The sequence below is a fragment of the Lepidochelys olivacea genome (assembly GCF_965140295.1).
Source record: "Lepidochelys olivacea isolate rLepOli2 genome assembly, chromosome: 2".
Classification (NCBI taxonomy): domain Eukaryota; kingdom Metazoa; phylum Chordata; order Testudines; family Cheloniidae; genus Lepidochelys; species Lepidochelys olivacea.
Genome location: NC_140412.1, coordinates 96,882,922 through 97,459,637, shown reverse-complemented (window position 1 = coordinate 97,459,637; position 576,716 = coordinate 96,882,922). Strand labels below are relative to the sequence as shown.

The following is a 576,716-nucleotide window of genomic DNA, read 5'->3' as shown; positions in this document are numbered from 1 at the left end:
ACAAAAACAAGTTTATTAACTACAAAAGACAGACTTTAAGTTATTATAAGAGATAGCAAACAGATCAAAGCAGATTACTGAGTAAGTAAAACAAAAATGCAAACTAAGCTTAATACATTATAGAAACTGGCTGCAAGTAGTAACTGCTCACCCTAAATGTTGTTTTTGGCAGATTGCAGTGGTTCTTGAAGACAGGCTGCTCTTGCTTGCAGCTTAAAACTCCAGGTATTTCTTTCACAGGCCTGGCACGTTTTCCAGCCTGGGCTCAGTCCTTCTCCCCAACTCCTTTGTTTTTGTTTCTTAGATGTTTCCAGCAGCCATCCCGGGCGGGGATTCAGTGAAGAACAAACCCTGATTATCTCACTTCCCTGTCTTAAATAGGATTTATATATGGCAGGAATCCTTTGTCTTTCAGTGTGATTTCCACCCCCGCAGTGGAAAAATACTGGTATTCTATCACGGAGTCCAGTACCAGGTGACATGATCACGTGACCTTGCAGTGTCAAAGCAGCCATGAGTCAAAGGCCGCTTGTAGCATCCCAGAAAGATTCTCAGGAAGGTGGGAGATTTGCATCTTCAAAGACCTATTGTCCTCCCTAATGGTTCATTGACTTATCCCCGGCTAACCAGCCAGACTGATTGCATTTTGTCTGGTGGGCATTCCCCAGGTGCAAATACTTTTGTAGTACACTAATGAGGCACTTAGCTACCTGTCTGTTACCAGACTGGAGTAACTTGATGGCTGTGTAAGACCCCTCATTAATATGGGAGGTAGTTTTCTCGGCCTTCTGGGACCAGATTCTGAGCTGGCGTAAAGTGAGATCAATTTATTGAAGTCAGTGGAACTATTCTGATTTACATTTGCTGAGAATCTGGTCTCTAGTCTCCTGAATTTCACATTTGTACCTTGCACTGATAGGAGTCTGACTCACGAGTGCTAGAAACATACTAGACTTCCTGGCACATGATCTGAGTCAGATGACAAAAGACATCACAGGACAGGCAGTCAATATCTATTGACTCTTGTGACTACCGCTACATAGATGCAAGCCCTTAAGTGTTAATGGGACAAGAAGAAGGTTTGGAGGAGGGAGGATTTAACTATGTACATATTTTTAGTTACGTGATTGTGTTTTCCCACATGCCAAGTAGAACCTATCCACTTCCTGATTAGAAAAGCTGAGAGCTGCTGTTTACAAAGAGAAGGATTTAAAAAAGCACATGCCTTCAATGTATTTGAAAATGTTTTAATCAAAGGCTCACCTAGCCGGGGACGAATTCTGCCTCCACCTTCTTGGCATGGATGGTCTAGTCAGTGACACTGCTGCCAGGGAGGGGCTGTTCATCATGGAGAAAGTCTCCCCTCCCCTCTGCAGTGATGAGTTTCTGATGTGTGGAGAGGTTCTCTGCTTGACTATGAGCAGGTAGAGGTGGAGTCAGAGGATCAACTGTTGTGCAGATCCTCCAGTAGTAGGCCCTGCGGTCATTTAAGAAGTGTGGAGGACTACTTCATTCAGCAGGCTGAAGTAGATTCCATCAATAGCTCTGCAGCCACTCTATAGCCTGGGAGGGAGGATTCCTTCCTCTCTTTCGCCTGTACCTTTACCCAGCCCACATTCCAGCTACTCAGGCTGTTGACACACTCAACAGGACATTCATTGCATTTGTTTCCCCTTTTTCTTGTTATTTGAGATACAGAGAGGAAACAGAAACATTGTGTCTATTCCCAATTCAAATAATATACAGCAAAGCAACACTGCTTTATTATTGTTTTTAACTGAGCTGCAAGAGAATATGGTGGCTGAGCATATTTACTCAAGGAGTTCAGTCTCCACCCAAGCCAAGTCTGGGCTTTAAAATGGACTTTCAGAAGTATCAAGCTAAACTGGTGCTTTTATATTGTTCTGTCTGTTATTTAATAGACTGAAATGAAACCTGAATCCTTTAAAATTTAGAATGCAGGTGAAAAAGCTGTCCTCTTCTTGGGTGGCTTTATAACTACCGAGTTCATTTGTAGTGGGTGAAATTCACAGCTGTGTCCTGGGGCAGTACGAGACCTGTGCAGCACTTAAATTCCACTTATGATGCCTGGAGCAGGGACTATGTCTATATGTGAGTGTGGACAGTGTTTGGCTCACTGTAAGTGCTACCTGATATAACCAGTAAATAAGATTATGAACAGAATGTGGGAAAATAGGCTGTGTCACCTTATTTTTTAAATTGGCATATAGGATGTTGTAATCACTGAATCAAAGCAATTAATTAAACTTGTTTAAATTGGATTAAAATCAGATCTTATGCCATCAGCAACAGAAGCAGCTGAGATACCTGTCCATCTTTGTTGTTGTTGTTGTTGAAATTATGTCTTTGAAAAAGGAAAAAATCATTTAGTTTAGAGAATAACTATTCAAGGCAATATCATGTTTTTCAGCATTGAAAAAAAAGAAAAAGAATAAACTTAACAATATATTGTAGCACAAGACTCTAGCGTGTTGGCTTTGTCGGCACTGCAAATTTTAATATCCATTTTTTGGTAATGGTGCATCTTCCCCAATACCACCAATGGTGAACACAGAGATCAGTTGCATTTAGCACCATGTAATGAAACCCTACATCGTACAGTTGCTAGCAGTGGGGTAAATATACTATTGAAAACAAGTATTCATTTGCACCCTAAGTGACTGTTATGTCCCAACAGATTCTGTTCTGACATGCATGGGTACACAACTCCCACTAAAAGCAATGGGAACTGCTCGCATATAGCAGAAGGCAGATATTGGCTGATACTCTATAAACAAAGCCTTTGTGGCCCCAACATAACTAACAGGATTAATGAGTATTCTTCAGCAGAATCAGTTATGTTATTTTACTGATAATTAAATTACAACAAAAAGTAGTTACCGAGTGCAATATATTTGAGTTTGAAATTTCACTGGTGGTAATAGTGTGACTCTGTGCCTTCTCCTTAAGGAACCAATTAAGCCAAAGAAATAACAAGTTGTCCTCTGTTGCTGCCATTGGAGGTCAGATTTGAAATGGGCCACAAAAGCTTCATAAAATTTTAATCCCAGCAGGAACTGTGAACAGAACAGTTTTGTCTGTTTTAGTCATTTCTTAATTATTGACTGTACAAAAATCAGAGGACAAAGGTGAAGGACAAACCACAGCTAGAATAATTTATTTGGCTTTGTTGTTGTTGTATTTTTACTTGGGGATTTTGGACCCTTTCAGATGTAGGCTAGTGAAAGGGGGAGATGAAAGGCTGTATCATGTTTTAATGTGTGTTAAATCTAACAGCATGAAGGTTAAGAAGAAAACACCCCGAAAACTAATGAGCGAAACTCGATATTTGAAACAGTGTCAACACTTTAGAAATTACAGTGCCAGTAAAATTCTGATGGAAAATATGATCACTCAAATAACTTTATCTGGGCCTTTTTGTTGCTCACTTATTACTCTTATAAGCCATGCATATTTTTCATTTCTTTGCACAGAACTAAGCATCTGTTGAAAAGTTGCTGCAGTTCCACCTTTTGCCTACCAGAGGGTGCTGTGGTGACAGAACACCGCAGCAGCTCCCAGGCAGCTAGGGAAGAGAAAGAGCCTTCAGAACCTTCTTCACAGCACCTGTAGGACAAGGTCAGGAGACAGGGGCTATAGGGAGACAGCATGGGGCTGCTGGGGTGTCAGACAGGGGCTCATAAGGACTAGTGGGGGAGGACAGACTGGGGCAAGGGCTGAATGGGAGTGGAGGCACCAGGCCACCATGGCAGGGGGTGCAGGGCCACATGGGCAGAGGGGGAGGGGATGCAGAGCTACAGGGAGGAATGGCGTGGCTGAAGGGGACACATGGGGACAGGGGGAGGGGGTGCAGGGCTACAGGGGGATGGGAGGAGTGGGTGTCTGTGTGAAGGTGGAGGGATACATGTTGATAGGACTATAACAGGGTTTAAAAGAGAACTGGATAAATTCATGGAGGTTAAGTCCATTAATGGCTATTAGCCAGGATGGATAAGGAATGGTGTCCCCAGCCTCTGTTTGTCAGAGGGTGGAAATGGATGGCAGGAGAGAGATCACTAGATCATTACCTGTTAAGCTCACTCCCTCTGGGGCATCTGGCATTGGCCACTGTCGATAGACAGGATATTGGGCTGGATGGACCTTTGGTCTGAACATTCTTATGTTCTTATGGTCTGATGGCAGGGGATGCAAGGACACATGGGGTGAAGGAACACATGGGGACAGTGGCAGATGTGTCTGACTGAATGGGAGAGGCTAGGGGTCAGCAGGGTCTGCATGGGGTAAGCTCCCTAACAGTCCCTTCCCACCCCCACAAATAACCTGTTCTATTCTTTTCCCATCCACACCCAAAAACCCTCCAAGTTCACACCTGGACTCCGTCCCAGAAATTACTTCCCTCTCCCTCAGCTCCTCCATTACCCCTGACTCCCCAAAGCCTATGCACTGCTTCTGAGGGGTGCAGGAAATACGTTTCTGTATTGTAGTTTAAATGAATTTATTACTCAGAGTTCTGTATTAATAAAGTAAGGAATCTATTTGTCAAAGAACATTTTCTAATTTTTTTTGTCTGGATTGTTATAGACATACTTGCTGACAGGCATTTTTAAATAGATGACCAAAAATAATTAAAACTGGTATGATTATATTGTTTTATTTTGACAAATAAAATATCTAGAATTTGAAAATACTGTGCACAGAATCTTTAATCTGTTGGCACAGAATTCCCCCAGGAATAATTTATCTTCTTTAGGCTAACTAGAACTGGAGCACTCTGTTTAAAAACACATCAAACTATTTGTATGTACATACTCTATGGGTTATATACCTCATGGTAATACTACTAAAATTGGAAGTTACCAAGGATACCTTGGATCTCTGGAGGTGTTTCCATTTTTGAAGATGATTCATGTTAGGACTTGATTTAATATGTGAGTGTCCCTACATATTATTACTTTTAATATCAGAACCCATTTAATATCTAAGGAAGTACATATACTGGGTATTTCATTTATAAATCATCCAGTGCAATCCCTGATATCAAGTATTTAGAGTATCTGAAATAACTGTATTCTGAGTAGTAATAATTACTGAGATATGAGGCATGCTTTAAAAATTAATAGATAGCGCTAGAAATAGGCTGAACAGTATTAATATATTAGGAATAGTTTTAAATCCAGGTCTGTTTGGAACCTGAGGGATCAATAAGTGTTTTCTGTGCACCACTTATTACTACTATACCTGCTGCTGATCCATTGAGTACTTTTATTTGATTGTCCTATCATGATCAATCTTGCAAACACTTCTATAAGGCAGAGTGCTTACTCCCAAAAGGAGTCATATTTTCGTCAGTGATACTCACAGTAGTAAGCACTACACATGGTAGGAGGGATTTACAGGATATGGCTCATAGACTTTATAATAAAGATATGATCTTAGTCTTTCCTTGGTAGGACTGATTTTGACATGCAACCACCTCATCTTTTGCCATATGTGTTTCTCTGACATAGGAGAATACTTTTTAATGAAATGTTTGGGGTAATCACACGAACCATCCTTGAGGTATGACAATGCAGAAAACAAACAAAGAAAAACAGGCTGTAAAACTGGTTAAAAGTTAATTGTCTAACATCACATGAAGTACCAGTTGATTCAGCAAACTGGTGGAGGGCTAGCTATGCCCCACTGTGGAGATGGTGGTGTTTGCATCAATAGGGGCATGACTAATCTAGGGCAGTTTAAATTGAGGTTGGGGCAGCATATGAGTCCTGATGATGGAGGCTTCCTGGGAGACGTACTGTATCAGTGTGCCTACCAGATGTCCTGGCTCCATTTTTGGAGTTGTGTAGACAGGGGTGAAAGTAAATCGAGTGACTTACTGGTACTCTGGGGCCAGCTCTGGCCCCCGGAAGGGACGGGGCCTAGGGAAGAAGGGGCGGGGTTGAGGGGTCAGAGCCAGCCCCAGCCCACCCTGTAAGATAAGTGCCCACCCCCACCGGGGTAGCAGCAGCAGCCTGGGGCTCCAGGGGCTATTTAAAGGGCCCAGGGCTCCCCTCTTCTACCACCCTGGCCCTTTAAATAGCCACCGGAGCCCTGCGGTGGCAGAGGCAGCTGAAGCCCCAGCCCTTTAAATTGCCCCTGGAGCCCCCACTACCCCAGGGCTCTGGGGGCTATTTAAAGGGCCCGCCGCTCCCCTGCTTCTACCGTCCTGGCCCTTTAAATAGCCGCCAGACCCCTAAAGTAGTGGTGGCGGGGCTCCAGTGGCTATTTAAAGGGCCCAGGTGGCAGAAGCAGGGGAGCCCCAGGCCCTTTAAATAGCTGCCGGAGCCCTGCAGCTGCTACCCCAGGGCTCCAGCAGTGGGGCTCTGGAGGCAATTTAAAGGGCCTGGGGCTCCAGCCACTGCTGGGAGCCCCAGGCCCTTTAAATTGCCCCCTGGGGAATCCGGGCTGCCCGAGTACGGTGCACCGGCTCTTGCTAGTACGCCGTACCGGGGCGTACCAGCTTACTTTCACCTCTGGGTGTAGACATCATATGGGAGTTGCAGGTAACTTGTATTGCTACAACTTGAGGGATAACAATTAGTTCATATACTATTCTATGGCACTCAGCACTGTAGAATCTAAACATCTCACAAATATTAATTAATTTATCCTCACAACAACCTGGTGAGGTAAGGAATTATTATCTCTATTTTACAGAGGGGAAACAGAGGCAAGCAGGACTAGTCTCATCTGCAAAAGAAAATAATCCACTGGCCAGAAAACAATAGTTCTGTTTCTTGAAACACTGATCTGTTTTGAAATTTGTTTTCATTTGAATGTAGAACGAAAATGAGACCTTCTGAAAAATTTCACAAAATGGAGAGAAAGAGACTTTCTTAGTCTACAACCTGATGGTTACGCCACTGGCCTGTTAGAGACCAGGTTCAAGTCCTGGCTCTGTCTGATTTGGAGCAGAGATTTGAACCTGGGTCTCCCACATTCCAGGCCAGGGCCTAAGTATTGGAGTCCCTAGGCACACAGTCAGGGTGCAAGTCCTCTGTCTAGCACCCTGTCCTGAGAGCTTAGTCTACATGAGGGATGGGCAATAATTTTCGCAGGCGGACCACTCCACAAATTTTGGTAAGTCATCACGGGCTGCACATTTCTACTATATCAGTGGAGGGGGTGCGGGCTCTGGGAGGGAGTTTGGTGCAGGAGTGGGGCTCTGGGCTGGGGCAAGGGATTGGGGTGCGAAGGGTGCAGGCTCTGGCCAGGAGGCACTTACCACTAGCTTCTCCTGGCCGGCAGCACAGCAGGACTCAAGCAGGCTGCCTGTATGCCATGGCCCCATGGTGCTCCCGGAAGTGGCTGTGGCCGGCTGCTGCTGGCACGTCTCTGCATACCCCTTGGGGGGAGGGGGAAGCAGGTCTCCTTGCACTTCCCGTGCCCGCAAGCACCGCCCCCGCAGCTCCCAGTTTCCAGCCAGTGGGAGCTGTGACAACAGTGTTGGAGATGGGGGCAGCACATGGAGTTGTGTCTGCCCCCGCCAGGGGCATGCAGACACATGCCAGCAGCAGTCGGCTGCTTCTGGGAGCGGTGTGGGGACACGGCAGGCAGGCAGGCAGGCAGCTTGCCTGAGTACCCTGCTGTGCTGTGGGACTTTTAGCAGCCCGGACTCAGAGATCACAAGGGGTCTGGACAGAAATGTTGGTCATGGCAGGCCGGACAGAAATGTTGGTCATGGCAGGCCAGACAGAAATGTTAGAGGGGCCAAATCCGGCCTGCGAGCTATATTTTACCCACCCTGGTCTACATGGTCCCTCTACCCACTCCCTGGAACTGGTGCTGATTCCTGTGGCTTAAATATACCCTCTTCCCAGAACTATGGTGTGAGCCTTCTGGTTTACCTCTTCAAGGTAGGTAGGGATAGCATATAACACAGAGACACTTTGCTCTGAAGTCTAACACATTATAGCTCTTAACTCAATCACGCAAGAAAAACACAGTTCTACATAGAAATAATAAATGTTACATGCTCACCTCACACTGGCTCACTCTTCCCTTGTGTTTTTTGGCGGCCTCCTGAGTTCAGGTAGGCAACAGCTTCTCTCATCTTGAGCTGGTCAAAATGGCTAAAGAAAGCAAAGAGATCAGCTCCTGTCATTTTATAACCTTCCAGGACCCTATGCTGGGTGAACTCCTGTTCATTCCCAACAGGTGACCTCATTTCAAGGCTAACTCTCCCCTGACAAACCATGTCTTCTGGTTGTTAGCTAGTCTACTGTCAATGGGGTTTGTGTTTCAATAGAGGATGATCCTAATCTGATGGGTCTCCATTGTCAGCCCTGTTCCACTACCCTTTGGAATTTCAGTCCAACATGGAGGTAAAGAGACCACTGAGAAGGCAACTTGTCCCCACACTCTAAATGGAGTTTGCAGCATGATAAAAATACAGAGAGTTCATGTTCTCACATAGAATTCGTAAAGTGTCCAGGCAGATTCCCAAATCACCACACAGCCCTCTGTATCTTGTCAGAAGTAATGGGACATGAGAAAGGCTCAGTTTTCTGGACTGCAGAAACCCATGATGTGAACAGGAATTGTTTTAGACTTGCTTGTTATGAGGGATTATACATTTCCTCTAACCATGCTGTGGAGAATAAGGGAATTATGTGCTTTTTGAAAAACCATATGCATCTTAGTTTCTCTGTGTGTGATACCAACCTGCCTGAATGCATAAAGTTAAATCAAAGTACACTGTAAGAGGGAAACCAACAGGAAACAAAACAATGGCAAAGATAAGGTGCTATTGTAAGGAATACCAAAGGTCCTTGGGGAACCTATTTAGGGGGAAATAATCGCCAGTCTAGCATACAATAGGCTAGCAAAGTTTACTCTTTCCAGGCTGAACATAGGATTAAAGTGTATAAAAACGTAAAGATGCTAGTCTAGGCAATACAATGGGGAAGGGGGAGAGAGAAAGGATTGTAAGCAGAATGAGGCTTCTGCTTCTCCTTCTCTCAGACTAGAAATAGAGGTAAACTGGGCTGTATGGAGCTTATTAAAGCTTGCGAGGAAAGTCTAAAGTTCAGGCAAGGTGAAACATGCATATAGGCCTTTTTTGTTTTATACCTATGCTCCACATACTTGATACCTTTGGGTGAAAGAATAAAATGCTTTGTTTTGAAGAAGCTGGTTTTGAGTCCTTTAATCAGCTTATCGGTTACAAGCTTCCAGAGGAAAAGGTTTACATGTGTTAAACTCAGTTGAGCTTGTTGGATTAATGTGGCTGGGAAACAGCCCAGAGATCCAGTTTAAGAGTTGTTGGTCCGCATGTTTCTTCTACCCTTGAGGAAGGTGAAGGCATCCAGACTTGTAACCTGAGGGGTACACTCAAGAGGACAAAGGGGTATCTAAAGCATATTTTGCCAATATATATGACACATGTAAACAAGAGAAATTACAGCTTGTCACCTACATAGCGCACTATGTGTCTTGCGCATTATCATCTAATTTCACATAGATAGTTTAAGGTTCATGTGTCCCAAACAAAGGCCATCTTGTCTTGTTGATAACCAAAGAGATCTTTGCATTTACCAGAAAAGCACTTCTGACATTGGGATAGGGAGCATCACCACTACTGCCATTGGTGCTTTTATATATTTATACTGGAAGGTGAAAACTAGGGCAGCTAATGTCGGAAGTGGTGGTGTGATTAGAGTGAAAATTACATTCTCAGGTGACTTTTGCAGTTCAAATACTGAAATCCCAAACCTATCAGGAGGCAGTTTGGTGGCATGCAATGAAGCTATGGCAATGAATTACACTGAATATTGTCTCAGGCTAAACTTCATTTAGAAAACATTCCAAGTAATACAATGAGATCTTGTAGTTGGCCAAATTGCTTGTCTGATCACCCAAAAGCTTATTAGAACACAAGCTTAACTTTACTTTGGCTCTACAAAATATTCTCTAGCTATTACGGATTCTACTTCCTAGGATTTGATTTCAAATGCTTCATTCTAGCAAGATTCTTCTGAGTATTTCCGTGAATAGATTTCTTATAACCAAGTCTTTCGGGACCAACAATTCATTACACCATCACAGTACTAGTTTCAGATTCAGACGAAAAGAAACCAAATTAAATTAAGTGTTTTGGATGATTAAAAAAACTATTTTCTTTGAGGGATTACACAACAACCACAAAACCTTGGGTAGAAATGCTGAGCTTGAGCTTTGTCCTAGAAGTGAAAGCTCAGCACTTCTCTCGAGAGTGTATATGAAAGAGGAAGGAGGATCGAGAGAATTTGTCCATTTATATCACCCATTCAGAATTCCTTGCTTTTATTGGTTTAGATGCCGTAGCTTATTCCCCTCCCAAAAAAAAAAAAATTATGAATCCTACCAAGTTATGCTGAGCAATTCTGGGCACTTGGGATGTTTTTGTCAGTGCAATAAAAATTGAAGATGACCATAAATCTTTTGATTAATTTCAGATGAGACTCTTTTCCTCAACACAGCATTTCTGACATAGGAGTAGATACGTGTGTGTGTACACACACAAAGAAAGTATGACAGTGGAGAGAGGAAAAAAAGGATAGACATGAAAAATAGCTGCAGCTAACTGTACCCAGCATTAATTCAGGAAGAAAAAGATAATCCAATTTTTAAATGTTACTCTCGTTTAGATGAATAATATTAGAAAACTGCCAAGAAAAGAGAGAACTACCTAATAATTCATGCCATGAACCCGGTATTTGTGACCATTTTAAATGAACTCCAGATTTACCCTTGGCCGTAGGCAATACTAGTGTCCACTGTGAATCAAGACAGACCATTCCTGTACATTGATCAGTGTACATGAAAATGTTGCTTTTGTCCTTACTGTTCAGAAACTTTTCTTTAGGCAACAAGAGGGAAAATATATTTCATATTTCCACAGCACGTAGCCCAAAGCCAAAATGTCACCTCTAGCCTTCTTTTTTATTCCCAGCATGTACTTTCAAAAATAATGTTTGGGGTTTTTGGTTTGATTTATAACCAAGTCTCTGTCACATCAGCACCAACTATGTGTCCAGATCTGCAGGATGTTCATCCATCACTGGGAAACACGATCAATGTCTAAAAGATGGCTCCTGAAACTAGAGGATAGGAAGGATGATGGATGATATAACTGATATCACTTCTTTAGCAGGGGTAAAAGAAGAGCAGGGGTTCTGTGTGGGTGACATATGATGAAAACAACTGTTCATCTTTTCTGATCTGGAAGGAGCTGAGCATGGGATGCTACAAGTGGAATAGCTGTCATTTTGGGATCTTCAGGGATTGAACAGAGGTCCTCCAGAGCGACCATCATTAGTCACTCTAACTGAGCTAGTCTGGAGATATAGCACTCCTTCTTGAACTGGGACAAAAAATAAAATCAAGAAAAAATTTATAAATCAAAATTAAAACAAAAACAAAAACCAAACAAAAATAGATCACATTAATTGAAATGTTATATTTCAATCATTTATAAATATTTTATTTGTACATTGACCTTTTTGACTTTTTTTATTATAAATTAACTTAAATTTAAAAATTAAAAATTATTTTGAATTCAAAAATTGACCTTTTATTTTTCAAAATATTTTTGAAACGGGAAATTGGTTAAAACCAATCCGTTCCTATGTAAAGTTTGGGTTTTTATGAATCAGCATTTTCCAGTGGAAAACACAGTCTCCTTAAGGGCACTTAGAGTTCAAGCCTTCAACAACAATACATTTAGTGAGGATCCATAGGGCTGAATGTTTGAGGCAACATAGTGTAACGGCTTTATTGCAGGCATCTAAAAGCTTCCTGGTTATTATTCGGGTTATTATTCGGAGCTGATGTAGCCAGTTTAATTGGGGATGACTGCGTGGCCACTGCCAGTCTGTGGCCAAGCAATGTCCCTTGCTGATCTCAAATCTGATCTTCAGAGCTCAATGTGTGGGGACTTAATCTCCAAGGTGGGAAATATGACCAAAAAGTGGCAGCTGGTGGTGACCAATGATGACTTCAATCCTCTCAAGGCCAGTTCTCAATAATAAATTCCTAATACTTATGCCTAATCATTGCTACTTGTAACATGTATGATATTCTTCCAGCCTCCTGATGTTCTGTTTAAGCAGCCTCCACATTTCAAATCTGTATAAGAGGATAGAAGTATGCAGATTTGATAAATACATACTATTGAATATAATTTCACCTTCTTTTGGCTCCAGACCCTATGCAAGGCCTTACTGGTTGAGGCTGCTAAACTGATTCTCCTCAGAATGTCTGTCTGGATGCACCCATTTGATGACAATTTATGCCTAGATAGGTGAAATCATCTACTACTTCCATAGTTTGTCAAGCAGCACAGATATCTTGTATCACAACTTTTATGTCAATGCTCCAGATTTTTGTTTTTGATCAAGAAATCCTTAATCCAAGGGTAGCTGCCACATGCTGGAAGCTTTTTAGTGTATCTTTAAGGTCGTTTGCATCCTAGCCAAAGAGTATGACATAATTTCTATAATCCAGGTCCCTAAAAGGCATTAATTTATAATGGTATTTGTGGAGATATGTTCAAGGAGCCAATCCACTGTCCAACAGAAGAGGGGTGGGGCCAGGACACATCCCTGCTTCACTCTGGAGCTAGTGTAAAACCTGTCATATCCTATATGTCCCTCATCACATCTAAACTCCTAAATCATTATGTAGATCTTGAATTAACCTCAGGACAATGTCAGGAATGCCTGTGTCTTGTAGGGCCTTCTACTGACAGAATTGAGGCTGTCTTTAGGTCTACATATGTTGCTGTCAAAGTATGATTGAATTTGTGATGGATCTTTGATAAAAGATATAGAGCAAGTATAGCATCCATTGAAGATTGCCTTGTATTGAGGTCTCATTGCTCTGGGTGATGATGTTTCACAAGGAGAGGCTGGAGCTGGACAAGAAGGAAATGTGCAACAACACTTCTGGGAACAGAAAGCAGAGTTATTGGCCTGCAGCTGCCGTACTCAGTGCATGGGCCTTTTCCCTTTCCCTTCTTTCCACTCTGTGGTAAAATGAGGCCTGGTGACATCTGACGACACACTCCACTGGTACCATCCCAGTAGTCCAAAGCCCAGACAAAGAAGTTGGTGTAAAACTACATTTACAGGCTCTATGGTACAGCTCAGACGTTCAGATGTTATCCCATCTGGGCCAGCAGCTTGCCCGCTTCACAGTTTCTTTTTATGGTAGAACAAACATCTTCCAAGGTAGGTACATCTACTCAAGTTTCAGGACCAGGGATTGCCTCTGCTACTAATGAGTCCAAATCTGGGAATACAGCTGCTTTAGAATGGCTAAGTTCAGTTTTCTAGTATTCTTTCCATCTTTAGAGGACTTCTTGGGCTGTGCATGTTTTACCATCAGCCATATTTATCGGCATAAATCCCATGTGCTCTCCAGTTTTGGATCAAAGTGATTGAAGAGCTTTAAATGGAGGCTATAATTTATTCAATCTTATTCCCTCTTCTCTCTTTTGCCAGGTTCTCAAAATTAGCTTCATGATCCACTTTTTCTCTTGCTGGAAAAATATCTTCTAAATATTCACATTCATCAGCATTGTCGCATTGCCTGGCTTCAAATTTCTTTTGAAGAATTTGAAATGTCTCAACAGGTACCCCAGGGCATTCATTTTAGCATTTCAGTGTAGGGGTGGCAACTATGGCTTCTTGGATGACTGTGTTTACGGCAGTCCAAGCTAAATCTACGTCATTTGTGAGAGCGCCAAGTGTATTGAATTTGTTATGCACTGTGATGAGTACTTGTTAGCAAGAACTGAATTGTCACAGACACATTGTGCCTTATGACAGGTTTCAGAGTAGCAGCCGTGTTAGTCTGTATTCGCAAAAAGAAAAGGAGTACTTGTGGCACCTAAGAGACTAACAAATTTATTTGAGCATAAGCTTTCATGAGCTACAGCTCACTTCACACAGAATGCATCCGATGAAGTGAGCTGTAGTTCACAAAAGGTTATGCTCAAATAAATTTGTTAGTCTCTAAGGTGTCACAAGTACTCCTTTTCTTATTGTGCCTTATGTGTCATAACAGGCTCACTCATGTGTTGAAATTAGGAGTACTTGCCATTTTAGCAACAAGGAGACAATGGTCAGTATTTGCTGGGTCTTCTGTGCCTCTGTAGACCTAATATGACCTTACCATAGTGTGATTCTGGACCAATATATGATCCAGCTCCTTCCTCATCGGGCCTTCATTGGATATCCAAGTTTACCAATGCATATCAAAGCACCTGAATCAACAGGCAATGATGGTAATATGATGAAAAGCACAGAAGAAGAGAAATCTCACAGAGTTTTCATTTATTGTTCCAGAGCAGAATCGTCTGAGAATAGTCTCAAAGTCATTTCTGGAACAATTTGGTGTCGCATTCATATCTCCAACTCTAAGTTTGTCATGCAGCGGAACAGATTGCATCACTGTTGCTAGCTGCTGATAGAATTAATCTTTATTAGTGTCAGTAGCATCCCTGGTGGGAGTGTAGGCTACAATGGCGGACAGCTGCTTATGGTGATGTATCAAACTGGCATATGGCAGTCAATCAGAAATAGGGTGCCGTGTTGAGAGTTATTTATTAAAGTGTGGCTGGAGCATTAACATCACCCTGTTTGTGTAGCTGGTTCCTCCAGAGTACAATAAACTTGCATGCTACAAAGAATGTTGAACATTTTTTATGAGTCTCACCTCCGTTACCCCAGCAACCACAATGTTGTATCCTTTCAACTCTCCAACTAATGAAACCTGGTACCTGACCTCATTTAGGGTTAGTACATTCCAGGTAGCTAATGTGGAGTTCAGCCTAAAGTATGGACTATGCCTTCAGTTTTATTGGGGTGGAATCCCACGGTTTTCTTTGTCAAGACCTGGCTCTTCAGCTGTAGACTTCTGCAGTTCACTGTGATCACCTCAGCAAATCGGAATTCAATTCAGCCCCTGCTGTTCTTTTCTCTAAGGGCATTTACAGGGATCACCAAGTCACCAGCCACCTTCATAAAGCAGAGTATTATTTATTCAGAACAAAAGCATTTCAGATAAAACATTTCTTAAAACAGTTTACATCTTATGCACCTGCCTAGCTTACCAGGTGGCACCCATCTTCCCCATGAACACCCTGGCTGGTTGAAAATACTTCAAGTCCTCACACAAGGCCTGGTTCTGTTGGTCATAGTCTCATGCCTATCAGTTCTCAGATGGTGTGAGAGACCATCTGACTCCCAGATCAGAGCTAGTATTTGTATACACTATCAAGGCATTGGTATTCTTAGGCTTCTTGAACCTGTTCAAATCCAATCTATGAGCTTCCTCCCCAAGGAGGGGGTCTCGACTTGTTAGCTGCATTGTTTCAATATTGGGAACTTGCATTAATTACCCTGCATTGACTTAAGTTCCTGCAGAGAGCATTGCTTATCTGACCCATTTGACTAGAAATGCAATTATTAGCAAGCCCATACAGATACTCATAACATGTACAATATTAATACAATGGTCTTTGAATATTCTACGAATCCTTAGCATCTGTCACGCTGTACTCTGTTGAAAACATAGAAATCCCAGCTGTCCAATACTGCGCAGCAGTATTTGCTAACTCTAGTTGTTAGTAAGACATCAGGCCTTAAAAGTACATAATTCTCATTACCCTCTTGCCTTTTCCTCCTCAGTTCAGTTCTAATCTCTGTTTAGTGACTGCTATGTAGAGAATTGTTACAGCTGAAATCAAAGCCATATCCCCCCTGTGAAAGCTCTCTCCCTCTGCTTCCAAATGGTATAAACTTCAAGCATTAAGCTCTAACACTAGGAGTTCATGAGAATACTGAATGATAAAATCATGTCAGAACTTAAGGCAAGGGGTGTGGAAAGAATGCAATGTGGTAAATTACAATGCACTCATTTTAAAGTGTGAACCCACCAAAATAATTAGCTTGGATACCCATGATGCTTCTGACATTATAAGCACTTCATATTATAAGGCAGCTGCAATGGCCACATGAAGTTGCATGGAAATAAATATTTGGATGTGGCAGGAAAAATAATCCCCAACATTCACTTAATGAGGACATTGACCCTCTTTTAAAACATGGAAACAGCAGTTGCTTATGACAGCACTAGTAGCAGGGGAGGGGGAGGAGGAAGGAGGGGGAATCCTCTGCACTGCAGGCTTTGTTGGGAAAGGTACAAATATTAACCTTTGTTTTGTGGAACTGCTGAGAGATTTTACATTGATATTCACTAAGAAAAATATTGAAAACAAAATTAAGGCCCCTATTCTGCAGCCATTATTTGGCAGTAGAACTATCCATATGAGTAAACGCTACTCAGTGCAAGAAAGGTATGTAGCATCTGACCCTAAATTAAGTGACCCACACATTTTATGGTCAATGTTTTGTGATTTTCCCTGGACCAGAAAAATACTTTGGTAGACTGATATAAAATGTTTTCAGGATCAGAACATTTTCTAAGCACTGTTTCTGCACCTGTGATCAGCTCAAAAAATATGTTACTCTCTGAATTCTAGCAGGATAACATTCACTCAGTTTTACCGTTGTCACCGCTCAGCTGCTTGCAGTAGCACAAGTTCAAACACTATCTACAGTATCCAGGACCAGCAATTAAATTGGATGTGTGTCTATACTGCAATGTGGGAGGAAGACAAAATACATGCATTAGGGAGGTGGTATCTCCACTGTGAGATTGTAGTAAAGCATACTGTGCTATGACCCAGCCAGTCGACCCAATTTTTGCTGGTCCTTTGAGGATCTCTATTGTTTCCCAGTAAAGTAGGTGGTTTGTGGAAGAATATATAAAAAAGTAAGAAGTTTTCATTTTAGAGAAAATGTTACTGAGGCTGATCACTTCTCAAAAAATATGGCATGCTATTTTTTGGATAGGACAAAGGAGAATGAATTGAGAGGTCAAATCTCCGTCATATTTTTGGGGACTTGAGCATTTGGGGGACAGTGATGCATCTTTAGAGCTTGTTTAAGGATTGGGTTTTATTTCCATTTTATTTTTTTGCAGCAAATAACAAAAGCATTCAGTAGTGTCCCCACATTCATTGGAAATGGATGTAAGTTATTAGCACCGTACAGGGGAGAGAAAAATCAGTAGATAGAAATAAAATAGGTTTTCTCAGAACAATTGATGCTCCAGGTCATAGGACACAATGTCCACAGAGTAAAATGAGACTCAGCTCCCTTTTGAGAAGCCATTGACACAGTCCAGAACCCTTCCCCCTCCAACACTGTAAATAGGATACATTGAGGTTTAATTATTCAATCAATTTTCTTAAAAAGGAATAATGCGGCAACCTCGCCCTAGGGCTTGTCTACATGTTAGTCTGTACTAGAGGGGTGTAAATTCCAGCGCATGCTAGCATATTGCGCACTAATTGCCCCCTGCACACTAAAGGTTCTTTACTGAGCATTAATGTAACCACAAAGGCTAGTTAGTGTGCGACACGCTAGTGCACACCTCTCTAGGGTGGACTAATGCACCATACATACAAGCCCTGAGGGAGTAGGGCTGAGATGAAAAAGAGCAAGGAGGAATTTCAGAGCTTGCGGTTTAGTAACACATTGTGCTATTTATTTATTTTATGTTTAAGCCTGTGACTTTGTGCCACACTGCAAGAAGCAGCTGCAGTAGTTATCAGCACTTCAAAGGGTCATGAAAGTGCATACCATCAATTGCAGACCAGTCAAACTGACAACGAAGCAGCAGCCTGCCAGAGACTGAAAGGAGAGGAGAGAGAGAATGAATGAGTGAGTTAAAGAGTGAGAAGATAGGAGAAAGAAAGTGGGTTATATCACTTAACTCAGTGACATATGAATTCTGAAGCTAAATTTTTAAAATTAGGAATTGAAAGTCAGGCTGCCCAACATAAAGTTAGAGTCAGACAACTAGCTGAGGGCAGGTCTACACTTAAAACACCACAGCAGTGCAGCTATACCGGTGCTGCTGCACTGCTGTAGCACTTCAGTGAAGACGCTAGTTGGCTGACGGGAGAGCTTCTCCTGTTGGCGCAGTTAATCCACCTCCAACCAGAGGTTGTAGCTATGTCAAAGGGAGAAGCCCTCCTGTTGACATAGTGCAGTCTACACTGGGGGTTAGACTGATATAATTGTGTTGCTCAGGGGGGTGGATTAGTGATGTAGTTATACCAAAATAAATTTGTAGTGTAGACCTGTCTGAGCCAACAGCTAATTTAGAGAATCAGCCAACCATAGTGTGCAAAATGAAAAAGCAAGATAAGAAATCTGGATATCAGGGATCACTAATTCCCAGAGCTGGTTCCACCATAGAGACAGAATGGGCAGTCACCTAAGGGCAGCAAAATGTTTAGTGACTGTTTATTGTGCGAGCGAATGTGAGACTGAGAGGGGGAGCACATTTTCCAGGTTGCCTGGGGAGCAACAACTGTAAAGCAAGTGCTACCAATTCCAGGGGGAATGTAAAGAGTAAAAGCTAGAGATCCTGTCAGCTAAATGCAAGAAGGTAATTAGAGTTAAGGAGTAGGCAGAGTCTGAAATGACCTTGCAAAAACACGGTGAGAATCATAGGAATTATCTCCCTGTACACGCTTTGCATACCACATTTTGTATATTTGTGTTATTTTGCAACTTTCCTTTACAAGAGATACCTGAAGCTGGACAGGAAGCTTCTGGAATCTGGTCACTTCAGATTGAGGCCTCCAGTCATTAGCAACCACCACTGGTCGCTCCTCACAAACCCTATCCTCTCAAATGCTGGGCCATCACTGAATCTGAGTGGCAATAGAATCAGCTCATTCTAAAGCTAAACTGCATCACAGCACCTCCAGCTTTCTATACCATCCTAGTTTCTTAGAACAATAAATAAAAATAGTCTTAACTTTATCATGTGCTGCCTATTTCGCATCCTTTTGCATACAGTAGTCATTTCAAACAAGTCTTTGGACACAGTTTGTATTATGGATTAAATTTTCATAGTAGTGTGTGAAGAATTACAAATGTGTGGTAAATCCCTCTATTGTTAAAGTTGAGTCTCTATTCTTCCCTTTCAAATTTGTTGTAGCCTTACCACACTTTTTTATAAGTTCCTGATAACATAAGGCTATTGTACTTTGCAAACTCTAGTGGCTTATATCACACACAGAATTCTTGACTTTCCCAAACAGCCTAGTTCAGCGGTTCTCCATTCAGTGGTTTATCATTTTATCAACACATATGTGGCCCACACTGTGTTACATAGAGCACAAGTTGAGAACCACAGTATGCCCCCCTTGCTAACCGCACAGACACCTTTGCCCATTGCCCCCTGCCCAGAGACCTCTCCACAGAACGGGGCCAGGAGAGGAGACCCGGGCATGGGGCCAGGCAACCGGGAGCCAGATCCTGCCAAGCGAGCTGGGCTGGGCAGAGCATCTGGGACCTGGACTCTGCCACATGGGGCCAGACGGGCCAGGGCAGCTGCGACACGAACCCCGCCATGCAGAGCCAGGCTGGGCAGTCAGAACCTGGACCCCCGCCGCAACCTGGGATCTGCTGCGCCAGGCCGGGCAGCTGGGACCCCTGCCGTGGGGCCAGGAGTGGAGCCCCATATAAAACCGGGGGGGAGGGTTAGCACCCCCGCAAACCCCTAGTTCCCACGCCTATGCTGTTCAGCGCCCCCCACAATCCTCCCCAGAGACCCACTCTCCCACACCCTACCCCATTGCAGTCGTCATCAGCCCACTACAGGGAGGAGCGCTCCAGCAAGGCTGCTTGAAGCTGTCTCCCCTCGCCATACCAGAGCGGTAATTTTTGAATTTTTTTTAGTACACAGCTGGGCTGCAGCTTGGCTGCAGCTGTGTGCTAATTGGGCCGCACGTGGCCCATGGGTTGAGAACAACTGGCCTAGTTTGTTGGAGATCACTACATTAATTTTGAGAAGTTGCAGCTACATCACATGTCATAAACTATACATATAGGACTAATGCCCAACTTTCTCTCTCATCCTTACCTCAGCTTTAATAGAAGAAAAATAACTAATGAAGTATAATGGCACTTAAATATGAGGGCATATGTTTGCAGAATCCCAGGTACATAAATTATATTTGTCTAATGGATTCTTCTTGCTGTTTTTTTGTTTGAGTAATTTTAGGCCACATCTGCTTTCCTGCCAGATTCTATGAAGTTGCGCAATTAAGCTAAGTAAAAATGAAAGAGAATCACTTCCATTAGAAGAACCAAACATTTATTCTGAGAAAAAAATGGAAAGAGATAGCAGTTCTATCTATTCAAAATTGTCAAGTGGATACACCGGGAAGAAGAAAAGCCTCCATTGCTTCAGTATGCTTCAATGAATTTCTGACCACAGAAATCCTGTCTTTATTCTGCAAGTACCGACTGTGTCAAATACAATACTTATCATCAGAACTGATGAGAAAAATATACAAAGAGGATAAATAACATCTGAATATTCAATATTCTTGAAATATGCATTAAACATTAGATAACATTAATAAATATATCAAAGATGCATGTTAACACTTTAAGGATTATTGAAACATTCACACCGTTTAATTTAAGTGCAGCTCTTTCCTCGCAATAGAGTGATATGCAAGAGAAGAGCCAAAGAGACAGACAAGATTTATAGAAGACATAAACAAGTGATCAATTAAAAATGTAGTTTAGGGACGAAACAATAGAATCAGATGAGGTGGGAAGATGTGTACTTAATATGGAGAATAATAGCACATCAAAGGAATAACTATAGAAAAATCATATGGAGAAGAGATACAGAATTGTAATTGTATGCAAATAAAGTTCCTTTTTCTATTCACATTTTCTCCATGTTTATTAGAACCTTGGAAGTTGAAGCTATTTTTATGCAGAGAACATTGTCCAGATGATACGACTTTTCTACGCATTTGTTATTGGGTGTCATGAAGAGGACAAGGGAACAAGATAATTTTCAGTTTTGTTTCCCCATGTATGTAACATGCTGATTATTTAAAAGCTTAAGGAACTTGCATAATAAGATAAATTCCACGGCAGCTTATTTTGTGCCTACAGCATTGGTAAAAACAAAACAAAATATCCGCCTATTTTACATACTTTATACATCTTGGATGAACTTTAATATATATTTTCTACTGAGCTGAATTTTGCTTCAAACTTTTCTTGACCCTTGGCAAACAAAAGTTATTCAATAGTCAATGGACGTTCAGTTCCAGTTCAGCCGATGCTAAAATCCCAGGGTGGGTGCTCTAAAGTAAGACAGCTTTTAATGAGAAATTATACCAAAGGTCAGCACCTGGGGGCTATCGTGTCTACATGAGTTTAGAGCTCCCTGAGGGGTTCTAAATTGTGCTTGGGTCTGGACCAGCAATCCTGATGCTATGCAGCCTGACAATAACTTCCACTGAACTCAACAGGAGTCTTTCCATTGATTCAAAGAAGGTGAATCAGACTCCTGCAGGTAATGGGCTGGATTTGGAAAATTGCTCAGTGTTGTCCTAACTCTGGTCCTACTGAAATGAGTGAGAATAGTAACACCGACTTCAATGGGAATGGAGGTAAGCCAATGCTCCAACCCCGTGGGACCTGGATCACATCAAAGCCTGAAAAATTCCAGCGGAAGAGATGTTACCCAGTGAACCACATCATGGTGAGCAATTAGAGATGTCCCCAAACAGGAACATGTATCTGAAGCTCCCATACTGTTTAATGATGATTACAAAAATACAAAACTTAAAAGTGTCAGCTCATTTGGCCTAATGCCCCTGCACCTCCAAAGCAGCAGCAAGAAAAACACAAATAATATACCCTCTCCAAACCTATAACAACAGCAAAAATAATAATAAAGAACAGGAAACAAAATAAAATCAAACCCAACAAGGAAACCTTGCATCCTGATTTGAAACCAACCACTTTGGCCGTTCATTTCACATTGAAGGTGGGCAGCTGGATAGATGGTAATATCCTGACTAGATGCAGGGGAAAAAAGGTAACATACATCAACAATGCTAACTGTATAGCTTGAAGCTTTCTAAAATGTCGACATGGAGCAGGATCTCAGCTGCAAAGAGAAAGTGGGCAAAAATAGTTTTAAGCCATCATTGCTCTCCACTGGTTCACCTCCCTCTCTTCCACCCCCAGCATAATTTATAGCAGCTTCAGGGAGGCTCTAAGATTTGCAGATTTGTAACAGTCACTGGGGAGCAGGACCTATGTCTTGATATATTTTTTTTATAAGAATGCCATTACTTTTCAATGCATATTATGGATTTTTCTCATTTGATTTCCCAAATAATTTAAATAATATTTTGGTACATCTTAAAATATTTATATGTGATATTAAAATATGCTTGCAGGCATAGGGGTTTCCCTATGACATCTGCATGTCTTTCATGATTTTCCTAAATTTTTGCCATGGTGAACACTGAGCCTTAATTGTTAAAGAAATGGGTCCAATTCACAGGTCGGTGAGTGCAGTTCATTCTCTGTCTCATTGAGAAGCTTTGGATCAAACTCCACCAAAGACAGCAGCACTCTGCAGCTCTGACCAAAAAAAAAGTAAAGCTCTTGAAAAACATAATGTGATAATGTGAAGAGATTATGATTCCAGGGTATGTATATGTATGACCTCTGTTTTAATAGCAGTAAGAGATGGTTAAGGGAGAATTAAAATGAGCTATTCAAATTCAAGATATGAAATCACATATGACTTATATCATAGCTAGTTACTTTCAGTTGAAAAATAGTTCATTTACAGATAAGAGTTGAGCAGTAACAGGGATTTTTCAGGTGAACGTAATTCTGAAATACAATAAAACAATTTTGTGTCAACTTGAAAACAAAATTATTCAAAAAATTCAGTGAATGAAAAAGTAAAACAAGTTTTGATCTGTGAGCATTTTTAACATTTTAAAAAATAAAATGAAGAAAATTTGAAACAAAAGTTATTTTAAATCAAACAAGCAAAATGTTTAATTTTCAAATGTCAAACTAATTTGTTTTTTTAATTTTCTTTTTTGTAAAACAATTTGGCAAAATCGGTACAAATCTGCAAAAAGTTTTGGTGTCACTGAGTCTGCAGTTTTTCTGGAGAAATCCTTTTTGGTCAAAAAATGTTGCCCAGTTCTATAGTGTATGTATTTCTATATAGAAGAATTGTACCATATTCATTTTATACTCCTAATATTGCTGTAAAATTGCAGTGAAAGAAAAACTACGCAAGGCTCACTCTGAAATTTTGCATCGTATCCCTCAGGGGAGCATTAGTGTCCTGAAAACTCATTTTTGTTGCTCTCCTACCAATCTTTCTCTTTATCTGATACATTTATTTAGCCAACAGAATAGCATATCATTATCTGAGTGCATCAACAGTATTTTTTCCTGTAGACTACTCAAACTATATTTATTTCCATTCCCAGTAATTGCTATCCTGCTTGTAATTGCTATCCTGTTGATCCTCAGTGTGTACCTTTTTAGGATATTTGCAGTGATCTGGATTGCTCTGCCTGATGGCCTTTGAGGTCCCCCAGATTTAAAGCTCTGTGGAACAGAGTAGTTTTTAATCATATTGCTCATAAATAATTTTGGTTTTTATTTTATTTAAGTTTTGATCCATTTGTGTTTGCAGCTCCCAAGTTACACTTTCAGTTTGGGATTAAAATGAACTCTCAGCCTCAAAGTGAAAGCCTGTCAGAACCACAGAGCATTAGTTTATCTTATGTCCAAACCATGTGCAACTGTAAATTTCATAGAAATTCTGTACAGAACTGAGTGAATAATTGATTTTTTTGGTTCAGTGACTGCAAAGATTTCATTTTGGGTCAAATAAAATGTTTCATTCGCCCAAAAGCAAAATAAAAAAGGGAAAACTTATTCATTTTGGGTCAAACAAAATGTTTTGTTCAACCTGAAATAATTGTTTGTTTCTTTCATTTCATATTTGAGTGGCTTTTTTTTACTTACAAAAAATAAAGCTAGCTAAATTTCTAAACAAAACGTTACTTTGAAACAAAAAGTCAATTTCAAAAGTTTCAACTTTTTAAAAAAAGTATATTTTTAATTTAAACTATTTGCCAAATTCAGCCTGAATTTGCAAAGAGATTCAGTCCACCTGAATCTGCATATTTTGGCAAATAAACTATTTGTCTGAATAATTTTGCCCTGCTCTATTTATGTATGACATCATAAATCAGGCCAAGTTCATTTAAAAATGCCACCTACCCACATCAATGGGTGGGGCAATTTTTTCCTATTATTCTTTATAATTGTCACAATGTGAACTGTTGTGAACTTTGTAGCTTCTTCAGTTAATTATGCATTAGAGTTTCCTGTTAGATTTAAGTTTCTCTTATTCCTTACAAAGAGTTGTTATTATAAACTCAGTCAAATATTTCCCCTTTTGTTGGGGGTAAACAGAGTAACTATTTCCCCCCTCAGTAATACAAGTCCAATTTATTAAAAGCTTTTTTTTTAAAAAAAAAAAGGTTTAATCTAAATACTGGGAAGGATAATTCAAAGAAGAAAAGAAAACAATTTGGAATATGTAATGACTTCCTGAAAAGGGAAAGCATTCCATGAATGATCCTTTGATTTATTTGGTACTTACCAAATACATACGACAGAGTACTCTGCAATAGTTGATTTTGAGTTCCAAAAAGTTTGCTAAAGTCTTGTATACCTCACTGGCTGACCTGGGCAACTCACTTCAGCTCTCTGTGCTTTGGTTTCCTCGTCTGTGAAATGAAAATAATGATACTTACTTTGCACTTTGAGATCTACTGATGAAAAGTAATATAGAAGAGTTAAGTATTATTGCTAACCCATTAGTAATTATAGACTTCTTAACCAATTAGATTTTAGTCTTGCAAAATGCATGCATGTGCTTATTAGAAAGACAAAGTGGGTGAGGTAATATCTCTTTTTGGACCAACAAGCTTGTCTCTCTCACCAACAGAAGTTGGTCCAATAAAAGATATTACCTCACCCACCTTGTCTCTCTAATATCCTGAAACCAACACAGCTACAACAACATTGCATACAATGATGTATGTGCTTATCTTTGATTTCAGGGGTGCTGCTCACAGTCCATAAAATTAATTGCATGTGTAAACAGTTACAAATTCAGGGCCGTTTAGCACTAGCATAAAATATCTAATCATTGTAAAACTATCCTTCCCCAGCTATAAGGATACAGGATATAGGGACATAATCATTTTGGATAACGCCTCCTGGCTGATGGTGAAAACAGCAAATAAATGGCAATTTTATGTGCAGTTTTACATACCAATTGTCTTGCAAAAATTCAGCGCTATTGAAATTAATCAATAGGAAACGAAGATTCCTGGAGGAAAGGGTAAAGAAGGGTAATTGGATTGGAAGGTCAGGTTTGATGACTATTTTATTCCAGCTACTGCAATCTTCCAGGCAATTACAGATATTTACATTATCTTATTCTGATAATTATATGTAAAACTACAACCATAGGTTTCAGTCCTGGGCCCCATCATTATCTGTTTCCATTGCAGCAGCAAAGCAGCCAGACAGCTGCCCTAAAGGCTCAGCCTTGGATTTCCCCTATCATAGCTGTACACCTCCATCCTCCCCACACCTTCAGCATTGGAGACAGGAAGAGAGGGGGCTAGGGATTGGAGGGGAAATGGGGCAGAACAGACAATATGCCATAAACTCCTCAGCCACCTGCAGCAGATAGCATAACTAACATAGTTCCTATTTTTAAAAAAGGAAAAAAAAGTGATCTGGGTAACTACAGGCCTGTTAGTTTGACATCTGTAGTATGTAAGGTTTTGGAAAAAATTTTGAAGGAGAAAGTAGTTAAGGACACTGAGGTCAATGGTAAATGGGACAAAATACAACATGGTTTTACAAAAGATAGATCGTGCCAAACCAATTTGATCTCCTTCTTTGAGAAAGTAACAGATTTTTTAGACAAAGGAAATGCAATGGATCTAATTTACCTAGATTTCAGGAAGGCATTTGATACCGTGCCACATGGGGAATTATTAGTTAAATTGGAAAAGATGGGGATCAGTTTTGGGACCAATCATTTATTACTGACCTCGGCACACGAAGTGGGAGTGTGCTAATAAAGTTTGCTGATGATACAAAGCTGGGAGGTATTGCCAATTTAGAGAAGGACATGGATATCCTACAGGAAGATCTGGATGACCTTGTAAACTGGAGTAATACTAATAGGATGAAAGTTAATAGTGAGAAGTGTAAGGTCATGCATTTAGGGATTAATAACAAGAATTTTAATTATAAGCTGGGGACGCATCAATTAGAAGTAACGAAGGAGGAGGAGAAGGACCCTGGAGTATTGGTTGATCATAGGATGACTATGAGCCGCCAATGTGATATGGCCATGAAAAAAGCTAATGCGGTCTTGGGATTCATCAGGTGAGGTATTTTCAGTAGAGATAAGGAGGTTTTAGTACCATTATACAAGGCACTGTTGAGACCTCACCTGGACTACTGTGTGCACTTCTGGTCTCCCATGTTTAAGAAGGATGAATTCAAATTGGAACGAGTACAGAAAACGGCTACTAGGATGATCCGAGGAATGGAAAACCTGTCTTATGAAAGAAGACTCAAGGAGCTTGGCTTGTTTAGCCTAACTAAAGAAGGCTGAGGGGAGATAGGATTGCTATCTATAAATATATCAGAGGGATAAATAGCAGAGAGGGAGAGGAATTATTTAAACTCAGTACCAATGTGGACACAAGAACAAATGGATATAAACTGGTCATTGGGAATTTTAGACTTGAAATTAGAGGAAGGTTTCTAACCATCAGAGGAGTGAATTTTGGAATAGCCTTCCAAGGGAAGCAGTGGGGGCAAAAGACCTATCTGGCTTTAAGATTAAACTTGATAAGTTTATGGAGGAGATAGTATGATGGGATAACATGATTTTGGCAATTAATTGATCTTTAACTATTCATGGTAAATAGGCCCAATGGCCTGTGATGGGATGTTAGATGGGGTGGGATCTGAGTTACTACAGAGAATTGTTTCCTGGGTATCTGGCTGGTGAATCTTGCCCATATGCTCAGGGTTCAGCTGATCACCATATTTGGGGTAGGGAAGGAATTTTCCTCCAGGGCAGATTGGAAGAGGCCGTGGAGGTTTTTCACCTTCCTCTGTAGCATGGGGCACGGGTCACTTGCTGGAGGATTCTCTTCTCCTTGAGGTGTTTAAATCATGATTTGAAGACTTCAATAGCTCAGACATAGGTGAGGGGTTTAGCACAGGAGTGGGTGGGTGAGATTCTGTGGCCTGCATTGTGCAGGAGGTCAGACTAGATGATCATAACGGTCCCTTCTGACCTTAATATCTTTGAAATTTAGAGCAGCTCCACTCTTATTGTAAACTTGACACAGATGAGAACTAAGCCCACAATTAGTAATAATTGTCTGTCTCTTACATGTTTTATCACCAGTGGATGTTAATAAATCCTTGCATTCCATCTATGTAAAAACACCCAAAGATATACATTATATAAATGTAAAGTGTGCAAAGTGAAGCATTCAAACATTAGGAAATGCTGCTAGTAAGGTTGTCTGTGCCTGTGCATATCCCCTGTGGTTATGGGTTTTGATAGTGTTATATCATATTATATTTTCAACAGATTCCCCATATTTTCAACTCCTGTGCACAGGATAAAATGGAAGGTGACCTGAGTCAGAATCAGGGATGTTTAGTGAATGTCTTTTATTGGTAGGAATCCTGTCTCATTTATGGCTTGGGAATTGTAGTTCAGGTGCCTCATACCCCCATTCTCCTCTTTGGGTGGGACTCCCTGGCTGGATTATATCTTCCATGATGCACCATAGTCTTCCCTCTCATTGAGTTATCACAATGCATTATGGGAGATGTAGTCCAGCTGGGGAACCTGGCCCATACTGGAAAATGGGGTGGAAGAGGTCACGGCTGCTCCCATCTGGGAGGGAGGCCATTCCCCCCTCACTACAGTGCCTCTGTAGGGCTCAAATTCAGGGGGGGATTAACACCCAGAAAGAGTCTAGGAGCCCAGGCCTCAGGCAGGGAAGGGCACTAAACAGTTACTAGGCTCTGGCCTGCAGTCAGGGTAGAGCAGGAAATGAGTCTAGGGGATCAGCTCTCCGGCTAGGCAGAAAACAGTCTGACATCCTAGCTCTGACAGATGGCAGACAAACACAGGCATCTTGACCTCAGGTGGGGAGGCTGCCACCCAGGGTTCAGGTGGCAGGGGTAGAGGGACCCAGACCCACCTGCCTCCATCGGATTCCAGTGGCAGAGTGTTCTACTACTGGATCAGCGAGGATCTGTCCAAAACATGCTGACCTAGTTTCAGGACACAACACCACCAGACTATTGTCTGGTTCCCCTGGTCTACTTCCTACACTCCCACTGTGGGGTACCTGGGTCCCAGGATTGTCTTCCATCTCCCCAGGGTAGTCAGCTAACGGCAGGTGTCAGGGTTCCCTCCCCACTCTGAACTCTAGGGTACAGATATGGGGACCTGCATGAAAGAGCCGCCTAAGCTTATTTCTACCAGCTTAGGTTAAAAACCTCCCCAAGGCACAAATTCTTCCTTGTCCTTGGATGGTATCATCTAGTTAGACAAAGATTTAGGAAAAGGACCACTTGGAGTTCCTGTTTCCCCAAAATATCCCCCCAATCCCCTTCACCCCCTTTCCTGGGGAGGCTTGAGAGTAAACAAGGTGAGCACAGACCAGACCCTTGGGTTTTTAGGACACTAAAACCCCAATCAGATTCTTAAAAACAGAACTTTATTATAAAGAAAAAAGAAGTAAAAGAAGCACTTCCATAACAGAATGGAAGGTAATTTTACAGGGTAATAGGAATTAAAACACAGAGGATTCCCCTCTAGGCAAAACTTTAAAGTTACAAAAAACAGGAATAAACCTTCCTCTTAGCATAAGGAAAATTCACAAGCTAAAACAAAAGATACTCTAACACATTTCCTTGCTATTACTTATTATTTCTGTAATTTTAGATGTATCATTCAGTAGGAGCTGGATTACTTGCTTGGTCTCTCTCTTTGTCTCGGAGAGAACAACAAAGAGCACAAACAAAAACCTTCGAGCCCCCAGATTTGAAAGTATCTTCTTTCCCCATTGGTCCTTCTGGTCAGGTGCCAACTAGGTTAATGGAACTGATTAACCCTTTTCAGGTAAAGGAGGGATTTTATGCTACCTTAACTGTATGTTTATGACAGCAGTCCCAGCAGCTCCTCCACATTCCTGGCAGCCAGCAGCTTTGGTAGCTTGTCAGCGCTGTAGTGGTCACCATCTGGCTCAAGACCCAGCAGTGGGCAAGAGGCGTCTGTCTCCTCTGGTGACTCCAGCCCAACTGAGCTGCAGCGCTCAGCTTTTATACTTCCAGTTCCTGTCCTGCCCTGCTATTTCTGGCAGGGTGGGCATGGATGTGCGGAAGGGTGGGTAAGGGAGTCTCCCTGTCTATCTGTGGGGGAGACCATGCACCCCTTGTTACATGGGGGCATGAAGCAGCCTAACTATAAATCCCATGAGGCACCCTGGTGGCATTTCTGAGTTAAAACCTTTCAGTTTTCAGGCATCCAGTTTCTCAATTAGAAGCTGAAATTTTCTATGTTAACTAGACACTTTTTGAAAACAATGTTAAAAAACATATTTCTTTCAAAATACCCAATTTTGATGGAAAATTGTCAATCAGTCCTAATGATCAGTGCTTTATTAAACTTCAAAATCTCACTTCCTTACTGGCTAACTGGTATAAATTGACATAACTCCACTGAAGTACATAGAATTCATTTTAATTATGCCAGTTTATACTAGAGGCATCTGGGAGTGCCACATTTTTTCCATCTACAGAATAAGATGTATCTGCAGTAGCTCCTTGCCACTGTCAGCTTTTTAATGATATCTAACATATAGGTGGTTTATAAACACGTCACTAAACTTTAGCTAGTATTTTAATATAATTTAAACATGAGCTTGATTTGGGCTGAAGTTCAGGCAGGCTTTTATCTTGTCCCAGTCAGTTCACCCTTCCTCAGTAAAAGTGATAAAAAGCAAAGGTAAAGAAAGCTTATTTCCTCCTAGGAATCTGCTATCGCTCAGTGTGTGACCTGAAATTAAGCTGACAGATAGAACTGGAGTTGATGCGTAAGTATCTTCTGCAAACCAGAAAATACTCTAGTTTGTCAGGTATGTGATTCATTTTCAGCTTGTTCAGCACCTACGTAATAGACAGTTCTGTCACTCCACTGAATTCACTAAACTGACCAGAGGGGTTTTGGGAAACAAATGGGAGTGCTCGGCTATACTTCTTTCTTTCTTTCTTTCTTTCTTTCTTTCTTTCTTTCTTTCTTTCTTTCTTTCTTTCTTTCTTTCTTTCTTTCTTTCTTTCTTTCTTTCTTTCTTTCTTTCTTTCTTTCTTTCTACTCCTCACTAACAGCAAAAAAACTATGCTACCAGTGACAAATTTGAAAAATTGTGCTTGTTCTTGTATGCAGCATACTTTTTTCTCTCAATTATGCCACCTAAAGTGCCTGTGAAATAAGGGATAAAAATTCTCAGAATGTGTATAAATTCTACTATTCTCAATCTCTTCTTGACCAAATGATGGACTAAGGTAAAGACTGCAAAAGCACTTAAGTACTTAAGCTCCTAAGTCATTTAGGAACTTTTGAAAATTTTACCATTGATCCTCACCTGGTATAAACTGACATAGTTCTTGAGTTCATGCTTTTATGTTAATTTATATCAGCTAGAATTTAGCCCTATATTTCTAATACCATGTTTATCATCTTGTCTTAAAGTATCTATACTTTACAAAAATCCAAGATTTTATTTTTATAACACATAATATGTATCATATCTACAGTGTCTAGTTAGCAAGAAAAATGCATATATTGTATACAAATGTTATTTGTGTTCATCATAGTTCTGTTCCATATTATGCAACAGCTTCTGAGCAACGTGTTTTAGCCTCACAAAGGGTTATTAATGAGTATGTAGGGAATAGCCTCAAAATTATGCTAAAATGTGTTAAAATCTCACTCAGGAGATCTTTCTGATGACACCCATCAGAACATGCCACCCACATGTCCACAACAAACATGGTAACTTCAAAATCTCAGCTCACCTCAGATCAGTTTTCTCAATATCACCCTCCTCTCATCCTTGCTAATCAGAGTTGAGAGTTTTAGATAATCACTATGTGTTACTGAGAAACAGCCATACATTGATTAATGTAAATCCCTATACTCTGCTTGGCTAATGATGGCCTTTTGCCATTCAGAGTAAAGGGATTTGCATATTGTATGGTTAGTGAGATAGAACTGTACTGTCATTATGCAAACAAGAGTGTAGGGGTACATAAATGCCTGAGAAATAAGCATAAGTATGGATGTAACAGCATCCTTGAACTCTGACTGGCTGAGACATTTCCATAGTTTAAAAAAATCAGGAATAAAGCTGTTACAGGTGAAATATGGGGAAAGATGATTTGTGGAGGTCTGGGTTCTATTCTCAGCTACAGCAACCTTCCTGACAAGTGACTGCACTGTGGTTATTTCACCTCCATCAATACCCTCATTGTAAAATGAGCATAATAATATTTATTCCCCTTATAGATTTGTTGGGATTCTTAGATCAGTAATGTGCTTTGAAATCCCTAAATGAAAGGTGGTGTGGAAGTGCAAAATATTATTATTATTATTAGAGATAGGCTCAAACAAAAGCCTTGGAGCTGAGTTCTGGATCTGAATTTTGTATCTCTGTAATGGGCAGAACCAAACCACTGATCTGAAAACTCCCAGACTTTGTAGGTCGTAGTCTTGAACCAAATCTGAACTTTGCCCAAGATTGGGGTGCTAGGATTCAATGTGCAGATTTAGCCAACAGTAGAGGAAAAACTTGGATCCCAACTTGGAAATGGAGATTGTAGCTAGTTATTATTAAGATTAAAGAAATCTTGTGTTCACCTCTTTTTGTTAAAAAGTGTACAGAAAATACAGTTCTAAGTGTGTAGGCATTGACAAAAGCTGAAAATACCTTCCTTTCACATGAATAAAAGCTATTACTCAGCAGTGCAACCTATCTTACAGTGTGGGAAGTATTTCGACAAAAAATTAAGCAGAGCTATCACAAAGGTTTCACAAGTGCACATTGATTTTGAAAAATATGTTTTTGTTTGCATGTTTTTGTAAGCTTTTTTCTTGGAAAAAATGAGGTTGTGTGACATTTTGAAGTAAATTAAGTGCAAAATTTGTGAAATGATGTTGAATTCAGGATATCTGGTGAACTTGGGTATAATTTCATATGAGGGAAAAAACGTGGAATGGGTCAGAGAACGTCACAGAAATGAGAGTTTTGTTATTCTTTATACATCTCCTATTTAGAACCTCATTGTGCCTTCTAATGTTTTAATATTTACCAATCATTACCACCTATTAATCATGGATATTTCTCATTCTAATTATAAAGGGAGAACTGGTAATTCAGATTGCATTGTGTGGTAACTTTTTCTAAAACCGTACAGGATTCATTATATACACTATAATGAGGGATTTAGGAAATTAATAGTTGTTGTGACTCAGTCTAGATAGATTCTCATGACATTTATGCAAAATATATAATAGAATAGGCCTGCTGCATGTGAATACATTGAAAATGTTATTCATGAGGCTGCATTACTCAGTACTAAATTTCCTGGCATCAAGAGTCAGGGATTGAAACTCAGCTCTTTCTTTGGAAGAGTTCCCCTTGACCAATTGTGTAACTTTCAGCTGTAAAACAAACAACCAGGCACAATAAGCTCATATTATATCCTTGGGCATCTATAGGGGCACTAGTAGAAAATAAAATCAGCTATGGTAAAAGCAGTGTAGAAATTCCATGTAAGAACTAAATTGTTTTTAGTTACCACATGTTAGCAGATTATTCTCACACTTTGAGATCAGAAGAAGCCTATTCTACAAACACTTTGAGGAAGGAAATAATTGTTTGTTGAACTGTTTTATCTCCTTTTAAATGTTATATTTTCATCATGATTTACTTTTTATTTCATTCAAAAATTATAAAAATTGTCTGTGCAGATAGTGACAGAGTGGATTTTTCCCCCAACAAAGAGTTTGTTTGAACAACAAGGCACCTTTTAGATCAAGCAAGTAGGAGACAGAGGGGATAGGGAACATCTATGGCATGTATTGGATGCTATTCAAAGCTGGTTTATAAACTCCCCATTGGTTTGGACCAGTACCACATGACAATAGCAATGACTGACCACTGCAATTCACAGTTAACGGATTGTCAAATGAGTATTTTTCTGTCAGTTGATTATTTTGCTCTCATATCCTTTGATACATCCCAGAGAAAGAAGGAAGAGACATGTTGGAAACAAGTAAACCAGCATTAGTGTGAACAACAACAAAAGAAATGGCAGGTTGGTCTGAAAACTAGCACTCTGCAAGAAAACTTCAAGATCAGTTGCACACTATGGAGAGCTGAACAGCAACTGTTTCCTAGTTATTGAAGGCCTGAAATTAAATCTCATGCTTCAATGGTAGGTCCATAACCAGTGAATTCTTTCCCCACTGAAGAACCAACAATCCTAGCCATGAGCTCACAGTCTCTAAGAATGGGCCAAATGCAGGAGTAACTTCTCTGAAGTTACACCAGGGATTAATTTGTTCCATCGTCTGTAAAAGAAAAGATGTAGCCATGTGCATGGAGACCAGAGGGAAGAATAAACATTTCCTTTCTAAAATGTCCAAAGAAGACAGACAGTTAGGAAAGAATTAGGAGATAGAGCTGTTGAATAAAACCTTCTTTATTCTTAATCAGTTATGCTCCTGCTCTTTATTGCAATGAGTGCAAGTTACATGAAATGGTGACTGCTTCTGTTCTGACTGTTCTGTGGAATAATCATCATCATACGTAGCTCTCAGATTGTGCTTTCCATCAGTAGATCTCAAAGTGCTCTATAGAAGGAGATAACTATCGCTATTGGTGGTTAGGAATTTTTAGATTCAACATTTTTTCATTGGAAAAAGCCAGTTAGTCAAAACTGAAACTTCTCATGGGAAAGGGTGAGTTTTGAAGGAATTTTTTTCTAATAAAAAAAAAAGAAAATGTCAAAATATTTTCTTTTGACATTTTCTTAATAAAATTTTCTGGTTTCCTGGCTCAAAAATGACTTTTCATTTTGTCATTTAATCTAATTATATTTTAAAAATAAAAATGACCAATCAAAATAAAACATTTGAAATGATTTAAATGAAACATTTCAATTGACCCAAACCATTTTTTCTTGGGATTTTTGGTGTATGAAAACAGAGTTTTTCAATATCTCGAATTTTCACAGGATGGGAAAACTGCTTCCCACCTAGATCTAATTACTATTCCCATTTTATAGCTAACGAAATGGGCGCACAGTTTGCTGAAATTATTTGCCCACAGTCACCCAGCAGGCCAGTGACAGAACCAGGACTAGAACCTAGGTCTCCAGAGGCCCAACAGAATGCTCTAGCCACTAGAACATGCTGATTGCCATATCTAGCCTCTCATTCACTGAGTTTTACAATAATCATCAGCTAAGATTTTTTCCTTCAAGGAGAGATAAGTGAAGACAACATTTTCCTATCCACAACATTTAGTTTCTTTAATTATACTCAGAGGTAAGATACAGTTAAGATATACCTGCAAGACTCAAACAGTTACCATTTTAATTAGCAATCTATGCTCTGCGCAGGCAGAGTGCAATTCATTCTCAGCTGAAGATGTCTTTTAAAATGCAATTATAATATGATGAAATAACTCCAGCTACATAAGTGAATGTTAAATACTGAGTGAAGTTTCACAATATAAACATATGATTCCTTATATAAAACTGTGCTGGTGCCTTTTAAAGCAGAGAATCTAATGTACCTAGCACTGCATTAAGGAGTATATTTACAAACCTATCGCTTTAGATAGCAGCAAAATAATGAACTTGATTTCCAGCTGTATTTTATACCAAAGCATATTATATATATAAAAAAATAAAAATACAGAAACATGAGTCTAAATCCTTTAAAACTGTAGAGAAACTCAAAAAGAAAAGGAGTACTTGTGGCACCTTAGAGACTAACCAATTTATCTGAGCATAAGCTTTCGTGAGCTACAGCTCACTTCATCAGATGCATACTGTGGAAAGTGTAGAAGATCTTTTTATATACACACAAAGCATTAAAAAGTACCTCCTCCCACCCCACTCTCCTGCTGGTAATAGCTTATCTAAAGTGATCACTCTCCCATTTGGGGACAATGTATACCTTCAGATCAGCGGCACTGCTATGGGTACCCGCATGGCCCCACAATATGCCAACATTTTTATGGCTGACTTAGAAGAACGCTTCCTCAGCTCTTGTCCCGGAACGCCCCTACTCTACTTGCGCTATATTGATGACATCTTCATCATATGGACCCATGGAAAAGAAGCCCTTGAGGAATTCCGCCATGATTTCAACAATTTCCATCCCACCATCAACCTCAGCCTGGTCCAGTCCACACAAGAGATCCACTTCCTGGACACTACAGTGCTAATAAACGATGGTGACACAAACATCACCCTATACCGGAAACCTACTGACCGCTATTCCTACCTACATGCCTCCAGCTTTCACCCTGACCACACCACACGATCCATCGTCTACAGCCAAGCTCTGCGATACAACTGCATTTGCTCCAACCCCTCAGACAAAGACAAACACCTACAAGATCTCTATCAAGCATTCTTACAACTACAGTACCCACCTGCGGAAGTGAAGAAACAGATTGATAGAGCCAGAAGACTTCCCAGAAGTCTCCTACTATAGGACAGGGCTAACAAAGAAAATAACAGAACGCCACTAGCCGTCACCTTCAGCCCCCAACTAAAACCCCTCCAATGCATTATTAAGGATCTACAACCTATCCTGAAGGATGACCCAACACTCTCACAAATCTTGGGAGACAGGCCAGTCCTTGCCTACAGACAGCCCCCCAACCTGAAGCAAATACTCACCAGCAACCACACACCACACAACAGAACCACTAACCCAGGAACCTATCGTTGCAACAAAGCCCGTTGCCAACTGTGCCCACATATCTATTCAGGGGACACCATCACAGGGCTAATAACATCAGCCACGCTATCAGAGGCTTGTTCACCTGCACATCCACCAATGTGATATATGCCATCATGTGCCAGCAGTGCCCCTCTGCCATGTACTTTGGTCAAACTGGACAGTCTCTACGTAAAAGAATAAATGGACACAAATCAGATGTCAAGAATTATAACATTCAGAAACCAGTCGGAGAACACTTCAATCTCTCTGGTCACGCGATTACAGACATGAAAGTTGTGATATTACAACAAAAAAAATTCAAATCCAGACTCCAGCGAGAAACTGTTGAATTGGAATTCATTTGCAAATTTGATACAATTAACTTAGGCTTGAATAGAGACTGGGAATGGCTAAGTCATTATGCAAGGTAACCTATTTCCCCTTGTTTTTTCCTACCACCCCCCCCACCAGACATTCTTGTTAAACCCTGGATTTGTGCTGGAAATGGCCCACCTTGATTATCATACACATTGTAAGGAGAGTGATCACTTTAGATAAGCTATTACCAGCAGGAGAGTGGGGTGGGAGGAGATATTTTTTCATGCTTTGTGTGTATATAAAAAGATCTTCTACACTTTCCACAGTATGCATCTGATGAAGTGAGCTGTAGCTCACGAAAGCTTATGCTCAAAATAAATTGGTTAGTCTCTAAGGTGCCACAAGTACTCCTTTTCTTTTTGCGAATACAGACTAACATGGCTGTTACTAGAGAAACTCAGATCCTGATCTGGACTTTGCGGCTCAGACCCTTCTCTACAGTGAAGCAATCTAATGGTGTTATTGTCGAACCATTTCAGTGTTGAATTCTGTGCGAGGCATGTCAGGCAAAGGTGCATTTCATTCACAGCATGATATTCCACCCTGATTGCAGTGGACTCCTCCCCGACTATGGCAACACAGACACTGGAGTGGAAGAGCAAAGTGGTTTCAGGATTTGATATTCTGGGATAGCATTACTGCTTGTTCAAAATACTGGATTTCCTCAGAAATCCTGCCTCCACCTTTTTGTTTTTCTTTTTGCTTGTGTATGAATATGAACGGGGCCAAGGGGGCTGTGTCCAGATCCAGATTTGAGTTGGAGGTCAAATCTGAGTTAGGGGTCATGGTTAGATTCTACAGGGCCAAAAATCCAACAAGATTTTGGATCCAAATGATACATCTCACATGATCAGTTGAATGATTTTAACAATTTCAGAACAGATGCTCTTGAGAGTGGGGAATGCAGTAGAGGAGGCAAATTCTTTGTAATGCTTCTGTATTAGCATCACATCAATCTTCCCTGGGTGCAGCTTTAGGCAGCTTCTCTTTATCCAGATGCTGATTTTGGCTAGGCATTGAGAAAGCTGGGAGAAGGTACTGTTTGCATTTGATGTAAAGGAGATGTATTGTTGTTCATATACTGCTGGCACTTCAGCCTTTGTCTCACTCACTCTCCCAGGGATTACAAATTGATGTTGAATGATATGGAGCAGAGCCTTTAGCCTTGTGAGTTTCCACAGATAAGAGCTTTTGGAGATAGAGGGAAAAGTGGCCATAGTCACCATCTGGATTCATTCTGAGGGAAAGGATTTAAGCCCTGTTATGGTGGTTCCAGTCACAGACTTTTGGAGGTGGGGAGGGAGTATCTGGTGATTAGTGAGCTCCAATGCCTCTGAGATCCAGCAGGATGAGTGTGGATGTGCTTTCTTTTCTATGGAAAGGAGCAGGTCAGCCATAGAGCAGTAAGCGTTGTCTCTATAGTTTGCTTGGCCTATAGTCTAGCTGAAAGGCATCTAGCATACTGTCAGCACAGAGCATTGCTTAAAAAAAAAAAACCCTGAGTGGATGGCAGTTTGCAAAGTCTTCAGTCTGTACAAGGATGTGGGTATAGGAGCATTAACAGGAGTATGGAGGAGTAAGAGAGATGAAGGCACCTGCTGCTGGGAGGAAGGAACAGGAGAACTAGGGCACTGATTGGCACCAGTGGCCAGAGAAAGGAAATTGATGAGGAGGAGAGGAGTCATTCACTGAGATGGCAGCTGCTGCAGGCAGCTGTAAAAGCTGAAGATATTATGTTTGCAATGGTGAGGTGACTGATGGCTCTCTGTGCTGTACTCAGAGATAGCAGCTTGAGAGCAGGATGCTTCTAACAAGTGATGACTGAGTGGAAGAGATGTTTCTTATTAGCACTTTTATTAAGTGCAATTTACCCCAAAGACCACCGTGCACTTAATATCTTCAACAACCTGGGCCATTCTGCCCAAGTCTATTACTGTCCATCATGCTTGGTGTTGTTCATTGTTCAAAAAGGCCAGAGCAATAACAACATGTCCTAGTCCAGGATATAGGGGAGAAAAAAAATGATGGCTTACTGAAGTTCTAGCAGTGTGGAAATGAGGGTTTAGACACACACTGAGGACGTAATTCTCCAATGCATCTCACCTTTTGTAGCCACTTACAGCTGTGCAAACTGGGTGTGAAATACTACTATTATGATTATGTAATGTTTTACACCCACTGTTCACTCTCTATACACAAGGGGAAATGACTGTATCGGGGACAAGATAGTGGAGAATCAAGGCCTGAATGCTTAAAATATCAAAACCAAAATCAATATCTGTACTATGGAGCAGTAACGAAAGGTACCCAGCGAGATGCAGAGGTTAACTCCACAGTTGGAATCCAGCAAATAGTCCTTTTAACTCCCACAGACTCAGCAAATAGTCAAGATCTTAAACTATATTTAAAAGCTGTACTGTGGCTAAAAACGCTGGTGGGTTGCTCATAGCTTGGCTTTGCACTCTCAGCTTTTTAATCATTGAAAGTAACGCGAAGGGGCATGATTTGCAGCACTTGGCAATTCAGATCCACTACAAGAGTATTTTTTTGACTCAGGATTATTTATTTTAATGGTAGCACCATTAAAGAAATACACAGAAGCTCACCCCTCAGACTTCTACTAATTTATCTGTACAGCATCCTCTCATGCCCCCACCAGTGAGAATTCCAGAGAGCTGCATTTTGATCAGAGATCAAGTTTCAATATGTGCCCAGATCTTAGACTTTAATACTACTCATCTTTTCATTAGGTTCTCTTTTGGTCATAGATGCCTTTCCATGAATGGATGCTGCTTGATACCATTGTCTCTACGTTAAATCGCTCCTAGCTGTAGGCCCAATATTATCCTGCTTTGAAAGCCTGCACTTGTCTAGCTGGTTTTAATAAGCGGAGTCTCACTTGCATGGTGTTAGGTTTAGAGGTAGGGGAATATATCTCAGCAAATTTTCTGTGAAAATAACAAATGGATGTTGATTCTGTTATAATCCTTCCCCCTTTATATGTTCTTTTCCACAGATATTGAAAATGAACAAGTTTATTGGCCAGAATACTTGTGGAAATAGATTTTATAACATTTTCACCTAAAGTGACTTCTGAACTAGTGAAATTTGATTCCAAGAGTTACACTCATCCAGTGAGGGAACAGAAACATACATTGGGGCACGTTCAGTCCAAACTAACCAACACAGCTCAAACTTCAGATATAGTATACTCTCAGTAAATTTTTTGGCAAACAAGCTGCAATCCAAAATTGATCAGGACATGCATGTGAATGAAAGACAGACATACAGATGGATTTAAGTGCTAGGCTGAAACTTTATTAACTTAACAATGGTGAGGGATACTATTTGCTGATGCTTTCTCACACACCAGATATTTAGTTTGGTCCGGTATGAGATTAAAGGGCTCACAACATATAACCAATAACTCGAAGGAGACACTCTTCACTAATGCACTAACTCTGAGCATACCTCTGAATCCTCTTATCAAGGGGGAACTCAGGTTGCAAAGATTTCAGGTCTCCTTCTCCTTGCAGACAAAAGGTCCACCAGTTTCTTTTGCCTCTGGGAGCTGGCCCTTTTAGCCATTATCTGCACAGGACACTGGCCACAAGTTGCAACAAACTAACATTCCTATATTCCCCATAATGGTGAAATTCCTATTCTTACACTTTTTAACCTAACCTGTGTTGCCATAAAGCTGTGAGGAAGGTGAGACCAGTGCCAGTTTGTCCAATGGGGAAAAAATTCCTTCCTGAGACCCACAACATACAGACCCATAGCATCCTGGAAATACAGTTCAACATACCTCAGCTACAGGGAGGGAGGGGAAACAACTGCAGCAGTTCTCAAATTGTGGGTCGGGACCCCAAAGTGAGTCGCGACTCCATTTTAATGGGGTCACCAGAGCTGGTGTTAGTCTTGCTGGGGCCCAGGGCCAAATCCCAAGCCCTGCTGCCTGAGGCCGAAGTTGAAGCCTGAGCCGCACCCCCTGGGGACGAAGCCCAAAGACTTCAGCCCTGGGGAGTGGGGCTCTGGCTTCAGCTTCAGCCCTGGGCAGCAGGACTCAGGTTACAGGCCCCTCACCTGGGGCTGAAGCCCATGGACTTGGGCTTTGCGCTCCCCCTCCCGCCTGGGGTGCCAGGGCTCTGGCAGGCTCAGATTTCAATCCCCCTTCCTGGGGTCGTGTAGTAATTTTTGTTGTCAGAAGGGGGTCATGCTGCAATGAAGTTTGAGAATCCCTGAACTACAGCAAGCTGCCCCCTAGATCCCTGAAAGGGATTTAAATTGGATGGGAAGAGGGACTGAGAGCTAATTGGCCCTCCTAATTCTTCCCAGGTGCCCAGTGGGAGGCACAGAATCCCCTCTGCCTCCCCCAGACACACTCCAACATGTACTTTGAGGCACAAGAAGATGTAGACCCCAGTATGCCTGAGCACAATCTCTCCTTCCCAGGAGCTGTCCATCTCCCTATCAGTGCAGCCAAGCCTTCCACACTGCTGAAATCAGGAAAAGCAATTGTGTGCAGAAATAATATTTGCAAATAATTTCCAATAACAAATAAACTTGATAAAAATCAAAACTCTCAAAGACAATCTGTCTTCTAATTGTTTCCTCAATAAATATTTAGGCCTAAAGAAAGAGAACCTTGGATGTAACACCAATCTCTGGAAACAGATTGCTGTATAATCTTGAACAAGTCACTTTCCTGATTCAGCCTCCTTATCTATAAAACAGGGATAATAATGCAGATATCTATGATGTCTGTGGGTTGTGAGATTTAATTAATTAGTGATTTTAAGGTGCTGTGATAAAAGATGCTATAGAACTGAGGAATATTATTCTAAAAGGATAATCCCAGGAGACAGAGAATGAAAGCCAACCAGGAGAGCAATAAAAGAAGGCAGAGGTGGCTCACTGGGCTCTCAGGAAAATAGGAACGTAAAACAAAAATAAGGAAAGCAACATTTTATACAAATCAGGGTATGCTAAACTCTGTGCTGGAGTTCAAGAAGCAGCTGGAGTAGAGGAACCAAGGTCAGGGAAAGCCAGAAATGCTACTTATTACAGATCCGGTTGAAATGACATCCTCTCTCATTTAGGGCCAAGTTTAGTCAGGCATGCAACTATACACATGCATGCAGAAAGCATCCTCCATATAGCATGATCTCACACTCATCGTATGTGTCAGGTCACACCGTGCAGAGGATGCCATTTTGTTCACGTGTTTGGGGTCCAAATGGAATCATCCTCTGGGAACAGCCAGTCTTGGGATATGCAATGCATGCCTTGCGTACAGCGACAGCATGCCATTCAGCTATGATTCTGTTCACAGTGTACAGTACCCTGTTCTAGTGTGTAGGAGGAAATGACAGCTACAGTGTATACAAGAAGCATGGTGATGAGTCAGGGACACCGGAACATGGTTGGCCAAGGGGCCATGGATGGCCCTTCTACTTTTGAAAGTGGATGAGCCTGGCCTGTCCCTTTTCACTACAGGTTCAGCCCCCTACCCCTCTTCTTCCTCCCCAAGGCCCAACTCCCCAGCTGGGCTGGAAGCTGGAGCCCCGCTTGGGTAAGAGAGGCCTGGGGAGCCCTGGCATCTGTGGGGAGCTGCAGCCCCTCCACCTGCCCAGGGTGGGAGGGCCCAAGAGAAGCCCCTGGCCTGTGTCTCTGCCCTCTGGACTCCCTGCCCACGGCAGATAGAGTGTCCACAGCTCCTCACAGCTGACCAGGCAGCTCTTACCATGGCTTAGGTCTGGCACTTTGGCCCCTGAGGCCCCACCCCAGGCTGGAAGCTGGAGTCAGGTCAGGGTAAGAACTGTGCGGGCAGCCGTGGGGAGCCACAGATTCTCCACCCACCCTGGGTGAGGAGCCCGGGGGGCAGGGACATGGGCTGGGGGCTTCTCTTGGGTCCCCACAGTAGGCAGGTGGGGCCTGGGCTCCCTGGCTCCTGGTTTGGCTGGGGAAGCAGAGCCCCAGAGGGAAGAGGAAGGGTGGGGTCAGGGCCAGAAAGGGGATAAGGTTTCATGCCCCTCTCCCACCCCACTATTAGGAAGACTCCGTCACCCCTACAAGGAGTAGAAACCTAGAGGAAGAAAAGAGACAATAGGACAACAAGGTGTGAGAACTGAGGAAGAGGGCTTGAGCCATGGCTGAAGAAGAATGATCACAAGTGCTCCCAAATAGCTTTGAGAGTGAATAGCAGATATCAGTAGAGTGGTGGAAAGCAGAAGAGAACTGAAGATTATTGCCATAAAAAATCATTATAAACATTTAAAACTGTTGTCTGCATAGTCTTTGCATTAAAACTCTGAATCCAAGAAAACACTGCTATCCAACCTATCTGAACTGCTTGCTCTGTGAGTTCTATGGCTACAAGGTAGAGAAGATGCTAGAATGTTCATAGAATCATGGAATCATAGAATATCTGGGTTGGAAGGGACCTCAGGAGGTCATCTAGTCCAAACCCCTGCTCAAAGCAGGACTGATCCCCAATTAAATCATCCCAGCCAGGGCTTTGTCAAGCCTGACCTTAAAAACTTCTAAGGAAGGAGATTCCACCACCTCCCTAGGTAACGCATTCCAGTGTTTCACCACCCTCCTAGTAAAAAAGTTTTTCCTAATATCCAACCTAAATCTCCCCCACTGCAACTTGAGACCATTACTACATCTGCTACCACTGAGAACATTCTAGAGCCATCCTCTTTGGAACCCCCTTTCAGGTAGTTGAAAGCAGCTATCAAATCCCCCCTCATTCTTCTCTTCCGTAGACTAAACATCCCCAGTTCCCTCAGCCTCTCCTCATAAGTCATGTGTTCCAGTCCCCTAATCATTTTTGTTGCCCTCCGCTGGACTCTTCCCAATTTTTCCACATCCTTCTTGTAGTGTGGGGCCCAAAACTGGACACAGTACTCCAGATGAGGCCTCACCAATGTCGAATAGAGGGGAACGATCACGTCCCTCACTGTAACCCCTAGGTCCAGTTGTCACTATTAAAACTTCCATGAGGGATTTGTATGGGACTATCCAATTATAGTATGTGTGCCTGCATCTGGTCTTCAGAAAGAGATGGACCTGAGAGCAAAAACTTTGCGTTGGTGTTTTAAAGTGGCAGTACACAATGCTACATTCTTTGTCTTTTCTTCCTTTTAATAAAAAGAATTAGAAGAGAAGGGATTTTCTAAATGTGGAGCTTTTCTGCTAGCCAGATATTTTCCTGGATATTAAAAGTGTACACCTTAAATGTATGCAGCCTTACTCTCCACTTCATTGTATTTGTGACCATTTACATCAGTGCAAAGTAGATATAAAATATTGCTATTTTGTTTTGGAAATATTGACATGCAGTTTGTGGAAGGTGCAAAGGCTGGAGAATTAAGCTCAATATCTCATCTTAAAAACGATTCTGTTTGACAAGGAAAATATTAACATTTTTGTACAGATCCATATTCTTCTCTGTGCATACAATGTCATTTGTCATTAAATGAGAGCTCATATGTTCATATTACTTGCTGGCATGGAATAAGGTCTAATTTTTGCTCCCTCCTAGCCATCTATGCTTTGCTCTTTTTAAATTATTTTTTTGCGTTTGCCAATCAGCCTGTTCATCTTACTTAGCCTATGCAATTTATTTTCAGATTGCTGTACAACTGCAACAAGCAAACAAACAAATGATAAGTCTATGATATAGCAAATGGGACAGGTAATAATACATTTCAGAAAGATCATTATTATGAATGAAGTCCATCTATTAATTTTAATACTGGCAAGATACTGGAGCTTCCAACGCCATTAATATAGTTATTGAGATCTTGTTAAGAATCAAGTAACACATGCCAATTAGAGAAACATACAACAAATGATGAACAGGCCAAACACCACTGATAATGGTGCCATTCACACAGCTGAATATTGTCTGTCTATAGAGCTCAGTCCTGAGCAGCACTGAGAAGCCATTACAGACATTAAAGACAATGGGAGTCTTGGGTGTTCAGCACCTCTCAGAATCAGGTCTATTTTGTGGACAATACATTGCACTCTAACATCCCTGCTATTTGTTCCATATTCAGGCAACGCATTCAGCAGGTGGAGTGAAAGAAAATAAATGCTACTGGTTCTTGCCTTGAAAGTCTATTCTCCACATTGGGAAGAACAGGATGGAACCTCCACTTGTGTTATGTAACAAGAAACCCCATTCCCAGGGCACGGAAAAAGAAAGGAGCTAACTCTGAGTTCAGAAGCAGGAGCCAATCAGCTCTCCAGGTGGTGAAAGTGTGCATTTGATAAGCTTGTTACATGGTTCTCAGTCTACCCATGAGGGCCTGATCTTCAGGTTGTGTAAATCAGTCTCTTACAGTTTACTTCAATGGAGCTACACCAGTTTGTACAAGCTGAAGATTGAGTGCACATAGCATGGGAAGCACATTCAGGCTTTCCTTCTCCTCTTAAATCCTGGAGCTTGGGAGTACCTTGGAAATCTGCTAACTAACCCAGGACCCCTCTTCCTGGTAGATGTGTTTCTATTGGTGAAAGTACTCCTCTCTTCTTGTTAGCATTTGAACTCTTCAGGCAAGAAGTAGTAACAATGGTCTCCCGTCTACTCAACCAGGGAGCTGGGCTTCCTGGATGGGGCCACTTCCAGTCGGAACATTAGACATAGGACTGGAAGGGACCTCGTGGGCCACTGAGTTCAGTCCCCAGCTATTGCAGGCAACCCCAATTTTGTGCTACAGAAAATTTCATTAATACGCTCCTACTTTTTGTGTCAAGGTCATTAATGAAAATATTAAATAATATCTGTCCCAAGACCAATCCTTGAGGAACTCTACTAGTTAACCTATCTCCAGCCAGAGAGTTCTCCTTCCTGCACAAGCCATTGTTATCTCCTCTTTAGCCAGTTCCTTACCTATCTTGAAATTTGTATACAAACCCCCATCTTTTCCATTTTAGGTAATAATTTCCCATGTGGTAGCTGTACCATATGAAATGTTTTACTGAACACCAAATAGATTAGATCTACCACACTTCCCTTGTTTAAAAAATTAGTTATCTTATAAAAAACTATTTCAGATTTGTTTGGCATGATCTACCTTTGCAACCCACATTGCATTCTATCCAAGTTTTTGTTTACGTCCATGTGTTTAGTTATTTTTTCTTTCAAAATTGTTTCTAATCCCTTGCATACTATTGAGGTCAGAATAATGGGGCTGTAGTTGCCTGGATCATTTTTTCCCTTCCTCAAATATCAATATCACATTAGCTATTCCCCAGTTATACAGTATCACCCTTCATTTGATAGATTAAAAATCCTTGATACCAGACTTGCAATTTCCTGTGCCAGTATTCTGCAGAGGAGATTATCTGTTCCCTGTGAGCACATTAAACTCTGTGTTTTTTTCTCACCTCACATGTGGTCACTTCTATACACTAATTTCTACTAGCCATCCTGCCTATGCCCCCATGTTGCACATTATCATCCTCACTGAAAACGGAAGAGAAGTACTCATTTAGTTTTAGGGTCATACCTAGATTAATTTTAATCTGTATCCCATTCTTGCTATGTAGCATTTCCACTTCTTTTCTTGTTCTCTTTTTATTTATATGGTTAAAGAACCTTTACTATTTGTTTTCATTTTTTTACATGATCTAACTCAACTTGACTTTTAGCGATTCTCACTGTTACCCTACAATTTCTGAACCTCAAGATGTAGTTTTCTTTGCTGATCAATCCGTTGTTCCTTGTAGACTCTCTGCTAACTCCTAATATCCTTATTGAGGTGGTTAGTTACCTAGTTAGGTCTGGATCCCTTTTCTACAAGATTTTTTCCTCTTGCTCAGGATGCAAATTCCAGATAGTTTTTGAGCCTTTGACTTAAACAAATTCCAAGCCTCCTCCACATTTAAGGCTCTGATCTCTTTAGTCCAGCTGACTGCACTAACTAGTTCCCTAAATGTCTTTAACTCTGCTCTTTAGAAATGAGGAAGCAGATATCTGTGCATTGCCTAAGATATATTTGGGCAATATTTCAGTTAGTGAGGAACACCAATGTTTGTAACTTTGGAGGATAGGATTAAAATTCAAAATGATCTGGACAAACTGGAGAAACAGTCTGAAGTAAATAGGATGAAATTCAATAAGGACAAATGCGAAGCACTCCACATTGGAAGGAACAATCAGCTGCACACATACAAAATGGGAAATGACTGCCGAGGAAAGAGTACCGCAGAAAGGGATCTGGGGGTCATAGTGGACCACAAGCTAAATATGAGTCAACAGTGTAACACTGTTGCAAAAAAAGCAAATATCACTCTGGGATGTATTAGCAGGCTTGCAAACACGAGAAGTAATTCTTCCGCTCTACTTCACACTGTTTAGGCCTCAACTGAGTTATTGTGTTCGGTTCTGGGCACCACATATCAGGAAAGATGTGGAAAAATTGGAGAAAGTACAAAGAAGAGCAACAAAAACGATTAAAGGTCTAGAAAACATGACCTATGAGGGAAGATTGAAAAAACTGGGTTTGTTTAGTCTGGAAAAGAGAAGATTGAGAGGGGACATGATAACCGTTTTCAAGTACATAAAAGGTTGTTACAAGGAGGAGGGAGAAGAATTGTTCTTCTTAACCTCTGAGGATAGGTCAAAAAGCAATGGGTTTAAATTGCAGTAAGGGAGGTTTAGGTTGGACTTTAGGAGACACTTCCTAACTGTCAGGGTGGTTAAGCATTGGAATAAATTGCCTAGGGAGGTTGTGGAATCTCCATCATTGGAGATTTTTAAGAGCAGGTTAGACAAACACCTGTCAGAGATGGTCTAAATAATACTTAGTCCTGTCATGAGTTCAAGGGACTGGACTAGATGACCTCTCAAGGTCTCTTCCAGTCCTATGAGTCTATGATTTAATCAGTTTATTACTCAAGACACTCATTCCCTTGTTAGCACCAGTGTCTTGAATTTTTATTGAGAATTATTCCACCTCAGGCCTCTTGTTTCCAAAGGTAATCCATGATATACAAATAGCTCTGGTGCTGTTTTTAGCTCTATTAATTTTTTTATGATAGGTCTTGAACAATTTCCTCAGGATTTATGCACTTGCTCCATCAAATTGGAGGAAACAGGTTAGTAAAAGGCATGATTTCATTTCCCTTGAGACATGTTTGATCTTAAAACAGAGTAAATAGAATTGCAAAGCAGGCAGCAGAGAGCAGTAATATATTAGCTGCAAAATGCAAGAAAGATTTCAAAATAGTACCTATTTCAAAAAAGGAATATTCTCTCAGAAACAGACCTACTCCTTTCACTTTTGTACAGAGAAAGAGTAACTTGCAGTCTATTTTGGCACCAAAACTATACTACAAGTGGTACATGTTATGTCTTGCAAACTTTTAAAAGTATTTTTTTCTGCATTAACCACTTATTACCACAAGAATGCATCTAGTGACGACCTTTTCAAAAGAAGACAACTGAACACTGCCTGCAAAATTTGTGCAACACCTCTTTGTGTGATCAAACCCGCATTGTGGTGATGTATTTATGCAAAATACGCTGACCTGGGCATCCTTTTCTATAACAAAGGCAACCGAAGGAGTTGTCTGGGGGAGACAATCATCACAAGGTTTTCCCTCGGAGTCCCTCCCCTAACTTTGTGTCACAAGGGTTTGCTTCCAAATCATGGATTAGTTGACAGGAGTGGCTCCAAGCTGCTCAGATCATCCAGAGATTTGCCTGAGATCCCATATCTCTGCATCTGTTCTGGTCCTCAGTGTCCTGTCTGGCTTCAGCTTTCCCTGGGATCTGCATGAAATGGCTCTATGGTATTGCTAGGTGAAATTTTTCATCCTAAACTTTTTTCTTTGAAAAATACAGATTCAGTGACATCAAACATTTAGTGAACCCATTTTGGTTTCACTGAATTGTTTGTGTTAAAAAAAACAACCACAGAAAACAAAGTAAAAGAAATTTGGAAAAAAAATGGAACTTTTCATTGCAACATTTTTAGAACAATAAGTTTTGATTTTTCAATTTGAAATGACTTTTTGTTTTGAAAAAAGAAAAGGAGTACTTGTGGCACCTTAGAGACTAACCAATTTATTTGAGCATGAGCTTTCTAGAGCTACTCCTTTTCTTTTTGCGAATACAGACTAACACGGCTGTTACTCTGAAACCTGTCTTTTTGTTTTGAAACATCCTTCAGTTTTATTTTTAAAACAAAGCTCTTGAAATAAAAATGTTTTGTTCCACCTGGAGTATTTTTTTTTCAAATTTTTGATTAATCAAAAATTTTTTAAAAATTCATTTTCGTTTGACCTGACAATTGTTTTTGAATTGCCAGAAAACGGAACAAATTAGGTATGCCAACAGCTCTTCTCTATAGTAATATGACCCCAGTCTGTGTTCCCTCTAAGCTGCGTGGTTGTGTCGCCACCCAGGAGTAAATCAAGTGCCGTGCACTTGATTAGCAGAGCTGGGCACAGTGGTGTGTGCGCAGGTGCTCCTCCCCCGACTGCTTTGCATCCATATTGCTCCTGCCCTGTGCCTTGGAGCCCCTGGCCAGCTGATCTCGGGACTCTCCTGCTTGCTGTAGAGATTGGGGGGGATAGAGGAGGTGCTGATGTCAGGGTTTCCCCTCCTCCTCCTTGCCCATGTATCCCATCTCCACAGAGCAGGGGAGTGGGGACAGGGTTCAGCAGCAGGAGAACTCAGCTGCCGCTGTCTGAGCCTTCTGGTGAGTGCCTTGAAGAGACCACACATGGTCTCTCATTAGGGTTGCCAGTTTTGGTTGGACGTATTCCTGGAGGTGTCATCACATGACCTACTCTTTAATTAAAGATTAATCTTGAATTCCTGGAGACTCCAGGACAATCCTGGAGGGTTTGCAACCCTATCTCTCATAGACTTCCCAGGCAGTCAGCACACATGCACACTGTCTCTGTGTCTCTCACACATTCAGACACACATGCACACTGTCTCTGTGTCTCTCACACATTCAGACACACGCACACACTGTCTCTGTGTCTCTCACACATTCAGACACACACACACACACTGTCTCTGTGTCTCTCACACATTCAGACACCCACACACTCTGTCTCTGTGTCTCACACACATTCAGACACCCACACACATGCACAATCTGTCTCTCCCCCTCCCCCATGCCTATGTACCCCATCTCTGCAGAGCAGGGGAGGGCAAACAGAGGTCTGGAGCAAGAGAGCTGCTGGCAGCTGCTGCTGCCTGAGCCTTCTGATGTGTGTCTTAAAGAGACAATGAATGGTCTCTCATAGACTTCCCCATCAGCCAGCACACACACACAGTGTGTGTGTGTCTCTCTCCCCATCGGCCAGCACACACACACAGTGTGTGTGTGTGTCTCTCTCACACACACAGTCTGTCTCTATGTCTCTCACAGAGACACATAGACACACATCTCTGTCTCCCATACACACACACATTCTGTTTCTTTCACACTCACCTCCCAACACATACTTTTGTTATTGTTGTAGTTACTTCTAGATATTTCCTGCAATGCACATATAGTCTCTGTAATTTTATTCTTTCAAAGTGCTGTTATTTGAGTTTTTTGACTGGTCTATGCATTTCATAATTTTATTTTTCTCCTATGCTTAAATTTAATTCTTTGAGTAGTGAATTCTAAAATGCCTAACCTGTCCTGGCTGCAGTAATTATCCCGATGGTAACTTTAAATATAGATAGATAGATAGATAGATAGATAGATAGATAGGTTTTTTATTTCTACTGGTGGCTCACATCCGCACATTACCTCGATAATTTGGCGCATATAACAAAATACATTCTGCACATGGATAGAAAAAATTAGAGGGAACGTTGGCCCCAGTCTATATTAACTTTTCCACTTAACCTCCACAAGCCTGGAAAGGAGAAAATGGTGATGTCTCCCCCTCCCCAACCGCACCTATTGCCACCCCTTCTCTTTGAGTAGATCCTGGATTTATGGAGTCCAGTCAGGCAGTCTGATTTAGGGAAATGAGCCAAAAAGACAGCAGACTCCCATTCTTAAAGGGACAGAGAGATCAATACACAAAGAGCCCCTTCAGTATGAAGAACTGGGGGGACCGGAGAGATTATCTGGGACAGTATACATTCTATGTAAATGAAAAGCCACCATCTAAAGAGCTTTCTCCCCTCTTTCCAAAAGGCAGGCATTTAATTCAATTCCACACTGCTCATATGCTTTTACAAAATATGGAGTAAACCTATAAAACATAGCCATTTAAAGACTAGATGATGAAGAAGATATTCAAAAGTAGCGGACTTTCTACATGTTCATAGAGGTTTTCATGTCCATTCACAGATGTTTTCAGAGAGACTTGGGGTAGTACATATGAGAAGAAAATATTCTGCATATAATACAAAATGTAATTTTTTTACAATAAAGAGACAAATTGATCATGAGTAGAGTGGCTTTTTGCTGTTACTCAAAGATGGAAAGAAAGTATAGCCAAGCACTCCCATTTGTTTTCCACAATCCCTCTGGTTAATTTTGTGAATTCAGTGAAGTGACAGAAATGTTTATTACTTAGCTGCTGAACAAGCTGAAAATGAATCAACTAACTGACAAAACAGAGTATTTTCTAGTTTGCAGAAGACACTTACCAATCAACTGCAGTTCCACCTGATTTATTTCAGGTCACACACTGAGGAATAGCAGGTATCTAGGAGAAAATAAAAGTTTTCATGTTAGTTTTTGTTACTGCACTGGCTGGGAAAAGGTAAAAGTCTGTCTGAACCTCAGCCTGGATCTTGACTAAATCAAATTTATGCTTAAAACCTCTATTCTACAATGTGATGTGTATGAATGGCTTCCTGCACCAACATATAGCTACATTAGGGCTCTGCTCAAGCATAGCAGAAGGTCTCCGGGGTCTGCCTGACCACATCACATTATAGGATCAGGGTTTAAATTACATTAAAATACTTGATAATAATTGATAGATTATTTTGTGGAATTAACTTGTTAAGAAGCATTTGCAGATTAGAATGCATGGCAATTTTATACATCTCCATAAAGTATTCTAAGATTAAATTAAATTTATTAGGGAAAAAGATATAGCTGAGATTCATTTATTAACTCTTAATGAAGTATTGAGGACTTTCAAGTATTATAAAATAACTATAATTATAATACTAAGTCAGAAACAAGGTGGAAGAAAAGCGAAAACAAATGTGAGCAAATCTGACAGTGGAATTTCTAAGCAGTTCAGATTCAGCTCAAGTAAATTAGCTCAGATGTGGTATTGGTGATTATGAAGCTATACTTATTTGTAGCAGCTGTGGGTCTAGTCCAAAGTCTTGGTTTTTCCTTGTCTGGAACTTAGCTTTTCTTATTTTTGAAGTGGAAATTGCAGTTGCTAGGTTTGCGATACTGATTGTAGTCATCACTTGAAGGGCATCTCAGGATTCCATCTAAAAGAAATAAAGCCCTCTCTGAAACACCCACAATTTCTTTCAAAGTAAAAAAACCTTTATCTTCACAATATGCTCTTTTATGTTTCCTCAGTCACTCTTATCCTGATGGAACTAGCTGGCTTTAAGCTATTACATTTTACCAAATTCAGAGTTGACATCAGCATTTAGAATAACTGAAAAGGTAAACATATAAGTAGAATTTGACAATAATGCTTTGCTTTCAGGAATACACTTCTAAAGGGAAAAAATTCAACTTAAATATTATTTCAATAGTGAATCTAAAAAAAAAAGTAAAAGCAACAAAATATCTCAACTACAAAGTATTGAAACTCATGGCTTCATTTCTACAAATGTCCATCTCAATACGCACACTAGTATTGACTTAAACGTGGGGCATATTTTCCACTTCTTCTACTATATATGATTCATTGTGGTGCTTTCTGTTTTCTTGGTCCCTAACCCAATGTATTTCAAAGACAATGGAAAGACTCTTATTGGCTTCAGTGCAGTTTGGATCAGGCTCTTATGCCTCAGTAATACTATCATGTATGCCTTTCTAGCAGAAAAGTAGCCCAGGATACATCCATTCAATAGCTATGAATCAATATATAGTTGCTATAGAAAAGCAGCTTCTAAACAGACTGAAAGGCGTATGCTTTTGTCTATGGGAATGAAGACACAAATGACAATGAACTAAGGTCCTGATCAAGCCCATCCCTGTTCAGGACAGCACTTAATCAGGTGCTTAAGCCCTGGTCTACACTAGGACTTTAGGTCGAATTTAGCAGCGTTAAATCGATTTAAACCTGCACCCGTCCACACAGTGAAGCCCTTTATTTCGACTTAAAGGGCTCTTAAAATCGATTTCCTTACTCCACCCCTGACAAGTGGATTAGCGCTTAAATCGACGTTCCCGGCTCGAATTTGGGGTACTGTGGACACAATTCGATGGTATTGGCCTCCGGGAGCTATCCCAGAGTGCTCCATTCTGACCGCTCTGGACAGCACTCTCAACTCAGATGCACTGGCCAGGTAGACAGGAAAAGAACCGCAAACTTTTGAATCTCATTTCCTGTTTGGCCAGCGTGGCAAGCTGCAGGTGACCATGCAGAGCTCATCAGTACAGGTGACCATGATGGAGTCCCAGAATCGCAAAAGAGCTCCAGCATGGACCGAACGGGAGGTACGGGATCTGATCGCTGTTTGGGGAGAGGAATCCGTGCTATCAGAACTCCGTTCCAGTTTTCGAAATGCCAAAACCTTTGTGAAAATCTCCCAGGGCATGAAGGACAGAGGCCATAACAGGGACCCGAAGCAGTGCCTCGTGAAACTGAAGGAGCTGAGGCAAGCCTACCAGAAAACCAGAGAGGCGAACAGCCGCTCTGGGTCAGAGCCCCAAACATGCCGCTTCTATGATGAGCTGCATGCCATTTTAGGGGGTTCAGCCACCACTACCCCAGCCGTGTTGTTTGACTCCTTCAATGGAGATGGAGGCAATACGGAAGCAGGTTTTGGGGACGAAGAAGATGATGATGAGGAGGAGGTTGTAGATAGCTCACAGCAAGCAAGCGGAGAAACCGGTTTTCCCGACAGCCAGGAAATGTTTCTCACCCTAGACCTGGAGCCAGTACCCCCCGAACCCACCCAAGGCTGCCTCCTGGACCCAGCAGGCGGAGAAGGGACCTCTGGTGAGTGTACCTTTTAAAATACTATACATGGTTTAAAAGCAAGCATGTGAAAGGATTACTTTGCCCTGGCATTTGCGGTTCTCCTAGATGTAGTCCTAAAGCCTTTGCAAAAGGTTTCTGGGGAGGGCAGCCTTATTTCGTCCTTCATGGTAGGACACTTTACCACTCCAGGCCAGTAACACGTATTCGGGAATCACTGTAGAACAAAGCATTGCAGTGTATGTTTGCTGGCATTCAACCAAAATCCGTTCTTTATCTCTCTGTGTTATCCTCAGGAGAGTGAGATATAATTCATGGTCACCTGGTTGAAATAGAGTGCTTTTCTTCAGGGGACACTCAGAGGAGCCCATTCCTGCTGGGCTGTTTGCCTGTGGCTAAACAGAAATGTTCCCCGCTGTTAGCCACAGGGAGGGGGGAAGGTTGAGGGGGTAGTCACGCGGTGGGAGGAGGCAAAATGCGACCTTGTAACGAAAGCACATGTGCTATGTATGTAATGTTAACAGCAAGGTTTACCCTGAAAGAGTGTAGCGACTGTTTTATAAAATGTGTCTTTTTAAATACCGCTGTCCCTTTTTTTTTCTCCACCAGCTGCATGTGTTTCAATGATCACAGGATCTTCTCCTTCCCAGAGGCTAGTGAAGATTAGAAAGAAAAAAAACGCACTCGCGATGAAATGTTCTCCGAGCTCATGCTGTCCTCCCACACTGACAGAGCACAGACGAATGCGTGGAGGCAAATAATGTCAGAGTGCAGGAAAGCACAAAATGACCGGGAGGAGAGGTGGAGGGCTGAAGAGAGTAAGTGGCGGGCTGAAGAGAGTAAGTGGCGGGCTGAAGACAGGGCTGAAGCTCAAATGTGGCGGCAGCGTGATGAGAGGAGGCAGGATTCAATGCTGAGGCTGCTGCAGGACCAAACCAGTATGCTCCAGTGTATGGTTGAGCTGCAGCAAAGGCAGCTGGAGCACAGACTGCCACTGCTGCCCCTCTGTAACCAACCGCCCTCCTCCCCAAGTTCCATAGCCTCCACACCCAGACGCCCAAGAACGCGGTGGGGGGGCCTCCGGCCAACCAGCCACTCCACCACAGAGGATTGCCCAAAAAAAAGAAGGCTGTCATTCAATAAATTTTAAAGTTGTAAACTTTTAAAGTGCTGTGCTTAAAGTGCTGTGTGGCATTTTCCTTCCCTCCTCCACCACCCCTCCTGGGATACCTTGGTAGTCATCTCCCTATTTGTGTGATGAATGAATAACGAATGCATGACTGTGAAGCAGCAATGACTTTATTGCCTCTGCAAGCGGTGATTAAAGGGAGGAGAGGAGGGTGGTTAGCTTACAGGGAAGTAGAGTGAACCAAGGGGCGGGGGGTTTCATCAAGGAGAAACAAACAGAACTTTCACACCGTAGCCTGGCCAGTCATGAAACTGGTTTTCAAAGCTTCTCTGATGCGTACCGCACCCTCCTGTGCTCTTCTAACTGCCCTGGTGTCTGGCTGCGCGTAACCAGCAGCTAGGCGATTTGCCTCAGCCTCCCACCCCGCCATAAACATCTCCCCCTTACTCTCACAGATATTGTGGAGCACACAGCAAGCAGTAATAACAGTGGGAATATTGGTTTCGCTGAGGTCTAAGCAAGTCAGTAAACTGCGCCAGCGCGCCTTTAAACGTCCAAATGCACATTCTACCACCATTCTGCACTTGCTCAGCCTGTAGTTGAACAGCTCCTGACTACTGTCCAGGCTGCCTGTGTATGGCTTCATGAGCCATGGCATTAAGGGGTAGGCTGGGTCCCCAAGGATACATATAGGCATTTCAACATCCCCAACAGTTATTTTCTGGTCTGGGAATAAAGTCCCTTCCTGCAGCTTTTGAAACAGACCAGAGTTCCTGAAGATGCGAGCATCATGGACCTTTCCCGGCCATCCCACGTTGATGTTGGTGAAACATCCCTTGTGATCCACCAGAGCTTGCAGCACTATCGAAAAGTACCCCTTGCGGTTTATGTACTCGGCGGCTTGGTGCTCTGGTGCCAAGATAGGGATATGGGTTCCGTCTATAGCCCCATCACAGTTAGGGAATCCCATTGCAGCAAAGCCATCCACTATGACCTGCACATTTCCCAGGGTCACTACCCTTGATATCAGCAGATCTTTGATTGCGTGAGCTACTTGCATAACAGCAGCCCCCACAGTAGATTTGCCCACTCCAAATTGATTCCCAACTGACCGGTAGCTGTCTGGCGTTGCAAGCTTCCACAGGGCTATCGCCACTCGCTTCTCAACTGTGAGGGCTGCTCTCATCCTGGTATTCATGCGCTTCAGGGCAGGGGAAAGCAAGTCACAAAGTTCCATGAAAGTGCCCTTATGCATGCGAAAGTTTCGCAGCCACTGGGAATTGTCCCAGACCTGCAACACTATGTGGTCCCACCAGTCTGTGCTTGTTTCCCGAGCCCAGAATCGGCGTTCCACAGCATGAACCTGCCCCATTAGCACCATGATGCATGCATTGGCAGGGCCCATGCTTTCAGAGAAATCTGTGTCCATGTCCTGATCACTCACGGGACCGCGCTGACGTCGCCTCCTCACCTGGTATCGCGTTGCCATGTTCTGGTGCTGCATATATTGCTGGATAATGCGTGTGGTGTTTAATGTGCTCCTAATTGCCAAAATGAGCTCAGCGGCCTCCATGCTTGCCTTGGTATGGCATCCGCACAGAAAAAAGGCGCGGAACGATTGTCTGCCGTTGCTCTGACGGAGGGAGGGGCGACTGATGACACGGCTTACAGGGTTGGCTTCAGGGAGCTAAAATCAACAAAGGGTGTGCCTGTACATCAAGGAGTATTTCAGGCAGGACTGCACAGAGGGTTCCAATAAGAAATGGTGCACCTAAGTTATCGTTGTTATTGGAACAAGGAGGTTAGCCTGGCCTCTGATTGATACATGGCTAGATTTACCTCGCTGCACCTTCTCTGTGAGTGACTGCAGTGTGATCTAGACAGGGGAGGAGGCAAATGAGTACAAAACAAATCTGGTCTATTTCTTGTTCTGACCCACTCCATCTATCTTTTACATCTTTGGCTGGCAGCAGACGGTGCAGAAGGACTGCATGCCATCCACATCTCATGGCTGCTTGGCAGAAGATGGTACAGTACGACTGCTAGCCATCTTCATCTCTTGCCTGCCTGGCATAAGATGGTACAATACGACTGCTAGCAATCCTCATCTCTTGCCTGCCTGGCAGAAGATGGTACAGTACGACTGCTAGCAGTCCGTATCGCCTGCCCGCTCACCATAAGACGGTTCAATAGGACTGCAGGACTAAAGAGAATGACCTGGTCAAGTCACTCCAAATTTAGTCCCTGCGCCCATGTCTGCCCAGGCGCTCCCAGCCGACGTGGCCAGGAGCACCTCGGACACGACGAGGACGACTACCAGTCGTATTGCACCGTCTGCTGCCAGAAGGCAATGGGTTGCTGCTACTGTGCAGCAAAGCCGTACCGCGTCTGCCAGCACCCAGGAGACATAGGGTGACGGTTACCTGAGCGGGCTCCATGCTTGCCGTGGTATGGCGTCTGCACAGGTAACTCATGAAAAAAGGCGTGAAATGATTGTCTGCCCTTGCTTTCACGGGGGGAGGGAGGGAACGGGGGCCTGACGATATGTACCCAGAACCACCCGCGACAATGTTTTAGCCCCATCAGGCATTGGGATCTCAACCCAGAATTCCAATGGGCAGCGGAGACTGCGGGAACTGTGGGATAGCTACCCACAGTGCAACGCTCCGGAAGTCGACGCTTGCCTCGGTACTGTGGAAGCGCTCCGCTGAGTTAATGCACTTAATGCACTTAGAGCATTTTCTGTGGGGACACACACACTCGAATATATAAAACCGATTTCTAAAAAACCGACTTCTATAAATTCGACCTAATTTCGTAGTGTAGACATACCCTAAGTCTCACTGAGCTTTGTAAGACTTAGCACATGCTTAAGTGCTGTCCTGATAGGCTTTCCTATACGGGACCTACGTAACCAACAAAAATGCTGTGCAAGGCATGTATTGTCTCTTCATGTAGCTGGAAGGGACATAAAAAGTGGTGCCGAAACCATTTTTATAGTGAGGATGCTGAAGGCGGAAGCTGTGTATTTGGGTTGTTATTTCAACTTCAAGCGAGCAGATATGGCAGCATCTGCAGCACTACTAATTCTACCACCTATGGAGAGAAAGATATTTTAGGATTATTTGGCAGTCTTTTAGAAAGCTGCGACATGGTAGAGCAAGATTTAGAGCAGACTGTAAGTATCTAACATGCAATGCCTTTAAAAAGCATTGCAGAGAAATTTAAACATCAATTTGATCAAATTAATTCATTAGTAAAAGAACTCAAGGGAGATTATTGAGCTGACAAGGAATATATTAGACTGAAGAGATACAATTATAAAAGTTAATGCCGTCTTCAAATTGATAAGAAGTGTTAATGTCAACAGGAAAGGATAATTATTTGGGATTGAGGCTACGTTTATTAAAATTTTGTGCCATACTCCCATTTATTCAATTGTGATATTGCCACAGGGTAGCTGGTCCCTCTGGATAGACTAGGCCCAGTGCCCTGGACCAGAACAGGTGAGTCCAATCCGACCAATTAAAGAAGGCTGAGCTACACCCAAGCCTATAAAGGGCATCTAGTAGGCAGAAAGAAGTGGGGATTGAGTGAGTTGGGCTGTGCCTGGAAAAGGAAAGCCATGATGGAATGGAGCTAACTCCTGTGGTGGGTTGCCTGGAGCAAGGGGCCAGGTGCTCAGGGAGACAGCTCTAAGACTGCTGCCCCAGAGAGAGAGCAGTGCTAATCAGAACTGAGAAATGGCCAGAGACACCTAAGAGGGGTGAAGGTGAAGCCTGAACATAAGAACTGAGTTAAACGGTTGTCCCTCTGTTTGTGTACTTGCTTATATTAAAAAATATAAATTTCCTTGCAAGAGACTTGGTGTAGCAGCGTATATTTTTGAGGTAAGGAGAAGCCCTGGTCAGTGACAGATATATTTCCATCTCTCATTGAAGAAAAAGAAACAGTCCTTTCAGTATTTAAAATGGAGAAGATATGAATAATTAATTGCCACTAAGACTGGGTGGAATTTTTTTTTGAGGTTTTTGTTCCACATTGGATCAACACCAATTTTTTTAATGAAATAATGAGAGAGAGATTGACATTCCTAAATAGCCAATAGCCCAGTGGTAAGGGCAATCATCTTGGATGTGAGACAGCCGGCTTTATATCCCTGTTCTGAATAAGGCAAAGCAGAGATTTGACATCCCAGGTGAGTGCCCTAACCACTGGGTTATTGGTTATTAACTTTTTTTGAAACAGATAAGTTTCCACGCAAAGTTTTGATTTCAACAAATTGGCATTTTCTGATGAAGAACATTTTCTCAAAAACTTCCCAACTGGCTCTGATTGCCACTATTGTTTTGCTTCATGGGATGCAACAGAAGCAAATTCATGATTAGGCTGTTGAGGAAGCTAAAACTAGATGTATTCTACAACTGTAGAATGGGAGTGTTGAAGATTACTACTAACATATACTCCTATGGAAAAGATCATGTATCTAGGTCTTTGATTTTGTCAGCCACAAGTTACTACTACTTAAAGGGGCTCCCTCTCTGTGATGCTATATGGAATCTGGGAGACACTTTAGGATATTATGAATACCAGTATTGTAAAATTGCAATGAGTTGTGCCAGATATACCATGTAAGGTATCTGCAAAAATGTTATAATTTGCCAAGTATGATAATGTGTATATGTTTGTATCACCTTTGTATTGTACATTATAGATATGTATGGTATATCTGTATTTCCAAATTTGTGCTGTGCATCTGGATGACACCTCCAAACAGATCGGCATCAGCACTGCCTAGCCTGCTTGAGGGCCCATCAACTGTACAATGAACCCACTGAAAGGACCGGGGGCTACATCTTATGACTCAGCAAGGCATGTAGAAGCATGCCTATCGACAGAATTCTAAGGCTTCCAGGCCATATGCTGGGCAGCTTGTGTTTGAAACAAAGGAAATACAAGCTGCATGGCAAAAGGACTATAAAGGGCAGCTGCATCATCTCCATTTTGTCTTCATTCCTTACCTTCAGAGTAAACTTTCTCCAAATGAAGCTCTGAACAAAGGACTGAATGACTCATCTAAACTGTGGATGTATTCCAGAGGGACTGTCAAGCCAGCAAACTCACCAGTACTACTAAGAACCTGATACATTGAATCTGAATCTTTGTATGTATGTGACTGCTTTACCATTTAACAGCTCTCTTCTTGTTCTTTCTTTTTTCTTTATAATAAATCTTTAGTTCTCTACACTAAAGGATCGGCTGGCAGCATGGTATTTGGGGTAAGATTCAACCTAATATTGACCTGGCAGTGTGGCTGGTCCTTTGGGATCAGAAGAACATTTTGTATAATGAGCAGTTTTAAAATAACTTCTCAGTGTACTGGACCTTGGTGCTGATTGGAAGCCAGAAAACAGGAATGCAATAAGGGGGCTGTGTGATTTCTTTTCTTTGTCTTCTTCTGGTTCTTGATAACCAGTGTGGGGGGTCAGAATCACAGTTTGTGACTGGCTGGGTAGTTTAACTACAGTGTTACCCACTAGTCTCTCCTTTTTGCAGCCTGCCCTGACCTTGGCATTTCTAGTGAGGGCTGCCCCAGGCACCTCAGGTCACACTCTCGTACCTGGAAAGGGAAGAGTGGCATACCCAGTACTTATCCCAGCAGCTGAGACATATGTGCTTGGGTGGGTAGTTCAGGCCTGCAGCATACTTCTTCTGCCATACACTACGTCCTCTGCTGAGCTCTTGGTGGTGGAGTCATCAGTTCAGTGGATTTTGAAATTAACTTCCCACTAAGATATAGGGGGCAGTTCAAATCTCTCAGATCAATTAATTCAGGCTGTCTGCAAATTCAGACAGATTACATAGATTATGTTAAATCCATGTTTTCAAGCTTTCCTTTTTAACCAGGAGTGCTAAAAAGCTGAGATTATGTTGTAATCACATAACTCCAGGAGCTGGATGCCTAGGCATGGGTCTACAGTGCCTATGTCTTTATCTGGCTCTGATCTGGAACCTTTCATCTGCTCATTGTTCAGACTCTGAGATACAACACTTCCTGGATTTCTTAAACAACAGGCATCTTGATGCCATATGACATGACCACTTGCAATTCACATTCTGCATTATCTGACTCTAGCTGCACTATTCCCATAAGCATATGTAACCGCAATACATCAATCTAACCCTTAGAATCATAGAATATCAGGGTTGGAAGGGACCTCAGGAGGTCATCTAGTCCAATCCCCTGCTCAAAGCAGGACCGATCCCCAACTAAATCATCCCAGCCAGGGCTTTGTCAAGCCTGACCTTAAAAATATCTAAGTGTAAGCAGAGTCAGGATGGGCTCCACCCTGACATCTGGTGGTGAGGTGTGGCAAGTTGTGGAAAAGAACTTCAGGGGCTGATCTCATTTGCATAGGCACACCCACCCCGCCTAGAATGAGGCCATAACTGCCCAAATGGTCACTTTGGCTGTTGTGGGATCCCCAGTGTCTCTGTTATTGGAGCGGGAAGAATAAATGGTTATTACCCTGATTATGGGAACTGTGCTTGGAACTATACTTGGCCTTTTGTTATGATGGAGGGACTCACCATCAACTGAGTAGCACTTGCTAGGTAAGGGACATGGGTTCCAAAACTCTGAATTGAGACAGACTTGAGACAGGTATTAGTACCTGGTGGTGTGGGCCCCTTTTTGAGGGCCTGAAGCACCAATTGCACCTCTGTCTCTCTCCACTGTGGAATGTCAGAGCTAATTTTGGGTCTATTAAGAATCTTGCTACAGGTACTGTGCTGCATTCACTTTGGCCTTATGGTGCACCAGCACTAAGGCTCCCGCTACTATGAGCTGAAATCACTGAGAGCTGAAATCACTGAGCACTGTGTCAGGTAGTGGGGAGCTGGAAGATCTAGAGTGCAGCGGTGCTGTTCGTGGATAGGCTGGCGGAGTGTTCGTGAGACGGCAAGGTAAGCAGAGCTGTTTGTGAGACGGCGAGCTGTGCAAAGCGGAGCCGGTCGTGGTGGAGCAGAGCTGTTCATGAGACAGCGGTTTGTTCGTGAGACGGCAAGCTGAGCAGAGCTGTCCGTGAGACGGCGAGCTGAGCAGAGCTGTCCGTGAGACGGCGAGCTGAGCGGAGCCGGTCGTGGTAGAGCGGAGCTGTTCGTGAGACAGCGGTGTGTTCATGAGACGCCGAGTTGAGCAGAGCTGCTCGTGAGACGGCGAGCTGTGCAGAGCGGAGCCGGTCGTGGTGGAGCAGAGCCATTCGTGAGACAGCGTAGCCGAGCAGAGCCCTGTGGGCCAGTCAGCTTCAGGACACCTAAGGTGCCCCTTACCTCTTTCCCCCACACACAGGCACATTTTAGCTAGACTGGGGAGTAACACTCTGCAGATGAACTTTTGAACTCTGGGGCTGGACTTTTTGGACTTTGGGTGATTTATGGATTGCTGGACTCAAGAGACTTTGGGTTCTGGGACTCAAGAACCCGAGGGAAAGGATGTGGCCCAATTTTCTGGGGTGGGTCTTTGCTCATGGTTTGGTTAATGAACACTAGTTGTGGTGTTTCCCCAATTTGATGCTGATGTTGTTTACCTCATGTTATTAAAGATTCTCTACTACACCAAGACTCTGTGCTTGCGAGAGGTACACCCAGGGGGTGTTTAAGATTTTCCCAGGTCACTGGGTGGGGGCTCGAGCCAGTTTTGCATTTGCTTTGATGAGAGGGAACCCCTGTGTACTGAACCCTGTGCTATCAACTTGGCCTGGCAGAAGGGTTACATAAGGAAGGAGATTCCACCACCTCCCTAGGTAACGCATTCCAGTGTTTCACCACCCTGCTAGTGAAAAAGTTTTTCCTAATATCCAACCTAAACCTCCCCCACTGCAACTTGAGACCATTACTCCTTGTTCTGTCATCAGCTACCACTGAGAACAGTCTAGAGCCATCCTCTTTGGAACCACCTTTCAGGTAGTTGAAAGCAGCTATCAAATCCCCCCTCATTCTTCTCTTCTGCAGACTAAACAATCCCAGTTCCCTCAGCCTCTCCTCATAAGTCATATGTTCCAGTCCCCTAATCCTTTTTGTTGCCCTCCACTGGACTCTTTCCAATTTTTCCACATCCTTCTTGTAGTGTGGGGCCCAAAACTGGACACAGTACTCCAGATGAGGCCTCACCAATGTGGAATAGAGGGGAACGATCACGTCCCTCGATCTGCTGACAGTGCCCCTACTTATACAGCCCAAAATGCCATTGGCCTTCTTGGCAACAAGGGCACACTGTTGACTCATATCCAGCTTCTCATCCACTGTAACCCCTAGGTCCTTTTCTGCAGAACTGCTGCCGAGCCATTCGGTCCCTAGTCTGTAGTGGTGCATGGTTCTTCTGTCCTAAGTGCAAGACTCTGCACTTGTCCTTGTTGAACCTCATCAGATTTCTTTTGGCCCAATCCTCTAATTTGTCTAGGTTCCTCTGTATCTTATTCCTACCCTCCAGCATATCTACCTCTCCTCCCAGTTTAGTGTCATCTGCAAACTTGCTGAGGGTGCAATCCACACCATCCTCCAGATCATTTATGAAGATATTGAACAAAACTGGCCCCAGGACCAACCCTTGGGGCACTCCACTTGATACCGGCTGCCAACTAGACATGGAGCCATTGATCATTACCCGTTGAGCCCGACAATCTAGCCAACTTTCTATCCACCTTATAGTCCATTCATCCAGCCCATACTTCTTTAACTTGTTGGCAAGAATACTGTGGATGACCGTGTCAAAAGCTTTGCTAAAGTCAAGGAACAACACGTCCACCGCTTTCCCCTCATCCACAGAGCCAGTTATCTCATCATAGAAGGCAATTAGATTAGTCAGGCATGACTTGCCCTTGATAAATCCATGCTGACTGTTCCTGATCACTTTCCTCTCCTCTAAGTGCTTCAGAATTGATTCCTTGAGGACCTGCTCCATGATTTTTCCAGGGACTGAGGTGAGGCTGACTGGCCTGTAGTTCCCAGGATCCTCCTTCTTCCCTTCTTTAAAGATTGGCACAACATTAGCCTTTTTCCAGTCGTCCTGGACTTCCCCCGATCACCATGAGTTTTCAAAGATAATGGCCAATGGCTCTGCAATCACATCCACCAACTCCTTTAGCACTCTCGGATGCAGCGCATCCAGCCCCATGAACTTGTGCTCGTCCAGCTTTTCTAAATAGCCCGAACCACTTCTTTCTCCACAGAGGGCTGGTCACCTCCTCCCCATGCTGTGCTGCCCAGTGCAGTAGTCTGGGAGCTGACCTTGTTCGTGAAGACAGAGGCAAAAAAAGCATTGAGTACATTAGCTTTTTCCACATCCTCTGTCACTAGGTTGCCTCCATCATTCAGTAAGGGGCCCACACTTTCCTTGACTTTCTTCTTGTTGCTAACATACCTGAAGAAACCCTTCTTGTTACTCTTAACATCTCTTGCTAGCTGCAACTCCAGGTGTGATTTGGCCTTCCTGATTTCACTCCTGCATGCCCGAGCAATATTTTTATACTCTTCCCTGGTCATTTGTCCAATCTTTCCCTTCTTGTAAGCTTCTTTTTGTGTTTAAGATCAGCAAGAATTTCACTGTTAAGCCAAGCTGGTCTCCTGCCATATTTACTATTCTTTCTATAGATCGGGATGGTTTGTCCCTGTAACCTCAATAAAGATTCTTTAAAATACAGCCAGCTCTCCTGGACTCCTTTTCCCTTCATGTTATTCTCCCAGGGGATCCTTAAAAACAGTAGCATTTCAGTAAATAAAATAGTTGCTTCAAAAACTGATATTTTTCACTTAAAATTATATTAAATTTAGTAAAACTGTGACAGATTCCCCTGGGTATATGAGAAGTGGTTCAAAAATATATTTTGGTAAGTGTTACATGAACTGGCAGTAGCATGAACAGGATTTTGTGGAGGGATGGATGGGGAGGGGATAAAATTCCCTATGTAGACATGGCTTTTTTTAGCTGAGTTAGCTTTGCAAGTCAAACAGAAGTAAAAAGCAATCAGATCTTATTCTTGTTACTAAAGTCACTGGATCAGATTGATTACGCATAGGGAACTTAAGGCATTTGTACATAGTTCTTAAAAGTGAAATGGTACTTTTAAGAAGCAAATATTTTGTCTTCAGGCAAATGTCCCTAATGTAATAAAAACTAAGTAAAGGAAAAAAAAAACAACATTATGTAAAAAATATGACATCCAAAAAGGAAACTTTAAAATATTTTTCACAAGATACCATCTTTAAAAAAAAATACTCAGGAGTGAAAACCATGATACCAAAGCAAATTTAAAATATAACACAGAACACAGTATACCAGGTACCAGAAAAAGCTACCCGTCTAGATTCATCATGCTAAGTTGCCTAAATATGTACAGCTAGCAAATTCCTCTGATGTATCCAGAGTAAGGGTTTACAAATGATGCAGTGTATAAAACAAACCAAAAAAAGTCACCATATTTTCACTTTGATCATTTTTACGACCCATTTTCTTGGTATAATTAGCTATGTTGTTATGGTATGTATTGTATTTCCCCTTTAATTTATTCTTTGTGTAACTTGTTAGAAATCTTGATCATAAAAGAGGAATCTGCTCAGGGGCTGTAGATGTTTTATTCCTGCATATTTAACTTTCTGTTTTAGGCTTTTTATCTAGTTACTGTTCCTTAAATTCTTGGGATTTTTTGTTTTTGTGTTTGCTCTTTTCCTCTAACACTTCTTTTCCCCTTCATTCAAATCCGCATCACTTTAAAAAAAACAAAACAAATCTAGGCTCTTCTCTATTACCATAGAACCTCAGAGTTACGAACACCTCGAGAATGAAGGTTGTTCATAACTCTGAAATGTTCTTAACTCTGAACAAAAGGTTATGGTTGTTCTTCCAAAAGATTACAACTGAACATTGACTTAGTACAGCTTTGAAACTTTACTATGCAGAAGAAAAATGCTGCTTTCCCTTTATTTTTTTAGCAGTTTACATTTAACACAGTACTACACTGTATTTGCTTTTTTGGGGTCTCTGCTGCTGCCTGATTGTATACTTACTTACGGTTCCAAATGAGGTGTGTGGTTGATTGGTCAGTTCGTAACTCTGAGGTTCTATTGTATCACAAATAGATTATAGGAAAAAACAGCATTCTAAGTCTATATTTGCAAAATAAATATTGGACAGAATATTAGAAATGCTCGTTTTCTTCATCTACAGTCTTAATTTTCATATATTCTTTTGTATCTTTTCAACATATTTTGTCATAAAACTTCCTGAGTTTACTTTAGACTTTGGGGTCCCAGTTTTCTTAATAATGTGTGACCTCAAAGTAGTTTTCACATTCGGGAAAAATGCATGGATGATGTTGTTAGTAAAGTATAAATACTATTGGGCTACGTCTTATAGACTTTACTCAGGCAAAGCTCACCTTTTAGTCAAGGAGATGCTTTACTTGTGAAAAGAGCTTCAGGATGAAAAGTGCTTGTATGCATATGTCTACCCAGCAATAAAACATCCATGGCTGGCCTGTGTCATCTGATGTGGGCTTGCAGGGCTCAGGCTGCAGGGCTATAAAATTGCTGTCTAGATGTTTGGGCTTGGACTGGAGCCCAGGCTCTAGGACCCTCCCCTCCCAGCTACAAAATTTTTTTTAGCCTATGGGTAGTTACACCCCATGCCCAAGTGCAAGGGCAATTCATCTCTCCAAGCCTCCTATAATTCACCTTTAGCTTCAGTGGTACACATTGTGCCATGATTACATTTTACGTATTTTGGAAAAAAACTTGAAACTTTCTTAAAAAACATGAATTTTTTAAAATGTTCTTTTGTATCTGCACATAAAAGTATTTCTTTGTTATTTAAAAAAAATGAATATCAATTTTTTTTTAAATGTGGGGATGGAAACGCTGCCACCTTAGGATGAAATGTAAACCGTACACCTGGAGCTGGGCTATCCCAATTCAGAAAAAAAACTTGCATCCATTATAATCATGTGGCCTTGGAACAATAAATGGGAAGCCCGCAGGTATTAAACCTTCTGGTCTCACATCTTTATCTAATATATTAACATGTGGAGAACTAAAATAATTCTTTTGCTGACTCTACCTCAAAGAATTCTTTCACAACAGGGATGACACCACCCACAACTACCCCAGCCTCACTGGCAGTCATAAGAAAGAAGAATCATCTGAGTAGGCACTCACAGTGGATGAAACCACAAACCTGATCATTAATTTGATTGCATCAGGAAAAAGTCTGAATGTGAAATCCTTAAACATCACATCCACACTGAGAGCACAGTCCCTGAGTGGAGGTGCCATCGTGGTTCTCAACCATGGTGACTACATCAATGAAGCCAACTGACAATCTCCGACACAACTTACTGTAAAGAACTCAAAGAAGATCCCACACCACAATTCTCTCAGGAGTTTAAAGACATCAGCAAATCCTTCCCCAAACAACTTCAGGAGAAACTCTACAACCTCATCCCACAAACCCAATCCAGGGACCTTCTACATGTTTCCCAAGATATGCAAACAAGGGAACCCAGGCAGACTGATCATATCTGGCCATGGCATTCTTACTGAAGAATATCAGGACTCATAGAAACTACCCTCAAACCACTCAACATACAAAGGACTGGCTTCCTCCAGCACACAAATGACTTCCTCCAGAAACTCTGTAACATTAGCAATCTCCCTTGGAACACCATCCATTTCCACCATAGATGTCGCCTCATCATATACCAACATCCCTCACAACAATGCCTGCCTCAGATAGCTACAAGACAAATGGACAGCACTCAGATATCCACCCCAAACCCATGGCCAAACTCATCTATTTCATCCTGACCCATAACAATTTTACATTCAACAACACACACTTTGTCCAAACCTCAGGAACAGTCATGGGTACTAGGATGGCTCCCGATCCCTCAGCCCGCACTGCTCCCTGCGGCCCCTATTGGCCTGGAGCGGCGAACCACGGCTAGTGGGAGCTGCGATTGGCCAAACCTTCAGATGCGGCAGGTAAACAAATCTGGGCTTACTCTGGCAGGCGGTGTGCCAAAGGTTGCCGATCCCTGCCACAGAATATGCTCCGAGGAGAAAGTCCAGGATACACAGCTTAACACACTTAAAATTGCCTTCACCAAACAAAGACACTCCAACAGAGAAGTAAACTGCATCACAGAATGGGCCACCCAAATACAACAACCTACTTCAATATGGAAGAAAAACACCCTTCAGCTTCACACTTCTAAATGTCACTTGTCTCATATGGGTTCCAGTGTGGGGTGGTATCATTAAACAACACAACCCAAACTTGATGAGGACCACATCATGAAAGAAATCTTTCCAACTCCTCCCCGCTTTTTGCCTTCAAACAATCTCCCCAACCTCGCAAGCTTATCATCATCAGAAGCATTGTTATGATGATCAATACCCCGCACAGCACATCTTTCAAGATCCATGAGTCCTACACATGCCTATCAGAACATATGGTGTACTTCATCCAGTGCATGGAATGCCCCAGTAACAACTGCATGGGTGACACAAGACAATCACTACATGCTCAAATGAACTCACACAGAAAAATGAAAAAACACAAAAAAATCACCTGTTGGTGAACACTTCACAAAGCACTCACTCCAAATCTGACCCCTCAGTCTTCATCCTCTAAGGAAACCTGCACAACACTTTCAAAAGACAAGCCTGGGAGCTTAAATTCATAACATTGCTAGAAACTAAAATTCATGGATTTAATAAAGACATTGAATTTATGGATTATTACAACAATCTCTAAACCACTAACTTCCCTTTTTTGTCCTATGACTGCAGAGGTGTTAACTGATCACTTCACCTCAAATGGTCTCTTACAATATATATGAACTACACATGCTAAACAATCTGTTCCTCCTTGTATTTAGCTGTGACATTCTGGGTAGGTCTACAAAAAAGCATTCTTGGCTGTTTTATATCAGCAGATTAGGGCTCTCTGGGCTCCAGCTATGGGGCTATACAGTTGCAGTGTCGACTTTCAGGCTTGGGCTGGAGCCTGGGACCCCATAAGGCAGAAGAGTCTCAGAGTCTGAACTATAGCCTGAGCCCAAAATTCTACATTGCAATTTTATAGCCTTGCAGTCCGAGTCCCACGAGCCCGAGTCAGCTCACATGGGACAGACTTGGGTGTTTTATTGCAGTGAAGACATACCCTCAGAGTACCTTTCACAGACCTGAAGATGAGTTCTATGTAAGCTTGAAAGCTTGTCTCTTTCAACAACAGTAATTGGTCCAGTAAAATATATTACCTTACCCATCTTGTCTCTCTAATATCCTAATGGTTACAACAATTTTGAAAACATCTTTATCTGTATGCATACTAGGATCGGAATAACAACATTTCCGCATTCAGAGATCACGATTTTTCTGACTTACTGCTGCTGAATGCACATGTATAGCCAACATATGTGATTCTGAACATACTTTCAGCATTCTAAACATTCTCAGCATACATTTTCATATGCTGAACATACATTTTCAGCATTCTAAATCAATTAATTTCAGTGGAATAGAATTTTAAATTGATAGCCTTCGAGTTGTAAAGAGGTGTTTTTGGCATTAAGGTTAATTGGAAACAAAACTAAATGCTAATTTTTTTGTCCAATTTAAAATATTATAGGGTTAGTTTTTAATTGGCCAGGGCAAGTGAAACTGTCACAGGATGGGTGGCCCATTACCTGAGGTAGGTCCAGCTTCCCTGTTGAAGAACAGGTGCTCCAGTTCATCTATTTAAGTGGGCGAGGCTGTGCCTGGGGCTATAATGGGTCGGAGAGCAGCTCAGTGAGTCAGAACTGGCTGAGAGAGGGCTAGGGAGCTGCAGGAAGCAGGACTGCCAGATTGTCTGGGCGGGGAGAAGGAAACTGGTCTTTTAACAAACAGTTTTGTTTGTGTGTTGGTTTAAATTTGGACAGTAATCCTGCCTAAAAGGTGGTGGGCCTGGTAGCGAGTCCTTGGCAAACTGGGGAGAATCCCTGGCTTGTTACAGAAACACGCTGTACTTCATTGTATAGCATACACCTTGTTGCATTAAGGTACATCTATACTGGAACTGGAGGTGTAATTACTAGCTTAGGTAGATGTAAATGCACCAGCTTTGTTCCAGCATAGTTCCTAAAAGCAGGCAGCAGCTGAGGCTAGCTGCTTGAGTTGGTATTTAGGATCTTGGGTGGGATTGTACTCGAGTGGCTAGCCCGAGCCACTTTCCATCCTCCGCGGCATGTTGCTATTCTTAGTGGGCTAGCGCAATCAGAACTCGCATGTGTATGTCTACCCAAATGGAGAATTAAAAGTCCTCAAAATGAGTATCATTTGAACTGTAGCTATTACCATAATTCCTGTATGTGACAATGTGATACAAGTAAAGCAACATAGGTTCTCTAATCCTATCCCTCACCTCCTCCACATACTCTCCTGCAGTGGTTCTCAAAGCCGGTCTGCTGCTTGTTCAGGGAAAGCCCCTGGCGCACCGGACTGGTTTGTTTACCTGCCGCATCCGCAGGTTCAGCCGATCACGGCTCCCACTGCCCGCAGTTCACCGCTCCAGGCCAATGGGGGTTGCGGGAAGCGGCGCAGGCCAAGGGACATTAGAAATAAAGAGAGGTTTACTCATTCTCTGACTTTAAGAGCAGCCCCGAGAGAGTGAGATACTACAACAATAAAAGTCATTTTTAACATCTCATCCAATATGACTTCTAGTTAGGGCACCATCACTGGGTTCAAAACCCAGAGCTCCTCTGCTTCTCGCAGAATTCTTTCTAGAAAGCAGTGAGACAGACCATATTTGCCAGGGTATTGGGCAGTGCAATTGGCACTGCCAGAAATCACTTTTTTGCCTCTATTTTCTTGAATTTTCAAATGTGTCTCTATGAATGATTTATCTTTTAAAGTGAGAATGCTCCTTTTCTGACCTGACTTCTATTTGCATCTCTAATAACATCAGAGAAGCATTACTGAGATTGTGCAAGTATCAAAGGTAATCTAGAGTTTAGTGAATATCTAATGACTAGTGTGAATCCAACATAAGCTCTTTCATTTCATTCATTAAAGTTTTTGCAGTAGTTGCACTTAAAAACATTCCCACGTTGCCCTAGATAACTAGATATCAGTCCTACGTTAACTGCACCATTCCCTAGACTAAGAAAAGGGCATGACTGGGAACATTACAAATACTGAGATAATGTTACTCAGTTGTCAAAGGCAATCAACATGTTTTTAAGTTCAACGACTGTGCATTCTATATTGTTTTGCTAGTCTATGATTTATGAAGAGAAAGGCTGTGAGTGGCAGAAATGTCATCATGGTTTTGTTTCCTTAAGTCCTACACTAACAACCAGTGTATTCTGGCTTTTTCTAGTTTTGGAATCATCTGGTCATCTTAAACAGCTGGTTAAGACTGTGGCCTGGTCTGTGCACAGAATTTGTAACAGTTTAACTATGTTGGTTAGTGGTGTGATTTTTTTTTCAACTGATATAGTTATACCAGTACAATCTCTTGTGTGGATGCAGTTGTATTAGTATAAAGGTGCTTAAACAGATATAGCTTATTACCCTTCTCATATAGGAATAGCGATACCAGTATATCATAATACTAGTACAACTTTATACCAGTATAATTGTGTCCACACTAGGGGTTATACTGCTTAGTTGTACCATATAGTTAAAGTGAAAAAAACCTTTTGAGTGTGCAGAAAAGCCCTGAGTCCACTCTCCTTGCCAGTATAGAATTGTTCATTATGTGTGATTTATAGTGTTTTATCCAGTCTAATTGTAAGGAGTCCAAAACAAAAGAACTTTCACCATCTTCCTTGGGGTCTATTACACAACCTAATACATCTGAAGGGTTAGGATTGCACTATTATAAAGAGAGTGCTACAGTCTTATATGGATGTAGAGAGACAAGGTGGATGAGGTAATATCTTTTATTGGACCAACTTCTGTTTGTGAGAGAGACAAGCTTTCAAGTTTACACAGAACTCTTCTTCAGGTCTAGGAAATATACTCAGTGTGTCACATGAAGTGAGTGAGCTGCAGCTCACAAAAGCTTATGCTCAAATAAATTGGTTAGTCTCTAAGGTGCCACTAGTACTCCTTTTCTTTTAACTAAATACAAGATGGAACAAACCCATTCATGGTGAAGTGGCCCATTAACACCCCTCCAGGCATAGTGGGAAAGGAAGGGAGAAGTAAAAAAGACAGCTTGGGTGGGAAGGAGGTTTGGTAGTGGGTTATAGATTGTTGTAATAAGCCATAAATCCAGTGTCTCTTTTCAGTCCAGGATTTTTAGTGTCTAGCAAAGTTAAATAGATGTAATAATGATACAAGAATATGTGAAACACATGCATTTTCCATGTACTTATAGAGTTTTACATTTTTAGTTGGTAGATAATCATATTGTTTTGGTTAATACACATTCTTAGGTGGAAAAAAAGCATATCATTATTTTATATGTAATACACACTCTTGGGAGTCATTGAACCCTTTGCATCTTCCTCTCTGGTCTTACTCTACGTCCCCTGCTTGGGTGGACACTTCATTTGAATGAACTGGAGAAAGAATAATCGCAAATACAGGCAAGGCAAATATTTGAAAGCATTTCCAAAAGTGGTCCCTAGTTGAAGATAACTCACAGGATGAGTTGCATAAGTTTCACAAATGAATTTTACTTATCTGTTTCTTACTGAAAACAGCTTTCTCTGACCTTTACTCTGCAATGTATAGGACAGAAATAAGGTTCCTCTGGGCAAATATAGTTAGCTGAATATTCTTGCAGCTTTCTTCTTCACCAATGAATTGTTCTAATTTTCAACTCAGAGTGACACAGACCTTCAATATATTCTTATTTCCAGTTACTGTGGAATTAATGGGTGCAAAAAGCTAGTTATGGCCTACTATGTTGCTAGCTATTAGAAATTTCATGCTAAATGTCTTATATAAAATAGTTTTCATCAACTTTAACATTATTAACCTTGTTACATTATGAAGGGCAAATAGAAGCCTTTGGCACATAATACATTACATATGCGCATGCAAGAGACAATTTTTCAGTATAAGTAAGTACTCCCTTGATAATGAGTATGTTAATGGAGGCAGAGACCTGGGGGATCCAGAGGAGAGGAAAAACAAAGAAAAGAGGGAGAAGGGTACAACTATGCAACAATCAAGGGTCACATAGAAAGATAACCACTTCACACATACAACACCCACTGAAACATTCAGGAGCAAGTGAAAGTGAGAATCCCAGATCAGATCATGTTTTCAGGCATCATTCATGTAGGTTAAAATGAAGCACCACAGAGAAGCCAGACTGTTAAACTGTGATTGTGCTTTTAAATTTCAGATAAGGTTAAAGGTTAAAAATCTACAGGAATAGATGCCATTTTCAAAGATCCATCCCATCCATAATGTTAACACTCTGACTCCTCTTTGATTTCAGCTTCTACTGCATTTCTTGCTGGGAAAGATTAGTGCTTGTGAAATATTGACTCCAGGGACTCGCAAGATCGCTCCTGAGTCATCATTACATCAGTGCTACCATCCAATACATTTGCCAAATCCCAATGGCACCTGAACCACAGACAGTGGAAGACCCAGTGGACAAAGCACAGTACTTCTTTAGAGAGATAGGCAGATTAGATTAGAATAGAAAAAAAAAAGCATCTCTTTCCTGTCGCATAACTCAGGTTCAGTGGCTGCTCACATTACTCATCTGAGAGGTTGCAATGTCTGGATTCTAGAAGCACAGAGCTGGATTTTTATTCTATGGTAACATTTTTACTATCAAGAGTTTCATTATCTTTTTTTTTTAAAAAAAGTACTCTGTATATTTTTAGACTTTTCGCCCATCCAATAATAACCTCGCAATGAAAAAACTGTATTTCACATTCTTTCTTTAGAGTCTTAATCTATTGAGAACAAGTTCGTTCTAGTGATGTAAAATCAAAAGGATAAAGGGGAAGATTACAGGATGAAAAGAAATAAAATTAAATACAATTTTAAGTACAAAAGAAAAACAAAGGAAGAGTCCCACAGATATTTTAATTGCACTCTTGGATTCCAACTAAGCAGATTACTTATTTGTACAGCTTCAAACTTAACTGTGTTCCCTGAGTTTACGCTAAGTAATAATGTATCAATGAACCAGGGAGTGGGCAGGATGATATGCACTACTTCTATCTGTGCTGTACCTGTTCAATGAATAAATACTAGGTTTCAGTCTCCATGGTTGTCAGTCTGGCATGTTTCACAGCCATTAGAATTTTAAACTAAAAGGTTTTTAAGCAATCACATAGCTTGGTACAAAAATGGGATATAATTGAACTTATTAGCAAGCAGCATCTTGGTTTCTTTTCCCTCCAATCCATGCCAAGATTCTCACCCAATCAAATCAAATCATAGTCAAGACAAAGGACTTTCATTGCGGGTAATGTTGGGCTAGCTCTGTTGGTGTAAATTTACACCAGTTGATTACTAGGCCCATTACTTTTCTTAAATTCTCAGTGGTTTCCAACCACCAACTTCCAAGCTCATTAAACTTGTCTAGAGCCCTTCCTCATTAGGGAGAATACTATTAATGTTTCAAAAAGCTGTTTGCCTTTTTCTCTCCTTTAACATTTTTTGCTGCTCCAAGTAATATGCACAGAAGTGGCTGCCTGCCACAATCACAAGTGAAAGAAAAGCAAGTGGGATAGCTCAGTGGTTTGAGCACTGGCTTACTTAAACCCAGGGTTGTGAGTTCAATCCTTGAGGAGGCCATTTAGGGATATGAGGCAAAAACTGGGGATTAGTCCTGCTTTCAGCAGGGGGTTGGACTAGTTGACCTACTGAGGTCCCTCCCAACCCTGATATTCTATGATAAGAGCAGATTTACCAGTGCTAACAAACAGTAAAACATCCACAGTTCAACTTTTTAACCTTTTGGGGGGGGGGGGGGGAGGGGAGAGGGGGAAGGCTGTCATTTGTATGAGGAATGGAAAAATAGAGTGGGCATAGTGACCAAGCTTTTGAATTCTGTGCCTGGACAGATGTAGTATGTTTGAAGTGATTTACATTTTTCCTCAGTCGTACTGTAGCTCCATAGTACCTTAGTAACTTTTATTACCAATATTCATTCAGCCAGTTTTCTGATAATATACCTAGTACAAGATACTGGGTTTTGAGTAATGAGATATGACAAAGTACGTATTTTAAGCATTATATTTTTCCCTGGATGAGTCAGTGCAGGGGGGGCATAGAAATTGCCAGTTGTATCCTCTGCTGCAGAAACCTGGCAAGTGCAAGCTGGTGTCTCTAAAAAGAAAGGTGCCCACAGTCACTTGCTGGTGACAGTAGTGTACATGTGAAGCTGCTTGGGGTCTGGAGAAACCACACCTCCTCAAGGTGCTGGAAAAGTGCAGAAAAGGTTTATGAAAATTTGAAACATTTTCAGCAAAATTTTGAATTTTTGAAAAATTTCAACTACTCCATATCTTGGTAAAAAAGAGCAGCACCATTTCTTGTGAAAAAAATTCATCATTGTTTCAAAATGTCACAACTAACTCTACCTCCCTGGGGACACAGAGCACAGGTATGTCCTGAATTTTATAGCGTGATCTTACCCTGTTTGTATAGCAAGAGGATCCATCCTATGCTTTCCTATTGGCCTTGAGGCATTCACGTACATGCCTATAGATGGTATGTTCGTAAACATAAGGTAGGTGGCTGAATGGTGTTTGTATTAAAAAGTAAATTGAAAACGCACTATTATTAAGCAATTTTTTTTTTCATTTAAGGCAATTTTATGGAAAAAATTCCTTGCAGTATTTTAAAGATTATTAAAATTATTGTACTGAACGTGCACATCAGGGAGCACAAAACTTTTGCTTCTACAAGAAGGCCTAAGCATTAGTAGAAGTCATCAGTCATAAGAAGACTCAAAACACGCAGTACTTACAACTAGAGTTGAGGGGAATTGTTTTTCAGCAAAAAATGCAGATTCAGCAACACTGAAACAAGAGTTTACAATCCCTCCCAGCTTGCAATTTGATAAGCATATTCTCCACTCCATTATCCAAGGCATTAATGAAAATACTGAACGGTACTAGAGAAGACCTCTGTGAAACCCCTCTGTATACATCCTCTTAGTTTGACAGTGAACCATTGATAACTATTCTTTGAATACAGCTTTTCAACCAGTTGTGCAACCACCTTGTAATAATTTCATCTAGGCCCCATTTCCCTAGCTTGTTTATGAGAATATCATATGGAACTATGTCAAAAATTTTAATTAAAATAAAAATATATCACATTTACTGCTTTCCCTCATCCACTAGGCCAGTAACCTTATTAGGAAGGAAATTGGTTGGTTTGGTATGATTTGTTTTTTGAGAAATCTATTTTGGCTTATCCTCTAGGTCAGTGGTTCCCAAATGAGGGGGTGCCGCTTGTTCAGGGAAAGCCCCTGGCCGGCCAAGCCGGTTTGTTTACCTGCTGCGTCCACAGGTTCGGCCTATTGCGGCTCCCACTGGCCGCAGTTCACCACTCCAGGCCAATGGGGGCTGCAAGAAGGGCGGCCAGAATGTCCCTCAGCCCACGCCGCTTTCCGCAGCTCCCTTTGGCCGAGAACGGCAAACCGTGGCCAGTGGGAGCTGCGATCGGCCAAACCTGAGGATGAGGCAGGTAAACAAACTGGCCCGGCCGGCCAGGGGGTTCTCTGAACAAGTGGCACCCCTAGTTTGGGAACCACTGCTCTAGGTGTTACAAAGTGATTGATACTCAGAAAGGTTTCAGAGTAACAGCCGTGTTAGTTTGTATTCGCAAAAAGAAAAGGAGTACTTGTGGCACCTTAGAGACTAACCAATTTATTTGAGGTGCCACAAGTACTCCTTTTCTTTTTGCGATACTCAGAAAGATACTGGAACAAATTATTAAACAAAGTTAGGTTGACTGATCTATATTTCCCTAGGTCTTCTTTGTTAAGATAGGTTTTATGTTTGCCTTTCTCCATTCCTCTAGGACTTCACCTGTTGTCCATGAGTTCTCAAAGATCGTTACTAATGGGTCTGGGATTGTTTCAGCTAGTTCTTTAAGTATACTAGGGTGAATTCCATCAAGCCCTGCCAACTTGAATACATCTTAGCTAAATATTCTTTAACCTGTACTTACTCTACTTTGGCTTGTGTTCTCATCACCTTGTTGTTAATAATTGTGTTAAACATCTGGTAACAACTAAACTTTTTAGTGAAGACCAAAGCAAAATAGGTATTAAAAACCTGCACTAGGATCTAGGCTCTGGTCCCTGGAGATTACAGACCTCACAGTCAGCCTGCAGAGTTAATAAACTGCTTTAGGCAAGTAGTTTTGATTCAAGATGGAGCTGGTTGAAACAGCCAATTTTATTTCCACCAAATGTTTGAAACAAAACATTTTTGTATTAAAATTTTGATTTTTCAATGGAAAACTTGAAACAAAATGTTGTTTGATTATACATTAAAATAATTTGTTTCTTTTGTTGAAAAATTTAAAAAGTTCCATTTTAAGATGCTGCGGCCCTCCCCCCTCGTATGTTTATTCCACATGCTTTTTTTCCATTCCCCTCTGGAAAAGGGAGAAAAGATGAAAAGTGAGGGGGAAAATAAACTTGTGAAAATAAAATTGGGGAAAAAACCCCTCCCCCCACTCTCTTATTTACTTTTTCTTCTACTTGAAAAGTAGAAAGAAGCCACAGGGCGAGGGATTATTCTTTCACCCATCCATGGTTCCTTGATCCATCACAACCACCAGGGCTTTTTTTTAAATTGTCATTCTTCAGAGCTTGGATTATTTCAGCTCAAATCATACATAAACTAGCTGTCCGGTACAGTCTGAGGGGTTTGGGGGGACTCTCACAAAGGGGTCTGTAAATAGCTCCTCAGTACTTCCCCCACAGATGCTAAATGTCTCTATTTAGAAAGAAAAATCCTAACTTTAATTAAAAAAAACACTATTATTTTCTATCCTGTCCCAAAAATCCACCTGTTCTTCAGTATTTCAGTGGAGTTAAAAGCACGGCTCCTATTTTCTTCCCCTTAATGAGGGCTTGACATTGCTTGTAGTGAAGAGAATGATAAAACTATTTCATATTAATGGGAGCAGGACTGGGCCTTTTACAGTCATCATTCTGAGTATCTGTGCATATCTTCTGTCTCTGGGCCCAATGTTCATACATGGGGTCCTGAGGAGGAGATTCACATCCCTTATTTAGCATCCCAAATGGGCATTTGGGTTTCGGCCTGTTAAGTAGGTGTTTGCATCTTTCAATGTTGAGTTAAGCACCAAAGGCAGAACTGGACATTCTGGTTAGCTTTTCTGTCTGAAAATTAGGGTCACTGTGCCTTCTGAGCTGTATGTGAAGCAACTCGCCGGGTGTGTTGCTAGCACTACTTTCTATGTCTTTGCTCTATCTGAATCGTCACACCTTCGAGTCTTAGAGAGACTAATTTACCAGAGGCAACTACATGTTCAAAATATAGACCTCCAGTCCTCTGCACACTATCCCAGTAAATATTACCACATAGAATAAAACTAATCCTTAAAGGTACATAGACCCAAAGAAAAGCGTAATATTTTAAAGCAAATGTGCTTATGGAATAAGCTGAATGAAGACCCAAGAAATGCAGAGGTCTTTAAAAAGAGCCAGTTGAAAAATACACATGCCACAGATTATATGCCATGGTTAAACTGCAAAATTATTGCAACCTATGGCTGTATAGTGCATATAGGTAATGAATTATACATGTTGCTCATATTTTTTATTAACAGTGCAGTAACTACATGGCACCTTCTCTGGAAGCAATATCAATTACATGGCAAATGCTACAATATTATCTTTTAGTAACTATCGTCAGGTTATGCCTTTCCACTGCTAATTAGAATAGTGGTTCCCGGTGATGGATGCAGCTGAAATCACCCAGGAAAAAATAAGGAGAGATTCTTATAGTTTTGACTGCTTTGGAACATGCTCATGCACTCACAGTGTGACCGGAGTCATACTTGGTACCAGGACATCATGCTGGGAGGAAACTAATACAGCAGCAGCCAATATCATAATGGCTACACAAACTTGATTTGTTTAACTGCGTAAGATGTTTGGGGGGCAGATAGGTAGCTTATGATTTATGTCTTGTCCATTGCTTAAAGGACTCCACAAATGACTCCTTGACTGTTGAGAAGAGTATGCTGCAATAAAGGAGTGTGATCAATGATCACTTATACCTAAATACATGTAAACTTTCGTAGGGCATTGCCACTGCAAAACAAATCATTGTTACACTAAAGGAAACGAGAGCTACTCACCTATCTGAACTCCATATTCCACTAAACACAAGTACTAATGATGAAGAAGAAAACATAGTACATACTGATGGAAAAATACAGCACAGGGTTAACAAAGACAGCAGGGTCTGTGTAGTGGTCCCTCACATTCTGCCTCACTACTGCAGACCACAAGTAAGAGTCTTATAGGGGAAAGCCCTGAGCCCCTGGGCAGGACGAATCATAATAGTCTTTAGCCCACAGCTGCTTGGCTGACAGTAATTAACAGCCTATAATTAGCAGTCTATATAGGAGCTCTGGCCCTCTGGGCAGTGCCGAGCCACAGTCTTTAGCCCACAGCCGCCTGGCTGGAGCAGACTACAAGCAACACACAGGCCTTCTGGTCTAGGGGTGAATAGGTCGCTATCCCAGGGGTGGGGTTGGCAGCAGGGGTAATGGGACCCGGGCCCACCCTGCTCCACCAGGTCCCAGCCCAGGGCCCTAACAGTGGTGGATGGGTCCACCACTTGGTCAGCGGGGATCTTCCAGAAACATGTTGACCCACACTCCGGCAGCAGAACCAGAGTAGAGTCTGGTCCCCCTGGGCTACTTCCTATGACAGTCTGGGTGTAGGGCTCAGTGGTCCAAAGATCCTCTGTCTCCTCGGGATACTCGGCTGCTGGAAGCTCTGGCAGCTCTTCGTCTGGCAGGGTTTTAGAATCATAGAATAGAATAAAATAATAGAATATCAAGGTTAGAAGGGACCTCAGGAGGTCATCTAGTCCAACCCCCTGCTCAAAGCAATACCAATTCCCAATTTTTGCCCCAGTTCCTTAAATGGCCCCCTCAAGGATTGAACTCACAACGCTGGGTTTAGCAGGTCAATGCTCAAACCACTGAGCTATCCCTCCCCCCCCTAATGTCTTTGTCTGCCTCCCCTGACCGCAAGGCATTGGTCCACTCTGGGGCTGGGCTGGGCTCTTGCAGTGGTGTTTGCTCCCTAGAAGAGATGTCCATTCTTCTCCAGTGGCTCAGCAGCAATTGAGCTCCAGGGTTCTCCTTTTCTCCTGTCCTGACCTGGTACTTCCAGAGAGGGGGAGGGGCAGATTTGGCTCCGCCCACCCAGGAAAGTGTGGTGGTCCTTCACACTCCAGTTCAGAGGGAGGCCACTCTGCCTCCCTACAGACTGGTTTACATCAATACAGTAAATGTGATTCAGTGTGATTACTCTTCTAATTTGCTAGTCCCTTTTCAAAATACACTTGAGATGGTCTCTTTTAATGTGCAGAAACAGCAATGTGCTTATTCCAGACCCTCCTGAATTCTGACTTTTTAATATGTTTCTTATGGCTTTTTCAAGTGACCCATACAATAATGCTCTATACTATTTATTTGGGAATTGTTTTGGGATTGGCTTCAATGGGTTCTGGCTTATACCCATAGTGATTGAGACTCCACTGCCATAGTCTGCAGAAATAAATGCACGAGGCCAAACACATCTCTAAGACTGTGCCTTTAACTAAAAGTTCTACTAATTCGATACCAATGGAGTATAATAATGTATAATGTGAAATTTTGCAGAAAACTGGATGTTGAATCCATTTATATTCATATTGATTATATGACTAGAAGACCAATCCACTTGTAATAAAAGAAATACAGTGCATTGTACAAATACTATAGGCATTGTTTTTGGCTAATGAGTTCAGCAAATAAGTTGATGTCGTCTGATGTATTTACTGATTCAGTATATACAAACTCTTTCTCTTTCTACAATTTCTTCCATGGAAAACAAAAATTAAATGATAAATGGCACAGGTCTGTTTGTCCTTTCCCTAGCTGTATTTTTCCCCTTTCAAATGGCAATAACCTAAGAATTATGATATCCATTTGTGTCAGGAGCTAGGTTCATTATGCAGAGTCCTTTTCTGATTATGATCAATTAGCACCCAAAATGGAGCCACTTTGAATATATTCTCTTAGTGATTAAAAGAGCCAACATAATTACATTTGTACTTTAACATGCTTATGTTTGTTCAATATATCACTCAGACTAGTAATTGAAAAGAAGAGTGTTTTGATTTTAAATTTTTGGTTCTGATTATTCCTCTGTTATTTGGGTCTTTACTGTTTAAAAAGCCTTATCTCCTGGCCTGGGCCCTATAAACCAGGTAAAAGGGCTGGGGGGTTATAAAGGAGTCCTAAAATCCCTGTGTCCAGCTGTGGGAGGATTATCCATGAATACATTTACTGATCCAGTATATGCAAATATTTTTCCTTCACAAGAACTGAGGAAGATAGCTGTGAATTGCCTACTGAGGACCCCTCACAAGTGTACTTGCGGGGAGGGGAACATGGTTGCACCACAGAAATATGGGAATTTGAAGACTGGGAGGACATAGAGGTGACTTAAAGCCACTATAGCCCCTGCCTTCTCCTGAACTGAGAGTCCTGTGATACCTGTCTTGGAGGCACTTCACAGAATCCCACCAAAATACTCTATTTTGCCATCAGGTGGACAATAGGATAAACATTGTTTTGGAATTTATCTCATAAAAATATTTAAGCAGCCATGCAGGTGAAGTTGTGGGGGCCATCCTTCAAAGTAAGAAAGAAATACAAAATAGATCAAACTTTCCCCAAAGAGCATTTCTCTCTATTATTCCTCTGAAAAAGATAAGCAAGTTTAATATAAAGCAGGGGTGAGCAAACTTTTTGGCCCGAGGGCCACATCTGGGTGGGGAAATTGCATACAGGGGCAGGGGGTTGGGGTGCAGGAGGGAGTGCTAGGTGTGGGAGGGGGTGCAATGTGCAGAAAGGGGCTCAGGGCAAGGGTTTGGGCAGAGGAGGGTGTGGAGTATACGAGGGGGCTCAGGGAAGGGGGTTGGGGTGCAGGAAGGGGTTCAGGGCAGGGGTGCAGGGAGGAGTGCAAGACGGGGCTCAGGGCAGGGGGTCGGGGTGCAGGAGGGGTGCGAGGCGCAGCAGGGGCTCGGGGCAGGGCACTGGGACGTGGGGTGCAGAAGAAGTTCAGGGTGCGGGCTCCAGCCTGGCGCTGCTTACCTGGAGCAGCTCTGGGGTGGCAGTGGCACACACCGGGGTGAGGGCAGGCTCCCTGTCTGCCTGCCCTGGCCCCGCGCCACTCCCAGAATCAGATGGCACCACGTCCTTGTGGCTCCTAGGGGAAGGGAGGGCTGAGGGCTCCGTGTGCTGCCCTCGCCTGAGGGCACCTCCCATGAAGCTCCCATTGGTCTCGGTTTCCCATTCCTGGCCAATGGGAGCTGCAGGGGGTGGTGCCTGCAGTCAAGGGCAGCACGCGGAGCCCTCTGCCACCCCACCCTCCCGCCCCCGGCCCAGGAGCCGCAGGGATGTGGTGCCAGCTCCTTCAGGGAGCGGCACGGAGCCTGCAGTGCCATGGAGGTGGCAATCCCGTGGGCCAGATCCAAAGCCCTGACGTGCCGGATGAAGCCCGCAGGCCGTAGTTTGCCCACCCCGATATAAAGTTGCAAACATGTTCCTCCAATAACTAATCAAACAATTTCATTATTGTGTATAATTCTGATATTTGGACACTTTATACATGTATGAAATTGTATCTGATCCCTAAGAATAAGCAGCTTCCTAAAGAACAGATCTCTAAGATTGTCATTAGAAGAGTACACTTTATTTTGGAGATTACTCATATGGCTTCCCATTACTGTATGAGCAGTGTTTATGACCCATTCATATGTGGTAAATATTCTTTTTTATATTTGTTAACATCTAGTAAGCTTCTAGAGAAATAAACATTTATAAATCACTAACTATAGCAATTTCATGTGAGATCAAGGATTCAAAAATCTGCATTTAGTAGAGTTGAGTACTGAACGTACTTCTATATGATGAAGAAAGTTTACCAAATGGCTGGAATGTTAGACTAGGACTTTGGAGTCCTGAGTTCCTTAGCTCTGTCACAGATTTCCGGCATGACCTTGGGCAAGTCATAATCTCTTTGTGCTTTAGTTTCCCATGTGCAAAATGAGGTTAATAATACATCCCTGCCTCACAAAGGTATTGTAAGAATGCTCACAACTGAAGATGATGAGGTGTTCTGTTTCTATGGTGATTAGGTCCATGATGAACAGATATTTATGGAAATTTTAAGCTAAGATCACTTTAGTCATGATTCTGCATTTTTTGTGCTCTTTTGGCCAGTTTTTAAAATAACTGGCCTGACTAGTCACAGACAGAATATATCAAAGTTACATGCTTAAGTAGTTGCTGAAATAAAATTTCCTATTTGCATGTATAACTGTCCCTAATGGACGCAGCTGAGTACTCATCCTGTTAGGGAACAGAAAAAAATGTTACCTATCACAGCCAAGCAACAGAATTTGAATCCCAATACTGATTATTGGGCACTTGAAACCGTATCAATGTGCAGACTGAAAAAAAAAAAGGTGTTGAATAAATGTGAACAATGAGTACATTTGAAGAAAAAAATGGTTATTCACCTTCTCATAACTGCTGTTCTTTGAGATGTGTTGTTCATGTCCATTCCAATTAGGTGTGTGTGCACACACATGCATGGTAACCAGAAGATTTTTCCCCTAGCAGCATCCGTCAGGTCAGCCTGAGTGCCCTCTGCAGTCGCGCCTTCATGGCGCTCAATATAGAGCCCTGTTGACCTGCCACCCCCCTCAGTTCCTTCTTGCCGGCTACTCCGACAGAGGAGTAGGAGGGTGGGTATTGGAATGGACACAAAAACACATCTCAAAGAACAACAGTTACGAGAAGGTAACAGTTTTTTCTTCTTCGAGTGCTTGTTCATGTCGACTCCAATCAGGTGACTCACAAGCCCAAGTTTAGGTGGTGGGGTCAAAGTCTTCCACTGATTGGAGTACTGCTCGTCTGAAAGCCGCATTGTTTCTGGCCTTCTGGGTAATCTCATAGTGTGTGCCAAAAGTATGGATGGAGGACCACGTCACTGCTCTGCAGATTTCCTGTGTGGGAACCTGAGCCAGGAACGCTGTTGATGAAACCTGTGCCCTGGTGGAGGGCGCAGTGATGGAGGTGCAGGAACCCCTGCCAGATTGTAGCACTCACGAATACTGGACGCTATCCATGACAAGATATGTTGTGATGACACCGGCAGACCTTTCATTCTGTCTGCCATTGCCATGAATAACTGGACTGATTTTCTGAATGGTTTCATTCTCTTGATGTAAAAGGCTGGTTGTCCTGCAGACATCCAGAGAGTGAAGTCTCTGTTCCCCACTACTGGAATGAGGCTTTGGGTAGAACACTGGGAGAAAAATGTCCTGGTTGATGTGAAACTGTGACACAACCTTTGGGAGGAAAGTAGGATGAGGCCTAAGCTGAACCTTGTCCTTATAGAACAGGGTGTAGTGAGGCTCTGACATTAGGGCCCTGAGCTCAGACACCCTCCTGGCCAAGGCTCTTGCTACCAGGAACACCACCTTGTTAGAGAGGTAGAGCAGGGAGCATGTTGCTAACGGTTAAAATGGTGTTCCCATGAGCCTAGAGAGGATCAGGTTGAGGTCCCAGATGAGGACAGGCTGACAGACGTGAGATTACCGTCTGCTGAGTCCTTTTAAAAAACAGCTGACCATAGGATTAGCAAACACCGAGCGGCCCTCTGCACCCAGATGGAAGGCCGATATGGCGGTTAAGTGCACCCTTACTGAAGACAATGAAAGACCCTGCTGCTTCAGATGGAGGAGGTAGTCCTAAATGAGTGGCATTGAGGGTAGCATCAGGAATGAATGGCGCTGCGCCTACCAGATTGAAAATCTCTTCCACTTGTCAAGGTAGGTGTCTCTCGTAGAGGGTTTCCTGCTGCCAAGGAGGACTTGCCTAACCTGGTCTGAACAGAAAAGCGCCATCGGGTTCAACCATGGAGTTTCCATGTCATGAGGTGAAGTAACTTGAGGTTCAGATGTTGAAGATGACCGTGATCTTGCGTCAGAAGGTCTGGGAAGAATGAAAGGGTGACCAGAGCTTCCACTGACATCTAGGAGGCTGGTGCTATCAATATGACCTGAGCTCATTCCCTCCGGAACTTGAGGAGTACCTTGTGAATGAGCAGTATGGGTGGAAAGGAGATAGCATCCCCATGGAAGGAGGAACACGTCCACTCCGGAGCCTGGGATGAGATTCTGGAAGGAGCAGAACTGCTGGCACTTTCTGTTGTGTCGCGTGGCAAATAAGTCTATCTGGGGAAAGCCTCACCTCTGAAATATTGAGAATGCGATGTCCGGATGAAGGGACCATTTGTGGGCATGAAACGACCTGCTGAGGTGGTCCGCCAGCTCATTATGTACCCCAGGGAGGTACGACGCTTGCAGGTGTATTGAATGTTCTGTACAGAAGTCTCACAGCATGGAGGCTTCTTGGCACAGGGGAGAGGAGCATGCACCCCCCCATTTGTTGATATAGAACATTGCTGTTGTATTGTCTGTCATAACTCATACACAATGACCCATTAAATGTTCATGGAAGGTCTGGCATGCTTGGCGCACTGCTCTTAGCTCTCTGACATTCATGTGGAGAGCCAGGTCTGCCTGAGACCAGAGATCTTGGGTCCTGCAGTCTCCCAGATGAGCTCCCCAGCCCAAGTCTGATGCATTCGTCACTAGTGAGAGAGACAGCTGCGGATAGGTTAAGGGAACCCCTGAGCACACTTCCTGAGGGTTAAGCCACTAGATGAGGGAGTCAATGATTGGGCGAGGCAGGGTCATGATCCTGTCCAAGCTGTCCTGGGCTGGACAATACACTGACGCGAGCCATGACTGAAGAGATCAAAGCCTGAGTCTGGCATGCTGTACCATGTAGGTTCAGGCAGCCATGTGTCCGAGAACCTTCAGGAAGTTCCTTGCTGTGGTGGGGAAAACTGTCTGAGGCCTTGAATGATATCTGTCAGGGCCTGAAACCTTGCTTCCAGCAGGTATGCCCCAGCTTGGGTCAAATTCAGTACTGCCCCTATAAACTTTATCCTCTGGATGGGGGACAGAGTCAATTTTGCTTCATTTAGGAGACCCAGGTTGTTGAAGATGGCTCTGATTAGTCTGACATGAGCTTCCACTTGGGTCCTGGAGCAGCCTTTGATCAGCTGGTCATCGAGGTACGGAAACACCTGTACCTGGTGCCTGAGCAGGAATGCGGCAATGACTGCCATGCACTTGGTGAAGACTAAGGTGCTGCTGACAGGCTGAACAGAAGGACTGTGAATTGGTAGTGGGTATTGTTCACCACAAATCTGAAATATTTTCTATGGGTCTGAGTGATTGTGATATGAAAATATGGATCCTTCAAGTCGAGGATGGCATAACAGTCTGCTGGATTCAGTGAGGGGATGATGGAAGCCAAAGAGACCATGCAGAACTTGAGTTTCTTCATGAACTTGTTGAGTTCTCGCAGGTCCAAGATGGGCCTGAGGCCGCCTTTGGCTTTCGGTATTAGGAAACAAACAATAGAACAATAGAAGCCCTCGCCCTTCTGCTCCAGAGGAACCTCTTCTGTTGACCCTAGCGATAGGAGTGAGTGCACCTCCTGGATGAGGAGTTGCTTGTGAGAGGGGTCCCTGAAGAGGGACGGGGAAGGAGGGTGAAAGGGCGGGAGGCCACAGAATTGGATGGAGTATCCCCTCTCTACCGTGTGGAGCACCCAGCAGTCTGAAGTAATACGGGACTACGCATGGTAGAAGGGATATTTAGGATGAAAAGGTAAGATACGGTAGAACCAGATCTCGCTCTGGTGTGCCGTCCTCGACTGTGCCTTCAAAAGGCCAGTCTGGCCCTGAAGATGGCTTGGACTGTCCTGAGCCCTGGCCAGAGGGTTGATGCGGCCTTCTCCTGCCGCTCCGATTTCTCCTCCTGGAGCCCTCTTGGCAGTTCTGATGATTGAACCGCTGAAGAGGTTGCGGACGAAAGTGTCTCCACTGAGTTGAAGGTGTGTAGAGGTCCACAGACCTCAGGATGGCTCTGTAGTCTTTAAGGCTGTTTAGCCTTTTGTCAGTTTTCTTTGAGAAGAGAGAGTCACCCTCAAAAGGCAGGTCCTAAATGGTTTACTGTATCTCATAGGGAGGCCATAAACCTGGAGTCATGAGCCCCTTCTTATAGCTACTCCTGTGGCCATAACCCCATTGGCCACATCTGCCCTGTCAAGTGCCGCCTGAAGGGACACCCTTGAGATCAGTCTCCCTTCTTCAACCAATGCCATGCAAGTCCGAGGGGAGCATCTCCGTGAATTTAGCCATCGCCCAGCATGTGTTGTAGGAGTACATGCTGACGATGGCTTGCTGGTTGGATACATGGAGCTGTAAGCCTCCAGTGGAGTAGACCTTTCTCCCATAAAGGTCAAGCCTTTTCTCCTCCCAATACTTCAGGGAAAATCCCTGAAAGCCCTGACGCTCACGTTGGTCGGCAGCATTGACCATGAGAGAGTCAGGTGTGGGATGTGTGTATAAATGCTCGTAACCCTTGCACAGCACAAAGTAGCATCTTTTTTAGGGATTAGCCGTAGGGAGCAAATGAGCCTGCGGTCTGCCACAGAGTTTTTGTGGTGTCAGAGATAGTCTTTATGGGGGCAGGACAAAATGGTTTACTGTGCATGTCCAGAGGGGGCAAGAATGTCTGGCATTGGATCTGCATCCTGCACTACCTCCTCCACCTGAATGCCCAGGCCCTGGGCAACCCTCCACAACAATTGCTGCAGAACACTGTTGTCCTCCAAGGCTGGGGCTGTTGCCAGGCCCTCCAATGCCTCATCTGGTGAGAATGAAGAAGAGACTCACGGGAGGGGTGGCTGCTCCCTTCTTTCTGCACCCAAGACATCCTGCAGCACCTAGATTTCTTGGGCCGATGCCAGCCTAGATGGTGTCGTGCTGTATAGGGGCTGTATACACCGACGCAGGCACTGCTGGTGCCGAAAGTGCTATCGGTGCAGATGTCATCCTCAAGGTCAGAATTGCCATCGGCACCGGAATTGCTGTTGGTGCCGGAGCCAACGTAGCCACCAGTGCCAGAGTCCCCGCCAGTATTGGGGCCGCTGGGACCCCCCAGGCCCAGTGACAGTTATGCTGGAGGCATTGAGATGGTAGCATAAGGTGCTAATGGGCCTACCCCCACCCTACTGGTGCCGGTGGTGCTGGCGGGGGTATAAATGAGGCTGAGGCCACTAACATCGCCCTGGAATGAGACCCTTGGCTGTGGCCATGGCTTTGATGAAAGGCCCAGGGAGTCCAAAAGGGCCGTTGCGCCAGGGGCTGCCATTGGGCGGGCCATGGTGCTGGGTAAGGGTGCTGGTCCCAAACATGGATCATCTGCTCCTACTCCTCCGGGACCGATAGAAGCGTGACTCCAACTCCGAGGTCTGTGAAAATGATGACCATGGGGGAGTGGTACTTCTAGGCACCGAGCTTTCACGCCGAGGGCTCGGGGATCAGCGTGGCTGCTGGGTGTGCTCCAGTGCTGGGGAGTGGTGCACGGGGCTCAGAGATTGGAGGGTCATCTTGTTGAAGGAAGGTGCAGCTCACAGCTTGGCCTCAGCAAGTGAGGAAGGTCCAGACTCAACCACCTTTCTCCGTGGGCAGGAGTCGGCATGACCATCACCGGTGGAGCAACACTGGTGTAGCCCGACTTGGGTATAACAGGGGCAGGCTCTTTAGGCCTAACAGTGGGAAATCGACTGCTCTTCAGCCTCTTATTTTGTGGAACCAGCGATTGCGAACAGTGCCTGCATGCGGCATGTGAGCTGCAAGTGGAGCCGGGACAGTCCTGTGAGTCCTTACTGGGATACTGTCATGCTGACAGTGCCGGAGCACTCCACACGGAGGAGGAGGTATTTGGCACAGGGTCCGTCGACCCAGGGTTGGGCTGGGGGCAGAATGCTGCCTCAATCAACAGGACCTTCAGGCACTGGTCTCTATCTTTTAAAGTCCTGGGCCGAAAGGTCTTACAAATGGCACAATGATCCTTCTGATGGCCCTCTCCTAAATGCTCTAGACATGGGGTATGAGGATTGCTTCTGGGAATACACTTGCTGTAGGCCTCACAGGCTTTGAAGCCCGGAGACCCTGGCATTGGGAGAGGGTAGGCGGGGATTCCCCACCAAAGGAAACTTATCTAACACTAATGAACTACTATTAACAAACAATGGAAAATTAATGGAGAACAATGTAAGAAACTGCAAAATGCGCTTGTCGCACAGGGAAGTTTCAGTAACCATCACTGGCAGTAAAAAGGAACTGAGTGGGTGGTGGGTTGACAGGGCTCTATATTGAGCGCCACAAAGTTGTGACTCCAGGGGGTGCCCAGGCCTACCTGATGGATACTGCTAGGGGAAAAATGTTCCAGCTACCATGCATGTGTGCGTGTGCACACACCTGATTCGAATCGAGATGAACAAGCACCTGAAGGAGAACCATCATTTTCTCATAAATATTCCATGAACAGGAAGAGATGCTAAACAGGCTGGGGAAGTAATGTCTTGTGAACTATTCATTCAGCTCTAATCTTGAGCACCACTTGAGAATTATACTTACCACCACTACCCTTGGACTGTCCAGCTGCACTACATCAGTGTGACCACCACTTGTATTGCAATGGGGCAACTGGCAAACACATACCAAAGATTTATGATGTAGTGCTTAGATAGATTGTTGGGAATTAGTTCCCAAATGACTGTGTCAGTTGCCTTCAACTTAAGTACTTCTCAGGATTCAGAAGACTAATTATTGTTTTCTTTTTCTTGCACCTTTCACCATTTGAGGTTTGGCAGGAATAATCACAAAGCCTTAGCTCCCTATTAGTACTGTCAATTGCTTTGGTTTCACGGTTTAATGAGAGAAGTTGAAATATCCTGAATATGACTCCTGAAACTTTAAGAATTTTGCCCAATTGCTGGACCTCTAGGGTTTTCACATTGTATAACAAACTAATTTTTATATCTTGTCAGAGAAAACACTTTTTCAACATTTTAAGGAATACCATGCTTTAACATTAAGCATATTGCATGACTTTACAGTATTACTAAGTGCATTAATGTAATTATTAAGATGAAGTGAAAGTATTTTAAAATGAATAAACAATTGTTAGCTTTTCATTTAAATTTTGCATATTGACATTTTCACTATGGCTGCATTACACTTAGGACTGTGATGAATTTAGTTGAGTAGACACAAAGATTCTCAGTGAGCTGCAGTAACTGGAGTTTTAGGGGGACTCAAGAAGTGCTCTTCATTTATTCACAACATCTGAAAAATGAGTAAGATCAGAACAGGGTATTGAACAGTCGGTGGTGTTTTAATTTTGTGGTGAGTTGTCCACAGTAGTTTTCCAGCAAGAAAAATATAGTGTACAGAATAATGTTTACTGGATGGAAACTCAATTTCACTTGCAATTTTTTAAATGTTCTATTATTTTTAATCTTCAGATTCTCAATCACAAATTGAAAAATCCAGATGGAAAAGACTATCCCTTTGCCAATGCATGATTAATTGTTCTCTAAATTTTCTAAGCTTTACCCATTCTAGTTTTAAAATGTGGCAGCAAAACAATTGGCTTTTTGAGACATCTGCTCTCCTTCTCTAAGAGGCATGGAGATACAGAAATCCAAGTAAAAATGATGGAGAAACCCTTGAAATAATGCAAAAAGGGAAGAATGGAAACCATTTGCCACATCTCTCCCCACAAAGTCTGGGCCTTTGAATATCCATGGGTATTTGGAGAAACTGGGAGTGGGTAAGAGGCAGGAATAGAACAAAAAGCAGGCTGTTTGTGTGGCATAATTCCTGTAGACACCAGCAGGTTTCTTGGTGGATAGCCTTACCGAAGTTTATTGCTGCTGTGACAGTGAGAGAGAGCAAGCAAGCGCGAGAGTGCGTACACCAGGGTGTATTATATGTAGCTGCACATGAAGAAGTTACTAAGGAAACGCCAAGTCAAGTAAATGACAGTTGCAGTTTTAGTGTTTTGAAAGCTCTCTCTCTTCTGAAATCTAATATGGAATTCAGGCCATTAAATGTGGAAAAGATAGAAAAACATGGAATTATCTGATGGCTAATTTAAACTGAGAAAATATTTTAAAATCTGATCAATATTATTTGTAACACAATGCTCATCTAATGGCAATAGGCCTATGTACATAAACAGAAAACACGGAATTTATCTGCTATGGTTCCCTTCTTTCCTTCTGTGCTTGTAAGAGTGAAAAGGGTATTCTGAATCAAAATATGAAGAGGTCTAGGCAACAAAACAGTGAGGAAGTCTGCTTTGGGAGGGCAGGAGGAAAGACAGTTTGGACAAAAAAGCAAAATCACTATTTTTAACATTCTTAAAATCTTAATTCCCACAAATTTGAAATTGTGTTTAAAAACTACCTGTCTCAATCAATGTATTCCTCCACCCCATGGGAGAACATGGGCACCAGCTATGGATGTCTGAGAAAGGACAGCAGACAATCTTACTATTCCCCACAACTCCCCAAAGACAGCAGTTACGGGGAGCAGGCCAGGCAGGTGCCCATGTAGACATGGGAAAGGGAGAAGGATTGTAGGCCACTGTAAGGAAAATGAAGAGGGGCATCTAATGTGCTAGTGGAGTTAGGGTGGCAAGACTTGTTGGTTTCAATAGGAAACTAAGAATTCCTCTTGGAGTTTCAGGCTCATACGGACACAGCATCACACTGTAATTAAGGGACTGCAGAACTGTCACATTAGGTCTATAGAATCCCTATGAACCAAAACTTGTAGGTTTTTTTTTCATATTCCTATTAATGACCCCAGGGCAGTTGCTATTGACCCTGTTAGAGAATATCCCTGACCCAGTGGCTGAGAAATGCTGGTCTTACACATCATTTTTTAACATTTGAAGAGAATGGTATTTCAAAGCTTTCAAAATTTGTCATTTTGAAAGTCCTAATGCTTAGAGTGCTACTTCACATAAGAAAGCTACTGATACGTAAACATGATTTAAATACTTAAACATGCAGAATTAATAAAACAGATATTTAAACAAAAGCACAGTTAAGCCCTTAAAATAAGCTGATATGTACATGTTTGTATGCATGCACATGTATGTGGGGGGAGAGGCTGGGGCAAGAGCAGGAAAAATAAAAGAGGAGGGGTGATTTGAAATCTAAATGAATATTAATATTTATAAGGCTTTTTCCTATAGACCTCAAATACATTTATGAAGGAATGTATGCACTTCTAAACATTATATAGGTGGGGAAACTGAGGCACGGAGGAGCAAAGTGACTTGCCCAAATTTACACAAAAGGTCAGCATCAAAGCAGGGATTAGAATTTAAGTCTCCTGGTTCCCAGTTCATTGCCTTGTCCTCTGGACAATACTAAATTTGAACCAGATAGCCTTCACCTTGTGTGTTTTGAATTCAGTTTGTCTGATGATAAACTAGGACATTGCCACAGTAAATAAAATCAGATTTTTGCTTTAAGAGACAGCAACCAAGAGAGCTGAGAATGAAAAATGCACGACTGCAAACTACAATTCAGATTTGGTACACATCGAAGCAAGTACATTTCCTGCGAGTCTAATGTAATATGAATCTGAGTCCTGAATACTATATTAGAAATAATGCATGTCATATTTCTTTGTACAGATCTGCCATGTGTTTCAGAGGTGTCTCTTTCCTCTAAATCTTTATCAGTTTTCCTCTGTTCCTAATGATCAGTGTTAGTCTTGTCACTGTAGGGCTGTTTCATGAAGCATGCTGGCTCCCCTCATCTTTGCTCACTGTCTCCGTGGAGTCGCCAGCATCATACGTGGAACTTTGCTTGATCCCAAATCCAGAGCTCACTTTCTGCTGTCTCTTTAACCTGAAAGGAAACAAAGTGTGTGACCAGAAAAAAAATCAGAAATGCCAATTGTAAATTTAAAACAGGATATCAAATATCTTCCAAGAAAAAGTTTTGTTATCACTCAAGTGTAGAGCACTAGAAGTTTATATCAGACAGGAATTTTGCAGCTCAGTTAACTTTAGGGCACATATTGGATTTTTTTCCCCAACAATTGATTCCTTAATGCATCTAAGGAAAAAGAGATACTGTTTTAGATTAAATGATCTGAAATCATCTTTTAGAACAAGAAGCAGGGTATGTACATTTCCTTACTTACTTTGCGATGACTATGACCCTTTATTTACTGAATGGCATTTTTGGACTGTGGTATGAATGTGTATGATTTTTTTCATCTATTCTGAGCAACAACTGCTGAGCCTTCTTTTGGGTATGTGTGGGGAGGTATAATAAGGCACCTAAATAATTAAGATACCGCAAGCCACTGGTTTACCAGGTTTTAGTGTCTGAAGGGAAGGATGGAGCCAGGAAATGTGCAGAAACAACCATCCTGGAAAAAATATGTTGGGTTTGATACATTCTACAGCATTTTGCTCAACAACAGAGAGTCCAGGTTCACATTTTGTAAATTACAGTTAACTCTCATTCTTTAATAACTATTGTCCATTACAAAGAAACCTCCTATAAAAAATGAGGTTGATGAGGATTCATTTATTTTAATTCACTAGTACAGAGACACAGTGAAATTACTTAGCAATACCCTGTTATTGTTGTAGTTTGCTTTTGCCACTTAACCAAATTAGAGACGCTATTCCATATATTCATATCACTACATCAGCATTTATGTTAGCTTGACGGTATTCAAGGCAACACTGCACAATGCCACTTTATACTTTTTTGCACAAAAAGGGAGACTATCACCAGAATTTAAAACTGAAAAAAGTCAGTTGGAAATCAGGGATATGAGCTTAAATGATACAAATGACATTCTGTTCCCTCAGGAATATGGATGTTACATTTTCAATAGCAAATAATTTACCTTTAAAAAAGAAATACGTCTGGCTAATAGAAACACACAGTCAATTCCATTAATACTAGCCTATATTTTTATTTATAGTTCCAAATTAATAGGCTGCTCTGATACTTGTATAAAATTTAGCTGAAGGCTTCCTGTCCTTCTGATATTTTTAATGCATTAGTAGAGACAGATGTTCATTTTATTCAATTATTTAATTGCATTAATACAATTACATATGTTGTGAACCAACAGTAAAATCAATATCTTGCCTAATAACTTTTAGAATATTTAGAACAAGTATTTGAAAGTATCTGTAAAAGAAAATATGTTTGCCAACCTTCACTAATAAACTTGAATACTGACCCTTTGTGAATGGTAGCACCAATCCATAATAAATGACACTATGCAAAATGTCTCCTAACCTATTAATATAGAAGAAAACCCTGGACCCACTACTGCACTGATTTGCAACCACCTGCAGTATCAAATCAAAAACAGTTCCTACTCTGTGAGAACTACTGGGACTGCTGTTCTATTTAAGTTAATCCTTACCGAGGTATAAATGGAGTGCATGGCACAGATATCAAATGTTTTTAGCTCAATTTTATTTTCCGTATTTGCAATATATACTCGTAACAGGTCTGAAGTACCTTTTATTGATTCTCTGCCAGTGTTATATATTACTGCTGTAATGTCCTATTTAAGAGAGAACATTTACGGAATCAGAGTGAGTGGGCTATGAAAATGGTCTATTGCTAATGGAGAGATTCTGTGATGAGGCCTGTCATAAATATAAAGGGAAGGGTAAACACCTTTAAAATCCCTCCTGGCCAGAGGAAAAACCCTTTCACCTGTAAAGGGTTAAGAAGCTAGGATAACCTCGCTGGCACCTGACCAAAATGACCAATGATGAGACAAGAAACTTTCAAAGCTGGGGGGGGGGGGGAGAAACAAACGTTCTCTCTGTCTGTGTGATGCTTTTGCCGGGAACAGAAAGGAAATGGAGTCACTTAGTAAGTAATCTAGCTAGATATGCGTCAGATTCTGTTTTGTTTAAATGGCTGATAAAATAAAGCTGTGCTGAATGAAAGGTATATTCCTGTTTTTGTGTCTTTTTGTAACTTAAGGTTTAGTCTAGAGGGATTCTCTATGTTTTGAATCTGATCACCCTGTAAGGCATTTACCACCCTGATTTTACAGAGATGATTCTTTTACTTTTTTTCTTCAATTAAAATTCTTCTTTTAAGAACCTGATTGCTTTTTCATTGTTCTTAAGATCCAAGGGTTTGGGTCTGTGTTCACCCGTACAAATTGGTGAGGATTTTTATCAAGCCTTCCTCAGGAAACGGGGTGTAGGGTTTGGGGAGGACTTTGGGGGGAAAGACATTTCCAAGCAGGCTCTTTCCCGGTTATATATTTGTTAGACGCTTGGTGGTGGCAGCAAGAAAGTCCAAGGGCAAAAGATAAAATAGTTTGTACCTTGAGGAAGTTTTAACCTGAGCTGGTAAAAATAAGCTCAGGGGGTTTTCATGCAGGTCCCCACATCTGTACCCTAGAGTTCAAAGTGGGGAAGAAACCTTGATAAGGCCAGCACAGTTATTCTAGAAGTAGTTGCCCAATATCGCAGCACAAATTCAGATTCAAATTACTATTACCGCTAGTAAACTAAATTCAAAATCTTAAATGAGTAATAAAAACATACCTAAGCAAAGCATCATCTGTGTTAGTTTGTATCCACAAAAACAACTAGGAGTCAAGTGGCACCATAAAGATTAACAGATTTATTTGGGCATTAGCTTTTGTGGGTAAAAAACCCACTTCTTCAGGTGCAGATGCAGGTATCATCAGCTTTGATTCCACCAGTGAAAAAGAATGGAGATTAAATAGGCTCTAAACTTTCTCAGCTTTAGAAACAAATGTAATAAATCCACTATATTTGCTTGCTTGTGGGCAGCCCCACATAGCTGTGAACACAGTGGTGGGAAAGAGCATCTAAGGAGTTTTTCCTCCATAGTTTATGTAGGAGCCAGGCACAATCCCCCTGGGCAGAATATTGAGACTAGTGAGACTTAGCCTCCCAAGAGTGGAATAGGATCACAGTTTAATTGCTTTATTTTCTAATAAACAGTAGAATTATCACTGAGGCTTGAAGAGTGAGCCTCTTCCCGTTCTCCCCACCCCTCCCTAAAGAAATTCTGCACTTTACAATTAGGAACTACACTTGTAGTTCTAGCTCCCATTGTGTTTTGCAGGTTACTGAAATGTTACTTTTGTGCAGGTGCAGTTTACAGGCTTTGGAAATCAGATACTATGCGTTAATATTGTGTTTAAAACAAAAACAACAACAAACAAACCAAAACCAAAACAACTGTGGCAAGAACTTCTTGCGTTGCACTCCAGCCTGGCTTATCTTACCTTATTTTATCTTGAGTGATGTATGGCCCACAGGATAAAACCTTTATTGTCTGAAAGCCTTCCATGTAAAAGTGAAAACAATTGCAAAATCACTAGTGGACTTCATGGAGTCTCTGACTCTTCTTATTATTCAGAATTAAATCTCTGCTTGGGGAAGGGTTTTGTTTCTGATTTTTTAATTTAAAAAAAATACTTTTTTTGGTAGATTGTTTTTGTGTGGTACATCTCCAACAAAGCAGGCTGCAGCTCTTTACAAAAAGGCTATTGTACTCTGCATATAGGGAGAGTTCTATCATATGCACTACCCAGGAGACAAAATCCATAATAGCTTCCTAGCTACATATCTTAAAAAAATGACAAAAGATGAGTGTAAAAGAATGACTTATATGGGATTTTTTTTTTTTAAGCAGCAAGATACTCATAAGAAAGTGTGTTTGGCATATTCTCCTTTTCCATTTCCTCCTCTACATGTGAGTTTGACTTTGTACAGTAATATTTTTACCTACATAATCTTCAGGCCTATAAAAAGCATAATAATTTTCTTTCCCAGTAATTACATGGTTGCCAGCTTCAATTTCAATTCCATTTACCCATTCAGAACGCTTATCTTTTAAGAGCTGCTCAATGTGTCTCTTCATTATCTCCCCTTTTACCTCAACCAGGTATGCTACTGTTTCAAACCTTCCTTCCATCCGCCCACTTCCTTTCTCCCATGAGAGTCTGAATCAAGCTCTCTCTAGTCTAGGCGTAACATGTTGGAAGTCATTTGATGTCGATTATTTACTCTATGCTGTTTTTCATGTCTAGTTCTTTTGCTAAATTTGGTTTAAATAACCCAAAGTAATGTACATATGGAAAACAAAAGGCATCACATTTCATAAGTACACATATCACCGTTCCAAATAGGAAGTCACAGGTAAACACCTGCAGGTTAAATTTTTTGTTACTCAAAACACTACTTAACATGCTACGGTATCATTCCATAAAATGCCTCCTGGAGTCACTACTTCTAGAAATTACTTTATAGTCCTGGAATGAAAATTACATGGGTGGAGGTCTGGGACTCACTCTATTCAGCCCTGGACAGGTGCCAAAAACACACTGCTGGACTGTGACAGTACTGAAGTCTGATATCTCATGGAGCAGCAGGGCTAGCAACATATGCCATACATCACTGCAACGGTATTACAATGAGCTTTCCAATGGTGCACAGCATTTATTTCAAACCTTGTGAGGTTGTGAGATAGCGTGTGAAAGTACATCAGTCCAATTACTATCTCGTTGCCTGCTACCCCATCCCAACTTACATTTTGACATGATAGTGGCTGCTATCTCAAAAACTGCTAGAGATAGATACCAATTCCACAGCTGCATATCATCTGGAAGTTTGAAAACTAACTTTCGAATGTTACAAAAAATTAATCTCTCACTCTGTGGTTTGTAAGCTTTCGAGTGCTAAAGTTATGTTGGAATTGAAGTGGGAAGCAAAAACTAGAAGATGTAATCAGAATGAGAATATTAAGGTTTCATTATCATCGGACCAATCAAGTCTGATGGACAAGTGCAAGGGCTTTCAGGGCCAGTCGAGTTTTCCAAGCAAACAAATAGAAAGTAAAAAGCACTGATCCCTAATTTATAATAAAGCAGACCATTGGGTAAGGAGAAGTAAAACAGTTACAAGGAGGTACCAGGTGTCTTTTTATTTTTACTTTACCCATAGATCTTTAAGGATGGATTTTATTTAATATTACCAAATTAATAGATCAAAATCTCAGTATTTTGCTGCTTAACACGTATATTGTCTTTTTTAGATTCAGATTGTCACAACACACAAACAAAAGCCATCTTTTAAATAAGAAATGATGTCCTATGTTTTTCACACCAATTATATACAGTAAGTTCTAGGATATTCAATGGAACCTAAGGCTGCAAGGGCATCAACTCTCATTGAAATTCAATGCAAATTGGCACCTAATTCCCTTAGTCTACTTTGAAAACCCCAGCTGCAGAGTTTTATGAATAGATGGAAAATGATGCTATTCATCAACACAGCTAACTCACCACATTACAGAGCAAATTCATATGCAGAAGTCAGCCTGAAAAAGTAAGTTTCTCTTCGGTATCTAAACTTGTCTGTTTAGAAAAGTTGCATATCCAAGTTAAGGTGAAGTGCTGACACCTCAAGTTACAAGGGTTAATTTAACATGACTGTGGCAATAATATCTACTGTAGGTAATAGGTTTCAGAAAAAGAAAGTGTCCAAATCTTTTCTCAAACATTCTTGCTTTTAACTGCAAGTATAGAAATCCACTTGTGCCACTTCTTTTTCTTCTTCAACAATTAGGTATATATTATGGTTCATACAGTGAAAATCCCACGCTCACTACACCCAACTATTCCCTCACAGCTCATTAGTAGGTCTCCCATTTCCAGATTCCTAACAACACCTTAATGGCCACATTACTTTGTTATCGAGCTATGTTGAAACTTCCATGTGATGTTCTTCCAAAATCTTGTCTTCATCTTGGTCTGTGGGCTTACATGACAACAGAAATGAGTAGCATATAGTAAATGACATGCTATAGCAGTAGTTCCTTCTTTTGGGAATAGAAATTGATTTTATTTTTTGTCATCTTGGCATATGAAGGTTCCAGAGTGTACCCTCTGACCTATTCTCTGAAAAGCGTGCATCCAGATGAACAGCAGCCAATTTGGAATGAGCATCGTTTGGGTGTGTGTGTGTGTGAGAAATAGCAACATCATAAGAAAAAATAAAAATTTGCCCAGCTACTAGAGGCTCTGAAATTTTCAGAAATATAAAGGGATGTTATACAAAGTGAAACACTCCCCAAAGAAACTGGTGTATAATTAGATCATTGAAAAGCATCCTTAAGAAAATCACATTAAGTACCATGCTTTATCTAGAACTCTATGCCACATACAAGACCTTTTATAAATTTTAAGGGAACACAAAGAGTAAGGGTGAAAATGCTATTTTGTTCATTGCATTTATATTTCACTTATGATAACTTCTAAACTGTACGTACATGCTTTGAATCAGATTCTGGTTTTGATTGGTTTTACACCAGTGTAATTCCATTGATTTCACCGATTACTCATGATTTACACTGATGTCAGTAACAACACAGTCTGGCCCCACAAAATATACACTGTTAGAATGTATCAATAATTGATAACGTCCCTTTCACTGAGCCACACAGTTCACCTGCTTCATGTGATATTACATAACAAATAATTGAAATTAGCATTATACAACCAAGTTCAGATATCTGGTGGCTTAAAAAAATGTTTGGTCCCTATTTACTGGGCTGGAAAAGCAATTTCATTGGCAGTTCCACATTTTAATGCAGCCTTATTTTCAGGGCCATTAAGGGTATGTCTACAGTGCAATGTAAGCCTAGTGTTAGCAGAATTTGAGTTAGCAGATCCTGCGTTTGTTGAACTAGAGTTTAGGTATCTGCTCTCATTTGTAACCCCAGTTTATGAACTGTTGAACCCTGGGTCCCAACTTGGGACTCCAGTATCTACACTGCATTATGTGGGCCTGAGTCCAACCACCCATATCCCAGACTTCTTAGTGCCCTCCCAAAATGTGGCCGCTATAGCCCTTTGTTCATGGTGCAGTGTGGGAAAACTTGACTGTCCAGAGGACAAAGAAAGTCAGCCTGTGGAATTGTGGGATACTTTTGGTGGACTCTCAGAGCATGAGTCTAGTGGGGCTCTGTCTGCACTGCAAAGCAATAGGGCTTGAACCCTGTGTCCTGGCTCAAGTCAGGCTCAGACCCTACGCTCCCATGGGGTTGTGGGACATAACATCTGAGTCCAGGGTTAATATAATTTGTGTGTAGACAGGAGGGGGTTTAGGCTTGAGCCTCAGTTTAAATCCTGGGCTTACTCTGCAGTGTAGACCTACTATAAGGGATTTGCACAAAACTGAAATGAGCTCAGAATCCACAATTAATCAGTCACTGAGGCAGTTACATTTTTAGACTTAAATAGGAATTCATAAAGTCTTAGTTGGTTTTCAGAAGGTTTTCATTTTTATTACCTATATTTCTGAGGTCTAAATAAAATTAACTACATTAAGCTTATTTACTGCTTTTCAGTATGAGCTAGATGACCAAGTTGTGAGAAATGCCAGATCCCAGGAAGAGGAATAAGTGGCAGATCTGTGGGAGGCTCTTATTCTCTACCGGGTGTAGCGAGGAGGTGTGGCCTCCCTTAGAGAGTGACAGGGAGGGACCACAACATGCCCACGGTGGGCAGAACCAGGAGAGCCATGTCCGCCCCACCGGAAGAGGAAGGGCTTGACAGGAAGCGGAAATACAAAAGGTGGGCCCTGCAGGTCACTTAGGATGGAGCTGCCAAGGGAGACAGACACATCTCACTGGCCAGAGACCCCAGAGAAGACGGAGGACCCCCACATTATAGATGTACCAATCCCCATGGATGTAGGAAGTAGCCCAGGGGAACTAGATGACCATCTGGTTAAGTGCGGGCCTGATTCTAGTTCAGTGTGTTGTGGGCAGATCCCTGATTACCCAGTGGTGGACCACTCTACCAATGTTAGGGCCCTGGGCTCGGATGGGGTGGAGTTGGGCAGACCCGCGTCCCCACTGAGCACCCCACTCCTGGGGTGCTCCCCATATTAGGCCAGGAGCCTCCCATATTAGGCACCATTATCTGAGCCCCTAGACTATGCTGGTGCTCACAGGCTGCTTACCTGCTCTGCCCTGATTGTAGGTCAGAACCTACAAATTGTTTATGCCCTGCCTGAGGCTCATAGACAGCTGTTTTGCTGTGCCCAGCCAGAGATCCAGAGCACTAGGTGCAGCTAATTCCCCGCTTTTGAGCACATCTTTACAGGTATGTGGCAGCGAGGAGGTGTGGCCTCCCTCAGAGAGTGACAGGGAGGGATGGCCACTTAGCTTACAATAGGTTATTGGAAGATACTTCTGAGGGATACAACACACCTGGGGTATTGCAGGTCTAAGACTCATGGTCGGACAGGCAGAGTATGGAACTGAATGGATAGCCCCTCTCCATAGCATCTTCCACTTCAACCTGCATGGAATTTACACCATCTTTCAATGACTCCCTCTTCCACACATTGGGACCATCCCTCTCAGGGAGAATGGGGTTGGGATAATTGCAGCATGGAACCCATGATAGAATAGCTCCTGAAAAAGCTCTGCCATTATGGAAAAAGGGAAAATATAGGAGGGAAGCATTGGACTGTCGTACAAATGCCCAATACTCTGTGGAGACCCTTGGATCCATGGGACTATCCTGCATGAATTTTAATGTCTCTCTCTGTATTGTGTTCCTTTAACAGTCAGAGTGAAAAGACACTGTATCACTGATCATTGAATATTCAGGTAAGTGTAAAGAAAAAAAATAATAATTTAACATCAGTGTGTCATATCCCAGGAGAAAACCTTGTGGGAGAAAGCTAGGCCTCAACAGCATGATTTATTGTCACTTCAGCAAACTAGATTAGATTATAAAAAGAAAAGGAGTACTTGTGGCACTTTACAGACTAACAAATTTATTTGAGCATAAGCTTTCGTGAGCTACAGCTCACTTCATCGGATGTATGCAGTGGCCACAAGTACACCTTTTCTTTTTGCGGATACAAACTAACACTGCTGCTACTCTGAAACCTAGATTAGATCATGTTTCCTAAATTACCAATTTACAATAATAATTTCCCCAATGAAACCTAAGCTGAATAGGGAGATCTCCTATACATGGATGGTATCTGCTGCTTTGGAGCATGGAACATGTGTTCCAATCATGCTAGATGAATACACCAAATGTATGACACTTACATGAATGAGTTTTAAGAAGAAAAAAAAAAGAGCAATAGGGAAGTTTAATTTTCTAGGAGAAGGAAAGTTTTAGTAAGGTTTATTGCATTTTTGCCTGAGGAATACTAACAGGTTGTTAGCATGTTTAATGATTGCAAATATCACAGTGGCCTTGCATTTTTCATAAATAACACAGCCATACCTAAATGACTTACCTTTTCAATTTCAGGGAAAGACTAAACTAGATTCTTATCTTGCATGCAAGATAAAACTTACAAACAAAGCTAAAGCTTGTTCAGAGTCTTAATAGAATAATTCCCCCCACCCCCAACTTTACAACTTGCTAAAAATATGCCCAAGAAAAGAAAATTTAACTGTTGTCTCTATGCTGATTTCCACTGTTCCAGCCCTCTTCCACAATCTTGCTTCCTCTAACTTAGACATTCTCTAGTGAATTAATAAGTGCTTAAAAAATCAGGGATCCCATTAGGCTACACTGGATAGCTCCACAATCTGAAACATTTTGTTTGGAGGCTGACATCTTGTATTTCAGAATCTAAGATTTCAGTTTAAGAAATTAACTCTCTGGAAGTCATAGTTACCATGAAAACCTTCCAACTGTCAGCCATTGTACTGCCTTAGGCTGCAGACAGCCTAATAAATAGGTCTTAAATGCCTCTATACATCACAATGGGGTGTTAATTCAAAAGAATAAAGATAATTGAAATGGTAACTATCCCACTGTTGATCAAGGGATGTAAGAAAGAAGAGGATCAATCCTATTATTTATATTGCAGTACTACCTAGGGGCCTCCATCAAGCCCCATTGTGCTAGCTCTGACAAGTACATAGCAAAAAAAAAAAGAAAAAGGTCTCTGCCTTGAACAGTTTACAATCTAAGTATAAAACAAGACAAAAGGTAGATGCAACAGACAAGGGGAGCACAAGGTAATAATAAGATAATCAACATGATAAGCAATCGCACCACAAAGGCTAAATAACCAGTGTCATGTTTCTTGTAGGCATCATGGCCAGAGGAAAGTTTTAAGGAGGGATTTGAAGGAGGATATTGAGGTGGCTTGGCAACATTTATGGGAAGCTCCTGCCAGGCATGGAGGGGCAGCATGGGTGGGAACACAGACAGATGCTTGCTTGAAAATTTAACAAGTGAAAGATAAAGGCTGGAATCATTGCCAGATGGAGGTGGGGACTGACATCTCAATAGCAGACAAACGCTGATAGACAGGGAGAGGATAGTCCATGAAGGCTTTAAAAGCAAAAGGTGAGTAATTTGTGTTTGATATGGTAGAGAAGAAGAGGCCAGTAGGGAAGGGACACAAAAACAGTGGTGACATAGAAGGCATGCTTTGCAGTAGTGCTTTGAATGGATAAAAGAGGAGCAAGAATGCATTTGCCAAGGCCAGAGAGGAAGTGGTTACAGTACTCAAGATGTGAAATAAGGGCCTTGGTGAGAATTTTAACTGTGTGGACAAAGAGAAAATGCTGGATCTTAGACAATGCAGGAAGATGTGACAACATTTAAACGCTTCCTGGATGTGAGGACCTAGAGGGAAGTCTAAGTCAAATATATCGCCCAGGTTACATGCTGCAAGTGTTGTTTTCAGTGACTGCAAAAGGAGATAGTAGGGAGGGTTTCAAGGGAAAGATCAAAAGCCATGTTTGGACCATACTGAACTTAACCTGATGGTTGGACAGCTCATGAGGACATGTCAAAAAGGCAGGCTGTGATCCTAGTTTGAAAGGGAGGAAGCCAGTCTGGAGCCAGTCAGAGGAAGATCTGACAGTCATCAGCATGCAGATGATAGTTGAAGTCATGTCTGTGAATGAAATTGCTCAGAGACAGGATGAAAAGGGAGAAGGAAAGAGGGCCAAAGACAGAGCCCTGTGCAAACTTCACAGAAAGTAGGCAAAGGCATGAAGAAGGTGATCTTCCCAACATGCTGGAAGTGATTAGACAGCATTAGAAATTTTGGTGAGAGCTGTTACAGTGGAATGCAAAGGGCAGAGGATCTAGGTAGAACTGAAAAATAGGAGCTTCAGACAGCAATTATAGATAGAGCTTAGATATGAAGGGAATAAAGGTGATGGGGCAGTAATCGGAGAGGAAAGGGGAGGATCAGTTGTGGGTTTTGCAGATCGGCACAAACTGGCATCACATTATGGTATCTCAAATGGTAGTAGAGGGAAACTGGTTTGTGGGCAGAGCTTGGGAAAGGTATGTTATTTCACTCACTTCTTTCAACATCTGAAAACAAAAGGTAATCAATAGGAACTAACAAAATGCATATTTGAAAAATATCTTGATTAAAGCCAAGTGAAAATTTTTGACAAATTTTTTTGGGGTGAAAAATACAAAAATTTTTAAATGTTTCAATGTCACCAAATCTGTATCAATTTTGAAGAATTGTTTCAGTTGAAACAAACTAAAAAAACGCTAAAAAATTAAGTGTTTTTACATTTTCTAAACCAAACATTTCATTTTTTTTATTTGAAATGACTTTCAAAAATTCTCTTAATTTTAATTTAACTTTAAAAAATATTTTCAAATGCTTAAAATCCAATGAAATGTTTTGTTTGACCTGAAATGAAACTTCCTTGGTCTTTCTGATTTACCAATTATTTTTTTAAAGAAAGTTCATTTTGGATTGACACAAAACAATTAAAAAAATATTTTCAGGGTTGCCAGCAAAGCAAAAAATCTATTATTCACCCATATCTAAGCTTGATCTTTTACTTAGAGCCTCTTCCTTTCTTCTTGTGATCACTTAGTATCTTTTAATAAAATTTTAAGCTTCTCTGAGCAGGAACACAATTATTTAATTTGTCTGTAAAACACTATGCACATATATAGCACTATAGAAATAAAAAGTAATTAAAATGTCAAGATTTCTTTGATTATCTAGTTCACTGACTCCTAAAGCAATAAAATGAAAGCTCTGTGAAATTTCCTTTTTATATTCCTCCGGCAACCTTTGAAATATTTTTTTTTCTGTGTGTCTGTTGAAGGACTGTATACACTTATAGGACTTTTAAAAAAAGTAACTGCTCTCCTCTGATTAAGATCCCACATAAATTTATATGCAGATTAGGTGTGGGCTTTGGACACTTGGCAAGTTTCCCAATGTGCACTCAGTGATGCAAAAATTGTCTGTCATTGACCTACAGTAAGAAAATGGGAATTTTCAAAATGTTAGAGATTAAAAAAAGTGAAAAATGAACAAAAATGATAGACTTATAAACAATGATGGAAAATTAGGAACAGAAGATAATAATTATTTTCCAATCAGTCTTTACTATGCAACAGAATAGAACTGCCCAGATTAGAATTATAGGTAACAGAAATTGTTATACAAATATTAGGAGCTCTTAGAGTAGAAAAATCCCCGAGTTGAAGGAAATGAGAACAGAAACCTGTGAAACCTAAACTGGTACACTTATAAATTTTCTAATTTCAGGTCTAGAGAATGGAAAAATGGTTAACATAGTAGCAACATAACATACTATCAGTGTTCCCCACCAAAAAAAGGACAACCAGGAATAACTAGACTAATTTTCTAGAGACAGCCAGGTACTAATAATCTCAAGTATAGGAACAGCAGCAAAGAACTCCTGAACTGGAATTCCAGCTATAATACCATCTGTTTCAGTTCTCCCATCTGGAACTGGAGGCTAATACTGCAGCACATACCTTGAAGAGATGATGTGAGAATTAGGTAATATTTTGAAAGTGATAAAATAATTTAACATTATTTGAGTAAATTATTTTACACAAAAGAACATCCCAAAATTAAGGCTGCAACTCTGAAATGGAAGATGCTGGGAGATAAATCTTTGCTCCTGGAACTCTAGGTACTGGTGTTCCTTCTTGCTTTTGGCTATCTCGTCTCTCCTATATTTTAATTGTATAGCTTGATCAGTTGCATCGGGGTTTTCAAACTATGTGAGCAACTCATGCAAGTCAGTGTTTCAAACATGGAGTAGCAATTTCACGTGTTACCAAGAAAGATGGGCAGAGAGTCCAGTCTCTGGAGGGGCATCTCATATTTTAGATGATGAAATATGAAATATGGTATTACCTCATGTATTGGGATGATTCTAAACATGCTAAACAAAGAAAAGTCATATTTGAGCCATAAAAGGTCTAGAAGTAGTTTCTAGACAGCCAGGCTTTCTCTTTTAGAAGATATGGTTGCCACCTTTAGGGATAAATTCCCCTTTGCTGGGGATTGCTACCACTAACTCAATAAATTCCTGTATTCTAATGCAATCCACCCAGAAAAAAATCATCTAAGGCACTTTATTTTGCCTTGTCATATGAAAGTTAGGCCAGAATATGACAAAATGTCTAAGTAACGTCTTCATAATACGCTCTCTGCTTACTCCATAATACAAGTACTAAATAAATGGTTGTGACTGAATGCATCCCTGTATTCACACCTATGCACTACTGTAATAATCTTCGTACAAAATATGCTTGTGAAGTATCATTTGAAAATAACTCACTGTCAATAATATCATGGTGAAATAATGTGTGTAGCAACATTTTATGTAAAGTTATGAACATAAATTGAAATTATGACTGAAATTTGGTTACCAGACAAGTCTGGGGAGGGTGTAAACATGTTCCTCAAAGACAAAGGACAAGCTAAAGCCTCTAGTTAGGTGTCATTAGAGTTGAGGAGCAACCACCTGTCAAGTGGTCATTCTTTTACAACGAAGAGGGGCAGGAACAGTTCAATCTGCCTTTTAGCAAGAAACAACATGGAACCTCTTTCACCACGAGACTCCATCCTCACAATGGGAAGGAACTTTATTTAGGGGTAACCCTCAGGAAAATGCATTTCAATGGGTGACTGGACTATAAAGTGAGAGGCAAAAACATCCCAGATATTCTCTCGCTCTCTCTCACTCTAACTATCTTTCACCTAAGTTGACAAAGAAGTCAGCCTTTGGGAGGGGATCAGACCTGAGAATTTGGTCAGCCCTGTTGCTGGGAATTTATAGTAAGGATTTTAACTTGAACCAAGTCTAGTTTAAGTTTTAGCTACTAAAAAGAGTTTTATCTTAATTTCTCTTATAACCATTTCTGACTATAATACCTTATACCTGTACTCACGTAAAACTCTCTCTTTTTAATTAAATTAATGTTGTTAATTTTTTAAATCAAAACTAATCAGAGTTGTGTTTAAACTAAACTCCTTGGGTACCACCAGTGAAAAAGAAAACTGTTGAATATTGACCCCTTCTAAGAGCAACAGACCTATAATATCTGAGCAGTACAGGAGAGGGTTGGATAGTGCAGAACACAGTTTTGGGATAATTCAGGACTAGTCGTGTGGTGGGGGGAGGGTCACCCTGCAAGTGGTAATCAAGGCTGGAAGTCAGAGTGTGACTGTAGAGTTACTGGCAAGCTACAGCAATACACAGATACTCAGGGAGCAACCTGCATGCTGTGTGGAGTTTGTAAGGGGGCCAGGTTGGAAACTACAGCAACAAACCATTTTGAGGCTCCCAGATTACAGGGCAGACGGTGACACAATCCCTCACTGGTTGGGAGTCCTGCAACACTGTACTCAGCTAAACTAAGAGTGCAAAATGTTGGAAGTGTCACCATTCTCTAGCATCTCTATTACATATACTTTAGTCTGACAAAAATAGGCTCCCTAAGGCATCAAGTCTGCAATCTTACTTCTCCATTTTAAATTTTCCCATCGCACCATCAGCCAAACTCTGGCTACTACAGTAGATGAAGATACTCATATTTTGTTTATCTTTAACAAATAAACAAACAACAACAAAATCCCCACAACCTGCAGTTTTGGCTGTAATGACTCTTTTAAAAAAGGACTCTCCTATGCCACTGGTCATATGAAGAGCCTTCTTCTTTAATCAAATGGAAATGGGAGATTATCTCAGCATTATCATGGAAAATATTATTAATTCAGAAGAGAAAATACCATATTATAGTTTCTAAATCTCATCTACTTGACAACATCACTTCTCTACTCAGTTGTCTATACATACTACTCACTTACTTTTCTAAATTCTCTTTCCCTATTTTTCTTACTACTCTCTTAATCTTCAATTTCCTTAAATCTTAAATTTCAGTCCCAACTGAGGGCAACTTTTCTGGCATTTCAACCCCAGCTAGAATGCTGAACTAGGGGGAAAAAATACACAGATTTTCATTGGATCAGTTGAAGTGTTAGTTTTTCTGACCTAGTGTACCAAGCTCTGTAACACGCCTATGTACATACAGTAAGCTCCCTGTGCTTCAGAAGACAACTGATGAGTGCAGTCTAAATTATCTCAATCTGTCTGTCTTTAAGGATATACTGTAAGCCATAGTTGTACTAAATGGATCCTCAAATACAAAAGTGCAATACCACTTTATCAAAAATAAATTGATTAAACCAACTACAACAAGCAGAACAAATCTCTTTGGCTGAAATTTGGAAGCACCTGACTTTTAAGGCTAGACACACTAAATGATTGCCATTGAAAGGTCAGTCACCCAGAAGTTTCACACGGTAGCATCTAACATACCACTGTATTTCCCTATGCAGTATCTCAGATACCACCGTGAGAGAACTGTAGGTAAATGTTGACTTCTTGATGACAACCACTGTAAGTCTGTGATGATACTTTATCACAGAATCATAGAATATCAGGGTAGGAAGGGACCTTAGGAGGTCATCTAGTCCAACCCCTGCACAAAGCAGGACCAATGCCCAACTAAATCATCCCAGCCAGGGCTTTGTCAAGCCTGACCTTAAAAAACTTAAAAGCCACATGTTTACATCTACTAATATGCCTTCAATGAGCCTTATTTAAGGGCAAGCAGTCAAAATCAAGTATTTAATTGCTATTTAGAAGTTCCCTTTCTGTGAAGAGGGTAACATATGAAGAGAATTAGTGCATATAATAGATAGTAAATACAAGTCATTGCCTAAGGCTTGCAAATGAAATGTTAGGAGTGTGATAACTACATTCCTCTAAAGGAGAATATGTAGGGCAAATCCTAGCTTTTACTTCTGTTAGTAATAGCTCCACATGGCTATCTGAAATAGAATGCTGCAAATCACTATCTAATAAAAAAAGTACTTCTTGTGTTCTTTAGAATAAAATATGAATGAAATCTGCACTGAGACTTGCTAAGTACTTTTAATAGACAATTAAACTTTTAAGAACAAAGAAAAGAGCCACTGACAGACACAGAAATGACAAATTGTCTGTTGAAGGACCTTTGTGGCTGCACAGATAGAGTTATGATTACAGGAAATGCTTGGGGGGGGGGGGTGGCGGTGAAAGCTTACCAATGACAACTAGCCAGTCCTAGAATTTGGACAAATTAATAATATTCAGACTAGGGTCATTCATTTACTATGGTGTATATAGAAAAGTTCATATTGTTTTAGTAAACAGTATTTAAAAGAAAGTGCCTTTTCTTTTATAACCTATTGGAAACTGTTGTGGATCTTTTAAAAAGACCTCTTGGGAAGTAAAGTTACTTTTCAAGATCATAATATTCAGTATTAATGGTGAAGCACATGGCTATTTAAGTACCTAGATAATAAGTCCATTCATCATTCTTCAAATAATATTTGTGTTTAGTGCCAGAACAATTTTAGCAAGGAACAATAACTAATTTTAAGTACATGGTACTCTTCCTCTCTCTTTAAACACTGACTACAATAGAGACCATTTAAAGTCACCAACTACTTCAAACTAGTTCTGACCAATGCCTGTGAGATATTACTGTTCTGCTCTCTATTTTGTATGTTAGCCATTCAATCGGTTAAATCCTAGGAGAAAAAAATGAGTTCTCGCTACACATTAGGAACTTACACAAACAAGTTCTCACCTTGTTCAATAACATTTTTTGTCTCCTGAACCTAATAATCTGTTGTCCTCAACAATTATTACTGCTTTTACAAAAAAGAATTCACCAGGAATACAACAGACTTGCTCCACTGATGAAGCTACCCATATCTAACCTGAAAATAAGAAGAGACTCTTCTCATCTCATCCCTGGGAGTAATATGAACATTGAATGTTGGGGCACTTACAGAAAGCTTTCAATTGCCCACCATACAGAAATCCCAATTGAGATCTGACTAAGAATTCTTTCAAGAAGACACATTCCAACAAGTGATTCTTCTCAGATAAGAAGATCACTTTACAAAATTATTATTATATTTCAGTTACAGGCATAACAGGAAAAAAATCCCATCTTTTGAACTAATGACAGGTCCTAATAAGACATGTATGTGACATCTCAGGCATCAACGCAGAAACATTCTCAGTAGCATGAAAGCAAACTTGGATGGTAACTATATGCCTTTCTAAGAGTTAAGACGTGAAGCTTGTTGAAATAGAAAGCTACATTAATAGTCAAGTTAAGACACTTGCATGAAGGTCTCAACAAACCTGTAAGTGGAAAGAATATCATGAACTGATGGAGTGAACACCTGCACAGAGAAGCTGGGTCAGTAGTGCAGGATCTCTATAAGTTACTGCATGTATCTTGTACTAATTTCCATTTTTCTTCCTCTAGTTCAGGAGCATCTTTCTTGCCTTTCTCTGCTTGTTTGTGATAATTCCCTATGTTAAAATAAATCACCTTTTGGGGTTATTTGCTGTCTCCACAGATTGGTACTGGAATCTTTCAGCCTTTACAATTCCAGTTCACATCATAGAATCATAGAATCATAGAATATCAGGGTTGGAAGGGACCCCAGAAGGTCATCTAGTCCACCCCCCTGCTCAAAGCGGGACCAATCCCCAATTAAATCATCCCAGCCAGGGCTTTGTCAAGCCTGACCTTAAAAACTTCTAAGGAAGGAGATTCTATCACCTCCCTAGGTAACGCATTCCAGTGTTTCACCACCCTCCTAGTGAAAAAGTTTTCCTAATATCCAACCTAAACCTCCCCCACTGCAACTTGAGACCATTACTCCTTGTCCTGTCTTCTTCTACCACTGAGAATAGTCAAGAACCATCCTCTCTGGAACCACCTCTCAGGTAGTTGAAAGCAGCTATAAAATCCCCCCTCATTCTTCTCTTCTGCAGACTAAACAATCCCAGTTCCCTCAGCCTCTCCTCATAAGTCATGTGTTCCAGATGCCTAATCATTTTTGTTGCCCTTCACTGGACTCTCTCCAATTTATCCACATCCTTCTTGTAGTGTGGGGCCCAAAACTGGACACAGTACCCCAGATGAGGCCTCACCAATGTCGAATAGAGGGGGACGATCACGTCCCTCGATCTGCTGACAGTGCCCCTACTTATACAGCCCAAAATGCCATTGGCCTTCTTGGCAACAAGGGCACACTGCTGACTCATATCCAGCTTCTCGTCCACTGTCACCCCTAGGTCCTTTTCCGCAGAACTGCTGCCTAGCCATTCGGTCCCTAGTCTGTAGCGGTGCATTGGGTTCTTCCGTCCTAAGTGCAGGACCCTGCACTTATCCTTATTGAACCTCATCAGATTTCTTTTGGCCCAATCCTCCAATTTGTCTAGGTCCCTCTGTATCCTATCCCTGCCCTCCAGGGTATCTATCACTCCTCCTAGTTTAGTATCATATGCAAATTTGCTGAGAGTGCAATCCACACCATCCTCCAGATCATTTATGAAGATATTGAACAAAACCGGCCGCAGGACCAACCACTGTGGCACTCCACTTGACATCGGCTGCCAACTAGACATGGAGCCATTGATCACTACCCGTTGAGCCCGACAATCTAGCCAACTTTCTACCCACCTTATAGTGCATTCATCCAGCCCGTACTTCTTTAACTTGCTGACAAGAATACTGTGGGAGACCGTGTCAAAAGCTTTGCTAAAGTCAAGAAACAATACATCCACTGCTTTCCCTTCATCCACAGAACCAGTAATCTCATCATAGAAGGTGATTAGATTAGTCAGGCATGACCTTCCCTTGGTGAATCCATGCTGACTGTTCCTGATGACTTTCCTCTCATGTAAGTGCTTCAGGATTGATTCTTTGAGGACCTGCTCCATGATTTTTCCAGGGACTGAGGTGAGGCTGACTGGCCTGTAGTTCCCAGGATCCTCCTTCTTCCCTTTTTTAAAGATTGGCACTACATTAGCCTTTTTCCAGTCATCTGGGACTTCCCCTGTTCACCACGAGTTTTCAAAGATAATGGCCAATGGCTCTGCAATCACAACCACCAATTCCTTTAGCACTCTCGGATGCAACTCGTCCAGCCCCATGGACTTGTGCATGCCCAGCTTTTCTAAATCATCCCTAACCACCTCTTTCTCCACAGAGGGCTGGCCATCTATTCCCCATGTTGTGATGCCCAGCGCAGCAGTCTGGGAGCTGACCTTGTTCGTGAAAACAGAGGCAAAAAAAGCATTGAGTACATTAGCTTTTTCCACATCCTCTGTCACTAGGTTGCCTCCTCCTTCATTAAGGGGCCCACACTTTCCTTGGCTTTCTTCTTGTTGCCAACATACCTGCAGAAACCCTTCTTGTTACTCTTGACATCTCTCGCTAGCTGCAGCTCCAGGTGTGATTTGGCCCTCCTGATTTCATTCCTACATTCCCGAGCAATATTTTTATACTCTTCCCTGGTCATATGTCCAACCTTCCACTTCTTGTAAGCTTCTTTTTTATGTTTAAGATCCGCTAGGATTTCACCAAGCTGGTCGCCTCCCATATTTACTATTCTTTCGACACATCGGGATGGTTTGTCCCTGTAACCTCAACAGGGATTCCTTGAAATACAGCCAGCTCTTCTGGACTCCTTTCCCCTTCATGTTAGTCCCCCAGGGGATCCTACCCATCTGTTCCCTGAAGGAGTCGAAGTCTGCTTTCCTGAAGTCCAGGGTCCATATCCTGCTACTTACCTTTCTTCCTTGTGTCAGGATCCTGAACTCAACCAACTCCTGGTCACTGCCTCCCAGATTCCCATCCACTTTTGCTTCCCCCACTAATTCTTCCCGGTTTGTGAGCAGCAGGTCAAGAAAAGCTCCCCCCATAGTTGGCTCCTCTAGCACTTGCACCAGGAAATTGTCCCCTACGCTTTCCAAAAACTTCCTGGATTGTCTATGCACCGCTGTATTGCTCTCCCAGCAGATATCAGGAAAAGTAAAGTCACCCATGAGAACCAGGGCCTGCGATCTAGTAGCTTCTGCGAGCTGCCGGAAGAAAGCCTCATCCACCTCATCCCCCTGGTCTGGTGGTCTATAGCAGACTCCCACCACTGCATCACCCTTGTTGCTCACACTTCTAAACTTAATCCAGAGACACTCAGGTTTTTCTGCAGTTTCGTACCGGAGCTCTGAGCAGTCATACTGCTCCCTTACATACAGTGCTACTCCCCCACCTTTTCTGCCCTGCCTGTCCTTCCTGAACAGTTTATAACCATCCATGACAGTACTCCAGTCATCCCACCAAGTCTCTGTTATTCCAATCACATCATAATTCCTTGACATCACCAGGACCTCCAGTTCTCCCTGCTTGTTTCCAAGGCTTTGTGCATTCGTATATAAGCACTTGAGATAACCTGCTGATCGCCCCTCATTCTCATCGAGCATGGGTTGATTGTTACCATCTCCTGGTGTGCACTGGTCTATATGAAAGGAATCTAGTGGTCACATTTATGCTGTGGAGAATATGGAAGCTCCATTTTACATGGGGTTTTGAGGTTTCAAAATTTGTTTTTATTCCAAATCGGAACAATAACCAAAAAATTTTAAGTCCTCTGTGAATGAACAAAAAAGTTTCAGGTCAATTGAAACACTTAGCTATGACAAAATAAGAACATTTAATTTTAATTTTAACGTCTTTAAATTTTGTATTAGTATATATCTGTGACAGAATATACCTGTGTTCACACCCTACACACTATTACAATAATTTTTGAACAAGGCATCTCTTGTAAGATATCATTTGAAAACTCATAATTTGATTATCAGCATCATCCTGATTACATACAATCGTCCCACACACATTTTAAGTTAAGATTTTTCTGTATGGTATTATTAACACGTTCCAAACCCCACAGCCCTGCACAAACAGAAGTTGGCATACAAGTCTATCCTAAACAAACGAATGTGCACTCTGCTTAATTTGCATTTAAGCAGTAAACAGTCATCAAGCAGGAAGGGAAACAAAGAAAGCTTAAGCAGGTGAGAAAAAGTCATCAGGGAACATCCCTTCACACAGGCTCTGTGTCTCTTAGTTCTCAGCTGGAAATGTTTTTCAAGAGAGGGACTGAAACTATAAAAAGGAGCGACAACCACACCATAGGGCCCCTCTCTCTTTCCCTGTCCATCGCATTCACTGTACCTGAAGCAACAAAGGAAGAATTTGTTGGACTATTGGGGAGAAGCTGTGACCTACAGGGTTTGGTCAGTAAGACTGCTGAAAGCATACGGTGAGAAACTTTGCTTGAATCTGATATAGTTTGTTAAGTTAGGCATTAGTAAATGTTTTAGCTTTATTTGTCTGATTAAACCATTTCTGACTTTTATGTCTTATTAGTTATACTCACCTAAAATCTCTCTCTGTGTAGTTAATAAACTTGTTTTACTGTTTTATCTAATCCAGTGTGTTTAAACTGAAATGTCCGAGTAACTATTTGAGATAATAAACTGGTATATTATTCCCTTTGAGGAATAACAGACTTAAAATATTTTGTACTGTCTGTCAAGGTTCCTCCCCCACTCTGAACTCTAGGGTACAGATGTGGGGACCTGCATGAAAAACCTCCTAAGCTTATCTTTACCAGCTTAGGTCAAAACTTCCCCAAGGTACAAAATATTCTACCCATTGTCCTTGGACTGGCCGCTACCACCACCAAACAAATACTGGTTACTGGGGAAGAGCTGTTTGGACACGTCCTTCCCCCCAAAATACTTCCCAAAACCTTGCACCCCACTTCCTGGACAAGGTTTAGTAAAACGCCTCACCAATTTGCCTAGGTGACTACAGACCCAGACCCTTGGATCTTAAGAACAATGAACAATCTTCCCAACACTTGCACCCCCCCTTTCCTGGGAAATGTTGGATAAAAAGCCTCACCAATTTGCATAGGTGACAACAGACCCAAACCCTTGGATCTGAGAACAATGAAAAAGCATTCAGTTTTTTACAAGAAGACTTTTAATAAAAAATAGAAGTAAATAGAAATAAAGAAATCCCCCCTGTAAAATCAGGATGGTAGATATCTTACAGGGTAATGAGATTCAAAAACATAGAGAACCCCTCTAGGCAAAACCTTAAGTTGCAAAAAAGATACATAGACAGAAATAGTTATTCTATTCAGCACAATTCTTTTCTCAGCCATTTAAAGAAATCATAATCTAACACATACCTAGCTAGATTACTTACTAAAAGTTCTAAGACTCCATTCCTGGTCTATCCCCGGTAAAGACCAGCATATAGGCAGACACAGACCCTTTGTTTCTCTCCCTCCTCCCAGCTTTTGAAAGTATCTTGTCTCCTCATTGGTCATTTTGGTCAGGTGCCAGCGAGGTTATCTTTAGCTTCTTAACCCTTTACAGGTGAGAGGAGCTTTCCCCTGGCCAGGAGGGATTTCAAGGGGGTTTACCCTTCCCTTTATATTTATGACAAAGCATACGGTGAGAAACTTTGCTTGAATCTGATATAGTTTGTTAAGTTAGGCATTAGTAAATGTTTTAGCTTTATTTGTCTGACTAAACCATTTCTGACTTTTATGTCTTATTAGTTATACTCACCTAAAATCTCTCTCTGTGTAGTTAATAAACTTGTTTTACTGTTTTATCTAATCCAGTGTGTTTAAACTGAAATGTCCGAGTAACTATTTGAGATAATAAACTGGTATATTATTCCCTTTGAGGAATAACAGACTTAAAATATTTTGTACTGTCCAAGAGAGGGATGGGTGCACATGACATACATTTCTGGGGGAGGAAATCTGGGTCTGGGGGTGTGTTGAGGTCACCCTGAAATATTACCAAGACTGGTGAGAATCAGAGTGTAACCCGAGTGTGGCTGGCAGGCTGAAGTTACACACCAATGCTCAGGGATTGACTTGCACGCTGGAACGCTGTTTGAGAGCAGCCCAGGTGGGAGCTACTTCCCATTAGAAGGTAACCAAGCTTGCAGGGCAGGGGTGACACAGCTACTCATTAATCTTGATTGTACCTTGGTATGTCACAATATAATAATGCAAAAATTGAAATGAAAAATAGTTCAAAATGAAAAATTGAAATGTTTTGTTCTAAAAAGATCTCTTCTTTTCCTTCTTGCTGAGTGTAAAGGCTGCTTAACAAGATTGATACTCCTACCACTTATGTGGTGAGGGTTTATTTCAAGGAGTATTACTAGAATTTCATGAATAATGGATTTTTTAATTGGTTGGTCACACTGAAAAAAAAAAGATAAAATTTGATTTGGATAAAACAATTTTGTTTGTTTTCTTAGCAAAATAAAACAAATGTTTCAGGTTGAACAAAACATTTTGTTTGACCTTAATGAAACTCTGTGACTTTGGACATTTTAACTGAAATCTTGCCCTCCCCCCTTGGTTTTTGTTTTTAAAACAAAGGAAATTTGGACATGCCAGTCTCAAAAATAGAGGAAGGAGACATGGTAGAGCTAATGGTGTCCCTTATATCCAATAATCTAGTGGGTAGGACATTCACCTGCAACCTGGGAGACCCAACTTCAAATCCCTTCTCCAAATGAGGTAGAGTGGGGACTTAAACCTGGGTCTCCCACTTCTCAAGTGAGTGCACTAACCACTGAACTATCTGGGTATAAAGAGCACCTGACCACCACCACCACCTCCTCTAGTTTTGTGAGGGGTGCCTAAGTCCCCTTGAATTCACCCAGAAAAAATAAATGGATGAAACTATTTGGAAAATTCATAATGAATCACAAATAGTTTCAGTCTATGTGAAACAGCATTTTCTAGTAAATAAAACTAATCCGAAAAATGTCACCCAGCTCTAACAGAAACCAGCAAATTACAGGCAAGCACCATCATATCTGTTCAAGAGAAGAAGTTATATTTCCTTCAATATTTGTCTCATTTCTTCCTATTTCACAACACGTAACCACAATGCTGGTAATTTGGTAGCTGGGTCTGTAGCATCTACCAATAGCTCTCCACTACCAAACTACAGTCTAACTAACAACTTTCCCTCTCGCAATAGAAGAGGATGCTACTTCCACATGGTTGGGTAATTGAATCCAAATTAGTGTCATATAAATGAAAGAGGAGGTCCTCAAGACTGCTATTTGCTGGTTTGGCAGAGACCAGGTAAGTTATAAACATGAAAACATCAGCCACACTATCAGAGGCTCGTTCACCTGCACATCTACCAATGTGATATATGCCATCATGTGCCAGCAATGCCCCTCTGCCATGTACATTGGCAAACTGGACAGTCTCTATGTAAAAGAATAAATGGACACAAATCAGACGTCAAGAATTATAACATTCAAAAACCAGTTGGAGAACACTTCAATCTCTCTGGTCACTCGATTACAGACCTAAGAGTGGCAATTCTTCAACAAAAAAACTACAAAAACAGATTCCAATGAGAGACTGCTGAATTGGAATTAATTTGCAAACTGGATACAAATAACTTAGGCTTGAATAAAGACTGGGAGTGGATGGGTCATTACACAAAGTAAAACTATTTCCCCATGTTTATTAACCCCCACCCCCACTGTTCTTCAGACGTTCTTGTCAACTGCTGGAAATGGCCCACCTTGATTAACACTACAAAAGGTTCGCCCCTCCCCCCCCGCTCTCCTGCTGGTAATAGTTCACCTTACCAGATCACTCTCATTACAGTGTGTATGGTAATACCCATTGTTTCATGTTCTCTGTGTATATAAATCTCCCCACTGTATTTTCCACTGCGTGTATCCGATGAAGTGAGCTGTAGGTCACGAAAGCTTATGCTCAAATAAATATGTTAGTCTCTAAAGTGCCACAAGTCCCCTTTTCTTTTTATGAAAACCTTAACTGGCAGGAGGGACTGCCAGGGTACTATAGGACTAGTTCTATGAGGCTGCACGAGTCAGTCCCAATTGATTCATGTGAAGTGATTCATGTCAAGGATCTCCTGACCCACAGTTCTTTGAATCCCCACCTCACCTTAAGATCAACATGTGCATATATTCAGGAAAAAAAAAATAATCCTGTCACAGTACTTAATCTCCATTTTATAGCAAGAATAATGTCAAATTCTTAACACTGTTTTCCTAAGGGAAAAAATCTTCTTTGAAGCAAACTTTCAAATATATTTTCTTTTTTAATTTGACATGAGAATAAACCTTTAACAACTTTGCCACAGTTCCAATTTATTTTTTTTTAAATTGTAATTTACTGCTTCCATAAGAACGAATACCATAGAATACATTTTAAGGTGATATCACATCTTTTAGGATTTGCAAGTTCCAAATCTCCAATATATCCAGATTATTGTGACCTTCATCTTTTGTCATTCCCTAAATAGACAGATTTGCATAAATACATTTTTATTTGCAAGAAAATTATATATATATTTCAAAACCAGCTCTGTAAATTTGTTACTTAATTCTGTTGGTAAATTAAACTTTATACGCATTTTAATTGTTTCTATCACTCTTCTCTGTGTATTTTTTTTAAAGACTTCTTTAGTGAAACCTGATCAAACTTTTTTTTTAATAAAGGGGTTTCCTCCAATAAATCAAACACTTGAAAAAGATAGACAGCTCACATCTGGAATTAAAATCCAAATGCCAGTTTATTATTCCATGCTTTTCTGCTACCTTCAGCTACAGAGTATATCACGAGAAATAAACCTCACACAAACAAAAAATGAACTACATTGTAGATCGTGGCCCACCACTAGCTCTTAGAAGACATCACTGCTCACATGGTGCTGGCTTCTGGTGTTTTGTTCTCAGCTACAAAATTCCATTAAGAGAAACTAAAATTATTTACTTTTTAAAAGTTACTGTTCCATGTAAGCTGTTGCTGTAGTTGCCACAGGGATGGCATTTGATTGCGACTAGTAGCTTAGGTGGTTCACAATTACCAACAGGAGAGGAGGTGGTCCATGAGGCAATATCTCTAGGATGAGGTGATCTATGCTGTGAAAAATTTTCATAAACAAAGGATTTATCTAATAAATCTCTAAATTTTCTCTAATGTCTTTGAATCACTGTGCTGACTAAACTAAGCCAAGACTCCATAGGGTTTTCAGCCAGGCCAAAGAAAAATGGGAAAAAAAAGATGGCTTGCAAATGTCTTTCATTGCAATATATTGTAGTGATTGTTACTAGACCAGAAATGGACTTTGTCAAGGTTTGTGAAGCTGACTCTAATAAGCAAAAATATATAGGAAAAACAGCTCTTACAAACAAAATAATTAACTAGGATATAATTTGCTTTCTGCTAACAAATAGAAAATAGATGTGTTCAGCTCACAAGAGAAATGTATTATTAAAGTCATGAATTTGTGCTATACCTATAAGAGTAGTTCAAAAGGACATGTCATGTAACCAGAGTAGTAAAGTAGCTAATAGTAAATAAGTATAGGACATTATATTTAGAATTCATTATATTCATGCTGAAATTGTACTATAGTTAGGTGCTGTAACCTTTGCAAGACCCTTATTCTATTTATAGCAGGAGAATATAATAAGGCTTGAAAAACACACTCAAACCAACCAACCTTTGGGTATTTTGCTATGCTTAGCTATTAGAGACCCTCTGTCTCTTGGAAAATATGTAGTGGTCATATACAGTAAAATATCCCAAATTTTGTATCACTGTGAATTTTATTCATGTTTAGCTTTTCAAAAATGCATTTTACTTATGTTAATATTTGTTAACTAAAGGTGACATGCAAAGTATTTTAATGTGTATTAGATATGGAGACATTCTAGAGAAGATGTCAATTTTGCTGAAGCTTATTGAACATAACCTATGTACCCAGCTACGACCAGTGACGGTTTTCCTGACGTAGAATACTATGGTCAAAACAAAGTAATGAATTACTTACAAACTTTGACACGTTTACTGCAGTCTGTCCAAACCTATCAAAAGGTCTTCAGAAACATGTGAACATAATGGAGAGATTGTTATGGGAGAATTAAACTTGGCATTACTGCAGTCAGCCACTGGTAGCTGAAAACCAAATACTACACTTTCCACAGTATGCATCTGATAAGTGAGCTGTAGCTCACGAAAGCTTATGCTCAAATAAATTGGTTAGTCTCTAAGGTGCCACAAGTACTCCTTTTCTTATAGCCAGGAATGATCATTTGGGCTCTGAGAGGCAAGACCAAACAGCTGCATGATTGCAGTTTTGCTAATCAGAATGGGAGGCTGGGACAGAGTTAATATACCATGAGAAAGAAAGGGATGTTTGGACAACCGATCTTGGTGTTAAGTGCCCCGGATGTATAAATGTTATTGTTTTTATGACAAGAAATACTAGAAATGTTCTGGTAAGAGATGAGACATTTGTTGAAGCTAAGAAAATTGGTGGTCCAGTAGGGGTTACTATGAGTTCTGTGTTTTGTGGAAGTTAGCTATAAAAGAATAAGTAAAAGTAAACACCTCAGAGCAGTCAGAGCTAGCTTTTTTAGGGAAAAAGCTGGCACCTAAACTCCCCATCAGCTGGATGGAAGGAGGGACCTCGGAAGCCCTGCTGGTGATCATTTGAAACCATCTCAGACTTTGGGTAATTAAAATGTTTGGAGGGCTCTGAACCTATTGCTATAGCATAATAAAAGAGTAGGTTTAGGTAAAAATATTCTGGTTTGTATCAATCATTTATCAGATGGAGGAGCTGTGTCCCTACTGATTTATTCTTGACACCACCTGGCGAGAAACAGGTGTTACCACTGTTTTGGGTTCGGAAGAACCTGGGTAACAATGTAGTAATTCAAAAAAGAAAATACCCACAATCCTATATATCTGTCTATATTGAGAGAGAGAGAGAGAGAGAGACAGACACACACACACACAGAATGCCGTTCATATTTTGAGACAGTTGACCAGCAGCATGGCTGCCTTTCAGTTGCGTGGTATTGCTCTTCCTTTTTGTATTATTGTGTTTTAATCTTTGACTACTAATATTTGATCAGCAAAGTTGATTAAGTCCCACTATTTAATATGTCATGTTATTGAATTAAATCAAACTGGTAACACCTGTAATCCTTTTTCAGGATTTTAAGAAATTTTCTTTTAACAAAGTTCTTGTGGTTATAATATCATGGCATAGTAGTGATTTCTTCCATGAAGTTAGTAGTATATTTTTTTTCCCAGATGTTACAGTAGTTTACTATAGAATCATAGAATATCAGGGTTGGAAAGGACTCAGGAGGTCATCTAGTCCAACCCCCTGCTCAAAGCAGGACCAATCCCCAACTAAATCATCCCAGCCAGGGCTTTATCAAGCTTGACCTTAAAAATATCTAAGGAAGGAGATCCTACCACCTCCCTAGGTAATGCATTCCAGTGTTTCATCACCCTTCTCGTGAAAAAGTTTTTCCTAATATCCAACCTAAATCTCCCCCACTGCAACTTGAGACCATTACTCCTTGTTCTGTCAACAGCTACCACTGAGAACAGTCTAGAGCCATCCTCTTTGGAACCCCCTTTCAGGTAGTTGAAAGCAGCTATCAAATCCCCCCTCATTCTTCTCTTCCGCAGACTAAACAATCCCAGTTCCCACAGCCTCTTCTCATAAGTCATGTGTTCCAGTCCCCTAATCCTTTTTGTTGCCCTCCACTGGACTCTTTCCAATTTTTCCACACCTTCTTGTAGTGTGGGGCCCAAAACTGGACACAGTACTCCAGATGAGGCCTCACCAATGTCGAATAGAGGGGAACGATCACGTCCCTCGATCTGCTGGCAATGCCCCTATATATATATATCCCAAAATGCCATCGGCCTTCTTGGCAACAGGGGCACACTGTTGACTGCGCAATCTTAATTTGTCCCCCTTGGGCAGCATATGCATTATGATACAGGCTTTAATTACATGATGGCATGATATTCTGCCATCCCTGTCTGCCTCTGCTCCCATCCCTGTGCCCTCCCACACAAAACGACTCATGCAATTCAGAGTCAAGACATTTCCTGTGTTAGGAATGAGAGCTGCTGTGGCATAAGGCAGAAGAACCATAGGGCTTAGGGAACATGGTGGGCCTTTCCTTTTGTGGAAGTGCTGCTGTTGCTCAAAGTGCTTACTGGATTTTGCATCATGCCTCCCTAAACATGTGTCACTGCCACACATTACTATCTGAGAAACACTGGTTTCAACCTACGTTATAACACCCCCAAGCCTATTCAGCCTTTGGGAATCATTATATTGAATTAACGTTTTGACATTTCATTTGAGAAAGAAACAAAACAAAGAAGGGCTGCAGCCAGGATTGACAGGCCATGTGTCAAGATACAAAATCAGTCACTCTTCTCCTCTTCTTGGATGGTATTTCCAACAATTCCCATTACTCTCCCCATGCCACTGTTCACTATTTCCTGCTGCCCCCTTCCATCTTGTCCAACGCTAATCTTGGCCAACTTGTTCAGTTAGGTTTTTATTTTACTTTGTTGAACCATTCAGTAACAAAGTTTATTTTACTTTATCTCATTTATATTCATTTTACCAGATGATCCCCAGATGCTGTGAATGAAGGAGGGTCAGCACTGAAACAGGTGAAGATGTAACTGACTACGGTTGGAAGTGGAGGTTGATGAGGTCAGGCAGCAGAGTCCAAAACTGATCTTTCCAGGACTGAGTCACTAAGGAAAACTCATTTGCCCCACTTAGCTCTCTTATTCCACCTCTCTTTCTTCCTGGTGGTAATGGTAGTGGGAGGATGAAGTGGGGCAGGTGGGGATAGATTCTTTTCATATTTGTCTCTTCACATCAGGGAATCTGAGAGCAGCTAAGGAAAGTCTCTCATGGTGTGAATGGATCTGAGGTTCTTGTCTTCCTCTCCTGTTTAATGGAGAAAGAGGGTCTTCTTTCTCTCCTCCTCTCCTTTGCCCCTACTGGGGAATAAGAAGGGAGTGAGGGTGGGTGCCTCCATCTCTATGTATCTATCTCACTGTGAATGTGTGGTCCTTGATCTGAAAAACCCAGCAAAGCAAGAGTAAAAACCCAGCAAAGCAAGAGTAAAAACAAAATCATATTGTGAACCAGTTACACACAGGAAGAGTCCCCCTGACTCCAATCTCCAGTGGGACTACTCCTGTAGGTAACTGGTCACCAATATGAATAAGTGGTTAACATTTTGTTCCTTGAGTTTATCTTGAATCTAGCTTCCAAGTTTCCTCTTTTGGCTTGATGCAAACAAAAGTCTCTTGGTCTGCCTTTGAGTGGGAGAAAAACCACAGAAATCCAACGTTTCAACCTCCAAACCTCTCAATGTCACAGAGAAAATTGTAAGTTGTGGCAAAGAATGTGGAACACCTGCATTTTATTAATCAGCATGCTGCAATAGACAGACTATAACCGAGTTCTAAAAACACCTGTTTTTAAAGATGTTTTCACTCTGTGTGACTTAAATAAACCAGTCATAGTAAATATATTAGAAAAAAAACCCAGATATTCCTTCATATCCAACCATAAGGAATCCAACCCTGCATGTATTGAATACAGGGTTTGAATTCAGATCCCTAGTACAAATATTTGCAGTTTGACCTGAAAGAGTGGTGCAGCCACAGTGCAGGATGATACACGTACTTTGCTGGTGGACTATACGACTATGTAATACTGGAAAACAGGATTTTTCTGGTCTATTGCTGGCTCTGGGCAGTGTTGCTTAGTGGATAGAGAAGTAATTAGAACTATATGAACTTGGTATACTCTTTCTGATAGGCAGTATGAATGAATGATGAGACTTGGGTTTTAAATAGAGCTGTTCAGGAAATAGATTTTCCATCCAAATGTTGAGATTCAAACACACCAAAACCAATCTTTGAAAACTCATGGCGATTGGGGGAAGTCCTAGAAGATTGGAAAAAGGCTAATGTACTGCCCATCTTTAAAAAAGGGAAGAAGGAGGATCCTGGGAACTACATGCTGGTCAGCCTCACCTCAGTCCCCAGAAAAATCATGGAGCATGTCCTCAAGGAATCAATTCTGAAGCACTTAGAGGAGAGGAAAGTGATCAGGAACAGTCAGCATGGATTCACCAAGGGAAAGTCATGCCTGACTAATCTAATTGCCTTCTATGATGAGATAACTGGTTCTGTGGATGAAGGGAAAGCAGTGGACCTGTTATTCCTCAACTTTAGCAAAGCTTTTGACACGGTCTCCCACAGTATTCTTGTCAGCAAGTTAAAGAAGTATGGGCTGGATGGATGCACTACAAGGTAGGTAGAAAGTTGGCTAGATTGTCAGGCTCAACGGGTAGTGATCAATGGCTCCATGTCTAGTTGGCAGCCAGTATCTAGCGGAGTGCCCCAAGGGTCGGTCCTGGGGCCAGTTTTCTTCAATATCTTCATTAATGATCTGGAGGATGGTGTGGATTGCACCCTCAGCAAATTTGCGGATGATACTAAACTGGGAGAAGTGGTAGATACGCTGGAGGGTAGGGATAGGATACAGAGGGACCTAGACATTGGAGGATTGGGCCAAAAGAAATCTGATGAGTTTCAACAAGGACAAGTGCAGAGTCCTGCACTTAGGACGGAAGAATCCAATGCACCGCTACAGACTAGGGACCGAATGGCTAGGCAGCAGTTCTGCAGAGAAGGACCTTGGGGTGACAGTGGACGAGGAGCTGGATATGAATCGACAGTGTGCCCTTGTTGCCAAGAAAGCCAATGGCATTTTGGGGTGTAATAAGTAGGGGCATTGCCAGCAGATTGAGGGATGTGATCGTTCCCCTCTATTCGATATTGGTGAGGCTTCATCTGGAGTACTGTGTCCAGTCAGTTTTGGGCCCCACACTACAAGAAGGATGTGGAAAAATTGGAGAGAGTCCAGCGAAGGGCAACAAAAACAACAAAAACAGAGTTATGAGGCGAGGATGAGGGAACTGGGATTGTTTAGTCTACGGAAGAGAAGAATGAGGGGGGATTTGATAGCTGCTTTTAACTACCTGAAAGGTGGATGCAAAGAGGATGGATCTAGACTATTCTCAGTGATAGCAGATGACAGGACAAGGAGTAATGGTCTCAAGTTGCAGTGGGGGAGGTTTAGGTTAGATATTAGGAAAAACTTTTTCACTAGGAGAGTGGTGAAACACTGGAATGCGTTATCTAGGGAGGTGGTGGAATCCCTTTCCTTAGAAGTTTTAAGGTCAGGCTTGACAAAGCCCTGGCTGGGATGATTTAGTTGGGATTGGTCCTGCTCTGGGCAGGGGGTTGGACTAGATGACCTCCAGAGGTCCCTTCCAACTCTGTTATTCTATGATTCCATGATTCAATGAGAGGACGAAATTGGGAAAAAAGCTCCCCCCCCCCGCCGGCCAAAAAAGAAGAAGAAGAAGATATTTTTGGTGTGTATAAAATGAAATTCTGAAAAACAATAATTTCTGGCCAATTGAAATATTTTATTTAAATACACCCAAAACATTTTGTTTTGATTTCAACCTCTTCATTTTTTAATATACAATAACATTAATTTGGACACAAAAAGTTATTTTGATACAAAAACATATATTTTGTTTCAAAAATGTCAAAGTGGGACATTTCAATTTCCCCCCCCAAGCAAAGTTTTATCAAAATCAATATCATTTCATGAAAAAAATTGGTTTTGATGAAATTCTTCTGGCTAACTCTAGTTCTAACTCCTAGCATTCTGCCAGATGTGACCGTGTGCAGTCTCTCAGTTAACTTATTTATGATAAAGGAGTAATGGTAAGTGTTTCTCCTGCAGGGTAGATATGGGAGGCCATGCTACATAGTAAGGGTTGTGAAATGTATAGAAATAGTAGCAGCAATAAGTGTCAAAAAGATGAGCTTTGGAACTCCTAACTAGGTGTGATTAGAAATTTTTGGCTAAAACTTTTCTTTTTTTGGTCAAAGAAAGGCAGATTCATTGACATTCAAATGTTTGTGGAAAAACATTTGCTTTGAGAAATTTCTCAAGTTGAAAAATTTTAGAGGTTTCCAAATTGTCAAAGTGTTTAGTTTGGAAATTTCTGAAATTAAAATTTTCCAGTTTTCTTGTCTGAAACCTTTTTTCATTTAGAAATGTAAACTAATTATAGTAAAAATTAAAAAATGATCGGAATCAAAACATTTTTTCCATTGACTCACACAAAACAAAAATCAGTTTTTTTGGTTTGCAAAAATGTTCAGGGTTTCTACCTTTTGTCCCAGTTTGCGACAAAATTATTTTGATACTTTGAATATTTTTGTGGGAGAGGAAATCCATTTCCCATGCAGCGCTACTCCATTAAGGTGCACAAAGATTGTGATTTTCTTTTTTGTGAAATTAAATTTTGAAAAAAAAATCATTCAAAACATTGTATTTGAATAAATTCAAAATATTTTTTTAGATTATGACTTCTTTCTATTTTGAAAATAAACTAAGGTTTATAACAGAGAAAATATGAATTGCCTGATTTAGTGGTATTATGGAACAGAAAGAATACATCAGCCAAAATGTGAAATGTACTGCAAAACCTGTGACACTTGAATTATGAGCAAACCCCCACTTTTCAAGGCTCAAATAAAACAGCAGTCTATGGTTTTTCCTTTCCTCAGCAGATACTTTGGTTGTTCAACCAGTCCTAGCAGCTAACTGCCTCTTCCTTTTTTATGTTCCAACTGGTTTCCTGAGAGGTTATATGGTCTTCAGAGGCTTCTAGGCCCTGCTGGTTAATTCTTGTCTCAGGACATAGAACATCAGGGTTTTCTGAACTGGTCACCATCCTGACACTTCCTGGGCCCAGTCATATTCCCTTTTAGCCAGGTCCAATCTCTTCTAGCCTACCCACACTCCCTGAGATACAGAAGAGGCTCCAGCCTGTGCTGCGATTTCATAGTACTGTCTACATAGCTATTTTTTAGATTGCTAGTTCAAGTCTGTTGATCCAGGCTGGGAACTTGCTTCTGTGCAAACCCACATATGCTGGGGGCTCAGGGAGTGACAGTAAACCATATAGATGTGCCAATGAGGGAAAGAATGAACACATGCAAGAAAAAGCATTCTCCCCTCTCCAGCCCCCCCAAATAAACAACCACCACCACCACCATTAAAAATAAAATGCTGGGCTACTGAGATAAACTTAGCAGGGGCTCAGGTTAAGTCGAGAACATTATCCACACTTTAACCTGGGACAGCTGTCTTGTAAAATTGCTCTCTAATGAAGAGGACCATTCCAATAGTATTGTGCAATTGTGCCACTCATTACTGGGAGAGATTGGGGGGATTTTTTACAAGTCCCTGTTCAGCAACTTGTTTCAGTGTTTGGGGCACAGTACGTTTTAAAATTTAGAACCGATACAATTATTTTAAAGAAAGTTGCAAATCAAAAGGTATAAAACACATTAAATTTGCTCCATATGTTATGTCAATTGCTAAGGCTCTACAACTTTGACAGTACCCCTTAAAGAGGTTCATGTCATATACTTGACCCTACTTTGGTTTTCCAAATTAAAAAGAGGTGGGGTTGTAACTGCTGGATAATCCCAGGTTCTTTCATGCAGCTCAAAAAATGCCCAGCCATCCAGTATTCTGCCCTTGTGATCCATAATATGCTTTACTAAAAAATGCAAAGGCAGAATTAAAGTGAAAATATGTTTAGCGAACAGAATAGGTAACTTCTGCACCTGCTATTTGTGTCACCAATGACTTTATGAAATATCAGAAGGTGAACAGGACTGAAAGCATGGTCTGCCTGAAACAGAAAGCTGATGCATCTTGTAATGGCACCTTTAGTAATGTAATATGCAATATATGATTGTTATATGAATTTAACATGTTAATAATGCTGCTACATATAGTATCACTCTATTATCTATTATGGCGGGGGGAGTCTAACACGTAATTACATTCATATATGGTAATTCATCCTGTCATTTATTTTTTCACATACACTCCATTCATATTATTTGTTTGAACCACAGTGATTCAATAGCATGTAGCTGCTAATGCAATTAAGAACACTTATTTTTTTCTGAGAATATGATATGACAGTTTTCAAATTAGTGCACTATTACACCACAAAGTAATTTATTTTATATGGTTTCATGAGATCTCCTGTAACAAAACTGTGCAATTAAATATGCCTTATCAAGACTGATCATGAGCTCAAAACTTAAAGAAGCCTTCATTAAAAATGCTTATCTTTCTCAACAGTTTTCCCACGTTAACTAAAGTATTATTGGTTTAGAACACTGATGCTTAAAGATTTACCAACATATTGCAATGGAATACTTGGAACAGTTTGTTTCACAATTAGATGAACACAAAAATATACTGCTAATTTGAAGAGAAATATTGTTGGAAAATTACTGACAGTATGATGGCCAAGAATCATTAACAATCTGGTGCTTATTCTTGAACAGGTGTACAGTTTAATTATCAAAGCCAATGGGCAACATCAATGCCAATTTCTGAGAAGCAAAACATTGCCCGAGGTTCTGAGCCAATGAATGAATGGATGCTGCATTCCAGCCAGACAATCCAGGTTAGCCAGGAGTAGTCAACAGTGCTATGGAAAATGCCGTGGGCAAGAAATAAAACGCTACTATAGTTTTCCTATAGTGAAAGTATGCAGTACTGTCACACTAGTTTGGGGGGCAACAGATTTTTACTGGAATAGTTTGCCCTTCCTTAGCCCCTGAATTCATGTCCAGAGCATATGCAGAAGAGCAAAAGGTGAGATTTTTAATGGAATGTCTACATATTGTTACTGGAATGCTGCCATCTGGATTCTTTTAATGACTATCTGTTAAAGGAAAAATACATTTTAATTTAAATTGGCTGAAATGAATAATTATTTGTTTTGGTTGCATAAGTGTCATTTTCTTAGGATTTTTAGTTTACAATCATTGAGAACACAACTGTAATAGATGCTGTTCTGTCAAGAAGAACAAAATAAACTGGTGCTCATTGTTTAAGAACCAGAATAAAATGTCACTAACACATGAATCACTTGAATTTCATAAACATTAAAACACTTATACTGGAAGACAGTTTTGGTCAGCTTTTTTTCCTGGCAATTATATACCTTTACTCTCTAATAGTTCTGAAGTCATCCTCTCATGTTAAAGAAAATTTAAAACTTGTTTGATTAGTAAGGAAATCCTTTTTCATTAATTCCCTGGTTCCTATAAAGGTGCATGACTTATATTATTATTGATTATTAAGAAAAATTAGAAGAAATTATCCTCTTTGCAGTACTAAAAACAGATTACAGAATCAATTTTGGTCACAGGATGATTACCTGAAAGGTTCTCTCTCTTCTACTGCCACAGTTGAAATCAACAAAGGCACTCAGCTGGGGCCTCCTCAATATAAATGAGAGGGACCTACAGGCAGTGTGAATGGTCCTTGGTCCACCTTAACCTCTTCGCTCCCTCCCAACACCCTGATCTTTAAGGATGTTAAGGAGATCATGGGCTGAAAGAGGTCTATGGGCAGTCCTTTGAAAAAAAATTATAGGGTAGGCCACCAGAACACTGGATGGGCACCGAGAGTTGCATTTTAAAAAAATCAAGAACTAAAATAATAATAGTTGTATTAGACACTGCATAAGTATCTTTTATACCATGTGTCAAAAAGATACAATATGGCACATCATTTTTATTGTGCCAAATTGATGAACTAACCTATTACAATTCATTCTGCATGTTGAAAAAAATCAGATGTTAATAGACATAGGGTCAAACCAAAAATTCACAACTGAACACCAGCAGATGCTTGAGAAATTCAGATCCAGATATGTTTTGTTTCTGTTAGTCTTTGAGGGGAGGGGAAAAAATAGCCATGTTCCGATGTGTGCAGTCTTCTAGTCCTCTAACTTCAGTGTCTGAGCATGAGTAATTCCTCTGAAATACGGGTTGACTAGAGAACTATGATGTTACTAAAATATTTTTCTAGAAGGTAGCTTCAGGGGTCAGCTGACAAGTGGGTTAACAACTCTTCTTAACAACATCTTTGGGAGGACTTATATTCTAAATGATTTTTAGATGTGCAAGTCATTACTGGGCTTTGATGAAAATGAACACCACAAGTAGTTTCTATAATATATAATTTTTCAGAAAGAGAATATAGTGACCTGCATTAGGAAATCTTCGGAGCAATTCAAAAACCGTATAAAATTGTGCAGTAGATTGAGCCAAACTCTTATTTTTCAATAAGAAAAAGCAGCTGCGTTAAATGGAATTATGCATTTATGCAGTCTCTTCACATTAAAGATGTGACTTTTGAACCTTTGCTAGGTAACTTAAAAAATCCTTGGCAACCCTTATGCCACAAATGAAATGAGCTAAAGTACTCCTTGACCAGGATTTTTTATGTACTGAACAACAATTTGTGTGTGGCAGGTGTTTCTTTCAAACCATGAAGAGAAGAAAAATCTGACAGAAGTTAAGAGGTATATTCCCATAAACTAAAGCTATGAAAGATGTTAAAAAATAATACAAGGTGAGGAATATCTTAATAAGTAACAGTCATTTCTGGCGTAACTTCCCTGCCCCTTTGTGTCCATATGTACATCCGGGTATTCATTTCCTGCATAATTAAATGTATTTTGTTTCTAATGTTTTCCATAAAGTATCAGCAACAAAGACACATACATAGAAATGGAAAACATTATATAAAGTAATTAAAGACACTTCAGTGTTCAGAGCTAAAATTCTAACAGACCTTTGTCACAATTTAAGGTATGGAATTCACTCTAGATTTTTATTTTATTGGGGAAAAAAAAATCACACTTTGTTTTTACAAAGCATCCTCTATCTCAGATGTGCAAATGCGTTACTCGTGATAGCACTCCTAAGAACAAAGAATTATCACCACCCCCATTTTACAGAAGCCACAGAGAGGTAAAGATTGCAATATTAGTTACACACACACACAGAGCCTGACTTCAGTGTCTCTCTTGGCTGCCACCCACCTAAAATTTTGATAACTCAAGAGAAAGTTTATGGCAGAGCGGGAACAGAACCCTGAACTCCCAGGCCCCAGACTTATGTTGAAACCAGAAGCCCATTCTTCTTAAATATTATTCTTTTAAATAATCCACTTAGTTGCTGTAAAATTTAAAAAAAGGTAACCTTTTCATAGCAACAACTTTGTGAAGCCTGTCAAGAGTTTTTTTGTGATTCTCTATTGACTTTGTAAAAGCATTTTACATCAAAGCTATGCTGACAATTGATAATACATACGAACAAATATTCTTTATCAAGAGAGAAAGACAATTTGGAAGCAAAGAAGTCAAGAACTTCTAGGTCCGTCTATTTTATTTTCATTTAAATAGTAACTTAAGATACTTATCCAAGGCTGTAGGTATAGTACAATTAAATCTGAAAAGTATTATCAGTTCAGCATGAACTTAGCCAATGACCATCTACAAAAACTCCTTTCTACCTCTTAATTATATATCTCATTCCCTACTTGCTAATAGTACAAGTCAATCTCTGAGCAGTTACAGCCATAATGTTCTGGACCTCCAGATGGATACCTACACTTTACATTATTTGATGTTAGTAGCTCCCACTATTTTATTCAGCAGATCATTGCATTTGCAGTATTTCCTCATAACACAATTCTCCATATCCCCGAGTAAGCCTTGGTTTTCTCCTGTGTCCCTTCTTAAAAATTTATGTCTACTGTTTTAATCTTTGTGACAAGAATCTGTCAAAAAAGTAAATTATCCACATCAGTCCCAATTACAAATTCAGATGAGCAATTATAAGTTTTTTCAGGGCATGAACCATGTCCTTAGAGGAAGAAAATATGGAATTAAGTCAAGGAGCCTGCAAACATATTCTCTCGTGGTTCATGAGACAAAGGAATATAGAAAATATCAGAAATGTTGTGATATAAATATATATCAGCAATATTGGGGGTAAAAAGTGTTTTAGGTTTGGAGGGGATTTTTTGGTTCATCCTGAAGAATTTATAACAGTCAACAGTATTGTCACAACCCCCTCCTCCCCACCTGATTTAATAACAATATGACTTGAAGAGACTGGTATGAACTTTATGAAGAGAGTGTGCCACTGTGATACAAGAACAGAAGCTTTATAGCAGAATAAAACAAAAACAATTTCCCCAACCATCTTAGAACCACTGGCTGTACTAATATGGTATGCTGTTATATGAATCACATACTGGTGGTTTAGCTGATATCTGTCAATTTACAAAAGAGGATTAGTCTAGCCCTGTTTGGAGCACTATTTACCCCAAGCACCCATAGTTCACATTTTAATTTAAATTGCATAAAAAACTACAGTCCCATCCATTGCACCCTCTATTTAAAAAAAACCTACAATTTAAAAATAATACTTTTTAGAATGCTCTGATCTTGGCCATGACTCCCAGTATGTGGGGGTGTGCGTCACTGGATATCTTGTGAAAAGATCATGAAAAACACAAAAGAAGTGGCTGAATTAACACTAATGGAAAAAAACGGAAGAGGAATAGCTGATTTTTCAAGACATGCAATGAGTGATGCATTCACGTTGCCCACATATCTAAGGGCAGGACTGCGCCTTTAGTATGCCAGTATAATATTGCTCATGGTCTTAAAGGTCACTAAAGATTTTACTGTTCATACTTGAAAAGAAACTGCTTTCTGTAAGTGCTTGGTTCTCTGCAGCAGATCCAAACATTTCACTTCTCATTGCAAGTCAGAATTTCTCAGCACTGATGGGAAATCCATTGGCAGTTAGTGGCAAGAATGTCAGACACAAGCAATATAGGGAAAAAAAGAGGGGGGTTAGATATTGATATGCTGTGACTATGCCTATAGAGGCTACAGGGAGTAAGAGGCTGAGTCAGTAGTGGACAAGGCATCAACAGGGAGGCCAAACCCCACGCAGAAGGTGCTGTGATGCAGGAGGCAGACCTGCAGCTGGGGAGAGCCGCTCCTCCCTGAAACATGGATGGGGACTGTGAGAGATTGAGTTATTTTTAATTTATCAGGAGAGAAACTGCTGAACTAGAGTTGAGGCCTGGAGGGCCAGTGGGCCTGAGGATTCATTAAGTTGGACCCCAGGTAGGGAATGTTTAATTTCCTTTGGGTTATGTGGAGTTTAAGTTCTGATGAAGGGGAAAAGACAGGGCAGTGAAGAGGCACCCCTGGCCATAAGGGGCACTCTGAAGGCAGTTGACCCTATTACAAAACATATAGGGCAAGAATGCTAGTATCATAGCAACAACTATAATGATGTAGCCTTGGAGTCATACGAATCTCTTCTCTTTGTTTCTGAAACTTCTGCACATTTCAAAATTTGTTATGTGGTTTGTTGTGCAGCTCAGAGAAAATACAGAGAACATATGACATTTTCATAGCCATAATCATGAATGTATAAAATCTGTTTAAGTATGCTCTCCTTCATCACCTAATTTCCTACCAGTGACAACACTGAAATCACTTAGGTCCTTTTTCAAATCAGAGGTTCTGAAACCAAAAAGCTCAGGAGCTCAACTGCTTCCTGCCTATGTATTAATCAAAATGGAAAACAAAACAAAACCATACACGTGATAGGTTTGACCATTTACGTGATTTGAAAGTACTTTGGCCTCTGTAGGCAGTTTTTCCAGATGTAATATATTTCTTCTGGTTTACATCTCATGCCAGCCTCTTCAGCATTGTCTCAAATAAAGGAGGTTTAAAGATTGACTGCTATGAAATAAGAAAAGCCCATCAAACAGAGTAATTTCTAAAGCTTGTTATCACCTTCTTCCTTGAGATACTAAGCAGTGAGCCCTCAAATGGTTTGATGAGTCAATTGAGTTTAGATAAGCATGTAATGAAATGAGCAAAAGTAGATTTATTGGGGCAAACATTGAAAATTAATAAGTTGTGCTAGTGTAAAAGGGAGATTGCAACATATTTACAATTCATTTCAGAAAAGATACAGGTTGGCATAGTATTGTTAGGTTTATGCCTTGTTCTCTCTCAGCGATCACATTTCCTGAATCGCTAAACATCTTTTAGGTAATAAATGATGAGCTGCCAAGATAGGTAGTGTTCATAGCCACAAGTTCTGAAACAAACTCTTTTTATGGAATATCAGTATAGCAAAAAGTCTTCCTTGATTCATTCCACTAAGTTCCTGTTAAATAACTCTTCACCATGGTAGAGAAGGAGCAGCAATACACACATCAAAAGAGACATTTAAATTTAATTTACCATTGATGACTCCAGAAATGAGTCACTATCACATACTTTCACAAAATCTATTTGAAAGCAAGTGATCTTTCTTACTGGAGTACTCCCACTGCATGTGATTCAGCAAAAAACAAAGTTAACTGAGAGACTAGGCTGAGAACTTGTACTTAAGTAAGGGATCCAATATTTGCTTTTTTTTTTCCCCACAGCAGGGTGTCTAACAAATGTTCACATTAGGAAGAGGAAAAACAAAGTAATTTTTGTCAAGAAGGAAGATTAGGATGCTACCGCTTTTATGATTCCTGTGCATTGAAGTTTCTTGCTATTACTTTTTAAAAATTATTTTTGTAATGTATGGATTAACGGGTCAGTTTTCAGGCTACCTAATACTATGCAATTGCTACACCAAAACCTTTTCCTGTAAGAGGTGCATTGCTTACTAAACAAATGCATCTAAATCAAGGTAAGTATTTTGTGAAAATAATGTCTCTCAGGATGTCTAGTACTTTATTTTTATAAGCCAAAAATACTGTTAAACATGTCCAGGTTGAGGTAATGAAGACAGGACTGGGATTCTCATCAGAGATGAGATCATGATGATAAGAGTCTTCTTGACCACTGAACTTGGAATATGAGATACAAGCATGTGCATGTGTCCACTGTGGTCTTGTGAAAGGTTGCTACTAACTGTTTACACATGACTAGTTATATATAGCTGTATGATCTTCTGTACTTAGTTTTATCTACAGCTACCCTTAGGAAAGATATGCTTAATTTTTGAAAAATAAAAGTCACTAAAATTCTTTAGAGCTTTAGAGTTTGGTTCGAGTTTTAGGAAATTCTTGCTTTATGTATCAGTAAGTCTTCACCTTTTGCCTTCATCTTTGTTCTGCTTTTGACTTGTGTGTGATTTCTCATTGTTTTCAGATATTAATGGATACAATGGGGGACAACACTGTGAAAAAGATAAAACCATTCCATTAAAGCTTTTACGACAAATTCAGCCATGACAGGGAAGGTATCAGTCCCAATTACAACAGCCTTCACGTTAGCTGTGATGTTCATTAGAGAACTAGTACTGTAAACAAAACTTCTCTCCCATCCAGAGAACGGAATGCAGTGTAGACAATATTGTGGCTTTAACCCACTCTAATCATCATAGAGAGCACAGAGCTGCTCTGCTCCAACAAATGTTCTGAGACTCACTGTGCCTGATCTCCAGCTACCTGGACATAAATGCCAGGATAGCCCCAGCTACAGCCTTTTGAAAGGTGGTGCATACATTGCCTCACTGCACTTTTCCGGCTAAGTGCAGAAGGGCGTGTCTCCCTACCCATTTGAGGAAGCTATGCTGGTGCAGTTTGTTCCAACTTTGCACAGTTCCTGTATTAATAGTTGGGGGATACACACTATTGCATTGGACATAGAGCTGTCAGAGTAGATATAGGAAATTTAGCTTAAAAAAATATAAGGTTAAAAAAAAAGTCATCCAAACTGGATTATGCAGTTTGGGATTTGTCCCCTCCTACCTCCACACTTTTTCTGCCCATGTAGCATAACTAGAAGGCACTAACAGGTGCTTACAGGTTTTCTTTTCATGTTTGCTTTTGCATTTCTGCATTTCTCAAGTGCAAGCATCCATTTTAAATTATTCAGATGGCTCCCTGTGTTATAAATTAGAAATGCCAAAGGAAAATAAGGTTATCAGCCTATGAATATGGTGATAGTGTTGAAATATCCGGTTGGAAGCAAAGTTTGGATGTCAGTGCTTTGAATCTGAATGATAAAGACAGTTCTGAATTTGAATGCTGCTCAGTGAAAACAATGTGTAGAACAGTTCTCATTTATTATTCAAATGCACTATGAGGCATCATGTAAAGAGGACCTTTCCCTTTATCTTGGTTTCATATTTGAACAAGTGATTCATAGATTGGTGAATACAAGCTGAGTCCTTCCTGTCTCATCCTTGAATAAAAAAGTTAGTAGTTTCATTTTTAGTCTCTCTCTCAGACTCAGTACGTGGCACCTGATTATATCCTGGCTTTTCATCTATAGCTCCAATTACACAATGGGTATTATACTTGCTGCATGCGCATACCGCTGTTTTGAGTATGGTGCACAGCAATACGCACTGCATGCAGTGGGCCAGATCCTCCCACCTGTCCATGTATAAAACTCCTACTGAGGTCAAAAATCTGCACAAAAATCTTGCAGGATCTGGTTATTCTACTTCTATTTTCATTTGAATTAAATAACTTTCATCCAGAAGTTAGAGCCCCACAGTTTTGGTCACAGATCATGTCTGAGTTTTGTGACCATTGTGAAGTCTAAGAAAGATTCAGAAATCAGAAGTTTCTTAGATACCTCATTAGGAACTCTCTTTTCAAGATATGTGACCCTGGGTGAAATCCTGGCCACAGTAAAGTCAATATCAAAACTTCCTAGCCCCATTAAACTCAATGGATTTCATGCTCCATTTTGACAAGTTGGCATTTTGCCATTATAACCTGTCTTTCATTTCTCAGCCTGAATGCAAGATCCACCACAAGTGTCCCTTTTATAAATGTGCTTTGCTAGAATGCCCACACTCCCTGCCTCCATAGGCAGAAGATTCCTCATACCCCCTCCCCTTTGGGGGGCACATTTGCATTTAAATTGCTGCTGGAATATGGGAAAGATATTACCATTTAACTTCTTCCTTTTATTAAAAACTTGTCCTATCAATATTCAATTAGTGTGCTTCCTTTGTTATTAGCGCAGCAGTACAGTGAGTTAATTAGTCATTTTAATAAAATGTGACTCTTTCTTAAAAGATAATTATTAAGCAGAAAATTATGGTTTATCAGCAAAATATTAGCTTTTTGCTCTTGAAATTAATTTGAAACTTGATTTGTCTCTATAAAAGACCATTAGGTGCCTTCAATTTTCTCATTTTCCCTTTGTTGTAATTTTCATGCTAAAATAAGACCACCAATATTTTTTCAAGCCACCTTCAAATGGTGTAAATGTATTAAGATACCTTTATAGAGTCAGTATTTTCACTATGGAGTTAATGCTTGCTCTTTGTATGTTTAAATAACTTCATTTAATCAATGAAGCTTATTTAAATTACCAATTCAGAGTAGGGGCCAAGCTGGCATTTTTCATTTTCCCTACTTCCTGAATCAAAGCTTGTATTGGAAAGCAAACAGACCATCAACTGTTACAGAGAGCACTACAAACGTGTCTGGAAGTAGAGGAGGACCAGCACTCGATTACCACATATGTTAAGTTCCTATGAATATATACAAGAGCAAGTTTCCTTTAAATAATGAAACATGCTCATTTGTATTGCCACAATTCTCTATATAGGTTTCAGAGTTCTTTATATATTAACAAAGGGGAAGAAGCCAGAAAGCTCATGCTTATGTTGACCAGTATTGTCTCATTGCTACCTTTATGGTCCCCTGCCCATCTGTTTTATCCAACTCTCATCTCTCATTTTATACTTCAATTATAAACTCATTGGGATAGGGGCTGTCTCATTCTTTAGTGTACGTACAATGACTAGCATAACTGTGCTAGAGGCTTCTAGCAATCACCAGATAACAATATAATGCCGTTGGACATACACAACCATCTTTCCCATCACTTCTGTTTACCCTTTGCTATGCTGCTCGATTCAGGGTTTAACAAAGAAGAAATGATATAATAGATTAGTTTAATGCTTAGTTGGACTCAAGTATGCTACTGATGAAATACCTACCATTTTACTTTTTTCATTTTGAGGAGGACATTTTAGGAGCTGCTTTAAAATTATGTTTTTTAATAATATTCTGCTCTGAGTTCATTTCCTTAAAGTTCTCTTTACCTCCAGTCATTATTTTCTGCTTTGTCTTTCCTTTTACGCTTACAAGACAAGCATATCATTATCAGGTGACTCCTTTTCCCTCACCAATACACAACAAAAACAGAACAAACAAGCAAGTTTCTTAAATTAATTTTGATACAACACAAAGCCAGAAAGCCAGGGGAAAAAATGTTTAGCTGGAAAATTCCTGACCAGCTTTACTTTTGTTGTAAAACTGATCACTAGCAATCATGCGGAAAATAGTCAGTCAGATCACAGCATGCAAAAGTTACAGCACAAGCTGACTTAAATACCATCTCCTTTATAAAAATAACTGCTCTACTGTGGGACACAATATGGTAGCTCCTCAACATGATCAAAGCATAGTTTGGTATTGCAGGATGCAAGTTAAAACATTTCCTAACTACTAAAATCCAAGGGTTTAACATGGTTAAAACATAATTCAGTCCCATCTACCATGCAAAACTAAAAACGAGTTTCAGCCATGTTACAAGATAACCCTGAACAAGAAGGTCTTTTTTTAATGCAAATTGTTATGACTTTATTGAAGTTTTCTCATAAAAATCAAGAGAAAAAATGCCCTCTTGCCACCTTTAGCTGCGGAGGTACTTTGACTGGACAGCAGGGGTTGACAGAAGTCCAAAATACATGTGATGATGGGGAGTCCACTGCTTCCCCCAATCCCCTCTTCAATTCTCTGTTTAGCCACAGGCTGGGCAAAGGGGGATGGGGCCAGCAGATTGGCTGCTGTGTCCTCTCTACCTTGCTTACTTATGCTAAACCAGGACTTTTCAAAAGCCTTTTACTCTTCTTTAGCCTTAAGGAAGCAGTTCAGCCATGCCTGGCGCAAGAAAACATGTGAGCAATGCTACAAGAGTCATGGGAACAGAACCAGTGCATGGATTCTTTTAGGTTTCCAGTACCAGGATGCCAAGACAAGGAAGAATAGAGGTGCCCTCTGCACCCAAAAACTGCAGCACCCAGAGGGAAGGGAAGTGCTTTGGGACCCCCATTGCTACTTGTGGAGGAGGCAACAATGACAGAGGGATCTCGGCCTCACCACGGGGTTGGCAGCCTGGTTCCCCAACCCAGAGACACAGACCAGCCAAGGAGCAGGAGCCCTGCTGGGAGGCTGATGCAGCTTGCTTCCAGAGCCACCAAAAATTATACTCGGGGGAAGCCACTGTCCTTCTCCCTCTTCCTGCTTGCATGTGGGGCTGCCGCTAGTGATGCGTGAACATCTGGCTCCTAGGTCCTGCTGCCTGGACTGACCATGGAGTCACTGCGCTTCCCCCTCTCTTGTTTGCAGGGGAGGTTGCTAGCGCCCACTTGATGGTGGAGCTACTGTACAGACAGCACCAGGCCCTGCTCCCCACTCCCCACGAACAAGAAGTCAGAGAGTTGTCAGATTCTGGCTGCAAAAGTAAGGCATCTGGGAGCTTGGGGCTGATGGTAGTTGCAGCTACAGCAGGAGTTGGCACTACTGAGGGAAATGGGTGCACAAGAGTGGCCAAGAGCCATGGAGGGGTTGTTCCTTCTTGTGCCCTGGAGATCCCCAGTCTGGCCCTCATGGATGCACTAAGAGTGGTGGCCTCAGAGACTGGTGGTGTTTCCTTTACACAGCTTTGCCATGGAGTCTTGGGACCTGTGGGGAAAGAGATTCTCAATTTGTACATGACTCTGGAGCAGACGAGGACTATTGATAAGGCATCAGTGCTGCAGAGGGGAGTGAAGGAGAGAACTTCCATCCCAGATTGAGGAGCAGACTAGGACAGGGAGCTCTCAGCAGCTAGGAACCACGACCTTGGCAGGGACAGTCCATCTTGTGGCTGGTGGACAACAGATTCTGGAAGCTCATCCCATTTGCCAACAGAGGTCCACAAGGGATGCCCAACGAGCTGTGAAACCTTGTTCTGACTGCAATAGGACTCGTTGAGAATGTGGTTTCCTGAAGGATTTTTCAGGACAAGACTTGCCTCAGTGAGTGCATGGAATTTAGAGCTCAGGACGGGCTCCAGCATCTGTGGCCCAACCCTAAGCATCAAGGAGTGAGATACGCAGTGTTGTGGTGCACCACGGCTTATCTCCCTCCACTATATCAGGTTTTTTAGCTGACCTGTCCTTTTGGTGAAGGCGAACAGGTTTCTGAGACCCATGCAGAGATTCCATAGTGCAGAAGCTCTTGGAGGGATGGTCCAGAGGTGATGGGCACAGGGTAGGAGGACAGGAACACCATAACTAGAAATTCTTACACTGTTATTAAATGCTCTGCCCAGATATGCAGTTCTCAGATGGAGGCCATTTTATTTAATGCAACATTCGTTGGGGCCTTCTTTGGTACTTTCAGATTAAGTGAGCTGGTGCCTCAGGCAGCCATGAACATATCCAGCAGGGTAGTTAAATTATTGGACATATGGTTGTGACCCAAACAGTATCACTGCACTTAATATAGACCATTATGGGTAAAGGGCCCTTGGGGCGTATTATGGGAATATGCAAATCAGTGCCTGTTCCCCATAAAGACAGGCATAGATTTCCTAGTCATACAGAACCAGGATCCCAGCCTGCTGTTATGCACTGGCATGGCAGCTTCCTAACAAAATACCAGTTTTCTGCAGTAATGAAAAGAGCTTTTGCCTACTGCAGTCTCAAGCCAGCTAACTTCGATATCTATTCTTTCAGGATTGGAGCAGGGACATGGGCAGTGTCAATGGGTTATATCTCTTGCAAGGTTCAGGCTATTGAGAGCTGGAAATTGAATTATTACATGCCCCAGAGGAAAGGTTGCTGGGACTGGCAATAAGTATAACTAACCCTGTCTGTTTCTGATTCTAGGTGATTTCCAAACTGATTATGTGCTTTAGGGTTCCCAAGAAGGCAGCCAAATCAGCAGATGGATCACTGCTGGGCTTCAAGGCTGAAACTGTATGCATTCAGTGTTTGAGCAGGAGGGGCATGATGTGGGATCAGCTCTTGGTATGGTGGACAGGGCATGAGCTGGTCCCAGTGCTCATTGATGCTGCTCATTGCTGTTGGGTTGATTAAGCAATTGTGGCCAGTTGTTGGCCAGGCAGCAAGTGATATGCAAGTGAGTTTCAAGGCTGAAGCCATTTGCCTTCAGTGGTATGGCTCGAGGCATGAGCTACTTCCAGCACTTGTTGATGGCTGAGCTACAGCCACCTGCTGTCCTGATTATTCACCTGAGCAAAAATGATCTTGGGGACTGTGGGACTACATTAGATTAAATTTATGGCTTAGGATACAGAGGAATGTGAAGCTGATTACACAGGTATGGTCTTGCCCTCAGTTGATTTGGCCAGAAATGGTCACAAGATGAGTTTAGTGGAGACCCACTGAGCCAGTCTGAAGCAACAGGGCAAGGAAAAAATGTAAACAGTAAGATAGCCAGCATAATTTTGAGAGTTGAGGGCTGGCCGTGGTGGTGGTAACACACAGTGATATCCGATACAATGGTCCTGAGCTCTCTAAGGATGATGGAGTTCATCTGTCAGATGCTAGAGCTGAAATTTGGCTAGGCAGAAGAGGGTACCTGGCATGGTGGGTATGGGGTGTGACCATGCTAATAGCTGGTGCTCCCTATGGTTGGTGGCTAGTGAGTGAATGCTAAAGAGGCCAGCTCCCAGACCTGGGATTGTACAGTTGGACTGTGTGCTCATGTAGGGTGAGGAAGGAAGAGTTTAAATTCTTTGTGGACTGAAGTCCCCCCACCAATTACACGGGTGTAGGGAAAGGGAATTAGAGGTTGTACAATTGAACTGAGTCTATAGGGTAGACTTGTGAAGGTCTACCCTGATTTGTTTGATTCGTGGCCAGAGCCTTGTAACCCACACTGGAACCAATTAAATGCCTGGTACATGAGAGCTGGGACAAGCAATGTAATGCCCCTCCCCAAGTTATATGTGTGGCCTGCCATTTAAAGCCATCACTTCTTTCTGTAAATCATTCAACTGTTTGTCCTAGTCAGTGGATCAATCTAATTTTGTATTTCCTTTTTCTTGTTAATTTATGTTGCACTGATAATTTAAATGCAGCCTTTTGTACCTCACAGTTAGAAAAAACGCAAACAAGTTTACTGGCAATACAACTTAACCACATCTTAAAGGAGGCTTTAGTTTATTGCCATCTAGCTCCCAGAGGCCGGCACATTAATCTTAGCACAATTGTTTTTGAAAGACAAAGCTGCTCTAAATACTAACTTTTTTCTAAGATATAGAAATCATTTGAAGGGAAGGATAGTATGCTGTTGCTCTTATTAACTCCAAACATGAAAATGTAAGTGCAGTACTTAGTAACAGATACTAGGAGGTCTTTGACATTTAAATACTCACTTAAATACTGTAAAAGAAGGAAACTTTTACTAAGTGACTATTTGAGAAGACCAGATGGCAGGTCCAACAAGGGTGCATACAGATGCTGCTAAAGGCAGATAACTACTGCTCAGTCTCAGGTTTTGAAGTAAACAGTAATCTAATTACCGGAAATGGCTTGTCATTGTAATATGAAAGTAAACAGCAAAATACTAAAGCATCTTCCTTTTCAGTAGCAGCTGCATGCTCTAATCAAACTAAACATACTAATTATTATATGTAAATTGGGATAGCATAAAGATAGGACAAAATATAAACTGAATTGGTAGGATAAAAACAACAACAATTGTCTCCCCTTGATATGCAGTCAGCCAACAATGCCATATGCTACAGAAAAGTAAGATGAAAATGTGTTAACCAAGAAAGTCCCCTCAGAGTAACTGCAGGTATGAATATAGAAGGGTAACATTCTATCAGATATGGCTTTATAAGAAGGGGGGAGGGGGAATAGTCTATTGCTAAATAGAATTGACAGTTTTAAATCTCCCAGAATAGAAGCATCCTGAGAAAATTAAATGAGTAATTAAATTTTGGATTAATACATCAGTGAGCTATCATTTTTATGAGTTATTACAGAAAAAAATGGCATGAACTAGAAAGCCTAGTGGAGAGTCGTACACATTTGGATTTACTGAAAATGAATGTTATGTATTGTTCTTTCTTTCTTTCTTTCTTTCTTTCTTTCTTTCTTTCTTTCTTTCTTTCTATTTGATAGTCAAAAGTATTCCAGAACAAAATAGGGTATTGACCCACCGCAGTCAAAAATACTATGATGTATATAAGTAGTCTCACCTTCCCAGGTCTGTTTTTAATATACTGCACAGAGTTATGCTAATATTTATCAGCAGAACATATTACCTATTTTATAGATTACTGTTTGCAGCATAAATATGAAAAAATTAAGGAGATATAATCCTTTCCACAACATTCAGGAATAAAAATTTGTAAGCAAAGACTATCTAATGGATAAGTAGGTGAGGAAAAAAAAACAAATCAGTGTCAAAATCCATAGGTATTTAACTAAATCTAAATGTTACACCTAAATTACTGGGCACAATGTCCCTTACATAGAGAAACTAAACAAATTTGTACTGCACTTTGAGATGAAACACTATAGATGCAGGAGATTATCTAGAGTTGTAGAGTATGCATCAGCAATCTCAATGACCTATATAGAAAACAGACATGACTTCTAGAGAGTAAATGCCAATTATACTTGTGTACATCCTATTGAGGAACGATGGCCCAATGGTTAGGGTTCTAGCCAAGGACTTGGGAAACCTGGTTCAATTCCCTGCTCTGTCACAGATGTATTTTGTGATCCTGGGCAAGACAGTTTGCCTCTCTGTGCCTCAGTTTCCCAGCTGTAAAAGTCAGGATAATAGCCCTTCCTTACCTCATAGGGGTGTTGTGAAGATAAACACAAAGATTGTAAGGTGTACAGATATTACAAAAATGAGGCTATACAAGTATCTAAGATACTGGGTAAAACTACACATGCATGCACATACAAACGCAAAATCAATCTATAGAGGAGTTGAAAAGGCAAACAAAAAATGAAACTGGTTTCTTATTCCCCTTCTATGTCTTTTTCCTTCCCTTGTGCAGAAATGATGAATCGGTGGTGTTCCGATCTTTTTTCTTTTTTCTTTCCTCACATTGAAGGACTCTGGTCTGAATCCTCAAAGGTATGTAGGCAATGTCTCCCATTGAAATCGTAATGTGTGTCTGGCAGAGAAAGGTTGGATGTGGCTTCATGCTAAAGCCCTTCAGCAAGAGTGACAAATTGACCAGAGTCAACGAAGAGACAGGCAAGTTAATCCTTCCCTGCAGAGACTGAGAAACCGATTCCCAACAATACTCTTATGGCTCACTGTCCCAGAAGTGAATACTGATTTAAGTCTTCAACTTAGATCCCTGAATAGTAATGCTTTCACTCCTTCATGGCTACTTACCATAACAAATGAAAATAACTCCGGAGTTGCTACCCGTCCCCACTGAAACTAAGGTCAGGTCTACACTACCACTTACTATAGTATAACTTACGTCACTCAGGAATGTGAATAAGCCAACCTTCTGAGCGGAGATGGATTTATTATGCCAATGGGAGACCTGTGCTGATGTCGTGCTTCTAGTGTAGAATAACCTTAAAAGAGGCTTCAACAGACTGCTGCAGCAAAGTGACCATATTACTGCTAGATCTCACAGCAACCATCTCCCCTCTGCTAATTATAATATAGTGCTGCTAGTCAGAACTTCTGGGTCACACCATCCCCAAATAAAACATGATTTCATCCCTTCTGCAAGAAAACAATCAAGATGCAGATACAGTTTACTGACTGGAAGGGAGAGGATGTCAACATGCTTTTCTTTCTCTATTAGTAAAGCGACTGAGCTTTGCATATCCAGATGTGACATGCCATCTACAGCATTTGGCATATAACACAGATGGCAGCACTATGAACAGCATTTTAACAATGAATGCCTTTGCATTATTTGTCAAGAAAAAATGGGCTAGTCCCCATTCCCAAATTCTCAAAATAATTCTCTGATGGGGCAAAATAATTAGTACAATAATTGTCCAGACAGTGAAAAAATAAGACTATTCTTGAGATTTTGAAGAACTCTGATTTTAAAAAGGGATGCCCACCAACTGGAAAATTTTTGTTGTTGTTGTTGTCAACTCACTAGACTTGCAATAGGTGGAGCTTTTCTTAAAGCCATAATGTCACATTTATATACTGATACCTCACTGACTCTGGATGGCATCAAAAGGACTCAGAAGAGTGCTGAAGGAGGAGAAAGTCCAAAAGATTTTCTCTGTATCATTCCCATCTCACTAATGAAGGAAGACAGAAGATTCTGGAAGTGAACCCACTAGCTCGGTATGTGGTACAAGGTTTTGGTTTGTGGAACTTTGATCCACTTTCTATGGGGAAAGGGATCTGTACAGTTTGGATGACCCCATCTCAGAAGAAGGGGAATGGATCTTCTCAGGGATAGGCTGGCGAGACTAGTCAGGAGGCATTAAACTAGCAATAAAAAGGGAAAGGTGAAGAGGGGGAACAATTTAGCACAAAATTAAGATATTGAGAACAAAATTGATCAAGGCACCAAGAGATGTATACAGAACAAAGTCTATAAATGACTATATACACCAATGCTAGGAGCTTGGATAATAGGAGGAATTAGAATTGTTCATTTAGGAGCATAAGTTTGACCTGGTTGAGAATACTAAAACCTGTTAGGATGATCTGTGTGATTGGAATGTAAAAATTAATTGTTGTAACATATTCAATAAGGATCAAGAGGGCAAAAAAGGAGGAGGGTAGCACTGTATGTAAAAAATGGCATTACCTATTTCTGAGTCACTGGTAACTCAAAAGAAAATAATCTTAATGTTTAGGGATCAATGTTCTAACAGAAAGCACAAGATAAAATGTCCTCAGAATTTCTAAAAATTAGAGATGACAATTCCCTAATTGAAGAAGTGATGCATCTAATTTGCGGTAATTGTACATTAGATCTCATCTACATTAGACAGATAAATAGGAATTGATTCTGGAATTAAAAATTAGTCGTTGTTAAGGTGCAAGTGATTATAACTTTATTGCATGTGTTATGTACCAAGAGAACAAAGTCCAGACTAGTTTATATGGCCTAATTTCACAAAGATGAGAATAATTATGAGCCAAATTGGATGGGAGAAAGAAGTTAAACACAAATTGTAATGATAATTGGGATTTGTTTAAGAACATTTTACTAGATGCCCAAAAATCCACAATCAAGAAAGACCGGTACAATGGTTAAAATACTGATCTGGTTTAAGGGAAAGTGAAAGCAGGAACAACTGCCCCCATATTATTTTATTATATATAAGCAAATCGGGGGAAAGGGAAAGTTAATAGAAATACATATAAAATTAGAAGCTAGGAACTGTAGAAAAGTGGTAAGGGAAGTAAAAGGACCAGGGGAAATCTATGGCAAGCAGAGTTAAATACAATGAGGAATTTTTTTTAATACATCAAGAATAAATGGAATCCTAGCAATGGAATTGGTCCATTACTAGATGGAAATGATACAATTATGAATAGTAATGCAGAAAAAGCATAAACGTTTAATGAATATTTCTGTTCTGCACAGTATTTGGGGAAATCCAGATCATAAATTCATATTACTTAATGCCGATGATGAAATACTTTCCATTCCAACAGTAACTCAGGAGGACATTAAATAGCAGCTGCTAAATTTAGACTTTTTAAATCAGCAGGAAATATTTTTGTCAAAACTATATTTGCTATTTTTATTTATTCCTCTTTATGCCACATGATCTGATTCCCTCAGGCCTGCACGCTTTTTTTGCTGCCCCAAATTAGCAATCCTCACATTCCTTTAAAAGAAAGATTCCAGGGAATGATCTCCTCTCAACTTTCCACACACTGCAGGAGATCCTACTGCCCTTCTCGACAGGAGTGCAGAGATGGAGCCTCCAGCATACAGAATTAGACTGCTTGAGGGACTCCTTGACCTGCATTGCATGTGGGAGCATTGTAAATGGCAGTAGGTCCAGTTTGGAGCGTGCCACCTGCCTGGTCCCAGGCTGGCATTCTTTACAGTGTCTTTAAAAACACCAACCTGGATGTTCACTTGCTATTAAAACCCTCACTTTTGGAACAAACCCACAAATAATCAGAGATAAAAGTCCTGGGGCATGATGAAAACAGTAAATTTGAGTTAGTGGTCCCTTTAAAAACAGTTGTTGCGTGACCATGGAAGTATGTTTTGGTTTATAAGCAAAAACACCAAGAGAATAAAATGCATGTGTTGGCCTTTGTGATTTTGAATGATACTTTCCTTATATTATCATCTTGTTAGTGTGATGTATTTTAACTGACAGCAGCTGCTGGCACAAAAAAGGAGACTGCATTGTGTAGTTGCTTACCATTCTGCAGTCCACCATTTTAAAAAGTGTAATGTCATATACATCTGAGAATCACATACTCTATCAGCCTTTGGTTATCTTTATATTCATGCCAACGTGCCCCAACAAATCATGTCTGCTGATAAGGGAGTTTATGATCTTTCAGTCTGGGGCTCTGTGCTAAGACTACAAAAACAAATGGCAACTGCAATGACAAGTTTCATGGATTAACCATTCATCCACTAGGAAAGGAGCTGATACTATCAACTCATTTCACATTAAGCATCAAATAGCCATGTAATGGTGTGGGTTTTTTGGGTTTTTTTGTTTGTTTGTGTGTTTTCGGGTGTGGGGGCGGGGTTTACAACCAGTTTCTACTACATTTAATTGATTGTATTGAAAGTGTACGGTATTTTCATTATGTGACTCAGGCAGACATGGTTTGTTGTCTCTAAAACCTCATTCCTCATATTTTGGCCAGGGATGTGGGTTTTGGATTCACAGCTTATAGGAACGTGGAGAATTTTACACTTTCTAAGTTTCTTTTTTTTTCTTGAGACATTAACAAGGTAAAGTAACCTTTTCCCCTTTAAATAATTTTTGCCCTGCTTTCTGGGACTATGTATACATTTAAAGTTATCAGGAAAGGATTAGAAAAACCACATGCCAACCTCAGGCTCATTACAAATTTAAACAGTACAGGAACATGAAGTCAATAAAACTCCAGAATGCATCATGCAAGGAAGCATTGACCAGTGGGTGGCCATGGTGTGTCCTGGAGGCAATAATCAGTAAGAGGAGTAAGGGGAAGGAAAGAAGAGTCAGCAGGAAGGAGAAGAAATATGGTAAAAGGAAGCAGGTTTGGAGTGTCCCAGTGGATGGGGAAGGGAAAAGGTGTTGGTTGTGGGGCTGAAGAAACCTCAGGGGGATGGAATGAGGGAGGAGATCTTTTTTGAGAGAGGTGCTTTGGGAGGAGAGGAAGGAAATGGCAGCTGGTGAAGGTTAAATCTCGGGGAAAGAAGGTGGAAGTAGGAGCCTACAGGCACTCTCTCTTGGGGTACAATGAAAATGGAAAAGAAGTAGCTATGTGGGTGTGGGAGGAAGAAGGAAGCAGGTGAAGATGAGTCTAGAGAAAGAGCCGGGGCCTGATCTGAAAAGAAGGAAATCTGAATTAACAGTGTACTATGGTATTTTTCAACTAGAGGATCCTGAAATAGGCTGCCTGGTTTGGATCCAGGTTGCATCCAAACCTTCTTGGTATTATCTATTGCCAACGGGTTAGATTCAAATACTATAAAATTTGGGGCATTTGGAAGAGGGGTGCCAATTGGTGATGCCTTCATAATGAAAATATAGGTTTGCCTAGAAAATATCCAATTTACTAATCAGTAATATCCAAGCCTAAGTAATACAACAGTAGCAAATTACAGACGTTCTAACAAAGTGAGATGCCATTCATTTCTATTACTGCACCTAAACCTTGTGTCCACAAGTTTTATACTGTCAATATTTGAACGTGACATTTTAAAAAGGTTTACTGTATACATAAGTTTCTCAAAGCACTTCTGAGCGCTTTATCTTCACAAAATAGACACGAGCAGCAAGTGCAGCCTGTCAGTGGACTTACAAATGAATGTGTTAGAGAAGGGGCCCTGCCAGACTCGAATCCAGATGCTTTTTTTTGAAATATTGTTTCTGGGTATGGTGAAGGAGAGGGGATGTGAATAGCCAAAAACGGTGCAAGAACATATAAAAAAGGAGAGGAGCACAAAAACAATTGTAATATAAAGAGCAGACATCTTGAACTTGGAAATATTTAATACAAAAAGTAAGAGCATCATGAACCCTATAATAATTTGTACATTATGGATGAATGGTAATGCTATCATAGACACAAGGCTTGATCTTTTACAAGGACAAAATCTATATAAAACTAATTATCTACAAAGATTGAAGTTGGTAAGCTAGGTCAGAATGTAGCAGAGGCAGTTTTGGCAAACACAAAGCAAAGAGTGTTTTATGCTTTTAAGCAGTACTATAAAAATCTGCCTACAAGTCCCAGAAGTCTGCTTTAGGACCCACTTAACATGTGTCAAGGTTTCTCCCCCACTCTGAACTCTAGGGTACAGATGTGGGGACCTGCATGAAAAACCTCCTAAGCTTACCTTTACCAGCTTAGGTCAAAACTTCCCCAAGGTACAAAATATTCCACCCGTTGTCCTTGGACTGGCCGCTACCACCACCAAACTAATACTGGTTACTGGGGAAGAGCTGTTTGGACGCGTCTTTCCCCCCAAAATACTTCCCAAAACCTTGCACCCCACTTCCTGGACAAGGTTTGGTAAAAAGCCTCACCAATTTGCCTAGGTGACTACAGACCCAGACCCTTGGGTCTTAAGAACAATGAACAATCCTCCCAACACTTGCACCCCCCCTTTCCTGGGAAATGTTGGATAAAAAGCCTCACCAATTTGCATAGGTGACCACAGACCCAAACCCTTGGATCTGAGAACAATGAAAAAGCATTCAGTTTTTTACAAGAAGACTTTTAATAAAAAATAGAAGTAAATAGAAATAAAGAAATCCCCCCTGTAAAATCAGGATGGTAGATATCTTATAGGGTAATTAGATTCAAAAACATAGAGAACTCCTCTAGGCAAAACCTTAAGTTACAAAAAAGATACACAGACAGAAATAGTTATTCTATTCAGCACAATTCTTTTCTCAGTCATTTAAAGAAATCATAATCTAACACATACCTAGCTAGATTACTTACTAAAAGTTCTAAGACTCCATTCCTGGTCTATCCCCGACAAAGACAGACTATAGACAGACCCTTTGTTTCTCTCCCTCCTCCCAGCTTTTGAAAGTATCTTGTCTCCTCATTGGTCATTTTGGTCAGGTGCCAGCGAGGTTACCTTTAGCTTCTTAACCCTTTACAGGTGAGAGGAGCTTTCCCCTGGCCAGGAGGGATTTCAAAGGGGTTTACCCTTCCCTTTATATTTATGACAAAGCAGTACTATAAAAATCTGCCTACAAGTCCCAGAAGTCTGCTTTAAGACCCACTTAACATGATGTATCCTGCTGTGAACTCTCTCTGTAACTTTTTCATGGGAAACACTTTTATCCACTTTGTTGCAACAGGAACATATAGAAAATTAGCCAGGGAAGAGTCTTCTTTGCCTGTTGCATTTTTATATAGTCACACACACACACACACACACACACACACACACTTTGTAGAAGATTTTATACACAAAAGGGTGCTGATTTGCAGCTGGTGTGGGATTGCCCTTCTTTCTGTCATTGACCAATGACAGAGCTTCTGACAACTGTGGTGGCCACCCCCATCCTTCTCCACCCACTTTACTGTACAGACACCTTAGCTTTGCTTTGTTTCAGAACTATCCATTACTAGAGGGGGGAACAATTGGAAACAGAGTTCCAGGATTTTGACACAAAAGATCCTTTTCTCTCACTTCCCTTGGCACTTATACCGTGTTTATAATCGTAACATTTGAGTATAGGTTCTCAGCTCAAGTCATCTTAAAGGTGTCATTAAATACCCATTTGTAAGAAAAAAACAGCACCCCACTTTTCCCCTCAATGACACAGATTCCTACCCTTTAAATCAAATGTAATCTGTTTTTCTTTCAATAGGTGAGCCTAGAGCACTAGCTGCACTTCCAAAATTACCAGAGAATGAACTAGCAGAAGAAAATAAGCAAGTTATTAGAAATCCTGACCCTTAGGCAATCCCCAGTGGGAAGCTAGAATAAAATTTGTTGTACATATGTCAGGTGGACCTGAAACTGTGTCTTAGTCATCTTTTCCAATTCTCTTAAAAATGATACATTTCACGCAGGACAATAACTCGGTGTCAGATGTGGTGAGTGACAATAGTTATAACAGAAAAGAAAATTAACATTCATTTCTGAGAGACTCAATCTGAATATGGTGTATTGAAGAGATAGGCTTCAATTCATGGATCAATTATAGATCTGAAGTATCATTGGAGGGAAGCAGGTGACCAACCACTTCAACCTTATCATTTTCTGGATCCCCATGAAAATTATACCATAATTAAGTAGGGCAAAATGTTTCACAGTGTGACTGGTTGGATAAAAAAAAAGAAGACAATAGCTCATAAGGGGCTGATGTTCTTAGCAGAAAAAAATAATACTCAAAGACAATCATGTACTCAGAAATTTTGCTGCCACTGCAAAAACAGCCAAATGTGGAAATATCTGGATTGACCTTTTGCTGAGTAGAGAACAAAGCCTTGCCCAGTCAGTGCAATGGTACTAGACTTGGGAAAATGTCCAAAACCTCTTCAACTGCATTCCAGATGCTTCATACCAATAAAATCCCAGGTAAATTAAGAAACCAAGAATGTCTTCAGTACCTTGACAATTATTGGGGTAGTTCAGACTATAACAACATACAGGAGGACAAACTGCTGTTTGAGTTAAACATCACACAATCAGCAAGTATCTAGTTTAGAATTACCTTTGAAAATATAGCGAGTGATAGCAATCAACCCACGCAAAAAATCACAGATGTGGCAATAACAGAAAATGGAACTATAATATGAGAAAATGATTATTGCAGTTGGTGTGTCATAGGGACATACCAGTGGAGAAAAATCACGTTTTTATATATAAAAGCTAAATAGTATAAAATAAAAATAATCCAAAGGGTCTATAATTTCTTTAAATTTCATTCATGTCTTGAGGATGGGGATTTTCCAATATGTTCACGCAAGTAAACAGCATAACTTAAAGGGACAATTTCCAAGTAAGATGAAAATTTCTTATAGAACTGTAAAAAGAAAAGGGCGACTTGTGGCACCTTAGAGACTAACAAATTTATTTGAGCATAAGCTTTCGTGAGCTACAGCTCACTTCATTGGATGCATTCAACTGTACCTCATGAAAGCTTATGCTCAAATAAATTTGTTAATCTCTAAGGTGCCACAAGTCCTCCTTTTCTTTTTGCGGATACAGACTAACACGGCTGCTACTCTGAAACCTGTCATTATAGAGCTGTGGAAAGGCCAAATTTTTCAAAACATTTACTCTACTCAGGCCTGCTGTATATTTCCATAGGAAATGGCTTTGACACAATTTTCTCATACTATCACGTACACTTACATTTCACATTAATAAAACCCATTTTGTGCTCTCAAACTTAACGAAAATCAGACTAAAATGACTAATATGTATTATTTTCACGCCCAAGTGAGAAGTTAAATGGAGGAAGAGTTGAAATGTTGAATCAAAATATTGAACCAGCAAAGCAGTAGGGAAAGAAGTAGCCCAACAAGTGACATATATCAGCGGTTTTCAACTGTGATGCGTGGACCCCTGGGGGTCTGCAGACTAAGTCTAAAATTTCCAAAGGGATCCACTCCTCAATTTGAAATTTTTTAGGGGTCCACAAATGAAAAAAGTTGAAAATCATTGACACATACAAAATGAGCACATTTCCATCTATCAAGAACAGCATGAAATAATCAGTGTAGCCATGCATTGTTAACTACGCCAGAAAGATGCTTCAATTTTAGTCAACATCAATCTTTAAAAAAAAAGGAAAAAAAAGGTTTCTATATGTTAAATGCTGTTGGAAAAAACCTTATTTTCTGCAGAACGAAGATCTAATCCAGTGCAGCATTTATACAAGTGCATAAAATATGTATATAAAAGTGTTTTGCGAGATGGCGTTAAGTGCTTAATTTGTGCCAGGGTTTGATCAGGGATGAGCCCTGGCACCGCTAGATTTGCCAGTCAATTATGAAAGTAAAAAATTGTTTGAGCCACAGCACCCAATTGCTTGACCCCAGCACCTCTCATTACAAATTAAGTACTGATGGAACGTAAATGGTAATGAAAAAAAATATTGGAGTTACAAATTTACATTAAGAGAGAGTATACAGTCAGTCAAGTATCTGTTGGCATGAATCTTAAAATTTGCATTTCAATTATGCACACTGTGCTATGGCAAACAAAATCTGACTATGTTTCTTTTGAAAGGGGTTAGTGTTAAGAATGCAGTCACAACATAATAGCAGCATTGGTTTAGATGATTTTAAGCAGCAATTTATTTTTCATAAGTCTGAAATATGTATCGTAGTATATGGCCAATTATTAATATAGAGCAAACCTGACACTAAACATTCAGAGTAGTTTGTAGAGAAAGAGTGCCAACATTCTAAAATTAAATTTAGATTTCTAAACAGAATTTTTTTCAATTATATTTGCAGGGAGAACTATAGATATTCATAATGCCCATTTGAAGAAGCACAGCCAATCTGGGATGTATGTATGATTACACCCTCGTAATGCTAACAGATAGTGTGACCCAAAATGTATCTGCAAAAGGTGTGGAATGTGGGTGTACAATTAGATATGCATAGAGAATTCCAAATGAAACAAAGTAATTGAACAAATTCCAAATAATAAGCAAAAGAACTTACAGATTCTGTGCTATTCAACAGAAGATCTGGGTAAACAATGTGTAGCTAATAACTGGAGAAAAATTATCAGTTTTCGCTATTCCAAATTATCTGCAAATAGACTGATTTTTATAAATTGGCTTTTTATTTACAATTGTTTAATGAACATGTCATGAGAATGTATTTCACATGTTCTGGAACTATTTACTTTGACTGTGTCTTTTCAATTCACCATGTGAATAACGTTTCACTGTTCTTATTATTCAAGTTGTGTGATTGGTCACATGGTATTTTCTTGCTGTTGATTGGCTTTTTAAAAAAAATACATACACATACACACGGAGGAACAAGGAAATCAGAGATTCAAGATGGCTGTGAGAACACTTAAGGGACAAGCCTTCATGAGAATAATACATATTTGCATGGGTATTTCAAGATTTTTCACTTCTCGTGTGCATACAAATTAAGTAAATTCATGGTTTTTTCATATACAGTTTCTGCCATAGCAGCAGAGAACAAAAAAAGTGTTCATTAAGCATCTGATTATACTGTCTGAAAATGTACAGGTACATAATAAACATGTTTCAAAGTCCTATATGGAGTTACATCAGTAAAAGAAAAAGGAAAACTAAACTATTGCGCCATTTGTGAATTGCTCAATTATTGATTGCCTATGCATGTCTTTTATAAATCCTCATAAGATTAGTTGACTTAAGGCAAAGAGTTTAAAGTAACTACAAGAAATAATGCTAGGTAAAATTGAGTTCTGGGTTTTATTATCTTGATACAAGTTATACAAGAGCAACAAAGTTGATGATCTTTTTTCCCCAGGCATTTTTAATAGGTAAATTATGCACCAGTCTCTAATAAGGCTGAGTAAAATAATTCCTTTTCTTTACAGATTAAAAAAAAGTCTTAAACACTCTGGGGGAAAAGAGGAAACAAACAAACACATTGAAAATTGCATTAATGTGTTACATAAAATAAGAACTGTTCGCATTTGTTGTTGTTGTTCATTTTTGTTTTCCCAAGCAGTCTTAGGACACAATTCTGCACTCCTTTCTTAGGCATACGTCCCACTGCAGACAACAGGAATTCTGCCTGAGAAAGGAGAGCAGGATCACACCAGTAATATTCCTGTAACGCTGATAAATAATATTTACATTGGTGTACTTAGAGTATCTCTTTTGGATCATCAGTGACTGCTGCAGTATGTGCACATTTAAAAACTGCATTTATCAAAAGGTGCGTTTTGCCTGGTAACAATTAACCTTTCCTTTTGATAAATGATTCAATCATGTATCAACGAAGATTATAGTATATTTTAATAAAGGCAAACAAACATTATACATCAGCAGGGTGGCAAGAAAATCATCCTTGATTGGATCAATACATTTGTACTTACATTTGACAATGCAAGCAACTTGCATGGCCAGGGTTCTATATTGTACTTGAGAGATGTGACGACAATAGCGTTAAAAGTAACATTAAAAATGCAATTTTTAATCATCAGTCAGATAACTATTAGCCTACTAAGACTTTCCAGTTGTAGCTGCATCATACTTAGAGACATTTTGCAGCATAAGAATTAAGAATGCAAAATAAAATACTATAGTAAATCCCTCCTCAAGACCTACTTCTGACATGAAAACTATGAGGGCTAGGTTCTGCCCCACTTCATTCACATTGAGCAGTTTAATTAACATAGATTAGAGTAACGTATCTGTAGAGAAATGAAACACTGAGCACAGATAAGGATAACAGAATCTGGTCCTCAGAATATAGCCAGCTAATAATCACTGGGGAACTGATTTTGATACTCTTATTAATGCAGGGCAACATCTAACTCCACAAGTACTCCTGTTGATTTCAATGGCAACATTCATGGAGTGGATACTATTCCAAGGGAGAAAAGGTATCAGAATATGTCCTTAAGTTTTAAAAAAATTACAAACAAAACAAGAGTAAAACCAAATATGCTTATTTTGTGGACCAAACAAAAACACATGGAAGGAAGTAAATGTTATAGCCTTATTCACAGACATTGCTTTTCTTGAGGGCCAAATTATGAGCTGCTTACAAACACTTACACTCATTTCTTGACACAAGTAGCCCCACTGAGTTCAATTTATAGAAGAGAAGAGTTTGTAGAAAATGTTGAAAGTGATGAAATGTCTATTTTCTGCAAAAATCATAATTTGGCAGGTGCTTTGTAATATATCCAGTGATGATGAAAATAATGTTAGTTGAAAATATTAGTGATATTTTCCTTGGCTGGAGTTCATTACCATTATTAACTTTAAGTGGGCTTTCTGACCTGTGCCACCAACAAGAACCAGATTGGTTATCTCCTTTTATGACTTCTAAAGTGGCTATACATAAAATTTATGAACCTTGACTGCCTATTTCTACCACCACACACTCATTCTTCTGCGAGGTAAATATAAAATGTCTTTGGCAGATTTGAGTACTATTCAATCTTATTCAAGCTGGGTAGTACCATAACAAGAAAGTGTCCCATTTAACTCAGTGGTGCTACTCAAATGGTAAATTGTTATGCAGCATGAGTAAGGATGTTGAAAAATGGGCCTAAACAGAAAAGTGGCCAAACGTATGGTCAAAGTAAACTATCAGTAAGCAGATAGGAGGGTGGCTTGAATTGTGCGCTGATGGTTAGTTATAGTAAACATGAGCTACTCTGAACGTCCAAGAATTATGTTTAAACAAGAGTTTCAGAATGTTGTAATATATTTTACACCATCCCCATTTCCACATGGCTGTTCCTCACTTAGCTTTTTATCCCTTGAGACGCAGGGCTTGTCTATATGGTGAGTTATACTATGGCTATATCACAGAGCTTATAGGAGTGCAGTTGCACTAGTGCTGCTCATACTGATGCTCTAAGCCAACAGGAGAGAGCTCTGCCATTGATTTAATTACTCCAGCCCTCAGAAGTGGCGGCAGCTCTGTCAGCGGGACATAGCGTTGTCCACACTGGCGCTTAGGTTGGTGTAAACTTATGTCGCTCTGGGGGTGGCTTATAACTTATGCTAATTTAAGCTGTAGTGCGTACATAGCCTTAGTGTGCAGCAAGCCGGGATGTGAATCTACAATGCATGAGGATCTTGCTACAGTTCACTAAATGTTCTGTAGCACTTTGATGTATTGCTGTTTGAAACCGGAGTGTACTAGGAAACGTTTAGTGCACTGAAGCAATGGGATATTACTGCAGAGCAAGCTACTCGCATCCTGTGACAGTAAAGCCGCAGATTACCCCTTCAGCAGCTGCTAAGCACCCTCTGAAATCAACAGAAGTAGAGACCACTCTGCACCTTTCAGCATCAAGTCCATTAGATATTTGCAGACTTGGAAGAGAAGTGAGAACATGTTCAGAAACTACTAGCACCGTCTCATTCTCTTGCTGTGAGGTGCATTTCATCTTCAAGAAAATCAGGTCACAAAACTGCATAATAGCTGACCTGCCTACACAAGGATGAATATCAGACAGAGATTTAAACTTGTAAAGAAAGTCTAAGTGTTTTTTTTCCCCCACATAACTTTCATATAAAAATATGAAGAACTTTCATACATAAAAGATGAAGGAATAATAAAGGGCTAAAAAAGGGTGGATGTGTTGACCATGCTAGAAGTATTTTATGAAATATTCTAATTACTGGCTTCAGTCGTGCTAATGTAAGTACTATCTCACTGCAACAATGATTCTGAATTATTTGGTTATATTTCAGAAAAGGTAATTAAGATTTAATGTACAATCTGATTATTCATTCATGAGTCTTGATTAAATCTAATTTTTATTTTAATTCCTTTGTGACATGAAGAACTCAGGCAACAGTGTGGAGATTTCCTTTATGCTCCCTTTACATCCAACTGATGCATTAAAATGGGGAAGAAGTTTGTCATAAAAGAAGACTGGTGAAGTAATGAGGGGGGGGTTCATATTTGCTGAGGTTTTTGTTTTTTGGGCTGATTGAGCCGCTTTGTATTCATACATCCATGGCTGTGAATAATGAGGCGTGGGGGAACTGGTTTGTGAAAATATAAAATAAAAACTCCCACCCCACATTTCACCTGACCCTATGCCCATCCCTCAAAGAGAACTTTATATTTTGAGGATCAAGAAAATTCAATTAAAAATTCTCCTCCAATCTCTCTCTCTTTGCCTTGAATTCAGGGAACTTTGAAGGACAAACCACTCAATGCCATCTAAATATAATAATCTTTTCTGCTCTCATGTTATTTAATCAACCAGAAACCTGCACTGACAGCCTGGTTGCATGAGCAAAGGGAAACGGTGCACATATAAGCTATGGCCTGTGTTATACAGGAGGTCAGACTAGATGATCATAACAGTCCTTTCTGGGCTTGGAATTTATGAATATATGAAACTGACTCAGTCTTCTGTTTCCTATTTCACTGTTCCAGCTCTGTTGTCAAACATTTTAAGGAGGGGGTCCAAATGTGTCTGTAATTTCCCCTTGCAATGCTACCCAAGTGCAGTCATGTACCTCCATTTTGCCATCACTCTGCTTCCCTATGGAGATCAGCTTCTGGGAAATGAGACATTACATTCGTACTGTAACACACATTTATAAGAAATTGAACTTTTCTTAGTCAAGATTTTTAGAACGAAAGTTGCCCTTCAAATATTTCTCCAAAATTATGCATGCAAGTGGGATTTCAGCACACAAAGGTCAATGAATACGAGGGAAATGTTCACAGGATTGGGGCCTATATGGGGGAAATACACCTATTTGTCATACATATTGAGTGGTGTAGAAAAAGTTGTAGAGACATACAGGTGTTTATTTTTACCTGGTTTGAAAATGACGTGCACAATAGAGCTGGTTAGGAATTCCACCCCCATATCCGGAAAATTTCAACAAGGTGTGTGTCAGGTTGGCAGGGGGTAATCCAGATTTGTCATAACTGTTTTCAGGATTTTGGAGAAAAACTAAATGTTTTTGGGTTCTCAACAACCAAAACCTATCTTTGTTGTTTTTTGGCAGAAGTGAACTGTATTTTTCCAGTTTTAAAATGAAAATATATGATTTTTAAAAAAAACCTTTTTTGAAGTTTCAACAAAAAACTGAATATTTTCAGTGAAACTGCAAATATTTGCATGAAAATTTCAGTTTTGTCACAAAGCTATTTCTGCCAAAAAACTTTTAATGGAACATTTTTGACCACCTATGTTGAATATGTCTTATTTTAGTGTGTGTGTGTGTGTGTGTGTGTGTGTGTGTGTGTGTGTGTGTGTGTGTGTGTGAGAGAGAGAGAGAGAGAGAATATTATATATATAAAGTATTTTAGAAGACTTGGACCTTACAGTCTCAAATGCCACTTTCTTTGATGTTCATAGAAGATGTTCTATGAAGAAAGAGCGAGACCTAGCCACAAGGACAGCTCAGTTTTAAGTGGGCCCTGAATGCAGCCTCTAGATTGGTATTCCCCAAATCTCTGATTTCAGTATGCAAACCCAGTTTCTTGACCATAAAAACTTAAAGGCTACTTTTGAAATATAACCCAAAGTCATAACAACAATCATACTTTACCTACATGTGTGTTTGGATTGGAAAACAAGAATCTGATCATTAATTAAGAGGGTTAGTGTTAAGAAGGTGTACAGTTCTAAACTTATCCATTGACATGGCTAAAACATGGGCATTTTAATACTGTTCATATTAAAAGTTTATAAATTTCATATGGTGGTTTTTTTCCCATTTTTGCAGTTCTGTTTTTAAAAACAACAGTTTGTAAGAACATAGGTATGGCAATATATCAACAGTATTAATAGACCAAATGCTATCAGTAAGTTATCTTAATATTGAGAGATATCCCACTGATGAAGCACAATTCAAAGGGTGCTCGCAGGTGCATTTCATGGGCTGTGACCCTGAGGTAAAAGGAAGAATAATACTCTCTGTCTCTCAAACCCCCCTCCCGCCCCGACACACAATTGGTTATTATAAAATTGTCAAGCCTGCTGACAGAATGGAGACCTAATGAGAAATTGGGAATGCAAGGGCTTCTGGATGATTTATCATCAGCATCCTTTCTAAAGTGAGATAAAATACCTGGAGAGATATGCAGCCCACTGGCTGACCTTGCTGAGATATGTCATAAGAGCAACAGGACCATGAAGCAAACTCTCAAAAGAGTACAAGTAATGTATTTATGATGTGCTTGACCTTATTGAATAGAAAAATGGCTAGCCACCATTGTTGTCATTCCCTGTGAATAAGAGTAAATTGGAGATAGTAAAGGACTATAAAGTATTCAAAACTGTTGATATATGTAATCCATGACCTAGTTTCTATTACAGAGAAGACCTCTGCAATGGGTTGGTGAAAAGTAAATCTAATCTTTTAACAGGTTTATTTCTTTATTGCTTAAATCAAGTTAACAGGGTTATATCACACAGAAAAAATATAGAAAAGACTTAATACAGGAACACTGAGTCTGTGGGCTACTGAGTCTTATCCATTCTTACTGGAGTCACTAGAAGCTTGGCACCTCAATAGAATTAGGCCCTGGTGTACTGATCAGTCAATGTACTAGGTTCGTGGTCTGGTAATGCACATAATGCCCATTTGGTATGATGTTCGATTTACAACTATAAACTCAGGCTATAATGATTGTGTTATAATAATTTTTTTCTTACTTCTTAGTGTGGAATATGTTTATTTAGCTATATTGTATCTATCTACATCACAATTTGGAAGTAAAAATGCAGACAAGTTTATTTAAGTAAAGCAGATGCCACATTTCTATAGCGTGTTGCTGGTAAATGATGTTTTAAAAATATCTTTCGGGTTTGCTAACAAAATGGTATTTTATGTCAAATTAAAAACTGAATAAAATTGTAATGCAGTATTGCATGACATACTGCATTTTCAAACTGCTTGTTATAGGAGACATAGGGAACTAGCTTTTCACTATAAACTTCAAAATATGTAAGCCAAACATAACAGTTCAAAATTGAATTTGTACTGCAGTTTATATTTTAAGCTAGCACTTTAAGTGAACACAAAAAGGAACTCTCTTCTCACAGTATACACTGTTAATGCATATTTTCATAAGTAGAAGCACTGTCAATGTTGAAGCCAACTCAGTATGACACTACGGGCACGTTGGCAGTGGAGAGTCCAATTTTCAAAGAGTTTCTAAACAGGATAGACAAATACTATCTGGATTCTAGAAAACGCATTTTGGTGCTCAAGTGTCCAATTCAAAGCTCAAAGGAAACAGTGACAGTCTTTCCATTGATTTCAAAAGGCTTTGGATCAGGCTCTGATCTGAATATCTGTATTTAGATAACTGTTTAAGCTACCCATGTTTGAAAGCTGGGCTCCGGGTGTAATTTTCCTTTTAATTTGTGTTAAGTTTAAAGAAACATACATTTCATGAAACAGGTTCATTACATCAGAAAACATCTAATTGTTTTAAGAAAAAGATAATATAAATGGCAAAGTACCCTATTTCAACTGCACCAAGTCATTAGAGAGGAGATGAACCAGCTGTCTGCCATCTGAAACAGGCATAGGCAGCAGGGAGCCTACCAGCATTGAGGGCCTATCAACACTATAAGAGAGGGCACCAACTTTTTTGCCCCCTGAGGAGGCAAATTTGCATTTGAGAGAGGTACCTTTGTCAGGCTGTGTCCCCTTCCACATGTACCACATGTTAACTAATGTGGGGAGAGGATAGAAGGGTGAGGATAGCATTTTGAAGGGGCCTCACAGTTGAACATTTCAAAGTAGTTGGAGTTTTGGGCAATGATTCAAAAGAGTACTTATTTGATCTTAAATGCTTCACCTAGCCATGATTGTAATCACAACTGCAATTGTTTTTTTTAAATCCTCCGTGAATACATTTGCAATGCCACCACAGATATTAACACTGTTACATTCAAATCTTATACAAATGCATTAATACATCCTTTTATTATATAATGATTGAGAATGTGCAACTTTTCAACACCTACATTATAGATTGTATGTGAAAAACAGCTCTGTACAGTTGGTAGCCTTGATTAGGGAAAGCAGATTTTCCCAAGACAGCATATTTCCATAATACATTCTTATGCTTCTTATAATTCACTGAATAGTACAGATGGAGAAATGAGAAGTATTTGTAGCAAGCAAACCCCAAGTAAGGCCACATTTCCTTGCAAATCCAGGCAATTTTTAAAAGTACGTCCCTAATGTAAACATATATAAAATATTAGTTGTGGGCTATGTAAGTATTTTGACATTTAAATTCACATTTATAAGCAATGTTCTGAAAGTGTTATTAGCAGCAGCAACTATCAGCCTGCACACATTCTGGAATTATCCAGAGCATTCATTGCTTTTCCTTTTCAAAAGGAACAGGAGTACTTGTTGCACCTAAGAGAGTACTTTTTGTTTTTTGTGGATACAGACTAACATGGCTGCTACTCTAAAACTTTTCCTTTTCAAACTCTCAAAGTTAACAAGCAATGCCATTTTTAAATTATTAATGAAAAAGCCACAACAACACTGACAAATTGAGTAAAACAGATTAACCACTGTATGATCACATTATAAAGATAATATATTAATTGAAAAATGGGCTATCCTCCATTGGCATGAGCAGATACAACTCCACTGAAGTCAATAGTATCACACCAGCTTTTACCAGGTGCTATATTTTCAAAGCAATTCTCAAATGCAAGACACTATATGTTATATGAGAGAGACAAAGATCATTTAGAAGACTAGAGCCTTGTTTACTGGAAGATTTTGGAGGACTTCTAAAATCTCAGATAACAAAATGCAGTACAATATGGGAGTTAAATAGTCAACTATGTCAAGTTCCGATTCATCCTCCTCCCCCCGGGATAGGATGAAAATACCAGGATTATCTACACACACAGTACAATTTCATGCACATATCTAAATCTCCCAGCTAACTAAAGCTCTGCTAACTGGGGACATGGGCATTAAGTAAGGCTTTAATGCAAAGTTAAGGGATAATTAGAAAGAGTACAATAGGAAGGCAGAAAACATGTCAAGGGAAACAACAATGAAGCAGAGGAGAAGGGTATGTTTCTACTAAGTGAAAGTGAATGAACGTGTAAACTTCTTTAAGTGTAAGTTATACATATTTAACCCTTGTCTATTTAATTTCATTTAGTTTCTTATACACCCATCACTGAGGTATCCGAATAAAACTCATATGAATATTGAATTATTTTCAAATTTAAGCTGTGATTTCAGACTTGGTGTAGGGCTGATTAACTTTAGAATTTACCTTGCAGCAGTCCTCTCACACTGCCAGGGGGGTGGGGTGGGTATTTTTTGGGTTGTTTGTTTTTGTTTAATTCCTTGAATCAATCAAATTTGATCTTATTGTTATTTTTACCATGGAAGCAACCCGAGGCCACAACTGAAATTAGGGTCCCATTGCTCTAAATGCTATAAAAATGCATGGACAGTTCTTGCCCTGAAGAGTTTAGAATCTAAATCAGACACAACAGATAGAAGCTGGGAGGGGAAAAAATGAGAAATAGAAGTGAAGTGACTCGTCCAAGGTCAGTGGCAGAGCCAAGAAGAGAATCAAGGCCTCCTGAATCTCAGTTCAGTGTCCTATCAAGTGGATCATGTAAAAATATACCAGCTATGATGCTGAGCTTATATCCTATTCTCCAGAATCTCAGTAGATTATCATTAGAAGTTTATGGTAAAAACTGACAGTGCAGAGCCAGAAGCCAAAGTAGCACAAATCACTTAAAAAAATGTGAAGCTCCATTTACAAAAGGAGGCTACAATAGACAATGTATTTAGACACGCTCTAAAACCCCCAAACATCTCTGAAACAATTCTTTCTTTTTGACATCATTGTGTGTTAGTTGATCCTTATGAGCCAACAATTTGAAAAGAAGGCAGGTCTTTTAGGTGACCTCATAGCAGCTCTGTGGGAGCTGTCAGCTGTATGTTGCACTTTGGCAGTCCAGACTCTCTCTAGTGCCATCCTTAGTAGGAAGAGCTCCTTGAAAGCATCACAAAGTATGTCAATCTTAGAACACTTACATTTGCCAGACTGCCAGCTGAGCCTGTCCACAAACCCTACTGTTTAAGGGCCAAGTTTTGAACCCCTTACATTAAGGAGTAGTTACTCAAGGGCTATCATACCAAATTCAATGGGGCATACTGAATGGTGAGGACATATTCATTTTGGCTATAAGAAAAGGAGTACTTGTGGCACCTTAGAGACTAACCAATTTATTTGAGCATGAGCTTTCGTGAGCTAGTCTCTAAGGTGCCACAAGTACTTCTTTTCTTTTTGCGAATACAGACTAACATGGCTGTTACTCTGAAACCTGTCATTTTGGCTATAGAAAGCCCACGCTTTTTTTAGTTTACATTGCAAGGGCCAAGCAGAAATATGCAAACCAAGTGTATACTGCACAGACAGGATTCTCAAAAACCAAGAAAATCTTTTGTAGCCCAGAGTCAACCTATTTTTTAAATTCTTCAATCTAATAGATTGACAGTTGTCACTTAAGTGTTCAGAAAATAAAATAGAACTATTCTAAAAATAAATCCCAACAGAAATTAAAAGACCTAACCAAAACAACAACAAAAAGCCTAGAGAGACAAGATGGGATGGAGGGAATATCTTTCATTGGACCAACTTCTATTGGTGAAAGAAACAAGCTTTCAGGCTACCCAGAGCTCTTGTTCAGGTCTAGAAAAGTTACTCAGAGGGCATGTCTATGCTGCCATTGAACACCGACAGCTGGCCCATGTCAGCTGAGTCAGGCTTGTGGGGCTCGGGATACGGGGATGTTTAATTGTGGGTTAGATGTTTGGGTGCAGGCTGGAGTCTGGGCTCTGGGTAGGGAGACCAATATGTAGTTTGTTTGTAGCCATGAAGGGAGACCAACATGGCTACCACCAAAAATACCTAAATCATGCTTTCCTCATTCAACCATTACTAACTGTGGCAAAAATGAATAATCCCTAGCACTCCAAGCCTATGCCTGGCTATGGGTCTCCCAAAATAATAGTTGCATTGTCAATATCACAGGAAACAAATAAAGAAAACAAGTGGTAGGTTGCCTCAACATGCTCTTGGGGGTGCTTTAATATTCCCCTTTTGTAACATATAACAGTAGGTCAATTGGCTTCCCTTGAGGAAAAAAGAAAAAGCCACAGTTAAAATATGGTATTCTGTTCAGTGAAGGATAACATTGTTTCAAATTTATTTCAAACAGGTTGTTTCTTTGTTATAATATTATTTCCCCAGTGCTGTCAACTGAGTGTTAAAGGACTAGTAATATTTAATTGACCTACTGTATGGCAACAACTGCACAGTTTCAGCTGCAAAACCATGGGAAAAATTACAGGCTGGTTGACAGTAAGGGAATAACATTTCAATTAAAAAAAAAATTATATTTACAGATGGCTGCACCTGAAGTATTCTTACATAATACCTCAATTGTAAGCACATGGTAATTCATGCAAAAGCTCTCACAGTTCATGGGCATAATACTGGTTAACTAATATCTTGAACGCTTTATTAGTAATAGTTCTGCATAAAAAGATTTTCCACTGGGATAAATATTAACAAGAAAACTGTGTTTTATTTAAAGTTACGGAATTTAAGAGTATGAATGAAGAGAGATGGGAAATTGTCAATTAAGTAATTTAGTGTGCTGTGAAAGTTACATATATTACATATATTACCTGAGATTTCTAGATACACTGTATGTCAGGACGAAGAAAGAAAAGGAGGACTTGTGGCACCTTAGAGACTAACCAATTTATTAGAGCATAAGCTTTCGTGAGCTACAGCTCACTTCCTCAGATGCATATCGTGGAAACTGCAGCAGGCTTTATATATACACAGAGAATATGAAACAATACCTATTCCCACCCCACTGTCCTGCTGGTAATAGCTTATCTAAAGTGATTTCCAGCACAAATCCAGGTTTTCTCACCCTCCACCCCCCCACACAAATTCACTCTCCTGCTGGTGATAGCCCATCCAAAGTGACAACTCTTTACACAATGTGCATGACAATCAAGCTGGGCTATTTCCTGCACAAATCCAGGTTCTCACATCCCCCCCACCCCCATACACACACAAACTCACTCTCCTGCTGGTAATAGCTCATCCAAACTGACCACTCTTCAAGTTAAAATCCAAGTTAAACCAGAACATCTGGGGGGAGGTAGGAAAAAACAAGAGGAAACAGGCTACCTTGCATAATGACTTAGCCACTCCAAGTCTCTATTTAAGCCTAAATTAATAGTATCCAATTTGCAAATGAATTCCAATTCAGCAGTTTCTCGCTGGAGTCTGGATTTGAAGTTTTTTTGTTTTAAGATAGCGACCTTCATGTCTGTGATCGCGTGACCAGAGAGATTGAAGTGTTCTCCGACTGGTTTATGAATGTTATAATTCTTGACATCTGATTTGTGTCCATTTATTCTTTTACGTAGAGACTGTCCAGTTTGACCAATGTACATGGCAGAGGGGCATTGCTGGCACATGATGGCATATATCACATTGGTGGATGTGCAGGTGAACGAGCCTCTGATAGTGTGGCTGATGTTATTAGGCCCTGTGATGGTGTCCCCTGAATAGATATGTGGGCACAGTTGGCAACGGGCTTTGTTGCAAGGATAAGTTCCTGGGTTAGTGGTTCTGTTGTGTGGTATGTGGTTGTTGGTGAGTATTTGCTTCAGGTTGCGGGGCTGTCTGTAGGCAAGGACTGGCCTGTCTCCCAAGATTTGTGAGAGTGTTGGGTCATCCTTTAGGATAGGTTGTAGATCCTTAATAATGCGTTGGAGGGGTTTTAGTTGGGGGCTGAAGGTGACGGCTAGTGGCGTTCTGTTATTTTCTTTGTTAGGCCTGTCCTGTAGTAGGTAACTTCTGGGAACTCTTCTGGCTCTATCAATCTGTTTCTTTACTTCTGCAGGTGGGTATTGTAGTTGTAAGAAAGCTTGACAGAGATCTTGTAGGTGTTTGTCTCTGTCTGAGGGGTTGGAGCAAATGTGGTTGTATCGCAGAGCTTGGCTGTAGACGATGGATCGTGTGGTGTGGTCAGGGTGAAAGCTGGAGGCATGCAGGTAGGAATAGCGGTCAGTAGGTTTCTGGTATAGGGTGGTGTTTATGTGACCATTGTTTATTAGCACTGTAGTGTCCAGGAAGTGGATCTCTTGTGTGGACTGGACCAGGCTGAGGTTGGTGGTGGGATGGAAATTGTTGAAATCATGGTGGAATTCCTCAAGGGCTTCTTTTCCATGGGTCCAGATGATGAAGATGTCATCAATATAGCGCAAGTAGAGTAGGGGCTTTAGGGGACGAGAGCTGAGGAAGCATTGTTCTAAATCAGCCATAAAAATGTTGGCATACTGTGGGGCCATGCGGGTACCCATAGCAGTGCCGCTGATCTGAAGGTATACATTGTCCCCAAATGTGAAGTAGTTATGGGTAAGGACAAAGTCACAAAGTTCAGCCACCAGGTTAGCCGTGACATTATCGGGGATAGTGTTCTTGACGGCTTGTAGTCCATCTTTGTGTGGAATGTTGGAGTCGGAGTGACCAGTCGGAGAACACTTCAATCTCTCTGGTCACGCGATCACAGACATGAAGGTCGCTATCTTAAAACAAAAAAACTTCAAATCCAGACTCCAGCGAGAAACTGCTGAATTGGAATTCATTTGCAAATTGGATACTATTAATTTAGGCTTAAATAGAGACTTGGAGTGGCTAAGTCATTATGCAATGTAGCCTGTTTCCTCTTGTTTTTTCCTACCCCCCCCCCCAGATGTTCTGGTTTAACTTGGATTTTAACTTGAAGAGTGGTCAGTTTGGATGAGCTATTACCAGCAGGAGAGTGAGTTTGTGTGTGTATGGGGGTGGGGGGATGTGAGAACCTGGATTTGTGCAGGAAATAGCCCAGCTTGATTGTCATGCACATTGTGTAAAGAGTTGTCACTTTGGATGGGCTATCACCAGCAGGAGAGTGAATTTGTGTGGGGGGGTGGAGGGTGAGAAAACCTGGATTTGTGCTGGAAATCACTTTAGATAAGCTATTACCAGCAGGACAGTGGGGTGGGAATAGGTATTGTTTCATATTCTCTGTGTATATATAAAGCCTGCTGCAGTTTCCACGATATGCATCTGAGGAAGTGAGCTGTAGCTCACGAAAGCTTATGCTCTAATAAATTGGTTAGTCTCTAAGGTGCCACAAGTCCTCCTTTTCTTTTTGCGAATACAGACTAACACGGCTGTTACTCTGAAACCTGTATGTCAGGACATGTCTGAACTTATTCATGTAAGTCAGGATAGTCTGCAGAGCATGTTTCTGTACTCCATATTGTTCTGTCAGAAATGGGCATCACTAAGAATTCAGCTCTTGGTGCAAATAAAGCATTAACTTGCTCTAAAGAGCAGAAGAGGTATCATGGGAAACTTTAAAAAACACTATTTTAAGTAGAACATTATGTCTTGACATTTAAAATGCTCATCATTTCCTGTTATTCCCTTTCCTGAAGTTCTAAACCCCTCTTGTAACATCACCACAATCTCCACAGTAGTCCAGTAGGGTTATCACAACATTGAATAAGTTACTTCTTTATGTCTTTATACAAGGAATAAGAAACAGCAGCAGAAAAGGATTTATGAAACAAAGATTGCTTTTTCATACAAATATTTAATAAGAAAAAAAGGGAAAAGCTGTACCTAAAATATTTCACACAATTGCTTTGAAAAAAGAGCTGTTTAAGAATGATTCCTTTTGCATTGTCCTTTATTATTCACTCTTATCATGTGAATAGTGCTCAACAGATAATCTGCCTCAAAGATTAAAATGTTTAAAGTCTTGTCAGTACACAGTTGGTCATTTGGGGCTGGTGGAACTAAGCCACCCAAACAATGACCCAGATTTCAAACCCACTATAGAAACTGCAGTATCAATCATGCAGCTGTTTCACAGAACCATCTGTTGTCACAAGGTGGCTCCTAGTTGGGCCAGAGCTTCTTCAATATCTTGTGACAAAGCTCTATCCTTGTCTCTGTGGGTCCCGAGTTTCCTGGCAGATTTTTGCTATCCTCAGAGGCTCACTGTGACCCACCATGTAGCCCTTCTCTCTCTAGAGGCAAGGGTCACAGCCTACTGAGCCATTTTCATAAGCCATTTTCATAAGCCAGTGGGGGAAGTGAGGAGAAGCTATCCTCCCTCGCCCAGTCTCTGTTGTCTTTCAGTCTCAGTGATTAATCAGGGGGGCAAAGGGGTGAGCCTGGGCCCGCCCTCTACTCCGGGCTCCAGCCCAGGGACCCTAATAGTATCAACTATGATAGCTGACTTTTTAGAAACGGGACACGTACCATTCCCTGGGCCACTTCCCCACAGTAGCCCCCACTTCCTTGAGATCCAGTTTACCCTTACCTCAGGGCCTCCTTCCTTGTGCCTGATATGGTTTGTACTGCTCAGTCTCTCCAACAGCGTGACTTCCTCCTCCAGCTCCTGACATGCACCCCACCCCCCCACTAACTGGGAGGTTTTTAACTTCTTTCAGCCAGCCCCGATTGGCTTCAGGTGTCCCAATCAACCTAGCTGTCTCCACTGCTTTCTGGAAGGATCTTAATTGTCCTCAAGTGTCTTGATCAACTTGGAGCAACTGCCATTTGGTTACCATGGTAACAGGGATTTGTTTAGCCTGGGGCTAACATACCTGTTTCTTACTACTTTCCTTTAGCCATCTGGCCTTGCCCCATCACAATCTGCAGTCCTTCAGTGGCTGAAATCCACCAGGCCACCACCAAGGAACTTCTTTCTGGTTAACAGTATCAGTGCTCCAATATCTTCTTATTAAATCCATTTAGTCTCAGATGCTCCTCAAAGCACCAACTCAAATGGGAATCCTGGTGGCAGCAGGTGGTACTGTAGTAGTATAGCCACTTTACTAATACTACCTAGTTTCTAGAGTGTCACTGACCGGAGGGACATTGCTATCAGTACCTAATGGACAGCTGACTCTGCTGGTCAGTATTGTATGGCCAAATTCCTGCAGCGGTATTTAGAAATGGAATTCTTAAAGGGACTTTGAACTTGAGAAGGGTTTTCTCATGATTCTGTGCATTACTAATTGTCTCCTTAACAAAAACAGGGAATGTTAATAAGCCTTAAAGCTTGGAAGAGCTGTAATATTTGTATTTCCATGATAAAGCTATAAAATACAGACATAGTGTTAAAAAGAAAAGAGTAGCTGTTGATTTTATTGTGTAATAAAAATATTTATATTACCATGACACAATGCTATTTCCTTGACCTTTCACAGTGTAGTGTGCTGTACATCGATCTCTGTCAAGAACATACCATCATGTTTATTGAGATGACCTGGCATTTTAAGACAAGCACTCAGATTTTTATGGAGATGATCCATAAAAGCCCCATAAAATTTGCCACTGTAGAATAAGGCAGCCTAGTGGAACCAAATTTTGAAGTGCTTTGAAAACATTACAAAATGTTTTTCAATGTGGTCAAACAATTTTCATGGAATTAAGGCATGATGCAATAAACCTATTATGTTTACCTCTCTGACAATGCAGGATGGTTTCCTACAGCACATTGCTCCCTATAAATATGATGAACTGGTTAGTCCATTCCAACTCTTGTTCTCAAGTGATGGGATGTGAACCACTTCCCAAGGGATATCATTCTGCAGCCTGATAGATCTCCTTGTCAGGATATAAATACAGAACACTTTCATTCTTACTAATTCACTATGAGTTAACAATAATCTTCTATCTGTATAGAGGGGTAGTTATCTTGGTGTTCTTTACAACCACAATGTATGAAGTCATTTCAGGCTTACTATTCACTTGGCTTTGAAAGTCTCTGGGTAGGGAATGAAAGATTGGATTCCTTTCTATGTCCCACTATAAGCTTTTAAAACATTATTCTTGTTGTTATGGGTTGTTATGTCTGGGTTGTTATGTCTGGGTTGTTATGTCTGGGTAATCTTGCAACATCATCAGAGAGTCTTCTAGTCTCATTTTTCAGGCCATCTCCTCCTTAATAGTCTTTTTAAATTCATACAATTTCTGTCTGATTGCAAGTCTGTATCCTATATGCTACATAGCTTTCTCTCACAACTTCACAGTGTTCAGGGCCCCATTACCTATATAGATAAGGCCAATTATCTGCTCAAGTTCACTCTGACCCATGATATCCACTTTCCTTTACCTGGATCCAGTTGGGAGACCCTTGGTCCAGTCCTGCTCCAATCACTAGTATTTAACCCACAGTAAAACAGCTTCAACAGGAGAGATTGAGAGACCCCTCTCCCCAACAGAATACCCCATAGCTCAGTGGTTAAAGCACTCTCCTCAGAGGTAGGAGAGACAATGTTCAAATTGTCTCCCTGCCTCTGGCAGGGGAGGGGGATTGAACTTGGGTCTCCCACATCCCAGGCAAGTGTGCTAACCACTGGACTAAGAGTTATAAAGTTGGCTCCTCCTCTTCCTGCCCCCCAGTTTGTGTGAAATGAGGTAGGCACTTAACCCATTCCCTCAAGAAGTGGTTTAGGCACCTAATTCACCTGGGGTTCCCATTCATGGATCACTAGCAGAGAGAGTTACCTCCCTGCAGTCTGGACTTAGTCATCTATCTCCATGAGGGAGTAGGGCTTAGGACACACCCCTGTCATTGGCATCTCTCTTTGGCTAGCTTGGACAGCTCCCTGTCTAGCTTACTGGCTTTTGTGGATTCCATTCTTAGGTGTTTATCTCCTCCCCATTCACTGTATAGGGAGCCTATACCTAACTCAGACTTTGTGGATTTCTGCGTTGTTTCTAGGCACCTAGGAGTTAGGTGGTCAGCACTGCAGCACTTAAGTTTCTTTGTGAATCTTACCCCATATTCCCAGTCACAGGGAAGAAACCCAATTGTACAGTTGGGTGGGCATGCTGATAAGCAGTTGACACAGATAGACTTGGATCTGGGTATGACAACCCAAGAGTGTGAAAATTCTGAAATTCTACCCCAGGAGAGTAAAGGCACAAGGACTGCCATTTGTGGGGGTGCACTCAGATACCAGAAAGGGGACAAAAGTGCAGCTAGTCCCATAACTGTGACATATACCATTAGTAGTCTACTATGTTACCTTTAAAGCTCAAAAGTCCCTATATGTACATTCCTCAATCTCTTTATCCATAGTTTACCCTCAGGGTAACTTTAAGCAGTACAATCTGATCAGACACTTAGGGTTTTTTTTTTTTATCCATAGGTAGGATAGGAAGGGAAAAGATATAAAATGTTTTAGTTTCTAACTCATTTCAGCAAGGAGTGAACAACCAATGGAAGACTGACCTAAAGCAGCATGGTTCCATAGGGAAATCTTGAACCCATGACATGCAAGTGGGTTCAAAATACATCCAACTTTGCATATTTTAAAATATATCATGAAAAAATATGACTGAATGCTACCTTTCTCAAAGTACACCAGAGTCCTAGCATCCCTGATTGATCACTTGTAAGCCTAATTCTCCAGTACTTTGCACTTTAGGCTGTCATTTATGAGTGCAGAGTGAGTACACATTTAGCGTTTTTGTACAGGTGTAAGTGATGGCATAAGGTAGGCTCAGAATTAGTCTAGTGTGAGCAAGCAAATAGCTGTAATCTGTCTTTCAGCTGTAACACTTAGCAAAAAAAAAATAAAATAAAACAACACCATACTAACCAGCAGCAACAAAAAAAGGAAAAATCTTTTAATATATTCAAAAAATACCACTTTCTGAAATGTAAATTGGCTTTTCAGCCTCTTGGATAACATGCAACATGGTTCACAGTCAACCAAGATAAGCATTCAAGTTCAGGTGAGATGCTTTATAAATATAAACACATTATATGGGTGGGTTAGATGTGTTTTCACAATATGTATATTTTGCAGTTTTGTGAGGAAACAAAAGTGGTGCAATATATACCTCTTTGAATGCTCCAGCTTCAGTTTGACACCCATATTTATACCAACCCTTGTGTTTCCAGAAAAAGCTACACTTGAAAGTAGCCTCTTTAGTAACAGACAATTAATGGAGCAGCATATATTTGCCCCAGAAAAGAAGTGTGTCAGTTGTACATTTCTTTGGATATCATCTATGCTATTGGATAATGAAATAAACAATGAGAATATTGAGTATACTCCTGTAATCTTTGCAAGAATGGCAGGTTCCATCCTCGAGTGGTGGATTCATAGTCTACTAGAAACAGTTTTGATATATATATATTTTATATACTATATATAGTGAATAGTAAAATACATATATATATGTATTTTACTATTCACTATATCCAGTCCCACATGAATGCTCACTACTTACATAAATGCACACAGACACACATGTGGGTGCACAAGGGTATAGGAGAGGTACAGGGAGACTTTCCCTACTATGCAATGCACCATCACGAAGGGATCAGTCACACTTGCAGTCCCTTCATATCCTGAGTGGTGTAACTTATGTCTGGCGATGAGAGCTAGAACCCTACTCACTGTAACGGGAGGGGAGAGGTGTCGGAAGAAGGGAAGGCCAGAGTGAAGCATGTTTTTTATCCTACTTAGGAGGAGCGCAGGAGGCACGCCCCCTCTGCATGTCGAGAACTCCACTGCAGAGCCTGTCTCACACACTAAGCACTAAGCTGGGTGGCGCAGCTGCACAACATCACCAGCATGGGGCCCCAGAATATCCTGATTAACTGCACCTATTTCTTTGTGTGTTTATCCATTCTCACCCAGACTGATTAAAAACCAAATGACAGTAGGAGCTTGAATGTATTCATATGAACCAGAAATGTAGGGGGAACCAAACTATTGCAACAGTTACTAGACAGATGTAAATGTGACAGATCATCAGTGAAAGCGCATCTTCACTTGATCTTCCTGTATTAACATTCCAGCCTAGATTCAAAGTATTAAAAGTGTAAAGCACTCACCTGCTTTTCAAATGATTAAGCTGAATCTGTAAATTGTCATTTGCCTCTGTCTGCTCATCCAGAGATCGCTGTAGCTTTCGAATCTGGTTTAGTGAATCATCGAGCTGAAAGCAAACAGACCTGATTGGTTTTGAAATGTACCACGCACGTTTTTACCATGAGTGTTATTATAATAGACACAAATAACATCCACTTATATTTGAGGTTAATTTTCTTTTAAAGTTACATTTGTGTTTGAGATTTTATCACACGTGTTTTGTTCTCTCTCACAAGCACACAGAATCAGGATCTTTTTTCTTAGTAAGGACAGATAACATTGTACTCAGTGCTAAATGTTGTCACGTTTTATTTCCTATACATCATTTTCTGTGAAATACATGAAATATCCTATTTTCTTAGCTTTTTTGTTAAAGCATCACAAAGTTTTATGGACAATAAGGAATAACCTAGAACATTTATTCTAATTATGTATGAGGATATTTTATCTGTCCTTGTATATTTCCCCCAGTTTTTATGCTGCTGTCAGTAAAGTACCTGCCAAGTCACTGGAAAAGCAATAAAATGCAATCATAATTTAAAAATAAGGTCACAAGTAGCTTTCTCTGTAGAATTCTAATTTGACTTCTATGAAACTTGTAGAATGAAACCTGGTAACAGGTGAAAGTCAACCAACTTCTAGTTGTTGTTACCAACCCACCAAGGCACAGCCAGCATTTTAGTAAGGGGCTCCCATAAGTATTCTCCCTCAGCCTGTGATAAATAAATCTCCATGTCCCAAAGCTTTGTGCGCTTGTAGGAAGGAGTCTTCAGGGACTGGAGAATCTATTCATTTTCCCAATTAAACCAAAGAAAAATTAATTGCCTCCCAAGACAACAAAATTTGGCAATCAAGTTTATCTAAAGCTGCACTCTGTGGGAGGAAAAAAGCTTACATTTTTGTTCCTTAAAAATGTGTTCAACTGGGTCAATTTCAAATGGAGGGCGCAGGGCGACAGATAAAGTCCTGTTAGTGGATGGATATAAAGGTAGCTCTGACACAAATTGCCTTGCACCAAATGGCAGATGTTTGCAGAATAACCTGGTCCATTTCTAATGAAAATAAATAGGTTGCTGGCAAAGTATTTTTTTTATAAACCCCTAGGATAAATAATCTTTTTCAAGGATAATTTAGCAGTATCCCAATGGAGTTCATCTCTCAGCCACTCCTCAGAACCCAGTATTCCCTTAAATCTGCTGGGAACATATTAAATGGGAGGCTTGCAGGCACCCCCAAAGATACCTCTAGATCACAGGTTTTATAAACATAGGCTCCTCCCAGGCTTGCTTATTTATTTCAGTTTGTACAAGATTTACTAAGCACCCATCCAGTGCTGCAGGCCCTAATTACACAATTTAAAATCCACAGGAAATAACTATCTGCAAACAAAATAGCCACCTCTATAGAGCACGTAGAACCTTCCAGCCTTCAACTCACACTTTCCCCAAACCCCAGAAAAATAGGTGGGCTTTGCAGCATGCTAGCAAGTTAATAGATCTGGATTCTGACAGCCCAATGTAGAGACACAATTCCAAAAGGCAAAGTCCACTCACGCCAGCCAGCCAGCTGCCTCATCCCTTTTAGACAGGGTAGCTCAGACTTGTTCTCAGCAGAGGCAGTACTGAATGGGGAAAAAAGGTGGAGTCTCAGAGTTTGTATTTACTAAAACATGCTGTAGCATGTTATACGGTGCTAACCACCACGTACTAAAATGCTAGTGTGGACTTTAGCATGTACTGAGCTGGTCAAATCAAAGCAAGTGGGGAAGTGTAGGCTTCAACATGGTTAGATCAGCATCTGTTAAAGTTGCCTTTGCCTACACTAGCAGTTTAGAATGAACCTGCTGGCCAACACCATTCTAACACCACACTGTTTATCCAAAGCCTCAGATGACCAGAGAGATGGTAAACCAAACTCTGTAGGACTTGATAGGTTAAAACAAATTCCTTGAGCTCCTTGAGCTCAAAATTGGCAAACCTAGAAAGAGTCTTCAGCAAACTCTCTCCCACTAAGGAGTTACAGTTTTGGAAAAGAGTCACACTGAATTTTAGGGTACACACACAGTGCAGCAAAGTTTAAGGCAGTGGTCTCCAAACTGGGGTGCACAAGATGATCCCAGGGGATGCACGGCAGCAGGAGTTTTTTTCTTTGGCGGCAGCTCTGCATGTCCATGGCTGGTGTTCCCCTCCAGCAGCCCACCTGCGGCAGGTCTTCCGGTCTTATTCCATCGGCGGCGCGCATGTGGCTGGTCTTCCGATCTTCACCCTGGGGGTGCGTGAGCCAAAAAATTTGGAGACCACTGGTTTAAGGGACTGTGAAACCACCCCTTATAACCTTCCCCAGAAAGAATTGGCAACACTTGTTTTAAGCAATACAATAAGTTTCATTTTAATTCTCTTGTTCCACTTATTGTGATCCTCAGAAGTATCTAATCTATCTACAGGAATTATGAGTTACATATAATCTTGGTACCTGGGCCCTTGATCCAACAAAAAACTAAAGAATATACATAGTCCTATTATTTCCACTGGGACTACACACATGCTTAAAGTTGCAGTTGTGCTAAAATGCTTTGCTAGATATGGGTCTAAGTACAAGGATCCAAGTACAACTGGAGAATGATATTTTAACTTTATGTAAGGGGACTGTTGCCCCCTTACTAACACTCAGTGAGGGTGTTTTAGTTGCTAGCTCCCAGTACTAAAAGGGGGGAAGGGTCGATGGGGGATCAGGACCCTGAGACTGACAGCCCCCAGGAACAATGGGGAGAGGCCAATGCTCCAGGTCAGCCTGAATGACAGGGCGGGCAGGCTAATCAGGGAGTCAGGAGGCCAGGGGAGTTCCATCCTTCGTGTGAGCTGGAATTGCCTGGGTCAGACAGAGTGGGGCCGAGATAAGGAGAAAATAGGGGCCCAAGTTGAGCTGGGGAACAGAGCTGTGCCAGACCCAGAGGGACCAGAAAAGCAGCCCAGAGAGAGCAGACCCTGTGCTGGGAGTAGAGCTGCAGCCGGAAAGCCAGAGGCACAGCCCAGAGAGAGCAGACTTGGCCTGGGACGAGAGCAGCAGCAACGAGAGGCAGAGGGGCCAGAGAAGCAGCCCAGGGAGCTGGAGGCAGAGCAGCAGCCGTGCTGAGACAGAGTGAAACTGGAGCTGGGGCTGGAGCAATCCGGAGCCGGGTGTGGTGAGTAGCTGGGGAGAGCGACGGGGACCCTGGGCAGTGGGCCCAGCACAGGGAGACACCTCAGCCGGGAGGCTCTGTAGGCCACACTCAGAGGGGGATTGGTAACCCCGACGGGGGGGAGGAGAGGGGGAGAAACACTGGGAAGAAGGGCCCTGACACCTAGAACCTGAGAGCGTGTGGCCACCACCAGAGCGAGTGTCCAACCCACAGCATCCCTGCAGCACAGCCAGGGCCTGAGAAGAAGGCCTGGGACTTACAAGGAACAGACTGTGAACTGCCCGGACATTCCAGAGACACTGTTTGTGATCTTCCCTGCCACAGAGCGGGATGATGTGTTTCCTTTAACCTTTCCCATTTTTCCTAATTCTTTTTAAAATTAATTGTTGATTAAATAACTTGCATTTGCTTTAACTTGTATGTAATGATCAGTGGGTCAGAGAAGTGCCCAGTGCAGAGAGAGCCCCCCGGAGTGAGGACACCCTAGCCCCTGTCCTAGGTGACCACAGCAGGGTTGGGGGTCGAGCCCCTCAGGAATCCTGGGCCCAGCCTTGTTGGGGTTACGAGGACTCTGCCAGACAGAGTGGAAGGGGAGTCCTCAAGGGCAGGGAGGCCACTGGGTAAAGGAAGTGGGAGCAAGGACTCAGATCCTTTCGCCAGCCCACTTGACCGGGGTTGTGAAGAAGCCAGGAAAGTTCCCCACAATAGCGGGACTATTCTCCCGCTTACATTTATCTTTGCAGTGCAATGTTGCAGTGTTGTAAGAAGCCTGGTAAATGCTTACCATTACAGATATCCTATTCCTATCAATGGCAGTTATATGCAGACTAAGGGCAGTATATGGTCCACTGTGACTGATATTGCTAATCAACAGCTTTCTATTGTAGTGAAAAGCGTTGTGGTGGAGAAGGGAAAGAGAGAGAAAAAGAAAGAACTCTGTTTCTGAAATGTTAATATCAATAATCTTAGTTCACAGCATTTCTATGGCAATAATTACTGGCTGGAATTAATGGTCCGCACCACTTTCAGCTAGCTAGCCATTTCATCAGCAGGAAATGCCTTGAAATTTATTCACAATATTGTCCTATTCTTATTGTGATCAGTTTATAAAGGCTGCCATCAAATCATGTTCACAGCAAAGTGTTAGTTACCTGAAACATGAGACATTAACACAATAACTTGTACATGAAGGAGTCCAGAACAGATATTCATTCTTCTTTTTTAAGTGACAAGTGTTTGAACTTTCTCAACTATCTTTTATCATGTTCATATGCCTTTAATAATTGCTTCAATGTCTCAGTTTTACCTGGTTTTCCAGTGAATTCCTTCTGATCAAGACACTGCAGCTAAGTTTGTCACTTAGGGATGGGTTTTAATTTTTCCATCTTTGAAAGGTGAAATATTTGTTGCATCTTTCATCATTTTTTTTTTCTAAGATGCATTACTTGTTTGCAGCAAAGCAGGCCAGAATCTTCACTTATTTTTACTTTCTATCTTTGTAGCGAGAAATTCCAGAATAAACAGTACTAATGAGATTACTCAGATTAATCATGTTCAAAATTACTTGGTTTAAAGTGGTCTAATTCAACATGCTCACAGCAGAGGAGCTACCTTGTGACTGTTATGGGGTATGGTTTAACCCCATAGTTTTTGGGCATCTGATTCAGTCATCTGAGGCCTCTTATTTTACTAACAATTTACAGAAAGCTCAGCACTACAGAAAACTTTAGAACCAAATTATTGTAAATGACCTCTATTTTCTTAGATGCCTTTTTATTTAGATTTGGTACTTACATTCTCTCTACCTAAATACCTCCTCCAGTTTCAACTGGATACAGTGTTTTAACTCTGTTTTCAGTCCTAATTTCTTATGTATTGCTATGTGCAGCTCAACAGCTGTTATTCCATGCCTCCATTTACCCATGCGTAAAATGGATATATTGTGTTTCACATGATCTTTAACAACTACTGACATGTACGATTTTGCCACTTTTGCAAATCTATAGATGTGGCTAAATGGAGGGGAAAAAAAGAAATTGTGATTTTCTTTTGGGGGAGGGGGGCACAGGAGTTGTATTTCTTGCAGATTAGCATAGTTTTACTACATGATACGTCTAGTAATTTTTTTCAACCTCAAGGTATGAATTTTAAAAATATCCCAAACAAACTGTGGTAGTAAGATAAACAAGCATTTTCTATAATCACACATTCTCTATCCAATAACATGATTTCTTCTAAACATCATTGTTTAATTTAAAAGGAATAATATCAACTTTTTGGTTGTCACTTATTTCTTATTATAGCCAGTGCTGAATTTTCAATTGGAATGTGGGGTATTGAGCGGTGGTGGGGGGGACGGTGAACAGAAAATGTAGTATCTGCAATATCAAAAGCTTCCACCGGAAATTTTCATTTTTCCATTGGGAAAACAGAAATGAAATATTTTGTTTTGGGTTGCATGATGTTGTCCAATTAAAATATAATCATGCAAATCACTATTGCTACCACTGTTACATAATTGCAACTAATCTTATACAAAGTGTAACATACAGCCAGAAAGGGTTAAGCAGCTTGCAGGCTGAACGACCCAAAGCCAACCTTTAAAAACATGTTAGAAAGTATGTGAATGTTAATTAGGGCCATTCAATGCTAGATAGGCTAGAACTTTGAAGTGCAAACCTGTATTTTTAGATAATTAGAGGTGATACTAATTGTGTGTATTTTAGATATTAGCCATGTAAACAGGCAGTTTCTGTCTGTCACCATAACTATTAATTTCGAGATCAACAGGGAATATTAACATTTAGATGAATCTTGGGTGAAATAATGTCATTGTCTATATGTCTCTTTGAAGCCTAATGGGTAAATTGCCCTATGTTAATTTGTGTAACTAATTACTGGTGGTGTTTAGGAAACAGAAGGTTACATCAAAAGCCTATTGTTTACCCAGGACTGTATGGTCAAGTGGATGCTAGAACACTGTATAAAAGACTCTTGAGTCCTGATCCTGTTTATCTCAAATCTTAAGCTTCATCAGGGGAAGTTTGAGTCACAAGATTGAGATCCCAGTCCTAAACTGAAACTCTGAAAAGATATTGGACACTGGCCCATAACCTATGGACTAAATTACAAAAGAACTCCTTGCAACTACAAAGCTCACCATCTCTGCTATGAATTTGAACCTCAAGAATTATACTCATGCCTGTATGTATACTGATCTTTTAATCAACACTTCCTCTTCTTTTTTTTAATACATTTTAGTTTAGTTCATAAGAATTGGCTGTAAGCATGTATTTGGGTAAGATATGGAATATTTGTTAAACTGGGAGGTTATGTGTCTGACTCTTTGGGATTGGTAGAATTTTTTTATATGATGACTAAGATTCTCATTAATCCACATCTGTCATAAATATAAAGGGAAGGGTAAACTCCTTTAAAATCCCTCCTGGCCAGAGGAAAAATCCTCTCACCTGTAAAGGGTTAAGAAGCTAAAGGTAACCTCGCTGGCACCTGACCAAAATGACCAATGAGGAGACAAGATACTGTCAAAAGCTGGGAGGAGGGAGAGAAACAAATGGTATGTGTCTGTATGCTGCTTTTGCCAGGGATAGAACAGGAATGGAGTCTTAGAACTTTTAGTAAGTAATCTAGCTAGGTACAAGAAGAAAGCCAAGGAAAGTGTGGGCCCCTTATTGAATGAGGGAGGCAACCTAGTGACAGAGGATGTGGAAAAAGCTAATGTACTCAATGCTTTTTTTGCCTCTGTTTTCACTAACAAGGTCAGCTCCCAGACTGCTGCGCTGGGCATCACAAAATGGGGAAGAGATGGCCAGCCCTCTGTGGAGATAGAGGTGGTTAGGGACTATTTAGAAAAGCTGGACGTGCACATGTCCATGGGGCCGGACGAGTTGCATCCTAGAGTGCTGAAGGAATTGGCGGCTGTGATTGCAGAGCCATTGGCCATTATCTTTGAAAACTTGTGGCGAACCGGGGAAGTCCCGGATGACTGGAAAAAGGCTAATGTAGTGCCAATCTTTAAAAAAGGGAAGAAGGAGGATCCTGGGAACTACAGGCCAGTCAGCCTCACCTCAGTCCCTGGAAAAATCATGGAGTAGGTCCTCAAAGAATCAATCCTGAAGCACTTGCATGAGAGGAAAGTGATCAGGAACAGCCAGCATGGATTCACCAAGGGAAGGTCATGCCTGACTAATCTAATTGCCTTTTATTATGAGATTACTGGTTCTGTGGATGAAGGGAAAGCAGTGGATGTATTGTTTCTTGACTTTAGCAAAGCTTTTGACACGGTCTCCCACAGTATTCTTGTCAGCAAGTTAAGGAAGTATGGGCTGGATGAATGCACTATAAGGTGGATAGAAAGCTGGCTAGATTGTCGGGCTCAAAGGATAGTGATCAATGGCTCCATGTCTAGTTGGCAGCCGGTATCAAGTGGAGTGCCCCAAGGGTCGGTCCTGGGGCCGGTTTTGTTCAGTATCTTCATAAATGATCTGGAGGATGGTGTGGATTGCACTCTCAGCAAATTTGCGGATGATACTAAACTGGGAGGAGTGGTAGATACGCTGGAGGGGAGGGATAGGATACAGAAGGACCTAGACAAATTGGAGGATTGGGCCAAAAGAAATCTGATGAGGTTCAATAAGGATAAGTGCAGGGTCCTGCACTTAGGACAGAAGAACCCAATGCACCGCTACAGACTAGGGACCGAATGGCTAGGCAGCAGTTCTGCGGAAAAGGACCTAGGGGTGACAGTGGACGAGAAGCTGGATATGAGTCAGCAGTGTGCCCTTGTTGCCAAGAAGGCCAATGGCATTTTGGGATGTATAAGTAGGGGCATAGCGAGCAGATCGAGGGATGTAATCGTTCCCCTCTATTCGACATTGGTGAGGCCTCATCTGGAGTACTGTGTCCAGTTTTGGGCCCCACACTACAAGAAGGATGTGGATAAATTGGAGAGAGTCCAGCGAAGGGCAACAAAAATGATTAGGGGTCTAGAACACATGACTTATGAGGAGAGGCTGAGGGAGCTGGGATTGTTTAGCCTGCAGAAGAGAAGAATGAGGGGGGATTTGATAGCTGCTTTCAACTACCTGAAAGGGGGTTCCAAAGAGGATGGCTCTAGACTGTTCTCAATGGTAGCAGATGACAGAACGAGGAGTAATGGTCTCAAGTTGCAGTGGGGGAGGTTTAGATTGGATATTAGGAAAAACTTTTTCACTAAGAAGGTGGTGAAACACTGGAATGCGTTACCTAGGGAGGTGGTAGAATCTACTTCCTTAGAGGTTTTTAAGGTCAGGCTTGACAAAGCCCTGGCTGGGATGATTTAACTGGGAATTGGTCCTGCTTCAAGCAGGGGGTTGGACTAGATGACCTTCTGGGGTCCCTTCCAACCCTGATATTCTATGATTCTATGATTCTATGTGTTAGATTATGATTTCTTTAAATGGCTGAGAAAGGAACTGTGCTGAATAGAATGACTATTCCTGTCTGTGTGTCTTTTTTGTAACTTAAGGTTTTGCCCAGAGGGATTCTCTATGTTTGAATCTAATTACCCTGTAAGGTATCTACCATCCTGATTTTACAGAGGGGATTCTTTACTTCTATTAAAAGTCTTCTTGTAAGAAAACTGAATGCTTTTTCATTGTTCTCAGATCCAAGGGTTTGGGTCTGTGGTCACCTATGCAAATTGGTGAGGATTTTTACCAAACCTTTCCCAGAAAGTGGGTGCAAGGGTTGGGGATTTTGGGGGGAAAGACGTGTCCAAACTACGTTTCCCAGTAAACCCAGTTAGAGTTTGGTGCTGGCAATGGAGATCCAGGGACAAGGGATAAAATTAATTTGTACCTTGGGGAAGTTTTAACCTAAGCTGGTGAAAGTAAGCTTAGGAGGTTTTCATGCAGGTCCCCACATCTGTACCCTAGAGTTCAGAGTCGGGGAGGAACCTTGACAGCATCATATTTGACATGAGTATCTAGGTGGAGGCCTGAGGCTGGGTTACTTTAAGGGAACTGTGTTATTGATGTCTGAATAACCAGTGAGGTATAATAGAAGCTGTTTTGTGCTGGCTTGGTAAATTTAAGTATTGGAATATCCACCAGCTTTGGGGATTGCCTGCCCCATTCTGTGCAGTTCACCCTAATTGAGTGACCTCAGCTGGCTCCTCTGGGCTTCCAGTCACAGTTGGTTGGACACAAATCAGAATATTTGTGTTTGTTGAACTTACATATAGCATTTCATTCTGAGTTTGTTCCACCTCAAAATTGCTGATGATTTGGCACTCACAACTGAGTCCTGTAGCTTTAAAGAACTTGAAATGACCCCTACATCTGACCTTAAGATCACAGGGGAATATTTCCAAAAGTGGCAGATGAGACCAAATCTGAGCTGCCCCATAGTCTCTATTTCCCCCTTGATAACAGAATGGCACAAAACACACTGTCGAGTTTTGTGGTGAAACAGTGTTTTATGACCCAAAGCCAACATATCTTGGTCTCATTCTTCACTGCACACTGTCCTTTCATGACCACTTCAAGAAAGTAGTCTTAAAGGTAAGACGCACATCATCACTATTCAAAAGTTAGTGAGAATAAGCTGGGTATCAACTGCTCTCGTACTATGAACGTCAGCTTTGGCCTTGGTGTAATCAATTGAAGAGTACTGTGCACCAGTGTGGATAAGAAGCTGTCACACCCAATTTATGGATAGGCAGCTGAATCAGACCATGTGAATCATCAAGGGAACTTTAAAATCAACACTTCTACTTTTACTTTCTGTATTAGCAAACATTGAACCTCCAGCTATCTGTCAAGATATAGCCCTAGCACCAGAACTTAAATGCACCAGAAATTAGTCAGAACTTCCCATTGGAGAGGTTATGGATAGCATTCCTCAACAATGCTTGAAATTGCAAAAACCACTGTGGACCACATGTGACCACCTTATGGCTCTGGATCTGGCCAGGGAATGGCAGTGTCTGGACCTCATCTACTGTTCCAAACAAGTACATTATTACTTACTCAACAAGCCGCCCTAATGGTTTTGACCTGCCATGCAGACTTTGGACCACATTGAACAGCATCTGAACAAACCATGGAAGATGCAGCTAGTTGATGGGTAAGTAGAAAATCAAAGACTCCCATTGTGCGGCTGTTGTGAGAACATCCAAAGCATCCAGGGACAGCCAATGGTAGTCAGGCTGCATTGCTGTCTGAAGACAGGTCAGAATGTTGTGGGCAGATCTCCACTGACCCAGTGGTGGAACACTCCACTACTGCTAGGGCCCTGGGCTGGGACCCGGTGGAGTTGGGTGGACCCAGGTCCCTCTACCCCCTGCCACCCCTGGGATGGCAGTCTCCCCACCTTCAGCCAGGAGGCCTGGGTTGGTCTACCAACTGCCTAGTTAAGATGCTAGACTGGTACTCACCCCCGCCTGAGCCCTAGACTGTTTGGTGCCCAACTCTGCTTGGGGGCTCGGGATCATAGACTACTGATTACTCTGCCTGAGGGCAAGAGCCTTAGACTGTTTGGTGCCCCACCCCACCTGGGGTCTGGGCTCCTAGAGTACTCCCTACTCTGCTCTATCTGAAGATTTGAGCCCTAGAGACAGCTAACTTCTCCCTTGTACAGACTGCCATTCCAGATGCATGACAGCAGAGGCATGGCCTCCCTCGGAGGGATGGCTACACATGCCTACAAGTTACTAGTCATATTTTATCTGAAATAGTTTACGGTCAAGATCAAAATCAATCAAACAGATTACCTCTGTTTTACAGATCTTGCTACTCTGATTCCTTGACACTAGGGTTGAAATCCTGGGCTCACTGAAGTCAATGAGAGTTCAGCACACTCACACACACACACATGTACGTCTTATTTTGTATACTGCCTTTGGGCCAAATCCTGATCCCAAAGAATTTACTTGGAAAACTCCATAAGAGGGCTTTCTTCCTTGAATGGCTGACTCACTGACTGTTCTCAGTTGCTTTCCCTCAAAAGCATTCACTCTGAAGAAGAACAAGCTTCCAGGAGTTTGCTTCCTGGGGCCCACAAGACTGTCTAGGAAGAGGAGTTTTCAGAATGGTGCTTCCAAATTCCATGAAAGGCACCATTAGTGGTCTGCATACATCCTAATATCTTTAATAAAGGCATATAGTGTCCATTTTGCAGAAAGCATGTAGTGATTCTGATCGGGAACACTGTCTCATAGAGCCAGGAAGTCTATCATACCAACACTCTAAAAAGCTGAAAGTGGTACTATGGTGATTAGGTAACACAGAGCACCATGATGACAGCCAGGTTATTTTTGAGCAATGCTGTCAGACAGTGGCACAGGAACAGAGACTGATCCTCTGAGATCAGAGAGAGAGCACTTACCACCTTGCAGGACTACACAGAGAAAGTAACTAAAATACACATTTGCAAATGGATGGCAAACTTAAATGCAAACTAAACATGTGGGTTTTTTTTAAACCTAAGCTGCATGTATCCTTGAGAAGGTTATGGCATCAATGAGAGAACATTGGACATCTGGAGAACATCTGGAGTACTGTGTCCAGTTTTGGGCCCCACACTTCAAGAAGGATGTGGATAAATTGGAGAGAGTCCAGCGAAGGGCAACAAAAATGATTAGGGGACTGGAACACATGAGTTATGAGGAGAGGCTGAGGGAGCTGGGATTGTTTAGCCTGCAGAAGAGAAGAATGAGGGGGGATTTGATAGCTGCTTTCAACTACCTGAAAGGGGGTTCCAAAGAGGATGGCTCTAGACTGTTCTCAATGGTAGCAGATGACAGAACGAGGAGTAATGGTCTCAAGTTGCAGTGGGGGAGGTTTAGATTGGATATTAGGAAAAACTTTTTCACTAAGAAGGTGGTGAAACACTGGAATGCGTTACCTAGGGAGGTGGTAGAATCTCCTTCCTTAGAGGTTTTTAAGGTCAGGCTTGACAAAGCCCTGGCTGGGATGATTTAACTGGGAATTGGTCCTGCTTCAAGCAGGGGGTTGGACTAGATGACCTTCTGGGGTCCCTTCCAACCCTGATATTCTATGATTCTATGATTCTATGAACAGTAAAATCATGCTGGCTGATTATTTCCTTTCTAATCTATCTTAGAGGGAAAATAAAGGCATCTGTAAAAAACAATATATAACGAAAGAAAGGGGAGGTTGATAGTAATGAATATAAACCAAAAGCTAGGAATAAGGGAAGCAAAGGAACACAAAGAGAAATCTATGGACAATAAGGAGGAGTATTTTAAGTATATTAAGACAAAAATAATCCTAACAGTGGTATTGGTCCATTACTAGAGGATAATGGTAGAATTAACAACAATGTAGAAAAGTTGGGATTGATCAATACGTATTCTGTTCCGTATTTGGAGAAAAAACAGATGATGTTGTTATTTGATGATAATTATGACACTCTTTCCATTCCAATAGTATCTCAGGAGGATGCTACTAAAGGAAGACATTTTAAAATCAGCAGGTCTGAATAACTTGCATTCAAGAGTTTTAAAAGAGCTGGCTGGCAGGCTCATTGGATCTTTAATGTTGATTTTCAGTAAGCCATGGAACTCTGGGGAAGTTGCAGAAGACTGGGAGAAAGCTAATGCTGTGTCAATATTTAAAAGGGGTAAATTGGATAACCTAGGTAATTGTCGCCTCTCAGTCTGACATCAATCCCAAGTATGATAATGGAGCGGTTGATACAGCACTCAATTAATAAAAATTAAAGGAAGGTAAAATAACTAACACCAATCAAAATGGCTTTATGGAAAGTAGATCCTCTCAAACTAACTTGATTTTTTTTATGAGTTTGCTTAATAAAAGTAATAGTAATGGTGTAATATACTTAGACTTTTGTAAGGCATTTTACTTGGTACCGCATGACATTTTAATTAAAAAAAAAAACTAGAATGATATAAAATTAACAAGGCACACAATGGGTTAAAAACTGACTAACTGACTGGCCTTAAATTCTAATTGTAAATATGGAATCATCACTGAGCAGGTGTATTTCTAGTGGGATCCCGCAGAGATCAGTTCTTGTTCCTATGTTGTTTAACATTTTTATTAATGATCTAGAAGAAAACAAAATCACTGATAAAGTCTGCAGACACATAAAGATAGAAGGCATGATAAATAATGAAGACAGGTCTCTGATACAGACAGACCTGGATCTCTATACAAGCTGGGCATTAGCAAACAATGTGTGTTTTAATACACCTAAATATAAATGTATATGTCTAGGAATAAATAATGCAGGTCATGCTTGTAGCATGGGGGACTTTATCCTGGGAAATAATGACTCTAAAAAAGATTTGGGGTCATGGTGGATAGTGAGCTGAACATGACTGCCCCTCTAGGCCACAGCCTGAGCAATGAGTAAAATGCAGTAGTTAGAGGCATAAACAAACAGAAGATTCCAGAGGAGATCCTGGCAATTACAGGCTAACGAGCCTAATTTAAAGTAAAGAAAACTAAGTAGCCATGGGATAAGAAGGAAGGTCCTCTCATGGATCAGTAATTGATCGGAAAATAGGAAACAAAGGATAAGATGAGTGGTCAGTTTTCACAAGAGAGGTGAACAGCAAGGTCCCCTCAAGGATGTGTACTTGGACCTGTGCTGTTTATTATTTATCTGAAAAAGGGAAGTGGCAAAATTTGCAGATGATACAAATTTATTCAAGATACTTAAATCCAAAGCAGATGGCAAGGAATTACAGAGGATCTTGCAAAACTGCGTGACTGGGTGACAAGATGGCATGGGAAATTCAATGATGAAAAGCACAAAGTAATGCACATTGGAAAAATAATCCCAACTATTCATTTATAATGGTGAGTTCTAAATTATCTGTTACCACTCAAGAAAGATCTTGGAGTCACCATGGATGGTTCTCTGAAAACTTCTACAATGTACAGCAACTGTCAAAAAGGCTAGCAGTACGTTAGGCACTATTAGGCAAGAGAAAAAAATCTGACAAAGTGATTTAATGCCACTGTATAAATACATAATGTGCCCTCACCTTGAACAATGTACCCAATTCTGGTCACCCCATCTCAAAAAGACTATAGTGGAACTGGAAAAGTTTCAGAGAAGGTCAACAAAGATGAGCAAATGTATGGAATGACTTCCATATGAGGAGACACTACAAGGATTAGGGCTATTCAGCATGGGGGAAAAAACAAAACAAAAACCAAGTAATGGGGGTTATGATAGAGGTCATGAATGCTGTGGAATAATGAATAAAATCATGAATGCTGTGGAAAAAGGGGAATAGAGAAGTGTTATTAACCCTTTCCCATAATACATAAGCCACGGTTCATCCGATGAAGTTAATAAGCAGCAGGTTTAATACAAACAAGAGGAAGTACTTTTTTCACACAACTAATATGTGGAACTCATTACCATGGAATGTTGTGATGGTCAAATGTATATCTGGATTAAAAAAACTGTATACGTTCATGGAGGATACGTCCATTAATGGCAACTTGCATTGAGCTGCCAAGCTCAGGGAGACCCTAAATCTCTGATTGCTCGTAGCCAGAAGTTGAAGACAGGTGGATTACTCCGTAATTGCCTTGTTCTGTACCCTTCCCCTGAAACATGGGTCATTATCAGAGTCAGCATACTGGACAAAATGGACCGTGGTCTACTCAGTATGGCAGCTCTTGTCTTTGTATGAGTAGAGAGGTTATTTTACCTCCTTATTTGGCACTGGTTGTTGCAGGAATACTGTGTCCAGTTTTGGTGTTCCAATTCAAGAAGGATATTGATAAATTGGAGATGGTTCCTGGAAAAGCAATGAGAATGATTAAAAGATTGGGAAAAATGCCTTATACTGCTAGACTCAAAGAGCTCTGTTTAGCTGAACAAAGAGAAGGTTAAGTAAGAACTGGATTAGAGTATGTAAGCACTCATATGGGGAACAAGTATATGACAATGGGCTCTTCAATCTAGCAGACAAAGGTATAGCACACTAAAGTTTGAAGTTGAAGATAGACAAATTCAGACTGGAAATAAGGTGTAAATTTTTAACACTGAGGGTAATTAACCATTGGAAAAAAACTTATCAAGGGTAGTGGTGGATTCTCCTTTACCAACAATTTTAAAATCAAGATTGCCTTTTTCCCCCCTAAAAGATATGCTTTAGGAACTATGTTGGCAAAATGATCACAGTGGTCTCTTCTGCCCTTGGAATTGCCATTGGCCATTATCTTTGAAAACTCATGGCCATCGGGGGAAGTCCCGGAAGACTGGAAAAAGGCTAACGTAGTGCCAATCTTTAAAAAAGGGAAGAAGGAGGATCCTGGGAACTACAGGCCGGTCAGCCTCACCTCAGTCCCTGGAAAAATCATGGAGCATGTCCTCAAGGAATCAATTCTGAAGCACTTAGAGGAGAGGAAAGTGATCAGGAACAGTCAGCATGGATTCACCAAGGGCAAGTCATGCCTGACTAATCTAATTGCCTTCTATGATGAGATAACTGGTTCTGTGGACGAAGGGAAAGCAGTGGACATGTTATTCCTCGACATTAGCAAAGCTTTTGACACGGTCTCCCACAGTATTCTTGTCAGCAAGTTAAAGAAGTATGGGCTGGATGAATGCACTACAAGGTGGGTAGAAAGTTGGCTAGATTGTTGGGCTTAACGGGTAGTGATCAATGGCTCCATGTCTAGTTGGCAGCCAGTATCTAGCGGAATGCCCCAAGGGTCGGTCCTGGGGCCAGTTTTGTTCAATATCTTCATTAATGATCTGGAGGATGGTGTGGATTGCACCCTCAACAAGTTTGCGGATGACACTAAACTGGGAGGAGTGGTAGATATGCTGGAGGGAAGGGATAGGATACAGAGGAACCTAGACAAATTAGAGGATTGGGCCAAAAGAAATCTGATGAGGTTCAACAAGGACAAGTGCAGAGTCCTGCCCTTAGGAAGGAAGAATCCCATGCACCGCTACAGACTAGGGACCGAATGGCTAGGCAGCAGTTCTGCAGAGAAGGATCTAGGGGTGACAGTGGATGAGAAGCTGGATATGAGTCAACAGTGTGCCCTTGTTGCCAAGAAGTCCAATGGCATTTTGGGGTATATAAGTAGGGGCATTGCCAGCAGATCGAGAGACATGATTGTTCCCCTCTATTCGACATTGGTGAGGCCTCATCTGGAGTACTGTGTCCAGTTTTGGGCCCTACACTACAAGAAGGATGTGGAGAAATTGGAGAGAGTCCAGCGAAGGGCAACAAAAATGATTAGGGGTCTGGAACACATGACTTATGAGGAGAGGCTGAGGGAACTGGGATTGTTTAGTCTACAGAAGAGAAGAATGAGGGGGGATTTGATAGCTGCTTTTAACTACCTGAAAGGTGGATCCAAAGAGGATGGATCTAGACTATTCTCAGTGATAGCAGATGACAGGACAAGGAGTAATGGTCTCAAGTTGCAGTGGAGGAGATTTAGGTTGGATATTAGGAAAAACTTTTTCACTAGGAGGGTGGTGTCCTCTTCTACCACTGAGAATAATCTAGAATCATCCTCTCGAGACCCTTAATCATTTTTGTTGCCCTTCTCTGGACTCTCTCCAATTTATCCACATCCTTCTTGTAGTGTGGGGCCCAAAACTGGACACAGTACTCCAGATGAGGCCTCACCAATGTCGAATAGAGGGGGACAATCACGTCCCTCGATCTGCTTGATATGCCCCTACTTATACATCCCAAAATGCCATTGGCCTTCTTGGCAACAAGGGCACACTGCTGACTCATATCCAGCTTCTCGTCCACTGTCACCCCTAGGTCCTTTTCCGCAGAACTGCTGCCTAGCCATTCGGTCCCTAGTCTGTAGCGGTGCATTGGGTTCTTCCGTCCTAAGTGCAAGGTCCTGCACTTATCCTTATTGAACCTCATCAGATTTCTTTTGGCCCAATCCTCCAATTTGTCTAGGTCCCTCTGTATCCTATCCCTGCCCTCCAGCATATCTACCACTCCTCCTAGTTTAGTATCATCCGCAAATTTGCTGAGAGTGCAATCTACACTATCCTCCAGATCATTTATGAAGATATTGAACAAAACCGGCCCCAGTTGACAATGACCATATAACTTACAAATGGTTAAGAGTAAAGAAGGCATTACGGAGCAATCTTCAGTTACCCCCACCAAAAATATAGAGAAAAGAAAAGGAGAAGAAAAAATAACCTGTATGACATTGAGATTTAAGTAAGGATAGCCTCCTCAACATTTAAAGTGTTCTCCACAGCAGTGTTCAGGGCTTCAGTGTGCAGGTGTGAAACTTACTGGACTACAATTACATCTGAGAGGTAAACAAGAACACAGGATGGATGCTTTAGAATATCTTCCCTTCATAAAATGGCTCTTCATCCCAAAGGATTTCAAAACTAGATAGGTATGCAAAACTGACACATAGCCATCTCTGGGATGAAGAATAGCACAACTATGCTGCACAACAATATGGGGAAAAGAAGGGAAAATCTTGAGGACAAATTCCCATTTTTACAAAAGTGCCACAAGACCTGAATGTCGACAGAAAGCATCCAAGTCTTAAGTTAAAAGATAGACCCAACTTCCTTTTCCTTCCTACCACTTACTTCCTTCATCACCTCTCCACAAATCTGCCTAACAGTTCCTAGTCAGATTTATCCTGCTCTCCAAATTTGTATGCAAGGTGTGTGGGTGCATTTGGGCGAGGGAAAGCAAAAGTTCCCTCCAGATGAAGAGTTTCTGGTGGTTTGAGTTAATAAGACTTTTAGTGAAAGTTATGAATATGTGCATAAGGCATTGTATGCTGAATATATCAAACAGCCAGTGCTTAATTTTTGCCCGGGCTTGCCAGAGCTGAGCCTTGGCACTTGTAAGCTTGGCAGTTCATAGATCCAGCACCTCTAGGCTTGCTGCATCAGTTATGAATGTAAAATAATTGCTTGAGCCCCAGCACCATTCATTATAAATTAAGCACTGCAAACAACACATTGTGTCTGCAGGTTCTCTGTATTATTTCCCATAAATTTGCATTCACTTTGGAACAGAAATGTCATACCTGTGGAGAATCTCGCTACCTACCATAACAATAAGTTTACCGTCACAAAAGCCACAAAAAATGAGCCTTGTTAGCATAGTCCCTAAGAAATAATAAACCATATCACATCCAGATGGCTCAGTCACACTAAAGGAGTAAAGAGAATAAAGCTCAGTAAAAAACAGAGTAATTAAGAGCAGGGCAGATACACACACTATCTTTCCTATTCATGACCTCTGAAATCCCTGAAGTTATAGAATGAATTTCTCAGCAGTTACAGATAAATGGGTGAAAGCTCACTTCTACGTTATTTATGTATGGAGCATATGTCTTAATTCCTTAATAAATCTATTCTGCAGCTGCAAAGAAAAGGAGAGCTGGATCCTATATTTTCAGGAAGATGTCTGTAGAATTGCACACGTTTATACTGGCCTATAAGAGGGTGGGGCTCTCTCCCCTTGCACTCCCTTTAGCAAACAGTCCTTACACACTCCCATAGCCAGTTCAACACTACATGTCTTATTTACAACATGCTATCAGTGCTAGTTTCCCACAACATAAGACTTTTTACCTTCTCCCCCCAAAACCACCTGAGAAACTATCATGTCCCTGAACTCCTAGCCTTCCTATTTCTCTTTTAATTTCTTCCAGCTGTGAGATGAATCACCTTGTTAATTGTTTAAACATCCAATCCTTAACCAATTATCTCCTCAATTTGGGCCATGTGGGGATGTTTGCAAAGTACACAGAGTGATGAGTCAAGCTTAGACTACCCATACTCTTTCACAGGGCCACAATGACACAAGTCTAAGAAAGAAATTAATTTAAGAACAGGGAAAAAGCCAAGGCATCCTGAACAGTCTAAGAGTTAGAGAGGCAGAACCTGAGGAAGTGTAAATTGTCAAAGCTTCACTGATTTCAATGTGCCCATGCTAATTTATACCAGTTGAGGATCATCCCCGGAGTCTTAAATGAAACTCCCCTTTCTTGAAATTAAAAGAAAGATTAGAGAAGCAGAACTTGTCATTCTTCAAAGAATTTGAAAAGGGTATTTCTAGGATAATATAAATCTTCATGACAAGCTATTACTATATCTAGCAGTAGTTTTAGTTTGATTAGTAATTATTTGTTTAATGAATTATTTTGCAGTACTTTCTGTGTGCATGCACTTTTCTTTCAGTTATATAGATGTTCATCTCTTGCTTTCATAATCTCTGTATTTTTGAGGACATAGTTTTCCACATTTTATGGTATATATTTTGGTAATGTTTTCTTATTTTGTATCTGTTCTTCATGACCATACTTAAGAAAGGAGGGAAGCAATTTAATGGTAATGCCCTTTAAAATATGTTCCGTTTTTAAAATCAGTAAACAACCATAAACACTAGATCTAAACAAAAACATTATTTGATGCTACCATGATTTGTTAAATTGTCCCATAAAGTTTGACCCTTGAGTGATTCTGTATGATAACCATTTATATCATTAATATTGCCACTGTTAGACAACTGCTGCAACACATCTTATATAAAGTATGTCATGTAAGGTTATCAATACAAAAGTTACAATCTATCCAATATAATTATCCTGTTTGTATGTGTCATAAATATAAAGGGAAGGGTAAACCCCTTTGAAATCCCTCCTGGTCAGGGGAAAGCTCCTCTCACCTGTAAAGGGTTAAGAAGCTAAAGGTAACCTCGCTGGCACCTGACCAAAATGACCAATGAGGAGACAAGATACTTTCAAAAGCTGGGAGGAGGGAGAGAAACAAAGGGTCTGTGTCTGTTGGTATGCTGGTCTTTGTCGGGGATAGACCAGGAATGGAGTCTTAGAACTTTTAGTAAGTAATCTAGCTAGGTATGTGTTAGATTATGATTTCTTTAAATGGCTGAGAAAAGAATTGTGCTGAATAGAATAACTATTTCTGTCTGTGTATCCTTTTTGTAACTTAAGGTTTTGCCTAGAGGGGTTCTCTATGTTTTTGAATCTAATTACCCTGTAAGATATCTACCATCCTGATTTTACAGGGGGGATTTCTTTATTTCTATTTACTTCTATTTTTATTAAAAGTCTTCTTGTAAGAAAACTGAATGCTTTTTCATTGTTCTCAGATCCAAGGGTTTGGGTCTGTGGTCACCTATGCAAATTGGTGAGGCTTTTTATCGAACATTTCCCAGGAAAGGGGGGGTGCAAGTGTTAGGAGGATTGTTCATTGTTCTTAAGATCCAAGGGTCTGGATCTGTAGTCACCTAGGCAAATTGGTGAGGCTTTTTACCAAACCTTGTCCAGGAAGTGGGGTACAAGGTTTTGGGAAGTATTTTGGGGGGAAGGACGTGTCCAAACAGCTCTTCCCCAGTAACCAGTATTAGTTTGGTGGTGGTAGCGGCCAGTCGAAGGACAACGGGTGGAATATTTTGTACCTTGGGGAAGTTTTGACCTAAGTTGGTAAAGATAAGCTTAGGAGGTTTTTCATGCAGGTCCCCACATCTGTACCCTAGAGTTCAGAGTGGGGGAGGAACCTTGACAGTATGCATATATCATCTTTGTGTCTAAAGTTATGAATATTGACTATACACCAGTATTTCAAATGTGTTTGCTCCTGGGGTAACAGCCACAAGGTAGTTTACATCCAGCACATTATGAATGGACCATTCAAGTTGATGGCACATTAAAGAACACTTAACTCTCACAATAGGCTATAGAAGAAGCTCCTCCCCGCCTTGTGAGCCTTCTTATGGATACCATAGGCAGATTATGGGAAATGGCTGCTCCTATGAGTCATCAAGCCATGTAAATGCCTGTGACTTGCTCATGTGCTCCTGGACTCCATCCTGTCCTTCCATTTTTCACAAACTAAGGCTGAGATCTTTTTTTGGGACAGTGAAATTCCCTCTACATTGGAGAACATATAAAAGATCCTGGACGCATTTCCTTTTTTACTCTTTCCTGCTCTGACCTCTAGACTTACACTGAAAGGAACATACTGACTATGGACTGAGGACCTTCTAATCTTTTGGAAATTACCAGAAACTTTACAAACCAGCAGTCTGTAATATCACTGCTACAAACATGATCCAAGAACTCTGCAATGATTGTATGTATCCGATTTCTTTGACCAGTTTATCTCCTTTCTCTTACAAATAGACCTTTAGATATTAAAAAAATTGGCAAAATGTGATTATTGGGCATGATCTGAGTTATATACTGACCTTGCTATGTGGCTCATCTCTTGAGATTAGAGGACCCCTTCTGTGATGAAATTGGTTTTCAGTAATCACTCATCATAGAGTCCAGTGTCTGGGTGGTGAAGCAAGGGCTGGAACGCCTAAGGAGACTTTGACTTCTTGTTAACCAGTGAAGTAAGACAGAAGTTTACTTTTGTTACTGGCTTGGTATATCTTATGCTAGAATAATCACCACTTTGGGGTGAGTCTGCCCAGGGGTTTGTCCTGAACCCACTGAGGCACGGTCACACCTTGATGTGGTGGCTTCCATGTCTGCAGGTGCCTAGCTATTACTATACTACTATATTAGCCTCTTCCATTATAAAGAATCCCAAAATAATTTATAAATGTAACTAACTGATCAGTCTGTCAGATCTTCAAGACGAGGATTGTGTGTGAGAGTCAGATAGTGTTTAGTTATATAGCATATTTTGGTACTACTGGAATACAAGTCATAAACAAAGCTATCGAAACTATAGAGATCGATCACTTCATGTTGACGCACCATGGAAGTACAGTCACCTCCTCAGTGGAAAATGAATAGCAAAGGAGGAAAGGAAGAAGAGTGAAGACTGACCTGAAACTGCAGCAGGAATTAGTTAGGCAGAATGTAAATACCCAGTTTGGAATTAGGCCAGGATACAACAGGCCAAATTCTGCCTTTGGTTATATCTATATAATCCCACTAAAATCAACGTCAGTATTTGGCTCAAGTTGGTTAAATCCCTAGTGCAAGGAGACTTAATGACAGTGGTCAGGACTTTGGTTTTGTGCCTCTCCCAAAGAAAGATTAATGTACTTTCGCCATCAAAACAATCTCAACATTATCTTGAAATAGCTGACTCCTGGAGAAATGTTTCCATTTTTCTAAATTCTAAGAAACTCAAGTTGCCACAGTAAGTGGCTGAGGATACTGCCTGCCAGACAAAAACAACATTCATCATATCACATCTGAAACACAACATACTTGTGATTGACTCACAGTGCTAAAAAAATACTGGGTGAGACTTAAACACCTGCGCCAAAGTCCACTGAAAGATGCGCGCCACTGGTTCACTTCAGATACACCAGTTTAATTCCCACATCAGTCAAGACCATGCATCCAACTCCCCCTTCTCCAGGGCATCAAACACAGCCTACCTGTGATCACTTTTAGGGCCCTCATGGCTTAACCCAATCCTATCTGCCTGTTATTAAGTCCATGTCACTGTCAGTGGAGACTAATCAAACACAGTGTATGGAACTATGTTTAATTGTTTTAAAATTAATCTTCCACCAGTTCCCTTATTCCCTATCATTATTTTTTAAAAACCCCTAGCTCTTATATAGCATGTCTAATCAGAAAACCACAAGGTGCTCATGTATCATTATTCCCATTTTACAGGTGGGGAAACAGAGGCACAGAGCAGTGAAATGACTTGTCCAAAGTCACAGAGGAGGCCACCAGGGAGTAGAACCCAGGTTTCTGAGGCCTAGTCTAATGCTTTATCCACTAGGCAACGCTGTCCTGCGTAGTCTGAAATATCTTACCATTAAGACATGTTTTATGATATTTATCCAAAAATTTAATTTGGTTAATTTATTTAATCACTCTCAGTATTACTGTGCTTCCCAGGACCATCCTTTCTTGGTGTTTTCATCTTAAATCCTAGCCATTGTTTATATTCCCCCCTTTAGAAGGCTAATTGCTCAATGGACAGAAGTGGGTAAGCAAGGCAAATTTAATTTGAGGGAAGGGAGGTGACACACTTTTCATGGAAAAATTGGTAAAACCAGGCATAATTTCCTGCATTTTAGAGGCTCTTAGATGAAGACTTTAGATTAAAGAGAGACATCCAACCACAACAAAAAAACAATAAAGAAACAAGAACCACACACAAACAACTAAGCTACTATTTGGAATGCTAAAGTAATTAATCAGTGAAAAAATTGTCCCACTAGGACACCACCTGTGTTCTAAAAATGCTTAACCTGAAAACTCACTCATATATTACACACACACACACGCAAAATATTTTTAAAAATGTATGATAGAAAATTGGAATGCTTGTTTACTGCCCTCAAATTTGGTCACTGGCAAAGATTACAAATCTCTTCCTTCCTCCCCCCACATCACCTTCTGTCATGATTTTGTTATTTGCTCTGGGAAGTGGTACCTCTAAAAGGTGTTAAAGTGATATGTGGCATTATTTCCTGAGGAATAAAAGACATATTAGTTTTTATTCCAAGAATAGCAATTATGTTTATTTAGGGGGAAATACTGACGGTTTGTTATGCTGACAGTATAAAGCTAGGCATACATATGCTGATCAATTTGTATTAGCTCTTTGCTAAGGTCAGACCGTGTGCTTGGAGCTGTATTTGATACTGAAGAAGGCATGGTCCCTGCCCAAAGAAGTTCATAGCTGAGAGGCCCAAACATACAAGGTACTGAAAGCCCTCAATTTCCATTGTTTTAGCAGTCTCAGGCCCTAAATTATGAGCTCACAATATAAACACAACATCCTCGTATGTTTCCCTCCCTTTTATTGAATGTAACTCATCACTTCCTTTGCTTAAGCATAGGCAAACGTGCATTTTTTGTCCCTTGCAGTAAGGGGATAGCCTCAAAGAATATCTGAGTATATGTAGAGCTGGATAAATAATTCTAAAAATTTATTTGTTAAATGATTTATTCCAAAAAAGACAGACGTGTTAAATCATTTTCATTAATATTCAGTCTGCTCTAGATGGAAATCAACAGCAAGACAAAAGGACCTTCCTTCTTCTTAGCAGATGTCTCCTTCTGTTGACCAGTTTTAGGGCTTGAATTGAGATTTGGATGTAATTTATTTCAATCTTCCGTGTCCTGGTCACACAGAAGTATGCATTTAATCTGCAAGTACATTTTAAGGTATGGAAGAAAAGTATCTTCTTGCATTACTGCTTCTAATTATATTAAGAAAATTAATAGTTCTTATTTCTGCCACAATTCTGCATGTTTTTCTCCCGTGTTGTGAATAATAAAAACTTGTGTTTTATAGATGACATGGTCTTGTTTCATCATTGCATCTGGTGCAAACTCAGTTCTGTCTGGAAAATTAGGCCGGTAATAGGGGAGGGGAACTGAAACCTTCTGGCTCTGCTTTCTGGCCTGATTCAGGTGATACCCATTGTTTTCTACACTTACGTTATGTCTACACTGCAATTAGACACCCACACTGGCCTGTGCCAGCTGACTCAGGCTTGCAGGGCTCCAGCTAAGGGGCTGTTTAATTGCAGTGTAGATGTTTGGGCTCAGGGTGCAGCCCAAGCTCTGGGACACTACAGCCTGAGCCCAAATGTCTATACCACAATTAAACAGCCCCTTAGCCTGAGCCCAAGTCAATTGGCATGTGCCAGCTACAGGTGTCTAACTGCAGTTTAGACATACCCAATATATCCCTATTTCCGTCCTATACAATTATTTGCTACAAATCAAATGTAATTTGTAATGGTGCCTGAAACCTTCTTGTTTGTTTCTGAAAGTTTGGACATCTTCAGTTTTGACTTCACCCTACTGATTACAGTCAAATAATTTGGCCATGCAGCAGGGAAGGATCTCTTGGAACCTTTATTGCACCTATAAAATTTTCTAAATCCCTGGAGGTGGGAAAGAAGAACAGATTGTTCTGAGATTGAGAGGCTACATTGGCAATGTTTCCTTTTTGAAAGGATTAGTATGTGCTAGAGAGACCTTTGGTGCTACTGCATTTAGCTGTTCTTCTGCACGGTATGCTTTGTTAGATTTCCTTAGCCTTTTTCAGTACATGATCAATGTGTTATATAGAAAGATGTGTGTGACATGGGACCAGGATGGTGTCTGCTCTTTATTGGCACAAGTGACAAAACTTTTAAATCTGGCAGGCTTACACTGCTCAACTACTTTTATAGACAGCCCAGTGCATTCACGTGCTGTATTATACCCTAACCACTTATTGGAAAGAATGAGAGGAAATAGTGGGAAGAATGATAATAATATTCCCTCCATAGACACTTCTGCCAAAAAAAAACAAAAAAAACTTGCTTCCGATCATTCTAGTGGGCTTGTCACAGAATACTCCTCAGCACAATATAGTACTGTAGCTGCTACAAGCTAGAATAATCACTCAAATACCGTTAGGCAAACCAGTAAAGAGTTTATAATCACCTCTGTAAAGACATTATCTTTTTTTTTTCTGAAGGCCCATATTGGTTTAACAAATCGTCCTAAGTACAACATAAAATAATGAGTAAATTTGGCAGCAGCTCAGGTTGCTGCATTAATATATATAAATTAGATTTTTGGAGTCTTAAATGCAATGTCTAGTACGTTTTCAGATATCCTTTCAAAATCTGTTACAATATGCTTCCGCTATAAATGAACTCAATGCATGAGCAAAAAATAACGTAGATCATAAAATATACAAAAACCCAGCAGAGTCAGAGAGAATGAGAACTTTCCATTTTCATGTGGGCTCAAGAATAGGAATAATCGTGTTGAACATTTCACCCTGAATACACTGATAATTTCCTGCCAATGGAGCACAGGAAACAACAAACTGTTTTTGAGGTTGGTTAAAGACATTTTGCCTATTGTGTCACAAACACAATTCTTTTGAGTGCTGAATGCAGCAGTGTATTAATCTAAATCTGAGTTTTAGGAATAACAGAAGGAACCTAAATGCTAATATAATCTTCTTCAGACAGCACTTAACTAAATAAAATCTTCATGCTTTTGCTAAATCATTGTTAAGCTGCTGCATTAGGAGAGAAAACATAAGTAACTGGAAATCTGATAATTTCCCTAAAAATACAGCAAATATTCTTGTCCTCTTAAACAAGAAGATATTAAATAATAATAAAAATATTACATTTATGATTACCACAAACAGTATTTCACTAAGATCAGCTCTCTAGACATTAGGGGAGCTCCTATATCCTACACAGTATGAGTGGTTCCTTAACATGCTTCTTGGTATCACTTGCTTGGCAACATTGTTAGTTCCAGCATACTGCTGGCAAGGATTATTTTCTTTGTTCAGCTGATAAACCTGAACAAAACTAACTATAGCTCCCAATTATAAAGTACAACTGCTAGAGAAGGCTCTATGCGTTACAGTGGTGAACTGGGTGAGGGACTGACACCAAGGAAATAGAAATCTCCCATTTCTTCAAAGAACAGGTTTAAGATGGGTGGCTGCGGTGCAAGTTTCCTATAAGGCACCCACCAACCTGTACATTTTGTGAGGCCACTTTTAGAGTAAAAAGTTAGGCAGTTTTGTTGTCATGACTGTTCTCTGCTTACTTAACCCCTCTGTTGTCACTTCTAATAGGAGCACCAATTAGCTTTAACTAGGAGTGTGTGATTGTTATACCCTGTCTAACAGGAACTGGGCTGATATCAATTAATTTCAAATAATCAGCTAACCTGTCAGATGGCAGTGATGTCTGTGTTCCTAGTATCGACAGATCATGAGTGAAAGTTTTCATGTGCTTCTACCAAATTCCTAAACATCCAGTCCCCAACAGGATTTATTTTATTTATAAAGATATTTTCTTGGACTCGTCATTTTACCAGCTTTGTTTTTCCTCACTTCCCCCTCTCCTAGTCTGTCAATGATTGGCTCTGAAATCAAACAGAGACTGGATCGGTGGGCTGCAGCCACTAATGCAAAAGTAACTCTTCTAACTTAAGGGCATGAGAGGTGCCTTACTGTATTGGGTGTCTGCAACGATCAAAAGCAAAGTAATAAACTAAGAGTCCAATTCTGCAGACACCTGTTAATGGACATAGTACTTATCCTACGATCCTGACTAATAACAGCAAGATTGAAAGACAACTGGGCATAGAATACATATCTTAACAAAAAAAGTTGGATTATCAAATATTGTATCAAAATCTGGCCAGCCACCATCCTGACTGTGCACAAAGCTGTGAACTGGGGAATCTTATATACACTTGCGTGGCACTTGCTATGCCAAAGGTATTATTTCCTCATTTTCAATTACCATCAAATTGATTCTTTCTAGGTGTCTCAAGCTGAGCATCTAAAAATTGATTCACCCAAATCACTAGTCACTTCTGAAAATACAGGTCCTCTCTCTATATATATGGCTAGGATTATCTAGAAAGGCTACTACATGGAAGAAATAGGAAATTCCACTACTAAGTGTGAGGAACCGGCCTTCAGGCAGTATCACTATATCACATGGGTGCAAAAGGAAGACTTTCTTTCCTGCTTAATGAGCTTCAAATGGTGGCTGAAGATTCATTTTTCTCCATCACAAAACATTCAGGGAGAATGGGCACATCTACACTATGATAAAAAAACCGCAACAGGGAATCTCAGAGCTTGGGTCAGCTAACTCAAACTCACAGGGCTCAGGCCGCTGGTCTAAAAATTGCAGTGTCGACATTCAGGCTCAGGCTGGAGCCCAGGCTCTAAGACCCTCCCCACTTGCAGAGTCTTACAGCCCAGGGTCTCTCCCAAGTCCAAACACCTACATTGCAATTGTATAGCCTGCAGCCCAAGTTCCATGAGGCCAAGTCAGCTGACCCAGGTCAGCCATGACCCAGCCATGCTGCGGGTCTTTTATTTCAGCATCAATGTACCCAACGTGAGCAGGGAAATTATGTCACTTCAGCAGTGCAAGATACCTCTGTACCATAAACCAATTGTAATCATCACTTTTCTCAGGTAAGGGATCCCCTTTTCCAGGCTAGTGGGGAAAAAAATCTTGAAGCCAAGTTATTTTCAGAATGAAAAAGTGGTTAGATTTTTTTTTTTTTAAACTGAAAGGTAATCAGGGCAAGGAGGAAAGCACATGTGGTGATGGTTGAAGTTTTTTTGGGATGGGAGGGAGAGGATGAAACAAGTCTAAATAACAGCCCCTGAAATGGATATTTTGCAGCAAGCATACAATTAACCATCAGCAATGATCCTGAATCTAAAGTAGTCTAAGATGTTTAAGGGTAATTGATAATGAAAAGGATTAACCTGGGTTTTGTACCCAATAGAAGGTGTTGGGCAAAAGCAGCAGAATTTTGTGCTGTTGTGATTTAAAATAATCTGTACTCATAGGAATGTTGAAAAATTAGTCGATGAACTCCTCTTATATGTATATATTACCCACACACACACACATTTTGTCCAAATTGTCTAATAACATCCTAATTGGCATATTCAGTAGAAAGATAAATTGGGGGGTTATTAGATTTATAGAGACATATAAAATCTTCAGAAATAATCTTATATTGGCAGGACAATGGATAAAGGGACTAAAGAAGTCAAATTCCATGTCTAATGTCAAAGATTGCAGTCCTAGAAGCATAAATAAACACATAACTCCTCAACATAGGTGAGAGGTTTTTTGCAGGAGTGGTGGGTGAAATTCTGTGGCCTGCTTTGTGCATGAGGTCAGACTAGATGATCATAATGGTCCCTTCTGACCTAAATATCTATGAATCTATGAATATATAAATGCATTTACAGTATACCCTTGAATATGTGAATAAACTGGAAGTGACAGATCAGATTCTTTTAACAAATTAAAAGTTTCAATACCTTATCCTCTGCCTGGTTTTGCCCTCTTTTTAGGTCTTCCACACGACTTCTCAGCTTCTTAACCTCAGCCTCGTGTTGTTCCACTCTCTTGTTTGCATGCATCAGTTCCGCCACTTTATCATGAAACTGCTTGTTTAGCTTGTGGTGTGCATGCTGCAGATCAATGAGCTCCTTTTAAATAAAAACAATACCATTCAGATACTGAAACACATCTGGGGACTGAAACAGCTTAGAAATCTTCTTAAAGGAAGTTTTCTATCAGGGAGCCTGCTTTGGCTGTTGAAAGTCTTGCTTATCAAAAAAACTGGTTAAGTATATTCCAGTTAATATTTATTTTAACAAGAACAATTCTGCATTTTCAGGTGAACTTAAAGTGTAGGACCTATTCACATCACTTCACAAAAACTATAGGGAGGGCAGATCTTCAGATGGTGTAAATTGTCTTTATATCACCACTGACACCAATGGAGCTATAAAAATATACACCAGCTGAGAATCTGGCCCAGGGTTTTTTTATCACAGCATTGCAACTGTAACATGCTGCCACTGAGGAAGAAAATAGTCCCTTCAGTAGAGAGCTGTGAGAAATGTCAGGGCTGTCTGTGACTGTCTGAGGAGAATTGCTGTGGAAAATTACATGACATTTTATCAAAAGACAGAGGTTGTTACAGTTAAACTGGTGAAGCTTCCAATCCATTTATCAAAGCCCTTTCAGTTCTTATTTCAAGGTAGATGAAACAAATATTAAAATAAAGTTAATCTGTTTCTGGAACATTTTAAAAAGTAAAATAAATCTGTTCATACCTGTTTTCTCTTGCCAACTCTTAAATTAAATACACATTTTCATAACTAGTTAACCTCTATCCTCTGTGCTAAAGTATTAATCATTTGGTCAAAAATCTTAAGAGTGAAAACGAAAGTGATAGCAGAGAGATGCAACTAGAAATAAAAAGTTTGTGTAGTCAAGACAAAATGTTTTACAGTTGAAAGTAGCAGTGAGTATAAGAGCTACCTTGTTTGGAATAAGAAACTTGATTATAAAGAGATTATTGTTATTTTTACTAATTTGTATTGTGGTAGTGTCTGAAGTCCCCAGCCCCATTGTGCTAGGCACAATACAAACACAAAAGAAAGACAGTCCCTACCCTGGACACCTTATAATTTAAGTAGAAGTACATTGCAGCCTAAGTAAATTGTGAAGAAATTTGAAACATCAACTGAAACTCAGGACACTAGCTGGCATCTATCTGAGTGTCTTTGATTTGATCATCTATACTGAACATTTAGAGCTTCTGGTTTTTTGGTGTTTATTAATTTCATTTTTGAGGTTAATCGGGGCTTTTGAGGGCTTTCTCTTCATATACATTGTAATGAGTAATGTATATTGTATAAATTGCTCATTACACTCGTATATACTGTAATAAGTAATCTTTTGATAACGTTCCCTAGTGTGTTTTAATGTAGTACTGTCTCAAACAGTACTACATTAAAAGAAAAAGAGGCCACTAAGGGGGGATATGATAGAGGTCTATAAAATCATGAGTGGTACAGAGAAAGTAAATAAGGAAGTGTTATTTACTCCTTCTCATAATACAAGAACAAGGGGCCACCAAATGAAATTAACAGGTAGCAGGTTTAAAACAAACAGAAGAAAGTATTTTTTTCAAGCAACGCACTGCCAACCTCTGGAACTCCTTGCCAGAGGGTGTTGTGAAGGCCAATACTATAACGGGATTCAAAAGGGAGCTAAATAGATTCATGGAAGACAGGTCGATCAATGGCTATTAGCCAAGATGGGCAGGAATGGTGTCCCTAGCCTCCGTTTGCCAGAAGCTGGTATTGGGTGACAAGGCATGGAACACTTGATGATAACCTGTCTGTTCATTCCCTTTGGGGCACCTGCCATTGGCCACTGTCAGACGACAGGATGCTGGGCTTGATGGACCTTTGGTCTGACCCAGTATGGCCATTCTTATGTTCTTATGCACCAGGTAACCTTTGGTGCACACTAGCAGGGTCTACATGGACCAATTAATGTGCAACACATTAGTGTACTTCAGAAATCATAACCTCATGGTTTTCATTAATGTTCCCTATAGACAAGCCCTTAGATACAAGTAAGCACTTTCTGTGTTTTTCTGGCATTTATTGGATAAATGCCCATTTCTTTTTTTTCTTTCTTTTTAAACTTATCTTATTGGGGGTGCTATATTGGTGTTTATTGGTAAAAACAGAAAATCAGAAGTCCTATGAATATTTCAATGTAATTAGCATTTATAGTTTTTTTAAAAAAGTCCACAAGCCCTAAGCATCTGCTTCAACTATTATACTCTCCTGCCTCCCTGGTTCCCAGTTTATTCCTGTAAGAGTAAGGCCTGGTCTACACTACACAGTTAGGTGGACACATGGCAGCTTACATCAACCTAGCTGTGGATGTGTCTTCACTTAATTTGGCTCTTGCTGACATAAGTGCCTCGCTGTGCAGATTTAATAACACCAGCTTCATGAGTGGTGTAGAGTCATGGTTGATATACTTAGGTCAATGCAGTGAATGTGTAGACACTGCATTACTTATGTCATCCATTACTGTCCTCCAGCAGCTGTCCCACATTGCCCCATACTGACCGCCCTACTCATTATTGTGAATTCAGCTGTCCATTATTGTGAATTCAGCCTTTTCCCTCTGACACCTTTTAAAGCCCATCAAAAGCCACAATTGGTGTACATATACCTGAAATGGAAATGACTGTTCTTTCCCCTTCATGAGTTCTGTTCCTTTAATGTATTAAGTTTTAAATCTTTTTTTTTCAAATTGCCTGGTTCATGTTAAAGATTATTTTGGTCCAAAAAATAGAATTTTATTCTGTCAATGTGGCTCTGATTTTGATGTCCTTGTGCTGGAGGGCTAGGGCAAGTTCGGCATGTAGATCCAGGAATGTGGCCTTGCACATCTGAAAGTTCTGCACCCACTGCTCTTCATCCCAAGCCTGCATGACAGTATGATCCCACCAGTCCATGGTTGATTCTTAGGCCCCGAACTGGTGCTCCATCATCTCTAGTTGCTCTGTGAATGCCACCAACAACCCTGAATTGTTTCTTTCCACAGCACTCTAGCCTCCAAGGCATCCTCACGTTCCCCACAGCTTCTCTTGTGGCTCTGCAAATACGGCAGGATTATGCAGCCTGCGCTTGCAATGCCCATGGTAATAGTGCAGGGCTCCGCAGGCTCCCAGCTTCTGTTAGAGGTGGTGGCCACCAAGGAGAGACACGTGGGTTTGTGGGGATGCTAGCAAGTAGGTGCCAGGTTAGCCTATCCTTATTCAGACTCGTTGTGGTGCCAGAGATGAAAAGGCATCTTTTTTAAGTACGGGAATCCACTCACACAGACAGCAGGACTCCAAGATCAGCTATGTCATATTCTTGATTAAAATATACCATTTCTGAGGTTGGTGACTAGTATTATTGCTTTCCTAGAGCCCCACAAAATATGTCTGTTCTCAGGGCATGAATGTTACAGTTGATTTCTAGGCGTCCTTTAGTGGCATGTACAATCAGCTGCTGTTTCTGTTTGGTGTTTTACACAGTTGCCTTCATTTTTACCTCAGATATCTAAAACCACTGGTTTCTAACTTTGTGTGCAGATGTAACTGGAAGCCATCCAAAGTCTGAGCTGTAGATAAAAGGCCAAACAGCTAGTGACTAGAATGCAATATAAGGAGGTAATGATCAAATAAAGGTTCTTGTTGTTTTGTTCACTAAACTTCTTCCAATGAACCCTGAATGTTAAAAAATACAAAGCAATGTCAGATAATGCTTTTAAGAAGCTACTTTCTTTCCATTGCTCTCAACACCTTTATTTTTCCATTTCCCTCCCCAAAAATGTGAAAACGTAATTCTCACTGGCTAAAATGGTATAACTGAGGTATCAGCTATAGTGATTTAAAACCATCAATCTTGTTCTGTAGACAAACACAAAGTGACTTGAGGATACTGACCGGTTGAGATAGTCCACTGTGCAAAAGCAGAACAAGTATCAGTATATTTTAGTAGACTTTGAATGTTATAAGATCTTAAATAGTCACAAGATAGATTGGATGATCCAAGCACCAATCTCAGAAAGCCAACACTTCCCAACGGAGTGGCTGAGAATGAATGTACTCTTGCCTAAACAGGTTCTTTTCCCACATTTTCCACTGCAATCCTGAAGCAGCCAGCTACACATAGGCAAGTATTTCACTTGTGTCTAAGGCATGCTGTCCACCAGGCATTTGGGGAACAGTTGGTGTTGTAAAGAGGCCAAAGGGAAAGATGTTTTATTGGCTGTGATAGTATCTTACCCCCTTTTTATGAGAGGGGCCTCTGAGAAAAAGAGATGGGGAACAGGTAGTTGTCATGGAGTGGAAGTGGATTTTGTATCCATACTGGATTATTTCTAACATCCACTAAAAAAAGGTGGGTGGGGCAATCCTTAAACGGGAGAAGGGTTTTCTTTCCCTGGATGGTCCAGACAAAGCTTCTCCACCCCAGAGAGGGTGTATGAGAGACCCTAGCAAGTGCTCACTCTTGCCCACCCACTAGGATTGCTATGCATTGTATCTCCTCATTTGTGTGACGCTTCTAAAGCCTCAGCAAGCTGGTTCCTTACTTAGCCTCTCTGGCATATTTCCTGGGCCCTGACTCTCAGTCTGATACCCCTCCTCAGAAATGGGGCTCCTCAGCCCACCTGCAATAAGCCCTACCACCAGCACTGACCCCCTATATATTCCAGTTACTTGAACATAGCTGTCTCTACCCAGAAGGTGTGAAGCTTCTGGTTTATAGTTCAGCTTTCTCGGGGCAAAAAGCAGTTGTGAAGCAGTTAACACACACTCATACACAGATTCTAACACCTTTATGTTTAATCATACCATGCACGAGTGTACAAATCATACAAAACAATAAATACTAAAGGCATGTCCCTCCCTCACTGTTTCAAGGCATTCCTTGGCTGAGGTCTAAGTCCCTTGGGTTGTCCAGAATCCTGGGGCCCACCTGGCTCTGAAAAGCTATTAGAAACTCCTGCCCCATAAGGCTGCTAGATGGCATGTGACCTCTTCCTCCTGGAGCTTCTTACCCAGTTTCTGTGAACTTTCTTTCTTTCTCCTGCCCCATGCTGCATCTACCTGTCTGGGTCCCCTATTCCTATATGTTCCTTGGTTTAAACCCCTCCTGGTCACTGGTCTCGTTCTGTTCCTGGCAAGTTTCCACTACTCCTACATTCCTCCCACCTTTCCGAGGAGTCAGCTAAATTGGTTTTCTAAGGGCAGCTCACCTGAATAGGGTCATTGAGGCCTAAGCACCTTCTCTTGTATCTCTGTGGTTCGTATCTTTTTCTGGGTTTATTAGTATAGGGGTGGATCCACATACATATATACATTCATGACATGACAGTTTTTTATAATACAATATCACCATATCAATCAGATTTCAGAAATTTTACAGACATAGCTCCAGTGGAGAGGATGGTAGGAGGGCAGCATTCTTTTGGCTTCATTACAGTTGTCCCCTCCTCTACCAGCAGATAATTGTGGTAAATAACTTTTTTATTATTATAATTTATTCTCTTTTTGCCCCTTTACATTCTGACTAACTTTGGACCAAATTCTGACCTCTATAACAGTTGTGAGGTTACTCCAGCTTTACACTGGGGTAACTTAAATCTGGCTCTTTAATAAATGCACTGTATTACTTTCACAAGACTGATGTGGTGAGCACAAGGTTTATTCATGCACAAGAAATTGTGATTTTTGAAAATAAAAGCACCTAACTTTAGAAGTTGGAACTGGGCATGAATAAAGTCAGCATCAAAACAGCCAACTACAGCTTTGTAGTAGTAACAATGGAAACAGAAAGAAAGGAAAAAGGCATGAGCAGAGGTTGAATAAATCTGCCAAAAGGTTACCTGAGAAATAATTGCTGGAGTTTGGGAGCTTTTTTAAAAAAAAGTCTTTTGAGCAACCTCTACCCCATTATAATTATAGGCACTCCATCTACAGTTATAATAATCTACAGTTATAATCAATATGATTGGGCTATTTTTCAAAGAGAATCTGGTTTGCACACAAATAATAATACATGGTATGACAATGGCTATAGAAGAACTACACTTCTATAACTGGGTCTGGCTTGATTACACCATACTGATAGCCTTGTTACACTTCAGCTGGGTTCAACAGGGGACTTGGGCAAGAAAAGTTATTCTGACATGGAAACAAGTTGATTAAAGTACAACAGGTGTGGACACTATAAGCAAATCTATTTATCTGAAAGTTAGTTGAAGACATCAACCATGGTTCAAAAAGAAGCACCGAGCAGGAAAATGCACAACAAGAGTACATGATGTTTTAAAGAAAGAAGTAGAATAAATTGGGTACCATCTCCAAGTTCACCCTAATCTTATTGAAGCTGTCATCCCAGCAAAGAATAGTAGAATACACAGAGAGCACAGCATTTAACAAATTCACACACTAAGCAAAAAGGCAAAATGTGTGTGTCATAAATATAAAGGGAAGGCTAACCACCTTTAAATCCCTCCTGGCCAGAGGAAAAAAAACCCTTTCACCTGTAAAGGGTTGAGAAGCTAAAGATAACCTCGCTGTCACCTGACCAAAATGACCAATGAGGAGACAAGATACTTTCAAAGCTGGGGGTTGGGGGGGAACAAAGGGTTCTCTCTGCCTGTGTTTTTTTTTTTTCTTTTGCCGGGACCAGAGCAGGAATGCAGGTTAGAACTCCTGTAAAGGGTTAATACGCAATCTAGTTAGATATGTGTTAGATTCTGTTTTGTTTAAATGGCTGATCAAATAAGTTGTGGTGAATGGAATGTATATTCCTGTTTTTGAGTATTTTTGTAACTTAAGGTTTTGCCTTGAGGGATTCTCTATGTTTTGAATCTGATTACCCTGTAAAGTATTTACCATCCTGATTTTACAGAGGTGATTCTTTTATTTTTTCTTCAATTAAAATTCTTCTTTTACGAACCTGATTGCTTTTTCATTGTTCTTAAGATCCAAGGGTTTGGGTCTATGTTCACCGATGCAAATTGGTGAAGATTTTTATCCAGCCTTCCCCAGGAAAGGTGATGTAGGGCTTGGGGGGATTTTGGGGGAAAAGACGTTTCCAAGTGGGCTCTTTCCTTGTTATATTTGTTAGATGCTTGGTGGTGGCAGCAAAAAAAGTCCAGGGACAAAAGGAAAAATAGTTTGTACCTTGGGGAAGTTTTAACCTAAGCTAGTAAAAATAAGCTTAGGGGGTTTCTCATGCAGGTCCCCTCATCTGTACCCTAGAGTTCAGAGTGGGGAAGGAACCTTGACAGTGTGTTTTGCTGCAAGTGGCAAAAAATTCAGGACATAAGAAAATTCCCTTTAGAAGGAACAGTCAATTATATCATGGCCTTCCCTCTGCCATATTTCTCTACCCCAAGGAACATGCCCAGTTCTCTTGGAAAAATCAGGAATAGTTTGAACTCACTTAAATTTGCCTAAACCCTGGTGCAAAAAACTGAACATATTGTTCCATCTCAGGCTTAACCCGTTATGACTAGAGAGAAATAATTACTCTGCTTGTTTTACATATGGTATTCCTGGTAAAGCAACCCATTATATTCTTTGTCTTTCTCATATTCTCCCCTTCTTGGGTGGTATTACCTTAACGGTATTCTTAAATAACAGTGTATATACGTCATCATTCATTCCCATGTAAAACACTCTACATTTATAAGATACCCTTTTTGCCCACTTTATTTTACTAATATCACATTGTATCTTTAAAACTAGCTTTCACAGTATTTCCTATCACTTCATTAGAACACTCTCTACTTCATCCCCCAACTGGTCAATAATAATAAATTTAAAAACAGCCACAACCACCATCAGCACCACTTAGTATGGGACCCAGAAGAATTCAAGCAGCACATCAACACTTCTTCCCACTTGATATTTAACCATCATAATCTATGCACTTTTAATCCAATTTAATCCAATTCTGTATACATGTGTACTAGTAAAATCTCATTTATATCGCTCTAATTTCCCCAGTGACAGTGACTTGTTGAAACCCCACTCCATTTCCTTTATCTACTCTAAGCTAGATATCATATCAAAGAAAGATGTATTGGATTTTGTTTTGTCTTGATGAAACCAACTGTATGCATTCACACATGCCTCACCTCAACTTTCCCCTAGAATCTAAATAATTTCAAAATGACAGTTTTATTAGTTATCTTAGCAATTTATCAGACACTGAAGGTAAATGCTATTGTTTGTAATTCTCTATCAGTTTTATTTAGGGTTGTGCATTCAGAATGTGCAGAGACCTGAACATAGCAAATTAGCCCAGTATTTGTGTTTACATTTTTCATCATCTTTTCTAATGCCCCAAGGAGAACATTATACCAGGAAGTCTAAAATAAGCAGAGATCTGGTTTTCAGCATATTTCTACCATTTATGAACAGAAATGCTTTAAGACTAGAATTTGTTTTACCTCACTTCCATAAATGGCTCCCTCAGGTCCTAAAAACCCCTTAGGAAGTATACCTCCACTTGTATCCTTTTGTGTAGACTGTACAAACACTTCTAATTTCTGTACATCTTCAAAAAGATACAATAACGTTTGCCTGTAAAAGTGTTCTGAGACCTTCCTGACTGCCCCATGAATAAAATTAACTACTGTGATTCCTGTACTACTATACCTATTCCCTTGTGTACCTTAAGGTAAACTTCATCAGATCCTACTTATTTGAATAAAACATTAAGATATCTAGGTAATCTTTATTGTGTTACTTTCTGAACAGCCTTGTGACTTCCCTCCCACCCTCGCAAACTATAAATATAGAAGTAATGTTATATTTCCAGAGACTATTGTAAGGCCTTGTCTACACTATGAAATTAGGTCAAATTTATAGAAGTCGGTTTTGTAGAAAGCGTTTTTATACAGTCGATTGTGTGTGTCCCCACACAAATGCACTAAGTGCAGGTAGTCGGCGGAGTGCGTCCACAGTACCGAGGCAACCGTCGACTTCTGGAGTGTTGCACTGTGGGTAGCTATCCCACAGTTCCCACACTCCATGCTGCCCATTTGAATTCTGGGTAGAAATCCCAATGCCTTATGGGGCTAAAACATTGTTGCGGGTGGTTCTGGGTACATATCGTCAGGCCCCCCTTTCCTCCCTCCCTCCGTGAAAGCAACGGCAGGCAATCATTTCGTGCCTTTTTTCCTGGGTTACCCGTGCGGACGCCATAACATGGCAAGTATGGAGCCTGCTCAGCTAACTGTCACCGTATGTCTCCTGAGTGCTGGCAGACGCGGTACTGCACTGCTACACAGCAGCAGCTTATTGCCTTTTGGCAGCAGACAGTGCAGTATGACTAGTAGCTGTCATCGACGTATTCCAGGGTGCTCTTTTAACCGAGCTTGATGAGGTCGGGGCGCCTGGGGAAACATGGGAGTGACTCAGCCAGGTCATTACTCTTTTAAGTTTCGTCTCATGGCGACTCAGTGCTACTGGCAGTCCTACTGCACCGTCTTTTAATGAGCAGCCAGGAGATGACGATGGCCAGCAGTCATACTGCACTGTCTTCTGCCGAGCACCCAGGAGATGACGACGGCTAGTGGTCGTACTGCACAGTCTGCTGCCAGCAAGATGTATAAAGACAGATGAAGTGGATCAAAACAAGAAATAGACCAGATTTGTTTTGTATTCATTTTCTCCCCCTCCCTCCATGAAATCAATGGCCTGCTAAACCCAGTTTTGAGTTCTATCCTTGAGGGGGCCATTCTGTTTCTCGCAAAGCCACCCCCTTTGTTGATTTTAATTCCCTGTGAGCCAACCCTGTAAGACATGTTGTTGGTTGCCCCTCCCTCCGTCAGAGCAACGGCAAACAATCATTTTCCTGCCTTTTCCCTGGATTGCCTGAGCAGGAGCAGACTCCATAGCACAGCAAGCATGGAACCCGTTCAGCTCACCGCAGCAGTTATGACCATTGTAAACACCTCGCGCATTATTGTGCAGTTTATGTAGAACCAGCACCTGAAAAACTAGGCAAGGAAGTAACGGAAGCGCGGTGATGAGGACATGAACACCCTTTTCTCTAAAACTGCGTTCCCCCGCAATTTGGAGATCATGGTGTTAATGGGGAAGGCTCATGCCCTGGAACACCAATTCTGGGCCGGGGAAACAAGCACAGACTGGTGGGACCACATAGTGTTGCAGGTCTGGATGATTCCCAGTGGCTCCAAAACTTTCGCATGTGTAAGGACACTTTCATGGAACTTTGTGACTTGCTTTCCCCTGCCCTGAAGCACAAGAATACCAAGATGAGAGCAGCCCTCACAGTTCACAAGCGAGTGGCAACAGCCCTGTGGAAGCTTGCAATGCCAGACAGCTACCAATCAGTTGGTAATCAATTTGGAGTGGGCAAATCTACTCTGGGGGGTTGCTGTGATGCAAGTAACCAGTGCAATCATTGAGCTGTTTCTATCAAAGGTAGTGACTCTGGGAAATATGCAGGTCATACTAGATAGCTTTGCTGCAATGGGATTCCCTAACTGTGGTAGGGCTATAGATGGAATGCATATCCCTATCTTGGGTCCGGACCACCAGGGCAGCCAGTACATAAACCACAAGGGGTACTTTTCATTGGTGCTGCAAGCACTGGTAGATCACAAGGGCCATTTCACCAACATCAACGTGGGATGGTTGGGAAAGGTTCATGACGCTCACGTCTTCAGAAACTCTGGTCTGTTTAAATGGGCTGCCGGAAGGGATTTACTTCCCAGACCAGAAAATAACTGTTGGGGATGTTGAAATGCCTATAATTATCCTTGGGGACCCAGTCTACCCCTTAATGCCCTGGCTCCTGAAGCCGTACACAGGCACCCTGGACAGTAGTAAGGAGCTGTTCAACTATAGGCTGAGCAAGTGCAGAATGGTGGTAGAGTATGCATTTGGACATTTAAAGGGTCGCTGGTGCAGTTTACTGACTCGCTCAGACCTCAGCAAAACCAATATTCCCATTGTTATTGCAGCTTGCTGTGTGCTCCACAATCTCTGTGAGAGTAAGGGGGGGACGTTTATGGTGGGGTGGAAGGTTGATGCAAATCGCCTGGCCACTGAATACGCACAGCCAGACAACAGGGCGGTTAGAAGAGCACAGAAGGGCGCGGTGCGCATCAGAGAAGCTTTGAAAACCAGTTTCATGACTGCCCAGGGTACTGTGTGACACTTTTGTTTGTTTCTCCTTGATGAACCCCCCCACCCTTTGGTTGACTCTAATTCCCTATAAGCCACCCGCCCTCCCGCCTTTGATCACAACTTGCTTGCAAAGAAATAAAGTCACTATCTTTTAAAAAACATTATTCTTTATTAATTGATTACAAAAATAGGGAGATAACTCACAAGGTAGCCCAGGTGGGGTTGGGGAGGAGGGTAGGAGGGAAGGAAAAGGCCACTTTAAAACTTGTTGAATGACAGCCTTCTGTTGCTTGGGCTGTCCACTGGGGTGGAGTAGTTGGGTGCCTGGAGCCTCCCCCCTCTGCGTTCTTGGGTGTCTGGGTGAGAAGGCAATGGAACTTGGGAAGGAGGGAGGGTGGTTAAGCAGGAGCTGCAGCGGCTGCTGTTCATGAACCTCCACCAGACGCTGAATCACGTCCATTTGATCCTGCAGTAACCCCAGCGTTGCCTCATGCCTCCTCTGATCTTCCTGCCACCACCTCTCCTCACATTCATCGGCCACTGTCCTGTACTCTGCTATTGGGTCCCTCCACACAGCTTTGTTAGTGCCGGATGACTGCATGAGCTCAGAGAACATTTCATCGCACGTGCATTTTTTTCGCCGCCTTATCTGAGATAGCCTTTGGGACGGAGGAGGGAGGCTTGAAACATTTGCAGCTGCTGGAGGAAAAAAAGGGAGTGAAGTATTTAAAAAAATACATTTTACAGAACAATGGCTATACTCTTTCACGGTAAACAATACTATTCACATTACATAGCACATGTGATTTTGGTACAAGGTTGCATTTTGCATCTTATATTGAGTGCCTGCGGCTTTGGTGTTAGAGATCACACACGCAGTGCCAGGCAACAGAATTCAGCTTGCAGGCAGCCATGGTAAGCAAAACTTTCAGTTTCTGCAACCTTCATAACAGCAGCGCCCTCCTTTCCCATACCAAGCAAAGCCCGTTGAGTTGGCCATTTAGTGCTACGGTTTTCCTGTTAACGTGCAGCAGCAGAAACCAAACTAACCCCCTCCCCCCATCCAATTCTCTGGGATGATCGCTTTTCCTCTCCCCCACCACCTGGCTGGTATCAGGGACGATTCCTGCTAGCCAAACACGAATAGCTCAGCGCCAGTGCCCCCCACGTGGCTAACTGCAGGGAGGATTTCTTTTCAGCCACAGGCAAACAGCCCAGTAGCAATGGGCACCTCTGAATATTCTCTTAATTAAATTCCCCTATTTCAACCAGGTTACCATGAACGATATCACTCTCCTGAGGATAACACAGAAAGATAAAGAACGGATGTTGCTTCAATGCCAGAAAACACCAGGACCATATGCTGCCACGCTTTCTCATGCAATGATACCAGATTACTTGCTACTAGCATGGTGTGGTAAAGTGTCCTACCATGGAGGACGGAATAAGGCTGCTCTCCCCAGAAATCTTCTGCAAAGGCTTTTAGAGTACCTCCAGGAGAGCTTCATGGAGATACTGGAGGATTTCCACGCCATCCCCAGACACATTAACAGACTTTTCCAGTAGCAGTACTGGCCATTAATTCATCCCAAGTCCTCAGGGCTACTTAATCATTAAAAAAATGCTTGCTTTTATAACATGTATTATATTTAAAAAGGTACACTCACCAGAGGTCCCTTCTCCAGCTTCGTTGGGTTGGGAGGGTATTTCAGTCAGTGTGATAAAAAGATCCTGGCTGTTGGGGAGAACGGTGTGCTGTGTGCTCTCCCCATGCTCATCGTCGTCCTCCTCATCTTCCCCATCTGCAAAATCCTCAGGCATGGCAGAGAGTACCCCATCATCGGAGTCCACGGACAGGGGTGGGGTAGTGGTGGCGCCCCACCCCAACCCCCCCCCCAGAATTGCATGCAGCTCAGCATAGAAGTGGCATGTCTGGGACTCTGTCCCGGAGCATCCGTTTGATTCTTTGGTTTTCTGGTACGCTTGTCTGAGCTCCTTAAGTTTCACACAGCACTGTGTTGCGTCCCTGATGTAGCCTCTGTCCCTCTGAGATTTTTTTAAAATGTTTTGGCATTTTGCCTTTTGGAACGTAGTTCTGATAGCATGGATTCCCCTCCCCATACAGCGATCAGATCCAGTACCTCCCGTTCGGTCCATGCTGGAGCTCTTTTTCGATTCTGGGACTTCATGGTTACCTCTGCTGATGAGCTCTGCATGGTCACCTGTGCTGATGAGCTTGCCTGGCCAAACAGGAAATGACATTCAAAAGTTCCTGGGGCTTTTCCTGTACACCTAGCCAGTGCATTCGCGTTCAGAGTGCTGTCCAGAGCAGTCACAACAGTGCACTGTGGGATAGCTCCCGGAGGCCAATACCTTCGAACTGCGTCCACACTAACCCTAATTCAAAACGGTGATGTCGATTTCAGCGCTAATCCCCTAGTTGAGGAGGAGTACAGAAATCGGTTTTAAGAGCCCTTTATGTTGAAAAAATGGCTTTCTTGTGTGGATGGGTGCAGGCTTAATTCGATTTAATGCTGCTAAATCCGACATAAACTCGTAGTGTAGACCAGGCCTAAGATAGCTATTAAGCACTTCAGCATACTCCTTGTTAGGCTGTTTGCTCTCCTTTCCTTTAGCTGCTGCATGGCACATGAAACTACCTTTTGTGCAAACTCATATTGATTTACTTTTCTAATATTACCTCCGCAAATAATGTACATGAGGTGGAAAAGTAAGTGCAACATATATGTGAGATTTAATAATACAAAATATGACTAACTTTTTGGATATATTTAATCTAGTATATATTGCTTGTCTTGTGAGGAGAAAAACTGATCAGTTTGAACTGGTGTTATAAATTCTCACCAGTTTATGAAATCCTTTACTAGGTCCAGAGAGTCCCAGGCAAACTAAAATGATATGGCCCTACCTCTGAGGTGCTATTAGGGAAAGAATAACTTACAGAATAAGCTTTTCACGACACGTAGAATCAATTATTTTTACTGTTATAACCAAGACAGATTCCCGTTAGAAACGATACCACCCTTGCATGCAACTACTTTAGATTTTTATATACTTGGTGTACCCAATATTGCGGTACTATGTTTCAAATCACTTCTGTAAATCTAATTGATTTAATAAATTCATACTGAAATTACTTACTCTACTCTTCAGCAGTTTTACAGTATTATGCATACAGCAGCACTAGAATATAATTAAAGGCCCTATTCATTGAAGATAAATTCTTGTGCTACTAGGTCAACTGTGTTTTTGCCCCTTTTTCTAGTTAGAACGTTTCTGTATGAAAAATTACTATGGAAAACTGGATATTAATAAATCCTTGCCTATGGACTGGCCTGTACAGGGGTCATATATAAATGTGAGGCCATGACAAACATTTACATTTATCATATGAACATAAAATCAGTACTTCATGGACAAATCTATAATATCACATTAACACTGAATGCATGTCTAAAGCTACCATTTACATGCAGGTTATTCAGGGAAGCGATCCAGTAACTCATTGTTTTTAAAGATTATCTGGATGTTAAAAAGCTTAAGGAACTGAAATATTATACTTTGTATATGAAAATACAAAATCACACTGGTTCAAATTCAGGGCAGAAGTGTGACCATGCAGATGTCCTGAAAAGCAAGGAAATAATTCACAAAGTACACTTTCTGAGCTGTGGAAATCCACGTGTGTGCACACAGCTCTGAAAGATAATGGATAACGTACTCACTTGTGTAACATGAGTTCAGAAGATTACCAGAGGGGAATGGCCTGACAAAGTGTGTGCAAAAGCCATTAAAAGGGGTTCAAAGCCATGGCAGTCATATGTAGATGCCACAAGACCATGCAGATAATACTGCTTATTCAATATTATTTTTAGGTTTCTCTATGGCACGCAGGAGTAGAGGCTCAGAAGACCTCACAAACAATTTGTGCTCCAAACCACCCACTAAGTAGGGAAGTATCATCCGTATTGAACGGATGGGGAAACTTAAGCAAAGAGCAGTTAAGTGATTTGTCTAAAGTCACACACAAAGTCTGTAGCAGAGCTGGCTATAGTATCCAGATCTATTTATTATCAGGCCAATGCTTTGGCCATGAGACCGTCCTCCCTCTGCACAACTGAGGAATTTGTTTCAACTAGGGGTTACGATATATCTTGCTAAAATGAGAAGTTGTAATCCCCAAGAAGAGGCAGATTGTTATTTCCCTGCAAGCAAGCAAATGATGTGCTACTTGCTCTGCAATTCCCAATTCATCGCTAGTATTGGTTGGAATGATGTCCTTGCTGATCTCTGCTGCCTCAAGGTAAGTATCACGAGGGAAACTCTGGAACTAGCTCTACATGTGGGCTATGCAAAACATTCCACAGAACAGCTTGGTTGTGCCAGCAGGTGGTGAATAAGATAGTTTAGTTGTTCTGCCTCCCATGGGTTCTGCAAATCTCTGACTACAGACATCCATGGCACAGAATGCAGACAAAACATTGTGCTTACATTTCTACTGACTTGTGAATATGTGAACTTTAGGGCAGGATCTTGGAGATCAGGGCCCCTCAGGTGACAAGTGTGCATACTCAGAGGCAGAGCAGTGACTATAATACTTGAGATGCATTCATGCTGGCAGGGATGGGTTCCTTTTTTCAGATAAAAAACTAGGAAGCAACAATCTATTTGAAGAAATTGTGCATAGGGGAAAGAAACCTATGTGGGAGACTCTCTGTAGGGTCCTCAGAAGTTCTGTGGTCCCAGTTAGCTGCTCTTGCATATGCACTTTCAGCACCCTGGTGTTATACATTAATATGAATATTCATGTTTTGATCACTTGAGCTATTTGTTCAGTAACTGATCATTTATGGCAGTGGTTCTCAAACTTTTGTACTGGTGACCCCTTTCATATAGCACATCTCTGAGTGTGATCCCCTCCCCTTATAAATTAAAAACACTTTTTAATATATTTAACACCATTATAAATGCTGGCTGCAAAGCGGGGTTTGGGGTGGAGGCTGATCCCCCAGGTAATAACCTCATCACCCCCTGAGGGGTCATAGAATCATAGAATAGCAGGGTTGGAAGGGACCTCAGGAGGTCATCTAGTCCAACCCCCTGTTCAAAGCAGGACCAATCCCCAATTTTTGCCCCAGATCCCAAATGGTCCCCTCAAGGATTGAACTCTCAACCCTGGGTTTAGCAGGCCAATGTTCAAATCTCTGAGCTATGCCTCCCCCCCCCCCCCAAAAAAAAAAGAATTATTTCCCTCTCATTTTGGATATTGCCAGTACAGTGGCAACGTCTCAGATAACGGAGTTGCCAAAACCAAAACCAAACAAACCAAACTTTCCTTCAAATGAGCTCTTCTATGCTTGACTGGAGCAAAGAACAGCTCCAATAGCAGTAATTTTTAACAGTCTAACTAGTTGAATTTAGGCTTTTCAGAATTACAGGAGCCCCAGTTTGAGAACCCCTGATTTATGGGAAGCAACATCAATGTTACCTCAGTAAATGAAGTAACTTTTTGTAGCAAAATCCATGGAAATTGGAGGGAGGAGCACAGGTTGCAGAAGGGAAGAGATTGGAGGAGGCACCAAGAAGTCAGACTGTGTGCATATGGGTAGAATGCTAGATGCAACTCTGGGGAGCTCTGTAAATGGTGTTCTGAATAAAGAGCCAGTTTAATTTTAGAACCATGGAGTCCTTTCATATAATTACCCACAATGTGGTGCATGAAACATTTTTTATAAATGTACCAGAGTACTGGAATATTTGGAGGAATATTTCATTTGTGAAATGATGTTCATTTAAGGATGTGATAAATGAAGGGGGGCTCCCTTTTATGCACAGCCAGTTAGCTATAATATCCCTCTTGGTGGCTGCTTGCTTTACCTGTAAAGGGTTAAAAAGTCCCCCAGGTAAAGAAAAGGGAGTGAGCGCCTGACCAAAAAAGCCAATGGGAAGGCTAGAACTTTTTAAAATGGGAAAAAAAGCTTTCCCTTTGTCTCTCTGTTGTTCTCTCTGGGCTGAAGAGACGGGGCAGCTGGAATGCTGTGTAAAGTTTGGACCAGATATGAAAATTCATCGTCAATACCTAGAAGGATTCATTGGAACAGGGAATGTTTAGATAGAGGTGATTAGATTTATTTATTTTTATTTTCTGTAAGGCTTGTGGACTCCTCTGTGCTAACCCCAGATGCTTTTGTTTGCTTGTAACCTTTAAGCTGAACCCCCAAGAAAGCTATTTTGGGGCCTTAATTTTGAGAATTGTTTTTTTTAAATCTATCAAAAGCCTTAAGTTCCAGATGTATTTTCTTTTTTTTTTTTAATAAAATTTACCTTGAGAACAGGATTGAATTTTTGGTGTCCCAAGAGGTTTCTCCATATGTTGTTAAATTAGCTGTTGGCAACAGCTAATTTCCTTTTTTCTGTCTCAGCTCTTCCCCGGGAGGGGAGAGGAAGAGGGCTTGAAGGTATCCCACAGGAAGGAATTCCCAAGTGTGCCTTTTTGGGATCTGCAAGGGAGTTTGCATTTGGGTGGTGGCAGCATTTACCAAGTCAAGGTCAGAGAAAAGCTGTAACCTTGGGAGTTTAATACAAGCGTGTAGTGGCAAGTATTAATTTTTAAAATGCTTGTAGGCCCCCACCTTCTGCACTTGAGGTGCAGCCTTGCCAAAGGAGTTTTTTCTCCTACATGTAGATGGAATTACAGACGTGAGTCTCATACATCAAGATAAGCATGTTCCTACATACCTTTGTAAAATGCTTCTTTTATTAACACCAGACAGAAAAGTAGTAAACCAGAGACTAGTGGAAACAATGTAAGGTTAACTCTCATAAAATTACAACTCTCCAGGTTACTGTCTTGTAATAGGCTACTGCTATGTTTAATCCTTTCAGGGCAATTGTTGAAGACTTATTTTTTCAGAAAGAGAATGTTACTTCTCTCCCATAGATGAGCAAATGAGAGAGTTTTGATTTATGCAGGAGAAAATCAATTACAGAAGCATAACTTTGTCTCTTAGATCAAGATAGTACTTTCAACGTGATCCAAATCCTACTGAAGTCTATGAGAGTCTTTCCATTTACTTCAATCGGCTTTGGATGAGGCCCTTCCTGGATAAAATGTGGCAATCCAGAATCCTTGGTAAAATGTGAAATAAGAATACTTTCACCCTTCTGTCACACTACTGACTTCCTATTTATTGTAAGTAAATGTTTCTTAAGTATTTTTTTTCCTGTTTTGCAATGCTTATTTGTTTTGGAGCTTTCTCAGGACAGCTAATTCTGCAAACTGGCAAATTAATAAATATAGATCTTGATTTGTTTAATGCTAATATTACCTTAAAATGGAAATAAAACTAAATCTAGCTGTGAGTGCACTTGACAGGTATAAATCCTGTTAACACTATTGTAGTGCTTTATATTTTCAAACCAATATACAAACAGTACCAAAATATTACTTCATTTTAGGTTAGTCTCAGATTTTATTTTATGTTTTGTAAGAAGAGACCATGTTCAAAATGATTTGCTTAATCTCAGTCTTCACCATAGGTTTCAGAGTAACAGCCGTGTTAGTCTGTCTTTGCAAAAAGAAAAGGAGTACTTGTGGCACCTTAGAGACTAACCAATTTATTTGAGCATGAGCTTTCGTGAGCTACAGCTCACTTCATCGGATGCATACCGTGGAAACTGCAGTAGACATTATATACACACAGAGACCATGAAACAATACCCCCTCTCACCCCACTGTCCTGCTGGTAATAGCTTATCTAAAGTGATCATCAAGTTGGGCCATTTCCAGCACAAATCCAGGTTTTCTCACCCTCCGCCCCCACACACACAAACTCACTCTCCTGCTGGTAATAGCTTATCAAAAGTGACCACTCTCCCTACAATGTGCATGATAATCAAGGTGGGCCATTTCCAGCACAGATCCAGGCTCTCTCGCCCCCCGGGAACACACACACACATATAAACTCACTCTCCTGCTGTCAATAGCTCATCCAAACTGACCACTCTCCAAGTTTAAATCCAAGTTTAACCAGAACATCTGGGTGGGGGCGGGGTAGGAAAAAGCAAGGGGAAATAGGCTACCTTGCATAATGACTTAGCCACTCCCAGTCTCTATTTAAGCCTAAATTAATAGTATCCAATTTGCAAATGAATTCCAATTCAACAGTCTCTCGCTGGAGTCTGGATTTGAAGTTTCTTTGTTGTAAGATAGTGACCTTCATGTCGGTGATTGCGTGACCAGAGAGATTGAAGTGTTCTCCGACTGGTTTATGAATGTTATAATTCTTGACATCTGATTTGTGTCCATTTATTCTTTTACGTAGAGACTGTCCAGTTTCACCAATGTAAATGGCAGAGGGGCATTGCTGGCACATGATGGCATATATCACATTGGTGGATGTGCAGGTGAACGAGCCTCTGATAGTGTGGCTGATGTTATTAAGCCCTGTGATGGTGTCCCCTGAATAGATGTGGGCACAGTTGGCAACGGGCTTTGTTGCAAGGATAGGTTCCTGGGCTAGTGGTTCTGTTGTGTGGTATGTGGTTGTTGGTGAGTATTTGCTTCAGGTTGCGGGGCTGTCTGTAGGCAAGGACTGGCCTGTCTCCCAAGATTTGTGAGAGTGTTGGGTCATCCTTCAGGATAGGTTGTAGATCCTTAATAATGCGTTGGGGGGGGGTTAGTTGGGGGCTGAAGGTGACGGCTAGTGGCGTTCTGTTATTTTCTTTGTTAGGCCTGTCCTATAGTAGGTGACTTCTGGGAACTCTTCTGGCTCTATCAATCTGTTTCTTCACTTCCACAGGTGGGTATTGTAGTTGTAAGAAAGCTTGATAGAGATCTTGTAGGTGTTTGTCTCTGTCTGAGGGGTTGGAGCAAATGCGGTTGTATCGCAGAGCTTGCCTGTAGACGATGAATCGTGTGGTGTGGTCAGGGTGAAAGCTGGAGGCATGTAGGTAGGAATAGCGGTCAGTAGGTTTCTGGTATAGGGTGGTGTTTATGTGACCATTGTTTATTAGCACTGTAGTGTCTAGGAAGTGGATCTCTTGTGTGGACTGGACCAGGCTGAGGTAGATGGTGGGATGGAAATTGTTGAAATCATGGTGGAATTCCTCAAGGGCTTCTTTTCCATGGGTCCAGATGATGAAGATGTCATCAATATAGCGCAAGTAGAGTGGGGGCTTTAGGGGACGAGAGCTGAGGAAGCGTTCTAAATCAGCCGTAAAAATGTTGGCATACTGTGGGGCCATGCGGGTACCCATAGCAGTGCCGCTGATCTGAAGGTATACATTGTCCCCAAATGTAAAATAGTTATGGGTAAGGACAAAGTCACAAAGTTGAGCCACCAGGTTAGCCGTGACATTATCGGGGATAGTGTCCTTGATGGCTTGTAGTCCATCTTTGTGTGGAATGTTGGTGTAGAGGACTTCTACATCCATAGTGGCCAGGATGGTGTTATCAGGAAGATTGCCGATGGATTGAAGTTTCCTCAGGAAGTCAGTGGTGTCTCGAAGGTAGCTGGGAGTGCTGGTAGCGTAGGGCCTGAGGAGGGAGTCTACATAGCCAGACAATCCTGCTGTCAGGGTGCCAATGCCTGAGATGATGGGGCGCCCAGGATTTCCAGGTTTATGGATCTTGGGTAGTAGATAGAATATCCCAGGTCGGGGTTCCAGGGGTGTGTCTGAGCGGATTTGATCTTGTGCTTTTTCAGGGAGTTTCTTGAGCAAATGCTGTAGTTGCTTTTGGTAACTCTCAGTGGGATCATAGGGTAATGGCTTGTAGAAAGTGGTGTTGGAGAGCTGCCGAGCAGCCTCTTGTTCATATTCCGACCTATTCATGATGACAACAGCACCTCCTTTGTCAGCCTTTTTGATTATGATGTCAGAGTTGTTTCTGAGGCTGTGGATGGCATTGTGTTCCGCACGGCTCAGGTTATGGGGCAAGTGATGCTGCTTTTCCACAATTTCAGCCTGTGCACGTCGGCGGAAGCACTCTATGTAGAAGTCCAGTCTGCTGTTTCGACCTTCAGGGGGAGTCCACCATAGTACTTTAATACCATAAATCTGACCAGGTGAACAAAGAGTGTGGGGACTTCATCTGTGGCTATGGGTGAATGGTTTATTATCTTTCTGATATTGTCACAGTTACTTTGCAGTTTGGAGCTGCTGATATTTTTTCCAGGCCAACCAAGTTAAAGTTCCTAATGGTCCTATCCGGCTGTTAGCTAAATATTACAGATTACTGAGGCAGCAAAGAATGTTTTTGTGTTCTATTTAAATTTGTTTTCAGTCATACCATGCTTTATCTATCTGCATCTTAGAATGATACAGTATTCAAGACAACAGCAGGCATACTGGCAAAAGGTAGAATCCCACTTTGCTAGTTTTCTGCTCTCTCTTTCTGTAATTGAAAATGATGAGTTCAGCCTATTGATATAATATCATCTCAATAATGCTCTAAAAGACACACATACACACACACACACACCCAGCTGGATCTTTTAAATTCTATCTGTCCATCAGAAAGAGTGCCTTTTTACAGACATTCAGTGGATTTTATCCTGTTTGGCTTCAAATAACTTGTAAGACAGGAGGAAAATTTAAGATTCCAGGAGAGATCATGAGATCCCATGTGTACATATGCCCACTCACACACTTTTCTTGGATGCTAGGCTCACTACCCACCACAAACCTTAACAAAATACAAAATATATCAGATCAATTTAAATCTCATGAAGAAAGCTCCTAAAGTCTTCTTGGCCATCAACATTACCTTCATTATAATCTTTGATGCCTCTTCCACTCATTCTATTTATTAGTCCCCACAAAAGTTGGGAATAACAAGAACCAAGAAATCTTGTAGATGTTTGAACCTCTCTCTGACCATACTGTTGCATGCTGAATTAATGAAATAGCTGAAGACATTATAAACCAGCTTATAGCCTGAATCAAGAGTAGCTCATACTTTGCTTTGCAGCTAGACAAGATCAGTATTGCCAACTTACTTGTATATTTAAAATATGAGTTTGAAAGTGAGCTGTTGAAAGATTTTGTTTTGTTTTGTCGCCCTATATCAATCCGGATACGTGCAGAGGATTTATTCAATGTACTTGATGCATTCCTGAAAAAAACCTGTATGGACTGAGGTAAATGCATTGGGATTTGCACTGGCAGTTCATGTTCAATGACAGGTAGTATTTCAGGGTGTGATGCTGTATGATTGAAATATGACCATGTATATTGTTGTTGCTACTACTGTTAGACAATTACAACAAATCTTGTACAAAATATAGCATGTAAGATGTGTGATACAGGAGGGCCAGGGAGCAATGGGAGAGTGGTAGAGGGGAGATATATAAGCTAATTAAGGCGTGGTTTCCTGTAGACTAGGGAGGGTTGCTACAGGTTAATTGGAGCACTTGTAGTCAATTAATGCCCTGTCAGGAACCTAATAAAATCCCCTGCTTCAGGCAGTCAGGGTGTGTGAGGAAGGAGAGAGGACTGGAGTTTGGAGTTGTGTTGTTGAGACTTGAAAGACCAGAGAACCAAAGGAAGGGAGACCCTCCCCCAGCAGGGTTGGGAGACTCCCTCCCTCAGCGTCAAGGACCGAGGGTAGCCCTATCCAAGGGGGAAGAGGGTAAGAAACCTGTAGGGCTTGAGAGGGGCTGGGGTTCAGAGTGAGGAGCAAACCTGGACCCCTCCCCAGCTTCCCTCCTCTACCACCTTTCCAGGCCACTAGCAGGGCCCTTGGTGCCCCAAGAGTAGAGGCAAGGGGTGGCGTCTTAGCCCCCCACCAAGAAAAGCGTGGGACCAACCATACCAACATTGGCCATTTTGTCAAAGGTGTCAATGAAAAAGGTATGATTTGCTAAGTTTGATTATCCTGTTTATATGCATGTATCATCTTTTTTATCTAAAGTTATGAATATTGGCTATAGATATGTATCCCAAATGTGTGTTGGTAGGTGTTACCCCAGGAACATGTAAAATCTACATTGAAACTTGACAGCTTTGTGTTGATGGCTCATCAAAGGAAATGAACTCTCACAATGGGCCACAGAAGAAGTTCATCCCCCTCAAATGACTATTCCTGCAGATGCCTTAGCCTCCAAATGGCCAATGGCTTGCCCCTGTGAGTCAGCAAGCTGTGTAAAGCCATATGACTTGCTCATGTGACCCTGGACTCCATCTTGTGCCTATACTTTTCCACAAACTGTGTTGTGAGCTTTGTTTGGGACAATAAAATTCCATCCACATGGGAGAGGAATAAAAGACCCTGGAAACATCTCCATTATGTCTTCATTTCCTACTTCATTTCTCTGGACTGGACTTTCTAATAAGGAAGTTCTAAACAAGGACTGATGACCCCCAAGCTGTTTGGGTACTATCCAGAGAGACTATTGCAAATTAGCAGTTTATTCCATCACTGCTTCAAATCTGATATAAGAACTTTGCAATGACTCGTATGTATATGATTTCCTTAACCACTTTAACTCTCTTCTTCTTTTCTCTTATGAATAAACCTTTAGATTTGAGTTACTACAGGACTGGTAGCAGTGTGATTATTGGGTAAGATCTGAGTTATATCTTGACCTGGCTGTGTGGCTGATGTCTTGGGATCAAAAGAACCCTTGGTGTTATTAAATTGATGTTCAATAACCACTCATCATAAAGTCTAGTGTCTGGATGGTGAAATAAGTGCCAAATGCCTAAGGAGACTGCATTTTTGACTTGTTAACTAGTGTGGTGAGAAAGAAGTTTCCTTTTGTTACTGGCTTGGTATATCTAACGGTAGAATGGCCACCAGTTTGGTGACACAGGGTTAGTTGTATGTATTCAGAAAGTAGCCTCAATATTCACTGGGAACATTGTAGTATTCCCAGGGAGGCACTGGCAACTAAGAAAATCCCAGGCAACCTGAAAAGTGTCTTGGATACGGCTGTGAAACTGGCTAATTTCATCAAAGCTTGATCACTGAACTCACATATATTTTTAACTGTGTAATGAAATAGGCAATGAACATGTGAGTTTACTTCATACTGAAGTGCACTGGCTGTTCAGAGGCAATGTGCATCTGCATTTCTTTGAACTGCATTCAGAAATGCAAGCTTTTTTTTTCTTGACCATCCATTTGAACTGTCTTGTCACCTTGGAAACAAAGGTCATCTTGCTTACCTTTCTGATATTTTTTTCACGCCTGAATGATCTCAACTCAGGACTGCAGGGAAATAATGTAATAGTTTTCAACAGGCATAACAGAATTGAGGCTTTCATCAAGAAGCTTCAACTCTGGGTTTCTTGAGTAAGAGAAAACAACTTTGACACAGTCAAAATCCTTGACAGCTTTTTGGCTGAAGAAAAGTTGATGCTGGATGGTGATGTGAAAAGCAAAATAGAGGAATTCTTGGTGGTGCTCAAATCTCAGGTTTGCCTCTAATTGAAATGCACAATTAGAATGAGTGGATACATAACCCCTTTTTAGCAAACTGCAACTCTAGATCCTCTCTAAGAGCTAAAGAAGAGGAGCAATTACTCAAGTTATCCTGTGACAGGGGACTGAAACTTTAATTCAAGCAGGAAGTTCTTGCCTGATTCTGGTTGAAAATAAAAAAGGAATACCCTGATCTAACAGATAAGTTAAAGTCTTTGTTCACCACCACATATGTGAAAATGAGTTTTCAGCCTTAGTATCAAAAAAAAAAAATTGAAACAAACTGGATGTTGAAGATCTAAGACTGAAACTGTCACCTATCCTACCAAACCTTCATGTGCTTTGTGCCAAGAAGCAAGCACAACCATCTCATTAGAACTGATGACAAGTTGTTGTTTTTCACAACAGCTTGACAAACTTATAGCCCATTCACACTGGGCCAAAGGGATAGCTCAGTGGTTTGAGCATTGGCCTGCTAAACCCAGGGTTGTGAGCTCAATCCTTGAGAGAGCCATTTAGAGATCTGGGGCAAAAATTGGGGTCCCTTCCAACCTTGATATTCTATGGTTAAGCTTATGCTCAAATAACCCTGGATTTGTGCTGGAAATGGCCCAACTTGACTATCATACACATTGTGAGGAGAGTGATCACTTTAGATAAGCTATTACCAGCAGAAGAGTGGGGTGGGAGGAGGTATTTTTTCATGCTTTGTGTGCATATAAGATCTTCTACACTTTCCACAGTATGCATCCGATGAAGTGAGCTGTAGCTCATGAAAGCTTATGCTCAAATTGATTAATCTCTAAGGTGCCACTAGTACTCCTTTTCTTTTTGCAAATACAGACTAACACGGCTGTTACTCTGAAATCTATGGTTCTTGTTTCTCACTGCAGTTTGTTTCAGTTTCTCACCGCAGTTCATTTCAGTTCAGAACGTTTAGTGCTTCCTTTCAGTGTGGAAGCTTCAAATGTTTCCTGGAGTGATTAAAGCAAACCATAGGGGTGTTCTTGGTACAGTTCACTCCTAAGGTTGGCTTTTTGTTCTACATTGCAAAGTGTACTCAGTACACACCCACTGTGAAAGGAAAACAAGCTTAAGATGAGTGCACTTGATAAGTGTGCTGACCTCAATCCATTTGCAAGTGTCCCCAGTGTGAAAAGGAAATTTAAATTGGCTTCTTACAAACAATAGATTTCTAAAGGGGTCCACACCTCCATTCAAAATGTAGGGGACCAAAAGTCTAAAGGTTAAAAACCACTGTCCTAGACATATCAACTACAAAGCAGATCCACTCTGGAGTGAATCCACAGACCCCCTCCTATGGTCTGCATGTATGTCAGCAGCACCCCATGGTTGATAATTTCCAAGGCAGCTGACCGATCCAAAAGAATTCTCATCTCTATTCGTTGCCAGGAGATAATCAGCAATGCTGTACTATCTAAAACCTGATGGAATTAAAAGACTGAGGACTCCAGGAACTGCTGGGACTATTTCCTCAGCATTCTTGATCATCTTCACCCAAAATGGGGTGACAGACAATTTGTCTTAAGCAGGTGTCTAACAAACACTGAATCAGACACTGGTACCTTCATGCAGGGCATTAACAGTAATGTCCAACAATGGCCCCACTTCTCCCCACTCTCTTTCACGAGCAAGGATGGACATGGCTATACCTCATATGTAACCAAAACATCTTCCAACATCACCAGAGCCTTAAGTGTCGCAAGCAGCAACCCAAACAGTGAGGATTCTACATTTGTTCTACCTCCAATCCCTCCCTCCTCCTTCATATGAGAACTTGCTCCAAATCCAAGGGAAATACCTGCAAAGATTTTTGAAAACTTCTCCCAGTAAGACACTCACAAATATCAGAAGATGCAAACAGCCTACATTAGTCACAATGTTAACTACTGCAGCTGCACTAATTGACAATTTTCTATACTTCTTACACAAACAAGATTTAAAAAAAAAAAAGCAAACGATCCTATTCAGAGAAGAGTTTGTGTCACTAGCATTTCAGTCATCTTCCTTCCCACTGCAGTCACATGTCATTTGACGATTGTGGAGACCCGCAAGCATGAAGCTAGCAAAGAGGGAATTTATGAAATGTTATCACAACATCCCATCAAACTGACCGAGCAGCCTCTGTTGGTAAGGCTAGTATTCCTCAGTCTTCTAGGGCTCCTACTGTGGGCAGGTTGTTCCAAAGGCTCTGATTCTCTCTTCCATTTTGTTCCACTCTTTTTCCAAGTAGTTTTATTTTTATAGTTTTGGTTGTCTTATCCTGTCTTGTAGATACTGATCCTTCTGTGTATTTTTATATATCAGACAGTTTTTTCACTTTATTTCTTATATAGCTTATGGCTATTGTATTTTGTAATGTAAACTGTAGACCTTTAAAATTCACAAAAAACAGCGAATTAAAAGCTGTTTCTCTACCAACTTTTAATTTTTCCATTTCACTTCGGTTGAGAGGGGCTTCTTGGTCTGAGTATAAATTTCAGAGCCATTTTAATCCCAAATCAGAAACTGAATATCCTCGCGGCCTTGAGAGAGTCACTTAATTTTTCATCCAAAATGTCACCATTTGTATAACAGGGATAACAACTTCACTGGTGTTTTCATCAGGATCCTACACCACACAGAATCCCATTGGCTTCAGTTAGATTCTATGAATCAGAATACAAGCTCAAAGCTTTATTGTCAATTCTGTTTCAATATTTTTTACTGTATCAAGCACCCTCATCTTTGGTGTTTTTAGTGAAAATAAGGACAGAGTATTATTACTGGGTCCACTAAGTTCTGAGGTTCTTACTCAAATTTGACTCATTCCTTACTCAAAAAAACTCCCATAGATATTATTGAGAGTTTACCAAACTAAAGACTCAATAAAAATTACTTCAGGATTTAGCCCGTTAAGCTAACGGGGCTTCTATTACAATACCTTGTATTAGTTGCTATTTAGACACCGAGAATTTCATTATTAAAATTTCAGTATTTATTATCTGAAGTTAAAAATATATTTTATTTTCTCCCATATAAAAGGGCCTACTCCTGCATAACATGCAGTAATAAAAGATAATCTTCTACAACTTCCTTTTGGTGGACTTTTCAGAGAAATACATCAGAACTCTAAGATATATAGTGTACAGGATTTTCAAGGCACATGTTGAAACTTGGGTATTACAGAGGCTCCCCCTACTTATTCATCGCCTTCATAAAGTCTAGCATTTTACAAAATCTAGAATTATAATTAGTAATTCTTTTTGTGAGGTTATTTAGGACTTTAGTCATTTGGCAAATAAAAGGCAAGTAATTCATAATGGACATAGCATCTTCTAATCTTGGAGCCATCGGTTGAAATACAGCATTTAGAAATGCATCAAAATGTGAATTCTCCACTGCTAGTAACCCAATACAATTGAAGTGCTTAAAATAAAAAGCTTTTCCTGTTTAATTTTGTACAACATGAAGATATGCATACAAAAAACATTTTCTCATCTGTTCTTCCCCTGATCTTCTGTCCTATTTTTTTTCTTTGACTCCTGATGACAATACTAGGAAAAGAATCGCACAAAAGATCAAAGATTATACGACATTCTTTGAAAAGGGGCCAATATCACCCTACAGAGTGATTTTTTTTTTCTTTGTGATGAAAAATGATTGAAAACTGAAGTCTTGAGACTGTTAAAAAGAGTATTTGGATGAAAATCAATATGGTGCTAGGGACTGCTGAATACATTGCAGCCACTAATGGTTTATATTACACCAACATTTAAATAAGAATTGGATTTTGTTTTGCTTGGTATATCTTGCCATATTCAGTGCATTCAAGGTATTCTCCATCCTAATTTCATGTCTTTGAATGACTTGACTGGTTCATTGTTTATGTCTGACTGATCTTTCTTAAACTAGTATAAATCATGATTGAATCCACTGAAGTGGTGAAGTCATGAGAAGCCTAAAACAATTATTCAGATCCAAACACCCCGATCCTTGGAGTGCATAAATTTTCCTCCAGACTTTACACCTTGGAGCCATAGATAATTAGCAAATCTTGCAGTTCAGTTAATATCACTTATCCAGTAGTTCACTTCCGAATATATCATAGTTTATTATTATTTAAGATCAATGTCTGTACAACATTTAAGAAAAGATGTCAAGAATTTAATCATCTAGAAATTTAGGAAATGGGGGGAAAAAATGAATGTAATCTTTTATGTCCTCTTCATTCATATGTATTAGGGCTTCCAACAGGCTTTATAATGAAAAAAGAGTGGAGTGTGATTCTGCAATCCAAGAATTTATACAAAATTGATATTCAGCCATCAGAATTTTGGCAGCATATCAGAAGATGAAGTTGATCTGGCCAAAATGAGTAAGATGCATCAACACACCACAAAGGTTCCCTTTGATCCATTATTAGAGAACATTCACCAGCACTGACAGGTTGAGGAAGTGACTAGCATTAGAAAAATTGTTTTGCAAGATAAGGTCAGGTACTCCTCACAATCTGCCACCTCCATCCTCCTTTCCCCAAAACACCATTCATGAAGAGATTGCCATAGGGCCATGGCTCTCAACCTTTCCAGACTATTGAAACCCTTTCAGGAATCTGATTTGTCTTGAGTACCCTCAATTATACCTCCCTTAAAATCAGACACAAAAATACAAAAGTGTTACAGCACACTATTACTGAAAAATTGCTTATTCTCCTTTTTACCATATAATTATAAATCAATTGGAATATAAATATTGTGCTTATATTTTAGGGTATAGCATATACAGCAGTATAAACAAGTCATTGTCTGAATGAAATTTTAGTTTGCACTGTTTTCACTAGTGCTTTTTATGTAGCCTGTTGTAAAACTTGGCAAATATCTAGATGAGTTGGCGTGCTCCACAGAAGACCTCTGGGTACTCCCAGGGGTAAGCATACCGCTGGTTGAGAACCACTGCCATAGGGATGATTTCTTCAAAGAGATCATTCTGTCAATGGGGGGCAAGGTGGGAAGACAGAAGAGATGGGTGTTCCTATAGAATCCTAGCGTAGTGTAATACAATGGGGTCGGGGGAGACTATGACCCAAATTTCACAAATATGCAGGAGGTCAGAACCACTTGCACGGGAGTATTGTGGCTTTATACTAGCTCTGGTGTTCCATTCCTTGAGCCCCAAGGAATGCAGTGCCTATGGAGTTGTAGTATAAGGCAACACTAGTCCAGTAAGTCCAAGGAGGGGTTCTGCATGAAAGAAATAAGTAACATAGCCCCAGGCTGAATTATCTTTTTTGCCTAAACTCAATAGGAGCATGTGTGAGGGTGGGGACAATATATGCACTTCCTCACTCCCTATGCATATCCTAGACCTGCAGAGATGCCCATATGGTCCAGGGGAAAGGCAAGGGTTAGTGGAGGCAACTCACACCTCACCCTACCCCAGAGTGAGAAGAGATCCATGTCCAGACTGCAATCCAAGCCTAGATTATTGCAACAAATTTGCTCACAAAATAAAAGCTATAATTGAGCACATTTGCTTGACTTTAGATCTTATGTTCTTTCCTATGGTTTTAGAAAAGAAATCCATTGTACTCATATTTGAAATATGCAATCCGTTGCTAGGTAAATAATGAGCTGATCATATACAATATTTTGGAGGCTAAACTCATTATCTGTTATTAATAATGATTAAAGTGAGCCTTGGGCGTTGATCTTGCTGAGCAGCTAGTTCATGTGAGGAAAAACTGCATGTAACAAAAGTCAATCATAATTCTGTATGATCTAAACATCCAAGATAAAAAGAAAACTAACTCTGCTGGCACTTGGTTGTCAATTAGCTCTTGCTTCCTTCTTAATACTTTGCAGTCTTATTCAAAGTGAATGCTGAAAATGCGAAAGGTCCCAATCATTTTCTAAAAACACATGTAGAAACGACCTGGGAATTCATTACCATTTTAAGCACAGGAGACTATTAAATCACTTAACATGCCATCTACTCACTTTCAATTACCCATACTCTTTGTCAGGGACGTATAAACCCTGTAAGCATATAAAATAAGCCTTTGAGATTTTTTAGTTGAATGACTTATTGATTTTTAGTATTGTATACATGTGGACTTCATTTGAAAGGCAGACAAATTAATGGTATGCCAAAAATAAACCCAGAGAAAGAGTTTTTGATGTATTTGTGAAAAATATGGACTGCAAGTAAGAAATGTCTGTCTTTTAAATTACATAGAATTTACAAATCTTTAAAGTGCAAAACATATGATCAATGTAACATTCAACCCATCTTGAGGTTATATTTTCCATATTTAGGTAGAATTTTATCTACCTTCCGTAATGTTCTTTATACTGTTAGCTGTAGTAAATGAAATGATTCAGTTAAGTGGCATCTAGATCACCAGTATGGCTTTCAATTGTCATGAGCTGCTGCATGAGGAGGACACACGAACACTGACAGCAGATTGCTGCAGCCAACACACTAATGTCTGTTTCTATTGCTACTCATTTCAGTGCTGTCATCACCTTAAAGATTTTACTCGTTTGTTCTTGTAACACATAAGGGATTAGAACAATTTAATAGGATTTATTTTCATAATGCCTCGGTAAGCATCAGTGCACCATCCCAAACTGATACAGAAGGCACTAACTATCAAAGTCAGAAAAGTCCAACCATGCATACACTTAAATTAAAATGTAAGAAACAGACAAGATATTCATAGGAAAAGTCCTCAGAAAACCCTCTGTTCCAGTTTTGATTTCACCTTTAAAAGGGTTCCGTGATAGGCATCAAATTTCAAATCAGTTTGCTTCTTCTACATGTATAAGTACATGCCCTTGAGGTGGCTCTGCTGCACAGAGACCCACAGATATACGGTTTATTCTGAAAAGGGTAGAGTGTGGTCATTTTGTGGTTACGCTTGAAATATGGCAGGACAATTTGGTGTCATGTTGCTATTTAAGGCAAATACTGAGGTATCCTTCTATTAATATCTTATGTTGAGAGTTTCCACCACTGTATTGATATGTTTCAGAGTAACAGCCGTGTTAGTCTGTATTCGCAAAAAGAAAAGGAGTACTTGTGGCACCTTAGACTAACCAATTTATTTGAGCATGAGCTTTTGTGAGCTACAGATCACTTCATCGGATGCATACCGTGGATATGATATGTCAACTCAGTGGTGGATAAAGAGTAGTGAATTTTTAGAGCATGAGAATTGTCATCACATGTCCCCTTCAGTCATGGAATTATGCACAGGTATCTCACATTGCTTGAAAATATACTCTGGAGCAGGTATATAAGGTATTCAGTACCCCAAAAACCTTCTGTGATTGAATGGTACCATAAAATATGTGCTACTTATGCTAAACTATCTGTTTGATCTTGTGTTTAGCTGTGACATTCTGAGTGCCTTTCCCAGACCTGAGGAAGAGCTGTGTGTAGTTCAAAAGCTTGTCTCTTTCACCAACAGAAGTTGGTCCAATAAAAAATATTACCTCGCCCACTTTTGTCTCTCTCTACAGATCTATTGTCATTGGGGCAGATTCAATACACTGTGAGGTTTATGACTTTCATACATCTCCCAAAGCACTTTTTTTTTCTATGCGCTATCATTGACTTCAATAATGATATCTGAAACCCCCAACTATTCTCAACATCAGTAATAGACTTGTCAACAAACAAATATAAAGATTATGGAACATAATAAATAAAGGAAGGGGGAGATAAAGGTGAGTGATCACCTTTTGGGGGGTACGAGGAATTCCCCCTCCCCCAAATGATCATACCACTCTGACTTCCCTTCTCCCAAATTTGCTGAGGAGAAAGAGGGAGAGAAAAATGACTCACTGCCACTCAATCTCTTCTCCCTGTGAAAATTCTCTCTCTAAACTAGTGGTTCTCAACCCATGGTCTGCAGGACACTTGTGGCCAATCAGCACATAGCTGTGGCCCATGTGACATCCTCAGGGCCATATGGGGGTGTGTGTGTGTGTGTGTGTGTGTGTATGTGTATATATATATATATGTATATGTGTGGCCCACATAACACAGAGAGCTACATATGTAGCCCACAATGTAAATAGATTGAGAACCACTGCTCTAAACTGACCCAGTGAATGTTCACACATGCCACACAGAGCCAGCAGGATGAGTACTGGTCCTTAGATCTGTGGTGATTATAACTGGTCAGAAAATAGCTGTCTAAATTAAATGTGGCCCCAATGATTTCAATATCTGACTAAAAAGTTAAACAGGTGCTTTTAGTGCTTTGCTGAATTGGGGCCCTAATTAGTAGGCAGGAGCAGGTCCCTACATGTTTCAGATATGAGAAGGCAGAAAGTCCACTAATCAGTTATGAAGCATAATCAGTATTGCTAACTCCAAGCATTCTAAAAATATGTGTCAGCTCTCAGTCCCCCTCAAAAATGTAATAAGATTGGCTTAAAAAAATCATGAGATTTTAAAATAGTAAATTTGTGGCTGCTTTTATTTGCCTTCTGGTTTTTAGAGCCATTAGTGTTGATATTTGCAAACTTTTCTCTGCAATCATAAGGACTAGAAAGTTACTTTAAAAAGGAAAGTGGAGATTTTCACTTAATTACCTGACTCCAGAAGTTATAGCTTTAAGAAATAACACCAAAAAGTCACGAGGGTTGGGAACACATTAGACTCATGCCATGAAGGTGCCATTGCCAGAGTCTGCCTAACCTTCAGTTCACTTACCAGCCCCCTTTCCCGAAACCAAGTCAGTCAGTTTGCCAACCCCACAAATAGCTCAGAGTTCAGAAACACTGTAAAAGCTTTAGGCTCCCAAAATCATAGAGGTGCGGCCCCCAATGTACTAGGAGATGAAAGGAGCTGTTGGAATTATGTGACCATGAACTCCTTATTTTATAACAGATATATGAAAGAGACTAGCCCCTCCTCCCCCAACCACAAGACACTAGAACACTTTGGGGAGTCTATAAAAGGGCAGTTAAAAGTAGCTAATGAATTGAATTTTCAAATGTATGTTTAAAAATGTACACAATACATATTTTGATATCTCCTCTCCCAGCCTTCATATATTCTTCATCTTAAAATGTAAGAGCTTTGGGGTAAACTTATTAAAAAATAAAGATATTTTATCCTTAAGGGTCATGGCAATAAGAATGGGGAGGCATGAACTCAGAGTCAAGGCCATAATTTAATCTGAAATTAAACCTGACCTCCACTGTCACTGAGTCAAAGTCTTCATGAGTTGACTTTTTTCAGCTCTCTCCTCTTGCACAGTATTTACTTGATGGGAGAATCAGAACACATTGTAATTAATATGAATGAGATATTTAAAACTACTTGCTCACATAAATGTAGCCTATCTGATGGGAGATATTGGCCTGCAGGGTGGACAGGTGCAGAGCAAGTTTCTTTCCTCAGAATATCAATCCTAGCAAATACCCCTACCAGTTTAGTCCTGGACTTCTCTTGAAAGGATATCACCAATCATGCCACACTCTACTGTGGTTTTGTAGCATCAGAAGTAGACTGAGCCAGACCATCTGTAAAAGTCATTTTCTCTTAATACCCATACCAGTATTCAAGCCCAGGTCTTCAAAAAGAGTGCAACTATATGGTGCAAGTGGGGAGAAAAATGTGAATGACGGTGAAAAGACAAGAGACTTCTAAACATATTTTGGCTGAAAGCCTTTCCAACGTTTATAATTGATGATGAAATATTACAACAGCTGATGTCTTCTAACCTGTTATACAGAAACAATTTTGCCACATGCTCTGTTTTTTGTTTTTATTATTAGGGACATCTGCATAAACACAGTAGCCTTCTGCTCCTGCTCTTTATTCCTCACCAGAAATCATAATCCTCCTTTTGCAAATAGATCCGTAAGAAATATTTGCAGCATAGCACCTGCTTCGGAATTCACACACACAATCAAAGCACCAGAGTCTCATTCTTTCAAGCCTGCTAATTTTTCATCAAACCCAAGATGTGAGGGGTTTTTTAACTCCATGTAAATAGATGCTAGTAAAGGTTAGAGTTTTGATGGGTGCATTGCAAAATATCATATGGTCTCTTTAGTTGAGACCTTTAGCTGAGTCTCCACCTGAGATCACAGGGAAGAAAAGGAATTCTATTTGTAGTTGTGTATTAATTACAGGTGGCAAAAACTGTCAGATTTGTTTTGTGTTGGTTTCTTGGACCTAAATCAGCAGTGTAATTTGAAGATGTAACAACACCATAACAAACACTTGGATCTTTTGGGTTTCAAATAGCAAAGGAAGTTGTATAATTAGCCTGTTAATACATCTTACACAAAGAAACAATCCTTTATACTAAATCCACTCCAGAATCCATTCCAACTTGTGGACAATAGAGTAAAAGATGCATTTAAAAGACAAATTCAAAAACAGCAATATCAAAACATATATAGTCAGAGTCTGTCTGAACCCCCTTTTTCATATGTGCAATTATTTGTTACATGTGTCCCCTGCCCAGACTCTCTGCCTGGGAAGCTTAGACCTTAAAGGCACAGCTTCCAATACCACAGGAATCAAGATAGTTCTAGACCGTGCAAGGCATGTCGCTTGAAAATCAGGTATATAAACCACAGGGGTGGGATTTATACTTCCTTATATGACTTTGCAATCTTTAAAGTGAACGAGGATTGTTTTAGATTAAGATATTGAACTGAGACTCTGGAAAGCTGGGTTCAATTCATGGCTCTGCCATAGACTTCCCATGGGACCTGGGGCAAGTTTCTTAATCTCTGTGCCTCAGCTTCACACCTTGAAAATTGGGATTATACTTCCCTGCCTCACAGGGATGTACTCATGTTTCTCAGTGATCAGAGAGTGCAATGATGGGAACTGCCTCAGTACATAGTTATACAAAAGGGCTGTGGGAAACAGGTGATGCTAATTTTTGTGAAGGTGCCATGTCTTCAATGTTATCCTATTAGAAGTTGAAGGAAAAAATAAATGGAGGATGTCCATGACAGCAACAATCTGCATGACAGTAAGAGGTCATACAAAGAGAGCTGGAGAGAAGACAAAATTACTGACTAGGATGAACAGATTGTACTATTGCCCCACTGTAATAGTCAGCCTTCTTTGCTTTGTCCTTCTACTGTCCAATTTGAGGGAAGGGGGACAGAAGATGGAAAGTCAGACAAGCAGTCTGTTCCTCTGAAGATTTCTGCTGATTGAAAAGGTAGCCCCCCTCCCCAACCAGGAAAAGAGACCCTGCCACCTCCTCCCAACCAAACACATCAAGATGTGGTGATGGAGTGGGCTTGTAGATCATCATGCCTTGCCTCCTCCAAGAAAAGAGTAATAAGGTGTGTATACACTCATAGTTTTAGTTATACTACAGGGAAACTACTGACCTTAATTCTGGTTTCATTTTGTGTTTCATGTTCATTTGACCATGAACATGTAGGGAAACCGCACCAGTTAAATGTTTCCCTGAATCAATTGGAAAGTGGACTGAAATTTGATACAGCTGGGTTTGCAATATTACATTTGGATGAAGTGGAAATGACACCACAAGCAAAGTATTATCTGTGGCCACTGGTGGGGAATAAGTAATAGGAGAACATGAACTCTTAAGAAACAAACAGTACTCCAATTTCATCTTGCCTCAGTAATAATAATAATAGTAGTAATAATAAAAGGAAGACCAATGCAAAATATACAACAACAAGTTTTAAAATAGAAAGTATGAACGAAGCCATGAATCATCAAGGAAAGCTTCAAATGACAAGAACTGAGAATACTGATTAAAGCCAATATACCAAATGGTAAAATCACTGCCTCATTAGTCTTCTCCTTGCTTTACTGTTTTCAAGCACAATCAGCTAGAGCTCTTCCTACGGGATAGGAATTTCCATTAATGCCAGGTCTGATGCAGGAGATATACGTGATTCTTAAGGTACAATTGGGCATTTGAAAAGTGCGGTATTCATGGTGTTAAGGAAAGAAACAAACAAAGGGGACAAAGTGCCTGTAAACTAGCCTATGCTCTCAAAAAATTCTGGCCTCCTAAGGATATTGGAATAAGGTCAGCTACTTTTGCAATAAAGTCAAGATCGTATTTGGTTGAAAAATGGCTCTTTTCTATCCCACATTTTTTTTTAATATGATGTTCAAAGTATAGGCAGGATGGTGAATGTATTGCATAGCAATCTGTTTAAAGCTCTTTCAAGGCAACTCCATGTCTCATGTTAAATAATGGTCTATAGCTTTTGGATGACATTGAACGTCTAAAAGCTTATCACCACAGTTATTAAAATACCAGCTGTAATGCAAATGATTCCTTGATTGGTAGGAGTTATGTATGCCCTCCTCACTTACTCTTTATTAATATATTAACCTAGCTCACCACCAAAAAAAAGAGAGAAGATAGGTTAAAGGTTAATATAACTGTTCATAGTTCCAGGGAGATGGGGAAACAAGAGAAATAATAGGCCAGGAGAGTCTTTACTTAACTATTACAGCATTACACTATGAAAAGTAACTATGTAAAGATGGCACTGTCATGGATGCTAGGCTAATTGTACCTCTGCCTCATTCTGGCCTTTCTGAGACAATCCACCTAAGCTTTTGGGCCTCTTGCCCTTACTTGTCTCTGGATGGAATCTTGAGATTTTTCCACTCTTAGACCAGTACCCAGGTACTATATCTGGGCAAAATTTTTCAGCTGAAAGTAGGATTACCATATTTCAGGTTCCCCAAAACAGGTCACTGACAGGGGGTGGAGGGGGGAAGGGGAAAAAAATGAGGGGGCAAGGGGGGATACAGTTGTGGGTGCTGAAAGGGGTACCTGTGGTGGGGGTACTCACTGGAGGTGGGGGGGCAGTGTCACTCCCTGCCGTAGTGGCAGAGTGTCTGGCTGGCACAAGCCCAGGATGAAGCAATGGCCATCAGTCAGTGCCTCCCTGCAGGACCTCTTCCCTTGTGGTAGGGATCCGGTGGCTGTGGCTTTCAGGAGACTAGACCAAGCAGCTGTGGGTGCAGGGGAGGGACCAACTGGGGCTCTTTCTGAGCTGCAGCTTTTCTGCTCTGCAAAAACCCTGGGCATTTCCTGTTGTTTGAAAAATCTGTCTAGACAGAGAAAGGAAGCGCAAAAAAAAGGCTCTGACTGGGAAAACCTGGATGTATGGGACCCCAGCTGAAACTTTATTTGGCAAAAAAAAAATGCTTACTGGGTGGCACCAAAATATTTTTTCAAGTTCATGTCAGCTTTGCTAGATTGTTAATTTAAAACCATTTTTTTAAAAAAAGTAACATTTTCATTCTGACATTTTTGAAACAAAACATTTTCATTTTCCTGCTTCAAGTGAATTTCCTTTCAACATTTCCTTTAATTTATTTAAAACACTCAAAAATATTTAAAAATTCAAAATCCAAACATGACGTGATTTTTTCAAACCGAATGTTTGTGTGACACAGAACAATTTTTTTTTTTTTTGCCTTTTCAATTTGCAGAAAATTTCAAACATGTTCAGTTTTGGTACGACTTGTTTTTATTTTCCAAAATTGCCAACTAAATGAAAAATTGGTTATTCACCTAGCTCTGTGGGATCCAATCCCATGTGTGAAAAAAAGTACTTATCACTTTGTAGGTCAGGCTTAATTTAAGGCACTTGCTTTTCCTGCCTATGGGAACGTGACCAGTGATACTGACCAACAGCTTTCTTAAACAAATATTATTTTTTATTCAGCAGGAGAAACAAACAGTCTTTCAGGGCACTTTGTTTTTAGAAAACAACACCTTCCTTATGGATGCCTGGGACTAAGTTCCAGATTGCTCAATAGTTTATTTGTTACAGAGCCGAGGTGTGAAGTCTCCTGTGCCCAAAACTACTTCCCCTGCCCCCAGTCAACTTCTTCCCCACTATCCAACCCCACCCCACCACAATCAGCAGCCTATCGAGCAGGGCCTATCCAGGTAAATTCCCCTGTGATTATGTTCCATTATATGTACAGTTAGACACATTCTGTCTAGCTGGGCTGTAATGACAGGCCAGATGGCTGTGTCTTCTGTTTGGGTCAGAGGACTGAAACTATCAAATATGTGGGACTACATCAACCCCTTTGTAAGTCTAATATACACTCTTAAAAGTCAAGCACATAGATCATGTTTTAGATAAAAGCTAAAATAGGCCTGTATAAATAGACAGTTTCCTTCAGGCCAGAATCAACTTCCTCCAGAAAATCTGCAACGTTAAAAACCTCCCTCAGAACACTATCCTTGTCACATCCCCATATACCAATATCTGTCATAATGATGGCATCACTGCCTGCCTCAAATATCTACAATACTTCAGATATTCACCCCGAACACATGGCCAAACTCACTCATTTCATCCTCACCCACAACAATTTTACATTCAACAGCACACACTTTGTCCAAAGCATGTGAACAGCTATGGGTACTAGGATGGCTCTCCAATATGCTAACCTCTTCATGAGCCATCTCAAGGAAGACTTTCTGGACAAAGTCACCATGAAAACAATGATATATCTGAGCTACATCAATGATATTTTCACACTCTGGACAAACAACCTAAACTTCCTCATGAATTTCTAAGACAACCACCACCCATCCATCAAACTCTCTCTAGAATACGCCTGCACCAGCATCAACTTCCTAGACCCACCACAATCAGCTTCAACAATGTAACCCTGCAGACAATTATATACAAGAAATCCATGGATCACCATGCTTACTTTCACAGATCCACTAACAACCTCAAACACACCAAGAAATATGTTATCCACAGCTAGGTACTCAGATACCACAGAATATACTCTGAAGGGATAGTCCACAATGCACATCTTAACACACTTAAAACTCCGTTCACCAAACAAGGACACTTCACCAGAGAAGTAGATTGCATCATGCAATGAGCCACCCAAATAACCCAATACTAAAGAGGGGAAAAACCCTCTGACTGCACACCCTTAGTTGTCACCTACCACCCCACACTGGAATCCATATGGGATATCATTAAATCAGTTACAATTCAAACTCGGTGGGGCCACATCTTGAAATAAATCTTTCCCCTACCTCCTCTTCTGGCTTTCAAACAACCCCTCAACCTCACTAAGCTCAACATCAGAAGCAAGCTTCGTACAGATGAAGACTCAGCAACTCAAAGTGGCACCAGACCGCACCACCACAACAGATGCAAAATCTGTAGACATATCTCTGCTGCTACAATGATCAATATCCAGCCCCCACAACACACTTTTCTAGATCCATAGGTCTTAAACATGGCTATCACAACATGTGACGCACCTCATCCTGTGCACTAAATGCACCAACAAAAAGTGGGTGAAGTCACATCAGAAAAATTATAAGACAAAAACAATACATTAACCCACAGGTGAACACTTTTCACAATGTGATCACTTCATATCTGAGTTCTTGTGCAGGTTTCTTTTGAGGAAAATGACTAACACCTTCAAAACATGAGCCTAGGAAATTAAATTCATACCTTTAACACTAAAAACACTGGACCCAGTAAAGAGACTGGATTTATTCATTAATTATAACAATCTATCATCCACTAACCTCCCCCGCCCCTTTGTCCTATGACTGCAGAGGTGTTAACTAGCCACGTCACGTTGAGTGGTCTCTTACAGCATGTTAACTCCTTATGCTAAACAATCAGTTCCAACTTGTATTTATCTGTGACACTGAGTACCTTTCCCAGACCTGAAAAAGAGCTCTGTGTAAGCTGAAAAAGCTTGTCTCTTTCATCAACAGAAGTTGGTCCAACGAAGGACCTACCCATCTTGTCTCTCTCATAGGCATGTGTTGTCATTGTCTCAGATACCTTCTTACTTAGACCTACAGCTTGTATACATTCAGAGATGTTCACTTGCTCTACTGAATGAAGTAAGAGATTTTTTACTACTTTTTTAGCCCTCATTTCATTACTTTTACTGCTGAGATAACACAACTATAGATGAGTGAGGTGGTATGACACAGAGGCCCATTGGTGGTTCATTGCTCTGTATCAGCAACTCTTGCCAGGTCTGATATACTCACTACACTTAACACACTGTTGTCTTGATATATACCCAAAAGCTGGCATGTAATATATCACTGGAAAACTAAACTCGGTGATTATTCATATTCTTATGAGATATATGTCTGGGGTGTGCACAGGGAGTTATGAGTATGTGCTAGAATTATGTTCTTAAAATCTGGCAAGCAATGCATAAGCCCAGTCTGCTCTAAACAAAAGAAATATATATTTGCTGGTCATCAGGCAGAAGCAATGAACATACATTGATATAAAAGGTAAACAAATTCATCAACCTAGTGAGTGGGGAAGGGATAGCCTCTTGCAGGGGTCTGAATCTCAAATGGTAAGTAATTGAATCCAGTAAATATAAACAATATTACCGTATTATAAATGTGTACCAAGAAAGGTCTTTTATGAAAGCTAATGACACATTGTGATTAATACCATTGTAAACATATGTATTAACACTATATGAGGAATTTTGAATATTCAGTGATATTATGCTTTAAAGTCTGTGACTAAACAAAGGGAGAAACAGCTGCCCTTCTTTCCTGTCTGGGAGAAAACCTATCTAACGGTCTCCAGTGAAATTAAGTAAAGTGTGTGATCAAAACCAATGAAAGCCCCATTTACATATGAATCAGCAGGGGAATGGGAAGTCCACAGGAAGGGAAGAACAGCATGAGAACATCCTGAGTCTGGGGACAAAACAGTGAGTTTGGGAAGATATAAGGAGAGAGACAAAGCCATCTTGGTATCCCTCATTGACAAGACACAAGGGGACAGAGCTCTTGCAAGCTCAGAAATATGGGTCCTTCTAACAAGAGGGTTGAAGTCGCTGGTAACTAAATATAAGGAAGAAACCTGCTTAGGCAAAGATCTTTTACCTAGGAAGACAAGGGAAACCAGCACCTTGTACTTCTGTGGAAGGTCCTGACTGAGAGAAAGTCAGCCATGCCTAAAAAGAAAAACATTTATAAGAAATCTACTTTGAACCAAGACTGTAGCTTGTTGAGTTAAGTCTGAGCCACTAGACTAGCATATTTTACTGTTATTTACAGTTTACTGCTTGTAAACATGTTATCTTTATCCCTTGCACTTGTATTTGATCTGAAGTGATTGTTAATTCCAGTTAAAGCAAAGCTATGCTTTTGTCTCTTTAAATGAGCTACAAACCTTATTAATTCCCTGATTGTTCCAGGAGATGATTGGACATTTCAGGGCAGACAGTTTGGGGTAATTTGAGAGTGGAGATGTGTTGGGGTCACCAGCCAAGCAGTAGCCAAGACAGGTGGAGACCAGACGGTGGCTGTGGTGTAACAAGCAAGCTGCTGGAGTCAGCACTGCTGAAACATGGCTGCTTAACAGTACATACAGACACACAAACATTCATTAGGACTAGTCAAAACTAGTACAAAATTTAAAAAAAATCATGGCTTTTTTTTTAAATTAAGTCAAAATGTCATACTTAAATTTTAAAACAATTTTTTCTGTGTTTGTAGAATCCTTTACATTGTTGGCAATCCCCAAATTTTCATACTTTCAGTTGTAAACTGTAATTCAAGCATGAAATGCTGCCTTATCGCAATTTGTGGCATTTGAAATTTGTTGTTGAAATATGTATAATGGCAACCATCATGGGCAATTCTGCCTTGAGAAAAATAGCCAAGAAAAGACTGAGCAATATGAAGAAAGACACACAAGTCTATAATCTACTACAGTATATAAGTGGGCATACATAGAACCCAGGTCTGGTGGAAAATAACCGGCCAGATATGTATGTACTCCAGTTTTACATCTAGAAATGTACAGGAATCCATACCTGACCTGCACCCATCAGTCAAGGAGACTGTTGTTTTACATTTGGGTTTGGGGCCGCTGGAGAGAAGATAGAAAGTCTGTGGTTAAAAAACAGTGCCAAACTACATCTTGAAGCAATTCTGAGGACCAGCTGTCAGCTTCTGTTTACATCCACTGTTGTCAGTGGAATTGGCACAAATGCAACTGAAGGGAGAAGTGGGATTTAATGGAGCAGCTTTCTATAATAAAATCCCCCACTCACCATGACAGTCACAAAAGTGGGAATTAAGGACAAAGAAGGAGAAAGCAACCTGAACTCCCTTTGCTGTGATTTATAAATACAACCTTTCACATTAAAGTGGTGTTAATAAAATTTAAATTCCTAGCCTCTCAAGGGTGGTTTGATAACAAGAGTCAATAGCTTGTTCAGTGTTCATAGAGTTGAGCCAGAAGAGACCTCATTGCTCAGAAAAAGAAAAAAAAACACATTTTAACCTGCACAATTTGGACATATATCAAATTGAAGTCAGGTCACCTTTCAAGGGGAGTCACCTTAATTTCTAAAAATCTCTGTAATCTTTGCAAGAGATATTTGCCCATAAGATTGCTGACAGCTCATTATCATCATTGTGGGACAGATAAATTCCTATTTATCCACCACTAGTGGAACTGAGGTGCAAAATGAACAGTCATTTTATGTTTTTGTATTGAATTTTAAACCTGGCTGAATTAAATTCAAATTATATGAGAAGTTTAAAAATGTTATGCCCTTTTATAAAGTGAGAAGCCTAACCAATTTCATTTTTGGGTAGAAATATTTTATTCATGTTTAGTTCATGTGTGGGTAAGCCACAGTAAAGCAGTGGAGGCAATCATCTATTGCAAAGTGCTGTGGATGGTAGGGTAGGTAAGGCTTAGCATCATTGGTGTATTAACATTCTCAGAATAGACCTGTGCCAACTTGCTAGCCTGAAAAATTGGAAAACAAGTTAATCTTATACCGTGGCTTCCCTAATGGTGAGTTACACAAGCGTATGGTGTGGTGTTTGTTTTGCGTTTTGAAGAAATGGGAAACAATAACTTAAACAGGTTATCTGTATTACTGATATACCTATGTTTTGTGAAACACCATGTGGTTGGCCAATAAATTTCATGGAATGCTACACAGCTAACTTCTTCATTATACACTAAAAGATTTTTAAACATCATATTTGAAAAACAATATATATTTGTCATTAGCTTGCCCTAGTAAAGTAATATTTCTGTATCGTCAATAACAGTAATGCCAAGGACAATCATGGATCGGTGACCAAAAGAAAAAAACAGTAATTGAATAAACCCATTGATTTAATTTCATTTCTCTCATGGGGGTGCTTCCTACAAGCTGTTCTTCAGAGGCAGGTATAATTTGTGAGTTTCTTTTACTTAACAGCACAGTTAGCTATCACAATGAGACTGGTAGCCACAGGAAAAATCTATTCCCGCTTTATAAGTTAACAGTTCACATTTTCCCCTTCTGGTTATTAGCTTTCTTCCTTTTGTCTCTGGAACGATCTCTTCTCCCCTCCCTTTTGGATTTCATGCATCTTTCTTCCATCCTTATTACCGCACTTCTCTCATTTATTTATTAACCAGGGAGTCACATGGGTTCTCTGTTGCATCCTCTTTCCCCTGTACAGAACCCAGTGAGGAGGCTCTCAGGAGGCTTTTCTCTCGCACACACATCAGATGCAATGTGTTATGCAATGTGCTCTGGTCATTCCCCTTCCATATACCAACCTGTGCCCAACACGTCCCCTTTGCCAGTAGCTGTGTGAATGAAGGTATATGGGCCAGCTTTACATCTACTGGCGACTCCCCCACACCATGGGCAGCCCTAGTAGGGAACTTGTGGAAAGTTTCCATTTCCTTTGCACTGCCTGAGCAAACAAAGGGAGAAGTTCAGGGTAGGAAGTCTTGTCCTGATAAACTTACTTATTCCCATATAGTCTATGAGCTGAACTATGCAGGGAGACTTGGAATAAAAAGTCGCTTGCTAGGCAAACTCGAGAGTTGCAAACAGAGACAACAGGAGAGTTGCAGAGGGAGTTTGTAGAAGTAGTGTGAGAGGCTTTCCTTTCAGGTTCAGCTGTACATGCAATTTCAAGATGGCCTGTCAAGGTTCCTCCCCCACTCTGAACTCTAGGGTACAGATGTGGGGACCTGCATGAAAAACCTCCTAAGCTTATCTTTAACAGCTTAGGTCAAAACTTCCCCAAGGTACAAAATATTACACCTTGGACAGGCCGCTACCACCACCAAACTAATACTGGTTACTGGGGAAGAGCTGTTTGGACGCGTCCTTCCCCCCAAAATACTTCCCAAAACCTTGCACCCCACTTCCTGGACAAGGTTTGGTAAAAAGCCTCACCAATTTGCCTAGGTGACCACAGACCCAAACCCTTGGATCTGAGAACAATGAAAAAGCATTCAGTGTTTTACAAGAAGACTTTTAATAAAAAATAGAAGTAAATAGAAAAAAAGAAATCCCCCCTGTAAAATCAGGATGGTAGATATCTTACAGGGTAATTAGATTCAAAAACATAGAGAACCCCTCTAGGCAAAACCTTAAGTTACAAAAAAGATACACAGACAGAAATAGTTATTCTATTCAGCACAATTCTTTTCTCAGCCATTTAAAGAAATCATAATCTAACACATACCTAGCTAGATTACTTACTAAAAGTTCTAAGACTCCATTCCTGTTCTGTCCCTGGCAAGCACAGCATATAGACAGACACAGACCCTTTGTTACTCTCCCTCCTCCCAGCTTTTGAAAGTATCTTGTCTCCTCATTGGTCATTTTGGTCAGGTGCCAGCGAGGTTACCTTTAGCTTCTTAACCCTTTACAGGTGAGAGGAGCTTTCCCCTGGCCAGGAGGGATTTCAAAGGGGTTTACCCTTCCCTTTATATTTATGACACGCCCCCCAAATCTCAGCTAGGGTAAAACACTGGCTGGGATTTCTTCCTGGAGCTCTAGGAAAACAGAGTTAATAAGACACATGCATCTCTAAATATACTGCCAAGTACATAAAGACTAACAATATTTTCCACATCTCAAGGACGATTTTAACCAGTTGATTCTGGGAAACTTTCACGGGAGAGTGCATCAGCCACTTTGTTAGAAGCTCCTGAGATGTGTTGGATGTCGAAATCAAAATCTTGGAGAGCTAAACTCCACCGAAGAAGTTTTTTGTTAGTTTCTTTGACGGTGTGAAGCCACTTTAGTGCAGCATGGTCGGTTTGCAGGTGGAAACGCCGTCCCCAAACATATGGGCGTAGCTTTTCCAGAGCGTAGACAATGGCATAACATTCTTTTTCAGTGACTGACCAGTTGCTTTCCCTCTCAGACAGTTTTTTGTTGAGAAACACTACAGGGTGGAATTCTTGATCAGGTCCTTTCTGCATTAAAACTGCTCCCACACCACGCTCGGATGCATCTGTGGTTACTAGGAACGGTTTGTCAAAGTCTGGGGCCCTTAGTACAGGGTCAGACATGAGTGTCGCTTTAAGCTTGTTAAAGGCCTTCTGACACTTTCCGGTCCACTGAACAGCATTTGGCTGTTTCTTTTTGGTTAGGTCTGTCAGTGGGGCAGCGATTTGGCTGTAGTGCGGTACAAATCGTCTGTAATAACCGGCCAAGCCTAAGAAGGATTGAACCTGTTTCTTTGACTTTGGGACAGGCCACTTTTGGATAGCATCCACTTTGGCCTGTAGGGGGCTGATAGTTCCTTGACCCACCTGGTGTCCAAGGTAAGTCACTCTGTTTAGGCCTATTTGACACTTCTTAGCCTTAACAGTTAGTCCTGCCTCCCTTATGCGCTCAAGGACTTTTTGTAGATGTTCCAGGTGGTCTGCCCAGGAATCCGAAAATATGGCCACATCGTCAAGGTAGGCGACTGCATATTCTCCTAATCCCGCTAGGAGACCATCTACAAGTCTTTGGAAAGTGGCGGGTGCATTTCGCAGCCCGAAAGGGAGTACATTAAATTCATACAGCCCGAGATGTGTGATGAAGGCTGACCTTTCCTTGGCAGATTCATCTAGCGGTACCTGCCAGTACCCCTTGGTTAAGTCCAGGGTAGAGATGAACTGGGCCCTTCCCAGTTTCTCTAATAGTTCATCTGTGCGTGGCATGGGATAGTTGTCTGGGCGAGTTACAGCATTTAGCTTACGGTAGTCCACGCAAAAACGTATTTCCCCATCTGGTTTGGGAACTAGAACCACTGGAGATGCCCATGCACTTTCAGAGGGGCAGATTACACCCATCTGTAACATATCCTGGATCTCCCGTTCTATAGCAGTTTTAGCTTGAGGAGACACCCGGTAAGGTTGGACCCTAATTGGGTGAGCATTACCTGTGTCAATGGAGTGGTATGCCCGTTCAGTCAGTCCTGGGGTGGCTGAGAACGTTGGCGCGTAGCTAGTGCACAGCTCCTGGATCTGCTGTCGCTGCATACGCCCAAGGGTCATGGAGAGGTTCACCTCTTCCACACCACCAGCACATTTCCCTTCGTAGTAGACACCTTCAGGCCACTCAGCGTCGTCTCCTCCCTGGGCTGTAAACTGACAAACCTTTAATTCTCTGGAATAAAAGGGCTTTAGAGAATTAATATGATACACCTTAGGCTTTCGGTTGGAGGTGGGGAATGCTATGAGATAATTAACAGCTCCCAGGCGCTCCTGGACCACGAATGGCCCTTCCCACGATGCTTCCATTTTATGGGCCTGGAGCGCCTTTAAGACCATGACCTGGTCTCCTACTTTGAAGGAACGCTCTCTGGCATGTTTATCATACCAGGCTTTTTGCTCTTTTTGAGCATCCTGTAAGTTTTCTCTAGCAAGGGCTAAAGAGGTTCGGAGGGTGTTTTGTAGGTTGGTTACAAAGTCCAGAATGTTAGTTCCTGGAGAAGGTGTAAATCCCTCCCATTGCTGCTTCACCAACTGCAATGGCCCCTTAACCTCACGGCCATATACAAGTTCAAATGGGGAAAACCCTAAACTGGGATGTGGTGCAGCTCTGTAGGCAAAGAGCAACTGCTGCAATACTAGGTCCCAATCACTGGAGTGCTCATTTACGAATTTACGTATCATGGCCCCCAAAGTTCCATTAAACTTCTCCACCATGCCATTTGTTTGATGGTGGTAAGGAGTGGCAACCAAGTGATTTACCCCATGAGCTTCCCAAAGGTTTTTCATAGTTCCTGCCAGGAAATTAGTCCCTGCATCTGTGAGGATGTCGGAGGGCCAACCTACCCTGGCAAAAATGTCTGCTAGTGCCTGGCACACACTTTTAGCCCTGGTGTTGCTTAGAGCTACTGCTTCCGGCCATCGGGTGGCAAAATCCATGAAAGTCAGTATGTACTGCTTTCCTCTGGGTGTCTTTTTCGGAAAAGGACCCAGAATATCCACAGCTACTCGCTGAAATGGAACTTCAATGATGGGGAGTGGCTGGAGAGGAGCTTTGACCTGGTCTTGGGGTTTTCCCACTCTTTGGCACACCTCACAAGACTGGACATAGGTAGAAACATCCTTGCCCATTCCCTCCCAGTGGAATGACCCCCCCAAACGGTCTTTGGTCCTGTTCACCCCAGCATGGCCACTAGGGTGATCATGGGCTAAGCTCAAGAGCTTGGCCCGGTATTTAGTTGGAACTACCAACTGTCTCTGAGGATGCCAGTCTTCCTGGTGTCCCCCAGAAAGAGTTTCCTTGTATAAAAGTCCTCTTTCTACAACAAACCTGGATCGATTAGAAGAGCTGAGAGGCGGTGGGTTGCTCCGTGCCGCCGTCCAAGCTCTCTGGAGGCTTTCATCTGCTTCCTGTTCGGTCTGGAACTGTTCCCTTGATGCTGGAGACATCAGTTCCTCATGGGATTGTGGACCTAGGCTTGGTCCCTCTGGAAGCGATATAGGGGATGGAGCTGTTTCTGTTGACTGTGAACCGCTCTCCGCTGGTGCACTATGTTGGGATTCAGGCTCCGGCTGAGCCTCTTGTGTAGGGTTATCGGCTGCTGCCAGTTCAGGTTCGGTGGGGCCCTCTGGTGTTGAGGTTGCAAGTACTGGATTCAGTGCTGACACGGGGTCTGGTGTTGGTTGTTTGGCTGGTTCCGGTTCTGGGACTGGTTCCGTCTGGGTCTCTGGGACTGGATCCACTACTGCTGTTGCAGACATTGGCCTGGGGTCCAGGTCCATCACCTCTGACTGGGTCCTGATAGAAGTTTCCGGAACAGAGCTAGGCCTCACGGCTTGTTTAGCCTGGTTGCGGGTGACCATTCCCACCCTCTTGGCCTGCTTCACATGATTGGCCAAGTCTTCCCCCAACAGCATGGGGATGGGATAATCATCATAGACTGCGAAAGTCCACATTCCTGACCAGCCCTTGTACTGGACAGGCAACTTGGCTGTAGGCAAATTGAAAGAGTTGGACTTGAAGGGTTGAATCGTCACTTGGATCTCTGGGTTGATTAAATTGGGGTCCACTAAGGAAGCATGGATAGCTGACACTTGTGCTCCGGTGTCCCTCCACGCGGTGACCTTCTTCCCACCCACACTCACAGTTTCCCTCCGCTCCAAGGGTATCTGGGAGGTATCTGGGCCTGTGGACCTCTGGTGTGATTCCGGTGCAATGAACTGTAATCTGTTGGGGTTCTTGGGGCAGTTGGCCTTTACATGCCCCAGCTCGTTACACTTAAAACATCGTCCAGCTGACGGGTCACTGGGGCGAGGAGGGTTGCTGGAGAACGGGGTGGTGGGACGATAAGGGGTCTGGAGGGTTCTTTGGGAGGTAGGTGGGGCTTTGGGCGGCCCCCGGTAATAGGGTGTGGTCTGGGGTGGTCCCTTCTGGTCTCCGCTCCAACTGCGACCAGTTTTCTTCTTCTCTGCCACCTCCACCCATCTGGCTCCAATCTCTCCGGCCTCAATTACAGTTTTGGGTTTCCCATCTAGGATGTATCTTTCTATTTCCTCAGGAACACCCTCTAAGAATTGTTCCATTTGCATTAGGAAGGGCAAATTTACTGGAGATTCAACACTTGCTCCTGATATCCAGGCATCCCAATGTTTTACAATGTGGTAGGCATGTCGGGTAAATGACATGTCTGGTTTCCACCTTAGGGCTCTGAACCTCCGACGAGACTGCTCGGGTGTTATCCCCATTCTGACTCTCGCCTTGGATTTAAACAGTTCATACTTGTTCATGTGTTCTTTAGGCATTTCAGCTGCCACCTCAGCTAAGGGTCCACTGAGCTGCGGCCTCAGCTCTACCATGTATTGGTCAGTAGAGATGTTGTACCCAAGGCAGGCCCTTTCGAAGTTTTCTAAGAAGGCCTCAGTATCATCACCTGCCTTGTAGGTGGGGAACTTTCTGGGATGGGAAGTGGTACCTGGAGAAGGATTGCTAGGGTTTGTTGGTATATTCTGCTGGGCCTTTATCCTCTCCATCTCCTCCACATGCTTCCTCTCTTTTTCCTTCTCCTCCTCCTTCAGCCGCATGAGTTCTATCTGTCTTTCATGTTCCCTTTGTTTTTCCTCAGCCTGAAATTTGGCTAATTCCAGCTGTAGTCGAGCTGAGGATTTGGCCATTCTAACCTCTCTGTTTTTAACTAACTTTACACCCGAGGTTTAGAAATAAACAAACAAAACTTGGCTGTAAAATTTTGCTGTGCTGGAATAGAATACCTATTCTCTGATAGTGATTGTCAGCCTACAGAAAAAGACAATTCCCTTGTCTCTGCTCTGGGCCCAAATTAAAGCAAAAAACCTCCAACTACTTGGAAACCTGCTTACCCAGCCCAAAGAAGAAAAAAAATTTCTTTTCAAACCTGTGCTCCTTGTAAAACAAAAAAAAAATCAAAATCCTAAAAAAAACCCTGCCACTTTTGTCTCCAGGCAAATGGGTAGAGCACACACCCCCTATTTACTTTTAGGAAGAAAAGAAAAAAAAAAAAACCTCTGGGTTGGAAGACTGTGAATTTCCCTGCAGGAGTTAAGTACCCTGCCTCCAGGCAAAGAAAACCTGCAATTCACAAGATAATCCCCTTTTGTCTCTGCTTGGCCACAAAGCAGAGAGAAACCAAGCTGCTTTCAGTTTCAAAGCTGCCTTCTGGACTTCCTAAAAATTCCTTTTTAAAATCTGTATTTCTAGTTCAAAAAATCTCAACTGGATCTCAAAATGATTTCAGGTTAATCCCACCACTGTGCCACCATGTCAAGGTTCCTCCCCGACTCTGAACTCTAGGGTACAGATGTGGGGACCTGCATGAAAAACCTCCTAAGCTTATCTTTACCAGCTTAGGTCAAAACTTCCCCAAGGTACAAAATATTACACCTTGGACAGGCCGCTACCACCACCAAACTAATACTGGTTACTGGGGAAGAGCTGTTTGGACGCGTCCTTCCCCCCAAAATACTTCCCAAAACCTTGCACCCCACTTCCTGGACAAGGTTTGGTAAAAAGCCTCACCAATTTGCCTAGGTGACTACAGACCCAGACCCTTGGATCTTAAGAACAATGAACAATCCTCCCAACACTTGCACTCCCCCTTTCCTGGGAAATGTTGGATAAAAAGCCTCACCAATTTGCATAGGTGACCACAGACCCAAACCCTTGGATCTGAGAACAATGAAAAAGCATTCAGTGTTTTACAAGAAGACTTTTAATAAAAAATAGAAGTAAATAGAAATAAAGAAATCCCCCCTGTAAAATCAGGATGGTAGATATCTTACAGGGTAATTAGATTCAAAAACATAGAGAACCCCTCTAGGCAAAACCTTAAGTTACAAAAAAGATACACAGACAGAAATAGTTATTCTATTCAGCACAATTCTTTTCTCAGCCATTTAAAGAAATCATAATCTAACACATACCTAGCTAGATTACTTACTAAAAGTTCTAAGACTCCATTCCTGTTCTGTCCCTGGCAAGCGCAGCATATAGACAGACACAGACCCTTTGTTACTCTCCCTCCTCCCAGCTTTTGAAAGTATCTTGTCTCCTCATTGGTCATTTTGGTCAGGTGCCAGCGAGGTTACCTTTAGCTTCTTAACCCTTTACAGGTGAGAGGAGCTTTCCCCTGGCCAGGAGGGATTTCAAAGGGGTTTACCCTTCCCTTTATATTTATGACATGGCCAATGATGCAACAGTGGTGGTGACCTGCAATAGATGTGCCATGTTTTCTTTCGTACCTGAAGAGACTTCCTGTTCATGAAGTTTAAATAGCTGGCTGCGATGGAGGAAAAGATTCTTGGATTGGAGGGGCAAATAGAAATGCTATGGGAAATCATGAAAGCTGAGGAATTTCTAGACAGCCAGGTTCAGGAAATATCAGTACCCCATTATCATGGAACGAAGGAGCTGGCCACCAGGGAGTTGGAGAGAGAAGAAGTCAGAGAAAAGGCTTAGCAGTTCATAACCACTCGAGACAAGAGGCAAGCTGGCATTCTACACCACTGGAGACAGATGAGGATGGTCAGCATATGACCACCAAAGAGAAAAGGACAGGAGCAATTCCACACAGCTAGAATACCAGGTCCTCAATGTGGAAACTGTGGAAGATAATTCTCAAGATCCAGCTGGTCTCAGGGAATGGAGAGATGTACAGGACATACCTGTGGATGGTAGCTCAGCCCAAAATATAAGAAAATCAAGCTTGACCACAAAGAGATCTCCAAGAAAGACAGACAATCCTTGTTAGGGATTGAATACTCAGAAGAACTGAAAGAACATTATTCAAGGACAAGAGCCCTGGCTGGGATGATTTAGTTGGGGATTGGTCCTGCTTTGAGCAGGGGGTTGGACTAGATGACCTCCTGAGGTCCCTTCCAACTCTGATATTCTATGATTCTAACAGGATGGGGTGCTATCTTCCCACATCCAATACCATGAGATGTCACTCTAAGACTGGATAGGGTTCTGAAGTCAATGGGCAAGGCAAGGGGATGATTCATACTGGCATTAATGGCACTGCACTGAGGAACATCTCAAAGGTAATAGATGGTTTGAGGGAACTCAGAAATCTGCTGATGAAGAATGTCCAAGTGATCATCTCTGAGATCCTTCCTGACCCTTGAGAAAGCAAGACAGAGGGGGGAAAAATAAAAAAATAAAGAACCACTGGCTAGGAAAAAGTTGTAGGGTTTTGGTTTTGTGGAACATTGGTCAACTTCTGATGGAAAGAGGTGGCTTAGAGTTTGGATGGCCTCCACCTTATTAGAATGGAAATCAGGTTTGGTTGGATTCTGGGGGTTAGCTTGGCTAGAGTAGTCAGAATAGCAAACTAAAACAAAAGGGGGAGATGAAAAAGAGGGATGATATGAGAACAAATTTAACCAAGAGCCCAAAGGACATGAAGAGAAGAAATTCTTTAATTGCCTATAAACCAGTGCCAGGAAGCTGGATAACAAAATTTGGAATTGCTCATTTATGAGTATAAATTTGATCTAGTTGGTATTACTAAAACCTGGTGGGATAATTCATATGACTAGAATGTTAAAAATAAATGGTTATAACCTATTTAGGAAGGATCGACTGGCCAAAATGGGAAAGAGTGGTGGTGACTGTCTATGTCAAAAATAGCATAACCTGCTTCTGGGTCTCTGCAAACTCAGAAGATAATTATCTTGAATGCTAATGGATAAACAGATAAAACACAAAATAGGGCATTAGTCAGTGAGTGCTATAGACTACTCAATCACACTAGGGAACAGGATGACCCGCTCCTTAAGCGCCTACCTCTAATGTGTAGGGAGGAAAAGACTGTGTGATCATGGTACAATTCAGTTTGAATAACATATTCTGGAGGTCTCATAGTGCCAGTACTAAAATATCCCTCAGAATTTCCTAATATTATAGATGACAATATCCTAACTCAAAAAAGTGTTGCAGCCAACGTGGGGGAACCTTGTCCTAACAAATAAAAAGGAACTGATCACAGAATTAAAAATAAATGGTAGCTTAGGTACAAGTGATCTTGACTTGATCAGGTTTATAATAAATGTGAATAAAGCCAAGACCAGTACCATAAATACTTGGTGCTTTAATAGGGTCAATTATATATATATATAATAAACTTGTTTTATAGCTGCCTTCAATTACCCTGTAAAAGAAGCCATTTTTAAATCTGTATGGACATCTTTCTCAATTGTGGGACTGTAGCTTTCTGGGCATTTATTAAAGTGGTCTTAAACTATTCCCAATTATCATTCAAATTGTTCTGATTAAATTTTTCATCCCAGCTGATCTGGCTCAGAATTTTTTTTTCAGCATTCTAAAATTGATCCTATTAAAGCATCAAGTATTTATGTTACTGGTCTTGGCTTTATTCTCTTTCTCTCTCTCTAAAAAACAAATGGAAGAGATGAATATAGATCAGTAGCTAGGAATTGTAGAAAATTGATAAGGGGAGCAAAGGCCAGCAAAGTTAAGGACAGTAAGAAGGAGTTTTTTAAAGCAATTAGGAACAAAAAGAATACTAACAATCTTATTAGTCCATTACTTGATGGAAACAGTAAATTGTCTATAATAATGCAGAAAAAACATAAGTATTCAATAAATAGCTCTGTTGTGTATTTGGGAAAAAAACAGGAGATGTAGTCATATCATAAGACAACACTCTTTCAATTTCATGAGTATTTCATAAAGATGTGAAACAGCAGCTAGACATTTTAAAAAGTTAGATATTTTAAAATGGCACGTCCAGATATCTTGTATCCAAAGATACTTCTACACTGCGGTAAAAGACCAGCAGCACAGGCATGGCTGGCTGGGTCAGCTGACTTGGGCTTGTGGGGCTCAGGTTACAGGCCTATAAAATTGCAGTGTAGACATTTGGACATCACGGGGGTCCTAGAGAGGAAAAGTTTTAAAAGAGTTGGCTGAGGAGCTCATTGAAACTTTAATGTTGATTTTCAATAGATCATAAAACTCTGGGGGGAGTTCCAGAAGACTGGAAGACACCTAATGTTTCGCCAAAATTTAAAAGCGTAAGTAGGATGACCCTGGTAATTATAGGCTGTTAGTCTGACATTGATCCTGGGCAAGATAATGATGTGGCTGATACGGGACTCAATTAATAATGAATTAGAGGAAGGTAATATAAATAATGCCAACCAACATGGGTTTATGGAAAATAGATCATGTTAAACTAACTTTTTTCCCCCAAGTTTGGTCAATGAAGGTAATAACATTGATGTAATATACTTAAACTTCTGTAAGGCATTTAACTTGGTACTGCATAACATTTTAATTAAAACTAGAATGATAAAATTGAACCTGGCTAAGTGATAGCTCTCCAAATGTAATTGTAAATGGGGAGTATCATTGAGTGGATGTGTTTTTACTGGGATCCCATAGGGATCAATTCTTGGCCCTACACTATTTAATACTTTTATCCTTGATCTCAAAGAAAATAGAATATCATCACTGATTAAAGTTAGCAGATGACACAAAAATAGGGGAAGCAATAAAGAATAAAGAGCACAGGTCACTGACACAGAGTGATCTGGATCCTTTGGTAAGCAAACAATATGCATTTTAATGTGGTTTAAGAGAAATGTTTGCATTTAAGAAAAAAGTATGGAGGCCATAATTTCAGGATGGGGAACTCTATCCTGGGAAGCAGTGATTAAAAAAGATGTGGACGTTGTGATATATAATCAGCTGAATATGAGCTGCCAGTCCAAAACTGTGGCTAGTTTGATCCTTGGATGCATAAATAGGAAAATATCAAATTATTTCACCTCTGTATTTGGTATAAGTGAGACTGCTACTAGAATACAGTTCTGGTGCCCACAATTGAAGAAAGATGTTGATAAATTAGAGAGGGTTCAGCGACAACAGTAATAAATAGGAACAACAAGAGGCATCTTTTCTTTTTTCATGACTTCTGTCCTGCCATCCAATGGAAGAGCATGGTAGCAGTAAAACCTGTGTCTGAAGTGGCATACTGAGGTACAACTAAGGTTGAGTTGTGAAAATAAAGGAGGATTTCTTAAGGGAAGCTGAACCTACTCACATCAAACTAGAGAGAAAAGACGACCAATGATATTTCAAATATAGAGAAAATGATACAAACTATATATCAGAGGATTTGAGTAATATGAAAATAGGTAAGCTAATTAAGCAGCTCTGTTAAATTTGTTCTATGAACTTACAATTAAACATTCCTTTATGGAAATCAATTTACTGGCCCTTCAAAAGGCGACTACCAGAGATAAAAAGGATGGATTTCAATCAATAACCCTTTTTTAAAAATTTGCATTGTCGCTGTTCAGTGGAATTTCAGCCATGACTGTTCCAAAACAAGTTGGAGGGACTAAGCTGAACCAATCCAAAATATTGTGATTAACTAGATAAGTGGCAATAACATTCCCAGTGTTTTAAACGAATGGAAACAGACTTAACTAGGGTCACAGCACAGGAGTCTTTTACAGAGATATTTTAACTCTTTGGCATGGTGAAAAGTTTTAACTTACAGTTTTCTTGCACTGAAGTGATTTACATAACATTCTATGCTTGCCTCTTTTAGAAACATGCAACTTTACAGCAAGATGCTGGATGTAGTTTCCAGATCTTTCAGGAGTCCATTGTTAAAATTCTTCTCAAACCTGAAGGGAAGGATCTCACTTCTATGCTCTCTGGATACTGCTAAATCATCACAACCCAAACAGAAACCCCGCAGGGGTTCAGAGGAGCAATATTTACCTTTGGAATGGACTAGATAATGTCAAATGGCAAAGGTTGTTTGTTTTTTTTTAAATACCCTAGATGAATACTCTAATGTAGACCTCCGTAGTTTATATTATACCAGCAGAACACTAGGCTACACTATCAACATGCTCAGTATAATTTTAAGAAACAGAAATGTACCCTGAAAATGTACTTAATGTAAACTTGTTTGCTCCCTCTTTCCTGACATTTGGTTATGAGATATTTTTATTTAAATGGGAAGACAAATGAGACTGTTCATTAGTGCCTTCTATCTTCTGTTTCGAAGGACGCATACCTTTGATAACATGGAATTTAACAAAATTGTTAAAATAGTAGAGTAACTACAGCAGGTCTGTCCAAATTCCATTACATTAGCATAAGCAGTAAACACAATCAAGACAATAAAACCATGAGGTTAACCCTGCAGTGTGGTGCAGCAGAATCATAGTAACAACCCCCCATACAAATAACTAGTCGTCCTAATTCTAACAAAACAAAGAACTATTTTGTTTCCCAGATCTTGTTAGTTTACTATTGTTACCACATGTTATGACAAAAAAAGAGCACATGGAAGATTTATTAATAATTGAAGAGTTGTATGGGAATGTTGATCCACCTGCAAATCATAAGTAAAACCTGTTATTTCCCCATCTCCCAGACAATTACTTCTATTCTAGATATATTATTTACAAGATATTTAATTATACTGTTTCTAAAAAGAATAACAATAAACAAATAGTGTACATTCTCAAAGGTTAAAGGGGCCCTCTCTGAGAGCTGTTTTGCTTATCCTGCTGATGTTAAGGAGTAAAATAAATACTTTAGGTAACCTACATAATGATATTGTTAGCTGCCTCTTTTAAGCAAAAGTAGCATTTTTAAATACAGATTGAGGAACAAGAGAAGACGCTTAAAGGAAACACCTCTTCATACCTGCAGTGAGAGGGGAACAGAAATGAAAGCTATCACCCAGGAAGGCAGTGACAGGAGGGTCTGCACACAATGACCATGAAGAGAAGGGGGAGAAAAACAACAACTGGTGCTTTAAGAAGTGCTCAAGTATCCTCCTAGTATCTTCAATTTTGGGGGGTTCCCCATGAATCTAAATAAAACCAAATGTTGTTATTCCTTGGGCTTTTATTCCTCAAGGAACCGTTTGGTATCGTTCTCCAAGAACTGCATATTCTATTAAACTATTATAATATTAAAGAATTAAAGGCCCATGCTAGGGGCCAGTGTACAATGTAGCTACCCCATAATGCCCAGTCCTGCCTGAATGCCCAGAGAAGGGGGATAAAATATTCCTTTATTTTATCAGTTAACATTTATATTGTTGTAGTGCCTAAAGGCCAAGTACGCCATTGTGCTGGATGGAGAGCAAACATACGGAAAATCATAGTCTCAAAGAGCTAATGATCTAAAAATGACAAGGCATAACAGTGGAAGAGAGACAAGCAGGTTGGGGTGCAGGTTGGTGGGGACAAGAATAATTGGCAGTGTGCAATTCTCAGTCAATCAGGAGTAGTAATTACAAGTCATTCACACACCCACACAGGGCTGAATAGAATAGAATCCTAAATGATTTATGAAAGAACCTTGTTGAAAAATGGGGAGTGCATGCAAATGTATGCTACTCCTTGAGTTTAGTGACACCAGCCCACCCACAGTATATATCAAATACCAGATTTTAGCCACTGCCTATTTATACAATTCTCTTTAAATTAAAAACTATAACTGTAATTACAGGTATCTTGATTATTCAATAAAATAAGTGCATGCATTGTTCCCATTCAGTTCAGTATTGCAATACAGCTGCTGCAGCTTAAGTTCTTATGTGCTGAAGAACACAGATCAAATAATCCAAAATGTAGTGGATGTCATATATTTGCTTGAGATACATACACCAGCACACTGCTATTATATTGGATTTTACTCCTTTAAACATTGTGTCTCATTGATCCATAATACCTAAACATCATCATAAATACCTAAACCTAAACTGTTAATAGTAAATCTAATAACGTGATTGCAGTAAGAATACACCAAACTTATTCGTATCCACATAAAAAACTGATCCCTGAAGTAGTCCTTGAAGAGAGTTTACTTGATGCAAAGGATAAAAAAAATGCCCAACTGGCCTCTTATAGGGCACTGGATTTTATTAACATTTTTTAGAAGAGCCCTTTAGTCAGCATAAGCTGGTGGGAAGTATTTTTTGAGAATAATAAGTCTTTACAGCTCCATCTAAAACCTTCTTACATCACATAGGAACTATAGCTAATGCAAGATGTGTGAATTATAAAGCCAATGAGAACACATTATTTTCAACACGCTGAAGCAGTTTAGCTGAGCACTGTTCCATCTTTATTTTAAATAAAAGGACATTTTTTTTTTATTGTTAGCAGCTATACTCTCCATTTCACGTTACTGGAAAAATGGGACCCCTTCCTCCTATAGAATTGTGGTCCAGTAAAATATGGACTGTTCTTGTAATGGAAAAGCTTTCATGCCTAGTACGTACACAAGAGAAGTGCCAAAAAGAGGATGGATATTTAAAAATTTAGTCACCCCTTTTAGTGTGTTCAGAGGAGGAGTGCTCCCCAGCCAGCAAGCCAGAAGCTTTAGCCAGGTTCTTTTAATGCTACCCTGATCCTGAACAAGTAATGTGACACATAGTGTGCTAATGTTTCATTTTAACTTTCCCTTAATGAAAAGTTAAAACAGAATAATTTTCCTTTCAACTAACGTTGGTGTCATTAAGGGAATTATGACTTCAGGAATAAGTGTTATTGCACATTGCCTGTGCAAGATTAAGAAAGAAGCAATAAGCTGCAAAAGTAAGAGTTCAAAGACCTGATTTTTATTATCATGTCCTCAGTTATAAAGACCAAGATTAGAGAAACAGAAATTATATATAAGCAGAGCTATTTTCCATAAGACATTGGAAGTTTTCGAACAAGGTGTGAAGACACTTGCATGTATGGAAAAAGAACCGGAGTACTTGTGGCATCTTGGAGACTAACAAATTTATTAGAGCATAAGCTTTTGTAGGCTACAGCCCACTTCATCGGATGCATTGAATGGAACATATAGTAAAAAGATATATATATATGCACATACAGAGAAGGTGGAAGCTGCCATACAAACTGTAAGAGGCTAATTAAGATGAACTATTATCAGCAGAAAAAAACTTTTGCAGTGATAAATCAAGATGGCCCATTTAGACAGTTGACAAGAAGGTGTGAGGATACTTAACTTAAGGAAATAGAGTCAATATGTGTAATGACCCAGCCACTCCCAGTCTCTATTCAAACCCAAGTTAATGGTATCTAGTTTGCATATTAATTCGAACTCAGCAGTTTCTCGCTGGAGTCTGTTTTTGAAGCTTTTCTGTTGCAAAATTGCCACCCTTAAATATTTCACTGAGTGGCCAGAGAGGTTGAAGTGTTCTCCTACCGGTTTATGATTCCTGATGTCAGATTTGTGTCCATTTATTCTTTTGCGTAGAGACTGCCCAGTTTGGCCAATGTACATGGCAGAGGGGCATTGCTGGAACATGATGGCATATATCACATTGGTATGTATGGAGTCTCCCTTAAAGGGGAGAAACAAACTCAGGCATATTTATGATTCAACTGATGTACTTATCTCTGTTTAGACTTTTTTGATTTTGTCATTTGTCAAGAGAATACTGCCAAGAGATATTTTTCTAGGTATTTCCATTGTTGACCAAACTTAACTAAAGTCTTTACGGCTAGATGAAAAGATGATCTGGAAACTACTGTACTGACGTTACAGTGATAGTTTCCACATAAGGAATGGAATTGTCCTGAGGAATGTGAAATTAGCTTTTGCAAACAAATGTATTAACCAAAATGCAAATTGCTTTACTGATGTAAATACAAGTGTGATTGAATCAGGTGTGTTGTATAACTAAAATAAGAATAACTAGTAGTAAATAAATAGATATGTCATACGTTTTTAGAATGCTTTATATCCGTGTGTCAAGGCTGATTCCCCATGCCAGCACTTGGAGTGCAGAAGGTGGGGGCCCGAAGGAGTCTAAAAATTAATATTGGCCACTCTAGGCTTGTATTAAACTCCCAAGGTTACAGCTTCTCTCTGACCTTGGATGGGTAGATGCTGCTGTGAATAAATTGAGCAACTGTCTTGTTAAACTTGAATGAAATAGAAGTATTGCAAATGTTAGGCCTCAAACTTCCGTATGCTTTAAAATGCAAACCTTGCAAAAATGAAACTTAAGCTTGTGGTCAGGACGCGCTGCAACCAGATAACAATTTATGCTGACTCATATGTACTTATCAACCCTAAATTACCCACATTCAAAATCTAATTGGCTACTGAAAATAAATAGGCCTCAATTATACGAACAACTAACAACTGGACATAAAAATTAAATATGCATCAATTATACAACTAGGGCAACCACTTAAACAATGTGGCCCACCCTGATTGGTTGGTCTGTTCTAAAACACGGATGTCAGATCAGATAAAAAGAACGAAGGCACAGGACTGTGTGTGTGTGTTTTCGGTAAACGTGACCCACACCCCCTGAACCAAAGGGACATGCACTTCTCGACTGTGTGTACCTGGCCAGTGCAGAAAGCGTCCAACTGAAGGGTAACGTATTTTCAGATGAATGCAGGGTAAGTCTATGGAGTAAAGAAGTCTGGTTGCTCGAACCGAATTGATCATAGTCGTACTGATACGGTAGCATTAAATCAATAGTAGATGGCTGATGCATAATAGCTTTGCATGTATTAATGCTTGTCTTTTAAGTAGTCCGAGCAAATGCATGTAGCACTGTCGTTCTTCAGCTTTATGTTGCCTTTGAAATACTTTGTCACCAGGAATATAGAGCTGGTGAATAATAGCTTTACTTATGCTTATCTTCAGGGCTTTTATTATGACTTGCCAGGACCAGCATATGTAGAGTCACTGTTCAGAAACTCGCAAATGGTCCACAATATTACATGTACTTGCGCTTGTATTCAATATAATCTGCCTTTTGTATTAATTCTTATTCAGTGCTGGTCTTTGGTTTTCCTGTTCTTGTTTTGTTTATGCTGTTATTATAGTCGAAAATCATTAAAAGCCTTTCTTGAGGAATAATTAGTAGTTCTTACTTATTTTATATGGACACCACTTAACCTCATTGCATCTGTGTTGGGTGGTGGGAAGTAGCAAACACCCCGGGGTGAAATAGGGCCCTGAGGCGTGCCTCCTTCTTCCTTTATCTCCACAGCTGCCACCACCCAAATGCAAAAAATCCCTTTGAACCTAGGAAGGCACACTTGGGAATTCCTCCCTGTGGGGTACCCTCAAGACCTTTCACCCCCCCCACCCCCAGGGAACAGCTGAGAAAGAAAACAAAGGAAATTAGCTGTTGCCACAAGCCAATGAAACAACATATGCACAAACCTCTTAGGACACAAAAAAATCAATCCTGTTCTTAAAAAAGGTAAATTTTATTAAAAACAAAAAGAAAGAAAATACATCTTGAACTTAGGCTATTGCTAGATTTAAAAAAAGCAAATATAATAATTAAGAATCAAGAATGGTTTTCCTGAGGTTCAGCTTAATGGTTACAAGCAAAACAAAAGCATTTGGGGGTTAGCACATAGGAGTCCACAAACCTTAGAGAAATAAAATAAATAACCTAATCGTGTCTTTCTAGACATTTCCTGATCTACTTACATATCTGGGGTTTCAAATTGAGTAGTTCTAGTTATGATCTAGTTATTTTCATACCTGGTTCACAGCTTTTTACAGCATAGCTTTAGCCCTGTCTCTGCTCTGTCCCCTCTCTCCGGAGAACAGACAGAGACAGACAGACAAAGGGAAAGTTTTTTTTCCCTATTTTAAAAAGTTCTAGCCCTCCCATTGGCTCTTTTGGTCACGTGCCCACTCCCTTCCTCTGACCTATGAGCTTGTTTAACCCTTTACAGGGAAAGCAAACTACCAGGGATTTTGTAGCTAACTGGCTGGCTGGGTGTCCATAAGGGAGCTACCTCCCCCTTCATTTATCACATGGTGAATTATACTCTCAGAATTGTTTATACTTGTACTAAACTTGGCTGTGGAAATTTACTGGTAACTAAACTATTGCAGTCTCTGCCCTCTTTACACATACCTCTGTTCTTTGTATATGCAGAGGCTGGCACAATCTGTCAGAAGATAAGATATCTGTTTTTCTGAGACTTATGAAATGTGCACATGCTATTAAACGCAGGTAACTGTCTGTACATAGCCTGTTTGCTACAAGATGCCTCTGCGTCTTAAAAAAACAACAACACAGGTATGGAACAAGATAAAACAAAGCCTGTAAGTCCCATGGAAATATATTGTTAGCAAATATATTATTCACAATATTAATATTACACAATTACATATGTTTTTATAACTATGAATTGTATTCATGTTAATTTAAGTTCTTCCCATGATACTTTTCACTAATGTCTAGTTATTTAACTGAATGAAAGTGTTAAGTGTTGTAATTTCACTGTTAGGTACACAGACATACCAAAAATACAGGATTAGATAAATGATCTTGTTGATGCTTGACCAACATGCAGAATGAATGTACCGAAATGCAGATGTCTCTATGTTTTGCTGACTTCTGAAATGTTATGCTCAAAATAAAATAAGCAACTGGTAAGAATTGGTGTGTAAATCTTGTGTTTCATCAGTCATAAATAACTACTGGTACTTTATTAATACAAGCAGGCTTGATTGTATCTCTTTGAAACAGAGATACAATGTAAGGTGGAACACTGCAGTACTGCTTCCTGAAGAAGGTAATGTATGGCTGCTTTTATCTTGTTTTGACTAATAAAACTGATGGAGTCTGGGGTTATTTGATGTCTTACTAATAAAATCCTTGAACACCATCTTATGTGTAATTATTGGAAACCAGTGAATTTAAAAAGTAAGGAAATATATAAAATGTATTTAAAAATGAATAAAATGATTGACTCACATAGTTGCCAGGGTAAAAACTGGTTCAATGAGTAATAGTGCAATAAATATCCTAATAATGTTTTGGTTAAATATATTTTAAAAAGTTATATTGCTCAGACGTTAAAGAGGAGACTAGTTTTTCAGTCTTAGATTCAATAAGAGATATACTTGTCACTGAGCAACTTACCTGATTGTAAGCTACTCAATCTAATGTATTATTGAATCATATTTAGATAATTTATTTCACTATATCAACATAAACATACAGGAGACAAAACTGTTTCCATGGTGCTTCCAATATCTTAAAGGGACATCATCAACTTCAAGATCACAATGTCTTTAAAAAAAAAAACTACTATTTTTAAAAGAAACTTGCAACATTCCTTTAGCTACAGGAAATTAAAACTATATATTTCTCTACTTTTCCAGTGTGTTTACTTTGCTTCATTTTACACTTTTTTTTATATCGTCAGTTTTAAAGTTTACCCTGTTTGTACTGGTCTTTCAAACAAAAACCACGGAGGAGAAACATTTTTAAAAATAATTAAAAAAAAAAAAACCTGACTGTAAACTACAAGAATTAGTAGTCTTGCTCTGGTACAGGTGAAATCACTTTTAATTGATATGTTAAAAATTGACTACCTTTTAAATTGACTGTGTCTCCTTCACAAAAAGACAGTCAAATGTTTTGAAAATTCCAAAAGTCACATTAGTTGCTTCTCCTACACCAGACTTCTAGCAAATTCTCACCACACAGTCAGTGTATCCAGTCCTAAAAAGGATAACTCCCATGTAAAGGGATCTTCTTATACCAAAAAAGAGCCGACAAGGATGCCTCTTTCTGCTTTCAGTGCATACTGCATAACCTGACCAGAATGCCTCTTCATTACACTGATCCCCAACTGTGGTTTTGTCCCTTGGGTTCATTAGCAGCTGATTTAAACTTACACGATGGGGTTTGTTTTGCATGCAGTGACCCAAGATTGGAAGAGTATAACAATGAACTTTACATGATTTTGGCACCCACACTCCCCTTACTTGTGCTATACGCAGTTAGCTGAACCCCAGCACCTGGCCCTAAACTTTACAATTTGAATATTCAACATGTAATATATATTTGAGCACTATCTACTTCTTTTCAGAGGATCAGAAAAGTTACTTAAGAATTTTTACCTATATTTTCACATTTTAACCACCTGCAAAAGAAAACTTTTCAGTAATCCCTAAGGTTCTAGGTGTCTAGATGCAGCTACTTGTATTTAACTACTGTAAAGGTTGTAATAAAAGATCAAAAATTGTTAAGTGTCTAAACTGAATCTCTAGAACTTTTGAGATTTGCCCATCACTACTCCAAATACAATCGTCAGTGTTCTAAAGCAAAGTATCCAGTTTACACAACATAACTTGCTGTGAGAAATTCATAGACCTTAGTTCCACCCACTGAAATGATTCAAACTCTTCTCCATTCCCTGCCGAAAATTGGAAAAAGCAAGTTGTGTGTGTGTGTGTGTGCGGGGGGAGGGGGGGGATTTTCTTCTTTATGCTTATGCCTCTAAAAGTATTTTCAGTAAATCAAAGAGAAAAATGAAGTTGAAAGGAACTTATTATTCCAAAAGTGTAATCCTGTGAATCCTCTGTGGAATATTCTTCACTTAAAGTAATAACCATGCTAAATCATAGTTTAGAAATGAAATAGATGTGTTAAGGGTGCATAACAGCAATAGAAATTCAGCCATGCTGGAGATGTTTAGTATTATTTTATCTCGTTATTCTTTTTACATTTCTGATTATGTTTTAAATTTACACCTGAAAATATACAGGCTGTACAAAATGCCTGAAGTCAGTGTGACTATTCATGTATTCTAAGTGATGTTCACCTTGATCTACAAAGCCTGGGTACTGGCCAACTAGGAGATCACCTCTCCCTCTGCATATCACTGTGCCAGTGGAGATCAGTGGGCTACTCCAGCATGCTTAATAGATGTAATAGACATGTCTGTACATATACAGAGAGGGGGTAAAGTATTCACTGGACACTCAATTCTAATTTGCTTTCTCTATTCATCTGAAAAAGACAAAGTTTGCTAATCTTAAAGGCACTGTATGAAGTCTATTTCTTTCCTCTTGGTTTTGCCTTGGATGTGAGCAGGCAGAATGGTTGTGTGTATTGGTGCAGTATTTATTTTGGGAGGAATGCTCAAGTCCTCTTTTGGTCATTACGTAGCAAAACTGACAACTATAGCACAGCTCCATTCCCAGAGTTATGGATAGTGGGCTCACTTAAAAATTTCTTTCTGGCCGAAGAGATTATTAGCTCTGATGATATTTCTTATGTTTAAAAGGGGGAATACTACTGGAATCAGTCATATCTCTAAGACCTGAAAAGAAATAATTAGGCGTGGCCACTTTGGGTTGCAAATAACCAGAGCACAGATTAATAAAGCATATAGAGAACTATTACAGGTAAATCAATTCTCTTTATCTCCCTTGAAACTATTTAGAGCATATTGGTAGCCAGATGTTTCATTATTTATATTTAGCTGCATAATGCAGCAAATATTCTTTATGGCTAGTTGCTACATGGAAGTCTCTACAAAAATAACATTGACTGCGACGCTAATGATTTATTTACTAGATACTATTTTTAAAATGAAAAGGAGAACTTGTGGCACCTTAGAGACTAACAAATTTATCTGAGCATAAGGTTTCGTGAGCTACAACTCACTGTAGCTCACAAAAGCTTATGCTCAAATAAATTTGTTAGTCTCTAAGGTGCCACAAGTCCTTGTTTTCTTTTTGCGGATATAGACTAACATGGCTGCTACTCTGAAACCTATTTTTAAAATAAATCTCAAAACAAAGTGGCTGACTATGGCACCACATAATTTAAAAAAAAGTAAAATGGAATGAAAGGTTATAGTTATCTTGGAATATAATAGAAAAATGTCACCATATCTGGGATGACATTTCTAAATACCAATTTGACTGCTTGTATGAAAAGCAGACCCTATTTCTCTAGGACACAATAGAACAAACAGTCTGGTGAAGATGATCCCTTGCTCAACAGCACTGTTTAAGGGTAGAAATAACAGAACCAGAACAATTCAGAGAGAGAGACATCAGGTACTCCAAAGTACAACACACATACCTCATTGGTATAGTAGAATCTTGCTACTACACACTTCACTAATCTACATACAGAAAAATAGAACTTCCTACCTATTAGGAAATATTTGATAGCAAAATCTATAATAAATATCACTAAGAATAAATTATTTTACAGGAAATGTGCTTGTACATTATGAAGTACTATAAATAATTAAAATTAAACTACAATTGTCAAAGTAAATGATGTGATGCATTGTCCTTACATTTGGTCCTGCACCAAAGCCTACTGAAGTCAATGGAAAGATTGCCCTTGACTTCAGCAGACTTTGGATCAAGCCCTTACATGTTAATCCACAAAACTCATTCATTTTCTGTGGATCTCAGTCTGTGCAAATTAGTTAGAATCTACTGTTCCTCCAATGAAGTATGTAATGGTATCTATTAACAGGGCTATTGACTTCACCATAGCGTATCAAAATTAAGGTGAAATAGGTTTTTCTATATCTATCATCCAATATTGAATATTTGAAATAAAAAACATACTTCTTGTATCCACCATCAAGATCCAGAAACAGAGCAATAAGAAAAGTTTCATAGATAAGGTCAGAAAAAATAATATAAAACATTATGATCATCTAGTCTAATCCCCTATATAAACACAGGCCAGAGGAGTTGCTTGAATCAATTTGTGCCTGAACTAGAGCATATAATTCTAGAACAAAAGAAAAAAAATCAATCTCAATTTAGACATTCCCAGTGAAGGAGAACCTACTTCAACCCTTGGTAAATTGTTCCAGTAGTTAGTTCCCTCCCTGTTACACATTTATGTCTTTTTTCTAATCTTAATCTATCTAGCTTCTACTTCCAGCCTTTAGATCTTGCTATACTATGGTCTGCAAGACTGAAGAGCCCTTTATAATTAAACATTGTTCTTCATGTAGGCACTTACAGACTGTGATCAAGTCACTCCTTAACCTTCTCTTTGTTAAACTAAACAGACTGAGTTCTTTGAGTCTCACTATAAAACATGTTTTCTAATCCTTTAATCATTCTTGTGGCTCTTCTTTGAATTCTTGACACCAGAACTAGATACAGTATTCCAGAAGCAGTCCCACCAATGCTAAAAATGGAGGCTAAAAAATCCTGTTTATGGATTCAAGGACTGCATTAGCCCTTTCAGGGACAGCTTTGCACTGAGAGTTCATGTTCAGCTGTTATCCACTATGACCCCCAAATCTTTTTCAGAGTCATTGCTTCCCAGGACAAAGTCCATCATCCCGTAAGCATGGCCCACATTCCTTGCTCCTAAATGTATACACATTTGTCCATATTAAAACATATTGTTTGCTTGTGTCCATCTTACAGAATGATTCAGATTGTATTATATTAGTGACCTGCCTCTTCATTATTTAACACTCCCAAAGCTTTGGATTATCTGCAAACTTTATCAGTGATGATTTTATGTTTTCTTCCAGGTCATTGACAAGCATGTTAAATAGCATCAGACCAACCACCAATCTCCATGGAACATCACTAAAAATGCATGCTCTCAGTGATTATGACAATCCCATTAACATATCTAAAGAGCTCAAAATGTTTATCTTTAAATCAAAGAAAAGCATCCATGTTACCAATGCTGCACTGATCACATTTGGTGTCTGAGGAGTCAAAGGCCACTCCTGCCTGCTAATCAACAAGGTGAAATTAAAAAGTTAGAGAGGTCAACAGACCATCGAAATCTACTACCCAGAGGCATTATTCGGTAATGACAGGAATGCTAAAAACAGGCAAAGAAAAGGATTTTTAAAAAAAAAATATTTTAGTTAGATAAAAAATGAAGTAAAATAAGGATAGAAGATCTTGGTATACTTATTTTAAGTTATTTTCCACATTAGAATTAATGTGCTCATGTTAATTAAAAGAACACATTACAAATGGACTCCCTCTGCTAGTGATGTTCAAAGTCATAGCATGAAACATTCTAACTCTCGTCACTAGCATGAGTTCAGAACTTTCTTCTAGAATAAAGATACCAAGGAGCTGTGCAGATGTAACTTTTTTTCTAGCAACTTTTCATTTTAACTGTGGAGCATGTAGACCTCTGTCTAATCTATGTAGGGGCTAGGGCTAGCATAGAACCAACCCCCAGACCACCGAGGCGCTGCTACTTTTCTTGCATCCAAACTTGATGTACCTAGCAAACTCTGGATGCCATTATCTGGGCCTAGATGTTTGAAATACTTGATGAGTACCACACAGAGAGCTGTATTTGTAGTATTTTCTAACAAGCTACAATATATGAACACGAAAAGGTATATTTGGAATAGTATCTGTACAAAACAATAATGTTATGGTATTACTGACTTCTTGTTCTAATTGTTAATAAATGTATAAGAGGTCCATGATAGTCTCTTCAGTTATCTCAGCTCTGTTACCATGCAAAAGCCAGGTGCAAGTGTGAAACATTCAGATGTTTAACCTTCTGTTTGCTCACAGTTGCTTACACATACTCCCTTGGAGCCCCACCAAAGCTGTGGGTATCCTGAGCTTATTCATTTATTTCCAGGTGGAAACAAACTTTTTGGGAGGGGGTTTAGGTGGTGATGGGATGGAATGTTATTTTTTGTGGTGCTACCTGGTAGGGTACGGGGTTTTTTGGGGTTAATTTTGTTTGGGATTTAATTGGGGAGGGATATGCAGGGCCAGGGGACCTGGGGCTTTCGGCAGGGGGCCACCCCTGGAAAAATACCCAGGTAATACGTGATGCCATATTCCCAGGATGCTAAGCCACAATTGCCCCCCTGTCAATGGATAATTGACCCTCCTGTTTTTTTAATTATAGCTAATTTTGAATAGTGGTGAAGTAAACAGAGGATGACAAAAGCGTTGGACACCCGGGTCCCTTCCAATCCTGATATTCTATGATTGTATGATTCCCACAGATATGTGCCATTATACATACATTTCATTACACTGATGAATTTTGCAGGCCTGAAGCAGCAAGAGCAGTCCCACCACTCCTGTTCAGGGTGTCCCTGGGCTTTTGCTATTACTGCCTTGTTTTGTTAACAAAGCAAAAGGGGAAAGAAAAAGAACAAAATAAATGCATTTATTGGGGAAACTGAGGCACATATAAAACTTTTTAAGTTATTAGTTGTTTTGTTACAGCTTTTTTTGGCTTTTGTTATGGATGTTGTTTGTCTGGTTTAGGACGTCACAACAACAATATTGTGTCCAGGGATTAGGGGCTGCTATTGCTCGTCAAAGGACTTTTTATTTTGCTTCAGGCTACTACATGAGGAACAGGGTTTGTTCCTCTGGGATTTAAGGGAAGTCCAGGGTCACCCACCAAGTATTTTAGTGTGGCCCTATGGTGTTTATTTGGACTATACATTGCCTTTAAGGCACCTTTTTTTTTTTTTAGCCTTTTGCCACACTGTGGCTTGGGCCCAATTGGCAGCTTGAACCATGGAGAGCTTTTAGAGGTTGTTTTTTTTTTTTTTTTAAATAATTATAATTATTTAAATAATTTTATGGACAGATGAAGACCCGGATGGTCCAGGCAGGTGACTGGTCCACAACTGAGCCCCACGACACCATGACCAGAAACAGAGGGAGAAACATATGTTTTGAGCTGATTGGCATGCGCACATTTTAGTTTAACGGGTAGCTGAAGCTGGTAAACTTCTGGAGAGAAGCGATTCACAATGGAGTACGGACCCACCCATTTGGTGTCCAGAGTGTGGGTTGCTTTCTCCAGCTTTTGCAACATTACCTTGTTTTTAATTTGCTATTTTTGGATGTTATTAATAATGATTTTTTTATACTTGGCCTTTTTTTTTTTTTTTTTTTAATTTAAAGCAGCTTTTATGGCCCTGAGGGTTTTACATAGATTTTTTTTTCCACTGGACAAAGCTGAGGCTTTTTTGATTGTGGCAAACAGTAAATGTGATTATTGGTAAACATAGTATTTACATTATATTTATATTTGTTTATTAGCGGGGTTGCTAATATTTTAATTTTTTTAAATACTTTCTTTTTTGCCCATTATATAGTACTTTAGTTTTATTATTTATTTTATATATAGGATTTTAGTCAAATGTTTTTACTACAGGGCTTTGGAGGAACAGGCAAGGACAAGCACACTGACTTTTGAGGAGTCCATTTCATACAACCTTTGATGTATAATAGCTACCCTCCCTCCTCAGCCCACTGGCTCTTGGTCTGGGATAGCCAGAAGAATTCCATGTGCCATATGAGAAGGGGGCTAACTTTTTATATTTTTGTTTTTAGAGCTTGTTGGTGTGCGTCTTTAACATCAATTTTTTTAATTAAAAGGCCTGGCCTTACTGTGCTAGAAAAATACTGCATTTATTTGTATTGATAAGTATTAAACAGTGATTTTTGCTTTGCTTTAGCAAGTGTATTAAAACCTTAGTGTTTTTTGATATTATTTAAAACATTTTGTATTTCAAGGTGGACAAAGCAAGTATTTGCATTTTAGTACATTTTATAGCTATAGCGGTATGGTTTTTTGTTTTTATTTTTGTATTAGGCTGTTTTGTAGCTAGGACAGAGAGCTTAATTCATTTTTAATTATTTTTAGGTTTACAGTATTTATAATTTTGGCTTTAAAACTATTTTTTTTAAAATATGGTGCTTACTACCTGAGGATGCTTTTTTGCAGTATTTTTTTTAAAATATATAACAGTGGTACCAACAAGACAAGCAACATAAGACAAAATATAGAACACAGAACACAATTTCTATTTTGACAGTAGATTTATGGAATTTTGGGTTGCTTTTTAGCTGGTGTTAGCTTTTTCTGATTTTTTGAAAGACAAAAATAATATGTTTTTACCCTTTTGGGGTGGCAGATTATTGCTTAATTTTTTTTTTTTTTGTATAAATACCCTTGCTGATTGCAGACAGAACACAGGAATTACCCCCATATTTTTTGGTGTTTTTTTTTTTATAGGCAGGCCCAGTTTTAACGGCTTTTACCTTTATTAGTAAGGTAATTTGCATTAACACAGATGCTTTTTGGTTTGCCTTTGAATTGAAAGCCATTAGCAACTCAGAGACTTTGTCTTAAAAGGGACACAATTAACTTTTACCAGAGTTTTGATTACTTTTTATTTTTGTTTTTAAAACACATAAAAATTTGCAAAAGGAAACACAACCTATTGTGGCTCCCTTTGGAGCCCTACTAGGGTTTTAATTAAGTAGCATGGCTTGTTTGCATTTTTTTTACCCCTTTTATAATAGACACTGCACATGTCCTGGGGAAAATGCAGATTTTTTTTACACTGCTTTGTTTTTATATCGCTGTATATAGATTACATTCCCTATATATATTTAGGGCACTTAAATTTTAATAGAACCCCCTTATATTCTTTTAGCAAATTTGATGAACTTGTTTATAGTTAAATTATTTTAATTAGATAGTTTTTTTGCCTGGATTATTTACAGACTTTTTTTTTGGAAAAGGACCCATTTTTCCTTCAGAATGGCTGCAAAGAAACCATTTTTTTTATAATATATATATTTTTAATATTGTTACAATGTTTAATTGCTTATTTTTTAGCTATTGCAGAGTTAATTTTTTACTTTTTAAAAAAAATATTTGCTTATTTTTAAAATGACATTTTAATTAATTTAGATTTTATTATTTTAAATGCTATGTTAGGGATTTGAATTTTTTATGTTTGCATTTTATTATTATTGTTGCTATTATGTCCTTCGGGCTTTTATATTATTATTATGTTTTTTTTTATTTGTTGCTTGCTTGCTTGGGCCCGATCCTGTTTTCTTGTTGAACCGTCCCTTTTCATGGGCACAGGCTTTGTTCCTCTACCAGTTTAGCAAGGAGGGTGGGCTCCTTAACTAGCCCGCGCTCATCCTGGTCCCTTTCCTATTCAAGTCCTCTTTAGTTAACGGCGAGGACTGGTACTTGCTTAACCAGTGCTTCCAGGGGGGTGCATTCTGCTTTTTCTGCCTGGAAGTCCTATCTCAAGGCCTGCAGCTTGTCCTGGGCATCAGCTTGGGTTGCCGTCTGGTTAGTAATTTGCGCTTTCAGTTGTTGCATTTCCACTAGCTGTCGGGCGCTCCCTTTTCCCCCAACTCCTCTTTCTGCCCTGACAACATTTGATACCACATAGCTGCTGCAGTCCATACCAATCCCACAGCTGCCCCAAAGTTTTTACTCTTCTACCATTCATACTCGGCATACAGGTCTAACAAATACTGCTAAGTATGCACGCTTCTCTGAAGCTCCGCCACAGAAACCCAGGGATTGTATCCCACTTCAGTGAGAGCCCTCTCCAACCAGGAGAGGTCCTTACCCCCATTGCATCCGATGAAGTGAGCTGTAGCTCACAAAAGCTTATGCTCAAATAAATTGGTTAGTCTCTAAGGTGCCACAAGTACTGCTTTTCTTTTTGTGAATACAGACTAACACGGCTGCTACTCTGAAACCTACCCCCATTTGAAAGAGGAAACAGGGTCCCGTCCCTCTTTACTGTTTCCGCAGTAGCATGGGCACCCAGTCCACCAGACCTCCCGTGACCTCAGTGGGACGGGCAGCTGGACTCCCGTGTCCACGCTCCTGAATGCCTGTGCGTCCAGCCTTGAACCCATTGTTAATGCCATTGCCGACGACTGCGGGACTCCAGAGTCCGCAGTTGTATCCTTCTGTTTCCTGAACATGTTATCACAATCTGTTAGTACAACTCCTAAGATCTTTCCAGTCACTTGAAATTTCATGCTGCCCGTGCCGGCTCCAGGGCTTGCAATGTTCACCCCCCTGGGCTGGAGGGAGAGATGCTAAGCAGTCCTCCGTATTACTCGGTCCTCTACCACTGAGGGTCCATACACCAAATCCAAAACCCTTCTCAAGCAGAGCGAGAAACCTTAAATTCTCCTCTTATGCTCAGGCATGCTACGGCTGAGGGTGTACGCACAGAGGATTTTTCCTTTCGCTAGGGTCTTTAAGTCCTCCTCCTATTGCCCGGCACTTCTATGGCCGGGGGTAGACCCACCTGCACCCTTCACCCACTGACCGAGGTGGAGGGAGAAATACTAAATCTCCCTCCATTTCTCAGTCATGCTATGACTGAGGGTGGGGCACACCTTTAATCATAAAATCCTTAACATGAAATACCTACCATGTCTGGCAGAGCAAACATGAAATACCAAGGGCAGATCAGATGGTGCACTCTGGAGGCCCCCTCCCCACCACCCCACAATTCTCCACCAAAACTGTGACAGATTTGTTACCAATCTGCTTGGGGCATCAGGTGATAAGGCTGAGGCCGCAGAATCTTTAGGGGAGAAGATGAAGGAGCATACCAAAGGACTTAGTTTTAAAGCTTTATTAATAAAATAACAGAGGTGAGTGCTGGGTTCTCCCCACGTCACTCAAAGGAAGGAAGAAAGCATTAGTGCCCGAGCCCTCACCCGCTTTCATACTCACACACACACAACCCAAGGCTGGCCAAGCTGGGGTGTAACATAAGAAGAAGAGGGGGAAGGGTGGATGAGAGTTCTGTCCTGTGCACAGACCATCCAGAGTCCGCTGTTGATCTCCAACTTGCTTCAGCTCTTAGGAGGATTTTAAGTCCTGGGGTCTTTGGGGGGCGTTTTGTTCAGGAACCTTTGTCCCCCATGCTTTTTGTACCAGTCCAAACCAGCTTTCCGCAGCTTCCTCAGCTTTCCCAAAACACACCGGCTTCAGGGATGCAAAGCTATTGTTTTCCCACTCGCTGGCCTTCGCTGTCTCATTGGTTTTTGCAGCCCCTACAATTCTGTTTAGCTGAATCCTCCTTTCTCATGGCTGGACTGGGTTGGAACTCAGGCCCTCATCTTTCTTGGAAGGCAGCCGAGAGTTGGTTGTGTGCTGTGGCCTTGGGCTGGAGTCAGCATCTTATCTTCGGACCTAGCAGGAGCATCGAGTTAACCCATTCCCTTCTCCCTTCCTCCCTCTATGGCCTCTTGTACCCTGCAAAGGAAGCTTTCACTCCACACTCACACCTTCAACCCTTCCCATAATACACTCCACTACATATACAGGTGCTAGCAACATAAAATGCTAAACTGCTTACCCGGGGTCCCCAAATGGGGGGCAGGAGAGGCAGTTATATTGTGATATTACCCCTTTGCAGACAACATAGCAGGAAAGCAAGGACCACAGGTTTAGCAAAGGAATTTCTTAACTACGACATTACTCTTAAAGCAGTTGAGAGTTACAGATCTTTGATGAGCCCTCACCCAGTTTGCTCTCACAGCTCCTGTGACTCTAAGGTTTGTCAATGCTTTATGCTGAGCAGAGTCCCTCCTGCTCTTTGTCTCCCCTCCAAGCCCTTACATGTGACAATAGCCAGCTCCCCTGCACATGACACAGAGCAGGACCTTGCTTTTAAATAGGGTCCCTGTCTCTGTGCAACGTACTCGACTGTGAAATTTCACATCCACCACTCATGATTGCCCCTGCCCTTTGCAGGCTCTTGTGTAGAAAGACAATTGTTTCATGGGGGCAGGCCATTAGTTGAGAATCAATCAAAACTGATAACCCCAGATTGATGGACATTACGGTGCTAATAAGCAATGGTCACATAAACACCACCCTATTCCGGAAACCTACTGACCGCTATGCTTACCTACATGCCTCTATCTTTCATCCAGACCATACCACATGATCCATTGTCTAAAGCCAAGCTCTATGATACAACCGCATTTTCTCCAATCCCTTAGACAGAGCCAAACACCTACAAGATCTCTATCAAGCATTCTTACAACTACAATACCCACCTGCTGAAGTGAAGAAACAGACTGATAGAGCCAGAAGAGTACCCAGAAGTTACCTACTACAGGACAGGCCCAACAAAGAAAATAACAGAATGCCACTAGCCGTCACCTTCAGCCCCCAACTAAAACTTCTCCAAGGCATCATCAAGGATCTACAACCTATCCTGAAGGACGACCCATTACCCTCACAGATCGTGGGAGACAGGCCAGTCCTTGCTTACAGACAGTCCCCCCTCCTCCCAACCTGAAGCAAATACTCACCAGCAACCACACACCACACAACAAAAATACTAACCCAGGAACCTATCCTTGCAACACAGCCCATGGCCAACTATGTCCACATATCTATTCAGGGGACACCATCATAGGGCCTAATCACATCAGCCACGCTATCAGAGGCTCGTTCACATGCACATCTACCAATGTGATATATGCCATCATGTGCCAGCAATGCCCCTCTGCCATGTACATTGGCCAAACCGGACAGTCTCTACGTAAAAGAATAAATGGACACAAATCAGACTTCAAGAATTATAACATTCAAAAACCAGTCAGAGAACACTTCAATCTCTTTGGTCACTTGATTACAGACCTAAAAGTGGCAATTCTTCAACAAAAAAACTTCAGAAACAGACTCCAACGAGAGACTGCTGAATTGGAATTAATTTGCAAACTGGATACAATTAACTTAGGCTTGAATAAAGACTGGCAGTGGATGGGTCATTACACAAAGTAAAACTATTTCCCCATGTTTATTCCCCCCCCTCAAACTGTTCCTCCAAGAAATGACACGTTCTTGTCAACTGCTGGAAATGGCCCACCTTGATTATCACTACAAAAGGTTCCCCCCCGCCCCCAACCTCCCGCTCTCCTGCTGGTAATAGCTCACCTTCCCTGATCACTCTTGTTACAGTGTGTATGGTAACACCCATTGGTTCATGTTATCTGTGTATATAAAATCTCCCCACTGTATTTTCCACTGTATGCATCCGATGAAGTGAGCTGTAGCTCTAAAAAGCTTATGCTCAAATAAATTTGTTAGTCTCTAAGGTGCCACAAGTACTCAATAGCTCTTTGTTATAGTCCTTCAATGAGGTGTCAAATGCCTTTCCAAGGGTATCTGTCTGGAATGTGTCATAACAGGTTGCCCTGAGCAAGTCCAAACTAGTGTAGCCTCGGTGCAAATATTTCAACACAGGTACAAAATAGACTTTGTAATTTGGTACAGTCATATCGACTTATTATTAGCAGAATTTTCTCCCAGAATGTGTATATGTGGTTTTTCCCCCCCTTCAACCACCATCTTTGCATATGTGTTGTTTTTCTTCAATATCAAGTTCAATTTATGTTATCCTGAGGTTGCATCTGGCTTGACTAAATTATTTCACAAACTAAAATATACTTTTACAAGGGACTGTACATTCCTCTGAGTACAGTTGGAGGCAAGTCACAAACCTGTTCTGAAAGGAAAAGAAAACACAGCACATATTCTAACACTAAAAGGATGCTCTTACCGCTAGGATTATATGCAAGGTCAAGCATCAACTGAGCTGCTCAAGGCCATGAAGGTAAAATGTTATTGTCTGTGTTAAGAAGGAAAACAATCTCCAGCTCTGCAAGAAGAATTAATGGAATATGAAGCATTTCTATTCATTGTTCCTCATAATGCTAGTTTTCACAACTTGTATTTGATTGGCATGTGACCTTCAGCATTCTAAAAACACAAACCTCTATGCTTCAGGCACAGAAATCTGATTTGTTCATATCAAATTTAATATAGGAATACAGTGGTGCATTTCATGTAACATGTTTTGAGGGCTGCATCACTAGTTCAATTAAACTGACCTATCTGCGTTTAGAAGCCAATAAGCATTACATATATTGCGAAGTGTCTCCCTGCAAACCTCTCGAGAGCTGTCACCGTAGTCTGGGTCACCTGTAATAGATCCGTTGTAAATAAATTATAAGATGGGTTTCCTGATCTGTAACGTTTCAGAAACAGTAAGCAACTGCAAAGTGATGGGTACCAATATAAGTAATAAGCGAAACAGTGAAAGACAAATTTGGAATTTTAAGAAGTCTGAGTTCCCTGGCTTTATACTTTAATCCACCACTTGACATGGTTTTGTAGATGTTCAAAGCTACCGTCCCCACCCCTTAACCCCCTGCAAAATGTAATCATGATGGAGTATCAGACCATGCAATATTTATTCTATAAATATTTTCTTCCACTTCATATGACATACACTATTCATTCAAACACTATAAGCATTTAGGCTTCTAATAATCTCCAATACATCTTTTCTCTGTATGTAGGTCTCAGCAATACAATTTTCAGTTATCAAATAAAGCAAACAAAAAACACTCTGTGAAAGGTAAAATAATTTCAGTGGTTGGAAAGGCAGTGAGTTTCTCACATAATGCTTTGGGAGAAAAAAATAGGTGGATGGAGTTAAAGACAATTCTGGTAAAAGATTTTTTTTTTCAAAATTTGATCATCTCATTTTCCTCTCTCCTAACTTAAGTTCTTTTTCCCTTGTCTCTCCTCACCCCTAGCACTTCCCTTTTCAACACCCCGAGGTGACCTGTAAGGACCATTGATATTTTATCTAACTATCTGAAAGGTGGAATCTGTGGCAGAGTCAAAGAGGTCTGCAAAAAGGAAACCAAGGGTATATCTACACTGCAATTAGACACCCACAGCTGGCCCATGCCAGCTAACTCAAGCTCACAGGCTAAGGGGCTATAGATGTTACAGGCTACAGTTCAAGCTCTGGGACCCTTCCACCTTGCAGGGTTCTAGAGCCCAGGCAACAGCCCAAGCCCGAACATCAATACTGCAATTAAACAGCCCCTTAGCCTCAGGCACGCAAGCCTGAGTCAGTTTGCATGAGCCAACTGGGATTCTAACTGCAGTGTAGACATACCCTAAGTAATCATAGCATCAGTGATTCACTCATCTGAAGCCTTAGTATTGGATACCATTATCTAGGGTTGTTAACAATTAAAATTCAGATGCAATAAATGAACACTTTCAGAGAAACATACTTCTACCGTACTCACAGAAATGTAGGGCTGGAAGGGAACTTGAGAGGACTTCTACTTCAGCCCCTTCTCCCCCACTCTAAGGCAGGACCAAGTATACTTGGCCTATCCCTGACAGGTATTTGTCCAACCTATTCTTAAAAACCTCCAATGACAGGGGTTCCACAGCCTTCCTTGCAAGCCTATTCCAATGCTTAACTATCTTATAGTTAGGAAAGTTTTTTCCTAATATACAACCTAAATCTACCTTGCTGCAGAAAAATAAAACAAAAAAAACTTTTTATCCTACTTTCCGGGGACATGGAGAACAACTGATCATCATTCACTTTATAATAGCCCTTAACACATCTCCCCTCCCTCTCCTTCCCCTCCCTCCTCTCCCCACCCCCACCCACACCCTGAGTCTTCTTTTCTCAGGACTAAACATGCCCAGTTTTGTTTTGTTTTGTTTTTACTTTTCCTTATAGGTCATGTTTTCTAAATCTTTTAGCATATTTTTTGGCTTCCTCAGGACACTCTCCAATTTGCCCACCTCTTTCTTAAAGTGTGGTGCCCAAAACTGAACAATACTCCAGCTGAGCCCCCATCAATATTAAGCAGAGCAGAAAAATTACCTCCTGTGCCAATCCACATTCAGAAACAAAACAATAAGAGTGCACAAGTCTAAGTCCAGATAGCAAATTACAGTTAAGAAAATGCTAGTTGAACTGAATAAATCCACCAGGTTTATTTTAAATTTTACATCTGTTTAATGATACAATATAGGTTCTTTCCCCTCTGCATAGTGTGCTAACTGCACAGAATATGAAACCTGCTGGTTTGGGGTCACCTCAGGCAGATTTGATTCACATGGGTTCATAGCACTGTGGCTGTCTTGGAAACCCTAATCCCCAAGAAAACCTAGTGTCACCTGAGATTTCTGTAATTTCACCACCTCCTTTCCCAAGCAGCCCCCTACCCAAAACACCCCAGTCTCTACAATGTTGTCTTCTGGGAAGAAGCACTATGGTCTTCTATTGTCCCTCCCTCCAGATGCCCTCAGTGGAATAAGGGTTCAATGGCTCAGTTAATTTATTAAAAAATTATACCCCGCCTTCTACCAGCATCACATTGACCTTGCTTCACCCAGATATGATTTTCTTACAGGCAGTGGTCTTCCCAGCCAACCAGGTATATTTATTGGATGGTATATTTTATTATGACCAAAATTCAGTGCTGGTCTATCCTAATTATGGATAGAAGGTGAATTGTTTCTGAACCTAAAGCAGAAAAAAAAAAATCTGAACTCCTCATACCCACAGTACTAGTAAATATATAACAAAGGTGCCTCTCTATATTTTTTAGGCTTACAGATACATTTTCCCTAACTTAGAAAAAGCGGTGCACTAACAATTATTTTAATAACTTTAGAATGAACAAGCAGTTAGTAAACGCCCTATCCAACAGCACAGTCACAGATGTAATAATGACAAAAGGACACTGCTATCTGAGCACATAACTCTGGTCCTGGCTCATAGATAAACAAGGACAAATTGCCTACCTGCTGTTCTACAAGAGTTTCCACAACATTTATGACAAATACCTTGAAGTTACAATGTATTAGTATGCTTCAGTAAACCATGCTATTAAAAACCGTTACAATCCATAATCTACTAGGAATCAAACAGCTGTACTATAAACCATTCTGAAAGCATGCATAACATAATCACAGCATGGAAACTATGCATTGGCCTTTTACATTTTGTGGTATGGTTTTGTCCTAGGATTATCAGAGTAAGGCATGTCATTTCTATTGTATAAAACATGTGAAGTGTATAACATTTCCCAATGCTTATATTTTTACTGCTATGGCTCAAGTGAAATGAAGCTAATAGAAGTGGCAATCAGGTCAGGTTTATTTTAGGTAAATTAAGTCACAGACATTTTCTCCCATACTTCAGAACAACAAAAAAGGATGAACTTCAAGAAGTATACACCTAGAAAGATATTTAATTTTAAGGCATTAAAAATAAGTGTCAAGATTAATAAAGTTCAATACAATGGAAGCATATATCCATAGATAAGACTGCTAGCTAGTACAACCAAGACCATATCCTAGAAATCTTCCTGGGGCAAAGACCTGGAACATTTTACTCTACAGTACTCAAGGTTGCACAGACTATGAAACTGTTCAACTTTTTTTTTTAAACTTTGTATAGCTTACCAAGTGACTTTGATTTTTCACAATTCATTGTTCAAACGGGCCACACATCCCCTTCTTAGCCGAGCCCTGCTTTCCCATTCCAAGGATAGTGGACCAATAATTAATTTCTGGCGAGTACAAAATCTTAACTGAAAACATGGAACATGAACATTAAACATTACAATTGCTGGAAACCTCTATGCATCCTATGAAGTCAATGGGAGCTTTACCTCTGTAAGGATTTGTCTTAAGTGCTGCCATATTATTACATATACTATTTTCAGTTGTAATACCATAGGTCGTATGTCTGACTCATCTCTCACAGTGCAGCATATTTTATACAGTGTATTAAAACACACTGTCACCACTCCTTAACTGTTATTTGAATATTTTAGATACCCAGAAGAGGGTAAAGAACATGTACAACCTGGAAAAGAAATCAAACCAGAGTTACTTGACTTCAGATCTCATGGATAATGAGTATAAAATTGCTTACTTTATAAATGGATTGATAATGTACACTTGAAACAGCATTAAATATAGCGATGAAATGGGAGCATACTCCCTGGGAATCATTCAAATTGCCATTTTGTTTAAAAAATATTCTCTCCAGGTTCAATTCACTAATTGGCATGGGTCCTTCTGTTATGCTGTGTGTATATCTTACATCAATTAGACTAGCTTATTATTAGCAGTCACCTTAACTTACCTTAGCTCAGATCCCTCAATATTGGAAGAGGCCCTGGTATATACTGTAGAGAGCTGGACACAAGGCAGATTAAATCCTAGCATTAGAGGTATGTGTACATTGTGTGTGTGTACACAGCAGGACACTCAAACTTAGTTTTTGTTCATTTTATCGTTTTTCACTTAATCACCTATTGTGGGATATGTAAATACCGTACAACGGACAAATCATTGTAAACAATACGAAAAAAAGAACCAGGAACTAGAGGAAACATTATTTCTGCAGTATTATTTTTTAAAAATGCACAAAACTAAGCATCCCACCCTACTTACAAAGGCACCCGCAAGGAGTAAATAAAATAAACTAATAATAGATATAAAAGCAACGAAAAGGTCCCCAAAATCCATGACATAAGCCAGATGAAATGAACACAATTTGTGTGCTGTAAATACAACCAACAAGGGACTCTAGAAGACTTCCTATGGGAGGATGTCTATAACAAAGACAGGCCCCAGTCCATTCTTCAGTGAATGTAGATAATAAGAGCAGATCACTCATTGCTGACAGTAAACACCAGGAAGGGACATTAAGTTAACAGAGAAGAGATCACTGAAGTACCTGAGTCAGGTGCTTCTAGTTCAAAAATAAATACAGAATGAGCAATGTATTCAAAACTTCAGTAAAACCATTATGAAACTAGAACTGGCCAACAAGAAATGGAAAGGAACAGAAGGAAAGGGAATGGAGTAAGATTGTTATCTGCTGGTCAGGTAGTTTGAACCAGCTAAACATAAAGATTTATTCTGTGAACAATCTTACGTTAATTCAAGCAAACAATAAAATTTACAAGAGAGGCAAAATTAATCACATAAATGATAGTTTATTATTTGCCCCACTTTAACTAGTGCCAACAAAATCCACAAAGCAAACAAGGATCACAAATACCACAAGGAAAGTTTTTTTAAAATTCCCAGTAAGAGAGACTCCCTTTTACATGTTGAAGAAGTACTGATTCCTCTTTTGTATAATTGATTTAATTAGTAAGAACACCAGCAGCATCTTTTGTCCTCTAGTGCGTAGAGTTCAGAGAGCTTTCCAAGAGGAAGAAGCAATCAGGTCAGTAAATATTTTAGGCCTTGTGTGATTTATGGGCACTGACAGACAAGTTTACCAGAACTCAATGGAAAGTTATGAACACAGTGTGCTTAGGAGTGGAAATTTCCCATCTTTGGAGTGGGACAAACAGAATACAGTCTCTGCAGTCCATGGTCATAACTACACAGAGGAAGTTTGCCCTAATATAATTACGTAAGTGTGAAAACCCCTAAAGTACATCAGTCTGAAGCAGGACTTCAACCATTAAACTGCTGTAGGAAAGGACCTTGAGTTTATATTAGGAGTGGAAATGACCACTCAGTAGGTGTCTGATTACATCATTCCTAGTGACCACACGTCAGAGGGACAAAGTCACCAGCAACATCAACACCAGACATATTAGCTATTGCCAGTGATGGGAGGTTTCCACTGTCACTTCCATAAGTGCTAGTTGCCATGTTGTGCAGAGGTTTAGCCTGCAGGCTTGGCTAATGCCCCCCAGGAGATGAGGGTGAGACCACAAGCATGGGGAATATGAAACAGAAAGGGGCTCTGTGACAGGAGCAAGAACCATGCCAGGCAGTATCAGACCTAGTCCCCCAGATCAGGGCAATCAACCCAGTCACCAGACTGCCCTGATGGAGCCGTGATGGACCTAAGGTAACAAACAACTAGACTAGCACAGCAAGGGAGAGTGTCATCAGGAAAAATCCTACCCACAGGTGTGTGAGGGCAGTCTGGACTCACTCCCAGCAGAGCGTTTGGCTGGAGTGAAGCCACCCAAGCTTACATCCAACAAGCTGCCATCGCCACTTCAAGTCCCACAGGGCAGCAAACAGCCCCTTGTGGGCATGGCCCACAAACTGAGGCAGTCAGGATTCCCCACAGGGTTCTGCCAGATACATGGGGCTCAGCCCAGTCATCCCTAGGAATTCCTAATCCCCACTGCTCCAAGACCCACAGGGTCCATGGGGAGGAGAGGCAGTCCTTACCTTGGCCCAGGGACCTGGCCCCTGAACCACTCCAGATGGGGCACCATGACAGTGAATTGCTCCAAGATAAAGTCATCCATGCATGGTCCCACCAGCTTGCATAGCTGCTGCTCACCTGAACAGCATTGTAAACGAGTCCAGTATTTAGCAACACTATCTATGTACTAGAAAAGAGAAAGGACTACCTTTGAATCATAGCCATACTCTATTGTAGCACAGCCTTCTAAAGCTTTTTATAACTTATTGAACCTCACTATTCCCTCCAAAGCACGATTTTTTCTCCACTGCTGCTGTTCCTTATGTTTATTATAATTTAGTCACTGAAATTAGAGAAGCTCTCAGGGACATTAAAGTAATGAAAGGCCATATTCTGCCACCCTTACAAGAGAAATGGGACTACTCATGAATTAAGATACATTAGTATGACTGTCAAGTTCTGACCCAGACCTAGCAAGGAAGTATTCACATTTCTATTTTGCCTTTACAGTGTGTGCAGTTAAACTTTGTGTCTGAAAGAGGAAATTATTGCTAGCACACATGTCTGAAATTGTACCTAGACAGTATAAAATGTCTAGACAAACAGAAACAATACACAACAGGGAAAAACAAAAAACAAATCTAACCCACACCCTCTCCCATATTTCTTGCAATCACAGATGAAAGAATAATTCAAAATTTGATGGAATGTCATTTGGATCAACCCTCAGACAGGGATCTGTGGGTCCAGAAAGCCTAGGACATGTCAAATGTGTGGGGTGCTAGTTTTGGAAAGAAACACGGAGGAAGTAAAGCATGAACAAGTGAAGCCAAGTAAAAAGGGGCAGAGCAATAGTTGATTACATGGCATGCATTTATCAGCTGAAGTTGTGCTGGCTGACCTAGAGGAGAAACTGCAGCTGAAGACTTGAGCAACAAGGGGAAATCAAGAAGTTTGCCTAACAGGAGGAGAAAAAGTAATCAGACAAGGTTCTGTGGAATTGGGGTTGCAATGGGATAAGAGGTATTCAGTTCTTTCTTTTCTAAACGATTTCTGGCAGGATGGAAAGTTTAATAATACAGCCACATGCACAATGTTAGACTACATGGGCTTGACTTTGAGAAGTGCTGAGCATGCACAGTTCCCCAGGACTTCAAGGAAAGTTACCAATGCTGATCTCTTCTGTTAATCAGGTCCTGTATATGTTCTCTGTGGGTTGAACCAACCCTTCCCATACACATAAAGATGGCACAACAGAAACATTCAGGTATCTTACTCATTGCTTTGCTCACTGTCCAAGTTTGATTGCAAATGTGTGATAATTTGTTTCTCATGTCATCCATAGTGCTTTTATCACTGAGAAAACAGACTGACTTTTAGTTGAGTTTTGGGGTCCCTACAAGTCTATTTAAACCAGAAAGACTTATCCAAAGCCTTTAAGGTCCCACCAGTTATAACTAGTTTGATTTATTTGCATGCTCTGCAGAAAGTTAACCAAGAATGTTCTTAGTTCCGGGTCATCTCACATCTTAGGGCACGTTAAGTAATATTTTAGCTGTGTGCTTGGGGGAAGTGGGTCTGTTCAGAGTACTTAGTATTGTTATTTAACATGTACAGTGTGGCAGTGCTGAGAAACCCAAACAAGGATCCACAGCCCACGGGACAAGGCCCGGCACAAACAAATGATAACCAAGTCCTTGCCCCACATTGCTTAGAATTTAGTAGTATTACTACTATTTGTATTCCTGCGTGCACAGAAGTTGGTAGGCATTTTCCAAATATAAGGTGGCATGCTTCCTACTACTGAAGCACGCCACCTTCTTATATTTGGAAAATGCCTACCTTCTTCTGTGCATGTAGGAATACAGATTTACAATCTAAGACACTGCCCTGTAAAGTCTTGCACATGTACATACTTTTAACTAACAGGAGTCAACAGAATAACTAAAATAACTTTTGGTTCTTTAGAACAGTTTTTATCAGAAACAGACATTACTTCTATTTTAGAGAACTTTTTTGGACTTCATTATTTATCCCTCTTTTACCCTCCAGTATTACTTTACAGTTAGCTACAGTAATAGAACAGCTTATTACAAATCATTTGCAAACATTATAAACTGACATGTGATGAAGTGAAATGATTTAAAACATATACGCTTATTTTTCCTCTAAATCTCTTTCTAATGACCTTCCACTAACTCTAAATAATCAACCACATTAAATTTAAAAAATGTCCATACAGAGATTAGACACAGTAGAGGAATACCAATATCACGAGCTTCTTAAAACAGAGTGTGAGACTGAAATTGATGACAGTTACCTTTCATTTTAGATATTGTTATTAGACCCCAAATATATGTTTTGCTGTATGCAATCCAAGATAATAATAGAATCATAGAAATACAGGGCTGGAAGAGACCTTGAGGGGCCATCCAGTCCAGTCCTCTGTGCTGAGGTAGGACCAAGTAAACCTAGACCATCCCTGACAGCTGTTTGCCTAACCTGTTCTTAGAAGTCTCCAGTGATAGGGATTCCACAATCACCCTCGGAAGCCTATTCCAATGCTTATCTTTCCTTTTAGTTAGAAAGCTTTTCCTAATATCTAACCTATGTCTACCTTCTTGCAGATTAAAAAAATCCTTCTTGTCCTATTTTCCATGGACATTGGAACAATTGATCACCGTCCTCTTTATAATAGGCCTTAGGACATCCTTCTTTTCTCAGTTTTGTTTTCTCAAGACTAAACATGTCCAGTTTTTTAACCTTTCCTCACAGGTCATGTTTTCTAAACCTTTGTCAATTTTCTGGAGATCCTCTTGCATCTCTCCAATTTGTCTACATTTTTCCTAAAGCGTGGTGTCCAGAACTCTACAGTGTCCTGCAGTTGAGGCGTCAGCAGTGCCACATAGACTGTGAACAACTACCTCCCATGTCTTACATACAATACTCCTGTTAATACACAGAAGGATATTTGGCTTTTTCGCAACTGCATCACATTGTTGAATCATATTGAATTTGGGATCCACTGCAACTCCCAGTACTACTCCTTAGCCAGTACTTCTGAAGTACTATTCCTTAGCCAGTTCCCCATTTTGTAGTAGTGCTTTTGATTTTTCCTTCCTAACGACAGTGCTTTGTACGTGTCCTTATTGAATAGTAGACCTGGTTGATATCAGACCAGTTCTCCAATGTGTCAAGGTACTTCTGAATTCTAATCCTGTCCTCTAAATTGCTAGCAACCCCTTCCAGATTGGTGTCATCTGCAAGTTTTATCAGCATACTCTTCACTCCATTATCCAAGTCATTAATGGGCATATTGGCTAGTACCAGACCCAGGACAAAGCCCCTGTGGTATGCCACTAGATAAGACCCCATTTTGACAATGAACCATTGATAATTGCTCTTTAAGTACAGTCTTTCACCCAATTGTGCACCTGCCTTATAATTTAATCTAGACCATTTTTCTCCGGTTTGCTTATGAGAATGTCATGTGGGACTGTGTCAAAAGCCTTACTAAAATCAAGATATATCAAACCTACAGATTTCTTCCTATCCATTCAAGCAGTAACCTTGTCAAAGAAGAAAAATACCTTGGTTTGGCATGATTTGTTCTTGACAAATCTATGCTGGCTGTTTCTCATAACCCTATTATCCTCTAGGTGCTTACAAATGAATTCTTTAATAATTTATTTCAGTAGGTTTCCAAGCATCAAAGTTAGGCTGATTGGCCTATAATTCCCCAGGTCCTCTTTGTTCCCCTTTTTAAAGATAATGGCATAATGCTAATCAATCATTATTTATGCCTGCTACAAAGCAGTACTGTGGATGTAGTTTAGTTTAATAAGGATATAGTAAAATATTTATACTGTAAATGGTTACATTTAGAATTTGATTACATATGAAAAATTATAGGGGGTGATGGAAGGCTTGCCCTCCTAGTTTTTTGCATGACTACAGGAGGTAAAATAGATTAAAAAACAAACAAGCAAACAAAGAAAAGCAAACACACACACATACCACCACAGCATTTTCTAACTCAAGGTTGTTTGCAGGACTGTACCTAGGGTGAAGATTTTGATAGTGTTCATTTTGCTACCATATTTTCCCCATCATTCCTCAGAGCTGCTTGGAATTAAATTGCTGTGTGGGTAATTCATCATTAGATAGTGGATGTTTAGATTCCAGTTCATCTTCATGAATCATGGCTATTCAGTAGTGCAATCTCTGAAAACATGAATCATCTCAATAAAATGAAAATGACCTTCAATTGCAACCTTGCTGCGACTAACATGAATTTAGAAATGTTTCACAATTATATGAAGAGATTCATTGATATTAAAAACTGAGGAAGGAGAGAGGGATGGGTAATATCAACGAAAGGAAAAAGCAATATGTTACCAAACAGCTTGCACAACATAAAGTCAGTTTTTTGTCACCTCCAAATTTTAAAAGTTAAATAAAAATAATATTTTGTCTTTTTTTGCTACCAGTCAACACTGCTCAATTGCCATGGTCACTACATCTCCTTTAAAAAAATCTGGTTAACAGGAAAAAAAAATCAATTCAACATAATTGGTACAAAATACGTAAAAGATATCCAACCAATCAGCACATTTGCCAGAACATTCCAAGACATTTTAAAAATATTAGTAGATGTTTTTGTCATATGTTGATATCTATACACAGCCTGATCCATTGTTTCTTGAAGAATTTAAGACTGGGAGAACCATAGTATAGTGGTTTAAGCATAGATTCAGGAAATCAAATTCATGAACCTTAATTCCAGCACTTCCTGTTGCCTTGGGCAAGTAGTTTACTCTTTGCTTTAGTTTCCCAATCTGTAAAATAGGGATAATACACACTACTCACAGGTGTGTTGTAAGAATTAGAGAATGCAAATAAGGCATTATATTTACATTAAAAGTGAAATGAGGTTCACAAAGGTTAAATGAAGTATTTTAGAATTACAATTATTTAATTCATTTTTTTCCTTTTTAAAAATCTGGGAGATGCTACCATGTATTTTTTTTTTCTTATATTCACTATGGAGCCAGTTCATATTAAAATGGTATCTTGTTTTGAGTTTAGATGAGATAACTGTGTAAGGTTTATATGTCGTAACAGCAGATTTACTCCAAAGAAAAAACATAGAAATAGTTATACAGTATTCCCAAGAGTGACTGAAGTGCCCTTATGGGTTTTTATGTTTGACTTCCAAATCATATTTGCTCAGTTTGCAGGGATTATTCGTATTACCTTAACAACTAGGCACAATACTCATGGACCAGGACCCCATTGTGCTAGGCACTCTACAAACACAGAACAAAGATGGTGCCTAAGAAGCAGATTCTATAACTGTTAGCTCAGAAAACTTCATTTAGCATTTGAGAGGCAAACTATCTTCCATGTACCTTTGGAACAGCATCAATAACACTGATTCTGCAAGTAGAATTTGTTAAACAGTTCTCTTGAGAGTTCGTTGGCTAGAGAAGACTCTGGCTCACACATAGGTGTGTGAACTCTGCGTTGCTAAAAGGAATGAGTTCTCTCTTATATTATTCATTCAGGTAAGCAGATAGGATTGAATACAGACAGAAGCATATTTCTGATTAAGATGTGCGATGGGGTGTTGTAGGGGCAAGGTTGTGGAAGATTGGCGAGGAGCTAAGTGGTGGACTGAGTATGTGACTGGATGTAAGCAGAGGATGCAGGCAGTTTCAATCAACTTTCTCCGACAGACCCTGCCAAAAGATATTGTAGCCTAGCTCAGCATATTTTTGCCTGTAAACAAGTCAGTTTATGTAATAAGCATAAATTGTACATATAAGAATGTAACCAGCTGTTGACCCCATGTAACCCCGAGATAAGCGCAGAGAATATACCGCTGCGGAGGACTGCCCCCAGGCGGATTCCTGCCTGGTCAGCTGTCCCGAATGGCCAGAGTCCCCTGCAGCCCCTCCGCATGTCCTAGGGGCTCCCCACACAGATTGGAGCGTAAGTTCTTCCTTCTTTCAATAAAGCATAGTTTACTATTCTTAGGCCTGAGTGTCCTCCTTTCTCTGGTATCTTCCCCCCCTCCTCCAGCCCTTGCGGGCACAGGTGTCCACCAAACACAAGACTAGAAGGGGGTAAGGTTGCCAGGTGGGCCACTCTCTACTCTCTAGGTTGCACCGGGAGGAGGATCTAGGGAGCAGGGACTGATTAAATGAGGCTCAGCTGGACAGGAAGAGGAGTGGCCTGTATAAAGCCTAAGAGTTGAGAGAAAAAGGGACTGCAGGGAAGTAGTCAGCAGTCATTTCCTGGAAGGAGGGAGGTGTGTCTGGGACTGAAGAGGTCAGCCTATAGGTAGTTTTTGGGGTTTGGGCTGGCAAACCCAGAGATGGGGGAGAGCCAGAAAGGTAGGAAAAGCTCAGGGGAAAAGCAACAAGATATGGGGTAAGGCAGACCTTGCCTGCTGATCAGGGGGTCCCTGACCTGGAACCTGGAGTAGAGGTTGGGCCTGGTTTCCCCTACCAGTCACTGCGAAAGTCACAGAACAGGCAATGGAGAGTGGACTGCTCGGGCATTTCACCCTGAAGGACTTTGGTATCCCAGAAGGGGAAAGCGCACTCCGTGACCTGGCCAGAGGGCTGAGTCACAAAGAGGATGCAGCAACTCCTGTTATGAGAGAGGGGCCACAGATGCCAAGAATAGAATAGGGTGACCAGATGTCCTGATTTTATAGGGACAGTCCCGATTTTGGGGTCTTTTTCTTGTATAGGCTCCTATTACCTGCCACCTCCTGTCCTGATTTTTCACACTTCCTGTCCGGTCACCCTAGAGAAGAGTGTGGTGAAGTGCAACTGCAGAAAGGGGCATCAGTCTAGCAGAGCTAAATTCCAGAACTGCCTGGAAGCAGCACTGAAGGGGTTGCTTTCACATAATTCCTTTTCTAACTATAGTCATATCTTAAGAATCCTCTCGTCACCTTCATTTCACAGTGGAAAGCCTGAAGAAATGGAACTGTGGCCCAGAAAGGGAAGCGAATGTTAAGTGCTAGGTTTTCCTGTATAGACTCAGACCATCTCACCATGCCAGCTACAGTATATGCACTGTGTATGACAATGGAGGAAGCCTGGCAGAGTGGAAGAACACAAGGAAGAGCTGTTCTGTGCAGTACATTACCCTTCCAAAGCTTTGGAAGTTAAGCAGAAATTGGCCATGGTAGTTATCCCTAGTCAAGCAGCATTAAATCTTATGCACTTTTTGTGTCCCCCATCAGAGTAAAGCTCTGATTCTAGGGAACATTGGTAGTGGGACACAATATCCAGTTCTGCAATCTGTGTTGGAGCAGGAAAGGCCACGGAACAGCCATAAGAGTAGGCAGGATCCTTACATATATAATGTGTGGTGTTCCCAGAGAATAAAAACAAGGCACTATCATCACTTCCATATTTTAACCCTTTCCATAAAAGTAGGTAGAAATATTTTCAAATGCTTTTAATCTTATTTTTCCCCTCATCAAATTTCTTCATGCCTGTTATATTTTTATTCTTACATTCTTATCTTAACACTGCAAACAACCTATTCTTATCCAGTTAATATACTGCTTTAAACAAATAACATACAATGTGTATATGTGTCAATACGAAGGCCACCATACAGATCAAATTTATGTGTAAAATTTGACTTAAATACATTTAACTGACTCAGAAATAAAATAATGGTTATGCTTTTGCCCCTCTTTTTTAAAAAAATTAATAACTAGAAATTTTATCTTCCCTAGTGAGAACTCATTTACTTGTATATCACTGGTGTAGAACTGATCCATGAAATTGTTTTTAATTGTTCACTTTATTAATATAACTTCATAAGTAAAGTTTTATGAATGAAACTACATTCATTCATAAAACCAGGTACCCCAAGAACTGACTAATTGAGTTTCACTTTCAATCCAATTGCTGCTTAAATCACACTGCTTCAACATTGTAACTTCTGTTCACTGTTTGCCCTTCCTTACACTTGTCTATGTTGTAACCCAAACTCCATTTTAACTTCTCCCAAACTCCATTTTAAAATGCTCACTTCTTTTTTGCAAAACCCTGCTGTAATGTTATTAGTTTAGTTTAGATGTGTGAATGAGGCATGTATGGATGATGGAATCAAACTTCAGCCTGCCCTGATTAAATAAAGTGTAAACACCAATGGCTGAAGATGCAGACAACAGCCCTGACAAAGCAAGAAGAGTCCACCCTAAAAAGAAAAGAACAAAAGTACAATTGAAGAAACATCAAAGCCAGCTCCTAGGCTGAAAGTCATGTCTGCAATTGACGGGTGATCAATCACACCGAACTCAGAGGCAGCGTGACACAGCAAGACCTATAGACTCTGGATTCAAACTAAAGCCTACAAAAAGAATGGGTGAGATGGAAGACTTGGGAGGGTAACATTCTGTTGCCAACATGGAAGGGCATCAGTGCATGCCTAACAGAGATCCAGTTCTTCCTTGTGCCCGGCTTTCCTGGCCAGTTAGCTGCCACAAGCTACAAACCCAAGCCACAAACTCAAGCTACATTCAGGACTGGTAACTATCTAGCAGCTGCAGAACATTTGATGTGTGTCTGTACATAGGTATTAGTTATTGGTCTTAAATCAAATTGTGTTATTATAATAAACGTGACATCTTGTCTTGTCCCCTGAAACGATCCTGTGTAGTTTTATCTTTATAACACTGGCTACGTCTCTGAGATTTTCAGGAGCAAATATATATGTAATCTAAGAATTAGAATATATTTCACGTAATGAGAATGAAATAAGGTTGGCTTTCATTAGATCATATTGCTACATACGTTGCGGTTGTGACCAGTGATGAGCTGCCAAAATCTTAACAACGGGTTGTCTCCTCACCCCTCAAGGGGGTCATTGCCCACCCCCGCCCCCGGGACTCCTGCCCCATCCAACCCCCCCGCGTTCCTTGACGCCCCCTCCCCCCGAGGACCCTTGCCCCATCCACCCCCCTCCCCTGTCTGCCCCCAGAACCAGGCAGGAGGGTCTCATGGGCCACTGTAGTGGGTGTCCACCCCACTCCTAAGAGCCAGAGGCACCTGCTGGAGGACGAGGTGGGGAGTCCCGGCGGTGCTTACCTGGGGCAGCTCCCAGGAAGCATCCGGCAGGTCCCTCTGGCTCCTAGGGGCACAGGAGCGTAGCTGGGGGAGAGCAGGGGGCGCGGCCGTTCCCCCCACTGATCACAACAAAAGTGGCGCCATGGGCGCCGACTCCCTGGGTGTTCCGGGGCTGGAGCACCCACGGGGAAAATTTGGTGGGTGTAGAGCACCCACCGGCAGCTCCCCACCTCGCACCCGGGCCCAGCTCACCTCCACTCCACCTCCGCCTCTTTCCCTGAATGCACCGCCCTGCTCTGCTTCTCCACGTCTCTCCCCCCTCCCGCTGGCTTCCCACGAATCAGCTGTTCAGCGGGAAGCCGGAGAGAACTGAGAAGCAGGCTGCGGCTTCCCACTCAGGCCAAGGGTGGCGGAGGTGAGCTGCGGCGGGTAGCGGTTCCCCTGTGCACCCCCCTAGGTTACTTGCTGCGGCGCAGGCGGCCCTCCTCGTGCCCCCCCTCCCCCCCCGAGCTCACCTCCACCTCCCTGGGCCTGAGTGGGAAGCTGCCGCTTGCTTCTCAGCCTGCCCCGGCTTCCCGCACAAACAGCTGATTCGCGGAAAGCCTGTGGGGGTGTGGGGGGCAGAGAAGCAGAGCAGGGCGGCGCATTCAGGGGAGGCGGCGGAGGCAAGGTGAGCTGGGGCTCGGGGTGGGGTGGGGAGCTGCCGGTAGGTGCTCTGCATCCACCAAATTTTCCCCTTGGGTGCTCCTAAGTCGGCACCCTTTCGGAACAACTGGTTCTAAAAGGGCTTCTAAATTTAACAACCGGTTCTAGCGAACCGGTGCAAACCGGCTCCAGTTCACCACTGGTTGTGACCCTTAATACCCCATGTTCACACCCTATACACGTAATCTTTGTACAAAATATGCCTTTTGCGGTGTCATTTGAAAACTAACAACATTCTGGTCAATAATATGGTAAAATGTATTTAACAACATTATATGTAAAGTTATGAATTCCCCTTGTAGGGTGTCACTAGTATATGTTCCAGACCAGACACCCATGTCTAGATGAAGTTGTTAAACAAGTCTATCCCGGACAAAGGAATGTAGTTTTCCCACATGAGAGTAACTTCTAAAGTACTTTGAAAGAGAATGAGAATGTATCTACATATCACATAAACAGACCCAACAAGCTAACTGGGGGGAGAGGCAAACCTTATACTATCACTGTTGGGGAGGAGATTGACAAGATCATGTCTAATGTTCATTCAGTTGCACCAGAGAGGCCAGGAACCAAATAATGTGCATGTTAGCAGACCGCTACAGCAGGGAAAGAAGCAGCAAGACACCTCCTTCAAGACAAACTACACGTTGCCCACCTCACAGTTCAAAACAGACTTTTGTCTGGAGGTGTCCTTCAGAAGAATCCACTTCAAAAGTTCATTGGAATATAAAATACAGGGGGAAAGAAACCCCAAGTTATCTATTTTTCACCTAAGATGACCAAGCTACCAGCCCTTTGATTTTGGGGGCTAGATCCTGACCCAGGGGGTGGTCAACCATCTTGATGGAAATACACAGTGAGGATTTTACCTTGAACCAAGTCTATCTTAAGTTTTAGTTACTGGAAAGTGTTTTATCTTTATTTCTCTTGTAACCATTTCTGATTTTAATCCTTATACTTGTACTCACTTATAAGTCCTCTCTTTGTCATTATATAAACTTGCTTTATTTTTAACCTAAACCAATCCAATATTATGTTTGAACCGAACTGTTTATTAACTCCAGTTACAGTAATAAATTATTGGATGTTGACTCTTTAAAGGAGCAATGAACATTAGCATTCCTCTGATTGTTTCAGAACAGGGCTGGACATTTCAGATCACATGTTTCTGGGAAAATTCAGGGCTGGGGAGAGGAGGGAGTTAAGCAAGGCTGCTGGATGCCTGTGGAAGTCTGCGGTACTGCAGAGAGGTTTCAGGATCCAAAGTGTTGGACCAGGGCTCCCCAGTACATAAACATAGAGTGCATGCTTGATGACGACTGTGGTAATCACAGTCAGACAGCTACAGCAGCAACACATTGTGAGTCACAGAGTTACAGGATAAGCGGTGACACAACTCTACATTGATCTCGATTGCATGCCAGAACAGGACAGCAGATCATTAATATAAAGGAACAGATGGTGAATAATGACAGAATCATCTGTGGAAGAGGTTTCAGCTGTCACATAGAAAAAAATACATATTTTTTTCTTTATTTGCCATAAGCTTGGAAAATTCAAGAGAGTTCTTTAAACAAAATTCTAGAAAGGAGCTTCACTCTGATCTGAAAGATATTTCCTCTATAACATTAACAGGTGAGCTCTAGTTCCAGGGACTCTTGGGAGGAAAAGGGCAACCCAAACATACTTACGTCACCCCAAATTTCTTCAAGATTCACATTCAGATACAATTTTGAGTGAACACTGCCTACTTCTGGGTTTCAATTGGGGTAAATTAAGGTGAGACTTCATGGTTTTGATAGCAGCCCCAAACTCTCACAATCCATAGATTCATCTAATCTGGCCTCCTGTATAACACAAGCCATAGAACTTCCCCAAAATAATTCCTAGAGCAGATCTTTTAGAAAAACATCCAAACTTGATTTAAAATAATAATAATAGCAGCCACGCTTTGTGGCTGCAATCAGTAAACTCCAGAGCTTCAACCATCTCAATCCATCTTCGATTAAATGCTGAAATCAGGGACTTTAGCAGGGATGTTTCTTTGGGTCACCAGATGTTTGGTATTGCTTTAATAGCCTGTTTCTGGTTTACAGCATGCAGTGCATCCTTTTTGATAGCTGTAGAGGATGTTTATCCTTGCAGCAATTCAGATCAGATGGATGAAATGACTGAAATTGTCAGACTTTGGTGGAATTATGTTGATGGTGTCCTCAATTGCTACAAGGAATCCTGGCCAGTTTGCCTTTCAAAAGTCCCATCATAATTCTGGGTGATGGTATGATTTCAATCCCAGTGTGCTCTAAAGGAGAGGGGACTTATGAGGAAATGACACAAAGATCTAGTATGCCTGCCACAGATGGTAAATTAGGGGTCTTTGCTTGTAGTTTATTTCTTGGGAAAAGATGAAATGGCCTGCTAACTAGGGCTGGTCAAAATTTTTGATAGAATATTTTTCCAGTGGAAAATGTTGTTTCATCAAAAGCTAAGCATTTTGCAGAAAAGTATTGATTTTGTCTAACTTTGAAGTTTTTTGAAATTATTCATTTGTGTCCAAGTCTTCTTTCTTCCATGGCAACTGTTATGACAAGGTTTATTCAAAATGAAGAAACAGTTTTCTCAAGTCCTTTCCCCCTGCAGTCTGCCACATAGTCACTCAAATTACATAGGACTTATTAAAATCTCCCATTAGCACTAAGGCTTGCTTCTGAAATTTGTTCCTGAAGCAATTCATCATTCTTTCTTATGTAGTAATCTATATCAGACTCCTGCTTTGAAATCCCAATTGTTTTCTCTCTCATCCTAAACCATAAAACTGATTTTTCCTGCTTCCTTCATGTATTTCATTACATGTATAAATGTTTGATATACAGCACAATTCACTTCCTACTTTCCATGCTATGAAGAATGTATCCACGAAAGTTAGTGTTATTGCAGAAAGCTCCTCATCTCTTTATTTCTCACATTCCTACCTATTTTATAGATGCATATAAGAGTTTCATTGCGTATGTCTTGTTATAGAAGAGTATCCTTGGCTTCAAGATGCCCAAACAAACCTAATAAAAAAGAAAATTTATTTTCAACATGGCAGCCTGTGTTGGTACCAAACTGAAGCATTAGTGGCTCTCTTCATTATATCACTATATTCAGATGGACTTCAGAAAGCAGACTGAGGAAAATATGTGAGCCCATTGATCTCTCAGCTCCTATCATCAGTATCCATGATATAAGCTTTAAACCCTCAGTACCAGGAGATGGGAAGTGCCAAGGCATTCACACTTAGCATCTGGAAACATAACTTCTTGTGTTTCAAGGCAATTTCTTCAAATCATAGTACATGGCATCTGAACATTCTGTTATAAAATCTAAAGGTGTAAGACAATTCAGAATTGCAGACACCTATTCACCTATCATAAAACTAGATGGATTTGAAGATAGAGTCATCTTGTTAAACTTAATCATTTCAATGAATTGTAGTAATTAGACATAGCAAAAGTGATATCAACTCAACTATCCCACATTATCATTTCCAGCAGTTCCCATTTCAAGGTCAACATTTACCAGAGCTATTGATAAGAGCCAGTTGTTGAATTTATAAAGAGCAATCAATGTATGTCTGACAACGGCAGAGCATAACATTCAAGAGCAGTTTACCCTTTCTCAACAAATGTAAAGCAAAAGCCATTTTTTCTCTTTACATACATTTTGGGTGAACATGAATATTTTTTCTTCCACAGGACCTGTCTCTCAATAAATGCACAGGGTGGCCTAGCTTTAGCTTCCCTCCCCTGTATCACTATTGCTGCTCCAAAAGCAACCACCTGGTTGAGTGAGGCACCAGGATGAGACACATGCGCTGGGCTTTCAGATGTTCTGGGGTTTAGGTTTTCTGCCAGTATCAACCTGTACAACAGAAGCCACAGGTGGGAAACACTGATTTTCAACAACCTGTAAATGGACCACAATTCCCTGGGAATGACAAAAAAGAACCTCCTTGATCTAAGAGCTATCAGCTTACTGCAAACAATAGAGCAGTGACAGAGTCTCAGAAAAGGTCACAAGAATTCTTTTCTTATAAGGAATATAAATAGAGGGGTCACTGCCAGCTCACCTTATACTGTATGTTAAATATTCTGAATACTACTTCCTTTATAACACTGTTTCTGCTTAATTTATACTACCATATTTGTGCTAATAATGTTGACTTCAAATCCTGCTTCGTTTATGGCAGACTTATAAATACAGCTAGTTGAAAGAATTCCAATAAAACATTATTTTGTCAGAATTTGTCAATTGTCTCCAGAACACATTCCATTTCTGCCAATCTGCTTTAGCAAAATTCTGATTGAAAACCAGGCATGTTTTCATCACAAATCTGCCTAATTTTCTGAGAGCTCACTTTCATGGATCCTTGGCAGCCTACCTACTGGGATAATGGGGATTCCAGGGCTTCTAGGCTCTGCGACCCTAAACGAGCGCACCTTGTGTACTGCTCCAGGCTGAGAACCACAAGCCTTCCTGGGTCTGTGACTCCCCAGGCAACCCACCACACCATCCTGGGCCCACCCTGAGCCCACCACCCTAGGCTCCATTCCCTTTCACAGACAACTGTGATTTAAAACAAAATCGTTCTTCAGTGGCTCAACATCAAATTGCAAAATATATCAAAATCCTCCACAAATCAGAATTACCTTTCTCCACACTACTCTGTTCAAAAATATCTAAGCTGCTAACAGGAATTTTGAAGTTTAATTCTTTCATTCAAAATGAATGGAGTGAAGAGAAAGGAAAAGAAAGCAAAATATGGGAAGGAATGGAAAGGGAATGAAATTAAAAAATTAGGATAATAATGCCAAAAAGAAATGAAAAACATACAAACTCATTGTAAATACATATAACACAGGTATTACCTGCAAGGGTAGCTGTGGCAATTGCATTGGACAGCTGAGGGAAAGTTACTAGTTATCAACTCTGGGACAAATTCAAAAAGTGCCAAGTGCATGACTTGAAGTCAGTGGAAAATTCACTTTCAAAGAACTGTTGTGTTAGGATCTTCTCCTCTACACTTTCAACATATGCAAGAGATTTCTATTGAGAGTAAAGGTTTTCTTACATTTTATAACACATGAATAAAATTATAAAGAGAGGCCATATAGGACTTTTTATTAAGTTAAATATTTTGTTCTTCGTTATTTTTATTATGGTAATGCCTAGTGACCCCAAATGTTGTGATAGGTACTAAACTGTCATGGGATAAGAGGGAAGGTCCTCTCATGGCTCAGTGATTGGTTAAAAGATAGGAAACAAAGGATAGGAATAAATGGACAGTTTTCAGAATGGAGAGAGGTAAGTAGTGGTGTCCCCCAGGGATCTGTACTGGGACCAATAATGTTCAACGTATTCATAAACCATCTGGAAAAAGGGCTACACAGTGAGATGGCAAAATTTGCAGATAATACAAAACTACTCAAGATGGTTATGTCCAAAGAAGACTGCAAAAAGTTACAAAGGGAACTCACAAAACTGGGTGACTGGGCCATGAAATGGCAAATGAAATTCAGTGTTGACAAATGCACTGTAATGCACATTGGAAAACATAATCCCAACTATACATATAAAATGATGGGGTCTACATTAGCTGTTACCACTCAAGAAAGAGATCTTGGAGTCATTGTGGATAGTTCTCTGAAAACATCCAATCAATGTGCAGCAACCATCAAAAAACCAACGATGTTGGGAATCATTAACATGACAGGAAATATCATATTACCTCTATATAAATCTTGGGTACACCCACATCTTGAATACTGTATGCAGATGTGGTCGACCTCTCTCTCTATATATATATATGAGGGCTGTCAAGCAATTAAAAAATAATTGTGATTAATTGTGCAATTAAAAAATTAATGGTGTGATTAATCACACTGTTAAACGATAATAGAATACCATTTATTTAAATATTTTGGGTGTTTTCTACATCTTCGAATGTATTGATTTCAGTTACAACACAGAATACCAAGTCTACAGTGCTCACTTTGTATTTATTTTTGATTACAAGTATTTGCACTGTAAAAAACAAAATGAATAGTATTTTTCAATTCACCTAATACAAGTACTGTAGTGCAATCTCTTTATCATGAAAGTTGAACTTACAAATGTAGAATTATGTACAACAAAAAATAAAACATTGTAAAATTGTAGATCCTGCAAGTCCACTCAGTCCTACTTCTTGTTCATCCAGTCGCTCAGACAAACAAGTTTGTTTACATTTGCAGGAGATAATGCTGCCTGCTTTTTGTTTACAATGTCACCTGAAAGTGAGAACAGGCATTCTCATGGCCTGGTTGTAGCCAGCGTCGCAAGATATTTACATGCCAGATGCGCTAAAGATTTATATGTCTCTTCATGCTTCAACCACCATTCCAGGAAACATGCGTCCATGCTAATGATGGGTTCTGCTTGATAACAATCCAAAACAGTGCAGATGTCACCAACAGAAGGTTGATTTTCTTTTTTGATGGTTTGGGTTCTGTAGTTTCTGCATCAGAGCGTTGCTCTTTTAAGACTTCTGAAAACATGCTCCACACCTCATCCTTCTCAGATTTTGGAAGGCACTTCAGATTCTTAAACCTTGGATTGAGTGCTGTAGCTATCTTTAGAAATTTCACATTGGTACCTTCTTTGCGTTTTGTGAAATCTGCAGTGAAAGTCTTCTTAAAATGAACAACGTGTTTTGGGTCATCATCCAAGACTGTTGTAACATGAAATAGATGGCAGAATGTGGGTGAAACAGAGCAGGAGACACACAATTCTCCTCCAAGGAGTTCAGTCACAAATTTAATTAACACACTATTTTTTTAACAAACGTCATCAGCATGGAAGCATGTCCTCTGGAATGGTGGCCAAAGCATGAAGGGGCATACAAATGTTTAGTATACCTGGCATGTAAACACCTTGCAATGCCGGCTACAAAAGTGCCATGCAAATGTCTGTTCTCACTTTCTGGTGGCATTGCAAATAAGAAGAGGGCAGTAAACAAACTGTTTGTCTTAGTGATTGGCTGAACAAGAAGTAGGACTGAGTGGACTTGCAGGCTCTGAAGTTTTACATTGTTTCATTTTTGAGTGCAGTTATGTAACAAAAAAATCTACTTTTGTAAGCTGCGCTTTCATGACAAAGATATTGCACTACAGTACTTGTATGAGGTGAATTGAAAAATACTGTTTCTTTTATTTATCATTTTTACAGTGCAACCACTGGTAATCAAAAAATATACACTTTGATTTCAATTACATCACAGAATACAATATATATGAAAATGCAGAAAAACATGCAAACTATTTAATAAATGTCAATTGGTGTTCTATTTTTAACAATGCAATTAAAACTGTGAATAATTGTGATTAATTTTGTTAATCGTGATTGATTTTTTGAGTTAATTGTGTGAGTTAACTGCAATTAATCAAAGAATTAGAAAAGGTAGAGAAAAGGGAAAAAAATTGTCAGGGAACAGCTTCCATATGAGGAGAGATTAATAAGACTGAGACTTTTCAGCTTGGAAAAGAGACGACTAAGGGGGATATGACAGAGGTCTGTAAAATCATGACTTATGTAGAGAAAGTAAATAAGGAAGTGTTATTTACTCCTTCTTATAAACACATGAACTAGGGGTTACCAAATAAAATTAACAAGAACCAGGTTTAAAACAAAGAAAAGGAAATATTTCTTCACATGACACATAGTCAAGCTTTGAGACTCCTTGTCAGAGGATGTTGTGAATGCCAAGACTATAACAGGGTTCAAAAAAGAACTAGATCAGTTCATGGAGGATAGATCCATCAATGGCTATTAGCTAGGATGGGCAGCGATGGTGTCCCTAGCTTCTTTTTGCCAGAAGCTAGGAATGGGCAATGGGGATAGATCGCTTGATGATTACCTGTTCTGTTCATTTCCTCTGAAGCACTTGGCTTTGGCCATGGTCGGAAGAAAGAATACTGGACTAGATGGACATTTGGTCTAACCCAGTATGGCCGTTCTTAAGTTCATACATTAAGAGACCATCCCTTCTCTTCCCTGATAAAACAAGACACATGAAGGGTTGGGGGAAGGAATATAACATACAAGCAGAGTGAACAGTTGTGCTATGCAAAAGTTAGTTTCATGATTTTTTTTTATGGGTTTATTGGGAAGTAATTAGATAAAGTGAAAAAAAGGAAGGGAAAGGAGATATTGAGTTGTGAGGAAAGGAGCCGAAAGGGAGCATGGTGGGCTGGTGGAGTGAAGATAAAGGAAAGAGACTAGAGTTAGAGTGAACAGAATCATTCAATGCAGGGAAAAGAACATCAAGAGCAAATTCTGAATAAATCAGTTGGCACTGATGATGTTTTCAGCATCTGAAGGCTTCTGCTGCTGCCTGATGAAAACTTAATAGACATTTTCAATAATCATTTTCTGAGAACCAACATTACTTTTAATCCTGTTGGAATCACATTCTCTCCCAACAAAAATTATGAAATTTTCAATTGATTTTCAGATTAACTTAAAACTAGTTTCCTGTTTATTAAGTCTAACTTGTGTTCTTTCAACTGCCACTAACCAGAGAGCAGAGAAATCTTCAGAATTCTGTCACTTATCCATCAGGAAAAAGCTAAAAAATCCCCCTTCCTCTTCCTTTCTGCCTAAAAATAGGGTCATTGTGGTTGCCTAGATACCTGCTGATGCAAGATGTATGCTCAAAAGCAAATTGGTCTGTTAAAGAGCCTGATTTATCATCAGTAAGTACTAATCTTAAGTGAAAAGCTGTCTAATGGTATCTTCAAAATGTCTGTATTCTCACTTCAGAGAAAAGACTAATTTTAGTTATCATACATCAATTGCTATCTTCCTCCCAAATTCACTGATACAGAAAGGCAGAGAGGCAATATTCCCTGTACTGGAAAAATGATATAGAAATTCATCTTGTTAGCAGTGACCTTTAATACACATGTTTAGCATTATAATCCATCTTCTCCCAACCCAAATGAATCCAAGAGACTGTTGCTTCTTAGATGTATCTTGAACCCTAACAGCAAACAGAAGATAAGTTTTCACTTTAAGAAACCAGCCAAACAGAAGTCACAGCACAAAACCATCCCCACCCTGTGGCTGGTTAAAAAAATATTTTGTTAAAATCAGTTGTGGAATAAGGGCTTCATATTCTCCATGTAATTTCTCAGTCCTTGCTTGTTTATTTTTCTTATCAAAAGATTAAGGAAGTCAGTCTCTAAACAGTAACAAAGAGTGTCATAAGGCAATGAAGGTCCCTAGAGATTAATTGCTTAACTATAAGTGCACAGATAAAGTGATTCCAATGTCTAAGCCAAATGAGAATAACAAATAGGTGCTGACACAGAGACTGAAGTTTTATGCAGTTGCTTCATCTTGCTGGTGTTGAACCAAGATTAGACTGTTGGAAAACAGATGACTCCGACTGTATAATGGGCTGATTAAACAAACTTAAAAAACACCAAGGAATGTCATGAGATTTTACAGAGATCAGAAAACTTTAAAATTGACTTTGTAAGAAAGACATACAGCAATTGAGCTAAATAAGCCAAAGAGTCACACCAACAAGCAGAGTGGCCCATGGTAGTTTTGTTGAGAGCAGAGAGCTGTCCCAAGCTGTCCCAAAGTGACACAGGCACCTGCTGGCATGTCTGAAACAGCCAGCCCTACAATCCTGACAGCGTATCCATTTAGCTTTATGAAAGAAACCACTATAGTTGAAAGTAACTGATAACATTGGTTCAATACCAAAACTGTGCTTTAAAGTGTTAAAAGCCAAACAGTGCAATTTTTCTTTAGTATCAGTTTCATACACTTATTATTGGAATACTTTGTATCCCGTATTGTAGTTTCCCCACAAGATCCTCAGATCCTTTGAAAAATGCAAGAACCCGCCAATTCTTCTGAAACATCTTCAGACCAATAATCGTTTGTGACAACCTGCTAATTTTATTTTCTAATTCATGTATTGATGCTGTAAAGGTACCAAAAACTCACCTTATTAACCACGTGTCATTTTATTGAATATAATTAATGAATAGATAATGGAATCAAGTAGCAGGTTACAGACAGGAGGCAAGTAGTGGAGTTGGGGATAAACCAGAGTGAGGAGTCAGAATCTAGATTTCATAATGAGGGAAGGTCTGGAGTGGAACCCAGCCGGTAGTCTGCATTATGAGTCAGACAGTTCCCACCGATGACTTCCTGATTTATGTACCAGCAGGAACCAATCAGTGGAGTGCAAGGGTCCACCACTCAGACCCCTCTGGGTGGTGAGTCCTGCACTGTCTCGCTTCATAAGGTCTGCTGCGTAAACCTGACCTGTGCTTCTGACGGTGATGTGCAAGTGTTGGTAGCACAGAAGCCCCCCGTGGTCCCAGGTTCTGGTTCTTGCACCTATATCTTTACTATTCTTATGCATACATGAATGAGTGGGTGAGGCAATGTACAACACCACAGACAAGATGATCATGGTGGTCTCTTCTGGCTCTAAAGTCTATATAAGAAAACTTTGATTCCAGTTCCACAAAGAGTCAGCTCTCTCTGGGCTGTTGCCAGCCTCAGTCAGCTTCTTTCTTCCTACAGCTTTTGTCCCCACCCCACTGTTTCAGTCTCCCAATTTCTTTCTCAGTTTTGGCTGCTACTTCCAGGTCAAATTATGCTAGCCTTACTCAAAAAAGTAGTCCCGGTATACTCACATAAAGGAAGCACAGTGTAGGCTTCTATCTCTGTGCGTTAGGCCTTGCTCTCCACATTGGTTTCCTGTGTTGCTCTGCTACTGCTAGAGCTCCTTGCTAACTCTTTGTAAGCTTTATTTTTCCTATGTCAGTCCATTATACCTCCAGTCCATATCTCTAACCCCACCACCAGAATTCATCCCACTTAGATTTGTATTGCAAGCTTTCAGTCAGCCAACACAAATCAGGAACTAATATTTAAAAGCGGGCTTCACAAGTGGTAGGAAAAGTCTGGGAATCAAGTAGTAGTACTCAATGTAGAGCTGGTCAAAAGTTTTAATTTAAAAGTTTTTTCTGGAAAAATAGACTTTTTTTCCTATACCAGAAAGTTTTGTAAAATATTTTATTTCCGAGCTTCTCATAAAAACTGAAAATTTCAGGATTTTGTATTTGTTTTTTGCCACCAGATGCAATACAATCATTTCCCCCCATTTTTTTTCATTTCTCTTTTTATCATTTTAACATTTCAAAACTTAGAGAAGTTTTGAAAGTTAGAGTAGCAAAGAGGAAAATGAAAAAAGGAGCTTATATGGTATGTGGGAAAAATAGAGGAAAAAAACAAAACAAGATTTTTGAATTGTGAAAAATTCAAAAATGTCAGTGGTTTTTGAAAAAATGTTTTAAACATGAAAAAATGTTCTATTTTTAACCCCATGAAATGGAAACAATGTTGCTTTTTTTTTCTTTTTTCTTAACCCAGCTCTAACTGAAAGAGAGAACTATGGGTTATGGTAGACAGCAAATTAGACATGAATTTGTCATTTGCATATGCAGACAATCAATCAATATCAGCCTTCAGAGAAATTTAAAATGAAAGCGACAATGAGAAAGCTCTTTTAAAAAGGATGGATTTTCAAATTGCTAAGATACCTACTTTATGGTTCCAGGAACAACTGGAAGATTTCACAAAGCCTATTATATTGTCTTTTCACTCAGGTTGGATGAGTCACGAGATCTCTTCAAACCTAACCTCTGATTTTTTGCTTGAAATGTAGATCTTTTAGTTGACTGTCATGCTGAGATCTTCATGTTGTTCCATTCATTTATGGGAGATATATTTCAATGCAGATTAATACATGTTAATTAATATAAACCTTGAATATTCAAACTTCTCCCATACCATCCTGTCAAATTCTGTAAAACCACCACTTTATTTTCATTTAAGTTCCTTCTAAAACTCAGCTCTTCCATAATGCATACATCCTGACAATGGCTAGGCAGGCAGAGAGCTGAGATCACTAACAATTGGCTAACAATTTACACATGATATTACATTTATTACCCCATCCCCCTCAATTCATTCTGTCCCAGCTGTTTGCCTCATCCACTTGTTAAGTCTTCTCTAATAGAAAGCAAAAAGTATGGGACACAAACTGTTATTTATTATATGTCTGTACTGTGCCTAATACAACAGGACTCAAACTTGGGACTGGCTTTTAGGTGCAACAGCAGTTTCAACAGCAGTAACAGAGGAGCATGATTATATGAATTCTTAAAAGATATTAAAGCTTGAAGAACAGTAAGGTGACTCATTTAGAAGTATATTTACGAGATTTTTTAAAAAGTAGATATTGCCGAGGTAACAAAGGAGCACATTTGTTTTGTTGCATGCTTGTATGTTTCCACAGGGTAACATCATCTCATTTCATTGAACCATCATTTCTAATTTGGTTATTTTGCCAGCTTGATCTTTAAAGGTGGCCAACTATCCATCCTAACACCAAGTTCTACACAGTCTGTTCATGGTTAACTTTTAGCTGTTGGCTGTTAGGGCCTTTTTTGATCTCTCTCATAATTGCCAGATGAAATATCCTTTTCAGGATGTTCCCACCATATTTACCTTTAAAAGTACTCATTCTCATTCCCTTTTCAGAGATATGTAGGCAATTATTCCATTTTAAAAATTCATGTGGGATAAGATTATTGTAGAAACTTAAAATTAGTACACCAGAAGTCGGTCCAACAAAAGATATTACCTCACTCATCTTATCTCTCTACATTGTACAGGGGCATTTTACATAAAAACAGCCATTCTGGGTCAGACCAATGATCCATCTAGCCTAGTATCCTGTCTTTTCTGACTGTGGCCAATTCCAGATGCTTCAAAGGGAATGAACAGAACAAGTAATCATCAAGTGATCCATCCTGTGTCACCTATGCCCAGCTTCTGGCAAACAGAGGCTAGGGACACTTCAGAGCATGGTTTTGCATCCCTGCCCATCCTGGCTAATAGACATTCATGGACCTAGCCTCCATGAACTTATCTGTTTCTTTTTTTAACCCTGTTATATAGTCTTGGCCTTCACAACATCCTCTAGCAAAGAGTTCCACAGGTTGACTGTGCATTGTGTGAACAAATACTTCCTTTTTTTGGTTTTAAATGTGCTGCCTATTAATTTGATTTCATGATGCCTAGTTCTTGTGTTATGAGGAGGAGTAAATAATCACGAAACTAACTTTTGCATAGCACAACTGTTCACTCTGTTTGTATGTTATATTCCTTCCCCCAACCCTTCACCTGTCTTGTTTTATCAGGGAAGAGAAGGGACAGTCTCTTAATGTATGAACATAAGAACTTAAGAACAGCCATACTGGGTCAAACCAAAGGTCCATTTAGTCCAGTATTCTGTCTTCTGACCGTGGCCACCAACATTCTGTTAGTTTTTTGATAGCTGTTGCACATTGAGTGGATGTTTTCAGAGAACTATCCACAGTGATTCCAAGATCTATTTCTTGAGTGGAGACAGCTAATTTAGACACCATCATTTTTTATGTATAGTTCGGATTGTCTTCCAACATTGAATTTCATCTGCCATTTTGTTGCCCAGTCACTCAGTTTTGTGAGGTCCCTTTGTAACTCTTTGCAGACTGCTTTGGATTTAACCATCTTGAGTAGTTTTGTATCATCTATATATTTTGTCACCTCACTGCTTACCCCTTCTTTCCAGATCATTTATGAATATGTTGCACAGTACTGGTCTCAGTACAGACCCTGGGGGACACCACTGTTTACCTCTCTCCATTCTGAAAACTAACCATTTATTTCAGCTCTTTTTTTCCGACCTTTTAACCAGTTACTGATCCATGAGAGGACCTTCCCTCTTATCCCATGACAGCTTACTTTGGTTAAGAGCCTTTGGTGAGGGACCTTGTCAATGGCTTTCTGCAAATCTAAGTATACTACATCCACTGGATCCACATGCTTGTTGACCCCCTCAAAGAATTCTAGTAGATTGGTGAGGCATGATTTCCCTTTACAAAAGCCATGTTGACTTTTCCCCCAAAGAAATTGTGTTCATCTATGTTTCTGATAATTCAATTCTTTGCTATAGTTTCAACCAATTTACGTGGTACCGAAGTTAGGCTTACTGGCCTATAATTGCCGGGATCGCCTCTGGAGCCTTTTTTACAAATTGGCATCACATTAGCTATTCCCCAGTCATCTGGTTCAGAAGCTGATTTAAATGTTAGGCTATGTATGCTGGAATTCGAGGTGCTGTCGGTGCTGCCACACCTCCTGGCTTGAAGTGGTTTCCATCATATATGGTGTTTACAATTTGGTTCAATGGCTCTCAGCTCCTGCACTATAAAAATTGTTCCAGCACCCCGCATACCAGTTAGTAATTCTGCAATTTCACATTTGAATTTCTTCAGAATTCTTGGGTGAATTGCATCTGGTCCTGGTGACTTATTACTGTTTAATTTGTCAATTTGTTCTGAAACCTCTAATTTTGAAGGAGACTCCAACCATTTTGCACAGATCAATTAATATTCTTCTGCTGGGGACAGTAAACAATTAACTCTCATTGATTTACAGATTTTTATATTTGTTTTTGAGCTATATGTGTTATTTCATATATTATATTTTAGATAATGGTTCTTTTCAAAAAAGGAATACTAACTACTTGAATTTCCAGATCTATAAGTGCCCTGGCCATTGATGCTTCATGTTTGCATAAAATTTGTTAAATCTGAAATTAATATATTATGCAAAATACACTCACAAAATAATACAGTTCCTGACCCGAAGAGTTTAAATCTAAGCAAAGGTAAAACATTAGAGATTATAGACCATAGTGGAGTGGGGATGTTAGAACAAGAAGTACAACAGTAGGTAGTTGTTTGGTTACTTAAATTGAAGACACTCTAATTTGTTTTAATGCATACATTTGTCCTTCTTTTAAAGAATTTCCCAAACCTGTCAAAGCTAGAGATAAATTCAGCCCTTGCAATAAGGTTTACTTATATAATGGGGAAACAGAGGATTATAACAAAATGCAGCTTAATAAACATGGAAAGGAAATTTGAAAAAACTCTCTTCTTTTTAAATTTCACAGGATGGGTGACTGTTACTTTCCAGTAACCAGGATCCTTTAATGTGTGTCAGTTTGGAAAATCAAACTACTTTTCAAAAGTCTTGGCCATAGAAATTTGCATACCAGGACAGATTATAGTCCATCTACATTCATATTCTGTTTAAAACAGTAGCTTAACCTTCAAAAAAAGGAGAGAAATACTTGGATAACCTGGCTTACAATGCATATGCAATACTACACTATGCGTAGTAAAGGTCATCATTTTATTCCAAAAGAACCACTATTCAGAAACAGTATATCTGACTTAATTATTTCCCTCCATTCAGACAGAGGCGCATTGACTTCAACTAGCTTTTCACAGTTGTCAAGAAATCTAAAGTAACCAAATGCCTTTACCACTTTTCCTTCATGCATTCAAGCAGCATCCTCTGCATAGCAAGACAATGTCTATGAACAGAAAAGTTGAGAGACTTTTTATTTATTTTTAAGGAAAATGAGTAGCTCAGCAGTTTCTACCACAAAACAGCAAGTTTGGCCAATTTTGGGCCACAGATGCCTCGTCATTCTCAGTAAATTTAAAGGTTTTCTTTAGGAACTAGAAATTTATCATCATGCAATTTCTCTGCTACTGCAAATTCAGAATGTGTCTCAACAGCTTCATCCTACTCTGTGTAGTTGACTGTTCATGGGCAATACTAATTTCTTGAATAGAAGGCTAAAAGCTCTTTGCAATACTGCTGCTTCCCCCACACTTCTTGATGCCAAATTCCCTTTGGATTTATGTCACAAAAGAGATCGTGAAATAAACACAAAGTACTGGAACACATGCAGACCTCACCACACGTATCCTTTCTGTGTTACTAAGACTGTGCTACTGCAACACACTGTACCTAGTACTAATTATGGAGGAATTTCAACTAGTGCAGAATACAGAAGACATCTTTTAGGGCGGTCACCTCATCACTATATTTCACATCTGTTCCATGCTCGCCACAGGCTATCAACTAACTTCCAACTTCAAGTTCCTAGTTATTATATGAAAAGTTAATTGTCCCCAGAATGTGGGCAAGATTATATCTTTGGCAGGCCACTCATTCTGTAATTTGATCCCACCAGAAATACAACATTCATGGCTAGATGTGGGCTTTCTCTTCTTCAAAGTTTTTCTCTAATGGCTCTTACTGGAAACCCAGGGTTTTTAGCACAGTGACTTCTGTTTGTCAAGATGTTTTGGATATTGATGGTGAAAAAAGAAAACAATATTCCACTCCATCTGTCTCAAAAACACTGTAACCTAGTTCCCTATGTGTTTAGTGATCTTGGTCCCAAAAATCTTCTTCAGTAGATAATCAATAGACTTCTTTTCCAAGGGGGAGAAGCTTTTCAGTCCCTTAGCTGTATGCTCCCACAGGTTTAATCTTCTCAGGATCCTTCAGACAGCATTTTGTACTTTGATGCTATCCTTCTAATTATTCTCTTAGCAGCATACTTCTGGTTCCTCCCTTTCAGGAGTTGCCATATAGGGTATTAGACTTCTCTCACTCTCAGCATGCTTTCCTAAAGCATACTGACAGCCAGGGATCCCCACCGCCATTCTTTCATGGAATGAAACCAGCTGGATCCTTCCCTAGCCTGAGGTAGACACAAACTTTCTAAAGTCTGCTTCCTGGTAATTTCTGACAGGGCTTGGGTTTTTCTTTCCTTTTCCCCATGCAACAGATCCTACTACCTTTGTTGGCCTGAGCTTCTCCTTCTCTACTCCCTGGGATCCTGACAACAGAGAACAGCAGTTGGGTAAGTGAACAAAGACTACCTTTTCTTGGACTTAAAGGTTTTTTGCAGTAAAGCCCTTGTATATGAACCCAGAACACTATCAGAGCCACATTTTGTAAACATTTAGTATTTCAGAACAGTGCTGAAGGCAAGAAGTGTCACTGAAAGGATCGGGTCCCCATCATATGGAGAAATACAGGAGATTTCAAAAGTCCTCAGTGTGACTGGAATGAGAAGATACCCATTTGATTGTGATATATTGATAATTCATCCTTTTTCTGTTCATTTTCACAAAATTTAGAAAGGATAGATAGATTCTTAGGAATACTGCCATATGCTTTGGGAACTTTAAAATAAAATACAATCAAATCTGATGAAAGTTGGAGAAATAGAGGATGAAAGTAATTTAGGCGTCGGTAATGAAAATGCCTCAGTTAAATGGCTAGTCAATCTAACTCTGGAAACCAAAAGGAAATGGATGCAAGAGTTGGATAGAAAGCTGCAGTGCACCATGGCAGATATCAAAGAGTTTTTTGCAGTGAACAGACTAAAACTAAAACCTAAACTGAAGTTCTGTGTCATGACAACTTTCCATATGAAAGAGAGAGATGACCTTTCAATGGATAAGGAGAGAGGAGATTTTTGACAGTTTATGTCTGTGTCAAATCCCTAGTGTCAGATGCCACAGGAGAGTTGCTTAACAAACCAATCATTTATTACAAACAAAGGATATGGCAGTGACTTTCCCCTGATATCCATCTCAGCTTTGTGACTAGCTGGACTGGAAAAAAAAATCAAAGGATGTGAAAAGCAAATGACATGGAAATTAATCTAGCATATTGTAAATTGACTAAGACTATCTGAAGAGAGAATAATGAGGGCAGGCTTAGGTAGTGATAGGTGAACCTCAGAAGGTTAAGTTTAGATATTTATTCATTCTTTCAGGCTCCCCTCTCACTAGACCCAATGGATAATCATACTTCCCAACCAAATCCTCCAGCAAGCCTTGGCTCCTTCCTGCTTGCTAGTTTAAAGAGAGAGAGAATAAGTGAGGTGGAAAGAGAGATCAGGTGGGGAAGCCCAATGGTCTTTTCTCCCATCTGTTGGCTATTCTTTATCTTTGTAAGGTGACCAAATGATGTGTTCCCAGCCATTCCGGGTAGCGTGCATTTTAAGGGGGGTGCTTTTCTGCAGTTTTACCCAACAACCCCTCCACGGGGTCCCACTGATCTGCAATTGAAGCAACACTCTGAATCTTGTGCCCTCCTATGAATCACAGTTGTGAAATCATATTTACAGAATGTCTCTATTGCACAATTAACAGAATTAAAAGGAAATAGGATGAGGGAGTCCTTAACTCTATTTTCCCCAGATCTCAGGATCTATCTGAGCTCAGTTTGACTGAGGGGGGTGAAAGATTAGGATCATTTCTTTCTTTAACCAAATTGACTAGTCCTTCCTTAACCAGAAGCAAATATAGAAGAGGCAAAGGACTGGAAGGGACTTCCAGAATCATCAAGGCAAGAACAGGTAGAAATAAGCTTATATGTTAATTCTTTAACACTTAGGCCAGGTCTACACTACAAACCTATACTGGTATAACTACATTGCTCAGGGGGTGTGAAAAAAATCCATATCCCTGAGTGATGTAGTTATACCAACCTAAACCCCCACATGTAGACAACACTATGCAGATGGGAGAGCTTCTCCTTCTCGGGGCGGTGAATTAACTACGTCGATGGGAGAAGCTCTCCCATCATCAGCACAGGAGCATCTTCACTTAAGTACTATAGCGGCGCAGCTGTATTGATGCAGCATTTTGAATGTAGATGAGCCCTCATATAGAGAGATTGATTATAATACACTTTTTAACCTCTAATAAGTGGAGTTAGAAACACATATTTTCTTTTGAATGATGAAAAAAATGTTTTTTTCTCTTAGAAGCACGATGGGTGAAGTAATATCTCTTGTTGGACCAACTTCTGTTGGTGAAAGAGACAAGCTTTCCAGCCACACAGAGCTCTATTTCAGGTCTTAGAAAGGTACTCTGAGCATCACAGCTAAATGCAAGGTGGAACAGATTGTTTAGCGTAAGTACTTAGCACGTATTTTAAGGACCATTCAAGGTGAAGTGGCTTGTTAACACCTCTGCAGTCATAGGACAAAAAGAGGGGGTTAGGCTATGTACACACTGCAGCTTATCAGTATAAATCGGATCGGCAACCTTTGGCCTGCGGCCCGCCAGGGTAAGCCCCCCAGAGGGCCAGGCCAGTTTGTTTACCTGTCGCGTCCGCAGGTTTGGTCGATCACGGCTCCCACTGGCTGTGGGAAGAGGCGGCCAGCACATCCCTCCGCCCGCGCCTCTTCCCGCAGCCCCCATTGGCTTGGAGCAGTGAACTGTGTCCAGTGGGACTGCGATCAGCCGAACCTGCAGATGCAGCAGGTAAACAAACCGGCCCGGCCCACCAGGGGACTTACACTGGCGAGCCGCTTGCCAAAGGTTGCTGATCCCTGGTATAAATTATGTCACTCTGTTACAGATTGTTGTAATAACAGGTTTCAGAGTAGCAGCTGTGTTAGTCTGTATCCTCAAAAAGAAAAGGAATACTTGTGGCACCTTAGAGACTAACACATTTATTTGAGCCTAAGCTTTTGTGAGCTACAGCTCACTTCATCGGATACATTCAGTGGAAAATGCATTCCACTGAATGCATCCGATGAAGTGAGCTGTAGCTCACGAAAGCTTATGCTCAGATAAATTTGTTAGTCTCTAAGGTGCCACAAGTACTCCTTTTCTTATTGTTGTAATAAGTTATAAGTTCAGTGTCAGTCCCAGAATATTAGACAGGCAAGGTGGGTGAGGTAATATCTTTTATTGGACCAGCTTCTGCTGGTGAGAGAGACAAGCTTTCGAGTTTACAGAGAGCTCTTCAGGTCTGGGAGGTGTGCTCAGAATGTCACTACTAAATGTCAGGTGGATAGATTGTTTAGCATAAGTAGTTAATACATATTTCAAGGGACCATTGAAGGTGAAGTGGCCTGTTAACACCTCTCCAGCCATCAACACATCAAAAGACAACTTAAATTTATATTTAAATTTATAACTTTTAGAACTTAAATTTATAACTTTGCTAGAAACTAAAAATCATGGACTGAATAGAGACAGTGGATTTATGGCTTATTACAACAATCTATAACACACTAACCCCCCCGCTTCACCCTCCAGCTTCACCCTCTGCTTCCCATTACTGGAGGGGTGTTAACAGGCTTGAAGAAGACCTGTGTATAACCTTGAAAGCTTTTCTCTCTCTCAAACAGAAGTTGGGCTAATGAAACATTTTTATTTCACCAACCTTGTCTCTAAGGGGAATTTTTTTTTTTCATTATTTGAAAGAAAGACCATGTCTGAAGGGTTGGAAAATGTAGTTTTAGGTGGTGGGATAATATATTGATATGAAGACTCCTACATGGGTAAATGATTTTATGTTTTAATAGGCCAAGGACATTTTTGTTTTTCTGTGGTTCTACAAAATGCAGCCACATAACTAGAAGAAGTGGGAGACATATACCCAAGTGAATAGTGTTTTGAATTACATAAAGACAAGAAGCCAAAGATAGAGGAATGGACAATCCAGTTTGGTTTGGTATAATTTAAAATAAATGGTTGTTACTTATAGGGGATTTTTTTATAGGTGTTCATTCAGCTGATGTTAAATTGACAGTACTCATTAATAAAACAAACTTAATCAAATCTAAGTCATATAACTCAAGACTGAGAAAAGTCTATCTTGCATGGCATAGTTTGATGCATTAATTCACTAATTTCTAGAGATTGACTCATTTGTGATAAATATAAGATTGGAGGAGCATAAATAATTGACTTTTCTTCTTCAAAGGTGAAAGATATTTCCCTAAGAAAAAGAGTAACAAAATGCTTCTAATACCAGACTATATTCAGGAAACTTAAAATCACTTCCTCAATTTAGTAAACCACAAATTGAGTTTGTTTTTGTATACACATGAAAACTAGAAGTCAACTGATAATTGAATAAGTATGGTGATATTAATATCACACATTTAAAAATGTCACGAAGAAATGGACTGACTGACTTGTTGCCCTTATGTCAGTACACAACTTATTTTTTTAATAGGAGCCTATCACAGCTTTCCTATAGACCTCTTTATACAGCAACAATAAATTCACTCATAGGCATTGGTTAGATAAATAAGCATTGGTACAGATCCACTGTAGAAGTTCCAGAAGACTGGAAGAAAGCCAATGTGCCTATTTTTAAAAAGGCTAACTGAGAAGACCCAGGTAATTATAGGCCAGTCAGTCTGACATTGATCCTGAGCAAGATAACAGAACAGCTGATACAGGACTCAACTAAATAAGAATGAAAGAAGGGTAATATAATGAATGTCAATCACCGTGGTGTGATTCTATGTATCTATGATATCCAGGGTCCTGAAGGCATCTCCCTACCACCTGCCCTTAGCATGAGGAAGCCTTGTCTGTGCCTGTTGTGGGTCAGTAGCCCAACTCCACCAGCCTCTGGCAACATAAACACTCCCTTCCAATGCCTCCACAGGCCCTGCTCTCTCTTTACAGGTTAACCATAGGCATACTCTGACCTCTAAGCTTTTTCTGAGCATCCTTGTGGACTATCCAGCCCCATTCCAGTGGAAACTCACATAATTCACAGAACCATTACTTAAAGGCATAAACACACTAGCTTTCCAGTTATACCTCAGGGTCACCACTCTACTCAACACAGCACTTAGATATATTTGTAATAAAAACAAGAAGAAGTTTATTTAACAAAGAACAGAGGTTAGAGAAGAAGCAAGTAGACATAATGGAAACAAATTATTAAATATCAAATAAAATCATAACATGCTGTCTAGAACCTAAACATAACTAACAAGACATTATCATGTCATATAGAGCAAAAGCTCATTGAAAATCCTTCCAACATATTACAGCCATGCTTAGCAGTGATCTTCTGTTCATGAGACTAGTCATACTGTCCTCTTGCCTCTTCAGTGAAATATCCTATATCTCTTTGCAATTCCGTACATATCAAAACAGTCCTTTCATCTTTATCCGTAAACTGACTGTTTTGCCCTATGACCTACCTCTCTTTTTGACCAGCAATCTTTTAATAGACACCTGGCTCCACAAGCAGATAGAGTTACATTGCAAGACATACAATGCACAATACATACTTGACCAGACAAAGAGAGATAAGCATCTACTATCCCCAACCTGAACACAATCTTTCAAAGACCTGTCACCTCCTGGTGACCTACTTTTAACTTCAAGGCTTTAAGAACATAATTTCCAGTATAAATATATAACTTTTTTAAAATTACCTGTACGTACATTTCTCAATGACTAAGACGATCAGTGCGTAACTGACTGTTGGTAGAAACCTTGCATACTATCCTTTGGTGCACTGTTATGCAGACCAGGGGATCCCTTTAAACCACTATGTACCTCCTGTGTCCTTTGCCAATTGGCACCAAGAAATTCCTTGGTCACACATGGATTTATGGAGAATAAATTCTGTTAAATTATTTGATATCTTTCTGATGAGATTACAAATTTGGTTGATAAAGGTAATAGTACTGATGTAATATACTTAGACTTCTATCAGATGTTTGACTTGGTACCACATAACAGTTAGGTCTCAAAATGTAATTGTAAATAGGGAATCATCATTGAATATGTTTCTAGTTCTTGGCCCTACAGTATTCAGATTTTTTATGTTGAAGATAACATTCCATGTTATAAACTGAAAGGAAACACAAAATCATCACTGGTTAAAAGATAGGAAACAAAGCGTAGGAATAAATGGGCAGTTTTCAGAATGGAGAGAGGTAAATAGTGGCGTCCCTGATGGGTGTGTATTGGGACCAGTACTATTCAGCATATTCATAAATGATCTGGAAAAAGGGAGAAACAGTGAGGTGGCAAAATTTACAGAGGATACAAAACTACTCAAAGTGGTTAAGTCCAAAGCAGACTGCAAAGACTTACAAAGGAATCTCACAAAACTGGGTGACTGGGCAACAAAATGGCAGATGAAATTCAATGTTGATAAATGCAAAGTAATGTACATTGGAAAACATAATCGCAACTATACATATAAAATGATGGAGTCTGTTACCACTCAAGAAAGAGATCTCAGTGTCATTGTGGATAGTTCTCTGAAAACATCCACTCAATGTGCAGTGGCAGTCAAAAAATGTTAAGAATCATTAGGAAAGGGATAGATAATATGACAGAAAATACCATATTGCCTCTCTATAGATCCCAGTATGCCCGCATCTTGAATACTGCATGCAGATGTGGTCACCCCATCTCAAAAAGATATATTGGAAATGGAAAAGGTTCAGAAAAGGGAAATAAAAATGACTAGGGATATGTAACACCTTCCATATGAGACGAGTTTAATGAAACAGGGACTTTTCAGCTTGTTAAAGATGGCTAAGGGGGGATATGATAGAGGTCTATAAAATCATGCCTGGTGGGGAGAAAGTAAATAAGGAAGCGTTTTTTACTACTTCTCATAACACAAGAACTAAAGATCCCTAAATGAAATGAATAGGCCACAGGTTTGAAACAAACAAAAGGAAGTATTTCTTCACACAACGCACAGTCAACCTGTGGAACTCTTTGCTAGAGAATGTTGTGAAGGCCAAGACTATAGCCGGGTTCAAAAAAGGACTAGATAAGTTAATGGAGGATAAATCCATCAATGGCTACCAGGTAGGATAGGCAGGCATGGTGTCCCTAGCCTCTGTTTGTCAGAAACTGGAAAAGTACAACAAGGGATGGATCACTTGGTGATTATCTGTTCTGTTCATTCCCTCTGGGGCATCTGGCATTGGACACTGTTGGAAGACAGGGTACTCGGCTAGATGGACCTTTGGTCGGGCCCAGTATGACCACTCTGATGTTCGTATGATAAAGTCAGAAGATGATACAAAAAGTTGGGGAGCAGTAAATAATGAAGAAGACTGGTCTCTGATAAAGTTTTGGGGGTTCTGGGGGATAATCAGCTGAACTTGAGGTCTTGGTGCAATATTGTGGCCAAAAGGGCTAATACAATCTTTGAATGCATAAAGAGAAAAATTTTTGGTAGGAGTAGAAAGGTAATTTTACCTCTGTATTTGGCACTGGTGCAACCACTGCTGGAATACTGTGTCTAGTTCTGGTACCACAGCTGAAGAAGGATGTTGATAAATTGGGAGTGTTCAGAGAAGACCCATGAAAATTATTAAAACATACCTTATAATGATTAAGCTCCTCAAGTCTATTAACCTTTAATAAAGAGAAGGTTACAGGGGACTTTATCACAGTTTACAATACTTACATAATAGGCATTTCAATCTAGCTGACAAAGGTATAACATGTTCCAAGGCTAGAAGTTGAAGCTAGACAAATTCAGAGTAGAAATAAACTGTATCCTGCATTTAAAGTGCATTGAAAACATTATCTGTATTACTGGTTCACTTTTATATTTATGTTGTATATAAAACAGAGTTAAATTGATTTAGAAAGGTCATTAAGTGTTAGCTAGGGAATGATGGAATTGATACTGGTATTTGGATTTAGTGTATTTTATTTTTATTTCAGCCATCTAAAATGCAATGCATTCCATTTTGTGCAGGTTGGTGTGAAAGCTATAAGGATGCTTGACTTTGTGTTCATGCTATCTCTGGATTTAATTATTCATCCTATCAATTTTTTTCAAAGATAGACTTTGTCAGCTATGCTGTGCTGTTGAAGCAGCCACCATATGAAGGTTAAAAATAAAATAAAAAAGCAAGTAATCAAAAGAATAAAGTTGTTCCTTTGGGACAAATTAAATCTGAAATCTTAAACTATCAAAAAGATGCTTACTTTTCCATACCTTTCCATTCATATATCTGCCCTCTCTGAATGCTCATAGAGACTTGTTACCAGGTGTACTTTTAAATTTTATTTTCAGATATAGAAGTGCATCTATTTTATTAGTCTCTCACACTCATTTATAGGACTATTCATTCAGACTATTTTCTTGTATGGCATTCGTTGTAACGTAAAACTGGGTTTTTAAAACATCAGTTGGAATAAGCCAATCTATTTAGTTAATCATTATTTTGTATTTTCAGTTTCAATAATTATTTTAAAATATTAGGCTATGTGCCGGATCAGAATCTTTGTTTTCCATAATCAGAAGAATAGATAACTTTGAGGCCCTGATTCAATAAACCATTTAGTCATGTATTTAAGTGCAATGAACTTCAATGGAACTTCAGTGCAACACTAATGAAGGTGTGATTTGGCAAAGCATTTAGGCATGTTCTCAAATCCCACTGAAGTTAATAAGACTTAAAGGTCCTGGGTCAGCAAAGTATTTAAGCATGTACTTAAGTCCCAGTGACTTCAGTGGGACTTGAGAATATACTTAAATGCTTTGCTGAGCCACAACCTTCATTAGTGTTGCTCTCAATTACACATTTTTGGTGTTCTGTTTTGATAGCTACATCAGATGTTAATAGAACAGGGCTTTATGAATTAGTAGTTTGAGAATCTATCTTCAAATTAAGTATGAAGTATTTTCCTTTGAACTGAGAAAGAGAGAGAGAGAGAAAGAGAGAGAGAGAGAGAGTCTAGTTTAGACATTCAGTATTGTGAAATAATTCTAGGATGCATACTAAAAATATTACTTGTCACAGACAGTTCAAAGACTACAAAGAGCTCCATTTTGATTTCCCTTTCTTTTACTACTGAATATCAATGACAATTATGCTGCCTACATTATTTTCACTATAGTGAGCAACTATCAAGTTATCTATAATTTGAACTGACTGTTTTGTATTTGTATTCAGGTCATTCACATGCAATAGCACAGAAATAAGGAGATATATTCATTTAATTAGGAACTATTTTCCCTTCCAAGTAATATTTTTAAGTGCTTATACCCAATATCACGTTCCTCACAAATGTTTTTAGTTTGGACTGTCTCCTGCTTGTATGTGGTTTGATAAAAATGATATATTGGAGAGCTGATTAATTTGAAAAATGTGACAGAGAAAAGAAATATTGGGACCTTTTTCAGTTTTATGACACTGACTTCTGAATTTCAGCACATCAGCCATTCTGTGTTGTAATATATGATAAGAAAGGCATGAGCTTTCATTTACCGATGTCTGCTCTTCAGTTTTATCAATATATGTTCCCACAGGAAGAAATGCTTACACAATATATATGGATTAAGAATTGGGTGAATAACTATTCAAATAATTTGCATATTTCACAAATATTTTTGCACAAGTTATTTGACAATTTTAAAAAAAATATTCACCCAATTAAAGAGCCATGATGATAATTTGCCAAGTATTTTCAAATAGTTATATATAATTTTTCAATATTTTTACAAATAAGTGATTAAACTTTAACATTATTTAGCCATCCAAAATATAGATTAATTGAGTATTAGTTTATTCCCGAAGAAGCTACATTAAATTGGAGTTAAGGGTAAGAAACACAACAGATATTTTAATTATCCCCAGAACAAGTGTTACAAATCTATAATATTCAGAATTAAGGTTAGGGACACCATGAAATAACCACAAAAACAACAAGTAATCCGGTGGCACCTTAAAGACTAACAGATTTATTTGGACATAAGCATCTGAAGAAATCGGCATATGCATCTGAAGAACTGGGGGTTTTTTACCCACAAAAGCTTATGCCCAAATACAGACTAACACAGCTACCCCTCTGATACTTGACACCATGAAATAACCAGACCATTATAATTGGTGGATAAGACTGTGGTACTCCCATATTAGCAGAAACTGATTTTGAAAGACAATTTATATATTTCATTTTTACTTTCATGGTATTACCACAGGGCCTGAACTAAAGTAGTTTGGGTGCCTTAACCATGAATGTCCATACCTTAAAAGAAAAAAAAACATTTTCACATTAACTATGGATTTTCCAGCATTATCACTGTTTGGGGGATAATCGAAATATTCCTGTAATGGGTTTTACCCTAAACTGCAATCACGTAATCTTAAACAAAAAGAAAAGGAGTACTTGTGGCACCTTACAGACTAACCAATTTATTTGAGCATAAGCTTTTGTGAGCTACAGCTCACTTCATCGGATGCATACTGTGGAAAGTATAGAAGATCTTTTTATGCACACAAACCATGAAAAAACGGGTGTTTACCACTACAAAAGGTTTTCTCTCCCCCCACCCCACTTTCCTGCTGGTAATAGCTTATCTAAAGTGATCACTCTCCTTACAATGTGTATGATAATCAAGTTAGGCCATTTCCAGCACAAATCAGGTTTTCTACCCCCCCCCCCTCCCCACCACCACAAACCCACTCTCCTGTTGGTAATAGCTTATCTAAAGTGATCACTCTCCTTATAATGTGTATGATAATCAAGGTGGGCCATTTCCAGCACAAATCCAGGGTTTAACAAGAACGTCTGGGGGGGGGGGGAGGATAGGAAAAAACAAGGGGAAATAGGTTACCTTGCATAATGACTTAGCCACTCCCAGTCTCTATTCAAGCCTAAGTTAATTGTATCCAATTTGCAAATGAATTCCAATTCAACAGTCTCTCGCTGGAGTCTGGTTTTGAAGTTTTTCTGTTTTAATATCGCAACTTTCATGTATGTAATTGCGTGACCAGAGAGATTGAGTGTTCTCTGACTGGTTTATGAATGTTATAATTCTTGACATCTGATTTGTGTCCATTTATTATTTTACGTAGAGACTGTCGGTTTGGCCAATGTACATGGCAGAGGGGCATTTCTGGCACATGATGGCATATATCACATTGGTGGATGCACAGGTGAACGAGCCTCTGATAGTGTGGCTGTTGTTATTAGGCCCTGTGATGGTGTCCCCTGAATAGATATGGGGGCACAGTTGGCAACGGACTTTGTTGCAAGGATAGGTTCCTGGGTTAGTGTTTCTGTTGTGTGGTATGTGGTTGCTGGTGAGTGTTTGCTTCAGATTGGGGGGCTGTCTGTAGGCAAGGACTGGCCTGTCTCCCAAGATTTGTGAGAGTGTTGGTCATCCTTCAGGATAGGTTGTAGATCCTTAATAATGCGTTGGAGGGGTTTTAGTTGGGGGCTGAAGGTGACGGCTAGTGGCGTTCTGTTATTTTCTTTGTTAGGCCTGTCCTGTAGTAGGTGACTTCTGGGAACTCTTCTGGCTCTATCAATCTGTTTCTTCACTTCTGCAGGTGGGTATTGTAGTTGTAAGAATGCTTGATAGAGATCTTGTCTCTGTCTGAGGGGTTGGAGCAAATGCGGTTGTATTGCAGAGCTTGGCTGTAGACAATGGATTGTGTGGTATGGTCAGGGTGAAAGCTGGAGGCATGAAGGTAGGAATAGCGGTCTGTAGGTTTCTGGTATAGGGTGGTGTTTATGTGACCATCGTTTATTAGCACTGTAGTGTCCAGGAAGTGGATCTCTTGTGTGGACTGGACCAGGCTGAGGTTGATGGTGGGATGGAAATTGTTGAAATCGTGGTGGAATTCCTCAAGTGCTTCTTTTTCATGGGTCCAGATGAAGAAGATGTCATCAATATAGTGCAAGTAGAGTAAGGGCATTAGGGGACAAGAGCTGAGGAAGCGTTGTTCTAAGTCAGCCATAAAAATGTTGGCATACTGTGGGTCCATGCGGGTACCCATAGCAGTGCCGCTGATTTGAAGGTATACATTGTCCCCAAATGTAAAATAGTTATGGGTAAGGACAAAATCACAAAGTTCAGCCACCAGGTTAGCCGTGACATTATCGGGGATAGTGTTCTTGATGGCTCGTAGTCCATCTTTGTGTGGAATGTTGGTGTAGAGGGCTTCTACATCCATAGTGGCCAGGATGGTGTTATCAGGAAGATCGCCGATGGATTATAGTTTCCTCAGGAAGTCAGTGGTGTCTCGAAGGTAGCTGGGAGTGCTGGTAGCGTAGCGCCTGAGGAGGGAGTCTACATAGCCAGACAATCCTGCTGTCAGGGTGCCAATGCCTGAGATGATGGGGCGCCCAGGATTTCCAGGTTTATGGATCTTAGGTAGTAGATAGAATATCCCAGGTTGGGATTCCAGGGGTGTGTCTGCGTGGATTTGATCTTGTGCTTTTTCAGGGAGTTTCTTGAGCAAATGCTGTAGTTTCTTTTGGTAACTCTCAGTGGGATCAGAGGGTAATGGCTTGTAGAAAGTGGGACTGGAGAACTGCCGAGCAGCCTCTTGTTCATATTCCGACTTATTCATGATGACAACAGCACCTCCTGTGTCAGCCTTTTTGATTATGATGTCAGAGTTGTTTCTGAGGCTGTTGATGGCATTGTGTTCTGCACGGCTGAGGTTGTGGGGCAAGTGATGCTGCTTTTCCACAATTTCAGCCTGTGCACATCGGCAGAAGCACTCTATGTAGAACTCCAGTCTGCTGTCTCGACCTTCAGGAGGAGTCCACCTAGAATCTTCCTGATAACACCATCCTGGCCACTATGGATGTTGTGGGAGGTGTGTGGAGAAAACCTGGATTTGTGCTGGAAATGGCCCAACTTGATTATCATACACATTGTAAAGAGAGTGATCACTTTAGATAAGCTATTACCAGCAGGAGAGTGGGGTGGGAGAAAAAACCTTTTCTAATGGTAAACACCCATTTTTTCATGGTCTGTGTGTATAAAAAGATCTTCTGTGCTTTCCACAGTATGCATCCGATGAAATGAGCTGTAGCTCACGAAAGCTTATGCTCAAATAAGTTGGTTAGTCTCTAAGGTGCCACAATACTCCTTTTCTTTTTGTGAATAGAGACTAACACGGCTGTTACTCTGAAACCTATAATCTTAAGATTAATTCCATGTGAACAGTTACCTAGGAATGTTGGATTTTTTACATTAAACATTTCATACTTAAATGCTAGCAAAGAAACCCAAAGCTAATGTTACCACGTGATATTTCTCAAGATGTGAAGATACATAGCATCAAACTTAAATTAGAAAATAAATAAATACATACATACATACCCGACCCCCACCCCACACACACACTTTTAGGAACAGATTCAGTAGCACACAGTGGCTACCTTCTCCCACTCTGGAGCAGGACAGAGCAGCCAGAGAGCACTGGGCAATTTCCCCCCCTCTCCTGACCTCTATATTTCCCTGCATGCACAGCACACAAATTCCGTTTTCTCCCTCTATCCCATTTGGGACCTTCTGCTTCCCCATTCCCCCGACCCCCAGGTTCCCCTTTCTATCCTTTGTAAGTACTTGTGGTGCAATGGGTAATGTTGAAAGCAAAGTTTTAGGATTCATAGTCATGTTTTCTTGTTGTTGTTTTTTTTCATAACTGAAAGTTTCTTCTTCAGCATGGACTCCAGAATATTCTGCTGCAGGGAATTCCATGAACAATCATACACTTTCAAAATGGCCATCATCTGCTATTGTTTACAACAGGAGAGAAGTCAAACTGCCCTCAAGGAAGATGGTAGCCCTCTTGCTGTCAGGAGCCACCGTATTACCTTATGGCAGCCAGTGGAGGAAGATAAGAAAGATTAAATAAATCTAACATGGGAGGCTATGTATCTCAAGGGAATGGTAATACAGCAGGCTTCACTTTGATTAAGGATTCATTGATTTTTCATGTTTAAGAAATACCCATCACTTCTGAAACTTGGGGATTATGAGTACACAAATGTGGATGTAAAAGTTTAAAAAAACAAACAAAAAACAAACAAGCAAACAGAAAAACAGTTTTTACGAAGAGCCTTGTGAATAGAGCTGACCAAAATATTTTTAAGAGTGAGGTTTTGATGACAATTTTTTTTGTTTAAAAATTGTGCAGAAAAAATCCCACCCTAACTTTTCTCCTGCCACTTTTTTTCCACTGGAAAATACAGTGGGATTTTTCCTCAATTTCGAAAACAAAGAAAAATCAAACCCCTTTCATTGGTTACTGTCCCACTGAGACAAGTATCACAAGTATCACCTCCTCTAAGTCAAAAAGGAACTACATCTGAAGGCCCAGCAGTGTCCATGGTTATATTTGAACCACAGTGAGGGGAAGCACAGAAATAATTGATGATCATATTTTAGGCATCTACTAAAAGCAGCATTGTGTTTTGGCATTTCTAGCATGCAGAGGTTATTTTGGGATGGAGTTGATAGAGTATCACTGACTTTTCTCTCTCACTCCCAGTTTGACTACATATACATGAAACCTTTACAAGCCTATTGCAAAGACAAAACAGCAAGCGCGGAAACATTACTCAAGTAGTGACTTCAAAGTTATACCCTACAGCTAATTTATTGTATTTGTACTTATTTTTAAAGCTAGATAAATAGATATATTACTTAGCAGATCTTTACTTGCAGACCTTTACCTTAATAATTAGAGGTAGCACTGGAAAACAAAACAAAATTAATTTCAGATTTTGTTCAAAATGATCTTTAGAGTTGATGGTAATAAATTTCCTTCAGTAAATAATATGCTTTTGGGTATTGATTTATATTTTCAATTGTTTTCTTCCATTCATTGCAATCCCTTCTAAAATGAACCACTTGGATATATTTAACATTAGTTGCCAGCCTATTTATCAAACATTATAACTATTATTTTAAAATGCAAACTCCATGCCTGGAAGTGCAATCAATAGGGCCACAAGTCCTCCTTTTCTTTTTGCGAATACAGACTAACACGGCTGTTACTCTGAAACCTGTCATTAAAGAGTCAATATTTCCCAACCATTACTACCAGGTAATGGTACCATTGTTGCCTATCCTAAGTACAAGGAAACCATTCTAAAATACCTCTATGGCAGGGGTTCTCAAACTTCATTGCACTGTGAACCCCTTCTGACAACAAAAATTACTACATGACCCTAGGACGGGGGACCGAAGCATGAGTCTACCCGAGCCCCGCTGCCAGAAGGGAGTGGGGGCAAATCAAAGCCCAAAGGCTTCATCCCCAGGCATGGGGCCTGTAACCTGAGCCCCGCCACCCCGGGCTGAAGTTGAATACTGAGCCCTGGGTGGTGGGGCTTGGGCTTCAGCTTTGGCCTGTGCCCCAGCCAGTCTAAAGCCAGCCCTGGTCATTAAAATGGGTTCACGACCAACTTTGGGGTCCTGACCCACAGTTTAAGAACAGCTGCTATATGGCAAAACTATTGGTAGACTGCAGATTCACCTCCAAGCTTTCCTTTGTTGGTGGACGGTGGGGAAGGGTAAGAGAGGGGCATTTATTTGGCAAGCAGTCTAGGTTGGAAGCTACAGACTATTTGTTTATACTTCTACAGCTGGTGCTTACTCACAGCCCTATGCTAAGTTTTCACTGTATTTTTATTATTTAAAAAAAAAATCACAAAAGAAAGCAAAACAAAATACATCGCATACAAACAATTAAGCATGGAAAAGTTACAGAAGCTCATTTGTGCCAAATGTTGACAGCACCCTCAGTCATGATGAATTGCACCTTATTCAGAGGAGTCCCACAGATTTCAGCTGGTCTACTCCTGGAATGAGCTAATGTAACTCAGATCAGGTAAGGGTAACAAACTCTGGCCCTGGTTCTTTTGTTCCCTCTCCCTTCCCTGAATCCTCCCCTCTCCCCGCCCCCACCCCCACATTCTAGCATCTACCTGACCCCCATTTCAAGGCACATAACTTACTGCTTAATGAACAACAATTGCAGTCACTCAGACTCATGGACACACACTCCTTTTCACCCTCTCCTCTCCTTTTCCTAAAAATAGCAGCAAGGCTACTGGAGCAATAAACTGCAAAACTATATGGGAAAGTAAATGTCATAACATTAATTATATCCTCAGTACACTGCTGCAATCTCTCTGAAGGCATCCATGTTACGAGTGGGCTAATTCTGTAATAAGTAAGCTAAATACTTTTAAGACCTTAAAAAAAGGCCTCATGGGCATGCTTTCATAACTATTTAGAAACTTATCCTTAATACAGAGGAACAAGATAATAGGTATTTTAATAAATAGTTAGTTGATTGTTATATTCTCCAGAAAGACACTTATAACGAAGGTTTATGACCATCAACTGGTGTGCTTATAACTATCTATAGAAGTATTTCCCAAATCACAGAAATGACGGGAAGGGACCTTGATTGGTCAACTAGCCCAGTTCCCTGCACTGATGCAGAACTAAATATTATTCAGACCATCCCTGACAGGTGTATGTCTAACCTATTCTTAAAAACCTCCAATGATAGAGATTTCACAACCTCCCTAGGTGAGTTGTTCCAGTCTTAACCACCCCTACAGTTACCAAGTTTTTCCTAATGTCCAACCTAAACCCCCCTTGCTGCAATTGAGCCCATTTCTTTTTGTCTTGTCCTCAGTGGTTAAGAACAATTTATCAACCTCCTTCTTGTAACAGCCTTTTACATACTTGGAGACTAATCATCATGTCCCCCCTCCGTCTTCTCCTCTCCAGACTGAACAAACACAATTTTTTTAAAATTTTGCCTCATAGATTGTGTTTTCTAGTCGCTTAATCGTTTTTGTTGCTCTCATCAGGATTTTATCCAGTTTGTCCATATCTTTCTCAGAGTGTGGTGCTCAGAACTGGGCACAGGACTCTATTTGAGGCCCTATCAGTGCTGAGTAGAGTGGAAGAATTACTTCTTGCATCTTGCTTACTATGTTCCTGCTAATCCATCCCCAGGGGTTGTGGCCAGGTTCTAGACTGGTCACAGGCCTGGGGAGAAGGAGAAGCCCTGTCAGTGGGTGGGGTTGCAGAGCTAGCCCACCTCCCATTCATGCTGCAGCCGTGGCTCCTGTGCTAAAACACACAGCATGGCTCCTGTGAGCAAAAAAACAAAGCATGGTTCAGTTTAAATAATGGGCCATTTCTTATTTTAGCCAAACTGTTTTCTAATTGAAGAACTAAGATACACCAGTCCACCTAGAGAATCACTGGAGAATACACAGTAATGAAGGGAAAAGTCCTACACTGGCCAGAAGGTGGACAATATAATTTAACTAATAGGACTCTTCTATTATGTTATGAAAATCTTTGAGGGCAGTTTGAGGAAATGATTCTTCAGAGTGAGGCACAGAAAAGAACAGATACTTATCCACCATCTGTCAAGTCACCATCAAGTCAGTCATCTGAACTGGAACCTCTACCAAGAAGTAGTGTCTTGAAATGGTGTGAACTGAACTCCATGTAGTTGCCCTGCTGGTTTCAGAAATAGGGACATTTAGTGAATAAGTTCTAATGACTATATGATGCTGACTAGCTCATATCATCTTCTCATACAGCTGGAGACCCATTCTGATAATTTCTGAAAGGATATTGCCTGATCATTACCTCTATCAGAAAAGGCCACAAGTAATTTGGGTGTGTTCCAGAATTACTTTCTTCCACCAAAGTAAGAAGACAATGCTCTTAATACATCAAGTGTGCAAAGTTTAGCTCCCCGCAGGGTTGAGGCTTGGAAAAGAAAACTGGAAGACAAATAAATTTATTCAGATGGAAGTCTGAAGCAACCTTAAGCAGAAACTTGGGGTGAGGCCTGAGAATGACCCTGGCTTTATGAAAACATGAATAAGACCTTTAAGGATTCTTTCCACTGTAGGATGAGAATATACAGTGTAGACTTGACTGTTGGAAATATGCAGCTATAACTGCTAAATGAACGGTTATGGAGCTGGTGGAAAGTCCAGCTTGCTTCAGGACTAGTAAATAGTCCAACACTGCTGAAATAGGTGTTGTCAAGGGGGACAGCTGATTTTGAGATGCCCAAACAGAAAACCTCTTACATCTAGCTTTATAAATCATTTGGACTGAAGCAGAAGCTGACCAGCTTCTTTCAGTGGACATTATGTCTGATTGGTGGGTGGAAGGCTAATTTTTCACTGTTAGGTTCATCAGACAAGACAAGAACTGCCTGCCCATCACTGGGGCTATCATGATTATCAGTCCTGCATCTCACCGCTGTTTCTTCAGAATACTTGTTACCATGGGAATTGGCAGAAAGGCATACATCAATCTTAGCATCCAGGGGATGAGAAAGGCATCTGTCTGTTGATGTAATGCATAGCTGAGGTGCTGTCAGTTTCCTCAGAATGAATTTGTAAAATAACTTTCTTGGCATTTATTAGCCATAATGAAATCCAAACCACTCATTAGCTCATCCACTATCTCAACTACAATGAGTTATTGCTCAAAATCCAGAAGTTCAGTTTTCTCCATTATTGGGCAGATGAACATTCCCCAGTCAATGTTTCCATTTGAGATCAATTAGATGGTTCCCTTTTGGATTCCTTGTTGTCTAGCATTTTATCACATCAGATCTAATCTCTTAGATTTGAGCCAGTGTCCATTATTCTTTTGCATTTCATAGATCCTATTACACACTTAATAGCCAAACGCCAATTATTATTAACTGCCCCGTTCTAAACTAAAGCTGTGGTGCTGCTTCTTTTACCTCCAAGTTTGCCCCTTCAGCTTGCTCTCATACCTGCTTCCCAAAACAGGGTGAGAGGCTTTCACCAGACACTTGTGAGGCTTTCTCCTGGTGAGACTTACATTTAGAGCAATCCTTTTTGTGACTAGATTTTTCACCATAGCAGCATTAAATGAACTGCTTCCCTTTACTTTTGCATTATTACCAATTTCCCTTGGTTTTAGAAACTGAATTTAATACTTGTTTCTAATTGTTCAAAAATGTTGAGCAATATTAGAATCCCCTTTGCCATCATGCATATTAGACACAGACCTGTACTTACAGGACTCAGAGATCAGCTTCCATCTTTCTCACTAGACTGTTTCTGCTTCTGATGATCTACCTATGGAAAGATTCAAATTCTGTGGCACATTCCAGAGCCTGTTGGAGTGCATCTGACCTTCTTTTGCTGATCTTGATCTGCAAGTCTAGCTGAGTGTCTATAAATTGGTCCGTGGCCCATTTATCCTGAAAATCCTCATTGGTATCAGATATGCCAGGAACCGAAGTCTCTTCAAGTTTTCTGCCACTTCAGGTAGGGTCTCTTCTTTACCTCTCAGTTGTGGCCTGATCAGTTCAGATTGATCGCTGACTGCTAACCACATATCTAGAGTTTGTACCAAGTCTGGATGATTGTCTCTTTTCTAGGGAGTCACTTGTGTAGGACTATCAGAGCGGGGCCACTCAAGTTGGCTACTAGAAACACCCCTTTCTGTTTGTCTACCCAGCCACCCATTTCTGCCATGGTGTTGAACTGAGCCAAATAACCCTTCCAGTGAGTTCTCTCCTCCCCTCTTTAAAAAACAAAGATGTAGCTTTTGTCTCAGTTGAGCTGGAACAATCTGATCTCTCCACTCTGGGGTTCTCTGGATTACAAACAAGGTAGAAAAGTGTTGTAAATGTCTTGTTTTCACCCATGTTTTGTGGCTCGCCTAATTCCATAGCCAGATGGCTGACTTTATCTGTGGTTCATGATTCTTTGATTTCCTTCTCAAGGTGATATTTTTCAGCTCTTGGAATCCTTGCTGAGGCTCATTTGTTAGCAAGATCCAAGTTGGATAAAAGAAAAGGAGTACTTGTGGCACCTTAGAGACTAACCAATTTATTTGAGCATGAGCTTTCGTGAGCTACAGCTCACTTCATCGGATGCAACCGATAAAGTGAGCTGTAGCTCACGAAAGCTCATGCTCAAATAAATTGGTTAGTCTCTAAGGTGCCACAAGTACTCCTTTTCTTTTTGCAAAGACAGACTAACACAGCTGTTACTCTGAAAGTTGGATAAAGTTTTCCTGATATCCCCTCTTTCCTGGAAAACCTTCTTATCCTTGACAGGCAGGTTGCTGGTCACCTCTTTGATCTACCTTGCCATCCCAGATTTGGAAGTGTTGGAGCTGGGCTCCCCAACCACTCTGTAGCTGCTGCCCCCCAAAAGACTTCATCTCTGCCTACAGGTTATCTCTCAGCCCTTCCTGGGAAGCTTCCAGCATTTTGCTTTAATTCTTTTGCAGAGCCTCCAGCTCTTGTTTTAGACCTTGTTTCAAATTCTTCAGGGCACCTTTGAGTTCTACAACCATCTCCATTATTTGTTCCACCTTGGCTCAACAGGAGTACCAGCTCACACTTCTCCCCTTGGAAGCTGGATCCTACTCCTAAAACCAGTATTGCCCTCTTGACTTGAGTGGTTAGCAAACATTTGGGGTCTTGTAGGTTGTTTCTGTTAGGAGGAGAAATTGATGATGAAGTCTGGTATTTCTTGGATAGAATTCTGTACATTTACAAATGGAGCTTTGTTTCCCTGAACATAGTAGGAATCACACAGCAGGAAGCAGTTCCTTCCTTACAGTGTCAATCCTCTGTCCAGCCAGCATTCTCCCCAAAGAGCTCTCCTTCTTAGTTTTCTCTGAAGGACATGTTACAAGTGCTTCTTTTCCTGTCTCTTTCTTTCTGCTTCTCTCTGCCTGCTTCTTGGCTGTTTCTGGCAGATAGATACACAGCTGCAAGCAAATCAATCCCCAGCTGTCCTATGCTTGCATTCAGTCTAGTTTTTGTGCAGTGGCATTTGTTGTCAACCCCCAGGATGTTTTCCATTTTATCAGCTACCACTGAATCAAATGACCATTAATTGTTCCTCATTTATCCTGAATTGAAAGCAACCAGCACACTCAGCAGCTGCAAAGACAACCTGTACTACATGACTACACTACGTGGCTTTTAGTGACATGGCTGTTCCGCTACAGCCATTCTGCTAAAAGGCATGCTAAAAGCAGAGAGCTCTTCTGCCAACAAAAAAATTCCATTCCTCATGAGCAGCAGCGGCTTTGTCGGCAGGAGAGTGTTCCTGCTGAAAAAGCGCTGTTCACACCGGCGCTTTTCGTCGGTAAAACTTTTGTCGTTCGGGGTGTGTGTGTTTTTTTTAAACAGCCCGGAATGACAAAAGTTTTGCTGACAAAGTGCCAGTGTAGACAAAGCCTAACTAAGGCCATGACTGCACTAGAAAGCTTTCAGCTGTGCCACTGTAAGCTCTCTAGTATAGTCACTCTAAGTTGATGGGAGAGAGCACTCTTGTTGACTTAATTAATCTACTCCCAATGAGCAGTGGTAGCTATGTCTGAGGAAGAAGCTCTCAAACAGATATAGCGCTGTCCACACCCGTGCTTAGATCAGTGTAACTTATATTGCTCAGGGGGGTGGCTTATTCATACTCCTGAGTGACGTAAGTTATACCGAAATAAGTGGTAGCACAGATATAGCCTAAGAAAAGGCAGATGTTGCAAGAATTCAGCGTCACAGTGATAGGTAGTAAGAAAAGAACTGAGGAATGGTTGGATCTACTCCACCTTTTATGCCCTCGGATGGGAGTGGGGACAGCCCAGATGGACACTGCTGATCTCGTGTTCAGAAAATGCATGAACACCAAGTTATTCACCACATGAATTCTATTTGATACACAGTAACATTTTTTCTCATATATGCGTATATTTGACCAGTGGTCTCTTCGAAATCTCAAATTACTTTTCTTATAAAGGAATATCTTATATACTTATTGGTTCAAATAAATACCAGTCTAAAAGCATTTTAAAGGAAGGTTCATAGTTGTTACAGATATGGCAATTTCCTGCACTATCCTTGAAAAATCTGATTGAATTAAATTTAAGTAGCTTTGGAATCCAATGTATTAAAAATACAAAGTTGATGTATTATTGTGAAATTGTATGTAACTTTCTTTGTGGGGAGACATGACCAGTGTAAACGCTGGGAAGTGTTATGAGCATCAAAGAACTATTTGAAATAGATGTGATGAAATGGTAGTTCTTCAAGTAGTAATCAGTGGCTCAACAGGTAGTGATCAATGGCTCCATGACTAGCTGGCAGCCGGTATCAAACGGAGTGCCCCAAGGGTCCGTCCTGGGGCTGGTTTTGTTCAGTATCTTTATTAATGATCTGGAGGATGGCGTGGATTGCACCCTCAGCAAGTTTGCAGATAACACTAAACTGGGAGGAGAGGTAAATATGCTAGAGGGTAGGGATAAGATACAGAGGGACCTAGACAAATTAGAGGATTGGGCCAAAAGAAATCTGATGAGGTTCAACAAAGACTAGTGCAGAGTCCTGCATTTAGGACGGAAGAATCCCATGCACTGCTACAGACTGTAGACCAAGTGGCTAGGCAGCAGTTCTGCAGAAAAGGACCTAGGGGTTACAGTGGACAAGAAGCTGGATATGAGTCAACGGTGTGCCCTTGTTGCCAAGAAGCTAACGGTATTTTGGGTCATATAAGTAGGAGCATTGCCAGCAGATAGAGGGACGTGTTCCCCTCTATTCAGCATTGGTGAGGCCTCATCTGGAGTACTGTGTCCAGTTTTGGGCCTCACACTAGAAGAAGGATGTGGAAAAATTGGAAAGAGTCCAGCGGAGGGCAACACAAATTATTAGGGGGCTGGAGCACATGACTTATGAGGAGAGGCTGATGGAGCTGGGATTATATAGTCTGCGGAAGAGAAGAATGAGGGGGGGATTTGATAGCTGCTTTCAACTACCTGAAAGGGGGATCCAAAGAGGATGGATCTAGACTGTTCTCAGTGATACCAGATTATAGAACAAGGAGTAATGGTCTCAAGTTGCAGTGGGGGAGGTTTAGGTTGGATATTATGGGAAAAAAAATCACTAGGAGGGTGGTAAAGCACTGGAATGTGTTACCAAGGGAAGTGGTGGAATCTCCTTCCTTAGAGGTTCATAGAATCATAGAATATCAGGGTTGGAAGGGACCTCAGGAGGTCATCTAGTCCAACCCCCTGCTCAAAGCAGGACAAATCCCAACTAAATCATCCCAGCCAGGGCTTTGTCAAGCGTGACCTTAAAAACTTCTAAGGAAGGAGATTCCACCACCTCCCTAGGTAACGCATTCCAGTGTTTCATCACCCTCCTAGTGAAAAAGTTTTTCCTAATATCCAACCTAAACCTCCCCCACTGCAACTTGAGACCATTACTCCTTGTTCTATCATCAGCTACCACTGAGAACAGTCTAGATCCATCCTCTTTGGAACCCCCTTTCAGGTAGTTGAAAGCAGCTATCAAATCCTCCCTCATTCTTCTCTTCCTCAGACTAAACAATCCCAGTTCCCTCAGCCTCTCCTCAAAAGTCATGTGTTCCAGTCCCCTAATCATTTTTGTTGCTGGACGCTTTCCAATTTTTCCACATCCTTCTTGTAGTGTGGGGCTCAAAACTGGACACAGTACTCCAGATGAGGCCTCACCAATATCGAATAGAGGGGAACAATCACGTCCCTCTATTTGCTGGTAATGCCCCTACGTATACATCCAAAAATGCCATTGGTCTCCTTGGCAACAAGGGCACACTGTTGACTCATATCCTCATATTCTCGTCCACTGTAACCCCTAGGTCCTTTTCTGCAGAACTGCTGCCTAACCATTTGGTCCCCTTGTCTGTAGCAGTGCATGGGATTCTTCAGTCCTAAGTGCGGGACTCTGCAATTGTCCTTGCTGAACCTCATCAGATTTCTTTTGGCCCAATCCTCTAATTTGTCTAGGTTCCTCTGTATCCTATCTCTACCCTCCAGCGTATCTACCTCTCCTCCCAGTTTAGTGTCATCTGCAAAGTTTTTAAGGTCAGGTTTGACAAAGCCCTGGCTAGGATGATTTAGTTGGGGATTAGGTCTTGCTTTGAGCAGGGGGTTGGACTAGATGATCTCCTGAGGTCCCTTCGAACCCTATGATTCTATGAACTGGTAACCACAGAAGAAAAACTAACAAACCTGTATGAGGTTTGAAGGACTGATCACCTACCAGAGCTCCAGGCTGGAGTTGGGGTTGTTCTCTGGTAACTTTATTAACAGGCATGTAGGTTCTTTTATTGTTTTTATAAAACGTTTTCTCTGTAATACTCGCACCTTAGGAATAAATGTGTTTGCTTAGAAAGGGCTCTTTGGTAACTTAACCATGGGTAACTATGTTGTTTATAGCATCTGGGGAGAAAGCAAAGCACAGACTCTGGCCTATTTAGGCAGTCTGACTTGCCGTGTCAGCAGGAAACTGAGCAGACTAGAAAAACCCCGGTCAGGATAGAGAGAAATGTGAATCTCTGCCCAAGAGAGGTGATGGATGGGAAGCTGGAAGCCTGAGTGTGGGTGCCATTGGTAGACCACGGAGAGGGAATAGAGATGCACCTGTCCTGAACTGTGACAATAGTGTGGAACGATATTTTAGGAAGATAAGATATAAGCAGTTTGTTGTTCTTTAGAAACCCACACTCCTCCTGGAAAATGAGCTATTGCAGTATTATAGTTTCAAAGAATGAACTATATATGATATTTGAATACTGAACAAGGTAAATTAAATAGGAGTCCAGTAATCTGAAGTTCTGTAAAAGTGAGTTTACATGAAAGAAAGTCTAGTATGGAAATATTTACTATGATTTTGCTTGTCATATTTCAGTTTGAAAAAGTTAATAGCTATAGCAACTATGCAGAAAAATCATTGTCATTGTTATACTTTATGGAATGACTACATCCATCAGAGCCTTTTTTCAAAGAACATGCCATCCATTCAAAAATAAAATTCAGCGATACATTAGGGCCCCTAATCCTGCAAACACTTAACTTTATGCACTACTTGATGCATGTACGAATCCCTTTGACTTGAATAGGAATACTCCTGTGTGTAATGTTACACAGATGCATCAATGTTTCCAGGATCAGTGACTATTTTAAATCTGTGCTGATGGCTGAGAACTTCCTTGAAACAAGTTTGGATCTACTACCAAGTAAAGTCCATACCTTATTTTTTTCCAGTAGTTCACCTTGTGCTGTCTTGAAATCAGAACCCAAGTTACTTGATAGCAGTTTATTTCTCTTATCCAGAAGGTCCTGAATTTCTTTCACCTGGGACTTCCACCTTCTATTCTCTCTTTCCAGACTTTGCTTTTCTGTTTCAAATATCTCTGTCTTTCCCCACTCAAAGGTATTCTCAGACTGTAGTCTCTCCAGCTGAAAAAGAGAACAAAATATTGCTAAAATCTCCTTTTTTCTGGGTGAGGTTAAAGGGTTAGCCAGCCAGCAAACCCTACAGAGGTTTCATGAACACCCTGGAAAAAAGTCAACCTGATACATAATTTAACAGTTTTGCAGGATTCATAAATGTTTTAAAAATGTGAACATGGAAAATAAAAACATACAAGTGAAACTACAGTTCTTCATTTTTCTGTAGTTTTATCTTTACATTCATAAAGCACAAGTCAGACTTCAAAAGGGGCAGTGTTAACACTGTAAATTATTGTTTTTAACTTGTTCCATTCTCTATTGTACATAGATTAATACTCTTAAAAATCAAGAAAAAGGATTTTTTTAAACACAAGACAGAGCCAGTTCTGCACACCATCTCTTTAAAAGTGCCAGAGCCCACTTTTCACCCCATGAGGAAAAAACCCATTTTCCATCATAATTTTATTGTACACTGTTTTTAATTTTAAAGGAATGGAATGAAGTGTTTTGGAACTAAGACAATTAATAATGGATGAACATAAGCAGTTTTTTATTACTGTTACTCAGTTAAGGCTCTGCATGACTTGCAGGATGCTTGTCAAAAAATTGCAGTTGAGTTGTGGACAAACCAGGGAAAATTGTGGAAAAGTAATAATGGACCTTAATATTTGCAGTAATAAAGTGCATTGTTATTTTTACCCAAATTTCTGCTGTCAGCTGACCGGGGCTAAGAGCACGGGTCTGAGGCTTAGATTGGCTGCCCAGGGTTGAAAGAGGGGGCTCCTGCTCTCAGCCCTTGGGTGGCTGGGGATCCCACTACCAGGTACATGCTCAGAGAGGCTCCTGCTGTCAAAATTGCAGTGGAAGCCTAATATTGCAAAATCTGCAATATCGCACGTTATGTAGGGCTTTCTACTCAATGGATTATTTTGTTAGTACTGAGAGCCTGCTGCACTGAGGAGATAATGCTTTAAACACTTGGCTTTACTGGAGAAGTTTTAAATTGTAACTTCAGTACTAGAGCCAACTACCTGGGTAACCAGAGCAACTTGTTTCTTGGGTTAATACTCATTAGTACTGGAATGAGAATGGTCTTTTGCAATCCAACTTAGAACATGCCACGACCTTAAAGTTCAACAGAGTCAGGCTTTTTTGAATGCTGATCGGTGCATTACTAAGGGGAATGAAATTAAGTATCAACAAAAACAACAACAAACATTTTACTAAATGATGGAGAATGAACATCTAAAAAGTGATTTTATTTACTCAAAGACAGGTAGATGGAGGTTATGCCAAGGGTGTACCAAATGCTCTCAAGATTTTAAAGGAAGAGCTGTGATTTTTGTACCAGAAATCAGATAACAGGCACTTATCAAAAGCTCTAAATAGGTTAGAAATGGTCAAAAATGAGAGAATCCAGCAACTTGAACCAAAAAAAGGACAGGAGGAGAATTCCATCAACAGCAGAAAAGTTTTAAATAAAATGATGTGAACTTTGTTACTTGCAGTTTTGTGAAGACCAGAACCAATTATTTGATAAAATTATATGGTCTGACAACTGTGAAAGGCTATAAGGCATCACTAGCTTTTACTGCAGAAAAAGGCCGTACAAGCCAGCAAGGATTTAGAAAGAAATCAGACAGTCTTATTTTAGATTTACTTTTCGCAGGCACAGCCTAGTTTTATTTTAAAATCCCTATGTGGAAAACATAAAAAACAATCATATTCAAGGAGAATGGTGTAGTAGATGAAGGCATTCACAGCATCAGAGACAGAATAATTCAGAAACTTTTAGTTTCAGAAATGGTGTTACTTGGGTAAATCAAATTACAGGCTTGTTTGTCCCCCGCCCCAAAATCATTAGTAACTATACAAGCAAATTAAGATTAGAGCAGAATTAATCACGGGTTATATAGTTTTTCCATTTCTAGTTCACAGACGCCTCAATCCTACTAAGACTTATAAATATGATTAGTAGTCTACTCTACTGTGGGACTACTCACAGGTCAGTAGTAAAAATGTCATTATCTTCTGTCTGAAAATGTACATACAGCACTAAACCCACCATATCAGCTGGTATTATTTAACCATTTCTTGCAACTAAACCCAAACTCCATTCCCTTGTGGAATTTCCTTGAAATTAATGACAGGTTTCAGAGTAACAGCCGTGTTAGTCTGTATTCGCAAAAAGAAAAGGAGGACTTGTGGCACCTTAGAGACTAACCAATTTATTTGAGCATAAGCTTTCGTGAGCTACAGCTCACTTCATCTGTATTTTCCACAGTATGCATCCGATGAAGTGAGCTGTAGCTCACGAAAACTTATGCTCAAATAAATTGGTTAGTCTCTAAGGTGCCACAAGTCCTCCTTTTCTTTTTTCTTGAAATTAATGGGCATCCAGACAATCACAAGGGTCAGCCCACCTGGTGCAACTACAGGATCTGGGCCTATCTCTGTAGTCTCCACAGAGATCCCCGAGATTAAATGGGCACTGATCAATGTCTCCTTTGTAGAAAGAGACCCTCCATTCCAGGGCATGGGGCTTTGCTTGGGCATTGTGGACCAACTTGTACTGTGACTCCCTATCCGATGTCACTTCTGTAGCTAAATAGTGCACCTTTATCAGAACTAGAGTCACCTTGAAAAAAAAAAAAGGTTTAAACTATTAAAAAAAAATTAGGGTGTCAACATCATGCTATGGGTTCCACAGACGTGGAAAGAACTGGAACTGAACAGACAGCTAGGAATGGTCAAAGATTCATTGTAGTGTTAAAGAACTTCTCATGAGACACAGAGTAAAACCAGATCAGGGAGCACCGGTACAGAATTGTGCAGTTTTACATTCAATTGACTCCTTGTCTTTTTCCCTGTTAACCCTATTAGGGCTGTATTAGGAGTCAGCAGCATATTTGCCCCTTGGGGTATGTCTACACAGCAAAGAAAAAAACAGTGGCTGGCCCATACCAGCTGACTTGGGCTCACAGGGCTTGGGCTGTTACACTGCTGTTGTAGACTTATGGGCTTGGGATGGAGCCCTGAGCTCTGGGACCCTCCCACCTCACAGGGTCCTATAGCCCAGGCTCCAGCCTGACCTCACCGTCTACACAGCATTGAAACAGTCCAAGCCCTGCAAGCCCGAGTCAGCTGGCACAGGCCAGCCAGAGGTGTCTAGCTGCTGTGTAAAATATCCAAAATGACAATCATGGGTTCACAGGTAAACAGATATATATATTTAGTGGGGGTAATATGACAGAAATTGAAATGTTTATTTTATAAAAGCTTCCCTCAAAAACTGGGGCCTATCCTTCTGACCTGGCTACAATCCAATATCTGGGTCAGATAGTCAAAAGAGTAGTAAGTCTAAGTACTGCTTGTGCTGAACTAAAGATAGACCAGTCTTTGCTAATGTTCCTCATATCCAAAAGCAGACATTATCAATGAGTCATTCTGGTGATCTCACTTGTATTTTAGTTGCCCTATTTAATGACATTTTACACCCTTAGGGTGTGTGCTCAAGTTACGGGCACAAGATTGGATTTGTAACTCAAGGGAAGAAGATGCCAGGAGAGAGATGAAAGAACAGGCAAGTCAATTTATAAACCACTGATAGAGCCATGTATCAAAATGAGATTAGGCAAATGAGAAAGGAAAATATCAACAATCTTTGCCTTACTAAACAAAAGTCTATTATGATTCTCAAAAGGAGAATGGATCTGTGTTCTTGATTAGCCAAAAGGCAAAGAATTTACAGTAGTAATCTTTAGGCTTTTGGTAAACTTCTAATATAACATCCTTTCCCTGACTCCTTGTCCTCCAAGTGCCTCCTGCAGAAACTTAACTTCGCAATAAAAGGTGAAAATTCCAAGAATTTTCCTTTCTTTTGGGTTTCAATAAATTGCCCCTACATTACATTGTACAGTTACAATGAATTTTAAAGGATGGTGAAAGGGCTTCTTGAAAATCTAGTAAGAACAGAATCATAGGTTTCTGGCTATTTGTTCCGGTAACAAATTAACATTTGCCTACAATGATCTCAATGTTTTTTGACTGATGACTGAACGGTTTTGGCCAATATTTTTTACCACAAAAACAAACAATTTAGGGGAAAGAAGTTTTAAACCAGTGCTTCAGGCCCTTACCTGGGATATGGGAGGCCTGGATTCAATCCCCCCCTTCTGTCTGATGTGGAACAGAGATTTGAACGTGAATGTCCCACAAACCAACGGAATGCCCTAGCCACTGATATATTGTATGATCTGGTGGGGCAGTCAGTCAGTCTCTGTGTATAAATAATTAAGTCATTGCAGCAGGGTTTTGAGCTTGGAGCTGCCTCTTACATCGTAGGTGAGTGCCATAACAACCAGGCTACAGAGTCAGTCATTTTCACTCATTCTCTCTCTAGCCCAATGACTATTTATTGTCATTATGAATGACTATGAATTGCCAGTATGATCCAAAATTGATTTTTTTTTAATTTGCCAACTTTTTGCAATTTTAGAATTCCGTTTGACCTAACTCATTTTTTTCTGAACTCCGGGAAAACTGAAAAATCAGTGAATCTACTAGCTCTACTTTGGCCCCATAGTTTAGGAAGCAGCTATTCAGGTGGCAAAGAGAACCAGCAAAGACTTTTGAGAACTACTGTTGGAAATAGGTGGGCTGCCCATGCCCAGAAGTTATTCTGAGGATGACTAGACAAACCCAAATATATTCGGCAATGCCTGCAGAAGAAATCTACAGGCTGCTTTCCCTTATAGGATTTTTCATGGATATGTTTTCAGTTTCTGGATCTGAATCAACCTAAACAAAATATCCAAAATAAAACCATGAGCTAAGGAACAAGCCTACTGGGGGGAAATTTGTGGATTGAAAAGCCATGGGAAACAAATATACAGGCAAGGAGATTAGTCGAATGCATGTGAATTAAAGCTGGTGTTCACATGTCTTTTGACCTAACCACTGAAGTTGGTGTTAACCTACTGCAGGGATTATGGAATGAGTACAGTTAGTCTATTGAAGCGTGAGATCACTTTTTTGCTTTTGATTGGGGTCTGTTAAAGCCATATCAATAAAGAAAATCTTCAGTATCCCTTTTCTCAATATCATCTTTCCCAATTCCCAGATTTTTGCTGGAAAAATAAAGCGTTTAGCACCCCATTCTTTAGATAAACTTATGGGATGCCAAATCTGTCATTCTTCTCCAACCAGCTGCAGACACTAAAATGTTAGTCTTGAGGGAAAACCATATAGCATTACTATGGGCTAGATGTTAGAATAATGTAACCTCTACCAAAAACTGAGTTTCTCACACAGGACTTGGGTTCAAACACAGTGCTGATGTTAAAGTGCTGTACCCTGAGGAAGTATAAAGCCCTGCAAGTAATAACATAGTTAAGTCAAAAAGCAAACCAAAATTACTTCCAATGATTTCAGTGTCTCGACCACCATGATGAATCCACATTTGGTTGCTCTGTTTGACTACGCAGCCAATAATAAGGCTATTACTTTATACATTGAGATTTCTTGACCATGAAGAGTACTGTATACATTAACATCTTTCCTACTCAATTGGCTTAAGATGCTTTTTGAGCAAAGCTCATAAACCTTAAATCTCTGTAAGCCTTCACAGGTGGAGTTCATGCATACCATTATTTATAAGAATATATTTTGTTTCAAGAAACATACAAAATACTCAAATGGTTTTTGCACTGCACATCTATCATGTAAATTCAAGGATTCTCACACTTAAGTACCTTAAAAGGTGCTATTAGAAATCTGATATTCTTGCCTACATATTCCCCCCCCCTCCCCGACACACACAAATCTATTCTAATGGTAAGATGAGCCCTAAATCCAAAGCTTCTCTACTCAATAGGCTACACTATAATCCATGAACTCCCCAATTTGGGGCTTCAAAATACCAAATCCAAATGTTTCCAAATTCAACTCTGTTCCAATTCTTCTGTAACAGTGATAGTTCTCTCTCCTGCCATCCATCTCCACCCTCTGACAAACAGGGGCTAGGGACACCATTCCTTACCCATCCTAGCTAATAGCCATTAATAGACTTAGCCTCCATGAATTTATCCAGTTCTCTTTTAAACCCTGTTATAGTGCTAGCCTTCACAACCTCCTCCGGAAAGGAGTTGTGTACTCTGATACAAACTCAAATCTTGATCAGAAGTTTAGGTTTGAGGCCATCTCTAGGGATATTCTACTAGATTATTAAAGGATCACAAAAAGCCACGCAACACTTGAGAAATATTGATTGTCATACCACAAAAAAGCAACACAGTTCATTGAACAATTTGAAAAAAAATTTGATCCTTGCACTTGAAGACTACAAAGAGGAGAGCTCCTCTTCAGACCCTGATGGAGGCACATTTAAATGACACTCATATGTGGACATGTTTTTCAAGAGTTCAGCATCCACAATCAGGGTGGATCAGATTTTTAACCCATCTTAGTTCCCATTTAGGCACCAAAATGAGTTGACTAGATATTTCACAGTGATGTGGAATGTTTTGAAATTCAGGTTTCAACTATGAGTACAGAGTACTTGAAAATGTAGTCCATAATATTTAAAGCCTTTTGTTACACAGCTATAGCTGTTTTATGAGCAATAATAACATTACATCTAAACACTGGTCATCAAAACAAATAGGAATCCAGGCCTAGAGGGAGTTCAGACAAATATGCTACCTCATGAAAGGATGTATATGAAAAAGGAGATAACTGAAATTAACACTTGCACTGGGATTCAGTGCGACATGAACGGCTCATGCAAATCATAATGCAGTTAGCTGTGTGAACTCTGTTTCCCCCTAAAAAGGAAAACTTGCTTGTTCTATGCATAGATGTGAAAAGCCTGACAACTTAGTCTGACCTAGGAAACTCCCTTCCCAAATCGAACCTTCTCTCCACAAAACTCACTCAACTCTCAGAAAAACACAGGATTGTAGCTTGCCACACTTCTCCCCTTCTGCCATATGTATACTGGTACCCTTGTTAGAGCTTAAAATTAGAGCTGAACTGCTCCTCCACATGTATAGTTTTCAGGGGACTAACAAAGGAAACCCATTTCCCACCTCCATAGAAAACGTCTTAAAGGAGGAGCAGAAGCCCAACTGCTCAACAGCAATGGGACTAACAGTGCTCCTCCACTGCTTCTTTAAAGTCTATTTACCAGGTTGAGGTGCCACAGAATACAACAATCCAATTGGAAACCCCTGATCTGGGGTCTTCCTTTTAGCTTAGCATAAAAACAAGATACAGTAAATTGCCGGTACCATGTAGTAACCAAAAATAGCACAGTAATCTGAAATAATGGCCCAAAGCATTGCAACACTGCAAAAAGCCTGTAGTGTTTTGGATTACTACTACAGAACATGGTAGTATTTCTTATTAAGGGTGGAGCAGGTGGCAGGACTAGAGAAGGATTCTCCAGAACTGTTGATGCTAAGCAGGTCAGGGGACCTCTCACCTGAATGTTTTCAGCAGAAGTATGAAAGAAAGTGGGATTTCTTTGCTGACCTCTCAAGACCCTAGATCGTGGATAGAGAGCTAGTCAGTCACGTCATGAAACACTGAGGATAGATTGGTTGGCCTTTCCCAGTGCTGAAAAAAAGGATTACAGGATGTCAGGAGCCAATCCTGTAGGATGTAGGAGAGCTAATCACATGAATTAAGAGCCATCTAAACCTCTGTCAAATGAATTTAATCCACATGAAGCAAGAAAGCTGGGCATCCCATAACTCTAGTTACAGTCTGAGATTGCTCTAATTGTCTGAATGAAATTCAAAGAAATTGTCATGCCTAGGTCTGAAGTTATGAAAATTTAAGTATCATCTGCTAACTAAAAACCCAAAGGCATCTTGCTTTTTAAAATAAATATTTATCAAGAAAATTTCAGTGAGAACTACAATACATGCACATAGATGACTTGGAATCCAAGATGACCCTAAGGTTATGTGCACACTGCAATTAGACATCTGCAGCTGGCCCATTCCAGCTGACTTGGGCTTGTGGGGCTTTGGCTAAGGGGCTGTGATGTAGATATTTGAGACTGGACTGAAGCCAGAGCTCTGGAAACCTCCCACATTGCAGGGTCCTGGAACCCGTGCTCCAGCCCGAACCTGAATGTCTACACCGCAATGAAACAGCCCCTTAGCTCCAGCCCCAGGAACCTGAGTCAGCTGGCACAGGCTAACCATAGGTTTTTAATTGCATTGTAGACATACACTCAGAGTCCTAACAGAACCATCTGCCTAAAAAGCTGACTCAAACTCCAAGAGAGCAAATTCATATTTCTGTACTGATGTCTTACGCTAATCAATTCATCCTTGGTTGGATTCAAGTAGAGCAAGTTACAAAGCCATCCAAGACTGAATTTGAGTCAAACAGACAGAAAGGAGACTACCAAGTGAAGCTCTGATCTATAAAATATATTTAATTATTATCTGCACTTCTGTGAAATCTCAATTCATAGCTGCTATGTTGACAAACTTCACATTGTGCTCCTATTATGTGTTATTGATTAACGCAACAAGGTCTTTGTTAAAAGGCTACCAGACATCGATTTGTGGATCTGCCAATATGAAATTTGTACATTGCTAGTCACCTTTCTTGCTATACAAAACAAAAACAACAGCACCTAAGATTTTTTTTCAAGTTGTGATAATACTTTTTATTTATTTTATACACCTAATACCTGAAGGCCTCTAGATACCATCACAAAGAGACACTAAAATATAATCTATCATTGACAGGTAATTGGGTAACATTCAACGTATTACTAATAAATCATAACCCTAGCTCCTCCAAATTTCAATACTACTCATTCTTCCAAGTAACCTTCAGAGCGCTGGGAAATCTTTACTGGCTTTTTGTTCTATTGGATTATTCCAACACAATAAAAAGGAATCCCTGGCACCTATTTTATATGCCATCTTCCACGCAACAGTCTCGAAGTTGTATTTAAGAATGAATCCTGACAATCCTGTGAGCTAGATTGGCATTAACCTAATTTTACAGATGGGGCAAATGAAGCAGAGAGAAATTAAATGGCTTCCTCAACTCTGTGACTCAGCTGGGAATAGGAATAAAATTTCTACCTCCCAATCTTGTGGTCTGATCATAAGACTTTTCCTTTCCACTTAAAAACAAAATTAAAAGCAATGCTGAAGGAGATAGGACACATTTATATGAAAGTAATGTATGTATTACCAAGGGTACTTTTGATACAAAATCATTTCTTATTCATAGTATAAGTAATACAGATATTTACAAGTCCCCAAAGAGAGAGTTACTAGTAGCATTATTTTTCTACATTAATTGTTCCAGTGTAAAAATAGTCTTACATTTGAAACAGAGGAGCACAACGTTTATCTTCTTACAAAGCGGAAGATAGGAAGTATGGTTATGTTAAAGGAGATAGATAGGTGTAGTCATCTATACAAGCATAAAGTAAAAAATGTCAATAACATTGGTGATATGCACAAGTTTTTGTCTTTCTGTTTTTTTGAATTGGGCATTTTAAAAATACTTCAGTTTATGGCTGTGCTTATGAATGCATGTTCTGTATTTAATTTACAGATACCAGCATATTTATTTGTAATCAGGTTTGATTAATAACAAACTGGAAAGGCAGTTTTAATTTAAAATTATCAATAGAAGAGGGTTAATACTCCATAGGTAACGTGTGTTATTTAAATAAATCATACTGTAATAACAGAACTCTCTGAAAAGGCTTTCCCCACTGTCTCAATGTCCTGGATTGGAATATTGTGGGTATGAGGAGGCACAGAGGACTTACTGATGTGCTACCTAGTTCTGGGGAAAGCTGCTAAAATGAAAGCTGTAAGAAAAACTGTCTGGCTACTTACTTGTACTTACATTTGGCGATGAGGTAGGTCAGTCCCACTTGTACCAAACAGCTCTTCATCTCTGCTTATGGTTCACACAGCAGTACCAGATCAAAACAAGTTCATGTGATATCAGCACTATCATTTACTATCAACTCCAGTTCTCTGACTAGCTGGGTGAATCTGCAGCACTGCAGATGTCATGGTACCACATGGTTCTATACATTCCTGTATGCTTTTTCTTAAGGAATCAACCCATATAAATTCAGCTATTTATCTTATAAATTAGTTTCACCTATTGGACCAGACATGGAATTAAAACATACCATAATGTCTAACTGATACCTCATAACAGTAGTAATGTATTGCTGCTTAAATGCTATCAAAGAGAGACCTGGGCATGCTATGTTAGCAATTAATTACATTTTAGTATGTAGTAAATAGAAGTACTGAACAGTAGGGATACAAATTAGTTTCAGAGATCTCTATTCATTAGCATTCTACACAGAGATGATTCTGAAGATGCAGTGTTATATTATCCCCCTCTTCAAATACAAAATAAAGAAGTCCACATTGGAAAAGCATCATTCGAGAATGCTTTTTTTTTTTTTTTAAATTCACTACCACCCTCAAGCCCTCCTTGCTATGTCCTTTCTCGACCCCTGTGGATCAAAACTATCATTTCACTTCTCAGTTATTGCAACCTCCTTCCTTCCTCTTTGGCCTTGACAAATGCAATCTTGCCTCACTGATATACCCTCAGAACACTGCTAAAAAGGTCATTTTCTTAGACTGTCACTCTGACCATGTCACCCCCTGCATGGGCTGCCCCTTTATACTATCAAACATAATCTGCTTGTATTTGCCTTCAAGGCCCTTCATGGGCAATCCCCACCCTACCTGCATCTCTCATTCACTACTGAGCTGTTAATACTCACCTCCAGTCAGCCCATGATGCCAGTATCCACTTACTACTTGTTAATTTTTCAAACACTTTGTGCTTTCTCCCATGCTGCCCCGCATGCTTGGAAGATGCTCCCCGTAAACCTCTGCAAAACTACCTCACTATCCACCTTCAACCATTCCCCATAATCCTCCTCAAAACTCTCCTTTGTTGTGTGGTGCCTACAAAAACTTAACAGTTAGACTGCCAGTGTTCAGAGACAAGTATCTATCATGATGACCACTATTTTTGCATTGCTTCCTTGTACTCCCTCATTCTGTGTATTTATAGCCATCTTTTGTCTCTTGTCATATTCAGATTGAAACTTCCGTGGAGTGGGGACTATCTTTTTGTTCTGTGTTTTTATAACACTTAAAATAGTAAGGCCCTGGTCCATGACTGGGGCTTCTGGATGCCATGATAAAACAAATAATATATAATACTGAAAAAAATATGGTATTTATATTCTTAGTGAAAGCTTCAAGTAAAATATTTGCAAACACACCCTCATTCACCTTTTGATCCTAGCATCTGCACCATTAATGGTACATTTTGAAAATAGATAGGTAAACCATGGAGTTAAGCAAAAATCAGAAAGTCAAATTAAGTTAAGAAGAGCAAACCAAATCTGAAATACTTCATAATCCCTTTCATATCTCTTTGGGTTGAAAATCTTGTAAGATTATGCTCTGTCATAAAGCATCCAGGACTGCTGGGTTTCAAACCAGCAGTAAGTGCCATAAAAACAGCCTCTCTAATTCAGTGCTTCATTTTCCAGGGAAAATTAAATGCAGTGGCCCCGACAATTTTAAAAGTTAACCAAAACTGACCTGAAATCCAGGAAAAGGTTCAGGTTTAGAGTTAGTTTTGGACAAAGATTTTGAGTTGTTCTTATTTTATCTGAACAAAGTCACCAAATTCCTGTTTTCCTCTTGTGAGCTACATTTGTTCTGGGGAAAAGGGAAAGATCATATATCTGAGGCAACTGTCTTAAAAAAACAGTACTCATGCCATGGGCCTCTTCAGATTGGCTCTTTACTAATTTCAGTGAGAGAAGTATGCTCCACTTTACTCCCCTAATCCTCTCATTTCGATGGCAGGGCCTGTCCCTAGAGCATCCCTTGGGGCAATGTTTCTCAACCTTTTTGATAACAGGAACTGGTTTGCTGCCTTCCTAACCAGGCTTAGTCCATGGCTTAGGACACACCTGATTTGTGTGAGCCTGCACGCAGCCACCTGGGACTGAAAACACAGCCAAGGATGGGGTGTGGTGCAGATCTATCATGGCTACACCTCCTTTCTGTTACACAAAGGGGGAGAAAGGAGTGTTATGGGAATCATATCAAATGTACATAAGTGGACGGTGAGCTTTGTACTGGGATGATCCTCCTTGCACCAGTTAAATGGACTTTAGCGCTAAACAGCGCTAGCAGTGCTGCATAGGGAAGATGTACCATAAAAAACAACAGCATTTAGATGATGTTTTTGAAGTGCTCCATTGGAATACTTTTCCATATATGGAAAAAATATTTTCCCCTAGTTTTCCAGAGGATTTTCCATGGAAGGAGATATGTCATTGCAAGTGTTTAGAATAACAATACATTAGAGTGTCTGAGCCCTGGTCTACACTATGAGTTTAGGTCGAATTTAGCAGCGTTAGGTCGATTTAACCCTGCACCTGTCCACACAACCAAGCCTGTTTTGTTGACTTAAAGGGCTCTTAAAATAGATTTCTGTACTCCTCCCTGGAGAGGGGAGTAGCGCTAAAATCGACCTCGCTGGGTCGACTTTGGGGTAGTCGGGATGCAATTCGACGGTATTGGCCTCCGGGAGCTATCCCAGAGTGCTCCATTGTGACCGCTCTGGACAGCACTCTCAACTCAGATGCACTGGCCAGGTAGACAGGAAAAGCCCCAGGAACTTTTTAATTTCATTTCCTGTTTGGCCAGCGTGGCGAGCTGATCGGCACAGGTGACCATGCAGAGTTCATCAGCACGGGTGACCATGGAGTCCCAGAATCACAAAAGAGCTCCAGCATGGACCGAACGGGAGGTACTGAATCTGATCGCTGCATGGGGAGAGGTTTCAGAGTGGTAGCCGTGTTAGTCTGTATCAGCAAAACCAACAAGGAGTCCTTGTGGCACCTTAGAGACTAACAAATTTATTTGGGATTAAGCTTTTGTGGGCTAGAACCCACTTCATCGGATACATGGAGTGAAAATACAGGAGCAGGTACAAATACATGAAAGGATGTATTGCTTTACCAAGTGTGAGGTCAGTCTAAAGGGGTTGCTTTACCAAGTATGAGGTCAGTCTAAAGAGATAATTCACTTAACAGCAGGATACCAAGGGAGGAAAAATAACTTTTGAAGTGGTAATGAGAGTGGTCCATTTCAGACAGTTGACAAGAAGGTGTGAGTAACAGTAGGGACAAATTAGTATTGGGGAAATTAAATTTACGTTTTGTAATGACCCAACCACTCCCAGTCACTATTCAGGCCTAATCTGATGGTATCCAGTTTGCAAATTAATTCCAGTTCTGCAGCTTCATGTTGGAGTCTGTTTTTGAAGTTTTTTTTGTTGAAGAATTTCCACTTTTAGGTCTGTTATTGAGTGACCAGAGAGATTGAAGTGTTATCCTACTGGTCTTTGAATGTTATGATTCCTGATGTCAGATTTGTGTCCATTTATTTTTTTTGCGTAGAGACTGTCCAGTTTGGCCAATGCACATGGCAGAGGGGCATTGCTGGCACATGATGGCATACATCACATTGGTAGATGTGCAGGTGAATGAGCCCTTGATGGTGTGGCTGATGTGGTTAGGTCCTATGATGGTGTCCCTGGAATAGATATGTGGACAGAGTTGGCACTGGGGTTTGTAGCAGGGTTTGGTTCCTGGGTTGGTGTTTTTGTTGTGTGGTGCGTAGTTGCTGGTGAGTATTTGCCTCAGATTGGGGGGCTGTCTGTAAGCGAGGACTGGTCTGTCTCCGAAGGTCTGTGAGAGTAAGGGATCGTCCTTCAGGACAGGTTGTAGACCCTTGATGATGCGCTGGAGAGGTTTTAGTTGAGGGCTGTAGGTGACGGCTAGTGGCGTTCTATTATTTTCTTTGTTGGGCCTGTCTTGTAGTAGGTGACTTCTTGGTGCCCTTCTGGCTCTGTCAATCTGTTTCTTCACTTCAGCAGGTGGGTATGTAGTTTTATGAATGCTTGATAGAGACTTTGTAGCTGTTTGTCTCTGTCTGAGGGATTGGAGCAAATGAAGTTGTATCTTAACTCCGTTCCAAAAGACGAAATGCCAATATATTTGCCAAAATCTCCAAGGGCATGATGGACAGAGGCAACAGGGACAAATAGCAGTGCTGCGTGAAAGTTAAGGCGCTGAGGCAAGCCTACCAAAAACCAAAGAATGCAAACTGTTGCTCCAGGACAGAGCCCCATACATGCCGCTTCTATGATGAGCTGCATGCAATTCTAGGGGGAGCCCCTACCACTTCCCCACCACTGTCCGTGGACACCTGCAAAGGGGGAGTCTCATGCAACAGAGATGAGGATTTTGTGGGTGAGGAAGATGAGGAGGAGGAGGAGGAAGAGGTTGAAAACAGCACATAGCAGGCAAGCGGAGAATCCCTTCTCCCCGGTAGCCAGGAACTGTTTATCACCCTGGAGCCAATACCCTTCCAACCCTCCCAAGGTGGGCTCCTGGACCATGAAGCCGGAGAAGGCACCTCTGATGAGTGTACCTTTGTAAATATAATACAGGGTTTAAAAGCAAGCATGTTTAATGATTAATTTGCCTTGAAGATTTGGGATGCATTCGCGGCCAGTATAGCTCCTGGAAAAGACTGTTAATGTGTCTGGGGATGGAGCAGAAATCCTCCAGGGACATCTCCATGAGGCTCTCCTGGAGGTACTCTTTGTGTTAGCCTCAGGAGAGCGATATCATTCATGGTCTCCTGGTTGAAATATGGGAAATTTGTTTAAGGGGACGCTCAGAGGTGCCTGTTCCTGCTGGGCTGTTTGCCTTTGGCTGAAAAGAAATCATCCCCGCTGTTAGCCACGCGGTGCGGGGAGGCCTGTTCATGCTGTGCTGTTTGCGTTTGGCTAATAGGGATCTTCCCTGATACTAGCCACATGGTGGTGGTGGGGGGAGGGGGTGAAGTGATCATCCCACAGAATTGGGTGTGGGAAGGTTGGGTCGTGCTGCACATTCATCCTAAAACCGCAGCCCCTCCTTTTAAATGGCCAACCCAATGGGCTTTGCTTGGTATGGGAAAAGAGGGCGCTGCTGTTTGAAACTGTTCCCACATGCGATGAAGGTTGAAGAAGCCGAAACCCTTTGCCTTACCATGGCTGCCTGCAAGCTGAATTCTGTTGCGCAGCCGAGCGTGTGTGAGGTCTCACACCAAACCAGCTAAACGTCCCTTGTGATCCACCAGTGCTTGCAGCACCATTGAAAGGTACCCCTTGTGGTTTATGTACTGGCTGCCAAGGTGGTCCGGTTCCAAGATAGGGATATGCATTCCGTCTATCGCCCCACCACAGTTAGGGAATCCCATTGCAGCAAAGCCATCCACGAGGACCTGAACATTTCCCAGAGTCACTACCCTTGATAGCAGCAGCTCAGTGATTGTGTTGGCTACTTGGATCACAGCAGCCCCCACAGCAGATTTACCCACTCCAAATTGATTCCCAACTGACCGGTAGCTGTCTGGCATTGCAAACTTCCAGAGAGCTATCACCACTCACTTCTCAACTGTCAGGGCTGCTCTCATCTTGGTATTCTTGCACTTCAGAGCAGGGGAAAGCAAAGTACAAAGTTCCATGAAAGTGCCCTTATGCATGAGAAAGTTTTGCAGTCACTGGGAATCATCCCAGAACTGCAACACTATGCGGTCCCACCAGTCTGTGCTTGTTTCCCGGGCCCAGAATCGGCGTTCCACAGCATGAACCCCATGATGTCCAAATTGCCAGGGCCCGTGCTTTGAGAGAAGTCTGTATCCATGTCCTCATCACTATCGTGAACTCGCTGTCGTTGCCTCCTCGCCTGCTTTTGCAGGTTCTGCACATACTGCAGGATAATGCGTGAGGTGTTTGCAATGCTCACAACAGCAGCAGTGAGCTGAGTGGTCTCCATGCTTGCCATGGTATGGTGTCTGCAGGAGAGCAAAGTTGTAGCAGAAGTGGTGGATGATGACTGATGCCACGAGAATAGATATTTATACAGAAAGATGAGAGGACCTGCAAGGTGGATTCATGGCACCAGGAAAGCAGGAGAGCAGAATTGCAGTGGAAGCGGTGGATGACTACGACGGTTAGCAGTCCTAATGCACCATCTGCTGACAGCAGTATGGCGTCTGCACAGAAAAAAGGCGCAAAATGATTGTCTGCTGTTGCTTTCACAGAGGGAGGGGCGACTGACGACATGTACCCAAAACCACCCGTGACAATGTTTTGCTCCATCGGGCATTGGGAGCTCAACCCAGAATTCCAATAGGCAGCAGAGACTGCGGGAACTGTGGGATAGCTACCCACAGTGCAACGCTCCGAAAGTCGATGCTAGCCATGGTAGTGAGGACGCACTCCGCTGACTTAATGTGCTTAGTGTGGACATACGCAAACAACTGTATAAAATCGATTTCTAAAAATCAACTTCTATAAGATCAAACTAATTTTATAGTGTAGACATACCCTTAGAATAAAACTAAAATACAAAAAGGGAAGGAAACAAAAGATGAACAGTGCAGCCTATAAACACTGTTATGACAATTAGAGAGAAAAGGTGGGTGAGGTAATACATTTCATAGGACCAATTTCTATCCTGGTGAAAGAATAGCTTTCAAGCTTACACAGAGCTCTTCTTCAGGTCTGGGAAATGTGCTTGGTGTCACTGCTAAATACAAGGTATAACAGATTGTTTAGCATAAGGAGTTAACACAATTCAAGGGACCATTCAGGATGAAGTAGCCCATTAATGCCTCTCGAGTCATAGAGGGCTGGACAGTATATTGTAGATTATTGTAATAAGTCATAAATCCAGTGTCTCTGTTCAGTCCGTGATTTTTAGTAACAATTTTAATGACAACTGAAAACCACCATACCATGTCAGATAATTTCCCCACATGCCCTCAAAAAGATGAGTAACCTCTTCCCAAATCATTTTCCTACCTAACTGAATTACACTTTGCTTTTCAGTAGAAGGATCAAAACAGGGGGGAAATACAGAGTGAAATCAAACTGCAGCCATTCACAAGCCACTGAACTAGACTGTCACATAAAGGTATGTGGTATAGGGAAGTGTAATAGAGTACTCTGGCCCTTTAAGACTCAAGGCGGGAGATCTCAGAAGCCAGGTTACACCTTTCCTGGATTTCTACTACTGACAGATCCAGAGAACAATAGAGACAGCTTCTGAGAGAAAGGAATTGGTTGCAGGACCTTATCTGGAAAATCCTCAACCTACAATTCTGTTTAGGGGTTGGGACAAAGAGCCTGTAGTATGGCAGGACTCCCTCCTAGTTGGAGTTATGCTGGTAGGAAGAGGCCTGGATGCTAGCTGCTATCAAGGACAAGGAGAATGAAATGTAGCTGTTCAGACTATGTCTGCAAACTACAGAGAGGATTTGGGAAAAGCTCACCCCAGCGGGGACACCTGTGGCAGAAGGGAAATAAGGAAAGGGATTTTCACGCTGTCTGGAATGGCTCAAGACTGTGAATGCCTACTTCAGGGGAGACTGTCAAAAGCAGGGCAAATACTCCACACTGGTGGTATGTTGTATAATTAGATTTCACTAATCCAATACCAAGTGTAAACTCCCAAAGTACTACAAGTCTTATAATGGAGTGACAGACAGTCCCCTTAGACACTCCAGTCTATCTTGCCATCCAGGCAAGCTGGACTTGGTGATAAATGGTCATTTACACCAAAAATCACAAAACACTCCAGGTTACATCCAGTCCCAAAAGACCAGTCTATTTCCATCCGAGATTGCACACGAAACACTGGTAGCCAGTTCTACAGCAAACTAACTAAAAGGAATTAAAGTTACTGAGAGCCTAAAGCAGGTAAAATATATATGTACAGGTGAGTCATAGTCTATAATTCCAAATAGTAGCAGAGATGTAGTAATATTCCAGTTTCCCAAAAGACTCTCAGGGCTACCCAGAATAACTCTGGAGATCTCCGTCTTCTTGTTCAGTTATTCTGCCCAGTTAGAATCCAAACAGTCCAGAGGTGAAGCACTTTTCCTTTTGTCCATATACACAGCTTCTTCCCTCAGAAAACAAGCTGACAGGGTCATTACCTACACAGGCTTTTTCTTTGATTGACAGAGAGAGAGAGAGAGAGAGAGAGAGAGAGAGAGAAGTATATTTAGGGCTGTTCTACATTACACAGTTAGGTCAACATAAGGAAGCTTATGTTGACCTACTTATACATGTGTCTACACTACAGCCTTTCTCCCACTCATGTGCTATCCTGACATAATAACTCCACCTCCATGAGAGGTATAATCCTTATGTCAGTGTTATTAGGGCAACACAGTGTCTGAGTAGACATTGCATCCCTTATATCAACTGTTGGCTGTCTTGTCAAATTCACTGCAGGAGCCGTGAAATTGACAAGAAACCAGGACAGCTGCCCTCTGCTCCCAGGGAGAACTGAGCAGCTTCCACACACAGCCCAGCTCCCAGCTAGGACAAGAAGCCCGGGTGGTTTTGCCACATGCTCCTTTCTGGGAGTGGGGCAGCACTGTTAATTTCATGGCTTCCCGAACTGTGACATTCACAAGGTTGCCCAGCTGCCAGCGGGGTGTGGACAGGGGGCATGAGAAGCTGGGGCAGCTGGATCCCTCTCCCAGGGGGCAAGATACCCTGAACGGATTCTCCCGCTCCCAGTGGGAAACAGGGACTGGGCAGGCGGGGGCAGCCCACCAGGAGCTCAGGAGCCTGTGAGGGCAGTAGGGAGCTGTCAGGGGAGCTGAGAGATTGGATTCTCAGCTCCCCACACTGCCCCTCTTAGGTCAGTGGAAGCGGTGGACTAAGGTCAGTGAGGATGCACACCACTGACCCAGGAGGGTACTGTGGACATGAACCACCACAGCAATTACTGTGGGGGCTGTAAGTTGAACTAATATAGGTCAACTTATGTTTCTAGTGTAGACATACCCTTTGCGTCCTTGATATCTGATCATCACACACAATGACCAGTTGCCTTCCAAGGCACAAGAATTAGTACTTTCCTGTTAAAGTTCTTCATTCGTTCATTGAAGGCTTCTTTCTGGTTTGATGGGTTATTTAGCTAAAGGGGTATATGAAGTTTAAATGGTTGTATTGCATTATAAAAGCATACAGATAGGTGAAAACAATACATGCAGCATCCCATTAGTTATCATAAAGTTTAAACATCAAATACATTCTTATACATTTAATAACCACTTTGATTTATACTGATACACAAGTGAATTGGCCTGGCTTCCAGTTACGCATATGAAAGTGTTCAGTGAGGCTGGGGACTCTGGCATGAGCTGGCACCTGGTCTGCCAGCATCATAGGGTTGTTCAGTTTTATTGCAAATTTTGTTTATCTATTAGGCTTTACTGTGAGCCTAGGGTAGAATGAGGTGAAGTTGATTTAAAAGGGCATGCCTGTAGGACATGCCTGGCTCTGAGCTATAGCCTGCTACAAGAAGCGTTTGTGTTTGCCTCCAACACAGACATAAGTTTGTGCTGAACGTACGTGCCTTCCCTTCCCCTTTATTTGTTATTACATGATCATCATGTCTATTTCTCTCTCTGTGTTTTCCTTTTTGCCAGAATACCTTCCACCACATGTAAGGCCTTTCGCACAGCATGGTTGACTAATCGTTACAATGGATATCAGAAAATAATGTTTTGGATGACAGGGCTTTATTTATTTATTGGCCATCTCAGCCTTGCTTATCCTCAGTGAAGCATTCATTTTAAATGTCATCTGTCTTTGTACCAATAGTCTACAAACAAGCCTAATATGACCTAGAGACTTGTGTCTTCAGGGGGCATGATTCCTTGTTGAACCCAACAAAAGGAAGCCTCGGGCAACCTGATGTAGATAACCACAGAACAGCTGTTTTTAACTTGAACAGATCAACATTGAAAAGTTAAAATCAGTAACACTCTTTCATGTTATAAACAGCTGTACAGCCATTTCATTTAAAATAGAAAGAATGAACGTACATTTTAAATATTACTGTCACCCAATTTTGCAATCCTTACTTTATACACAGTACATGAAAGTCATTTAGAGCACAATTGTCTGCAACTAGAAGGAAGAAGTATACTAAGCTGAATCCTAAAGCAGCAATGCCTTGATTTCAACAATGGATTGTTGAAAATTATGTACTTATAATAAACCATAAACAGTTGTAAAGCAGAAGTCAATGGATCCACAGGGCCCAATACTGCTCCCATCCGGCAGTCAGACCCACAATAAAGGGTGGAAAAGTGAGGTTCCCCACACTGCATTTACTTCAGATTATTACTTTTGGTGGGGAAGGGAAGAAGTGTTTCCTCCTGTGAAACACAAGTAGATATTTTTGGGCTCACAAAAACTGCAGGTATCTGGGTTTTCTTTACAGTCACAACCAGCCATAGGTCGCATTAGCTTTGTGGTTTATTACTCACTATTGCCAGAGCAATCAACATTTCCTCGCACAAGAATTGTGTTTTCAATGAAACTGATAAAATTGGGATTCCCAAACCCTCTGTCAATCAGTTTGGCAACATACCAGGACCCTGAGACTGCACTTAGTTTGCACAGTATTGTAACATTGTACCCCACTGTTCTTGGAACATGTGGAATTCTTGGGATATTCTGCGTTTTTGTTGCTGACACTGAAATTAATGACAAGACTAATCCCCTTACAGCTAGAGTCTGAAGATCAAACTAATTAAAACTTTTAAAATATAACAAAGTGTGTCTGAAGAAGATTCAATTTTACCAATAATATCCATGTTTTTAATTATGAAAACTGCTTTATGCAAATATCATTAGGGAATATATATATATATATATATATATATATATATATATATATATATATATATATATATATATTCAAATAAGGAAACATTTTTACATAGTGTGAAGGGTCCTGTACTTCATAGGGCAGGCTATAATTTTGAAGGATTCAAGACATTAATTTAGGACATTAATAGTGAGAACCATGGAGTGAGAGATTAGCCACATAGTTATGACAATAAACTCTGAAGCTGATTTGTAATAGTATTAAGGAAGGAGGAAAAAACAGGAATTTTTGGTGTTTTCTAATAAAGGACAAATATATAGAAAAAGCTTTCTTGTAATATACCATTCTGTTAAGTAATGATTTAAATGGAACAGAAGATATTAAACTACTGGACTGATAAAGAAACTCTCCCAGCCATGCTTAGTTTGAAAAGCAAATTGAAAGAGATATCTGTGAAGAGGTAAGAACTGTTACTACTTTAATGTTTTTGCCAAGATATTACTAAGAAATAATATACTATTTTGCCCTTCCAGGTACAATTTAGCACCAAAGCTGTTTCATTCCTAAGTAGGGTTTGGCATTTGGCCGGCCCAAAAATAATTGGGCAATTGAGTGTTCAAACATTGCTAAATAAAGTAAAAGGTTGTCAAATATTTAAGAGTGCTAATTTATTAGAACAGTTTAAAAAAAAAGAGTTTAAGGTCTGCAACAGACTTAGCCTTAGATGCTTATGCTTAATTACAAAAAAAAAAAAGCCACAAGTTACTTAATTGTTAATTTTAAACAGAAAAATACAAGAGACTATAGAATGAAGAATTATTACTACCCTTTTTAGCAATATTAAGGTAGCATTTAAATGTGACCATTATTCAAGACTGAACAGTTACAAAAGAAAAAAATTAAATTAAACAGAAACAGAAGAAGCACACAGCAATTATAAAAGAAAAAAATCATTTTTAAATGAAATTATACTAGGTAGGCAGCAGGCCAACTTTTCAAACCTCTTGGTCTTTATTATCTTTTTCTTTATCAGCTTCACCTGCTTCATCGGTATCTTTGTCATCATCATGAAATTCACCAGTTTCTCCTTCTTCCCCTTCATCTGATGAATACTCTTCATCTTCCATTTTGTTCTCTAATCTGGATCGTGCTATACAGTCACAAGTTACCTGGCAGTGGAGGTTTTCAGTCTGTTTTCAAATGGATGGTTCCCCAAGCTAACCAGTTTCATTCCACGCATGCAGTAGTACACAGAAGTGGTAAAAGTATTTCTGGCACTGGAGCTGGAGAGCAAGGAGCCTGACACAACACTTTCCACCATGATAGAGCAAGCTGTTCTGATTCACCTGCTGGGATTGCACTCCACATTGTTTTATAACTCAGCAGTGTGCTTCTTGCTTTATAATTTGCTACCTCCATCAGTAGGTTTGTTCATTCGGATAGCCTTTAAAATTTACAACGGCCACTATAGATCAGGAATCAGGGCCTGCAGGAGATCCAGTCTCCAGGCAATCTAACAAGCACAGCTGGCCTGTAGTAGGCTACCTGATCGGCTACAGCCCAATCAGTTGGAAGAGCCAGAAGACTTGCTCTTAAGCCCAGAAGCAGCAGCATTTCAGTGGCTGCTCAAAGCATTCGGACATGGCTGTGATAGCTCCTCTGCTTGTTTGTCCCCAGCCTAGCCCCATTCCTGACCCTTGGCTCTGACTTTGGCCCTGGCCTCCAACTCCACCTCTGACCCTGGGCTCCAATTCCTGACTGACTCCTACTCTAACCATTAGGCACAACTGACCACTTTCCAGGTCATTGACACTGTGAGATCACAAGCTGTCATTTGAATGCCTCATTAGAAAGGTCTTGACCATGGAAACATGGATCAAGAAGGTGGGCAGCATTATGTGTAGAAGTGATTTTCCCCTGATATTATTTTGTCTAAAATCTTTTTCTCTCAGCTTTTATAAATGGACTGGGTTCAGTATACTCACATGTATGTTCTTGGCATCAGAAAATGTAGAACTAACATTTTCCAGATTCTGAATGGACTGAGCTATGAATTGAAGCAATGAAATGCATTTTGAGTTTCACATCCAGAAGACATAATCATCAAGAAAGTCAGTGCAGATTACTTGGGGCCGACACCCAGTCACCTTCTTCAAGAGCAACTGACTGAACAGCCTTCTCTCATATCTGAAGATCTTTGAGGCATTTAATAGAAGATGCCCATCAAGTATGACAAGACTTACTCAGTGTCGATGAAATTGAGGGTTGTATTAAATGATGCTGGAAAATGGCCAACAATACCTCTCAACTTTTGACACATGTGATGAGAAAGCTGTCAGATCTTCAGCATCACTGATGAAAAGTTGTGTTGTATGAGCAATGCGTCCATAACACAGAAGGTGTAGTTTCTCGTTTATCAACAAAGCCCAAGCAGCTTTCAGACTAGCTGCATCATCAGTCACAACCAAATTAATCTTCTGTGGACCGAATTCATGGTTTACCTATTTAAACTGGTCAGCAATGTATTGAGCTATGTGGTGATGTTCAGCTGTGCATTGGAATGAGTAAAACACTTGTTGTGGAGTCATTACCATGAAGTTGATGACACCCTCACTAAAAATATTGCTCCATCCATCAGAGCTTGCTCCATAAGAACATCAACTTTCTTTTTCACATTGTCAGCTTTGGCATTCAGAAGACTTCCTGCAAGCCATTTCTTACTTGGCACTTTGTAAATTGAATATATATAAGATTTTTTATGATATGAAATAGAGTATTGCTGGCATAAATACCTCTAGGAAACCTACAGTCAAGTTTCTTTTTCTAGTCATGGGATATTCTATCCAAAAACCTCTCAATACCAATTTAATGACCATCTGAAGACCTTCCAGGCATAGGAGTTAGAATAGCAAAATTCTTACTAGAAGATGAAGGAATGGAATTAGCTTTACTTTTGTTGTTACTCATATCACTATTTTTAACAAAAGATTCCATCCTTTGTGATGATGCTGGCAAAGATGAAGTAGAAGAAGAATGCACAGAAGAAAACAAATTTTGATGCAGACTAGTTTTCCTCTTCTTTCAAAGTAGTTGGACATGTCACAAGAATTCAACAAGTGTCTTTCCATTGTAGCTACAGGTGTCTCATACTCAGAACAACAGAACTTGCACTTAACTTTAGCAGTTTTTCTGTGTTTGCACCTCTGTCTTCACTTGTCTAATGTGCTTTTTAAACTACCAGATATGCATATGGGCTGGTATACAAATAAAGATATACATACGGCGCTCGTTCTAGAAGAGTCCAGTGAATCAAGATGCTCAACTTTCAATAAGTTCACCTTGTTTCCCCCAACAAACGGCACTAGCACATATTAAAGTGAGTAATCAAGACATTTAAAAAGGCTTGATAACAGATGTCACCATGATGCAATCAAAAACACAGACAGTCATTTGTATCAGGGCATTCTTGCTGTAATATTTCACAGTATATGACTGTATGTAGAGTAGCTGTAGCCATATCAGTCCCAGGATATTAGAGAGACAAGGTGGGTGAGGAAATATATTTTATTGGACCACCATCTGATTTATGGCTTATTGCACCAATCTGTTATGCACTAACCCCCTATTTTTGTCCTGGGACGGCAGAGATGTTAATGGGCCACTCTATTTTAAATGGCCCCTTAGAATATTTGCTAACTATTTATGCTAAACAATCTGTTCCACCTTGCAATTAGCTGTGACATTCGGAGTACCTTTCCCACACCTGAAGAAGAGCTCTATGTAGCTCGAAAGCTTGTCTCTCTCACCAACAGAAGCTGGTTCCAGAAAAGATATTACTTCACTCATTGTCTCAGTAACTGACCGGTCAGTTGACCAACTTGCCCAGCCTATTCCTAAGTATAGGCTGCATAGCTGTCCCTCCCTCCCGGTCTCTGACCTGTAAAGATGAGGTCAAAGGGGGGGGAGGAATTAGCTACACCTAGTGCTCCAGTTGGGCAGAACAGTAAGGCAGTCTATGAGCCCCGGGCCCTCAGTCAGGGCAGGGCAGTCAACAGTCAGTAGATTCTGACCTTCAATCAGGGCACAGCAGCTGAGCAGTCTATAAGCCTCAGGCTCGGTCAGGGCCAGGCATCAAAGCAATGAGTACACTCTGGCCCGCAATCAGGGCAGAGCAACTAGGCAGTCTATGGGGCTCAGATAAACGTGAGCACCAAGCACTGTCTATGGGGCTCAGGTAAGGGTGAGCACCAAGCACAGTCTAGTGCCACTTGGCTAGGCTCGGGTAAGGGTGCCCGAGGATCACAGGCCTCCTGGCCTAAGAAGTGGGAGTACAGCCTCCCCAGCGGTGGGCTGGCGGGGGAACACGGGCCAGCCCAACTCCACTACATCCCAGCCCAGGGTCCAAACAGAATGGTCCATTACTGGGTCAGCGGGAATTTACCCACAACAGGCTAACTTTGTATCAGGCCAGCTCCCAACCAGACTGTTGCCTGGTTTCCCTGGGGTGCTTCCTACTCTCCCCCTTGGGTGTATCTGCATCTGTCATATCGTCCCTCTGGTCAGTCCGTGGGCAGCAGCCCCAGCAGCTCCTCGGCGTCTCGTCGGCTGGCAGCCCAAGGAGATCTGTCCAGTCCACAGGTGGCAGCCCCAGCAACTCCTCAGCATCTTGGTCAGCCAGCAGTCCTGGGAGCTCTGGCCAGTCCTGAGGAGGCAGCCCTGGCAGCTCTTCTGCAAGCTCCAGCAGCAGGCAGGATGCATTCATCTCCTCTGGTAGCTCCACTCCAACTGAGCTGCAAGGCCTTCCTTTTGTACTTCCCCTTCCTGTCTCACCCTTCCACTTCTGGTGGGGCAGTGGAAGGCTCTCCTGGTTCGGCCCACCAGGGGGCATGTTGTGGTTCCTCCCTGTCACTCTCTGAGGGAGGTCACGTCTCCTCGCTACACTCAGACTCAATTTACTGAAGTCTTAATTGTGGAAATGTAGGGAAATTAAATAATAAAGAGACAATGAGCCTAATTCTGGAGAACCATTTGGATACTTTACAATATGATGATATAAAGAAAAAAATAATATTGCATAGCTTACTTTATATATTACCACAACACTCACTCATCTGAACCTCTTCATTGTCTTCCTATCTTTTATCCCGTCAGATTCAAGTTCCCAGTTCTAGCCTCCAAGGCATTTCATAACATCTCTCTCTCTCTCTCTAACAGTAGATCTTGCCACTTCCTCCTACTTTCTCTATGCTCTTCTTCATGCCTTGCCTGTCCCTTTTCCCTCCATATTCTGAACTTCGTTCTTTGTGTCCTGCAATCCCCTAAAATGGTGTAACCTCCTGTTTACTGGGCCTGATTCGCCTCCCATTTCTAACAAAATAAAATAAGGAGTAATGACACTGAAATCAATATTTATAACTGTGTTAATAATGTACTCTAACAGAAAATTATTTTTCACTTGCCTTATTTAAGCAGTGGTATTCAACCAGGGGTACATGTATCCCTGGGGATACGCAGTGGTCTTCCAGGGAATACATGTAGATACATCTAGATATTTGCCTAGTTTTGTAACAGGCTACATAAAAAGCATTAACAAAGTCAGTACAAATTAAAATTTCACACAGACAATGACTTGTTTATATTGCTCTATATACTATACACTGAAATGTAAGTACAATATTTATATTCTAATTGATTTATTTTATAATTATATGGTAAAATGATAATAGAGTGATATGACACTTTTGTATTTTTATATCTGATTTTATAAGCAAGTAGTATTTAAGTGAGGTGAAACTTGGAGTATGCAAGACAAATCAGACTCCTGAAAGGGGTATTGTAGCTGGAAAGATTGAGAGCCACTGACTTGGAGTATTTCACAGTTCTTTATGTGGAGTCAGTTTCACTGTTTCCCATATAGTCCCTAGATGAAAAAAAACTATATTCAGCGGAGAAGAAAATCTCTTATAAAAAGATGTGTGTGACTCTAACCACATCCCAATGGAAGGGATCAAAGGGCTCACTGGTTTCTGGTAGTTAGTTTCAGATGGCATGACCAGTTCAGCATGCTCCAATGCATTAATGCCATGAACCATAATCTGATAGTGTAAGGTATCACAGGAAAAACAACACACTGGTCATTCATATTTTTGCATGGTATATGTTTGGTAAATGCCTAAGGGACCATACAAATATGAAGAAAATGTGGGACTAAAAAACGTTTACAAGGCAAGTCTGGGGAGTGGTTAAACAGATTTCTCCCAGATACAGGACAAGCTGATGCCTCCAGCCGGGTGTCATCAGAGTTGATTAGCAATCACATGGCTAGTGGCCATTGATTTACCTCAGAGTGGGCAGGAACAGATCCCTTTGCATTTTGAAAACACCAGTGAGATAAGAAACCAGCATGGAACTTCTTTCACCACCACACTCCATGTCTCCTTCCTCACAGCTTGAATGAACTTTATTTTGAGGAGTAACCATCAGAAAAATCCATTTCAAAGGTTCACTGGACTAGAAGAAAGGAGCAAAGAACCACATCTTATCTTTCACATAAGATGACAAAGGAACAAAAATCTCTTGCCTCTGGGGAGAGATACTGACCAAGGATATGTGTGTGTACGTGTGGGGAGATGTCGGGGGTCAGAGATCTTGCTAGAAGAAAGCATGGTAAACATCTTACCTTGAACCAAGACTATAGTTTTTTTAAGTCTTAATTTCTAGAAAGAGTTTTTCCACCTTTCTTTCCTTGTAGCCCTTTCTAACTCTATCCTTTATATATGAACTCACTTTAAATCCTTTGTTTTATTTTTATCTAAACCAACCCACTGCTGTGTTTGAATTGACATGATAACTCCAGTTAAAGTGATAAGCTTGTTTTTTTCTCTAAAGAGACAAAATGCACAACATTATTATTCCTCTGAATGGTCCTGGAAAGGGCCAGACATTGCAGAGTACATGGTTTTGGGAAAATTTGAGACTGGACATGTGTTAGATTCACTTGGCTAGTAGCAACGAAGCCTTCATTGATTGGCATGTAACAAACAGGCTGCTGGAATCAGAGCATTAAGCCAGAGCTGCTTAACACACACGTCATGCTTCTCAGGTGGCTGCCAGAGTCCAGGCTGTGAGCCACCACAACAGAGCATTTAAGGCATCCAGGGTTACAGGGCAGGCAATGATACAACCCCCCACTGGTCTGAATTGTCCCCCAGAACATGGCAATAGGTACAGGATTTTCTTTCATTCCCCCAAAGTCAGGACAGCCTTTTTAAATAGTGCTCTATCATATTGAAATGTTTTACAATTAGTCAATTTAAAAAAAAATATCTGAGAGAGTGTCCCTTTAATTCTTTTTTTTTTTTAAATTTGACTCAACTCATGTTTGTGATAGGGAAGAGCCCTGTGCTATCACTGTGCTTTATATGTTGAAAATAGCGACAAAGTAGAACAGAAAGACCTCTTGTCCTATACATCAGTTCTCTTGCTCTAACAGGGCCTATGGGAAGCTGGTTTTAGCATGCAGTCTGCCTGGGAATTTTGCATACTCTTACTTCCCATTCATACAGGCAACATGAGAAGTGGAGCTAGAGGCATTGCTCCTCTAAGAACATATCTGAGCCATCTTTGTCCTGAAGAGATAGCATAAATGGCAATTTCCTACCAACAAATGTTTTGTGGTCTTGGAATTAAAGCACATATGAAGTATACATTAAGACTTTTGCATATAAAGAAAGGCAACAAAAACCCTTGTAGCACAATGAAATGAAAGAACTCTCTCATAGCCCATCATCAGAGTGTTTGAGAATCCCAAGTATTTATTGATTTAACTCTAGTGACGTAGCGAAGTTTTATTATCTGCATTTTATGAACGGGAACTTAAGGCCCAAAGAGTAAGTGACTTGCCCTCATTACACATGAGGACTGTGTCAGATCTAAGGACTGAAGGCAGACTCAAGTCCCAGTCCTTTGCATTAACTAATAGATCATTGATCACCTCTGCATTGTTAATGAGCTCCCTCCAAACTTCTTTTTGTATCAAGATTTTTAGTTACCCTGAACAATATGGACACATAACATGAACCTATGTCAAAGATTACTCACAGTTCTATTCTGATTGTGAGTAGCCATTCTTAAAATTCAGCCAATCATAGCTAAGTTGTGCACAGCTGTTCCATCTGTGATGTTTCTCTCAGAAACTCACATTACCATTACATTACCACCACTACAAAAAGCCATGCCAGGCATGGGTTCAGGGTGATACAAATCCCTTCTCCCAGTCACTGACAGGGAGCAAATATGAATGGGAGGCAGTAACTGATCCCACCGAGCTCCCTATAAACATGTTTTAGGAATCCCCCTTCATACAGGATCTCTATTGCCAGGTAGAAGAAGCAGCTGGAGAGGGGATTCAGGAGTGGGTGGGCTTAGTTACCTGTGATGTATGGGTTTACGTCATTCATCTCACTTAGTGTTCTGCTGCCACCTATTCTCCCTGGTTGTTATTCTGTGGCAGCTATGAGAGCTGAGTGAGCATTGCAGAAGACCTCAGAATCTGAAAGAATCAATGGCAGGGCAATCCCTGCTGCCTGCCTGTGTGAAATTCTAGCAGCGCTGCTGTCCCATCAGGCAGGGTGGTGGTCTACAGGCATAAATGTCACTCAGTGTGGGTGATCTTTGGCAGTTCTGTGCAATGATTAATACTATACAGATGATCAACTCTGGATTACTTTTTTCTCATCTAAAAACTGTGAACAAAGAATTCCAGAATCCATGACACTCTCTGTGCAGGAGGAGACATTCTTGCCACAATTTTATTTGACAAGTATCTCAAATATCAGTTCAATACAAGACAAAAATAAAATTATACTGTTTGTTTGTTACTGTGAGAATGTCTTCCAAGAACTCCATCAAGTCCACCAAAATTTCTACTAAATATATGATATAAGTCACTGGATCTGACAATATCTTGAGACACCAAACCCAGCAACAGATTGAACTTGTTAATGAGTTTTACTCACAATGAGACATGCATTTTTGCTCAAACATCTTTGGAAATGAACTATTTCTTCCTTTCTGCACCGTTCAAATGTTTCTTAGTCTGCTGCAAGCTGATATCATTGCACAATGTTATTGTTAAATGCCAAAAAATCAGCAATTTTTCTCTTCCTATTTTTTCCTTGCCTGTCTGCTATTACAGAACTTTTTTTGTGTGTAGGAGACACTGATCTTTACAATGGTTTGTACATGAGTCATTGAATTTTCCAAAGATATATAACGTTACAAACTTTAACTTCATAGAAACTATTATTTGATATATATGCAGAGTTATGTATCTGCAAAAGAAGTTAGATATGCCTTGGAAAAACATTACCTCTGCTCTTAATTCACACATCTTTCTGTCTATATTGCTTCGGGCACCAGTTTCATCCTCTATATTTTCAAAATTCCTTTCCACTTCATTTTGGTGTAGGTCATGTAGTATGTTCAGCTAAAAGACAGAAGTTATTTAGCATCATCAGTAAAGAACTAGGAAATCTGTTCCCATTAAACAATCCTGAACAAAATCTTAACAGCCAAAATTAAATACAAACAAATATAAAATGCTTTCATGGTACCAATGATAGTTCACTTATTTATAGCCCTGGTCCTACAGATGCTGTAAGTGCATGAAGTCCCACTGAAGTCAATCAGATGCCAGGAAAAGGCAGTAGTTCACCTACTGCACATTACATGATCAGAACCCAAGTGTACATTCAGTGGACAATTTGTTTGTAAATCAATTTATATGAGGATCTCCTTCAAATGCCTGCCCATTCTCACACATTCCTACTCATACCTATTATATGAAAAACAATTAAAGGATCAATATTAACTTGATTTTTTAACGGATTTTTACAACTATGGGAAATTTTGTTAGTTTTTCTGTAAACACAAAATTTTTAAACAGTAAAAACAAATTCTAATTGAATATTTCCAGTTTGATAGCAGGGCAGAATGAAATCCTCTTTCATGTCCAAATAGGTACTGTAACGGCACATAGAGTGGCAGTGAATGCTTCCTCCCCACTGTCTCAAAAACATCTCTCTCCTGTCTTCTGGAGGAACTGTTTCTAAGAAGGAGAAAATACTGTAGTCTCCAGCTTCATTCTGTATCTTTTTTTAACCCAAAATTATGGTTGGTTCTCCTCACCTTCCCAGGAAGGACCCTTAGCTACATCCAAGTCTATTTTTAGACACAGTTTTATTTTTTCAACATAAAATTTAAGGAAAGCATCAAAATCAAGCAGTTCTTCTGCCAACCCTGGCCTACAGGTCTCTGGGTATATATACACTGCAATTAAACACCTGCGGCTGGCCCATGTCAGCTGATTTGGGTTCATGGGGCTTGGCTACGGGAATGTAAATTGCTGTCTATATTTTGGACTTTGGCTGGAGTCCAGGCTGTGGGGCCCTGCCACTTGTGGGGCCCCAGAACCCAGACTCAAGCCTGGGCCCAAACATCTATACCACAACTAAACCCAAAAGCCCAAGCCCCGCATGCCCAACTCAGATGACCTGAGCCAACTAATTGCAGCGTAGACATACCCTCAGAGGCTGTTCCCCTTGCCTCTGTCAGTGTTGAAAGGAGGACATGCCCTTCCCTTCAGTTCCACCGCAGATTCTCCCAACTGAACTCTCTCAGCCCATTACAGAGATCAGTTGACCTCTTCCCAGCTGGGGGAATTGAATAGGGCTGGCTGGCCCCAGGCCTCTTTACCTTTAATGGGGCATGCCACCCTGTTTACATGCCCATCACACATGGGAGAAGCTCCCTATAAACATGCACAAAGTAGCTTAAATTATCCTCCTTACAACTCTCCTTTGCTGTGATACCTACAAAAAAAAAACCCATAACACTTAGGACATTGGGGTGTGCTGATATTACTGCCTATGACCTTGATCAGTATTGTCTCACATTTTCCTTAAGCTCCCCAATCTATCTAAATCCACCTGTCTCTTATCTTAATACTTGGGCCCCAATCCTGTAAAAATTCACACGCTTAACTTTACTATTATGAATAGCTGCATGATAAAATTACGCATGTGCATAAGTGTTTACAGGAATGGGGCCTTAGACTGTAAATATATTGTTCTGTGTTTGTATAGTGCCTACCACAATAGGGTGTTGGTCCATGGCTGGGGCTTGGAGATGCCATAGTAAGACAAGTAACAATTAATGTTATTAATAATCAGATATAGGTATTCATCCAAATTTTTACTCAGTGACCTAACAATTATGGTTAATCCATAGCTTCCTATAAAATATTTCTTGCTGTTTATTTCCATTTGAATTTAGATGATCTATGTTACTACATATTATGAAGGCATTGAAACTGTGCATTCCATATAGGGGTTGGGCATCTCTGATGGATAAGGAGTTTAGCTTTCTTCTCTGCATACATACATTTTCCTTCCCTCAAAGCATGCATACAGTTGGATTAATAGTGGTTCTACATGTTAGAGGTATATACAGCATATTGTAACATTTAAAGAATGATGCAAAACACTTCCAAAATAGTTTCTGTTAAATGTAAGGCAAAACAAAAATGCAGGGTGGTCTGGTGTGCTTTTGAGTGAAGGGGTTTTGGATGACCTGAACACCACCCATATGGTTTTGCTGCTCCTGAGTAATGTAGTCATTCACGACTCTTGCCTACAAAACTTTATATGCAGTTATGTTTCTATTGCAATAAGAGCAAAGTGGGGGAAGGAAGAGAGAATATTTTTAATCTCAAAGTGAACCATTTCTCCCTCTAAAAGAAGCTATCTACTTGAGGGCACTGGCCAGAGCAACAGCTATTACTCAAGTCAGAATACATTATGATATTAATATCCACCAGGATATCATATTATCTATCCATGGAAGAATTGTAAGCAATTATAACATCTGAGTGTTTCAAAACACTTTCTTTGAATCACTCTGATAGTATCACTGATGAAATCTGTCTGTGTTGATACATACTCAGATGAATGAAGTCCAAAACAAACAGTGCATCCTTATTAGAATGACATACAACATGGCCACAGAGAATGACAGCCCCTTTGCCAACCTGCAAGTCACTGTAATTAGTCTGAATACATCTAACCAGTCACCTATAACCATTTTTAATAGAAAACTTCATAAAGTTATGGTTGCTTGTAAGAAAATTTCCTGATTTAATGTTGGAGCATGATACCCATTACATAGCACATGAGGTTATTAGTGTCATTTATATATTTTATTTATTATTTGTATTGCAGTAGGAATTCTACTCAGGGACCAGGACCTATTTTGCTAGGTGCTGTACAAACACAGACCAACAAAACGACTACCCTTGCTCCATAGCCCTTACAGTCCAAGCATAAGAGAACTCAACAGGTGGACAAGATAGACAGGGGAGCACAAGGAAACGGTGAGCTAACACTGGCCATCCTGACACACAGTCACCTCAGTTCCATTATTTCTCTGATGATTTCTCTGGGGCATGGCAGATACAAAGGTTGCTGGAAAAATGATCTTTGTTTCCAGTTAACACTTGGATCCCAGATTTAGCAGAGAAAACGCGTCCAAAATGAAACCTTCTCTGGCCTGACTTTTGGGTTGTATAGCTCTGAAGTTCCAGAGTAGACATGTTTTATTTTATCCCTGCTACAATCCAGAAGATTATTCATTTTTGAGCAGTAATTTAATGGCTATGTTTTTCTTTAAATTTTTCAGTTTCTGTAGCAAGTAATATCATAGAATCCTAAATGGGAAACACAAAAATTATTCCCTACAGGACTTCTCAGTACTATTACTTATCAATTTTGACAAACTTGTCTCAAAGTTCCAATTTTACTTTTCAAACTGATCTAGCAACATTCCTAGCTTTGTGTTACAAACTTCACAGTGCTGAAGCCACAGGGAGAAGTTCTCAGAATTATTTTTCAAAAGGAATATTCGTAAAAGAACCCTCAGGCACACGTCATGGGATTTTACTTCATGACTGATGAATTTTATTCTCTTCAACAAGAAATATTTTGAGAACAGCAGATTTGGTACAGTTTAGTTTACATTGTTCTGAGTTGGCTGCTTACACACAGGGATATTATGTCAACAGTTGAACACCTTTTTAAAAGATCAAGTTTGTACTCAAATAACTTCTTTGTTGTTTTTAAGAGTTTTCATAACCTGTGTCTTGGGCTTGCAATTTTAGTGTCATTTTAGACTTAATCCCTCTTCCCCAACACATTGTAAACAAATCTTATTGTTTCCTCCACCACGATATATTGAATACCCAACCCTTCTTTTTTTCCTGGTTGTTAAAAACCCGAGTCTAAGGCGTGATCATTTCTCTGAGTCAAATTCCTTCCTTAGATTGGACCCTATGCATTGCCCTTTATTTGTGTACTACAGGGAATTATGAGATTATGGGAAACTAATTTCCCATATATAGATTGGAGGACAAGTGCTATTAATAATAGTAGGGCCCAAATATTTCTGGATGTGATAGCCAACAGATTGATTCTTCAAGTAGTCAATGAACCAACAAAAGGTGATCCCATTTTAGCTTTAGTATTAGAAAGCACTGAGGACCTCTTAGCAGAACTGATTGTAGGGGAAAACCTTGGTTTGAGTGATCATGAGTTAATCAAATTAAACTAAATGGAAGGATCAACAAAAATAGGCCTGGAACTAAGGAACTTGATTTCAAAAGGGCAAACATTAAAACATTAAGGGAATTAGTCAGGTAAGTGAACTGGACTGAAGAACAAGGATCTGAATGTAGAGGAGGATTTACTTTATGTCAAAGTTGAAGAAACTTCCTGAAGCCTGCATCCCAAGTATAGGGGAAAAAACCATAGGGAGGGTTGAACACCCTACTGGATGGAGAAGCATGTCAAAAAGGTTATTAAGAAACAGCAGAAGCCTACAAGGAATGGAAGAAGGGATGTATCATCAATGAAAGCTACCTCTTGGAGTCACAAAGTGAAGGGGAAAAACGAATACTTCCAAAAGCCAAGCAGAATTGGACCTTATGAAGGAAATCAAAACCAATAGTAAAAGATTCTTTAGCCACAGAAATGAAAGAAAACAAAGAAAGAAGAATTGGGACGGCTAAGAACTGAGGATGGGGTGAAGAATAAAGATAATCTAAGTATGGCCTAACACCTAAACAAGTACTTTGCCTCAGTTTTTAATCGGGATTATGAGGAGCTTGGGGACAGTGGCAGGATGGCTAATGGGAGCAAGGTTATGTAAGTATAAATTACCACATTTGATGTGGAAGCCAAACTCAAAAAGCTTAATGGGACAAAATTAGGGGACCCAGATAATCTCCATCCAAGAATATTAAAAGGAACTGGCATATGAAATTGCAAGCCCAATATCAAGACTTTTTAATGAAGCCATAAACTTGGGGGTTATACCCTTTAACTGGAAAATTGCAAATATAGTACCTATATTTAAGAAAGGGCAAAATAAGTGATTCAGGAAACTATAGGCCCATTAGTCTGACCTCAGTTGTATGCAAGCTTAGAACAAATTTTGAAAGACAGAGCTAAGGACTGTAGTGAGGTGGAGTTGCCCCTTCTCTGAGCCTGAGGGAAAGGGACCACTCTCCTCCCTTGGGGGGTGGAGCCAGGCCAGGCCTGCCCCTCGTACTAGAAGCAGATAGGCAGAACATGAAGTAAAAGAGGCGGGGCCTCCAGCTCAGTTGGGCTAGAGCCAAAGAAGGAGTCAGATGCCTCTGCCTTGCTGCTGGCCTCTGGACCAGGGACCAAGCTGTGCCAACCCCAGATCCAGGAGGAGGACCCTGAATAGCTTCCATGACTGCCATCTGACAAGTAACCCAAAGAGACGAAGGACCCTTGGACTATGGAGCTCTATCTCTGGACTGTGGTAGTCCGGTTTTGCTGCCAGAGCATGAGTCAGCATGTTTTGGTGGGATCTCCACTGACCCAGTAACAGACCCCTCTGCCACTGTTAAGACACTGGGATGGGACCTGGTGAAGTAGGTTGGGCCCAGGTCCCCCTACCTCCTGTTGTCAACCCCACACTGGCTGCCTCCTCACCTTAGGCCAAATGGCCTCTGTCTGCTGAATGCCCAGAAAGGGAACTGGGCTAGAAACTGTTTCTGCTCTGCCCCACATACAGGGCTGAGCTTGACTGAATTTGCTGTGTGCCCCAGTCAGAGTGCTGGGCTAAAGACTGCTCCCAGGGGGCCAGAGCACCCAACTGCATGTGCTGTCTGTCCCAGCCAGGAAACTAGGCTAACGACAGATTGTTGCTAGGCCCCATCCAAAGGGCTAGGACTAGAGACTAGTCATTTGCTAATTCCCCAGCTCATTTACTTTTGATCGGTGTGCCGCAGTGAGGCGGAGTGGCCTCCCTCTGAGCCTGAGAGGGACGATGGTCAAACCACTGCAAGGACACAGAGGTAAATGGTAATTGGGGTAAAATACAACATGGCTTTAGAAAAAGTAGAATGTGCCAGACCAATCTCATCTCTGTCTTTGAGAAGATTGTTTTTCTGGACAAAGGAAATGCAGTAGATCTACCTGGATTTCAGTAAGGCATCTGATGCAATTCTATATGGGGAATTATTAGTTAAACTGGAGAAGATGGGGATTAATAGGAGAATTGATAGTTGGGTAACCAGCTGGTTCAAGGGGAGACTACATGGGTCATGCTGAAAAGTGAACTATCATACTAGTTGATTTACTCAAAGATTGGTCTTGGGTCCAATCTTATATAACATTTTCATTGGCACAAAAGGTGGAAGTGTGCTATTAACATTTGTGGGCGACACAAAGCTGGGAGGTATTAACAATAAAGAGGAGGAGCAGAATATCATATAAGAAGATTTGGACAACTTTGAAAATTGCAATAATAGAAATGCAATGAAATTTAATAGTGCAAAGTTATGCACTTACGGACTAACAAGAATTTTTGCCATAACCTGTGGATGTATCAGTTGGAGGTGACAGAGGAGAAGAAAGACCCGAGAGTATTGGCTGTTCACAGGACGACTCTGAACTGCCAATGGGTTGCAGCTGTGAAAAAGACTAATGCAATCCCAGGATACATCAAGCAAGGTATTTCCCATAGAAATAGGAAAATGTTATTACCATTATACAAGGCACTGGTAAGATCTCATCTGGAATACTGTGTGCAGTTCTGGTCTTCCATGTTTCAGAAAGATGAATTTGTGATGGGGTAGACAAACCCCACACTGGGCCAGAGGGGTTAAAGGACAGTACTGGGCCTACATAGTCCCAGCCCTGCAGTACATGCTCTAACTGAAGAAAAGGTTGAAAAAAAGGGAGAAACCCATCTCAGAAGGGGTAGGCTGGGGAAGAGGACAGACCTACCCTGCAGACTCCTGCCAAGGGCATCTGAGAAGCCTCCTTGAGGGAATAAGACTATATGCTGATGTTGTTTGGGGCTGACTGTTTGGTTGCCTTTTCTTTTCCTTTTCATCTTATTGGGGACTGGAAGTTGGGAGAGAAACATATCAGTAGGAAGTGACTGAAGGAGGGTAACTCAGAGGGCACCTTCAGGACCAGACACTGTTGACCTGAACATCCTGAACAGTTGAATGGGTGGATCCAGATTCCTCTACCACTACTACAGGAGGAACCCAAACCGCCTGCCCATCTCACCACAACTCTCATTAAGATGGACCAGGACTGCAGGACATACCCATTCTGAGGTGGCATGAGGCGAACTAATAACTAGGCCACCTAATCCACCAAAGACTCTATTACACAATTCAAACTGGAAATCATGCAGAAAAGAACTACTAGGATGATCAGAGGAATGGAGAATCTGCCTTATGAGAGGAAACATAAGGCTTGGCTTGTTTAGCCTAAGCAAACAAAGGCTGCTGGGAGATATAATTGCTCTCTATAAATAAATCAGATGGATAAACACCAGGGAGGGAGAGGAGTTATTTAAGGTAAGAGCCAATATTGGCACAAGAACAAATGGATATAAACTGGACATCAATAAATTTAGGCTTGAAATTAGATTGAGGTTTCTAATCATCAGAGGAGAGAAGTTCTGGAACAGCTTTTCCAGGTGAGGACTGGGGGCAAAATACCTAACTTGTTTTAATACTGAGCTTGATAAATTTATGGAGAGGATGGTATGATGAGACTGCCTACAATGGCATGTAGCGCATCTACAACTGCTATTAGCAAATCTCTCCAGTGGCCAGAGATTGGACACTAGAGTGATAGGGATTATCTGAGTTACTACAGATAATTCTTTCCCATGTATCTGGTTAGTGGGTCTTGCCTGTGTGTTGAGGGTATAATTGATTGCCATATTTGGGGTCAGGAAGGAATTTTCCCCCAGGTCAGATGACGGAGACCCTGAAAGGTTTTCTCCTTCCTCTGCAGGATGGGACATGGGTCACTTGCTGGTTTGAACTATAGTAAATGGTGGATTCTCTGTAACTTGACATGTTAAAATCATGATTTGAAGACTTCAGTAACTCAGCCACAGGTTTTGGGTGTGATTCTGTGTCTTGCAATGTGTGGGAGGTAAGGCTAGATGATCATGATGGTCCCCTTTTGGCCTTAAAGTCTGAGTCTATGAGGTGACCAAAAGTAGTGGAAACAATCCAAGAGGAAGTGTTATAATAAGATCACTGAGTCCATACTTATAGGGACTATATCCTCAATAGAACAGACAAAACCTAAGCATGAAAGAATCTAAATAGGAAAACCTTAAATGTAAAGTTGATACTGAGGCAGCAGTCACCACACACACACACACACACACACTCACAAAAGATTATAATTGACCTCAGAATGCAGATCCATGAAGACCAAATAAGATTCTACATCAGGGGTTGGCAACTTTCGGCACGTGGCCCATCAGGGTAATCCGCTGGCAGGCTGCGAGACATTTTGTTTACATTGACCATCCACAGGCACGGCTTCCCACAACTCCCAGTGGCTGCAGTTCGCTGTTCCCAGCCAATGGGAGCTGCAGGAAGCGGTAAGCTCAAGTGAGAAAGGAAGATCTAGCAGTGATTCGAGCCACTGAACAATCTGTGCACATCTGTATTGCTTAGATTTTAACATATAAACAGGCCATAAACCTTTATTGACATTATTGGGTTCAAAAGCACCCCCAATATGTTAAACCCCATTATTGTGTCCCATCATTTTCCCAAATCCTTTCCACTCGGTTTAAAATTACCTTACAACAAAATGTCTTGTATAATATGCTCAGTTTGCCATATTTCTATGTGTAAATCAGATTTAAAATTGGATTAGTATGATTTAATTTTATAACTGCATTTCTTTTTTGCCTTGAGCTGCACATAATTATTCTAGTCCAAACCCAAGAATAATCCATATGAACATTCTATATGGTTTTAGTACAATTTAAAGTGTGCTCTAACTACAGTCAAGAAAAGAATTAGAATGAAATAATCCTTGGAGGGGACCTTTAAAAATGATAAAGGACTCAAACAAAATCCTTAGAACCTGACAAGCTATCATTTACTTGAAGAATCAGCACTTCTGTATGTGTGAAACCATAGAATATTTCTCTTTGTTACAGTACACTGATAAGTGAGGTTTTCATCCAATAGAACAAAACCAAATCCATGTATTAGTTTTCTCCTGATCTGTACAGTCTCGGTGGGGGAGGGGGAGGGGGAGGTGGGAACAGACCTACACCTGAATTTTTATGTTCCTCAGCTTTGCAAGGGAAAATTGGAACCGCTGATGTTCATTCCAAGTGGGATTTTTACAATCATTAGCATGCTTTTCTTGTAGTCAATTGGATTATGACAGACGAACACAGCAGGGATGGCAGCAGTAACAGGTTACACAAACTTTGTTGAAAAACCTGTGTAAATGGCAAAGATTGTTTTAGGCAAAGGGATTATAGCAATTATTTCTTCTAATTTAATTTTAAATCTCATAGAGCAGCTGCTTTGGAGCATTCTTAACCAAAAGATCTGAAGCTAAGAAAGAGCTTTCATCCCTTAATTTGCCTCAGTGACATCCTAGTTTTACAAGAATTTAAGATGCCTGTTCATTAATTCCCACATGTGTTTCGAGGTTCAGTAATAGACATTTGGTTTATATTTCAAAGAAGAGTAACTTGTTTCCATTGAGAACAACTTTTTTAAAGGGCTCTTGAAACAGTTATAAATTGTGGATTTTGCCATTTCATTTAAGTAAAGTTGAAATGACACAGAAGTGTGGTATTTATAGAGAGTTTTCATGATCTGAGGCTGGTTTGGTTTGTATTATGGTTGTCTGTTTGTTTTTAAAAAAACACTTTACCACAATCTTCTCCCTGACATACGGGACTCTAACAGTTATTAGGGAATTGAGTCCAACTTGCGCAAATCTTTCTTACTACCGAACAGTTGTCAAAACTACTTTTCCTTTTTTTGGGCAATGTGCCTTCGTGTGTGGGGGTGGGGGTAAGCATGGATCTGGAAGTCAGCAAAACCTTCCACCTGTGCTACACAGCAAAACAGTGTTTTTAGCAAAGAAGCATTACAGTAATTGAATGAGTCTTAAAAGAACCTTAATTCTCCAAACCAACAACAAGCAACCTTGGATACTTGATTTACCTATAGAATTTTAGTTTCTCCGTACATGCATTTCACTATGGGCCAGATTGTGATATCCTTACTTATGCCGAACAGCATCTCACTTAATAATAATTATTTGTATTGCAGAACAGACCCAGTCATGGACTAGGACCCCATTCTGCTTGGTGCCGTACAAACACTGAAGAAAAAGATGGTCACTGCCCCAACGTGACAACAATCTAAGTATAAGACTCTTAGAGACACAACTGATGGATACAGACAGACATAGGAGCACAAGGAAATAATGAGATGATACTTCTCAGCATGATAACCAGTAGTCTCAGCAATTTCAACTTGTCATAATTTCACGAGTTGCCTCTTATTTCAACACAATGAGTCGTGGAATAAGGTATTATTTAATTTAGCTAAGGGGGAGCAAAATCCAGCCCTATATTATTAAACAAGTAACAAATGTTATTCAAGTATAGTACAAGACACTACCTAAAATTATTTTAATAATTTAGAGTAGAATTGCCAGAAGAACTGTCCAACTGAACGTATACCGACAGTTAGTAGCAGCAAATAAATAAATAATGCATTGCACTTACAAAGCACCTCTACAACAGGCACAAAATGCTTTACGAATTATGTGCCCATTAAATATTGTACTATATACCTTATGCACAAGTTTGAAATTAAGCTCAGAGGGGATCCATCTCTTCCCCCAAGATCACACAATGAGTCAGCGACAGTTGGGAATAGAATCTACATCTGCTCAAACCTCTATATAATATTTCCTGACTACAAGGAAAGTACATTCTCTTGTTGGAGTCTGATGAGATTCTGGTATACATAAACAACATTCTAAGAGAATCCTCTGCCTGTTTGTTATTTGGCCAGCTCTGCAAAGGTCAAAGAATATTGCAGTTATGATGGCATATATAAGAAAACTCAACAATTTATTACATTTCAGGAAATTAAAAAGATAATGCTTCTTTTGCAAAGGCCAAGTGTGAGGTTGTTTTTGGGTAGATAAAGCAGATTTAAGAACTTTAAGCAATAAACAGGATGGAGCTGAGCAGAGACTTGTAATCCATGTTCTGAAGTCCTGCATAGCCCTTTGTAGTGGGTAGCTGACATGTTGACTCCCACTGCTTCGATATTTGAAAGACTTCTATTGGGATGCCAGATCCCCGAAACCGCTTATGTTCACTATTCATAATCACTAGCAGCGTGAGCTAACTGTAAAGATCTAAGCTACCACAAACAATGAAGTGACCCTTATACCGCACCCAACTGCAATAAAATTCACATATAGGAACAGGCAAGCTATCCTCCCAAATAAGTATCTGTGACAGAATGTACCCCTGTATTCACACCTTACACACTATTGTAATAATCTTTATACAACGTATATCTTGTAAGAAATCATTTGAAAACTCATAATTTGCTGTTCAGTTTCATCTTGATAAAATACACGTGGCAACACCATATGTGAAGTTATAAAATTTCCCTGCATGGTGTTATTAGCACATATTCCAAACCACAGCCCTACCTAAGCAGAAGTTGGAAAAGAGATCTGTCCTAAACAATGGACCATGTGCTATGCTTAATTTGCATTTAAGATAATTCTTTCCTGGGTGTCTGGCTGGTGAGTCTTGCCCACATGATCAGGGTTTAGCAGATCACCATATTTGGCGTTGGGAAGGAATTTTCCTCCAGGGCAGATTGGCAGAGGCCCTGGGTGTTTTTCACCTTCCTCTGCAGCGTGGGGCATGGGTCACTTGCTGGAGGATTATCTGCACCCTGAAGTCTTAAACCATGATTTGAGGACTTCAAAAGCTCAGACATAGGTTAGGGGTTTATTACAGGAGTGGGTGGATGAGATTCTGTGGCCTGCATTGTGCAGGTGGTCAGACTAGATGATCATACTGGTCCGTTCTGACCTTAAAATCTATGACTCTAAGCAGTAAACAGTCATCAAGCAGGCCGGGGAGAGAAAAACAGCTCAAACATGTGAGAAAAAAGTAGCAGAGAACATCCTTCCACATAGACTTTTTGTCTCCTGGTATCCAGCTGAAAATGTTTTTCAAATGGGGAACAGAAACTATAAAAAGGAGGGCCTCACCTCACAGACCATTGCATTTATGGCATCTGAAGCAACAAAAGGAATCATTAGTTGGATTCTGGGAGAAGGGGTCCTGAACTAAGAAGTTTGGTCAGTAAGACTGCTGAAAACATGTGGCGAGAACTTTGCTTTGAATTTAACACAGTTTGTTGAGTTAGGTGCTCGTTGTATTTTATGTTTATTTTTCTTGCAACCATTTCTGATCTTTATGCCTCATTACGTGTACTCAGTTAACATGTCTCTCTTTATAATTAACAAAGTTGTTTTATTATTTAATCCAGTGTGTTTAAATTGAAGTGTTTGAGAAACTCCATTTGGGTGGCAACTTGTATGCTTATTATTTCTATTAACAAAATAATGGACTTTATATAAACTTGCATTGTCCAGGAGAGGGCTGGGCAGTACAAGACATTCATTTCTGGGGACAACTGTAAGACTGGTCAGGGGTGGAGGAGGGGGTGTTGGGGCCAGCCTGCAAAATAACCAAGGCTGATGAAAGCCCCAAAATGTTGCCAAACATGTCATAATTTTTTAATTATGAATTATCAAGCCAGGTGTAAACACTGACATATTATGTGAAGATATTTTCCTGGCATTCCCATTAATTTTCTTCCCCACTTTCAGTCAGTCAAGATGTGGCTGGCTGGCTGGAGCACACATACAGACTGAGAGTGACTTGCATGTTGATGCTGGAGGCTGATTGTGGGCAGTCCAGGCTGGAGGCTACAGCAGCAAAGCATTATGAAAGACACCCCTAGTTAGAGGGCAGGGATGACACAGCTACTCATTAGTCTGGATTGTTCCCCGGGTACGTCACAGTGTCACAGATCATCAGCTGTAACAGGGCCCCTCTTCCCCTGGCATTCCACAAGAGACCTTCCGTAAAATGCTCTCCTCCTGCCCTTTGTCCAGAGCTAGGGATTTAACTCTGAAGAGAAAAGGCATCCTGGCACCAGAATGCTTCTAAAGCTATTTAAATTAAGAACAGTTCCATGGGAGGGCTCTGAAAAGTGTGGTAGCCTTTGGGGAAAAGAAAAGCTGAATCCTGTCTCTCTCTCCAGCTATAGTGTATAACTAATTGTAAACAAAGGCTAAGTTTATGGCATCCTTACACACACTGGGAACTCCCATACTTCACAGTCCTATCTATTTCAATAGGTCTATATGTTGAGTATGGTGTTATTGTGGCACAAGCTTGCCAACATTAGTAATAGGTACTCTCAGAGTGTCACAACAGATCATTCATTTTGCATTAGACTCATCACCACTGGATGATAAAAAAAATAATTTGATGGAATTTTTCAGTCTGCATAACCTTACATGGCGCTATATACAGCAGGGAAAATATGGGGGGGGAAATTCTGAAAATATTAATTTAAATGTTGAAAGAAATTTCCTTTAATTGTGTTTGCTTCTCTTTTGTGTTTTCTTTTCATGAATATTCTAGTAAATGTGTTTGTGGGAAGGCATATTCACTGAAGCAGCAAAATCTTAACTGAATATTTCAGAATATAATCAAAAGCACAATTTCAAATTTATAATCATAAGATATGTGATTCTTAGAGTTATACTCCTCCAGTCAGGGAAAACAAATATTTCATGTGAGCTGTGTGTGTCCAATAAAAACAACTTGAATATTAAATTGTTGCAACAAAAGTTTTGCTGGTAATCAAAAATTTATAGAAATTATTCTGCCGATAATTCAGAACAAATAGATTTGAAAAAGTCATGATCTATTCATGGACAATTCACAAGCAGAAAGAGAACCAAACGTGTCATAAATTTTTAATTATGAATTATCAAGCCAGGTGTAAACACTGACATATTATGTGAAGATATTTTCCTGGCATTCCCATTAATTTTCTCCCTCACTTTCAGTCAGTCAACCATCCAGAACTAGTTTAAAGGAGCAAATCACTTTCCAAATATAGCCTAACAAAGCCTGTTCCTCACAGGTAGTGCTATTTTTATGTGCTGTTTCATTTCCACAAATTAACAAGTTGGCTCTTCACTCTATTACATGCTTTTGATCTCTCTTGCAATTCAAAATGAAGAGAGTTTAGCAACCTAAACTCATTCCTTTCAATATTAAATATTATAAAGTCACAATAGAGTTTGCAGTCATTGCTCCTCATCGGCACACAAGTCATCTGTGATCATAACAAATGACTTGTATCTAATCACCTGCCAGTCTGTCTTGAGGTTATTGCAGATCCAGTGTGAAAGGTGTTGCATTGAGGTTGCTTGAAGAGAAGCAGAGGAGAGTATAACTATGTCTTGTAAAACACGGAGCAGTTCCCTAGTACTGCTGTAATGATCCCCTTCTCTTTAATTGATAGACTGTGCTATGAAAAAGCCAGGGTTAAGCAAAATTCTGCTTCAGCCTCTATCTATGAGCCAACCCTATATTTCTTACTGACCCCTGAAATCAATGGGCGTTTTACCCAGTTTTACCCAGCAAGAAATGCAGGACCAGGCCTTCTGAGAGAAAAAAAAAAAAGTACGGTGAGCCATTGATTGCCTGGAATTGAGGGAGAGGATGGCTGGGGCATACAACAACCTTATCTTGTGGGTTGTCATCTGGGTGTGAACCCAGGTTCTTCAGACAGACCTTGGATCACTTGACTTAAAGGAGTAACTAGATAAGCGAGTAGCAATAGCAGGTGATCGCCAGCCTTTAGTGGGCCAACCACCAGGAGAAGTGGCACAGACTGTCCTTGTGTAGTTTACTGAGCACTTCCCTCTTGTTCTACATAGGATCATGTGAATAAATGTTAAATTTATTTCCATGTCGCAAAGTGATACTTGCCCATGGAGAACTTACAAGAGGGCAGAATTTGCCATCCATTCAGACTCATTTAGGGACTGATCCAAAGTCTATTGACAACAACAGAAAAGACTCACATTGACTTCAGTGGGCGTCGGATCATTTCCTAACTTCATTCTCCTGATTGTTCATAGAAATAAGTGGGGTTCCATGGGTATAACTGAGGGCAGAATTTGACTCTCTAAACAAAACAACATTAATAGATTTTACCTAAAATTGAATCCTTTGATTAATTAGAATCTAAGGAAACAGGATGTAATGCAACAGCTCCAAGGCCCTCAACTCACTGTCAGTCAGTACATGCAGGTTGAAAAGGCAAATTCATGTTACAAATTAAACACAGGAATAATGCTTGGCTGGCTCTCTCTAACCTCCCAAGCTTTCTCTTTGCTCCAAAAGTAATACAACTCTTCTCTGTGCATTATAGCTGACTGAAAAATCACCTTCTATTTCAATAGCCACAATGAAACAACAAATCTGACCAACTTTTCTTCATCCTAGCCACATAGCCAAGCAGATGTGGTAGTAAACTTACATATGCAGCAGGTATATTTACTTTTTCCTAAACCCAGCACTGAAAATGCTTGTGGATTGTATGGTTTCTGTCTATATTCTAGATACTAGGTGCAGAGAGAAACTGCTTCCAAATGGTCACAGTACTAGATACTTGAAGCTTGAAGTTGTGGACAAGCAGTATCTGCTGATCCATCTGTGGTTTCTTCAGAGCTCATGGAAAGATCCTTTTGAAATCAGGAATGTGATATGAGTCTTTCCAAATCTTCCTTTCAAAGACATGCACAAAGCCACCAGCTGGGGAGGATCACTAAGTCCGTTGTGAATCTAAAATTCTCCATCAGCATACAATAATGAAATTTAGTTCCCTTTATGGCATGTATCCATATAATTAAACACAATTAACAATATCTGGCTGTCCTGTTAAGTCAATAATGTAAACTCCACATCAGTGGAAAATAGTGTTGCATTCTAGGCAAGCAAGTGGTTGCTTATGCATCTAATTCATTAATAGATAGGTTTATTATCCAGGGGTAGTTGGGCAATTCATACTTACATGGATGAGCACTTACACAAATAATCCTACTTAAATCAATAAGTCTGGTCACAAAGTCAGTTCTCACCATGGTGAATAAGGGCTCCATAATCAAGCCAGACATGATGACTACAGCTGATCAGAAAACAGTATTTTCCATGAAAACTTTTGAAAGAAATGAAAAAGTGTCATGTTTTCCACAGGAATTTTTCATTTTTTCAACCAAAAAAGAAAAGAAGAAAATAAAAAGAGATTAGGGTTTTATTTTAGAAAACCAAAAAACATTATGTTTTCAAAAACCAAAAAGATTTGGGGATTTTAGTTTTCCCATCAAACACCCAGAAAAAAATATTTTGGGGGGGAAAAAAGGCCATTTTTCTTCAAAAAAATTTTTATAGACATTTTTTAAAACCAACTCTAACAATTATCCTCATCCTGATCTGTGCAAGAATAGATGGAAGACAGCTACTACAGGAAGTGCAAAGTATTAGAACTAGGTGCCTTAAACCAGGTGATATATATTCCAACTTGCTATAATTTTGTGCACACTGAGTTAATTCATTATCAATTTTCTGAGCATAACTCATTGATGAATACATATTCATTTTTCCCAAGTTAATACTAATCTTTTCAAAAACAGCAAATGAGTTTACTGGTAGGAACATTTGTCAAAGCAGCAAACTAAGGGAATATGGAAAAATATTCTGAAAGGCAAATTTGAATGAAGTATTTGAATGAGAAACCTGACTTTATTGAAAACATTTCAACAAAAATAAAAAAACACAATTTTTAAAAAAACCTATCCTGTCTCCTAAAAACTCGTTTCTGCACTGTAAACAAGTCATCAGTGACAAAACTTTTTAAAGAAATATTCCTAATCATTCATGATTCTGAGGTGTCCTGTGTGTGTAGGCTATTCATGGTCAGTCTAATTTAGATTGTAAACTAGTGAAGGCAGAGATTATCTGAGTTCTGTACAGCACAGAGTACACAGTTACTGCTTAAATAAACAATAAAATATGCTAATAATTAGACATTACTGTTTTCCCACAAAACCATGATATAACTTCTGAGTCTATTTATGGTGTCTCCCCAGGCAAATGCATCTGAGAGGATGGTTGCAGCTTTGCCTTGGAGTGGACAGTGATTCTTTTCATTGCACATCAAAAAGCACACAAAGACCTCCCTTATACGTTTCGTAATTGAAACAAACACTATGCTATTGTAATGCAGCACAAGAATTTGTTCCTTTTTGTCCTTCAACTCTATATTCTTTTTATATTCTTTTCAACTCTATAACTGCTCTTTTCTATTTCACTTTCCGATCCAATGCAGTCACGGTGTAGTCATTTACACAAATGCAAAATGGCTGTAACTTGCTACTATATTGGTTTTGGTAATGCTTTACACCACAGATGAAAACAACTTCACAGAGGTGTATGGCAATTGAGAATCAGGCCACTAAGCTTTAATTTACTCTTCAGTTGATTGTCAGTCTGCCACTGATTCTTGCTCAGACACATGCCACTTTACAGTTTCTTCCATTCTGGTTAATTGTTTTCTCTGTTTTCTGTGACCTTTCCCTCTTTTAGAGCATTAGTTTATTTGGATACATATTTAGTGATTTTAAATGAGGAAGGAACAAACTCTGAGACTAGCTGAAAGAACGGCAGGTCACAAGCCCTGTAGCGCCAACAAATGAACAAGACCACTTTAAGTTTCAGCCATTAGGAGGTTGCACTGCTTTGATATACTGCTTTTCTGTAGCTGATATCTGAGATGATATAAGTGGCGGTAGAACTTCTTAAAGGACTACTGAGAAAAAAATAAACTCATTATGTGGTTGAATGCATCTCCTTCAGCCTCTTCCCTAAAGCACTTACTAGTTGAAGAATACCATATTTAATTCAATGTGTTCATATTAATTGAGCTCCAATGAAGGTGACTTTTTAAGGAAAGGCTAAATATACTCCTTGCTTTATTTTATCATGCATACCTTGTGCAAAATTCCTAGGGACGAGCTAGGTTGGAAGGATACACAAATACATTTTGATAGTATAGGGACATAGCCACTCTGGCTGTAGTGGAGTTCATAGAATCATAGAATATCGGGGTTGGAAGGGACCACAGGAGGTCATCTAGTCCAACCCCCTGCTCAAAGCAGGACCAATCCCCAACTAAATCATCCCAGCCAGGGCTTTGTCAAGCCTGACCTTAAAAACCTCAAAGGAGTTATACCCATCTGTACTAGCTTATGATGTAAACATCAAAACATAGGATCTCATTCAGTACATTGGAGTCCTGTCTCTTCTTTACCATGAGGAAAGTACATCAAGATGGTCATAGAGCTGTAATACTAAGATACTGAAGTAAAGAAGAGTCATAAGCCATAAGCTATAATGAAAAATAGAGAGAGAGTTTGGAAGAATACTTTTTCTTGAACGGTGCTCAGAGATATTTTTTATGAGTGACTTATTTCTAGTGCAAGATGAATAACTCTGGTGACTGATTTCCGGGTTTCCTACTTTTTCCCCAGAAAAGAAAGAGCAGCACCAAAATCTAGCTTTTAACACTGCTCTGAAAATGTTCCTCAACCTAAGGGTGAAGGATACATATTTCATAGTTTAGTCTCCATATACAGTCAATTCCAAGCACCTCTGCTGATACTGGCACTGCTAATGGGAGTGCCAGCAATTGCCAATTTTAGTGATTTGTCATTTCCAGTGGGAACCAGGCTTAGAATCAACCTGTTTTTTTTTAAACGAGACCAGCTAGAGTACATATGCTTTAATACTCCAACTACCAGAAAGGGAAAATTCTCTCTGTTTTAATGACAAAAGAGCTATCACTCTCTACAGAGGCATTTCTAAGTCTACACTGCACACCAGTGGCAAGTTTCAGAAGATGCATATTTTTCTGTGGTTACAGTTTAATGCAAAATTGCTTAATAAATATTGTTTTATTTAGCCTTCAGACCACCAGAAAAGTGCGTCTATTAAAAATCTTAAGAGCACAGCATTTTTGCTATAAAATGTTCATTAGAACAATGCAATGGAGGTTTAATGTATACATATATGTTTTAAAAGGAATCTTGTGTGTGAAGAAATTAAATGCACAATAAGAACTGTGGAATATAAGAACTTCACAACATCTTTCAGATACAAATCCCTGCTTAAAGAAGACTGTCAAGTTGCTCTCAAATGTGTACTGGATGTCCAAAGACCTAAATAGGCCAAATCAGATTCAACGTATATGTATGAGACACCATATGACCACTTCAAAGTAAAAAATGAGCCAAATACGTATTTATGTATTATCTAATCCAGGGATCGGCAACCTTTGGCATGCAGCCTACCAGGGTAAGCCCCTGGCAGGCCGGGCCAGTTTGTTTACCCGCCGCGTCCGCAGGTTCAGCAGATTGCAGCTCCCACTGGCTGCGGTTTGCCGCAGCCAGCACATCCCTCGGCCCATGCTACTTCCTACAGCCCGCATTGGCCTGGAGCAATGAACCGTGGCCAGTGGGAGCTGTGATCAGCCAAACCTGCGGACACAGCAGGTAAACAAACTGGCCTGGCCCGCCAGGGGCCTTACCCTGGCAGGCCACATGCCAAAGGTTGCCAATCCCTGATCTAATCAAAGCCATACCTCTCCAAGTTGGATCTCACAGAGTCACTAAGTATCACTTTCTAGTGACTATCAGGATAACTATCCTGTTCTCCAAGTAGTTTAGCTGAGTCCAGCAAACCACCATATCAGTGACTACTGAAAAAAAGATAATGGCAGAAAAGATATGAACAAAATAAAGGAATCCTAGGAATTTGCTATGGTGTTCATCACCATAGTCTCTATTCTGATAAGGCAATATAAATTATACAGTACACTCATCTATCCTCTTGCCCTCTCCCACCCCCAAGGATCCCAAAGAAATATTAAAATTCTTCCCACTTCACAAGCATGGAAACCAAGGTGTGAAGGGGTGTCCAATCCACACAAAGCAGAGCAGATTATGACAATTAACCTGATAGGCTGTACTATAGGAAGTCCCGGATGACTGGAAAAAGGCTAATGTAGTGCCAATCTTTAAAAAAGGGAAGAAGGAAGATCCTGGGAACTACAGGCCAGTCAGCCTCACCTCAGTCCCTGGAAAAATCATGGAGCAGGTCCTCAAAGAATCAATCCTGAAGCACTTGCATGAGAGGAAAGTGATCAGGAACAGCCAGCATGGATTCACCAAGGGAAGGTCATGCCTGACTAATCTAATCGCCTTTTATGATGAGATTACTGGTTCTGTGGATGAAGGGAAAGCAGTGGATGTATTGTTTCTTGACTTTAGCAAAGCTTTTGACACGGTCTCCCATAGTATTCTTGTCAGCAAGTTAAGGAAGTATGGGCTGGATGAATGCACTATAAGGTGGGTAGATAGCTGGCTAAATTGTCGGGCTCAACGGGTAGTAATCAATGGCTCCATGTCTAGTTGGCAGCCGGTATCAAGTGGAGTGCCCCAAGGGTCGGTCCTGGGGCCGGTTTTATTCAATATCTTCATAAATGATCTGGAGGATGGTATGGATTGCACTCTCAGCAAATTTGCGGATGATACTAAACTGGGAGGAGTGGTAGATACGCTGGAGGGGAGGGATAGGATACAGAAGGACCTAGACCAATTGGAAGATTGGGCCAAAAGGAATCTGATGAGGTTCAATAAGGATAAGTGCAGGGTCCTGCACTTAGGACGGAAGAACCCAATGCACAGCTACAGACTAGGGACCGAATGGCTAGGCAGCAGTTCTGCGGAAAAGGACCTAGGGGTGACAGTGGACGAGAAGCTGGATATGAGTCAGCAGTGTGCCCTTGTTGCCAAGAAGGCCAATGGCATTTTGGGATGTATAAGTAGGGGCATAGCGAGCAGATCGAGGGACGTGATCGTTCCCCTCTATTCGACATTGGTGAGGCCTCATCTGGAGTACTGTGTCCAGTTTTGGGCCCCACACGACAAGAAGGATGTGGATAAATTGGAGAGAGTCCAGCGAAGGGCAACAAAAATGATTAGGGGACTGGAACACATGACTTATGAGGAGAGGCTGAGGGAGCTGGGATTGTTTAGCCTGCAGAAGAGAAGAATGAGGGGGGATTTGATAGCTGCTTTCAACTACCTGAAAGGGGGTTCCAAAGAGGATGGCTCTAGACTGTTCTCAATGGTAGCAGATGACAGAACGAGGAGTAACGGTCTCAAGTTGCAGTGGGGGAGGTTTAGATTGGATATTAGGAAAAACTTTTTCACTAAGAGGGTGGTGAAACACTGGAATGCGTTACCTAGGGAGGTGGTAGAATCTCCTTCCTTAGAGGTTTTTAAGGTCAGGCTTGACAAAGCCCTGGCTGGGATGATTTAACTGGGAATTGGTCCTGCTTCGAGCAGGGGGTTGGACTAGATGACCTTCTGGGGTCCCTTCCAACCCTGATATTCTATGATTCTATGATTCTACTGTGGGAGAGCCAGGGCCTGAAAGGCTAATCGATGATGAAGCACAGCTTCGCAGGGACAGGCTGAACCTGTATAAAGCCAGCAAGCTGAGAACAGAAGAGGTCTGCTGGGTCGGCGGGAACAAGAGTTTGAGATGAATGGCTGGGTTGGCTGCTGACAAAGGACTCATTAGGCTACTGGCTGGCTGAACTGTGGCTGGCAGAGGCTTTGCCTGACAGGCTAGACATAGTGAGATGGAAGAGCCAACAAATGAAACTGAATCCAGGCTAGCCAGTGAAGAAAGGGAAAACACTGAGAAAGACTGGATGTAAACAAAGAAGAAACAAAAAGGGTTAGATTGTCGAGGACCAGAAGAAGGGCCAGCAAATAGGAGGGCAGGAAGGGGAAATGGAGCAAATTACATAATAGTAAAATCTCTTGTTAAGGGAACAAAGATACATGATATTGATCCCCTGAGGATTGCAGAGTGAATCAAAAAATGTGTGAAAGCTCCTTAAGACAAGCATGCTAGCTGAGGTAAAATAAAAAAAGCTGTTAGCTACCTAAATTCCTCACAGAAACAAAAAGAATAGTATGTGATATGCCTGATGAAATGTCAGAAGAAGAAATAAACCAGTGAATAGGTAAAGATCAGGTGATAATGGCTAAGAGGCTAATGAGCAGAAGGGGAGATGATAGTAAACCCCTGACAGCTGGGCTGGTCACATTTAAGGAAAGAATGCTACCAGATACAGTAACTTTAGGATATCAAATTTATTATGGACTATGCCCTATATTCCTTCTCCTGTGAAAAGCTACTGGTGTCAAAGATTTGGTCACGTAGAAAATAACTGCAAAGAGAAAATATAATGCCGTAAGTGTGGAGATGAATATTCATACGATGACTGTGATGAAGGGACAGAACAAAAATGTTTTAATTGTGCAGGAAAACAGCTCAGCATATAAAAGATGTACTGAGGCAAAGCAAGCTAGAGAAATAAACCAAAATTACTAATAATATCTTAAGCAGAAGCTGCTACGAGAGATCTAAAAGAGGAAAAAAGAAAACCTGATATAGAGAAAGGGAATAGCCAGCAACAGAATAATGGGAAGGAAGTGACATTGGGGTAAAAGGAGATGACATGCTACTTATAGAACAGAGATTCATTGTGTTTATTATTGAAGTAATGAATTGTACATCTCAAACAGGAAAGAAAACAGAGAAAATAAGAATTATAATAAAAGTTGCTGAAAAGTACCTATGAGCTAGCAATCTATCAGTGCAATGACTTCATGCTTTCTTAAGTGAAGGAAATATTGAAGATTAAAAGAATTTTAACCTATTTCAGCTGGAATGCCCAGAGTGTAAGGAATTAAAGAAAAATATTATTTATATGAAAACAAACCCTGACGCATATGCATACAGGGGACTTGGTGAATAGAAAAAGTAGGCTATGAATTCCCTGGATGTGGCATATATAGACATGATAGAAAAATAGGAAAAGCTGGAGACTTCTGCACCTTCATTAAGGAAAACCTGAATTACCTTGAAGTACAGGTTAAAAAGCTAATATTGAGTATAATATTATAATAAATACCAATAGAAAACCATTCAGTATTTCTATGACTTTATAAGGTCTATAACCCATGCAGGAAACTAGAGACTATGGGCCTAAAAGAATTAATTGCACATGTCATATCATTATCTGTGGTGATCTGAATAGTCACAATAGACTGTGGGGAAGAAAAATGATAAAAATGGAAAACGTTTAAAGCAATGTTTTGAAGACAATAATTCAGTAACATTAAATGGAGCACCTACCAGGTTAAACACAGCTGCTGAAAGCTTCTTATGTAGGGTTGCCAATTTTTATGATTGCAGAAAACCAAAATACCCTTGCCCTGCTGTGCCCCTTCTCCAAGGCCCCACTCCCGCTCACTCCATTCCCCACTCCCTCTATTGCTCACTCTTCCCCACCATCGTTCATTTTCACCCGGCTGGGACAGGGGGTTCGGGTGCCAGAGGGATGAGGGCTCCAGCTGGGGGTGCGGGCTCTGGCAGGGGATGAGGGGTTTGTGATGTGGCAGGGGGCTCAGGGCTGGGGCAGGGTGTTAGGGTGCAGGGAAGTTGAGGGCTCTGGCTGGGGGTGCAGGCTCTGGGGTGGGGCAGGGGATGAGGTGTTTGGGGTGCAGGAGAGGGCTCTGGGATGGGGTCAAGGGGTTCGGAGTGTGAGAGGAGACTCCAAGCTAGAGCAGAGGGTTGGGGTGTGGGAGGGAGGGCGGGCTCCAGCTGGGGGTGTAGGCTCTGGGGTGAGGCCAGAAATGAGGATTTCAGAATGCAGGAGAGGGCTCCGGGCTGGGGCAGAGGGTTGGGGGTGAGGGCTCCATCTGGGGTGGCGCGCTCAGGTGGGGCCAGGGATGAGGAGTTCATGGTGTGGCAGGGGGCTCCAGGCATGGCAGGGAGTTCGGTGCAGGGAGGTAAGGGCTGGGGATGAAGATTTCAGGGTGCAGGAGGGGGTTCCAGCTGAGGCTGAGAGATTCAGAGTGAGAGAGAAGGTGCAGGCTCTGGGAGGGAGTTTGGGTGTGGGAGACGGCTCAGGGCTGGACCAGTGGGTTGGGGTGTGGGAGGGGGTTCGGGGTGTAGGCTTTGGTTGGCACTTACCTCAGGTGGCTCCTGGAAGTGGCTGTCATGTCCAGCTCCTAGGTGGAGAGTCCAGGGGGGTCACCTTGCTGCCCTTGCCTGCAAGCGCCACCCCCACAGTTCCCATTGGCCAGGAACCGCGGGAGCCAGTGCTCGGGGTGGGGGCAGCACGCGGAGCCTGTTTGGCCACTCCTGCGCCTAGGGTCCACAGGGACATGCCGGCTGCTTCCGGGAACCGTAGGGAGCCTGCCTTAGCCCCACTGTGCCACCGACCTGACTTTTAATGGCGCGACTGACCAAAGCCGCCAGGGTCCCTTTTCAGCCGGGCATTCCGGTCGAACACCGGACTCCTGGCAACCCTATTCTCATGCCTGGATCTGGGAATTGCTTTTACCACCATAGCAAGTAAATGCAGCTGAGAAAATTCTAGAGAGAAAGGACTGGGTAGAGACCACTTCCCAACATTAATTACATATTAAGAAAAAAGGGAACATTGAAGACATGGATAATATCTCCACTTAGAATCTTTAAAAAAAAGGCAAATGGAAAACTCTTTAGAAACAAAAGTGAGGAATATGTGATTGAGCAAAGTATTAAATGAAGATATTGAGGAATTCTGTAGTGATGTTACTATGGGTGTTCTAAAGACAACCAGCCTACCTATTCTTAGGATACGAACACTACTTAAAGATAGGAAAAGCATTTCATGGTAGAACAAGGAATGTAAAATTAGGAAAAGGAATAAGGCATACAGAAAAGCAAAAAATTCCTTAAGCAGTGAAGACTTAATCAAATATATTTTTAAAAAAGCAAGGCAGGTGCACAAAGGGCCCTAAAAAGGGCAAAAAGAGAAAGCTGGGAAACAGACTATAGCAAAGGAAATAAAAATACCAATGCAGCAGAGGTATATAAACAAATTAGGAAAATGAATGGAATAAAGAGTAAGAGCAACAATTGCAGGGCATGGAGTAATAAACTCCAGCAAAGAAAAAGTGTAAATTCTGGCCACATGTTTCAAAAAGTAAAGATGAGGATCAGAGGACAAATTAGGGAGAGGAAAAGAACATTCTTTAAGGATAATTGTGAGGCTGAAGAGACGGAAGGAGGATATGGATATTATTTTAAATGAAAACTTTAGTAGGAGAGAACTCCAAACAATGGTAATAAGCAGCAAAAGCATGCACCAGGCAAGGACAAAATAAGCTTTGAAAAGCTTAAACACTTAAGTGAAGGAAGCTCGAGGTGCTACTAAAATTATATAACAACATATTGCAAAATAGTGAAATATCTAAGGACCAGAACCATGCAATTATTGTCCCAGTGAGGAAGTCAGGTAAGTTGTGCTCAAGACTCGACACAAAAACCCATTGCCCTCACAGCCTGTTGAAGTAAAACAATGAAAAGAATGATAATGGAGAGATTAGTGGTACAACACCCAGAGAGAAATAAATTCATAGATGGAATGCAAAGTGGGTTCAGAAGAGGTAGGAATGAGATTGACCACACTGTAAGGTTAGAGACAGAACCACAGAAAAACCTGAGAACCAAAGAATTCACAATAACAACTTTCCTGGACATAGAGAAAGCTTATGCTGTGTTATGGAGAGAGAGATTACTTCATAAAACGGGCTTCCATGGATGTTATGGGGAAAATGTACAGATGGAGAAGGGACTTCTTAAACAAAAGACCTACACAAGTCTGAACAGGGAAAGCTTTTTCCAACGTATATTCAGTTGGAAATGGATTTCCACAGGAGAATGGAATTAGCCCTACCCTCTTTAACATCATGATAAATGACCTCCCTAAGGAGCTGAGTACAGGAATAGGGATCATGTTATTTGCTGACAACTGTGTCATATGTAAGGCTATGTTTTAGTCACAGGTATTTTTAGTAAAAGTCATGGACAGGTCACGGGCAGTAAACAAAAAATCATGGCCTGTGACCTGTCTGTGCCTTTTACTATATACTCCTGACTAAAACTTTGTGGTGGGGGGGCAAGATTCAGAGGGGCGGCCCTGGGGGTGCCACGGGTGGCAGCCCAGAGGGCTCTGTGGGTGCTTGTGGGGGTTGCGGCTGAGGGAGCGTGGTGGGTGCTAAGGGGGAGGGGCATCACGGCTGGGGGAAGAGAGGTTGGCAAGGCTGGGGCAAGTTCCCTACCCAGCTCCTGGGAAGTGGCAACCTCCAGCTCCTAGCTCCCCATGCTGCCTGTGCTCTGCTCTGCTCCACTCCAAGACCTGGTTCTGCAGCTCCCATTGGCTGGGAACCACAGCCAAGGGGAGCTCCGGGGGGCAGTGCCTGCAGGCAGAGGCAGCACGTGGAGCTAGGAACTGAGGAAGGGGAGTTCCTTTGACCGCCCAGGTAAGCACTGCCCTGCACAACCAAACACCTGCTGCTGGAGAAGCAGGGGCGAGACTGGTCATATGGACCAAAAGCAGAAACCTTGAAAGATCTGCCAAAAGAATCAATAATCCACTTAAGTGTATAAGGGAAAACAGGTGGAGCTTCCCATTTTTCTTAAGCAAAATTAAGGGAGTGAGCTTCACAAAAAGGAAAATCCAAAAAGTTGTAAATTTATACCGATATAATGAACAGCTAAATATAGTAAAAAATTAAAAATTCTTAGGTGTGATATTTGATAAGCTCACTTAGAGGGACCATATTGAAAATATTAAAGAAAAGTGAAAATGCAGAATTAACTTACTGAAAAGGATCTCTGAAACATTCTGAGGAGCAGATAAGAAAATGGTCACAATATTATACAAAGCGATAATTAGACCAATTATTGAGTATAGATGCCAGGCCTTTGGATCAGCAATGAAAGGAATCTGAGAAAACTAGACTATATCCAAACACAGGCACTGCATATCACACATGATGCCTTCATTACTATACCTCTTCATGTACTATAAACAGGAGCCAGTGAAATGCCTATCACTCTTAGAATGAAGCTCCTCAACTTAAACTTTGGGCCAAAGTACTATGTAATAGCAAAGATGATAACACAAAGCTAATAAATAATGATCATTGGGAATTAAGTGGAGGACAAGAAACCGTCAAAATTCCCCATGGTGAGTAGGCTACAGAAGTTGATAAAGGATCTTAACGAAAAGAGGATTAAAAGAGACCAAAATTTATAGTTATGTGAAAATATTCACTGGAAAACTTTCCCCCCAAGATAGACATGGAATTATATAGTGAAATACATAAAAGGGAGAAGACTGATAAATATACAAAATATAGCAAATCCATATATTGGTGACAAGTGGGGACACTATTGTCAAATATATACAGATTGCTCCAGTGAGGAAAATACAGGACAAATGGGAAAAGGAAAAGCTGTCTGTGTGCCTCACTCAGACTCAAGAAAGCTGTAATGCTAACTAACTTTGTATCAATCAATCCTGAGCTAACAGGGATTATACTGGCACTAAATTGGACTTCAGATGTGTGGCCAACTGCTGTAGCCAACCTGTGTGACTCCTTATCAGGGCCACAGACAATTTTACAGTGATAACTCTGCTAGCAGAAGTGACAATATCTTTAATGAAATATTACTGCTAATAACTGAACTGTCACCACTGCATATAATCACAGTAATAGCCTGGATCCCAGCACATATAGGGATAGCAGGCAACAAATTGGCTGACAAACAGGCAAAAAAGTGCTATTAATCATGAACCTAGGAATTCCCTTAGGCAAACAAGAATGTAAACACCTAATCAAAAATGAGGTAAGGAAGGAATGGCAAGAACTGTTGGCAAATGAAACAAATGGGAAAAAATTCTGAGTCTATCCCTTACAGTTGACAATGTTGACATAATCCAAGGCCCTGGGAGGAGGAGCAAAGTGGCTCTATTTGGAATTATAACAGGGCATTGTAGATTAAACAGTAATTTATTTCTAATAACACAGCAGAAAAACCTAGGAAAACATGGCCCATTTAAAAAAAGCTCTTCTGCAATTCTCTAAGAATACGGGGAAAGGTGCGAGACTCTAAGTCATGAAAAAGATACTAAGTACAATGCATGACAGTCATAGACTCAGGAAATGAGTCTGCTATGCCACAAACCTGAAGAAGAAGAACAGGGCTTTGGGGGAAGTAGTTTGCAGTCACGCCCTGGGAGAAGGGAGGTGTGTTTGGGGTTACAGAGTCTGGCAAGAAACCAAAGAAAGAAGTAGTGTACAGTTACCCACAGGATGAGGGAGTTTAGGCTGGTAAATTTAGAGGCAGTACCAGGAGATAGAGAAGGGAAGTAGGAAGGAGTCCAGAGAAATAGCAACAGAGGCTGGAGCAAGCAGATCATGGTTGCTAGACAAAGAATCCATGGGCTGAAACCTGCAGTAGTAGGCAGGCCCAGGTTCCCAGCTGCTGAGGAAGTGGCATAGGACCTGGCCTTGGATCAGAAGATTGTCTGGAATGGCATGCAGAAAGTTAACCCAGTGGGACTTTGATACCTCTGAAGGGGAGGTCTATACAATGACCTGGCTGGAGGGCTGAGTCACAAAGAGGGAGCACTGCAAGTCCTGAGATCAATCTGTCTGAAGGGGAGGCATCAGACTTGAGTAGAATAAATCCCCAGACTCAGCCACAAGGAGATGCCCAATGGTAAGTGAACCCCGTGACACAAGGCACAGCAATATAAAATGACTTGTACAATTTCACATTGTGGGTTGGAGGTAGATTTAGGTGTTGAACTCAGGCCTCTTAACTGCCAGTTCCCGACTCTAACAACTATATATACACACTATCTCTCTTGCTTATGACTCTGAACAGGACACATTTAATGCTGTATCCACACATACTGGAACCTGGGATAGAGTCATTATGTACATATCATCACTTTTTCTAGGATTTTTTTCTAGTTAGAAACTAGTTTATAGTTTCCAAATACATTTGGGGTGAGTGAAGTCTTAAAAATACCCAAAGATTTTCCTCTCTATTTGTAGGTTGTGGTAATATGCTTCTTTCTAAGACAGAGTGCTGCATTTGCTGCACCACAGCTGTATTCTAGTACGGCAATTCTGAAGGTTTTGAACTCCTTTACTTAGCTCATCAAACCTGACAAAAATCTTGCTCTTCCAAAAAAACTAGCAGAACGAATCACATGGCTACTAATTGCTATCTTCAGAGGCATGGACACTGAAAAACGAGGATCGTCCACTGTTCTGAAGAAGGTGTTCAGGCTGTTTGTTACTTCTGTGAAATATCTCCACATGATCCCTTAGATCAGAACCACTGTACTCTCAGAGTAAAGGGTACAGAGAGTTTATTACTCTATAATTATCCTTGAAAGGACTGTGCTCGAGTCTGAGAGTGTTAGCATTTCTACAAATCCCGCATGATATAATGGGCAACATTTATTATGCATGGTTAGCTGAAGGGAATTTGTTTTATCCCCAATGTTGAACTCTGCACTATAATGAATGATCCTGTAATCCCCATAAGGACAATAACTACCCTGCAGATAGCCAAGACCAGTGAGAAGACTAGATTCAACATGTGTCTCCCTTCATGCATAGTTGCATTAACATTGCTGGTCCAGGTATAGCAAATCTATGAGCTGGTGGATTCGTAATGCAGAAAGATAAGAACCTCTCAACATATCTTTAGTATATCAGAAGGATACTAAAGACCTTTTCTGTTTTACCCATAAGAGTTGTTTTATCCATGAGAGTTGGAACTATATTTTTAAGCTTCTATCTACAAGACTCTATCTACAACAGACAACTACTTCAGATCACTTGAGGATTATGGGATCTCACACTCTTGAACAGCTCCATCGTTCCAGAGGGTAGATACTAGCCAGACTGGGCTCTTCCAAAGTATCAGTCACTAAAGCAACCATGACATTGTTATTGTGTTTACAATACTTGTGAACACATGCCTTATCTACCAAAAAGTTGACACTTAAGTTACTTACACCAGACTTCAAACAAAGAGATGACACATTTTTAAACCATTTCAGAAGCAATATAAAATCAACAAAGAAAATGTAGTCCAACGACAGTCAAACACGAAATACAAAAAGCTAGTAATAAAAATGCATGGTTACACTCACTTCCTTACAGCTAGCAAAAATTCAGCTTTGTAATATAGTCTGAAAATAGAGTACATATATGGATAAAATGATGGTGTCAGTTCAAAAATCCTTTTTATTAAGTAATATTTAAACAAGTATTTTGCAAGCTAAGTATACCTCTACCACAATATAACGCAACCCGATATAACATGAATTCGGATATAACGCAGTAAAGCTGCGTTCTGTGGGGCGGGGCTGCACGCTCCAGCGGATCAGCGTGTCAGCATGTCTGGTTCCGACACACTGCTCTGAGCAGCGTGTTAAGGGTGCCAGGCCAGGGCCGAGGGGCTGGATAAGGGGCAGAGGGTCTCAGGAGGTGGTCAGGGAGCAAGGAGGATTGGATGGTTCGGAGGTTCTGGGGGCAGTGGGTGTGGATAGGGGTCTGGGCAGTCAGGGGACAGGGAACTGGGGCATTGGATAGGGCGTGGGAGTCCTGGGAAGCCAGTCAGGGGGCGGGGGTGTGGATAGGAGGTGGGGCAGTCAGAGGACAGGGAGGGGTGGGCGTTGGATGGGTCAGGAGTTCTGAGGGGTCAGTCGGGGGGGGGAAAATGATTATTAATAAAGGAAATGCTTGAGGCCAAAGCAAGTTCAATATAATGCAGTTTCACCTATAATACGGTAAGATTTTTTGGCTCCCAAGGACCGCATTATATCAGGGTACAGGTGTAGTATGATGTTAGGGGGCTTATTCCTTCACCCACTTACTTCCCTGGTCCTTCTCGCATGAACAGAGAGCAACAATACCCAAAGTCCAAAGGTGCAAACAATTCGATGTTTATTGGGGTGAACTTCCAGCAAGCATGATTCCAGTTTCCTTCCTTAGTATCCTCCTTCCCAGCTCTGACACCACAGAGCCTTACACCTGTGTCCCTGTTCCCATTCCTACCCTTAGCAAAACAGGGTTCCAACTTCCTTACTCCCATTCCCTGTTTCCATTTCCCCCTTTAGCAAAACATGATTCCAATTTTCTTACCCCCATTCCCTGTTCCCATCACACACACCCACATGCCCACCCACACCCCGTCACTTCCTCATTGACTACAGATTATATAGTAAAACTTGAGTTCTGCTTAGCTATACCTTAACCAATCATTTTCCTGAAATTTAACTAACCAATCCTAACATATTGTAACATGATTATGTAACCAATTATATCCCACCACCTTAATTAGTTTACACCCAGCAAAATTAATTATACAGCATACAGGAACAATCACAGAACCAGACAGAGATTATACAGACAAACAATAGCAAAGTGGGAACTAGAATGACAAGACAATACAGAAGTGAGGATTTCACATCCCAGCTATTGATAAGTGAGTTCTTGCCAGACAGGATGCTATCAAACTAAGGTTCCTTTTACATTTTCTAGGCACTTCCCTTTCTCTGGAGGTGATAGGAATACAAGCCTGTCCTGATAGTGCCTAACAGCCCAATAGCACCTTATTTCAATGTGACTAGTTTGGAATGTGAGGATGTGACTGTTTGCTTCCTAGCTTATGGCTGCCTCTGCTGCTTAGCCAAAGGCCTTAGCCTAAGAACAGGGCCTCAGACTGTCACAGTAAGAGAAGGCCCTTACACCAGCAGACAGTGATTTTGATTCTTTCTTTTATACCTCTGGAACTAGCCAAGTGATAAGAATACACCTAAATTCTTAAAGTACAGGCCTTTGCAGACAGGCCTGAATATCTTTATCCTAACATATGACTCTCAACCTGTTTTAACTATTTATTGAGATCTAGTGTGATGTGGATTTCTTTTTAATTAAACAGGAAATTTCAAGGACAGTTAGTATACTGTTTCTTGAACTGATAGAAATCCAGCAATTTGTCTTTGAAACATTGATATCTAAGTTTTATTTAAAACAGAGAAATTTGGCAGCTCTAGCTGAAATGTAACTGCAGTTCAATATCTAAGAAGCTGCATTTTACTGATGTCCTATTCTATAGCTATGGTATCATATCTATTTGGGGAAAAGAGATCATAGATTTACTTTTCCATTTTTTTCCATTATGACAATTTCTCAAGAGAGGTAGGCTTTGTGATCAAGAAGCTTGTAAGAGTAGCTGAATATTTGTTTCTTAACACTAACATATAACAAATAACATTCACGCACTCACAAGATTTGTGCATTTTAAAATATGGAGGATTTCCACTTATAAAATAGATACATGGTGGTAATTTCATTCACATTAATCAGATTTATTAAAACCAGTGTTTTCCCCTGTAATTTTGAAAACTAAATAAATCACAGACCTACAAAACTCCCAAGATATGCAGAATACCAAAATGTTACCTTCTGTTCACAGTTAAATACAAATATTTTCAGTGTATGTGTTTGTTCAATATCATGTATTGCATCAAAATAAACATCTCGTGTTAAAATTAGTTTTTTCTTTTCAACATGTATCCAACTAAGAACTCAAAGATGATTTTCAGTTGGAGATTGCGTGATAGTTGTCTCTTGTCCATATATCAGTAACAATTTTGATTGTTCCCTTCTCCCCAGCAGTGACAAATCTGTTTGATCAAAACCTCAGGGCAAAATAATTTACCAAAACAACCGGTTCATATTTTAATCACAGAGGTATGATAGACTAGTTGAATAGTTTGCATTTAATCAGGAGGGATTTTCCTACATAACTAAGGAGAGTAAAAAAAAAACAAAATCTAAAGGAAACCTAAGATAACAAACCAAGAGAAGATCCAGGACAACAAAGTAAAATGTGTAAAAACATTGCTACAATGCATAGAATCATAGAATATCAGGGTTGGAAGGGACCTCAGGAGGTCATCTAGTCCAACCCCCTGCTCAAAGCAGGACCAATCCCCAATTAAATCATCCCAGCCAGGGCTTTGTCAAGCCTGACCTTAAAAACTTCTAAGGAAGGAGATTCCACCACCTCCCTAGGTAATGCATTCCAGTGTTTCACCACCCTCCTAGTGAAAAGTTTTCCTAATATCCAACCTAAATCTCCCCCACTGCAACTTGAGACCATTACTCCTGCAATTCCTGCTGAGTTTATATATGTATGCTAATTTTTAAAAAATGTAATCTAAGTAATAGCAATTGACTAAGCCTCCTGCGGGAGGGGGGATCAATCTGATTCACGTAGCTGAAGTCAACGTACTTAGATCGACTTACCATGGTGTCTCCACTGCAGTAAGTCGACTACTGCTGCTCCCCCGTCAACTCTGCCTGTGCCTCTCATGGCGCTGGAGTACAGAAGTTGACAGGAGAGCACTCAGAGGGGTCGTTTTATCACATCTAGACTAGACACGATAAATCGATCTCCACTGGATGGATCGCTGCCCGCCGATCCGGTGGGTAGTGAAGACATACCCTCAATCTAAGTGTTTGAGAATCACAGTAATTGAATTAAAAAAAAAACAAACTAAAAATTCTTGGTGTCTTGTGCTCAATAGAGGCAAAGAAAGTGTAAGTGCTTGAACCATATGTTCTAAACCTGGATGGCTAAAGTTACAGTAGACTCTTATATACCAAGGTTTTGACACCTAAATAGAAGTGACCTGATTTTCAGAAGTACCCACAAATTTCAATGAATTTTATGAAAGTTATCAGGACTCAGAGTTATTAGGACTCAGCAACTTTTTAAAAAAAGCAGTTTTCATTTAGGTCACAAAATATGGATACATGGATAAATGTTTGCAACATTTTGTCCAAATGAAACTACTATATAATATGCTTGTATGATGTAATTTGGCTCAGTAGTTTGGTCAGTCTCTGCACATGGGCTCTGAATGAGGGTGAGAATGGTGAATGACATTTTCTGTCAAATACAGAAAATATTGTTTCCTTTAGGGCAGGCATCTGCTACAGTCCAGAATTACTTGTTTATCAGTTTCATAGACTCATCTTTCTGTTTTGTTTTTAGTTAGCCAGAGGAAAAAAAGCTTGTTTTGCTCTCTGTTCCCCAGCAGTAGTATTTTGTTTTTTTCTGCCAACATACCTGTTTCAGGCTCTCCAGCTTGGACTGTTGCATTTCTTCATATTTCCATTTCCACTGAGAGAGATCAGAGCGCAGCTTCTCGACTTCTTTTTCCAGGGAAAAATGCATTCTATAAAAATGTTTTAATTATCATCATTAAAAAATATTTAAGATAACAAAGCTGATTCTGAATATCTTTTGTATTGTTTCTAAACTGTCTTGCTTTGCTAGATTTGAGCATAGTATTTTGTTTTTGTTTTTTTAAATTACATGTTTCTATTACTTTTATGATGTTCAAAGGATTAGCCAAAGAGATTCACCAAAGTGAGGAGAAGGAACCCAAACAATCTAACATTGTGAAATATGCATGAAATGCTATGCTAAACCAAAGGACACTTGGAAATGACTTCAACCAGATTCAATTGACCCAATATACCATGGCAAAGACCATCAGAGAAAAGGTACTGAATGAGTGCAATATCTGAACAACAGACTGGAGTGTAAAGAAAGGGGAAAGGCCAATTTTATCTTTCATTAGATTATCTTAATCATGCATTCTCAAGTTTTCACTTTTTCCTGTGCCAGGCTGCTTTCCCACTCCATGCAGTGATCTACTTTATTTGAGCTTTGTTTCACCTTTCACCACATTCATCTTCCCTGGGCTTTTAGTGTACATTGTTTATAGCTAATTATACTTTTTTTTGGAATAGTTCTATCTCAGTTCCCTCTTTATTCTGAGTTTCCTAGCGCTAGGTCCTCAGCTGGTGTAAATCTGCCTCGCTCCACTGAAGTCAGTGGAGTTCATTTTCAACACCTGGAAAAAAGTCCACAATGCTAAAAAGAAGGTTGATATACCACCATTTCCAGATGGCGTGAGCACTCCTTTTTTAGTCTTCTGTCAAAATGAAAATCCTTGAACTTGTACTTCCAGGAAGGGCATGTCCTGTTTCCTCTAGGGCTGGTAGGCAAGCAGCATTAAAATTTCACTGCTTATTCCCTAAGTACTCCACCAATAGAAAACTCTAATTGGAGGTATGAATCAGTACATTCTCAGCTACACTGGCCATGCTTCTCTCCCAGCCAGAAGTGCTCTTCTTTCAGACTTTGCCAGTCTCCTACAGCTCTCACAGATTGCAGAAAGTTGTGATCTGTTTGCACTGTCCCCTAATTTCAGGGTCTAGGCTGACAGAAGTATGATAATGTGCTTTTGCAAGCATGATGGGTTTGCGGTATTTCAATCAGATGAGTGCACTTTTTCTCTGGTTCCCATACTCTGGAAGCCATAAAATAATTATATTTGAACAGAGCTCTCAGGATTTCAATTTGAACACTTGGCTTTTTTTTTAGATTTGTTTCTTTCTGACCTTTACATTGGGCAGTTTGTAATGAAATTTTCAAAGACTATATTCACTTTGTCTAAGTACAGTCAGAGGAGTATTGGAAGGGGACATATACATAACATATGCACAGTACTGAATGGAAACCATAAATGTTCTAATTTAGACATTAATAACCCAAATGAAATGCTTTCAAATTTTCTTTGTATTCTCTAGCCATTTCAAATATTATATGCTCCTGAAGGAAGCTTCTAGAAATATTTTGGAAATGGGGATGTATTGATCTCAGAAGTACTATTACATCTTCATTAAGATGACATCTTTTAATTTTTATTTGCCTCCATCAAGATACTTGAGTATGAAGCTCTACTTACTCCTACAACCAAGAAAATATCTATGAAAATATGAAGACTACATAATGCATGAAGAACAATCTGATTCCTCTTAGAGAAAGGTACTGTAGTATTTAAATAATGAACTCTGATTGCTGCCTTTACCCTTTATTCAAAATAATTAAAGCATTATTTTCTACCATTATCCAGAGATCTAAAGAAATAGGATTTAGAGCAGCAGAGAGCACCAGACAGGATATGTCTACACTGCAATTAGACACCCACGGCTGGCCCATGCCAGCTGACTTGGGCCCACAGGACTCAGACTAAAGGGTGTTTAATAGAATCCTATTTTCAACGTCTCCGACTCAAGAAATATTTCCAACACACCTCTGAACAACATACTAACCCACAGAGACCTTCCTACCAAGACTACAAAAAGAAGGATTCTGGGTGGACTCCTCCTGAAGGTTGAAACAACAGACTGGACTTCTACATAGAGTGCTTCTGCCGATGTGCATGGGCTGAAATTGTGGAAAAGCAGCACTTGTCCCATAACCTCAGCCGTGCAGAACACAATACCATCCACAACCTCAGAAACAACTCTGACATCATAATCAAAAAGGCTGACAAAGGAGGTGCTGTTGTCATCATGAATAGGTCAGAATATGAACAAGAGGCTGCTAGGCAGCTCTCCAACACCACTTTCTACAAGCCATTACCCTCTGATCCCACTGAGGGTTATCAAAGAAACTACAGCATTTGCTCAAGAAACTCCCCGAAAAAACACAAGAACAAATCCACACAGACACACCCCTGGAACCCCGACCTGGGGTATTCTATCTGCTACCCAAGATCCATAAACCTGGAAATCCTGGACGCCCCATCATCTCAGGCATTGGCACCCTGACAGCAGGATTGTCTGGCTATGGAGACTCCCTCCTCAGGCCCTACGCTACCAGCACTCCCAGCTATCTTCGAGACACCACTGACTTCCCGAGGAAACTACAATCCATTGCTGATCTTCCTGATAAAACCATCCTGGCCACTATGGATGTAGGAGCTCTCTACACCAACATTCGACACAGAGATGGACTACAAGCTATCAGGAACACTATCCCCAATACTGTCACGGCAAACCTGGTGGCTGGACTTTGTCCTCACTCATAACTATTTCACACATGGGAACAATGTATACCTTCAAATCAGCGGCACTGCTATGGGTACCTGCATGGCCCCACAGTATGCCAACATTTTTATGGCTGACTTAGAACAACGCTTCCTCAGCTCTCGTCCCCTAATGCCCCTACTCTACTTGCGCTACATTGATGACATCTTTATCATCTGGACCCATGGAAAAGAGGCCCCGGAGGAATTCCACCATGATTTCAACCATTTTCATCCCACCATGAACCTCAGCCTGGACCAGTCCACACAAGAGATCCACTTCCTGGACACTACGGTGCTAATAAGCGATGGTCACATAAACACCACCCTATACCAGAAACCTACTGACCGTTATTCCTACCTACATGCCTCCAGCTTTCACCCTGACCACACTACATGATCTATTGTCTACAGCCAAGCTCTACGATACAACCGCATTTGCTCCAACCCCTCAGACAGAGACAAACACCTACAAGATCTCTATCAAGCATTCTTACAACTACAATACCCACCTGCGGAAGTGAAGAAAGAGATTGACAGCCAGGAGAGTACCCATAAGTCACCTACTACAGGACAGGCCCAACAAAGAAAATAACAGAACGCCACTAGCCATCACCTTCAGCCCCCAACTAAAACCTTTCCAATGCATCATCAAGGATCTACAATCTATCCTGAAGGACGACCCACCACTCTCACAGATCTTGGGAGACAGGCCAGTCCTTGCTTACAGACAGCCACCAAACCTGAAACAAATACTCACCAGTAACCACATACCACACAACAGAACCACTAACCCAGGAACCTATCCTTGCAACAAAGCCCATTGCCAACTGTGTCCACATATCTATTCAGGGGACACCATAATAGGGCCTAATCATATCAGCCACACTATCAGAGGCTCGTTCACCTGCACATCTACCAATGTGATATATGCCATCATGTGCCAGCAGTGCCCTTCTGCCATGTACATTGGTCAAATTGGACAAGCTCTACATAAAAGAATAAATGGACACAAATCAGACATCAAAAATTATAACATTCAAAAACCAGTCGGAGAATACTTCAATCTCTCTGGTCACTCGATTACAGACCTAAAAGTGGCAATTCTTCAACAAAAAACTTCAAAAAACAGACTCCAACGAGAGACTGCTGAACTGGAATTAATTTGCAAACTGGATACAATTAACTTAGGCTTGAATAAAGACTGGGAGTGAATGGGTCACTACACAAAGTAAAACTATTTCCCCAGGTTTATTCCACTGCCCGCACTGTTCCTCAGATGTTCTTGTCAACTGCTGGAAGTGGCCCACCTTGATTATCACTACAAAAGCCCCCCCCCACCCCCGCTGGTAATAGCTCACCTTACCTGATCACTCTCGTTACAGTGTTTATGGTAACACCCATTGTTTCATGTTCTCTATGTATATATATATCTCCGCACTGTATTTTCCACTGCATGCATCCAATGAAGTGAGCTGTAGCTCACGAAAGCTTATGCTCAAATAAATGTGTTAGTCTCTAAGGTGCCACAAGTACTCCTTTTCTCTTTGCACAAGCAGCATCTTTTTATTCTGTGTCTGTGCCTAGCCCAACGGGGTCCTGGTCCATGACTAATTCTCCTAAATGCTATGGTAATACAACTAATAAATAACATTGTCTCACCCCTTTTCTCAATAATGAGGTTGAGTTTTCTGCCTGGAAGCAGTAGTTTGGATATCATTTAGAAAACACAATTTGATTTTTTTTTTCAGAGAATAGTTGATGTCTGAAGAAAATATTACTCTCATAGGCCATCATGACCAGCAATAATACATTACAGTTGAACAGGATGAGAAAATTGAAGCCATCATTAGCATAGTCAAGGCTAAAATAATGATACCAGGCTGATGAGTAACCATGAAAAAACAGCAGACAGTGAAGCACAGGACAGCTAAAGAGATGAATTCACACCTTTACAGTGTATAACGGGAAGTGTGATCCTGACCTTACAGGAGAAGTAAAAGTGAATTAACAAAACAGAAAGGACATTTAACACACTGGACAGCAAAAGGATGAAACTGTAAATTAAAGAAGGAACTTCTAATGAGTGTAAAATGCTCTGTTTGGGTAGTAGTATCAAGTGTACATATTGAACGGCTATGTAGATAATATCGTTGGAAAGTGGAGTTTTCCTGTATACTGTGCTTACAAATGGCATGATGAGGATATGAAGTACTAATTTATTATTTGTGTTACAGTAGCACCAGTACTCAGAGGCTCCCATTGAGTCTGTTGTTCCATTGGCCTAGAAACTGTACAAAACCACATAAGAGGCAGTCCCTGCCCTGAAGAGTTTGCAATCTAAATAAGACAGATAAAGAGCGTGAGGGGAAAATACAGGCACATCATAGAATCATAGAATATCAGGGTTGAAAGGGACCTCAGCAGGTCATCTAGTCCAACCCCCAATCCCCAACTAAATCATCCCAGCCAGGGCTTTGTCAAGCCTGACCTTAAAAATATCTAAGGAAGGAGATTCCACCACCTCCCTAGGTAATGCATTCCAGTGTTTCACCACCCTCCTAGTGAAAAAGTTTTTCCTAATATCCAACCTAAACCTCCCCCACTGCAACTTGAGACCATTACTCCTTGTTCTGTCATCAGCTACCACTGAGAACAGTCTAGATCCATCCTCTTTGGAACCCCCTTTCAGGTAGTTGAAAGCAGCTATCGAATCCCCTCTCATTCTTCTCTTCCGCAGACTAAACAATCCCAGTTCCCTCAGCCTCTCCTCATAAGTCATGTGTTCCAGTCCCCTAATCATTTTTGTTGCCCTCCGCTGGACTCTTTCCAATTTTTCCACATCCTTCTTGTAGTGTGGGGCCCAAAACTGGACACAGGACTCCACTGGGACTGGAACTGGACACTGGGAGCTGACCTCGTTCGTGAAGACAGAGGCAAAAAAAGTGTTGAGTACATTAGCTTTTTCCACATCCTCTGTCACTAGGTTGCCTCCCTCATTCAGTAAGGGGCCCATACTTTCCTTGACTTTCTTCTTGTTGCTAACATACCTGAAGAAACCCTTCTTGTTACTCTTAACATCTCTTGCTAGCTGCAACTCCAGGTGTGATTTGGCCTTCTTGATTTCACTCCTGCATCTCCGAGCAATATTTTTATACTCTTCCCTGGTCATTTGTCCAGTCTTCCACTTCTTGTAAGCTTCTTTTTTGTGTTCAAGATCAGCAAGGATTTCACTGGTAAGCCAAGCTGGTCACCTGCCATATTTACTATCCTTTCTACACATCGGGATGGTTTGTCCCTGTAACCTCAATAAGGATTCTTTAAAATACAGCCAGCTCTCCTGGACTCCTTTCCCCCTCATGTTATTCTCCCAGGGGATCCTGCCCATCAGATCCCTGACGTTGTCAAAGTCTGCTTTTCTGAAGTCCAGGGTCCATAATCTGCTGCTCTCCTTTCTTCCCCTGTGTCAGGATCCTGAACTTGAACATCTCATGGTCACTGCCTCTCAGGTTCCCATCCACTTTTGCTTCCCCTACTAATTCTTCCCGGTTTGTGAGCAACAGGTGAAGAAGAGCTCTGCCCCTAGTTGGTCCCTCCAGCACTTGCTCCAGGAAATCGTCCCCTACAATTTCCAAAAACTTCCTGGATTGTCTGTGCACCGCTGTATTGCTCTCCCAGCAGATATCAGGGTGATTGAAGTCTCCCATGAGAACCAGGGCCTGCAATCTAGTAACTTCCATGAGTTGCCTGCTGCCTATTAATCAAAGTGAAGTGACTTACCCAAGATTAAACTGCAGATCAAATGGCAGAGCCAAGAATAAAAACTGGGTCTTCTGATTCCCAGTTTATTTTTCTCTCTGCTAGACAAGTACTAAGTGCCTCCTGCTAGGTTCTGAATACCTTCAACTCTCCTTGGAATCAATGGGATCTGAGGTGCCTATCACATACATGAGGCATTCACCACACCATAGTGCTGGATCTAAGAAACTGTGAGAGATCACAGGGCAGGCTCCATTTTCGGAAGATGCAAGAGTGTTGCACAATTAAGACTGTTAACTGCATGCCCAGTTGGGGACACAATGAAACTTGCAAGACTTTTAATATTTTCAACAGGTTGCATTTACTTTAAAACTATTAGAGTCTTAAAACTATTAGCACTTACTGGTTTTGTGAGGCATTTGAAAGACATTATTTTCTTGAGACTACTAACATCAGCCACCCATTTACAGAGCTTTGTGGTGAGTTTAAGAGAACAGATTTATACAGAAAATACAGGCACTATATCCTTCAGAAACATTCTGTTATTATGGGAAAAAAATAGCTGTGTGATAGTCTTGCACATATTGCATGCCAAAACTGATCCATAAACAAACACACCCACAGACTCACAATACCCACAAGATAGCTGCAAAAAAAAAAAAAAGGAATAATGGAAAACATTGCTCCATTATAGCCTATTGTTGCTGATTCTTTGAACTGAATTTTTTTAATCTACTTCTGCTGTTGTTGAGGAGGGGAAATTTTCTTCCTTTTCTTTTTTCAGTTAACTTAAGTTCTTATTGGAACAACAGTTCTGGTGACTGAAGTCTTCTGACTTCATGGGTACAACACACATTGCAAGTTTTCTTGAAAGACCCAATCGATGTTCCTCAATACTTTTTCTAGACTGACCATTCACAGGGATGATCAGCTAATCCCTTATTCCCACTAATGGCTCTGATGCAGACACCTGTCTCTTACCACCTAGAATGAGATCACCAAGTCTCTTCCTTCAGAGCACCAAACAGATACTAGACATTCACTACTTACCTCAGACAAACATAAGAATGGTCATACTGGGTCTGACCAATGGTTCATCTAGCCCAGTATTCTGTCCCCCGACAGTGGCCAATGCCAGGTGCTTCAGAGGGAATGAGCAGAACAGGTAATCATCAAGTGATCCACCCCATGTCGCCCATTCCCAGCTTTTGGCAAACAGAGGCTAGGAACACTTCAGAGCACTGAGGGACCTATCCTCCATGAAGTTATCTAGTTCTTTTTTGAATCCTGTTACAGTCTTGGCCTTCACAACATCCTCTGGCAAAGAGTTCCACAGGTTGACTGTGCATTGTGTGAATAAATACTTCCTTTTGTTTCTTTTATACCTGCTGCCTATTAATTTCATTTTGTGACCCCTAGGTTCTTGTATTATGAGAAGGAGTAAATAACACTTCCTTATTTACTTTCTCCACACCAGTCATGGTTTTACAGACCTCTATCATATCTCCCTTAATCATCTCTTTTCCAAGGTTAAAAATCCCAGTCTTATTAATCTCTCCTCATAGGGAAGCTGTTCCAAATCCCAAATCATTTGTTGCCCTTTTCTGAACCTTTTCCAGTTCCAGTGTATCTTTTCTGAGATGGGGCAACCACATCTGCATGCAGTATTCAAAATGTGGGCATACCATGGATTTATGTAGAGGCAATATGATATTTTCTGTATTATTATCTATCTTTTCCTAATGATTCCTAACATTCTGTTAGCTTTTCTGACTGTCAGTGCACATTGAGTGGATGTTTTCAGAAGAACTATTCACAGTGACTCCAAGATATCTCTCTTGAGTGGTAACAGCTAATTTAGAACTGATCATTTTGTATGTATAGTTGGGCTTATGTTTTACAACGTGCATTACTGCGCATTTATCAACACTGAATTTCATCTGCCATTTTATCGCCTATTCCGATTAATGTCTTGAAATGAAGGCTCTGTATTCTTTTTCTAGTCTTAAGTTATCCAGTTCCTAGATGGAGCATATTTTGAGGTGTATTGATAATAGTATTAATACTTTGTACCTGTGTAGCACCTTTCAACCCAAAGCCTCGCACGGCTGAGCATACAGGGAGTCATACTGCACTAGCTGAAGCTTCCAAGTGTAATGCTATGGAGAATACATTCCAGTAACTTAACATACCAAAGACCAGGTACAGTAATACTGATATTGAATAGCAAGCAAGCAGCCTTAGCCAATTCCAACTTCACATTTTTCCAGATAGTCATATAGAGTCTCAAGTATATGACAACAAACATAAGAAATATTGAGGAAATCTTCACAAAACGCAGAAGTATGTTGTCAACAACATAAAACAAACATCCTTATACTAAGTTTTTTCCCCCTAAAATATTTAAATATATGCCTCTTAACAGAAATTAATGGTCATGTGACCATTTTAGAACACTAGTTTTATTTAAGTAACTTGCTCTAGGGAGAATCAATTTTGCACTTACTCTCTTTCCTTCTGTAAGACTTTCTGTGACTCATCCAATTGCAAATGCAAAGCAGAAACATGCATTAATTCATTCCCTTGAGGATGGACTATGTTGTCGAGCCTTTGTCTTGGCTTTTCCCAACTGATGTCAGGAGCAAAGGAGTCAGGAAGGCTCAGATTGAATCTCATACCTTGGTTCTTTCTTAATGTGTTTTCAGTTGTCTCTACCTCCTGAGAAAAAAAACATAAGAATAAAACATCCTAAGCCAAAAAGACAAACATATGTAAGGAACAGCCATCTCATAATGAAGTCTACAAGGACCGTCATGCTCTTCAAACATGTACAGCTGCACAGAAGGAAGAATCACATATCTTGCACATCAATATGAGAGGCCAATAGACTGTGGTCAGTAATGCCAATGACCACCTTGATGATCAGCTAGCGTGGTTGGTGGCACTCTACACCAGGAGTTTCAAACACGCGGCCCTCGGTGCGCATGCGGCTTATGGAGTTATTTTCTATGGCCCGCCATAGGTGCTGACTCCGTGGTTGCTCCGGGGCTGGAGCATCCACAGGGAAAAATTAGTGGGTGCTCTGCAGCCAAGCTCCCCGCTCCTCTGCCTACCTCCCAGCACTTGCTGCCGCCAAACAGCTGTTTGCACACTCCGGGGGAGTTGGGAGGAGGAGCGGAAATGTGGCATGCTCAAGGGAGGAGGTGGGGAAAAGGCAGGGCCAGGGCGGGGATTTGGGGAAGGGGTTGGAATAGGGGCAGGGAGGGGGCATGTTTTGTTGTTTGTGTGAGGTGGTTTGGCATTCTGTTTTGGCTACTGTCTGCCGAAGGTGGAAGGTTTGCTGCGCTGTGGGATGAGCGATTTGGGTGAGAAGTTCTCTTCAGGGTGGGGGTTGGATGGTTTTGTTTACTTGAATCAGATCAATGTGCCTCTATCCCCCATGCTCTCAGGACAGCACCTCCTGCTACAAGACATGTGATCACACGCCGCACATGCTCCCAGCCTACAAACTGCAGCTGGCTGCTCCCTGCCCCCTAAGCATTTTCATTCTTCTGTGTACATGAACTAGGAGGCTCTTCCCCCACAGGAATGATTACAACAGAACATCACCTTGTGGAAGCTAGTGTCCTCTTTGCTTTTAACCCCAGCCCAGGTGCTCAGAGCTGGGGGACTCTCGAGGACTGCATCTTGCACATGTTGCCATACCTCTGGCCCCAGAGCCCTTTAAATCAACAGACAGGAGTCACAAGAGACTTGACCACCGGAGCCTAAGCTGAGACCAGCAAACTCATATCATGTACCATCAATTTGGCTTTAAATCCTAGATTCAGGAGGTGAGAGCCAAGTGTCTTGCCCAGGCTTTCGGTTTTCCCTTTCAGATCAAATCCCGCTTGGTGCCTCCAGAGTAGCTGACGGGGCAGGCAAGCCATGATATATTCAGCAGCACCCCACAGGTCTCACTTAACTTCAGTTGTTCATTTTTTTCATTTTTGACTATACTTTTGTATCATTGTATGAACAGGTTTCAGTGATGCGGCCCTCAGGCCAATGTACTAGTCCTCATGTGGCCCTCGTGGTAATTTCAGTTTGAGACCCCTGCTCTACACCACAAAAAAGGTGTATCCAACCAGAGTGGTGTGAAGCCAAGGATCTGTTTCTCTCAGGCATTGAAATATTCTTTCCAGCTAGCATTTTGAAAAGGTCCCAGATGTGACCCTGAATCCAAATCCCATTGATGTCCACTGTTTTTTTTCTGGAGGGACGGAAATTGTGCAGGGGAAGAGAATAGAGTTTATGCCTAAATACATTTTTGTTTTGTGAAGGCAAATGATTTTGCATAAAGAATTGTGGGAACAAAATTTAATCCATAATTAAGTAAATTGAAGTTCTCCCAAGAGAAATCCAGCTAACTTCAGAAATACAATAAATTGTGTTTCCTCCAATTAGCTTATACACTAATTCAGTTTCTCTCAATAAACCTCTGTACTGTTCCTGACAACTCTGTTCGACTGACATTACCAAAACTTTTTAACATGATGCCTGAAAATTATATTGTAAAAGATACTGTAAATTAGGTAAATGGATATTCCGAGGCAATTTTAACACTCTGAAACTATAAAGCCTCAAATTAAAGCTGGCATATTATCCTTCATCAGTGAAGAAGATATACTGTTAAAATATATTTGTGTCATTCCCTCCTTTAGGCCCTGCACATTACACATTTTAGTCACTCTGACATACAGTTAATAACATACGTCTGTGCAGAATTCGAGACTTGGGGTGATGTTCCAGCCCTGTTGAAGTCAAAGGAAAATCTCTAGGGCCAGAGTTTTGCCATTGGACTATAAACAGAAAATACTGTTTGGGTGTTCATTGATTTGAGTTCTGCATTACAGTGTTTTTGAGTTTTAAATAGGATTGCTAAATAACAAATAGCACACTGTAGTTCTCTTCTATAACAAAGACAGATGCACTGATCATAGTGTGCATGTTTAGTAGCAAAGTCAAGAGAATTATTACACTTTTTATGGATGTCAGTGGTGATTAAATGAATAGATTCAAAGACCAATGCGTATACCTCGAATAATCACTTTGTCTAATTAAAGGAGTTCATTTTAAAATCAATATTGCAAATATAGTTTTAAAAGGATCCTTCGTGTAAAAATAATTAGGAACATAGTGTTTTGTATTTAATTCAGCACATTTCTTCTTAGAGTACATGAAAAATATCTTCGTTACATGATGTGACCACTCGTCGAGGTCAGCCTGATAAAAAAAGTTGGATGATGATGATACCAGGACAAATCATAACAGCACAACATTTTCATTAAGTCTGGTGAACTCGCAGGAAACTGCCTAACAAATTAGAATCAAATCACTGGCTAGTCCTTCTGAATAAGGTTCAAATATAATTTTCCAATTGTTGCAAAAATCTTAGAGTTCATAATAAACTTGAGGCCAAAATTCTTAACTGGAGTAAGTCCACTGAAATAAAAGGAATTACATTAGCAAAGAATTTGGCTTTATGTCGAAGCCCCTTTTTTGAGTGTGCCTAAAGAAGAAACACACAATGAAATGTATAATGGTTCAGAATCTTTTTTCAGGTTGATTCTCAAGTACCAGTAAAATGTGTATTCAGGGTCACAGCACATAGTGTAGTTCACCTCACAGCAGTGTCGGTGGAAATTCCGACAAAAGATGTACATGCTGAAGGCCCTGATTCGTAGTCTATTCACGTCAATGCAAACTTTGAGTTGACTGGGCTTTGAATCAGGCCTATAGTCAATACAGGTTATAGGTGATGCTGTTTATGATGGGTATATAATATATATCCAGGGCTGGAATGAATACCTACAAAGGAAGAGGGTACAGTTCCATTTGCTAAAACTAGTTCCTTTATTTTAAAACAGGCAACTGTAGAACTGGAAAAGTTGTACCAAACTATTCCACTCATTAAGAGTCCATGGCTACCTTCTGATCCTATATTACCAAGAAACAACATAACTACAGTCCTGGCTCTTTACTAATACTCCTGTTCTGCAGGAAGGGGATGCCCCCCCCAAGGAACTCAAAGTTATTCACTAGAATCCAGAATTAACTGTGAAGAGCAGGAAGAATTTTGGAAGACCAGACTATATAAATAGCTTCCACTCATTTTCAGATCTACCTGTGTCCATAGACCAGTAAAGACATTAATGACTGGACACCAGAAAACCTACACTGCTTTTTGAAGGGGGAAAAATTATACAAGTCACAGGGGAGCCCAAATTATCATCTCATGTAACTGCCCCCATGACAACTGTTTATATATGAGTGATAATGCAAATTGGTCTTCTAGTTTATATATAAACAAAGCTTTATGTACTGAAATTTTAGTAGTGGAGACAGGCATACATGTATAGTGTTACCATGAAGCATAGAAAAGTAGACCTTATGTAGTCTTGCTAAAAATGCAGATTTCTGAAGATACAAATGTATAGTTCCCTTTACCTTATGTGTTTCTTGTACCGCAAGGATCTTGTTCTTGATCACATCTTTAACAGGTTCTTGTTCCAGACACACAAACGGGTACTCCTTTTCTGTCATACAGGACATCTCTGAGAAATTGGGTTTCTTTTTCCAAGTGACTTCAGTTTCCCACTCTTCCTTTTCAATTAGTAAGTCTTGGTTTAGCTTTTTCAGTGCATTCAGTTCCTTCATTGTGGTCTCCAGTTTGATTCTCAATTGTCTCCCTTCCTCCCGGGCTTTATTCCTTTCTGCTCTAACTTTGCTCCATTTCTCCCGCCAGTTGGCTGTGCAGTCTGACCACCAGCGCATGGTCTTCTCCATTTGGGCCGCTCTAGCCTTAACTTCTTCCAGCTCCCGAAGTCGGAGCTCTTCAGAAATCTCCCAGTCATTGTTGTTACTAATTTGCATACAAGGATGATGAGAGGAGTATGGATGGAGCCGTTGAGATGGTAAACTTGAGTTACAGAAGTTACCTGTTGCTTTGCTACCTTCAGCTAGTTCATCAGATTGTCTTTGTTGGGTCCTGAAAACCTGTGTCTTGTCAGATAATTTATGGACAGAGTCTAGATTCATGTTTCAATTCTTAATCTAATTTCACACCTAAAACAGATAAGGAGAATTGAATATTAGTTATAAATATAACAACACATATGTCCAATAAATTAGAAAATCTTTAGAACCATGAGCACATCAGAAGTCAGATTGTAGATTCCACTTTACTTTTCTGCCCAAACTGCGATGCCCTTATTAAGTTTTTGCTCAAGCAAAATCTCAGAATTTGCGTGCATAAGAAAAGAATACAACAAAACTAAGGACCTCAAGACTTCATCCTCTCTCTCAAGAAAATTAAGATTTCCATAAGGGGTGACATATAGCAGTCCCAACACCAAGAGCAGCAGAGGGATAGTCTGTCCCCATTACTTCTGTGCTACAGTCATCTACAGAACACTTACCACATGAAACTAACTCAGCTCTGCTAGCCAGTGCTTGGGGTGAGAGGAGTAAAACCTTGATTCCACCCATTCCCCACTTCTCTATAACCACTTCTACTCACCTGCTTGGGGAAAGGGATGACTAGTACTTACTTTCAGCCCCACACACAGAGTGGTGAATTGAGTCACTTGTGCCCCCTTACTCACCTACCTAGTATCTTAAGGAAAAGTGACAGTCCTGCCAGTATTAGCAGAAGAATGGATCCTGTAGGTAAGCATTGACACTTCTACAATCTAACATCTAGCTTGTTTCAGTGATTTGTATATTATGGTGATTAGTTTTCAAGTTATTACATTAATTTGAAAAACAACCTAAATGAAAGTCCATTAACAAATTATTTACCAACATTTCATCTTGAAAAAATTAAAGCAATTAACAAGTTATTTTAGCGTAATGCTTTGCTCTCATTTTTATGCATATTAGCCAGGAGCTTCTGCAGTTTTTTTCAAACACCAATCAGATGTTCCCAGCCAGTTTTAATTGGTATTTGACTTTGCAGAACATTCATAATATTATTTGTCATTTATTAAATGTTTCTGGATCATTGTTATAACATAACTATATCTACACTGCAGCTAGGAGTGTGATTCCTTTGCTCTTTACATTATAAGAAATCTGTCTCTCTTCAAAGACAGTAGCTGACTGAGAGACACACATTGCTCTCTCTCAGAGACTTTATTTTCATTCGTGCTTCTTGTTTTCACAAATTTAAACTACAAGTCATTTTATTGTACCAAAAGTATGTCATTGTTTTTTTCTGTATAGAAATGTCATAAGACAGAATTTGGAGATAAAGTTGCACCATTCAGCATCAGAAGCAACAGTAAGGACAAAATTACAAGCCGGATAATAAGTACCAATACAAAAAGTTCCTGAAGGAGTTTAATATCTGGACTTCAGTATAACTCCATTCTTTTGGGAAAAAAAACCTGAAATATGTATTTACTCTATCACGAACCCTCCTCTCCATTCTTAATGTTGTGCATATCTATACAAGAGATAAAGATTAAGAGAAGAGGAATATTATGCAGAAGGATTTATATTTCCACCTAAAATTGGACATTTGTTGATGTTCACGTAGATAAGGGTAACTAGTGGCTTTGCTCTTTGAAAACACCCTTGGGGCCATACAGGTAGTATTGGATGCAGCCCACAGTGGTAAATAGCTTGAGAACTACTACTTTAGAGGGAGGCTAATACCTATTTCCCAATTTTGGTTATACAAAAACCCAGACTTTTATACCTACGCCCAAAGAAGTTGTCTGAGGATCACCTGTTATAAGAGGCCAAAATCAAAGGCCCAAGCTGTATAAAAGGAAAGAATGAAGGATTCATGGCTGTTCTGGTTCTCAATCTGAGACAGTTATGATCTTGTAGGTTTTGAAGGGCTAACACCTCTCAGAGCCCAAGGTTGGAGCTGGGGACCTCTGGTAAGCTTTTTAGCATGTGTGTAAGTTCTCTTTTTTAAATGTTTTTTCTGTGATACGTTCACTTTAAGAATAAATGTGTGCTTGCTTAGAAAGGGTTGTGTAGTAACTTACAACTGTGGGCAGTTACACTGTTTTTTGCTTTCTCTCCAAAGGCTATACACAGGCTGCCCTTTGAGGCAGGTCTGGCTTGCTGAGGAGACCACTGTATAGCTAGAGAACTGCATAGCCTGCAAAACCTTAGGCAGGAAGGAGAGCACTGAAGAGCCAAGAGTCTAGAGTGGGTTCCCCTTGAGGGATTTTGGAGGAGTTGCCCTGAATTGTGACAATAGGATCAAACCCTTGGGAAACAGGCTACGATGGTGACTCCCTTGAATGATATCACAGTCTTATCTCATAGTGCACACAATTTTTTGAGGAAAAATGTCATATTGATAAAGTTGTACCATATTTGTATCAGTTGAAAGCCTCTGCTATAATGGATGTGTGGATAGAACATGTGCAGTCAAATCTTGGCCAGATAGACAGTATGGCCCCGTGGATAGAACACTGGACTGAGACTCAAGAAACTAGATCTATTCCCTGGTCTCCAGCTGGTCTACTGGGTGACCTTTTGCAAGTTGCTGCACCTCTTTACCTCAGTTTCCTCATCTGAAAAAATCGGGATGATACCAACCTTTTCTGTAATGCACTTTGAGATCTACAGATGAAAAGTGCTACATAGAAAAACAAAAACAAAAACTATGCGTTACTACATATTCCAAACAGACAAATAATATAAAGACAGGGCTAGCCCTAAAGATTCTGTGGCACTAGATATTTGCTCCTGTTCCTTTCCATCACAATTACAGAAGGTCCACTAACACAGTCAGTCAAAATCACTGAAGATTTTACATCTCCTATTTTCCTCCACAAGCCACTTATTCTGCATGCATGGCAGTAACCTGTTGTAGGGAGGCCAGATAAAGATAATATTGCATAGCATTTTAATCATCTTATGCATATAGAACAGGGATCGGCAACCTTTGGCCTGTGGCCCTCCAGGATAAGCCCCCGGGCAGGCCGGGCCGGTTTGTTTACCTGCCACATCCACATGTTAGGCTGATTGCAGCTTGCACTGGCCGCAGTTCACCACTCCAGGCCAACTGGGGCTGTGGGAAGCGGCGGCCAGCATATCCCTTGGCCCACACCACTTCCCGCAGCCTCCATTGGCCTGGAACAACAAACCACTGCCAATGGAAGCCGCAATCGGCCAAACCTGTAAATGCGGCAGGTAAACAAACCAGCCCAGCCCGTCAGGGTGCTTACCCTGGTGGGCAGCAGGCCAAAGGTTGCAGTTCCCGGATATAGAACATACTGTACAATTGACAGCTAACTGACAGCTAAGCTCATAACACCCTTGTGAGGCAGCATTACTTGCATTTCACCATTGGGACACTTGGGGCAGTGTTTAAGGTGCAGATTTTCAAAAATGATCTGTAATTTTGAGTATCCAACTTAAAATAACTCAGCCTGTTTTGCCAGAAATGCTGAGCACTTGCAGTTTCGATAGATTTGAATTGGATTTGGCCACTCAAAATTACAAGCCGTTTTTGAAAACTCTTGCTGTAAGTATGTCTTTTCCAAGGTCTACACCAGGCAATGGCAAAGCTGATATCAGAGTCATCAACCTATTAGACAGCATTGCCCATCCATGGTATCAACAACATCTCTAACAGTGTAAAAGATCTGGCATGGAAAAGATACATACACACACACAAAGCCAGAACAGAAAATTGTATAATTAGAATACCCACATGGATCCTAAAACACTGTGGACACAATCCGAAGTTCCTCTATTGATTCTAGGGCTCATCAGTAATCTGCCAAGCCCCTGGCTTCAGAACTCCTCAGGGCCACAGGGAACAGTAACTGGCCAGAACACAATATGTACCAGACACAGCTCTATGCCAGTGGAGGGGTAAATGGTGGAAACCTTATCCTGGGGATATTCTCTGGTGGGTATTTTCAATGTGATAAAAAAAAAAGTGCCATAATGCAGGGATGCATCGAGCCATGATTATGGAAAAAAAACCTTTAACAAAATATTCTGTGTGGTTTACAGTAATAAAGTGGAATTCTCTGTGACACCTTAACTAACATTTAATCTGATTCCAACAGTTACTTTGTTGGATTTGTAGATCATAAAATCTTTGACCAATCATTTTCTCTGGAGATGAATGATTTTATTACCCTTGACTCGCTCACTAGGTAGACTTCTGAGTTTGAGCAGTTATCTGATTTACAATGAATGTCACTTTCAGTTATTGAAAAAACATTTACTAAATGACCAGGAAAGGTTCTGTCAAATATAAAGGGAAGGGTAACAACCTTCCTGCATACAGTACTATAAAATCACTCCTGGCCGGAGGCACAAAATCCTTTTACCTGTAAAGCGTTAAGAAGATCAGGCAACTTGGCTAGCTGACCAAAAGGACCAATAAGGGGACAAGATACTTTCAAATCTGGAGGGCATTTGCGGGAGGGGGAAGGTTTTGGTCTGTCTGTCCTGTGTGCTTGCCGGACACAGATCAAGGAAGCAAGCAATCCAACTCCATTAGAATTAGTAAGCACTAGCAAGGGAATATGTTAGCTTATTTTTGTTTTGGCTTGTGATTTTCTCTGTGCTGAGAGGAAGGTGTATTCCTGGTTTTTCTTTTTGTAACTTTAAATTTTGGCCCTGAGGGAAATCCTCTGTCTTTTTGGATCTTTTGTTACTCTGTAAAGTTATTTTCCATCCTGATTTTACAAAGGTGATTTTTACCTTTTTTTTTTTTTAATAAAATCCTTCTTTTAAGAACCTGACTGATTTCTCTGTTGTCTTAAGACCCAGGGGTTTGGGTCTGTGATCACTTTGTAACCAGTTGGTTAGGATATTATTCTCAAGCCTTCCCAGGAAAGGGGGTGTAAGTGCTTGGGAGGATATTTTGGGGGAGTAGGAACTCCAAGTGGATCCTTTCCCTGATTATTTGTTAAATCACTTGGTTGTAGCAGCATACTGTTCAAGGACAAGGTGGAGTTTGTGCCTTGGGAAAATTTTTAACCTAAGCTGATAAAAATAAGCTTAGGGTGTCTTTCACGTGGGTCCCCACGTCTGTACCCTAGAGTTCAGAGTGTGGAGGGAACCCCAACAGGTTCCAAATTTTGATGAGCAACTAATAAATGTGGTTGCAGTCAACTGTATTATTTCTGTTGTCAGGCCAGTTGTCTGGCAAATATGCATGCCTGCTAATTTTCAAAAGGAAGGGAGTTCCATAGGTGAAGTCCCTGAACCAAGAAGGCCTTGAACTTGGCCCAGTTCAGACATAACCAAAGGAGACCCAGGTTTAATTGGCTTTCTGACTTCAACTACCAGGAAAATAGCAAGTTGTGGGTGTATGTAGAGATGATTGTGAAGAACCTGAAGCCTGGATTATTAATTTTCAAAATTACAATAAATTGAATGAGTAAAAGATATTCAAGGCTCCCACATCAAGGGGAAATGACTTATTAGTACAATAAACTTACAATAATTCTCCTTATCCTTCCAAAAAAGTTTCAGAGTTATGCATTTGTAAACTTTCAAGACATGTAAGTAACTTTTAGTCTGCTAGTAATTTGCAGTCACCTTGTAATTGGGTATTGGTATGTGGAGGGCTCTTCTACAAATTAAGTGTGATTTCCTCCCCTTTCTCCAACTGGCCAGATGTGAAATGATGTTGATTCCTTCCTTCAACATTTGGCTTGAACTCTTTCTTCTATTTTAAATCATTTCTTTAGTTAGGGACAGGTTGGTATTTATTTAATCTATTAAGACAAGCTATCAGATGGTACTCAGAGACAAATAAAACTACTCAAAGAAAATGCTTAGACCACACTGTAGCACAAAAAGATCAACCTAAGTGGTTAGATGAGTAGCTTGATAAAACCATCATGACGCATCCTAGATATCCCTCCCATTATGGAAGATGCATGGGCTGAGCTCCCCAGCTATGTACCAAATTCCCATGAGGCACTGCAGCAGAATCTTTGAATAAATTTTATTTTCTGCCAAAGTGTTTCAGTTTTGGGGCCTTCAGGCTTTTTGACTAAAAGTTAAAATTCTAGGCAGACAAGAAACACTGTTCTTGGAAAATTTTGTTAACTTGAAAAGTGATTTTTTTTTCGTCAAAAACGAGTTTTGACAGAGAAATTGTGATCAGCCATGCTGAGTGATCTCAATTTCTGATCACTAATTCCTGGAAATATTAATCTGCCTCTAAAATGGTGGGATAAAGCCTGTTTTCTCAGGGTTTCCCCTTCTCCCCAAATATAGATCTTTTAGTCTATGGAAAGTATGTTGGGTGAAGTTAGATCTCTTGTTCCTATTGTTTTGAGAGCTAGATGTTAGAGGACGCGAAAGGTGTAAATGAGTTACTATGAGTGAAAAAATAGGGCAGATAGCACCCATGCTCTGTTTATTAGGCAGAGACCACAATAAGAATGACAGTAAGAAAGCTTTTGTAACCATGAATTGTTAATATTAGTACTCGCACTCCTCTTTAATAGAAGCCATAGGACTCTTAGAGATAATCAGTTATAAGTCTCCACATACGCAGGAATCACTTCATTAGGTTATGCTTGAAAGCATAATAGCTTTCAAATCTACATGTCAAGAGGATAGAATGGATCGTTTTAATGTGCCTGTCTGTGGTAATTTTGCAATTGTTGCATTATGTAGGATACAGCCACATGGCTGCTGCCATTGACAGAACATCACTAAAAACAAGAGACTGCATCTCAGCAAAACATGAGAACAGCATCTGTGTGTCAATCTGCAGAAGGCGGAGTAACAAGGGAAAGCTAAATGTTACACATGGGATTTACTGTTGCCTCTCAACTCTGAGTTGTGGCTGTGGAAAGAGACTTTGCCTGTAACACATGTCGAACTTTGTCTGCTTTCTTTCCCCTGCATCATCTGTTCCTTTAAACACAAGAACTAAGGGTCACCAAATTAAATTAATAGGCAGCAAGTTTAAAACAAACAAAAGGAAGTATTTCTTCACACAATGCACTGTCAACCTGTGGAACTCTTTGCTGGAGGATGTTGTGAAGGCCAAGACTATAATGGGGTTAAAAAATTACAAACCTAGATAAGTTCATGGAAGATAGATCCATCAATGGCTATTATCCAGGATGGGCAGGGATGGTGTCCCTAGCCTCTGTTTGCCAGAAGTTGGGAATGGGTGACAGGGGATGGATCATTTGAAGATTACCTGTTCTGTTCATTCCTTCTGGAGTACTAGCCATTGGCCACTGTTGGAAGACAGGATACTGGGCTAGATGGACCTTTGGTCTGACCCAGTATGGCCGTTCTTATGTAAACATTTAAAAAGGACACTATCAATTTGAAATCTAGTCAACTAGAAAAAAAAAAAGAGTTAAAGGGCCCTTTCAGCCATCATATCTACTCCCAAGTCTCCTGACCATTTTTGTAGTTCTCTGTTGACTTTTCTCAGAATGTTTCTCTTCCTTGTTCTGTGAAAAATCCACATAAACACAGTGACTTCCCCTCCTGCACAGCTGCTCCTAGAGATCAGTGACCCATTAAGGTAAACATCATACAGAATCAGTTTTTGTCCTTAAGAGCTTAGTCTATAAACAAAACTACAATTTAATGATCAGAACTTAGAAATTAAAAAAAAAATCCCAGGAAAAAAGTCCTCTAATCTTTTTCAGTCACAATAATACTTGGTGATGATTTTTTTTGATCAATATTATTACAATTAAGATTTGCAATTTTTCACAAAATGAGAACTTAAAGAGGATAAGCATTTTGTTTATATTACAGTATATGAAACCAAGTCATCACTGATGCCATTTCATTGTATTCCCCTTCTCAGCTGGTGGAAATCAGCATAGCTCCATCAACTTCCATGGAGCTATGCAGATTTATAACAGCTGAGGATCTGGATCCGAAAGAAAGAGGAAGATTCAGTGAAGTTGCTCCAGTGATACTATAATCACAGGTTTCAGAGTGGTAGCCATGTTAGTCTGTATCAGCAAAAAGAGTGAGGAGGACTTGTGGCACCTTAGAGACTAATAAATTTATTTGAGCATGAGCTTTCGTGGGCTAACACCCCTGATGAAGTGGGTTTTAGCCCATGAAAGCTTATGCCCAAATAAATTTGTTAGTCTCTAAGGTGCCACAACTACTCCTTGTTTTTTTAATAATAATCACAATAAGGCCTTCAGTTCTGTGATAGTCTTCCTGATGTATTTAAAACTATATACTCTCTCTATTCCACCCCTATTCAGCCCACTTAGTTATGTGGTCTCCCGGGGTTCATGAGGCCCAGTGAATATATGCATCAAGACAAATGGGACAGCAGGTTGAGTTGACAGGTCAACCTGGTTCACAAGGTGGAAACAACCAAAACGCAAAATCCCCGCCCATGCTCCAAGGTTGGATATTACAAGTTGTTCAAGAAAAGAAGTCCACATACACATCTCAGGGCTATAGTAGTCTAAGAAACTCACAACCTTTTAGATGGGAATGGAAGCCCCCAAACTGATCCTTCAGAGGACTGTGGAAAAGCACTTCTGTCCTCAAGTCACGGGGTCCCTCCTTTCCTTTGCATTCTTATTTCCTCTCTTTTATGGATGGAGAGATGAGTGAACATCTTCCATGGACCCCTACCTTTTCCCTGCTGATAGCTCCAGCTGTTTAATGTCTTCAGACTACACTTAATCCCCTAGTGAATTTTCCATAGTTGATTGATCTTCAGTTACATACCCAGAGCACAAATAGATTTTCCTCATAAAATCAGTAGGGTGAGAAATAACATGAGACAGAAACATCTAATTGTTTAAGCTATATGAAAAGGGGAAAAAAAGCTAGAGAACACACAGCATTTGGCAAACACAATCAGGAATTTGGATCTTTTCCCTATCTTTATTATATAAAAACTTGTCTTGTTTTTTTTCCCCCTAGCATTGATAAGCAATGTACATCATCATTATCTGATTAGAGAGAAATTCTTGATTTATGGAGTGAAGATTGGCAGTGAGACGACATGTATTAACCATTAATATTCTGGTCAACAGCTAGCCAACCAAGAAAATTCTGTTAAAATTTCAGCTCCTGGGTCTTACCCCATGGGTAGAGAGGAAGTCACTGCCTATATAAGTAACATTTTTTTCTTCTAAAAGAATGAGGAGTACCTGTGGCATCTTAGAGACTAACAAATTTATTTGAGCATAAGCTTTCATGGTCTAAAACCCACTTCATAGGATGCATGTAGTGGAAAATACAGTAGGCAGAGATATATATACACAAAGAACATGAAAAAATGGGTGTTGTCATACCCACTATAATGAGAGCTCACAACTTCTTGTCAATGGCTGGAAATGGGCCATCCTGATTATCACTACAAAAGGTTTTTTCTCTTCTACTGACAATAGCTCACCTTAACTGATCACTCTCATTATATTGGGTATAGCAACACCCATTTTTTCATGTTCTCTGTGTATGTATATCTTCCTACTGTATTTTCCACTGCATGCATCCTATGAAGTGGGTTTTAGCTCACGAAAGCTTATGCTCAAATAAAATTTGTTAGTCTCTAAGGTGCCACAAGTACTCCTGGTTCTTTTTGCTGATACAGCCTAACATGGCTACCACTCTGAAACCATTTTTTCTTCTGTTAGTAGCCGCACATGCATATGCCATTCAGGTGAATCAAAAGCAGTATCATTAGGAGGTAGGGCTTGGAGTGTCCCTCCAAAGTTTGCATCAGATCTTGAAGCAGTCCTGACTATTTAAGAAGTGAAGGCATGCACAGGCGGGAGACACCCCAAGGTTTCAGAAAAGGTCACTAAGCAAGAGCATAAAGGCATGGACAGCCACAACAATCTGTCTCTGCTCCCTGATTGGTTCTGCTTCTAGTATTGGCTCTCCTTCTGGCAGCAGCCTAGAAGATTTGCTAGACCGTCTAGCGGGGGATGGCAAAGTACTGGAGGACTCCAAACAAGTATGCAAGGAGCCATCTGAGTAGTCAGAGGGAATCAGGGGTGGCGTGATGAAGCCACAAGGTGGCCTGACTCATCTGTAGCTCATTGTGAAGAGGCCAGCATAAGTACCAAGGCAAGCATGGTAGTCAGTACTGCAAAAGCATCCCAAGATGTTGAGAGTGTGGTATAGTATGGTATCAGCATGGGAAAGACTGTGTAGATGGTGCCAAAATACAAGCTGTGGTTGGTACCCACTCTGACAAAAGTTCAGGCACGAAGGCCACAAGCGCCAAGACAGGGAGTGCAACTGAGGCCGAAAACCTTACCAGAGCCAACCTGTCATGTGCTAGCATCAGAGATGGAAACAGGACCAAGTCGTTGTCACATTTCTTAGCTGGTGCTGCTAACAGTCTCTACGTCAGAGGTGAGGAGCCAGACTGGCCTGGAATAGCAGGAGATACCACTAGTGCAATGGACTACTGCACCATAGGGAAGTCTGGGATGGAGAGGCAAAGCGAATCCTTTGCTGTCTAATACACTTGTGGAGTTGTTGGTACCAGTAATGTATTGAAACCATGTTAGTGGGAACCAGATTCAATGGCAGTCCTGCAAATGGTGCTGCAGATGATGACAGTACCATATTTCCTACACCTGTACTGGAGAGAGACAGGTTGACAGACCAGTTCTACCCTGAATACCTGAAGTGTCCCAGTGATGTTCCAAGTCCTTTTTTGAAGAAAAGGAGTCTGTCTTCAACTTCAAGTGGTTCTGGTCTGTTTTATGGGTCCTCTTTTAGGGAGGCCGCAAAGAGAAAAATCAACCCCTCTCTCTCCATGGAGAAGAGTCTGAGCCTAGGAGTCCATCAGAAACAATAGCAGCCACCCTAATGATCTGAGTTGGGCCTCACTGCCTGCTTCGTGAGAAGGTGGTTGATATGCACATCTCTGGAAATCTGCACCTCTCCTTAATAGGTCCTTCACTGAGGCAAAAAAGGCAGCTTGTGTGGGGGGTCACTACTAGAGGAGAGACCCTACATGATGGGCAATGCTTAAAACCTGGCAAGCGCTGCATGCCATCTGTGTCTAACAGTGAAAAATATTAAAATAAACTTAAAATAAAGTATTATCTGGTTGGTAGCTTTCTTTTTTTAAAGCGTTAGTTAACTACTTACAGTTAAGGTAGAGAGCTAAAATCTGTGACTACACAGAAGAGAAACCATGAGGGAAACCAGAAGGGGAGCTTCAAGTCAAGCCATAGGCAGTGACGAGAAACTGAGCGTGGTGGTGCTGACCTTATGCAGACTCAGGAGGGATCATGAAGATGTGCAGGGTGCCTGTGATGCTCGGAGGGTACAACTGCAGAAAACCCTTCAGCTCCAGCATTCTGGGTGCACACGCACCTGAGTGTGCAAGCACTCAAAGAATATACCATGAATCTTTTTAAGTGCTGTCATTCTTATGAAAGTCAGCACTTAGTTGTACCACTGCAAAGCAAGCAGCTGAATAAAAGATCAATGAAACAGTTAACTTCTTTCATCCCAAAAGCTGGGAAGCACTCAGTGACTAAAAATCATCAAAAGGAAACATATCCAAAATCAACAATCAACAATCTATTTTATGAAGAATCTATGCGTCATTCTTGATGGACCCTTGGGGAAAAATCATGTTTTCTGGCAGTATTATCATTGTCAAGGCTTTTTACTGTGTGGGTGTGGGTCTGATTTCAGACAATTTAGAATTACTTTCCAGCTGTTAAAGTAGATATGCCATACTTGAAAAGTAAGGACGTGTGTGTGGTTTACAGAACCTTTAAAAACAAAAACAAAAAGACCTATAGGAACAAGCAAATTCTAGTACAAATATGCCTGTGTCCTCTCTAGTCTGGTCTAGATTATGAAAAGTACCAACTTGACAAGGACTGTCAGTAACTAATCCAGGCTGAATAACCACTGGACAGTTTTACAGCATGTATGTTTCAGGACAAATGGACCCCAATTCACCATGGGTTATCCCAGTTTCATGCCAGTGTAACTCTATTGATTTTAATGAAGTTACACCAGTGTATAGAAGGAGTGCCACAGTAGTGAGTCACATCTATAGTGTTCAGCACAATAACAGTCAAGGCTAAAACTACAACTTTAAAGTATGGAGTTATTTCCTAGGCGCTCTGAGGTGTAAATTGATTAATACATAGTTTCCTTTTTTATAAGCTTTAGATCTTTGTTACATTTTATGCTGTTCCCATGTTGTCTGCTCACTTGACCAATTTATAATTTGATCTAAATCTGCATAAGAACATCAATTCTGTTTGTAACTCTTAATACCATTCATATGAATTACAAGGGGTCTCAAGCAATAAATTACTAGATAGCACAAGGAATAAACTGTCTCACCCAACACGTTCCCCTCCTCCACAACAGAAAAAAAAATGCTCTTAAAGATTTTAAATTTGTTTTATTCTCAAAGATCAGTTTGTGCTTCATTTCTCACAATTATTCACTTTTTCCTGTGTTTCTGCCACAATTTGGCCCCTATCCTATAACTGGATTCACAAGAGTGGACATATTCCAAGCCCAAGTGACTTTAATGGAATTCTGAAAAGGTTCGCCCACATGGATCTGATTGCAGAAACAAGGCATATGTTAAGAGGTTGGGAAGGTTTGTTATTTTTTTAAACTAAAGAGAAAGGCAGTTTCAAAATGCCTAAATGTAAGACAAAATTATTATGTTTATTTTTACACAGCTATAAAACATCCACAAATCAGAGCATATGGTATATTTTCCAAAGGCTGTTTAGTCAGATTCTCCAAACGTCATATTCCTTACATGTGCTATAAATTTAAAATTGGCCAAAAAAATACCTTGAAATAAAAAGAGACAGCAACGAGTCAGAGGAAGACTGTAATTAAATCATTTACTTCTTTTCTACTTTCTGTGCCTTATTCTTTTATTTAAACAGTTTTTGCTATAGTCCTTTTTGTAAATCAAAGTAGCAATGCAAAGCTACATTTCTATTTAAAGAGTCCAATTATGCTTGTCACTCATCTGTTAGCTAAATAAAGGGAGGAACACATTTTTCTTGTATGAAAACTGATGTTATGTCCCTAATTGTTCATAGTGGAAAGTTTTAATGTTTTCACTGTCTTTATTCCAACATAAAATCTGTAGAGCAGGTGATAGAAAAATTTTCTGCAGTGGTAAACTGTCAGGCCTGGTCCAATGCTCGCTTTTCTGGGATTACATGAAATCACAGCTACAGTTCAGCTACCCTGACTCAAGTTAAAAATCGGGGCACCTCTCCTCTTTTCCCAGTCAAACCACTACATTTTTTGAACCATTTGAAAAATAGAACAAATAGAAGATTAGGCACAATAGCTTTTAAAACTCTTAATGCAAAGAAAGAGAGCAATAAAACTAGCAAGATCCAGAGAACCGGAAAAAGAAAAAAAAAATCCCACACCTGCTGTTGCACGCATTCTTTGAGGAAACAGAGAAAATAGTATACAAGACTGACAGAACAATTTCCATCTGAGCCAAGTTTGGCACAACTTCTGTTGATCTGGCCCCTTGCAGCTCACCTAATAGATTTTTGCTCATGAACCATGACCAATGATTTGCAGAACACACAAAGGCTATGTCTACACCACAACCAAGGACAAGCCTAACTCAATATTTTCCTGCTGTTTTGAAGACAACACAAGGCATCCTTGTTCAGGGACCAATTCCCAACATCAGTATGGGGCAGCAATAACAAAAAAGATGAGTACATGGGTACTACCGGGCAAGAAGGATCACTGTGTGTAACTGGTTGTGTTGTATCCTTTAAAGGGGCTACAGGCCCAGCACAGCCCTGATCCCATTTGTGGTCTGGTCAGTAATACATGCCGGGAAAGAGGGCAAAAAAATAGAGAAAGCGGCATCTAAGTCTACACTGTATCTGGGAGTGCATCTCTCAGCATGGGTAGAAAGGCTCATGCTAGCTCTGTTTGAGCGAGCATGCTAAAAATAGCAGCATGCATGTTGCCGCTGTGGTGGAGACACGAGCTCAGACCTAGGTAGTTGGGTGAGCTTGAGCCCCCAAACTGCAATGTCCATACTGCTAGCAAGCTATCATGAGACTATTTAGCCACTCCCAGCAGTGCTGCAGACATATTTTATAGTGTAAGCAGCCAAACCCTGGAGGATCAACAGCATAGAGGGGTAAGAAGCTAGAGGCTTCTAGGACAGTAGAGAGGAACTGGAGTGGGGAGCACCAGCTGGACACCAGCTGGGCTCAGTAGGAAAAAGGAGGAGGACAGTGTTGGATGTGCCTGTGCATGAGCTCAAGCAACAAGACTGTGATAAGCACTCCTACACTGGGAGTGGTGGTGAGTACTTTGGATGTAGACTGGAAAAGGGCAGGTGAAGGCAGAGTAGCTGAGGAGCAGGGCACTCCACCAGGCCAGAGGTCCAGACTGTGCAGCCACCAAACAGCGCACCTCGCTAGGCTAGCTCAACTCAGCTTTATGTGCACCACCACAGGGCTAAGGGTGTGTCTACTTGACTGCTGGGAGTGTGTCTTGTAGCCCAGGTCGACAGCCTCGCACTAGCACATTATAAATAGCTGTTGCTTTGAGGTTCAGGCTCAGGCTAGAGATCAGATTCTGAAGCCATCTCCTCTCTTCAGCTTCAGACCCCGAGCTGGAATGTCCACATTGCTGTTTTTCATGAGCTAGACCGAGCTAGCATGAGTCTATCAACCTAGGCTGTGAGACTTGCTCCCAGCAGCTATGTCTACATTGCAGTAAAAGACCTGATGCACAGTCGTGGCTGGTCTGGGTCACCTGACTGGGGCTTGCAGGGCTATAAAGTTGTAGTGTAGACCTTTGGGCTTGGGCTAGAGCCTGGAGCCTGACACCGCATGAAGGGGGAGAGTCTCAGAGCCTGGGCTCTACCCCAAGCCCAAATGTCTATGCTGCAATTTTATAGCCCCACAGTCCAAGCCGTGCAAGCATGCCTCAGCTCACCTGGCATCTGAGGCTCAGTGCTGTGGGGGGTTTGTGTGGTGTGTGTGTTTGTGTGAAGGTACTGGACTCCTCTAGAGGTGGGGAAAAGAATCAGTTTAAAAAAAGAAACCCGTTTCATTGTTGCTTTTGAATTCTTAAGTCCCTTATCCCAATTTCAGCCCATGGATCTGTACCCTTTCCCCTGTCTAATATTCTTTTATATAAATCGTCTCAGAACTCCTGTGTGTGTGTGTGTGTGTGTGTGTGTGTGTGAGATTGTTTTTGTGTGTGTGTCAGGGACTTTGGGAGCCATAAAAGCAAAAGGGTCTAAACCAGATCTAAAGAGAAAGAGGTGCAAGCTCACTACTTCAGGACATCCAGCAGCACCGAGAAAGGAAGGAGGGCTTCATACACAAGGAACAGGGAAGAGTTGCGATATGGCTCCTTGTTAAAAATTCTGGGAGGAAGCCTGAAGTGGTTTAGTAAGAGGCCTAAAGGTACAACGACATAAGGGTGAGACACCTTAGGGAGGTGGAAGTTCTGGGGAACTTGTCTACAGATCTCTGGGGTGAGTTGGGAAGGGCTAATAACAAAGGATTTTTGAAGTCCTTGGAGGAAGAATGGTGTCTGGCTAATCATCCAGCAATAGCCAAATTCCAGGAGAAAAAAAGGTAAGGGAATAGTCGAGTGAAGGAAGACGCTATAGGTTAAGAGAGCACAGAAGGAACAGTTTTCCGTAAATATATATATATATTTCTAAAAGCAGTTGTCAAAAACAAGATGTTTCACAGGAAAGTGTAGATTGACAAAATCTGATGTTTCTCATTTTGAGAAGGTAAAAATGTTTAGACATTAAAATATTACTGCATTATACAATATGAAATATTTTAGTATGAAAGACAAAATGAAATATGTTTTGGATCATTAAAATGATTTGATTGTCCCATATCTAAGTTTTTCTTTATTTTCCTTTCACAGGTAATTCCAGCTTTGTTCCAATTTGTACTGAAAAATTTGTAATATTGAGATATCCAGCAGAATGGAGATCCTGCTTTCTCACCAGCTCCACTGTTAGCTCTTACGGGCAGACCGATGAGCCCTGGAAGGAATTTTCACAGGTGCTAAACTACTATCATAAGTAGTAAGAATGAGCACTGACCTCACCATATATAGAGCTAAATGTAAAACTCCTCTGCTGCTTAGCTTTCCACAATAGATTCTTCACATATGAAGACCCACAGTGTGCCAACCCCCACGCCCGTTAATTAATCCAAACTATTTTTGCAACAAATTGAGAAGGAAGAGAGATTACCATTTTTATGTTTACTACTTGGAAAGCACTCAAGTACAACGCTGATCATTGTCTTTTGAGTAAGTACTCAGATTAAAAAGACATAGGTTTATTAAAAGCATCCTTTAAGAAATTGCATATCCTCCTTCCTGTGAATCTTCATATCCACAACTCTTCATTAAAAAAAAAAAGTCAAAGCTCAGCTTACAAAGTTACAAAAAGCAAAGCTTTATGCTTGAAAAGTATCTGAAATTTCAACAGAAACTACCATGACTGCCATCTTTTCCAGCTTTAACTTATTGAGAGAAGACAAGTAGGGTTAGGATTTCTAGGCACTATGGTAATACAAGTAAATTAATAATATTGCATAGAACTCCATGCACACAAATTTGTGATGTACTATAGACAGAAAGATATGCAGAACAGAAATGGCTAGAGACATGTACATTGGTTTCTCCTTCAGAAACTGCATATGAAGCCATACTCAATTCTGCTTAGGCTATTTGATGATGTGTTCAAAAATGATCAAAATTTTGAGCAACTAGGATGTGGGAAGTTAGAGGTTGGGAGTGTAAAGGCTATCTTTTGATCAATTATGGTGTGGATAGCAACAATATATATATATATATAACCCTGTTTCCCACTAGTCTTTCCAACTAATGCTTAAAATTAAAATAATCAGTCTTATGGCCAGTGAATATGCATGCTCTGTATCTACAATAGCCAAACTACAGGTAGCAAGGACACATTTGAACCAGCTTTGACATATCTAAGTTCTATATTAGTCTAGTTATGGGTTCAGAGTTTAGATGTTTATCTAAATTATCCGAACTTATAAAGAGTCCATAAATTCTTCTGTCCCTTGTTCAATGTACTGTAATACTATGTAGTGTTGCAGGAGAGGGCCAGCATCCTGTTTCCTCCTTCATCCTCTTTGAAACACCCTCCCCTTGGATGACTTTGTAGCTGCCAGATACGGCCACTGCTCCCATTAAGTCCCGAATGGTCTTTTGGAGGGGGACATCAAGCTACATCGCCACACACACAGGTCAGCAGAGCACTTAGTCGCTCCCTGCTGCTACCACTGTATCTGAGATTAGAATTGGAAGGAAGGGAGGGTCCCTCTCTGAGGAGCTCAGAGCATAAAGATCTTTGCACATGTTAAAAAAAAAAAAGGATAAAGTAAAGGTGACAGTGGATAAAACTCACTTTCAAGTTCTCTCAAGTCTACTATATTAAAGTAAATAACACAAGGGAGAAAAGTTGTGGTGAACCCAAAACAACTGATTAAACAAAAGGATGCATGATTAAAATGAGCAAGCTATTCTTCAAAGTGGTAAGAGGGAAATCAGAGGATGTCTGTATTCAGTACAACACTAGTCTGTAATTATATGGAAGAAGTGGAAAACAGGCTGGAGACTGCTGATAACAATTGCCTGTTTTGGTTGCTAAAAACAGCAAAGGATTGTTTCTCAAAAGTCCAAATGATTGAGATAGACTGAAGAACTACAAAGCACACTGTCAGTTTCAGCTACAATAGAGACGAAGAGCTCCTGTTGGGTTACTGAGTCCATCTCCAAGAAACTAAATGCTTATTTTCAAAAGCGGCGAGCATCCAGCAGTTCCCAGTGTGGCAATCTACTTTTGAAAGTCAGACCAAAGAATTTAAGCACCTAAAATCATCTCCTAAATCCTTATTTTGGGCACCCATTTTAGGAAAATATTGGCTCAGAAGTCTAATGTGAAGGCTTTTGAGTATATAATTTCAGGTACCAGAGATAAATGCTGTCTACTGGGTAGAGCTGAGACTAGGAATCTAAAGTTCTATTCTCAGTCCTCCATCTGAATTCAGTCTCTCTTAACATTTCTCTATTAGCTTATCCTATTGTAAAATGGATAATGTAACACTTACCTACTTCAGAGGGGTGCTGTAAGAATTAAAAGGAAGCCACCAACTGCACATCTTCATACAACCTAATTATCAAATATAAATAGTAGATACTATTTTGTCCCCTTCCCAAAAACAATGTTAGTCTGAAATTGCTTCCCACAAACCAAAGATCCAAAAACCTTTGAGAAGAGAAACCATGCCCTGAAAGTTCTACAAGTTCGCCTTTCAGTTACCATTGCTTTTCCCCTGAAATTGGAGAGGTGCACAGAAGGGTCAAGGATCATGGCTTTCAAACCAAATGGTGCTCAAGAAATGACATGAAAATCTTTTCCCGTTCATCATTCGTGTGACACTAAAACAGTAAAACTACCTTGCTGCACAATCTTCGGAGGAAAAAGACTTTGATCATCATGGAGATTTTGCAGTAATTGAGGAAGCAAACAGGATGCACAGATGACTTTAAAACTGCTTGAGTACATTAGAAATTAAATCCCTATTTACATTTCAGAAATGTATGTAGAAAAATATTCCACAAGTAGGGTAAGGGAAAGCCAAATGGTAGCAACACTCTGGGTAGCAATATTATCTGGGTTCAGGTTTGGACTAAATACAATTGGTTCGGTGTTGTCTCCAGTTTCTGCCAGCCCTCGCAAAAGTGGGCAAAACATCTTTTTTTAAAAAAAAATATTTTACCATATAGAGAAGGCAGATCTGGAGATAATTTACTTAGCATAAATTACAACTGACTTCAGAAGCAATAACTTGCATTCTTGAGTCTCCTCAGATGTTCAGCCAGTAAAAATGTCCAGCTAAATGTGATTTAGCAGAAAAATGTGTAAAATCGGTTATCTAAATACACGTGCACCATGTGGTATTTTCACACCCTTTGGAGGAGTAGAGACCAGAAACTCATGAAAGGCTTACACTGATCCATTAATATTATTGTTACCATTCAGATATATTCATAATATTCATTTTATTTAACTGATTCTAAGCACGACATGGGAGAAGAGCTCAACAGAATGGAAGTAGCTTTTACAGTATATAAGAGGGGGCGGCAGCATTTCAGAGCACCTGTCCTGTATCTTGATGAGGATTTATATCTGGGGATCACAGATGGTAGACTCAAGCCCTAAAATTGGGCAAAGAGCATCACATCAGAGAAACCATTTTTCCCCCTCTCCACATTTCTGAAATGTTAAGTAAGTATTGAGTAGACATAGACATTGTCTGTAATTAGGGAAAGCATGCAGTACTGCTGATAACAAATCTGGATTTTTACTTTTATATCTTTTGCTGCCAAGTTATTAAAATGGTTTTAACGTTATCTAGGAGAGAACACTAAAATGACAGTAAGACATTAGGCCAAGATAGGGAGAGGATAACATGTATGATCTCACAAAAGGTTATTATTAAGGTTGTTTTTATTACTTTATGGGCTAAATTGCCCCTTCCCGTGAAAAGTGTTGAAGAGGTCACCACATTAATAAGGTGTCTTACTCTTTCTCCTTCCTTTCTCCCTCAACAGTCCAGGGGTCGTTCCTACAAACTCCATGGATCCTGGGCTAACAGCAGGAGGCCAGAACCATCTGCATGGAGGCTCTGTATTTCCACAGTGGATCTGTGTTCCTAACACCACCCTCCCCATTCCTTGGCTGTGACACTCCTTTGCAGGTTTCCATGGGGACGAGGCAGAGGAGGAACTTCTGCTGTAAAGGTACCTGACCACTTTTTCTACATGGGCAGGCTGCGATCCACATGGAGAAATCTCTTTCAGTACATGGGAGAAAGGTCCATGGATCAGAAAGATATTGTTTCTGAAAATGCTAAATAAGGTGATGGTGACTCAAAACTTGTGACAGTAAAATACAAAATAAAGCAAACAGGGTAATTTTTGATGGATTAGATGTACGGAATGATCAACAGCTCCTGCATTCTCTGCAAAGAAATGTAAGTTAAGGTAATAAGAACAGGGACCACAGATAAATCAGAGGGGCTAAATAAACATGGTACCAGACTGGAGCTACAGGCCAGGAAGAAGTTTCAACTGAAATGGAGGTGGAGTTAGAGGGTTAAATCTATACTGTTGTTATCTCAATCTTCGGTTAATTGATTCCAAATACTGTTAAATGGGACTTCAGCTTTCAAACCCAACTTAATTTTTAGGCTACAGGTTCAAATACAGCCACATCATTTATACTATTAACTTCCTGTAACAAAGCTAGGTTGTACCATTTAGCCACATCCCTATAATGAGGGTGGGTCATATCTGGAGTATCCCAGAGGGAGCATTGGGAGGCATTGTTCCTCAAAGAATGCCTCCTGCAGCCTCCCCCTGTCCCAAGTTCTGCTGAGGGGAGAGGAAGCAATTTGTCACACCCCTTTAAGGGGAACAACATATTCCTCCCAGTGCAGAAGATAGCTGATATGGAATCTGTAGCTCTACTCCTTGCCAACCTTTCCAGCAAGTTGCTCCCACTGAGAATGCAGAATATATTGTAAACATTCCCTCAGTGAGGCAGACTGCAATTCTGGCTAGATCTTCTGACCACACAAGTAAAGGCAATTTATCCCATTTCCCCACAATTTAGTTAATAAGTACTAGATCTTCAAAATCATATTTACAAATTAGGGCTGCCAAGCAATTAAAAAATTAATCATGCAATTTAAAGACATAATTGTGCGATTAATCACACTGTTAAACAATAATAGAATACCATTTACATATTTTTGGATGTTTTCTATATTTTCAAATATATTGATTTCAGTTATAAGACAGACTACAAAGTGTACAGTGCTCACTTTATATTTAGTTTTATTACAAATATTTGCATTGTAAAAAACAAAATAAATAGTATTTTCAATTTACCGACTACAAGTACTATAGTGCAATCTCTTTATCATGAAAGTTGAACTTACAAATGTAAAATTATGTACAAAAAACAACAGCACTCAAAAAGAAAACTATGTAAACCTTTAGCGCTTACAAGTCCGCACAGTCCTACTTCTTGTTCAACCAATTGCTCAGACAAACAAGTTTGTTTACATTTGCAGGAGATCATTTTGCCTGCTTCTTGTTTACAATGTCACCTGAAAGTGAGAACACTCATTCACAGGACACTGTTGTAGCCAGCATTGCAAGATATTTACGTGCTGGATGCGGTAAAGATTCATATGTCCCTTCCACCATTCCAGAGGACGTGCTTCCATGTGGATGACAGGTTCTTCTCAATAACAATCCAAAGCAGAGCAGACCAACACATGTTCATTTTCATCATCTGAGTCAGATGCCAGCAGCAGAAGGTTGATTTTCTTTTTTGGTGGTTCAGGTTCTGTAGTTTCCACATTCGCATGTTGCTCTTTTAAGACTTCTGAAAACATGCTCCACACCTCATCCCTCTCAGATTTTGGAAGGCACTTCAGATTCTTAAACCTTGGGTCGAGTGCTGTAGCTATCTTTAGAAATCTCACATTGGTACCTTCTTCGTATTTTGTCAAATCTGCAGTGAAAGTGTTCTTAAAATCGAACAACATGTGCTGGGTCGCCATAACATGAAATATATGGTAAAACAGAACAGGAGACATACAATTCTCCCCCAAGGAGTTCAGTCACAAATTTAATTAATGCATCATCATTAAACGAGCGTCATTGACACAGAAGCATGTCTTCTGGAATGGTAGCCAAAGCATGAAGGGGCATATGAATGTTTAGCATACCTGGCACGTAAATACCTAGCAATGCCGGCTACAACAGTGCTATGCAAACACCCATTCTCATTTTCAGATGACGACATTATACAGAAGAAGCGGACAGCATTATCTTCCATAATTGTAAACAAAACTTGTTTGTCTTAGTGATTGGCTGAACAAGAAGTAGGACTGAGTAGACTTGTAATAAAAATGTAAAACTTTAGAGACTACATGACTGTACTCAAAAAGAAAAAAAATCTCCATTTTTAAGTTGCATTTTCACTATAAAGAGATTGCACCACAGTACTTGTATGAGCTGAATAGAAAAATACTATTTATTTTATCATTTTTACAGTGAAAATAATTGTAATAAAAATAATTTAAAGTGAGCACCATATACTTTGTATTCTATGTTGTAAATTGAAATCAAATATTTGAAAATGTAGAAAAACATCCAAAATATTTAATAAATTTCAATTGGTATTCTATTGTTTAACAGTGTGATTAAAACTGTGATTAACCACGATTAATTCATTTTAGTTAATCATGTGAGTTAGGGCTGTTGATCAATCACAGTTATTACAAATGTAACCATAATGGGCTCCTTTTCTCTCTAAAAACCCCATCTTGTAGCCATTCTGTGTCTGTTTTAGGAAGAGGTAGTGACAATTCTCTACAGAACATACTTTGTTGCTACTTAGCAGGTTGAGTGATTCTCCTTTGACACTCCTTCCTTTCCCAGAGGATGACTACAATACTTCTACAGCCCAGGAGGCAAGAAGCTACCAGGATGAGAAATTAAACACTGCCCTCTTGCATGCCAGTGCATAGCACTACTTCCAACTACACGGTCGATAAAGCAAACTTTAAAGCATAACATAAATGGATGTTTAGAGCTTCAGAAATAAAGACCATCTTGTGAAAACACTGAACTGCTGTAGAAATATTAACTTCATATTGTTCTTGAACATTTCATATATTCCAGCCATACTTCCTCTTTTGTACTGCATCTGTATTTCTTTCAAGTAAATTTTTGTTTTCAAATCTAAGTAGATATGTATTCTGACTAGCATAACATAATGCAGGAAGGATATTAAGAGGAATTATGTGGCTTCATCTAAATCACATTCATGCTATAAAAGTTTAACTAACTGGACATTTTCAAGCTTTTGAAATACCACATAAGCTGGTTACATACTCAGAATAAACAAACTTGTTTCATTTTCAATATTGCATTCTCTGAAAAGTCTATCTAATTTCTGAGTAGTGAAAAGTATAGACCTAATATGTGAAGGAAAGTTTGCCATCAATTTTACTTGTTAGAGTCAGAATTCTATCCTATGATGACAACAGATAGCACTGAAACATTTTATATGTTCTTTGGAATTTCACTAACACATGGAGAAAGTATTTCCCCAACTAATGTTACCTTGCTGCTTAATCCATTGTCACTGTGACAAAAAAGCAAACTCAGACTACAGTAGGAATAATGCTTTAATTTTTTTTTGGATAAGGGTAGCTAATTCTTCATTATTTATTTTTCCAAAGCCAGTAATTTAAGTTTACCTAGCTTTATGCTTCCATTCCAAACTTCAAAAACATTGTATGTGGAGGATCTCACTTCGTTAACAAACAATGAACTTTAGAAAACTAAACCCATATTCCTGAGAACTGAAAGCCTCTAAACTTGCATACAGTTTAACAATTCTAATACTATATTTCTTTTGTAATATACTGTGTGCCATATCTTCTGCATGAAGCCCTACTTTGAAAGGCATTTCTTCAAAAAACATCTTGCCAACACTACTACTTCCTGCAAATAGATTTTGTGGTCAAAGAGGTGATTGTAAACTGTTTGTGGCAGGGACTCTGGCTTCACGTATTTTGTAAAGTGCTGTGGTACATTTACACTGCTAATATTAGTACACAGTAATTAGAAAAGGTTTAGAGCATATTGAGTAAATATCTGCACATGGATAGAGCAAAGATGGCTACACTGGTTTTGATAGAAGTTCATAAAACTCAAAATTTTTGCTTCTCCTTTGAATTGCACAAAAACAGATCCTTCTCTAAAGTCCAGGAAAGCTTGGACGATATTTCCCACAATTATTGCAGGCCTAGTTGCTTCTTGGCTCTAGTTGGGACAGGAATGTTGATGCTAATAAATGGCAAAAAGCAGTTCTTAGAATATGTCCGCCTAACTGAGAGCAAGAAGTAGCTGGAGGAAGCAGGTCCTCAAAATTCTCAGCACATGCAAGAAGCCTCAGTAAGAGGTTCACACAAATATCTGAACTTTTGGGTACTGGCTGAACCCAAACAGAGCCTGCTGAGTATTGGTGTTTATATAACAGAAGAGTTAGTGTGTGTTTTACTCTCTGAATGCCCACAGTTAAAACCCAAATTGCTCCCAGAATAAGGGAAACTTTCCTTTGATATCAGCACCTGTGAGAGAATCTGGACTGATCTAATGTTTCTTATAAAAACAGTAAGATTTCCAGTTTCAACATGTGGTTCATCCACATTCTTCTTTGATTTTGTGTGTGCACAAATTTGACACCCAAGGTAAAAACAAAATTCAGGGGTGTGAATCAAAACTGTAAAACAGTTTGAGTCAGAGTCAAAACATCCATTTAACTAGTTACAAGATTTCACTGTTTAACATTTAATAAAAGTATGTTTAAAATATGTTGCCATTAGTCCACAGAGGACCTCATATATGAAGGTCATACAGAAGGTCATTCTTATTCACATCAGATAGTTCCTCATTCTATTTATCCATCTAGATACTTACACAGCCCTCATCACTGCGGAATCTGAGCATCACACAATCATTTATTTTTTATCAACAAAACACTTATTAGGTAGGGAAGCTTATCCACATTTTACAGATGGGGATCTGAGGCACAGGAGTGAATAACTGACTTATCCAATGTCACACAAGAAGTCAGCTGGGAACTGAGTCCAGGTCTTTGGAGTCCTACCCAAATTCCTGATCCATTAGACCAATCTTCTTACCTGAAATCAGTGAGACTAATTATGGAGTAAGGGTGGAAGAATCTGATCAAAAGTTATTTCATTTACCTTATAGCAAGAATGTATGAACTAGAAAAAGAACTGTAGGAAGGATTTAGTTCTTAAGTTCTGTAGAACTCTACTTTAAGATTTATATAGCTCTGTTTAAACTGACATTCTAAAAACAATTATGGTTAACTAATGGGCATTGTATATTCCTCTCAGTGTGAATATAACTCCTATTACTATTATTAGGAATTTATACATGTGGATAAAGAGAATTTGACTTCCTTTTAAAGTCTTACATAAGAAGTCAGACTTATACAACTATTGTAGCTACTATTTCATTTTTATTTTCCAGTCTCAAAAAAAAATATCTAATTGAGAAGGTTCTGTTCATATTTTACAATAAAACTTAAGAGCAGCCATCACAAGAATGGTAAGAACATTAAAAACTATCATTGCATGAAAGCACACTGACTCAAAAAAAAAATCAACCCTATATTTTAAAAAAGGCAAACACATTTTATTACCTTGTAAACCTGTGTACAGCATGTGTCACACAGATTGTGAATTATTTGAGCTATATGGGCGTATTTTTGGAGACAGGTACTATTCTCGCTCTATCAACTTTTAAAACAATCTTATTTTAAGAAATCTTCTACCAGTGTCTCCTATATTATGTTGTTTGCTATTGCTATCCATCTTTTTTGGTATAGCTCCATTGATTTCAATAGTTATGTCAGTTTACACCAGCACAGAATTTGATTCTCTTTCTTGGATTGTATACTGTTGTTTTCCTGGAAGGAAGTTGAATACCTCTATTTATAACGTCTTACTCCACTTTTTATAAATATATATTGAAATCCTGTTAATTGATTTTTATCACACAGAACTAATTATGGTACAATACAATCTTAGTAGTTGACTAGTTTGAAAAAATTATCTGGAGCTCCATTTTCTACCTAGCCATTAGCAAGAAGATGCATCATGGTGGTGTGGGAAGTTCAGCTGTGATGACCTTTAATATCCATGATTAATCATATTTGAAGATAAATAAGGAATTCTATTTGGTGTGTTCTAATTAAGAAAAAGAAAACAAACAAAAACAAAAAAACACACCTCATCCTCCAAAGGAGCCAAGAGGTCTCCCAGTACGAAACATCTAAATGCTAAGAGATTTTAAACTTTGACAATGCTGCCTCAGTGTAGGGCACTAGATTAGATGACCTATCGAGGTCTCTTCCTACGTTTCTGATTCTATGATCTTGGGCACAGAGTCATAGGAACTGAAGAAAAAAAGGGGAGGTTGCTGCCTGTCCAGGTTTTCCCAGGATCATCCCTTTTTGAGGTAGTGGTCCTGGGAAGCCTGTAAGGGTGCTCAGTGCACCCGGCCAACTGTCCAGTTTTAGGGGCTCATGTTTATCCTGGATATCCAGTTTTGTGTACCTCAGAGGTGGCAACCCTAAACAGGGGACCTATACCAAAACAGATATTGATAGGAAGCTGTCAGTTGAATCATAGGTTACCTTATGCTGGTGCCCCGAGTAACCTAACAGACATTGGGTATTGGAATGTTAGCATTGCCATCTTTGGCCAATAGCATGGATTTAAGATCCATATCAGATCTTGGGCTCACATATTGATTTGACACCACAGAAAGGGAAAGGGGGATAACAGTACTGTGAGAAATCTCTTTATACAGCCCTGCTGCTTATTCAAGTGGATGATAAAGATCTTATGGCACTTTTTGAAAAAAAAGCAGGAGATATTCCTAGTCTTCAAGAAAGCACTTCATCTCTAAATCAAGCAACACCTACAAGTCCAAGTATGCCCAGTAAGTATTGTTGAGGGCCTAAACGCTCATTCATTTCCCCTATACAGTCTCTGCACTACTACTGTCTTCCCCTACCTCCAGTTATTACTTCTAGCAAAAGGGTAAAAAAAAGAAGCAGAGACTATACAATTCAGACTTTAAATAAATGCAGAATATAGTTCCCAGTCCTGAACTATTTTAATAATTGTTTTAAATTTAGCTAATTACAATGTGTTAGATTTATCAGGTATGTAATCTATAAAATATACTCTGCAGCCAGATACACAGCTAGTATTTCCTATAAAAGAATGAGATTAACCAACTCTTTCCCTCCAATTACTTTTTTACCTATCACTTGGACAACACCGTACAGAGAGTTTGGAGTTGTTGACTATTGGTCTACCTCTTGTACAACATGCATTTGCTTGGACTTCAAACTTTGGTTAAGATCTTCCAAAATTTTCATTTTATGCAAGCCAATATTTATGCCGATGTCTTTGAAAGGTGAGCCATTATATTCGAAATCTCGAGACTGAATGTGGATAACTTACATATATTGCCATTTACAGCCCATAATTTCAGAAGTGCAATATAAATTTACAATAGAATGATGGCTTTTCAAACCATTTCATTTGATTGCAAAACCTTCACAGCTCCACCACTATAACATATTTAGGCTGGTACTTCACTCTGGTCTGCGAGTCACTGAAATTGACAAATTAAGTTGCATAACAGGAAAACTAGCAAGAAAATCCTTCCCAGCTGTGTGACTAACAAGACTTCAAGAGGAATTAGGTATTGAGCAGGAGCCAAGGCACTCTTGTTCCACTTCAGCCGTCATCTGTGCTTTGAGACACAAAGAGAGTGGACTAGCTGGCTCTTTCCAAGCCTCTTATTGACTCTCATTGTTTATCAGGGAATCATTAACAGAAGCCTGATGCACAGCTGGCTCCTTGGGTCCATTAAAATAATCTAGATCTATGATCAAGTAATAGGTACACCTTGAAAAAGTGTTGCATTTTATTAGAAGGCCAGTATAATCCTGTGGATTAACCACAGACCTCGTATAAAGAATCTTCCAGGTTTAGTTCTAGTACTGGCTCTCTGGCGGTCATTTAACCTGTGTCTCAGTCACCCTATTTGTAAAATGATCTTCATGGGGTATTGGCAAGTTTAATAGTTCAGTAATAAATAGCACTTTTCATCTTCCAAGTAGTGATGTATCACACAGTTAAGCCTATACAGGGGCATGCTGCTTGAGAAGACAGGGGCATCTGCTTGAGAAGACATTTCTACTACTACAGTTAATTAGATCATCAAAAGTCTCATGATTTTTAGAAGGGTCTGCCTATCGTGATACTGTCATATCATCTGACGTGCTCTGGCATAGATAAATAATCCTTCTCCTCTTGGGATTTTGCTGAACATTCATTGCATAGAAAACTATACAGCATCTAATGCAATTTCCAAATTTCTTTAAACCAGATAGCATATTCCCTACCCTAACCCTCATATGTCCACCAGTATCTCAAAAGACTAACACCCATGGGCAATTATTTTTCCTTCTTGAAAGCTTCTGCCTCACCAAGGCGATAAACATGGAATGGTTGGATGATTTATTATGACTGACTACGAGTTTAACAGCACACTATTCTACTGCCAACAGATGCAAATAAAAAGTCAGCGTGTCCCCTTCTGATGTAAGTTATGAATCTTGGGGAAGATTAAGTGTTTTTCTTGAAGCCCTAGCTCAGGGAATCAGGTGAGTCCCCGATAGCCTCATCTTACAGTACAAAAAGTTGAGCTCTCATGGTTGCTGAGAAACAAAAACAAACCACTAACAAAGGAAAAAAATCAGAAAGGACAGAGAAAAGTAATCCAATCCTGAAAAAAATCCCTTTACTAATTGAGAGAATCAGATGTAACAGTATGTCCTTCTATAAAAAGAAGAAGGAGGTTCTCATGACCCTAGATTGTCTTTTCAGTCATGCACTGGATTACAGAGCGGAGTTTGTCCCTAATATTTTACTCTCAAATGCAGGAAACCAGGAGCATAATTGTAGTTACTTTCAGGAAACTTGAAAATTGAAATACACATTGTTCTCTAGCACTGTATAGTCCATAAATTCTAGTGTTTTTTTTTTCTTTTGACATAGCAACAAACTATGAAATTAACTAGAAATGCAAAATGTTACATTCCTATAACACTTTGTATATCTAATGATTCAATCAATTTAATAAACTAGGATTGCATAACATTTGAGATCACCCTATTCACTGAAGGCAGAGTACACTCTTATTGCAGGGGTTTTTGGTTTGTGGATTTTTGGGGGAGGCAGGTGCAAACTTCATTTATTTTATTCTAACACAAAATTTCCAATGAAACCAGCCTCTACCTCTGCAACTGTCATTTCAGTAATGTGCAAGGCAGCTTTAGTTATTTAGCATGACATGCCTTCTTTTCCTGAATGTTCCTTAATAGGATTATCTGGAAGTCAACTTTATGTATGATATTTTCAATTCACACCACATACCCAATCTCTCTATTTTAAAAATATATATGTTCATTTGTCTTCCCAAGTACAATAATGTTAATTCACTCTGATAATTAAGCAGTGAAGGAACCACTCGTACAAGTTGCTAAGCACCTCCTACAGATGTAAGAAGCAGGAGCAGCCAGCAGTCAGCTGCACCAGCTGAGCAGAGGAACTTGCCCCCTTGCCCACAGGTGACCAGAGGAGGGGGCGGGGGGTATTTACACCCAGTGCTGGGCTGAGACAGCTCTCTTATCTGGATGAAGTGAGCAGAACCCACACTCCTATCGATGGAAGCAGTTAAAATACAGGTTTCAGAGTAACAGCCGTGTTAGTCTGTATTCACTAAAAGAAAAGGAGTACTTGTGGCACCTTAGAGACTAACCAATTTATTTGAGCATAAGCTTTCGTGAACTACAGCTCACTTCATCGGATGCATAGTGTGGAAAGTATAGAATATCTTTTTATACACACAGCATGAAAAAATGGGTGTTTACCACTACAAAAGGTTTTCTCTCCCCCCACCCCACACTCCGGTTGATAATAGCTTATCTAAAGTGATCACTCTCCTTACAATGTGTATGATAATCAAAGTGGGCCATTTCCAGCACAAATCCAGAGTTTAACAAGAACGTCGGGGGGAGGGGCAGAGTAGGAAAAAACAAGGGGAAATAGGTTACCTTGCATAATGACTTAGCCACTCCCAGTCTCTATTCAAGCCTAAGTTAATTGTATCCAATTTGCAAATGAATTCCAATTCAGTAGTCTCTCGCTGGAGTCTGGTTTTGAAGTTTTTTTGTTGTAATATCGCAACTTTCATGTCTGTATTCGCGTGAACAGAGAGATTGAAGTGTTCTCCGACTGGTTTATGAATGTTATAATTCTTGACATCTGATTTGTGTCCATTTATTCTTTTATGTAGAGACTGTCCAGTTTGACCAATGTACATGGCAGAAGGGCATATATATATATTGCACTATATTGATGTCATCTTCATCATCTGGAGCCATGGAAAAGAAGCCCTTGAGGAATTCGACCATGTTTTCAACAATTTTCATCCCACCATCAACCTCAGCCTGGTCCAGTCCACACAAGAGATCCACTTCCTGGACACTACAGTGCTAATAAACGATGGTTACATAAACACCACCCTATACCAGAAACCTAGTGACCGCTGTTCCTACCTACATGCCTCCAGTTTTCACCCTGACCACACCACACAATCCATTGTCTACAGCCAAGCTCTGCAATACAACCGCATTCGCTCCAACCCCTCAGACAGAGACAAACACCTACAAGATCTCTATCAAGCATTCTTACAACTACAATACCCACCTGCGGAAGTGAAGAAACAGATTGATAGAGCCAGAAGAGTTCCCAGAAGTCACCTACTACAGGACAGGCCTAACAAAGAAAATAACAGAACGCCACTAGCCGTCACCTTCAGCCCCCAACTAAAACCCCTCCAATGCATTATTAAGGATCTACAACTTATCCTGAAGGATGACCCCCACTCTCACAAATCTTGGAAGACAGTCCTTGCCTACAGACAGCCCCCCAACCTGAAGCAAATACTCACCAGCAACCACATACCACACAACAGAACCACTAACCCAAGAACCTATCCTTGCAACAAAGCCCGTTGCCAACTGTGCCCACATATCTATTCCATCACAGGGCCTAATAACATCAGCCACGCTATCAGAGGCTCATTCACCTGTACATCCACCAATGTGAGATATGCCATCATGTGCCAGCAATGCCCCTCTGCCATGTACATTGGTCAAACTGGACAGTCTCTACGTAAAAGAATAAATGGACACAAATCAGATGTCAAGAATTATAACATTCATAAACCAGTCGGAGAACACTTCAATCTCTCTGTTCACGCGAATACAGACATGAAAGTTGCGATATTACAACAAAAAAAACTTGAAAACCAGACTCCAGTGAGAGACTGTTGAATTGGAATTCATTTGCAAATTGGATACAATTAACTTAGGCTTGAATAGAGACTGGGAGTGGGCAAGTCATTATGCAAGGTAACCTATTTCCCCTTGTTTTTTTCCTACCCCCGCGCCCCAGACGTTCTTGTTAAACCCTGGATTTGTGCTGGAAATGGCCCACCTTGATCATCATACACATTGTAAGGAAAGCGATCACTTTAGATAAGCTATTACCAACAGGAGAGTGGGGTGGGGGGAGAGAAAACCTTTTGTAGTGGTAAACACCCGTTTTTTCATGCTTTGTGTGCATAAAAAGATCTTCTATACTTTCCACAGTATGCATCCGATGAAGTGAGCTGTAGCTCACGAAAGCTTATGCTCTGATAAATTGGTTAGTCTCTAAGGTGCCACAAGTACTCCTTTTCTTTTTTGTTAAAATACAGGTTTCATCACGATCCACTATGAGCATTACACTAGTTGTTCCTTTCTCCTGGGACTGAGAAGGAAATGTTTTCCCTCACCACCAGATTGTCCAAGGTCAGGTGGGTTTTTTTGCTTTCCCCACAGAGGATTAGGGGCTTGGTGGGGAAAATGTTGGAACTCATTAAGTAAGCTTGTGGCTGATGGGCTGTGCTGGTACTCCATATCAGGGGATATGGTGATCAGATAGAATGGATTGGGAAAAGCTTGAAAGGAGTGGAAAAGGGGTGTTCAGCATTCCCTATGGTGTGGTGTCAGCCCCCCACTCCTTTATAGTCATAACCCTCATATGAAGGGGGCATGGCAGGGTCACAGCAGTGGGTTGGCTGGGACCAGGATGTGTAAGCGGGAGGGCTGATGGATATGTGGAAAGGATTATGGAATTACCTGCACTGTACAATGTTGTTATCTGCCAGGCACTCCCCGATGTTTAAAAATAAAGTTGTGGACTAATTAAAACTACATCCAATATCTTCTGTCTTTCTTCCAGCATAGGAGGACAATGCCACTAGGTTCCCATCTGCATTTTTGGGCACTTAAATACCTTTGTAGATCTGGCCTATAGAGTCTACAGTTCTACTGCAGGAGAATAAAGGATATATTGAGATTCATTCTCTTAATGGTGATTTATACAGATAACTCGCCTTAATTACAGCAAAAATCATTGGAATGCCTTAAAGTATACACAGCACTCATAAGAGTAAAGAGGACCACAGCACAGAATGTGTTAAGACTCAACTAGCAGAGAGGCCATAAGAATGGCCATACGGGGTCAAATCAATGGTCCTGTCTTCCAACAGTGGCCAGTGCTAGGCGCTTCAGAGGGAATGAACGGAACAGGTTGATGGACTGATCCATCCTGGGTTGTCCACTCCAGCTTCTGGCAAACAGAGGCTAGTGTCATAAATATAAAGGGAAGGGTAAACCCCTTTGAAATCCCTCCTGGCCAGGGGAAAGCTCCTCTCACCTGTAAAGGGTTAAGAAGCTAAAGGTAACCTCGCTGGCACCTGACCAAAATGACCAATGAGGAGACAAGATACTTTCAAAAGCTGGGAGGAGGGAGAGAAACAAAGGGTCTGTGTCTGTCTATATGCTGGTCTTTACCGGGGATAGACCAGGAATGGAGTCTTAGAACTTTTAGTAAGTAATCTAGCTAGGTATGTGTTAGATTATGATTTCTTTAAATGGCTGAGAAAAGAATTGTGCTGAATAGAATAACTATTTCTGTCTGTGTATCCTTTTTGTAACTTAAGGTTTTGCCTAGAGGGGTTCTCTATGTTTTTGAATCTAATTACCCTGTAAGATATCTACCATCCTGATTTTACAGGGGGGATTTCTTTATTTCTATTTACTTCTATTTTTTATTAAAAGTCTTCTTGTAAAAAACTGAATGCTTTTTCATTGTTCTCAGATCCAAGGGTTTGGGTCTGTGGTCACCTAGGCAAATTGGTGAGGCTTTTTACCAAACCTTGTCCAGGAAGTGGGGTGCAAGGTTTTGGGAAGTATTTTGTGGGGAAGGATGCGTCCAAACAGCTCTTCCCCAGTAACCAGTATTAGTTTGGTGGTGGTAGCGGCCAGTCCAAGGACAACGGGTGGAATATTTTGTACCTTGGGGAAGTTTTGACCTAAGCTGGTAAAGATAAGCTTAGGAGGTTTTTCATGCAGGTCCCCACATCTGTACCCTAGAGTTCAGAGTGGGGGAGGAATCTTGACAGCTAGGGAGACTCAGAGCAAGGTTTTGCATCCCTAACCATCCTGGCTAATAGCCATTGATGGACCTATCCTCCATGAACTTATCTAGTTCTTTTTTGAATGCTGTTTAGTTTTGACCTTCACAACATCCTCTGGCTAAGAGCACTACAAGTGGACTGTGTGTTGTGTGAAGTACTTCCTTTTGTTTGTTTTAAACCTGCTGCCTATTAATTTCATTGGGTGACCCCTAGTCTTGTGTTATAAGAAAAAGTGAACAACATTTCCTTATTCACTTTCTCCACGCCAGTTATTTTATAGACCTCGATCATATCCCCCTTAGTCATCCCTTTTCCAAGCTGAAAAGTCCCAGTCTTTTTAATCTCCTCAGCAAATCCACAGAAGATACACATGAGTATCTTATTTCACTAAGAATAAGCAGTAAGACTGAATTCCTGTAAAAAGATTCCAGGGAAATTTAGGACAAGTATTTCAGATGTGTATCATTCGTAAAGTTTAATGTGTCTTTGGGTATGTCACTCATCACTGGCTTTAAGAGTTTTGGTTTATTTCCAAAAAGGACACAAGCATTATTCGTAAGGGAGAAAAACCATTGGTAAATGAAATCAATTAATAGAAAGCACAGAGATGAGGTCAGCTGATCATGTTCATCCAGCAAACTTATTACTAAAATTAACTTAAGTTCTGATATCATCCGAATCTTAGAAGAATTTGCAAACCCATAAGAATTAAACAAACATCTGGCAAGCCTCTGAAGTTTGAGGATTTGCCATGGTGCCCTGTTAATGTGTGGTTTTCTCTTCCCCACTCCTGCCCCATCCCAATGTTCCAATAAAGTCTAGAAAAACCCTGGCTTCAGTTGCAGTGAAGAATGTTCAGTATCACACAGGAAGTACTCAGCACTTCATTGGGGGCCTACTCCTGCCCCTATCAAAGTCTATGGAAAACTCCAAAAAAGATACAGGATGGGGTACGGCAAACCCGTCCACAATGTTAATAGGGAGAAACCAACTTGAAGAGTGAAGGCCAGATTCTGTTACCCTTCCTTCCACTCAGTAGCACCTTACTCAGGAAGCAAGCCCATTGGGATCAAGAGGACTAGCTGTGAAATAAGGTGCCACAACATGTAAATAATGGTGGCAAAATCTGTCTTAATTCAAGACTCCTCTATGAACTGTAGTTAGTTTTATATCTCATTAGCTGTACAAGCCATTTCAAGATTTGTGAAGCAACAGTGTTAAGAAAAAATGATTTAAAGAAATCCTTACCAGTGATAATACTGGCATCTCATTATCTGAATCAAAATGAACACTAAAAGTTTCCATTTCACCATTCATGCTATTACTCTGCATTCATTCAACAGGAACAGTGAATCAAACTGGTTAATTTCACTTCCATTCACTGTCATTTTTCTGATTCTCTTTTCCAAATGCAATACTGCTTGTTTTCAGCACCAAATGGATGTTTATATTTTAGAGAAGGATTTCACTGAAATGTTTGTAAAATCATAAAAACAGTTCTGTTCTTAAGTTTTAACTTTTAAAACGTTGGGCCTAGAACTATTTGGCTGGGTGTCTTCAGAATATTTACTTTCAGATATTAAATAATCTTAAAGAACCTGTCTCTTGTTATTTTGGTAATCATCTGATTTATCTATCCAAAGCGGGAACTACTTTCAGCAGCTATTACATATTATTTAGAAAAATAATAATCCTAGATCTCAATTCTACTAATGGATGATGTAGTCTCAAAACATAACATGGAATGTGTACTCAAAAATAAGCTATTCCCCCATCCCCACATATAGAAAAGTAGAAATGCTGCTGTAGCTCTTACTTGCTTGAGATCAGAACCTGTTCCATTTGGTGTGCAAATCTACTATGCCTTCTCTTTATCAATCTGAGAGATTAGGTACGTTCGTCACTGTAAATATCCAAGCAGTGCTCAGATATTAAAGACAGAAAGATTTTTTTTTCCTTCCTGACCTGTTAAAGAAATAAAAAAGCACACACATTTATCAATTTATTTAATGGTTTGCTTGTTCAAATTTGTGAGCCAGAGTCTCTACTGCTTTTCACCTGGTGTAGTTATTTTTCCTCACGCAAAGTGAATGTAAAAGTGTTGCTGTCATATGGTGGCTGCCACTTGAGCGCCATCTTGTGGGATTAGATCACCGTGTGGCACTCTGCCTCTGTTTTGCCTCTTTTCACTGGGCACCAAAAATCCACCTCACTCTCCCTTTCTATTAGAGGCTAGCAGAAGTGCTTACATTCTCCGCCATATGTGATGCAGCAGGGCTTCTCGTCATCTTAACAAGCAGTCACTGCCATGCCCAATCACCTTTAAAGTAAGTTGTTGTCCAAACATAACATAAAAGAAAGAGAAAACAAAAACAATTCCTCAGCTCACCCTTTGTCCGTGGGTTTTGTAGTCTCCCATCTCAGAGCCCTCTGGTAAGACTGCTTCTTCCAGGTTCCCAGTCCCAGCCAGCTTCCCTTCTCAGCCAGCTCTCATCCAACCAGCTCTGTTCCCCCTTCTGGAACCCTGGCCCCAGTGTTACTTCCTCATGCATCTGGCCCCTTGTTCCAGGGACCCACCACCAGAGTTAGCTTCACTCCTCTGTGGTACCTCTTCCCAGGTACATCCTGCTCCAATCACGCTTTTTCCTGTGCTCTGAGAGGCCTTTATAGTCCCGTGTGTAGCACTCTCCCCTTTAATTGGTTCAGTTGGGCCCACCTACACTGTCACAGGGAAGTTGGGCTTAATCCAGTCACAGGAACCAACTATCCTCTGACAGTTGCAAAATCAGAATGGTAGCATTTTACCCCTTCCTCCACCCCCCTTTTGCACAGGTGTAAATGGCTGCATCACAATGTGCGAGGCAGTAGAGAATCAGGCCCTCTGTGTGAGAGAGAACAAATTAATGAGCAGAAGTTAATTTGGAAAAAAAAAAGTTCTGAAGATGAGGTCTATAGTAATTTTTAACTATTGCAGGGTTGAGAACAAAAGTCAGGTGTAAACAAAATAGCTTTTAAACATGACTTCTCCTTTCCCTCAGGAGTTTCTGTAACATTAATCACCATAGCATTTTGATGGTAGTGCTTAGTGTACCTGACATGATACCACCTCTAGGCCTCACCCATGATACTTCGTGCTGTGTCAAGGTTCCTCCCCCACTCTGAACTCTAGGGTACAGATGTGGGGACCAGCATGAAAAACCTCCTAAACTTATCTTTACCAGCTTAGGTCAAAACTTCCCCAAGGTACAAAATATTCCACCCTTTGTCCTTGGATTGGCCGCTACCACCACCAAACTAATACTGGTTACTGGGGAAGAGCTGTTTGGACGCATCTTTCCCCCCAAAATACTTCCCAAAACCTTGCACCCCACTTCCTGGACAAGGTTTGGTAAAAAGCCTCACCAATTTGCCTAGGTGACTACAGACCCAGACCCTTGGATCTTAAGAACAATGAACAATCCTCCCAACACTTGCACCCCCCCCCCTTCCTGGGAAATGTTGGATAAAAAGCATCACCAATTTGCATAGGTGACCACAGACCCAAACCCTTGGATCTGAGAACAATGAAAAAGCATTCAGTTTTCTTAAAAGACGACTTTTAATAAAAATAGAAGTAAATAGAAATAAATCCCCCCTGTAAAATCAGGATGGTAGATATCTTACAGGGTAATTAGATTCAAAAACATAGAAAACCCCTCTAGGCAAAACCTTAAGTTACAAAAAAGATACACAGACAGAAATAGTTATTCTATTCAGCACAGTTCTTTTCTCAGCCATTTAAAGAAATCATAATCTAACACATACCTAGCTAGATTACTTACTAAAAGTTCTAAGACTCCATTCCTGGTCTATCCCCAGCAGAAACCAGCATATAGACAGACACACAGACCCTTTGTTTCTCTCCCTCCTCCCAGCTTTTGAAAGTATCTTGTCTCCTCATTGGTCATTTTGGTCAGGTGCCAGCGAGGTTACCTTTAGCTTCTTAACCCTTTACAGGTGAGAGGAGCTTTCCCCTGGCCAGGAGGGATTTCAAAGGGGTTTACCCTTCCCTTTATATTTATGACATGCTGTCAGACCAGCATCTTATACCAAATCAAAATTCACTAAAGATTTGCTGCGAGTGTTCTTCAGAGATTACCTGTATTTTCATATAACTAGCTAGATGATTAGTACGTAAAGAAAGTACCAGAAAGTACAGTATATGCAAGATACTTTGAGTTATAGAGTGCTCAGAATGCTATAGGTCACTCAGAAACAGATGGTGAAACATCTAATGGAAAATATGAACTCCCCCAGCTTCACCAAGCGTTTCTTTGAACACAATTCTTCCACAAATCAAAAGCAGACTATATATGCACACTGACATATTTCATGTTCCACAGTAACCACATGTCTTTAATCCTGTACTAAGGAGTTCTTCAGTCGCCTTCTGCAATCAAAATGTTACCAATGATATCAATTCTCAGCCTCATCAAAACCTCCCTTTCTACTATCTTCATATGACACAGAGAAACAAGTTACAGTGGAAAAGCAGATATATCGAACACTAAAAGTATATGTGATAGTATCAGATATAAGGGGAAATGACTATTACAAACAGAAAAAAAATGTATACAGCTGTTTAACCATCACTTATTCTTTTCTTACTGTGTGCTACCCAGAAGAAAGTCACTAAGGGCTAAAACTTGTTCCCAGCCCCCAGCCTGAATAAATATCCTGCACACTAATATCAAGGGTCTGATGCAACAGAAAGTATACTCTAATCTACCGCCACTAGTGTAGCCTTAAGAAAATAGCAGTCATGCAAGTATAGCAATCTTTTTACACTGTAACTAAGTGATGAATATGCTTAATCATAGCTCTCTTGGCTCCTCCTATAAATCTTCTCCTGAAATGGGATGCAAGGATCCCCGGCAGAGCTATACTCCCTCATACATAGGTTTGGTGTGAAAAAGGTTTTTGAATGTATTGGAAGGGCAGGAAATGTGGGGTGGGCCACTCCACATTTCCTGTCCTTCCAATACATTCAGAACCTTCCTTTTTCATGTGAAGAAGAGAGTGGGTTTTGTTCCCAGTGGCATTTGGGCTATTTGGTCATTTCTCTTTAGGGCCACATTAAAGAGTCTTCAGTCATTCTTACTCATATAGTTGTCCTATGGGAAAAGTTTGCAAGTCAACTGAAAATACAATAAAAACAAACAACAAGGGTTGTCAGAGTTACTAGGGTTAAACCAGGATGAATTTGGCACAATTGCTCTTTTTCACACCAATCTAGATCAGGACTCCTTTACTGAAGTCAGTGGAGTTTTCCCATTCTGGGAGATCCAGATGGATCTATGGAATTTATGGATCTCTTATAGGTAGCAGTGTTATGATTTTGGTGTATAAGAGTAATCCTGAAAAATACAAATCCAACCTGGTGTGGGGAATGTATTGAGTGTAATAAGTATTTTAAAAGCTCTGCATGTTCAAATTTTTTCAAGGTTAGGAAGGTTTCTTCGTTTCTGTAAAGAAGTGACTACAATTACATGTTATACTATGCACCCAGAGAAGACTGGCGCATAATATTACATTGCATGTATTTTTAAAGATATCTTATTTTGTTAAGAATAAGTTTGTGAAGAATAAACTAACAGACAGAATGTCTGCTTACCCTGTGTCTTTTTTGCAATGTAAAAGGTAGCTGGAAGCAGTTGCTGCATATATTTGCAAGCTTAGTTTGAACATTTACTTTGAACCTGCAGCCTTCTGGGAAAACGTGGCTTCGTAACTGACTAGCTATGTTACAAGCATGCTGTTTAATTGTCCGAATGAAAATATATTTCAGGATTATTTTAGTGTAGAATTTGTTTTTATTAAAGCACAGTGATAAGTTACTTGCTCTTCTCACACACATGGGTTATTTGGGAAAAAAATGTTGGAAGGCAAGATTTCAATTATTTTGGTTGACACATCACAAGGCTGAGAAGAGCATCCTCTGAAGCCTTCTTTTAATAATTCCAGTGGAGAAAATATGGGAAGTCTATGTTTAGTAGCCAGTCACATTCATATTTGAGAAAGACTTGATGTAATGTGTATTCAGCAAAGGGGAAGTTGGAAGTCGGGGGAAGGAAAAAGTAGTACAAAGACCACCACATGAAGAACAAAATAAGAACGAGGGCATAGAACTTTGAGAAAATTAATTTACAGTCAGTAACAAAGAAAGTGGAAACTGAAACTTTATAAAATATATTCTGGAATCATCCATATACATGAATCCTTCTTTGGAAAAAAAAATCTACCTGTTTCTGTGACTGCTTGAATTTTGATGAACCCTGATTGTGCTCTGTTATACAATATCTGGAACTCCCTCCCATTCCCCTCCCCACTTTACAAGAATATAGAGTTTCAGACAAAATACAAGTGCAATTAAAATTCCTATCACTTATGAGATTATCACCATGGGATTATCCAAACATTGAGTACATGTACCACTGGTGAAATGAATTGATGGAACATCAAGCTTATCTATCAACAATTTTTTAAGACGGAGGCACACGAAATCAATAGAGTTTGCAAGCCGCTGCTCTAGAGCAAGGGTACATATCAAGTAGGCTTAATTTAGCCCTCGAATATGCTGGCTTGCACTCGGGTTACCCATGTTGTATAGCCAACCGTGGTAGAAACTTTGTCTAGAGGTAATCAGGGGAGTGCTAATAAGGAAAGAGCCACAACCAGGTGACATGTTCAGACTTTTGATGACACTTGACAATATGACCTTCCTTAGCAGGACAGCCAGCAGAGGATAACAGGGCACCACTGGTGTGAAAGTAGGTTTGAATTAAATCCAATATATTCCCAAATCCCATTATGCACATTAGCGGGAATTATGCTGTGTACACATGATTTACAAAGAAAAGGAAGTGCAGAAAACTGAGGATTTGGGGCAGATTTGTTTTTACCAAGAAGACCTTGTGTGAGCATTTATAAATTGTTCTAATCTACCAGCTTTTTCATTTAGAACTAGCAATCAGTAAGTGATTTGACATAGATTTAGGGCAAATGGAAATGGATAAAAAGCAATATTTAAGAGGAGGACAATACATAGGTGGGTTGACCCAACAGATTATTAGGCAACTCAAAACTGCTATTGGACATGAACCACATTACACTAGGATATTTTTCACAGAAAGCAGTTGTCATTAAGAAGTCAGCATTTTCCAGAAGTAACCTTACAATAATATGAATGCCTCCTTCTGTTTAGGAGAGTAGATCACTAAGGCAATCTTCTCATCATGACCATTGGGCAGCAAAACTCTTTAGGACAGGGAACATCTCTTACTATGATTCATGAAATGCTACATATACTTGTGGAGCTAAATAATTAATTAGTAAATAAATATTGATTAATTTATTAATCTACTAAAAGACTCTGAGGCCCATCTATGGAGATAAATGGCAATAGATGAACTGATTTCAACATCCACTGGATTAGGGTCTCTAGTTTTTTTAATAAAATAAAATAAAAAGAAATAATTTAAGAACGCTGGATTGAGTTAAAGACAGGCAGAAAAATAGATAGGTAATAGGCTTGATACATCATTCTTTGCAGCCACTGAACTCCCATTGAATTTTTTGGAAGGTTTGAGTATGTAAAGAACACACAACAGGTCCCATTCATAATACTTAACATTTATATAGTGCTTTATATCTTCAGGGCACTAGGCAAACAATTGCAATAGCAGCGTTCAAAAATACAAAGTATTCCTAATGTAAGTTACCTGCTTTTTATATCAACAGTGACGATCGTAGGGAACAAACTAACATGGTGGTGATGAAAACAGTGAGAATGAAAAGATAAAAACCCAAGTATTCTTGTCATATCCGACAGACAGGCAGAACAGTCTGCTATATGCATTTATTAAATTGCTCTGCATTACTTTAGGAATTTGCCCCTTGGGTCCTCCCTGGTGACAAGTCATCCACACACTCACATTCCATCTGGGATTCTACCATTTCAAATAATGGACAAACTGAATATCTTTGTCCATTGCCAACATATCACATTACAATACTTCTCTGCTTTGTTATACCACACTTTAAAAATACAAACAAAAACCTCACTGCATTTCAGCCCCTATTTTTGCCTGTATCCAGATAGTTTTCAAAAGGAAATTAAAATCACAAATCTATCACTAGTTGCACATTTTAAATCGGAAACATTCCTTCTGATTACACAACTTCCTGCTAACCGCAACAGAAATTTAGTGTGAGCAGCAAACTCAAACAACACTATTCCCCTTAGTCTAAAATTTCTACAGTATTGAGTGACATTTACAAAATGACCCAAACAGTACCAACTTTTCCTACTGTTGTTTTGAATTTATATATACAAAAACAATATAAGCCTTCAACATGCCATATTTAAAGTAACTCATTCAGATTTTTTAATTACTAATAAAGATAGATGGTTTAACACACTTGTGCTGTGCAAATTTATATTTTAAACTCTTATGTGGTTATGTTAAATAAGCATATTGTATACATACAACAAGACTAGGTATGTTTAATATGATGTAAAGATAAAAATAAACCAGTGGTGGTGAAATGGAAAGCAAAAGGAAGATAGTTAAGCACAATTTAATCACACACTCAGATACTGTTCTTTTTCATATCTAAGTACTTCTGCTATATATCTTATACTGCTTTCCTCCCTCAACTCCCTGTGTGGGACCTACACACAAACTGTCCTGCAGAAAGATATAAAAATTAAAACAGTAAAACCACAAGACTATTAAACTCCCTTACCCTCTGGGCTCGCTGGGCTGCTCTTGCTGCTCAGTGCTACAGACACATGTGTAAACAGAATTTCCTGCATCCTTTTCTGATCTGCACAGTACTGGGGTCTCGGCCAACAGGATTATTTCCAGCATTAAGGCCACTCCACACTAACTTGACAAAGATCCCCATTGGCCAATACCACAACTTTTTAAATGCAAATCAGTTCTCCCCCCCCCCCAAAAAAATATATATATATATATATATATATATACACACACACACACACACACACACTTGGCTTATCCTCCTTAACTAAACCCTTTTCTCAGTATTTCTTCCTCCCTTTCTGAACTGCATATTATGGCCTGATCCTGCCAAGATGTATGCATGTGCTTAACTTTATGTATTATTGACTTCAATGGGACTGCTCAGGATTGGGTTCTATGAATGAAACCCTGCCACTTCCATGGGTGTGGTTTTAAACATTTCTGGGCCGCGCATAGCTTCTTTCCCCCCCACATCTCTCTGGCACATTTTCAGTGCTACTGTAATATACATAATTGGGATGGCTGCAGAACACCATTAACAAAAGTCCTCTGATACCTTAAATTATTAGAGATGTGAGAAACTAAATCTATTGTGAAGCTCAAAAAGTGAGAGCAAACTAATAAAAATACAGACCCTGAAAGAAAAGGGTCATTTCTTTAGCATGGAATATCTTTTACACCAGACAAGCAACAAATAGCTGATGCACTAAAGAAATAAATGTTTCTTCAGTGGAATATAAAAGAATGAAGTTTTGTAATATTGGGGTTACACATGTAGGACAAGATTGTAACACTTCAGCTACTGCCTATAATAGAAATGTGCAGAGGTGCTGCATGCCACCATTGTGGGACCTTCTAGAATCATTGGGACAGATGCCCTCTATTTATGTCATTGAAATCAGTGGAGCTCTGACAAATTACACCATCTAAAGATCTGGCCCATTGAGTCTACTTCAGTCATTATGCCTCCATACAATAGAGCTATCCCCAGTGTGTCTTTTGGAAAGATGCTTCCTGTTGATACCTAACAATAGCAACTCCTCCCCAAAACGTTCCCCCTTCACTCTCCCCACCCGTTTTGGGCACATTGATGTCAATAGGAGAGCTACATCCAAAACAGAACACAGCCAAAATTTCAGACTTGTGATTTTTGGGAACACCCACTAGAAACACCTCAAAGGAACCTGGTCTTCAGAGGGCAGCCGCTTGGCACTTTCTGAATATTAGTTCCCATAGAATGTCTCAAGTTTGGCACCCCAAAGAATTAAGGAACCCCAAAAATCACTAGTAACTTTTGAAAACCTTTGCCTGGAGAAACAATATTCAACCAGTTTTTTATGCATAGAAAACTCTGGCAAATCACATGATTTTAATGATGTGTCCATCTCCCCTCTCCCCCGCCCCAGGACCCAGGGGTTGCCGTAGAGTTCAAATCTCTTTTGTTAAAACACATAAATCATGTCACATTAGGTTACTTTATACACTAAATTGCATCCCTTGAAGAATATTCAGAGTTCTGGTTTACAGTAAAGAAAAGCTAAGCTAACCACATACTTCTGTCAGATGAAAACACACCTGGAGACAGGATTTTCTTAATTGTGCTGCTATTTCTTACACAGTTTCAGCTGCCTCCAGTCACCAAACACCCATCACCCCTCCTGCCCCAGCCTTCATTCTGTACACTGCCAATTTCCACTATTTAACATTAATTTGTTTGTAAAAATCTGAAGGTATGTACAGTGCATAAGCACACTACATGGTATTTCCTTGTTGCTGTTGTAACTCATCATCCATTCCACCACTCCTGCTATCCCCCACCCACAGCGCACACACACACACACACACCTTTTTTTTTTTTTTTTTTTGCTGGATAAGAGAGACTTTCCCTCCACACCTTGTTTACCAAGAGCCTGATCTCACAGCCCTTACTCAGGCAAAATTCCGATTGATTTTGACAGAAATTCAATATATTACCTTTCTTCAAGAAAAAGATAAAAGATGACTTGATCATCAGTTATTAATACCTACATGAGGAGAAGATTACTGATATTTGGGAGCTATTTAATCTCACAAACAAAGACATATCAAGATCTTATGGCTGGAAGTAGAAGCGAGACAAATTCAGACTAGAAATAAGGGCAAATTTTCAAGTAAGAACAACAAACCATTGGAATAATTTACCTGGGCATATGGTGGATTCTCTGTCATTTGAAGTCTTTAAATCAATAGAAATAACAAAAATACCTGGCTCTTATTATTGTGCTTTTCATAACTAGATCTCAAAGTGGCTCACTATCCCTATTTATAGATGGAAAAACTGAGGCACAGAAGTGACTTGAGTTTCCCCAAGCAGGCCAGTGCCAGAGCTGGGAATAAAACCCAGGCCACCTGATTCCCAGTCCAGTGCTTGATCTCTATGTCACATTACCTCACAATTCTTGAATCAAATCAAGATTGGTCACCATCCTAAGAGATATGCTTCTGCTCAAGCGGAAGTTATGGACTTAATGTAGGATTCACTGGGTGAAGGTCCATAGCTTCATCATGCTGGCAGTCAGATTAGATGATCGTGATGGTCCCTTATGGCCCTAAAAATATACTATTGAAGTACTGACTGATTAACTTTGATGGGAGTCCTGCCTAAGGGTTGAATCCTGCAAATTTATGCATGAGAATAGTTCAAGTGAATTCAGTGATCAGTAACTAAGTAAGGTTTTTAAGATTAAATTTTAGGATTGTGAACTCTTCAAGGTAAGCCACTAATACTAGTTCTCTAAGACGCCCAGCATAACCATGTTGTTACATTAATAAATAATTGTAACCCCTCTGCCAAGTGAAGCCAGCAGCCACAAGGGCCACATTCAGTATCTAGAGGTTCCTTTTCAACAAACACAAAACCAGCTCAAGCCTACACCCAGTGACTAGGGACAATTACACACCACTCCCTGGGCGCCTCTAAGAGGCAATAATTCCTCTCTCACAAGCACAGAGTCTGAGTGTAGCAAAAACTTTTAATAAAAGGAGGGAATTAACTCAGCATTAATTTGGGGAAACACTGCAACTAGGGCTCATAAACACAAACCATGAGCAAAAGACCCACCCAAAGTAAGTTGGGCAGTGTCCTTTTCCCCTCAGTGTTTTAAGTCCAGCAACCCAAAAATCCCTTTAACATGCCCATCCCTCCTCTGTACCCCACTCACAGTTGCTATCCTTTGGCCAGTGCAGACCCAGAGTTCAGAGGTTCATCTGCAGAGCTTACCTCCCACCCTGTGTGGAAGGCAGGGGCATGGAAGGCAGCAGTAAGAAGGCACCTTACACACTGCACTGTTCAGGCACTCACTCATCAGCCCAACAGCTAACTGCTATGCCTTTGCAGGGCTCTGCTCTAGCCCTCTCCATCAGCCACCCTGCTAGCCAATTGCCACAACTCTCCACCAGCTGCCTGCTCACCAAGATGTCTTCAGAACCCCACTCATGCACTTAACACAGCTCTCAGTAATTTCAGCTGTTAGCGGGGGAGTCTCTTGCAATAGAGACACCATCCTAAAGTAGATCTAATGCTTAGACTTAAGTATCAGTAATTTTAACTCTACAGCATGTAACAAGACTCTTAATTGAATCTTAAATAGCTCTTTTACTATACCATAGAGAAGACAAGTCAAATAGAATCTAAAAACCCTTAAACAAAACACCAACACCCACCCTCAACTCATTGGGCTTTGGAACCCATGTCCCCTACCTAGCAAGTGCTGTTGAGTTGAGGGTGAATCCCTCCATTGGGGTATGCCAGGTTCAGTTCTGCTGCCCTTGGTTCACACAACAAGGATCGCAACCCCTTATTACTCTTGCCCCAATAACCAGGAGTCTGGGGATCCAACACTAGCCACAAGTGATCATTTGGACAACTAGTCCCATCATGCTGAGCACCTAGGCAAGGAGGGATAGCTCAGTGGTTTGAGCATTGGCCTGCTAAACCCAGGGTTGTGAGTTCAATCCTTGAGGGGCCCATTTAGGGATCTGGGGCAAAAATTGGGGATTGGGTTGGACTAGATGACCTCCTGAGGTCCCTTCCAATCCAGATATTCTATGAATAAGTGTGTCCATGCAAACAAGATCAGCTTCTGAAGTCTTTTTCCACAGCTCACCACTAGATGTCAGGAGAGAGCTTATCCAGACTGCTTACAAATAATGAAAAGATGTAGCAAGTGTGTTGCCTTTAGAATTTTTATAAGCAGTCAGGAGAATAATAAGGGCAGCTGTTTTTGTTTGTACTTGACAATATACATTCAGGTACCCTATATTTAGACTGATTTGGGCACTTTTATTTGGTCTGAAGTTTACAACTGATTGTGACAATTGTGAAACATTTGACAACACCTAACACATGAAGTCCACTTTGATATAAATGATTAATTTGTCTTTCCAGAAAACCCAGGTATTTGGTGCTTTTGTAGTAAGTCAAATAATTATACACTCACCAAAAGAACCCTTCTGCCAAGGTTAAGAATTCCTTTTTTAAAAGTAATTCATACAAAGAATGTTTGATTAGAAGTGGTATATGTAACATTGATTGTTTGGACCACATGCTTTGACTGATAAACATGGTGGTAGCAGCAAACTGGACCATTGCTCCCCAGGCTAATGTGGTATGGACTCCCTTTGATTGTAGTACATTTGATTCTTGGATGTATGTCAAATTATTCCTCCCCATAACCCTTAGGGCAAATCATGCTAGTCAATCCATAGAGGAGTATTAACATGATGTGAAAAAACAAAACTCTGAAGTCCTCAGTGCTGAGAACCAGTCCCAGGGCGTTACAAAGGAAAAGAGTTGACCCACCCAAGGATTATTAAAACCAGTGAAAAGAATTATTTAATGTGTCTTGGAGGAGCAAGCTAGGTCACATCTTTCTCAAAACAACAGAAGTCGACATCCACTGTACTGATGTAATTTCTGTAGCAGTCTCAAGTATTGAATTAAATTACATTATAGCTCATTCCATTCAAAAGAAACCAAAGCCGTACAGTTCAAGCACAGGGCATATTAAACCAGAGTATACATTTTACTAGCTAAATTAGAAACACATATAGCATGGCTTTTAGCCCCAACATTGTAACCTTCTGGAAAATCCTTATAAAATAGTTTCCCAAGATGAGAATAAAATCTTTTTCAGCCAGAATAACTACTATAATTCCTTTTCATGATGATTCTTGGGCACTGTGGCCTGTTTGTAATCTCACAGTGGTTTTATAGTGATAATTCCCTTCAGAAGTTACTCCTGATTTAACAGCAGTTTAATTCACATCAGAATTCAAATCAATACCTTTCAATATCTATTTGACAGAAGGATTCAGAATCAATGCTTATAAGCAATTGCTTCCTAGTGGATAGCAATGTAATTTTTTTTTCTAGGATCCTTGTTTTCCATGAAAAAGAGTCAAATTATCCATAAGAGAAACATTTTACTCTCGTTAAAAAAATCTGATTTTTTTTATCCTAAGTCATTTATAATACTCACTTCCTTCAGCAATTTCAAAAGGAAACATTTGATAATATTACAGTCCCTTTGGATCTGGACAAAGGTCCTCTGAGTTAATAGTCCTAGCTTCTGGTGTATCCCCAGATATCCAAAGATAACATTATGGGATATTCATGAGGTCCCTTCCAAACTCCCCTTGGGTTTTCTGGGATAGGGGATGATCCAGGTCAGAGTATTAATCCAAATCAGATCTTCCCATGATTAGTTCAAGGATGTTCAGATCCAAGAATTTGTTTTGACTCATTGTGGTTGTCCCCCTGCACAATGTTAAAATTTGGACTTCAGCTTCCTCAAGATTAAAGACTGCTAACTTTCAGCAGCCCCAAAGGGCTATTACAACATCTAGGTATGGCCAGGGCAAAAGAATCCCCACCCCCCACCATCACAAGCACACTCCCTGCAGAAGATGGAGAAGGAATCATTTTGGTGGCACTGTGACATCTCTGATGACCCTAGTAGGAAAGAGAGATCATCCTGTCTCTGGCTAGGCTGCACTCCAGTCACCTTTGAACAAGTTAAAAGGGCTGTGCAACACATTATCAGATCTGCAGCATTTTGCACACACTTTGAATGCATTTTTCTACAAAGTGCAAGGCAGTGAAGAATTAGACCCAGTGCATAGATTAGGCAGTTTGAACCAACAGAAAATAAAATGGTTCTTTGTATTCCATATTTCAATGTTGCACAGATTAAGAACCAGCAAGATCGTGATGGTGACAAAAAGTCATTATCATGTCAATAGAAGAATAAAAAACAGGGTTTTTTTGGTTGGGCGGCACACTTCTCTCTCATTTGTTAACAAAAACAATAATAGTGTAGCCTATCTACTGTAGTTCCTAAACTCAACAGGGTGAACAAGAATGGGGAGACTGAAGCCTCCTCTCTGATTTGTCTAACTTTGTGTGGCTTTGGATCCAGTTTAAACCCTAATATTATTTTAACATTGTTTCTTTTGTATAACATGGCTTATTTCAGCCAAAAAATAAAAAAGAAACAACCAGCCAAACAAAAACAAAACAAAACACAACCCCTTGCCTATGATTTATTCCTAAAGGGACTCTAATATCTCTAACAAGTTCTCAGGGATTAAAAGTTGAAAGCAGGCTATGAGTTATGTGAATTCATATGGCAGGATTTACATACATAAATAATGGTGGTTATTCATGTAACTCTTCCTCTCTTACTTGGGTTTAAATGCAGTTTTAAATAAAATTTATGCCTGACAATTACTAATTTTAAGTGTACTCAAAACAGACCTCAAATATCTTGAGTTAATGTGAAACAATTCTTAGGCCATTGCAGTCAAAACAATGCACTACGGAGAACAGTCTCAATCTCCATGGAAGACAACAGCCCTTGAAACTCTCCTAAACACTCTGGGTTTGATAATTTACTGCCTGTGTTCTTCTGTAGCCATTTACACCTGTGTAATCAGCACACACAGATGTAAGGCAAGAAAAAAGGCAGTAGAGACTCAAATCCTTTACGAGGAAAATCTGGCATCCTACGTTTGTACTCACTTAGGGTATGTCTACACTGCAATGTAAGCCCAGGGTTAGGGGCACTTAAGTCAGCTGTCCTGTATTAGGGAACCAAAGGATTGAGCATCTACATTTTATTGTAACCCTATGCTAAGGCTTTTTTAGCCCATGCTAGAACCTAGGGCTCTGGTGTCTATACTGTAGTCCGCAGACCTGAGTCAAAGTAGCCATATCCAGAGTCCCTAATGCACCCACCCTGAATTGTGTCCACTTTAGCCCTCGGATCGTGACGCACCAAGGGAAAACTTTATTGCCCATCGTAGACATTACCAGGAAGTAGCTCGCTTTGCAAAAGACTTGATTGGTTCGCTTTTCATTGCAAACCCATGAGAATTTCTGACAATGTGCTTGCAGATCGGTGTTCAGAAGAAAATGGGTTAATGCTGTCCTGAGCTGCTGCTATTTGAAAAGGTGGGGTGGCTTCCATTTTCAATAGAGTGGATTGCAGATTGTTAGGATAGAAAGGACTAAAGAAGTTGTCCCATGGAATTGTGGCTGACTCCTGGGACCTGAGTACGGTTACCAACTTTCTAATTTCACAAAACCAAGCCCCCTTCCCTCCGTCGTTTGCTCTCTCCCACCCTCACTCACTTTCACTGGGCTGGGCAGGGAGTGGGAGTGCTGGAGGGGGTGAGAGCTCTAGCTGGGGATAAGGGCTCCAGCGTGGGGCCAGAAATGAGGGGTTCAGGATATGGGAGGGGTCTCCGGGCTGGGGCAGGGGGTAGGTTTGCCAACTTTCTATTTGCAGAAAATCGAACACCCTTGCTCCACCCCGTAACCCTTCTCTGAGGCCACACACCCCACTCACTCCATCCCTCCTCCCTCTGACTCTCGCGCTCTCCCCCATCCTTGCTCACTCGCTCATTTTCACCGGGTTGGGGCAAGGGGTCGGGGTATGAGAGGGAGTGAGGTCTCCAGTTGCGGGTGTGCCTGGAGAGGGGCTTGGGGTGCAGGAGAGGGCTCCGGGCTGAGGCAGAGGCTTGGAGGGTGGGGGCAGGGTGAGAGTGCCATCTGGTGGTGTGGACTCTGGGGTGGGACTGGCAATGAGGGCTTTGGGGTGCAGGAGGGGACTCCAGGCTGGGGCCAAGGGATTTGGAGTGTGGGAAGGGGGTTGAGATGCAGGAGGGAATGTGGGAGGGGGTGACAACCTGGGGCAAGGGGTGGGGGGAGTGGGCGCCTGCCAGGCGGCGCTTACCTCAGGCAGCTCCTGGTCAGCTACGCAGTGGGGCTGAAGCAGGCTCCCCACCTGCCCTGGCTCTGCACTGCTCCTGGAAGCAGCTTCTCCTAGGCGAAGGCACAGCCAGGGAGGTCTGCGCAGTGTGCACTACCCTTGCCCGCAGATGCTGCCCCGTCAGCTTCCATTCACCGCAGTTCCCGGCCAATGGGAGCTGTGGAGCTGGCACTTGGGGCGGGCCCAGTGTACAAAGCCTCCCTGGCCCCTGTGCCTAGGGGCCACAGGGACATATTGCCACTTCTGGGAGCTGTGTGGCACAAGGGCAGGCAGGGAGCCTGCCTTAGCCCCACTGCACTACTGACCAGATTTTTAACAGCCCGGTCAGCGTGTTGACTGGAATCTCCAGGGTCCCTTTTTTGACTGGGCGTTCCAGTCAAAAACCAGATGTTTGGCAACTCTAGACCTGAGTCAAGTGGGACCTCGTCTACACTGCAAAGCAATAGGGCTCAGACCTGGGGCATGTCTTAACTCAAGTTCAGACCCTCCAGCTCTGCTGGGTCTAGGGACCCTGGGTTAGTACAATGGCAGTGTAGATGCAAGGGAGGCTCAAGAATGGGCTTACATTGCAGTGTGGACATACCCTTAAGGGCCCCTGTTTATACTGCCGGTATTGTTTAAGTGGCCCTAGTATAAATGTGAATCAGGTCCTGACTGCTGGGTATAATACTTACTATCATTAATAGTTCTATTTACTCATCCAAAAGGGACTGTTGCTGGTAGTAAGCTCTATGCTATATACTAGGGAGTTTTAGGACACTAAGACAAAACAGGTTTCAGAGTAGCAGCCGTGTTAGTCTGTATTCGCAAAAAGAAAAGAAGGACTTGTGGCACCTGTTAGGATATAGATATTCAGGCCTGTCTGTAAAGGCCTATACTCTAAGAATTTAGGTGTATTCTTATCTCTTGGCTAGTTATAGAGGTATAAAAGAAAGAATCAAAATCACTGTCTGCCGGTGTAAGGGCCTTCTCTTACTGTGACAGTCTGAGGCCCTGTGCTTAGGCTAAGGCCTTTGGCTAAGCAGCAGAGGCAGCCATAAGCTAGGAAGCGAACAGTCACATCCTCACATTCCAAACTAGTCACATTGAAATAAGGTGCTATTAGGCTGTTAGGCACTATCAGGACAGGATTGTATTCCTATCACCTCCAGAGAAAGGGAAGTGCCTAGAAAATGTAAAAGGAACCTTAGTTTGATAGCATCCTGTCTGGCAAGAACTCACTTATCAATAGCTGGGATGTGAAATCCTCACTTCTGTATTGTCTTGTCATTCTAGTTCCCACTTTGCTATTGTTTGTCTGTATAATCTCTGTCTGGTTCTGTGATTGTTCCTGTCTGCTGTATAATTAATTTTGCTGGGTGTAAACTAATTAAGGTGGTGGGATATAATTGGTTACATAATCATGTTACAATATGTTAGGATTGGTTAGTTAAATTTCAGGAAAATGATTGCTTAAGGTATAGCTAAGCAGAACTCAAGTTTTACTATATAGTCCGCAGTCAATCAGGAAGTGAGGGGGTGGGGGGGTGTGGGAGGGGGGATGGGAACAGGGAATGGGGGTAAGGAAATTGGAATCATGTTTTGCTAAAGGGGGAAATGGGAACAGGGAATGGGAGTAAGGAAATTGGAATCATGTTTTGCTAAGGGCAGGAATGGGAACAGGGACACAGGTGTAAGGCTCTGTGGTGTCAGAGCTGGGAAGGAGGATACTAAGGAAGGAAACTGGAATCATTCTTGCTGGAAGTTCACCCCAATAAACATCGAATTGTTTGCACCTTTGGTATTGTTGTTCTCTGTTCATGTGAGAAGGACCAGGGAAGTAAGTGGGTGAAGGAATAAGCCCCCTAACAGCACCTTAGAGGCTAACCAATTTATTTGAGCATAAGGTTTCGTGAGCTACAGCTCACTTCATCGGATGCAAAAAAGTGGAAAACAGTTTGCCTTAGAAAAGACAGAATTTTACCCCTTTAATTAAATCTCTTTATTGCCTATACAAGAAGCACTGCTGACATATATATATCATATTTTTATAATGACAGGAAATAAATAAAGCTGGTCCCAAGCTGCAATTTTGTATAATGTTATTTGAATAGCACTATAGATGTGCATGACCCTTCACAGACAAGTAAAACATTTTCAGTTAATTAGGGCTCCATCCTGTAGTCCCTTACACAAGTGAGTAGTCCTCACTCAGCCCATAGAAACACATGTAAGTGTAATACATGAAAATCATCATGGGAGGTGAATAAAGAGCACATGCGGTGGGATGATGCATCGAGCACTTTCCATGGACTAGAGACCATAGGAAAAAAAATATCACCAAATTAATTTGAATTTATATCAATGCAAGTCTGGTGACTGCAATGAAATCAGAATTCAGAACAATTTTACTGTTTAAAAAATAAAAACAAAAGAAGTGTTCTAAATTATTGAAATGGAATTGATATTTTATTGCTTGCTGTAAAGAATCCGTTAAAGCTAAAGCATAATTGGTCAAGACCAGAAAATGATTTCATTTTAACTTGTAGTTTAAATCTTCAATGTTTAAATGCAAGAGGTAGTCCACAGCTGTTGGTAATTTCTATTTCAAAAGTTATAAGACTGTGGTGGTAAGTGAAATACTAGTATCTATTGGAAATGAACCAGCAAGAACTGGAGGTTAATTTGATATGCATTACTGTATTCAAGAAGTTCACATCATGTGTGGTAAAGCATCTGAAATAATTTTAAGTTTAAAAAACTTTTCTAAAAAATCAGGTTTTCCTGCTGATTTTTTATTCTGACTGGGATTTTTCATTCTTCTCCATAACTTGAAGCTTTACAATCTGTTTCATGGTTAATGATTAAAAAATAAATAAAAGAAGCAGCTGAGTATTGAGGCTTAAAAATGTTTTTTTTATTAAAATATCCTGCAAATATAGTGACACAGAACATGCACAAGTATTATAACACAATAGCATGTAAACTCAAAGTCCTGTTTCAGGGATCCATTGTACAGATGACAGCTGGGGGCAGACCCTCAGCTAGTGTCAATTGTTATAGCTCCATTGAAGTTAATTGACTTCTACAAACTCCTGCTGAAGTCAGTGGGAGTCTGGGTGCATAAGAATCCAAGATTGGGTTTTAAATATTAAATTCTTACTGGCAATTTCTACAAATTATCTTCAATGACTTGGGCAAATTCTTCTTGAAATTTATTTTTCAAGAAGAATGAAATTTTGATTTCAAGGGTTAACACTCTCTCCATTGAAAATTAATGGATGCATCTCTTGAAATTGGATGATGCATATTATATGTTATTCATATATTTTTCAATACTACTGTATAGTCCAATAGTTTTTATTCAGGCAAACCTGCAATTGATATCCCATTTTATTATTGACCTTACATATAAACCATACTGTTTATAACATAGTCCCCAATTCTGCAAATATTTATGCACATGAGTAATTTTATGCATGCACTCAGTTGGACTATTCCCATAAATAAAGCAGTATATGGTTGCAGAATTAGGGTCATAGTGTGCATATGGAAGTAAATCAGAGTCAAATTTTCCATGAGAAGCCAACCCTGTTTTTTGAACTGTCGCTGTTTTTCCTCCCAGGTGTTTCCTGGTCAGTTGATTGCCTATACATCAGATAGAATTTGCCCATGTTGTTGGAAAGAAATTACTGTCTCCTGAAAATTCCGTAAGTGAAATTCAGATATAGTCTAACAATTTTAAAACAAGAATTAGAAGAAAATTGAAGAAATCAAACCGATCCATCCCTCCTCACTGACATTTATATCAATTATCACATAGAACCCACCACAATTTGGTTCTAAGCATATATTGTTTGATGTGAAGTGGTGATGGTGTAGTCCCTTAAAAAACAATACCAACAAAACAAATTTCCCCTTGTAACAGATTGTTGTTTCCATAGCTTCCTCATGCCCTAAGACCTCAGGGGTCCAATAAATTCTAGTTCAGAATGTATGGAGAAAAAGGAAGAATCATTTCTGAAATACATACCAGCCAGAGCTATTTGCAAGGTATACTTTAAAGATCCTTCCCAATCTGCAAACCACAGAAAGATTATATTTTACAATCACAAATATACATAGCAATCACTGCATGGAGAAACTAAACATTTGGGCTAAATTCTGTACTTGCAAGTTAAAAGCACCCACACAAAATTAGGAATATCTGGCTTCTGATTTTACAATAGATAAAGATAGAGTAATTTAGTTTCACATTGTAATCTCTTTACCAATTCCATTCTTGTGCTCTTTTATGAAGCGCAGTTTAGTTTTTGCAAAAAGAAAAGGAGTACTTGTGGCACCTTAGAGACTAACCAATTTATTTGAGCATGAGCTTTCGTGAGCTACAGCTCACTTCATCGGATGCATACCGTGGAAACTGCAGCAGACTTTATATATACACAGAGAATATGAAACAATACCTCCTCCCACCCCACTGTCCTGCTGGTAATAGCTTAAATGCATACCGTGGAAACTGCAGCAGACTTTATATATACACAGAGAATATGAAACAATACCTCCTCCCACCCCACTGTCCTGCTGGTAATAGCTTTACCAGCAGGACAGTGGGGTGGGAGGAGGTATTGTTTCATATTCTCTGTGTATATATAAAGTCTGCTGCAGTTTCCACGGTATGCATCCGATGAAGTGAGCTGTAGCTCACGAAAGCTCATGCTCAAATAAATTGGTTAGTCTCTAAGGTGCCACAAGTACTCCTTTTCTTTTTGCGAATACAGACTAACACGGCTGTTATTTTGAAACCTGTCAGTTTAGTTTTTGGTTTTCTTTTTACACTTTCAGCAGGCTGAAATGTGGCCAGTGCACCACACTAGGGGAGATACCAGGGAACTTGTACCCATTACCAAAGCCCTTTGTAGGATACAGCTTACTTCTGCATTGTCAGCCAGCTCTGCAGGCCAGTGCCTTGGGGTGTGTGAGAGGGAATCATGGAACTTTGCATAGATCAAAAAGACTGAAATTGAACATTTTGACCTTATCAAAACACTTAAAAAATTCTTTCTTTTAAAATGTCTTTGAAATGGACTTGTTTTCATGAAATGTTTTGCTTTCAAGGAATTAGCATTGTCCAGTTGAAAAATGTTCTGTGGGAAATTTTCCAACCAGCTCCAGATCCAACCTTTCCTCTTTCAACTCACAGATAGACCTCTTGCTGTAGTGGTAAGTGACCAACCCTGCTTCTATTTGGAGGTTGATTCCAGGCCCCAAATCACCACCCTCTCTCACTTCTTTTCCCTTATCATCCATCTCCTTTCAGTGGTTTGCTGTCTAATAGCTTCAGATTCAGGTTTTTTGTCCTCAACTTCAAATGCTACATTATCTCCCATAACTCTGGGCCCCTTACATTGTACACACACAAACCTCTGTCTGACTTCTCTGTTCATCTCCTTCTCCAACACTCTTCTTAAAACTTTCTTTTGTGCAGCCTTGTGCTTGGAAGTCTCCCATTTCGTGCCACCAAACACAGGCTCTCCTCCTTCATCTCATTCCTTCATATCCACCATGATAAGAAATTCTTCCTATCTTGTTTTCTTCACCAATATTCTTTTCAACTGTTTTTTCATTTGAACTCATGTCTTATGTCTAGCCCTGATCTTGAAAACATTTACACATGTGCTTGCTCAACTTTAAGCATTCAAGTAATTCAAGTGACTTCAACAGGATCACTTACATAGTTATCATTAAGCACATGCTTAAACCTTTGCATTATTTGGGCCTTTCTTTGTCTTGTTTCTCCTCAGTTTTGATCCTGCATTAATTCTGCCCTCAAAACTCTTATTGACTTCAGTGGGAATTCTGGGTAATCAAGAATTGAAGGATTTGGCCCTTTGATTATTAGCTCTTTAGTACAGAGAGCAGATCTATGTTCTGTAAAGCACCATGCACTGTTATAAGCTACAGTAGTTTCATTTAAATAAATATTTTACCACTCTTCAAATGAGATAAACACTGTCTATATGAAAAAAAGGTGGCATATACTTGTCTTAGAATCATTGAAATGTAAAGCTAGAAGGGAGGATGAGAGATCAGGATGACTACTGGATGAAGTCAGGGGGTCCAGGGTTCACAGATTTCCCATTGGTTCAGAATATCTATTGGCAGCTCTGGAGTTGCACGATTTAATGCCAACTGCTCCGAAGACTAAGAAATTATCCTTGAGACAGACAGATATTCCCCCCCCCCCTGGATTTTTCATGGGACAGACACATATTTACCACATACATTAGCATTAAGTTTCTGTATATCTGTGTCTGCTTCCAGCCTACTGCCAAGTTATCAAGTTATCCTATTGAGGTTAACTGGTTAAAGTATTTTAAACCATGTATGGTTTTAGTTATGCTTTCAGTCACAAATAATACGTGTAATGTTAAGTTGTATAAATGATGACCAAATTAGCTCACCCGTCAAAAGATAAAAAAAAAAAAAAACAACATTGCTGTTTGTGACTATAGACATTTGGAATAAAAATCAGTTTTACAGTCAGGCCTGGTTAATCCAAATGAGTTTGCAGAGTACTTAATTTTACATGAAAAAATAAAATCAGATGAACAAGCTGATGTTTGTTGAGATATGTTCTGGAACCAGCTACAAACTGAATCTTGGAGATATTGAGATATCTTAGGCCAACTGCAGTTCACCAGGGATGAATCTGGCCCATTAAATTTGTTCTTGCCTTGACAGACGCATGTAACTTCAGTTACCATTAATGAGGGTTATGTATGTGCATAGAGAGGGAATAGACAACTGAGAATTGAGATATATGAAGCATAAATGAATGAAATCTACCTATGTTTGAAAGATTTATAGTCATAACTGTGTTCAAGGAAACACTAATGTGATTTCACACTTGCAAGGCATTCATGTAATGAGACAACACCTAATTTCTGAGACTTGTATTTTCTCCCTTAATGATTTTCTTTGATCATTTTGGCATGCACAGCAACCAAACATCACTGATGCATGTAATGGTATTAGCAAATGTATAATTCTAGGAGGAGATATGTTACAGGTGATTTAAAATCACCCTATTATGCTTCTAGCTTTAGTCTATTCTCCATTAGGTCACACCCAAATCTGACATGTGGAAACAGTAACTGCTGTTTTATAAATTCAGTTGAAATAATAACTTGACCCACCATCCCCAACGTTATTATTTTTTCCAGTTAAACATCACATAGAGTTGGAGAACCTTTCCATGTATGTGCCTCTCCAAAACACACTTAATCCCACCATGTATAGAACAGTGGATTGCCATTTCCAGAGTAACATTTTCCTTCCCCATCTACCCTTTGCACTCTCCAGAGCCCCCACTGCTGGGGGAATCAGTGGAAAGAACTCCACAAGGCTCTGCTTGCACAACTGTGAGTTAGAGGGAGTAGAAGAGAGTACCAAATGTGCTCTGTAATACTTTCCCATGAAAACTCTGATTTTCTTGTAGCAGCTTGGCCGGAAGTTAACAATGCCTGCAATGGTATTAACTCTTATTGGATTTCCCTCTATGGGGTCACTGTGCAGCTCTGTGAGGATCCAACTAATGGTAGATCTTTGATGGCAGGTGAAGTCAGAGGAGCCACGTGTATGGCTTCTGGATGTGTACCTAGCAGTCTTCTCCCTGCAGATCTCCACAAAGTTGGGAAACCTCACCACCCTCCAAACTACATGGTCCCCCAAACACCTCCCTGGGAGAGGATTACTTGCAGGAAACACACTAAGGGTATGTTTACATTGCAAAGAAAATCCCATGGCTGGCCCATGCCAGTTGATTCTGACTCCCATGGCTCTGGCTGTGGGGTTGTTTCATGGCAGTGCAGACTTCTGGGCTCAGGCTGTAGCCTGGGCTCTAAGACCATCTCACCTTAGAGGGTTTTAGAGCTCAGACTTCAGGCCAAACCTACACTGCAATTAAATAGCCCCTTGGTCCGAGCCTCACGAGACTGAGTCAGTTGGCACAGGCCAGCTGTGGGTGTCTGTTTGCTGTTTAGACATACACTGAGGGAATCCTTAAAGAATTTTCCTACATTTTGGTCTCTCTCCAGGTGGTTTTGGAACAGGATAGTATTGTTAAATTATACAACAAAAGATCCTCACAAGAGTGATGGTACAGTTGTCTAAGTTAAACAGTCTCCTTTTTGCTAATCTACTTTTAAGTAATATAACTTAGATGTATCAAGGTTAGGATCACTTCATGAAAATAAAGGTGTTCCTCACAGGTCTGTATTGGGACCAGTACTGTTCAACATATTCATAAATGATCTGGCATAGGGGTAAGCAGTGAGGTGGCTAAATTTGCAGATGATACAAACTACTTAAGATAGTTAAGTCCAAAGCAAACGGCAAAGAATTACAAAGGGATCTCACAAAACTGGGTGACTGAGCAACAAAATGGCAGATTTCAGAGTAACAGCCGTGTTAGTCTGTATTCGCAAAAAGAAAAGGAGTACTTGTGGCACCTTAGAGACTAACCAATTTATTTCAGCATGAGCTTTCGTGAGCTACAGCTCACTTCATCGGATGCATACCGTGGAAACTGCAGCAGACTTTATATACACACAGAGATCATAAAACAATACCTCCTCCCACCCCACTGTCCTGCTGGTTAAAGTGATCATCAACTTGGGCCATTTCCAGCACAAATCCAGGTTTTCTCACCCTCCACCCCCCCACACACAAACTCACTCTCCTGCTGGTAATAGCCCATCCAAAGTGACAACTCTCTACACAATGTGCATGATAATCAAGGTGGGCCATTTCCTGCACAAATCCAGGTTTTCTCACCCCCCACCCCACCCCCATACACACACAAACTCACTCTCCTGCTGGTAATAGCTCATCCAAAGAGACCACTCTCCCTACAATGTGCATGGTAATCAAAGTGGGCCATGTCCAGCACAAATCCAGGCTTTCTCACCCCACCCCCCCTTTCCACTAGCCGTCACCTTCAGCCCCCAACTAAAACCCCTCCAACGCATTATTAAGGATCTACAACCTATCCTAAAGGATGACCCAACACTCTCACAAATCTTGGGAGACAGGCCAGTCCTTGCCTACAGACAGCCCCGCAACCTGAAGCAAATACTCACCAACAACCACATACCACACAACAGAACCACTAACCCAGGAACTTATCCTTGCAACAAAGCCCGTTGCCAACTGTGCCCACATATCTATTCAGGGGACACCATCACAGGGCCTAATAACATCAGCCACACTATCAGAGGCTCGTTCACCTGCACATCCACCCTTGTGATATATGCCATCATGTGCCAGCAATGCCCCTCTGCCATTTACATTGGTCAAACTGGACAGTCTCTACATAAAAGAATAAATGGACACAAATCAGATGTCAAGAATGATAACATTCATAAACCAGTCGGAGAACACTTCAATCTCTCTGGTCACGCAATCACAGACATGAAGGTCGCTATCTTAAAACAAAAAAACTTCAAATCCAGACTCCAGCGAGAAACTGCTGAATTGGAATTCATTTGCAAATTGGATACTATTAATTTAGGCTTAAATAGAGACTGGGAGCGGCTAAGTCATTATGCAAGGTAGCCTATTTCCCCTTGTTTTTTCCTAGCCCCTTCCCCCCCCCCCAGACGTTCTGGTTAAACTTGGATTTAAACTTGGAGAGTGGTCAGTTTGGATGAGCTATTGCCAGCAGGAGAGTGAGTTTGTGTGTGTGTGTGTGTGTCCCCGGAAAAAAAAAAAAAAAGAAAAAAAAAGGGGGGTGGGGTGAGAAAGCCTGGATTTGTTCTGGACATGGCCCACTTTGATTACCATGCACATTGTAGGGAGAGTGGTCACTTTGGATGAGCTATTACCAGCAGGAGAGTGAGTTTGTGTGTGTATGGGGGTAGGAGGGTGAGAAAACCTGGATTTGTGCTGGAAATGGCCCACCTTGATTATCATGCACATTGTAGGGAGAGTGGTCACTTTGGATGAGCTATTACCAGCAGGATAGTGAGTTTGTGTGTGTGTTTTTTGGAGGGGGGTGAGGGGGTGAGAGAACCTGGATTTGTGCAGGAAATGGCCCACCTTGATTATCATGCACATTGTGTAGAGAGTTGTCACTCTGGATGGGCTATTACCAGCAGGAGAGTGAGTTTGTGTGGGGGGGGGGGTGGAGGGTGAGAAAACCTGGATTTGTGCTGGAAATGGCCCAACTTGATGATCACTTTAGATAAGCTATTACCAGCAGGACAGTGGGGTGGGAGGAGGTATTGTTTTATGATCTCTGTGTGTATATAAAGTCTGCTGCAGTTTCCACGGTATGCATCCGATGAAGTGAGCTGTAGCTCACGAAAGCTCATGCTCAAATAAATTGGTTAGTCTCTAAGGTGCCACAAGTACTCCTTTTCTTTTTGCAAAATGGCAGATGAAATTCAGTGTTGATAAATGCGAAGTAGTGCACATTTGAAAACATAATCCTAACTAGACATACAAAATGATAAGGCCTAAAGAGAAAGAGATCTTGGAGACATTTTGGATTGTTCTCTGAAAACATCCGCTCAGTGTGCAGTGGCAGTCAAAAAAGCTATCAGAATGTTAGGAACCACTAGGAAAGGGATAAATAATAAGACAGAAAATATAATGCCACTATATAGATCCATAGTACTGCCACACCTTGAATACTGCATACAGTTCTGATCGCCCCATCTCAAAAAAGATATAATATAACTTGAAATATTACAGAGAAGGGCAACAAAAATGATTAGGCGTATGGAACAGGTTCCATATGAGGAGAGATTAAAAAGATTGTGACTTTTTGGCTTGGAAAAGAGATGTCTAAGAGGTGATACGATAGGGGTCTACAAAATCATGAATAGTGTGGAGAAAGTGAATAGGGAAAAGGTATTTGCCTCTTTACATAACAAGAGAACCAGGGATCATTCAATGAAATTAATAGGCAGCAGGTTTAAAACAAACAAAGGTAAGTACTTCTTCACACAACTCCCAGTCAACCTGTGGAACTTGTTGCCAGCAGATGTTGTGAAGGCCAAAATTATAATGGGTTTCAAAAAAGAATTAATTAAGTTCCTGGAGGATAGGTCCAGCAATGGCTATTAGCCAAGATGATCAGGGATGCAACGCCATGCTCTGGGTGTCCCTAGCCTCTGATTGCCAGAAGCTGGGAGTGGATGACAAGCAATGGATCACTCAATGATTGCCTGTTCTGTTCTTTCCCTCTCAAGCACCTGGCATTGGCCACTGTTGGAAGACAGGATACTGGGCTAGGTGGACCATTTTTCTGACACAGTATAGCCATTCTTATGTTCTTATAGCTCCGATTGTCCCAAATTATCTCAAAGCACTCCTCACACTTTAAGTGCACAGAAATTGCTTTACACACTCCTGCAATGTGTTGAACACTATGTAACAGCATGCAAAAACAATGTGCAAGAGCTCAGTCAACAGAGAAAAATATTGAATATAATTGAAGCTAGAAGGGGAATTTTAGCAGCAGCCAATGTATCAGTATTTCAACTGAAATTTAATTTTGAAATTTAATCATTTTTGCTCATGCCTGTACCCTGATGAAAAGCTTGATTGGATATTTATTGGGGACAAGTGGTCAGGACCTTGGTTATACTTAGCGCTGTGTGGATAACTGATTGTTCCATTCACTGGCAATTGTGAAAAATACATTTTAAAAAAAGGGTTTGGATCAACCCCAAACTGAAATTTTTGGCAACGCCAAAAAAAAAAAAAAATCAGGTTGACCAAAGCATGTAATTTGACCTGAAACTAGAAGTTTAATTTAGATTTTTGGCATTTTTAAGATGTTGGTGGGTTTTAGTAAAAGCAAAAGAAAGTTGGAAAAGAAGGGCTAGATTCACAAAGGGACTTATGCATGTAATTTCAACATTTAGGCACCATTCACAAAACCCAGGAAGCAGTGGTATCCCTTCTTTCTCATACCTTATATTCCAGAGGTTAGGGCCCTCACCGTGGAAATGCGAAAACAGGGTTCGGGTCCTTGCTCTGAATTAGGCAATGTGGAAATTTGAGCCAAGGTCTCGCACATTCCAGGTGAGTGCTCTAACCACTTGGCTACAGGGTAAAAGTGGGGTCACCACTACTTTTTCCTCTATTTTATGAATGGCACCTAAGTCTTGGAGTTTGGTGCTTAAATCCCCCTGTGAATCTAGCTCAAAAAATCAAAATGTTTCATTTAAAAAATATTGAAAAGAACCATTTTGACATTTCAAATGTGTTCTTTTTTTTTCTTTCCAATCAAAACAATTTGCCAAAATTGAGATGCTAACCCTCATATTATACTCTCCCCAATAGCACTTCCTGACACATTCTGGGCCTACTTCTTCACTGTTTTGCTCCTTATGTAATCATTCACACTTACATAAAGCGGGTATAGAATGCTACCAAAAGAGAATTGTAGCAATTTGCTCCCACTTTACACACACATATATAAATATATATATACCTTTACACAGGTATAAATAACTGTACAAAATACATAAAGCAGGGGAGAATCTGGTCTTCTGTTTTTCAAATGGCCTCCTCTTCAATTACTGGCCTGGTCCAACATTCCTTTGCTTGGAAAACCAAAGCTTGAGGTGACATAGCTGTAGAATTATCTTATTTTATAATTCTTAGTAAATATCTATGATTATTTGGTTCCCATAACCGAGTAAAGAAAGAAACGAAGGTTGGAAAAAAGGAAGGTATGATCTGTTTCTGCAAATAGAGAGCAGACTGTAAATAAAGCTAAAAAATATTGCAAAATATTTCTTCTTGCAAGCATGGATGCCAATCTTGATCCCAGAATTTTTTCTGCGAATAATGCTATAAAAATCTAGGATGGGGGATATGGAAATGCAAGTACTTCCTAATGAGGTGTTCTAGATAAGCAGTTTAAATAACACCTAGAATATTTATATGGAAAAATGCCGAAGTCAGTGGAAGTTTTATCTGAGCAAAGAGCACAGGAGTTGTCCAACAGAGACAATTAACTGGCATTGGCACTAACCTGTGGTGAGTTTTGGAGATGTCTGGAATTTTTTTTCCATTTGATAATATTTTTATGGGTTGAATAAATGAAGATTTATTTTTTTTTTAATTTAACACTGGTAACTCTTTGTCTCACTGCCCCAGATGATGGCCATATGAACCCTTGGAGGCATAGCTTTTCTTGGGCCCATCTTTATATAATAGGAATAATTATTTATGACTCTGGTAAACTGTAAGACCACAGATTCAAATCCTGATAAAGGAACATTTGGCCATATTCTATACTGAATGATAGCTCCTGGCAGATATGCTTTATTTTACCCTTCTGATAAAACTTTAAAGAAAAAGAGATGACAGATGGAAAAGTTTTTTGTTTCCATGTAAATTTTACTTTCATTGGGACATTACATTTAAGGGGCAGTTAGCATTTCTGTTCCCCCTGGGTTTTTGCTAGGGTTTTATAGCATTTTTAGGAACAGTAACAAAAAGGTTCCTGAGATAAGTTCCAGCATATGTGCTATCATTCCAAACATGTTAAGAACATCAACTTAATTAAAACTGGGAATAGGCCCACATGCTTTAATGTTTTCAGATGTTACTTTGCTCTCTTATAGGAAAAAAATAGACTAACTTCTGGAGGCAAAATGTGTTTATAGGCAATTAAGAATTTATTCTATATCAACCCTTTCTGTGCTGTGGAAACCTACACCAGTCCCTATGATATATTTTATTCATGACTTGCACAGCTTAGTTGAAATAATCTTCAGTCATGTAGTTTTTATTGGATCTGACATATAACCCTTATGGGCCTGATCCTATAAACACTCTCCTGTGTGCAGGACTTTCAAATAGTATACCAGTAGTCAATGTCAGGTGTGGAAGAGGAAGCTAAAAAAGGAAGACCTAACCAGACCAGGGTTTACTAGGAAAGAGAGAAGAGCTCTGTTATTGCCTCAATGAGGAAAGCCTGTTTCCAGGTGAGAGCCTAGGGCACCTTGCTACCCGTGCAAGTCATGTGGTGGATGGAATGATTCGGCCCAAGCAAACTGTCAGAAAAGGATTAGCTGCCTGAAGACCAGCCTAGAACAGATAGGTGAGGATCCTCCTCACAAACCTGTTTTCCTCTTTGTTTTTGGACTCTTTCTGAAATGGGTAGGACTTGAACCTGCCACAGCTTGAGGGCGAAGGTGCTGTGACACCTAATCTCTGAGGGGTGATGCTTGGGCATCTGAGGTGGGGTGACTGCCTAGAGAATCTGATTACAGTAATCATGTAATATAAGACTATTAAAGGGGCAGATATAAACCCTACTGAAGTTAATGGGTCTCTTTCAATTGACTTCAGTAGGTTTGGGTCAGGCCCATAATGCATACACAAGGAATAAATAATAATAGCTGGGAAGACAGCACTTTCCATCCCTAATTGTCAGAGTTTACAAAAGAGATCACTATCGTTATTTCCATTTTACAGATGGAGAAATTGAGGCACGGGGAAGTCAAATGACTTGCCCAAAGTCACCCAGTAGGCCAGAGCCAAAGCCAGGAATAGAGCCTAGGTTTCCTGAATCTCACTCCAGTGCCCTATCCATAAGGTCACACTAACTCAGTTTAAAAAGAAGAGTAAAGTTTAAGGTGGACCTGCACCAATGTATGCCAGCTAAGGATCTGGCTTTTTATGGGAAATCTTTCCTTTGCTGTTTCTACAGTTCTGAATCTTTCACTTTGAATCATTAATGTTTTTTAATGAAGGTCACAGCTCAGTTTAATTGGTATACAAATTCAAGAGACAGATATTAAAAAAAATATCGAGTCCAGTACCCAGTCTAGTCCAGTGGCCAGTACCAGATGCTTCAGAGGAAAATGTAAGAACCCTACAGAAACAAATAACAATCTACACCCACATTAGCTATCATCCTGGTCTCTAATAATGAGAGACTGACTAAACCCTAAACCATGAAGTTTAATAGCCTTTCCAAAAGTCTTATAATTAATTATAACTCTGGATATTCTTTGTCTCCGTTTAAATGTCCAATCCCTTTTTAATCTTGCTAAATTTTTGGCCTCAATGATTTCCTGTGACAATGAGTTCCACAGTCTAATGCAGTGTGTGAACTGTTTCTTTTTATTAGTTTTAAATTTCTTGCCTTTTAATTTAGTTAATTATTCCTTTATTCTTGTGTTAAGACATGGAGAACAGGCTAAAAATCTAACCTCTCCCCCACAATCCAGCTTTCCCCATTGAACACATTCCACTAAATGGCCCCTTTTATGCAAAGACTAATTCCCCATATACATTATGCATTAACTAGTGTTAGAAAGTAGTGAATTACAACACCTTTCCCCCCTCCATGCCCACCAGTCTTACATGCATAGATGTTTGCTGGCTTGCAGACAGTGGAGCCAGTTGCACTGCGTAAATGATCCCAGTGATGGTATACTAGGGACTTTTGTCAATGTAGCTATTGGGTAGAGACAGCGTAGGAAACGCTGAATACATGTGAAGGGTGAGGTTATGGAGCCTATTTTAAATTAATTCAGGTTTATTACCCAAATCCACTCATTTTCCATTCTCCTGGCTCATGCAGGGACCCAGGTGCTTCTGAGGAGTGCAATAGACATTGTGCATCCACTATGGGAAAGGGACTGAGAGGTTTTTTCCATTGGACCATATGAACTGGAACCATAAACTCACTGAACATTAAATCCCACCAAATGAGGGTAGATCCATCCCCATCATCGTATCCACTCATTATACTCTATACGTGAACATAGCCATTATATGGACAACATACCCATATATCTCAATGTCTGTACTTTGACTGGTTAAACTTTTACCCCCAATCGGGGAGATTGCAGATTATGTAATCCTTATGACACCCATTCCTAAACCGAATTTCACACCCCTTGATAATCTGTACCTTATTCCCTGATAACCAGAAACTTCTATGCCTAAACTCTGTACCATTTTCTTTTTTACTTCAACATTATCTTAATAAAATTATTATATCAGAGAGTCACTCTTTCCTTTCTTGGTTTCTGCAGTTCTCATAGGCAATACAGTGAGTCATAGATCCTTTGTTTCAGCAGATTGTTTTTTGCAGAGATAAGCTGAAAGCTCTTGTTGAGTCCTGCGTTCTCCTCAAAGCTTCCCATCTGACTCTTCCATGCTTTAGGGCTGGTTCTCCTCAGTGTTCTGTTACTCTTCCCCATATGGAGAAGTCCTTGAGTTTCCCAGTCATCACCAGTTACTTTCTGAAAATGTAAGCTTTTGTTGCTATGGCAATTGAAACAAAAAGCTGTGATCCAATGTGGGTATGTCTTCACTGCAGAGTTAACCCTGGGCTCTTACTCAAATGTTACCCTCTCCAAATTCCTGTCCACACACAAAATCCACTAAATCTATTGGTGCTGTCAGCCTGGGTTAGCTGGTTCACCTGAAACTGTAGAGAGATTTTCACTTAGGCTGGTAAACTACCCACTTTACTGGGAAGACAAACACTAAATCACTTGAATGCTGATAGTCCTATGAACAATTTGAGCCCACCTCCACCAAAGAGACATAAGGAAAAGAATAGGGTCCATAAGCACAGGTTGAATACATATACTAATGCAAGTGAAAAGGAATAGTGTTCCATGGTATCTCAGGCCTGATATACACATAAAACTTTTATTGACCAAGCTACATCACTCAGAGCTGTGAAAAAATTTGCACCTTGTGTGATGTAGTTAGGTTAACCTAAATCCCAATGTGGATGGATCTAGGTTGACAGAAGAACTATTCCACCAACCTAGCTACTGCCTCTCAGAGATGTGGATTAACTACATCAGTGGAAAAGCCCATTCTGTCCATGTAGGAAGTATCTCTGCTACAGCACTATGATGGCAAGGCTGCAAAATCATAGCCATGCTACAATAATGCAGAGATTACTCTCATACACACTGAAATCTGAGGAAGTTTATACCCCTGGGTCAGTGTGCTTGTGGGAGGAAATGATAATGCTAACTACTGTCAATTCCATGAGAAGTTATATGCAATAAATCCCATCTCCCCCACAACCCACATTCTTCTGCATCAATATTAACAAATACACCCCTTATATTCAAAAGTGGACTTTTGATTTTGAAATGCTATATACAACTAATATCACTATGAAATATAATATGAAAAAGTACTATGATTTACACATAATATATTGGCTTATTTAACTATAATTCAAAGCCAATAAATACACCCAGACTGAAGTTTTTAATTATATGTGTAGTTTATCCTTAAGGCAATGTTCTGAATCATAATGCAATTTTGCATTTGTATAGTCCCTTTCATCCAAGAGTCTCAATGCGCTTTACAAACATTAGTTAAGCCTCACCATCTCCCTATGATGTACGTGTTTATTAGGCTCCTTTTGTAGATGGCGTAACTGAGACAGAGAACTTAAGCCATTTAACCAAGGTCACACAGGAAGTAAATGACAGAGTTGAGCCTAGATTTCTGTTGTCCAGACTCCAAACCTCAGTCAGCCAACTTACAAAAGTTTCTCAGGGTCCACATCACTCGAAAATGTTCACTGTGCTATACATAAAGACACAGATTCAAAGCAAGCAAGTAAATCTGGAAGGTGTACAAACATGAATGCTGGGGGAAAGAAATTCTTTTTGGGGAGAAACAGGATTTTCTGCTTTCCCTGTGGAGAATTTGCAAAAGAATATATATTTAGAACCTATAAAAACAATAATTTCTCACATGAAGAAGGGAATCAGACCTCAGGGGGGAAAAGCACCCCACCAAAAGGCTTTTACCAGATAATTTACTTAGACCTTGATTTTGTTAGCTCCTCCCAATACGGCTGTTGCTGCTAATCACAGAATGCTGACATGTCTGCAGTCAGTTTGTGCCAATTCAAGCAAATTGTATCAAATGTGCTTTAATTTAAACTCTCAAGATGTTGACAGGCTGATTCACAAGCCAATAAAACATGATGTTCATCTTGTTTTCTAGCTTCAAAGCCTGAAAGGAGGACATAGAGTTCTGCAAAGTCAGTGGGATCCTGGAAAGCTAACACATAAGTTAGCTACAGTGTTTTTGTTCATGCTACCAAAGGGGATGTCACAGAACTATCTGCAGCAAAACTTCTGGCATCAATGCAATTTTCCACACATGTTGTAAAGAAGACTATACTGAGTAGAGCTGGTCAGACCAAGTGTGCTGTTTTGTGAAAATGGGAAGGATTTTGGAAAGAGAAAACTTTAGCTGAGTAGTTTAGGATATTGGTCTGGGAATTATATCAGGGTATGGGGGAGGGGAAAGGATGTGGTTTTACATGTGGACATTATAATCTCATGATTAGTGTATTGATCTGAAAGAACCAAGTTCAAATAAATGTATTTATTGCATTGCATGTGTTGGAGTGATTTTGAGGATGAAAGACTGTTCTGAATCACACAGAGTAGGGACTTGAACCGGGGCCTTCCACTGGGCAATCAAATCATACACAACACTTTCTACCCTGAGACAAGTTGATGAAGGCAGAAACATTTTAGAGGTTTTGTTCCAATGTAGAATGCAAACAAATTGTGAAACCTCAAAAGATGCGGCATAAAAAAAAAAAAAAGGAGCTGAAAAAGCATTAGAACTGGCTCTAATACCAAAAAAGATTTTCTAATGGGCGTTAGCCTGATATCCATTTGTGCATACATTTTTGTGCGCTAATACTTTAATGTACCAATGATATAGTTTATATGCACAAAACTTAATTTGTGATTGGTTTGTGTACCTAAGTGGGTCTCTGTGTGTAAATTCTGTCATTTTTGTGCATAGATATTGTATTGGCAAAATGAATGTCAAATTTTGAAATCTTGGTCCTGAAACCACCATTTTCAAAAGTGACAACTGATTTTTCTGTGCCTAACTTGCTTTAAAGGGATGTGACTTTCAAAGATGGGTGCACAGCACTTTCATACAATCAGACTCCTTTAACGGTCTCAAGCTGGGTACCTGAAATCCTGAGATATCTAAAAATCACTAGTAATTTTTGACAATCCTGCCCTAGTGTCTTGGGAAATGCTGAATTACATATAGCTCCACCACATAGTGTACCAGTCAAATAGCAAACTGTGATGAAAAATACTTTAAAATAACTTAATAAAATCTCAAGTAAAAAGAAATCTTACAGCCCTTGGAAAAATATGAAACTTACTAGATCCCATAGTTGCCCTCTGCCATCTGGACAATGAAAGATCTACAAAGAGGATTTAGGAAGGACCAGAATGTCACAATTTAAATGTGAGTGTAGAATTTTGCTTGTGATGCCTAGATGAGAGAAAATGAATGAATGCATCCAATGAAGTGAGCTGTAGCTCACGAAAGCTTATGCTCAAATAAATTCGTTAGTCTCTAAGGTGCCACAAGTCCTCCTTTTCTTTTTGCGAATACAGACTAACACGGCTGCTACTCTGAAACCTGTCATTAATTAATGTTACTCATAGTACTGTTAAGTCCGCTTTAATGTTTAATATGCCAGCTAAAATGTCTGTGTAATCTGTTATGCTTTTACATTCACATAGAACAATCATACACTGTCAATTTGAAGCCTCATCTACACAAGAAAATTGTACCTGTTTAACTTAATTTGTGTTTTAAACTGATTGAATCAAACCAATGCAAAAGGCAGTGCAGACATCTCTATTTCAGATGAATAGTGTCTTAATTTGGTTTATCTGAAGCCAAGTCATATCTGATATAATCTAATAAAAAATAAACCTGGTTTAAACTAAAATAAGAGTGTACACATAGCTTTTTGCACTAGTTTAACTAAATTAGTTTATAATCACACCTTAAATTAAACCAGTACCATTTTTTCAATTCAACAAGCCTTGAGTGACGTACTTTTAGATTAAGACCAACAAAACAAATATAAAGTCTTCATGATAAAGAGGACAATGTGTGCCTCTGGTTTAACATGCTGCAGCAACTCTGCTTCTAAAAACGGCAACTGTCCTATGCAGACTGCAAACCTGTAGCACTGTAGGGATGCAGGAGACATATATGAGAATCATAATCATCATAACAGTTACCAGTTACACAGCCACAACATCTTTTTTTCAAAAATATATTGTCCACTTCTCATCACTATAGGGGAACAATTGCATTGGCACCCCACAATCCAATTACATCCTTAGGGCTCTATATGCAACAATTTCTGCAGATGTTTCTTGTTATATATAATTTAGAAATTATTTCACGAAAGAAAAAACCCTTGGGAAATAATCACCCTCTTTGAGAAGCAGGAATGTCAGCATCACTACAAATGAAAATATGTTTACATTTGGAACCTCATTTAAAAGAACATAACATTGTTCTTTTTAAATGCCAAAAAAGTACATAAAAAATAAAATATGTAATAATACTGGGGTCCATGCCATAGCTGCTCTTTAAGACACATCCTTGTGTCTTGACTCACTTAGGAGGAGAAGGAGGAAGAAAAATACTTCAAGTATTCAGTAATGTCAGCACATACACAGTCCAAATATAATAAATCACCTCATTTAAATTCCCAAAGGGCTAGTGAATTCCATGCACATGTTGACACATAACTAACATAAGTATATTATTAAATATGAGAGTTGTTCTTGTGAAGCTAATGGGATATACAGAAATTGAAGCTACAATGATATCCATTAAAAAGTCAATATTTATCCACACTTGATCCAGCATGGTCTGAAATTCCAAAATTATTTCCTGTTCTTACTGTGAACAAATGTTTGTTTTTAGGGTTTTGAAAAATATTTATCTTATGAATAAGTAAGTGATAAGTAAGCAATTAAATCAACATGCTTGCAAAATATCCCTATTCCTTCCATAATAATGACATGATCTATATATGGTCACTAAGGCAGCCCAGAATAAGTTAGTATTTCATATATCTTTTTTAGCTCTGAGCAAATAATTTACAATGAATAATTATTAAGTCATTTATTAATCTTTCTGTTAGCAAATTGTGTCTTCCTCCCCCCTACAAAAATGATTCTCTCGATTTTTTTCCTATTCAAAATTATTTGCCAAATTATTTCTGTGAAATTCTTGGTCTATAGAGTATTCACAAGCAATTCATTGTGAGTATTACATATTTGATATCCAAACTGCTTCGATAGGACACAAGTCAGGTGGTCTGTTTGTTTCCTGATGGGATGATTATTACTTAGAATCAGATTTCTGATGCAAATACCTGCAATTTGAATCTTATATTTATTTTCTCCCAATAGTCTGTAATATTTGCTTAACTCACTTATTGACAAATATGCCATCCTACTCAAAAGTGGTGTCAATGCAATTTAAGCAAATTATTATTTTTTAAATGAAAGAATAATTGCAGAAAGTGTGTTGCATTATTCACCCAATTCTATTCCTTAGTCATTCAGATCATTACGATATGTCAACAGTTGCCTATGAAGAACACGTGTTCTTTTTGATTTCAGAAATGTAAATAATTTCTTCTTCAGATGTAAAACTGCATGGTTATCTCTGTATAAATAATGTTGTAACAGTGCTGTTAGATCGACTCACTGCAAACAAAATTTCATTGTTAAACACTCAACTGAGGCGCAATAAAAATAAAGGGATAGCTCAGTGGTTTGAGCATTGGCCTGCTAAACCCAGGGTTGTGAGTTCAATCCTTGAGGGGGCCATTTAGGGATCTGGGGCAAAAATTGGGGATTGGTCCTGCTTTGAGCAGGGGGTTGGACTAGATGATCTCCTGAGGTCCCTTCCAACCCTGATATTCTATGATTCTATGAAAGGGTATGTCTATACTTGAGCTGGAGGTTTGATTCCCAGCTTGAGTGGACACACCTGCATAGGTGCCAACCCCTGTGTGCTCTGCAGCTCAAGCCCCCATGCGGGGAGGAGCGGGAAATAGCCGGAGCCAGAGCTTGAGTGTGGAATGTGATGAGTTCTGTGCTGCTAACAACTTCTGCCCTTGGGGCAGGAAGTTTGTTTATAAATAGAGGCAGGGTAATTAAGATAACAAAAGCCTTGTCCTTAAATTAAATTAAGGGCATTATTTGATCCTGAAAGCATTCCCAGACACTCCAGTTAAAAGATAGGAAACAAAGGGTCGGAATAAATGGACCATTTTCAGAATGGAGAGAAGTAAATAGTGGTGTCCCAGAGGGGCTTGTACTGTTCAACATATTCATAAATGATCTGCAAAAAGGCATAAACAGTGAAGTGGCAAAGTTTGCAGATGATACAAAATTACTCAAGACAGTTAAGTCCAAAACAGATTGCAAACAGTTAGAAAGGAATCTCACAAAACTGATGAAATTCAATGTTAAATGCAAAGTAATGCACATGACAAAATATAATCCTAACTATACATACAAAATGATGGTGCCTAAATTAGCTGTTACCCATCTAGAAAGAGATCTTGGAGTCATTTGCAGTACTCCTTCTCATTGTGCCTGTATCATCCTGAACTCATTCTCCAGCTTCAGGAGACTTAAAAATTATCTCCAGTCATCAATGGGACAGATGCAGCTGAATAATGTAGCTGTCCTTAAGGTGCATCAAGACAATGCCAGGGAACTCGATGTGACTAAGATTGCTGACAGTTTCATCCAGAAAGCTACAGTGAGACATAATGTCTTTAAACTTGGACATTAATAAAGACAGCTTATGAGTGATTGCAATGATTTTAATATACAGTACTGTAATTCATGATAATGTAATTATGTAGTTCACAACAATGTAATCATTATTAAAATAGTAAAGATACCAATGATAGACACATTCAGTAACTAGAATATGAAAGAAGTGTATAAATATGCTGAAAATATGCTCCCCCCAAAACTGGCAGAGTGCCCTCCCCTCCCCCTCCCAAACACACACCTCTTCCAAAGCACCCACAGGCAAAAACAAAAGTCAGCACCTATGCATACCTGTCTGAGCTCTCATTGAGCTAGTGTGCAATGGTGGCAGTGAGGGTGGCAGCGAGGGTGGAGGCGGGGGGAGGGGGGGGTTTGCTGCCCCAAGTACAATCCTGTCTAAGACCACAAGCACTTACTTGGGCAGCTAGTCCTTTTTACTGCTCACGCTTCCACTATCCATTCTAGTCTTGGCACTCTAGCACTAGTATGTCTCCATGAGCTGGGGATCACACACCCAGCTCGAAGTATAGACATATCCAAAGTGAGAGATACCAAACTATAATCCTTTTCCATAAATGAATATTATTCTGAGCAGCTAATGTATTTTAGTATCTGTAACTTCTAACTGAAATAACTGATACACTCATCCTTTGGCGAGAACAGGGAAAGAGTACATACTATTGCTCATCAGCAATCCACCACCATTTAAGGAACCCCCTAACATCATCTGCTGAAAGGTCAGTGATGAAGAGGACCCCCTATTCCCTATGGTGGGAAATTAATATTTTTTAATGATAAAGCCTAACAAGAAATTGTGTCCTAGCTTTAATTTTCCATTTGGGGTGTGTTTATATGGAGCTGAGTAAATAATTCATGCATTTCATATCCATTTGAGTAATTTCCTTATTAGATGAACAGCAGTCATGAAAACCTACTCTCTGATTATGGAATAGGCATAATTCCACCAAATTAAGGAAAATCATTTCAACAAATATGAATGATGTAAGCTCCAAAGGCATTATTTCTTTGGCTGTAAGTCTCTTCAGTCTTAATGAAAACAAAATAGCAAATGCACACATTTAATGCTCTAGGGCTTGGTCCAAAACTTTTCTACTCAATGGGAGTCTTTCTATTGATTTCAACAGACTTTGGACCAGGCCCTTAGGAATTAGATGGTATTTTTATCTGTATATCCTTTCAACCCTTTACTTTTCCACTGATCCAGACAACAAAGTTACCAGTTAAAAGGTAGCATCTGTTTCATCAGTACAAATTGGACCAAAACTACTAACTTTCATAGAATAGTAACATTATTGATACAATTGATACTACTGATACAGAATTTCTCATGTTCAAAATGTTTTATAATTATAGGTTGTTCACAAGGAGACTTAGTGCTCAGAAAACTCACATGTAAATCTACTGCACAGTAGCACACTATAGAACTTCTAGTGCAGTGGTCCCCAAACTGTGGGGCATGCCCCCCCTAGAGGGGGCATGGAGGAACATTTGAGGGGCCATGCAGGAGTTCCTGGGCCAGGCCCCATGGGGCCAGGCCGTGAGCACTGGCCAGCCCCATTCTGCTCCCAGATCAGCTCTGCTCCCAGCCACAGCTGCATTCCACCCCCAGCCCAGCTCTGGCCCCAGCCGCAGCTCAGCTCCTCCCCCTGCTCTGCCTGTAGCCCAGCTCTGCCCTCATTCCATCTCCACCCCCAGCCCAGTTCCACCACTGCCCCCAGCTCATCCCCCTGTCCCCAATTCAGCCCCCAGCTTTGCCTTCAGCCCAAACTCCTCTGCTGAGCCAACTGTGCAGTAATGGAGGGAGGTGCAGACAGATTTGATTACTGGTAAGTGGGGGAGAGGGGTGCGACAAGAAAAGTGTGGGCATCACTGTTCAAGTGTGAGTTAGCAAAGTTCACACAGTGACTTAGTGTGCAGCAGGCGAATGAGCTACAGATTTACACCCTGGCTTGCTGCATGCCAAGGCTATGTTTATACAGCTCTTTGGAGCGAGCAGGAGCGAGCCTCCCTGCCCAGGACGACAGACTTGGGTTTGTGGGGCTGGCATTAGTGCTCTGAAAAATGGCTGTATAGACAGAACTTTGAAGTTCTGGGTTGGGCTGGTACCCAGGCTCTAAAGCTCACCCACTCCCTAGACTTCACAGACCAAGCACTGACCCAAATCTCAACTTCAAAGTTCTACCTATACAGTCAACAGCCATTTTTAGAGCATTAGTGTGAGTCCCATTAGCCTGAGTCTATCAAGCCAGGCTGGGAGGCTCTCTCCTCCTCACTCCAGAATACGGGGCAGACATACCCATCATCTCCAAATAGACAAGTCCTCATTGAATTTGTTTCCCATCTTGCCCTGATTATTTCAGGCCAAGAAAGAGTATACATAGTACAAAGAGCAAAAGTCTAGAGACCACAGGGTAGAGCAGTTTCTCGCATTTGCTATACCTCTCCAAGTAATACCTCAAGCTTGTTGTGGCTGCTACAGTCAGAATGCTTGGCAAGTTTGCTGGCAGCCAGCAGATCAGTGAAAATCAAAATATAATAAAGTTATATATAAATCTTGCATGAAATAGCTCCCTGAAGTTTCTAAAGTGCAAATCACATACATTCTTTTCTATGGAAAATCCCTTTTGCATTTCAAATTGTATTGAATTAATGTTGCATCACATTGAAAATCATTGCATTAAGCAAAACAGAGATTCAGATGTTACACTCCTGTTCAGCAGAAGTGCTGCAATTGTCAGCAGAGCATAAATCACTTTTGAAGTATCTGTAAACAGTTTTCCTTAAAAAAAATATATATATCTTCTGATTTTAACATAGAGTAACCTATACTATGGGCATAAGTCTTGATACATGCAAACTGTTGCAAAGTTTAAAATCAGGAACAGATTTTACAAATATCAGTAACTAAAATACAATTTACGCCTCTTTACTGTTAGGTATGAAAATAGAAAGTAGCATGTTCAATACAAATATTTCCATTTTTAAGTTAATAATGTTCATTTCAGCTGTTAAATCAGAGTTTGAAAAAAATATCTTTTGTACAAAATACAAGGCTGTCGATTAATCACAGTTAACTGACGAGATTAACTGAAAAACTTTTAAACAATAGAATACCAAATGAAATTTATTAAATATTTTGGATGTTTATCTATGTTTTCAAATATATTGATTTTAATTACAACACAGAATAGAGAGTGTACACTGCTCACATTATATTATTATTTTGATACAAATATTTGCACTGTGAAAATGACAAACAAAAGAAATAGTATTTTTCACTTCACCTCATACAAGTCCTATAGTGCAATCTCTTTATTGTAAAAGTGCAATTTACAAATGGAGATTTTTTTTGTTACGTAACAGCCCTCAAAAACAAAACAATGTAAAACTTTAGAGCCTACAAGTCCACTCAGTCCTACGTCTTGTTTAGCTAATCACTAAGACAAACAAGTTTGTTTACATTTATGGGAGATAATGCTGCCCGCTTCTCATGTATAATGTCACCTGAAAATGAGAACAGGTGTTTGCATAGCACTGTTCTAGCCATCATTGCTAGGAAGTTATGTGCCAGATATGATAAACATTTGTATGCCTCTTCATGCCTCGGCCAACATCCCAGAGTACATGCTTCCATGCTGATGACGCTCATTAAGAAAATAATGCATTAATTAAATTTCTGACTGAACTCCTTGGGGGAGAATTTTATGTCTCCTGCTCTGTTTTACCTGCATTCTGCCATATATTTCATGTTATAGCAGTCTCAGATGATGACCCAGCACATGTTGTTCATTTTAAGAACACTTTCACAACAGATTTGACAAAATGCAAAGAAGGTACCAATGTGAGATTTCTAAAGATAGTTACAGAACTCAACCCAAGGTTTAAGAATCTGAAGTGCCTTCCAAAATCTGAGAGGGATGTGGTATGGAGCATGCTTCCAGAAGTCTTAAAAGAGCAACACTCCAATGCAGAAACTACACAACCCGAACCACCAAAACAGAAAATCAACCTTCTGTTGGTGGCATCTGACTCAGACGATGAAAATGAACATGTGTAGTCTTCACTGCTTTGGATTATTATTGAGCAGAACCCGTCATCGGCATGGATGAACATCCTCTGGAATGGTGGTTGAAGCATGAAGGGACATATGAAACTTTAGAGCATCTGGCACGTAAATATCTTGTGAAGCTGGCTATACCAGTGCCATGCGAATGCCTATTCTCACTTTCAGCTGACATTGTAAACAAGAAGCAGGCAGCATTATCTCCTGCAAATGTAAACAAACTTGTTTGTCTGAGCAATTGGCTGAGCAAGAAGTAGGACTGAGTGGAGTTGTAAGCTCTAAAGTTTTACATTGTTTTATTTTTGAATTCAGTTTGGGGTTTTTTGGTATATAATTCTACATTTGTAAATTCAACTTTCATGATAAAGAGATTACACTACAGTACTTCTATGAGGTGAATTGAAAAATATTTTTTTTACAGTGCAAATATTTGTAATAAAAATAAATATAAAATGAACACTGTACACTTTGTATTCTGTGTTGTAACTGAAATAAATATATTTGAAAATGTAGAAAACATCCAAAAATATTTAAATAAATGGTATTCTATTATTAACAGCATGATTAATCACATGATTAATCACAATCAATTTTTTTAATTGCTTGAGAGCCATATAAAGTACAAATATTCAGCACTTAAAATATGTATGAAAGATTAAAAGGGTGGATGGGTTTTTCATCATTTGGATGATACAATGGGAGACAGAGTTTTCACCTCTCTTTCACTAGATCAGATTTTGTCTGTGCAATGCTGATTACTTTTCCATTGAATGACTGAAAATGTACCAGGATGCAGAGCTCAAAAATATGCATGAGCATTTCTTCAATATGTGAGTCTTTCATCATGTCAGAATATGAAGATAAATGTGTTCAGAGCATTTATTTCAACTGCATGTTTAAACGTACATATTACATATGATCGGGGTGCTGAGTGATCGCTGCTATGAGAATCATGGCCCTTATGCTTTTCTAATTTACAATGGATAACTACACTGATAATTTCATTGATCCAAGTATAAATGAAATAAGTATTGGGCCCCCTAACTTTGATTGCCATGACGTGTGTTCAAATTCTCAACAAGAATAATGCATTCAAGTTTTTAATTGAAGGTTTTATAGTACAGTGCAGAAGTGTCATTTTGCCTACCACTAATGTTCAGCCATGTGAGCCGTGCCATATGAAATGATGAGTGATTATTCCAGTGCCAGCAAAATACACAAGAAATCAGGACAAGAAGTGAAGAATGATTTATCCCACTAAAATTAAAAAGAAGTTTAAATAAAATTAGAGATATAATTTGACACACCAATGTAGAACACAAGTATTCTGATAATTTTTAAAGTTTTTATAGCATTGATATACTTTGCTCCTGTATTCAATCTCTAGGTTGCACTACTGTAGAGAGCTGCAAGCTACATGGACATACCTTTGAGGGCCACCCAGAAATGTAGAATGTGCCTCTCTCCCTTTTGAGTGGAGTAAGGTGGTGAGAGCATATAAAATCTTGGCTGTGCCCTGAGAGCAGGTTAAATCTTGGCTGTGCACTGACTGTAACCACTGAGGCCACGTCTACACTACAAAGTTATGTTAACTCAAGTTATATCAGCATACACCTGCTGCAGTCAGTAAATTGCTTGTGCGTGTGCATTCTTGGCGCCTTGTGTTGCAGTGTGTGTACTCCCCAGGAGCGCTTATAATGATACAGAGTGCAGTGCACCACGGGTAGATATCCCACTGTGCAACTACCCACCATCTTTTGGGAAGTTTTGGCAATGCATGGTGGGGCTGAAACGAATCACACAGGAACTGAAAGCATGGGGTCAACTTTCTGGTTTGCAACAGTCTGCATCTCATAATGTCGTCTGTATCCCATAATTTTGGTGCCTTTTTTTTTTTTCAAAATCCGACAAATACACACGGCACTCTTTCCTGTCAGAAGCATCTCTGACAGAAACATGGAGCCAACACAGCTCTGCACTACTGTCATGAGCATTGCAAGTACAGGGCCCACAATCCTGCAGTATTTGCAGAGCCAAAGGAACGGATGTGGGGAATATGACAATTCCTTGGAGCACAGATTGCTGTGGCACATAGCAAGAACCAATTCAAGGTTGTTGGTGGCATTCACGGAGCAACTGCAGATGGTGGTGCGCCGCTTCTGGGCCCAAGAAACAAGCACTGACTGGTGAGATTGCATCATAATAAAGCTTTGGTATGGCAAGGAGTGGCTGCAGAACTTTCAGATGTGCAAGCAACATTCCGGGATCTGTGTGCTGAACTTGCTGCAGCCCTCCAGTGCAGGGACACCAAAATGAGAGCTGCAATGACAGTGGAGAAGCAAGTGGCGATTGCACTGTGGAAACTTGCAATACCAGATTGCTACCAGTCAGTCGGGAATCAATTTGGAGTCAGGAAATCCACCACCGGGGCCACTGTCATGCAAGTGTGTAGTGCCATTAATTGCTTCCTTCTACGCAGGACTGTGACTTTCAGAAATGTGCAGGACATAATGAATAACTTTGTAGCCAGGGGGTTCCCAAACTATGGTGGAGTGACAAATGGCACACACATCTCTATTTTGTCATCAGACCGTATACATCAAGAGAAAGGGCTACTTTTCTATTCACACCTATCCAAGCACTGGTGGATCACCAACATCAGTGTGGGCTTGTCAGGGAAAGTGCCGGACACTCGCATCTTTAAGTACACAGGACTGTTCAGAAAGCTGCAAGCAGAAACTTCCTTTCCCAACCGGCAGATTACCATTGGCAGTGTTGAAATGCCAGTAGTGATATTGGGCAACCTAACCTATTCCGTGCTCCACTGGCTCATGAAGCCATACACTTACCACCTCAACAGCACCCAGGAACACTTCATCTACTGGATCAGCAGGAGCAGAAGGACAGCTGAATGTGCTTTTGGTCATTTGAAGGGATGCTGGCATTCTTTATTGACATAATTGGATGTCAGTGAGAAAAATATCTAGCTGGTTCTAGCTGTCTGCTGTGTCCTGCATAATATATATGAAGAAAAGGGAGGAAACTTTCCACCAGGGTGGAGGGGGAAGTAGGGCGGATGTGTGCTGAATTTGAAGAGCCAGACACAAGGGTTATTAGAAGAGCTCAATGTGGAGCTAAACAGCTCAGGAAGGCTTTGAAAGACCCTTTTAATAGTGAAGCAGAGTATATGTGTGTTGCAGTAATGTGCTCTACCAGGCGTTGCTCTTTTGTGGCCCAGTATGAATTGTGTGATCATTGCTATAAATGTAGGAATACGACATTGTTAATGTGCCTATCAATTTTGTTGGGGAATGATCCTATGAGTTGTGTGATACTCTGAATTAACATGTATTTGGTTGCTTTCAGAACTGCTGCGCACCAGCCAGCATACGTTGTGAACTAATAAAGATGAATTATGTTTCAAATAATAGAATTTTATTTTGTAACAAAATCTGTGCAAAAAACCCCACAGGCAATTCAAAACCAAATACAGTTAGAACTTAATAAAACTTAACAAATTAAGGGAAAAGAACTTATGAAGGGGAAAGAACATGCATGTCCATTTCAGTTACACATTCACTGACCTGTGAAAATCATGGTTGGTGTATGTGATGCTGTGAGTGGTGGTTAATGCCCCCTGGGGTGGGGTGGTAGTGGTCAATGGTCCCAGATGCTGCCTGGAATGGCATGGGACCTCCCTATATTGAGTTCTCAATGGGCTGCAGGGGGTGGTGAGCCTGGGATTGTTGTACCTGCAGGTCCACTAGAGTCTTCAGCATCTCTGCCTGCTGTCTGAGAAGTGCAAGCAACTCCTCCCACACATCCCACCCTGCATTTTCCTTTCTCCTCTCCATTCTGTCCTTCTCCGGGCTGTCGGCAATGTTCATCCTGTGCTCACTCTCCGATGCAGCACTGGCTGGCTGGATTCCCTGGAAAATGTCATCCTGAGTCCTCTTCTTTCAACTCCTTATCTGGCTCAGGCATTCCATGAGTGTACAGGGAGAGACCCTGAACGTCACAATGGTAGCAGCTGAAGATACAACAAACAGAGGTACCATTGTCAGTGTATTCACTCTGGAAAGCAAAACTTAAGATGCTGAATTCACTCCCGTTGCTCCCCAAAAGTTTTAAGTACTACATTCCCACTTCTGCTTAGGAGTGCTTGTGCACGGTGCTAGTCAGAGCACCAGCCATGGTGAGTGTGTTTCATTGTGGGTTGGGGAAACAGGGAGGGAATAGCTCAGTTGCATGTTTCTAGTAGTACAGGTGCTGACTCCATGGGTGCTCTGGGGCTGGAGCACCCACGGGGAAAAATTAGTGGGTGCTCTGCACCCACTGGCAGCCAAGCTCCCCTCCCCGCCTCACCTCCTGCTCCACCTCCTCCCCTGAGCATGCCATGTCCCTGCTCCTCCGCCTACCTTGCTGCTGCCAAACAGCTTGCTGCTGCCAAACGGATGTTTGGCGGCATAGCAAGCTCCGGGAGGAAGCAGGCAGGAGCAGGAACGTGGTGCACTCGGGGAAGAGGTGGGGCCAGGGCGGGTATTTGGGGAAGGAGTCAAAATAGGGGCAGGGAGGGGGTGGAGTTGGCGTGGGGACTTTGGGGAAGGGGTTGGAATGGGGGTGGGGCAGGGAGCAGAGGTGGTGGGTCAAGCACCCACCAGCACGAGTAGAAGTCGGTGCCTATGTCTAGTAGTACAGAGCAATGGCACTGAATACTGGCATCATTTTCCACAGGCGATGGTGATTTTGGCTGATATCTCACTCGTGAGGGTAACAAATACAGAGAGAGCACAGCTGCTGCTGGTTTCCCTCATGCTGCCAGCCTGTGTACTGCAGTGATGCCTGCTGAAATTTTTGTTGAGTGAGGTGGGAAAGTGTTCTACTGTGGTGGAAGAAATAAGGCAGCCTTCCCTAGAAACCTTCAGCAGAGGATTGCAGAGTACCTCCATGGAAGTTTCATCGCGATCTCTCCAGAAACTGCTCTATATTCCCCTCCTCCCTCCCCCGCACCTAACTCATAAGGGAAATTAAAAGTAGATACCATTACCTCTTCTAGCATGAGTAAATTAATAAATCAAAAGATGTGTCCTCATACTTAGGATGGGGGCATCTCTCTTATTTAAAATTAAACTATATACTTACCCAAGGTTCCTTCCCATGCATCGGGCTGACCCACACTCGATTGGCAGGACTGGCTGGACTGTGGTGGAATCAAAAACAGGTCCTAGCTCATTACACAGCTGAATCCCTCAGTTGCCTGACCCCATACTCCTGCTCCTTTTCCTTGTCCACAACCTCCTTCTCTTTGCTGTTCACAGCAGGGGCCTATGACTCAGATTCCTCTACTTCAGTGCTGTTGGGGGTGGTTATGGGATCTCCAGTGAACATGACATGCTGCTCTTCGTAAAAGTGGTAGGTCTGTGGCTCGGCATGAGGTCAATTGTTGGCCTCCCTTGCCTTCAGGTATGCCTGCTGCAGCTCCTTAGCTTTCACACCGCTGGTACCTGTTATAGCCCTTCTCCTACTTCCCCCGAGCAATCTGCTACTAGATACATCTTTCTACAGCTGGTTTGGAGCTGTGCCTGCACACCCTTTTCTCCACACAGACCCCGGAGATCCAATATCTCCCGTCTACTCCAGGCACAAGCATGCCTGGAGCGTGTAGCCAGCGTACTCAGCTGGGCAGTTGCACCGAACAATGGAGAGCGGCTAGGTGTGCTCGCCAAGCCAGGCAATCAGTAAAAGGAATTTCAAAAAATTGCAGGGCTTTTTAGGAGAGCAGAATGCTTCCAGTCTCCATCATCCTTGGGCAGCGAAGATCACAATGGTGACCAGAGTGGTCAGTGTGGGGCACTGTGGGACAGCTGCTGGAAGACAGTAGCGGTTGATGTAAGTAATGCAGTGTCGACACTCACACTGCATCAATCTAAGTACATTGACCTTGGCTCTATGCCGCTTAGGGAAGTGGTGTTACCAAGTCTGTGTAACAGGGCACTTACATTGGCAGGAGTCAAATTTACACAACTAGTTTGACAAAAACTGCCTTGCATCAACCTAACTTTGAAGTGCTGGCTGCTGACTGCCTTGGCCTCTCACTTCACCTTACTGAGTTAGGGATTATACTTACCAACATACTGCTCCAGGCATCTTAAATCAGTATATTTTCAGAGCTTCTCTGGTAAATAGCAATGGCACATTTTACACTTGGAAAACCTGAGGTACAGAAAAGCTAAATTGCCTACATGCCTGACCTTGTAATCTAGTCAATTAACTATTAAACTAAGGGTTAGGAGACTTTGGTTCCAATCATGGTTTTGACACTGGGTTGCTGTGTGTCTTTGAGCATGACATTTAATATCTCTCTCCCATCTTTCTGCAATTATATTTACTTACTTCCTAGGGTTTTTGTAAGGTATAATTAAATAATGCTTATAAAGGGCTAAATAAGTGCACTTTGTTATTGAAGCCCTTTTATGGTAGCAGTGAAAATAAAGCAGGACTTTTTGTCCCCTAACCTTGTTCTTATTCCTGTAGGCAAGGTGAGCTTTAGCAAGTCTGACACCCTTTTCCTTTAAAAATTACCAAGTGCAAATCTTGATCTTTTGGCATTTCATGTGTGTGGATATGTGTACAAAACTGGGTTTTTTGGATCACTTCACTACAAATGATTTCCAGTCTATTAAACTTAAGAAAAATCAGAAACTTGGAGATGTAAAAATACATGCAAACAAACTAATGACAAATGTTGCATGACATGTTGAAAAACTATTTTCACTATATTTAGCCAGTTCTAAAAATGTCCACCTCTCTTCCTTTCTTTCTTTTCTTTTTTTTTTTCTTTTTGAGGAGAAAGGAAGTGAGAGAAAACATTTAATTCATGAACAAAAGTAAGAGCATCAATATCCATTGCATGCTTGTTTGTATCAAAAGACTCTGCATATAAGTTTCAAGTATTATAATTATAGAGTATGTTTTCGAGAGCATAAAACATGAGTGATACTTTATCAGTGGTAAAGGAATCTTTAACAATGGAAACACAGAAGGAAAAAGGAAGATGACATTTTGTAAATATACCCAATGGCCACAAGATGTCCCTTTAGTATAAGGAATGAAGAAGTAATATAAAAAGGCTTGCCAATTAAAACAGCTTAAACGTTTATGTTATAAAGAGAGATAAAATGTCAACAGAAGAGAAATGGACCAGATTCTGCTCTCAGTTATAATACTACAAACTGTACCAAGAAATCTCTATGGATAGAAATTCCATACTTGAATAATAAGAGTATAGCAGTAGGAATATATTACTAGCCACCTAACCAGGATGGTGATGGTGATTATGAAATGCTCCAGGAGGTTAAAGAGACTATAAACACAGAAAATTCAATAATAATGAGGGATTTCAACTATCCCCATATGGACTGGGTATGTGTCACCTCGGGATTGGATGCAGACACAAAATTCTTAGACACCATTAATGATTGCTTCTTGAAGCAGCTAGTCCTGTAACCCACAAAAGGGTAGAGACAATTCTTGATATAGTTCTAAGTGGTGCAAAAGATCTGGTCCAAATGGTGAGTATAGCTGAATCTCTTGGTAATAGAAACCATAATGTCATTAAATTTAACATCCTTGTGCAGGGGAAAATACCAAAGAAGCCCACCACAAAACTTCAAAAAGGGGAATTATACAAAAATAAGGAAGCTAATTAAATGGAAATTAAAAGGAACAGTCACAAGCGTAAAAGCCTTCAAGCTGCATAGAAACTTTTTAAAAGCACCTTAGAGTCTCAAATTAAATGTATACTCCAAATAAATAAACAAATAGCATGAGGACCAAAAAAATGCCACTATGTTTAACCAACAAAGACAAAGAGGCAGTTAGAGGCAAAAAGGCATCCTTTAAACATTGGAAGTCAAATCCTGCTGAGGAAAACAGAAAGGAGCATAAACTCTGACAAGTCAAGTGCAAAATTATAATGAAGGAGGCCAACAGAAAATTTGAAGAGCAACCACTTAAAAGCACAAAAACTAATGGCAATTTTTTTTTAAGTCCATCAGAAACAGGAGCCCTGCCAAACAATCAGTGGTGCCACTGAATGATCAAGGCACTAAAGGAGCATGCCGATGTTCCCTCTAATTTTTGACGAGGCTGTGTGTGCAAAATTTTCTTTTGTGCAAATTTTTGTGCGCGTGGTGTTTCACCGTATGTGTGGGGTTTAGGATCTGTGTGCACGTGCACACGCGCACAGTTTAGAGGGAACAGTGGAGCACGCAAGGAAGATAAGGCCATTGTGGGGAAGCTAAATTAATTCTTTGCATCGGTCTTCTCTGTAGAAGATATGAGGGAGATTCCCAAACTTGAGCCATTCTTTTTAGCTGACAAATCTGAGGAATTGTTGTAATGCCAATTTTTAAAAAAAGGCTCCAGAGGCAATTACAGGCTAGTAAGCCTAACTTCAGTACCAGGCAAATTGGTTGAAACTACAGTAAAGAACAGAATTATCAGCTACAAAGATGAACATGATTTGTTAAGGAAGAGCCAACACTTTTGTTGGCTTTTGTAAAGATAAATCATGCCTCAAACTATTAAAATTCTTTCAGGAGGTCAACAAATGTGTGGACAAAGGTTATCCAGATAAAGTTACACCCATGCTTAAGTATTTTCAGAACTGGATTCTATGAGAGCTATTAAATCTGAGATCCTAGATGAGCAGACAGAAAGCTACACAAAAGAAAGAAAAAGACAAATTCCTTATTCTTAGAACAAATACAAAAGGCTCCTGTCATAAATATAAAGGGAAGGGTAACCACCTTTCTATATACAGTGCTATAAGATCCCTCCTGGCCAGAGGCAAAACCCTTTCACCTGTAAAGGGTTAAAAAGCTAAGATAACCTGGCTGGCACCTGACCAAAATGACCAATGAGGAGACCAGATACTTTCAAATCTGGATGGGGGGGAACAAAGGGTCTGACCGTCTGTGTGATGCTTTTGCCGGGAACAGATCAGGAACGTAGCCTTACAACTGTTAGTTAGTAAGTAATCTACCTAGAAATGCGTTAGATTTCCTTTTGTTTAATGGATGGTAAAATAAGCTGTGCTGGATGGAATGTATATTCCTATTTTTTTGTCTTTTGTAACTTAAGGTTTTGCCTAGAGGGATTCTCTATGTTTTGAATCTGATTACCCTGTAAGGTATTTACCATCCTGATTTTACAGAGGTGATTCTTTTACCTTTTCTTTAATTAAAATTCTTCTTCTAAGAACCTGATTGCTTTTTCATTGTTCTTAAGATCCAAGGGTTTGTGTTTGTGTTCACCTGTACAAATTGGTGAGGATTCTTATTAAGCCTTCCCCAGGAAAGTGGGTGTAGGGCTTGGGGGGATATTTTGAGGGAAAGACGTCTCCAAGTGGGCTCTTTCCCTGGTCTTTGTGTAAGACGCTTGTTGGTGACAGCATACGGTTCAAGACAAGGCAAAGTTTGTACCTTGGGGAAGTTTTTAACCTAAGCTGGTAAGAATAAGCTTAGGGGGTCTTTCATGCAGGTTCCCACATCTGTACCCTAGAGTTCAGAGGGGGGAAGGAACCTTGACAAGCCCCTTGTGTTGAAAGAAGACCAAGCGTTCATGATTGCAGAAGCAGAATTTGGCTCTGAATGTAAAATGCAACAATAACATTAAAACTGGAAGAATACGATTTCTGTAGCTTCAGTAATGCGCAAAAAGCTCTTTGAAGTTATGAGCACCCAACAACTCCAGTTGAAGTTAATGATGGTTTCAGATGCTCAGTACCCCTGAAAATCAGGCCCGAGACATCCCAAGCTGGACCCTCCAAACCAAGGCATTCATAATTAGTGCTTAGAAAATGTAGGTCTTAATCTGTCTCCTAGATCTGAGTTAAATGTTTTACCCAAAACTACGCCACACTTGAATTCTGTCTGTTGTTTGTAAATTGTTTGTAAGGATTTTACAAATTTTTTTGTTGCAAAAGATCTGTTTGTTTAACTAATAAATAAATGCATAAACAAACAACTCCCCCCCATGTTTGAATTACATTTTGGATTTGAGCTTGACTCATTAGGATGAAGGAAGGCACATAGTATATGTTGTATGCCTGTGTGTTTTGAGTTACATATCTATTTTTGAGAACTCCCTGAGAAGAAGGCGTCTTCCAGGATGTACTCCCCAGCTGGGCTTTGAAACCCTAGACTTAATGGGAGAGGTTGCAGGCGAGTGAGCCTAGGAATTGAACCACAGGTCAGAGACTGTGGCACTCTGAACCTTAGGGGAGAGGACAAAAGGTGCTTTTCGGAGAGATGGACAGTAGTTATTAAATTAGGCCTCCGGAAAAGTGGTCTGCAGACCCTGTTTATTAAGTTCCATTTGGTTATATCTGTGGAAATCCATTAAAGACAATGAGGGTTGAACAAGTGTCACTGATGGTTTATTTGGCCTTTTATTACTGATGGTGATGCATGAAAAGAAAAGAACCCAGCTCATATCTTAGTTTAAATTTGTAAGGCTGGTAATAATAATAATAATTAATAATCCTCAAATTAGAAATGAACACAATCAATGTGGTGTGATTGAATAATTTATGGGGAACTTTCATGAATAATAATATGCTAATATTTATATTTTACAAAGAAAACAGGAACAGAAGTTATTACTTGTATTCAGAAGGGGACTAATTGTAAAACAGAGTTAGGGTCAAAAATGATTCTGTAGGGAAATATGATTTATTATTTATCACCTAGAAGCCCCAATCAGGGAAGAGGACCCTATTGTGATAGGAACTCTGAACATATATACAGTGAAAAGATGGTCCCTTACTCAAAAAGCTTACAGACTCAATAAAAGATGACACAACAGCTGCTTAGAAGAAGGCAGTGAGGGGAAGAGTACAAATTAGCAATGCGATGATGATTAGCATAATAAGATCACCAATGGATTATCCATGCTCTAATCCTCATGCACATTAGAGCTAGATCATGATTATATCTGCCCTGAAAAGGGACAATGTGTTGTTATGCTGTCCAACAGGAACCCTGGAGGCAGTCTAGAGAGGAAGTAACCTGAGCCGAATTTATATCTAGCAGAGCATATGCTGTTCTCTATGTAATGACAGTAAGTTTCCTGCTTTTTACTCCTGTTAATATTCCAGGATAAATAAGAGAGCAAGCTATATTTTCCTCTGGTTTGTGAACTGTTGTTGGAATTGTTAAACAAGGCCCAGAACTACAAAGACTTAGGCTGTTTGCCAGAAGCTGGGAATGGGCGACAGGAGATGATCACTCGATGACTACTTGTTCTGTTCATTCCCTCTGGGGCATCTGGCATTGGCTGCTGTCGGAAGACAGGATACTGGGCTAGATGGACCTTTGGGCTGACCCAGTATGGCCGCTCTTATGTTCATGCTGCAGCAGTACAGCTGCGACCCCGCAGCTGTAGCATAGATACTGACCACAGTAAGTCCACCCTCTAGAGCGTTTACAGCAGTGCAAGTGCACAGATGTGGCTGCGCCGCTGTCTGCTCTCTATTGTAGCCACTCTAAGCCCATGGGGGAGAGAGCTCTCGCCTTTACTTAATTAAACCAGCCCCAGCAAGCAGCCCCAGCTATGTCGGTGGGAGAAGCTCTCCACACCTGGGTGTAACTTATTTCACTTGGGGGCGGCTTCAGCCCTGGGCCCCAGTGAATCTAACAGCGGCCCTGGTGACCCCATTAAAACAGGCTCTCAACACCCACAGTTGGAGAACTGCTGTGCAGCAGCTTCCCATTTTTTGCTGGAGCCCCCTTTGCCCTGTAAAGTTGGGCACCCTTGCTCTCTCAGACAGAAATGTTTCATCTCCTTTCTCGGACGGGCCTGCCCATCGTGGGGTCTGACTTTTCTTTTCAAAGAAGTCTCAGGGAAAAGTGGATTTTTTTAACTAATACCAACTCCACTGCGGTGTCTAAAACCAAACCAGCACAGCCGTGAGCAGGGGTGCTGCCGGAACAATCTGACAAACAGTCGGGGGTGCAGTGGGAACCCAGAGTGCCTGTGACCCTGAGCCCCAGCAGCGGCGCAATGCAGAAAGGGGAGCGCTCACGGGCCGCAGCACGGGGAAGGGATGCTTTAGTCCTTGCTGAGCCGGAGCGCGGCGCGGCGGGGGGCGAGGAGTCCGCTCTCAGCGGCGTGCGTTGCCGCAGCCGGGCCTCACGTCAGCGGCGTGCGCGTGATTTTGGCGACTGGCGCCCACTGCCATTAGGCGGTCCCAACGCTGGGTGGGGGTGTCTCTGCCCCGCCCCGCCCCCAAGCCGGCTGGCGGGGAGCCCGCGCACCGAGAAGAGCGCAGCAGCCGGCAGAACCGGCTCGCGCTGGGCGTTCGGAGTGGAACGGTCTCTGCGCGTGGCCGGAGATCCTGACCGCCGCCTCTCTTTCCCTAACCCCTCCCCCGCCGTTCTTTCTGCGCTTGCGCGGGGGGGGTGGGGGGGTCTGCCGGGGCGCCGCGTGCGCTGTGGTTTCCCCTGCCGGCCGGAAGTTGTGCTGCCTTCCCGAGTCCTCCTGTCAACATGGCCGCGGCGAGCGGGCGGCGCCGGCTCATCTGGGCAGCAGGTAAACTCGGGGGCGCGTCATTCCCCGCGCCGCGGCCCGCCAGCGGGGGGAGGGGCAGGGGCAGGGGGATGCGCGCGCGCGTGGGGAGCTCGTGGCTGGGCCGTGGCGGGAGGGTCTTTGCGGGAGCGGATGTTAGGAAGGGGGGGGAAGGGAGAGGATTGTTTGGCGGGGGGGGAGAAGGAGGAGGTTTGGAGGTAGGAGTCATTGCCCCAGAGCTCCTTGCAGGCGGGAAGGCTGAGGGATGAGAGGGGAGAGAATCGGGATGTGGGTCTGTTGCGGGGAGGGGGACGAGACGGGGCAAAGACCCTCCGAATAAGAGTGGTCGGACCAAGCATGATGCAAAGCAGACGGGGTAAATTCACTAGCTCAGTGGTTTTCAACCTTTTTTTCTGGGGACCCAGTTGAAGAAAATTGTTGATGTTCCTGACCCAACAGAGCTGGGGTTGAGGGGTTTGGGGTGAGGGAGGTTACTTGGTTATTTCTGATTTCCTTATAGGGGTTGGAGTGAGGGCTGCGGGGTGGGGCTGGGAATGAGGGGTTCAGAGTGTGGGAGGGGGCTCTGGGCTGGGGCCTGGGATGAGGGATTTGGGGTGCAGGAGGGGCTCAAGGTTTGGAGGGGGCTGAGGGATGGGGCAGAGGGTTAGGATGTGGGAGGGGTCAGGGCTCTGGCCTTGGGGTGCAGACTCTAGGATGGGGCCAGGGTGCAGGGAGGGGTTCGGGGTGGGTGGGCTCAGGGCTGGGGCGCAGGCTTACCTCTGGCGACTCCCGGTCAGCGGCGAAGTTAGGGTGCAGAGGCAGGCTTCCTGCCAGTCCTGGCACCGCAAATCGCACTGTACCCTGGAAGCAGCCAGCAGCAGGTCCGGCTCCTAGACGGAGGTACGCAAGCAGTTCTGCATGGCTCTCACTTACAGGCCAATGGCAGCACGGAGCCGGTGCTCGGGGCAGGCGAGAGCTGTGCAGAGCCGCTTGCGGAGCCCATGGCCACCCTGCCTAGAATCCGGACCTGCTACTAGCCACTTCCGGGGTGCAGCGTGGTGTTGGAACAGGTAGGCACTAGTCTTCCTTAGCTGGGAAGCACCGCCAATGGGACTTTTAATGTCCTGGTCGGTGGTGCAGACCAGAGCTGCTAGTGTCCCTGAGTGCTGAGCAAGGCGACCCAGTTCCTTTTATGCCATGACCCAGTACTGGGTCATGACCCGAACTTTGAAAAATACTTCACTAGATTATTTCCATAAGTGTGGGGCACATTAGAGGTGCCTGCAGTGCGTCCCTATGATAAAGCGTAAGGGGTGAAGGGATTGATTGGAGGGGACAGTAGTGACAATGAATTAATCAGAGTAAATGCCATTAGCCTGTCCTGCAACCTACTTACTACTTTTCCTGCCCCCTCCCCTTTTTTCTGGTAGCTGCTGCACTTGTCTTGACTTTAGATGCAGCTTTTGTGGAAGACTTAGATGACTCGTAAGTACTCCTATTTTATTGTCACATGAAATGTTGCCTAGGTATTTCTTTGTTTGTTTTCCTGGAGGTTCTGCTCCTTTCTTGCTTTAGTGTGCTGTGGTATTACTCTGCCGAAAAAGTCTTGTTTCTTTCTTTAGCAGCAACCGTGAAATGCATGAAAGAAAAGGATGTGGTTTGTATAAATAGTATCTCCTAACTAGTAAGTTGAAGCACAGTGAGCATGGCTTAGTTTTGCAAAGGCTGCCTGTTGTTTTAAGAGGCTGTGAATAGGTTTCACCATTTTGGAAGACTGAAGAATAAGAGACTAAATAGACACAGTAATAAATATGTTTTTTTCCTCCCGTGTTTCTAACGATGGTAGTTCAAATCTGGTCAAGGGTTTTAGTGAGGAAGAAGCACATTTTCATAGCTAGAGAATTTTTGTAAAACATCTGTTAAAGGAAAGCACTGCTGGGTTTCTATGTGTTTAGTAGAAGTTTCCTACAGTATCTGCAAGCCTTCAGTGAATTGTGCAAATATCTGTATTTGAAAGTGTGGACAACTTCTAGTTCAGTGCCCTTGGAAACTTAATTTAATAAGCTTGAGTTGTCCAAATGTGTATGTTGTGGTTCTTTATCAAACAAGTGCTGGTATAGGGCCACAAATCTGTGGCATATCTGCATATAAATAACTGGAAGGTCTGAAGGGTAAACATTTTCAGTTTATGTCAAAAGTCCAGCAGCAGGTACTAGTGCACATACAGCAAAGATTTATGAAAGTAGAATATGGGTGAAAGCTTTGCATTGTTTTTATTGATTTGAATTATATTAGTTCATAGAGGTCTGTCAAGGTTCCTCCCCCACGCTGAACTCTAGGGTACAGATATGGGGACCTGCATGAAAAACCTCCTAAGCTTATCTTTACCAGCTTAGGTCAAAACTTCCCCAAGATACAAAATATTCCACCCTTGCCTTGGATTGGCCGCTACCACCACCAAACTAATACTGGTTACTGGGGAAGAGCTGTTTGGACACGTCTTTCCCCCAAAAATACTTCCCAAAACCTTGCACCCCACTTCCTGGACAAGGTTTGGTAAAAAGCCTCACCAATTTGCCTAGGTGACTACAGACCCAGACCCTTGGATCTTAAGAACAATGAACAATCCTCCCAACACTTGCACCCCCCCTTTCCTGGGAAATGTTGGATAAAAAGCCTCACCAATTTGCATAGGTGACCACAGACCCAAACCCTTGGATCTGAGAACAATGAAAAAGCATTCAGTTTTCTTACAAGAAGACTTTTAATAGAAATAGAAGTAAATAGAAATAAAGAAATCCCCCCTGTAAAATCAGGATGGTAGATACCTTACAGGGTAATTAGATTCAAAAACATAGAGAACCCCTCTAGGCAAAACCTTAAGTTACAAAAAAGATACACAGACAGAAATAGTTATTCTATTCAGCACAGTTCTTTTCTCAGCCATTTATAGAAATCATAATCTAACACGTACCTAGCTAGATTACTTACTAAAAGTTTTAAGACTCCATTCCTGGTCTATCCCCGGCCAAGACAGAATATAGACAGACACACAGACCCTTTGTTTCTCTCCCTCCTCCCAGCTTTTGAAAGTATCTTGTCTCCTCATTGGTCATTTTGGTCAGGTGCCAGCGAGGTTACCTTTAGCTTCTTAACCCTTTACAGGTGAGAGGAGCTTTCCCCTGGCCAGGAGGGATTTCAGAGGGGTTTACCCTTCCCTTTATATTTATGACAAGGTCCCATTTTGGTAGCCAGGCATTATACAAACACATGGTAATAATAATAAGTCCTTATCCCAAAGAGCTTACAACCTAATTATAGGAGAGAGAAAAAGGATGGTAGGGGAAACAGAAAGATGAAATGACACAGCAGGCCAGTGGCAGAGGTGGTAATAGAAACTAGGTCTCTAGACTCTGTCTATGAGATCACTCTGCTTCAGTGTACTAGTTCCTTAAAAAGCGGTATCTGCTGATAAACTACTTAGCTGAAGATGGAAGAATTTTGTATTCAAAAACAGGTACATGTGGCCTAAAAAAGCATCTGTAGGAAGTTCTGTAAATGTGCATGTCAGTAACCTCCATTTCCCCAATCCCTGTTATCTATATTAGATTCTCTATTATACGCATTTATCAGTTGTCTGTAGATCAGGGGTGGGCAAATTATGGCCTGCGGGGCCGCATCCTGCCTGTCAGACCTTTTAATCCAGCCCTCGAGTGCCTCATTTCTGGCCCCACCCCAGAGCTCGCACCCCCAGCTGGAACCCTCAACCCCTCAAGCCCCCAATTTCATATGCATTCATTGCCCATCATACAATTTCCATACCCAGATGTGGCCCTCAGGCCAAAAGGTTAGCCTGACCCTGCTGTAGATTAGTAAATTACCAGGCTGTAGCACATGCTACTTTTCCTGCTTGATTTACATCCAGCCGTCTGTCCTATGACAACTTTAATTGGGTATTATGGAGTTATTCATGACCCTATATAATGGTATGTTGATATTTACATGGTCCTGAAAATACAGTATTATAATTTGGTTGTAAAAATTATCTCTGGGCTCAAATTTGGTTTATTATGTGTCAGGTCAGGAACACATATGTAGATGCTTCATAATTAAGGCTTTTTAAAAAGTTTGAAATACTTTTTACATTGGGTTAAAATAATATTTTGCTTTTGCCTAATTCAGACACTCACTGCTTTATAATAGTATTTACTAGGGATTTATAAGGTTTAATGTTGGAAGTAACAGTCAATAATACTAATGTTGAAAAATTGCTACCTGCTACAGAGAATGTGCACTATCTCACAGGAATTTAGTCTAACACAAGTGACAATATGAATTTAAAATATCGATCATAATTTCTACCAAGGACTCCATAAAATGCATTTTCAAATTTCATACACATTTATAAAAGGTATCTTTGGCAAGGGGGAGTTTATATTATGTGATTCTTTCTTAGAAATTTAAACTAAATTAAGTTTAAATAATGTAAAACTGACAAAGATAAGAATATCAAAATATAAGTCTTCAGCTCTTATATTTTTGCCAGTCCATCTCTTAGTAAAAAAAAAGGACACTTAAATTCGGTTTAAAATTTAAATTTTGTGTAAACAAGCTTTATAGAACCTTAATTTGACATACTGGTTTAGATTCTATCAGTATCAATTGTTTCTCAACAAACACGTCCCTTCAGATAGTGTAGCATTAAGAGCTTGAATGAGAAACTGACTTGACTTCCTTTATAGAGTGAGGAGGTGGGTGACGCAGTACCTTTTTTTGGACCAGCTTCTTCTATTGGTGAGAGAGAGACTCTGTTTTGAGCTTACACAGAGCTCTTTTCAGGTCAACTTGAGAGAAATGAAAAAAGTAATATGGCATAAATAGTGCGAATAGTAACATAGGTTAAAATGATTTATAATATATCTTTGAAATTTCTTGTCTCTTTAGCCTCTTGTGAAGATGTTATTCGGTACTTAAAAAGAAAAAAAAATGTGTGAGGGTAGCAGTCCAAGGTCTGAATGGGAAATTAAACTTGCTTATTGCATTGCATACTGTTCCTGTCCACTTTCTTCATTTTTGTGCCCTGCCATCCGCTGGTTTTTATTCACATCTTTGACTGTGTGCCTTAATATTCCATATGAGCTAGAAGCAGAATGCTTTGGTTGCATAAGTAACATATATATGAAAAATGTCTGTAGTTGCTTTGGAGGTGGCAGGGATGGGTTCTTTGTCATATTTTCAGATTACAAGTTGCAGAGGATATATTCTAACTGCAAACAGAACCTGGGATCTGAAAATCAAACTGTTGATTTCTTCTTCTTGCATCATCACCAATGTTTAAGATTTCATAATTAGAGGTTGCCAACGTATATTTAATGCACAAGGGACAATAGAATCCACTTATATCTTTCTTTAGCTCTACAGTGCAAACAACAGTAAAATTGATTTTCAGTAAAATAAGTAGATAAGGCATGTGTGGCTAAAAAAACCTGTAAACATTTTGTATAGTTTCTTTAACATAATCAGGTATTTCAGATAGTCTTTCGACAGTCGTCATCATCATCTTTGTTTCATGTTTGGTTCTTTCAACAAACTGTTTGAACAGGTTGTACTAAATTCACCCAGTCCCCTCCGGACATTTGAGCATGCATTTGCTCTAGTACCTCGGAGCAGAGGGCTAAATAAAGCATTTCAGCCATAACATGGCTGTGACAAAATATAGTTAAAAAATAGTACTTGTATTGTTAACACTTCAGCAAGCAAATTGTAAATCTTTTCTTTTCCCCTCCAAGCATTTAGTTAACTTCTTAAAACTTGCTTTTAAGGTTTCTTTTGATTATTTAAAACTAAAAGGTGAAAGGAGGGAAATCTAGTGAGTTAGGTAGCTCAACCTCCTCTGTAGGTGTATGAGATAAAACCATGTTCTAGATAGGGATGGCATACATATGGTTCGTCATATGTAACTCTGGTGGTCTCATATTGCTTGCCTACAGCCATCAGAAAATCTCAACTTACTTGCATTTAACCAAGTTCATCCCTTGTTTTCTTGCGCCAGTTAGGTCCTAAATGTGTCGCTTCCAGGCCTGTGATCTGTCCCTTACAATCATCATTATGACTCAGATTTTACTCATCTGGTCTGACTTACTGCCTGACACAAGCCATAGAACAAATGTGTTTTACACACCTAGATGCATTTAGTGATCTTTCCTTGGGAGAAGCTTGGAGTTGTGGTAGCAAGGGCATTACTAACTAAAACTGAGATGTGTTGGCAGACTTCAGTAGGGAAGCCTATGCAATGCATGAATGTTGTTACCTTTGGATCTGATTGCTATTAGGTCCTCACTATCATAAACTGTAGTCTGTTCACAAATAACTTTCCAGTAAGTGCTCTCATAGTCATCTAATTGCAATGACAAGCAAAATAGACTCATAAATACATACAAAATTCATCTTGTTAGGTACTTCTTTTAACCTATTATAATGTGTATTTCATAAGGACTTCCCTGGTAGCTATGTCATAGACTTCCAATTCACATTCAACTTAATGCAAACTCTACAATAATGTTAAAACTAGTCAATTTGTTATCTTGTCAGTCATTACTCTAACATTAAATAAAGCCAGAAAATATAGATTAGTATTGTTTGCTATCTTAACCATTTTTTCTTATTGTCATTTACCCTTACTTCAGTAGTTCTGGGATTTTTTTTTTTTTTTTTTATTGGAGGCAATGGGTGTTGCTGGACTAATACAATACACTGCAGTGTGAAATACACAAGGAATTTTAATAGTAAAATGCTGATGGGCTTAATATGCCTGCCATATTTTTGCTTTGATCTTCTCTTCCTTTTTTTTTTTAACCAGGTCCCAATATACCCCTCCTTTAGAAACAAATAGTGTATTTGTGTGCTTGTGTATAGACATGTCACAAGCTGTGCTTTTCTTTTCTAGGTTTAAAGACAATCGTAAAGATGACATTTGGCTTGTAGATGTGAGTATGTGAGAAGTATTAAGATTCATACTTTGTTGAAACTTAACAGCTTTCCATTAGTTTCGTTTGAAAAATAAAAGAACCAGTATATACTACACAATGTTATAAAGCTGCTCAGTAATTTGAAATCAGAGTTTTTCTGTATCGTGGTGAAAAACGATTTGTTATGTTCCATCTGCTGGTAGGATGGATAAGCTGTTTGCTGTGTACAGGATGGTCCAGGAATTGGTCTGCTTGCATTAAGCACTTACTGTTTTGCCTTACATTTATAAAGTAATTTGATATTGGAGGAACTTTTTTTTAAAGAGGAAAACTAACCCATAGCTGTATGTGCTAATGTGTATACTTCAGATTTTAGCTCTTGTATCATGTTCATTGTTCAAAATAATTTATTTCACTGTCTAATATACTTGGAAAGTGTTATGTTCAGTATTCTCTAGTTCTAAGACTAGGTGTAGAACAGAAAATTGAATTCAAAGTAAGGTTTGTGCAACTGAATACAGTTGCCAAATAGCTCATATTAACCATATTTGTTGAGAAATAAGTGGCAAATTATATATAGTATCTTCTGAATCAGAAACTTCCACAAAGGCAAAACCAACCCCCTTCTCAACTGGAAAATCAATTTCCTGGGCCCGTGATCCTTCAGCACTGACTTCAGTGAGTGTAGGATTAAGTCCTTGGTAGGTAGGAGGATGGAAGGAATTCGTCCAGCTGCATCCTGGCTCTGAAGGAAATAGGAGTTGGTTCGCACTATGTGATGGGATATACAAACTGGAGAGCAAGGGGTTAAGGAACAGCTCTGGGCCCAGGCAGTCCCGCCCAGTCATACCTGCTAAGCTTGTAAAAGCTGGAGGCAGTGCTCTAAAAAGGAGAGCAGAGCAGTTCAGAAGGAGGAAGCAGAGGACTGCTCTGAAGGGAAAATAATGCCCAGGAGCTCATTCCCTGGGATCTGGCAACGTAGGCCTGTGCAAACTCATGGAGGACAGGCAGGCAACTGAGATTGCAGGCCAGAGACTTGACTATAGTGAGTTATTTAGGAAACAAAAGTAGACTGGGTAGGAAGGGAGCGGGGGGGCTGGCAGCGGTCTAGCATCCCGAGGTGTCAAGTGTAGCTGCCTACCACTATGCCCTGGAACAGCACAGTGGAGAGATGGACCTGGCTCCCCTACCCATTCTGAAAGGACATTACCATCCCAGGAGTCTTCACCTAGATGAGACACCGTCTGGAAGAGGCCTTGACTATTCAAGGACCCAACCTCAACAAAGTTTCTGTGCTAAAGGGAAGGACTGGAAATCACTGGGGCAGGGACACAGAAGAACTGGACTCTGCTTTCAAAGGGCAGGTGCTCTGCCAAATTCCCACCTAACCATTTGGTGGTACTGTTAGTGATTGTGCAACTACTACACACTACTAAATGCAAATATTATAACATAAATGTTTATGGTTACAGGATATGTGCTCACTTGTGTTCAACACCCTCCTTCCTTTTGAAATCTGAAGTCATGGTAATCTGCTTCTTGTTTTGAGATTTCCTCCAAACAGGCTTATCTGGCAGGCGATAGAGATGGCAAATAAATTAAACTTACCTTATATAAGCTTAAATTCCTTTATACTGATATCAGTCTAGTCCCCCATCAAATACTATATCAAGGTGATACATTTTTTCCCCCTCCAGGTACACTTTTTTTAGAAGATAAGATTGCATAGTCTGCTTCTGTCCTGTGGCTTTTCATAGACAAGAGCACTGCATTGAAGAGAAATATAAATTACTAGCAGGTTTTTCCTAAAAAAATAAACCAAGAGAGGATTATCTGTTTGGCAACTTTTGTTGGTTTTCCAAATGTGTGGCTTGAGAGTTCCATGTTTATGTAGAGTTCACTGATCCTGTTTAATGCCACCCTTCTGACTTGTTTTCAGTTCTATGCACCTTGGTGTGGCCATTGCAAGAAATTGGAGCCTGTGTGGAATGAAGTTGGTATAGAGATAAGAAGCAGTGGGTCTCCAGTAAAAGTTGGGAAGATGGATGCGACTTCCTATTCTAGTAAGTATGTGTTGTGTAGGCATAGTTTCATTGTCAACTAGTTTTGAAAATGAAACAGCCAGAAGGATTACTATTAAAAAAAGGCTATATCATATAAACAAACGGATTTGTCTTGAAGGATCTGCTGGCTAAGTGTAGCAGTAAGTATCGAAGACGTGACTATCGTATCCCACTGTTAGTGACTTTTCAACTCATGCTGCTATGATTTACCTCTTCAACCAAAACCTCAGATCCTTATACACTTAAAACAAATAAGAAGAGAGGAGTAACCTCATAGAAGATAGGGCCCTGAAAAGTGCTATCTTTGGTACAAGTTTCTTTAATTTCTTTTTAAGGTGCTTGATCTGATTTACAGTGCCCACCATAATAAGATACAACTTGTCTGTTTTAGGTTCCTTACTTTACTGTTACTAGATCAAATAGATCTACTTGCACTTTCAGAATTGTAAAGTGCTTTCTCATGGTCAATCCTTAAGGAATTACACACATCTTGTTGAAATCATTGCCTCACTGGACAGCAGATTTCTGTCCACCTTCTCATTAAGCCTTCTCTTAAAAAGACACTGTTATCTTCAATATTTTAAATTGATTAACTTAAAAAAATCCATCTTCTGATTGTAAAAAACGGTTAAGAAAAAATATTTGTATTTTGTTCTCCTGTTATATTTAAGTGTCATTTTGGGCGTGCCAGATGGTAATAGCCCCAGATGTCCTAGGGCTCCCCTTCCTCTCTGTGCACACACTTGCCTATTCTGATTTCACTTTTAGCTATGCTGGTACACTTACTGTAAATATACTCTTGCAAGGCCTATGGAAGAGTGTGCAGGAGAGCTTCCCTAGGGCTGTGCGTGAAGATGATATCATTCTGCTTGTATTTGTGACAGATAGTGCAGCAGACGATGAAAATTGAAACTGTGCAAAGTGCCATCAAATACAGAGTGTAACCAAATGAACAAAAATGTTTTTTTCTAACCCTGGATTATTGTACAATGTTTTCAAATGGAAATGTGACTGTTTTTAAGTTGAAAATGTAATATTGGTTGGTTTTGTACTGTGATAATTCCCAAGAGTCCCAGTCATGATTCTTATTATGTTAGACCATGTATGACCATATCATACTGATCAGTAGTTCTTACAGCACATTATAAAGGAAGAAGGCATCATTATCCCTGTTTTATAGAGAGGGAAATGGAGGCAGAGAGAGGTGAAGTGCCTTGATCAAGGTCACCCAGTTGGCTAGTGGCAGTTGGGAATGTAACACAGCTCTCTTGATTCCCAGTCAAGCGCTCTGCCTACTAGGCCATCTGAATAAGAGTTCCCATCCTGAAGTGCATATGCCTGTTAGGAGTCCAGTGTAGGATTGGGGCTTAAGCAGTTCTTTCATCCTTCAGTTCTCTTGTTTTCACTGCATTTTAATTTATTATACCCGTAGGAGAGGTGTTTCCAGACCATTTCTGAAGGGGGACATCAGAATTTTTGTCCAGCACTAGCGAGGTTGCAGTTCAGTTCCCATTCTTAGTCAAACAGGTGTGGCATTCGGAGTTAATGCCTCAAAATCTTGCCGGGGCTTAGTTTGAAAATTGGTAACTTCTTTGGTTGCTTAAAGTGGACATTGTACAGACATGAAACACATCAGTGAAGTTCACCAATGTCCTAAATTGTTTTTAGGAGAATCTCTTTGCTAGGAAAGAGGATAATTGGGGATCTTCTTGGTAATAACTGATGTTGCAAGCCATTCTAAACTATACAGATGAAGGGGGTAGTCTGGCTCACAGGAAGCTTGGGTAGTTTTTTAGAAGTGGATGGCTGTGCACAAGCCAGTGAATAGAGGGAAATGATGCAGCATTGGAGGAGAGAGAACATCAGATGTGTCCTCACAAGAAGAAAACATAAGCAGCAACTTGTGTTAAGGGGTATATAGTGTTTAGCTAGTACTGAGCAGAAAGCTTCTGTCACACTCAGTTGTACAACATAGGGGTTTAATGGATAAATACACAGACTCTTGGATCAGTTGCCATGAGTCTTAATAGGATTCTGACTTTGAAGTCCCCTTTAGCATATGCCAAATAAAACTCCCTCACACATCATGCATGGCTGCCTGCACCTAGGGGGCTGGCTATAACACCATTTGTACATTGACATACTAAGACTAGGTCAAATAGGGGATAGGGCTCTTTTTCCACAATGAAGAAGGGGATGTTAGTGCATCACAATGAGTCCACAGTCAATAGGGATGTGGAAAATCTTTTAGCATTGCTGTATGTCTCCACCAGGGCATGTAGAAACTGAAAATTCATCTTGCGGGGAGAGGGGGATAGGAGATCAGCTGAAAACTAGCGAGAAACCTCCTACTCGAGCTTCTGGGTTTATTCATTCATTTTACAAGTATGTTGCTCTTGATCAGTTAATGCAGTTTTGGTAAGCACTCCAACAGCATAGAGTGTTACACAAATTAACTGCTATGGACACTTAAAACACTCCTTACAACCAGTATCTCAAAACTTTGACTTTGCAATACTATCCTACCTTACATGTAGAACCACAGTTCATTTTGCAGGTTTTATAGTTGGGCTAAAGGGACAGAGGACTACAATTTTCAGCTTCACCTCTCAACAACTCATTATCCTTATGGTGAAAAAGGTCTTGAAATAACAGCCCTACCACAAGCAAACACACCAGGTCCTTTGCAGGAATCATCTCTGGCTGTCTTAGAATGATGTAAACTTCTGTTTAGATTCTGAAAGACTTCTGGGTTTACCAGCTGCAGTAATTTAACAGATGAATAGGGATTTGAGGTAAGATTTTCAAGAGCGCCTGTGTGCCTTAATCTCCTAAATCCTGTTTTCAAGGAAATTTAGGCTGTAATGTCAGGATTTACCAAGATATTTAGGTGCCTGAAGATGCAGATAGGCACCAAGCTGGATTTTCAAGTGTGTCTAAGCAATTAAATGGGATGATGAGGATGGGAGGACCAAGGCTCTGAGGTGGCACCGAGCATTCTCTCCCTCAGGTGCTTGGCTGACTAGTTCTTGCTCACATGCTCAGGGTCTAACTTATTGCCCTATGTGAGCTTTGGAAGGAATTTTTCTCCAGCTCAGATGGATCCCTTCCTTTGTAGCATGTATCTTTAGGTGTCTATATACCATGGAAAATCTGTTCCTTAGGGCCTAAGCCTCTTTTGAAAATGGGACTAGGAGCCGAGTTAACACCAGCATTTTTGATAATGTTATTTTTGCTGCTGATTTGCTAATTTTTTGAGGTAACATTGTTTGGATGGAAAATGGTGGTTCCCCTGTCCCATGTGAGTCAGCAGATACTTGCATTATCGTAGTTTCTAGGAGCCTCTGTTATCAGTCAGGACCTATGTTGTGTTAGATGTTGTACAAACACAGAACAAATGACAGTCCCTACTCCAAAGAGTTTAAAGTATGAGACAGGACCCAACAGGTGCAGACATATGGGGGAGTACAAGGAAACAATAACACACTATTGGTTAGCGTGGTAGGCTGTGGCAAGCATCGTTTAGAGTAAAATCCCATACAAAATGAGCAGTCTGGAGGTATGGCCATTTAGATTTGGGGAAATATCCTGGAATTAGGTGGTAGTGACGGATATGGCATTCACTAAAACTCAGCAAGCTATTAAGAAGTACATGAAGCAGCCCAGATTGTTTGAAGTTAAGCTAAGAGCTTCAGATATAAGTATGCCAGCATATTGTTGACTGCAAGACATTTTTATTAATACATAATAGCCATGTCGACAATAAAGTAGACCTGGAAAATGGCATTTTAACTACGTTTTCATGGCAGAGTAGTATTGCAAGCTTCCATGTCCTGAAAGATGCATAAAAAACTTAGGGAGCACTAAATTTCACTAGGAATGTAAAAGGTTAACCGGTCAGCTGATTAACGGGTAAGCATTAGCCTTACTGGTTAACCCACCTTACCTGTTAACCCCAGGCCAAGCGGCCAACTCCAATGGCCCTGCACCAGCTGGAGCAGCCCCAGCTGCACTGAGTGGCCAGAGTGGCACAGCCCCAGCTGCGCCAGTGTATCGGCCCAACTGCTTAATCAGTTAAGTTTAAACGACATATTTTTAATTATGTAAACGGTTAACTTTTTAAATGCTGTTTACGTCCCTAAATCTCACTACTACTGAATTAGTCCTAATTTAAAACGGTGAGACGAAGGGGTGGGGGTGGAGGTGGAGATCTGGCTTCCTTAATAGGTCACATTCAGTGATACCCTCTTCTCCTAGGCTTTAACCAGTCCCATAAAATGTAATACAAAAAAGCCACTAAAGTGTGGACACTAGAGCAAAAAGCATGTACAATGCTAGTGTTGCCAGTTTATTTGGTGTACTTTAAATTAAGCTCTGGTTTGTAGGGTCCTGTAATTATGTGAGAATCCTAGCTTTCATTTAAAAAGAAATAAGTTTCTAGCCCCCAGACTTGCAGAGAGAAGCTTAAAAATGTACACTCTAAAGGCTTAGAACCAAATAAGCAAATAAAAAGAATTGGAATATACATATTTTTAAAAATCTCATGATTTTTTTGAATGCACGACATTGGCAATACTATAATGCTTTGTGGGGCGAGGGGACCTAGTTGAGCACATGCGAAAACGTGTTGCAGAGTGTCATACATTCTGGACAGCTGTGGTCCAGATGTGTTGATGTTGGTGGCTACCAGTGCTCCAGGCCCAGAGCCTCTCTCAGGGTCAAGAAGAACTTGTCTGTTCTCTTCCTTCTGCTGTAGCTGACACTGTCCCAAATAGGATTATGCTGCTTGCACACAGCTGTGCAATGACCACATCAATTTTGGGGACTTGAACCACTACTGATACTAGTAGTACTGCTACTTAATTGCCCTGTACACTGTATACATAAATTTAGCCACATTAATGTGGCTGTGCATTTAACTTATCTCATTTGTGACAAAAATGACACAGGCAGTACAAAAAATAGGAAATGCTGAGTTAAGGTGACACATGCTTCACAAAATAAACACACAGCCTTAAATCTGTCTCCACAAGGTTGCCCAGAGAACGTCAGACCTTCCCCGTCCTAAAAAAAAAAAATCTACCACTTTCTCAGTCTGCCAGAAATCTAAATCAGGACTACGGTTCATTGAGTCCCAACAATGCATTACATGGCATTTGTGTTGGACTGTGTATCGCTAACTAGTTGCTGTTGGTTTATAGAGATTACAATAGAAATATTGGTATCACTACTATTCTTCATCAGCATGGTTTCAGTTAGGACATTTACAGCAAATATGATTTCATGAACTTTATACAGGTTACAAGTATTTCCAACTTCCAGTAATAATATGACAAGCACCGTGAAAGGAATGGATTTAAGTTTATGAGAGAGGTGTCACCTTAAGCAGGCAATATAACATTTAACTTTTTTTTAGTTGAATAAATGTCATAGGGTGAGAAACAATTCTTTGCTGCAACTAAACAGCATGTCCACTCAGCTTGACTACAGCTGTTTCTATACTGTATAGAGTAATGGCTGTGGCCCACTCTTCTCATCACTCCCATCTCCCTATGCAATGCAGGTTCAGGGACTGACTTTCCAGTAAAAGTCATAGTATAATGCTGTATCTGTCTGTGTTCCTTTACCACTCTGATCACCAAGGAATAGAAGCCTTTATTATCTGTCTGCTAAGACTGACAATAGGATAAAAGAATCTGGATATTTTTATAAGGCTTTTTAAAATATATATTTTGTGTATTAGCTGACATGTATACATACTACTAGTGTGCATGTATGCTACATTTTCATGACAATGAGTCTGTAACATGTCTCCACTTAATTAATAAAATGACTAATTCAGTTCCAGTGATTGAAAATCAATTGATTTTGAGGTAAGAAAAATGATAACATATGCATGTTTTTGTTTAAACAGTATTTATTATACAAACCATGTAGTTCCTCTTTTACATAAATGAGAGGAAAACAGAAACCTAACCAAATGTGTCTTTCAGGTATTGCCTCTGAATATGGAGTTAGAGGTTATCCAACAATTAAACTGTAAGTTGATCTTTCCTGTATTATATTTTTATATATCACTGTGATGGGTTCGGTCACAGAGACCCCCCCCCCTTGGGACTGTTACCTGACGTGCTGAGATAACCTCTGAGCCCATTTTCCCTGCCAGTTTAGGGAACTCTGCCTTGTTGAGCCAGACACACTAGCCTGCTACAACACAGACCCAGGTCTGGTCCAAGCCCCCAAAGCTGCAGACTTCAACCAAAAACTGCTCAGCAGGTCACCTATCTCCAGCACGCAGACACCCAGTCCCCAATGGGATCCAAACCCCAAATAAATCTGCTTTACTCTGTATAAAGCTTATCCAGGGTAAACTCATAAATTGTCTGTCCTCCATAACACTGATAGAGAGAGATGCACAGCTGTTTGACCCCCCCCCCCCCGGTATTAATCACTTACTTTGGGTTTACTAATAAACAAAAGTGATTTTATTAAGTACAAAAAGTAGGATTTAAGTGGTTTCAAGTGATAACAGACAGAACAAAATAAGTCACCAAGCAAAATAAAGCAAAAACACGCAAGTCTAAGCCTAATATATTAAAAAACTGTTTACAGGTAAAATCTCACCCTCAGAGATGTTGCAATAAGCTTCTTTCACAGACTAGACTTCTTCCTAGTCTGGGGCCAATCCTTTTCTCTGGTACAGTCTTTGTTAGTTGCAGCAAACATCTTATGAGAGAAGCCCGAGTTTCCACCTAACTGGAAGCCTCCTTTGTTCTTTTCCACCCCTTTTATAGCTTTGGCACATTTGGAAACTTTGGTTTCTCTGGGTCCCCACCTCTCCTTCTGAATGGAAAAGTACCAGATTTAAGATGGATCTCATTACCAAGTGACATGGTCACATGTCACTGTAAGATCTCATTCTTCATTACCCATGGGCTGGCACACAGGAAGGCTTGCAAGTAAATAAACCATCCGCAACCAATTGTCCTAGTCAATGGGAGCCATCAAGACTCTAAATAGCTATTAATGGCCCACACTTTGCATAGTTACAATAAGACCTCAGAGTTACACTTCATATTTCTAGCTTCAGATACAAGAATGATACATGCATACAAATAGGATGAACACACTCAGTAGATTATAAGCTTTGTAATGATACCTTACAAGAGACCTTTTGCGTAAAGCATATTCCAGTTACATCATATTCACATTCATAAGAATGTTTCCATAAAACATTATGGACTGCAACGTCACAATGGAGTTTGAGGTTATCCATCAATTAAGCTAGAAGTTGACCTTTTCTGCATTATATTTTTATATATCAATCCTCACTATCGCTCACTTCCCTTTGTAAAAGGGGAACAAAAAACAAACGAATATACAGAAAAATCTTAACAGCTGATACCAGTAAGAAGCAGGAAGAGAAAATAACAATTCATTTTGGAGCCAGTTTTGAATCAGTTACTACTGAACTGGATAATATTTTTTTAAAAATTCTTTTGTTTACATTTAAGGTTCTTTGTTATACTAAGCTTTTAAACAAGGTGGTGGTATAAGTAAGTTGAGTATTAATTAAGCTGAAACAAGCTTATATAATCATATAAACCATAGTCTCATAAAATATTGTTTAAAGGGACATAATGAACTTGAAATCCAGTAAATTTCAGTTGACAAACGTAGTTTCAGGTATGAAACCTATACCTGAGTCACCCTGCCAATATTTGACTTTCTGATTGCATGTCCCCATTTTTAATGACTTTTCCGTCCCATATTGCTATGTGTAGGGCCTACCAAATTCACAGCCGTGAAAAAGTGTCACAGACCATGAAATCTGGTCTCCCTCCTGTGAAATCTGGTCTTTTGTGTGCTTTTACCTTATACTATATAGATTTCACAGGGCATACCAGTTTTTCTCAAATTGGGGGTCCTGACCAAAAGGGAGTTTCATGGAGTTGCAAGGTTATTTTAGGGGGGTCACAGTATTACCATCCTTCTACACTTTCTTCAGATCTGGGCAGCCGGAGAGCAGGGGCTGCTGGCCGGACGCCCAGCTCTGAAGGCAGCACCCCACCAGCAGCATGCATACCATGCCATCCTTACTTCTCTGCTGCTGCTAACAGCGGCTCTCCCTTCAGATCTGGGGTCCCAGCCAGCAGCCCCCGCTCTCCAGCTGCCCAGCTCTGAAGGCAGCACTGCCACCAGCAGCAGCGCAGAAGTAAGGGCAGCAGTACTGCAACCCCCCTACAATAACCGTGTGATCCCCCCACAACTCCTTTTTTGGGGGTCAGGACCCCTACAATTACAACACTGTAACATTTCAGATTTAAATAGCTGCAATCATGACATTTACGATTTTTAAAATTCTATGACTGTGAAATTGACCAAAATGGGCCATGAATTTGGTAGGGCCCGAGCTATGTGTGAAAAGACCCATACAGCCAGGGAAACTAACTGCTGTATAAGGTAAAAGGTGAAAGTGACTGTACACACAATGGTATAAAGTAAAAACAGGAAACTGTATTTTTCTCTCATTTTTCAGGTGCAGTTATTAAAAATGAAAATTTGGGAAATGGTCAGACTTAAAATTCTTTATTTCCCCATGTGTGTTGGAATTATCAAAGGATTTGGATTGTCTTTAGTTATGTTTCCAAAGGGCTGTGGCATTGAAATATTGTAGCTTGTTACAGGCTGCAGGTGAAAAACTTTGTTGTCATGAATATTCAGGCGCTGAAAATTGGTCTTAAGGACACCAAAAAATAATGTAACTGACCCAGATGGGTTCTCTTTTAAAGGAAATCCTGTTGTTCTTCACTGTCATAAATCCTACGTGAATATTTTTTCTGATTTAATAAAAGCAAGTTAGATCCCACCCCATCAATTACATACAGTAACCTATTACAGTTTCTTGTCTGCCTCACTAGAGGGGTGGATTAACTGAGTGTTCAGTTTAAGAAACCTTTGCAGATGATCACAACGGAATACCATTTTCATTTGTCCTTTCTGTTTTGCTTTTTTCAAATAGTAAAAGGGTATCCTAAGGCTTTTTTCGATAAGGAGTAATAAATGGAAATTTTTAATATCTCTTTATAGGGTCTAAATGCTTAATTCTTTTTCATAGTCTGAGAGCAAATCTTCTCTAGTTTTTGTAGTTTTAATATATTGTCATTAGAAAGCACATGATAGCTAGCATGTACAACAGAACTTATTTTCAGAAGACAAACAGTGTGGTGTGATTTTTTTCCTCCCTCATTCTGATTATATTGTACTGTTCCACTGAGCTACTTTTTCTATTTAAAGATTGATTCTTTTGTCTAATGTGTTGAAAAATAAAGTTGCTCAGCACTTACTAATAATTGAATATTAGAAATATGGGGAAGCTGTGTTTTTGCATATTCAGCTAACTGATTTATTTTAGTTATAAACAAAGATAATGAAACAATTCCTCAGAATTTTGTTTTTTTTCCCCTCTAGCTTAAAAGGTGACTTGGCATACAACTATAGAGGACCTAGAACCAAAGATGATATAATTGAATTTGCTAACAGAGTAGCAGGGTAAGTATTCATAATCTTCTTTGAAGATACCAGTGATTTACATGGTTTTATTGAATTTGCCCCATTTGATTTTTTCAAAGGAGAGCCAAAAGCTGGGCTTCTTTGACAGAAATGTCCTTGACCTGTTAATGTAGTCTTTTATTCTTACAATACTTTGTAAGAATCAGTGGCTTCCATCTTGTTCATTTATTATAGTTTGAATTAGATGTGAACTGTAAAGAAAATTGAGTTAAGCCCAGAAATAGATTAAATACCTCCACTAACCATGCTGGGAGGTGAGTTGGGGGTCATTCAGTAATGGAATACGTATTAAACAGTGAGTGGACTCCTCAGTAAAGACAGTGTCTTTGCAGTAAATACAGATTACTAATCAATCTTTCTGCAAAACTTTTTTGTATTGCCTGCCTCCTACAGCCTGGTTAGTGGAGACATTTAGAACCTATTGGGTTTAAAATGATGATTAAGTTTACTTTCTAATTTACCTTTACAAGAGGTAACATAATCTTTACCCCATCTGATTTAGTAGTCATTTATTTCAGTGAGGGGAAGTCTGTGGCATAGTCTAGTGCAGTGTTTCTCATTTGTGTGTTGTTTTTTAGGCTAATGCAAGTGTTTGTATAGGTCAGGTTTGGAGGACAGGAGAAAGTGTTAAGTGCAAGCCATCTAAGTTCCCGTCTATAATTTTGCATAGTGGAAGTCTTAATGTATACACAAAACATAAGAATGGCCATACTGGGTCAGACCAAAGGTCCATCTAGCCTAGCATCCTGTCTTCCAACAGTGGCCAATGCCAGGTGCCCCAGAGGTAATGAACAGAACAGGTAATCATCAAGTAATCCATCCCTTGTCACCCATTCCCGGCTTCTTCCAAACAGAGACTAGGTACACCATCCCTGAACATCCTGGCTAATAGTCATTGGTGATGGATCTATCCTCCATGCATTTATCTTGTTCTTTTTTGAACCCTGTTATGGTCTTGGCCTTCACAACATCCTCTGGCAAGGAGTTCCACAGGTTGACCGTGCGTTATGTGAAGAAATACTTCCTTTTGTTTAAAATACAGTAACTCCTCACTTAACGTCATCCTGGTTAACGTTGTTTCGTTGTTACATTGCTGATCAATAGGAGAACATGCTTGTTTAAAGTTGCGCAGTGTTCCCTTATAACATTGTTTGGTAGCCGCCTGCTTTGTTCACTGCCTGCAGAAAGAGCAGCCTGTTGAAGCTAGCTATGCTGACCTGGTTGTAAGAGATTTTATAGAGTGATAATATGTAACGTGAGTGTTTCTGATGCAATTGCTCTTAAACTCCGTAGTTAAGTTTTTAATTTGTTTTGACATTGGTTTCAGTAATGATGCAACATTAGCAATTAATTACTGAACAAGTTACATTAGGCAGAATGATGCAATGCCTGAAATAGATCATTGAGACTGCACTTGTTTTTTGGAACAGATACTGCTTAAGGTGTCAGAGAGAGATTTAAAAATGCCCCACCATATATAGTTTGCAGATTTACCTCTGCAGTTGTGAAAAAGTATGTTTAGTTAAGATGTTGGTAGTCTTTCACTATATCTAATCATATGGGCTATATCAGTTAGAAGCTCATTTTCTGCCACTCAGTTTTATTTTTTAATTATAAAATTAAAATGAAATGTTTTTGAATAGTGAAAGAGTCACTGGTGTTAAACTGAGCTATTGAGAAAATTATTTTTTCTCAGCTGTCGCACGTCAGCTCTCCTGGGATGATGCAGTATTTATTCTATTACTTACAGGAAGATGGAGAAATAGCGGCAAATTAATTCTGTGGGTTGTATAAATTATTAAGTAATGCGCAGACTGTATTTTAAATTTAATACAGCATTAACAAGGATTTCACCATTTACCCCCCCCCCCCCAAAAAAAAAAAAGTGGAGGGAGGGGGATTTTATATGAAGTTTTATTGGGACAATTAGCAATCTAGCAAAGGAAATAATTGTGGCTTCTTCTCTTCTCCCCCCCCCCCCCCAAAAAAAAAATTGCCACCATGGATTTCCCCCCATACGGATAATTGCAACCTTGGCACACGAGCTCAGAATCTTCTAGAGAACAGTTTCTGCTTGGGACTATTCAAATTTCCTCTCTTCTCACTTACCTGGGGTTTAGAGCATAAAAATAGGGACATGGACCTAAACTGCTTTTCCGTACTTTCCAGTAGTCTATGAATACCGGTAATCTCCAAACTAGAATCACTTACAAAACCCATATTCCCGAGTTGCTATGCCTCTTTCAGAAATAAGGCTTGTATGTAGTGTCAGGATTGCTGTTTAATTCTTCTTACTAAGAGTTGATATAATTGGTAAATTCCATTGCACTGTAGCAGCAGTCACTATTTGCTGTTCTTAAATAGAGTTCTAGTATTTTCAAGTTTAGACTTGTGGAATGGGCAGTCAGAATTGTACAATTTAGATGAGCGTATATGTTTTCTTTGAATTTTCAAAAAAACCCTGAATGTTTCTTTATATTTCCCTTTTCCCCAGGCCTCTTATCCGGCCACTTCCTAGCCAGCAAATGTTTGAACATGTGCACAAGAGGCATCGTGTACTTTTTTTGTATGTTGGTGGGGAATCTCCTTTAAAGGTTTGAAACTTCATTAAATTCATTTGTTTTTTGTTTTTGATCTTTATAGAGGCAGTCTAAAAGTGACTTATGCATATCTCTCCTAAAAAAGTGAGAAAGTAATTGTATATTTTAAAGAGATTATAGTTGTAGGTAAGAAGCTGAATAGTCTCTAATTTTAGAACTACTTTGATAATGGCATAATATATACACTTTTTTTATCTTAATGTATGTGTTTATAGACATTTACCAAACATGCTGGTAATCTCTAGATCTGAGTGCTGTCTCTCCTCTTGTAATCTTTGTGTCGTGGGACTCCGAAGTCCTAATAATGTAAAACAGTATTTTAAAATTATACTTAACCTTAGATATGCCAAATGTTTTTGTTGTTTTGAGGCATAAGGCATGCATTCATAATAGTTAAACTTAAAAGTTTAAAACTTAAAAGTTATTTAATGTAGCATTTACTGTGTGGCACAGTTATACTGAAGAGAGAATTTTTTTGTTAATGTGATAGGTTTTATGATCTTTTTTTTTTTATACTGAAGTTCTATGCTACATCTTAGTAAGTTTCACTTTAGTTAGGTGGAAAGAAACTCTGTGTATTTGGTCTTCATTTTAACAAAATCCTCAGAAAATTTCTAAAACTCTTACTGTTGTTCACTGTATCACTTCCATTATGTTGACATAATGTGCATATGTACCTTTATGGTGTGTGTCCTTTTTGCTCTAATACATATTAATAGGGATGTCAAGTGATTAAAACAAAATAATTGCACGATTAAAAAAAATTAATCACACGATTAAACGCATGTTAAACAGTAATAGAATACCATTTATTTAAATATTTTTGGATGTTTTCTACATTTTCTAATATATTGATTTCGACTGCAACACAGAATGCAAAGTGTACAATGCTCACTTTATATATTTATTACAAATATTTGCACTGTAAAAAACAAAATAAATAGAATTTTTCAGTTCACCTCATACAAGTACTATAGTGTAATCTCTTTGTAATGGAAGTTGAACTTAGAAATGTAGAATTATGTACAAAAAATAAATACATTGAGAAATAAAACAATGTAAAACTTTAAAACCTACAAGTCCACTCAGTCCTACTTCAGCCAATCGCTCAGACAAACAAGTTTGGTTACAATTTTCAGGAGGTAATGCTGCCCACATCTTGTTTACAATGTCACCTAAAAGTGAAAACAGACGTTCACATGGCACTGTTGTAGCCGACATTGCAAGATATTTATGTGCCAGATGCCCTGAAGATTCATATGTGCCTTCATGCTTCAACCACCATTCCAGAAGGCATGTTTCCATGCTGATGACGGATTCCGTTCAATAACGATCCAAAGCAGAGCGAACCGACGCATGTTCATTTTCATCATCTGAGTCAAATGCTACCGGCAGAAGGTTGATTTTCTTTTCTGGTGGTTAGGGTTCTGTAGTTTCCTCATCGGGATGTTGCTCTTTTAAGACATCTGAAAGCGTGCTTCACACCTCTCCCCTCTCAGATTTTGGAAGGCACTTCAGATTCTTAAACCTTGGGTCGAGTGCTATATCTATCCTTAGAAATCTCACATTGGTACCTTCTTTGCGTTTTGTGAAATCTGCAGTGAAAGTGTTCTTAAAACGAACATGTCTTGAGTCATCATCCGAGACTGCTATAACATGAAATATATGGCAGAATGTGGGTAAAACAGAACAGGATACATACAGTTCTCCCCCAAGGAGTTCAGTCACAAATTTAATTAATGTATTTTTTTTTTTTAACGAGCATCATCAGCATGGAAGCATGTCCTCTGGAATGGTGGCCAAAGTATGAAGGGGCATATGGACGTTTAGCATATCTGGCACATAAATACCTTGTGTCATAAATATAAAGGGAAGGGTAAACCCCTTTAAGATCCCTCCTGGCCAGAGGAAAACTCCTCTCACCTGTAAAGGGTTAAGAAGCTAAAGGTAACCTCGCTGGCAACTGACCAAAATGACCAATGAGGAGACAAGATACTTTCGAAAGCTGGGAGGAGGGAGAGAAACAAAGGGGTCTCTGTCTATATGCTGCATTTGCTGGGGATAGAACAGGAATGGAGTCTTAGAACTTTTAGTAAGTAATCTAGCTAGGTATGCGTTCGATTATGATTTCTTTAAATGGCTGAGAAAAGAATTGTGCTGAATAGAATGACTATTTCTGTCTGTGTGTCTTTTTTGTAACTTAAGGTTTTGCCTAGAGGGATTCTCTATGTTTTGAATCTAATTACCCTGTAAGGTACCTACCATCCTGATTTTACAGGGGTGATTCCTTTACTCCTATTTATTTCTATTTCTATTAAAAGTCGTCTTGTAAGAAAACTGAATGCTTTTTCATTGTTCTCAGATCCAAGGGTTTGGGTCTGTGGTCACCTAAGCCAATTGTTGAGGATTTTTACCAAACCTTTCCCAGGAAGTGGGGTGCAAGGGTTGGGAGGATTTTGGGGGGAAAGACGTGTCCAAACTACGTTTCCCAGTAAACCCAGTTAGAGTTTGGTGGTGGCAGTGGTTATTCCAAAGATAAAATTAATTTGTACCTTGGGAAGTTTTAACCTAAGCTGGTAAAAGTAAGCTTAGGAGGTTTTCATGCAGGACCCCACATCTGTACCCTAGAGTTCAGAGTGGGGGAGGAACCTTGACACCTTGCAACGCCAGCCTCAAAAGTGCCAGGCTGTTCTCACTTTCAGGTGACACTGTAAATAAGCCCTGGTCTACAGTAGGACTTTAGGTCGAATTTAGCAGCGTTAAATTGATGTAAACCTACACCCGTCCACATGATGAAGCCCTTTATTTCGACTTAAGGGGCTCTTAAAATCTATTTCCGTACTCCACCCCTGACAAGTGGATTAGCGCTTAAATCGGCCTTGCCGGGTCGAATTTGGGGTACTCTGGACACATTTCGACGGTATTGGCCTCCGGGACCTATCCCAGAGTGCTCCATTGTGACCGCTCTGTACAGCACTCTCAACTCAGATGCACTGGCCAGGTAGACAGGAAAAGAACTGCGAACTTGTGAATCTCATTCCCTGTTTGGCCAGCGTGGCAAGCTGCAGGTGACCATGCAGAGCTCATCAGCAGAGGTGACCATGATGGAGTCCCAGAATCGCAAAAGGGCTCCAGCATGGACTGAATGGGAGGTACGGGATCTGATCGCTGTATGGGGAGAGGAATCCGTGCTATCAGAACTCCGTTCCAGTTTTCAAAATGCCAAAACCTTTGTCAAAATCTCCCAAAGCATGAAGGACAGAAGCCATAACAGGGATCCGAAGCAGTGCCGCGTGAAACTTAAGGACCTGAGGCAAGCCTACCAGAAAACCAGAGGGGCGAACGGCCACTCCGGGTCAGAGCCCCAAACATGCCGCTTCTATGATGAGCTGCATGCCATTTTAGGGGGGTTCAGCCACCACTATCCCAGCCGTGTTGTTTGACTCCTTCAATGGAGATAGAGGCAACACGGAAGCAGGTTTTGGGGATGAGGAAGATGAGGATGATGAGGTTGTAGATAGCTCACAGCAAGCAAGTGGAGAAACTGGTTTTCCCGACAGCCAGGAACTGTTTCTCACCCTGGACCTGGAGCCAGTACCCCCCAAACCCACCCAAGGCTGCCTCCTGGACCCGGCAGGCGGAGAAGGGACCTCTGGTGAGTGTACCTTTTTAAAATACTATACATGGTTTAAAAGCAAGCATGTGAAAGGATTAATTTGCCCTGGCATTCGCGGCTCTCCTGGATGTACTCCCAAAGCCTATGCAAAAGGTTTCTAGGGAGGGCAGCCTTATTTCATCCACCGTGGTAGGACACTTTACCACTCCAGGCCAGTATCGCGTACTCGGGAATCATTGTACAACAAAGCATTGCAGTGTATGTTTGCTGGTGTTCAAACAACATCCGTTCTTTATCTCTCTGTGTTATCCTCAGGAGAGTGAGATATCATTCATGGTCTCCTGGTTGAAATAGGGTGCTTTTCTTCAGGGGACATTCAGAGGAGCCCGTTCCTGCTGAGCTGTTTGCCTGTGGCTGAACAGAAATGTTCCCCGCTGTTAGCCACGGGGAGTGGGGAGGGTTGAGGGGGTAGCCACGTGGTGGGGGGAGGCAAAATGCGACCTTGTAACGAAAGCACATGTGCTATGTATGTAATGTTAACAGCAAGGTTTACCCTGAAAGAGTGTAGCCACTGTTTTATAAAATGTCTTTTTAAATACCGCTGTCCCTTTTTTTTTCTCCACCAGCTACATGTGTTTCAATGATCACAGGATTTTCTCCTTCCCAGAGGCTAGTGAAGATTAGAAAGAAAAAAAAAAAAACACACTCGTGGTGAAATGTTCTCTGAGCTCATGCTGTCCTCCCACACTGACAGAGCACAGACAAATGCATGGAGGCAAATAATGTCAGAGTGCAGGAAAGCACAAAATGACTGGGAGGAGAGGTGGCGGGCTGAAGACAGGGCTGAAGCTCAAATGTGGCGGCAGTGTGATGAGAGGAAGCAGGATTCAATGCTGAGGCTGCTGGAGGATCAAACCAGTGTGCTCCAGTGTATGGTTGAGCTGCAGCAAAGGTAGCTGGAGCACAGACTGCCACTACAGCCCCTGTGTAACCAACCGCCCTCCTCCACAAGTTCCATAGCCTCCACACCCAGACGCCCAAGAACGCGGTGGGGGGGGGCACTGGCCAACCAGCCACTCCACCACAGAGAATTGCTCAAAAAAAAGAAGGCTGGCATTCAATAAATTTTAAAGTTGTAAACTTTTAAAGTGCTGTGTGGCATTTTCTTTCACTCCTCCACCACCCCTCCTGGGCTACCTTGGTAGTCATCCCCCTATTTGTGTGATGAATGAATAAAGAATGCATGAATGTGAAGCAACAATGACTTTATTGCCTCTGCAAGCAATGAGTAAAGGGAGGAGGGGAGGGTGGTTAGCTTGCAGGGAAGTAGAGTGAACCAAGGGGTGGGGGGTTTCATCAAGGAGAAACAAAGAGAACTTTCACACCGTAGCCTGGCCAGTCATGAAACTGGTTTTCAAAGCTTCTCTGATGCTTACTGCGCCCTCCTGTGCTCTTCTAGCCGCCCTGGTGTCTGGCTGCGCATAACCAGCAGCCAGGCGATTTGCCTCAACCTCCCACCCCGCCATAAACGTCTCCCCCTTATTCTCACAGATATTGTGGAGCACACAGCAAGCAGTAATAACAGTGGGAATATCGGTTTCGCTGAGGTCTAAGCGAGTCAGTAAACTGCGCCAGCATGCCTTTAAACGTCCAAATGCACATTCTACCACCATTCTGCACTTGCTCAGTCTGTAGTTGAACAGCTCCTGACTACTGTCCAGGCTGCCTGTGTACGGCTTCATGAGCCATGGCATTAAGGGATAGGCTGGGTCCCCAAAGATACATATAGGCATTTCAACATCCCCAAAAGGTATTTTCTGGTCTGGGAATAAAGTCCCTTCCTGCAGCTTTTGAAACAGACCAGAGTTCCTGAAGATGCGAGCGTCATGCACCTTTCCCGGCCATCTCACGTTGATGTTGGTGAAACGTCCCTTGTGATCCACCAGAGCTTGCAGCACTATCGAAAAGTACCCCTTGCGGTTTATGTACTCGGCGGCTTGGTGCTCCGGTGCCAAGATAGGGATATGGGTTCCGTCTATGGCCCCACCACAGTTAGGGAATCCCATTGCAGCAAAGCCATCCACTATGACCTGCACATTTCCCAGGGTCACTACCCTTGATATCAGCAGATCTTTGATTGTGTGGGCTACTTGCATCACAGCACCCAACAGTAGATTTGCCCACTCCAAATTGATTCCCAACTGACCGGTAGCTGTCTGGCGTTGCAAGCTTCCACAGGGCTATCGCCACTCACTTGTCAATTGTGAGGGCTGCTCTCATCTTGGTATTCGTGCGCTTCAGGGCAGGGGAAAGCAAGTCACAAAGTTCCATGAAAGTGCCCTTACGCATGCGAAATTTTCGCAGCCACTGGGAATCGTCCCACCAGTCTGTGCTTGTTTCCCGAGCCCAGAATCGGCGTTCCACGGCATGAACATGCCCCATTAGCACCATGATGCATGCATTGGCAGGGCCCATGCTTTCAGAAAAATCTGTGTCCATGTCCTGATCACTCACGTGACCGCGCTGACGTCGCCTCCTCGCCCGGTATCGCTCTGCCAGGTTCTGGTGCTGCATATACTGCTGGATAATGCGTGTGGTGTTTAACGTACTCCTAATTGCCAAAGTGAGCTGAGCGGCCTCCATGCTTGCCTTGGTATGGCGTCCACACAGAAAAAAGGCGCAGAACGATTGTCCGCCGTTGCTCTGACAGAGGGAGGGGCAACTGACGACATGGCTTACAGGGTTGGCTTCAGGGAGCTAAAATCAACAAAGGGGGTGGCTTTATCAAGGAGTATTTCAGGCATGACTTCACGGAGGGTTCCAATAAAAAATGGTGCACCTAAGTTATTGTTCTTATTGGAACATGGAGGTTAGTCTGGCCTCTGATTGATACATGGCTAGATTTACCTCGATGCACCTTCTCTGTGAGTGACTGCATTGTGACCTAGAGGAATGAGTCACCCATATGGGGGGGAGAAAATGCGTACAAAACAAATCTGGTCTATTTCTTGTTTTGATCCACTCCATCTATCTTTTACATCTTTGGGTGGCAGCAGACGGTGCAGAAGGACTGCATGCCATCCATATCTCATGGCTGCCCGGCAGAAGATGATGCAATAGGACTGCTAGCAATCCGTATTGCCTGCCTGCTCACCATAAGACGGTTCAATAGGACTGACTGCAGGACTAAAGAGAATGACCTGGTCAAGTCACTCCAAATGTAGTCCCTGCGCCCATGTCTGCCCAGGCGCTCCTGGCCAACGTGGCCCGGAGCACCTCGGACATGACGACGACGACTACCAGTCGTACTGTACTGTCTGCTGCCACAAGGCAAGGGGTTGATGCTGCTGTATAGCAATGCAGTACCACATCTGCCAGCACCCAGGAGACATAGGGTGACGGTTACCTGAGCGGGCTCCATGCTTGCCGTGGTATGGCGTCTGCACAGGTAACTCAGGAAAAAAGGCGCGAAACGATTGTCTGCCCTTGCTTTCACGGAGGGAGGGAGGGAACGGGGGCCTGATGATATGTACCCAGAACCACCCGCGACAATGTTTTTTGCCCCATCAGGCATTGGGATCTCAACCTAGAATTCCAATGGGCAGCGGAGACTGTGGGAACTGTGGGATAGCTACCCACAGTGCAACACTCCAGAAGTCGATACTTGCCTCGATACTGTGGAAGCACTCCGCCGAGTTAATGCACTTAATGTGCTTAGAGCATTTTCTGTGGGGACACACACACTTGAATATATAAAACCGATTTCTAAAAAAAGACTTCTATAAATTCGACCTAATTCCGTAGTGTAGACATACCGTAAGAGGCAGTCAACAGTATCTCCTGTAAATTTAAACAAATTTGTTTGTCTTAGTGATTGGCTGAATAGGAAGTAGGACTGAGTGGACTTGTAGGCTCTGGAATTTTACATTGTTTTGTTTTTGAGTGCGGTTATGTAACAAAAAAAATCTGTGTTTGTAAGTTACACTTTCACGATAAAGAGATTGCACTCAGTACTTGTATGAGATGAATTGAAAAATTCTATTTCTTTTGTTTATCATTTTTACAGTGCAAATATTTGTAATAAAAATAATATAAAGTGAGAAGTGCACTCTTTGTATTCTGTGTTGTAATAGAAATCAATATATTTGAAAATGTAGAAAAACATCCACAAATATTTAATAAATTTCATTTGGTATTCTATTGTTTAACAGTGTGATTAATCACAATTAATTTTTTTAATCACCGTTAATTTTTTGAGTTAATCGCATGAATTAACTGTGATTAATCAACAGCCCTACTTATTAGTAGACATTATTTGTGGTTTAAGATCCATGTACTGCCAAAATAAAATGAACATAATACAGAAAATTCAAATGGTCTTTGTCTAAGAATACTCCTGTAATACAACTCCAAATAAACCAGTTAGATTTGTTGAGGTCTGTCAAGTTTTTTTTTCTTAGTTTGAATGGAACAATGCGGGCACTGAACCATGGTTCAGAACAGTATTACTTGCCTAGCTTTTGTTCTACACCCAGTGTACTACAACTTGTTCTACACCTTGTAACTTATAAAAGGGATGCCCCTAACATAGCTACATCATTTTACACTGGCATGTTTAGCCATGTAGTGCAGATGAGCCACAGGTAAGCTTTCTATTCTAATTTTGTTACATTATCTTTTTATATTTTACTTTTAAAAAAGTAGAAGAAAATGTTTGTATTTTGATAGACTTTTTTCTGTTAATGTTTGTACCAAGATTTGATAAATTTTTAAAAAATGTCTCTTGTCTGTTTGTATTTTTGCAGGAGAAATACATAGAAGTTGCTTCAGAACTAATTGTCTATACATACTTTTTTTCTGCCTCAGAAGAGGTGCTACCTGAGGTAAATTCACTTTATCAGATACTTCAACCTCTACTTCCTCAAGTTGTATTTAGCACAACCGTAGCCTTTTAATTCTTGCTGTTTCTGACCTCAAACACTACAGAAAACTGGTCAGTAATAGTAATCACTCTAATGAATAACTATTTCTAAATAAAGAATCTCATAGAGAAAACATGGATTTGGAACTGAGTTACAGTTACGGAATACTCTGTTACCTTCTAAATACGTGTTAGCATATTGATCACCAGCAATATTAAAACCTCTGTCTTTAAAAGAGGGAAAAATCCTATCAAATTATTCATTATAATAGCTTGAAATACAGTTGAAAAGTTTTACACATTTTTTTTGTTCTTGCAGTATTTGTTAGGTTGATCAGGCGGTCCTGTTTTGCACTGACCACGTGACTTTTTCAGAGAAGGCATTGAGGTGCAATAGGAACTTAAATAGAATAAGTAGGATTGCAGAACACAGTTTGTTATAATCTTAGTTTCAATATCATCTAATTTATCAAAACTGATTTTGGACCCAAAACTGAGTTATTCCAGACTTTACATATAACCATTTCTGAAATACATTTTTTTTAAGAGCTGTATTTTTATGCTAGTAACTAATGATTTTTTGAAAACAAAATCAGAATTGCCATTCACTGAATCCTTAATGAGGACTAGTAGCTTTTGACAAAATTGAAGAAATAAATTCAGAACCTTAGAATATAGTATGCTGAAAATTATCTGTGCATGCTTTCTTCTCTAGTGGGAATAGATAGCAGATTTTGGGGAGGAAAAATGGTCCCTGGAATGGAAAGGACAGGAGGAACTCTCACCCCAAACTCCAGCCCAGAAATGGGTTCCCAAGATGCTTCAAAGTACCACCCAAGAAACAGGTGCAAAAGCCCAATACTCATACTCAGTTGTCCCTCATTAACTGAGCTGTCTGAGTCCCAGTGACAAACCCCGAGGAAGCCAAACTGTACTAATCAGGTTTTCCAAGGAGGAGTTGAGACGCGGGAAGTCTCGTGCATTTGTAGCTGGGAAAGGGCAGTTTTATGTTCTTGATACTAGGGAATGGGATTTGAATGTTATACTACTTTACTAGCATAAAGAAGTGTATAAAAACCATATGGTGTGGTTTTGTCAAGGGGTTATGTCTGCAATGCTAAATGACTTGAGATTGCATGACTTGAAAAATCGTGTATCTTTAATAAAAGCATTATTTTTTATAAAACAGCTGTTTAAAACCTACTGAGCCTATTGCTCCAATAAAATTGGTTGTAAATACAAAATGCTAGAGAAACCACATTACGTCATTATTTTCCTGACGTTATAAGGCAAGTGTTGTCTAGAGGCTGGAGTCCGGAGACTGTGGCTGTATTATCGGCTGTTCCACTGACTCGCTGTAACAACTTTGATAAGTCACTTGTCCAAGATTTTCAAAAAATGTTCTTTAAAGTTAGGTTTCTAAATCTATATTTATTTACCTATGGCTTGATTTTTGGAGGTGCTGAGCATTTGCAGTTTTTATCAGCCTCAGTGGAATTTATTGGTGGATGGCACTTCTGAAAATTAGGTTACTTGGTTAAGAGCCTAACCTTCTTTTGCTGTAGTTGTATGTACTTTACAATATAGTCACAAGTGCTTTGAGGTTTAACATTTGTAAAGCCAAGCCCTATGAGATATTTTGATCACAAGTATACTGCAGAAGAGCCAAGTAGGTATAGTTTTTTTTAAAATATCCTACGGGGAAATAAGCAAATTGTAAAACAGGTGAGTGTAAATTTTATGTAATTCTCACTTAAGGTGCTCTCACAAACTTTAACCCTGCCCATTTGCACTAATTCATTATTGTATGCTATTTTATTTCACAACTCCCACCTCTGCTCTAGAGCAGAGTAGTGAAGGTAGAGTTAAAGCTGCTAGCTCCGATTTATGAGTCTGATGTAATTTACGCCAGGGACCAAACCAGCCCCCAGACAGCCTTAGTCACCTCTGCCGTTTGTGGAGCTTCCTGGGGCACAGAGAATGGGGCCAAGAAGTGTAAAACAAGCCAAAAAAGAACTGGGTTTCTAACTTTCTCAGGTATGATAGAAGGATGTCATCATTTTTATTTTGAAAATGTTTTTTGTTTTAAAATTGCCACCTGTTTGTGGGAGAGACAGAGATTTAAAATACTTGTCTTGTTAAAAATCCACAACTTTGTCAAACTAACCTCATCCTCCTAAAACATTTTTTAATAGGATGTACAAGAACCTTTTGTTTTCTCTTCACTGAATGCATCAGCATTTGAATAAGAAATATAGTTCCTAGTGCTGGAGAAAGTACTAATATCAATTAGGAAATTGGAAATTTAAACAAAAATGTAATTTCCACATAAAATTAGATTTTTTTTTTTAAAGTTGGAATGTAAAAAAGATAAAATTGTTAAAAGGGGAAGCAAGGGAGTATGTTTCCAAGCTTCTATGTTATAAACAAGGCTGAGAGAATATGTAAGTGTCCTGTTTAATTATTTGAGGGGTTTTTTACTTTCAGACTGGTGAGTTTAAGGTTTGTGCAGTTAAAATGCCTGTCTTAATCATCCATGGGATGATTAAAAGTCATCTCTCACTCTTTTAGTATGTGACACTGCCTGAATTGCCTGCTGTTGTGGTCTTCAAAGATGGAACTTACTTTGTATATGATGGTAAGTACAAGTGTGTACTGTTCACCTACAGGCAAAATACTCAAAGTATATTTGAGGGAAATCAAAACACAGGCATTCTTTTTGAAGGAGAAATTTTAAAAAAGATTGACCAGGTTTATATTGGATAATCTTTTCTTTGTGAAGGAGAGAAAGGGAGAATTGCTGTTTATATCTCTATTATGTAAGTCTGATTTTTTTAACGGAACAAATAAAGCACTGGAGTGAGAATTTTGTTCAGCTGCGATAAATGTAGTAAAGATAGAAGCAACTGAAATTTGACTTTGCATTTTTTGCTCGAATGTACTCTTGCATGTTACAGGTAGAGTACTGGCATGCCAAATGAATCCAATGGTTCCAGTTACTCACTACCCAAGATTGATAGTAGAGCTGAGGGGTTGAATGATGGAAAGCCGCCAAATGCTAAATGACTCCTCTCCACATGGTGGTATGCCCTATTATAGGACCTGAGCACCATATTGAATATTCATGCTATTGCTCATTCCTCCATGCCCAAATTTATTCTTTTCACTCACATAATACTGAGGTGTACTTATCCTGAGGTCAACCTATATTAATAGGTATTAATACCACTTTAATTCATTATCATACCCATCACTTCTTGCTTAAGCCAGTTTACGGTTATTGTTTCCATGTTTCTGCAGGTATTTACCGTTAAGCTCCAGCTTCTACCATTGAGTAAGCTAGACTGAGTTCCCCAAACTCTGAGGATAACTGTTAGAATATCTATCTATGCCAAAGCTTACAGGCCTACTGAAACACGCTTATGCTAACTTCTGCTAACTTGCTTAAGCTAATGTCTTACAGGATACAGGTCTGCAGGTTTCTTGTGTTACAGCTGAATATAATGAAGGCTAAGCTAGCAAGCCAGTCCTATGGGCTACAGTATCTAGCACATCTGAGTCTGTTAGGAGTGCTTCCATGTTCTGACTGAGTCCAGAGGCAGATCCTTGTCACCGATATCTAAGAAGAAACAACTTAAGTCTTCTGAAGCCTCGGTACTGGGGCCTTCAAAGTCTACAGTGAAGGTACCAAGCAGAGGCAAGAACTTGGCGGCATGATCAAAGAAGTTCACCCAGGCACAGTCCATAAGCCAAGAGGGACTGCTGAATCTGGAGCCCATGAAGGCTAATTCCCAAAAGACTGGTGCACCTTTTGGTATCACAGACTCAGGAGCCCTTTCCAGTGCCATCTATACCCGAAGCTTTTGAGGAAGCCAGAGAGTTGCTTAACTATTGGTGCTGGTTTCCCCTGCTGTTCAGAAATCTCTCATAGTACCGGGATTGGAAGAGCACGCTCCCACAGAACAGCCCCAGAACATTGTTCAGTACCGATGACTTCTACAGTTGTGTCTCCTTTCAGTAGGGTTCAGCAGTGATCCCGCAGAACCCTGATCTCCAAATTCAAAACAGGTCTCTCTGGAACTGAAGGAGTCACCGTGGTCTGAGGAAGTGGACTCCTCATCAGACTCCAAGGTCAGATCATTCATGTCTTTACCTGAGCATGCCCAGCAGCCCAGTGGGGTTCCTGCCCACAGTAGTGTCTGCCACAAGACTTAGCACTCTAAGGATCAATGGCCTGCACATAGCGGGGTGCTATGTCACCCAGTGAGGCAGTAGTGACTGAATCTACTTCTCTCCCCCCGATGGTTTCAGTGCTCATCAAGACTTATTGAGAAGGTTGGTTGCAGCTCTGTATAGCCATCTACAAGAGGTGCCAGAAAGGTCACACAGGCTTGTGGACATTTTAGCCTTTGCAAGGCCCTCCAGAGTAGCTTTCCCAGTTAATGAGGCTATCCTGGAACCTGTCAAAATTTTATGGCAACCCCCATCTTCCTTGCCTCCCACTGCTAAAAGGGTGGAGAGAAGATATTCGGTCTCTTCACAAGGATTTGAGCTTTCTTATAACCACCATCATCCAAGATCCCTGGTAGTCACTGCTGCTAATGGAAGGGAGAGACTAGGACACCAGGCCTGTACCCCAAAAGGAAAAAAGGTAGTCCTATTCAGCAGGAAGCTATATTCCACAGGTTTACAGCTTAGGATCGTGACCACTCTAGATCTAAAGGTGCATCCTCTCACTGTGGTTCAAAATTGCCTCAAACTTGGTGCAGCATGCCAGGCTACACCTCAGAGAACTACAGGATTGGCTGGCCTCGGTGTACTCACTGACCCATCATCATGTTGGCATGGTAGCTCCAATACCTGCTCAGGTCTTGTCCTCTCTGACTGGTGGGTAGAAACTGCAAATGTTTGCAAGAGTGTTCTTTTTGCCCTATGACAGGAGTCGCTCACTCTGGTCACAGATGCATCAGGTCTAAATTGGGGAGCTCATTTAGGTCCCTTTCAGACTCTCAGAGCCTTTGGTCTTTTCAGGATATAAGTCTCCATATAAATATCAGGGAACTTTGGGCCATGCATTTATTTTGCTTGGCGTTCCTTAAGAATATTAAATGGCGGAATTTTTTGAAACTCACAGACAACACAGTAGCCATCTTCTGTGTAAACAAGTGTGGTGGAGTCGGAGGAAGGGCGTTCTGAAAACTTATGGCAGTAGGCGATTTTCCTTTGGAATTTCTGCATCGCCAGTTCTATCAGCCTGAGAGCTGCTTACTTTCCAGGAGTTCAAAACACACGGACAGACCACATGAGCAGGTCATTCTCAGGTCACCACAAGTCATCTCTTCGCCTAGATATGTCCCTGTCCATTTTCTAGTGGTGGGACACTCCCCAAATTGGACCTGTTTGCAACAAGACCGAACAAAAAATGTCATTTTTTGTTCCTGAGTGGTCACAGCCTGGGTTCACTGACAGTTGCTTTCCTCCTATCCTGTTCAAAATGCCTGCTGTATGCTTTCCTTCAGGTTCTGTTTCTGTCCAAAGTCAAGTACGATTCAGCTCACCTTTTTCTAACAGCCTCAGTGTGGCCCTGATTTTGAGTCTATTAGCCCTGTCCGTCAGACATATGCTGCCTCTCCTGAAAGATGTGGATGTGATCTCTCAGGACCACGGCCGCCTCCTTCATCCCAATCTTCGGGCCCTCCACTTGACAGGTTGAATGTTTCATAGCTGTCAAACTCTGAATGAATTTGCTCTAATGGGGTGCAGGAAGTTCTGCTAAATAGTAGGAAGCCTTCAACTAGGTCTACTTTTTTGCTAAATGGAAGAGATTTTTCCGTTTGGTCCATACACAGAAGTATTCCCCTCAGCTCAAGCACCAATTTGCCATGTTTTGGGCTATCCTATGTTTCTGAAAAAAACAGGGGTAAGCTCTTAGTTCCATCAGAGTCCATTTGGCAGCTATCTCAGCTTTCCATCTTCCCAGGGATAACCAATGAGTTTTTTCAAATCCCATGTCCATCAGATTTCTAAAGGGTTTGCTCAGATTATACGCACAGGTTCACAAGTTGGTTCCATAGTGGAGTTTAGATTTAGTGCTTGCAAAGTTGGTGGATCTCTCCTTTGAACCGCTAGCGATTTGTTTGTTTGTACACCTGTCTATGAAGGTGGCTGTCTTGGTTGCTATAACCCCAGCCAGAAGACTAGGGGAGCTGTGAGCCTTAGGATCAGAGCCTCCCTGTACAGTTGTTTTTTTAGGGACAAGGTTTTCCTTCGCCGTCACCCAAAATTCAATGACATAGGTTCCAATCTTCACATTATTCAAACAATTTATCAGCTTTCTTTCCAAAGCCACATTCCAGTAAAGGGGAAGAGAAGCTCCACACTACAGATGTTGGAGCTTTGGCTTTTTAGTTGGATCTCTATTTGTTGATGCTACTGATTGGCTAATATTGCACTGCCAGGTAAAGCAGTTGGTCACTCAAACAGGTCACAGGTAATTTCTGCAGCCTTTCTGGCTCATGTACCCATACTGGACATTTGTAGGGTGGCAGCCTGGTCATCAGACTGTATGTTTCTGTTTCACAAGGCCGTCTCTTGTTAATCTAGAAATGATTCCAGACTTCGATGAGTGGTCCTACAGTCTCTGTTCAGTTAGAGTCACCTCCAGTTTGAACTGCTTGTGAGTCAACTACAATGGAATGGACATGTGCAATCCCTCAAAGAAAAAAAAATGGTTATTTTCCTTTCCATAACTGTTGTTCTTTTAGATATGTTGCACTTGTCCATCCATGACCCACCCTCCTTCCCCTCACTGAATCTTTCTGGTAGGAAGGAACTGGGGGTAGGGGACAGGGGCAGCATGGCTGCGTGTAGTAGTGCAAGTCACCGGAGGGCACTTGCGCTGCCCCAGCGAGTACTGCTGAGGGAAAAATCTCCAACAGCTGTGCCTGAGTTGTGCACACGCCTGAAGTGGAGTGGACAAGTGCAACACATCTGGAAGTACAACAGTCATGGAAAGGTAGGTACTGTAACTGTTGTTATTCCTAGGCAGTCTGAAACAGCAAAGATTTGTTTGTTAAAATCCTTGTACTGAAATCACTGTACATATGGGGACATCAGTTTATCTCTTTTGAAACCTCAGTAGTTTACTATCAGCAAGGCTAAAATTTGGCTGACTATATGTTGTCCCTTTTGAGGTTTAAATGTAGTTGACCTCATGTAAAATGTAATGTTCTTTGTATGATCTGAGTTCCGAAATTTAATTTAAAACTTTTTTTGTTCCCAAAAAATGTGCGGTGCATCAGGCTTAAAACTTTTACAGAAGTTGATTCCCTTAGAAATCTACATAAGTAGAGTAGTAGTTTGTCATGGGGTGGTGTGTATAGATGGTTTAGGAAGTATCTGGACAGCATTACTGCTCCTGCTAGTGTATTTGTAGAGGATGAGACTAGAAATCAACACAGAAGATATAATAGCTATCTCCCACCCACCTTCCTGCCCTCCTGCTTCTGCTGGGTGAAATAGGCAGTCATGGGGATACCGGTTGTAATACAAAAAACTATAAGCTGTGGTAGCTAGAAAGGATGTTTTCAGGTGTTGAACGCCACGCAATTTTATCCCCCAAATTACTAAAACTTGAGGTCTGGAGAAACGAGAAATGTTAGGCCAGATATTAATAATTGTCTCAATGCCAGTTCAGGGATATGACTCATACTATTTTAGATTTTTACCAGGCTGTAAGGGACATCACAATTAAAGACAAGCACAGACTGTGACTGTTTTATTACGAAAGAAAGAGAAAGAAAGGAAGACAATAATTGAACAAAATGAAACAAAAACAGAGCACAAGCAATAAATAATGGTTACTTCCACTACAGACTCTTCTGTACGTCTCTCTGTGGAGATCTGTCAACAGAGATTACGCCTCAAGAGAAGATATGCTCTGGTGGGCACAATCTTCTCTAGTTGAGATAAGAGCAAAGTACATTATTCCCAAAATCAGCAGAGTCCTGTATTAGTTGATCATGAATAAATAAAACATATTATAGAAACTTTGTTTGAAAGATTGGCGAATCTTATTTGGTTTAGCATGGATAATCTACACAGTTTATAAATGGGCAAATGTAAGTGATTTTAACTAAATTCTGTGAAACTGAAGGTTTTAATTCTTACTGAAAAGAAGCCATTTAAGGACCAGTCTTGAGGCAGGCAAATTAAATATTAAGAATTTTACCTTCAAATTAAATCCCACTATTCATTTGTTTACCAAGATTAGCACGTCTCCTCCCCAGGAGTACATAGTCTAAATAATCTGGTTTTTAACAGGAGAAGCTGGGAATACCTTAAATTACAGTAGCACTTCAGTATTCCATTAAAATTAACAAGAAATATTAAATATTAAATCTACTCTCTAGACAGTGCTTTTGCAAACTTCCTCTTGCAAGTGATGCTGAAGTTTCAGTAATGGAGTCATGGTGAAGAAGTGCTGGGTTTGGAAGGTGGTGTTGATTCAATGTAGTGGCTTTCTTTCTTTCTGTCTTGTTGCTGCTGTTTGCTTGCTTATCGAGGGGTTGTCTTGAAGATGTGATGAGATGAACAGGGTGTGCCAAGATGAGTGCTGTGAGTTTAAGTGTGTGTAAGAGTGTGTGACTTTATAATGGTTCAAGAGCGGTATAAGTGTAAATGTAATATGATTAGGGATTAAAAAATAAAAACCTATAACCTGAGGAGTGCATGTCTCAATTGAGAGGAATTTATACTTTTTCCACAGTCTCACTGAAGGAGAAAGGCACATATTTCAAGAGGTCCAGTAAATTAATATACCAGCTTCTGTCACCTTTCATTTGTTTGTCCGCTTCAGGGGATAGTCTTGGTGGCTTATGAATCTTCAGCTTATGAATATGCGATCTCCTAATGCATTGTAATTGTAATTCAGTCAACTTCAGGATTATATTGCCTTTGTCTTTTTGGTGGGAATTTCTTAGAACATCTTTGAAGATAAAGTTTTTACTCTGTTCAGTTTATTTTCTGAGAGATCCCTTTGGTTCTTTTAGGGTGTAATATGAGTTGAAATTCAAGTGAGCCCAAATGCTCCTATGTCCTATAAAAAGATCTTTCAGCTCTTAAAATGGTCTGTTTAAACGTAAGTGATTCTTAAAGAGCGTCTTTGAACTTAACTTGTCATCAGAGAATGTGTTGTCTCTTCTTACCAATCTAATCTTGGTGGGGGGGATTTTTATCTCTTCTTGAGTTTGGTAAAGAAGTTGCTTAAAAGTTGACAGATAACTAGTTAATTCTCCAATTCATATAAGTATTTCATATTCACATGGCTTCTTACATTATTATTCAGTTATAACATCAAACATAAAGTGTATTAATATTCAGATACTGATATCAGGGTGTTATTATATGAAGACTTGCATTTGAAGTAGAACCCCAGGGTTACAAACACTTCAGGAATGGAGGTTGTTCATAACTCTGAAATGTTTGTAACTGAGAACAAACGTTATGGTTGTTCTTTCAAAAATTTACAACTGAACATTGACTTAATACTTAATATAGCTTTGAAACTTTACTGTGCAGAAGAAAATGCTGATTTTAACCATCTTAATTTAAATGAAACAAGTACAGAAATGGTTTCCTTACCTTGTCAAATATTTTTTTCAACTTTCCCTTTGTTTTTTTAGTAGTTTACATTTAACATAGTACTGTACTGTACAGTATTTGCTTTTTCCTTTTCCTTTTTCTTTTCCTTTTGCTTTGCTTTGCTGCTTGATTGTATACCTCCAGTTCCAAATCAGGTGTATGGTTGACTGGTAAGTTTGTAACTCTCATATTCATAACTCTGAGGTTCTACTGTAGGTACAAAATATTCACAGATATACATCTCAGAAGAAGCTTTTGCCATCTGAAGCATTTGAGGGAAAACAAAGGCTTTCATTTGCGTGTTGAAGGAACCAATATATTCTGCAAAATACTTCCCATCAATAAATGTTTTCCTTAACTTTTGAAGAATGAAGACTTCAGGATGTTTATTAAATAAATCAGTTTCAACAAGGATATTTCTAAAATTCTTTGTGTGGATTTAAACTAAAGATTTTCTTTGCAAAGGCGGGGGGGGGGGGGGCGTGATTTAGGTTATGGCTCTGAAAACACATCCTAAGGATCTCTCCTCTTTTGAATATCCTAAATAAAGAACATCCCCACATTCTTTTACACAGCCAGCCTCTCTCTAAAACATAAACATCTTAAAAAGTTTATTTTCTTGAGATAAGTCATGTCTGTACTACATTGATGTCTTGCACAAGGGGGAGGTGTTCTGTTCTGTGAGATGACACGGTTTCTAGATTTACCACCTTCCATTTGTATATGTTTGTAATTAAAGACTCCTATCAAATATTCTATCAAAGAACAAGTTGGAATAACTTGCTCAAATGCCTCAAATTTTTGTGTATGCCCTGAAATTAAAATGTACACATCAAACTGCCTTTGTAGCAGTGTCAGGCTGGCCATATCTCCCTTGTTTACTATGTTTTTAAAGATGTCACTGGTTCACAAAAAGAGATTTCTTAGGAGTTTCCTTAATTAGCTTGACATTTTCATTTAATTAAATAAGTAATCAAAAGAAAGTATGTGAGCTATCATATTCCACTAGTATTGTATATGTAAAAATAATTTTATCTTTGTAAATTCAGTAAAATCAAATGAGTTTGTAATAACCTATAATTAGAAGAATAAATTATAATACTATTTTTATCAGTATTAACATCTTTCTGTACATGTTAAATGGTGTTAAACAGTAACTTGGAATGTCTTTCTGTAAAATACATTAGTCTCCCTGCTCCCCCACCGTGGCCAGACTGACCTCTATAACTTATTGTGACAATCCACTAGACTTAATAACATATTCTACAAGTGTGTGTGGGGAGAGAAGGGGAGGGCAGGGTGTGAAAAGTAGTTTTCAGCTGTGAGACCAACTTGTGTTGCAAAACAACTGGTATGGTAACCTTTCTTTAATAAATCAAAAAAATATACAGGAAAGAGAACAGATTTATACTTTTTAGCTTTATTTTTAAAAAACATTTATTTTTGTAAACATTGGAAAAAAGTTAGAAATTTCACATTGCAAAATAATGTCAGTTGTTTACATGAAAACAATAAGGAGGAGCAGAAGTGCTATAAAATGGTAAGTGTTTTATAATATACATGAGATAACTTGAGGGTGTCTGCACACCGATTTTATTCAGAATTCTTTAGGCTTTTATTCAAGAGACATTGCCACTGCTAGTTTCCATGAATGCTTCCTCCAGATTGTTCTAGATAAAGTTGTTGCTATCCTCAATGGTATTAACTATGGTTGTCTGAATTTTGGAAAGGGTATATGATAACTAGTTCAAATCCCAACTCCCAAAAATGTATTTGCACACTTACCCCATTTCCAGTACCCTATGTTTTTATTTCACTACTTTTCTTACCACTGTGCCAGTGTATTTTATCACTTCTTGATAGGTGCATGGCTTCGTTTGGTGGTAATCATGGTTTGTTTCATAGACTTGTTTCCAGTGGTGGAAGAACATAATGCCTCTGATATTTGCAGGATAATTCTTTTGATTAAATGAGCAGATGTCCATATATCCACTCTAGTCATTCTCTTGATTAAAAACATATAAGACAGCAGTCTTCTATCAGTGACTGTGGTCTCCCTTTGTTGGATACCACAAGGAAGACTAAAGTGAATCTTCTTTAAAGTGTCTATTAATTGTTGATCTTCACTCTTGAGCTGTATTTCCATTATTTGACTTGGTAGCTTGAATTTAATAGTTATATCCATGCTTTTTCTGCAATGCATTTGAGAAGTTAGCCTAAAAAAAGCATAAATTTATGAATAAAACTAGTGGATTGTCTGACATTTCTGCATCTACTGAACCTGACATTTTTCCTAATAGTGCTCGGGTTTATTTAAATCAAACAAACAAAACTCAGAAAACATTTTTCCTTATTCAGCTGTTTAAAATGTGTTAATTGTTTTTAGCAGATGGTCTTGACAACAGTCAACTTTAATTTTGAAATTTTAAATGGAAAAATATTACCTACATTTTTTAAAGTTAGATTCCTAGACTGACACATAGAAAGGAGCACACTTTTTTTTTATTTTAATCAGAAATAAAAAACATAAAATTATCTTTTTTTTTATTTCACTATCTCATACTGGCAAAGTATAAATTTAAATATTCACTTACCATAAGATTAATAGTAGACTGGAATGAGACATTTCTGATGAGGATAATGAAAATCTTTTGCTTGCCTTAATGCTTTGCCTCTTTGTGCTTTCCTCCAAAATGAAATAGTCTGTTTACGTGTGCTTGTTTTATTGGCTTAGACTTGGAGGTCGGATTTCCCCAAAAGCCTATTTGAGAATGGAAACCAAAACTGAAACTTTACAAGTTTAAACTGCACTGGGTTAATCTTATCAATTTCTGCTGTCAGCACAGAAATGAAAAATTGTTGAAAAGTATAATTTTAGTTTTAAGATGCCTTTTTTAAAATTTGTGTTGATAAAGCACCAAAACAGTGTAGACCAGATGAGTGGCCACATAGAAATATAGCAGTGAAGTATTTTCAAAATCAGCTATTGATTTGTATCAAAAGAATGTTTAGACAAAACTGTGAATGGTTAAAGAAATCCAAAATGAACTTCTTCAAATAATAATATCTGTCTTTCATTTGACAAATTTACTTTTAATTATTTTACAATAAATTCTCATTTGGAATAACTCTAGATAGGTTAGCAACATATGCATTTATATCTGCTTTAGAGGGCTTTTTTTCATTATCCAGTAGATATTCTCAAAGATATCTAAACAGTAAGTATCTGGGATTAGGTTTTCTTCAATTCCCTATGCAATTATTTAAGTCCTCCTACCTCATAGAATAACAAGGTAGGAAAACAAGCAAAATATTCCTAAAATGCCCTCCCTATTAGGCTATATTTTACCTTAATCTAGTGTAACTAAAACATCATTTGTTATAGGGACCTATTTATAAAACGTTTTTTCTTCCTTGTCCCATTTAGTTAAAAATAGGCTCTGGTGTACCTTTGCCACAAAGCAAAAGAAAAAGCAAAGCCAAGAAGTACTAGTTACTTAATGTCTACAGTTAAACCCAACTGTTCAAGCAGTTCCATGCAGATATCTGTGCCAAACATCAGTGGGTCTCTGCACAGGTGGTAGGGTCCAGCTGCATGGAGCTCCTGTCACTGCTGGCAGTCTTTTTAAATTTTAGTCTAAGTAAATTTTACTCAAGCTGTGATGTCTCATGTTTCTTAAAGAAAATACATTGATATAATAAAAGCAATTTTAATATAGAGGCCAAAAAGTTGTGCAATAGGACTATCACTTCATTTAGATGATTGTTTTATAAATGTGCCTACATTATTAATTATTATGATTTATTTGTATTACATTTACACCTATAGATCTCAGCTGAGATCAGGGTACCAGTGCTAGGTATTATACAAACATATTAAGAAATAGTCCCTGACCCCAAAGAGCTCATAATCTAAGTAGAGGTGACAAAGAATGAGAGGGGAAACACTCACAAAGTACAGCAGAAATCTGTTTAATCTAATTGGGGCCAGGGCCAGATCAGATCATCAAAAATTCAGATAATCCAGAGAATGGAAAAAGTGCAAGGCAGCAGCTCTATCTAGCAGCCAACAGAGATATTGCGTGCTTCTGGACCTGTGCACGCCGGTTTTTCAGTTAATACGAAGAGCTGGATAACGAAGTGTTGGATAAACTGGGTTCTACTGTCGTAAAGTGAATTGTCCAGGGTCACATAATGGTTTAATGTCTGGGCCAGGAATAAACCATATCTCCTGATTCCTAGTTTAGCATCCTGACCACTAGACTACACTACCCCCTTAATAAATTTGTAGTTCTGCTATAAACCTATTTGAGTGAGATAGTGGGCATAAATGTATCATTATATCCTCCTACCTATTCATTTATTGGGTCCTCTGGAAAATGACAGTCTTAGGAGGGTTAATGTTTACTTGCTATTGTTTTATTAGTTAAAACCTGTTTCAATGTTTGAAACCATTACATTAATACTGTTTAAGCTAAAAAAAAAAAAATTAATAGTCTCAAGAGAAACTATTCACTAGTAAAGAAATTACCCTTTGGGAATGAACTTTCCCATACCTTTTCTTTTTCATTTTCATTTTCCATAATAAATTCACTTTAAAAGTTTGTTATAATACTGTTATGCCATTGTTTTATTTTGTTTTCTTATCTGAACAAACAAGGAAGGAGGGAAGCATGTTTCAGCATAAAGAACTTTTGAGAGTTGGTATAGGAAATGAAGGGTGCTTCGTTAACTCAAAAATGGTCTATTTTTAAAATCTCAAGTTAGCTGTACCCTTCACGTCATAACAAATGTTTGATTAGTCATATCCGGAAGCATTAACCTCTTAATAGTCGACGTTAGAGTTTCCCAATATGACTCATTCTGTGTGATTGTGTCCAAATATTTGTTGTTCAGCTCACCATGTGTTTTTTTTGTATGCAATTTTATTGTATTTTAAGTCCATATTAGGTCACAGCTTTGTTTCTTTTTGTGTCCTTACTGCTTTATTTTGTAATTTCATTTCTAAATTTTAGAGGATGTTAACCATTCCTTTTTGCCAACTTACTGCATCATAATTGCCTTTTGCAATCAACAGTATCGTGGATATATCGAAAATAGATTTTGTGGTTTGAGAAAACAAAGTCTTTAATTGCAAATAAAACTGGTAATTTTTGGTGACTTTTAAAGTACTTAAAACGTTACAGTGAAGAAAATTCCATATTTACAATTTACACATAATCAAAGTGGTCTGCCTTTTGCTAGCACCATGTTGCTTGCCTTTTACTCTCCCTCCTGGGCTTTTCTGAAGAAAAGGCTGTCAGTCATGCCCCTTCGAAACATTTGAGGAATGTATGAAATCACCAAACTTTTTTTTCCATTTAAGATTTTAACCCATATCTTCAGAAGTGGAAGGTAGAGTATTACCTTATACAGCCATATATTTCTGCACTTACTGTCCATCCTAACCATTTAGCAATTTTCTTACTGAATTGCTGGTGTTAATATTCTCAATTTTTCCATTTTGGAGAATATGAAGATGGTGATCTATCATCTTGGATAAACCGAGAGAGATTCCAAGCGTATCTTAATGTAGATGGGTTTACACTCTATGAACTTGGAGATACAGGTAAGAAGCTCCCACCTTCAAGTTATTTACAATATTTACTGAAGCCACAAAGAAAATGGAATAAAAATTATTTTTAAGCCTCCAAAAGAAATTACATTCAGATTTAAGGCTCATACTTCCCAGTTGATTCTTACTACACTAAAAATCTCACGTGGACCTCAGTACACATACTTTAATACCTAATCACAATTGGGCGGAGTTAAATCAAATTTCATCTGTCTAGAAAGATCATAGAAAGCATGCATGATTCCTGACTAAACTCTGCAGGAAATCTGGATGTGTTGTTCTTTATTTTAGGAAAACCTTCTGCATTTAGGGACTGATCCAAACCCACTGAAGTCAGTGTAAGTCTTTCCGTTGTCTTTAATGGACTTTGGATGAAGCCCTTATTTTTAGCTCCAAAATACACACAGTATAGTGTTGCCAATTCTGTACTGTTCAGCGAAACTGAGTAGACTACAAGGTTGAGATTAGACTAAACTATGTTTCATTGGTGTTGTGTAGATTACCCTCCAAGAGCCTCGTGAACTATGTATGTATGTATGTATGTATGAGAGTTTTGTAATGTATGTTTAAGGAGCATTGCAAACCTAGTTTGGCTCAATTGTATTGAATTGTTTGGGGGTTGGATAGGAGAAAAAATAATGGATATTCATGATGGTACTTCTTTTAAATCAAAATTTATTTGGTTTGTGGAATTTCAGTTGAGAAGAATAATCTGTTATCCTATACACCTGAGAGGTACAGGATTACAGCTAGTGTTTAAAATAGATACATGAGTGTAGTTTAACATCTACGGTGTAAATTTTCAGAGGTAACTAGATACCAAACTTAAGATGGCTTGAAGGAGCCTGATTTTCGGAAAGTGCTTAGTCACTCTCTGAAAACCAACCCCTTTTTAAGATCTCTCAAGTTGGATGTCCAAAATTGCTATCTACCTCTGAAAATGTAGGCCTTTATAGACCAAAACACTGACTTTTTTCAAATTCAAGAAAGTAAAATGTCCACTAATTTAGATCATTATGAACGTGTATAGCAGTTTCTGTCTTATAAATAGAAATGTATAAAAGTGCTGGAACATCTTTTAATTATAGTTTCAGTTCCATCATCAGTATTAGCAAATCCTGTTAGTTATAACAGTGATTATTTTGCGAAATAGCAAGAGACATTAGTTGATTCTGTCAATGCGATAAAGAATACATATCTTCAAGTTGTGTCCAATATCATTATGAAGGAATATCTTGCCCACAATGAGACTTGTGAATTCATCCACGTTTCTCTAGAAATCTCAAAAGCACTTGAGAGAAGTGTCTCTAATAAAGAGGCATTGAGATGTTAATATGTTAAGGTCTAAAGGGAACAAGGACAAGTGAGTTTGTGGTGGGAGCATGGAAGGTGATGGGAGAAAGTCCCCACCCCCATCACATTTTTAGTCCTTCTCCCAACCTCAAAGAAATCCCTCTGCAACTGCACCATGGAGAAGTGGAATGGGGAGGAGCTGTGGAAGTTGCATTATCTCTTTTCTGATTCTCGAACCCTTCAAGGATTCCCTGAACAGGAGAATATTGACATTGTCAATATTATCCATCTTATGTGTGTTCTCCCCCTACATGAATCTCCTTGCCTGGGGTGCAGTTCAGGGGCAGCAGCAATCAGTAGGGAGGTATTGGAGCCTTGGAGGCTGGGGATGATAAGTAGCACTATGTTGTTTGCCTAGATCTTGAGATTTTAGGTGGCCAATTCACTGCTCATTCCACTGTGGGAAAACTCAACTTTCCTAACACGGGGGGAGGAGTGATTTGAAAAAAATTCAGTCAAAACTTGAGGCATTTCTTACTCCCTGTGCTGAGTTTGCCCGACATAGGAGATAATTTGACCTAAATATAAACGATTGAAAGGTGCTTCAAAACTTCACGAACTAAACCAAGCAAAGACCAGTAAATTCAGAATTTTTGTCTCCATTACATTCTACATGGTTATTCAATAAGTCTGTGCACAGGGTGATTTGAAAGTGAAGTTCTTCTAACAGTGGACTACAAACCATATAAGAAGCTATTTTTCTGACCTGGTGGCACAGCCAAGAATTCAAATAAAATTCTAACATTTCTTCATGTAAGTTGTAAAGAATAATACACAAAGTTTTTAATTAAACAAATCAAGTCACAACAGTGATTAATGAGTTGATACAAATAACGTTTTGAACTTTTAAAACGACAGAGCTCTGGTGGTTGTGAACAGAGACTGGAACAAACTTGATTTCCCCTCTTTATTTTTTCCAATAGTCATGCTAATCTGGCATTCAGTCACGTTTCATTTATTTTCAATAGATTAGTACAAACTGATGTATGTAATCAGATGTTTGTATAGCTTCTTTAGGACAGTTGAGAAGGGCTCTTTGTACACCCCAAGATTTGGGTAATTGTTTTCAAAACTGAATGGTTCTATGATCTGAGAGTTGGAGAATGGGAGGTGGTAGTGATCTCAACTTCCCAGACAAAATAATAAGATTCCCTTGCAAGAGTAATATGGTGAATTTAGATATCTTATTCTGTATTTTAGGAAAACTTGTGGCGATTGCGATTATTGATGACAAAAACTCTTCAGCTGAACATACCAGGTACAGTATTATTGACATTCACTGTGAAAAGTAAAGAATTTGTGCTGGTTTGGATATTGGAATGTCATCAAGATTTATCTTTACTAGTTTACCTCATATCGGAAAGGAATATTCAAATTCTTGAAGCTGTTTTAAATGTTCACAAAGTGAGAGTTGAACTGAAAAGCACTGATATTTGCACATTTTCTGAGAGTGCTAGACTTAACGAAGACCTGATTCTGTAGACCTTAGTGAGTGGCCCCACTAAGGCATATATGACTACTTGATGATTAAGGGCTACAGGAAGTACCATAATTAAAAGGGTTAATTGTGCATTCATTTACATAGATTTGAAATGCAAATATAGGATTTTTCAGGTGCAATTGCAGGTGAAAATTGGGCCTTTTATAAGAAGTATCTTGACAGAACATTGATTATTATTGCATAACTATAGGTAGGGCCAGTCAGAGTCCAGGATCCTGTGATCTTCCTGCAAATAGGATGTGTAGCTTTTAAGATCATTGTATTAAATTAAATTTTAAATATTTAAAAGTTAGAAAAGAAAGCTAGAGGTCAGCCAATTATGAGGTTACTTTTGATTTAAAAAAAATGTTGTTAAAGATTGATCTTCAACTCTGTACTGTCAGTCACATATTTAAAAAGACATCATCAGTAAGTTTAGTCATTTGTACCATTAGAATAAAGTGTTGGGTATCCATTTGAAGGAATGCCTTTTATCCAGCTGGATACTAATTTGCTAAGGAAATTGAGGACACATAACCCTCTAGGCAACCATGACTTTTTCAGGAGACACTCATTTATTAAAAATGATTATGTTCTTAAGTTCTTTTTGTGCTAATTTGTACCATTTACTGGGATTTTCTTGGAGGTTGGTATGGTACATTTGCTGGTGGCAGTAGAGATGATTTAATTATGTCTGGTCCAATGAAGATAGCATTTTAACAGGTACTTTATTCATTTTGTGAGGAAGGTGAGTTTTCTTAGTGAGAAAGGGGAATCACTGTTTTCCATTGCTGAGTAGATAGCATTCACTCCTTATTCAAAGAGCCAAATGATTATTTATTTGAACCTTGTAAATCCAAAGTTGACTCTATTATAGTTGTAACCGTTTTTTTTTTTAAATAGGCTAAAGTCTGTTATTCAAGAAGTCGCTAAAGATTACAGAGACCATTTTCACAGGTATGTGTATGTGGTACTATGGTAGCATAGCTTTTATTCCCTGCCCTATATACCTGTCATTTAATGTAGCGTTTCTCACCTTTTGAGGTTGGCAGTCCCTTATTTGAAGTAAAAAAGTTTATGATCTTACATTTACAATAAAGTATCAATGATAACAAGGATAAGCCTGTGTAATTTATTTGTTTATGTCTTTGAGAGATTGACAGAATACTTCACCTTGAAGAGTAAAGGTGTGTGAGGTGTAAGGGAGTGAGATTTTCTTTGCTTTAGATTGTAATTTCCCTAATTGCATTTTGTAACCCCCTGTTTGAGAAATACTGATTTAATGGATTGTTCATCATTGCATTCTCATTTCAGGAATGCAAACTGTGCAACATAACTGTTACGAACTGTAATGTTTTCGTGGCAATACTTTCACCATAATTAACCTATTAGTTTGCCAAAATCAAGTATGATTCTTGTTGTCAGTCAACTGAAACTTAAAGTTTGAGATCTTTTTAAAAATCCTTAAGAAAAAAAAGACCTCCTTGCAAACATTCATTTATAAATAAATTGTTTTTTAGTTACTGAATTCGATTGCTACACTTTTTCTCCCTATCTGATCTTCCTGCTGTGTTCTAGGGGTGTCTATGTAATCCAGAAAAAAAAAGAATGTGCTTGTTCACTTCTGTTCTTTTCTCCCATTGCAGACTTAATTTTTTTTTAAGCCAGGTGAACATGTAGTAAGTGTATCAGACCAAAAAATAAGGTACAAAGAGTAGCGTCTGAGAATGGTGGGCTGTTTTGTAAGTTTGGAGGTTAGTCATAAGAACGGCCATACTGGATCAGACCAAAGATTCATCTAGCCCAGTATCCTGTCTTCTGACAGTTGCCAAAGCCAGGTGTCCCAGAGGGAATGAACAAAACAGGTAATCATCAAGTGATCCATCCCCTGGAGCCCATTCCCAGCTTCTGGCAAACAGAGGCTAGGGACACCGTCCCTGCCCATTTTGGCTAATAGCCATCGATAGACCTATCCTCCATGAATGTATCTAGTTTTTTGAACCCTGTTATAGTCTTGGCCTTTACAACGTTCTCTGGCAAGGAGTTCCACAGGTTGACTGTGCATTGTGTGAAAAAATACTTCCTTTTGTTTGTTTTAAACCTGCTGCCTATTAACTTCATTTGGTGATCCCTAGGTTCTTGTACTTTGAGAAGGAAAAAATGACACTTCTTTATTTACTTTCACCACACCAGTCATGATTTTATAGACCTCTATTATATTTCTTCCTCCTTAATCATCTTTTTTCCAAGCTGAAAAGTCCCAGTCTTATTAATCTCTCCTCCTATGGCAGCCAATCCATACTTTTACATCTTTATAGTAATACATGAATGTGAAGACTGTAGCAGTTGCTGCTGCCCTACGTAGTTTTTCCGTTTTATTAGAGAAATATTGTAGGAAGAATATTTTTGACTGTCTATAATTTTCATTTCTTTAATGTACAATTGATTGGGCTTTACTTCTTGTTTCTTTGTATCTTCCATAGGAACTTCCAATTTGGCCATATGGACGGTAACGACTATATTAATAGCTTACTAATGGAGTAAGTAAATTCTGACTTGAATATTCTCCCTGATCTGTGGTTGTACCAATTGTGCTACTGGTTTGAAGAAGCGCTCTGTTGATGCCGCTTCTGCGCTCCTTAGTCACTCAAACTATCAGACTAAAAAGATTTGAAGAAATTTATTTTCTCCCATGTATTTATAACTTTACTTACTAGAAGAGAAGCATCAACCTTTTTCTCTTGGCCAACTTGTAGTCTTGAATTCCAAATCCTCTTCTGTCTGTTGTACTACAAGTACATAAGGTTTTAGTTTTACTATAGATATTTAAGTAGCAAATATACCATTAGGACAGTGCTGCCTGGTGAGGCTTACTTTTTAAAAATCATTTCGTTGTACTACTACAAATTTTATTAGAAGTTAACATATTTCCCAAATGTTATGTGGTTTAAAAGAAACAGTGAAATAATAGAAATAATTCAAGTCATTTACAAGAAAGATAGCTAAATTGACATTATTTATTTATGTTCATTGGTCATTTCATAAGACGGTATATGTATGAGTGCGAATTTATGGATTTTTTCTCTCTGCGCTAATGCACTTTTTATGGTTGTTGCTTTCTTTGGGTGACTTGAATTTCATGTTTGTCTCTGTTCTGGAAAAGAAGTGACTAGCAAAATAAAATGATTGTATATCATTGCCTGAAATGTGGGACATATGGTTAGCCAAGGCTCCATTTTTAGACTTAAGGCTAATTTAGGATTATGGAGTTGGAGCACCCTGAATTCTCAGTGGAGCCCCAGTGGAGATTACAGCTGCTTTGCGTCAAGGCATATTGGTATCCTGGTGAAGATTCCATCAACCTCAAGAACCTCAGCCAAGGTAGACCCTTGATGAATTTGGCACAGTTCTGATAAATTGTGCCTTTTACATAATTCAGACTACAGCTGCTTTTTTTAAAAAAAAAAAGTATGTCAGTGGTGTGGGGCAAGAGACGTAAATCTGAGTTTAAATAACAACCAGCATTTTTGGAGTTAGTGATTTGAGATAAAATGAAATATTACGTAGCAGGTTTCAATTAGTGGGATATAATAAATATTTGATATATATAAATATTCACTATTTGAATTCAGGAATTAAAATTATTGCAGTTTTTCTGCTGTCCACCCTTACAACTCTCCTTACTGTGGTCCTGATTTATTTATTTATTATTGGGGTAAAAGAATATTACGGCGGGAGGGATTGACATGCGGTGTCTAGGGCAGGAGGGGCAGTTGTGTTGGGCAAGCATAAACTGACTACATCACACACTTCTTCCTGGGAGTGTTCCCTCCCAAGTGTATGAAGGAGGAAGGAAGGTCAGTCGGCTTCAGCAGCTATCAACCTCTCTCTGCTCCCCTGAATGTTCTTTTCAAGTATCTGTATTATTTGGTTGAGTGTTAGTGTCTAGTGCTGTCCTGAGACAGGTTCATGTGTAATTGTGCCTCCCAATCTCTAGGGACATCTGATCTTTCTTTCTTCCTAGGTATTTCCAGGGGAGGGAGTAGCAGGTGCATGTCATGACCCATGTTCGTGCAGAATTTAGGGATGCCCTCTGACTTCCACTAGCTGTGGAAAACCATGACAGGGCTCCCTCACCCCACAGTGGCAGTCACCACGCTACTTTCTGATGGCCACCCTTTGCTGCTGTTGATTGTGTGTCTTGCGGGCTCTCCTTCACAGTTTTCTCTTTGTTTGTGGACCCGCCCCCCCATGACTTTTAGTGCACCTTTCCCTCCCTCTACCCCCATAACACTAAAAATAACCAGCACTTTTTTTGTTACTCTAATAATGGGTAATTAATCAAGGCCCTCACTTTTGCAGTCGAGGATGGGGGAAGTTAATTGCAACTGTCCTGTAAAAGTGTCCTATTTGTATAAGTTCCAGTGTATGGAAAGTTATGACTAAACTACGTTTGAGACTTTATTTACACCAAAGTATGTATTTCAAAGTTGTGACTCTCCACCATAAACAACAGTGTTTTTCTACATTATATAAGTGATAGAGATAGAATATTTGTTTTGTATATACTGACACTTTAAAAACTGGCACCAAAGCACTTTACTTTTTTACTTGTGGTTCAGTCTGTTTTCCACCAGATGGCAGCAACTGAAAGTCAGTAGAACAATGTAAAAATGTAAGATACTACTTTCTGGTACAAGTAACCTGCTGTTTTATACTACTGTAGAAGCATTTAGAAACATCTTTACATTCTTCACAAAGGATCACGCTTAAACAACTTTTTTTTCTGGTGGGGTAAGAGATTGTTATAGTATTTTTATGCTTGATGTTAGGATTAAGTGTATCAACTGGAATTGCAACTATGATAGTTATGGAGTTATACTGTTTAGCAGTCTGTCTCCTTTAAAAGATGGATAGATTGATTTTTGTCAGAATCTTACCAACTTGGGACAATCTTTTTTTTTTAAAGTAGGAAGAATAATTCTTACTGTGCTGATTGTGGGTGTTCAACACCTTTGAGAGTTTCCATTGATTTCAGTGGGAGCTCTAAGTGCTCAACAACACTGAAAGTCAAAACATCTTTTAGAGTACCTTTTTTTTTTAATTGCTCAGCATTTGGCAAAATGGGAGCCTATCTGGTTATTTATATATTTGTATACTTTTATATAATATAAAATGTAGTTTTTTTATATTTTTAGTCCCTAGACTGCTTATATGCTGCAGAGGTATCTCAGTCAGTCCTATACTACTACACTGAAATGGCTTAATATTAATTGCTTCCCCACACCCTGGCTAACTAACCACAACGTCATGATTTAAAGGAAGTGTAATCCAGTTCTTCTGCCAGCATGTTGTTTGACGCATCAGGTTCTGGAATAGAGAAGTACTAAAGCAAGGAAAAATTGGAAAGGGTTTATTAGGAGGTCTTAAAAACCTGATGGAGCAGGGGAGCAATAGATAACTCTTAAAAAAAATTGTTATTCTCCTTCCCTCCCACCCCCCACAAAGGTGGGGGGGGGGGAAGTGGGGTGGGTATAAGAATATTAGGTTTTTCTTCCAGCTTATTTTCCTGATCGGGACAGACTTTTGTAGATTTTCAAAAGACAAAATAAAGGGGAGTGCTGGTAAAATAAATAAATAAATCAAGTTAAATGGAAAATTTAATGTTCCTAGTCTAAAGTACAGTTTTAAACTTCAGTGTAACAGCAGCAAGAGTTGTCACTGTTGTGTGAGTAGAAAATGGATTTTCTTGTTTTTATTCTGTTTTTGTTTTTTTTCTTCACAATTCTTTGTGTGGGGATAATTTGCAATTTGGCACCCTACACAACTAACTACACTATATTTTGTTGCTTGGCTCCTGTTGCATGCACCTCTTGCTACAGTTATCCACTGGGTACTCCTTTTGTTTAACAGGAATCTCTGGGGAAAGCCATACTTAGAAATTATCATGTGCTGCAAGCAGCAGAGCTCTCCAAGAGTTGAAATATTTCAAATTCCTGCTATATATGTCTTTGGCATATTTGTAACAGGTTTTAGCTTTTTAGCATATCACAACACTTTACACTTGAAAGTTGGAAGAGCATGGACACATGCCATATGCCTTCTGTGGTATTCAGTTTGCTGGCCATCCAGAAAATTCCACTGTTTTAGCGTTGAACTTTTAAACTTCTAGTTAACATTTTTGATTAACCTCCAAAATTTTATAATTTTTCTACTGTCATGCCCAAAACAGTCATATGTCAAAATGTAAATTTATAATATTCAGGGAATCTCTTAATATTGGAGAGAATTTATAATTGCTTCCTTCCTAGTTTTTTTAAAGGAAATTATTGAATTAGCATTTTCTCTTTTAACTAATTTTTTAGTCTAATTGTGAAGTCACTAATTACAACTCCATATTGAAGGTTGACCTCATCATTGTTAAAGCAGAATATGTCCCAAGTGTGTGGAATGTGTGACAGTCAGCTATGCCAACCTGTTGATACAAGGAGCATCTGAGGTAGCCATTAAAATTTTGTGCCACAGTATGAGTTTGATGAAATTGGAATAGGTATTGCTTTTCAGAGTCTCTTGGAGGTCGGAGTGAAAGCCTTATAACATGAGAGAGTGTTATTGACAGTGTTTATAGTCAATGTAAAAGTGGCAAGGAAGTAGGAGACTTTTTCCTTCACTTGTTTTTTTTGCTTTTCAAGTTTTGAGTTGAGGTGTGTTTTGATGTAACTGTAAATATCTCTAATTAAAGATTCTGTGTATTTGTTAAATCATAATGACAAACAAACATGAATAGTTTGAAGCCTTTAACAGGCATCTGTAGCTCATCTCTTGTGTCTAGATTAACTATAATTACATTGTTGATATATGACATTTTAAGAAGTTTAACACCGCTCCTACTCTCCTGGTCAAGCAAAAGCTCAGGCATTGGGCTTAAATTGTGTGCCCCAGTTAGAGAACACTTAGTCATGCATATAGTTAAGTGCCTTTTCGAATTGGGGCCATAATGCTTTTGAAACACAAGGCTGTCTGCTATATGAGAGCTCAACTAATTGGTTATGTCTGCTGTAGCGTTTGGCAGAATATCTACTGCTTAACTGGAGGTTGCATGTACACAAGTTTGTCCTATACTCATGAGGTACATAAGTATTGAAACACACATCAGATCTGTGGAATTAAAAGTAAGCTTTTCCCCCTTTTGTTTATATTGTATGTATTTGCTTCAAAAATCTGACTTTTCCAGTATGGCATTCACTGAGTCAGGTCATGCGTGCAGCATAAGAACACACATAGAATAGCATAGCCTTCAATAGCCTCATCAAAATATTGATGCTAAGGAGTACGTTATTTTTAAATTGGGTCAGTGAAAGAACTCCTTTCACCTGTACCATAAAGATAGTGGGGTGGGTGGTTTTGGTTTTTTTTTTTTTTTTTTTTTGTATGAATGACTTGAGGTGGGTATCTCAAGATGGGCACATAAAATTTACTTTCCTTTTGTCTGTATTGTTCTTTAGCAGAACATTTAATATTGCATTTCCTGTTAAACGCTCTGAAAATTCTTAGTTTATATTGTTTCTTTGAGTTTCTTATCTGTTTGACTTTAACATTTTCAGTGACTTGACAATCCCCACTGTTGTCGTATTGAACACTTCCAACCAACAGTATTTTCTACCAGATAGACGCATTGAGAGTCCTGAAGACCTGGTTCAGTTCATTAATAACATCTTAGATGGTACAGCCGAAGTAAGTCTCCCACTTTGATCTGAATTTTTTTAAATCAACTATTAGCTTTTATTCCCTGGACAGTTAAAAGCGGAAAACTTCATTTGGCCACTTTTCGTAGTAATATAGATAAGTGTACATTATCTGTCTGGTTCTCTTTAATGTATTCTCAGTATATATCCATATTCCTAAATTGTGCATGTGTCCTTGGCACTGCTTTGGATACCCCTGAAAAAGCAGTTACTGTTAGATTTACATATATTCCCTCTCAGATCTAAACTTTAGGCATATGTTTATTTAATAAGCTGTGTCCACTACTCCTCTCTAGGTCATCCTTACTTTTCTGTGTTGTGTTTACTTAGAATTGTAGTTTCATGTTTTCTATTTTGGAATGTGTAGTTCTTAGACTCCACTCCCATGGAAAATTTCAATTTTGTGTAAACTGTATTTTCCATGAGAAAATCATTCCAACAGAAAATTTCTGACTAGCTCTAATTACAAGCCCTATCTTGGTAGCTATCAGATGTTGAGTTCAGGAGAGTAGACTGTCAATCTCTATTTAAATAGCTGTCATCAGACGCAACTTTTTCAGTGTTTGTTAATGTTAGTCTCCACTCTTGTGAAATTCACTGACAATACTCAGAGGAAGAAGAGGTTGCTTCTTAGACTGCTACACGTAGATTCATGCTCTCTACCTTCCTTTCCACTTCAGAGTTTCTTTTGCAAACTGAGATAGTGGAAGGAACCAGGGAGTGGAGTCTGGGCATCACAACTTCTTATAACATTATTCTCAAGGTTTAAATCCTTGAGGAAGCATGCATATGGCCTATAAGCATGAACAATTATCAGTCTTCCAGAGGGCGAATGAACAGGTGAGTGGCTCTATATTGATAAGCTAGTTGAACTGGTAAGTAATCAATATCACTATGTGGTAGAGGAGATGGTGAAGAATACCAGTACTGCTGCAGCAGTTGACTCTTTTCATTCACAAGAACATTTTGCTTCAACTGAACAGGGAGTGTCAGTTTTTCAAGAGATTATTGAAACATCTACTTTTGGAAGAACTTGAAAAATGACTAAGCATCATGAGGTACATGAATGTCAACCCCTAATAGCTATTCTTTTCCAAGGGAAAAACAGGTACTGGTAAAGCCTTTTGGAGTGACTAAAGGCTGCATAAATTAGGGAGGCAAATGAAACATAAAATGTGAATTTATTATAAAATTTAACTGAACATCACTAATTATTTTGATACCTGTTTCCTTTTGAAATTTCAGGCACAAGGTGGTGATGGGTTTCTGCAACGAATCAAGAGAATAATTTATGATGCCAAGTCTACTGTAGTGGTAAGTAAAACCCAACATGCAGTTGGAATGCAAAGTAGAATAGCATCATATTCAAGGTCAAAAAGACTTCTATACCTTTTCAAAAAAAGATTAAAAAATGGCTTTACTCAAAAGTCACTGAATATATTCCCAGTAATTACATTCTGAATTTAAAAAAAAAATACCTTCAAATGATTGAAGAATATTCTACAAATTGTTTTGAAATATATTTTACAGAGTACTGAAATGTTGAATTTTTGGTGTCAGAAATATGATGGACAGTTTCCTTTTTATTTCTTGTCAATTAAAGTGAATAAGGTCAAGTTAAAAGACATATCACAGGAGGATTCAAAAGCTATTCAAAAGCTTTGCTTCTGACATTTCTGGAACCTATTTACTGACAGTTATGGAACCTACCTACACTGAAAAATGTTACTGTCAGTCCATTCAGTTAAGGTATAATACTACACTTAGTGAAGTTTTAAAGGTGTATTTTAGGTTACTAGTCTTATTTTTTGCTTAGAAAAAGTCCAGATGTGATACTGAGTATCTGTTGTGTAAATGTATGGATGTTGGGAGAGGTTTCCCTTCTTTTTATGGGTCAATTAAGGTTAAGACCTTTGTGGAAAGATTTGGATAAAACCATTTTCCCACCCCACTGCAGACAAGCAAGAAAATCTTATAATAAATTACACACACAAAATGACATTAAAAGAATGTGTAAAGGTTGCAAAGTCAAGCCCTCAAAAGTTAGGAAATGCCGATATTAAAGTTGCCTGTGAGACATTAATTCATCCGCCTTATGCGTACACCTCAGGATACTGTCTTTAATAACATGATCACATACTATTTTTTTCCAGAGGAACCCTCATTCAGTGTACAGCATGGACTGTGCTCATTTAATTAGCAGTTATTCAGTATTTTGTTTTTTTCCTGTTTAATGTGCCCCCCCCCGAGCCATATTTACTGCATATTATTTGCACCCTGCCTGAAGACAAATTATTAATTTTTATAGGCTTTTATGTGGTTCTCATGACTACAGTTTGAGTGCTTCACAAACTTTAGTTACTCTGTCTTCACAACACCCCTGTGAGATACTCTTAGACTTTAAGACAAGAAGGGAAGATCATAATCATTGTCTGACTTCCTGTACATCATCTGACTCAGCCACCCACTGCTGTAATAGACCATAACCACTGAGTTATTATTATCTTTAAATCACTATTTAAAGACTTCAAATTACAGAGAATCCACCATTTACTCTAGTGACCTTTGCTCCATGCTGCAGACGAAAGCAAAAACCCCACAGGGTCTCTGCCAATCTGACCTGCGGGGAAGGGGAGGATTCCTTCCCGACCCCAAATATGGTAATCAGTTAAACCCTGAGCATATCAGCAAGATCCACCAGCCAGACACCTGTGAAAGAATTCGTGGTAGTAATTCAGAGCCGTCCATTAGTGTCCCATATCTGGCTGTTGGACATATTTACTAACGGCCTCAGATGGGCCACTTTTTATTGTAGGCAGTTTCATCATACAAATCTGTCCATAAACTTATCAAGCTCAGTCTTGAAGCCACTTAGGCTTTTTGCCCCTTCCCCTGCTCCCCTTTGAATGCTGTTCCAGAACTTCACTCCTCTGATGGTTAGAAACCTTCATCTAATTTCAAGCCTAAACTTATTGATGGCCATTTTATATCCATTTGTTCTTGTTCCAACATTGGCTCTTAACCTATATAACTCCTCTCACCATTTTACAGATGGGGGGCTGAGGCACAGAGACATTAAGGTCAAAACTATCCACTAGGTTAGAGTGCCTGATTTAAGACATCTGGGACCTGATTTTCAGAGTATTTAAAATTATATAGCACTTCATATGTTCAGAATACGGCTCCCAACAAGTTCAGTTGCAGCTGAGAGTGCTCTGCACTTTTTCAAATCATACCAAACATCTCAAGTCAGATATTCCTACAATAAGAAATGCTCAATTAGTGCCCACCCATGAAAGGTTGGTTTAAATTACTTGCCTAGCATAAAATAAGAAGTCTGTGTCAGAGGCAGGGATAGAATCCAGTTTTCAAAAGCAACATTCAACGGTCTAAACCATGAGACCATCCTTTTTCTTCCTTCTGTCCCCTGCCTCATTTACTGCATAACTTCCAGCATTGGAAAAACAAAGTGGGAGCATGCTCAAGCATGCTTAGTGAGGATGGAATCTTTGAGATTTTAGTTGTTAAACTCTAGCAAGTCTCTACTGAGCTTGTACTAACTGAGGTAAGCTTACAACTTGGCCAAATGCAGACAAATTTTCCTGGGAATGTTAAAAGGCCATCTCTGCACAAAGGCTATGAAGCCTGGGGCACTAGAGCTTTCCAAAGAAAAGATTGTCAGAATTCTTTTAACATATAAAAATGTTACTTTCCCTAGAAACTCATTCTCAGAAATGTCTGAACTGTTTTGGATAAAATTTATATATCTATATCTCTCTTTATATATGATGTATACATTTTCAATGCCAAGTGTCTGTAAGTAAGTAATATATAAAAATCAGCCTAAAGCCAGCCTAAACCTGGCTTTGAAAATTTCAGCCCCAAACAGTTACAGTTTGGCAAAGTACTTAAAGACAGGGTCATTTAATGGGAAGTGTCAGGCAACTTTAGTATTAGGTTCTATGCTGGCACATTCCAAACTTCAGTGTGTTTTTAAAGTCTCAATATGAAACTCAACAGTTTCTCATGCCTCTTTTCAAATTACAAAATACATAGTTGTCATACTACTTTTCAGCTTCCTAGTGAAACCATTTCTCTTCAGGTTCAAAGATTTTCATAAGTTAAAAACAGCATTGGCATAATGGCTCTTGCACCTTTTCCAAGAAAACTGATTTAATCTATTAGGGTGTTCAGAAATAAATATAGTGAAACTTGTAAGAAATGCTGTAAGGTATCTTAAATATCCCCTAAAGTGCTTTTGACTTCAATTATATTTCAACAGTCTGTATTCAAGAGTTCTCCACTTCTGGGCTGCTTTCTCTTTGGTCTGCCACTGGGTGTCATTAGCCTCATGTGTTATGGGATCTGCACAGCTGATACCGATGGAGGTGTAGAGGAAAATGAGACATCTAAAAAGGAAACTGGAGATAGGGAACTTACAGATGAAGGCAGTGAGGAAGAACAAGAGCAGGAAAACAAAGAAAAATCTGCAGAACTTTCAGATGGAGAACATGGACAGAAACATATATTTGATAAGAAAAAAGACTAAGTTGCCTAGTTTAAAGAATTCTGTAGAATTTCCAAATAGCCTTATTTATTGAAGTGAGTCATTTATTGATGATCTTCACAGAAGAGGACCTTTTGTCTGTATTTTGCTAGTTTTGACTTGCATGTATTCAGATCTTCTTCTCAAATACGGTCGGGGGAAGGGTGGGGACCCAAATGCTTTCTTAATTATTTTTGATTAACATTTTATTATTCTGACTATTGTCTTTGAAGATTAATATTCCTAAACTGTTTGTTCACAGGCAACAATCAGGTAAAATATGCTACATGTGATAATCTAATAATGTTGTGGCCGACACACATCAGGATCATCTTTTTATGGGAACAGAAGTGGAAAAGTTGCAGGAAAGCTTAGAATGAAATATGTAAATTTTACAGACCCTTTGAAATTGTGATGGCTAAAGATGGCTTGAGCTTTCCATAAAAACACTCTTACTTTAGCTACTGCACCTTATTTTGAAAGAAATACCTTTTGTACGTTTTAAAGTTAAAGATAATTTGTTGTTATTTACAGAAGTGCTTTGTTATATGACAGTACTAAAATCAATTACTGGCAGTTTTCCACAGAAGTTGTGTTAAATGCAAGACCTAAGAGAGAGTTATTTATTAAAATAGTTCCTTACTAACTAATATTTTAAACAAGTAAAAATTGTTTGGGGATTGCATTGTAAAGAAGTTTTGTCATGGGAATGCTAGTCCTTGATTGGGCTTTACAAGTAAAACTTATTAATTTTTTCCTAGTGTAAATTATTTACAGATTCTGAAAAATCTGGGTGCAGCTTGATGGTGGAAGAATAAATATAAGCATCCACAGTCGGCTAATCCTCTCATACAGATCTGTAAGGACAGGCTTTAACCAAATACCTTTTTCAAAGCTTTTTTTGAATGTTTTATGATTCACATTAATCTTAGGTTTCAGAGTAGCAGCCGTGTTAGTCTGTATTCGCAAAAAGAAAAGGAGTATTTGTGGCACCTTAGAGACTAACAAATTTATTTGAGCATAAGCTTTCGTGAGCTACAGCTCACTTCATCGGATGCATTCAGTCCAGCATCCGATGAAGTGAGCTGTAGCTCACGAAAGCTTATGCTCAGATAAATTTGTTAGTCTCTCAGGTGCCACAAGTACTCCTTTTCTTTTTATTAATCTTAGGCTATGTCTACACTGGCAGAGTTTTTTCGCCAAGAGCTTAAAGAAAACCGCTGTTGTGTTCACATTGTCTTCCACTGGCGGGATAGCATGCTCACACTTGCGGCACTTGCATCGCCAATGAGAGCAGTGCACTGTGGGTAGCTATCCCACTGTGCAGCTCTCCCCCTTCTGCCACTAGGTTTTGTGGGAAGGCAAAGGGGATCGCAGCAGATGAGGCTTCATTGACCCATGATGCACTGCTTTCCATCCCAGCATTCCGTGTGTTTCTGTCTTCAGTTCGCAGCATTTTTCAACATCCCTTGTTTTCTGCTTTCCCCACCACATCTGTCTGCAGGAATGAATCCTGCACTGCTCTCCACTGCTCTGCTAGCTCTCACTAGCACATTGCAAGTGGCAGTGGAGTTATTCTTGCAGTTACAAAGGCAGCAACAGTTACAATTGCCTGATGTGGTGTCCGACATGCAAAGCAGCAACATTAGATTGCTTTTGACATTCACAGAGGAACTGAACACAGTGGAACGTCGCTTTTGGGCTCGGGAAACTAGAGCACAGAGTGGTGGGATTGCATTGTTATGAAAGTCTGGGATGACAAGCAGTGGCTGCAGAACTTTCAGATGCCCTGGAACTGTGTGCTGAGCTCTCCCCAGCCCTGCCGCGCAAATGACCCAAAAGGACTCCCAAATGAGATCTGCCCTCTCGGTAGAGAAGCACGTGGCAATCGCAGGGTGGAAACTGGCGACTCGCAAACTAGTTTGGAGTGGGGAAGTCAACTGTTGTGCCTGTGTTAACACAAGTGTGCAAGTCTATTAATCGCATCCTGCTGCAAAAGACCGTGACTCTTGGCAGTGTGCGTGCGTGAAATTGTGGATGGTGTTGCAGAAATGGGTTTCCCTAACCATAGAGGGAAGATAAATGGCATGCATATTCCAAATCTGCCACCGGACCACTTTGCGATCAGTTGGAAGGGATACTTCTCCATGTTTTTTCAGGCGCTTGTGGATTACAGTGGCATTTTGCTGACATTAACGTGGGGTGGTCTGGAAAGGTGCATGACGCATGTATATTTAGAATCACTGGCCTGTACAGAAAGCTGCAAGCAGGGATGTTCTTTCCAGACCAGAAGATCACCGTAGGGGAAGTCAAAATGCCCTTAGTCATCCTGGGAGACCCGGCATACCCCTTAATGCCATGGCTCATGAAGCCGTACACTGGAAACCTAGATAGCAGTAAGGAGCTGTTCAACAACAGGCTGAGTAGAGCAGAGTGACCGTTGAATGTGTGTTTTGCCAATAAAAGGCACACTGGTGATGCCTGAATGCCAGGTTAGACCTGAATGAGGAAAATATTCCCATGGTTATAGCTGCATGTTGTATGCTGCTTGCGAAGGGAAGGGTGAACGGTTTACTCAGGGGTGGACTGCCGAGGCAGAACGCCTGGCTGCTGATTTTGAATGGTTTATGATTCACATTAATCTGATTTTGAGCAGGACTATTAGAGGGGCTCAACAAGAATCAGAGATGCCTTGAGGCAACATTTTGAAGATGAAAATCACTAATGTTTGTTGCTATGCTTGGGACTGCAATGATTAATTACATTTGGTATGCTAGGAAACAGTTGTGATAAGACCTAGGATTCAATGTAAGGAACTAATAAAAGTGCCTGTTGACTTCCAGGTGCTATGAGGTATCTATCATACCTTGCATGGAAACAAATAAAGAGTGCTTATAATTCAAAAAACTTTGCTTTTATTGCCAAATAAACCACAACACCACATGGACACAAACACACTTTTGGTGGGGGAGAAGGTACAGGCGGGGGAATGATTTTCATAGCTGAGTATAGGTCCAGCTTTCATTTGAAAAGCTATCTGTGAGGAAGAAATGTTGAGGAAAGCGTCAAGTGCCAGAAAGGACTGTGTAGGGAGAGTTTGGGGAGTGCATGTGAGAGAGTTCTGAATGTGCTGAAGGGGAGGGTGGGCACACATCTGCTCAGTCTGCAGTGTTCCGAGAGTCTGGAGCATGTTTGTTTGATGCTCCAGCACTCCAGCCTCTCTGTGGCATCCCAATTGTAAGAATCCTTCTCTTGTTTTTTCTGCTTTTTGCTTTCCCTCCACTTCTTGCGTTCAGTGTTTTCTGCCTTTGACTGCTGCAGCACCACCTGGAACATATCTTCCTTGGTCCATCTCAGCTGTTTTATTATCTTGTGCAGATGCTCTGTTGCTGTTGGGGGGTTGGTTCTCAAGGTCAAGTCTGGATAGGCATAATTAACAATAAACAGAAGCACTATTGTCAACTACACACGGAGCATTGAAACAGTAACATTAATACACTGCTGGTAACATACCTATCACTTTTTTGGTGATCCTAGGAAGCACACATGAGGCAGAAGACCCCATGAATAGTGAGTGAAGCCAGGAGCAGGGGCCTTGTTTATTGCAGAAAAGCAGTCTGAAAAGATTGCGGGACACTTACAGGGAGCAACACTCTAAACTTTCCCCTATTTTCCACGGGTGATGGTCACTATGGAAGATATCTCACTCCTGAGGGTACGCAGGGAAGCAAGGGTGGATCTGCTACATGCTTGCAGCTTCCACCTGGTCCCTGTGTTGCTTGCCTATGTGCTCCATGCCCAAGTAATTGCAGAGTGGTGTGGGAAAGTGTCTCTCAATGGGGGAAGGAACAAAAGCAGCTCTGCCAAGGAACCTCTGGCAGAGGATTGCTGAGTACCTCCAGGAAAGTTTCCTAGAGATCTCTCTGGAGGATTCCCACGAAATCTTGGCGAGCATCAACTGCCTGTTCCGCCTAACTGTGCACGGAAATGCCCAGCACACAGAAACAAAGCCAGCCTTCTACATTTCTCTGCCCTCAACCCGCTTCAGAAATTCACAAAGCAAAACCACTTACCAGGGGTCTCCTCTCCTGCTTCTGGTTCGCCAGAGAGCAACTTCAGAGACTGGAGTGGAGGACAGCTTCTGACTGGGCTCCACATCACCTTCAGGCTCCACCTCTTCATCAATGACCTCCTCTGGGTTAGGTCCACTTCCTACTGGCTCCAGACTTGCCGAAGTATCGACGGTGCTCTTTGCAATGGAGGTGGGGTCACCACCTAGGATAGCGTCCAACTCCTTATAAAAACGACAGGTCTGGGGCACAGCACCGGAGAGACAGTTTGCCTCCCTCGTCTTGTGGTACGCGTTCCTCAGCTCCTTCACCTTTGCTCTGTCCTGCAGCGTGTCCTGGTCGTATCCTTTTTCATGCAAGCTGCGCGAAATCTGGCCGTAGGTATCAAAATTCCTTCAGCTGAAGCCCAGCTGGGGCTGGACAGCCTCCTCCCCCCAAACACTTATCAGATCCAGTAGCTCTGCAGTGGTCCAAGCGGGAGATGGTTTGCTGCATGGAGCCTCCATGGTCAGCTGAGAAAATGTGATGTGAGCTCTGCACGCTGAGCAAACAGGAAGTAGAATTTCAAAATTCCCTTGGCTTTAAAGGGGGAGTGGCAGAATGTTGTTTACCTGGCGTCAGGTCAGCAAAGTTGAAACTGCTGACCAGAGTGGTCAGGATGACCGTCTGGAGCCCAATAGCAATGCTAAAATCAAGCACGGTGTCTACACTGGCACTAAGGGGCCAAAGTCTCAGCGCAAAAAGCCCAATGACTCTCATTGGGATGGTTTTATTACAGCGCTGCAACTGAGGATTTTCAGCACGTACGCCTCTGCTGTTTTGTCGCCAAAAGTTTCCTTCGGATGAAAAAACTTGCCAGTGAAGACCAGACCTTAAGTGCAGATTGTGACTTATTTTTAAAGAGAAAAACATTTTATTTAAACACAATTTTTTGAGCAAAGGTTGGTATTGATACTTGCGTTTGAGACTACAAGTTGTAGACTGTGGAGGGAAAGTTAATGGAGCCATTGTTAGCACTGATAGAAAGAGGGATGTTTGTCAGTGGAATGCATTTTCATTAGCTATTTAATCATGAAAGTCATTTTTAATACAACCCTATGACACTGAACGGGACTAAATTTTTTCCAGAGTTGAGATCTCAAGGGATGACCTGTGGTTCTTTGGTTGGCATTGATGACACAGAGATTTCCATAGCAAACAAACTTATGCTCCTCTTTCTCTCAGTACTGAAGCTATATAAGATTCAGTTGGATAGTGAGCCATGAGTTTTTCTAGCTTTGATGTTTTTAAAGGACATATTACAATATAATATATATAGTAATGTCTTCTGTATAAGGCAGCTTAACCACTTAATATATTACATGCTATAACACTGAATTAAGAGAAGTAGTTCTAAATATAAATATGGATAATCTTAAATAGAAGATTTTGTGTTGGTATTAATCTACAGGTAAATTGAATTTGAGTCAGCAACTACAGCATTCTTTTCCCTGTTGTAGAAGAAAGTTGCTTCTTTTAAAATAGTAACATATAGTAACAATAGTTTAGTAACATCTGGCTTTGTGCAGAAGCTGTAGTGCAGAACACAAACTAAATGCATGACTTGAGAGACTTTGCAGTGAAAGGGTGGCAGATGAGTCCATCATAGAGATTAAGAACTTATTTTCAGAAACTTATTTTTCTGAACTTATTTTCAGAAAGCTCATTTTCTTTGAGCTGTGGTAATTGACAAATTTGGAATTCTGCATTTTCATTTTCTTTAGGAAAGAGATTCTCCTACTGTCCCTTGAAATGACTATCTTCCTGTAGAAGAGAGAAACATGAGTACTTTTACTTAGCAAATATAAAAATTGCAGGTGTGTAGCATGGCTTTTTTGCCTCCCCCCCATATGAATTTCCTCTATTTATAATAAATAGAAATACATATTTTAACTTTGGTTGTAAATAGAAAATTGAGTTATCTTTTTAAACACTTTTTTTAAAGCTGTGGAAGACTTTCCAGACCTTTTAGTCTTTGTTGTCTTACATTTGAAGAGTGAGACGCTTGGAGTTATTTTATATTTTGTTTCAAAACTTCTTTAAACATTGTGCAGGTACAGTTATATTATGTTACAAAACACTTCACTTAATAGCAGTCCACTTGAGTTTCCAGTAACTTTCAGTGTTGGCACAACTCAGTGCTAAATACTCAGAATGAGAGTCTGAGCAGTGAGGAATATCTTGCTGCTTTATCCGTTATATGTGATTCTGCCTTTTTATTCTGCTGTGGAGATTTCAGTTAAGATATCAGTCTTTTCAGTTAGTTATCAGAGTTTGAATATATAATTTTGTACAAGGTCAAAAGTTAAAGTGGTTTTTTTGGGATTTCACTGCTCGTTGTGTTGTGTTTAGAAAAATCTAGATTTTTTTTTTTAAATCTTCCCCCCTCCAGAATTCTATTGCATAGAATTCACTTTTAACCATCACCCCCTATGACGTAATTTTCCATAGTCTTATTTTGTCAATAGTTTCTGTTGCTACAATAGTAGCCAAACACTTTGTTGAGAAATGGTCTAGAGGGAAATGGAACTGGAGATGATACCTACATGCACCATGAAAGACAGGGCTCATTACTGCCTGGTATGGAACATTAAGCTGCCAAATTTCTGGTGGTTTGATCAGTTAGACTTAATAGAAGGGCACGTGTCTGTCAGTCACTTTATGAATTGTCAGGATAACGAGATGTGTACTAACCTACAAAAATCCAAGCTTTAAATGCCCTGCCGTTTTCATCAAGCTGCGCTCCCATCTGTGTCTGCCTAGGACGGGGAAATCAGACACACAATTTTATTTTATTTAAAATTCTCCTTTAGCTTGAAACATGGGCAAAGACAGGCTTGTGGTGTAAAATGAAAGGATTTTCATTTGATCATGTAAAGAATTTAGTACACTGAGAGGTGGAACAGGTTTTCTATTTTATCTTGGATGGATGCATTCTCTAAAGGTTTCTGAAGATAACTTAATATACTAACTTCTTGAATGAATGAAATAACGCTGCTGCTTTGAAAGTCAAGTGTAAGCCTTTGTTTTTCTACAATAAAGAAATTGAAAAGATTTTGCTGCCTTTATTTTTTGGTCATGCTGCATTGTATATGGTTGGACAAATTATTTTTGAAGTGCCAGCATTTCCTGTAACATTCCTTATTCTGTGCCTAAAATGTGCTTATCTTGTTCTGGAAATCTACATGTTAGCTCTCAAAAAGAACACTGGCTTCATCCAATCTGATACCTTACTTCCTGCATTTTGAACTTCCTCATTAAATTCTTTCCATAGACATCTTTCCTATTCTTCTTCTTGAGTTATTCAGTATAACTAACAGTATAAAAATGCACTTAGGAAACGAAATTTTAAAAATGCTGGTCCCCCGGCTTTCCTCAAACTCATACTGGTGTTTCTTCAGCCAAAGGAGGCAGAAGGGCTTTAGTTTATACACCCTTTTTAAACAATGTTTTGAAACTTTTTTCTAACGGCAGTTCTGAAAAGTTATACATCCCATGTTTTTTGTGTACTAATTATTATCGAACAACACTTACACAAAAGATCCTTTACTAGTTCAATATCTGTTTAGAGATGTTATTCGCCAAACAGGGGTGCCCACTTACTAAAAAGTTAGTGTTCAAAAATTAAATGTTTTAAAGTATTGCTTTCCATACTTTAAGTCAAAAATTCATCCATTTGTATGAGTGATATAAAAATGCTTACCTTTGTAAATAGGGTAGAAAAGTTTAACTTGCTCTGTTTGGGTCAAAAAACAAGTTGGTTGCTTTTTTCTCTTTCTTTGATTAAGTCCAATAAGTTGCACCTAGAAGCCCCAGGCAGGATTGAAACTTCATTGTGCTGGTAGCTGTACAAACATAAGATCCCTTCCCCAAAGAGTTTTAAATATAAAAAGTTTATGCATATTTCAGGGATGCATAGCAGTACAAAAAACTGACTATAGATCATATGGCTCCCAAGTCCAATGATAGAACACAGAAATCTTTTCAGTCTTATGCTCTAACCACAGCTTCTCCCAACATTTTAAAGCACATCAGGCAGTAACTATCTTTTGTATATCTATTATAGGGCTGTCAAGCAATTAAAAAATTAATTGTGATTAATCGCACTGTTAAACAGTAATAGAATACCATTTATTTAAATATTTTTGGATGTTGTCTACATTTTCAAAAATATTTCAGTTATAACACAGAATACAAAGTGTACAGTGCTCACTTTATATTTATTTTTATTACAAATTTTTGCACTGTAAAAAACAAGAGAGTATTTTTCAATTCACCTAATACGAGTACTGTAGTGAAATCTCTTTATCATGAAAGTTGAACTTACAAATGTAGAATTATGTACAATAAATAACTGCATTCAAAAATAAAACAATGTAAAACGTTAGAGCCTACAAGTCCACTCAGTCCTATTTCTTGTTCAGCCAATTACTCAAACAAGTTTGTTTACATTTGCAGGGGATAATGCTGCCCGCTTCTTGTTCATGTCATCTGAAACTGAGAACAGGTGTTCTCATGGCACTATTGTAGCCAGTGTTGCAAGATATTTACATGCCATATGTGCTAAAGATTCATATGTCCCTTTATTGCTTCAACCACCATTCCAGAGGACATTTGTCCATGCTGGTGACAGGTTCTGCTCGATAACAATCCAATCCAGTGCGGACCGACGCATGTTCATTTTCATCATCTGAGTCAGATGCCAGCAGCAGAAGGTTGATTTTCTTTTTTGGTGGTTCAGGTTCTGTAGCTTCTGCATTGGAATTTTGGTCCTTTAAGACTTCTGAAAACATGCTCCACACCATATCTCTCTCAGATTTTGGAAGGCACTTCAGATTCTTAAACCTTGGGTCGAGTGCTGTAGCTGTCTTCAGAAATCTCACATTGGTACCCTCTTTGCATTTTGTCAGATCTTCAGTGAAAGTGTTCTTAAAATGAAAATGTGCTGAGTCATCATCCAAGACTATTATAACATGAAATATATGGCAGAATGCAGGTAAAACAGAGCCAGACACATACAATCCCCCCCTCCCCCCCCCCCCAAGGAGTTCAGTCACAAATTTAAATACTGCAATATTTTTTTACCGCGTGTAATCAGCATGTCCTCTGGAATGGTGGCCAAAGCATGAAGGAGCATAAGAATGTTTAGCATATTTGGCACATAAATACCTTGCAATTCCGTCTATAAAAGTCCCATGCGAACGCCTGTTCTCACTTTCTGGTGACATTGTAAATAAGAAGTGGGCAGCCTTATCTCCCGTAAGTGTAAACAAACTTGTTTGTCTTAGTGATTGGGTGAACAAGAAGTGGGACTGAGTCGACTGGTAGGCTCTAAAGTTTTGCATTGTTTTGTTTTTGAGCACAGTTATGTAACAAAAAACATCTACATTTGTAAGTTGCACTTTTACAATAAAGAGATTGCATTGCAGTACTTGTATGAGCTGAATTGAAAAATACTATTTCTTTTGTTTATCATTTTACAGTGCAAATATTTATAATAAAAATAATATGAAGGGAGCAGTATTCACTTTGCATTCTGTGCTGTAATTAAAATCAATACATTTGGAAATGTAAAAAAAATTCCAAAATATTTAATACATTTCAGTTGGTATTCTATTGTTGAACAATGCGATTAAAACTGATTAATTTTTTAATCATGATTAATTTTTTTGAGTTAATCGCATGAGTTAACTGTGATTAATTGACAGCCCATAACTATTACATTGGATAATCTTTTTAAATGTGGTTGTACGTACTGACTGAAATCCAAAACCTTGTCTACAGTGGGCTTTTGCCAGGGCTGTGGAACTTGGTTAAATTCTTAAGTGTTTTCCAAATCTGATGGTTCCTAATATGGTCTATTGGGCAGTATAGACATTCCAAAATTGTGAAACTGCTAGGGTCGGAGTTTTCCAAGCACAAAGTACACTGGGTAAAAGAGAATAATCTTTTGCTCTTCTCTAGCACCTAAGACTCAGGCACTAACTTTATGAATTTCCCTTGGTTGAAAATGTTTTGTTGCCTTCATGTCAAAACATTTCCTTGGCCATCTGAGGTGAAGCAATTTCTTGCATGATAGGCTAGCGGCTTACCAAAACGTTGAATTTGTGATCGTTCCTCCTGGTGTTGAAACCAATGAAATTCCCATGGCGGGGAGGGGTGATGTGTACCAGCAGAGCACAACTATTATTCCTGTTCCTTCTAGTTCTGTAACAAAGAGCCATTTGTGTGTTTCTTCACATTTGTCCTCCTTTCTGTTCCTTGTCTCTTCTCTGTTCCACCCCCAAGTTCTTATTGTTTGCTTCTTTTTAACTTTAGTTTTATCGCTACTTTTCTTTATTTTCACCATGAGAGTTCTGGAGCACCATTTTGGTTCTAGCTCCTAGGTTTCCTGTTGCCTGCAAATTTCTCTGCTGCCAGCTTCAGCACATGGTGTGGGAGTGATCCACTTGAGCTACTTTTTAGCAAACTCCATTTTCTCCCTGTACTGTGCCCACCTCTAAGCAACACTATTCATTTTCCCTCCTGAATACCAGTTTTACACACCAGTATATTCAAAGCATGATGGAGTACTTTACAATATCCACCTACAGCTGGAAGAAATATTTTCCTTCTGTTTTGTGTTCACACCAGTTCCCATATTTTTACTTTTATTATCTAGATGGTAAATTAGATCTTAAATGTAAGTAGGCAAAACATAAGACTAAGGGTATGTCTACA

The 576,716-nt window shown here is 40.4% G+C and overlaps 2 protein-coding genes across 3 annotated transcripts; one reads left to right on the top strand and one right to left on the bottom strand.

The window, feature by feature from the left end:
* Positions 1-92,335: 92,335 nt before the first annotated feature.
* On the bottom strand, positions 92,336-418,674 carry CCDC102B (coiled-coil domain containing 102B). The gene is made up of 9 exons (XM_084622012.1): positions 418,634-418,674; positions 415,520-416,137; positions 411,537-411,748; positions 402,457-402,565; positions 368,105-368,221; positions 337,725-337,934; positions 203,126-203,296; positions 174,081-174,184; positions 92,336-92,935 (listed from the first exon to the last, which is right to left on the bottom strand). Exons 2-9 carry the CDS (start codon positions 416,108-416,110, stop codon positions 92,818-92,820), a joined length of 1,632 nt encoding a protein of 543 aa, XP_084478138.1. The 5' UTR covers positions 416,111-416,137; positions 418,634-418,674; the 3' UTR covers positions 92,336-92,817.
* An 86,755-nt stretch (positions 418,675-505,429) lies between these two features.
* TMX3 (thioredoxin related transmembrane protein 3) lies at positions 505,430-566,902 on the top strand. 2 transcript variants are annotated; one of them, XM_084619745.1, is made up of 16 exons: positions 505,430-505,790; positions 507,197-507,251; positions 512,713-512,752; positions 514,674-514,797; positions 520,791-520,836; positions 524,269-524,349; positions 526,865-526,964; positions 535,392-535,469; positions 538,079-538,145; positions 550,659-550,757; positions 553,317-553,374; positions 554,500-554,553; positions 556,080-556,136; positions 561,201-561,330; positions 562,587-562,655; positions 565,624-566,902. In XM_084619745.1, exons 1-16 carry the CDS (start codon positions 505,748-505,750, stop codon positions 565,888-565,890), a joined length of 1,368 nt encoding a protein of 455 aa, XP_084475871.1. In that variant the 5' UTR covers positions 505,430-505,747; the 3' UTR covers positions 565,891-566,902. The 2 variants fall into 2 exon arrangements, with proteins under 2 accessions (XP_084475871.1, XP_084475872.1); XM_084619746.1 differs by lacking the exon at positions 505,430-505,790 and adding an exon at positions 506,065-506,142.
* The last annotated feature ends 9,814 nt before the right edge of the window (positions 566,903-576,716 follow it).

Excerpts from the sequence above, each read along its gene's own strand:
- CCDC102B (XM_084622012.1), bottom strand. The coding sequence starts at position 416,110 with ATGAATCTAGACTCTGTCCATAAATTATCTGACAAGACACAGGTTTTC. Across the intron at positions 411,749-415,519 it reads CGGTACAAGAAACACATAAG|GAGGTAGAGACAACTGAAAA; the intron begins GTAAAGGGAACT and ends TTTTTTTCTCAG. Across the intron at positions 368,222-402,456 it reads AGCTGGAGAGCCTGAAACAG|CTGAACATACTACATGACCT; the intron begins GTATGTTGGCAG and ends TCTGTCTTTTAG.
- TMX3 (XM_084619745.1), top strand. The coding sequence starts at position 505,748 with ATGGCCGCGGCGAGCGGGCGGCGCCGGCTCATCTGGGCAGCAG. Across the intron at positions 507,252-512,712 it reads GTGGAAGACTTAGATGACTC|GTTTAAAGACAATCGTAAAG; the intron begins GTAAGTACTCCT and ends TTTCTTTTCTAG. Across the intron at positions 556,137-561,200 it reads ATTAATAGCTTACTAATGGA|TGACTTGACAATCCCCACTG; the intron begins GTAAGTAAATTC and ends TAACATTTTCAG.